Source organism: Homo sapiens, chromosome 13 (genome assembly GCF_000001405.40).
Source record: "Homo sapiens chromosome 13, GRCh38.p14 Primary Assembly".
NCBI lineage: Eukaryota > Metazoa > Chordata > Mammalia > Primates > Hominidae > Homo > Homo sapiens.
The window spans coordinates 95,655,708-96,232,423 of NC_000013.11; the positions used below are offsets into that span (position 1 = coordinate 95,655,708).

Sequence of the window (576,716 nt, forward strand, 5' to 3'; positions counted from 1 at the left end):
CACCTGCCTTGGCCTCCCAAAGTCCTGGGGTTACAGGCGTGAGCCACCAAGCCCGGCCCCAGTTAATGATTTTAACAGTATTGTGGAAGAGACTGGGGCTGTGTCCTGTGTTCCACATCAGCTATAACTTTTCTTAAGGCCCATATTTTTTAATGAATTCTTTTATTTTTATTTCTTCTGTACAAAAGGAGACAAGTAGCTGTAAGGCTGTTCCCCACGTAAAGTTTCTCTTCCCTCTGCCAAAGGGATAAATTGCTTGCTGGAAATAATAAATGTATTGCCTTTCAGGCTGTATTAGACCATTCTCACACTGTTATTAAGAACTTCCATGAGACTGGGTAATTTATAAAGGAAAGAGGTTTAATTGACTCACAGTTCCATGTGGCTGGGGAGGCCTCAGGAAACTTACAATCATGGTGGAAGGCAAAGAGGAAGCAAGCACCTTTTTCACAAGGTGGCAGGAGAGAGAAGGAGTGCAAGAAGGGGGAAGAGCCCCACACTCATCGAACAGCCAGATCTCTTGAGAATTCATTCATTCACTATCATGAGAACAGCATGGGGGAACCTGGACCCATGATCTAATCACCTCTCACAAGGTCCCTCCCTTGATTATGAGGATTACAATTCGAGATGAGATTTGGGTGGGGACACAGCCAAACTTTATCACAGGCCCATATCTTTTGCCTCTTGGAACCAAAGTGTCTGAGTAGCTTCTGTCACCAACCAGCACATATCATCGTTCTTGTTGCAAACACGGTATTTGGGTTTTGCACCACAGGATATGTCTCTAATCTTGGAGGAGTATCTTGCCACATTTTTTTGAGGTGTGCAGTAGCAGGCATTCTCTTCTGATTCCTCTACTGTTTGTCATCCCTCCTATTTACTTTGGGATTTGAGTTTCAACACTTTCCTATATTTTGTAATTTGCTTTCCCCCTTTTCATTATATTGTTGCTTTGGGTAATTTCCAAGAAAGAAAGTGAGAAATGCTGACTTTGAGACAGAATAGGATGAGGCTCAGCCCACATCCCCACTAACACATTTTTCTTTTCCATATCTGCCGACTACCAGACTTTGCACCACCACCTCCACTGGCATTATAACCTCTGACTGGGAGATCTTGAAGAAACTAAGATAAGCAGCATTCCACCATAAATCTTACTCAAGACACTTAACCCTATCCATGGCATGCACACAAGACCAGAAAAATGACTGATCCTCATTATAATACTAAAATCTCTGCCCAAGGAGGGGCTTATCCACCATTTTTTTGATCATGCAATGTATGTACTAACATGATTTCTCACTGTGCCTGCACACCCTGCATGCTTAACCCTGCACATGCAATGACGTTCACATACCTCATGCTTATTCATGTCACCCTTCTTAAAGCACCAAAAAGACCTGCCCTCGGGGAGCCCCTCGGAGAATTTCTTCTTCCTGTACTGTATCTCTTGTGCTGGAGCATAAGCCCCAATAAAGCCTTGTCAGGGAAACTTTCTCAGCCTCATGCTAGTTTCTATTAAATGACAGTTTATGAACCTGTGGGCAGTGACAACTTGACACAGCCATCCTCAAAATAGAAATTTGGATAAATACCATTTACCAAGTTAAAGTAGTTTCCTTCCACCTTTTGCTGAGATTTCTTTCTTTTAAACATGAATGAGTGCTGTATTTGATCTAAGGCTGTATCGAATCTGTTGGAATGATTATTTTTTCATCTACTTGTTAATTTGATATGTTTCATTAAAAGGTGTTTTGATATCAATCTATCCTTGTATTCCTGGATAACGTCTTCTTGGTTATCTTCATCCTCTTTTTCGCTGCTGAGTTTGATTTGGAAATATTCTATTTAAGATTACTTTATTCGCATAATTTGGTGAAAATTTTTCTTTTTTTTCAGTTGTAGCATCAAACTTTATAACATGAGTTGGTGAGATTTTCCTCTTTTTTAAAATTCTCTGAAATACATTATATAAGATAGGGCTTACAAATCCGTCTGGGCCAAGTGGTTTTTTAAATAATATGTATAATTACTCATTTTTTAAAATAGCTATTGGTTTATCCAGGCACTCTATTTTTCTTTTCCTCTCCATTTTAAAATTTATCGGCATAAAGACATTTAATGTCTTATAAATTAAAACATCTCTACCATATTTGTAGCTGTATACCCCTTTTAAATTCTAATATATGCCTTTTCTCTTTTTTAAGCTTGCTACATTTTTGTCTATTTTATTTTATTTTTTGAGACAGAGTCTCGTTCTGTCGTCCAGGCTGGAGTGCAGTGGCAATAGTCTCGTTCTGTCATCCAGGCTGGAGTACAGTGGCAATATCTTGGCTCACTGCAACCTCCACCTCCAGGGTTCAAGGGATTCTCCTGCCTCAGCCTCCCAAGTAGCTGGGACTACAGGCGGGTGCCACCAAGCCCTGCTAAATTTTTCTATTTTTAGTAAAGACACGGTCTCACCATGTTGGCCAGGCTGGTCTCGAACTCTTGGCCTCAGGTATCTGCCCGCTTCAGCCTCCCAAAGTGCTGGGATTACAGGCGTGAATCACTGCACCTGGCCATTTTTGTCTATTTTATAATTTCTGTCAGTAACTAGCTTTTTGGTTTAGTTGCTTCATATCTAGCTTTCATGGTTTAGATGCTTCATATCTTCCTACCCCCAATCAGTAATTTCTGCTCGTTTTTTATTATTTATTCCCTTCTGCTTTTTCACTCTTGTTCTGTAGTGTTTCTAGCATCTTGAGATGAATTCATAATTTGTTTGTTTTCCTCCTTCTTCCTTATTTTGGTTTTTAAATGAAAGCATTTAAGGCTCTGAGTTTTCCTCTATGTACTGCTTTGGATGCATTCTACAAATTATGATAATGCAGCATCTTCATTATCATCTAGTTTTGCATAATTTGGGATTTTTGGGAGAATTATGTCTTTGTTATGAGTAATTTAGAAATACATTATTTATTTGAGACAGTCTCACTCTGTCACCCAGGCTGGAGTGCAGTGACATGACATCGGCTCACTACAACCTCTGCCTCCCAGGTTCAAGTGATTCTCCTGCCTCAGTCTCCTGAGTAGCTGGAATTACAGGCATGTGCCACTATGCCCAGCTAATTTTTGTATTTTTAGTAGAGACAGGATTTCGTCATCTTGGCCAGGCTTGTCTCAAACTCCTGACCTCAGGTGATCCACCCACCTCGGCCTCCCAAAGTGCTGGGATTACAGGCTTGAGCTGCCACACTTGGCCAGAAATACATTTTTACTTTCCATACTTTGTCTTGGAAGAATTTGATTATTGTTGACTTCCAATTTATGCATTATGGTCAAAGAAGATAGAACATATAATAACCATTCTTAGAATTTTGTAAAAATTCTCTGTGAACTAGTATTTGGTAGATTTTGTAAGTGTTCCATAAGTACTGGAAAAAAAAATGTTTCCTATTTCCTAGGCAGATGATTATCATCTCTCTTTCCTTATCTACACATATAACTGTTAGATAAAGTATTAGAGAAACTTATTAAATTTTGGTTCAAATTTTCTAGGACTCTCTAAGGATATTCTAATTCTTACTAACATTTTTGTATGAACTTGGTCTAAAGAGTTTTTAATAGTGGTATGTTAAAAACAAATGTCTTCCAATTATTCTCTCACTTTGTGTTTTAGCATTTATCCCAACAATTAGGTTCTTTTAAATATTTTTTCTGAATTTTAGGGACTAACTTTTTAAATTTCCAAGATTATTTACTAATTATTGCAGTGGGTAGAATAGTATTTTCCCCTTCTCTCATTCATGTCCACCCAGAACATCAGTATGTGGCTTTATCTGGAAATAGGGCCTTTGTAGATGTACTCAGTTAAGGACTGTGAGGAGATCATACTGCATTAGGTAGGCCCTAAATCTAGTGACTGGTATTCTTATCAGAAAAAGAGAGAACACACAGACAGACACATTAGGAAGAACATCATGCAAAGATGGAAAAAGAGATTAGAGTGATGCAGCTACAAGCTAAAGAATGCCAAGGATTGTCAGGAACCACCTGAAACTAGGAAGAGACAATGAAGGGTTTTCTTTTTCCAGAGCCTATCAGTATCTTGATTTTGGACTTCTAGTTTCCAGAACTATGAGACAATAAATTTATCTAAACTCTGTTTGTGGTAATTTACTATGGCAGCCCTAGGATGTTAATTATTTTTTACATCTACCTGTTCTTAGTGTGTTTATACAGGCTTTGTTCCATACTTCTTTCTTGTATTTACAGATGTTATTTCTTTATCTATGTCTGTCAGCATCCTTAGTCTATATAATTAATTTCATCTTAGTGAGTTCAGGTTCAACTGGTTTGCTGCCTGTCTTTCTTAGCATTAGCATTCTTGATATGTTTTGAAATGTTATTTTGCAGTATCATTTTGAGTTGAAAGGTATGTTTTTGTTTATTTTCATTTTTGTTTTCCCACTTTTCTTTCTCTCTGTACTCACTCTTTCCTATCTTATAATGGTGCTTCCAGGCTGATACTACAGAACCAGTCAAGAGCAGGTTGATTCCCCCTTCCTAGGTTTCTACAATTCCATGTAAACAAGCAGCCATAATACGGCTGTGCTGGTGATGGTGTCAAGCAGAAAGGAGAACATAATTACTTTTGGTGCCTTTCTAGATCTAAGTCATAGGCCAGCTTTCCCGGGGCTTCTGCTTGCACGAGACTAACGTGTTTTGTTGTTGTTGTTGTTGTTGTTTGTTTGTTTCTGTTTCTAGTCTATAGAAATATTTATCTTGGCTTAGACTCTAGCTAGGTCCTTTTGTTTGTTTTCTCATTTTAGTTGACATATTGCTATGAATTTGTAATAGAGGTCCAACAAGCGAATCTTTTGTGCCCTCTTGCCAGTTGATCCTTCCAGAGCCTAAATAGCTGTCAAAAATATTTTAGGCTATACTTTTATAATTAACTGAATGAAGATAAGCTGATAAAATAAAGCATTATTTACTCCACTAGGAAAAGCAGCATAATCCCTGGAGAAATCTGATTTATCAGTATCCTTTATTTAGTTTTTTCCATAACAGCATATAAAACTTTAATGATATTTTCCTCTAGTTTTAGTATCTGTTTTCAGTATGGTTTGTTACACTTAAAACATGAAGAAATGGAGTCACCAATTTAAGAGAAAATTTACGTGCTAAAGTTAGGTTAAGTGGTATGGTAGTGAAATAAATTTTGTTTTCTGATTTCTGGATTAGCTTCTAGCTGTTTAGCAATTTACAACAAAGTGGTCTTTTCTATTAAAATTTATTTTTTGTATATTTTCTATGTTCTCAAAACTATGCATTTCATTATGGTATTATTATTTTAAGAACAAGGAAACAAAATCTATAGCATTTGAATTACATGATTCAGTAATTTCATGAAATTAACTATGACATTCCTATTTTTAAAACTATCTGTTTAGGTTTCTCCTAATCCAAAAGCAGAATTGGCCTTCAGTGACCCCTGGTGGTTATAGATATGCATTTTGCATTGTCTATGTTCTTTTTTTTTTTTTTTTTTTTTTTTTACTTTTGTGCTGTAGCTATAGAAATAGCTTGAACAAGAGGTCTGGAGTCATTGCTCTGGCTGGGACTAGATGGATAATCCTTAAAAGTGAGCTCCAATATTCTCTGGATTATATTGCATTTCCACTTCTCAAAGACTTTTCTCAAAGTTATTGTCTTCATACTGCAACACTAAGGTTCCCTATTGATCATTGCCATTGTCAAATATACTATCTAATCTCTTACCATTAAAAAATTTAAAAAAAAAACCTTTTCTTGACCTTCACCCTTCCCTGAGTAGAGCCCCACTGCTTGCTGCCTTTCAGGCAATACTCTTTTAAATAACAAACAACAACAACAACACAACTTTATTACTTTATTATGAAAATTTGCCAACACACAGTTATCACTATTTTGCTATTTTCTACTACAATTTTTAAAATTTTATGGTAAAAATAGAAAAAATTTACTATATTAACCAATTTTGAATGTACAGTTGTTAAAAATACTTCTTGAGTTGTATTTGCTGTGTGCAATTTATCACCTCTCATTTAGTCTTCTATCAACTCTTATTTGACTTTTCTTCTCAGTCCTCCCCTAAAACTGCTCTATCGAGGTCACCGACCCAGAGGTCAATGCTTAATTCTCATCTTACTCAGTCTTACTCAGTGATATGGTTTGGATCTGTGTCCCCACCCAAATCTCACGTCGAATTGTAATCCCCAGTGTTGGAAGCAGGCTCTGGTGGGAGGTGATTGGATCATGGGAGTGGGTTTCTCCCATAGGAAGTAGTTTAGCACCATCCTCCTAGCGCTGTACTCATGATAGAGTTCTCACAAGATCTGGTTGTTTAAAAGTGTGTAGCACTTCCCCCCCTCCCTATTCCTCCTGCTCTGACCATGTGAAGTGCTGGCTCCCCCTTTGCCTTCCACCATGATTGCAAGTTTCCTGAGATCTCCCCAAAAGCCGAGAAGATGCCAGCATCATGCTTCCTGTACAGCCTGTGAAGCCATGTGATATGGTTTGGCTCTGTGTCCCAACCAAATCTCATCTTATAGCTCCCATAATTCCCACATGTTGTGGGAGGGACCCAGTGGGAGATGACTGAATCATGGAGGCGGGTCTTTTCGGTGCCGTCCCTGTGATAGTGAAAGGGTCTCAGGAGATCTGATGGTTTTAAAAATGGGAGTTTCTCAGCACAACCTCTCTTCTTGCCTGCCGCCATCCACATAAGATGTGACTTGCTCCTCCTTGCCTTTCACCTTCTGTCATGATTGTGAGGCCTCCCCAGCCACGTGAAACTGTAAGTCTTCTTTTGTAAATTGCCCAGTCTTGAGTATGTCTTTATCAGCAGTGTGAAAATGGACTAATACACCATGAGTCAATTAAACTTGTTTTGTACATAAATTAGCCAGTCTAAGGTATTTCTTTATAGCTATGCAAGAACGGACTAACACACTCATTCACTCCTCCTTCTTGAACTGCTTTCTTCTTATATTCTATGGTGCTGCACTCTCCTGGTTTCCCTGCTACATTTTGGCCAACTCTGCAGTCTCCTCCTCCCTCAGTATACTTTCAAATGTGTGATATCTCAGGGCTCTGTCCTGGGCATTCTTCACACATTCTCTTCCAGCAATCTCATCCAATCACATGACTCCCAACTTCATAGTTCCAGCCCATTCTGTTCTCTGAACTCCACACTCAAAAATCCAGTTGTCAGCCGGGTGCGGTGTCTCACACCTGTAATCCTAGCACTTTGGGAGGCCGAGGTGGGTGGATTGCCTGAACTCAGGAGTTTGAGACCAGCCTGGGCAACATAGTGAAACCCCGCCTCTACTAAAATACAAAAAATTAGCCAGGCGTGGTGGTGTGCACCTGTAATCCCAGCTATTGGGGAGGCTGAGGTAAGAGAATTGCTGGAACCCTGGCAGAGGTTGCAGTGAGCTGAGATTGCGCCCCTGCACTCCAGCCTGGGTGACAGAGCGAGACTCATCTCCATTAAAAAAAAAAAAAAAAGATGAAAAAGAAGAAAGAGAAAGAAAGAAAGACAAAAAAATCCAGTTGTCTTTTTGACATATCTACTTTGATATCCAAGAGGCATTTCAAGTATAACATGACTAAAAAGGAACTTAATTTTCATCCTCCAAAAGAGCTCCTCTGTCCTTCTTTACACCTCCTCATGTCAGGAAATGACACCAGTTAGTTACTTGGACCAAATCTAGGAATTATTTCTGATTCCTCACTTGTTCCCACCCCCATCTATCCCATTTATTACCATCATAATACATACCAAATCTGTTTGCTTCTCTCCACTTCCATCTCTGCTGTTACCACCACATAATTTGAGACATCATCATCTTTTACCCTAACTCCTAACTGGGCACACTGCAATAGCCCCCTAACTCCTAACTGGGCACACTGCTTATCCTTCTACAATCCATTTTTCATACAGCAGCCAGAATGATACCTTTAAAACTAAATCTGATATACCCACAAAAACTTAAAATTAAAAAAACCTGGCCTTATATTCCTGTGATAAATCCCACTTGATCCTGAGGTGTTATCATTTTAATGTATTGCTGGGTTTGATTTGATAATATTTGTTAAGGATTTTTGAAAATAGGTTCATGAGGTATAGTGATCTGTAGTTTTCTTGTAATGTCCTTGACTGGTTTTAGTATTGAGGTAATACTGAACTCATAAAATAAGTTGGCAAACAATTTATCTTCTGCTTATGGAAAAGTTTATGTAGGATTTGTATCCATTCTTCCTTAAAAGTATATGTTGGATTTGTATTAATTCTTCCTAAATAAAAATGTTAGAATTTTCCATTGCAATAAACTGGGCCTGCAGTTTTCTTTGTTAGGAAAAAAAGGAAAAAAAAAACAACCCTAAATCTGTTAGCCCTTTGCTTAAAACTCTCTGGTGGCTTCCCATTTTCAATAGAATAAGATTAAAACCCCCTTTTAACAGCTTTAAAGGCACTACACGATCTGGTTGCTGCCTACCTCCTGACATCATGTTACACAACTGTCCCCAGATTACATTGTAAAACTCTATTCCTAAACCACACTTAAGTTTGTTTCTATTTCAAAGACTTTGCATTTGTGATTTAGGTCTCCAACCTTTTTGGCACCAGGAATCAGTTTCGTGGAAGACAATTTTTCCAAGGGGAGGGCATGGTTTGGGGATGAAACCGTTCCACCTCAGATCATCAGGCATTAATTAGATTTTCATAAGTAGTGTACAACCTAGATCCATTGTATGCACAGTTCTCGGTAGTGGTTGTACTAATTTACATTCCCACCAACAGTGTAGGAGGGTCCCCTTTTCTTTACATCCTTGCCGGCATTTATTATTGCCTGACTTTTGGGTAAAAGCCATTTTAACTGGGATGAGATGATATATCATTGTAGTTTTGATTTGCATTTCTCTGATATTCAGTGCTGTTGAGCACATTTTCATATGCCTGTTTGCCATTTGTATGTCTTCTTTTGAGAAATGTCTATTCAAATCTTCTGCCCATTTTTAAATTGGATTATTAGATTTTTCCCTATTGAGTAGCTCCTTATATATTCTGGTTTTTAATTCCTTGTCAGATGAATAGTTTGTAAATATTTTCTCCCATTCTGTGGTTGTATCTTCACTTTGTTGATTGTTTCCTCTGCTGTGCATAAGTTTTTTTTAACTTGATATGATCCAATTTGTCCATTGTTGTTTTGGTTGCCTGTGCTTGTAGGGTATTACTTAATAAATTTTTGCCCAGATCAGTGTCCTGAAGAGTTTCCCCTGTGTTTTCTTGTAGTAGTTTAATAGTTTAAGGTCTTACATTTAAGTATTTAATCCATTTTTATTTGGTTTTTTTATAAGGCAAGAGATAATAGTCAAGTTTCATTCTTCTGCAAAGGATATCTGGTTTTCTCAGCATCATTTATTGAAGAGATTGTCTTTTCCCCAGTGTAAGTTCTTGGCACTTTTGTCAAAAACGAGTTCACTATACATGCGTGGATTTGTTTCTGGCCTCTCTATTCTGTTCCATTGGTCTAGGCGTCGTGTTTTTATGCCAATGCCCTGCTCTTTTGGTTCCTATAGCTCTGTAGTATAATTTGAAGTCAGGTAATGTGATTCCTCCAGTGTCATTGTTTTTGCTTAGGATAGCTTTGGCTATTCTGTTCCTTTGTGATTCCATATAAATCTTAGATTTTTTTTTTCTATTTCTGTGAAGGATGTCATTGGTATTTTGATACAGATTGCACTGAATCTGCAAATTGCTTTGGGTAGTATGGACATTTTTACAATATTGATTTTTCCAGTCCATGAACATGAAATATCTTTTCATTTTTTGTGTCTCCTCTTCAATTTATTTCATCAGTGTTTCATAGTTTTTATTGTAGAGATCTTTGACTTCTAATTCCTAGGTATTTAATTTTGTTTGTGGCTATTGTAAATGAGATTTTTTAAAATTTCTTTTTCAGATTGTTTGCTATTGGCATTTAGAAATGCTACTTATTTTTGTATGTTGATTTTATATTCTGCTACTTTACTGAATTTATCAATTCTAATGGTTTTTTGGTGGAGTCCTTAGGTTTTTTAAAATATAGGATATCATCTGAAAACAAGGATAATTTCACTTCTTTTCCAGTTTGGATGCCCTTTCTTTCTTTCTCTTGTCTGATTACTGTAGCTAGAACTTTCAGTAGTATGTTGAATAATGGTGGGCATCCTTGTGTTCCAGTTCTTAGAGGAAAGGCTTTCAGTATTTCCACATTCAGTATGATACTAGTTTGGGTCTGTCATATGGCTTTTATTATTTTGAGCTATGTTCCTTCTATACTTAGTATTTTGAGGGTTTTTATCATGAAGGGATGTCGAACTTTATAAAATGCTTTTTCAGCATCCATTGAAATGATCATATGGTTTTTGTCCTTTATTCTGTTGATATGCTGTATCACACTCATTGATTTGCATATGTTGAACCATCCTTGCATCCCTGGGATAAATCCCACTTGGTCATGATGAATGATCTTTATAATGTATTGTTGAATTCAGTTTGCCAGTATTTTGTGGAGGATTTTTGCATTGAAACTAATCAGAGATATTGGCCTGTGGTTTTCTTTTTTTAATGTGTTTTTGTCTGGCTTTGGTATCAGGGTAATACTAGCCTTGCAGAATGAGTTTGAAAATATTCCCTCCTCTTCTATTTTTTGAAACAGTTTGACTAGGATTGGTATTAGTTCTTCTTTTCATGTTTGATAGAATTCAGCAGTCAAGTCATCAGGCCCCAGGCTTTTCTTGGCTGGGAGGCTTTTTATTGTGGCTTTGATCTTGTAACTTATTATTGGTCTGTTCAGGTTTTAGTTTTCTTCATGGTTCAATCTTGGTAGGTTGTATGTGTGTAGAAATTTCATTTCTTTTAGGTTTTCTAATTTATTGGCACATAGTTGTTCATGGTACCCTCTAATGATCCTTTGAATTTCCCCAGTATATGCTTATAACATCTCCTGTTTCATCTCTGGTTTTATTTATTTGGGTCTTTGCTCCTTTTTTCCTAGTCTGGCTAAAGGTTTGTCAATTTTATCTTTTCAAAGAAACTAACTTTTCATTTTGTTGATATTTTGTGTTGCTTTCTTCATTTCAATTTATTTCTGCTCTAATATTTATTATTTCTTCTACTAACTTTGGGTTCAGTTTGCTCTTACTGCTCCAGTTCTTGAAGATGCATTGTTACGTTGGTTTATTTGAAGCTTTTCTTCTTTTCTGATATAGGTACTTATAGCTATACACTTCCTTCTTAGTATCACTGTACCCCATAGGTTTTAATATGTTGTGTTTTCATTATTGTCTGTTTCAAGAAAATTTTCAGTGTTCTTCTTAATCTCTTCATTGACCCACTGGTCATTCAGGAGCATATTGTTTAACTTCCATGTGTTTGTATAGCTTCCAAAATTCCTCATTATTGATTTCTAATTTTATTCCATTGTGGTCAGAGAAAATGCTTGATATGATTTCAATTTTTTGAATGTTTTAAGACTTGTTTTATACCTAACTTATGGTCTATCCTTGAGAATGATCCATGTGCTGAGGAATAGAATGTGTATTCTGCAGCCACTGGATGAAATGTTCTGTAAGTATCTATTAGGACCATTTATTTGGTCTATGATGCAGATTAAGTCTGATATATCTTTGTTGATTTTCTGTGTGGAAGATCTGTCCAGTGCTGAAAGTGAGGTGTTGAAGTCTCCAGCTATTATTGTATTGGGGTCTGTCTCTCTCCTTAGCTCCAATAATATTTGCTTTATACATCTGGGTCCTCCAGTGTTAGGTGCATGCATATTTACAAGTGTTATATCTTCTTGCTGAATTGACTCCTTTATCATTATATAGTGACCTTCTTTGTCTCTTATGGCTTTTGTCTTCAGATCTATTTTATCTGATATAAGTAATGCAATTCCTGCTCTTTTTTGGTTTTCATTTGCATGAAATATCTTTTTCCATCCCTTTATTTTCAGTCTATATGTGGCTTTATAGGTGAAGTGTTTTTCTTGTAGGCAACAGATCATTGTGTCTTGTTTTTATTTTTTTTAATCCATTCAGCCACTCAATACCTTTTGATTGAAGAGTTTAGTCCATTCACATTCAGTGTTATTATTGATATGCAATAACTTACTCCTGCCATTTTATTTGTTTCCTGGTTGTTTTGTGGCCTTTTATTCCTCCTTTCTTTCCTTCCTTTCTTTCTTTCAGTGAAGATAATTTCCTCTGGTGGCAGGTTTAATTTCTTGCTTATTTTTTGTATATCTGTTATATGCTTTTTGATTTGAGGTTACTATGAGGCTTGTAACTACTATCTTATAACCCATTACTTTAAGCTGATAATAACACTGTTTACATAAACAAACATTTAGGCAAAAACTAATAAAAACTCTACACCTTAACTTCATCCCCCAGCTTTTTAACTTTTTGTTGTTTCTATTTATATCTTACTGTACTATGTCTTGAAAAGTTGTTGTAGTCATTATTTTTATTGGTTCATCATTTAGTCTTTCTACTTGAGTAGTTTACACATGCCAGTTACAGTATTATAATAGTCTGTGTTTTTCTGTGTACTTACTATTACCAGTGAGTTTTGTACCTTCAGATGATTTCTTTTGCTCATCAACATCATTTTCTTTCTGATTAAAGTACCCCCTTTAGCATTTCTTGTAGGACTGGTATGGTGTTCATGAAATCCCATGGATTTTATTTTCCCAGGAAAGTCTTTATTTCTCCTCATGGTTCAAGGATAGTTTCACTGGATATATTATTCTAAGGTCATTTTTTTTCCTTTAGCACTTTAAATGTGTCATGCCACTCTCTCCTTGCCTGTAAGGTTTCCACTGAGAAATCTGCTGCCAGACATATTAAAGCTCCATTGTATGTTATTTGTTTCTTTTCCCTTGCTGTTTTTAGGATCCTTTGTTTATCCTTGACCATTGGGAGTTTGACTGTTAAATGCCTTGAGGTAGTCTTTGGGTTAAATCTGCTTGGTGATCTATAATCTTTTTATACTTGAGTATTGATATTTTTGTCTAGGTTTGGGAGGTTTTGGGAAGTTCTCTGTTTTTATCCCTTTGAACAAACTTTCTACCCGCCCCCCACCACCATCTCTTTAGGGCCAATAACTCTTAGATTTTCCCCCTTGAAACTATTATCTAGATCCTGTAGGTGTGCTTCATTCTTTTTTATTCTTTTTTTCTTTTGTCTCTTCTGAGTGTATATTTTCAAACAGCCTGTCTTCAAGCTATTATTTTCTTCTGCTTGATCAATTCTGCTATTAAGAGACTCTGATGCCTTCAGTATGTTGATTGCATTTTTCAACTCCAGAATTTCTGCTTTTCACTTATTTCAATTTCGTTGTTAAATTTATGTGATAGGATTCTAAGTTCCTTCTCTCCATTATCTTGTATTTCTTTGAGTTTCCTCCAAACAGCTATTTTGAATTCTCTGTCTGAAAGGTAACATATCTCTGTCTCTCTGGGATTCGCCCCTGGTACCTTGTTTAGTTTGTTTGCTGAGGTCATGCTTTCCTGGATGACTTGGTGCTTGTGGATGTTTGTTGGTGTCTGGGCATTGAAGAGTTAGGTATTTATTGTAGTCTTCACAGTAGGGCTTGTTTGTAGTCATCCTTCTTGGGAAGGCATTCCAGGTATTCAAATGGGCTTGGATGTTGTGATCTAAGTTTTTGGTCACTGCAGCCATATCTGCATTAGTGGGCCCCTAAATGCAGTAATATTGTAGTTCTTTCATACACATAGAGGTACTGCTTTGGTGGTCTTGGATAATACCCGAAAGAATTATCTGGATTACTGGGCAGAGACTCTTGTTCTTTTTCCTTGTTTTTGCCCAAACAGAATCAGTCTGTCTCTCTCTCTCTATCTCTCTCTGTTGAGCTACCTTATCGGGGGAACCGCCCCCAATATTTCAATGTAGGTTCTTTCTATTTTCCCTAAGTGTCGGCCAGCTGAGAAATAGAGAAAGATTACAAAGAGAGGAATTTTACAGCTTGGCTGCTGGGGGTGACATCACATATTGGTAGGACCGTGATGCCCCGCTGGGCCTCAAACCGTCAAGTTTTTTATTAAGTGTTTTAAAAGGCGAGGGGGTGTAAGAACAGGGAGTAGATCACATGCTTCAAAGGGCAAAAAGGAGAACTACTGATAAGGGTCTATGTTCAGTGGTGCATGTATTGTCTTGATAAACATCTTAAATAACAGAAAACAGGGTTCGAGAGCAGAGAACCGGTCTTACCAGGCCTGGGTCTTTCCCCATCCTAGTAAGCCTCAGGGTACTGCAGGAGACCAGGGCGTATCTCAGTCCTTACCTCAACTGCATAGGACAGACATTCCCAGAGCGGCCGTTTATAGACCTTCCCCCAGGAATGCATTCCTTTCCCAGGGTATTAATATTAATATTCTTTGCTAGGAAAAGAATTTAGTGATATCTCTCCTACTTGCACGTCCATTTATAGGCTCTCTGCAAGAAGAAAAATATGGCTCTTTTTGCCCAACCCTGCAGGCAGTCAGCCCTTACTGTTGTCTTCCCTTGTTCCCTAAAAATCGTGGTTATTCTGTTCTTTTTCAAGGTGCACTGATTTCATATTGTTCAAACACACGTTTTACAATCAATTTGTACACAATTGTCACAATGGTCCTGAGGTGATGTACATCCTCAGTTTACGAAGATAACAGGATTAAGAGATTAAAGACAGGCATAAGAAATTATAAAAGTATTATTTGGGAACTGATAAATGTCCATGAAATCTTCACAATTTATATTCCTCTGCTGCAGCTCCAGCTGGTCCCTCCATTCGGGGTCCCTGACGTCCAGCAACACTACCTGTAGCCGGGGGAGGGGTGACACAAGTACCTCCGTGGCCACCATCACTGGGACTGTGGATGGTCAGACCTGAAGCCAGCACAGCTATGGGTTATGCCAAAGGCCCACTGTAACCACTACCTGCTACTACCTATGTTAGCTGAAGTTCCTAGGGCTCTACAATTAGCAGGCAGTGAAGCCAGCTAGCTTTCTGTCTTTCTCTTCAGGATGGCGAGTTCCTCAGAGCCCCGGGTGGGTTCAGAGATGCTGTTTAGGAGTCAGCAGCAGTAACTCCAGAACCTGGAGTCAGAAACCTTAGAAATCTACCCGGTGCTCTATTCTACTGAGGGTAAGCTAGCACTGAAACCATAAGACGAAGTCCTTTCTAGTCTTCCCTCCTCTTTCACCAGGCAGAGGAGTCTCTCCCCATGTCCATCAACATCACAAGACACTGGGAGTATTGCCATGATTCTGCTGATGTTCACTTAAGACCTAAGGGCTTTGTAGTCAGCTTGTGGTCAATGCTGCCATGCCTGGAATTCACCTTTCAGGGCAGTGGGCTCCCCTCTGGCCCAGGGCCAGAAATGCCATCCAAGAGCCAACTCTGGAATCAGGGACCCGAAGAGCCCACTTGGTTCACTTCCCCACTGTAGTTGAGCTGGCACCTCAGCTATAAGACAAAGTCTCCTTTATTCTTCCCTCTCCTTTTCTTAAACAGATGGAGTCTTTCCTCATAGCCACCCATAGCTGTGAATATGCTGGGTCACACCTGCAGCCAGTATACCTCAGAGTCTCACCCAAGGCCCACAGCATGTATTACCTGGTTACCGCTGCTGATTATTCAGGACCCAAGGGCCCTTTAATCAGCAGGTGATGAATCCTGCCAGGACTGGGTACTTCCCTTTAAGATAGTGGGTTCCCCTCTGGCCCAGGGTATGTCTAGGTATGTTGTCTGGGAGCTAGGGCCTGCAATGGGGGCCTCATGACCCTGCTCAATACTCTATCCTATTGTGGCTGAGCTGGTATCCAAGTTGCAAAACAAGTCTTTACTATTCCCTCTCCTTTCCTCAAGTGGAAGGTGGGGGTGGTGTTGTCCCTTTTGGAGCTGCTAGCTGTATTGCCTGAAGTTGGGGGAGAGGTGATACAAGCACGCCGCATTGGCCACCCTGCCTAGTGTCTCACTAGGTCACATAGCCCCCAAGTCCATTGGCTCTAAGCCCAGCACAGCAAGAGGACTTGCCTAGGAGTTGCAGTGCTTGTGGCCTAGGTTACCTTTCAAGTTTATTTTAAACCTCAGAGCTCTTTAGCCCACGGTGGTGAGGTTTGCCAAAACTGAAGTTCTGACTGCTGGAACGGACGATTCCCCTCTGGCTAAAGCTGATCTAAATGCTCCCTCCATGGGTGTTGGCAGCACTAAGTTTCAAGGCAAAGGCCCATAATTACTGTCCTTTCTCCTTCCACAAATGTACAAATTCTCTCTCAGTGCCACACAGTCACTGCCAGGGGATAGGGGAGGGGTGATGTTGGCAATTCAAGACTGCCTTTCCTACTCTCTTCAACGCCTCTGTCAGCAATATGCAGTTAAAACCAGGTACTGTGATTGTTCGCCTGATTTTTGGTTCTTATGAAGGTGCTTTTTTTGTGTAAATAGTTGTCAAAGTTGGTGTTCCTGTGGGGATGATGATCGGTGGAGGCTTCTATTTGGCTATCTTGCTCTGTCTTCCTCATGTTATTTTCAAAATCCATTTTGATTATGTCGTTTAATTATTGTGTTTATAACATTTATATTTAATGCAATTGTGTTTATATGTTTGGATTTAGATGTGAGAATCTGGAAAATAATAAGTTCTTATATTTGTGTTATTACAAAAATTTTATAAGATCAAACCTATTTAAAGACATGTCATTATGTCACTTAATTTAGAAATTAGAAAGCTTAAATTTTGAAGAGTTTACCCATTGTATATAAAATATAATATTGTACTTAGTTAATTTCTTATAAAATCAGAAGATATATAGCTGCCTTTAAATTAGTATTAACACATTCCAGTGATCAAAGATTCATCTATTTATCGGAAACAGTACATGAATCTTTTAAAATACAATTTTTACACTTTGTAGTCCAGAATTGTAATGTTAAAGACTCTTTAAATCACACTTCAAAACTTTTAGCTCATAATTATAATAACACAACCTATTATTTAAATGCACTCACTCACATTTTAAAAATAAAAAATACAGTGAACAGCATTTTTCTTTTAGATATTTTACTAGATTGTTTGGACTAGAATATAACTAGAATGTGTATGTAGCAATAGACATTTTAAAAACTCAAATAACCTACAATTTTCAAACTGAGAGAAAAAGAAGAACATCAAAAAGAGGAGAAAAGAGCTGGCTTAGGCAACTGTTATCTCTGTAAAGGGCTAATTCTCTTTCTTCTGCAAGGAAAGGAGATAAAATTCGATGCAGAAAAACTCATCTGTACACAAATACACAAAAGAGAGTCACTGCAGTTGATTTAAAAATACTCAGGCCCTTCACAATATTTTAAATAAACTTCTATTGCTGAAACAACTTTCAAGTAAGGGCATAAGGATAATACAGGGAGGTCCCAAATACCCCTTATTTTTCTGTATTGTTAGCATCTTGCATAACCATGGTACATTTGTCAAAACTAAGAAAGTAATAATGGTACACTACTATTAAACTTGAGACTATTCATATTTCAGTAGTTTTTCCACTAATGTCTATTTTCTCTAGGATCCAGTTCAACACAGCACACTGCATTCAGTCATCAATTAAGTTTCCTTAGTTTCCTCTGGTCTGTTACAGTATTTCAATCTTTCCTTGTTCCCCACGACGTTGATAGTTTTGAGGAATACTGATCAGGTGTTTTATAGAATGTCCTTCAATTTTAGTTTGATTTTTTTTTTTTCATGTTTAGACTAGATTGGGTTATAGGTTTTGAGAATACCACAGAGGTGAATTGCCCTTCTCATCACAGTATATTGGGAGTATATGCTATCAACATGACTTGATGATATTAACTTTGACCACCTGGCCAAGACAGTGTTTCCAGGTTTCTGTACTATGAAGTTACTCTCCTCCTCCCTTTCCATACTCTGTTCTTTGGAAGTTAGTCACTAAGTCCAGCCCACACTCAAGGAAGGAGGGAAAATAAGCTCCACCTGATGAAGGGGGACGTATTGTGTTAAGCTGAATAACGGTCCCCCAAATATGTTTACATTCTAATCTCCTGTCATTGTTCTATAGCAAAAGGCAGTTTTTGCAGATGTGATTAAATTGAGGAACTTGAGTAGGAAGAATATCCTGGATTATCTCAGCAGGCCCAATATAATTAATTACAAGGATCCTTGTAAGACGGAGGCAAGGTCAAAAATGACAGAAGGTGATGTGAATACAAAAGCGGAGATTATAGTCATGCGGCCAGAAGCCAAAAAACAACATAAAAGAGGGTGGAAAGCAGAGAAGACAAGATGTGATATAAAAGCCAAATTTTATATGAAGGTACCAAAATTTGATCAGAATCCCAAAATCCTTGAAAATAAACTGTAAATTTGACATATAAGGGTCATTTTTTGTTCCTCAGATTGGCAAAAACTGAAAATCAATTATATCTAGTGATGGTGACTAGGCAGGAATATAAACAGCTGATAGGAATAGAAATTATTCCTTTAGGGAAAGATAATCTGACAACGCATCTTAAAAGTTTAAACAAATTCTTTGATTAAGCAAGTTCAAAAACCTAGTTTTTTTTTTTTTTTTTTTTATAAAGTGTCACTCTGTTGCTCAGTCTGGAGTGCAGTGACATGATCTTAGCTCACTGCAACCTCAAACTCCTGGGTTGAAGCAATCCTCTGCCTCAGTCTCCCTGAGTAGCTAGGGCAACAGGCACGAGCCACCGCACCTGGCTAGTTTTAAATTTTTTTGCAGAGACAGGATCCTGCTATGTTGCTCAGGCTGGTCGCAAACTCCCGGCCTCAAATAATCCTCCCATCTTGGCTTCCCAAAGCGCTAGCATTACAGGTGTGAGCCACTGCGCCCAGCCTAGAAATGTTTCCTAGAAATAAAAGCACAAGTTTGTAAACATAAATGTGGAAGGATGTATATGGTGGCATTAACTTAATGCTGACTTTTTTGTTCTTAATTTGGCACAAAAAGGTGTTTATAAGTGCTCTACTTGTTTCTGAACATTTATTTCTCCTCATAGTTAATTCCTAAACAAATCTTATTCCCTTTACCTACAAAATATGTTCTAGATCTGTTCACTCCTCTCTACCAACATTGTTTTTCCTAGTCAATAAACATAGATCAACCTAATAAAAATTGCATAATACTCTTAATTTTGGATATATCATAAATATGCTACCATTGTTTTTTAAGTCTTTTGCTACTATAATTAACAGTATGAATTACAGTGGAGATTTAATGTTTAACTTCAAAAAGACTCCATAGAGTCTGACGAATGCAAACATATTTACAGTAACTTTTCTTACACTCACTAGATTACTTTGATTTTCGGTTTTATTGGCAAGAGTGATTCGTGAAAACCATGACTAGATGAACATTGGAGGAAACATTCCCAAGCATTAATCACTTAATTTTAGTTTTGTACATTTTTTTCTGTCTAATGTTACCTTTGTTGTAAAATTATCTTTTTTTAAGGAATGCTTTGTAAAGCTTAGTTCTAATATTACAGAATTCATAGTTATGTAATTAATCTCAAAATCACTCACCATTGAAGACCCTTGCTATTTTTATTTCCTATAACACGAAGTCTATTATCTCCTTAATAATTTTTAATTTCCATCCTTAGAACTTCTTCAGCTCTGCTACTTTTTCCTTAAGGCCAGGGTCATAGGCAGCACACTGGTGATAACTCACTGTCTAGAAATATTGCATTTTGTTTACAAAGTTATTTTCTATGTTCAGCATTTTGCTGGCTGCCTTGGGTACAGTACCTCAATTGAATGTCTACACCTGCATATTTGTGGACATTGAAATCATCTACCATTTTTCAGAGACACTACCTTGTGATATAAAAAAACAGAAGCCAAAAAAAAAAAAATCCCAAGGAATTTCTGAAGGAGCCTCTCTTCACTACTCTGCTCTTGTTAGAATAATGAGTAACACTGGTATAACATTCTACAATTTACAAGAATATTTATCTGCTTCATGAAACCTCAAAACAAACCTTTGAGACTATCAGGATCCTAACCACTTTACAGATGAAGATAACTTACATAATAGTTATGGGGTTTCCTGGATCTGACTCCTTTATTCTTCACATTACATTATGTTGCCTTCCCCACAACTAATCAAGGACTCCGTTTTTTCTTTTTTCTTTCTCGAAACCATTTCCTCCATATTAGTTCCCTTTGGAATAGAAGCCTTTTTAAAAGTCCACCTTAGTATATCTTCAGGGAATCACAAATTCACTATGCTATTTATAATTCATGAGTTTCTCTAATGGTATCAAGGCAGCAAATACAGGTGAAGTAATAATTATCCACCTGATAGTACTTAACACACATACCCCGTGTAAAAATACTGCTGGTGTACAGTGTGTGTGTTGGTGACGCCGGAGGAAGTGGCCGTGAACAGGCTTAATGCCGCATTGAGTAACTTCAACCTCATCTTGCTCAGGTTCATATCTCTCCTGAATTTCCCCTGGTAAGCGCAAGATTCAGGATCCGTTCTCACAGTTTTTTGTTTACCAGTTGATGTTGGCTGCATTCAGGAACGCCTTGCTCTCTTAAGCCACAGTGCCTTCCTGGTCTCTTCTTCACAGGGTCTTCCACAATCGCTCTTTTTCCTGGGCACGGTGGTTTGCTGAAAGTCGGGGTGGGGGGCGGGGCGTTCCCAAGTTTCCAGGCCAATTACCTACCTGCCTTAGAGCAATTACGCACTTCTCTCTGGTAGTCCCTGAAATGTTCTAATCATCAGATCGCCCCAGCTTCTCCTGACCGTTTCTTGCTTACGGCTCAGTTCAGACAGTATTTGTTCCGGGACGCTCAGCGGGAGGCGGTTTTTACCGGCTCACTCGAGACCCCAATTCCAGGCGCCCTGCAGCTTCCCTCAGACTCCCCGGGACCGTGTTTGGCCTTCCCATTCGTACGCTGCGGCTGCGCTTTCCTCTCGTAACACCACGCTGGCGAACCTGGAAAGGATCAAATAGTCCCACTCGCCAACCTAGCGCGGCGGGACCGGCCCAAAAGGGCCTTTGCAGCCTGCGCATGCGGACTCGGCGGCCGCCACCGACTCCCCGTCTGCTTCCCTCCGGGCGGCAGCCGCGGTTTGGAGCTTGCTGACAGCTCTGCGACCGGCGGGCGCAGCCTCGTCTCGTGCTTCCACGTTATCCTATCAGGGACGGGGCGGGGCGGCGGCCTCCGCAGCCTATCAGCGCGAACCACGACCCCGGCGAGCCCGGGAGGAAAGCCGCCAGAAAGAAGGCGATTGGATGGCGGCGGCGCTCTGGGGCGTAGCGTCGCCCGGGCCCCGCCCACCGCTGCCTTCCTCTGCTGGGCTCCAGAGCCACTGAGGCCTGAGCGAGAGCCGACGGCGGGCGGGCGCAGCTGCTGCCGGAGCGCCGGCGCGTGCTGGTGGGCCACACACCTTTCCTCCTCTTCACTCGCGAGCCCTCGGACATGGTGGCCCCCGGCTCCGTGACCAGCCGGCTGGGCTCGGTATTCCCCTTCCTGCTAGTCCTGGTGGATCTGCAGTACGAAGGTGAGTCCTGCCCTGCCCCGGCCAGGAAGTGGGCTCCCGGACCAGGCCCCCCGCGCTTTCCCGTCTGCGCCCGGGCGCCTGTCCCGGAGCGGCTCGGGAGGTGGGGCGAGCGCTGGGGGAGCCCGCGGCCTGGCTTGGGCCTGAGCCCGCGCCCGGTTCCGGGTTTGTCTGGGGAAGAATCGAGGGGACTGGCGGGCCGCGGGGCCGGGACAGCGGGTTTGGACTAAGGAACCGGGCCGCAGGAGTCGGAGGAGGCGGGGTGCGGGGGCACCGGGCTACGACTTCAGGAAGTCCTGGGACGCGGAGACTTGGGCAGCCTTTGGGTCCTGGCCTCGCTTGGGACCCTCGCTGGGCGCCTGGGGACACTGTCAGTCATTGGTGCTGGCTGGGAGGAGGCACTAAGGTGGCCAAAAGACTTCCTTCGCTCTGGAGTTCTTGGGTGGGGAAGGAGTGTCATGTCCGGCTGGGAGTTGGAGGGGACAGTGTTGACTATTTAAAAAGTGTGTAACCATCCCCATTAAGATGCACTGTCGTGTAGAGAAATTGTTAGTTTGGTGCAATGAGGAGCCGCTGTTGGAATTCCATCTCCCGGACGGCCAGGCACTGAGTTTGTGGTTTTACAACTCCCAACATGGTGTCATTCAACGTATGGCTGGCATTACTTTTCCAAGTTCGCTGTAAAAAGGTTCCCTTAAAAAGATACGAACGATTAAATTTCACTTCAGTCCTGCAGACTGGAATGTTGGCTACTCCAGAATAGCGAAAATAGAGGGCTGTCCTATCTTAGATGGCAGCGGGGAGGAGTAAGAATTAAAGTTGATAGTGCCGATTTAACGAATGCTTCTGGCGCGGTTACTGTGCGAAATATTCGAGTGTAATGACACATCACATGCACTGATCTATTTTCATCCCCATAAAAAGGGCTAGTTGTCAAGGAGGTCAAATTAAACCTTTGAGTATTCCATTCAAAGGGAGCGAGGAACTAAAAATTGGGAATTGTTTATAGTGAATTCTTCTGAAAGTTCTCAACTTTTTTTTTTAAAGTAGTACTCCCCAGTTTTTAGGTGTCACCCATAGCAATGGGCTTTTGCTTTTGCTTCCCCTGGTAACCATATTTTTTGAACCCCAAATCAGAACACGTAGTGTGGCAACATTGGGACAAAGAATTTGACAGTGAGGCTGCCCCCAGAAAAATCTAGGGGATTGGAATTTGAAGGTCTGTACCACTTTAATATGGGTCATATATTCTAGTTCTTTTGCATTTTCAAAAGCTTCATTCCTCCTGCCCCCGCACCCCACCATCCCTCATCTGTAGTATTTATCTCCAGTTATCATTAATAATTTATTTTGGACACTTAAGAGAAAGTTGCCTATGTTCTGTTTAATGGTGATTTTTTTTTTTAAGTTACAGAGATGCACAATTTTGAATGATTGCTTTTCCCACTACTTTTTAGAATTGCTGTTCTGTATATGAGTCTGTAAGGACTCTTAACTCTTCATTTCCCTCCTGTGGTATTTTCCATAAGAAAACCACATTTGAGAGCTTTTCTGTGTAGGAGGCACTGGTGACATTTCTCAGAGGAGTGCCAGAGTGTCTTCTTTAGGACCATTGTCTGTGTAAAATAGCAGGGACTTAGTACAGGTAACAGAAAAAGGAAAGAAAGGAGCCTTTCTGTAAGCCATATCTTATTCACGAAAGCGTGTGGTATTCATTCCTACTTTACAGACCAGGGAACTGAGGCTCCAAAGGTTTTACTAAAGTTCATTTTGTGTGCACGCTGGAGACAGAAGTTAAGTAGTTGACAACATCATGTGAGTCCAAGCACTTTTAAGTGATGGCAGCTGAGAAAAAAAATCAGCACTTTTTTTTTTTTTTTTTTTTTGTAATTAACAAGAAGGTTATTTCCTGGGAGGTTTAATACAGTGGTTCTCAAACTTGAGTGTGCATCAGAATCGCACATGGAGGGCTTTTTAAAACAGAGTGCTGTACCCCACTTACAGAGTTTGATTCATTAGGTCTTGATGGGACCTGAAATTTTGCGTTTCTAGAAAGACCCTGGATGACCACACTTGAGAACCACTGGTGTAATAAATTATATAGAGGAGTTAAATTAGGTGTCTGCTATGTATTTGACACTGGATTTGGTGATAGGGATATAAAGGTAAGAACTCTGACTTGAATTAGCAAACCGTTAGCCCCTGTTTTCCCAAATAAATTGTGTCTGGATTCACTAATCTCATAGTTCTCTGAAAGGCAAATGGTGCTACTGCTAGGCCTGAGGCTTAATAAAATTGTGTTGTATTAAGGATTTTTGTTAAATAGGTAGGTTTTAGCTGCTCTTGTCACACAAAAAGTAATTATGTGAGATGATAGATATATTAATCTGCTTCACTCTTATTAATCTGCTTCACTATTGTAACCATTTTATGTGTGTATATCTCATAATACTATGTTGTAAACATCAAATATATACAATACAATTCACTTTTAAAAAAAGAAATGAAGGAGAATGGTTATGAGAGAAGTGAATGTGGAACTAAGAGTGGCACAGGATGGGGAAGAGATAACCTAGTGTTTTTCTGATTTTGAAATATTTGCCTTTGTTTTCTTCTAGATTTTTCTGTTAATTGTCATCCAGAGACAGAAAGTATATATCATGAATTGAAAGTTTGAGTCTTTTGGCACCCTCCCTTCTCAAAGGCGTTTGAAAGAGTGAAGTCTAAAGCACTAGATGAGATCGAATTTTTGGAATAGAAAGAAAACTTTAGTAGTATCTGCTTTAGTATTCTCATGTTACAGATAAGGAAGTTATTTCATTTCTTTGCTAATGGTTTGTCCTCTTGGTGACTTGAGTAGCAACACAGCCTGGGAACGAAACCTTTTTTCTCTTATCATAGTTTTATCTCTTTTTCTTCCTTAACATGCTATCTGGACCCAATTTTTCTTTATTTCATTGAGCTGATTAAACCATATATTTTGGCCATGGGGAAAAGAATAGTTGAAAATATATAGTTGAAAATCTATACGTATAAAATATTGTGATAAGTTTTATTTGAACCATGATAAGTTTTATTTGAACCTAACCTATTAAAGGTATGTTTTGTCTTTTCTAGGATTTTCTTGACATTATCTAAATAGGGAAAGAATAAAGTAGCAAAAATGAGTGACTTTAAGTAATTTAAATAAATTAAGTATCATAAAAGGTGGTCACATATTTTCTAGAATTATTTTAAATTCTTTAATAAGATAGGCTGTAGTTAGCAGTAGTATCAAAGTTCCAGTTCTCTTGACATAGTTAGTATTTGCTGAGAAACTGCCTGGAAATGCAGTGGTTTTCATTCTGTGAGGTAGGGGAAGTTGTTCTGGGAGGGGATGCACTGTAGTAATTAGGTTTTATTTTCCCATATGAAGTTAATTAATTGTTGTTAAGTTTAATTTCTACTGCTGTGGTCTCTTTTGATTAGTGTCCTGCAGTTAATCTTTGTTTATATGGAAGTATCATGGGAACCCATTCACCTGCTCTTCAGAACGCAAACATTTCAACCATAGATTTATTTTTCTTTCCATATCTTTAGAAAGCTACTTAAAAAAATTAAATCTGATGAGTTTGTATCATTTGGAGTTCTGGAATATGGAGAAGACTCATTTAATCAGTCAGCAAAGGCTTTTACTAACTATATTGCTCTTTGGTGAGGTATATATACGTAGCATAGAACTCATGGCTTTTGCTTTTGAGTTTACAGACCACTTAGGGTTTAAGACATGCATTTGTGAAGCATTCACGTCCTCTTTTTCTCCTTTCCCGCTTTAGACTGAGTGGTCCATTATTGTAGTTAGTGTACTGCAAATGCCCATTTATTTTCTGGCCCCTGTAATCTTCTGTTTTACTCACCTGCCAAAACCCAACACTGGTTAAATTCAACTTGGCCAACTGTTTTTATACCTTATAGGTAAACACGGACGGAGGAAAATGGAGACAACTTTGCTGATTAGTCTCATTTATCTTTATTTTTATTTTCAATTTTTTTTCGAGACAAGGTCTTGCCCTGTCACCCAGGCTGGAGTGCAGTGGCATGATCCTAGCTCAATGTAGGCTTGACCTCCTGGGCTCAAGCAGTCCTCCCATCTCAGCCTCCTGAATAGCTGGGACCACAGGTATGCACCACTGCATCCCCTACTAAGTTTTTAAAATTTTTTGTAGGGACAGGGTCTTCTATGTTGCCCAGGCTGGTCTTGAACTCCTGGGCTCAAGCAATCCTCATCCCTTGGCCTCCCAAAGTGTTGAGATTACAGGCACGAGCCAATGCACCTGGCCCTGATTAGTCTCATTTTAAAGAAACAATCTCAGTCGCAAATGCACATTAAATACTGCTAACACTCCCACAATTCTTTACTATGTCTATTCTTGAAAATCAATATTTCAAACATTTTCCTCCTTTCTGAAGCCTCTAATTTAAACTCTCCTTTCCTCTCTCCCCTACCTCATTCTTTTAGACCTTGTCTTTACTGAGAAAATGAAAGCCATCACAAGGCAAGTTCTTCTTTCTACCTCAAAATTCACTAGCTTATCTACATTTGTACCTATTCTGCTACTTTTTCTCATATTGAAATACATTAAATGTCTCTATTCCCAGATAAATCTAATCTGTGTACTTACACCCTGGATTCCATTTCCTCTCACCTTCTGAAAATGTTGCTCCTACAGTTGTATCTTTGTGCTGCTATAACAAAATACCACAGACTGAGTAATTTATAAAAAAAATTTCAACCTGAATTTTGGAGAGAACATTCAGATAATAGTAGATGCTGAACTTCCTGTACTATCTTTCTTTGGCTAGATTCCACTGTCTTCTGTGTTTCTGCTACAAGACTTCTTTTAGACTCTACCCCACCTTGCTAGAGTCTTGGCTTAGCCTTCTGTTCTTTTTTAGAGAAGAAACTTAGGGCTTTCCTCATTCCTCATATTCTAAGTGCTCCAACCTGAATAACCATCTCTCTCTCTGGGATTGCTCTCTGGTCTGGGTCTGCCACCGCCTTTGCTTGAACTTTAGTATCTTTGACTATGAGTTCTTGCCTCCTTTAGTCTGGTTCTTCCAGTCTTGATTGTAACTCACGTCATACCTTTAACCCCCCACCTTTAAGTTTAAAAAAATCCTTATTTTCTGCTCTCCAAAATATAAGATATTCTAATACTAATTTCAGTGAAAGACATAGTTGGCTACTCTACCTTTTTCCCTGCCCTTGCTGCTTATTTTGCTGACTTATGATCACTGCTTGTCTAAGGAGAAACCTATTGTCTAATGCTGATTAGGAAATGGCATGATGTTTGGTTGTCTTACCTCTCTGAAAATAATGTTTACAGACCATGTGGCAAAGGAATAAAAATTACCTGTGGCTCAAAAGAGAGTGGATTGCAAAAACAGCCAATAATTCGCAAATAATTTGATTTTTCAGATGTGTCTTTATGAATCATTGATCATATGTTTGACTTGATAATTGTTATGTATTTTAGATTTTATTCTGATGAATTATAATACGTTTAAGTAAAAAGGCAAATAGTTAAATTCATTCAACAAATATTGCATACCCACTATGTGCGGGATACTGAATTAGGTGATACAAAGAAGAAAAGACAGCTCCTCCTCTCAAACTTGCTTTTGATAAGTTTTGTGGAGTTGGGACTTTGAGAAGCAGGCAAATTGTGAAAAGCAATATATAGAGAGAGTGATATTGCAAAGTGAAGTCATGTACTTCTGAGTGTGGAAATGCAAAATATAGGAAGATTGAAGGAGCTTTTTTTCCCTCTCTCAAAACAATACAGTGTGAGGGAAGGTTTCACAAAGGAGCCAGCATTTGAGGGCAGAATCTTTTTTTTTGTTTAACTTTATTTTATTTTAGATTCAAGATATACATGTGCAGGTTACATGGGTATATTGTGTAATGGTGGGGTGGTATGATTTAGATCTGTGCCCCACCCAAATCTCATGTTCAGCTGTAATCCCCAGTGTTGGATCTGGGGCCTGGTGGGAAGTGATTGGATCATGGGGGTGGTTTCTAATGGTTTAGCACCATCCCCCAGAGCTGTTATTGTGATAGAATTCTCACAAGATCTGGTTGTTTAAAAGTGTGCAGTATCTCCCCCCTCTCTGTCTTCCTCCGGCTCTGGCCATGTGAAGATGTGCCTACTTCTCCTTTACCTTTTGCCATGATTGTAAATTTCCTGAGGCCTCCCCAGCCATGCTTCATGTACAACCTACAGAACCGTCAGCCAATTAAACCTCTTTTCTTTATAAATTACCCAGTTCCGGCTGGGCACTGTGGCTCACGCCTGTAATCCCAGCACTTTGGGAGGCCGAGGTGGATGGATCACGAGGTCAGGAGTTCAAGATCAGCCTGGGCAAGATGGTGAAACCCCGTCTCTACTAAAAATACAAAAAAAAAAAAACTTAGCCTGTTGTGGAGGTGGGCGCCTGAAATCCCAGCTACTTGGGAGGCTGAGGCAGAGAATTGCTTAAACCTGGGAGGCAGAGGATGAAGTGAGCCGAGATTGCACCACTGCACTCCAGCCTGGGTGACAGAGCAAAACTCCATCTCAAAAAAAAAAAAAAAAAAATTACCCAGTTCCGGGTATTTCTTTATAGCAATGTGAGAATGGACTAATACAGAAAATTGGTACTGGGAGTGGGGCATTGCTATAAAGATACCTGAAATTGTAGAAGGAAGCAACTTTGGAATGGGGTAATGGGCAGAGGTTGGGACAGTTTGGAGGACTCAGAGGAAGACAGGAAGAGGAACGAAAGTTTGAAACCTCCTAGAGACTTGTTGAATGGTTGTGACCAAAATGCTGATAGTGGTATAGACAGTGAAGTTCAGGCTGAGGAGGGCTCAGAATGACCGCAGATGAGGAACTTATTGGGAACTGGAGTAAAGGCCACTCTTGCTATGCTTTAGTAAAGAGACTGGTGGCATTGTACCCCTGGTCTATGGATCTGTGGAACTTTGAACTTGAGAGAGGTGATTTAGGGTATCTGGTGGAAGAAACTTCTAAGCAGCAAAGTGTTCAAGATGTGACCTGGCCTCTAGCAGCCAGTGCTCATATTCATGAACAAAGAAATGATGTAAAATTGGAACTTACATTTAAAAGGGAAACAGAGCAGAAGAGTTGGAAAATTTTCAGTCTGACCATGTGGTAGAAAAGAAAAACCCATTTATAGGGGAGTAATTCAAGCAGACTGCATGAATTTGCATAAGTAAAGAGGAGCCAAGTGCTGATAGCCAAGACAATGGGAAAAAGGGCTCCAAGGCATCTCAGCGACCTTTAAGGCAGCTCCTTCTATCATAGGCCCAGAGACCTAGGAGGGAAGAACAGTTTCCTGGGCCAGGGCCCTGCCAGCCTCAGGACACTGCTGCCTGCATCCTAGTTACTCCAGCTCCAGCCATGGCTGAAAGGGGCCCAGATATAGCTCAGGCCTTCAGACGGTGCCAGCCCAAACCCTTGGAAGATTCCACATGCTGTTAAGCCTGCAGGTGCTGAAAGCCAAGAATTGAGGCTTGGGAGCCTCAGCCTAGATTTCAGATATATGGAAAAGCCTGGATGTTCAGGCAGAAGGTTGCTGCAGGGGCAGAGCCCTCATGGAAAAATCTCTACTAGGGCAGTGCAGAGGGGAAATGTGGGGTTGGAGCCCCCAACAGAGTCCCCACTGGGGCACTGCCTAGTGGAGCTGTGAGAAAGACCACCATCTTTCAGACCCCAGAATGGTAGATCCGCTGACAGCTTGCACCATGCACCTGGAAAAGCTGCAGCCACTCATTGCCAGCCCTTGACAGCAGCCGCGTGGGCTGAGCCCTGCAAAGTCACAGGAGTGGCACTGCCCAAGGCCTTGGGAGCTCACCCCTTGCTGCAATATGCCCTGGATGTGAGACATGGAGTCAAAGGAGATTATTTTGGAGCTTTAAGATTTAATAACTGCCCTGCTGGGTTTTAGCACGTGCATGGGGCCCGTAGCCTTTTTCTTTTGGCCGGTTTTACCCTTTTGGAATGGGACTATTTACCCAATGCCTATAATCCCATTGTATCTTGGAAGTAATTAACTTGTTTTTGATTTTATAGGCTTATAGGTGGAAGGGACTTGGCTTGTCCCAGATGAGACTTTGGACTTTTGAGTTAATGCTGGAATGAGTTAAGACTTTGGGGGCTGTTGAGAAGGGATGATTGTATTTTGTAATGTGAGAACATGATATTTTGGAGGAGCTGGGGCGGAATGATATGGTTTGGATCTGTGCCCCACCCAAATCTTATGTTGAATTGTAATCCCTAATGTTGGAGTTGGGGCTTGGTGGTAGGTTTTTTGTTTTTTTTTAGAAATCTCCATATTGTTTTCCATAGTGGTTGAACTAATTTACATTGCTGCCACCCATATATGTGTTACAATTTCTTCACCTCCATGCTAACATCTATTTTTTTTTAAGCTTTTTAGTAATAGCCACTCAGACTTGTGTAAGATGATTGATATTTCATTGTGGTTTTAATTTGCATTTCTCTGATGATTAGTGATGAACATTTTTTCATGTTTGTTGGCTGCTTGTATGTCTTCTTTTGAGAAATGTCTCTTAATGTCCTTTGCCCACTTTTTTTTTTTTTGAGACAGAGTCTTGCTCTGTCGCCCAGGCTGGAATGCAGTGGCACGATCTTGGCTCACTGCAAGCTCCGCCTCCCAGGTTCACGCCATTCTCCTGCCTCAGCCTCCTAAGCAGCTGGGACTACAGGTGCCTGCCACCATGCCCGGCTAATTTTTTGTATTTTTAGTAGAGACAGGGTTTCACTGTGCTAGCCAGAATGGTCTTGATCTCCCGACCTTGTGAGCCACCCGCCTTGGCCTCCCAAAGTGCTGGGATTACAGGCGTGAGCCAGTGCGCCTGGCCCTTTGCCCACTTTTTAATGGGGTTCTTTGTTTTCTTCTTGTTGAGTTGTTTGAGTGTCTTGTAGATTCTGGATATTAGTCCTTTGTCGGAGGCATAATTTGCAAATGTTTTCTCTCATTCTGTAGTTTGTCTCTTTGCCCTGTTGATTATCTTTTGATGTGCAGAAGCTTTTTAGTTAAGTCCCATTTGTTTATTTTTGGTTTTGTTGCATTTGTGTTTGGGGTCTTCGTCATAAGTTGTTTGCCTAGGCCAATGTCCAAAATGTTTAATCTATCTTGAGGTAGTTTTTGTATATGCTGGGAGACAGAGATCCAGTTTCTTCTGCATATGGCTAGCCAATTTTCCCAGCACCATTTATTGAATTAGGGTGTCCTTTCCCTGTTGTTTATATTTGTCAGCTTTGTCAAAGATCAATCTGTTGGATGTAAGTATGTGGTTTTATTTCTGGGGTTCTCTATTGTAGTCCATTGATCTGTGTGCGTATTTTTGTACCAGTACCATGCCATTTTAGTTACTATAGCCTTGTAGTATAATTTGAAGTCAAGTAATGTGATGCCTCTGGATTTGTTCTTTTTGGTTAGGATTACTTTGGCTATTCATGCCCTTTTTTGGTGCTGTATGGACTTTAGAATTGTTTTTCCTAGTTCTCTGAAAAATGACATTGGTGATTTGATAGGAATTGTGTTGAATCTACAGATTACTATGGGCAGTATGGTTATTTTAATGATAGTCTCCAAATCCATGAGCCTGGGATGTTTTTGTGTTTATTTATGACATATATGATTTGTTTCATAAGTGTTTTGTAGTTCTCATGGAGATCTTTCACCTCCTTGGTCAGTGTTTTCCTAGGTATTTTATTTTTTTGCATATGGCTTTTGTAAATGGGATTGAATTCTTGATTTGGTTTTTGGCTTGAATATTGTTGGTGTATAGAAATGCTACAGATTTTTATACCATGGTTTTGTATACTGAGACTTTACTCAAGTTGTTTATCGGTCTTGGAGTCCTTTAGTAGAATCTTTAGGGTTTTCTAGGTAAAAAAATCATATTTGTGAAGAGACATAATTTGACCTCCTCTTGTCCCTTTTGGATATCTTTTATTTCTTTTTCTTGCCTGATAACTTTAGCCAGGACTTCCAGTACTATGTTGAATTGGAATAGTAAGAGTGAACATCATTGTCCTGTTCCAATTCTTAGGGTGAATGCTTTCAGCTTTTCCCCATTCAGTATATTGGCTGTGGGTTTGTCATATGTGGCCTTTATTATGTTGAGGTATGTTTCCTGTATGCCTAGTTAATCTAGCTAGCAGTTTATCAATTTTGCTCATGGATTTGGAGAATATAATATCGTTAAAAAGACAACACTACCTAAAGCAATCCACATACCACCCAAAGCATACTGTCTTGGTTACTGTAGCCTTATAGTATAGTGTGAAGTTGGGTAATGTGATACCTCCAGCTTAGTTCTTTTTGCTAAGGATTGCTTTGGCTATTCAGGTTCTTTTTTGGTTTTATATGAATTTTAGAATATATATATTTTTAATTCTGTGAAAAATGACATTGGTAATTTGGTAGGAATAGTGTTGAATCTGTAGATTGCTTTGGGCAGTATGGCCATTTTAATGATATTGATTCTTCCAACCTGTGAGCATGGAATGTTTTTCCATTTGCTTGTGTCATGTATGACTACTTTGAGCAGTGTTTAATAGTTCTCCCTTTAGCAATGTTTCACCTCCTTGGTTAGCTGTATTCCTAGGTATTTTACTTTTTGTGTGTGGCTATTAAAAATGGGATTTTGTTATTGATTTGGCTCTCAGCTTGAATGTTGTCAGTGTATATAAATGTTACTGCTGCTTGTACATTAATTTTATATCCTGAAACTTTACTGAAGTTGCTTATCAGTTCCAGGAGCCTTTTGGTGGAGTCCTTAGGGTTTTTTAGGTATAGAATCATATAATCACTGAAGAGAGGTATTTGACTTCTTTTCCTATTTGGATGCCTTTTATTTCTTTCTCTTGCCTGATTGCTCTGGTTAAGACTTCCAGTACTGTGGCAAATAGGAGTGGTGAGAATGGGCATCCTTGTCTTTTCTAGTTTTCAAGGGAAATGCTTTCAGCTGCTGCCTGTTTAGTATGGTGTTGGCTGTGGGTTTGTTATAGATGGCTTTTATTGTTTTCAGGTATGCTTCTTCGATGTCTAGTTTCTTGAGGGATTTTTATCATACAGGGGTGTTGGATTTCATAGACTGCTTTTTCTACAGTTTTTTTTTTTTTTGAGACAGAGTGTTACATTGTCCCCCAGGCTGGAGTGCAGTGGCTCTATCTCGGCTCACTGCAACCTACGCCTCCCACTTCAAGTGATTCTTGTGCCTCAGCCTCCTGGGGCTGGGGTTACAGGCATGCATCACCATGCCTGGCTACTTTTTTGCAGAGATGGGGTTTTGCCATGTTGGCCGGGCTGGTCTTGAACTGGCTTCAAGTGATCCTCCCACCTCAGCCTCCCAAGGTGCTGGGATTACAGGTGTGAGCCACTGTGCTCAGCCTTTCTGTATCTATTAAGATGATCATACGGGTTTTGTTTTTAATTCTGTTTATGTGGTGGACCACATATGTTTGCATATGTTGAACCATCCTTGCATCCCAGAGACAAAGCCCATTTGATTGTGTGGGTGTGTGTGTGTGTGTGTGTGTGTGTGTGTGTGTGTGTGCGCGCTGTTGGATTTAGTTTGCTAGTATTTTGTTGCATATGTTTACATCTATTTTCATCAGGGATATTGGCCTGTGGTTTCCTTTTTTTGGTTGTCTTGCCTCATTTTGGTATCAGGTTGATACTGGTTTCATAGAATGAGTTAGGGAGGAATCCTTCCTCTTTGATTTTTTTTTTTTTCGGGGGGGAATACTTTCAGTAAGATTGGTAACCAGCTCTTTGTATGTCTGGTAAAAATTGGCTGTAAAAAATCTGTCCTGGGCTTTTTTTTTTTTCCTGGAAGATTTTGTCAGGACTAATTTGATTTTATTGCTCATTATTGGTCTATTCAGGATTTCTGTTTCTTCTTGGTTAAATCTTGGGAGGTTGTATGTTTCTGGGAATTTATCCATTTCCTCTAAGTTTTCTATCTAGTTTGCATAAAGATGTTCATAGTAGTCTCTGATGATGTTTTGTATTTTCTGTGGTATGAGTTGTCACCTTTCTCATTTCTGGTTGTGCTTATTTGAATCTTCTCTCTTTTTTTCTTGGTTAGTCTAGCTAGTGGTCTGTCAATTTTGTTTATCCTTTCAAAGAAGTTTTTGTTTTGTAGATCCTTTTTCTTTTTTTTTCTTTTTGGTCACAATCTCATTTAGTTCATTCTGATCTTTTTATTTCTTTTCTCCCAGCTAGTTTTGGGTTTGTTTTATTCTTATTTTTCTAGTTCCTTGAGGTGTGGTGTGTGGTTGTTCATTTGCGATCTTTCTATCTTTTTGATGTAGGCATTTAATGCTGTAAACATGCTTCATAGCACAGCTTTTGTGGTATCCCAGAGGTTTTGGTATGCTATGTTTCTGTTTTCATTTGTATCAGAAATTATTTTGATTTCTGCTTTAATTTCATTGCTCGCCCAAAAGTAATTCCGGTTGTTTACTTTTCATGTACTTGTGTTGTTTTCAGAGTTCCTTTTGGTATTGACTTCTAATTTTATTCCATTGTGGTTCAAGAAATACTTGATATGATTTGGACTTTTTTTTTTCTTTTTCTTTTTCTTTTTTTTATTGATCATTCTTGGGTGTTTCTCGCAGAGGGGGATTTGGCAGGGTCACAGGACAATAGTGGAGGGAAGGTCAGCAGATAAACAAGTGAACAAAGGTCTCTGGTTTTCCTAGGCAGAGGACCCTGCGGCCTTCCACAGTGTTTGTGTCCCTGGGTACTTGAGATTAGGGAGTGGTGATGACTCTTAAGGAGCATGCTGCCTTCAAGCATCTGTTTAACAAAGCACATCTTGCACCGCCCCTAATCCATTCAACCCTGAGTGGATACAGCACATGTTTCAGAGAGCACAGGGTTGGGGGTAAGGTCACAGATCAACAGGATCCCAAGGCAGAAGAATTTTTCTTAGTACAGAACAAAATGAAAAGTCTCCCATGTCTACTTCTTTCTACACAGACACGGCAACCATCCGATTTCTCAATCTTTTCCCCACCTTTCCCCCCTTTCTATTCCACAAAACCGCCATTGTCATCATGGCCCGTTCTCAATGAGCTGTTGGGTACACCTCCCAGACGGGGTGGTGGCCGGGCAGAGGGGCTCCTCACTTCCCAGTAGGGGCGGCCGGGCAGAGGCGCCCCTCACCTCCCGGACGGGGCGACTGGCCAGGCGGGGGGCTGACCCCCCCACCTCCCTCCCGGACGGGGCGGCTGGCCGGGCGGGGGGCTGACCCCCCCACCTCCCTCCCGGACGGGGCGGCTGGCTGGGCAGAGAGGCTCCTCACTTCCCAGTAGGGGCGGCCGGGCAGAGGCGCCCCTCACTTTCCGGATGGGGTGGCTGGCCGGGCGGGGGGCTGACCCCCCCACCTCCCTCCCGGACGGGGCAGCTGGCCGGGCAGAGGGGCTCCTCACTTCCCAGTAGGGGCGGCCGGGCAGAGGCGCCCCTCACTTCCCAGACGGGGCGGCTGGCCGGGCGGGGGGCTGACCCCCCCCACCTCCCTCCCGGACGGGGCGGCTGGCCGGGCGGGGGGCTGACACCCCCACCTCCCTCCCGGATGGGGTGGCTGGCCGGGCGGGGGGCTGACCCCCCCACCTCCCTCCTGGATGGAGCGGCTGGCCGGGCAGAGGGGCTCCTCACTTCCCAGTAGGGGCGGCCGGGCAGAGGCGCCCCTCACTTCCCAGACGGAGCGGCTGGCCGGGCAGGGGGCTGACCCCCCCACCTCCCTCCCGGACGGGGCTGCTGGCCAGGCAGGCGGCTGACCCCCCCACCTCCCTCCCGGACGAGGTGGCTGCCGGGCGGAGACGCTCCTCACTTCCCAGACGGGGTGGCTGCTGGGCGGAGGGGCTCCTCACTTCTCAGACGGGGCACTTGCCGGGCGGAGGGACTCCTCACTTCTCAGACGGGGCGGTTGCCAGGCAGAGGGTCTCCTCACTTCTCAGACGGGGCGGCCGGGCAGAGACGCTCCTCACATCCCGGACGGGGCGGCAGGGCAGAGGTGCTCCTCACATCTCAGACGATGGGCGGCCGGGCAGAGATGCTCCTCACTTCCCAGATGTGATGGCGGCCGGGAAGAGGCACTCCTCACTTCCTAGATGGGATGGCGGCCGGGCAGAGACGCTCCTCACTTTCCAGACTAGGCAGCCAGGCAGAGGGGCTCCTCACATCCCAGACGATGGGCGGCCAGGCGGAGACGCTCCTCACTTCCCAGACGGGGTGGTGGCCGGGCAGAGGCTGCAATCTCGGCACTTTGGGAGGCCAAGGCAGGCTGCTGGGAGGTGGAGGTTGTAGCGAGCCGAGATCACGCCACTGCACTCCAGCCTGGGCACCATTGAGCACTGAGTGAACGAGACTCCCTCTGCAATCCCGGCACCTTGGGAGGCGGAGGCTGGCGGATCACTCGCGGTTAGGAGCTGGAGACCAGCCCGGCCAACACAGTGAAACGCCGTCTCCACCAAAAAAATACGAAAACCAGTCAGGCGTGGCGGCGCGCGCCTGCAATCGCAGGCACTGGGCAGGTTGAGGCAGGAGAATCAGGCAGGGAGGTTGCAGTGAGCTGAGATGGCAGCAGCACCATCCAGCTTCAGCTCGGCATCAGAGGGAGACCATGGAAAGAGAGGGAGAGGGAGACCGTGGAAAGAGAGGGAGAGGGAGACCGTGGAAAGAGAGGGAGAGGGAGACTGTGGGGAGAGGGAGAGGGAGAGGGAGAGGGACAATTTGGACTTTTTTTGAGTTTATTGAAACTTTCCATGGCCAAGCATATGGTTGATTTTAAGAATGTTCCACACACAGATGAGAAAAATGTATATTTTGTGGTTGTTGGATAGAATGTTCTGTAAATGTCTACTAGGTCCATTTGGTTTAGAGTTTAGTCTAAGTCTGGAGTTTCATTGTTCACTTTCTGCCTTGATGATCTGTCTTGTGTTGTCAGTGGGGGGGTTGGCGTCCCTTCATTATTGTGTGGCTATTGATCTGTTTTCTTAGGTCTAGTAGTAGGAGTTTTATGAATCTTGGTGCTCCAGTGTTGAGTGTGTATATGTTTAGCATAGTTAAATATTCTTGTTGTATTGAATCTTTTATTATTTTATAAATAATAATAACCCCAGGGCCCAACCCCAATCTCAGCCCTACTCCACTCTAGCGCTATAGTTGTAGCAGGAGTTTTTCTGCTCATCTGCTTCTATCCCCTAATAGAAAATAGTGTATTAATCCAAACCTTTACACTGTTTAGGTGCTATTACCACCATATTTAGAGCAATCTGTGCTCTAACACAAAATGATATCAAAACAATGGTAGCACTCTCCACTTCAAGTCAACTAGACCTTACAATACTCACAATTGACATTAATCAACCACACCTAGCACTTCTACACATCTGCACCCATGCCTTTTTTTTTTTTTTTGAGACGGAGTCTTGATCTTCTGCCCAGGCCGGACTGCAGTGGCACTATCTCGGCTCACTGCAAGCTCCGCCTCCCGGATACATGCCATTCTCCTGCCTCAGCCTCCCAAGTAGCTGGGACTACAGGCGCCCGCCACTGGGCCCAGCTAATTTTTTGTATTTTTAGTAGAGATGGGGTTTCACCATGTTAGCCAGGATGGTCTCGATCTCCTGACCTCGTGATCTGCCTGCCTCGGCCTCCCAAAGTGTTAGGATTACAGGCGTGAGCCACTGCGCCCCACCGCACCCATGCCTTTTTTAAAGCTATATTATTTATGTGTTCGGGATCCATCATCCACAACCTCAACGATGAACAAGATATTCTAAAAATAGGAGGACTATTTAAGACTTTACCCCTTACTTCTTCCTCCCTTATTATTGGCAGCTTAGCACTTACAGGTATGCCTTTCCTAATAGGCTTTTACTCTAAATACCTTATTATTGAAACCACAAACGTGATATACCAATACCTGAGCCCTTTCTAGTACTCTTATTGCCACCTCCTTAACAGCTGTTTGTAGTATCAGAATTATTGTCTTTGTTCTAATAGGACAACCCCACTTCACAACTCTAATTATTAATGAAAATAAACCCTTCCTAATTCAATTAAACACCTAATAATAGGCAGTATCTTCACTGGATTTCTTATCAGCAATAGTATTATCCCCACCTCTTCCCCCCAGACAACAGTACCACCTCATCTAAAACTTACAGCCCTTAGTGTAACCTAGGGATTTTGCTAGCAATGGAGCTCAGTCTTCTAACTAATAATCTTAAGACTATTAGTCTTCTAACTAATAATCTTAAGACTATTAGTCTTCTAACTAATAATCTTAAGCTAAAATATCCATTACAGACATTCAACTTCTCCAATATACTGGAATTTTACTCAACCACAATCCATTGTACAACCCCTTGCTCAAGCCAAAATCTGGCTTCACTTCTACTATACCTAGTTTGATTAGAAAAGTCCATACCAAAGACAATTTCACAGACCCACGTTACAGCCTCCATTACCATATCCACTCAAAAAGGCCTAATTAAATTTTATTTCCATTCCTTTTTTATCCCCTCCTTTCTAACTCTACTCTTAATTATCTACTCTATTACCCCAAGTAATTTCAATTACAACATAATCAGCAACAATGTTCAACCAGCAGCCACCACCAATCAACACCCATAATTATATAAAGCACCTGCACCCACAGAATCCTCATGAATCAACCCCGGACCCTCACCCTAAAAAATTATTCAACTTCCTACACTACTAAAATTAATTGTAATCACCACCCCATCATATTCAACCATTCATCAAATCAACACCAATTCTATTAATAACCCTAATGATAAAGTTCCTCAAATATCATATTTGATCCTTAATGTCTCAGGGTATTCCTCAATAGCTATTGCCACAGTATAACCAAAAACAACCATCATACCACCCAAATAAATCTAAAAGACTATTAACCCTGTAAAAGCCCCACCATAATTCAACACAATACCACAACCCACAGCACCACTAATAACCCTAAACCTCCATAAATAGGAGAAAGTTTTGAAGACAAACCTACAAATCCTATAACCAAAATAATACTTAATAAGAATAAAGCATATGTCATTATTCCCACATGGCTTGTAACCATGACTAATGATAGGAAAAATAATCATTGTACTTCAACTATAAGAACACTAATGATTAATATACATAAAATACACCCACTAATTAAAATTATAAATTATTCATTTATTGATCTCCCCACACCATCCAACATCTCTACATGATGAAATTTTGGCTCACTTCTTGGTGCCTGCTTAATTCTCCAGACCATCACAGGATTATTTCTGGCCATACACTACACACCGGACACCTTAACTGCTTTCTCTTCAGTTGCCCATATCAACCGAGTTGTAAACTACGGCAGAATAGTCCACTATTTTCACGCTAACGGTGCTTCAATATTCTTCATCTGCCTCTTCCTGCACGTTGGCCAAGGTTTATATTATGGGTCACTTATGTCCCTAGAAACCTGAAATACTGGTATTATCCTCCTACTCAACAACTATAGCAACAGCGTTTATAGGCTACATACTCCCATGAGGCCAAATATCATTCTGAGGCGCTACAGTAATTACAAATCTATTATCAGCCATTCCATATATTGGAACGGATCTTGTTCAATGAATCTGAGGTGGGTTCTCAGTTGATAAAGCCACTATTGCATGACTTTTCACCTTCCATTTTATCCTACCCTTCATCATTATAGCCGTAGCAATTCTCCACCTTTTATTCTTGCATGAAACAGGATCCAGTAACCCTTCAGGAATTTCATCAGATTCCAACAAAATCACCTTCCACCCTTACTATACAACCAAAGATATCCTAGGTCTAATATTTCTCCTCCTCCTTCTAATAACTCTAGTATTATTTTGACCTGACTTCCCGAGCAATCCAGACAATTACACTTTAGCCAACCCCCTCAGTATCCTACCCCACATTAAGCCAGAATGATATTTTTTGTTTGCATACACAATCTTACGATCCATCCCTAATAAACTAGAAGGTGTACTGGCCCTTCTATTCTCTATTCTATTCTAGCAGTTATTCTTGTACTACATACGTTCAAACAACAAAGCATAATATTCTGCCCATTAAGTCAATGCCTGTTCTGAATTTTAGTGGCGGACTTGCTTACAGTCACATGAATCAGATGATAGCCAGTTGAACATCCTTTTGTTACCATCGGACAGCCAGCATCTATTATGTAATTCTCCATTTTCCTTGCCCTTATACCACTCACTGCCCTAATTGAAAATAAGCTACTTAAATGAAACTGCCCTTGTAGTACAACTCAATACTCTGGTCTTCTAAACCAGAAATGGAGAGTCTCTCCCCAGGACAACTCGGAGAAAAAGCATTCCCGCTTCACCGTCAACACTGCTTCACCATCAATACCGCTTCACCATCAACACCCAAAGCTGAAGTTGTAATTAAACTATTCTCTGTATTCTTTTTGGCACATATTTTAACTAATATGTCAGTATTGACTGCCAACACTAATATATTAGTACTCCTATGTACTTTGTGCATTACTGTTAATCCCCATGAATGATATATGTGCTATAAATGCTTGATTGTACATAGTACATACACACATAACCTTACACTAAAGAGCCATTCCACATGCATATAAGCATGTACTAACAATCCCTTAATCAACTATCACTCATTCAGACATTACACTCACATGACGAAACTCGATCCACATGAATATCGACCAGTACTGGAAACCCTTGATATTACATAGTGCATACGTTCATTCACTGACGTAGTGTATTTCAGTCAAGATTAACCTCGCCAACATGGATATCCCCTACCAAGCTTTGGTCTGTTAATCTACCAACCTCCAAGAAATCATCATCCCTCTCGGGCGTGTTACTCTCCTCGCTCTGGGCCCATAACACTTGGGAGTGACTATACTGAAACTGTACCTGGCATCTGGTTCTTACCTCAGGGCCATGAAACTAAGATTGAAACTAAGATTGCCCACACATTTCACTTAAATAAGACGTCTTGATGGACTAGTGACTACCACCCTATTAACCAGTTACGGGAGCACTGTCATGCATTTGGTATTTTTAACTTTTGGGGATGCTGTCACTCACCATTGTGGAAGGCCTTCTTTGCCTTTTTTAAAAAAAAATTTTAAATTGTTGTTGGTTTAAAGTCTGTTTTATCTGATATAAGAATGTTTACTCCAGCTTGCTTTTTTTCCCAGTTGCATGATACATCTTTTGTTACCCCTTTACTTTGAGTCTATAGGTGTCTTTAGCCATTAGGTGAGGCTCTTGTAGGCTGCAGATGGTTGTGTCTTGTGTTTTTTTTTTTTGAGACGGAGTCTCGCTCTGTCGCCCAGACTGGAGTGCAGTGGCGTGATCTCGGCTCACTGCAAGCTCTGCCTCCTGGGTTCATGCCATTTTCCCGCCTCAGCCTCCTGAGTAGCTGGGACTACAGGCGCCCACCACCGCGCCTGGCTAATTTTTTGAATTTTTAGTAGAGATGGGGTTTCACCGAGTTAGCCAGTGTCTTGTTTTTTTATCCAGTTTGCCGTTGTATCTGTTAGGTGGAGCATTTAGGCCATTTACCTTCAAGGTTAATATTGATATGTGAAAGTTTGTTCCTGTTATAGTGTTGTTAGCTAGTTGCCTTGGAGTCACAATTGAGTAATAGCTTTATAGGATCTGTGAGCTTTGTATTTACATGTGCATTTATCATGGCAAACATCATCCTTTTGTTTCCACATTTAGAACTCTTTTGCGCTTTTCTTATAGGTCTAGTCTAGTGGTGATGAATTCCTTTAGTGTTTGCTTGTCTGTAAAAGACTTCGTTTCTCTTTCGTTTATGAAGCTTAGTTTGGTAGGATATAAAATTCTTGGTTATAGTTTTTTTGTTCGTTTGTTTTTGGAGTCTAAAAAGAGGCCCCAAACTCTTTTGGCATGTAAGGTTTCTGCTGAGAATTTCACTCTTAATCTGATGGGATTCCCTTTGTCAATGATTTGACACTTCTGTCTAACTGCTTTTAAGATTCGCTGATAGTCTGATGACTACATTCCTTGGTTATGTTCGTCTTGTATAGTATCTTCCAGGTGCCCTGTGAATTTCTAATATCTGGATGTCTGCATATCTAGCAAGATCAGGGGATTTTTCCTGTTTTATTTCCTCAAATATGTTTTTTTAAAATTTCTTACTTTTTCTTTTCCTTCACAATGCCTGTAAGTTGTAGGTTTGGTTGTTTTACATAATCCCATATTTTTCAAAGGCTTTGTTTGATTTTAAAAATTCTTTTAAGATTTTAAAACAAATTCTTTTTTTTTGTCTGACTGGGTAATTTAAAAGACCAGCCTTCAAGAAGTTTTTTTTTTTTTTTTTTTTTAAAGACATCTGTCTCTTCCTTCATTTCCTAGATTGCTTTTCTGGTTATTTTTGTGTTGGTTTTCAACCTTCTCTTGGTTCTCATTGAGCTTCTTTACAATTCCCACTTTGAATTCTTTCTCTCATTTCTGAATTTTCATTTTGGTTGTAGTCCATTGCCAGAAAGCCAGTGCAGTCTTTTTGGTGGTGTCACAACATTCAGATTTTTCATGGTACCTGAATTCTTAATGCTGGTTTTTTCTCATCTAGAGAAACTGACACTTGTTGTTGTTTGAATTTACTTCATTTAAATGGCTTTTTTTTTTCTCTCCCCCAACCTGCCTTGTGCCTATAGAGTATGCTCTAGGGTAGAGTCTTTTGCTTTGCTTTTATAGCCTTGTGTACTTTTGTTGGCAGGTTTTATATTTGTTGTGCAATTCAACCTACAGGCCTGTAGGTGGTACTTACTGGTATGAGCCAGCAGCAGCAAAAGCAGACAGATGTGTACCTGATCTTTGTTTATTGTGAGATTCACTGTGTTGTTTCAGGTGATGGGCTAGACAGTGGAAATTCCCCCATCCCCTGAGCTTCTGTTTAGCAGTGGGTCAGGGCGAGATAGCTGGATAGAGCTGGATCGTCTAGCTTGCCCACGAATACTCCAATGATAAGCATAGGCACTAGTCCTGATAGGGGTGGTTGAGGTCTCTGCTGCATGTTAGGGAGCTGCACTGGCTTCATGTCCTGGACAGGGAGGAATGTGATGTGTTCCCTGTCACACCCTTGTTCTGGGGCTCGTGACTCTCAGTGCAGATGCACAGTGTTGTCTGTCTCCAGGCCACAGTGTAGCCGAGAGTCACAGTAAATGCCTGTCATGCAGTTCTCCTGGGATTGGTTTAAGGACATGAGGGCAGAGTCTTGATGGATGAGTAGGAATTTCTCTGGTGGGCAAGTGTGGGAGACCATTTTATGTAATAGCAAATGCAAAGGGATGAAGCATGAGAACACGGTCTATTCAGAGAAGTATAGCAAGTTTAGTTTTTTATAGGAGTATAAAGTAAGAGGTAGAGGAATGATGGATGATAAGGCTGGACCCACGGCATGAAACCTGACCCTGAAAGGTGTTGTTTGCTTTTATATCTGAAGGGATTTAGTTTTAATCTAGCCAATGATGTGAAAACTCTGCAGAATTTTTAGTATAAGTGCATTTTGAAGGATTGCCCTGGCAGCAGCATAGGGGCTGGATTTGAAGGAAGGTAAGATGAGAGCTGGGAACATCTCAGTGAGGAGGCACAATGCCTCTTATGGGGAAAGAAGGGTCTGCACCACCAGCTCTTAGACTGTGGCAAGTTCTGTTATGGAAATGTGACCAAAGCACACCAAAAGAATAATAATTAATTCTCTCTGGATGATTAGAGTGTACCATGGAAATTTTGTAGAGGAAGTGATATTATCATATAATTAAATGGAAATTATGTTGGGTAAAATTGTAATGTAATAAAGATCTCAGTTTTATTCTGGAAAGAAGAAATGCTGGATACTCATTTTATCCTAGAAGGCAAGAGAAATTTAGTTTGAAGAGTAACTCACCCTCTGGGGTAAGAGTATGACATGGCTTGACATAGCAGTTCAAATAATTTTGCACATGTGTTCTTGGCTTCCCTTTAGATTTCAGGTTCATCCTGTGAGGTTGAAAATGATTGTAGCTAAAATGTTATGTTAAATGATAGGTTGAGTGAGTCAAGCATGAAAAGCCTAATAACTGTGGAAAGCTTACCCTGGTTTACATGGGGAAAAGGATTGTTCACTGTGCTGAAAAGAAAACTGGTCTTTGGAAATGGATCTTGTTTCGGTAGTTGTTGTGAGTCCTTGGGCAGAATGGTTAACTACCTTGAGCCTCAGTTATAAAACTATGAAAGACGTTTACTTCCTGGGGTTGTTTTGATGATTTAGTGAAATAAAGATACAGAAATTTCCAGCACATAGTAGATTGTTAAGTCTGTTTGTATTACATTTCTCCTCATAAAGTTTCTTTTTTCTTTTCTTTTTCTTTTTTAAACATTTTTGTTTGAGACAGGATCATGCTCTGTTGCCCAGACTGGAGTGCAGTGGCATGATTGTAGCACCTGGCCTCAAGTGATTCTCCTGCTTCAGCCTCCTGAGTAGTTGGGACTACAGGTGTGTGTCACCACACCAGGCTCATTTTTAAAATTTTTTGTAGAGATGGTGTTTTTCTTGTCCAGACTGGTCTTGAACTCCTGGCCTGAAGTGATCTTCCTGTGTTGGCCTCCCAAAGTGCTGGGATAATAGATGTGAGCCATTGCAACTGGCCTACTTTTATTGTTTATATAAGATATGGGGTCTCACTGTATTGTCCAGGCCAGTCTCGAACTCCTGGGCTCAAGCAATCCTCCCACTTCAGCAACCTGAATAGCTGGGATTACAGGTCTGCATCACTGAGCTCACCTACCAGGCACCTTTACTTATGAAAATTTTCTTTATATATAAATTATTTTCATAAAAGAGGTTTTCAGAACTGTTTTTAATGTCTGTAGTTTCTCGAACTAACCAGCTTCAAGTAATATGCCAAAAAATATGTTTTGGGATGGCATATTCTGGTCTCCTGCAGTCATTTTTTGGGAGGGTATGTTCTGAGCCCCAAAATCTCTCTTCCTTTCTTTCCATTCCTTATACCAAGAGGTCCAACAGGCAACCAAGGTATTCAGTTACTTTTGTGCCAACCTAATAAGACACTATGGAGAAACTACAGAGTAGCTGAGAAAGCTACTGTGTTTAGAAGGAGAAAGAGCAAGGTAAAGTGAATTCCAATCAGCTTTTTGCTGTATTAGATGAAATAAGGAGTTCAGTGCTTTTGGTGACTAAAATGGCAGGTAGTTGCTCAGTAAGTTGCTTTGGGTATCCTGGACTCCTGCTTTTTCTGTACTTGACCTCCATATCTAGCCTGTTGATATAAGTCATGTGTGTCTTTTTTCTCTCTTATTTTTTCTGTGTTCACTGCTGCTACTCCATGGTCATGTCATCATCATGTTGCCTGGATTATCATGTAGATACTGAATTGGTTTCCTTCTTCCTCTCTGGATGTTTATTAGAGTCACCTAGCACTTAAAGTGTTCCGCTCCAGAATAATTATGTCATGATGGCAAGGAGAGCTAGCTGAAATACTAGACATTTTTTTTAAAGCCTCATTAATCATGTGACATCTAGGCATTTAAATGTCATGTCCTTTGTTTTTGGATGGTCAGTTTCCCTATTCCAGCCTTTTCGACAAAGGTAGCATCCTTCCTACTTTTCCTTCAGGTTTCAGGTGAGCCTTCAGGGGAATCCCCCGAGGGCTGTCCAGTGGAACTTTCCGCGATGATGGGAGATATTTGGTATCATTTGCATTGTCCCATGCAGTGGTGTTGGAGCTTAGGTCACGCTACCCCAAAATATGACTTCAGGAGCCCACAATATGCTACTGCAAAATATGTCTCTTTGTCATATTGGTTATTTAGAGTTGGTTATTTTGAGAAACTGTAGACACAAGAATAGCTCTGAAAAGTTGCCCTTTTGTCAGAGAAATTTACATCTATGAGGGAAATCTTTTTCCCTGCTCTGCAGTAGGAGGAGAGGGGCCGCTAAATGGAAAAGGCATTGACTTAAAAACTGCACAACAAATCTTACTCTTGTTTTCAGTTTTTTCCTGGCCATCCCCCTGTAACAGATTTCCCCATCACCCTCCACTTCCTTTATTTTAGCAAATGATGGTATTCCGCTGAAGTTTAAACTCTCATTGAAATCTACTCTGGAGATTTACTCGGTTCTCTTGAATTTTCTCGCATGTATGTTTGAGGTATACATATGAAACAACTCTTGTTAATCTGTCTTTTGTTACAGGGAGTCCCAGTTTATGAAGATAAAAAATTATTTTTTCTCTCCTATACCAGCCACTAGTTATTGAGCACTTAAACTGTTACTAGTGTGACTGTGAAACAAGTTTAAATTTTATTTAATTTTAACTGTGTTAGGTGCTTTAACTTGTGCCCTCACAGTACCCTGTGTACATTCCCCCATTATAACACTATAGTGTATGTATTCCCAACATTTTATTATTAAACATATCGCAAAGTTGAAAGAATTTTACAGTGTTCATCCCTATACCCATCATCTAGATTCTACCACTAATATTTTAATACATTTGTTTTAACACATATGCATCTGGACATTTCTGTATCCAACCATTAATCCTTTAAAAAAATACATTTCAAGATAACACCAGTATACATGGCCCTAAATACTTTAACAGGCATATAACCAACTTTTGTTTGCATGTAAAATTAATGTATAATGAAACGTCCATATTTTAAGTGTGTATTTGCTGAGTTTTGATAATCACATATAACTGTGTAACCCACACCTCTAAGCATGATGAGAACATTACCAGCAGTTCCCTCCTGCCTCTTCCCAGTCTGTCTTTTCTCTTACCCTCCCAAGCAACCATTATTTTGATTTTCTTCTGTAATGTCCTTCAGCACCCCAAAGAGCTTAGCATCATGCTCACCATAAAGGAGAAATGCGTTGGCTACTTAGTTTCCGTACGTGCCTTTGTGCACATATTTGAATACCAGTACAACAAAGCAACTTTATTTTTGCTATGGTCTGAATATTTGTGTTCCCCTCATGCCCCCAATTCATATGTTGAAACCTAATCTGATGTGACAGTATTAAGAGGCAGGGCCTTAAGGAGAAGGTGATTAGATGATGCCCTCATGACTGGGATTAGTGGCCATATGAAAGAGGCCTGAAGGAGCTTGTTTTCCCCTTTCACCACATAGGGACTCAACAAGAAAGTGCAGTCTATTAGGCCCTCATCAGACACTGAATCTGCTGACACCTTGATCTTGGACTTGCTAGCCTCTAGAACTATGAGAAATAAATGTTGTTTATAAGCCATCCAGTTTATGGTATTTTTGTTATAGCAGCCTGAATAGAAGAACTGAGACAATTTTCTAAGAAGATACAGCTATCCTTGCAGGGAAGAAATTCTTACCCATACCCTAATGGAGAAGACTCCTGGTTCCATCAGTCACGTATCCATCACTGGCTACATAAATTACTACTCTTACTCCATCACCATCCCACTCAATATTCAGTTATATAAAGACTAAATTGTAAAGTTAACTTCAGTAATTTGTGTATAAAATAAAATTGGGAATTAGGGAGAAAAATATGGTTAGTACAGTCAATTCTTGTTATTCATGGTGGTTATGTTCTGTAAAGTCATCGTGAACACTGCATTAGCAAATATTGAACCATTTCTCTTAGGGGAAATACAGGGTTAAGTTTCTGCAAGCCTCAAATCACAACTTATGTCAACAGATCAAGACATAACCTTGTTTTCTGTGTGTTTCTGTTTAAAGACACCTTACTATGTATGGTTGATCTATTAACATTGAACTTACAGCTAATGGCAGTGTCTTTCATATTTGAAGAAAGCTTAACTAAAACACGATTTTTTCAGTAAGGTACAGCCCAGCTTTCATGAGCATAGGAACACCTGACAGTACTTCAGTACTATGCTTGGGAGTCACTCAAAGTGGTGAAATCAGTGACAGGAAGCATACACAAAAAAGTGGCACCAAATGCACAGTGGAAAGGACAATTGTTTATACTATGAAAGCTGACACAGGAAGATGGAGTGTTACCTTGTTCAGCCTCAGCTGGAACATATGCTTGGAGTGATTTCAGTATTTTGCTACCCTGAACATGCATGTGTTCTTGAATGACTGAAAATGCTGTGAATATGAGTTTGGGGATTACGAATGAATTTTAGTGCATAGGCAAATTCACAAATACAGAATCTAAATTATGAAGATTGACTGTATATACAAATAAACATGTATATAATCAAAGAGAAAATATGCAAAGCTACTGCATAGCTTGTGTCTGTAACTGGTCTGAGGTGGTAGCTGAAATATGTGGCTTCCTTCATCTACTCCCTGTTCTATAGCTCTCTTGCCTTCTGCCAGAATTTCAGTTACTCTGGCTTTTTTTTTTTTTAACCTGATTGAGTGACTCATAAACTTTCCTTCTTGAAGGGACTGTGTCTTATTTGCTCTGTTTTTTGGTTGCTGTAACGTTTCATTAACCTTGTATTGAGCATGGAAGTAGTATGACATGCCCTAGGCAATCTTCTGGGTTCCACTTACCCTACTTTGCCTCCATTGCAAAATAGCACACTTGTTTGCCCTTGGTAATTCGGATTCATTTTTCCAACTAGTAGATTAACCAATGTTTTTGGCTTGTTGGTTTCAGTGACATAAGAAGTACAAAATGGCCATATGGGAGTCTCATCTTCCAATTAATCGGAAACATTGTTGTGTCCCCTTTGGAAGCATTTCTCCTTTAAGGACTAAGATCTCCAAACCATCAGAGCTCAAAGTTGCCAGGACTAGAAACAGAAATTTTGCAAGTGGCTTATGTGGGTATAATAATGAGAGGAGCCATGCCTGCTTCTACTTTTTGATTCCTGGACTGACATATTCTGGCTGTGGGCAAGATAGCATCATATAATGGTCTGTGATTGAAATAATAAACTGCAGCTTGTAAAACAGAGCCCCATCCTTTCAGGTTTTTGTCTCCTAACTAGTGCTGCTGCTGAAGTCTTCAGTAAGCCATTCTATGTGATGGAGTAATGGTAAAACCAGTTAATCTTAGTGTCATGAGCACATTGTCCACCTCTTTTGCTATGAAGTGAATTCCTTAAGGAGATACAGTGCTGTATAGAATGCTGTAATGATAGGTAATACATTCTGTGAGTCTATGAATGGTGGAGTTGGCAGAAGCATTGCAGGCAAATTCATATCTGGAATATGAGAAACGGATCCATTATGGAAGAGAACCAAATAAAATCAATCTGCCACTAGGTGGCCAGCTGTCTCTTTCCCACCCATGGTGCCATACTGGGAATTCAGTGTTGGTCTCCAGCATTGGCAGATCAGATGCTCTGCAGTAGCTTTAGCCAGATCAGTTTTTTCAGTTTTAGAAAGGACTAATCTGTGTGTGTGTGTTTTTTTTTTTTTTTTTTGAGACAGAGTCTCGCAGTGTCGCCCAGGCTGGAGTGCAGTGGCATGATCTCAGCTCACCGCAACCTCCACCTCGTGGGTTCAAGTGATTCTCATGCCTCAGCCTCCCCAGTAGCTGGGATTACAGGCATGCACCACCACATCCAGCTAATCTCTGTATTTTTAGTAGAGATGGGGTTTTGCCACGTTGGCCAGGCTAGTCTTGAATTCCTGACCTCAGGTGATCTGTCCGCCTAGGCCTCCCAAAGTGCTGGGATTACAGGCATGAGCCACCGCACCTGGCCTAATCTGTGTTTTTGAACCCATTCATAATCTCCATCCCTGCCACCATGGCCACTTTGTTCATGGGTCCATTGCACAAGCTTAGATATGATGGAGAAGGAGGTTGAGTGCCACCCATAGAGTATGTCATTTTATCTACCTGATTATTAAGAGCCTCTGCATTGATGTGCCCACCTAGTCTCTCATGGTTCAGTGCTGCTGCTTAAGTTTCTGTGCAACTCTAAAATCCCATCATCCGCACTGAATTCAACTTATCTCAATATTGACTTCCTCCTGTAGTCATACCTGTCCTACAAAGGGGAGTGACAAGAATTTTGAAAACCTTGTTAGGTGGTCCCTCACTAATACATTTCTCCCTCTCTCTCTCTCTCTTTTTTTTTTTTTTAATTTTGTTTCAGAGACAAGGTTTGCTCTGTCTCCTAGACTGGAGTATAGTGGCACGATCATAGCTCACTGCAGACTTGAACTCCTGGGCTCAAAGGATCCTTCCTCCTGCCTCAGCCCCCCAAGTATTAAATAGCTGGGATTCCAGGTGTGTGCCACCATGCCTGGCTAATTATTTTATATTTTTTAGAGATGAGGTCTCATTATGTTGCCCGGGCTGCTCTTGAACTCCTGGCCTCAAGCAGTTCTCCTGCCTTGGCCTCACAAAGTGTTGGGATTACAGACTTGAGCTACTGTGCCTGGCCACTAATAGGTTTCTAAATGTCTTAGTAAAAGGAGTGTTTTCTAGGCCCTCTCATGGACATAAGTGGCAATTTGGTGTGTAGGTAACACATGATAAATCCAGTCCAACCTTCCTATCTCTCTAAACCTTTGGATCCCTCTCTCTTATTATGCTAGGGAAACTTTGGAACCTCAGCCTTATTAAATGTTAAATTAATATAATTAATGCTTAATTAAATTAAACTTCAAGTTTCAGTCAGCCAATCAAGTAAGCTGTTAAAGCCACTTCCAGTTTTGTGAGTTAACACATTAAATGTGGGATCTCTAGTACAGAAGTAGTCAAACCTTTTCTGTAAAGGGTCAGATAGTAAATATTTTAGGTTTTAGAGGCCATATGGGTTTTGTCACAACAACTCTGTTCTGCTGCTATAGTGTGAAAGCAGCCATAGACAATATGGCCCATCCATTAATGGGCATGGCCCCATTCTAGTAAAACTTTAGTTACAAAAAACGGTTTGTTGACCTCTGCTTTATAAGTATATACATATAAATGAATTAGAGCCAATGTAGTGTTATATTTCACCCTCCTGGTCTAGCACCTTTAGAATCCATTGCCATACATGTTCTGTGGGATTGTGCTAGTTTATCAGCAGATCTTTTAGTGTGTTCAGCTACTTCCTTTGGGTCATAGTATATACCTGTTCTTCTGGAGCCTGTCAAAATTTGACATGGGTTAGTGACAATGGCAGTGGTTAGGGTGTGTCTTGAGGAGGACTGAACATCCTCTTTTAAGGCATCCACCATGGGTAAAGCTGTCCTCAGGTTTTTAAGCAGTGGAAGAGTCATCTCCTCAGACAAGGGGGGAAAACTACTTCTGGTAAGGGAGACTCAGACGGACTTGGGGGTTCAAGTTGGTCAGTTTCATTTGGGTCCAAATAAATATTCCCATTCCAAATTTAAGGATTCCATTCTTTACTAATCTGTCCCCTTTCACAGGAGAAACTTGGTGAGACCATGAATTCAGCTATTGTTTTAATTCAGCAACCCTCATAATTAAATTAAATTTTATATTTGATTTTCAGCTAAATCAGCTCTAAGACCATGACTTGATCTGAAAGTTGGATCTGAGCTGGTTATTTTCTCCCTGTAGGTGCCCCAGTGCAGCAGTCCCCAACCTTTTTGGCACCAGGGATTGGTTTTGTGGAAGACAGTTTTTCCATGGACTGGGTTGGGTAGGGGGAGGATAGTTTCGGGATGAATCTGTTCCACTTCAGATCATCAGGCTTTAGTTAGATTCTCATAAGGAATGCACAACCTAGACCCCTTGCATGCGCAATTGATGATAGGGTTTGTGCTCCTGTGAGAATCTAATGCCTCCACTGATCTGACAGGAAGCAGAGCTCAGGTGGTAATGCTCTCTGGCTTGCCGATCACTTCCTGCTGTGTGGCCCAGTTCCTAACAGGCCATGGACTGGTACTGGTCCGTGGCTGGGGGCTTGGGGACCCTGCTCTAGTGCTCTCAAAAGAACCCACCCCACATCAAAGTCCTTATTTTCATAATTTCTGCCATTATGGTCAGTTGCAGCAGCCACTTGGGCTTCTAAGACATGTCCCTCAGTACTTCATTACAGTCAACCAAAGTGATAGCTTAGTTAATTGTGACTCCAATACCTACTGTGGATTACTAGCATTTCATCTCCCATTGGCGAGGAACTTAGCACTGCACTGAAGCCCAAGGCCATGACCAAACCAGTCCTCGAATTGCATCTCTGTGGGCCTGTCTCCTAGGACTGCTCCCAATACCAATTGTGTGTCACTCATGGTCCGTTGAGGAGAGACCGAAATCATGTAGTTACTTAGAAAGGGGAAGTTTAATCTAAGAACTGTTAAGTTGTGATAGGAGAGTAACTAAAGATGTAAAGAGAACTCTAACGGATATTCTAGGACTAAGAGCCTCAAGGAAGGACCAACTTGCAAGAGGGGTCCCCTCTACCAGGCTGGGGTTTAGAGCTTATTGGAGAAGGTATAGCTGTAGCCCAGGTTTGCTGGTGGAGAAGATTGCTGTGTGGCTGGTCCATAGTAATTGGGCAAGCAGGAAACAATCCTTTCATGTATAGGTGAGCGAAGGCTGGTTAGCCTGTCTACGAAGGGAGTCCAGGTGCTTCTGTGGGTGTGAAATCTGGAGTGTGTGGGCTGAGGTTGCCAGATCACTGAGGAACTGGACCCCTGGGCATAAGCTGTGGCTAAGTACCCCTGGATGTCCTCCTCATCCATACCATGCAGCAGGAAGTCCACCCCATGACAGACCATGCAGCAGGAGCCAGAAGACAGTAAAATGCACCAAGCAGAACTAGGAAGTGTCCTTTCTGCAGTGTTGCTTCAGTGCCCTGTACTGACAAAGCATAACATTGTACTCACTGTAAAGAGGAAATGCCTGCAAACTCCAGGCCTTTATTGCAGTGCAGGTACCGAAGGATGAATTCAGAGCGGAGAGGCAACATATTGATAATTGGCCTAGTCCATCAGATCATGTTATTGATTCCACAGTAGTTCCCTGTTTTAAGACAAGTAAATATTCAAAGCTGTAGACAGGTCCTCTACTTCTTTGACCTCATACTACTATCTTCCTCTTGGCTCTGCTGCAGCCATCCAGGCCTTTCTCCTGTTTCTGGAACATATCTGCATGCTCCCGACTTAGGACCCTTGCTGGTCCCTCTTCCTGGAAGCTATTTTCCTAGCTGTCTGCATGGTGAGTTCCTCATTTTTTTCAAGTCTTGCTCAGATGTCAGTTTCTCAAGAAGGCCTGCCCTTTACGCGCTTATTTGCTACTCTAAGTCCCCTGAACTCCTTACCTCTTCACATGGCTTGACTTTTTCCACAGTACTTTTCACCCAACATACTATATAATTTACTTATTTATCATGTCTGTCTCCTCCCACGATAACATCAGGCGCCAGGACGGTATGAGGGGCAGGAGTTTTTTAATGTTGCTCACTTATTGCAGATACCTAAAATAGTGCCTAGTGCATTATAGGTGCTTAATAAATACTTAAATATTGTAACAGTCTCTATGATGTTCATTAAAGGTGAGATTCTACCTTCAAACAATTTTCATTTTATTATTCAAAATATTTTTACTACTTCTGCATTACACAACTTCCCTTTATTTTCTGGACTGGTTACATTCTTTTGACTGATTAGGTCAAGATGGGTACATTTTTTGTCTTGTGCTCCATATAATGAAATAGGGTTTGTATTTTATGTTACGTTCTTTACATCATTTTTCAGCTTCTGTGACTTTTCTCATCTGAGTAGATGACTGAGACAGATAACTATTTTTAATATTATATTTTTTAGAATTAAATCTTAGTTCGTGGAAAGTTAACTGATTGTTTTTAATTTTATTTTTAGGTGCTGAATGTGGAGTAAATGCAGATGTTGAGAAACATCTTGAATTGGGCAAGAAATTACTTGCAGCTGGACAGCTAGCTGATGCTTTATCTCAGTTTCATGCTGCCGTAGGTTTGTATCATGGAACCAAATCACTCAGTGTCTGTCTTAGTGAATTCTAGTAATAGCTCTTTTTTTAAAAATAACATTTAAAATAAACATTATTTCATGTTTAAATAAAACATTTAAATATATTTGTGGGATTCTGAGCGAAATAGATGGATAAAATAAATATATAACACTTAAATGTATGTGCATCTAACATGAGAGAAGTTTGAAGGTTAGTGAGGCCTGCTACTACCAAGGATAACTCAAGATATTTCTGACAAACAGCTTTTCTCAGTGTATTATTTGGCTTCTGACTTTTTTTTTTTTTTTTTTTTTTTGAGACGGAGTCTCGCTCTGTCGCTGTCGCCCAGGCTGGAGTGCAGTGGCACGATCTTGGCTCACTGAAAGCTCTGCCTCCCGGGTTCATACCATTCTCCTGCCTCAGCCTCCCGAGTAGCTGGGACTACACGCGCCCACCACCACTCCCGGCTAATTTTTTGTATTTTTAGTAGAGACGGGGTTTCACCATATTAGCCAGGATGGTCTCCATCTCCTGACCTCGTGATCCGCCCGCCTCGGCCTCCCAAAGTGCTGGGATTACAGGCGTGAGCCACTGCGCCCGGCCAGCTTCTGACTTTTTGAACAGATTTTACTGAATGCAGTTTAATTTTCTTGATGACTTGGGTTTTCAATATGTTCACTTGATATCCTTGGGAGATGCTGCAGTTCATTGCCTCTTCAGTATTGGTCAGACCCCAGCTGCTCTTCATTTATACTGTTGCTTCTTATTTCTTACTCATGTCTGTCTGTAGAATCAACTGTCGTGCAGCTGCTCATCTGTTAGGACTGTAAGAAGTGAGATGACCAGAATAAATAGGTTCTTAGTGAAGGCTTAATGGATTTTCTCTCCTTTTCTTTTCTTTTTTTTTTTTTTTGCTTTTTTGAGACAGAGCCTTGCTCTGTCACCCAGGCTGGAGTGCATTGGTGTGATTATGGTGATTATGGCTTACTGCAGCCTCAGCCTCCTGAATAGCTGGGATTATAGGTGTGTGCCACTATATCCAACTACTTTTTACAACTTTTATTTTTTATATTTTTGTAGAGATGGGGTCTCACTATGTTGTCCAGGCTGGTCTGAAACTCGTGGGCTCAAGCAGTCCTCCTGCCTTGGCCTCCTAGAGTGTTGAGATTGTATGCATGAGCCACCACATCTGGCATGGATTTCCTTATGAGTCACTGCTAAACTTTTGTACTGGGACTTTTTGAACTTTCCTCAGAGTTCTTTACTTATATATTTTTACCTTGATTTGAATGGTTGAGAGTGTGTAGTTAACAACCGAGGGTGGTGTTTTGTTTTGTTTTGTTTTGTTTTTGTTTTTGTTTTTGTTTTTGAGACAGGATCTTGCTCTGTCATCCAGGCTGGAGTGCAGTCACGTGATCTTGGCTCACTGCAACCTCTGCCTCCTGGGCTCAGGTGATCCTCCCACCTCAGCCTCCTGAGTAGCTAGGACTACAGCTGCATGCCATCATGCCCAGCTAATTTTTGTATTTTTTTTTAATAGAAACTGGGTTTCACCATTTTGCCCAGCCTGTCTCAAACTCTTGTTCTCAAGCCATCTGCCTGCCTCAGCCTCCCAAAGTGCTGGGATTATAGGTGTGAGCTACCGTGCCCAGCTGGTGTGTTTTTTAATAAGATACAGCTGTGCTCCCAGAAAAACTATCATCCTATTGTTGTAATTTACTATATAAACTCAATGTAGTTAGGTTTTGGTTTGTCATACTTTTCTTTATGCTTTTTCTTAAACTCAGATTTTTATTATTCAGATTTTTATTAAACTCAGATTTTTATTAGCTCTCTGAACTCATAGGAAACATATTTTTTTGATGAAAAAACTCTATTCAAGGCTGGGCATGGTGGCCCACGCCTGTAATCCCAGAACTTTGAGAGGCTGAGGTGGTGGATCACTTGAGGTCAGGAGTTTGGGACCAGCCCGGACAACATGGTGAAACTTGTCTCTACTAAAAATATAAAAATTAGCCAAGCGTGGTGGTGGCCACCTATAATCCTAGCTACTTGGGAAGCCAAGACTGGAGAATCACTTAGACCCAGGGGCCCGGAGGTTGCAGTGAGCCAAGATCGCACCATTGCACTCTAGCCTGGGTGGCAGAGTGAGACTCCATCTCAAAATTAAAAAAACAGAAAACAAAAACTCTACTCAAGAGACATGGCATAATTATAAGAACATACAAAAGTTGAAAAATGAGGGGAAAAGTGGAAAAAAAGATACCTTTGTGAGTAGTAGAGAAAGCCATTCCACGCAAATAAAGGATTCACTCTACCAGAAAAAATATCAATTTTAAATGGGTATAAGCCTAATAACATAGCCTCTAAATACATAAAACAAAAATTGACAGAACTAAAAGGAGAAATAACAAATTTATAATTACAGTGGAAGGCTTTAGCGTCTTTCAATAATATATAGGAAAACAGACAAAAATAACAGTAAAGATGTTAACGACCCAATTGAAATACACATAACACTTGGACACAGCTACAGAATACACATTCTTCCAAGTGTAAGAACATTACAATAAAAATATTATAGGAAAGTCTCATGAACATAACTACAAAAATTCTGAAAAACATAATAGCAAATGAATCTAAAGTTTAAAGAAGTCCACATATTATGTTTGTACACACAAACACATACACACACCACTGGTTTCTATTATAAGGATGTAAATTTGGTTTGGCATTCAAAAGTCAGTATTAGTCATCACATTAAAAGACTACAGGAGAAAAATATTATTTCAAAGGTGCAGAAGAAATATTTGATAAATATTTAACACCATTTCTGAAAGAAAAAGCACCTTTTAAACAGTTTGGGAATCTGTATTGGTGAGTACACCAAGAATCCTATAGCTACCATCATACTTTATGGTGAATATTGATAGCTCTCCCCACACCTCACCACCACTGAGATTGAGAACGAGACAAGGATACCCACTATTACTACTTGTAATCAACATTCTGCTAGAGGTCCTAGCCAATGCTTTTTTCTTTTTTTTTTTTTTTTTGAGGCAGAGTCTCGCTGTGTCACCCAGGAAGCTGGAGTGTAGTAGTGCAATCTCAGCTTACTGCAACCTCCGTCTCCCAGGTTTAGGCGATTCTCCTGCCTCAGCCTCCCAAGTAGCGGGGGTTACAGTCATGCACCACCACGTCCAGCTAATTTTTGTATTTTTAGTAGAGATGGGGTTTCACCATGTTTGCCAGGCTGGTCTTGAACTTCCTGACCTCAAGTCATCCACCCGCCTCCCAAAGAGCTGGGATTACAGACATGAGCCACCGTGCCTGGCCTAGCCAGTGCAATTTGTATACCAATTTTCTGTCTTGCAACCTTGCTGAACGTGTTCATTAGCTCTAATAATTTTTGTGTTGGTGTTGATTCTTTAGGATTTTCCATATACAAGATTATGTTATTGGGAAATTACAGTTTTGCTTATTTTGTCATGGAAAGGACCCAGTGGGAAGTAATTTAATCACGGGGGAAAATACAGTTTTACTTATTTTTGTCATGGGAGGGACCCAGTGGGAGTTAATTTAATCATGGGGGTGGTTACCCCCATGCTGTTCTCATGAAAGTGAATGAGTTCTCATAAGATCTGATGGTTTTATAAGGGACTTTTCCCCCTTTTGCTCTGCACTTCCCCTTCCTGCCATCATGTGAAGAGGATGTGTCTGCTGCCCCTTCTGCCATGATTGTAAATTTCCTGAGGGAAATTTACTCATGCCGAACTGTGAGTCAATTAAGCCTCTTTCCTTTATAAATTACCCAGTCTCCGGTATGTCTTTATTAGCAGTGTGAGAACGAACTAATACAATTGCCCAGCCCCTGTAATTTGGCAAGAAATAGGGCATAAAGATTGAGAAAGGAAGAAATAAAACTGTCATTCACAGAGGACTTGATACACAAATAATCTGCAGACTATCATAACTGAAATGAATTTAGCAAGGCCACTCACTAGATAACAAATTCAACATACTTTTGTAGCAACAGAGTCTCTCTATATTAGCAATAAACAAATATAAAAAACACCTAAGAAGAAATCTAATGAAAGATGTGCAAGAACACTTTGCTGAAAACCACAAAAATAGTTATAAGAAACTTAAGAAAGACTTAAATGAAGAGATATACCATGTTCATGAATAGGAAGATTCAATATTGTAAAGTTGTCAAGTGGCCCCCAAATTGGTCTACAGATTCAATGAAATCTAATCAAATTCTAGCACTTTATTTCATTGAAATTGACTCGCTGATTCTAAAATGTCTTATGGAAATGCAAAGGACTTCTTCATGAGTTGCCTTGTGGACGAGATTTAAGACAACCCAAGCCAGCTCTCTTTGGTCTGTGAGAAGCATACATGTATTCTTTGCCTTGACCATGTCTGTAGACAGAGGACAGTCCAAATAGCAACCCCTTCTTCCTTCTTATGAGAGCAGAGAGCCTGCTAGTCTCTTGCCATTTAGAGTTTTCAGGGATGAGTCAGATACCCCAGTCAGTCTACTCTGTCCTGCAAAGAGGACACTTACAAACTTTTCCAAGTGGCCCTAGAAATCTCACCTTGGAATGTAGGGGTAGCTGGTACCTGTTGGGATGTCAGGTGAAACATAAATAGTTGCATTGCAGTAGCCTGCTGTATAAATATACGGAGAACTTCTATCGTATGTACTCTATGAAGGTATTAGAAAAATATGGCTTTGTGGATTACCTTGAAAAGGGAAACATTTTAATCTTGGCGTTGCCACTGGGTAATCCTGTGACATTGGTCCAGTTATGTAAGAAAATGCACACTTTAAAAAGTTACCTGCAAGTTCCCAGCAGTTTTTGCTGTGTCACCCATGGGAATTTTTGTGAAGATCAGATGGTAATAATGAATATAAATATTTCTTTGAAAATAGTATATAATCACTCAGGAGGCTGAGGCGGGAGGACTGCTTGAGCTCAGGTGCAGTGAGCTATGATTGTGTCACCACACTCCAGCCTGGGCAATGGAGTGAGACTCTGTCTGTCTCCTTCTCTGTCTTGCTTTTTTTCTTAAAAAAAAAAAAAAAAAGGTGCAGTAGGATATGTAAAGAATGTAGAAATATAATTTTTGTGTCTCTGAAAATTAAGGCTTTTCTAAAAACAGGTTTGCTATAATAACAGGGGTTTCTTAACTATGTGACATTTCTGTTGGGAAGTTTGCATTTCGATGACTAACTCACCTTAAGAAATAGTGGTTACTTTGCACAATAATTTGCACAAGATTTTTCATTAAGGGCTGTTTACTGTGTGACCACATCGTTACTAAGTCCACTATTTTTCTGGTGATTCAAACTGTCTTCAGTGCTTCAGCATGGCAATTTAAATTCTTTTCAGTTACTGTCTTAGAAAAAGTGTGTCTTAAAGTATTTATTCTTACCTACTACCATTAGAATGTTTGCAGAAATGTATATACCTTCTACCTATTTTATACTTTATTGTTTGTTTTCTTAGTCTCACATTTATTAGAAACATCAAGGGCTATGGCATATAATTAAAGTCGGTTTAAATGACTGCTCCTTTTTTTTTTAGCTTTATCACTGCAATACAAGACTTTTTGAGACAGCTCTTTCCCAAAATTCCCAGTAAAATGTTACTGTGTTCACCAAGAGGTGTAAATCAGTGATGCTGAAACATGGCAATTTATTGGTGTGATTTAGTAAAGGGAGAATGTAAATAATTGCTAGTGCATTCTGAATCTGAATAACAGGCAGTGTGGTGGCTTACAACTGTAATTCTAGCACTTTGAGCACTTTCGAAGGCTGAGGCAGGAGGATTGTTTGAGGCCAGGAGTTTGAGACCAACCTGGGCAACATAGCAAGAGCTCGTCTCTACAAAAGTAAAATAAAAACAAAATTAGCCAGGCATGGCAGTGCCCACCTGTAGTCCTAGCTACTTGGGAGGCTGAGGTGGAAGGATTGCCTGAGCCCAGGAGTTTGAGGAGGCAGTGAGCTGATGGTGCCAGTGTGCTCTGGCCTGGACAACAGAGTGAAACCCTGTCTCCAAAATAAAGTGTCATTTTGTTCAATGTGATCTGGCAAGTAGCAGTGACTCTCAAATGGGATACACATCATAGTTTCTTTTTCTTTTTTTTTTTTTTTTTGAGACGGAGTCTCGCTCTGTCACCAGGCTGGAGTGTGGTGGCGTGATCTCGGCTCACTGCAACCTCTGCCTCCTGGGTTCAAGCGATTCTGCCTTGGCCTCCTGAGCAGCCCGAGCAGCTAGGAGTATAGGCATGCGCCACCATGCCCAGCTAATTTTTGTATTTTTAGTAGAGACGGGGTTTCACCATGTTGGCGAGGATGGTCTCGATCTCTTGACCTGATGATCCACCCCCCCTTGGCCTCCAAAAATGTTGGGATTACAGGCATGAGCCACTGCGCCCAGCCACACATCATGATTTCTAGGAAGACCATTTATCATTTTAGTTCATGTAGAACACATTGTTCATAACAAACTATAGAAAATAAAGTTTAAGGCTGGGCGTGGTGGCTCATGCCTGTAATCCCAGCACTTTGGGAGGCTAAGGTGGGCGGATCACCTGAGGTCAGGAGTTCGAGACCAGCCTGGCCAACATGGTGAAACCTCCTCTCTACTAAAAATACAAAAAGTTAACCGGGCGTGGTGGCAGGTGCCTGTAATCCCAGCTACTTGGGAAGCTGAGGCACGAGAATTGCTTGAACCTGGGAGGTGGAGGTTGCAGTGAGTTGAGATCATGCCATTGTACTCCAGCCTGGGCGAGAGTGAGACTCTGCCTCAAAAAAACAAAAACAAAAAATCCCCAGAAAATAAAGTTTAAATTTTCTATCATAGTGAAATGGGAGGGTTTTCATATCTCCCTTGCAGGGCGTGCAACAGGGTTGTGGCTTCTGTCTTCGGGGCCCCACTGCTCAGACCCTTACTGGGAGCATGCAGATGGGCAGGTGCAGAGGCCGTGGGGAGTGCTTTTGGGCTCCGGCCCCACGGCAATGTCTAGGACTCCTGAAGCCCAAGTGGGTGTGTGTTACAGTGTGCTGCTTCAGCTACGCCATCTGCAGACGGCTTGTGTTAGTCAGCTCAGTAGACCCTCTCCCTTATTGCAAGGACGGGGCCAGTGTGACAGCCTGAGTTCTTGCTCGGTTGTACTGGAAGAATCAGATCATATACATGGGCTGGAAGGTTGAGTGCAAGGTTTATTGAGTGGTGGAGGTGGCTCTCAGCGAGATGGATAGGGAGCCGGAAGTGGGGGATGGAGTGGTAAGGTGGTCTTCCTCTGGAGTCGGGCTGCCCAGCGGCCAGACTCTTCTATGGCCACTCCTGGCTGAACTCCCCTCAGCATCCACGTCGTTCTGCCATCGCTGCTCTGCCAGTGTCTGCTGGTATGCTCTTCTTCTCCTCTAGACATCCAGCCATTTGTATCTGTGTCTGCTTAAGGTCTCTGATTTATATGGGCACAGTATGGGGTGCGTGGCTGGCCAGAGTGATCTCGGAAAATGCAACATTTGGGCATGAAAACAGGAGTGCCTGTTCTCACTTAGGTCCGTGGGCACAGGCCCAAGGGTGCAGCCCTACCTGGGACCCCACCCCTCTCTACCCAGCACTTCCCTGCCCCCCTCCCATATCAATAGGATTATGCAGTAGGTGGTGATGGGGTGTTGTGACCTTTTGAAACTCTTAAGAGATGTGCGTTTATCAGAAGAGAACTATGGGGATAATGAATCCTGGGATCTGAAACCCTAAATTTAATAGACTTTACAGAGGGTCTTAGGTATATCTGGCACGAACAAATGTCTTAAGTGGTAGATTAAATGGTGGGCAGTGTGAAATGATCGATTTCTTCATTTGCTTGGTAAGAAAACTAGCACAACCCTTACATAGTTTTGCTGAATCCAAAAACAAAATCCATTTCTAGATTTTTATATCACTTAAACTTGTTATGGTGCTTTCTCATCACATTTCAACCTCACTTCTGAAATGAGGACAAACATTACTGTTTACATTTAGACAAAAGGAAACAAAAAGTGCTCTAGCAACTTTCTGAAGGTGATATTCCAGTTCAAAAGATTCTGAGCTATGCTACTATTTTAATGTCTGGTCAGTTCAGTAAATTGTTGAATGAAGGAGTTCAGTTGGGTGAGCTGAGAGAATGAGTAAAACATTTTCCGTATCTAGATGATATGGTTTGGCTGTGTCCCCACCCAAATCTCGAATTGTAGCTCCCATAATTCCCACATGTTGTTGGAGGGAACTGGTGGGAGATAATTGAATCATGGGGATGGTTCCCCCCATACTGTTCTCACAGTAGTGAATAAGTCTCACGAGATCTGAAGATTTTATAAATTCGCTTGGCTCTCATTCTCTCTTGTCTGCTGCCATGTAAGATGTGCCTTTCGCCTTCGGCCATGATTGTGAGGCCTCCCCAGCCATGTGGAACTGTCAGTCCATTAAACCTCTTTTTTTAAAAAAATACCCAGTCTTGGGTATGTCTTCATCAGCAGCATGAAAACGGACTAACGCACCAGTCCAGTGTGTTTTTCCTATGCCTCTCACTACCACCATTTACAACATCATTTGTAATTGGCTTTCTGATGTGTTTTCTCCAGATAGTAGTTGTATTGTTTTATTCTGGCTAATTTTCTCATATTTGAATTGTTTGATAGTTCTAGGATTCTGGGTAGAGGTTAAATCCATCTCCCATGTTCAAGTTTCTAATAAGCTAGTATAAGGATTTGAATTATGTGGTTTAAAATGAAATATAGTATTTCCATATTTCCACATGTAGACTTGCAAATAATTTACATAATGAACAATATTATATATTGGATGGATAATAGGAAAAATACTTATTTTCAAGGTTATCCAGTCTTGTATTGGTAAAAACTAAGCATGCATTTCTAAACCAATTCTTGTTTCACTTGCTACTTCATGCACAGTGATGTAGGAATGGACTCTAGTTCCATTAACTGTTGGTATTTTAAGATGAAGAACCAGGGAAGGCTATTTTGATTTACTGTGCAGGTGACCCCATGCCTCTAAGAAAATTGAGACGGAGTCTCGCAGTGTCACCCATGCTGGAGTGCAGTGGTATGATCTCAGCTCGCTGCAACCTCCACTTTTCGGGTTCAAGTGATTCTCCTCTTCAGCCTCTGGAGTAGCTGGGATTATAGGTGTGCACCACCATGCCTGGCTAATTTTTGTATTTTTAGTAGAGACGGTGTTTCACCATGTTGGCCAGGCTGGTCTCGAACTCCTGGCCTCAAGTGATCCACCCGCCTTGGCCTCCCAAAATGCTGGTATTACAGGCATGAGCCACTGTGCCTAGCCAGAAAATTGATTCTTGATTCATGTGTTAAACTATTGTCATTTGATTCTCAGTGGACAAAAAAATTCAGTTTCTCCTATTATATTCTCCCCGTGCAGAATTCTTCTGTGACCTCTGGTCACCAAAATGTGTGGGAATTTCTCTCCACCAAGTAATCCTACAGATTCTTCAGCAGACAGCAGCTGGATGTCCTCTAATTCTGTTCAGTTCTGACACTGTCTATCTGGAGGTAGCCTAAGATCCCACAGATTGAGAGCTCAGTGCCACAAGACCACTCCTGACTTCAGAAGCCATTCATAAGGCCCTGGTTGTTTTACCTGTACTTCTGACTGACTGGCTGTAAATGAGGATTCCCATGACCCCTTCCTTGGGTTCAATTAATTTGCTAGAGCAGCTCACAGAACTCAGGGAAACACTTACGTTTACTGGTTTATTATGTGATATTACAAAGGATACAGACGAACAACCAAATAGATGGAAGAGATGCATAGGGCCAGGCATATGGGAAGGGATATGGCGCTTCTTTGCCCTCTCTGGGTGTACCACCCTCTAGGAGCCTCCATGTTTTTGGCTGCATGGAAGTTCTTCCAAACCCTGTCCTTTTAGGTTTTTGTGTACACATTATCACTTAGGCATGATGTATTATATCATTGGCTGTTGGTAACCAACTCAACCTTCAACAACCCGAGGCTTTATCACTTAGGCATGATGTATTATATCGTTGGCTATTGGTAACCAACTCAACCTTCAACAACCCGAGGAGGGTACAGAGTACTCAAAGTTCCAACCTTTTCACCTGGTAGGTTCCCCTGGCAACCAGCTCCCATCCTGAAACTATCTAGTGCCCAGCTGGTGCCCAGCTACCAGCCGTTTCGTTAGTATACAAAAAAGTAATCACTCCAGAGATCCCACGGGTTGTAGGAGCTATATGTCAGGAAGCTGGAAGAAGACCAAATATATATCTTATAGTACAACAGATTCCTTATTTATGTAGATTTGGTGTTATAAATTGGGGTTCCAATTCCATTTCCTGTCTTAAAATGCCTAAAAACTGAACAGTAGAATTAGTGAGCACTCCAGAAATATTGTATGTAGACAATTTTTGTGTATGATGGGATCCTTAATACAAAAGTTATACACAGTCCTCTGTGGAGATTTTTTCTTCATGGATTGGAATGGTCAGGTTTTTCCAAATAGAAATCTAATGTAGTTTACCGTATACCATGTAAATGCTGTGTAAATAGTTGTTTTACTGTACTTTTTAGGGAATAATGAAAAAAGTCTGTACATGTTCAGTACAGACACAGTTTTTTTTTTCCTAAATATTTTCAGTCTGAGGGTGGTTGAATCTACAGATGTGGAACCCATGGATACAGAGGGCCAAATGTGTATAAATAATTAATAATCAGTGCTTAGGGTTAGGTGCAGTAAGGGATATGTATTATAGAATGTTATGGAATTTGAGAGAAGGAAAGGTTTATTTTTCCATGTATAGTCAAATAAGTCATTTGAGCTGTGCCTCAAAGATTGAGTAGGATTTGGACATATGAAATTGATGGGGTTGTGTACTTTAGGCCTTAAATCATCGTATTTCCAGTATTATTCTTTGCTTAGTGTGAATAAGCCATGGATAACTTAAATTTTTTAAAAAACTAATGAATATGAAAGTAATCCATATGTATTGTGAAACATTTTGGAATACATGGACTACAGAAAGAAGAAACCCCATCTCTCTGCTTGGATAGCCACTGTTGACACGCAGTGAACTGCCTTTGCTGTCTGGTGCGTCACTTAAATGTTAGTAATTCTTAAGTATGAAATCATTCTATGGCCAGTTCACAAACCAGACCCATAAAATTTTAATTTATTGTACCTTACAAATAAAATATAAGCTGAACTGAAAAATACTGTATATCAAGCAAGTTCTAAATGTAGTTACTCTGATTCCTACTCTTTCCTCAAGTTAATTACAGTATTTTGTAAGAAATATCCTATATTCAGGCTACTGATTTTGCTGTCCTGTCCTTGCCTCCTAAAGGAAGTTATTTAGTAAAGAAATGTTAGTGACGCTTAGCTGGGATCATATATTTTTATTTTTAGATTTAAGAAAAAGAAGGTTTTTTTTTGTTGTTAAAATACCTAATTCCTTTTTTAAAAAATACATTTTTTTTTTCTGACTGGTTCATGTTTTTACTTTTTTATTGTGGTAAAATGTATGAAAATTTACCATTTTAACCATTTGTAAGTGTACAATTCAGTGGCATTGTGTTCACATTGTTGTGCAGTCATCACTATCCATTTCCAGAACTTTTTCATTATCCCAAACTGAAACTCTGCATCCATTAAACATTAGGGCCCTATTCCTAACCCTTTACACCAGCCCCTGGCAACCACTATTCTACCTTCTGTCTCTATTATTTGAATATGTTAGGTACCTCATATTAGTGAAATCATACAGTATTTTCCTTTTGTGTCTTTGCTTATTTCACTTAGCATAATGTTTTTAAGGTTCATCCATGTTGTAGCATGCCTAGGAGTTTCATTTCTCTGTAAGGCTGAATGAATAACCTGCTGTATGTATGGTATATCCCACCTTTTGTTTATCCATTCATCCACTGATGGACTTCGGGGTTGTTTCTGCCTTTGGACTATTGTGAATAATACTGCTGTGAACATGTGTGTTTGAATGCATATTTGACCCTTCTTTTTATTTCTTTGGGGTATATACACAGGAGTAGAATTGCTGGCCCACATTGTAATTTTACATTAAATTTTTTGAGAAATCATCTTACGGTTTTCCACAGTGCCATACCATCTTACATCCCACCAACAGCGCACAGGTGTTCCAGTTTCTCCACACCTTGCGAACATTTGTTATTTTATCTTTTTATTTTTCATAATAGCCATCCTAATGGGTGTGAATTGGTATCTCAATGTGTGTGTTTTTTTTTTTTTGGTTTTGCTTTTTTAGTTTTTATTAGTATTTTTGTTCCCCCATGCAGATCAATGTGGTTTTGATTTGCATTTTCCTAAAAACTTGTGATGGTGAGCATCTTTTCATGTGCTCTTTGGCCATTTGTATGTCTTCTTTCATGTTTGGTTGTATAGCCTAATCTCTTTTTCTGACCCACCTTCCCCTGGCATTTTCAATGCCATTAACAACTGTTCACAACCATAATTTTGAATGATTATGGACTGTCCTGCCGTATAGATTCTTCTATTGTAATGTTTTCCAAATGACAAGAACTTTAGGAGTAGAACTTTTAGGGAGTTTAATTGTATATCTTATGATGATGAACACCTGAGTAGATAAATCTTTTATTTTTAAAAGATTGATGGCTGGCTTTTGTCAAGGTTAGTTTTAGAATTCTTTATATGCTTCTATTTCCAAATGCTTTTTAGAAGGATTGTTCTGCAGCAGATTTGCTTCTGACTGAATCCACTCTTTTCTGTACTTCGTAGGTGCTGATAAGCAGAGTAAAATTAGCTCGGAAACCTAATTCATCTGTCTGCTTTCCTTACAAATGTTAACTTCTCTAGCCCCTTTCTCTAGTCTCACTCTCATTTCTGTTCTCCTCCTTTGTCCTTGTACCTTTATTTCTTCACCTCCATTCTAGTTGGAGTTTGTGAGGGAGCAGAGATTATACATTCAATATATCAATTTAGTCAGAGGTTTATACATTTCTAAAACCCTGGACACCAATGTGCATAGTCCACATTCTTAGTATTTCACTTAGGAGAATCTCCATAGAGACAAACTGAATTGCATACTTAACAAAAGTTATGAGTTGAGGCTGGGTGCAGTGGCTCATGCCTGTAATCCTAGCACTTTGGGAAGCTGAGGTAGGAGGATTGCTGGAGCCCAGGAGTTCAAGACCAGCTTAGGCAACATGGTGAGACTCTCTACAAAAAATTAAAAAAAAAAAAAAATTAGCCAGCCGTGGTGGAATACGCCTGTTGTCTCAGCTTCTCAGAAGGCTGAGGTGGCGAATACGCCTGTTGTCCCAGCTTCTCAGAAGGCTGAGGTGGCAGGATTGCTTGAGCGTGGGAGGTCAAGGCTGCAGAGGGCCATGATCATGCCACTGCGCTCCAACCTGGGTGACAGACACCTTGTCCGCCCCCCCCCCCCCCCCCCCCCCCCGCCGAAAAAGGTTATAAGTTGAATATAGTTAATATTCTAGACCAGGGGTTTGCGAACTTTTTTTCTAAAGGGCTAGACAAGTAGTTTCGGCTTTGCGGCCACAGTCTTATGTTTTTCTTTTGTTCTTTCTTTTTTTTGGGCAACTTTTAAGAAATGTAAAAAACATTCTTAATTGAAGTCTGTAGGTCGGATGTGGCTTGGGCTGTACTTTGCTGACCCCTATTCTAGGTCTATTTGCACTGATCTTGCTAGGCAACATGACTCTTTTTTGATGATGAGATTCTTTTCTTAATGTCCATCTTAGTAGAGTTGCAAGTGCTGATACTGTCCAGGTGATTTGTTTTTTTTTAAATTTTTATTTTTGAATAAATGACTAAGAGGTAATATTATTTTAATTTTCAGATGGTGACCCTGATAACTATATTGCTTATTATCGGAGGGCTACTGTCTTTTTAGCTATGGGCAAATCAAAAGCTGCACTTCCTGATTTAACTAAAGTGATTCAATTGAAGATGGACTTCACTGCAGTAAGTATATCTCAACTTTCTTTAAAGGGGAACTTAACAGAACTTGGGGAGAGATAATTTGTTTCATAAGGTGAGGACTGGCATGCTAGACATAGCTGGAAGAGATCAAAGCTACAGTGATGTTGTGGACTGAGGAACAAGAGAAATTCAAAGTCCCTAGAATCAAAGATCTGTGTGAAAGAGAACAGCGGGTACATTAGATGTTTTTTTTTCAGAAGTCTGGCAGTGATGTCAGCTTTGTGGTTTAGAAAGACAAATCTGTGTGGAGGCTGGAGTGTGAGGCAAGATGTGAGGCTGAGACATGAGTTGATGAAGAGGCTGAATTAAGATGCTATCAGGTGACTGGCAGCAGTTGCACTTAAGGCTGTACCAGGAAGAATAAAGTGGGGATTACTTAATTGGGCTATGATTTGTGGTGACAATAAAATGCTAAATTAGCAGAGACATCCCCTGGAACCAATCCACAAGCTTCAGAGGTGGAGAAACTTGTAGCCTAGTAGGAAATCCTGATGATTGGCAGGTCACCATAAAGGTTGTGACAGATGTGTGAACAGGGAGGGACTCATGAGGTAGAACTCAGGTGGGGCTTTCAGAGGCAGAATTGACAACCACTGATCAATTAGACGGTTTCAGAAGTAATTTGATAGCCATTTATTATTTATTTCCTACTGTATTTCGAGAAGGATTTGAGATAACTGATTAGATATGGGGTGAATGTTTGATTTGAAATATTACTAATATTTTAAGATGGAATTCCCAAATCTCAAATATTTTTCAAATTTATCTTACACAGCTAAGCAAGCACAACCTTTCACAAAGGTTAAATGGCTCATTTTCTTAGTATTATGATAGTTGGAGTGGCTTTTTTATGATAGTTTAATCTTGCTTTTTATTGTATTGATGAATTTAACAGGGTTAGGAAAATTTTATTTACTGTAAAAGTAATGTATATAGGGTTAAGTGGAATATTAATGTGGCTTCATTGGTCATCCAGAGTTGGTATTCTTGAAAGAAACGGGATTACACACATTAGAAGAAGAGGAATATCAGATGAAGGGGGAGAAACTGGTGCATGTTAGAAGGGAAGAGTCATTGGTAAAGTCCCAACTTACGCAACTTTTATTGTAGGGCAAAAAGTATTTTTAAAAATTGAGATATAATTTATATGCCATCAGACTTACCCTTTAAAAGTATTCAGTGGTTTTTAGTATATTCACAAGTTGTGCAGTGGTCACCACTAGCTACTTCTAGGACACTTTTATCGACCCCCAAAGAAGCCCTGTACCTATTAGCGGTCACTCCCCATTGCTCCCCTAGCTCCTGGCAACCACTTATCATAGATTTGTTTCATATAATGTAACATCGTATAATGTTTGGCCTTTTGTGTCTGACTTCTTTCACTTAGCATAGTGTTTTCAAGGTTCATTCATGTAGCACATATCAATATGTCATTCCTTTTTATGGCTGAGTAATATTGTATGGATATATTATATTTGTATATTGATTTAGTTGATGGGAATTGGGTTATTTCCACTTTTTGGCTATCATTGTGAACATACATGTACAAGTTTTTGTGTGGACATGTTTTCAGTTTTCTTGGGTAGAACAAAAAGTATTTTTAAGGAAGCATACTTTAAGAAAAATTATACACATTCATTGGTTCCAGGAATTATTCTTGGTGTCAAGTCAGATGTGCACTGGAAAAATAAATATTTATTAATAATTTGTTTATTTAGTTTTATTCTTCGTGTTTAAAAAAGATTTAGAAATCTATAATATTCAAGATAATCCTCTGCCCCCTTTTTTTCTAGGCAAGATTACAGAGAGGTCACTTATTACTCAAACAAGGAAAACTTGATGAAGCAGAAGATGATTTTAAAAAAGTGGTAAGTTCAATATGTATTTGACTCTAGGAAGATGTTATTTTGAGAGAACGTATTTGACCTTTTTTATATTATGACAGTTAATAGTAATTTTATAGCTAAGAGTCAATAGTCTTAGACAGTAAATAGAGAATAGCCAGATTTATATATTTAAGAATCACAAATCCTGAATTACTATTTGATGGCAGACATCAAAGAATCCTGTTAACAGTTGGAAGGTAAAGCGTACCCAATAGATATATAATCTTAACTCAGTTTATACAGCTTGCTTGTTCTGCTTTGTCCACCATGAGAATCTAAAGATGTCAGCTGAACTACTTTTAAAGCCCTTGTTAATCCTTATTAGGCTTTGGATCTGTCCTTTTGGAGATCCTTCATTTGATTTGAGAGGAGTAATGAAACAGATTCTTTTTTTTTTTCTCTTTTTTTTTATTATTATTATACTTTAAGTTTTAGGGTACATGTGCACAATGTGCAGGTTTGTTACGTATGTATACATGTGCCATGTTGGTGTGCTGCACCCATTAACTCGTCATTTAGCATTAGGTATATCTCCTAATGCTATCCCTCCCCCCTCCCCCCACCCCACAACAGTCCCCGGAGTGTGATGTTCCCCTTCCTGTGTCCACGTGTTCTCATTGTTCAATTCCCACCTATGAGTGAGAACATGCGGTGTTTGGTTTTTTGTCCTTGCGATAGTTTGCTGAGAATGATGGTTTCCAGTTTCATCCATGTCGCTACAAAGGACATGAACTCTTCATTTTTTATGGCTGTATAGTATTCCATGGTGTATATGTGCCACATTTTCTTAATCCAGTCTATCGTTGTTGGACATTTGGGTTGGTTCCAAGTCTTTGCTATTGTGAATAGTGCCGCAATAAACATACGTGTGCATGTGTCTTTATAGCAGCATGATTTATAATCCTTTGGGTATATACCCAGTAATGGGATGGTTGGGTCAAATGGTATTTCTAGTTCTAGATCCCTGAGGAATCACCACACTGACTTCCACAATGGTTGAACTAGTTTATAGTCCCACCAACAGTGTAAAAGTGTTCCTATTTTTCCACATCCTCCCCAGCACCTGTTGTTTCCTGACTTTTTAATGATTGCCATTCCAACTGGTGTGAGTTGGTATCTCATTGTGGTTTTGATTTGCATTTCTCTGATGGCCAGTGATGATGAGCATTTTTTCATGTGTTTTTTGGCTGCATAAATGTCTTCTTTTGAGAAGTGTCTGTTCATATCCTTCACCCACTTTTTGATGGGGTTGTTTGTGAAACACATTCTTAAAAGGGAATTTTGCAGTCATCCATTATGGCTGCTTTACAAAGTGTAAAGTGCTTTGGATTTGTTAGGGAATGTTACAGATTTTGTGTCATTGAAGGGGGTATATACTAAAAAATGATTTGGTTAGAGACACTTAGCTGGTCTTTTTATGCCCTCATTAGGCTTGTTTTAAAGACCAGCATTTTTGTTTTACATGGGTTTGCTTCTGGAATGGTCTAGAAAGGGTATATAAGCCACTGTTTATTATTTGCATTTTTTATAGTTTATGGAAATGCTTAGTTACTATGATGATAACCACTATGAAAAGAAAACTAAAATTTCTAACATTATCATAACACTTGTCACAATACTCTGTCATCTGTGGATAAATCCAAAAACATTAGATTTAATTGTATTGGATCAGAAACTGCCTTGTGGTCTCAATAAAATCGGCTGTCATTTTCTTTTTATCTATCTCCCCTCCTACTTGGGAAGATGCTTGAGAGCAGGCTGAAGACTGGGTGGTGGGGAGGTGATAGTGCCGGAGTAATCTTTCCCTAGCCCAGGCCTTTGTTCAAAGAACGTGTTGCATAAACATTTGTCAAATGGATGAATGAATTATAAAACATGAGAATGTGTTTCTGCTTCTAGCAGATGCTTAAATCTGTTACTTAGGTTTTTTTTTTTTCCAATTAAACTTGAGAGTAGTTTTTTAGAAATAATTTAGGATATAGTTTTAGCACAAATTAATCCTTATTGGGCATTGGATGTTTCTTCTGGATAACTGAGATCTTGGTACCTTGGATATGCCTTGGGTTAATGTCTTTTCTGTGATCAGTATTAAAACTTCTCAGAAACAAGGAGGTGGACTCTCACAGACCTTCTACTTTTTAGATTGCTCTTTGGCAGTCATACTTGTAGAGTGTTCTTAAAGCAAACTATTTTTTTAGCTCTTACTATTGTTATAGGGATTCTTCCATGAGAATGCATATCTGTCTTTAATAATCTTTTAGTTTTAATTGAACTTTTTACTGAGATAATTGTAGATTTTCATGCAGTGGTAAGAAATAATACAAATAGATGACAGGTGCCATTTACCCAGTTTCCTCCAATAAGAAAATTGTTTTTGTACCTATGAATTTATCCGTAGTGTAAAACTATAGCACTGTATCACAACCAGGATATTGACACTGATACAATCTATCAATCTATTCAGATTTCCTCAATTTTAGTAGTATTCATTTCTTTGTTGCATGTATTCCATATACTTTATCACATGTGTTGGTTCATGTACCTACCACCATAGTCAAGACACTGACTTGGTATTCTGTTACCCTGGGATCCCTCCTGTTACCCTTTGTAACCATACCAATTTCCATCCCACCCTGCTCTGGCCCCCTAGTCATACTTTCTGGCATCCACTAATTTGATATTCATTTCTTAAATTTTGACATTTCAAAAATCTTACATAACTGGAATCAAATGTTATACAAAAATCTTTTAGAATTGACTCTTTTTACTCAGTGTAATTTTCTGGAGATTTATCTAGATTTTTACATATCCTACTTAGTTTGTTCCTTTTAGATGCTGATGGACATTTGGGTTGTTTCCATTTCTTGGCTATTGCAAATAAAGCTGCCGTGAACATTCTCGTACAGATGTTTGTGTGAACGTGAATTTTTGTTATCCCTGGGATAAATGTCCAGGAGTGCAGTTACTGGGTTGTATGGTTATTGCATGTTTATTTTGTAAGAAAGCACCAAATTGCTTTCCAGAGTGACTGTACCATTTTACATTCCTCTGCATCCTTGCCGGCATTTGGTATTGTCATTATTTTTTATTTTGGCCATTCTCATAGATGTGTTACTATATTGTGGTTTTAATTTGGATTTCTCTGATTACTAATGATGTTGAACATCGTTTCCTGTGCTTATTTGCCATCTGTAAATCCTTTTCAGTGAAATTTCTGTTCATGTTTTCTGCTCATGTTCTAATTGGCTTGTTTGCTTTTTTATTGTTGTGTTTTAAATGTCCTTTATATATTTTAGATACTTTGTTGGATATGTAGTTTACAAATATTTTCCCCTCAGTCTGTAGCTTTTCCTTTGATCCTCTTCACAGGATGTTTTATAGAACAAAATGTCTAATTTTTAAATTAATACAGAATATTTGTGCATATTTATGTATTTTTGAGGAACATGTGATGCCTTGTTACATGCATAGACTGTGTGATGATCAAGTCAGGGTATTCAGAATATCTATCACTGAATATTTATCATTTCTGTGTGTTGGGAACATTTCACGTTCTCCCAGCTATTTTGAAATAGACAATATATTGTTAACTACCCTACTTTGCTATTAAACATTACCTCTTATTCTTCTTTGCTGTGTGTTTGTACCCATTAACCTCTCTTCATCCCCGCCTCCCACTGACACACCCTTTCCAGTCTCTAATGTCTATCATGTCTGTCATCCTACTCTCTAACTCTGTGAGAGTAACTTTTTTTTTTGCTCCCACATATATGTGAGAACATGCAATGTTTGACTTTCTGTGCCTGGCTTGTATTTCACTAATAACCTCCAGTTCCATCCATGTGGCTGCATATGAACATGATTTTAATTCTTTTTTATGGCCAAATAGTATCCCATTCTCATTCACTCATTCTCTCTCTCTCTCTCTCTCTTTCTCTCTCTCTTTTCCCCCGCCCTCTCCCTCTCCCCCTCCCACTCCCTCTCCGCCTCCCTCTCCCTCTCCCCCTCCCCCTCCCTCTCCTTCTCCCTCTCCCTCTCCTTCTCCCTCTCCCTGTCCTTTTCCCTCTCCCTCTCCTTCTCCCCATCCTTCTCCCTCTGCCTATCCTTCTCCCTCTCCCTCTCCCTCTCCCTCTCTCCATACACACACACATACCCCATACTTAACTTTATTAATTCATCTGTAGATGAGCACATTTGGTAAGATTCCATATTGTGGAATAGTGCTGCAATAAACATGAGGATACAGGTATCCCTTTGATATACTGATTTTGATTGTATAGTAGTTCTATTTTTAGTTTTCTGAGAAATCTCCATACTGTTTTACATAGTGGCTGTACTAATTTACATTCCTGCCAACAGCGTATAAGAGTTCCCTTTTCTCTGCATTCTTGCCAGCATCCATTATTTTTTGTCTTTTTATAGTAGCCATTCTAACTGGGTGAGGTGTTCTCATTATTGTTTTGATTTGCATTTCCCTGATTATTAGTGATGTTGAACATTTTTTCATATACCTGTTGGCTATTTATATGCCTTTTGAGAAATGTCTGTTTATGTCCTTTGCCCATTTTTAAATGGGATTATTTGTTTTCTTACTGCTGACTTCTTTCAGTTCCTTGTATATTCTGTATATTAGTTGCTTGTTGGATGAATAGTTTGCATATATTTTCTGTAGTCAACAGCTTGTCTGTCCACTCTGTTGATTGTGTCTTTTGCTGTGCAGAGGCTTATTATTTTTACATTTTTGAGTTGGGGTCTCTGTCACCTATGCTGGAGTACAGTGGCATGATCGTGGCTTACTGCAGCCTCAAATTCCTGGGCTCAAGTGATCCCCCTGCCTTAGCCCCCCAAGTAACTGAGACTACATGTATGTATCACTAGGCCTGGCTAATTTTAAAACATTTTTTGTAGAGATGGGATCTTGCTATGTTGCCCAGGCTAGTCTTAAACTCCTGGCCTCAAGTGATTCTCCCACTTTGGCCTCCCAAAGTGGTAGGTTTACAGGTGTCAGCCACCATTCCCAGCCCAGAAGCTTTTTAGTTTAATATAATACCATTTGTTTATTTTTGTTTTTCTTGCTTGTGCTTTTGAGATCTTGGCCATAAAAACTTTGCATAGACCAATGTCTTAAAGCATTTTTCCCATGTTTTCTTCTAGTAGCTTTATAGTTTTAGGTCTTACGTTTAAGTCTTTAAGGCGTTTGTGTTGATTTTTGTACTTAGTGAGAGACAGGGATCCAGTTTCAATCTGCTGCATATAGATATCCAGTTTTCACAGCACCATTTATTGAAGAGGGTGTGTGTCCTCTCCCCAATGTATGTTCTCGGCCCCTTTGTTAAAAATCAGTTGCTGTAAGTACATGGATTTATTTCTGGGTTCTCTAATCTGTTCCATTGATGTATGTGTCTGGTTTTATACCAATACCATGCTGTTTTGGTCACTATAGCCTTGTAATATACTTTGAAGTCAGGTAGCCTGATGCCTCCTTACTCTTTTTGCTCAGGATTGCTTTGGCTATTCAGGCTCTGTTTTGGTTTCATATGAATTGTATGATTGTTTTTTCTATTTCTGTGAAAAATGACATTGGTATTTTGATACAGATATCCTTGAATCTGTAGATTGCTTTGGGTAGTATGATCATTTTAACAATGTTAATTTTGATTTGTGAGCATAGGATGTCTTACTATTTGTTTTTGTCTTTTTAAATTTCTTTCATCAGTATTTTGTAGTTTTCTTTGTAGAAGTCTTCCAATTCCTTGGTTAAATTTTTTCCTGGGTATTTTATTTTTATTATTGCTGTTGTAAATGGGATTGCCTTCTTAGTTTAAGTGATTTCATTATTGGTGTATAGAGATGCTATTGATTTTTGTATGTTGATTTAGTATCCTGCACTTTACTGAATTAAAAAAAATAGTTCTGAGAGTTTATTTTGGATTTTGGGTTTTCTAAATATAAGATCATGTCATCTGCAAAGTGGGACAATTTGACTTCATGTTTTTCAATTTGGATGCCTTTTATTTCTCCCTCTTGCCTGACTGGTCTGCCTAGGAATCCCAGTACTGACTGCATTGAGTAGGAGTGGTGAAGGTGAGCATCTTTGTCTTGTTTCAGTTCTTAGAGGAAAGGCTTTCAATTTTTTCCCATTCACTATGATGTTAACTGTGGATTTGTCATAATGGTCTTTATTTTGTTGAAGTATGTTCCTTCTGTGCCTAGTTTGTTTAGAGTTTTTGTCCTGAGGAGGCTTTGAATTTTATCAAATGTTTTTACTGTATCTTTTGAGATGATTGTATGGTTTTTGCCCTTTGTTTGTCCATGTGATGTATCACATACTGATTTCTAAATGTTGAACCATTCTTGCGTCTCTGGGATAAATCCCACTTGATCATGGTGTCTTATGTTTTCTGGTTTTGTTTTTGTTTGAGATAGGGTCTTCCTGTGTTGCCCAGGCTGGAGTGCAGTGGTGCGGACATGACTCGCTGCAGCCTCAACCTGCTGGGCTCAGGTGATCCTCTGGCCTGCAGTGGTGCAGACATGACTCACTGCAGCCTCAACCTACTGGGCTCAAGTGATCCTCTGGCCTGAGCCTCCTGAGTAGCTGGGACCACAGGTGTGCATCACCACGCCTGGCTAATTTTTTTTTTTTTTTTTTTTTTGAGACTGGGTCGCACTTTGTTGCACAGGCTGGTCTGAAACTCCTGGGCTTAAGAGATCCTTCCACCTTGGCCTCCCGAAGTGCTGAGATTACAGGCATCAGCCACTGCACCCAGCCGGTGTCTTACCTTTTTGTCAAGCTATTGGATTCATTTGCTAGTATTTCGTTGAGGATGTTTGCATCTGTGTTCATCAAAGACATTGGCCTGTAGTTTTCTTTCTTTGTTGTGTCCTTGTCTGGTTTTGGCTTCAAGGTAATTCTGGCCTCATAGAATGAGTTAGGGAGAATTCCCACCACTTCAGTTTTTGTAATAATTTGAGGAGAGTTGGTATTATTTCTCTTTTATATGTTTGGAAGAATTTGGCAATGAATCCATCCAGTCCTGGGCTTTTCTTTGTTGGGAGACTTTAATTACTGATTTAATCTTGTTACTGGTCTATTCAGGTTTTCTGTTTCAGCCTTGGTAGGTTCAGCCTTGGTAGGCTGTAGGTTTCCAGGAATTTATCCATTTCCTCTAGATTTTCCAGTTTGTTATTAGATAGCTATTAATAATAGTCTTTGGGGGATTTTTTTATATTTCTTGGGTATGAGTTACAATATTTCCTTTTTGTTTCCGATTTTGATTATTTGGGCCTTTTCTCGTTTTTTTCTTGGTTAATCTAGCTTGTGGTTTATCAATTTGTTTATCTTTTCGTAAAACCGACTTTTTGTTTTGTGATCCCTTGCATTGTTTTTTTAGTCTCAATTTCATTTAGTTCTGCTGTGATCTTTATTTTTTTTTCCTTCTACTAATTTTGGGTTTGTTCTTCCTTTTCTGGTTTCTTGGGATGCATGTTAGATTGTTTATTTGAAATCTTTTTTTTTATATATGTGTTTATTGCTACAAAGTTTCCTCTTAGCACTGCTTTGGCTGTATTCCATAGGTTTTGGTATGTTGTGTTTCCATTTTCATTTGTTTCAAAAAAATTTTTTTATTTCCATCTTAATTTCTTGACAGAGTTTTCATGTATTTGTATAGTTTCCAAAGTTCCTCTTGGTATTGTTTTCTAGTTTTATTCCAATGTGGTCTGAGAAAGTACTTACATGATTTTGATATTTAAAAATTTGTTGATACTTATTTTATGGCCTAATATACGTCTGTCCTTGAGAATGTTGCATATGCTGATGAGCAGTATGTATATTCTACTGTTTTAGGGTAACATGTTCTGTGAATGTCTGTTAAGTCTGTTTGGTCTAAAGTTCAGTTATAGCCAACTTTTTTTGTTGATTTTCTGTCTATATGATCTATGTAATGCTGAGAGTGGGGTATTAAAGTCCCCCACTATTATTATCTTGGAGATTGTCTTTCCTTTTATATCTAATAATATTTGCCTTAACATATGTGGGTGCTCCAGTGTTGGGTACATATATATTTAGAATTGTTATATCCTCTTGCTGAACTGATCCGTTTATTATTATATAATGACTTTTGTCTTTTTGTTTTTTGTGAGGCAGAGTCTTGCTCTGTCACCCAGGCTGGAGTGCAGTGGTGCAATCTCAGCTCACTGCAACCTCCACCTCCTGGGTTCAAGCAATTCTCCTGCTTCAGCCTCCTGAGTAGCTGGGACTACAGGCGCATACCACCACATCACCACATCCAGCTAATTTTTATGTTTTTAGTAGAAACGGGGTTTTGCCATTTTGGCCAGGCTGGTCTCAAACTCCTGATCTCAGGTGATCTGCCTGCCCTGGCCTCGCAAAGTGCTGGGATTACATGTGTGAGCCACTGTGCCTGGCCTGTCTTTTTTTTTTTTTTTTTTTTTTTTAACAGTTCTGTCTTAAACCGATAAATACGTTTTATTTAAATATAGCTATTCTTGTTTGCTTTAGGTTTCCATTTGCGTGGAATGTCTTCTGTCCCTTTACTTTTAGTCTTCGTGTGTCTTTACAAGTGAAGGAAGTTTCTTGTAAGTGCCATATAGTTAGATCCATTTTTTAAAAATCCATTCAGTCAGTCCTTTAAGGGGAAAATTTAATCTGTTTAAATAACCTTGAAAAGTTATTACTGATATGTGAGATTTCATCCTGGTCATATTGTTTGTTGTTTTCTGGATGTTTTGTATATCCTTTGTTCCTTTCTTTTTCTCTTATTGTTTATCTTTTTGGTTTGGTGGTTTTCTGTAGTGGTAACATTTGAATCCTTTCTCATTTGTGTGTTTGCTCTACCAGTGAGTTTTATACGGTGTGTTTTCATGACAGTAGATATTGTCCTTTTGCATCTAGGTTTAGGACTCCCTTAAGCATTTCTTGTAGAATTGGTCTAGTGGTGATGAACCTGTCTGGGAAAGGCTTTATTTTTCTCCTTCATTTATGAAGGATAACTTTGCTGGGTGTAGTATTGTTGGTTGACAGTTTTCTCTTAGCACTTTGAGTATATCATTCCATTCCCTGCAGGCCAGTAAGGTTTCTGCTGAGAAATAATCCCGATAGTCCAATGGGGTTTCCCTTATAAATGACTAAATGTTTTTATCTTCTGTTTTCAGAACTTTCTCCTAGTTTTTGACTTTTGACAGTTTGATTGCTATGTGCCATGGAGAAGTCCTTTTTGAACTGTATCTATTTTGGGTTATCTGAGCTTTCTGTCTATCGACGTCTAAATCTTTTGCTAGACTTGGGATGTTTTCAGCTATTATTTTGTTAAGTAAGTTTTTTATCACTGTGGTTTTCTCTTTACCTTCTGTGACAACAAAAATTCAAATATTTGGTTACTTTATGGAGTTCTGTGTGTCATGTAAGCTTGTTTATTCTTTTTCATTCTTTTTTCTTTATATTTTTCTGATTGGCTTATTTCAAAGGACCTGTCTTCAAGTTCTGAAATTGTTTGTTCTGCTTGCTGTCGTCTATTGTTGAAGCTCTTTTTTTTTTTTTTAATTATACTTTAAGTTTTAGGATACATGTGCACATTGTGCAGGTTAGTTACATATGTATACATGTGCCATGCTGGTGCGCTGCACCCACTAACTCGTCATCTAGCATTAGGTATATCTCCCGATGCTATCCCTCCCCCCTCCCCCCCACCCCACAACAGGCCCCAGAGTGTGATATTCCCCTTTCTGTGTCCATGTGATCTCATTGTTCAATTCCCACCTATGAGTGAGAACATGCAGTGTTTTGTTTTTTGTTCTTGCGATAGTTTACTGAGAATGATGATTTCCAATTTCATCCATGTCCCTACAAAGGACATGAACTCATCATTGTTTATGGCTGCATAGTATTCCATGGTGTATATGTGCCACATTTTCTTAATCCAGTCTATCATTGTTGGACATTTGGGTTGGTTCCAAGTCTTTGCTATTGTGAATAATGCCGCAATAAACATACGTGTGCATGTGTCTTTATAGCAGCATGATTTATAGTCCTTTGGGTATATACCCAGTAATGGGATGGCTGGGTCAAATGGTATTTCCAGTTCTAGATCCCTGAGGAATCGCCACACTGACTTCCACAATGGTTGAACTAGTTTACAGTCCCACCAACAGTGTAAAAGTGTTCCTATTTCTCCACATCCTCTCCAGCACCTGTTGTTTCCTGACTTTTTAATGATTGCCATTCTAACTGGTGTGAGTTGGTATCTCATTGTGGTTTTGATTTGCATTTCTCTGATGGCCAGTGATGATGAGCATTTTTTCATGTGTTTTTTGGCCGCATAAATGTCTTCTTTTGAGAAGTGTCTGTTCATGTCCTTCGCCCACTTTTTGATGGGGTTGTTTGTTTTTTTCTTGTAAATTTGTTTGAGTTCATTGTAGATTCTGGATATTAGCCCTTTGTCAGATGAGTAGGTTGCAAAAATTTTCTCCCATTTTGTAGGTTGCCTGTTCACTCTGATGATAGTTTCTTTTGCTGTGCAGAAGCTCTTTAGTTTAATTAGATCCCATTTGTCAATTTTGTCTTTTGTTGCCATTCCTTTTGGTGTTTTAGACATGAAGTCTTTGCCCATGCCTATGTCCTGAATGGTAATGCCTAGGTTTTCTTCTAGGGTTTTTAAGGTTTTAGGTCTAACGTTTAAGTCTTTAATCCATCTTGAATTGATTTTTGTATAAGGTGTAAGGAAGGGATCCAGTTTCAGCTTTCTACATACGGCTAGCCAGTTTTCCCAGCACCATTTATTGAATAGGGAATCCTTTCCCCATTGCTTGTTTTTCTCAGGTTTGTCAAAGATCAGATAGTTGTAGATATGCGGCGTTATTTCTGAGGGCTCTGTTCTGTTCCATTGATCTATATCTCTGTTTTGGTACTAGTACCATGCTGCTTTGGTTACTGTAGCCTTGTAGTATAGTTTGAAGTCAAGTAGTGTGATGCCTCCAGCTTTGTTCTTTTGGCTTAGGTTTGACTTGGCGATGCGGGCTCTTTTTTGGTTCCATATGAACTTTAAAGTAGTTTTTTCCAATTCTGTGAAGAAAGTCATTGGTAGCTTGATGGGGATGGCATTGAATCTATAAATTACCTTGGGCAGTATGGCCATTTTCACGATATTGATTCTTCCTACCCATGAGCATGGAATGTTCTTCCATTTGTTTGTATCCTCTTTTATTTCCTTGAGCAGTGGTTTGTAGTTCTCCTTGAAGAGGTCCTTCACATCCCTTGTAAGTTGGATTCCTAGGTATTTTATTCTCTTTGAAGCAATTGTGAATGGGAGTTCACTCATGATTTGGCTCTGTTTGTCTGTTGTTGGTGTATAAGAATGCTTTTGATTTTTGTACATTGATTTTGTATCCTGAGACTTTGCTGAAGTTGCTTATCAGCTTAAGGAGATTTTGGGCTGAGACAATGGGGTTTTCTAGATATACAATCATGTCATCTGCAAACAGGGACAATTTGACTTCCTCTTTTCCTAATTGAATACCCTTTATTTCCTTCTCCTGCCTAATTGCCCTGGCCAGAACTTCCAACACTATGTTGAATGGGAGTGGTGAGAGAGGGCATCCCTGTCTTGTGCCAGTTTTCAAAGGGAATGCTTCCAGTTTTTGCCCATTCAGTATGATATTGGCTGTGGGTTTGTCATAGATAGCTCTTATTATTTTGAAATAGGTCCCATCAATACCTAATTTATTGAGAGTTTTTAGCCTGAAGGGTTGTTGAATTTTGTCAAAGGCTTTTTCTGCATCTATTGAGATAATCATGTGGTTTTTGTCTTTGGCTCTGTTTATATGCTGGATTACATTTATTGATTTGCGTATATTGAACCAGCCTTGCATCCCAGGGATGAAGCCCACTTGATCATGGTGGAGAAGCTTTTTGATGTGCTGCTGGATTCGTTTTGCCAGTATTTTATTGAGGATTTTTGCATCAATGTTCATCAAGGATATTGGTCTAAAATTCTCTTTTTTTGTTGTGTCCCTGCCTGGCTTTGGTATCAGAATGATGCTGGCCTCATAAAATGAGTTAGGGAGAATTCCCTCTTTTTCTATTGATTGGAATAGTTTCAGAAGGAATGGTACCAGTTCCTCCTTGTACCTCTGGTAGAATTTGGCTGTGAATCCATCTGGTCCTGGACTCTTTTTGGTTGGTAAGCTATTGATTATTGCCACAATTTCAGCTCCTGTTATTGGTCTATTCAGAGATTCAACTTCTTCCTGGTTTAGTCTTGAGAGAGTGTATGTGTCCAGGAATTTATCCATTTCTTCTAGATTTTCTAGTTTATTTGCGTAGAGGTGTTTGTAGTATTCTCTGATGGTAGTTTGTATTGCTGTGGGATCGGTGGTGATATCCCCTTTATCATTTTTTTATTGTGTCTATTTGATTCTTCTCTCTTTTTTTCTTTATTAGTCTTGCTAGTGGTCTATCAATTTTGTTGATCCTTTCAAAAAACCAGCTCCTGGATTCATTAATTTTTTGAAGGGTTTTTTGTGTCTCTATTTCCTTCAGTTCTGCTCTGATTTTAGTTATTTCTTGCCTTCTGCTAGCTTTTGAATGTGTTTGCTCTTGCTTTTCTAGTTCTTTTAATTGTGATGTTAGGGTGTCAATTTTGGATCTTTCCTGCTTTCTCTTGTGGGCATTTAGTGCTATAAATTTCCCTCTACACACTGCTTTGAATGCGTCCCAGAGATTCTGGTATGTTGTGTCTTTGTTCTCGTTGGTTTCAAAGAACATCTTTATTTCTGCCTTCATTTCGTTATGTACCCAGTAGTCATTCAGGAGCAGGTTGTTCGGTTTCCATGTAGTTGAGCAGTTTTGAGTGAGATTCTTAATCCTGAGTTCTAGTTTGATTGCACTGTGGTCTGAGAGATAGTTTGTTATAATTTCTGTTCTTTTACATTTGCTGAGGAGAGCTTTACTTCCCAGTATGTGGTCAATTTTGGAATAGGTGTTGTGTGGTGCTGAAAAAAATGTATATTCTGTTGATTTGGGGTGGAGAGTTCTGTAGATGTCTATTAGGTCCGCTTGGTGCAGAGCTGAGTTCAATTCCTGGGTATCCTTGTTGACTTTCTGTCTCGTTGATCTGTCTAATGTTGACAGTGGGGTGTTAAAGTCTCCCATTATTAATGTGTGGGAGTCTAAGTCTCTTTGTAGGTCACTCAGGACTTGCTTTATGAATCTAGTTGCTCCTGTATTGGGTGCATATATATTTAGGATAGTTAGCTCTTCTTGTTGAATTGATCCCTTTACCATTATGTCATGGCCTTCTTTGTCTCTTTTGATCTTTGTTGGTTTAAAGTCTGTTTTATCAGAGACAAGGATTGCAACCCCTGCCTTTTTTTGTTTTCCATTGGCTTGGTAGATCTTCCTCCATCCTTTTATTTTGGGCTTATGTGTGTCTCTGCACGTGAGATGGGTTTCCTGAATACAGCACACTGATGGGTCTTGACTCTTTATCCAGTTTGCCAGTCTGTGTCTTTTAATTGGAGCATTTAGTCCATTTACATTTAAAGTTAATATTGTTATGTGTGATTTTGATCCTGTCATTTTGATGTTAGCTGGTTATTTTGCTCGTTAGTTGATGCAGTTTCTTCCTAGTCTCGATGGTCTTTACATTTTGGCATGATTTTGCAGCGGCTGGTACTGGTTGTTCCTTTCCATGTTTAGTGCTTCCTTCAGGAGCTCTTGTAGGGCAGGCCTGGTGGTGACAGAATCTCTCAGCATTTGCTTGTCTGTAAAGGATTTTATTTCTCCTTCACTTATGAAGCTTAGTTTGGCTGGATATGCAATTCTGGGTTGAAAATTCTTTTCTTTAAGAATGTTGAATATTGGCCCCCACTCTCTTCTGGCTTGTAGGGTTTCTGCTGAGAGATCCGCTATTAGTCTGATGGGCTTCCTTTTGAGGGTAACCCGACCTTCCTCTCTGGCTGCCCTTAACATTTTTTCCTTCATTTCAACTTTGGTGAATCTGACAATTATGTGTCTTGGAGTTGCTCTTCTCGAGGAGTATCTTTGTGGCATTCTCTGTATTTCCTGAATCTGAACGTTGGCCTGCCTTGCTAGATTGGGGAAGTTCTCCTGGATAATATCCTGCAGAGTGTTTTCCAACTTGGTTCCATTCTCCCCATCACTTTCAGGTACACCAGTCAGACGTAGATTTGGTCTTTTCACATAGTCCCATATTTCTTGGAGGCTTTGCTCATTTCTTTTTATTCTTTTTTCTCTAAACTTCCCTTCTCGCTTCATTTCATTCATTTCATCTTCCATCGCTGATACCCTTTCTTCCAGTTGATCGTATTGGCTCCTGAGGCTTCTGCATTCTTGAGCCTTGGTTTTCAGCTCCATCAGCTCCTTTAAGCACTTCTCTGTATTGGTTATTCTAGTTATACATTCTTCTAAATTTTTTTCAAAGTTTTCAACCTCTTTGCCTTTGGTTTGAATGTCCTCCCGTAGCTCAGAGTAATTTGATCGTCTGAAGCCTTCTTCTCTCAGCTCGTCAAAGTCATTCTCCATCCAGCTTTGTTCTGTTGCTGGTGAGGAACTGCGTTCCTTTAGAGGAGGAGATGCGCTCTGCTTTTTAGAGTTTCCAGTTTTTCTGTTCTGTTTTTTCCCCATCTTTGTGGTTTTATCTACTTTTGGTCTTTGATGATGGTGATGTACAGATGGGTTTTTGGTGTGGATGTCCTTTCTGTTTGTTAGTTTTCCTTCTAACAGAGAGGACCCTTAGCTGCAGGTCTGTTGGAATACCCTGCCGTGTGAGGTGTCAGTGTGCCCCTGCTGGGGGGTGCCTCCCAGTTAGGCTGCTCGGGGGTCGGGGTCAGGGACCCACTTGAGGAGGCAGTCTACCCGTTCTCAGATCTCCAGCTGCGTGCTGGGAGAACCACTGCTCTCTTCAAAGCTGTCAGACAGGGATATTTAAGTCTTCAGAGGTTACTGCTGTCTTTTTGTTTGTCTGTGCCCTGCTCCCAGAGGTGGAGCCTACAGAGGCAGGCAGGCCTCCTTGAGCTGTGGTGGGCTCCACCCAGTTGGAGCTTCCCGGCTGCTTTGTTTACCTAAGCAAGCCTGGGCAATGGCGGGCGCCCCTCCCCCAGCCTCGCTGCCGCCTTGCAGTTTGATCTCAGACTGCTGTGCTAGCAATCAGCGAGACTCCGTGGGCGTAGGACCCTCCGAGCCAGGTGCCGGATATAATCTCGTGGTGCGCCGTTTTTTAAGCCCGTCGGAAAAGCGCAGTATTCGGGTGGGAGTGACCCGATTTTCCAGGTGCTGTCCGTCACCCCTTTCTTTGACTCAGAAAGGGAACTCCCTGACCCCTTGCACTTCCCAAGTGAGGCAATGCCTCGCCCTGCTTCGGCTCGCGCACGGTGCACGCACCCACTGACCTGCGCCCACTGTCTGGCACTCCCTAGTGAGATGAACCCGGTACCTCAGATGGAAATGCAGAAATCACCCGTCTTCTGCGTCGCTCACGCTGGGAGCTGTAGACCGGAGCTGTTCCTATTCGGCCATCTTGGCTCCTCCCCTGAAGCTCTTAAGTGTATTTTAAAATTTCATTCAGTGAATTCTTTAGTTCCAGTATTTGTCTGATTCTTTTTAAAAATGATATGTATCTCTTTTATACATTTTTCATTCATACCCTGGATTGTTTTTCTAATTTCTTTGTATTGTCTATCTCTGTTCTCTTATATCTCCCTGAGCTTATTTAGTGTCATTATATTGAATCATTTTTCTGGTATTTCACAAATTTCTTTTTCATTGGAATCTGTTGCTGGAGAGTTATTGTTTTCTTTTGGAGGTGTCATATTTCATTGCTTTTTCATGTTTAAGTTCTCATGTTGATATTTGTGCATCTGTTAATAATGTAACTGTCATGTCTTTGAATTTTTTGGATTTGTTTTTGTAGGAGAGGACTTTTTCCTTAAGATGTGTTTGTGATTTTGGTTGGGTAGAGCACTTTGGCTTTGATTCTTGGTGTATGTAGTAGTATAGTCTCCATATAATTTGGCTGGCTGTAATCAGTGTCAGTGGTATCTGTGATTTCTTCAGTGGCTTAGGGTGCAGTTGTTATTGGAAGCTGTTTTGTAGTTTTGCTGGGGATGGGGATGTCAGATAAGCCAGTTCTTGGGCCCTAGTGGGGGCAATAACAGGCCAAACATGCCTAACTTAGGGCTTCAAGGTGGCGTATGCTGGCATTTATGTTAGTGGGTCCACGTGGACCAATTCTTGGGCTTCCGGGTGGCCTACTTTGGTACGGGAATGGCAGCAGTGGATTGGACAGGTGGGTGGGTCCGTGGGTCCCTGGGCAGCAGTTGTGGCCTGGGCAATGACAGTAGCATTGGTGGGACAACCCTTTGGATCCCAGCTGGTCTGAGGTGGTCTTGGCGATGGCTACACTGTGTTGAGTGGGGCAGTCCCAGGCCACAGGTGGTGTGTCCTGGTGTATGCTACTGTGGTGGCATGGCAAGCTGGGTGGGCTCACCCTCAGGCTCCAGGAAGGAGTGCTCAGGTGCCAATGGGTATAGACTGGGCAGAGAAATCCTCAGGCCCCAGGATAGTGTGCTTGGGCACTTGGGCAGAGGCAGGGGTAGTGAGCCATGCCAGGCAGAACTATCCTCAGGCCCTTCCAGTGATGTGTACAGGTGCTGGCTGTGGTGGGTAAGGGTGGGGTGATCCCCAGACTTTCAGTGAAGTGCTTGGGTGGAGGCAGCAGTGGCTGTGCTGCAGTCCTGCTACTGGGTAAGGCGGGGATTTTTTCAGTGGCAGCAGCTGTAGGCAGGTGGCTGGGGAGCACACACTTTGTCCCTAGGTGGCGGCTGCTGGCAAGAGAGCCTGTGCTCAGTACATTTTAAAATGTGTAGCAATCCTTCTCCTGGGGTGGTGGGCTTGCTGCTAGTGTCTTGTGCTTGGCTCTGGTGGCAGCAACCAGCTACAGTGGCATCTGCAGGTGGGGGATGTCAATGGGGCACAATGGATGTGGAGATGCAGAAACTGTGGGGTGGGCCCCAGGGCAGGATGCTGCCTGGTAAGGGCTGTATTCTTACAGAGGCACCATGTTGTAGGTGCATAGGACTTGGAAGGTGTGTAGGATCCAGTGTGATCTCCTTCTTTGAAGCAATGCCATCATGCAGTCTCCATGCAGCTGGTTACTTTCAGGGCCCACAAGGGTTGAGAGGATCTCCAGCTAGGATTGGAGGAGTCCACAGTGGCAATGTGGACTGCTGGGGGTCACTTACTTACTTTTTCCCCACATTCAGAGCCTCTTTGGGCTCTTATCCCAGCCAAGCAGGCTGCCTCACTTCTCTCTTCTTCTTCTTCTTAGGTGTTTCCTGTTCCTTCTCTGTTGGGACTCCAGCGTTCTCTCCTAGATGATCTATACTTGCTATTTTGGTTCTTCCTTATGAAGAAGGTGACTTTCAGATGCCTCTCGTCAGCCATCTCTGAATGCCTTCCTCAGTCTTTAAATTTGATGAAGTTCAATTTGTTGATTTCCTTTTTACTTCTGTGGACTGTGCGTTTGGTGTCATGTCTAAGAAGTATTCACTACGCCGTAGGATCTAAAACTTTTCTCATATCTTCTAAAAGTTTTATGGTTTTGTGTTTTATTTTTAAGCCCATAGTCTATTTGAGTTAATTTTTGTATGATGGTATGAGGTTTAGGTCGAAGTTCATTTGTTTTGCCTTTAGGTATCAGATTGCTTCAGCACCATATTTTGAAAAGACTTTGTTTCTTTCATTGAATTGCTTTTGCACCTTATTCAAAAATCAGTTGGCTGTACTTTTATGGGACTATTTCTAGGTTCTTTATTCTGTTCCTTTGATCTGTGTGTCTGTCCCTTTGTCATTCCTGCACTCTGTTGATTACTATAGATAGTATTAAAAGAAAAACTTTTGAGAATTTAAACTTAGCAGAGTTTATTTGAGCAAAGAATGATCAATGAAGTCATCACTCCTCACAACCAGAAAAGGTTCAGAGAGCTGGGCTCTGCAATGTGGGCAGTGAGTACTTATAGACAGAAAATGTGAGGTACAGAAATCGTTTGACTGGTTACAGCTAGGCCTTTGCCTTATTTGGATATGGTCTGGTCAGTTACCTGCCTGTGATTAGTGGCGGTTTGGCTGCTTATGATTGGCCGAGACACCACTGTTATTACCTTCTTAAGTTAGGTTTTCAGTTTAAGTTAGGTTGTAGTTCATTAAGTGGGAACTGAAAGTATGGAGACAGCCTCAGGCCACTGGCCTCCTGCTTATTGATTGATTGATTGAGACAGAGTCTTGCCCTCTCACCTAGGCTGGAGTGTAGTGGCATGATCTCGGCCCACTGCAACCTCTGCCTCCTGGGTTCAAGCAATTCTCCTGTCTCAGTCTCCCTAGTGGCTGGGATCATAGGTGCCCGCTACCACACCCAGCTAATTTTTTGTGTTTTGAGTGGAAATAGGATTTTGTCATGTTGGCCAGGCTAGTGTTGAACTCCTGACCTCAAATGATCCACCCACCTTGGCCTCCCAAAGTGCTGGGATTATGGGCCTGAACCACCACGCCCGGCTGCCTCCTGCTTATTTAATAGTAGTTATCCTTAATATTGGGTAAAGTGATTCTTCTTTTGTTCTTTGTCAAAATTGTTTTAGATATTTTAAGGTTGGTGTCTTTCCATATACATTTTAGAATAAACTTGTCTGTGTTTATAAAAAGTCTTGAGATATTTGGTTAGGAGTCGTAATAAACTTACAGATTAATTTGGGGAGAATTGACACCTTTATTATGTTGAGTCCAGTGCATGAACATAGTAGGGATGTCTCCATTTGTTGAGGTCTCCTTCAGTATTTTTCATCAGCAATTTTTAATTTAATATACAGATACTGTATGTGTTTTTTACATTTTTTTAAAAAGTGTATACCTAAGTATTTTATATTTTTACTGTGATTGTAAATGGTATGTTTTAAATTCCAACTTTTGCATGGGATAATATTTTTGTGATTATTTCATAGGAAAGTACTCACCTTGTACTTAATTCTATGAGAGAAATCTTAGTGGGCATTCAGATGGGAGACCAAGTTAAATTTCAAAACTACAAGTCATTTTTAAAAGTTATATTAAAACAATTTTGTATGCATGTAAGAATAATTATAATTAGATTGGATTTGGTTTAGAGAAAAATACAAGCACAGGATTCATATATTTCAGAATCATTTTATGTTAAGCTTTGTTTGAAGTAAATTTAGGGTACCTGGAATAGTTTGTCCAAACTCATTGTAGGACTTAAAATTCAGATTAACAATTGGCAAATTCATATGTATGTACTTTGATCAATATGTATAGTCCTGCTCAAGGACGGTAGAGAGGGAGACACAGGGTCATGGAATTGGAATGCTGAGAAAAATTTATTTAACATATTAAAAAATTGATTAAATTTTAAGCATTCGGAACCTTGATTCCACAGGACAGAAGATAAAAGAATATTATCAGGCAGGTAACACAAGAAATACAAATTCAAAATCAGTGCATACAGTGCGCAGTCTTCCAAATGAAGAGATGAATGTTAAAACTATTCAGAGACCACTGGTCATTAAGTTGAGCAAAAATCAAGACGTATTTTACAGCGTAATATTGATAGGTCTTAAAGGAAATGTTTTCAGTCATATAATATGTTGACACTGCAAACATAAGCAGAGCTTTTGCGGTACAGTCTGGCATTAAGTATTACGAGAGAAAAACATTTTGCCCAGAGACACTTACTGGGGCTCTATTTGCTCTGGAAACTATTAGAGAATGTTGTATCTATATAATAGAATAATATTCATTAATAAGAATTATTTAAGGTTTGGTTTATAAACTTGGGCATACATAATAATGTCAATTAAATGGCAATATAAAAATTGTAAATGTTGATAACTACATAAAATTTTTATGTCTGTTAAATTAATATGATATGAATGACAATTATTTGAAGTTTCTAGCTCTTTTCCCTTGTGAGAGTTGTCAGAATCAAAATGAAGTCACTTGTATTAAATTCTAACAAAAAATAAATAAAGCCAGGAGGTTAAGAAGGGAGCTCTCACACACGTCTATCGTAAGAACTGCTACAAAGCATCTCTGAAGGGCTCTTCTGCACATATGCCTGTAATAAGAACTTTTGCCAGCAGTCCCTGCATCTCTACATCCATGGAGCCCCATTGACATTCCCCACCTGCAGCGGCCACTGCAGCTCAAACTGCAGCTTGCTACGTGAGTCACAAGGATAGCTAGCTGGATGCATAAGAACATTTGACTGACACAGTCTCCCCTGTATCCAATGTTCTCTTTGTTTTCAAACAAATTCCTTATGCTTTTCCCTTTTGCCTTTAAAAGCTTCTCCTGGCTTCAACCTGTTTGGATATGCCTGTGGTCCCTATAGCCCTCATATGCTGGATTTGCAAATCCCCTGCACACTCCAGAATAAACTCAGTTCAATAAACTCTTTGAAGAATGCTTGTTATTTAGGTTGACACTCTTTTGTAAAGTTGTATTCAATACACTTTGAAGAAAAAAGAAAAGCTTTGGAACAAGAGGTAGGAACCTTGAGTTTTAGATTTGACTTTGTACTTCAGCCATGGTTTGTGCAGCACTCACCATGTACTGGGTGTGTTGCTGAGTGGTTTGCATGGATTATTCCACCTCTAGGGGCAGAGGACTGCTATATTCGTAGTCTCAGTTTACAGCAGAGGAAATTGAGGCTTAGAGCAGTTTAGTAACTTGCTCAAGATTACACCAGTAGTTGGCAAGTAGGTTTTAGATTCCAGGGCCTGCACTCTGAAGCACTGCGCTGTTCTGCCCTCTGTTATAATTAGTAATTGTCCATATGCATCCTTTGAAGATGACTTCTGTAGAATATGGGCACAGGTCTCAACTGTATGGACAGTTTTACAAAGTGCAGAATAGGATAGTTGCTACTATCTGCATAAATGTAAGAACATACATATTTGCTTGAATGTGGATAAAATACCCCTGGAAAGATATGCAAGAAACTGATAACACTGATTACCTTCTGGAGGAAGATTACACCATGTGACCTTATTACCTTCTCAAAAAAAGTGTAAAGTGTAGACTTTATACATTTTGTGTAAGTGGCCTTGAAAGTTCTTGCCTTCTAAGGACCTTATTTTCCTCATTGTGAAGTGTAGAAGTTGAATAGATGACATATTCCTATCTTTATTGTTGATACTATATAATGGATGATTTCTGAGTCTAGTTTGAAAAGATCAAATTTATGTTATGCCTATTTTATATTTACCAATTACAGGATTCTTATACTTTAATTTTTGAAGATTTGTGAGTATAAATGATATATAAAAGTTTGATTGTTTTATATGTTCTTGGTTAAATGAGCTTTTTGTGTAATGATCATTTACCAGGCTATAAAATGTACTAAGCATTTCATCTTACTAATGTGGTGCTGGATACAGCCAGGTGGATATGTTTAGCTACATTTTATATAAAAGAACAAAAATTTGAATAGGTGTAATCTCTTTCTGGGCTCCAGTGAGAATCTCATTCTTTATTATGTACTGTATACTGATTACTCAGCTGGGGTGAGGGTTGCCTGCATAAAAGTATCTCCTCAGGTTCATAATTGCTGTCTTAGTCTTAAATTGGATTTGACTTAGTCTTAATCTATTCTTGGTCTTCATTGTTTACTATATATTTGCTATTCATGCTTTGGGCTTACGTGGATAATATTTAAATTTAGGCAGTTTTCCATGAGATCCAAATATAAAAAAGCAACGATAAATTTAAATAGTCATTTCATATAACTTAGATCATTTAATTTGTCTTTGAGCTGTCAGTTACTCTTAATCAGTGCATACAATCATTTGTTAGTTCAGTGAGCATTTGAGTGCATGTTCTTTGCAAAGAAGCTAGTCTCTGCCTTCCAAGAAATGATACTAGAGTAAGAATTAATCAGGCAAATATGATATATGATAAGTGTGTGATTGAGTCCTCTGGGAACATATGGAAGGGTCATCTAACTTAACTGGGGGAGGAAGGGTCTGGATTCAAGAAGGGCATTCCTAAAGGAGGTTACTTGCTTGAAATCTGAATTTTAAAAGGATGCATCCGTGTAAGCAAGGTGGGTAGGAGGACCATCCAGGGCAAAGGTGAGAGCCTGTGTAAGAATCAGAGGCAAGCATGTGCCTGTCATTTAGGAAATGTCCAGTAAGCTGGAGTATGAGACTCTTGACAGGCATGTGGGGGATCGTGATTATAAGGAGGACATTATATAGTGCCAGGAATTGGCTCTTTATGGCCATTGAAGGTTTATGTTGGAAGTATTATGAACAGTTTTTTGCTTAGCGTGATCGACTGGTTGCTCTGAAGAATGGATTGGAATAAGACAAGGGGAGAAGCAGAGAGTCTGCTAAATGAGACTGTTGCAGTAAATAAGTAATCCAAGTGTAACCTTACAGTGGTCAAAGAGTAGGCTAATGTAGGTGGGGTAGACGTTTAGGAGGTCGGCTCTAGAGAGATTCATTGGTTGGGGTGATAGGAAAAAAAGGAATTATGATATCCAGGTTTCTGGATTGTTCAAATTGTCCATGCTATTCCCTGAGATAGTCCAGAGAAAAATCATTTAGGGGAGAGGGACAGGTAGAGAAAATATGACTGTCTTATTTCTATAAAAACTTCCTGGTTCTCACTAACTTGTTTTATGTAATAATTTGTAATCTGTGAATTCTTCCCTTTTATCTCAAATCCAACATACTTTCCTAAGTGCAGTTTAAACTCATCTATTCTTGGTCTTCATTGTTTACTATATCTTTGCTATTCATGCTTTGGGCTTACGTGGATAATATTTAAATTTAGGCAGTGTTCCATGAGATCCAAATATAATTGGATCAATTATATTTAATTCAATTTAAATAGTCCTTTCATATAACTGTATTTTTTTACTTTGACAGAGCAGAAACTTGCATTTTGATTGTGAGAAACCATATATTAGGTAAATAATGGTGCCAATTGCAATTTAATTTTTAAATCAAGTATAAACCTTTGGTAAGACATTTGATAAACTCTCCTTTGGTAGTCTGTGGATCTGTATCAATTGTAAACAATTCAAACTAACATAATTATATCTATTATACATCAAAATAACTGTCATCATTTTTTTTCCATCTTTAATTCTTTAATGCAGAAAGGATCATTATATTGTTTCAGGATAGCTAACTCAGAAATAACCAAAGTTTCGGCTGGGTGAGGTGGCTCACGCCTGTAATCCCAGCACTTTGGGAGGTCAAGGTGGGCAGATCACCTGAGCTCAGGAGTTTGAGACCAGCCTGGCCAACATGGCGAAACCCTGTCTCCACTAAAAACACAAAAATTAGCTGGGCATGTTGGCACACGCCTGTAATCCCAGCTACTCAGGAAGCTGAGGCAGGAGAATTGCTTGAACCTGGGAGGGAAAGGTTGCAGTGAGCTGAGATTGCACCACTATACTCCAGCCTGGGTGACAGAGCCAGACTCCGTCTCAAAACAAACAAACAAACAAACAAAAAAACCCAAAGTTTTAAAAGAATACTCAAAGTATTGTGAACTGAGAATAAAGGAGAATGGTACTTTTAAGTCATAAAGTCATTTTGGTTATAATTTAAAGATAGCACTTTATGCTATGATTCAGATAACTGTTCTGGTTTTTATTGGTTCAGATTTAATACTGGATCACATACTGTAATTCACCAACTGTAAGGAGCTATCAATTATAAGACAAATTATTTTATGTACTACTAGAAGAATAAATGCTGCCAATTAAAGCCATCTTATAACAATATTTTTAATTTATGCTTATGGAAAGAACTGTTTGAGACTTAGATATGCATTTTTGTTATATCATACTGCTGTATTCATTGCCTTCCTGCATACATTAATTTCTTGAAGATTTTAAGTGGAATTTAAACTCAGCATGTGTAGTAAGTACCAAAAATGCCCATAACACAAATGAAGTGTGCTAGACCATTCTTGTGTATGTATGATCATGCTGACTGGCTGATGGTAAGACTCCATCAATTTTTAGATTCATCCCTCTTTGAGAGAGATTCAAATGTGTTTTCTTATCAGCTTGCTGAGATATGGGCCAAAGGGAAAGAGGAAGGGGTGAGCCTAAAAGATGCCAGCAGTAAAATGGAGTAAGACTCTATTACATCAGGAAAAGAGGGAACTACTGACTTTTAGGATTCATGGCTTAAATGATAAAGTAGAGCCATTGATTGAAGAGATTGATGGGGAGGGATAGCAATGGGTTGAAGATGGGAAACAGAATTCCACTTTGTCCCTGTTACTGAGATGCCATTTAGGTGATGGATTGGAGACATCTAAATGTGAAGTAGGTAGCTGCCTGCCTGATATTGGATGTGTACATAAGAGGGTTCTGGAAACAGCTATCTGAGTCACAGCATAAAGTGCTATCTTTAAAACCCACAGTTTCAGCCAGGTGCAGTGGCTCACACCTGTAATCCCAGCACTTTGTGAGGCCGAGGCAGGCGGATCATCAGGTCAGGAGATTGACACCATCCTGGCCAACAAGATGAAACTCTGTCTGTACTAAAAATACAAAAAAATTAGCTGGGCGTGGTGGCCCATGCCTGTAGTCCCAGCTACTCGGGAGGCTGAGGCAGGAGAATTGCTTGAACCTGGGAGGTGGAGGTTGTAGTGAGCCTCTAATTAGTGTTTTAAAGATAGCACTTTATGCTGTGACTCAGATAGCTGTTTCCAGAGTCCTCTTATGTACACATCCAATATCAGGCAGGCAGCTGCCTACTTGACATTTAGATGTCTCCAATCGAACGCCTAAATGGCATCTCAGTAACAGGGACAATGTGGAATTCCGTTTCCCGTCTTCGACCCATTGCTACCCCTCTCCCATCAATCTCTTCAATAAATGGCTGCACTCCAGCCTGGTGACAGTGCAAGACCCTGTCTCAAAAAAAAAAAAAAAAAAAAAACCCAGAAAACAAACCCCACAGTTTACTCCTGTATAGAAGGGAGATAATCTGATCTGCCCTTTAAGGTTTTAGGTTTAGCTTAGAGTAGTGCCTGGAGCACAGAAAGCTCTCAATAAGTGTTTTCTGCTGTCATGATTGATCTCCATCGTCATCTATAGCATGGGCTTTAGAGATAGAGACCTTAGTTTGAATTTAAGCAAGACTTACAGCAAGTTATATAATTATTCAATTTTTTTTTTTTTTGAGATGGAGTTTTGGTCTGTTGCCCAGGCTGGAGTGCAGTGGTGTGATCTCTGCTTACTGCAACCTCTGCCTCCCAGGTTCAAGCAATTCTCATGCCTCAGCCTCCTAAGTAGCTGGGATTACAGACCTGCGCCACCACTCCCAGCTAATTTTTGTATTTTTTAGTAGAAATGATGTTTCTCCATGTTGGCCAGGCTGGTCTCAAACTCCTGGCCTCCAGTATTCCACCCACCTCAGCCTCCCAAAGTGCTGGGATTACAGGCCTGAGCCCCCACACCTGGCCCAATTATTCAATTTGTCTGTAAACTGGAAATAGTAAAACCAAGCTCATGGGTAGTATTCTTAGTACTAGATGAAAAAGAAAAGCAAGGAAGCATCTCTAGTGGGAAGTTATCTGTAGTAAGTATACAAAATAGACTTAAGACATATATTCTAGGGCCAGTTGAGGAGGCTCACACCTGTAATCCCAGCACTTTGGAAGGCCAAGGTGGGAGGATTGCAGCTTGAGACCAACCTAGGCAACATAGTGAGGCCATGTCTCTACAGAAAATAAAATAATTAACTGGGTATGGTGACACATACCTGTAGTCCTAGCTACTTGGGAGGTGGAGGCAGGAGGATCACTTGAACCCAGGGCTCTGAGGTTTACAGTGAGCTCTGATCATGCTCCTGCACTCCAGCCAGAGTGACAGAGGGAGACCCTGTCTAATTTAACAAAAAAGACATATATTCTGCTCTTTAGCAATTTACACTTTAGTTGCAGGAAATAAGTCCTAAACATGTATGTGCAAGATGAACAATACAGAGAAACTTGTGAGAAGTTGACATATGAGCTGTCTAGGTAACAAGATAAGATTGAGAACTACATAGGAGACCCACTTCAGTTTTTCTCTTGATTAACTGTGTGATGTTGGGCCAGTTGTTTACTGTCTGTGAGACTCAGGATTTTCACTTATAATGTGAGAGTTAATTGGACAAGATGATTTCTTAGGATACCTCCATTTTGAAGGGTTTCTTAAAGTGATATAAATATTTAGAGGAAAGGCGATTACTCCAGAAAGCTTGGAGGAGGTGGGACTTGAGAAAACAGAGTGGTTTGATTAAAAACTACAAGATGGCACAAGAGTCTTTTGGAATTTTTGAAGGTATCTGTTTTATGTGTTACAATTAGGAGACATTAGCTGTATTAGTCTGTTCTCATGCTGCTAATAAAGACATACCCGACACTGGGTAATTTATAAAGGAAAGAGGTTTAATAGACTCACAGTTTCACATGGCTGGGGAGGCCTCACAATCATGGTGGAAGGTGAAGGAGGAGCAAAGGGACTTCTTAAATGGCAGCAGTCAAGAGAGCATGTGCAGGTGAACTGCCCTTTATAAAACCATCAGATCATGAAACTTATTTACTATCATGAGAACAGCATGGGAGGGACCCACTCCCGTGATACAATTACCTCCCACCAGGTCCCTCCCATGACACATGAGAATTATGGGAGCTACAATTCAAGATGAGATTTGGGTGGGGACACAGCCAAACCACATCAATTAGCTATATCCTTACATTTTCCTGCTTCATTAGTTATGAATTAATCAACTATTTGAGCTCATCCTCTGTGTCCGTTTTCCTTGTGCAGGGTGTGTCTAGGACAGTGGTTCTTGGGATTGGCCTCAGGATCTCATTATAGTGTTAATTACTGAGGTCACCAAAGAGCTTTGTTTATCGGTATTTACTATATTAGAAATAAATTTGAGAAATTAAAATAACTTAATGAAAAGTTACTACATGTTAATGTATTTTTTGTGTAAAAATAACTTTTCAAAAACCAAATTTTATTATTAAGAGTAGTATTTGTTTCACATATTTGCAAATTTTGTTAATATCTGTCTTAATTGAAGATAACAATTCTCATATCTGCTTCTATATTCAATCTGTTGTGATTTGTGCTTTGGTTGAAGTATATTGAAGATACTATGGCCTCACAGATATGCAGGTAGAAAAGGAAGAATGTTTTTGTATTCTTTTTAGATAATTACGAGTATTCTTCTTTGATGTTCCACAAAACTCCACTCGCGATTATATAGGTTAGTTACATATGGACTCTGAATCCTTATTAATTAACTTACAGCACTCTCTGTTATAATAAAATGCATTGGTTTATCTTGCCCTTTGAATGGGTTCTTTATCTTTTATCCATACATGCTTTTGTACTCACAGACCCCTGAAAGGGCACTAAGGAATCCCAGGGGTTCCTAGGTCACACTTTGAGAATCACTGCTACAGTGTTATCTGCCTCAGAGAGTGGTTACTACTTTAAGGTTATGGGTATTTTTAGCGTGGCAGAGAAATTTGGCCTGTCCTGTTAAGTGGTTATGTGAATTTATATTCCCACCAGCAGCATAGGGGAGTTCTAGGTATGCCACTTCTTCAACACTTCATGTGAACAGATAGTGTGAATTTTGCTAACCTGTTAATGTGAGAAAGGCCCTTTGAGGTCTCTTGTGTATATTTCTGTTGGGTTCTAGTTATCCAACTATTTCTTTTCCATTCGTCCATCCTCCTTCTTCTTCCCTCCTGCTCTCTCCCCACCCCTAATGGATTTAGCTGCTTCTTCCTTAGTCTGTTCTTTCCGTATGGTTGTACATGCTGTGTGTTTTTCTCATACTCGTTACCTCAGGAATTTTAATATGCATGTTTAACAAGGTAATCAAAACACAAGGATTTTAGAATGCTTTAATTCAGTCGCTCACCCCCTGACTTGTATACTATTGTTTCCAAAAACAGTTCTTTATGTTTTTTTCTTTTTCTTTTTTTTGGACATTCAAATTAGTGTTATTTTTATATAGTTCTTTTAACAAAGACTGCAGAAAGAATATGTGAAGGCAAATTCTAGAAGTCACTGCAGAATGTAATGTTGCATATACCTCAAGTGTTACATATTTTTCTATGTTATCAAATAATATCAAATGAAAATTTAAATTTTTGCTACTTATCCCAAAACATTAATTAAATAGAATTAGAAATATTAATTTCTTGAGGAATTAGCAATTCATTGAATATATTTTATGCCAAAGTCTAATTTTATTTTGAATTCAGAGAAGTCAAAGAAAGGTTCTATTATTCTAGGACCTTAATCACTGTAACTTTAATACAAGGGACCCAGTTTAAGTGGGCTAATATCTAATGCAATGGAAAATAAATTGAGCATCTTTTTAAAGTGTGTATTAGCACTTTTTGGAGTACTTGCTATGTGTTACATAGAGTATCTTCTTAATCTCTCAGTGACTGCCCTACAGGATATTGGTATTATTATCCCTCTTTTATTGGTAAAGAAAATGCAGAAAACACATAGGTAATTACTGATTGCCAGGAATGGGGTTTAATTAATTCATTCATCTAGACTTTATTTAAAAGCAATATCTGTTTGGAAATATTCACAGCCCGGTCACTGAGAAATGGTAAAACTTCCACACTGTGTTACTCCTGTGTTGGCTATCTGCTGCTAGATAACACATTATCCAACGTTAGCAGCTTAAGTAACACACATTTATATGATTTCACAGTTTATGGGGTTAGGAATCTGGCCATGGTGTAGCAGGGTCTGCTGCTTACTGCAGGGTCATGGCCTACAGTCAAGATGTGAGATGGGCTGCAATAGTAGCTGAGGGCTTGGCCAGTAAACGATCCGCCCCTAAACTTACTCAGCTGGCAGGGTTTAGTTCCTCTTGAGGTGTTTGACTGTTGGCCAAAGTCTTCCCTTGGTTGCTTCTCACACGGGCCTCTCACATGTCACAACATGGCAGCTTGCTTTATCAGAGCCAGCAAGTGAGAAGGTGAGAGGGAGTGCTAGCACCATGGAAGTCAGTTTTTTGTGACCTAATCAAGGACGTGACAGCTTATCACTTTGGTCATACTCTGTTTTTTAACAAACTTTTATACTGCAAAACAATAGGCCTAGGTTCATACCTCTCTTACCTTATAGTAGGATAAATTCAAAATGCATCAAAGATTTAAATGTAAAAAAAAAAGGCCAGGCATGGGCTGGGTGCAGTGGCTCACGCCTGTAATCCCAGCACATTGGGAGGCCAAGGTGGGAGGATCACATGAGTCCAGGAGGACAACATAGTGAGAACCTGTCTCTACTGAAAACAGAAAAAATTAGCCGGGTTATTCTGTTTGTTAAAAGGAGTTACCAGGTCCACCTCATGCTCCAGAAAGGCATGAATACCATGAGGCGAGGATCACTGGGGGCCATCTTAGAAGGCTGCTTACCACAACTGCCAACCTGGTGTTTTTATTTGAGGCGCCAGAAGTAGAGGTGCAGTCATACAGAAGGCAGATCATCTCTTTGAACAAGCCCCCATCCCGTAGCTATTACGGGTTATTTTTCCAGAAGCTCAGTGACCAGGATACATAGTGAGAAGTAAAAAATATAAAATATTGTTACAGGAAGGGATTTGGCAGAAAGAGTCAGAAATGTGAAAGCCCTAAGGAAGAGAAAGGATGTCAAGAAACATGAAAAAGGGAAGAATGAGGGAATTGTCAGCAAGGGCCATTCTCTACATGCAGGTGTAGAGAAAACAAGGGGGTGATTGAGAGGAGTCAACAGCCTCATGGTAATAATAAAAATCTTCATCTCAGACGGGCACAGTGGCTCATATGTGTAATCCCGTGCTTTGGAAGGCTGAGACAGGAGGATCACCTGAGGCCCGGAGTTGGAGACCAGCCTAGGCAACATAGTGAGACAACCCTGTCTCTACAAAAAATAATAAAAAATTAGCTGGCTGTAGTGGCATGCACCTGTAGTTGCAGCTACTTGGGAGGCTGAGGCTGGAGGATTGCTTGAACTGAGGAGCTGGAGATTGCAGTGAGCTAAGAACATGCCACTACACTCCAGCCTGGGAGACAGAGCAAGACCCTGTCCCCTGTCTCTTTAAAGAATAAAAAAATGGGCCTGGCTCAGTGGCTCACGCCTGTAATCCCAGCACTTTGGGAGGCTGAGGCGGGCGGATCACAAGGTCAGGAGTTCGAGACCACCCTGGCCAATATGGTGAAACACCATCTCTACTAAAAATACAAAAATTAGCCGGGCATGGTGGCGGATGCCTGTAGTCCCAGCTACTCAGGAGGCTGAGGCAGGAGAATTGCATGAACCCAGGAGACGGAGGTTGCAGTGACCTGAGATTGCACCACTGCACTCCAGCCTAGGTGACAGAGCGAGACGCCGTCTCAAAAAAAAAAAAAAAAAAAAAAAAAAAAAGAATAAAAAAAAATCCCCCAAAACCCTAATTTCATCTGGCTTGACTCTCTTTGAAACTCTCAGGCTTCTAAGGAAGCCCCTCGTTTCTCCAACTCCTTTCTTACTTCCTTGGAAGAATCCTCTCTCCCTCTTCCCCACCTCTCTTCTGGCCTCACAGAGGCCTAGATGACCTGAGCTCACTCCCTCTTTCCTGTTTCCATTACCTGAGCCCTCCAGCCTCTGTCCCGAGATTTAGGGCTTCTCCTCTCACCTTCCAACAAGAAAAATTGTGTGGAAGAAATTAGACTCCAATGTTTGAGAGGAAAAAAAGGTGCAAATACGATCCTGAAGAGGCAGTCAGTCTTTGATACATTCTATCTAAGAGGGTCAGTAGTGTACTCATAGGAAACACGTTATCAATAAACTTTTACCCAGAGCAAAGTGACAGTGCACACACATTCATACTCTCTCCGATGGGGTTTATCCGAAGTATTCAAGACCACCCTAAGGATGATAAAACAGACAGAGACAAGCATGTCTGACTCCAAACAACACCCTTAAACTGGATGATGCAATCATTCCGGGAAACCCTCCCCCAGAGTGAGTGGAGGTTACCAATTCCTAGTTACCAATGAGTACTTCAAGTCCTGTTCTTCACAAGTCAAGGGTTAAAACAGACAAAATAGAATAGCTAAAATAGAATAGCTAAAATATCCTAAAACACAAAATGGACAAGTATAAAACCCTTACCAAGAAATAATATTGATAAAGTTTCTCATTTGGAGTGTTCTGTCCCACCAGGTTGGTAGTGGGAGTATATTTTAAAAATTAATCCACTGAAAGGAGGAATATGATTGACTCATTGAGGAGGGAGATTTCTAGAATTAACTTTCCCTTGTCTGTACCTAACCCAAAATTGGAACCCTTTAGTTATAGTTTGCATCTTAGTAAGAATATTAAGATTTCAAAAATTATTAAATATAAACTACAATCTTAACCTCCCCTCCCTCAGGCTTAAAAAAATGTAGCTACCTGGTTTTCTGAGATAATTATTTTTTGTCTGGAGGAAGAAATTGTTAAGAGTCCCTGTGCACAGGGCTGGGGTTGGGAGTGGGGATGAACTGTAAGTAAAAACAAGGGATCTTACTGGGGTGATGGAAATGGTCTAAAACTGTGGTGATGGCTGCACAACTTGGTAAATTTATTTTTTAAAAAATCATAGAATTGTACATTTGAAATGAGCAATTTTATGCTATATAAATTATGTCTTTATAAAGTTATTTTAAAAAGAGGCAGTGTGCAGATCTCTTAAAGCCACATCATGCACCTTTTAGTAAGGTATTACTCTTATTTCCTTCTAAATTCTTTCTTGTACTTTAACCCTTTTGGTATCAGATCTTTTTTTAAATCTTACAACCTCTAAAAAAGCTGGCCCCTTCTTTCAGTTTCCCTATGTGTTTCATTATTTTGGTTATTTTATACTTAAAAAAATACTTAGGAACTATAAGTAGAAGGCAAAATAAATAAAACTCAAGTTAATTTATTCTGCAGAGCTATATGTAAGAAAGTGAAAAACGTGCTTTCCTTCCTCCGTTCTTCTCTGTCCTTTCACGTGCCTACATGTATTTGCTTCCCGGTAAGTTTTTGGGACCCAGGTCTTCTGAGTCTAGATCTGTTGTTCATGCTCATGGACCATATCGGTAGAAATCAAGGGCCTTCCCTGCTGCATCCAGTCATCAGACAAGCCAGTTTTTCCAGTATCTCTTTACCCTTTTTACCCAATGAACTTAAGTATTTGGAATGGTTTACCCTTGTGTATATTACAGGTATCAGATTTAAGAGATTAAAAACTCTGCTTAGTTTTTTATTTTCCTTATAGCTCAAATCTAATCCAAGTGAAAATGAAGAAAAGGAAGCACAGTCTCAACTTATAAAATCTGATGAAATGCAGCGTTTGCGTTCACAAGCACTTAACGCTTTTGGAAGTGGAGATTATACTGCTGCTATAGCCTTCCTTGATAAGATTTTAGAGGTAAGTTTCTTAGATACTGCAGTTGACCAGCCTGACACTTATTGTAAGGCACATTTATATACTTCGACATGTCACATACCACAAAGACCTAGACAGGAGAAAATCAGGTTGGTCCTTGGGCTTTTGCCTCTTAAGTATAAAATAGTGTTCCTAGACAACAAAATTTGGACTGAAGTTTTCAGTAAATGTACTGAATGTGCTGTGGCATGAGAGTTAAATATGTTTATAAATTGCTTGCTTTGCTATTTTAGTTGATTTTGTATTTTTTTGGGAAGAAAACTCTAGCGGTTAGATAATGGGATAAAAGATGAAAAAGATGGTTGGAGTAAAAGGAAAAATGATGTTCGGGAGGAAAGAGGAATGTTTAGAGAAAAATTTCTAGAGAATAAGGCAGATAAAGAGTTGATAGTATGTGCCTGTAGTCCTAGTTACTTGGGAGCTGAGGCTGGAGGATCACTTGAGCCCAAGAATTTGTCGCTGCAGTGAGCTGTGATTGCTCCACTGTACCCCAGCCTGGGCGACAGAATGGGACCCTGCCTCTAAAAATATTAATAATTGGCTGGGTGTGGTGGCTCATGCCTGTAATCCCAGCACTTTGGGAGGTCGAGGTGGGTGGATCACTTGAGGCCAGGAGTTTGAGACTAGCCTGGCCAACATGGCAAAATCCTGTGTCTAAAAAAAAAAAAAAGAAAATTAGCTGGGTGTGGTGTGCATGCTTGTGATCCCAGCTACTCGGGAGGCTGAGGCGCTCGAACCTGAGAAGCAGAGGTTGCAGTGAGCCACTACACTGTAGCCTGGGCCACAGAGTGAGACTCCGTCTCAAAAAAAAAAAAAAAAGTTAATAATAATAATGGTTGATAGGATCCAGAGAGTTCTAGCTAGGGAAACCTGAGTCTAGGTTTCCTTGCCTCTGAAGGATTTAATGACAACTGATTTCCGAAGGAAGTCTACTGAAATATTCAAATGGAAGCAGTCGTAATTCACATTTATTTGTGATTTTCACAGTATTTTGATATACAGTTTCATTTAATTTTGGCTCTAAACTTATGATGTATGTAGAATGGGCAATTTGTTGATAATTTTACAGAAGATATTGTGATATGGTCCAGTAGAATTCATGTTTTACTGGGTTATTTTGTTTATGCTTTTTTAAGGAAATATAGTTTACATTTTTACATTCCCATAGACTATCCATTTTGAACTTAGTTCATTGTCCATGATATTTATGTATAATGTTGGTTTTGATATTTTTGTATATGTGAAAAGTCGATACGACTTTAGAGCAGCTCTAAGAAATATGCAAAGATACTTCCACCAGCCTTATTGATGAGCTCTTGGGTTTATGATTTGAAGAATACTATTGTGTTTCCTAAACCCTTATGGACTTTTTGATAAAATAGGAATGGTGAAGCCTCAACCTCCTGCCCTCTCACGGTATTTTTTCTTTCTTTCTTTCTTTTTCTTGATATGAGGATTTACTTTTAAGGCGGTGACATTTACAGAAGATAATTTCTTAAAAAAGGTTTTTGTTTAGAGACTGGGTCTCTCTCTGTTACCTAGACTGGAGTGCAGTGGTGCGATTGTAGCTCACTGTAACCTTGAACTCCTGGACTCAAGTGATCCTCCCATCTCAGCCTCCTGAGTAGCTGGGACCACTGGTGTGTTCCACCACACCCAGTTAATAATTTTAAACTTTTTATAGAGATGAGATCTTGCTTTGCTGCCTAAGCTGGTCTGGAATTACAGGCATGAGTCAATGTGCCCAGCTAAGAACATAATGTGGTTATTAGCAGAAAAAAGTATTTTGCCAATGTAGAACCTAGGTTTTATTTTTTTGACTACAAATTAGAATTGTTGATTAAGTATAAAAATCTGATAACAGAATATTCTCTTCAAATATGCTTCACTAGGAACAACCCTCCAATAGTAAATGCTATGTTTTCTTATTTTCAGTGTCTTAGAATTATATAATCGAAGGAGGTAAGAAAAGGGCCTTGTTATTATATATATCTCTTCCCCCATTAGAATTCATTTACAACATTTTTGGAGAAACTATTTTGTCACATCAGTTTTGTCACATTTAAATTGTATCAGATTTTAAAATAATATTTGCACTATATAAGTCATCACATCAATTGAGAATGTTTTATGTTGATAAATACGTAGATAAAAAATACGTGGAATGCAACAATGAATGTGCATAATTTATTCTTTCTTAAAGTCTAGTTCTTTTGTTCCTCAAGGTTTGTGTTTGGGATGCAGAACTACGGGAACTTCGAGCTGAATGTTTTATAAAAGAAGGAGAACCTAGGAAAGCTATAAGTGACTTAAAAGCTGCGTCAAAGTTGAAGAATGATAATACTGAAGCGTTTTATAAAATAAGCACACTGTACTACCAACTAGGAGACCACGAACTGTCCCTCAGGTCAGTTCTAGTGACACACATGTCTGATCTTTTTTAATTGTTGGCAGTAAGATTACCTCATCTTGTTTTAACATTTTAATATTAAATTAATAAGATGATGGTAGTTAAGGCTGTTTTTATATTGTATATCCATTTATATATTTTGTGTTATTCCCAAGTTACTTTAATTCCACATAGTTTGTTTTCATGAAGCTGCTTATTAAACAGGAAGGCTCTTATATTTATAGAAACAAAATGGAATGTTTACTATATAATGCTAGTAAGTCATTTTAATTTGAATTAACAAATGTATGCATGGTACAATGCCACGTATAAATGTATATAGTAAATTATAAGTCTCAGTATGGTTTTTGTTTAATCGTTGCAAACAAAAAATACTTTTATTGTGATTTCTGTGGAAAACTACTCATTGATTGTTTTGACATGGAGTATTTTCCTTTTTTAAATACATGAACAGTGAAGTTCGGGAATGTCTTAAACTTGACCAGGATCATAAAAGGTGTTTTGCACACTATAAACAAGTAAAGAAACTTAATAAGCTGATTGAGTCAGCTGAAGAGCTCATCAGAGATGGCAGGTGAGAATATGGTTGTTCCAACTGTCCAGCCATTCCTTATGTGCGGGGCTGTGGGCACAAGTGAACTACAGAACTGCTCTTTTACTTCTCAGCCATTGAGGGTGGGGTATTCTAGATAGCCCTGGGCCTTAGCAAAACTACCAGAATTGGACATTTTTGGAATAGGGAAGAATATAAATAATAGTAACTGTGTAGTATCCTTACCAGCAGAATTACTTGTACTATACCAAATATTTATTATCTCCTATATCAGGCTGAGCTATGTACTGAGGGTGCAGACTTAAACTTGACAATAGTTTTTGTTCTTAAGAAGTTTATAGCATTGCGTGGGAGACAAATATATGAATTGATTATTAAAAGACAATATGATACCAAAGTGATAGAATGTACATAGGATAATTGGAGTACCAAAGAGGAGTATTTACTCCAAACCAGGATGGTAAAGGCAAGGAGTAAAAGAGGAGCTTTTTTTTTTAGAGAAGGTGATAGATATTTAAATCCTAATCCTAAAGAATAAGTAAAAGTGGACAGAAGTAAGAGGCTGTGTCTGTGTGAGTGTTGTTTGTAGGGGGTTTATAGGCTGGGCAGGAGGACTGAAAAGAGTAGAGGGCACTGCAGACAAAACTGCCTAATAGAAAATAGGCTCCAATTCCTCTACTTTTAGTAGCTTTGTAAGTTGCCATCATGAGAATGCTTCACTCGGTTTCCCCCAACATCTTGCAGACTATAACGCCTTGCAAAACTATAGTACATTGTCACAATCAGGATATTGACGTGGGTGCAGTCAAGATACAGAATAATTCCATCCCAACAAGGACACCTCATGTTGCCCTTATAGCCACACCTACTTCCCTCTTGTTCCTATCCCTTCCTTAGCTTGTGGCAACCACTAATCTATTCACTTGTAGAATTCTGTCATTTTAAGAATGTTACATAAATAGAATCATACAATGTATAAACTTTTGGGATTGGCTTTTTTTTTTTTTGAGACAATCTCACTATGTTGCCCACCTGTTCACAGATACAGTCATAGTACACTCAAGTGATCCTTCTGCCTCAGCCTTCTGAGTAGCTGGGACTTCAGATGCATGCTACCACAGCTGGCAGGATGGGCTTTTTTCCCCCTCATTCGAATTGTCTGGAGATTTATCCATATTGTATCAATAATTCCTCCTTGTTTACTGTTGAGTAGTTTCCATGGTATGGATTTACTGCAGTTTGTTTAACCATTTATCCATTGAAGGACCTGAGGTTGGGAGTTTGAGACCAGCCTGACCAACACGGAGAAACCCTGTCTCTACTAAAAATACAAAATTAGCCGGGCGTGGTGGCGCATGCCTGTAATCCCAGCTACTGCGGAGGCTGAGGTGGGAGAATCGCTTGAACCCGGGAAGTTGAGGTTGCGGTGAGCCGAGATTGTGCCATTACACTCCAGCCTGGGCAACAAGAGCGAAACTCCGTCTCTAAAAAAAATGTTTTCTGTTTGCAAGTCTGTCCTTTTCAGGTCCTCTGGCTAGACAGAGCAGACTTCTGCAGGTTTTTGTTATTGTCGTTCTGTACCTGTTGGCGTTTCTGCATTGCTGGAATCTTCAGCTCCAAGTCTGGGATATATGAAACAAAAAAAAAGAACCCAGGGAACGTCTTACCATGTTTTCCTCAGGTCCTGAGTCACTAGCTAGTCTGTCTCTTTTCCTCCTTTGAAAGTTTTCTATTTTAAAAAATATACATATAATCTCTAGGGTTTTTTAGTTGTGCTTAGCTGGAGCACTTGGGACAAATACATCTATTCCACTTTCCCAGAAGCTGGCTTTTTTGTTTTCTTCTTTAAGTTCCAGGATGTATGTGCAGAATGTGGAGGTTTGTTACATAGGTAAACGTGTGCCATGGTGGTTTGCTGCACCTATCAACCCATTACTTAGGTATTAAGCCCCACATGCATTAGCTATTTGTCCTGATGCTCTCCCTCCCCTTGCTGCCTGCCCCACACAGGCCTCCGTGTGTGATGTTCCCCTCCCTGTGTCCATGTGTTCTCATTGTTCAGCTCCCACTTATGAGTGAGAATATGCAGTGCTTTGTTTTCTGTTCCTGCGTTAGTTTGCTGAGGATGATAGAGAAGCTGGCTTTTATTTTAAATGTTTTAGTTAAGCCTGTGTTTTAATACATTGGCATATTTACATATGAAGATTGTAGCACTTTGGGAATAGTGTGCCACCATGGCATAGAAACATATTTTTTACTTTACTATTGTTGAGGGAAATAACTGAGTATATAACAGGATTAGTACTTTTTACTGGTTTAAAGAAAATGCTGAAATAGCTTTTATTCTTAGAAAGCTTATACAGTTGGGAATTTAATCAGGTACCTTTTGTGTGAACTACGTTGTACTTTGTTGTAAATACTGACATTAATTATATAAAATGGCACGTAATGGGTTCCATTATTTTCATGGAAGTGTTTACTGACCAAGAAATAAAACTTGATCTCTGTATTGTTCAAGGTGCTCAGTGTAAGTCAGACTTCAACAGGGTGTTTTACTCAGGTTTGGAATTCTGAGCAATGTTTCTGTAAGGAAATTCTTCTGGTTTGATTGGTACTTATACTCACAGGTATGCTTTGTTCTGTCCATCTGCATCTCCTATGGTCATATGTTTTTATTTCCTAACTCTTAATTATGGAGTGTACCTTCTATGGGACTCTAGATTAATAAGGGAAAAGCCGAATCTGAAGCCATGGGCTCATCCAATTGGATTGATTAAGCAACACATGGTGAAGAGGGGAGGAGCCTTTCTACAGCTCTGGAAATCAAATGTCATCATTTCTTATCATGATTTGCTCATTTCTTAGATACACAGATGCTACCAGCAAATATGAATCTGTCATGAAAACAGAGCCAAGCATTGCTGAATATACAGTTCGTTCAAAGGAGAGGATTTGCCACTGCTTTTCTAAGGTAACAGTTGACTTGTTCCCAGAAATGTGAAAACTCAACATGTGGAATACCAACCATAAATCCTTGTCTCACATTTCCTTTTAGGACGAGAAGCCTGTTGAAGCTATTAGGGTTTGTTCTGAAGTTTTACAGATGGAACCTGACAATGTGAATGCCCTGAAAGATCGAGCAGAGGCCTATTTGATAGAGGAAATGTATGATGAAGGTAAATCTTTAAGGATTTGATTTGCAGTACCGAAGTGTTGATTAGGAAATTATCACATTTTAAGCTTCCTTTTCCTTAAAACAAATTTACCAGAGTACCTGGAAATGTTGACAATTTTAGAAAAATGGCAGAGAACTTGAAAATTACTCTTCCATAGTGGAACCTGAAAGGTATACCATGTGAGGAAAGAGTTCTGCCATTGAAACCAGTTCAGTACAATAGAAAAATAAATATTTTAGCTTTTTTTGTAGAAAGGAAAAAAAATAACAAAATAGAAAATTTAAATTGTAGCTCTCATGTTATCCGGAAGTAATCACTGTTCATTTTGCATTTATCTTTTCCAGCTTTTATCTATGCACATATATTACTCTATATTTTATGCACATATACATATTCTCTCTCTCTCTCTCTCTCTCTCTCTCTATATATATATATATATATACTCGGTGTGTATAAAACATAAATACAGAAAGCATACATACATGTCATATATCCCTAATATAAAATGATCCTCTGTGACCCCAAGCTGTTTAGTAACATAGGACAGCTGCTACCCTATTTTGTTCAAGCCAAATGAAATAACAAGAGATTCCTGCCAGATGTTGTGAGGTCCTTGGATAAAAGCAGTGTCCTGTTTTTGGAAGATAACTACGGCGTATACAGTAATATACAGTTTTTGAAAAATAGAATCCATATATATATATATATATATATATATATATATATATATACACACACACACATATATATATACATATATATATACACATATATATATATACATATATAATACATGTATATATATACATATATATATATAGTTTTGTGCCTTTTTTCATGTGACACTATGTTATGAACATTTAAATGATACAGGTTTTTAAAAAAATAAATGAGCCTTATAAGCCCTTATTGCAAATATTTTGTTTCAAATTCAGGTAAAGCATTTTAAATCAAAAACAGTAATTTTCTCTTACAGTTAAATGAAGGGTTCGAATGGTAAAATTTGGTTTGTGATACTCTTTTTAAGGCAAAACTGGTCAATCTCTTTTTCCCTGCTTTCCTCAATTAGAAAAGAATCTTGCTCCTAAGCAAGTTCCCAGTTTCCAGGGAATGATGACAACCTGGTCACTACTATTTGTGGGACATCTTGTGGGGGATTCAGACCTTGAGGTCTCTGAATGAGGCTTGAAATGAATGCAGTCAAAATGACACTTTAATATTTATAAGCATGCTTCAATAAGGCATGTAGTCCACATAGAAAATCCCTTTAGCATACTCGTTTTCTTTCCTTTTGAGCTACCGTGTCTACTCGGTGAGATGGTTTTACTCTAGGATTTGCATTCCAGTTAGCTTTTGGAACTCTTTATCAAAGATACTTTTGTCATCTGTATGTAAACCCTTAGCTCTCACTGCGAAATTAGAGAAGCTACAGAAGAATATAAAGAGCTTAGCTGTTAAAAAAAAAAAAAAAGGCTAAATCTTGTAGAATGCTAAGTGTAATTTGAAAGATGCATTTGGAACTTGAATGTTAAACTGACTTGCTTTTTGGGGAAACCTGATGGCTTAATTCTGGAAGAAAAAGATGCTTAGTGCTAATTTAATATAATTGATCTGTTTTTTTTTTTTTTTTTTTTTGGAAATGGAGTCTTGGTCTGTTACCCAGGCTGGAGTGCAGTGGCACAATCTTGGCTCACTGCAACCTCCACCTCCCAATTGCAACCAATTCTTCTGCCTCAGCCTCCTGAGTAGCTGGGATTACAGGTGTGCACCACCACGCCTGGCTCATTTTTGTACTTCTAGTAGTGATGGGGTTTCACCATGTTGGCCAGGCTGGTCCTGAACTCCTGACCTCAGGTGATCTGCCTGCCTTGGCCTCCCAAAGTGCTAGGATCAATTGGCCCTGCCCAATTGATATGTCTTTGAAGTCTGTTGTTTCCTGGAAAAAATTCTTTTCTATAGGAATTTATTAAAGAGAGAGAGAGAATAGTTGCCAGCTGTCTACATTTGCAAAAGAAAGAAAGAAAGGAAAAGAGCCTGTATAACTGAAACTGATAGGTATTACCTGACTTGTTTGGACTGGAATCAGAGGTTTAGTATAAATGATGTAAATAAATAATAATCTTACTTAGCTAAATAACAGTATGTCTTCAGTTGAAATCTTGAGTTAGAAATATGCTTTCCATATTCTTCTGCTTCCTGGTTTTACCTTTCTTAGATAAGCAATTTAAAGTGATGGCAGGTACATAATAAAGAATGAATAGGTTTAGGTTAGTGAATAATGGAACATGGACATTTATTAATTTGGGGCTTATGATAGAATTATCAGGAAACAGGGGATTCCACTCAATAGAAAGCAAGTAAAGTAAGACTGTTATTTGAGGATGCCTCTGAGATCTTGAAAAATCAAGGGAAACTCTTCAGATCGCTACATGTCTCTGTTTTAATAGCTTTTGAGAGGAAAAAACTGACATTGAAGCAGTACTAAAATATTGGCAAAGTTTCTTTGAATATAGGGGTAACTCAGGTGTCCTTATGAAATGATCAGTTATATTTGCTAGAACTTAAGCTGTGTGAGGGCAGAGACCTGTGGCTGTTATATTAACTGATGCAGTCCTGGTGCTTGTGCTGGCACTCATCTTTGCTGAATGAATGAAGGTAATTTATTTATTATACAAAAGTCATAGTGGAGAGTATGGAATTTAGAATTAGTCCTGCCTTTGAGTCTGGCTTTGTGCAGTTATTCTATTTTTTTTTTTTTTGAGATGGAGTCTTGCTCTATAGCCCAGGCTGGAGTGCAGTGGCATGATCTCGGTTCACTGCAACTTCCGCCTTCCGGGTCCCGGTTCAAGCAATTCTCCTGCCTCAGCCTCCTGAGTAGCTGGGATTACAGGAACTGTGCCACCATGCCTGGCTAATTTTTGTGTTTTTAATAGAGACAGGGTTTCACCATGTTGGCCAGGCTGGTCTTGAACTCCTGACCTCGTGATCTGCCTGCCTTGGCCTCCCAAAGTGCTGGTATTACAGGCATGAGCCACCACGCCTGGCCAGTTATTCCATTTTTTATTTTTAATTGTGGTAAAAGATACAGTATAAAATTTACCATCTTAACCATTTTTACATGTATAATTTAGTAGAGTTAAATATGCTCACATTGCTGTGAAAAAGATCTTCAGAACTTTTTCATCGTGCAAATCTGATCTCTGTATCCCTTAAACAGCCGCTCCTTTTTACCTCTCCCTCGGCCCCTGGGAACCACCATTCTACTTTCTGTCACTATGAATTTGACTATGCTAGATCCTCACATAATGGGAATCATATACTGTTTGTCTTATTGTGCTTGGCATGTTTCACTTAGCATAGTATCCTCCAGGTTCATCCATGTTGTAGCATGTGACAGGATTTCTTTTTCTTTTAAGGCTGAATAGTATTCCATTGTATGGATATCCCACATTTTGTTTATTAATTCATCCACTGATGAACGTTTGTGTTGTTTCTGCCTTTTGGCTATTGGAGTAGTGTAGCCATGGATATGGGTGTGCAAATATCTCTGAGATCCCGCTTTCAATTCTTTTGGATATCTACCTAGAAGTGGGATTGCAAAATCATTATGCTAGTTCTTTTTTAATTTTTTGAGGAACCTCCACACTGGTTTTTGTCATGGTTACACCATTTTACAATTTTACCAGCAGTGTATTAAAGATTCTGATTCTTCCACATCCTCGTCAACAGTTTTTTGGGTTTTTTTTTTTTTTTTGAGACAGAGTCTTGCTCTGTCGCCCAGGCTGAAGTGCAGTGGTGCAATATGGGCTCACTGCAACCTCCATCTCCTGGGTTCAGCTGATTCTCCTGCCTCAGCCTCCTTAGTAGCTGGGATTGCATGTGTGCACCACCACACCTGGCTTTTTTTTTTCTTTTTTTTTTCCGTATTTTTAGTAGAGATAGGGTTTCACCATGTTGGCCAGGCTGGTCTTGAACTCCTGACCTCATGCGATCCACCCGCCTCAGCCTCCCAAAGTGATGGGATTACAGGCGTGAGCTACACTGCTCAGCTGGTCAACATTTTAGATTTTCTGTTTTTTCAATAGTAGCCATCTTAATGGGCTTGAGGTGGTACCTGGTTTTGGTTTTGATTTATATTTCCCTAATGATTAGTGATGTTGAGCATCTTTTCATATGCCATTTGTATATTTTCTTTGGAGTATGCCATTTATTTTTTGCTATATGGTTTCAATCAAGTCATTTAATTTACTTTTTACTCTACTTATCTGTAAAATAGGAATAAGAATAGTACTTATCTCCTAGAATTGTGGTGGCTATTAAATAAGATGATGCTCAGAAAATGCTCAGCAACATCTAAATCCGTGGTTTCCACTGTACTCATTTTCAGGTTGTTTGGAACTTGCATTGACTTTTCTGTATAAACAATATTGTGTGGGATATCTAGCTAGCTTCTTGGACTAACCTGTGACTGCTGCATGAACTCCATTTGACACAGCTGTTATTGAAGTGTTACTAGTAATATCAATAATTCTGTGAATAGGGCCAAGTAGATTGCTTTCTCTGGATGAAGGCTGGCCTGGGCAAAATTGTGAAAGAGGTAAAGTTTATCTTTTGATTCCCTAGGGTGTTATCCTGTTTGCAGATTCTTGTGCCCTCTTGCTTATCCTGGGACTCCACCCTGTTATACTACCTAGGCCCACCCTATCCCGCAGAAGTATTCTGTGTTCAAAATTTATACCGGCCAGGCACGGTGGCTCATGCCTGTAATCCCAGCACTTTGGGAGGCCGAGGTGGGTGGATCACCTGAGGTCAGGAGTTCGAGACCAGCCTGGTCAACATGGTGAAACCCTGTCTCTACTAAAAATGCAAAAATTAGCCAGGCATGGTGGTATGCATCTGTAATCCCAGCTACTCCGGAGGCTGAGGCAGGAGAATCACTTGAACTCAGGAAGCAGAACTTGCAGTGAGCCGAGATCACGCCATTGCATTCCAGCCTGGGCAACATGAGCAAAACTCAGTCTCCAAAAAATTATCTATATCTATATCTATATCTATATCTATATCTATATCTATATCTAATCTATATCTATATCTATATATCCCACCTCTGCATCAGCAGTCTCAGCCACCAACACAGCTGCGTTTTAGTAAGAGTGGTCAAATTTAAGATATTTGTTGAAAACACTGATTGGTTTCTATTCCTTATGAGATAAACATTTTTAACCCAAAGGAGTCTGAATAGTGGAACTTCAGGCAAGTGCTTGTGCCATCAGGTCAGGCAGCCTATGAGGGAGGTACTGGGGCAACAGGCCTGCCTCCTGGGCATGAAAGAGACCATTCCCTCTAGCAGATCAGATTTCTCATGGCTGATGCTTTTTTTCAAGGTTGTTAACCAGGGGTTCCTGGCTTCTGTTTATGTGGAGGACAAGGGGTAGAGATTGGTCTTTGTTGGAAGATGCTGATTGTATTTAAGATCCTAACTAAATGTGACTTTATAAGTTGGAGGCTGCTTATATATTGCCATTCTTTATACAACATCATAATAACCATGGACACATGTAATCAGAATCTATAAAGCAGATGCTTCTGAAACTTCCACCTCTTGAAATAAGTGCATCTACCTTAGCTCAGCTAATTAGTTGGAAGCAGGTGGTTAGAATAAATGGCTAGTCCTTTGCAAAGACAGTCAGTGGGATATGGCATGTAGATTGATGAAGTTCTTTGGCTGTACATTTCCTGAACTGTAAAGTCATGCTTGCAGTTTTTATTCACACTCGGGCCTCTCAGCCACAGCTGCAGACTTCTCATTTCTTTTGAAAAGTGTGTGGTTACAAGGAAAACTACATAGCTACCTGCTGGTTTGGGATTAGCACATTTGCTGACCATATCAGCTGGGTAAAACATTGTACTCCCTCTGGTGCCAACTCTGTGAACCCATGAGCGTAATATGTAGGTGAGGAAGTAGGAAACAGTTACAATAGTCAAGCAGTATTATTCAGAAAAAGATACAAGGCAGATTTCCAAATTATGAAAAGCTTAAAGTGTTGGAAGTAAAAAGTGCTAAGGAAAAAGGATCAAGAAGGTCACTGCAGGTGCATAGCTGGGACAGACGCTTAGAAAGCTGTGGAGGGGTCCTTTGCCTCTCCCAGCAGTGACAAGACACATTTGATTTAGTGCAGAGGGTAGGTTTGAATAGAGAAAGACAGTCATAGATACATGTTCATTTTGGCTTTTTGTTAATTGACAAGACTGTAATTTCCTATGACTAATGAGTGTGATCTCAAGTAATGAAGAGGCTTCTTTAAGAAAGGAAAAAAAAAAACAAGATTTTTCATCATCTTAAATAGAAACAGACTAAGTATATGAACGAAGGCCTATATTTGTATCTGCCTACTCTAGTGCTTTGAATAGAGTTGGTGATATTTCTTAAGTGTTGATAAAGTACAGCACAATATTTAAAATCTCATAATTCAACAGAACTGCAATTATTTTCTTTGTATTTTACTGTTAGCACTTTTATCTCTTTTCCCCTATAAAAATGTTAACAGTGCCTCATATGTAATAGATGCTAAAAATAAAGTCAACAAAACAGATGTATAGAGCATGTTAGCGTATCAGATTCAGTTAGTGTGCAGGACAAATTACGTCCCCTGTATATAGAATTAAACATACTATCTCTCTTCATTGTTTAAATCGGCCTAAAATATAATGGCTAGACTTGCCCTCAGATTTGATGTTAGAATGTGATCTAGTGTAGGAAGTAGTTACCTCAGTGGGAGAAGCTGACTTTAAATTGTTCAGCCCTCTTTACTGAGCTCACAGCTCTCGTACACTTCTGGGCTCATAACGAGGCTGTATCCTAAGTGTTCTTAGATATAAGATCTTTCCCTTTGTTGTCTTAAGGATGAATATGCATAAAACGTAGTAGTAGGAAATTTTTTATTTTCATTGTTTATATTATGACAGTCTCACAGCAGGTAAACCCTCCCCCCAACATTTTATTATGAGAAATTTCAAATAAAGAGAAAAGTTGAAAGAATTTCACAATGAACACCCAAGTCCTCACCATACAGATACTGAAGTTAACAGTTTACTATGCCTTATCACATTTATCTGTCTCTAGCCCTCCATTTATCCATCAGTTCATCTTTTTATGATGCATTTAAAAAAAGGTATTTGGTTTACTTTTCCCCCAGATACTTCAACTTGTATATCATTAACTTGAATTTGTTTACTGTCTTACATTTTTTCTTTCTTTAGGGATAATTTTAGATACGGTAAAATGCACAAGTCTTAGGGATACCATTCCTAAGGTCTGATACCCATGCGACATGTTAAAGCAAGAAATCATTAATGACTCTTGTTAAAGACAGTAAGTCAGACTTTATTCAAGGGGGACTATGGTGACAGGTAGAGGGGCCACTGCAGTGGGGTCTTGTACTGGGGAGAGAGATTGGGTTTGACTCTGACTCCAGCAAGGACAAATGGGGATTTATAACCAAGGAGCAGAGTTGGGGGTCAGTGGGTGGGATTCTTGCTAGTTAAGGTCAACAGACTATGTGTTGAAGGCAGGCCAGGGTCATATGGAGAGTGGAGGGTGAGGAGTGTGACAGATATTGGTGGGGAGGGGTTTCCCTAAACTGATTTAGCAGGATTCTTGCTCAAGCTGGATTCCACAGGAACAGAGAGGGAAGCCTAGGGTCTGGATCTAGTCAGAAAGAAGACTCAGAGGAGCTGACCAAATTTCTGGTCAAAGGAGACAATCTTTGTTTAACCCAACTCCTGTCAAGATATAGAACATTTTATTATCCTCTTGTCTCTTACCAATCAGTTCCCATCCCACCCCCCCACAGGCAACTCTGTTCTGATTTTCTCCATCATGGATTAGCTTGGCCAATTCTAGATCTTCATATAAATACAGCCATGTATAGTATGTTCTCTCTTGTATAAAGCTTCATTCCTTCAGCATGTTTTTGAGATTTATTTATGTTATTACATGTTTTCGCAGTTTATTCCTTTTTATTGATGAAGAGAAGTTGGCAGACTTTTCCTATAAAGAGCCAAATAGTAAATAGAGACCCTGCGCACCATGTGGTCTCTGTTGCAACTACTCAGCTCTGCCATTGCAGTGCAAATGTGACCATAGATAATACGCAAATGAATAGGCATGGCTGTGTTCCAATAAAACTTTATTTTGAAAAACAGGTGGTGGGCTGGTAGCACTGTTATCACTTTTCCACTATAAAAAAGCAGAAAAGCATTCAGTGTTTCGCCAATAATCCTATCCTTGATGAAGGATATTTCATTTCATGCATATATCACACTTTATCTACTGTCATATTACCAGACACTTCAGCTGACTTTTTTAGTTATTAAAAAGAGCTGCTATGAACATTATTCTAACGGGCTTTTTTTTAGACATATGTTTTTGTTTATCTGCAAGCAGAATTGCTGTCATAGTGTACGGTGCTTGCTCAGTTTTAAAAGAAACTGCCAGACTCTTTCTAAGGTAATATATAATTTATACAGCTACAATAAAGTATGAGAGTTCTAGTTGCTCTGCATCCTTGCAAACATTTTGTGTTCTCATTCTTTTTAGTTTTATCCATTTTGGTGTGTGTTAGTATCTATTGTGGTTTTAATGTTTGTTTCCTTGATGACTAAGGTTGTTGAATACTTTTCATGTGTTGTTTCTGTGTTTAAATATCTTACTTTGTGAAGTAAGCATTCTGCACATGCTTACCCACTTAAAAATATTTGCTGTTTCTTTTTGTTACAGAGTTGAACTTATTTATATATTTATGTTTTCCCCTTTATTCCATTAATGTGGTAAATTAAACTGACATTTCTAAAGTTAAATCAACCTTTAATTATTGGGATAAACTCTTCTTGGACAGGAATTTAGATATTGCTGGATTTGATTTGCTAACATTTTAAGAAGTGTGCACCTATGTTCATGAGGGATAATTGCTCTGTAACTTTTTTTGGTAATGTCTTTGTCAGAGTTCAGTGTTAAGGATGTACTGGACTCAAACAGTTCAAAATTGTCCCTCCTCTATTTTCTGAAAGAGTCATATAAGATTGGTGTCATCTCTTCTTTAAAGTTTGAGAGAATTCACCAGTAAAACCATCTTGGTCTTGGAAGTTGGTTTTTGATTTTTTTTTTTTTTTTTGGTAGGATGGTTTTTGACAAATTTAGTTTTTTTTTTTTTTTTCATTTTGTTTTTGCTTTTTTTGAGACAAGGTCTTGCTGTGTCACCCAGGCTGGAATGTAGTGGCACAATTATGACTCACTGCAGCCTCGACCTCCCAGGCTAAGTGATCCTCCTACCTCAGCCTCCCAAGTAGCTGGGACTACAGGTGCATGCCACCACACCTGGCTAGTTTTTGTATTTTTTGTAGAGATGATGTTTTGCCATGCTGCCCAGGCTAGTCTCAAACTCCTGGGATCAAGTGATCTGCCCACCTAGGCCTCCCAAAGTGCTGGGACTACAGGCGTTAAGTCACTGCACCTGGCCTTATTTAGTTTTATTCAGTATAAGGCTATTAATATTTTCTGTTTCATCTGTGTTAGTTTTTGTAAGTTACATCTTTTAAGGAATGTTTCTATTTCTTGACATTGCTGAATTTGTTGGCATGAAGTTCATAATATTATCTTATTATTTAATGTCTATAAGGTCTGTAAGATTATTCCTGCTTTGTTTCTAATATTAATAATTTGTATTTTCTTTTTTTCCTGTTGATCATTGTAGACAAAGTTTGGTCAATTTTGTTGGTCTTTTTTTTTTTTTTTTTTTTTTTTGAGACAGAATCTTGCTCTGTCGCCAGGCTGGAGTACAGTGGAGCGATCTTAGCTCACTGCAACCTCTACCTCCTGGGTTCAAGTGATTCCACTGCCTCAGCCTCCTGAGTAGCTGGGACTACAGGTGTGCACCACCACACCCAGCTAATATTTTGTATTTTAGTAGAGACGGGGTTTCACCATGTTGGCCAGGATGGTCTCGATCTCCTGACCTCGTGATCCACCCGCCTTGGCCTCCCAAAGTGCTGGGATTACAGGCGTGAGCCACGGTGCCTGGCCTTGTTGGTCTTTTTAAGGAACCAACTTCGGGATTTGTTAATGGTTTCTATGGCTTTTCTTTATTACTTTATTGATTTCTGCTCTTTAGTTCCTTAGACTTACTTTGGTTGTACCTTGTGCTTTTGCTAGAACAGTCATTGATTTTAGGCCTTTCTTTCTTTTTAAATATAAGCATTTAAAGTTGCACCTTTCACATTTTGTTTTACTTTCATTATAACTTGGCTTGAAGTGTATTCTAATTTCCCTTCTGACTTCTTTGATGCATGGATTATGTATAGGTGTTCTAATTTTCAAATAGTTGATGGTTTCTTAGGTACTTTATTATTTATTTTGAATTTAATTCCATTGTGGTCAGAGAACATACTAGGTGTGATTTCCTTCCTTTTAAATTTATTTAGGCTTGTTTTGTGGTCCAGCATGGTATCTACCTTGATGAATATTCTATGTACACTTGAAAATAAGGTGTATTCTGCAATTGTTGGGTGTAATATTTGTTAGTTTTTCCATCAGGTATAAGGTGAGAGTTGTTAAGATCTTTGATAATCTGTTGTGGAAATTGTGAACTTTCCTGTCTGTCTTTAATATTGTCAATATTTCCTTCAAGCATTTGGAAGCTCTGCTATTAGCAGCCTACATATTTATGACTGTCAAGTGTTCTCCTGATGAATTTTTACTTTTATTCTTACTCAGTGTTCCTGTTGATCACTGGCAATACTCTTTTTCTTGAAGTTTTATATGATATTAATAGAATCACCTCTGCCTTCTTGATCTTATTGTTTGCATGGTGTGTCTGTCTTCATTCATTTACTTTGAGTGTCTTTGTGCCTTTATAAGTATGTCTCTTATAGACATCATGTAGTTGGAACTTGCTTTGTTTCTGTCAATTTTTATAATTATAATCTGTGTTTGAAGTGTTTACTTGATCAATATTACTGTGATTATTGATATGGTTGTATGTAGGTCTGCCATTTTACTATTGTTTTCTTTTTGTCCTTTTGTTTTTGAATTTTTTGTTCCTCTCTTTCTGTTGTCATTTAGATTATTTGAATATTTCTAGTATCCCCTCTGGGGTGCAGTGGTTATTCACAGGTGTGATTATATTGCATTGTAGTCTTAAACCCCTGGCCTCAAGCAGTCCTCCTGCCTCAGCCTCCCAAGTAGCTGGGACTGTAGGTGCATGTCCTGCACTTGACTGTAACGACGTTTTAAATAAATTTCTAATATTAGTTTAATAGTTTCTAATTATTAGTTACCACTATAATTGAAATTAAAATATGTCTTCCTCTAGCTCTTGATTTATCAATTTTAGGCAGTATCCCTTGTCTGCCTGCTACAGAAGAGGAAGAACTGAGTAGACCTCACTAGTTCCTTTTGTTCTTTCTCACCTTCAGTTTTAGTTGAGTATTTGATCTTTTGCTTATATTTACAGCTTTAATGTAATATAAATAAGTTTTAATATACCCAAGTTTCTTTCTTACCCTGTCACCTTTAGATAGCATCTCGATTGTATACTACTGATAATAAGGAAATTAGTATATTTCCATCTTACCTTTCAGCTACATTTTAAGTATGTGTTAGTATACTTTTATAATGTTTGTAGTATGTAGATTATTTCCTGTAACTATAATTGTGTATAGTAAGGAAATGAAAGCCATTTAGTAGATTAATGTATTGTATAGCTGCAGGATCAAGTCATGTGTTTGAATCCTTAGAGAAGGAGATGCAATCATTTCACCAACCAGGGTCAGATACATGGAGTCTCTTGTTCACAGATGGCCACACTTTTAGTATGCTTCTCATTTGGAGCAGGATTTTTTGGAAAGCGTCACCCCGAGTTAGAGTTACTGTCTCTCTGCCAGAAGAAACCTATGCCTCTGTCTTACTAAGAACATCTTGAGATTTTTAATGACAGTTTGTATGAATGAGATCCGCTCTCTGTGAAGATACTCTTTTTATATATATATATATACTTTTTTTTTCTTTTCACTCTGAAGATATTCTTTAGCCCTATAACTCCTGGCTGTGCCTGGCCTGCTGCACATCTTTTGCCCCAGAACTCCTTTCACTGCCTTTCTGGGTTTTTCTGTCTTCTTTTTAAAAATTTAATATAATGTCTTCATCTTTCTTGGATTCTTTTTTTATTTTGCTTAAAGTGCATCCTCAAAAAGTGATATGAATGCGTCTGATGCTGGAAGGGAGTATTGCAGCTTCTCAGAAATTCAGAGGAAAAATGAATTTTAACACAGACTTTTATGTATAGTAAACTATTAATTAGGGTAAGGATTCAGTGCAATTGTTTAGAAGTTTTCTTTTTTCAGTGTTCTGGAGACACTGGAATCACCTGTGGTGTAAAAGTTTGGAACAATCTCTGGAAAGACTGCTGCTTTACTGGGAGGTGGCTTAGTGACAGCTTTCTCTGTGAAAATGTTTTGTGTGGGCTTTCCTTTTTGAGCCAATGAAATTCTTTTAAATAGGTTAGTTTAGCACATTTGCATTGATCGATATGACAGATGTTTGGTCAACATTCTATCATTCTGTTTTGCTGAAATCTTTTTGCGATTTGGCCTGTATTTTGTATACGCTCCTGATATTTAGGAAAGTTTGTATTTTTGTACTTTTAAAAATAGTTTTATTAACACTATTTTGGCAACATCCATTAGTTTCCTACTGTGAGGGAAAATTTAGTGTACTTCCTCCTCTTCCTCACTGTTCTTCCACCTCTTAATAATTTGTTGAGGAAATTTTTTAGGATTTGCCTTTGTAATATTACTCAATTTATCAGTGGCTGATGTTTTCTGATTGCTTCAGCTGATGTAGGTGGGAATGAATGAACTTACTCCCTCATCATCCTTCCCCTTTCTTTTCCCATGTTTCGTCAGCTGTATCCCTTCTGCACCATCAGGGCACACGCTCTGCTCTGTCGCTGTTAGTCCCCTGCTTTGTGTTAGTCTTGGTTCTACGTGAAATTCAGTGTCTACTGGTTTTCCTTTGGCCATGGTTTCTTCAGCCATCACTTGGTGAGTTCATCTTATAGTAGTTTCCTCAGGGAGGTCCTAAGAGAATTTTCCCTGCTTTCTTCTATGTTCAATACAGATTGTACTTGTACCTTTTATATCTGAATGATAGCGTGGCTGGATAATAAAGTCCTTCCCTCACCCCTGTGCCATGTATCTCGTAGTTATTGTTCTGTTCTTTTCTGGGACTAATGTTATGGAAAACCTGGGGCCAGGTTTTTTGTTTTTGGCCTGGCCGTCCAAAGAGCCCTTATCTTCAAGTCTGAATTATGCTAGGATATGTCTTCTTGTTGCCCATTCTCAGCCAGGCTGCCCTGGCACCCAGTGCACCTTTTCAGTCTAGATCCATCTTTCACTTCAGGAACATTTTCTTAATCTGTTTTGGTCTCTTCTATTTGTTTCTTTTTCAGCTTAGTTTTCTGCATACAGGTTATACATGAATTGTATTTCCTTTGCCTTGTCATCATTAGCTATAATTTTTTCTCAGCCTTTTAAAAAAGTATTTTATATAATTTAGTTAAGTCAAAATTCACAAGAGACAAAGTAGGACATTAAATTATAATAAAAAGGTTCATTCATTGAGAATCTATGAATATATCTGACATCAGTTTTCCCAAACACATAAAGCAAATATTGACAGAATTGAAGCAAAAAATAGACAGCAATATAATAATGGTAGGATACTTCAGTATCCCACTTTCAGTAATGAATAATAAAGCAAGATAGAATATTAAGAAGGGAACAAAAAACTTGAATGCACTATAAAACAATTACACCTAACAAATGTATTCAGACAGCAGAGTACACATTCTTTTCAATAGCTCATGAAACATTTTCCTAGATAGACCACGTGTGACACCACAAGTCTTAACAAATTTTTTTAAATTGAAATTTTATAGACTATGATTTATGGCCCAAATGGAATAAAACTAGAAGTCAGTAACAGAAGGAAAATTGAAAAATTCACAAAATATGAAAATTAAACATGCTCTTGAGCATGCTTTTGCTCAAGGGTTGGAAGACATAATATTGTGAAGATGGCCATGCTGCCCAGAGTGAGCCACACATGCAGCACACCTTTCAATTCCCAATTTTACTTTTCTGAAAATAGAAAAAAACCCACAAAATTACATGAAACCTCAAGGGACCATGAAAAGTCTGACAATCTTAAAAGATGAAAAATATTGGAGACATTACACTTAATAATGTCCAAACACCAAACAAAGCTACGGTAACCAAAGCCCTTTGGTACTGGTATAAAGGCTGAACACCAAAGCAGTGAAGCAGAATGCAGCACAGACAGCAACTCTGGCAACATGCTCAGGTGAGTTATTTGCACGCCATTTATTGAAGCATTATCCACAAAAGCCAATAGGCGAAAGCAATTTAAACTTCCCTTACCAAATGAATGGATACATATAAATTGGAATACAAAAAAAATGGAATATTACTCAGCTTTTAAAAAGCAGGAGGTTTTCTAATATCTACCATAAGACAAATTTTGAAGACATTTTGCTAAATTTAATAACCCAGCCACACACAGAAAAATACTGTATGAATCTACTTACATGGAATATCTAAAGTAGTTAACACCCTTAAAAAGAGAAAATAGAATGATGTTTGTACAGTAAAAACATTGAATTGAAAAACACCAAAATGTGTGCCCTTTATGAATGTGCAGTCATAGTTGAGAATTGTAGCTATTTAGAATTATTTTTTAGTAATACACTGTGTTTATTCAGTATTTTTTTGTGAAATTTTGTTCTGCCAATTTATATTCCTGTGTCATGTTTTATGGTAGGTTATGTCACATTGTGTTTTTAGTTTTTATTTATGTATTATAATTTTGTATGCCAATATTTGACTCTGTAAACATTAAGACAGTGTTTGGACAGAAGTCAGATATGAATCAGCCATACATCTAGAGCCAATATAATTATTTCTGTGTTTGTTTGCCTGTATAAATATTACCCCTATTTTATGATTTGTATATTTCCTTTTTTTGGTTGTTTTATTTTTAATTGTAAAAAATACATAACGGAATTTATAATCTTTGATATTTTCTTCTTTCTTTTTTTTTTTTTTTTTTTTTTTGAGACGGAGTCTCACTCTGTCGCCCAGGCTGGAGTGCAGTGGCATGATTTCAGCTCAATGCAAGCTCCGCCTCCCGGGTTCACCCATTCTCCTGCCTCAGCCTCCTGAGTAGCTGGGACTACAGGCGCCCGCCACCATACCCGGCTAATTTTTTCTATTTTTTAGTAGAGACGGGGTTTCACCGTGTTAGCCAGGATGGTCTCGATCTCCTGACCTCGTGATCTGCCCACTGCGGCCTCCCAAAGTGCTGGGATTACAGGCATGAGCCATCGCGCCCGGCCTAATATTTTCAATTATATAGTTAAGAATATTGACATTGTTAGCAACATAGCTCTAGAACATTTTTATTTTTGTGAAAGTAATATGCAATACACATGAATCTCAGGCTTTTAAAACTCTCTATTTCCATTTCCTTTTGTTAGATCCTTCATTTTTATCTTCTCCCTTGTCCTCTTTCTTGTTTTGTCTTCATGTCTATGATAGTTTTGATTTGTTCTTATTTTTCTTGAGTCCTGATTGCTCACATTTTTACCTCCTCGTCATCTGGTCTCTTTCCTGAGTTCTGATTCTGCCTTGTGATTACTCTTAATGGAAGTGATTGGATTAAGTTACATAATTTGTCTATGATGCTTGCCCAGAATTTCCTCTGGTTTTGTTTTTCTGATGGCTATTCAGAAAATAGTATGCTTTGGCTATGTTTTTCTGATGAACATTCATTAGATAAGTTTTACATGTTCTTTTCCTGATTTTTAAAATATCTTTGAAGTGATATTGTGCCAGTTAAAAAAAAATTATTACTCATCATAAAATGAGTTGGAGTTCACTGCCCTAGCTATTTGTGGGGCTAGTCCTCTGGATGTCAGTTTTGTTTTTTTGTTTTCTGCATGTAAGGCGTGCTGGGGCCAGGGCAGCCTTCTGTAGTTAACAGTCGCAGTACTCTCTGCTTCACTGTTTCCACAGACATTCTGCTTCCCGCTAAAATGATTTTGCTGTATAGCCCTGCCCTCTCTACTTCTCTGCACCAAACCATGGCCAGGAGGTCATCTGCCACCAGCCCCACTTGCCCCTGTACCCCATTCCTTTGCTACACCAAAGGGGTGTGTGTTTTGCACTTCAGGATGAGCATAGAGTTGCTGTTCTCTGGGATCTGCCGCACAGGCTGTTTCACTGTTCCCTCTCACTGTATTCTCTTCTTTACCTCTGTCTTGCCCCAGTAAGCCCTCTGCTTTATCTCCACTATGTGTGCTCTAGATTTCCTGGTTCCTGCAATATGCAAGGGATACAGGTTGTCACTTCAGGGTAAGCGCATACTCATAGAAGGTGTATTTTGTCAGCATTTTCTGTGATCTTTTACCATTTGGCTTTCTCACTATTTGCTTCCCCCTTCGTCTTAGGTTCATGGCTGATATTAGCACCTGTCAGCAGCCCTTGTACAGTTTCTTTGTATTGTTTTGCTGAAAATGGAATTTGGAGCTGCACCCTGTCTGTTTACCTTGTTTCTTTTGTGTGATATGTTTCTTTTGTGTGATAGGCAGCAGGAGAATGTTGGTGTTCCATGGGACATGTTTATATTGGAGGTCTGATATACTATATTCTTTCAAAGGATTTCTTTGCATTGAGAGTAGACTTTTAGGGGAATAGGGTGGAAGCTGGGAACACCTGTTAGGAAACTGTTTTAATGATTCAGGTGAATGGTGGCCCGCGTCACAGTGCTAACTATGGAAATGCTGAGAAGTGGTTAAACTGTGGCTATATTGTGAAGGAAAGCTGATTTGGAACTTGCTAATGAATTGGTAGGGTGAGAGAGGGAGTCGCTTGTAGCTGTGTGCACCTGTCTTTCAAATGCTGGTCTGTGCTGGGGAGCTCAGGGCAGGCTGTAAGTAAATAGGACCTGTTCACTGGAGAACGTCCCCAGTGGCACTTGCCCAGCTGCCCCAGTGAGCCCTGCTTCACTCATTTTACTGATCGGGGGTCAGTAAAATGATCTATTTAACTTTGGTCTGGGTGGGACCGCTTTTTGTTTGTTCCAGGTTTGTTGTAGAGGTTTGCGTGTCCTACAGGGGCCCTCCACAGGCACACCTTTCACTCTGCTTATAGTAGGGATTAATGCTGCAGCCAGTGGCTCCATATACAGGGGCCAGAGCCTGCCCAGCCATCCCATAGTCATCTCACGGACTATCCTGACAGTTGCCTTATAGCTACTTCAGCTTGCCAAAGTGAGGGTCCTCGGCCAAAGATAATGGCTTCCAGATCTGCTAGGGCCTCTTATAGTGTGTGCTTGCATTGTGGTTCTCTCTACTTAGGTTTATTACTAATGTGCTCCTGCTTCCTATCTTCCAGAAATTTATCAAAGTTGCTGGTCTGCTGTTGTCTTCAGTGCTACTATGATTATATTACTTTTCGTCACTTCGGTGGCAAGGAGGGTAGGCAAACGTGTGTGCTTACGTCTCCCATCCTAAGCTGGTGATTTGCATTGCTCCTCAAGAATGTGAAGGGAATATAGAAGAAAAGTAATTTGGGATAAGATTTTTTAGATTCAGAAGTTAGAAAATGAATTGGCTAATACGCAACATGGTATTCTTTATCTAGGGCTGATATATGTCTGGCTTATTCTATTTTTCATAGCTGTTCAGTAATGGTGGGATAAACATTGGATGTGTGTGTGTGTTTTTTTTTTTTTACTTTAAGTTCTGGGATACATGTGCAGAATGTACAGGTTTGTTACATAGGTATACACATGCTATGGTGATTTGCTGCACCCATCAACCCATCATCTACATTAGGTATTTCTCCTAATGCTATCCCTCCCCCAGCCCCCTACCTCCCCACGGGCCCTGGTGTGTGATGTTCCCCTCCCTGTGTCCACATGTTCCCATTGTTCAGTTCCCACTTATGAGTGAGAACATGCAGTGTTTGGTTTTCTGTTCCTGTGTTAGTTTGCTGAGAACAATGGTTTCCAGCTTCATCCATGTTCCTGTGAAGGACTTGAACTCACCTTTTTTATGGCTGCATAGTATTCCATGGTGTATATGTGGCACATTTTCTTTATCCAGTCTATCATTGATAGACATTTGGGTTGGTTCCAAGTCTTTGCTATTGTGAACAGTGCTGCAATAAACATACCTGTGCATGTGTCTTTATAGTAGAATGATTTATAATCCTTTGGGTATGTACCCAGTAATGGGATTGCTGGGTCAAATGGTATTTCTGGTTGTAGATCCTTGAGGAATCACCACACTGTCTTCTACAATGGTTGAACTAATTTACTCTCCCACCAACAGTGTAAAAGCCTTCCTATTTCTCTACATCCTCTCCAGCATCTGTTGTTTCCTGACTGTTTAATGATCGCCATTCTAACTGGTGTCAGATAGTACCTCATTGTGGTTTTGATTTGCATTTCTCTAATGACCAGTGATGATGAGCTTTTTTTCATATGTCTGTTGGCTGCATACATGTCTTCTTTTGAGAAGTGTCTGTTCATATCCTTCGCCCACTTTTTGATAGGGTTGTTTTCTTGTAAATTTGTTTAAGTTCCCTGTGGATTCTGGATGTTAGCCCTTTGTCAGATGGATAGATCGCAAAAATTTTCTCCCATTCATGGCAACAAAATTCTCCCGTGTAGGTTGCCTGTTCACTCTGATGATAGTTTCTTTTGCTGTGGAGAAGCTCTTTAGTTTAATTAGATCCCATTTGTCAATTTTGGCGTTTGTTGCCATTGCTTTTGATGTTTCATGAAGTCTTTGCCCATGCCTGTGTCCTGAATGGTATTGCCTAGGTTTTCTTCTAGGGTTTTTATGGTTTTATGTCTTACGTTTAAGTCTTTAGTCCACCTCGAGTTAATTTTTGTATAAGGTGTAAGGAAGGGGTCCAGTTTCAGTTTTCCACATATGGCTAGCCAGTTTTCCAACACCATTTATTAAATAGGGAATCCTTTCCCCATTGCTTGTTTTTTGTCTATTGGGTGTTTTGTTTTGTTTTGTTTTTTTAGATGCTCTCTTAGAGTGTGGAGTCTGAGAAAGTATAACTTAAAATGGTCTGTCTAGTTATATCTGTGGGAAGTCTTACATCATCCATACTTAGGTTTCTAATTAGTTTTCTGCAATTGTGTGAATATAGGAAACAACCTATAATTTTACATTTTTGTCTTATGTTGGGAAAAATGTGTTCACCTTAAATTTTAATACAAATACGATACAAAAGACTGCTTTGGGGAGATAACTCTGAAATGTAAGAATGAAAACATGTTTTAAATATAGAGTCTGCACAAGTAGCAAAATCATGTATATTGAAACATCTTCCTATTGTATTCCTTCAAGGTCTGTTTCCTTACTAAGCTATGTGTTGTGTTATGGGTGTTCATTGTAAAGTTAAACCTTACTACTGTTTATGATGGTTTTGTTTTTATACTAAACTGGGAGAAGTTTTTTATGTCCCTGTGGGTTGGGCTATAGTAACATTTAATGTAATGATGCACTGATGCGAGAATTCACTTTAGGATAAAAGATTGAAGGGTCCCCTTCCCCAGTGCCACAGGGCCAAAGGTGGTGGTGGTTCGTTTCTGTACGTAGTGTGTAGCCTGTCAAAATCTGTTAGTCTTGTTGTAGGACTCTTTCCTTAGTTCAGCTAAAGACAGGGGGTCCTTGTCACACGGCCACGAAAAATGAGGCTCACAGACAATTTGAAGAGGGCAGGACTTATTGGGTGAAAAGGAAAAGAGGGAAACAGGACTCTCTACAAGGCCAGAGTCCCAGCTAGTGTGCTTCCCACCTTGCAGATTGAATCCCAGGTTCCATCCAGGAAGAGGAGGGAGGGGCCAGGCTTCTTCCCGAGGCTCCACCCCAGTGCACACTCCTCCCAGCGTGCAGGCCAGTTGGAGTTTTTCTGGGAACCCCTTTGCATTTGGCTGTCTCAGTCTTAGGCCAATATCTTTCTCATTTTAATCTGTCCAAGGTGCCTTACATTCCCTCCATGTTTAGCTGTTGCGAAGATGAGTGTTCACATGTCTTTTATCCTAGTGAAATGCATTTTCATAAAAACAAGAATTTTATCCCAGCAATCTATTATTGGAATTATCTATGCAGGGAGAATATTGAGAAAAATTTGAGTGGGGGCTTCCCTAGACTATCCCCAGATTTGGTGATCTGGTAAGAAGACACACAGGACTCAGCATATAGTTGTACTCAGGGCTTTCATTCCAGTGAAAAAGCAAAGTCAGCACAGGGAAAAGGTGCAAGGGTGAAAATCTGGAGGAAACCAGGCAGAAGATTCCAGGACTTCTCTCCCTGTGACGTCATAAAGAACAAGCTTAATTTTTCCAGTAATGAGAAATTCTACAATGTGTGAAATGTTGTCTACCAGGGAAGCTCGTTATAGACACTGCACCCAGAGTTTTTTTGGGGAACTAGTCACTAGACACGTTCTGTCTGGCCTGCACCAAAATCCCAGACTCCCAGAAGGAAAGATGTTTACCATAAACTGTATTTTTCATACAAACAGTTCAGGCATGAGTCATTCTTACCATGGAATGTTGGGAACACTCCTGAAATCTGGCTTCCCAAACGTCAGCAGTAAGCCAACCTTGTCAGCAAACTTTTCTAAGGATAGTTGTCTCAGGACTGCTGTGTTGACTCTCTTCTGCATATTAGATACCCAGATGCCTTGTATTTTCTAAGTATTTAAAATACTGCTGGGCGTGGTGGTGCGTGCCTGTAGTCCCAGCTACTTCATGGGCCTGAGGCAGGAGGATGGCTTGTGCCTGGGAGGTCGAGGATGCAGTCAGCCAAAGTGACAGAGACCCTGTCTCTTAAAATTTTTAAAAAAAAATACTGTGTAATAAAATAAAAGATGTAATGTGGATAGTCAGCAGACTTCCTATACTGGGACTATATGTATTTTGTATTTTGATTGACACTTAGGTTTGTAATAGTGTTAAAGCCTGTGGGTTACTGAGTCATTCGGATTGTGGACAGTTCCTTCTGTTCCCTTTCTTTCTACAAATTTTTTTTTTCTAGCTTCCCATTGGCCAAACCCACCTCCTGATCCCTTTCTAAATGTCTAATTCTTCTGGACTGTTGTCAATCCATAGCTGACCAGGCCGATTTTCTTTATCACTGTCTTTCTTTCCTGTGTAACAACCACTTAGTCTTAATGGTGGTAAGATTGCTCTGGATAAAGTGCTGATATTAACATATTTACCCAGAGGGTATGGGGAGATAATGCGGGAGGGTGGGCAAGTAAACAGCAGTACATTTTGTTGAATGAGAATAATAAACTACCTAAACTCAGTTTTCATTATTATGCCTTTTAAACCTTTTTTTTTTTTTTTTTTTTTTTTGAGACGGAATCTCACTCTGTCACCCAGGCTGGAGTGCAGTGGTGCGATGTCGGCCACTGCAAACCTCCGCCTCCCAAGTTCAAGCGGTTTTCCTGCCTCAGCCTCCCGAGTAGCTGGGACTACAGGCGTGCACCACCATGCCCGGCTAATTTTTGTGTTTTTTTTTTTAGTAGAGACGGGGTTTCATTGTGTTGGCCAGGCTGGTTTTGAACTCCTGACCCTCATGATCCGCCCACCTCGACCTCCCAAAGTGATGGGATCACAGGCATGAGCCCCTGTGCCCGGCCTCTTAAATATTCTTGATCAAAGTTACTAACGGGGTATCACTTAAGGTTTTTGGCAATAATGGCCAAAGAGTGAAGGGGTTGGGGGATGACGACTTTAGCATCAATTTTACAGGATAAGAAAAGGCAATAAATTATAATTTGCCTTAACAATATTATCTTAAACATATTTTGACAGCTATTCAGGATTATGAAACTGCTCAGGAACACAATGAAAATGATCAGCAGATTCGAGAAGGTCTAGAGAAAGCACAAAGATTATTGAAACAGTCGCAGAAACGAGATTATTATAAAATCTTGGGAGTAAAAAGGTGAATTATTAATTTAAAATTTACTTTGCTATTTTTAATCAACTCTGTTTCAAAGCTAATCATTGCTCTTTTTCCTCTCTGATTCATTTTCTTTACTTATGTAATTTCAGTCATATGGATTAAACCTTAACAGTCTTTAACATTAGAAAGCTACTTTGAGTATTTTATAGGCAAGTTTCTTTGATAGAGACCAATAATGCAACAACAGAATTAGTAGTTGGCAACAAAGATGACACTGTAGCATGAATGGGTCCTAAGCCTAGATTTTTTAAGAAGGGTAAAGGGGTAGGAGTGAGATTCCTTTTGGTGGGGATGGAGGAGGAGACGGAATGAGTAAAGAAAAAGCCTTCTCTAGGCCTAAAAATAAAGTAGTGCTTTCAGAATTAAGTCTGAAATTAAGATCTACCTTATATAAAAGTACATACTAAGTAAATGATACACCTCCCAGTGCCTGTGGGTGAATTCTGAAATTAAGTAAATGATATACCTCCCAGTGGTTCGCTGAGTAAACCATCAATTTTTCAAAATTTGGAATCTTTGTGCTTACTATTAAGTAAGCTAATGCAGAAGCATAATTGAAAGTGGCATTCAGAGTCAAATATTTTTTAATACCAAGAATTGAATTATGGTAACTTGGAAATTCAGAAAGTTAAAAAATTCATTGATGTACCTTTTTTAAAAAAGGGAAAGTTCTAAAGATCAGGAGTGCTTTATTCTCAGTAATCTTAGTGAGCGAGTATCCAAGGAAGCCTGATGTCAGCTTTAATGATCATCCAGAACTGTGTATGCAGATCTTTGGCCTGTGATACCATTGGAACTATTTTATAAAACCAGTTTTGTTAATTGCCAGTAGGATCTTAATCAGCTCTTCTGATTTTTATGATAGTATGTTAGACACTTTTCCACTAATGATTATTTATTTTACCACCCCTCAGAAATGCCAAAAAGCAAGAAATTATTAAAGCATACCGAAAATTAGCACTGCAGTGGCACCCAGATAACTTCCAGAATGAAGAAGAAAAGAAAAAAGCTGAGAAAAAGTTCATTGATATAGCAGCTGCTAAAGAAGTCCTCTCTGATCCAGGTATTATTAGCTTTTATTCCTTTGACTCATCCTAGAGGTGGTGTTAGAAGCGAGGGTGGAACATGTGGTGGGTTCTCCACGTGGGGCTGTATAGGCAGTGACGGGTCCTGAGCCCAGTTCCAGAGGTCCAGTTTTATGCCTGCCCTCATTCAGCCCTCTTATGTTGGGCACCCTCCTGTTGCAGGGTACAGTGGAAAGACTATCAAATGTGGAATCAGAGGGCCTGAATTTGAATCTTTTTTCTACTCAAAGAAGTTATCAGAACTTTTTGGTCTCAGTTTTTTCAACACTGAGCATAAGAGGATCTCTCAGGTTCCCTCTAACCTCAAAGGTCAATGATGAATTTTCTCCACCAAGCTTACAGGAGCTTGATGAGGAAACCAGCTTGCCAGGCTGGATTACATGGAGTGGGAGAAGAACAGCTGTCTGGCCTAGGGCCTGCTTTGCCCCATATGTGTTCACCAGGAATCTTGCCCTGAATCATAGGATCATTAGATTCACAGGCTTATATGTGTTTTTTTTTTTTTTAATTTTTATTTTTTGTAGAAATGGGATCTCACTGTGTTGCCCAGGCTGGTCTTTAACTCCTGGGCTAAAGTGATCTTCCCAAAGTTCTGAGATTACAGGTGTGAGCCTCTGCACCTGGCCACATGTGTTCTTTTGCCATACAGTAATATGGCCTGGAAATTTCGTTAAGAGGGAGACAGGCTAAGCATTGAGGTAATACTGAACAATGCTTTGCTGCTGCCAGAGAATTTCATGTTAAGCTTATACTGCTTTTTTGTGGCCTTCCATGTCAGTGGGAACAGCAGCTGTGATCTGAGCTAAACAAACAAAAGAGAGGAAAGTTTTATGTTTGTCAAATCTTTTTTGAGTACTTACTTATGCAGTGGAATTGAAAGTAAATGATCCTTTGTTTTCAAGTAATTTATAATCCAGTAAAGGAGACAGAAATGTACTTGCAGTGGAATTGAAAGTAAATGATCCTTCGTTTTCAAGTAATTTATAATCCAGTAAAGGAGACAGAAATGTACTTCCCTTATCAAGTAGTGTTGGATACATACTGTCCTGTTACTTAGCAAATACTGAGTGGCTACAACCTGCCTTAAGCAGTTCAATCCTCTTAGTTTGTGCAGTGCACAGGTGTGATAGTGTATCAGACTGGGAGTCAGGATCTTCTTATGTGAGAGGGACTTTGTGCTACGTTTTAAGGTACCAGGGAGCCAACCAAGGGGATGGGTGTCCCTGCACAGAGGCATGCACTGAGGAAAGAGCTGCAGGTCCTTTTTCTTACCTCCTGTTCTTCTGTTCAGGATGAACTATCTTTTCTTTTAAAGACTTTAAAGTTTTTTACTATGCATATATCAAGACGTGTCATATTTAGGAATATGTTTAGTAGAATCACATGATGTATGCCAATCTGAAACTTAATTTTCACTTGAAATAAATCTTGGCTATAGTTTTTTCTCATTGAAAAATGGTTACCTCATTCTTTGAGATGTATGCAGACCACTCCACTGAATTTTTAAGTAATTACATAATGTGAATATAGCTGAATTCACTTCCCCTTCCATTCACAGCATCCTTTCTCTGGGGCCATTATCACCCCCACCCCTACGGAGAGTTCACTACTGTTCTAAGTGCTAACACCCTAGATTAATTTTGCCTGTGAGATATCAAAGATATGGGGCCTGAGTCTAACTGCATTAGCTTTTATAAAACAAAGCTGAGTTTCAGATCACCTACAATACCCGCTTAGTTATTAACACTCAGCATAAGAACCCTCAGTTTTACTGGTGGGTTTCCTCCTCCTAAATATGTGGCTTCAGATTAACCTCCCAGAATGAAGTAAACTGGCTTTTCTCTAAGTATCTTTGAACCCCTAAAGGACAAGTTACTGTGAGAGAGCAAAGCGAGACTTGGGATTATTTTTATATTTGCATTTTTTTCTGCATTCTCTATTTTCCATTTATTAAAAAACCTAGCTATATGCTAAGTCTTTTTATTTTTTTTTTGTAAGTTCAGGGGTACATGTGCAGGTTTGTTACATAGGTAAATGTGTGTTATGGGGGTTTGTTGTACAGATTATTTCATCACCCAGGTATTAAGTCTAGAACCCATTAGTTATTATTCCTGATCCTCTCCCTCCTCCCACCCTTCACCCTCCAATAGGCCCCAGTGTGTGTTGTTCCCCTTTATGCATCCATGAGTTCTCATCATTTAGCTCCCACTTGTGAGAATATGTGGTATTTGGTTTTCTGTTCCTGCATTAGTTTGCTAAGGATAGTGGCCTCCAGCTCCATCCATGCCCCTGCAAGAGGACATGATCTCATTCTTTTTTATGGCTGCATAGTATTCCATGGTGTAGATGTACCACATTTTCTTTATCCAGTCTATCATTGATGGGCATTTAGGTTGATTCCATGTCTTTTCTATTGTGAATAGAGCTGCAATAAACTGATATGTGCATGTGTCTTTATAATGGAACAATTTATATTCTTTTGGGTGTATACCCAGTAATGAGATTGCTGAGTTGAATGGTATTTCTTTCTTTAAGGAATTGCCACACTGTCTTCCACAATGGCTGAATGAATTTACACTGCCACCAATAGTGTATAAGCGTTCCTTTTTCACCACAACCTTGGCAGCATCTATTTTTTTTACTTTTTAATAATAGCCATTTTTTATTTGCAATAATGATCTAATTATTTGCTCTAGTGATCAGTGATGTTGAGCTTTTTTTCATATGATTGTTGGCCGCATATATGTCTTCTTTTGAGAAGTGTCTGTTCATGTCCTTTGCCCACTTTTTAATGGGGTTGTTTTCTTGTACATTTAAGTTCTTTGTAGACCTTTGTCAGTTGCATAGTTTGCAAAAATTTTCTCCCATTCTGTAGGTTGTCTGTTTACTCTGTTGATAGTTTCTTTTGCTGTGTAGAAGCTCTTTAGTTTAATTAGATCTCATTTGTCAATTTTTGCTTTTGTTGCAATTTCATGATGGAAACACCAAAAGCAATCTTTGCTCATACCTATGTCCTGAATAGTATTTGCCTAGGTTGTCTTCCAGGGTTTTTCTAATGACTCTGAGGACATGAGCTCTTTCTTCCTATCCCTGCAATATTCCTCTTTATTGCCTTCTCCCATGTCTCTGCATTGATCTCTCTCTGTTCGGGGCTCAGAGGCCCCGCTGTGGGGGCACCAATTGCATGGGAGGGAAAGGTGAACCTCCTGGAGTTGTATGTTATGGAGGCCCCGCTCCCCTCATGTCTGAGGAGCCTTAGTGCTAGAATGCTCATTAGATGCTTGATGAGGTCATTGCCTTACAGACTTTATTTTGGGGATTAGGGTGGTGAGCTGGCTGTTTCATTAGAATTGTAGACTCTTGGAAGTTTCTCTTGAATTATTTTTTTCCAAATAATTTCATTGGGTAGTTATCAAGCTTGGGTGGCTTCTTCTGGAGTGAGATTTAGGGGCCTGAATCTCAATAAATACCTATTATCAACCCTGAACCTCACCCTCCTTGTGGCAAATTTCTCTAGTCTGTTTCTTCAGGGTGGGAATGGGAGAGCCTGGATTTGAATGTCAGGCACAACTCTTGATAACCGAAAAGTAAGTAGCTCCTCAAGCCCACCCACCCTCCTCTGCCCAAAGAAAACATTCCCCCTGCCCCTATACCTTAGATATTATCTGGTTCTTAATTTTCTGATTTCTTTCTAGAAATGAGAAAGAAGTTTGACGACGGAGAAGATCCTTTGGATGCAGAGAGCCAGCAAGGAGGCGGCGGCAACCCTTTCCACAGAAGCTGGAACTCATGGCAAGGGTTCAATCCCTTCAGCTCAGGCGGACCATTTAGATTTAAATTCCACTTCAATTAAACCAACTGTTTTTCTGCTCTTCTTAATTTTTTTAAAGATTAAAAACAAAGAAATCTTGTTCCGGGACCCTAATGAAAAAAAATTTCAAATCTTTTCAGTTTGTCCATGACCAAAGAGTTGCTTTAATAGGAAAAAATCTGTTCTTATCCCTGTCAGATTTATGGTTAATGGGTTTGCAACGGCAAGGAGGCAAGGAATGGTTCTATTTCTGACAGAGCAGCCTGCATCTGCTTTATGCTGTCTGGAGGGAAGTGGTCTGAGGCAGGCTCACCCGTGGAAGTGCTCACGTATTCTGTATTATTTTTCTACACTGGAGCTGAGATTCTTCTCTTCACAGCCTTGCAGAGTAAGTCAGTGCCTACAAGTGTAAGAAGGAGCTGTAATCTTCATGAGGATGGTTATACTTCAGTATTCTTAAAGAGAACATGAACATTTTTGAGCTGTATGTTCTTAGGGACAACTGTGCTTCGATGTGGTCAGTCTCGTCACTTGTGAGTAGCTGTGAAATCTTTAGTGTGCATGTGTTTGCACCTCTGTGGTCTGTCAACGTGGCTGTCACTGAAGGAGCAAGAGACCATCTTTTAGGAACCCTGCCACCAAATAATAATATATCCAGGCTTAGACTTTGGATTAATGTTAAATGTACATTTTTTTGGTTCAGTACCTGAAGAAGAATACTGAAACTTGAATCTATAAATTCCTATGGACCCTTTTAATATTAAACACAACAAATTAAAAGTTGTTATAGGTAAAATAAGTTCAGATAAAATAGTGGTGGTATTTAAAATAATATTGCTGAAGTGCAGATTGAAATACTTTTTAAACAACTGAAGTTCTGAGTTTTTATAGGGAATTTCATGTAACAAGACTGGTTTAGAAACGTAAAGTTGCGCAGTCAACATAAATAAATACAGAATGCCATGTTCTCCACTTCTAAGTAAAGACAGTGGGCAGCTTCTGTTTCTCCTTCTATCAAGGCTTCACCCTATCTTAAAGGTCTGTGGTGCCTCCCACGTGGGACCTGTCTGCTGGTATGTGTTAAACAGCAGACCGGCCCTTCTACCAGATCTTGATGCCTCTGATTTTCTCCTGCCTACAAGAAAATACAGGCAAGGTTAGTCAGGTCTGGCTATATTTCCACTGTTGTTTCATTTAATAAGATGGCATCTCCTCTTGAGATATGTTCTTCTTACCTTTTAAGAAGATACTATTTAAGAAGTGAACTATTCAGTCTTTGTATACTGAATGCTTTTTCCCTAAAAAATGTTAATCAAGAATATTGAATATTTATGGCACTCTTGATGCTGCATTTGAAAGCTGAAGGAATTACTTTAGATAGATAGGAATTGCTACCTTTATTCTGGAAAGGTTTTGTTTCTGCCTCAAAGCATTTTGAAGTGTTTTAACCATTAAAGGGTCTAATTTTTTTTTCTTAATGAAATCAAGCATTTTAATTCACTGTGGGAGGCATCCTGACCACGGACATCCATAACAGCAAAGCACAAATCGTTTTCGTCTGTAGTCATATCCTGAAACATAGGTGGACAAATTTTTAACTGAGAGACAAAAATCACATAGTTGAATTGAGCAGAACACTTAAGTGCTTTCTGCATCTATTTAGGAGTCTATTTCTTACCAATAAACTTGACAACGCATTTGGAAAACTAGTGAACACCTTACAGCTTTCATTTTGCTTTAATGTTTCAATTCAAGCCGGTGTAAAAATAATTTCCAAGGCATTTCTGTTTATTCTTTAGTAATCTCACTACTGGCTATGTCAGCAATATCTTTTTCAATCTGGTTCCTTTTGTATATGATGTCACTGTGACCTCTTTGAAATATAGTGATGGCTTTTACCTACTTTGAAAAGAATTTTCACATAGAGTCAGAAAAAAAAGGAAATATCAAATCACTTGCCTTTCCACTTGGAGAGCACGACAGTTGCCAACAACAAGGGGTCAAGGGCCGCACAGGAGATGTGTGGGGGCCTGGCCACCTCCCACCTGCTGCCCAGAGGCTTGTTTGCATTTTCATTTTTTCTCCACTTGTAACAACCATAGTTTCAGCTCCTAAATTCTTATCATGGATTTACTTAGTCATCTTAACTGACCTGCAGTTACTTGCCTGTTTTCAGTGAAGAGAGAGAAGCAGCTCTGGTGCCACATGCCAGTGCCATGGAGGGAAATGAATTCTCTGCAATCTGTTGTTTCGCTGATTCATGAAGAAAGTAACAACTGTTGAGTTTCAGCCTTGATGGCTGTCGGCAGTTTTCTGGTGTCCACCCAAACGGAGAGACAGTCACTCCTGCTTACCCTAATGTGTGACTGAGAAGCAGCCTGGGTGTGTAAAGAGATAGTCATTCCCCCTGCCTGTCTCACTGTAGGGTAGCATTATCCACTGTAAAACCATACTACTTTCATTTTCCCTTGGGGACTACAGGTGCCAGGTAACCTTTTTTTTTTTTTTTTTTTTTTTTTGAGACAGAATCTTGCTCTGTTGCCCAGGCTGGAGTGCAGGGACACCTCCCGGGTTCAAGCAGTTCTCCTGCCTCAGCCTCCAAGTAGCTGGGACTATAGGCACGCACCACCATGCCTGGCTAATTTTTGTATTTTTAGTAGAAATGGGGTTTCACTGTGTTAGCCAGGATGGTCTTGATCTCCTGACCTTGTGATCTGCCCGCCTTGGCCTTCCAAAGTGTTGGGATTACAGGCGTGAGCCACTGCGCCTGGCCATCAGGTAACCTTTATGGCTCTTTCAGGAAAAGTGAAATCAGAGAGGCGTACCCTAGCCACAGCTGTTGTATTCTGCTCTTCTTTCCTTTTTGGTGAGCTTCATGGGTGGAGTTATCAGTGGTCTGTACTTTGTGGATATTTTGCCCAGCAGGAAGTATTAGACACATCAGTCTAGAAGCATTGTGAAAAGGTTCCAAAACGGGAGACAAAATTTAATTCATTCCTCAGTTCTGAAAGTTTGTGCTTTCTTACCATGAATAGATGAAAACTTGAAAAAAATCTTGACAGTTTACTAATGTGAATCAGATGTAACGTACTACTAATTCTACAATGCCTTTCTCTTTAGTCAGTATTAAAAATCTTTTTTAAAGTATTGGTATGAAAACAAATTTTTGTTGCCCTGATAATGGAATTTTAAAACTACCCACAGTTTAAGAGAAAACATAACTTGGTAAAAAAGGTAGCCAATAAAACCACAATTTGAAATTGATACCATTTTCTACTCACAATGGATGATGAAAAATTTCACCTTTAAATGGGTCAGAAGTTGTCTTTGACATTTACCATGAAAAAACTACATAAAATGGCTCCCTGGTGAGGTTACAGACACGGCCCTGGTGATGGGCGTTGCAAAGTTTTCACTGAGCACACAGCAATGGTATCACCTAGAGAAGTTCACGCAACTTTGTTGAATGTAGTTGACTTTTCCAAATTTATAAAGGAAGGAAGAAGGCAAATGTTAATTTGCCAACAACGAATATCCTTTTTCTAAATCAGATCATTCCTTTTTTGTTAGTGGCAGTTTATCCTGTAATTTCAAATGACGTTAAGAGGTGGGATTATTTGGGGGTTTTTTTTGTTTGTTTACAGATGATCTCATTTGCTGAATGATTGATTTAAGAGTAAAATTAGCCACTGCGTGGCTTTGTGTATAGTAACCGGTTTTGTTGCACTTGTCTGTGGCTGAAACACTTACCTGCAGTGGAAAGCCGAGCAAGGAGGAGGTAAACATTGGAGATGTTTGTGAAAATATTACTCTTGCTGTGAGGTTTTAGTTTGTTTTGAATGAGAAAAGACTAAGTAACTTAATCCATCTCAATGTAGTGTTTTAATAAAAAAGGAACCTAATATTTGAAATGGGTCTCAGACATGTCTACAAATATGGGTACTATTTTTATGCCCGTGTATTTTCACATTTAATAAAAATATTTATGGTCATATCAGTATTTCCTTGCTTTTGATTCATTTTTGTCCTTGAGTATAAAATTCTAAGAAAGTCCGTCTTAGGAAAAGTCTATTATTTCCAGCTTTGCTTCACGCAAAACCAGTGACTGAGGTGACAAAAGGGCTCTTCCTTTACACAAGTTGACAGGGAAGGTCAGAACACACAAAGCAGAAAGGGCTAAAATAAAATCTCTTAACCCTCAAAAGTCCTAGGACAACTAAGGACTTAAAAAGTGGACAAGTCTTCCATTTCAGTGCTATTAAAATGTAACACTTAAATTGGCTTTGTCTGAAGATTTTCTCTTCTCTTTTATACCCCATTTGTACATTTCTGTTAAGGTCCTAAGTTGGGAGGAAGGAAGGACACTATAGCCTATCTATCTCAAATTTCCAGCTACAAACAGAAGGAACTGCCTTCTCAGTTAATGTATTCTGCATATCTTAAGAAAGATCCAAGGAGAGCTACGATATGTAAATGTATACAGAACTTTTCCAGAAAGCTCAAACCTTCCTTTTTTTTTTTTTTTTTTTGAGACGGAGTCTTGCTCTGTTGCCCAGGCTGGAGTGCAGTGGCATGATCTCGGCTCACTGCAACCTCTGCCTCCCTGGTTCAAACAATTAACTGCCACAGCCTCCCGAGTAGCTGGGATTATAGGTGCCCACCACCACACCTGGCTAATTTTTTTGTATTTTTAGTAGAGATGGGGTTTCACCATCTTGGCCAGGCTGGTCTTGAATTCCTGACCTCGTGATCCACCTGCCTTGACCTCCCAAAGTGCTGGGATTACAGGCGTGAGCCACTGCACCCGGCCAAAGCTTCCAAATTCTTAATCGTCATGATATTGTAGCAATATATGAGCAGCCAGCCTGAGTCTGAAGATAAACAGCATGAACACGTGGAGCAGGCATGAGGGCTGTAGGGAAACTGCAAGAAGAAGGGAGGTCCAGGTCCTCTTCCCAGAGCCTCAGGAGCTCTCATTGAGCAGGCACCAAACCCGCTCCCTCCCTACCCCCAGGCCCAAATCAGTGCTTCATTATCTTTAAAAAAAAATTATCATTTTAATCTTAATGCCAGCTTACAGGTCACACCTCAGAGACCCTGAACTCTGCAAACCCTTTTATGCTGAGCAAATCCTTTGGGAATGCTTCTATGATAAAAGCTTAATATGCATATTTATTGCCTTATACTAGGATTCTGTTTCTAATGAAGCATACAGGAGATAACTCAGCTTGCATTCCTATTTTGAACACATTTCCAGCCTTCACTCAGTTCTGTTTTTCCTGATCAACTCAGTCTACTGGGATAAGCATCCCTCTGACAGATACTCCCAGGGACTGGGCCGCCGTGGCTTGGAAGGGCCACTGGGAACATTAGTGCCAAGGTCTGAGGAAACCAGAATTGAACATATGTAAAAAGCATAAGGGAGTAACCACTGCTTGCAGCATTTCTGAGTGGATTTCAACTGCTCTTAAGTCTTCTTGGTATTTATATACTTCCTTGTTATTACAGGAGATTTGTATAGGTATATCTTTGAGTACAGTGTGCCATTTGTAGGTACGGTTAAAAAGGATTTTTCCTTCTTACACTGTTTTCCCTAACTACATGCAGTTTTGCTCCTAAGTATGAAGATGCTTTTTCTCTAAACTATCTGTTAAAAGGATAATTCTTTAGAGATAAAGCATCTTCATACTTAGGAGCAAAATTACAAGTAACTAGTTAGGGAAACCAGTATAAGAAGGAAAAATCCTCTCTAAAGTATCTGTTAAAAGGATGAATCTTGGGCTGGGCATAGTGGCTCACACCTGTGATCCCAGAACTTTGGGAGGCCAAGTTGGGTGGATCACCTGAGGTCAGGAGTTCAAGACCAGCCTGGCCAACATGATGAAACCCTGTCTCTACTAAAAATACAAAAAATTAGCCGGACGTGGTGGCAGGCGCCTGTAGTCTCAGCTACTTGGGAGGCTGAGGCAGGAGAATCGCTTGAACCTGGGTGGCGGAGGTTGCAGTGAGCCAAGATTGTGCCACTGCACTCCAGCCTGGGCAACAGTGAGACTCCATCTCAGAAAGAAAAAAAAAGGATAATTCTTTTAACAAATTACGTACATTTCACTGTGTCAAGTTTTCTTAGGATTTTAGATACCCTGTCACTTCATATATACCACCGGTTGCACTATTTTGTTTCCTGCAATGTTTGTGGCTTTGTTATCTCAAGTTACAGTGGAAAGACTTCATTCTATGGTTAATGTTTGTACAAACAAAATAGCATCTATTCCTCCTACTGAATGCATAAACATTAAGCAATTGTGGAATGAGGGGAGGGCTCTCCCTGTAGGACAGGGCCTCAGATGAGAGGAAATTCATTATGGACATTGAACAATGAAAAAAAGCAGCATTAGCAAATCTAGAGCTTTTGTCCAAAAAGTTGGTACTGCTGTTATGAATAAGGAATTAGGAAACAATGCAGGCATAAAAATATTCACCGAGCAGTTTAGGATTTATATGAATGGATGTTAGCCCTTCACTGCGCTTGAGGATCAAATCACAAAAGCTCTTCACATGGTTCATAAACTCACTTGCCTTGTCACCCAGGCTCCAACCTCATGGGCCTTCTTTCAGTCCTCAAACGAACAAAACTCCTTCCATACTATTCTTTCTTGCCTGGCTAGCACGAACTTTTACTTCAGGTTTCATCCTAAAATGTTACTTGTTAGGTCTGTCTTGACACTTGCCCTTCACAACATTTTCATTTGGGTATTAATGTCTGTCATTTATACTGTCTAGTAACCTTAAGAGGACAGCTTGGCACACAGTAGGTACCTAAATTATTTGTTAAATTGTTGAAATATTTGTTCAATCTGTTCAGGGCAGAGAGACCTACCATATTACTGGCCTTATTTAGATGAAACTTTTTAGAAATCGTTTTCTGGTGGAAGCAGACCGTGGGGAAACAAAGGAAAAGCTACCTACCAGCGTGAGGAAGACAAACACGGCAGAGGTCTGTGGCAGGACATTTGTATGGAAAGTAGTTTCAATCTGATGCTCTAGACTAGACACTCTACTACAGGATTAGTTCTATTTATTTCAACATTCATCTTACCCAGTAAAGGTAGTACCATAATTATTCCTCCTCTCCTTTTCCTGAAAATTTTAAATTAAACATATTCAAATAATGGTTTGAAGCCCATCTTTAAAATCTGAATAATTTTTCTTCAATTCTAATAAAAACCTTTCCTTTTTAAAGTAAAATCACATCAGGTAGGATACAAACTTTACATAGTTGAGCAGATCCACATGATTGAAGTAAACTTCTTCACTTCAAGTAATTATTAACTGTAGAGGAGAAGATTATTTTCCAAATCAGAGATCTTTACAACAGAGGTGTTACTAGTTCTAAGTCAAGAGGCTTTACCTGAGAATTTCTCAGAAAATAGAAGTTTGTATTTGGTAAATGGGGTTAACAAATAGAAAATGGGGAACAGCTGTCACATTACGATAACACTTGAAGACTTTAAAAAAGAGAGGTTCTAGAATGGGCTTACACACCTGACCGAGCCCCTCTAACTTACAAAGTTACCTGTAATTTTGGCCATCAAAGCCCTGGACCATCATGTTTCCTCTTCCTCACTCTGCCACCAAAGGTGAGATTTTAACCAATCAACTGGTTCTTTAGAAGTGAGTGGAGCCCCTTCAGTCTATGAAGTAACAGAAGTGAGTGAGACAATGGCTGGGTCATAACTTCTGCTTGTTGGTTTGAGCATGGGCCCATCAGCACCTTTTACTTCATCTCTGTAACTATGGATCTGAGACACATGATCCACGTGTTCATCTGACTTGTCCCGTACCTCCTGCCCATGAAAGTATTCTGTTGGGTCCCTGGAGCCTCTTCTGGGCAGTGGCAATTTGTTGTCTGGTTGCTTTTCAGGTGCTGGAGTCAGGACCTGGCACACAGCAACAAGCAGTTCTGTGGGCAGGTCCCACTTGTGTCAGACTACATGTTTAATATTAAAAGCCTGATTTTATAACCCCAGGCTGACATGGCTTTAGGTGCCTTTAGAAGTATTTGATGCTATCCTTCTAGGAGCTATGTTGTTCTCTAGGAGCTTGAGGGTAACTGGAGCCAAATGACAGGCATTTCCCAAATACAATCTTTTGGACCTAAGTGTTGGAGGTGGTATGCTGACTTTGGATTGTCTTAATGCTCAGATTCTGGGTCTACTTTCTACATAAAGCTCACACATCACTGTGGGTCAAACACAAATGCTTCTCATTCTTAGTTTAGATACACTGTTCTGACACTTTTTCTAAGAAGGCAGAAAGAGAAGACATTTATCACTTCCCATAGTTAGAAACTAGTTCCCCCACATTCCGCTGACCTCCACTACTTCTAGGATTTGATTTTTGTTAAAACTTGACATAGGGCCTGCAGCCGAGAACCAGAATTTAGGATCCTGAATATACCATGAAAGCCGTTGGACTATATTTGTTCAGCATCTCCAGGACAAGGAACTGAATGGCTTTCTCTCCAAGTGTTAGCAAATAAGACCTATGGTTCAGTTATGTAATGTGTCCCTGAGGAGGGTACATTTTTGTATGGCACAGCAGTTTGTATGCATGAGAGCTCTTGACATAACAGCATTTTTAAAACAAGCCATTTAATTAAAACATCTCACTGTAAAGAAATACCTTATTTATAAATCTGGATTTTCTGGTATAAGGTGTCACTCACCTGGAAATGTAACATGTAAACTGGCCACTCAGATCACAAGATGCAAACAGGGAGGGGGGCCATCAAGACTGTGTTTACATTGTTCTGTAATTTTAGCTTAATACTCCATGAAAATATGGGACCTAGAATACTGGAGAAGGCCATTGTAGGTAATAAAAGTAGGAATCCGGTGTCTCTGCCCAGCTGATCATCCTTTCTATAAGATTCTCACAGAAGTGAAGACAGGCTGGTAACAAAGGAAAACAAAGTACCATCTTATAGTTGAGGTTTGTGCCCCAGCCACCGCAGCAGACCTCTGGGTAGCTGGGTGGAGCATCTGGCCTGACCTAGAACCTTACAGAGTCTCACCTCTTACCAATCCCCAGCTTCAGCTGACTCCCAAGAGTGAGCCGGAGAGCACCATGACGCTGGCCGCCCCAGGACCATTTACTGCTCCAGCCTCTGAGTGTACCCTATAGGATACTCTGAACTCACAGGAATAACCTAGTTCCACCAGAGCAGGCCATAAATGGTGCACTCCATTTTAATACAGACAAACACGAACAAGTAACAAAGGGAGGATGACTGCAAGAGGGAGAGGCAGGCGCTCTCTTATTAGGAATGAATGGAGCTGATGGGAGGAGTAGTATTTTAACTCTATGGGCTGTTCTGTCAAACACAGAAGGATTAGCCTTGTTCTGAAAAGCTCACAGGAGTGAGCTTCGGCTCATGATGGAACTGTGTGTACAGAGCTGTCCAAAGATGGACCAGCCTGTCTCTAGAGGTGGAGAGTTCCCTGTTGTCCTGGAATTTCCAAGATGGCCTGAGGCTCAGCTTTACAGGCAGGGCCTTAGAAGAGGGGCCGGCACACTGGCTGGGGCCCAATTCTATTAAATGCTTCTCAAACTTGTCTAATTACAGAACCATCTGGAGAGCTTTTTAAACAATCATGATTTACCAAGCTTACTTTAGACCTAATGAATCAGACTCTCCACAGGATGAGGTCCAAATGGCACTGAGTTCTCTTCCAGTCCCATGATCCTATGATTTTAGAATAGTTGGATAGTTTTTAAACATTTACTATTATTCATCTATTATTAATACACATCAGAAAAACAAACTGGTTACATCCTCAACTTAGTTCCCATAAAAGTACCTAGTCCTTTTAAAAAGAGAATACACATATATCCCACATGCCCATAAATGCTTTTTATGACATAAAATTAGAAACATTAAAAAATCCAAATACCGCATAAGATTAAAACATTGTTTAAGATAAATGATTACTATGCAACAATATTACTTCCATTTTAAAACAATAGTTAAGGAATAAATGGGCTTAATTATTAATTATTGTTGTCTCAGAAGGAAAAATACAAAATAGGTTTCTGTAATTTTAAATGCATTTCTGTAATATTATTATTGTTATTATTTTTTGAGACAGTCTTACTCTGTCGCCCAGGCTTGAGTGCAATGGGCGCAATATCGGCTCACTGAAACCCCTGCCTCCCGGGTTCAAACAATTCTCCTGCCTCAGGCTCCCAAGTAGCTGGGATTACAGGCGCCCACCGTCACGCCCAGCTAATTTTTTGTATTTTTCGTAGAGACGGGGTTCTGCCATGTTGGCCAGGGTGGTCTCAAACTCCTGAACTCAGCTGATCCACCTGTCTTGGCCTCCTAAAGTGCTGGGATTACAGGTGTAGCCACTGCACCCAGCCTAAATGCATTTCTGTAATTTTAAATGCATTTTGTGAATAAGGAAATGTGGATGCACATAAAACCAGATACAAAAGGCTATAGTTTGATAAACACCAGCTAGTCCGGTACCTGGGCTATCTGGCAAAATGTCAAACTTTAACTGGTGATCAGGAAAAAGGAACAATCAGGTTTTAAATACTCAATGGTCATTTATTATATAACTTAAACTCATTCAATACATTAAATAACTGTTTTAAATAATTACAATTTTTTAAAATTAAAGAATATGTCACTGATCTTAACGAGACTTCCAAATCGTCTCAGCAGGGGCTCCAGACTTCCCCAGCAGGCGGCAGGTTTCCTGTCATGCTTTCGCCTTCCTTCTCATATACACCAGTGCTAGAGTTCATCATGTGTCAAAACTATAAGGGAGAAAAGTTTATTTAGCTTCTGGCATCTTAAACATAAAAATATCTTAAATATTACTTACATATGATGAGGAAGCACCGGTACTGACTGAGGATCCTTTATTTGCTAGTTCAGTACCTATATGCTTCATTACGCAACACGAGAATAGCTCTTTGTACACTGTGATGTCTATTATATTGTCTCATAACTACTGGTCTTTCTACCCACCTAGAATGTGAGCTCCCATGAGTCTATGAGGACAAGGAACATACCTTACTTATCTTTGTTATCTTTAGGATCTAGCATCCTGCCTGGCAGATAAGAGGTCTTGAAGAATACTAACAGATTATTCACTGTGAATACAGTATTCTACCCTTAATGTAATGGAACAACAGAAAGCAGAGGACATATTAATATATAGTCGTCATCTAAGATGGGAGGACACAGCACTCTGACATAGACATAAGTACTACATAAATGCAAGCACAATTCTGATGAGACTCTCAGAGAACAAAATGGTCTCTTCTGCATCACTGAGCTGTCACATACCAACTGATGTAAATCACTGAGAACTCAATATTTTCAGGCAGAAATTAAATAAAATACAATTTAAATGCATGCTGTTCCACAATTCAAGATGGCAGACTATATTTCTTCACTAAATTCTACTGGAAAGATAATAAATATAAAAAGGAAAAACAATAATGAGAACGAGGGAAGTGGTTACAAGACACTTGTTGGGGCAAAGTTACCAATGAATTTCAAGAAATGGGAAACAGGGATAGACTGCACGAAACAACTTCATCCCAGGATACACCGCTGAAACGATGAGTTGGCTTTCCTGATGGAGGAGGCTGGACGAGGCTATAACAAACGCCAGTGGACAGTGAGTCACACAGTGAGGCTATCAAGTAAAGGGCCGTCCGTGGAAAATCTGTGCCTGTCAGCTCCCCACCCCACTCTCATTCTTCTGAATCCAAAAGAGAAACTGACAGCCTGGTATTAGCTATCCTTTTTTGTTTGTTTGTTTGTTTGTTTGTTTGTTTGTTTTTTGAGACGGAGTCTCACTCAGTCGTCCAGGCTGGAGTGCAGTGGTGTGATCTCAGCTCACTGCAAGCTCCGCCTCCTGGGTTCACACCATTCTCCTGCCTCAGCCTCCCGAGTAGCTGGGACTACAGGCGCCCGCCACCACGCCCGGCTAATTTTTTTGTATTTTTAGTAGAGACGGGGTTTCACCGTGTTAGCCAGGATGGTCTCGATCTCCTGACCTCGTGATCCGCCCGTCTTGGCCTCCCAAAGTGCTGGGATTACAGGCGTAAGCCACTGTGCCCAGCCGATAGCCTGGTATCTATTCTAAGATAAAAAGTGGAAGTCTATTCTTGAAAGAAAATTGAACAATTTTGAGAGAGACAAAGAGGGAGAAATAAAGGGTGGGAGAGAGGGGGAAAGAGGTTTTTGGTTTATTTATTTATTTTTTTGGAGACGAAGTTTCACTCTTGTTGCCCAGATTGGAGTATAATGGCGTGATCTCAGCTCACCGCAACCTCCGCCTCCCGGGTTCAAGCAATTCTCCTGCCTCAGCCTCCTGAGTAGCTGGGATTACAGGCATGCGCCACCACGCCTGGCTAATTTTGTATGTTTAGTAGAGACGGAGTTTCTCCATGTTGGTCAGGCTGGTCTCGAACTCCCGACCTCAGGTGATCCACCCGCCTTGGCCTCCCAAAGTGCTGGGATTACAGGTGTGATTCACCGTGCCCGGCCGAAAAGGGGTATTTTTATATGAGTGTCTGCTCTTGAGTAAAGCGCCCTCATTTGGGCTTTTGGGGTGGTGTACAGGATGGGCTTTGATCTGTTCCATGACCATACACCTAGAAGGAAGCCTGCCAGTTGTACACCGTGGGTTAGTTAGTAATTAACCCTCCCATTTGGGGAAGGCTCTCGGAGAAACACATTTAAACCCTGGCAGAGGAAACCCACACCAGTTATTATATTGATCAATCTAACATTTCATTGTTAAATATATACAAACAGCCAAAGATCTCCAGGTTTTTGAGGAAGACCAGTAACAAAAGAAAAAAGGGCCAAGATGAATACATAAGACAGCTTAAACAAAAAGGAACTGAAAAGAACTAAAGCAATATTCAAAACAGTTCTAACTGGTATTTCAGGGGATATTAGAAAAAATCCACGAAACCATAAAACAAGAACAAAATGAAATTAAAAAGAAGCAAGCAGGGAAAAGAAAGATCTGTTAGAAATTAAGAAGTGATTACCCCTCTAAAATAAATGAATAGAAAGATTGAAGATAATGTCAAAGAATTTTTTCAGAACACAAATGAAAGGAAAAGATAAACAAGAGAAAATATAAGTACAAAAGATCTATAGGACTAAGAAGACAATTCTATTTACAGTAGCATCAAAAGGATCAAAATAATTAGGAATAAACCTAATCTAGGAGGTGATACATGTGTATACTGAAAATAACAAAAAATTGCTGAGAGAAATGAAAGAAGACACAAATAAATGGAAAGACATTCCACATTCATGAGCTGGAAATTTAATATTAAGATGTCTATACTACCCAAAGCAATCTACAGATTCAGATTCAACAAAATCCCTATAAAAACCCCAATGATGCTTTTTATAGAAACAGGAAAACTCATTCTGAAATTCATACAGAATCACAAGGGATGCCGAAAATATTGTGAAAAAGAATGAAGTTGGCAGATTCACATTTCCTGATTTTATAACATATTACAAAGCTTCAGTAATGAAAACAGTATGGTCCCGGCATAAAGACAAATAGCCCAATGGAATAGAGAGCCCAGAAATAAACTCTTGTGTATATGATCAATTCATCTTTGATAAGGATGCCAAGAATACTCAGTGGGAAAATAACAGTCTCTTTCATAAATGGAGTTGGGCAAACTGGATATCTACACACAAAAGAATAAAGCTGAACTCCTATCTTACATGACATATGAAAATTAACTAAAAATGGATTAAAAACCTAAATATAAGACCTGAAATTATAAAACTCCTGAGGAACACATAGGGAAAAATCTTCATGACACTGACATGGCAATGACTTCTTACATATGACACCAAAAATATAACAAAAGTAAAAATAGATAGATGGGATTATATTAAACCTAAAAACCTTTGTGTATCAAATGACACCATCAACAGAATGGAAAGGTAACCTAGCAAATAAGAGAAAATATCTGCAAATCATGTATCTGATAAGCCATTAATATTTACAATATATAAAGAAACCCTGCAACTCAAAAACAAAAAATCAAATAACCTGATTAAAAAATGGACAAAGAACTTGAATATACATTTCTTCAAAGATGATATACAAATAGTCAGCAAACATAAGAAAATATGCTCAATATCACTAATCATTAGAGAAATGCATAACAAAACCACAATGAAATTATTACCTCAGACCCATTAGTATGACTGCTATAAAAAAAAAAAACCCAGAAAATAAGAAGTGTTGGTGAGGATATGGAGAAACTGGAACTCTTTTGCACTGTTGATGGGAGTGTAAAATAATGCAACTGCTATGAAAAATAGAGGTTCCTTAAATATTCATATGATTTGGCAATCCTATTTCTGGACATACATATCCAAAATAATGGAAAGCGGGGTCTCAAAGAGATATACACACACATGTCCATAGCTGCATTACTCACAGTAGCCAAAAGGTGAAAGCAAACCAAATGTCCATCGATGGATGAATGGGTAAACAAAATGTGGCAATATATATATACAATGGGATTTTATCCAGTCTTTTAAAAGGGAAGGAAATTCTGTCACATGTTACAACATGAATAAATCTTGACAATATTATGCTGAGTGAAATCAGCCAGTCACAAAAAAATAAATACTATATTATCCCACTTATATAAAGTATCTAGAGTAGTCAAATTCACAGAGTAGAATGATGTTTGCCAGGGGCAGGGAGAGAGGGGGAAGGGGAACTGTTAATGAGTATAGAGTTTCAGATTTGCAACATGAAAAAGTTCTGGAGTTCTATTTCAAAACAATGTGAATATACTTAACATTACTGAACTTAAAAATGGTTAAAACAGTAAATCTTGTTACGTGATTTTTTTAACCACAATGAAAAAATACATAAAAATGGTATAGGATTGAACCAAGAGGTATAAAAATCCAACTAGTTAGAATCTTGGACAGAGAGAACAGAGATAAGGGGGAAAGAGATTATTAAAAAAAAAAAAAAAACACACAGTGGAAAAAAAAAAAGTCCAAGGCTAAACAAAGACAGGAGTCATTAAACACACAAGCAGACAAATTTATGGGATGCAATAAAAAAAAGTGATCAGGGAAACTTATAGCTGTAAACACTAACATCAAAAAAGAAAAAAGATGTCAATTCAGCAACCCAACTTTGTAGCTTAGGGAGCTGTATGTAGCTGGTCAGGCAGGAATATGGGTAGCCTGGGCATCAGATTTATGGTTGATATCTGAAGTGGGGCAGTCCTGCAGGCTGGGCCCTTAATCTGTGGGGTCTGAAGGTTAACTCCAGGAGTTAATGTCAGAGTTGAAATGAATTACTGGAGATCCAGTTGGTGTCCAGTGAATTGGAGAATTGGTGTTAGAAAAACATTACATATTTGTTGTCAGGAAGAAAGAACATCAGACGGCAGTACTACTCAAAGTGATCTACATATCTGATGCAATCCCTATCAAAACCCCAATGACACTTTTTGCAGAAACAGAAAAACCTAAAATTCATATGAAATCTTGAGGGACCTTAATAGCCAAAACAATTTTAAAAAGAAAAAAAATTGGACTCACTGATTTCAAAACTTACTACAAAGCTACAGTAATTAAAACAGTATGGTACTGGAATAAGAAGAGACATATAGACTAAAGGAATAGAGAGCCCAGAAATAAATCCTTGCATATATGATCAAATGATTCTGACAAGGGTGTTCAGACCATTCAATGGGGAAATGACAGTCTCTCTAACAAATTGTTCTGGGACAACTAGATAGCCATATGCCAAAGAATGAAGTTGGACTCCTACTTCATATCATATTTAAAAATTAAAGATAGATTTAAAAATCTAAGTATAAGACCTAAAACTATAGCGCTCTTAGAAGAAAACATACATGGAAATCTTTGTGAATTGGATTGGGCAATACAGTTGACCCCTGAATAACATGGGGGTTAGGGACACTAAACCCCTGCACAGTTGAAAATCCACATATAACTTTTGACTCTTTAAAAACTTTACTAATAGCCTACTGTTGACTGGAAGCCTTAGAGATAACATAAACAGTTAATATATTTTGTATATGTATTATATACTGTATTCTTACAATAAAGGAAGCTAGAGAAAATGTTAAGAAAATCATAAGAGAAAATATACCTTACTATTCATTAAGTGCAAGTGGGTCATCAGAAAGGTCTTCATCCTCATTGTCTTCACATTCCGTAGGCTAAGGAAGAGGAGTTGTTAGTTTGGTCTTGCTGTCTCAGGTGGCAGAAGTGGAAGAGGTGGAGGAGGTAGAAGGGGAGGCAGCAGAGGCAGGCACACTCAGTGTAACTTCACAGAAATACCTTGTAATTTCTGTCTAATTTTTTTGTTATTTCTCTAAAATCCTTCTTCTGCTGTTTGCTTTAGTTTCAGTCTCCATATCATAGAGGGATCCATGTCATAAAAAGCAAAAGCAGTCTTTAATAATTGGAACTCTTCTGCCAATTGTCTAATGTCAATTTGTTTTCCGGCACTGCTTCTATGTCTTCTTCCTCATTGTCTGGCACTGGTTCAGAAGCACTCATCTCCATCAAGTCATCTTCTGTTAATTCTTCTGGTGTGGTGTCTTCTAGCTCTTTAATTTCTTCTAGAAATCCGTATCTTGAAACCCTCAGCCCTCACCTTTTTTTTTTTTTTTTTTTGCCGTATTCACAATCTCTTTCATGATTTCCTTGGTTAGCTTTGTCGTAAATCCTGTGAAGTCATGCACAACATCTGGGCAGTTTTCTCCAGCAGGAATGTATTGCTTGGGGCTTGATAACTTTCATGGCTTTTTCTATAACAATGATGGTATTTTCAATATTATCATCCTTCCAGACTTTCATGTTCTATCAGGGTTCTCTTCCACGGCACTGACAATCTTTTCCAAAGAGTACTTTGTGTAACAAGGCTTAAAGGTCCTTATGACACCCTGATCTAGAGGCTGAATTACAGATGTTGAGTTTGGGGGCCGATAGACACCTCCAGTGTTGAACTCATGGAGTTCTGGGTGGCCAGAGAGCATTGCCCAATATCAAAAGAACTTTAAAAGGCAGTCCCTTACAGGCAACATACTTCCTGATCTCAGGGACAAAAGCATTGATGGAACCAATGCAGAGAAAGGGTTCTTGTTGCCCAGACATTCTGTTGTACAACCAAAAGACTGGCAGCTGGTATTTATCTTTATCTTCAAGGCTTGGGGGTTAGCAGCTTTATAGATAAGAATATTACTGATCTTAAGACCAACTGCATTTGTATAAAATAATAGAGATAGCCTATCTCTTCCTGCAAATCCTGGTTTTCATTTCTCTTCCTTACAAATAAATGTCCTTTGTGGCATTTTTTTTTCTACAAACAGGGAAATTTCATCTTCATTAAAAACCTGTTGAGGCAAATAATCCTTTCTCCTCAGTGATTTTCTTTTTTTTTTCTTTCATAATTGAGATTTTATTGGTTGGGTCGAGGATCAGCACACAGACATTTCAATTTGTACACAATTCTTCACATATGTACCAAAAATCTAAAAAGCCATGTATTGCAAATTCTTTGTGAAGTTACTCTAGTGACTTTCCAGCTTAATATCCGGAGGCAAAATTTCCTTAAGAGGCTATCACGTACCAATATCTTCACATGTTGATAAGCTGTTAAATACGTCCTACCAATTCATAACTGAATAGCATGTACACTACATACTCAAATTTTCATTCACAGCACATTCACAAAGTTATTGGAAAACAGGACTATCACAACTAAATATGTTACAGAGTGCACACAATTCAGACAGGGAAATCCACGAATATGGAGTGGTTTTCTTTAGGAAACAATTCTACTAAAAAACAACAAGGGAACAGAAGTAATTTAAGATGTTTAAGACATTCAGTACAGGACCGTGACTCCATATTGCTGTTTAGTATGCTTTGTATTATAGGATATAAAAACTAACCCCCCATCTATGGAATGTTAACCTGACACCTAAGATAGTCAAAGCCTCCTATAATTCAATATCTCACACTATTTTCTGGTTGTACCCAAAAATAAACTGGTGAATGATTTAGCTCTTTTTAAAAAAAGCATTTACACTTAAAAAATGGGATGAGGTGGGATTCCTTCCTTCTTCAAAATGTTTCTAGAGCTACTAAAAAACTTGCATTTACAAAATAGTTGATAAAAATATTCCTCTGAATTGTACAAGAAGGGAGACAGGAACCACTGATAAGACATGGTATAGGATATTAATCAGACTTGGCTTCTTTCTCTCTAGCTTCATTGGAGGCTGAACTCTCCACGGTTTTTGTTTCTCCATTTTCTGCAGGCAAATCTTCTTTACTTTCTTGATTAGCCACTTCAGCCCATTTTCCCTTTGCTCCTCCTTTCCCTTTTGTTTGCACGTTCTGTCTGGAGATTTACCCTTTTCTGCTGCCTTTTCTGGCTTAGTTTCCACTTTCGCAGGGGCAGGTTTAGCTGACAAGTGTGCAGATCTCCTCTCATGAGCTACTCCTTCGCTGTCCCTTCGGTGGAGCTGACCTTCCTCTTGGCATCCTAGCAGCAGGGAGGGTGTGTGCCAAGTGCCTGCAGGCTGCAGCCTTTCCGCAGCCTCAGCACACTGAGAGAGACCCTTAGCAAAGCTGGGCTGCCTGGCTGCTGCCTCTTGGTTGGCAGGAGCTGCTTCTCCTATTATCTTGACTTTTAAAAACCAAACCTCATTCTAAAATTATCAAACCATCCTTTGCTGGCATTAAATTCTCCAGTTTTAGATCCTGCACCTTACTTTTGCTTTAAGTTGTCACATAATGACTTTTCTTTTTCTTGAATTATATTAGTCTACAGGTAAGCCTTTCTTATAGTAATCCTGCACCCACATAAAAGCTGCATTTTTAATATGAGATAAATAGGTATTTTGCAAGAATTATAAAGTTTTGGTGCTGCTGACACAGCTGCAGTGACAACTTCACAAAATTTTCATTTCTTTTTTCAATGGTCCTTACGCTGGATACATTTATCTTGAAATGGATAACCACATGTGACGACCTCAATCTGTTGTACATATCAAGCAATTCGACTTTTTTTTGTAATATCATGGCTTTCTTCTCTGCTTCTTGGGAGCACTTCCGGCATCACCAGTGATAATCCATGACTTCATTTGGGTCCCATGGTATTATTCAAGTTTTATGGTATTGCACTAAACACGGTATGAACTGCTCATGTGGAGATGATTAGTGTTTTAAGCAGATACACCACTTGAGCTCACTCCAACAGCAACAGGAGGTGGCTACGATATTATTACAGTAGCATAGTATATACTACAGTTAATTTTATGTTTGTTTATATTTCTCAACTGCCTATGATGCCATGTATGGTCTGTGTTTGTGTGCATACATTTATCAATTTTAACTTTTAATAATAGACTTGTGGATATTTTATACAGTAAATAATAAAACACACTAGTATCTACATATGTTTTATGCATTCATGACATACCTAGCTTTTTAGTCTTTTCAATATTTCTAGGCTACATGGTTCTTCTGCAAGTTTTTTCAAATTGTTGCAAATATCCAAAAATTTTTCCAATATGTTTGTTGAAAAAAATCTACAGATAGGTGGACCTGTGCGGTTCAAACCTGTGTTGTTAAAGGGTCAAATGTAGTTTCTTAGCTATAGTACCAAAAACACAAGCAAGGAAAGACAAAAAAACCTGAGTATCAAAAATATAAACATTTGTACCACAGAGGACATCATCAAGAAAATGAAAAGACAACCAAAGATGGGAAAAAATTTTATAAATTACACCTGGTAAGGTACTTGTATGTAAAATATACAAAGAACTCTTACAAATACACAACAAAAAGAAAACACAATTCAAAAATGGGCAAAGGATCTCAATAGATATTTCTCTAAAAAAGATATACAGACTGCCAATAAGCACACAATAAGATGGTGAACATCATTTGCCATCAGGGAAATGCAAATCAAAACCACAGTGAGATACTACTTCTCAGCCACTATGATATTTTTAATCAAAAAGACATAATAAGTATTGACAAGGATGTAGGGAGATTAGAATCCTCATATACCTCTGGTGGAAATGTAAAATACAGCCAGTGGTTTTGGAAAACAGTCTGACAGTTCCTCAAGTGGTTAAACATAGAGTTACCATATGACCCAGTGATTTCACTAAGTATAAACCCAAGGAAAATGAAAACATAATATCCACTTAAAACCTGTATATAAATATTCATAGGAATATATTTTAACAGCATAATGCTAAGTGAAATAAGCCAGTTACTAATTATGACACTGGACAATCCTATCCATGTGAAATCTCTAGGCAAATCTGTGGAGACAGAAGTAGATTCGTAGTACTTTATAGATCAGTTGTTCAGGGTCAGGGAGATAGGGAAATTAGGGCGTGAGCTAAAGAGGACAGGATTTCTTTATGAGGTAGTGAATATGTTCTAATTTTGATTGCTGTGATGGATGCACAACTCTATGAATATACTAAAAGCCATTGAACTATACACTTTGAATTAGTGAATTGTAAAGTATGTGAATTATATAACAAAGCGGTAGATAATTGTTTAAAATGCAAATAGAAACAATGTAATATGGGATTAATAATATATAATAGTAAAATGCATTATAACAATAGCATAAGAGAAAAGAGGAAAAAACAGAAGTATAAGGTTGCAAGGTTCCTACACTATATATGAAACAAAGTAATATAATTTAAGGCTGACTATAGTGTGTTAGAGACATATATTCTAAACTGTAGAGAAACTTCATTAAAAAATAAAGGGAGTATGGCTAATAAAATAATACTGGAGATAAAACGGAATTTGAAGAAAAAAACCCAAAACAAGGCAGAAAAAGAAGGAAAAAAGGCATAGGGAGCACAAATCAAACAGAAAAATAGGAAATGGCTTCTTTAAATCCAATCATATCCATAATTACAATAAATGTAATGCTTTAAATGAAAGGTTAGCAAACTTTTACTGTAAAAAGACAGATAATAAATATTTTTAGTTGTGGACTGTGTAATCTCCACCAAAACTATGCAACTGCCACTGCAAGCACAAAATAGCCACAGATAATACATGAATGAATGAGCAAATCTATGTTCCAATGAAATTTTAGAAAAACTAGAAATTTGGATATAATTTTCATGTACCACAAGTTATTACTCTTTTGATTTTTTCCAACCATTTAAAAATGTAAAAACAATTCTTAGGAGCTGTATAAAAGCAGATTTACCCACAGAACACCCTTGTATAAATTGGCCCACCCTTGTATAAATACTACAGTGACAAGCAGTCTTTAAGATTGGATAAAAAGACCCAACTATATGCTCTCTGCAAGAAACCCACCCTTATATACTAACAGATTTTAAGTAAAAGGATAAAAAATACACTATGCAAACATTAAAAACACAAAAGCTTGAGGGTCTATATAAACATCAGATAATGCAGTCTCCAGAATGAGAGATTACAGGCTAAATGTATAGTTTGAATTTTTGTCCCCATCTATATCTCATATTGAATTGAGTTGTAGTTCCCAATGCTGGAGGTGGGGGCTTGGTGGGAGGTGGTTTGGCTCTTGGTGGCAGTCCTTCATGGCTTGGTGCTGTCTTTGTGATAGTGAGTTCTCATAAGATCTGGTTGTTTAAAAGTGTGTGGTATACTGTACCCACCTTACTCTCTCTCATCTTGCTCCTGCTTTCACCATGTGATATGCCTGCTCCCACTTCACCTTCGCTACCAGTAAAAGCTCCCTGAGGCCTCCCCCATTTATGAGGTAGTGAAAATGTTCTAAAGCTGATTGCCGTGATGGATGCACAACTCCGTGAATACCCTAAAAGTGATTGAACTATACATTTTGATCGGTGAATTGTATAGTATGTGAATTATATCTCCCCAGAACCCAAGTGATGTTGGCACCATGCTTGTACAGCCTGAGAACCATGAACCATAAATCTCTTTATAAATCACCCAGTCTCAGGTATTTTTTTATGGCAGTGCAAGAATGGCCTAATACAGAAAATTGGTACCAAGGAGTGGGACACTGCTATAAAGATACCTGAAAACGTGGACACAACTTTGGAATTGGGTAATAGCAGAGGCTGGAAGAGTTTGGAGGGCTCAAAAGAAAACAGGAAGATAAAGGAAAGTTTGGAACATCTCAGAGATTGGTTAATGGTCGTGACCAAAATGCTGATAGTGATATGGACAGTGAAGTGAGCTCTCAGATGGAAATGAGGAACTGGCTGGGAACTGGAGCAAAGTCATACATGTTATGCTTTAACAAAGAACTTGGCTGCATTCTGTTTGTGCCCTAGGGATCTGTGGAAGTTTGACTTCAAAGCGATGATTTAGGGTATCTGGTAGAAGAAATTTCTAAGCAGTAAAGTATTTAATATGTGTCCTGGCTGTTTCTAGCAAGCTATGCTCAGATGTGGGAGTAAAGAAATGATTTAAAGTTGGAACTTTTAAAAGGGAAGCAGGGTGTAAAAGTGGAAAATTTGCAGCCTGGCCATGTAGAAAATAAAAGCTTGTTTTCAAAGGAAGAATCCAAGCAAGCTGTGGAGCAACCACTTGCTAGAGATATTCGCATAACCAAAAGTGAGCCAAGAGCTAACATCCAAGACAATGAGAAAAAGTCCTCAAAAGCATTTCAGAGACCTTTGCAGCAGCCCTTCCCATTACAGGCCCAGAGACCTAGAAGGGAAGAATGGTTTCATGGTCCAGGCCCAGGGTCCTGCTGCCCTGCACAGCCTCAAGACACTGTTTTCCTCATTCTGACCACTCTGGCTCCAGCATCGGCTAAAGGAGCCCCAGATATAGCTCAGACTGCTACTTCAGAGGGTGCAAGCCATTAGCCTCAGTGGCTGGCATGTGGTGTTAAGCCTGTAGGCATGCAGAGTGCAAGAGTGAATGAGGCTTGGCAGCCATCGTCTAGATTTCAGAGAATGTATTAAAAAAAGTCTGGGTATCTAGGCAGAAGCCTGCTGCAAGGGTAGAGTCTTAGAGAGAACCTCTACTAGGGAAGTATGGAGTGAAAAAGTGGGATTGTACCCCCCACAGAGAGTCCCCACTGGGGTACTGCCTAGCAGAGCTATGAGAAGAGGGCCACTGTCCTCCAGAGCCCAAAACAGTAGATCCACTGGCAGCTTGCACCTTCAGTGTGGAAAAGCTGTAGGCACTCAACTCTAGCCTGTGAGAGTAGCCTCGGGGGTTGAACACGGCAAGGCCACAGGGGTGGAACTGCTCAAGGCTTTGGGAGCCCACCCTTCATATCAGTGTACTTGGATGTGGGACATGGAGTCAAAGGAGATTATTTCGGAGCTTTATGATTTAATGACTGCCCTGCTGGGTTTTGGACCTGTGTGGGCCTGTAGCCCCTTTCTTTTGGCCAATTTTTTCCTTTTGGAAGAGGAATGTTTATCCAATGCTTACATCTCCTTTGTATCTTGGAAATAACTAACTTGTTTTTTATTTTACAGGCTCATAGGCGAAGGGATTTGCCTCAGATCTCATGTCCTTCTCACATTATAAAATACAATCATGCCTTCCCAATAGTCTCCTAAAGTCTTAACTCATTCCAGCATTAACTCAAAACTCCAAAGTCCAAAGTCTCATCTGAGGCAATCTCCTTTGACTTCAACTCATTCTATTAGACAAGCATTACTTTGACATTAACACCAGATAAAGGCATTAAGAAAATTATAGAACAATATTCTCCATGAACACAGATGCAAAAATCTTTAAGAAAATTTCAGGAAATTAAAACCAGCAATATATAAAAAGGATCCTCCATCATAGCCAAGTAGACTTTATCTCAGAAATACAAGGTTGATTAAACACTGTAATGTCAATCAGTATAATTTATATATTAACTACAAGAGAAAAGCCATATGATCATCTCAACAGATATTGAAAAAGCATTTGACATACTCAAGTATCAATTTATGATTAAAACTCCCAGTAAACTAGGAATAAAAGGAAACTTTTACAGCCTGATAAAGGACATCTATGAAGACCCAAAGCTAACATCATCCATAATGGTCTAAAACTAAATGCCTTCTCACTAAGATGAAAAACAGGCATGGAAGGGTATCTGTTCTCAACCCAGAGGCCCTTGCCAGTCCAGCACAACAAGAAAAATAAATAAAACACATTACTATGAAGACTGGAAAGGAAAAAGTAAAACTATTTTTATTTGCTGAAGATATGATCCACTGTGAAGACAATCCTGTGAACTCTACAACTATAACAGGACCCATTATGAAAAAATTCCTAAGAACTCTACTAGAACTAATAAGTGAGTATAGCAAAGCCACAGGACATAAGTCCAATATACAAAAATTAATTGTATTTCTATGTATTAGCAACCAACAAGAAATTTAAAAATACCATTTATATTAGCATTCAGTTATAAAATTCTTAGTAAAATATGTACACTGCAAACTAAAACTCTGCTAGGAGTAATTAAAGACCAAAATAAATCAAGAAACATATCGTATTTATGAATTGGAAGCTCAACATAATCAACACATTAATCTTCACCAAACTGATTTAAAACAAGAGTTGCAATCAAAATCTCAGTGGGCTTTTTTGTTTTCCAAAGAAATTCAAAATCCAAAACTTAAAAAAGAGCAAAAATCTTGAATAGGCACTTTGCAAAAAAACTTATAATATACAGATGGCCAATAAGCACAACGATATGGTTTGGATCTGTGTCCTCACCAAATCTCATCCCCAGTGTTGGAGGTGGGAGGGTATAATTCCCTGGTAGGAGGTAACTGGACCACGGGGGCAGAGTCCTCATGAATGGGTTAGCAGCATTCCCTCGGTGCTCTTCTTGTGATAGTGAGTGAGTTAGTGTGAGATCTGGTTGTTTAAAAGTGTGTGGCACCTTCCCCTTCTCTCTCGTGGTCCTGTTCCTCCAATGTAAGACACCTGCTCCTGCTTTGCCTTCCACCATGAATAAAAGCTCCTTGAGGCTTCCCCAGAAGCAGATGCTGCCATGCTTCTTGTAGAGCCTGTGGAACCACATGAGCCAATTAAACCTCTTTTCTTTATAAATTACCCAGTCTCAGGTATTTCTTAATGGCAGTGTAAGAACGAACTAATATTATAATTAGTCTGTAGGGAAATGTAAACTGAAACTACAACAATATATCACTATGCATCCATTAAATTAAGAGAGTGATATCAAATGTTAGTGAGGAAGTACAGCAATTGGAACTCTCATATGTTGTTAGTTAGAATGTTACAACCACTTTGGAAAACAGCTTCTCAGCCTCTTAGGTTAAATACAAGCTTTCCATATGACCCAACACCCCCATACTACTAGGTATTTACAGAAGAGAAATGAAAACATATGGTCCAGACTAAGACTAATAATAGCCCCAAACTGGAAATAACCCAAAGGTTCATCAAATAGAAAGGATAAGCATAGAATAGTATATCTATACAATGGAATAGCATTCAAGAATAAAAAGGAATAATCTACTGATATATTCAACAACATGATAAGTCTTTGGTTTCAATTTTGTGAATTCAAACAAAAGAATATATACTTATTCAATGTATGGCACTGGAGGAAAGGCACAACTGTTACAACAGAAAGCAGCTTAGTGATTGTAAGAGTTGGGTGTGGAAAGGAAGGTTCTGCCACAAAGGTGAATTGCAGAGCTGCATGAGGTAAGGAAAATGTTCTACATCTTGATTGTGATGGTGGTTACATGACTGTATATATTAGTAAAAAGTCACTAAACTGGGCTGGGCACAGTGGCTCATGCCTGTAATCCCAGCACTTTGGGAGGCCGAGGCAGGTGGATCACTTGAGGTCAGGAGTTCAAGACCAGCCTGGCCAACATGGCGAAACCCCCTCTCTACTAAAAATACAAAAATTATCCAGGCATGTTGGCACATGCTTGTAATCCTAGCTACTTTGAGAAGCTGAGACACAAGAATCGCTTGAACCCGGGAGGTGGAGGTTGCAGTGAGCTGAGATCACACCATTGCATTCCAGCCTGGATAGCAAAGCAAGACTTTGTCTCAAAAAAAAGTCACTAAACTGTAAGCTTAAAATTGGTGAATCTTATACCTCAGTAAAGATTAATAAAAACAAAAAATCAAAGTGTAACATAAGATCATAAACATTCTGGTATAATCAGTAAGTATAAGGGTAACAACTCAAAAGTTAGAAAAATTTATACTCAGATTAAAAGGAAAGATCACGTGCAGTGCCTCAGGCCTGTAATCCCAGCACTTTGCGGGGCTAAGGTAGGCAGATTGCTTCAGGCCAGGAGTTGGAGACCAGCCTGGACAACATAGCAAGACCCTGTCCCTACAGGAGAAACAAAATTAGCTGGGCATGGTGGCACATGCCTGTGGTCCCAGATACTTGGGAGGCTGAGTGGCAGGATTGCTTGAGCCCAGGAGTTTGAGGCTGCAGTGAGCTATGATTGCCACTGCATTCCAGCTTGGGCAACAGAGTGGCAGCCTGTCTCTAAAACACAAAAACATTGGAAGGAAAAAAACCACAATGTAAGTATAAAAAATATATACCTAAAACTTACGAATGTTGAAAATAAAAGGCTGAAGACATGCAAAAGCAAATTCAAAAAAATTCTAAAAATTCTAAAAGCAAATTCTAAAAAATAGCAAAGATTATAACATTAGAAGCTTCATTAAAGAAAAAAGCCATGATGAAAAACTTAAATTCTAAGAGGGAGCAATATTACAGATGACATTCATTGCCCATCATGAAATTAAACTAGAAATTGATACCAAAATTAGGAGAAAACCCACTACTATAGGAAATTAAAATGAAAACAACAACTTCTCTTTGAACCAAATAAAAAATTAAATCCAAACTATATTATAAAAATTATAATAAAAGTCTAGTATTTATCAGAATCAGAACCTGGGAGAAAAATGCATAGCACCAAAAATACCCTGGCCAGGCACTCATGCCTATTATCCCAACGTTTTGGGAGGCCAAGGCGGGAGGATGGCTTGAGCCAGGGAGTTCCAGAACAGCCCCGGGCAATGCAGTGAGCCCTCGTCTCTACTGAAAACAACAATAATAAATTAGCTGGGAGCAATGGTGCACGCCTGTAGTCCCAGCTACTCAGGAGGCTGAGGCTGGAAAATTGCTTGAGCCCAGGAGATCGAGGATGCAATGAGCCATGACTATGCACTACATGCAAGCCTGGGAGGCAGTGTGAGACCCTGTCTCAAAAAAGAAAAGAAAATCTTTGCATTGACATCTGTTTCCAGAACAACATGGCGGCAGCTTATTTGTGAATTGTCCCTCTTTCTTGTTGTTAATAATATATAACAACAAGAAGAAAACAAAACAAAATCCACAAACAACATTTCAGCAAAACTAAGAAACAGAAAACCTGCAAACTCAAAATTGTGGTTAAGTACTGCTGAAAACAGAGTTGTACAGCAGAACTGGATGGGAAGTTGCAAAGGTACTATGGAAGAGAAACATGTTAAGGGAAAGGTGGTCTGACAGGTGCTGAGAAGTCTCTAGCATCTTCCAGAAGAGCAAGAGCCTGTTACTGAGAGGAAGTGCCTGTGAGTGTGATGTAGCTTGAACAGGGCAGGACTGATTACTGGGGAGGCAGAGAGAGAAAGCTAATCAAGGCTCAGGCTGTGGGTACAGAGGGGGAAGATCTCACAAAATACCAGCTATAGTGGCGTCACCTGGGATGGCAAGAGGAGGGATTTATGAAACAGAGACCTGCAGGAAGAAGCCTTTCTCAACCAGGCTAGGACTTGAGAGCCAGAGCTGCGGACACATGGAAGAGTTACCTCTAGGCCTTTCCCACAGCAGCAGTAGAGAAAACACTAAACTACAAAGCTGAAACAACCATGACCCATTATATATTACCTTCCCTAGGATCCTCCTGTGCTCCAAGTCTAGGAAACTCTTTCATTCAAAAATTCATTCAAAATACTATGAGAAATAAAAAATAGGCTAACATTCATACAGTTAATGAAAACTTACCCCAAAATCACACAAAGTAGATGACAATTATAACTTAAGATTCCAAGATGAGCTAAAAAGTTTTTAAATATTGATAATATATTACCTTTCTTGGTGTTTCCCTTTATTATACTCTTGAATATGTTTAAGCTTCTATTACATTTGTCAACTTTCAACATCACTTGACTGCCAGTTATTACAAATAGAGTAGTAAGCAAGTTTATTCTTCTACTTTTTCTCCCTTTCTATTTTTTGTTGTTGTATTATTCCTGCCTTATTAGACTGTCTAACATTTATTTATATACCATTGTTATCCTTACATCTATCTTTGATTTAGTCACTGCTCACCACCAAAATAAATAAGCTTATGGAAGCCCTAAAAGCATAATGAATAAAATAGACCTTATATATACACACACACACATATACATGTATACATATGTATGTATGTAATAGTATATATGTATATATGTATGTATGTATCTATACTTCGGTAAAGAGAATGCATCTTCTCTTTAAGAACTCATGAAACATTCATAAAAACTGGTATTAGGCCACAAAGAAAACAACAATAGATTGTAAAAGGAAGAAATAATACAGACAATATTATTTGATCTCAATACAATAACAATAGAAATAACAAAATCAGAAAACATAAAGGCTCTTTCACATAGGAAAACATCAGTCTTCATTATACAACTCTTAGGTCAAAGGGGTAGAATCAACTAAAACTGAGCTAACACAATGTAGAAAAACAGGAGAAAAATAAGAGAAAGCATGAATGTACAAAATAAGGAACGAAATAGGCCGGATGTGGTGGCCCATGCCTGTAATCCCAGCACTTTGGGAGGCCAAGGTGGGCAGATCACTTGAGGCCAGGAGTTTAAGACCAGCTTGACCTACATGGCAAAACCTCATCTCTACTAAAAATACAAAAATTAGCCAGGCATGGTGGCACACACTTATAATCTCACCTAGTCGGAAGGCTGAGGCACAAGAATCACTTGAACCTCGGAGGCAGAGTTTGAGCTGAGACTGCACCACTGTATTCCAGCCTGTGTGACAGAGTGAAACTGTCTCAAAAAATAAATAAATAAAATAAACAAGAAACAAAGACTTTTTTTTAAAGGGGATACTTTTTATGACACTATAGAATATATCCAATATAAATCTTTTTCTTGGAAAACATAATTTGCCAAAACTGACTCCAGAAGCTATATAAAGCCTGAACAGATTAATTTCCACAGAAGAAGCAGACAAAGCAGTCTACTCCCCTAAAAAGCCCCATGTCCCACTGCTATGTAAACTGTTCCAGAGCACAAAAAAGGAATACAAAGCTCCTAATTCTTTTTATGAAGTGGTGGTAACTTTGGTAACAATAGAAAAATAAATATTAAAACCTGAAAAAATTGCACAAAAGAGCTCTACAGTTTTCATCTATGAATATTGAGGCAAAAATATTTAGACATTAGAGACAAGACTACCAGCACATATAAGAATAATAGGTCATGACCAAGTGAAGTTTATTCTTTTTTAAAATTTTTATTTCAATAGCTTTTGGGGTGCAAGTGGTTTTCGGTTACTTGGATGAATTCCATAGCGGTGAATTCTCAGATTTTAGTGTACCCGTCACCTGAGTAGTGTACATTGTATCTAATATGCAGTCTTTTATCCCTCACTCCCTTTTCCCTCCTTCTGCCTCAAGTCCCCAAAGTCCATTATATCACTGTACATCTTTGTGTCCTCACAGTTTAGCTCTCACTTATAAATGAGAACATACGGTATTTGACTTTCCATTCCGGAATTACTTCACTTAGAATAATGGCCACCCAGTTGCTATAAAATACATTATTTTGTTCCTTACTAGTATTTTCATTCCTTTTAGTCCAGGGGATATATATACCATGTTTTCTTTATCTACTCATTGGTTAAGGCATTTAAGTTGGTTCTTTGCAATTGTGAAATGTGCTGCTACAAACGTGTGTGCATGTGTCTTTCTCATACAATAACTTCTTTTCCGGTGGGGAGATACCTAGCAGCGGGATTTCTGTATTGAATGGTAGATCTACTTTTAGTTCTTTAAAGAGTCTCCATACTGTTTTCCATAGAGGCTGCACTAATATACAGTCCCAACAGTAGGGTAAAAGTGTTCCCTTTTCACCACATCCATGCCAACATCTACTCATTTCTGACTTTTTCTTCATGGCCATTCTTGCAGGAGTAAGGTGGTATCTCATTGTGGTTTTAACTTGTATTTCCCTGCTGAATAGTAATGTTGGGCATTTTTTCATGTTTGTTGGCCATTTGTGCGTCTTCTTTTGACAAATTTCTATTCATGTCCTTTGCCCACGTTTGATGGGATTATTTTTTTCTTGCTAATTTGAGTTTTTTGTAGATTCTGGATACTAGTCCTTTGTTAGATGCATAGTTCACAAATATTTTCTCCCATTCTGTGGGTTGTAGGTTTAGTCTGATGATTATTTCTTTTGCCATGCAGAAGCTTTTTAATTAGGTCCCATTTACTTATTTTTGTTCCATTTGCTTTTGGAGTCTTGGTCATGAATTCTTTGCCTACGCCAATGTCCAGAAGAGTTTTTCCAGTGTTATTGTCTAAAATGTTTATGGTTACAGATTTAAGTCTTTGAGCCATCTTGAGTTAATTTTTGTATAAGGTGAGAAATGGGGATGTGGTTTCATTCTTCTATATGTGGCTTGCAAGTTTTCCCAGCATCATTTATTGAATAGGGTGACCTTTCCCCAGTTTATGTTTTTTAATGCTTTGTCAAACAACAGTTGGCTGTAAGTATTTGGCTTCATTTCTGTGTTCTCCCTGCTGTTCCATTGGTCTACATGCCTATTTTTATACAAGCATCACACTGTTTTGCTAACTATAGCCTTGTAGTAGAATTTGAAATCTAGTGATGTGATGCTTCCAGATTTGTTCTTTTTGTTTAGGATTGCTTTAGCTATTCAGGCTCTTTTTTTGGTTCCATATGAATTTTAGGATTGTTTTTCCTAGTTCTGTGAAAAATGATAGGGTATTTGGATGGGAATTGCATTGAATCTGTAGGTTGCATTGGGCAGTATGGTCATTTTCACAATATTGATTATTTCCACAGCATGTGTTTTCATTTGTGTCATCTATGATGATTTCTTTCAGCAGTTTTCCTTGTAGGGATCTTTTACCTCCTTGGTTAGGTATATGCCCAGGTATTTTCTTTTCTTTGCAGCTGTTATAAAAGGGATTGACTTCTTGATTTGTGTCTTAGCTTGGTCATCCTTCGTGTATAGCAGTGCTACTGATTTGTGTGCAGTGACTTTGTAGCCTGAGACTTTATTGAATTAGTTTATCAGAACTAGGATTTTTTTGGATAAGTCTTTAGGGTTTTCTAGGTAGATGGTCATATCACTGGTGAACAGCACTAGTTTGACTTCCTCTTTTCCACTTTGTTATGTCCTTTATTTCTTTTGCTTGCCTAATTGCTCTGGCTAGGACTTCCAGTACTATGCTAATAGTTCGTACATGTAAAGGTGTTCATAGTGGTCTCGAATGATCTTTTGTATTTCTGCAGTATTGTTTGTGATGTCTCCGGTTTCATTTCGAATTGAGCTTATTTGGATTTTCTCTCTTTTTGGTTAGTCTCACTAATGATCTATCAATTTTGTTTATCTTTTCAAAGAACCAGCTTCTTGTTTCATTGTTCTTTTTTGTTTGTTTCAATTTCATTTAGTTCTGCTCTGATCTTTGTGATTTCTTTTCTTTCAATGGCTTTGGGTTTAGTTTGTTCCTGTTTCTCTAGTTCCTTGAGGTTGTCTATTTGTGCTCTTTCAGACTTTCTGATGTAGGCATTTGATGCTATGACTTTTCCTCTTAGCACTGCTTTTGTTGTATTCCAGAGGTTTTGATAACTTGTGTCACTATTACCATTCATTTCAAAGAATCTTTGAATTTCCATCTTGATTTCATTATTAATCCCCAAATCATTCAGGAGCAGATTATTTAATTTCCATGTATTTGTATAGTGTTTACAGTTCCTTTGGGAGCTGATTTCTAATTTTATTCCACTGTTGTCTGAGAAGATACTTGATATGATCTCGACTTTCTTAAATTTATTGAGACTTGTTTTGTGGCCTATGTTGGAGAATGTTCCATGTGCTAAGAAGAATGTATATTCTGCAGTTGTTGGGCAGAATGTTCTGTAAACTTCTGCTAAGTCCATTTGTTTTAGGGTATAGCTTAAGTCCACTGTTTGTTGGCTTTCTGTCTCAATCTATTTAGTGCTGTCAGTGGAGTACTTAAGTCCACCACTATTATTGTGTTGCTATTTTATTTGTTGGGTCTAGTAGTAACTGTTTTATAAATATGAGAGCTCCAGTGTTAGGTGCATATAAATTTAGTATTATAGTATCTTCTTGTTGGATTGATCCTTTTATCATTATATAATGACCTTGTCTTTTTTCACTGCTGATGCCTTAAAGTCTGTTTTGTCTGATATAAGAATAGCTACGCCTGCTTGCTTTGGTTTTCATTTGTGTAGCTTATCTTTTCCATCCCTTTACCTTGAATTTATGTGAATTCTTATATGTTAGTTAAGTCTCCTGAAGAAAGCAGATATTTGGATTGTGATTTTTAAATTCATTCTGCCATTCTATATCTTTTAATTGGAGCATTTAGGCCATTTACATTCAATGTTAATAGAGATATGGGGTAATGTTCTATTCATCAATATTAGTTGTTACCTAGATAAACTGTTGTTGTTGTGTTAGTTTTACAGGCTCTGTGAGTTTTTTATTTTTTATTTTTTGCTTTTAAGAAGTTCTATTTTAGTGCATGTTGAACTTTTGTTTCAGGATTTAGAACTTCTTTTAGCATTTCCTATAGTGCTGGTTTGGTAGTAGCAAATTCCCTGAGCATGTGTTTCTCTGAAAATGACTTCATTTCTCTTTCGTTTATGAAAGGTTTTAGTTTTACTGGATTTATTCATTTTGCTGGATACAAAATTCTTGACTAACAGTTATTCTGTTTAAGGAGGCTAAAGATAGGACCCCATTTCCCTTCTAGCTTATAAGGTTTCTGCTGAGAAGTCTGCTGTTAGTCGGATAGGTTTTCTCTTACAGATTATTTGATGCTTTTGTCTCACAGCTCTTAGAATTCTTTCCTTCTAGTTGATTTTAGATACCTGACAACTGTGTGCTTCGGTGATGATCTTTTCATAATGAAATTTCCGAGGAGTTCTTTGAGCTTCTTGTATTTGGATATCTAAATCTCTAGCAAGGCCAGGGATGTTTTCCTCAATTATTCCCTCAAATAAGTTTTGCAAACTTCTAGCCTTCTCTTCTTCCTCAGGAACACCAATTATTCTTAGGTTTGGATGTTTTACATAATCCCATATTTCTTAAAGACTTTCTTCATTTCTTTTGATTCCTTTTTATCTTTGTCTTATTGGATTAATCAAAAGCCTATCTTTGAGCTCTAAAATTCTTTTGTCTACATGTTGTAGTCTATTGTTGAACCTTTCCATGGCATTTTATAGTTCCCTAAGCATGTCTTTCATTTCCAGAGTTCTGATTGATTTTTCTTTATATCTCTCTAGAAAATTTTTCATTCATATCCTGAATTTTAAAAAAATTATGTTGGTTTTCACCTTTCTGTGGTATCTCCTTGAGTAGTGTAATAATCTTCTAAATTCTTTATCTGGTATTTCAAAGATTACATCTTGGTTTGGATCCACTGCTGGAGAGACCGTGTGATCTTTTTTGGGGGTGTTAAAGAACACTGTTTTGTCATATTACCAGAATTACTTTTCTGGTTCCTTCTCATTTGGGTATACTATTTCTTCTAATTGTTCTTTATTTTTTATTTGACAGCATTTTTAATTTCTTCTTTCCCCCTTAAGAATGTGAGTTTAATGTTTATTATAGCTTAATTTGGTTATTTGTGCTTTTGGGAGTGAAGACTCTATGAATTCCTTGGTTGTGGAGAGTCTTTCTATGATGGCTTCCTCAGATGTGGTTGTAATAGTCATGTACTCAGTGTGTTGGCAAGTTTGCTATCTCCTATGGAATTGTAATGGCAGAGGTCTCTTGAAGCTTACCTCATTCCCCTGTGGTGTGCACTTTTTAATTTAATTTCTCCCCAGTATTTTATTTACTGAGTTGATGGTTCAGGCTTCAGGATAGGAGTGGTATCCCTGGGTAGGAACCTGTTGTAGCTAAAGCAGGTGGTAAATGTAATATCCAATGGTGGACAGAGGTACCAGCCTTGATGAAGGTGGCTGAGGGAGCTCTCAATTAGATGCACTGATGTCTTAACAAGGGGAAGAGTGAGAGCCACCTCAGCTTCCTTGCCAGGCCAAGCAAGAAAGCTATCCAACTCCCAGACTCACTCTTATCCCAGTGGTCCAGCTATTCAGGTATTTTTATCTGTAGGCATGTTGATGTTCTAAGGAGAGAGGAATTGTGACTGCCTCTTGTGCAAGCCTGAACCTGGAGGATACCTCTCCTGCGGCAATGCAGTCACCCTGAAGTGTTCCAGGAAGGCTGTCTATAGGTTCAGCCACACTGAGCTCCTGTGGGAGAAGCCCCAGCTGTGTCTGCAGTGGTGGACAAGGTGGGAAAGGTCTTCTCCAAGACCCTCCAAGAGCACCAAGTCTGCCTGAATGTTGGGGTACAGCTCCAGACTTTTTCCTGCTGAGCCTAGCACTGCAATTATGTCTCTGCTGAAAGAAACTCCCACCAGCAGAAAGATCTGGGACTCAAGGCCTGTTGTCTGAATTCTTTTGTCCCACAGGTTGCTCCCTTGATGTGGTGCTCTTCCCCTTCTCCTAGGAGTAGGAGTCTCTGAGAACCAGACTACAGTGATTGCTACTGCTCTTCTGTGTCCAGCCAACCTGTAGGGCCAAGTGGAGTTTATTCTAGGAATACAAGGATGCTTCAATATTAGAAAAAATGATTCGATATTAGGAAATATATTAATATAGTTATAGATTATAATTTATAATAAACTACAAATAATGTTGTAGTTTATAATCTATAAGTTGAAAAATTATGTGTCACCTCTATTTCTGTTGAATAAGTTGATAAAATGCAACCAATTCAACCCATCTTTGATAAAAATATTAAAATAGGAATCAATGGTTATTTCCTCAAGATGATAAAAATATTCTTCTTCAGTCCAACACTATTATCTTAACGGGGAAACATAGAAGTTGGTCAACCACAGTAAGGAAAAAGGCCTACTACCACCACTTTATTATTTAACACCGTATTAGATGTATAAGTCAAAGCAAGTAAAATAAACAAACAAACAAACAAAAACAGTGTGATGTACAATGATCAGAAAGGAAAAGGGAAAACCATCTTTATTTGGAGATAAGATGTGGGTATTCCTGGAAAAACCCAAGAGAATAAGCTGAAACATTACTACAACCAATATAAAAATTCAGTATGATCATGGGAAATAAAGATCCATGTATAGAAAGTAGTCTTTATGTACAAGCAACCACCAGTAAGAAGATATTCTTCAAGAGAAAAATTCCATTTATAACAGTAGCAAAGAAAAGCTTAAACTATATATATATATAAGCTATATGATTAAAATGTTATGATTCTTGAGGAAAACTGGACTTGAATATATAGAAAGACAATGTATTCTGAGACAGTAGTTTCCATGAAGATGTCAATTCTCTCAAGCCAACTAATTAATGTAATCCTTTCTCTGACCATCCCACACAGCCCCCCAAGAAAAACACAGAAAATTTTCTGAAACTAAGTTGATTCTAAGGCTTGTATGGAAAAAAAACAAGAATACACAGAAAAACAACAAAAAAGAAGAGTAATAAGGAAAGGCTAGCCTTACTTGATATTAAAACATAATATAAGTCCTTAATAATTAAAGTGGTATGTACTTGGCACATGTATAGACAGAGACCAATGGAACGGAATAAAAAGGGCCAAACAAGACATCCTAATATTGGAATTTAATATATGATAAAGATGGCAATACAAATGTGTGGAACAGAAATTAATTTCTTCCAGTGTCAGGCAACAATCCTCTAGAAAAAAACAGGCAAATGACAAGAACAGCGGAAGAAATACTAATGGCCTTTAAATATATGACAAGATTCTTAACTCCACCCATGTTATGGGTTTAATTCATATTTCAAAAATACATGAATTTTGGTCCCCACAAAATTTACAAGAATTCTAACTTCTGGTATCTCCAAATGTATCCTTATTTGGAGGCAGGATCTTTACAGAGGAAATCAAGTTAAAATAAGGTCATAAGCGTAGACCCTAATCCAATATGACAGGTGTCCTAACTGAACAAGGACAGAGAATGTGAAGACAATGTGAAGACACATAAGGAAAAGAAAGCCATTTACAAACCAAGGAGAGACGTCTGTGTTAAATTCTTTCCTCGCAGCCCTCAGAAGGTATCAACCCTGTGGACACCTTCATCTTGGACTTTCAGCTTCCAGAACTGTGAGACAATAAATGTCCAGTTTAAGCCAGCCAGTTTGTGGAACTGTGTTATAGCAGCCCTAGCAAACTAATATAATGAAAAAGAGAAATGTAAATTATAAAAGATATACTATATCTCAAGCCATCCTTATAGAGTTAAACAAGAATTCTGGACAGAAGTATGGTTAACTATTAGTCAGGCAGCACTTTGACCCACTTCCTTGTAACTGAAAGTTACTTAGCACTAGATACTGACCATTTGCATCCCCATTGTTCTTGTGGATGGGATTTCTGACATCAGAATCATAAGGCTTTTAAGAATTGCCTAAGCAGATCGTGAGTTCCAGCAGAACAGCTGACACCAACCAGTTTGAAGATCCCCACAAAGTAACCAATTCAGCATGAGAATATAGTTTCTTCATCTCCCTATACCACGACTTCACCTTGCACTCTTCGACCAATCAATGCTCTCCATACTCTGGCCCCCTCCAAAACCCTTAAAAATCACTAGTCACAAACTGCTCAGGGACACAGACTTGAGTTTTCATTCTGTTTCCTCATTTGGCAGCCCTATGATTAAACCTCTCTCTCTGCTGCAACCTGGACATATCAGAATCTCTGGGACACACTTAAAGCAGTGTGTAGAGGGAAATTTATAGCACTAAATGCCCACAAGAGAAAGCAGGAAAGATCTAAAATTGATACCCTAACATCACAATGAAAAGAACAAGCTAAGCAAGAGCAAACGCATCCAAAAGCTAGCAAAAGACAAGAAATAACTAAGATCAGAGCACAACTGAAGGAGACAGAGACACAAAAAACCCTTCAAAAAATCAATGAATTCAGGAGCTGGTTTTTTGAAAAGATCAACAAAATTGACAGACCGCTAGCAAGGCTAATGAAGAAAGGAGAGAAGAATCAAATAGATGCAATAAAAAATGATAAAGGGGATATCACCACTGATCCCACAGAAATACAAACTACCATCAGAGAGTATTATAGACAACTCTACGCAAATAAACTAGAAAATCTAGAAGAAATGGATAAATTCCTGGATACATGCACCCTCCCAAGACTAAACCAGGAAGAAGTTGAATCCCTCAATAGACCAAGAACAGACTCTGAAATTGAGGCAATAATTAAGAGCCTACCAACCAAAAAAAACTCCAGGACCAGACGGATTCACAGTCCTATTCTACCAGAGGTGCAAAGAGAAGCTGGTTCCATTCCTTCTGAAACTATTCCAATTAATAGAAAAAGAGGGAATCCTCCCTAACTCAATTTATGAGGACAGCATCATCCTGATACCAAAGACTGGGAGAGTCACAACAACAAAAGATAATTTTAGACCAATATCCCTGATGAACATCAATGCAAAAATCTTCAATAAAATACTGGCAAACCAAACCCAGAAGCACATCAAAAAGCTTATCCACCATGATCAAGTGGGTTTCATCCCTGGAATGCAAGGCTGGTTCAACATACACAAATCAATAAACGTAATCCAGCATATAAACAGAACCAAAGACAAAAACCACATGATTGTGTCAACAGATGCCGAAAAGGTCTTTGACAAAATTCAACAGCCCTTCATGCTAAAAACTCTCAATAAATTAGGTATTGATGGGACGTATCTCAAAATAATAAGAGCGATTTATGACAAACCCACAGCCAGTATCATACTGAATGGGCAAAAACTGGAAGCATTCCCTTTGAAAACTGGCACAAGACAGGGATGCCCTCTCTCGCCACTCCTATTCAACATAGTGTTGGAAGTTCTGGCCAGGGCAATCAGGCAGGAGAAAGAAATAAAGGGTATTCAATTAGGAAAAGAGGAAGTCAAATTGTCCCTGTTTGCAGATGACATGATTGTATATTTAGAAAACCCCATCGTCTCAACCCCAAATCTCCTTAAGCTGATAAGCAACTTCAGCAAAGTCTCTGGATACAAAATCAATGTGCAGAAATCACAAGCATTCCTATACACCATTAACAGACAAAGAGAGAGCCAAATCATGAGTGAACTCCCATTCAGAATTGCTACAAAGAGAATAAAGTACCTAGGAATCCAACTTACAAAGGATGTGAAGGACCTCTTCAAAGAGAACTACAAACCACTGCTCAAAGGAATAAAAGAGGACACAAACAAATGGAAGAACATTCCATGCTCATGGACAGGAAGAATCAGTATTGTGAAAATGGCCACACTGCCCAAGGTAATTCATAGATTCAGTGGAAAAAACTACTTTAAAGTTCATATGGAACCAAAAAACAGCCTGCATTGCCAAGACAATCCTAAGCCAAATGAACAAAGCTGGAGGCATCATGCTACCTGACTTTAAACTACACTACAAGGCTACAGTAACCAAAACAGCATGGTACTGGTACCAAAACAGAGGTATAGACCAATGGAACAGAACAGAGCCCTCAGAAATAATACCACACATCTACAACCATCTGATCTTTGACAAACCTGACAAAAACAAGAAATGGGGAAAGGATTCCTTATTTAATAAATGGTGCTGGGAAAACTGGCTAGTCATATGTAGAAAGCTGAAACTGGATCCCTTCCTTACATCTTATAGAAAAATTAATTCAAGATGGATTAAAGACTTAAATGTTAGACCTAAAACCATAAAAACTGTAGAAGAAAACCTAGGCAATACCATTGAGGACACAGGCATGGGCAAGGACTTCATGACTAAAACACCAAAAGCAATGGCAACAAAAGCAAGAATTGAGAAATGGGAACTAACTAAACTAAAGCGCTTCTGCACAGCAAAAGAAACTATCGTCAGAGTGAGCAGGCAACCTACAGAATGGGAGAAAATTTTTGCAATCTACCCATCTGACAAAGGGCTAATATCCAGAATCTACAATGAACTTAAACAAATTTACAAGAAAAAATCAAACAACCCCATCAAAAAGTGGGTGAAGGATATGAAGACACTTCACAAAAAACGATATTTATGCAGCCAACAGACACATGAAAAGATGCTCATCATCACTGGTCATTAGAGAAATGCAAATCAAAACCACAATGAGATACTGTCTCACACCAGTTAGAATGGCAATCATTAAAAAGTCAGGAAACAACAGATGCTGGAGAGGATGTGGAGAAATAGGAACACTTTTACAGTATGGTAAGGCTGTAAACTAGTTCAACCATTGTGGAAGTCAGTGTGGCGATTCCTCAAGGATCTAAAACTAGAAATACCATTTGACCCAGCCATCCCATTACTGGGTATATACCCAAAGGATTATAAATCATGCTGCTATAAAGACACATGCACACATATGTTTATTGCGGCACTATTCACAATAGCAAAGACTTGGAACCAACCCAAATGTCCAAAAATGATAGACTGGATTAAGAAAATGTGGCACATATACACCACGGAATACTATGCAGCCTTAAAAAAGGATGAGTTCATGTCCTTTGTAGGGACATGGATGAAGCTGGAAACCATCATTCTCATCAAACTATCACAAGGACAGAAAACCAAACACCGCCTGTCCTCACTCATAGGTGGGAAATGAACAATGAGAACACCTGGACACAGGGTGGGGAACACCATACACTGGGGCTTGTTGTGGGGTGGGGGTAGGGGGTGGGATAGCATTAGGTGACATATCCAATGTAAATGACGAGTTAGTGGGTGCAGCACACCAACATGGCACATGTATACATATGTAACAAACCTGCACATTGTGCACATATACCCTAGAACTTAAAGTATAATAATAATAAAAAAAAATCTCTTTTGTAAAACTTCTCTCCCTTACTTATATACATATCTATACACAAACACATACATACAGACCTATGATTTTTCTTTAATGGAAACGAGATCAATTATAAATATTGCTCTATAACCTATTTTTTAACTTAAAATATGCTGCCAGCACAAATACATTTACCTTGTTTGTCTTGAAAGGCTACACTGTATTTCATTGTTTGTATCAATGTTTATGTAACCAATTGTCTATTGATGGACAGATTATTTCTATTTCATTGTTAAAAATAATGCTATAATAAACACCAATATAGACATCATTTTTCTTTTTTTAAGTTTGTTGAAGTGAATTGCTGGGTGAAAGGGTATACAAATTTTAAGTTTTTATACATATAAAATTTCCTTAACTTATACAGCTACTATACGTTTACTTGTATAAAAATGCTAACTTTCCAACATTCTCACCAATGCTCATTATTATTAACTGTTACCTCTTTCCCAATTTGATAAAAGAAATACTTATATATAAGAAAAAGATGTTTTTTGTTGAGGTAATTTTCCTTTCTTCCTTCTTCCTGCTTTCTTTCCTTCTCTCCCTCCTCCCTTTGTCATCCTACTTCTCTCCCTTTAAAAAAAGTCATATCATACCACTTACAGAATATTTTCTTATGAATTGAAATAGTATCTTTATCTATACTAAATTATTATACATACATGGGTGTGTATAATGAACTTTTTGAACACACCAAGAAAACTTTTTTTTTTTAAAGGAAAACTTTTTTTTTTTTTTAAAGTCAAGATGAAACAATTTCACGTTTATATGAGACAGTTTATACATAATCATTTCGGCTTCCCTAAACAGTAAAGCTGAGGAAAATGAGAACTGTATTCTGAACCACTGGGAAGAATTATTGAGAGTATTAGCCAATATAATCTAGTGAAAGTCTCTAACACACTGACCCGAACACAATAGGAGTTCAGGGGGTTTTTTAAGAAAGAGTGAAGAATAGGGAGACACAGGCAGCACTGACAGGGAAAGAGAATTACAGGACAATCAAGAAGTTTGTATCAGCTTTAAAAAATAAATTCAGCACATTTGTTGAACACTTATGTAGGGCAATGAAATGCCAAGGTAGCCACAGTTTTTTTCATAAAAGGAATTGAAGCAAATCTAATCCAAGTCATTCTCCAGCCCATGATTAAACATACTAGAACCACAAACACGTGGGGAAACCTCTGTTATATATGAGATTAATTTTGGAGATAGGAAATGATATTTTTAGTTAGCTATGTAAAGCTTTTATTAATTTTTAGGACTTGCTCAAATTTTCACATTTAGGAAATTCAGTGCAATCTTAAAGACAAACACTCCTTTTACTTTTATTTTTCACCTCTATGTTGTGTCAGGAGACTAATGTTACACTATCTATCCATATAGAGTTATGAGCTGAAGCTGTATCCATGGGGAAACAGATTATCTATGTTTTAAACTTGTAAGCTTAGTCTACACAAAAATACACCTTTAAATTATGCCACAGACTTTCTTAAAGAAATTCTTAATCATTTTATAAATTCACTAAGAAATGAGTCTGTAGTCTATTCTAATCTCATTAATGCAACGCATGTTTCAGACATCACAACACGTTGATGACTTACTTGTATCTTGCTTCTTGTTTTCAAGATGATCTAATAGTTGTCTTATCTCAGCATCATACTCCACCCATTCTGGGACAATTCTGGCAGCAGCTTTTAGTTTGGATTCTTTTGTTTTGGGATTATTGCACTAAAAGTTTAAGTAAATTTTGTTAATGAAAGACCATGCTCCTGGAAACATAAGGACAATGCTGTGTCACTAGGGCAAACAAAATACATTTTATAAAAAGCAGAGTCCTACTAAGTACTGGAAGTTTAATACACACAGGATCAGGTGAAATGATATATCACAACTTATGTATGTAATAATTGCTTAATACAAATACCTCAATCAGAAATTTAAATAAAAATTGTTGAAAGACATTCTGATGACTCATAAGTCTGTCAAAAAAAAATTATGTAAAACTTTTTGACAAAAGATCTAATTACATTACCACTATGTAGAAGAACATAGCAGACTAGTGTGCTTTGTAGGCACAGTAGAAAAACATGGAAATGGCATCTCGGTTCTCAGGGTTCCAACTCCATATTTACTAGTAGTAGGATGTGTATGTATCACATAATTATGTGTGTGTGTAGGGTGTGTAGCTTAATTTATTCAACTGCAAAAGAAATTAAAATAGGAAAATCTCTAAGGTTCCATCAATACACAATCAGTTTAAACTATTGAGTACTACTATAGAGTTTCTTGGGAAATTAAAGTTAAAAGCAAAAATTATAGAAGGTTGATAAGAGTCTGACACACTATGTATCTGAAGGTACAGCTGAAAGGATCTGCTGATATATTGGACGTGAGCTGTAAGTAAAGAGAGGCATCAAAGAAAGACAAAGCCACCAGTACCTTTGGCTTGAGCAATATAAAAAATGGATTTGCCATTTACTGAGACAGAAGACAATGGGAGCAGTATAAACTTCATCAAGTAATAAAGGAAGCCCATTCACTATTTACAAAGAATTAAGGCAGGAAGCAACTTGAAGCTCACTTCTGGTGACATTTTCTCCACTTGCTTTCCTCTTATTTCTTAGGGGAAAGCTATTAGTCATGAGCCGTGAGCCTGTTGTCTTAACCCTTTCCTCACCAAATATTTTCAGTTGATTCATTATGGATTTCTTTTCCATAGTGACATATTCCTGAGGTAAGTGGACAACACAATTTTCCTTGCAGAAATTAACTTTATAGGCAATGTCTTCTATATAGTGAAGATAATGGGACTAATTCTTTTTTTAATTCTGTCATACTATTAAAAAAATAAAAATATTATGTTTTGTTTAGCTATTTGTACTACATTGGGTTTGTGTGTGTGTGTGTGTGTATGTGTGTGCTCATGCATACACTCTATAAGCTTTATTAGTGTTTCTTAACTGGGTAATCATGCCCCTCGGGGAGCTTTGGCAAAGTCTGGAGAAAATGTGTGATGGCCGGGGAGTGGTGGGGTGCTACTGCCATCTAGTGGACAGAGGCCAGAAATGCTGCTGAATACCCAACAATGCACAGGAAAACCCCTGTAACAAAGAATTCTCCACTCCTCAATGCCAATAGTACTGAGGCTGAAAAACTCTGAGATGGAAAGTTGAGAGAGTATAATGACATTCATAAACATTTTCATTCCCACCTTCAATATTATTAGTCATGCTCTTTTCTTCTGTTAGGCCATTTCCTTGGGAATTTTCTGCATTCTCTTTTCTCCTCCATGAAGAATAGCATGTTCTCTCATTCTACTCTTAGTGTTTCTATGAGGGAGACGGGCTGAACACCAAAATTTGTGCCACTTCTCCTTTTCCTGGGTATTGGTATTGCTATTGCTAGGAAGTAGCTGTCCATCCAGGAATGCCATTTCTCAGCTCCTGTTACATCTAGATATGGCCACGTGACCAACTCCCACCAAGGGGCCATGCCTTTAGGATTCAAGATATATGTTCTCCACACTTTTTTTCCCCTTCCCTCCAGATTGGTACTATCCAATACAAATGCAATGAAAACCATACACATAATTTGTGGGTTTTTTCACTAGAAAAATACTAAATTTTTCTAGTAGCCATGTATAAAAATGTAAGAGGAATAGGTGAAATAAATTTTAATACTATATTTTATTCAACCCAATATATCCAAAATACTAAGTCAACATGTAATCAATACAAAAATTAGTAATGAGATATATGTTATTTTCATTGTATTGAGTATTCAAAATCTGGTGTGTACTTTATACCTTACAGCACATCTCAATTCAGAATAGCAACATGTTAAGGGCTCAACAGCCACATAAGGCAAGTGGCTACTGCACTGGAAGAAGCAGTTACAGGTGGACAAAAAGTACTCCCTGAGACATGGCACACAGGAGGGCTACTCAATGACGGAGATATCCACTTAGGTCTGCTGCTGGAATGAGTATGAAGCCACTGAATTTTGGGGGTTTGTTATGGTAGCTCATGTTAGTCTAAGTACTAAAGATCCCAAAATGACCTACACCACTACTGTATGAGCCACAACAGAACCCTAACAACATATTAGTAGTTGTGTTCAATAATGTTCTTGGCCTCTCTTTATGAAATTCCCTTGCTTACCTCTTAAAAATGCCTTTTTATTTGTTTCTGCTATATTCTACCAACTATGATTACATTCTAACATGCTGGCATGCTATTTTTAAAATATGTATTTCTATACATGTCTGAAAAAGTTCCTATATTTTGTTTTCCTGCTCTTTTTTGTTCAAAATTGTGTGAATTCTAACATTTTAATAGCTTATTCGTCAGTGAAGATCTTGTAAACAATTTTCTACACTTAGCACATTAAAAACAATATACTAGGAAAAAAACTTATTATACCTACTAAAGACAAGGTAGTAGTGGAATATAAAATCTAAATGGACAACAAATAAATTACTTTGAAATATTTTATGTTTAGGAGAGTTAAACTGCACAGCATAAACTGCTTTAAATGAAAATCTAGGAAAAATAATCTCTTAAAAATAAGTAAGAAAAAAGCATGTATGATATATTTTAAGTAGACAAAATTGTCTTGTTTGCCTTTATTTGGGGGAAAATATTGGCAGGATAACTAAACTGAAGACATGTCAAGATGATAGCTAATCCACAAACATTTTCAGCTAGCTCTCAGCCCTTTTTTTTTGTTTGTTTGTTTTTTTGAAATGGAGTTTTGCTCTTGTCTCCAGGCTGGAGTGTAGTGGCGCCATCTCCGCTCTCTGCAACCTCTGCCTCCCAGGTTCAAGCAATTCTCCTGCCTCAGCCTCCTGAGTAGCTGGGACTACAGGCATGTGCCACCACGCCCAGCTAATTTTTTGTAATTTTAGTAGAGATGGGGTTTCATCATGTTAGCAACGCTGGTCTCGAAGTCCTGACCTGAGGTGATCCACCTGCCTCGGCCTCTTAAAGTGCAGGGATTACAGGCGTAAGCCACCGTGCCCAGCCCTCTAAGCCTTTTTTTCAAAAGTCCTTTTGCAGAAAAGAGTTAATACAGAAAGCCTGAAATTGCTATTCTTAGAAAGACCTGCTTGTAAGTTTGGCTCCTCGCTGGCATCTGGGAACACAGGGTTCAGGATGGTTCTCACCATTCCTTTATAAGAGTAACTCACTGTGTCTAAATTATCTGTGCAAAGGTGTTTATGCTAAACACTTGCTTTCCTCCTGAGTGCTGGAAATTTAGGTGTGTCTCAGGCAGACAGTGCTATATGGTCACCAGCCCCCAGTAAAACCCCTGGACACTGGGGTTTCTAATAAATGTCCTTAGTAGGTAATACTTCACACTGGTTGTGGAATCTCTTATTGCTTGAGGAATGAAGCTTGTCCCGTGTGATATCACAGAGAAAGGACTCTTGGAATCTTGCACCTGATTTTCTCTTTGCCCCATGTGCCTTTTCCCTTTGCTGACTTTGCTTTATATCCTTTCACTGTGATAAATCAAGCCATGAATATGATTATATTTTGCATCTCATGAATCTCCTTAGTGAATCATCAAACCTCAGGGTGGTCTTGGGGGCCCCCAAAATAACCCTATACTTGCCAACCTAAGTAAATGTGTAATAGACTGAACAGCAGAAGAAGCGAAGTAATACGTATGCCACTCCCTTTGTAAAACAGAAAGAAAATATTTCTATTTAAACATTTCTGTATCTGCTTACATACAAATGAAAACAAAGACACTCACCAGATCAATTGTTTTGGCTCTTTGTTTGGATTCATCATCACACCAGGTTTCACACCACAGCCAGTCTTGAGGAAGAGACTTAATGGCGACTTGGTAAATCATATTATTGGGGAGATCCTACAGAAAATTGTGATTTAATCATAGACGTATGAAATTTAGAGTCAGAAGGAAAGAAGCTGAATGAAGTAAGACATCAGTTAGACTGTAAACAGATCATAAAACATATGCAAATCTGAGATTTCTCTACACTTTAAAGCTTAAAATACCTAAGGTGATCCAATCATCTTGTGTCATGAATGAATCCATGCACTGGAATATACCTACATCTCTCCTAGACTCTACCCCTGGGAACAAGGATGAAGAAGGAGGCATAGAAACCTACCATTCAATAGTCCCCACAATGGACAGCCTCACTACCTCTATCTGCCTCTATTGCTCACATTATGCCTGCAATTACTGTTCATATTGGTCACCACAATGCTCTCTGGATTCTGAGGTGAATTTTCATCTCCCCATTGGAAACAATGATCCATGAATATTTTCCCATTTCTGCATGCTCAGAGCTCTCTAAGTAAAGATTGCTGGCATCTGGGTTAATGGATGTTTGACTGGCAAACTAGCCTAGTAAGTTAGAGACCTTTGGAGAGAATCAGACAAATCTTCCCCAGAGATATTTGTTTATATTCCAGGGGTGGAGTCCTTCCCTTCCTTTCCCTATAGAAGATCTGCTTATATTCAAGAGCAAAGGCATGTTCCTCTCTCTCCAAGAGTATGAAGGGTACTTGTGCTGGTTGTCCTACATAAGCTCCAAGATTCACAATTTTAAGGTTCTTCTCTCAACATCCCTATTAAACATCACACTGAAAGTCCTAGCAAATGCAATAAGACAAGAAAAGGAAAATGTATATAGATTGGGAAGGGAAAAAAACCTGTCACTGTTTGTGATAACAGGATTGTTTATGCAGAAAATCCCAAGAATCAAGGGAAAAAACTTCTGGAACTGATAAGCAATTTTAGCAATGTTACAAGATAAAAAGTTAATATACAAAAGTCAACTGCTTTTCTATATACCAGCAATGAACAAACATAATTTGAAATTTAAGAAAACACACCATTTACATTAGCACCGAAAAAGAGAAATACTTAAACATAAATCTAATAAAATATGTTCCTCAACAAAATGAAAACTACAAAATTCTGAGGAAAGAAATCAAAGAACACTGAAATACATGAAGAGATATTCTATGTTCACACATAGGAAGACTCCATAGTCAAGATAACAGTTCTTCCCAGATTTATCTATAGACTTAACACAATCCCAATCAAAGGCTTAGCAAGTTATTTTGTGGAGATTGGCCAACTGATTCTAAAGTTTAGGGAAAAAGGAAAAGATCCAGAATATCCAACACAATATTGAAGAATAAAGTCAGAGGGCTGACACTACCACACTTGAAGTCTTACTATAAAGTTACAGTAATCAAAACAGTGTGGTATTGGAAAAATAAGAGACAAATACATCAATGGAACACAATAAAGAGCCCAGAAATAGAAAATTACCCATACTTTCTGCTCATTTTTTTTGTAAACCTAAGACTGCTCTAAAAAAATAAAGTCCGTTAATCAAAGAAAGAAAAACCTTAACTGTCCCTTCTGACACCCTTAGTTCCTTGGAATCCCTTCCTTAAATAACCTGGCCTACCATATTATCTAAGCTACTAACTCAAATGGTTATATACTAGACCAAGTCTTCTATACTTTCAATTTCATGGTGCCACTCTCTGACCACCTCTTGATTTTTGGCTCACTCCACTGAGTACTCAGATATCAATATCCTTTGACCCCTTGGAACCTCCAATCAACTGATTTTACCACTATTTCACTGTCCCTCATTCCTTGATGTATTCACCCCTATATAGTTATTCTTCTGAATATACTCTCAACTGTCTTATTCTTCTCTCACTTAGTTGTACTTTCTTGACAAAGTCATAGTCCTGATTAAATCTCAATCTCTGTAACTGTTCTCATGGAACTCAACATGGCTGAGTTCCATGAGTACAGGACACACACACACACTACCCCCCATGCCGACTGTTTTTTCATTTTAACCTCCTGAATATAAATCTTAGGGGAACTTTAATTCTGTCAATTATATATATGGGTCTACTCTGTTGTCACTTAGCTGATCTTTAGCTGATTATTTCACACACTGTCCTCATATCCTTCCCTAACCTCCATGTACCTAATAATCTACTTTCTGTCTCTACGAATTTGTTTAGTCTGGACATATCACATAAGTAAAATTATACATTATCAGGTTTTTGTGTCTGGCTTCTGTCAGCACAATGTTGTCAAGGTCCATCTATGCTGTGACATATTTCAGTACTTCAATCCTTTTTACAGCCAAATAATATTCCACTATATGAATTTACAACATTTGGCTTATTCATTTGTCAACTGATGGGCATTTGGGTTGTTTCCATTTTCCAGCTGTTATAAACAATGCTTCTATAAACATTTGTACAAATTTTTGTTTGGACACATGTTTTCAACTCTCTTGGGTATATATCTAGGAGTGGAACTGCTGGGTCATATGTTAACTCTGTTAAACATTTTCATGACCTGTCAAACTGTTTTTGAACTTGGTACACTATTCTACATTCCAAATAGGAGCGTATCATGGTTCCATTTTCTCCATATCCTTGTCCACTCTTGTTATTGTCAATCTTTTTTATTGTAGCTATCATAGCGAGTATGAAGTGGTATCTCATTGTGGTTTTGATTTGCTATTCCTAATGACAATGGCATTGAGCATCTTTTCATGTGTTTATTGGACATTTGTGTATCACAGAAGATATATCAATGGCTAGTAAACACATACAATGTCTATTTACATAGACATATTTCGTATTTAAATGTCTATTTAAATAAACATATTAAAATCTCCAAATAAACACATTTAAATCTCTGCTTAAAGACTTAAATGTACAATGTAAAACCATAAAAACCCTAGAAGAAAACCTAGGCAATACCATTCAGGACACAGGCATGGGCAAAGACTTCATGACTAAAATACCAAAAGCAACAGAAACAAAAGCCAAAATTGACAAATGGGATCTATTTAAACTAAAGAGCTTCTGCACAACAAAATAAACTATCATCAGAGTGAACAGGCAACCTACAGAATGGGAGAAAATTTTTGCAATCTATCCATCTGACAAAGGGCTAATATCCAGAATCTACAAGGAACTTAAACAAATTTACAAGAAAAAAAACAACCCCATCAAAAAGTGGGCGAAGAATATGAACAGACGCTTCTCAAAAGAAGACACTTATGCGACCAACAAACATACGAAATAAAGTTCATCATCACTGATTATTAGAGAAATGCAAATCAAAACCACAATGAGTGGTTTTGATACCATCTCATGCCAGTTAGAATGGTGATCATGAAAACATCTGGAAATAACAGATGCTGGCAAGGATGTGGAGTAATAGGAACACTTTTACACTGCTGGTGGGAGTGTACATTAGTTCAGCTGTTGTGAAAGACAGTGTGGCAATTCCTCAAGGATCTACGACCAGAAACACCATTTGACCCAGCAATCCCACTACTGGGTATATACCCAAAGGATGATAAATCATTCTACTATAAAGACACACGCACATGTATGTTTACCGCAGCACTATTTACAATAGCAAAGACTTGGAACCAACCCAAATGCCCATCAGTGACAGACTGGATAAAGAAAATGTGGCAGACATATACCATGGAATACTATGCAGCTATAAAAAAGAATGAGTTCATGTCCTTTGCAGGATATGGATGAAGCTGGAAACCATCATCCTCAACAAATTAACACAGGTACAGAAAACCAAATACCACATGTTCTCACTCATAAGTGGGAGTTGAACAATGAGAACACATGGACACAGGGAGGGGAACATCACCCACTGGGGCCTATTGGAGGGCTGGGGGAAGCGGAGGGAGAGCATTAGGACAAATACCTAATGCATGTGGGGCTTAAAACCTAGATGACAGGTTGATAGGTGCAGCAAACCACCATGGCACATGTATACCTACGTAACAAACCTGCACGTTCACCACGTGTATCCCAGGACTTAGAGTAAAATAAAAAACACGGAAAATAAAAATAAAAATAAACATGCTTAAATGTCTATTTACATCCCTTGACCACTTTGTAAATTGGTTATTTTCCTTTGCTATTGAGTTATGGGAGTTCTTGAGAGCTTGTTTGGAGGTTCTGGCAGGGAAGCGCAGCTACTAGTGTACCCTTGACTGAAGATTGGTCCTCCTCTATTGGGGATGGTCATCTTCTTCAACCCAGCATGCAGTTTCGGGAGGAACACACATGGAGCAGTGAGGGAGGAAGAGGTCAGTTGCGTAGCCAGCCAGATCAGCTGAATCAACCCTGGTGATCAATGGGGTGACAGATGTAGCAGCCAGATTGCCCTCACATCCTACAGGAGTTCTTTATATGTTCTGGATTTTAGTATCTTGTCAGACACATGATTTGCAAATATTTTGTCCCATTCTAAAAGTTGTCTTTTCCCTTTCTTGTGTCCTTTAAAGCATACAAGTCTTTAAATTTTGATGCTAATTTATCTTTTTCTTTTATTGCTTGTGCTTTTGGTTTTATAACTTAAAAACATTGCCTAATCCAAAGTCACAAAGATTTACACCTATGTTCATTTCTAAGAGTTTTACGGTTTTAGTTCTTACATTTAAATCTTTGATCCATTTTGAGTTAATTTTTATATATGATGTGAGGTAGGGGTCCAACTTCATTCTTTACAAGTGAATTTCCTGTTGTCTAGCATAGTTGTTAAAAAGACTATTCTTTCCCCATTAAGTTGTCTTGGAATGCTTGACAAAAATCAAATGAGAGTAGAGGCATAGGCTTATTTCTGAACTCTCAATTCTATTCTAGTGACCAATATGTGTAACCTTATGCCAGTACCACTACTGGGCATAAAGAATTTTACATATGTATATTTCTGTGAAACCATCACATAATTAACATAATTGAATATAGCTATCACCCTTAAGACTCCCTGTGTCCTTTTGCAATTGTTCCCTCCTATCCTTCCTCTATGCACCCAATCCAGTCCCCAGGTAAGCATGAACTGCTTTTTTCACCTTGGATTAGTTTGCATTTTCTACAATTTTATATAAATAGGATTATATAATACAAATACTTTAGGTCTGACTTTTCATATAAATTATATATAAATCTATATACTTTTGGTATGGATCAGCATTGTTATTTTTAGAGTCATCCATGTTGTCTGTGTATAAATAATTCATTCCTTTTTACTATTGAGTAGTATTACATTCTATGAATATACCATATCTTTTTATCTATTCTCCTCTTGACAGATATTTGCAGTAGGCAGTTTCTGATATGGCTTCCAATAATTCCTGACTTCTGGTATCCATTCTCTCGTGCAATTCCTTCTCCTGGTCTGGCTGGATCTAGTGACTACCTTCTAACAAACAGAATATGGCAAAACTAATGGGATGTCAATTCTGAGACTAGACTATAACAGACTGTGACTTTCATTTTGTTGGCATCCTCTCTTTCTCTGATTCTTCTCTCTCATGTTTGCCCTTATGGATAAGGCCATCTGCCAGAAACTGATGACTGCCTATAGCCACATCCAGCAAGGAAATTAGACTTTCCGTATAATAGCTCTTGAAGAATAAACCCTGTCCACAACCATGTGAGTGACTTTGCCTAGCAGTCAAGTCTTTTGATTAGACGGCAGTCCCCGGGCTGACACAATGATTGCAGTCTTGAGAGATACAATGAAGCAGAACACTGAGCTAGGTCAGACTACAGGAACTGATCCACACAAACTGTTTGTTGTTTTAAGCTGCTATGTTTTGGATAAGCTGTTATGCAGCAACAGGTAACAAATACAGGGGGGTTGTTTCTAGATTTTGGCTTTTATGAATAATGCTACTATGAGTATTTATGTACAAGCATTTGTGTGGCCAGGTACTTTTATTTCTCTTGGGTAAACACCCTGAAGTATAATGACTAATCATATGGCAGGTTTAAGTTAAACTGTAAAAGAAATCGCCAAACTGATTTTCAAAAGGGCTTAGCCATTTTACACTCATTTTCACAAGCAATGTATGCGAATTCTAGCAGGTATATATCCTTTCAACACTTGGTATGGTCAGTCTTTTTAATGTTAACCATTCTAATTGGTGTGTATTCACCATAGTTTTAATTTGCATTTCCCTAATCACTAATGATGTTTAGCATCTTTTCATGGAATTATTGACACTTGATCATCTTTGGTGATGGGTCAATCTGATTCTTTAACAAATCAGATTACTTATTTTATTATTAATAAGTTTTGGGAGCTCTTTGTATATTTATCAATTTTTTCTTTTATGAATCATGCTTTTAGTATCATACCTAAAAAATCTCTGCTTAACTCAAGATCACAGAGATTTTCTCCTATCTTCTAAACATTTTATATTGTACCTTTGTCTATGATGTGTTTGGAATTAATTTTTACTTACGGCATATTAGGGTTTAGAGGTTTTTGGGGTTTTTTTTTGGCATAAGGATATCTAATTGTTCCAGCACTGTTTGTTGAAAAGACTATCCTTTCTCCACTGCATTATCTTTGCACCTTTGTCAAAAGTCAACCGGCCATATATGGGGTCTATTTCTGGGTTCTTTATTCTAATTCATGGATCAAATTGTCTATCTTTACACCAACACCAAACTATTTTGACTACAGTAGCTATATATTATGTCTTAAAACAAGGTGGTATAAGTCCTTTAACTTTCTTATTTTTCAAAGTTGTTTTGGTGATTTTATTTTTTATTTATTTTTAATTATTTATTTTTTTGAGACAGAGTTTTGTTCTTGTCGCCCAGGCTGGAGTGCAATGGCATGATCTCGGCTCACTGCAACCTCCACCTCCTGGGTTCAAGTGATTCTCCTGCCTCAGCCTCCCAAGTAGCTGGAATTACAGGTGCCCGCCACCATGCCCAGCTAATTTTTTATACTTTTAGTAGAAACAGAGTTTCACCATGTTGGCCAGGCTGGTCTTCAACTCCTGACCTCAAGTGATCCACCTGCCTCGGCCTCCCAAAGTGCTGGGATTACAGGCGTGAGCCACCACGCCTGGCCTGTTTTGGCGATTTTAGGTCTACGGCATTCCATTTGAATTTTAGAATCAACTTCATTAATTTGTACAAGAAAGTCTAATAAATATAGAAAAAATAGAGAGTAATGTTTTTATTGGAATTGCATTAAATCTAGTGATTAATTTGGGGAGAAACCACATCTTAACAATATCCAGTCTTCCAACCATGAACAAGGTATATCTCTCTAAATATTCAGCTGATTTTTAATCTCTCAGCAGTTTTGTAGTTTTCAATCTGTAAGTCTTAAGTCTGACCACTAAGTTTTTCATTTTTAAAATGCTACAGAAATGGATAATTTCAATTTTCAATTGTTATTGCTAGTATACAGAATTGGATTTTCATAGTGATTTTGTATCTTGCAACTTTGTGAAATGCAGTTATTAGTTCTAGCTTTTTGGTAGATTACATGAGGTTTTCTACCTAGATGATCACATTGACTGTCCCCCTTACCCGTCCAAGACAGCCAGTTTTACTTATTCCTTGCCAATCTGGATGCCTTTTATTTTTTTTCTTGCCTTGCTGTACTAGGTATCTGTCCAGTACAATACTGAATAGGAAAGGTAAGAGTGGATATCCTTGCTGTGTTTCTGATCTTAGGGAGAAAGCATTCAGTCTTTGATTATTAAGTATGATGTTAGCTGTAGGTTTTTCATAGATGCCCTTTATCAGGATGAGGAAGTTCCCTTCCGGTTCTAGTGTGCTGAGAGTTTTAAATCAGGAAAGGATACTGGAGTATATCAAATGCTCTTTTGCATATAATTAGCTGATCATGTATATATATGGATATGTATTTTAGTCCTTAATATAGTGAGTTACATTGATTTTCTAATACTGAATCAGTCTTGCATTCCTGGGATAAAGTTCATGTGGTCACGATTCATGATATAAGATCCTTTCTTTTAAATTTTTTTAGTATTTATTGATCATTCTTGGGTGTTTCTCGGAGAGCGGGATTTGGCGGGGTCATAGGACAATAGTGGAGGGAAGGTCAGCAGATAAACTTGTGAACAAAGGTCTCTGGTTTTCCTAGGCAGAGGGCCCTGCCGCCTTCCGCAGTGTTTGTGTCCCTGGGTACTTGAGATTAGGGAGTGGTGATGACTGGTATGCTGCCTTCAAGCATCTGTTTAACAAAGCACATCTTGCACCGCCCTTAATCCATTTAACCCTTAGTGGACAAAGCACATGTTTCAGAGAGCACGGGGTTGGGGGTAAGGTTATAGATTAACAGCATCCCAAGGCAGAAGAATTTTTCTTAGTACAGAACAAAATGGAGTCTCCTATGTCTACTTCTTTCTACACAGACACAGTAACAATCTGATCTCTCTTTCTTTTCCCCACATTTCCCCCTTTTCTATTCGACAAAACCGCCATCGTCATCATGGCCCGTTCTCAATGAGCTGTTGGGTACACCTCCCAGACAGGGTGGCGGCTGGTCAGAGACGCTCCTCACTTCCCAGACGGGGTGGCGGCGGGGCAGAGACACTCCTCAGTTCCCAGACGGGGTCGCGGCCGGGCAGAGGCGCTCTTCACATCTCAGACGGGGTGGCGGGGTGGCGGGGCAGAGGCGCTCCCCACATCCCAGATGATGGGCGGCCGGGCAGAGACGCTCCTCACTTCCTAGACGGGATGAGGGCCGGGGAGAGGGACTCCTCACTTCCCAGACTGGGCAGCCGGGCAGAGGGGCTCCTCACATCCCAGATGATGGGCGGCCAGGCAGAGACGCTCCTCACTTCCTAGACGGGGTGGCGGCCAGGCAGAGGCTGCAATCTCGGCACTTTGGGAGGGCAAGGCAGGCGGCTGGGAGGTGGAGGTTGTAGGGAGCCGAGATCACGCCACTGCACTCCAGCCTGGGCAACATTGAGCACTGAGTGAACGAGACTCCGTGTGCAATCCCGGCACCTCGGGAGGCCAAGGCTGGCAGATCACTCACGGTTAGGAGCTGGAGACCAGCCTGGCCGACACGGCGAAACCCCGTCTCCACCAAAAAAATATGAAAACCAGTCAGGCGTGGCAGCGCGCGCCTGCAATCCCAGGCACTCGGCAGGCTGAGGCAGGAGAATCACGCAGGGAAGTTGCAGTGAGCCAAGATGGCGGCAGTACAGTCCAGCCTCGGCTGGGCATCAGAGGGAGACCGTGCAGAGGGGAGGAGGGGAGGGGGGGAGGAGGGAGAGGTCCTTTTTATATATTACTAAATTTGATTACTTAAAACTTTGTTAACAATTTTTACAACTTTTCTTAAGAAATGCTTGTCTATAATTTTCCTTTCTTATAATATCTTTGGTCTTCATGTCAAGGGAATGCTGCCTCATAGAATGAGTTGAAAAATATTCCCTTCTCTTCAATTTTCTGGAAGAGTTTGTGTAAAACTGGTATTATTTCTTTCTTTAAAGTTTGATAGAATTCACTACTGAAGCTATCTGGGCCTGGGGATTTAAACTACAAATTCCATTTCTTCAACTGATACAGTGTTATTCAGGTTACCTATTTCACGTTCTGACTTTTGGTGGTTTGTGTCTTTTAAGTAATTTGGCCATTTCATCAAAGTTGTTGAAGGTATTACCAGAAAGTTGATTCTAATAGTCCCTTGATTATTCTTTCAGTATCTGTAGAATCTGTGTGCTGTCATGTCTCACATTTCTATATTGGTAATTTGTGTCTTTTACCTTTTTTTTTCTGATCAGTCTAGATAGAGGTTCATCGGTTTTGTTGATTTTCTCAAAGAACCAGCTTTGGTTTCATTTTTAAAAATCTACAAAAATGCATCTTTCTTTTCTTTTCTTTTCTTTTTTTTTTTTATTTTACTGATTGCCATTCTAACCTTAATTATTCCTTTTTTCTATTTAATTTTTTCTAAATTAAAAATTTTATTTTTTAGAGCAGTTTTTAGGTTCACAGCCAAATTAAGAGGAAGGCACAGAGATTTCCCATATACTCACTGTTCCTACACATGCATTACCTACTCCCCTATTATCAACACCCCCCACCAAAGTGATATGTTTGTTGCAATACATGAACCTACATTCATGCATTATACTCATTCAAAGTCTACAGTTTACATTAGACTTCTTTCTTGGTGTTGTACATTCTACGGGTTTGGACAACTGTATAATGACATGTATCTACCACTACATATTTTCCCTGCCTAAAAATTCTCTGTGCTCCACCATATTCATCACTTGCCCCCTCCCTGCCACCAAACTCTGACAACCACTTATCTTTATACTGTCTCCATAGTTTTGCTTTTTTCCAGAATGTCATATAGTTAGAATAATACAGTATGTAATCTTTTCAGATTGGCTTCTTTCACTTAGTTATTATACATTTAAAGTTCTTCCTTGTCTTTTCATGGCTTAATAGCTCATTTCTTTTTAACTCTTAATAATATTCCATGGTCTGGATGTACCCGTTTCTTTACTGATTCACCTACTAAAAGACATCTTGGTTGGCTGCATATTCTGGCAATTATAAATAAAGGTGTTATAAATATCTATGTGCAGGTTTTTATGTAGCCATAAGTTTTCAACTCCTTTGAGTAAATTCCAAAAATTACAATGGCTAAATTGTATGGTAAGAGTTTGTTTAGTTTTGTAAGAAACTGTCAAATTGTCTTCCAAAGTGACTATACCATTTTGTACTCTTCTCAGCAATGAACGCAAGTTCCTCTTGCTCCACATCTTCACTAGCCTTTGGTGTTGTCAGTATTCTGGATTTTGGCCTTCCTAATAGGTGTGTGGTGTTATCTTACTGTTGTTTAATTTGTGTATCCCTGATGATATATGATGTGGAGCATCTGCTCATATGCTTATATGTCATCTGTATATGTTCTTTGGTGAGGTGTCTGTTAAGGTCTTTGATCCATTTCTAAATTTGGTTTGTTTTCTGATTGTTGAGTCTTTAGAGTTCTTTGCATTTTTTTGGATAACACTCCTTTATCAGATGCATCTTTTACAAATATATTTTTGCCAAAAAAACTTTTCTTTCTCTTGTTATTGTCTTTTGCAGAGCAGAAGTTTTTAATTTCAGTGAAGTCCAGCTTATCAATTATTACTTCACGGATCATGACTTTGGTGTTATATCTAAAAAGTCATTGACATACCCAAGGCCATCTAGGTTTTCTCCTATATTGTCTTCCAGGAGTTTTGCATTTTGTGTTTTACATTCAAGTCTATAAACCATTCTAATTTTTCTGAAGGGTGTAAGATCTGTGTCTAGATTCATTTTTTTCTTATGAGATGTTCAGTTGTTCCAGTGACATTTGTTGAAAATACTATCTCTGCTCTATCTTTGTTCCTCTGTCAAAGATTGGGTGACTATATTTATGTGGATTTATTTCTGGGCTCTCTATTGTTCCATTGATCTATTTTTCTATTCTTTTGCCAACATACTGTCTTGATTACTATAGCTTTACAGTGAAATAAGTCTGGTATTGCTAGTCTTCTGACTTTCTTCTTTTTCAATATGGTGTTGGTTATTCTAGGTCTTTTCCTTTTCTATATAAACTTTAAAATCAGTAGGTTGACAATCATAAAACAACTTGCTAGGACTTTGATTGGAATTGTGTGGAATCTATAAATTGATCTGGGAAGAATTCATCAATTTAGTCTTGAGCAATTTAGTCTTCCTATCCATAAACAGGGAATACCTCTTCATGTATTTCAGTGTTCTTGAATTTCTTTCATTAGAATTTTACAGTTTTCCTCATGTAGAGAAACATTTACTAGATTTATACTTAAATATTATTTTGGTGCTAATTTAAATGATACTGTGTTTTTAATTTTAAATTCCACTTGTTTATTGTTGGAATACAGAAAAATGACTTTTTCTTTGTCATATAGATTATATTCTTAAATCTACATCAGGCAATGTGCAAAGATCCCTACACAAATGATATTATTAAAAAGAAAATACAACCCTAAAAATGTATATTATAAACATAAGGGAATAATTTTAATATACTTAAAAAAAATTTATCTTATGGCCAGGCACAGTGGTTCACGCCTGTAATCCCAGCACTTTGGGAGGCCAAGGCAGGCAGATCACGAGTTCAGGAGATCAAGACCATCCTGGCTAACATGGTGAAACCGAGTCTCTACTAAAATACAAAAATACAAAAAATTAGCTGGGCGTGGTGGCAAGCGCCTGTAGTCCCAGCTACTCAGGAGGCTGAGGCAGGAGAATGGCGTGAACCCAGGAGGCGGAGCTTGCAGTGAGCCAAGATAGTGCCATTGCACTCCGGCCTGGGCAACAGAGTGAGACTCTGTCTCAAAAAAAAAAAAAAAAAAGTATCTTATGCAAAATAGCATTTAATTTTTTATAAATAACTTTCTTTTATTATATTTATTCTTTATTTCAGACACCTGATCTAAGCCCACAGACTTTGGATTCAGTCTTTTGCTCCAGGTTAATTAAATTTTTATTTTTGGTTCAGGGGTACATGTACAAGTTTGCTACATAGGTAAATTGAATGTCATGGGGGTTTAGTGTGCAAATTATTTTGTCACCCAGGTAGTAAGCATAGTACCTGATAGGTAGTAAAAATGACTAACTTTTATATATTAATTTTTTATATATTAATTTATACTTTTATATATTAATTATATATTAACCTTTGACCTTGCTATAATCCCTTATTGGTACACTGTTTTTTGTTTTTTTTTTTGGTCATTTTTTTGGATTGTCTAAGTAGGCATTTGCAAACAAAGGCAGTTTTATTTCTTCCTTCCCAATTTGTATACCTTTTATTTCCTTTTCTTGTCTTATTGCATTAGCCAAGACCTTACTTTGGTTTTAACTGTTTTTTTCCCCTAGTTTCTAGGTAGAAGATGAGGTTGAGATCTTTTTTCTTTTCTAATGGAAGTTCTTAGTGCTATAAATTTATTTCTAAGAACTATTTTAGTTGCTTATGAATATATTCCAACCATAGGCTACCTTTCTTTCTGTACAAACTGAATAATGAAGTACATGAATGTAGAAAGAAAAGTAGTCTATAGTTGGAGTATATTCATAAGAAGTGGTGAATGGCTTGACCAATTGGTCAGAGGCCAAGAAATAGAAAAATAGGAGGATTAAGGGCAAGAAATTCTGGGGTAGAGGCTTCTGGATGAGCCTATGGGAGTGGCATAAACTGTTAGGACCTTTGGATACTTCATGTTAAACAGCCACCAGAAAGCATTCAACACAGAATCAGCACTAAATAACTAGGCAGTCAAAATTATGTGGTTTGTGGAAGTCTGCTAGCCTTGATCATAGGCTACTCCAATGACACAATGGGCACATGAATGGAGTAGACATGCTGGCAGAGATGGAGACTGTGTACGGGCCCAACAGCATGAGCTCCTACTTACCCAGGCTCATCTAGCTCTTAGAGCTGCCAACAGCAGAGGTAAACACTGAGCTTCTAATATAGCACTTATACTTTGCAAAGACCAATCAGCTGTTTGATGGTAATTTGGCTACAGTAGATGTCCTTTATATAGATTCTTCTGGACTGACCTATACACATATTCTATGTATGGGTTTGCCTTTCTTGCTCACAGAAACTTAGCACCATTATCCAAGGATTTATAGTTATCTACTGACAAAGGATTCTATATAACATTGTATTAGACCAGGAAAAGAGTTGTCTCACCCAAGGTCACCCCCTTACCTGGGGCAGCCCATATCCAATGACTGGTTGATATGAAGGAATAAAGACTTGCCCAAACCTGTGAAAACTATGAAGGACCATCTCAGCTTCAGAGCTCCCTGTGGGGTCAGTCAACTGAGGTCTTAATTGAATTTGTAAAGTTTCCCCAATTCCATTTCCTTCCTTCCTCCACAGTTGTTGGTCCTGAGAGTACTTCCTAATAAACTTCCTAATTTCCATGTTAGAATTAGGTGGCTTCCTGAGTAATCCAACCTGTAACAGGCAGCTAAGTGGTATTTGCTGATGGAGGGAATGGTGGAAGAGGAACAGAACTTGAGTTCTTGACTTTTTAATTTGAGGTAAGTTTTGGTCATTAATGTGGCAATGCCAGTAGAGTTAATATAGGAGTTGGGAATTCAAGGGAAAGCTAAGAGACAGAGATAAGATTTGGGAACTATTAACAGAAAGATATAAATTAAAACCATGATTGGCTGCAAGACTGCCGCTAGAGATGGTATGGAGTGAGAAGTGGGTCAAGGCAGAGATGTAGAGAATAGCAACATTTAAAGGAAAAGTAGAGAAAAAGTAGTTCACCAACAAAATTGTGGTGGGAAAGCCAGGGATGTCAAAGAAGAACCAGCAAGGTCTGACATAGAAGCCAATAGAGAGTCAAGAGAGTGTCAAGAAAGGAGAGGTTGAAAACATCCGTGCTGCAAAGAGGCACATAAAAACAAACAAGAAGTGCTCACTACACATTTTTACCTAAGAAAAAAGATATTTTGATTTTACTGAGAAGTGTTAAGTGGATTGGAGGGAGTGGGAGCCAAACTACATTTGAGTAAGGACAATCATCCCCAAAATGTGGTAATGTAGTACTGGGAGAACACCTCGGACAGTTTCCGAACTGCTTGAAAAATGAATCCTTTCTTCAGTTGTCCATAGGCAGATAACAGGCAACTTCATAGACTTTCATTCATATTTAAGACTAAGAATTCCTTAAAAATACATTGGTAAAATTATTAAGAATTACCAAAAATGTATTCATAATCGAAATCTGGCATGTTATTGAGGGTTACTGAGGACCCTAAGTCAGTTTTCTACTAACTGGCAATAGTGAAGAGACCCTATTTAGTCTGTAAACACATATATATTTGAAGATCTCCCAATTTTCAAGAATGATTAAAAAAATCAACTCCTTACCAGTGTGGTCTTGAATAACTCATTCATATTTTGACATATAATTTCCCACTTACTAGATTTTTAAACAAAGGGACTAAGCTTTCTACATTATCTGGAGCCTCTGTTAACTCTTTTCCTTCATTTTTACTTTATTCCCCCCATCTTTATCCCAACCATACTGACTTTCTTGCTATTCCTCAAACATGGAAGGCCCATGCCCACCTTGGGACATTTGCATCAGATACTCTCTTTGGCCTGCATCTGTGTCAGCTTTTAGGCCTCCATCTAAAATTTACTCAAAAGTCATCTTCATAGGGACATATGGCCACCCAATTTATACCTGCAAGCCCCAGCCCCTATTCACTATTCTGAACTCTCTATCATGCTTTCATGGTTTTTCTCTCCAAAACATTTATCTTTAAATATTATTTTTAAAATTTTTCTACTAGAATGAAAATATGAGCTAAAGAAATCTTGTTTTTGTTTTCTGATGTCTGAAGTCTTAGGAGAATATCTGGCACATAGCAGGTATTCAACAGATGAATGAATGAACATGCATGGTTGTGATAAAAATAAGAAAAAAGAGTCTTTTGCTTCTGCTAAAAGAATACAGAGTCTTTTGTTTCTGCTTAAATTATCTAAAATGTTTCAGATGCAATAATGAGGAAATTGATAGGATATTAGGAAAATAGTGCTTGTGAGGTGAAAGAAAATATTAAGGCAATATCAGGGTGGGGGTGCACTGGATGAAGGGAGTTTGTCTTAAAGATGAGAGAGAGAGACTTGAGCATGTTTACACAATGATGGAAAAGAGTAAGAAAAAAGAGGGTGATATGGTTTGGCTGTGTCCCCACCTAAATCTCATCATAAATGGTAATTCCCATAATCCCCACCTGTTGTGGGAGGGACCAGGTAGAGGTAATTGACTCATGGGGGTGGTTTCCCCCATCCTGTTCTCTTGACAGTGAGTGGGTTCTCATGAGATCTGATGGTTTTAAGAGGGGCTTCCCCCTTCACTGGGCACTCATTCTCTCTCCTGCCACCATGTGAAGATGGACGTGTTTGCTTCCCCTTCCGCCATGATTGTAAGTTTCCTGAGGCCTCCCCAGCCATGCAGAACTGTGAGTCAATTAAACCTCTTTCCTTTATAAATTACCCAGTCTTGGGTATATCTTTATTAGCAGTGAGAACGGACTAATACAAAGGGTAACTAAAACAGGGCATAAAGTAGAAAGTAGAGGTTTGAGAATGGAAAAGTGAGGATAAAATACTATTAGTTTTGAAAATGTTGAGCTTGAGGTGAAAAAATTATGTATAAGTAGAAATATCCAATAGATAATTACATAAACAGCAGTAAATTGAGAAAAAACTCAAAATATAAGACTTTAAAGTTTATGAGCACGGAGTTGGAACAGTCTATGTACACACACTCAAAATTATTCTGTTAACATTTTACTTACCTGATCTAGGTTTGAAAGACTGTTTGGATCTTGACTGAGAGCTTGATACTGGCTCCTGAGCCTGTCACCTGCTCCAATTCTCCTGAACTTCTTGAGATCCACTACATATAAAGCACTGCAAAAATGAATTACTTCTTGATAGCCTATGTTGTTTATGTAGTTTTAGTTTTACTTTCCTCCAGTGAGTGTCTACAGTGACGGTATTAACTACAGATATCCTAGGATCTAATAACAATTAATCCTTTCATAAATTTGCTCCTAATATCTAATACTGTTTCCCAAGAGTTTTAAGTTTGTTTTAATTTTGGTAGAACCCATAATCTTTTAGGGTCACCCCAAGATTTTCCAAGTTGTCATGAAACTCATGGCCTTACAAAAGGCCATGAGGCTTTGAAGACATAATCTTAATTTTATTTCACAAACCAAGTTTAAATCTTCTGGAGTAGTTAGGAGCCATATTACTTGGGTTTAACTCTTAGCTCTGTTATATACTAGCAGGGTAAGCCTGGGCAAATTACATGAATGCTGTATGCCTCAGTTTCCACATCTACAAAATGGAGGTAATAACAGTATCTCAAAAGATTGTCATAAAGATTTTATGACTTAATATACGTAAAGGCTTACAAGAGTGACTGGCATGAAATGAACACTATGTAATTGGTTGCTTTTATTGTGTAATTTTTAAGAAAACTGTGTAATTTTTAAGAAAACTGAAAGTTGCAATTCAATACATTACTTATTTACTAAATGGTAAGGGTCTGACTTTTCTTACCTGATATGGTATTTCCGTCTTAAAAGATGTGATGCCCAGTATCCTGTTTTCCAGAAACGATATCCATCCATTTCCCTGCGGCTATCACAAAATGGAGTATACCCATAAGGAGCTCCATCCAGATCGAAATCTCGAAGTTCTTTTAGATCATGTCTCACAATCTAAATAATTAAAATAGACTGTCTGATAAAGACTGTAAAATAACATAAGCCCTTTTTTATGGGAATCTCAAATCATTATTACTCTACTACAGAAATCCAAAGAGCTGTATTGTCCTCACAGTGCTTTCATGTAATATGAATTTACTGAATTTAACATTTATTCCTCTTGTCCTTACAGGTTAAAGGTAAACTAAAATTTATATTCCTAGTCTTTAAGACAGTGGTCTTACTCACCAACAAGAATATTTTGTTATGTCATTTATAAACAAGTCATTTTACGAATCAGACATTTGGGGAAGGGGTTAAATATTACGTAAGTGCAGAGCTCTTAGTTTCTCAATGTATGAATAACAAAATCATTCCATGCCAAATCTCCATTATTGTATATTGGCAAATGTTAAGTTTGAATCATAAAGAAAAATCTCCCAATTATTCTAAATAGCTTGAATAAAATAATATAAATGTTATTTTTTAATATGCTCAAGCCTTCTAGAAAAATATTAGTGCACACATTGAAAGAAAGGTAGGAGAAAGAATCATATTAGATATTATGTGTGGGGCTCAGATGGGAGGATTGCTTGAGGCCAGAAGTTTGAGACCAGCCTGGGCAACACAGTGAGACCCTGTCTGTAAAAAAAAAAAAAAAAAAAAAAAAAAAAAAATTAGCCAGGCGTGGTGGTGTGCACCTGGAGTTCCAGCTCCTAGGATGCTGAGGTGGGAGGATGGCTCGAATGCAGGAGTCTGAGGCTACAGTAAGCTATGACTGTGCCACTGCACTCCAGCCTGGATGACAGAGTGAGACCCTGTCTCTTAAAAGAAATTGAAATATACTTTTTGTTCCACATAAATTCTAACTTATCCATTTACTTTATATTTTCATTTACATATTACTTTTTTCTTAGAAATTCTGTGTATTTTCAATTTTTTTTTCCCACTAATGATGCAAAAGCAATGCAAGGAGGGAAAAAGGAAAAGTCATAATTTTTGGACATATAAATTTTGAAAGCAGAGGGCCTTGGGTGTTTTTTTTTTTTTTTTGGCCAAATTTATTTGCTTTTATTTTTAGAGATAGGGTCTCACTCTTTCACTCAGGCTGGAGTGCAGTGGCATGATTATATCTCACTGTGACTTCTAACTCCTGGGCTCAAACTTTCCTCCCCACCTCAGCCTCCAAAAGTGCTGAGACTACAGGCATAAGCTGGCCAAATTTAAAATGCTCTTTTCCTTAAGAGATAGAGTGATGAGAATTTGGTTATTGGTTGAATGCGAAAGAATGCTGTTGAAGGTGGAAGAATGAGAGTTGTATGTAACTGCTAGCTTTTCTAGCAAGAAGAAATTCCTAGTTTTAAACAAATATCAGCACATAATTTACAGGAATTCATTAACTACTCTTATTATGACTAATATAAGTATTTGTTTTAGTTCTCAAATGTAAAAAACTACTACTTTAGAGAGAAAACTTCCATGTCCTAAATAATAAATGGTACTTCTTACAATACCTTCAATTTTCCCCTGGAATTCTGACTTTTTGTTTTTAAAGATACTTTGCTTATATATCACAATCGTATCTTAAGCACCGTAATGAAGATAATAAACATGAGCAACATGAATTAATCTCTATATTAAGATAGAAGTGTAAAAAATGTTTGCGTATTACTAAAAATAGTAGTTAACCTTATTACCTGGTCAGCATCAACAAAAATGATTTTGTCCACTGCTAGTGGGAAAAGAACATCAAGGAAAAGAATTTTGTAACCCCAAATAATCCTCTGTCTTTCAGTCTGTTGACGAAGCCAACGGGGCCACCTATATTGAACTAGTTCATATCGGAATCCATACTCTTTAGCCATGTGAGGAATTACTTCCTAAAAACACACACACAAAATCAAACAATATGTTCAAGAGAAAGTAGTTTTGTTTTAGAGAAAAAAATAACATTAAAAAGGTAAAGCTTCCTATAAATTGTTATAAACTAATAGGCAAGATGTCTAAATACTACTTCTATAACATACTTATTAATGAGAAATATTAAAATGCTAACAAATATGAAATCACAAGTATAAATAAAACTATATAATTTAACGTCATTAAAAATAAGTGCACTATATTATTTAACAAACTTATTAATGGAAGATAAATGTTCCCATACTTTTATTGTTAACATCTGACTTGAGAAAACTGACTTAAAAAAAAGCCTCTGGATCTTGGAACACCTACATATCAAATAGTTCATGTATATGTCAACAGGTTGGTTGGTCAGAGATGTAAAGATGAAGAGAGGATACAAAAAACACAAAATAAGTTCTAAGCTGATAAATTAGATTCTATACAGGAGCTTCATGTTTGAGATATATCATTATTTAATTCAAGGATTAAAAATACAAAGTAGTGATTATGGTCTGAATATTTCATATTTGAGTATCTTATAGGCTTAGAAGTAGCTTATTCCCTGTTTAAAGCAGAAGCAGTTAATGAAATATACTGTGGGCTAAATTTAGTTCAAGAGCTCAAATACTGAGAGAGAAAATGAAAAAGGAATTGGAAAAGATGAATTAATAAATATAGAATTTGCGTTTTACCACTTGATTCTTACTTGAAACTAGTTTCTGGTTATATGTTTAATTTTTTTCTCTGACTTTGTAAGAACAATGTAGATTTAAAATACTTTTTTTTAAATGCAAGAAGCACCAATTTTATCTGTGAAATCTTGAAATTAGGGGTACAACAGCTGCCAGGAGTCATTGTTTTGGTTTCAAAATAAAATAAAATAAAACATTCAGATAAAATAAAAAGAATATTTTTTCTTCATTAAATATGTGTCCAAATATTCACTGAAACGGGCACTGTTCTAGGATCTAAGGGTACATTAGTGAACAAAAGAAATACAAATTATGACCTTCATGAGGCTTGTATTTTAGAGGAAGTAGGTAGAAATAAACTATTATCTACAGAAAAAAGTGCTATGAAGAAAAATTAAAAGGGAGAGGGAATTATAGTTTGTATAGTGCTGTCAGAAAATAATTATGTGTAAGTATGTATAATTTTAGCAAATATTTGAATGAAGAGAGGAGGTTTGACTTTTCTAAACTGGTAGGAACAAATCTAAAGTAGCTAGCGGCTTCTGTATCTGGCTGCTGATTTACACAGATGTTTGAGTTTGTAAAAATCCAAAGCTAAATTTCATGATTTGTGCACTTTTCTGAGTATATGTTATATTTCACTAAGAAGTTTTCAAAAGAAAAATTTTGAATGAAAGAAACACATCACAAAAAGAAGGAAAATACTACTTCAGATACAGTATTTCTTTTGGCCATGCAGTGGAACAAGACTTTCTAATCCAGACATAGCACTATTGTTCTGGTGAATAATATCTTTTCCTGCTAAGAGAATCTTTAGATTTTTCTATCTCAGTTTATTTGGGTTAAATACTCCCTTATTCAGTGTCTGACTACTAGGAAAGCATGTTAAAAAATTAGTAGAAAAATAGTATAACTTCTTATCTATATTTATAGGTTCTTTTTCTGTTTTTTTTTTTTTTTCCTACTGTCAAATGAGCATAGGAGGAGACACTGTTGGTGGTGGAGGGCAAATGGGCTGTTACATAAGGTTAAGCACCTGAGGTCTGAATGCCTGGGTTCAAATCTCAGCTGTGTTTCTAATTAGCTGTTTCATATCAGGCCTATGCTATAAAGGATGATTCTTGCTCAAAGAAAAGTATGGCCCTTCACCCTATCTCCCAGGAAATATCCCCTACCCTGGCCCTTCACCCTATCTCCCAGGAAATATCCTCTACCCTTGGAATTTCCTGACTAATAAGAATGTCTACGTTTACCTGCAGATCTCGGACCACACTAGATATTGTATGCTAATGATGTTATTTGTAGTGAGGACCTTGGGCCACAAAGCATCAGTTCAACATCTGAAGGGGTTAGAGGTTAAGGTTAGTCATGCAGGCCGTTAGCCAAGTCCACACAGCTGACCCTCAATAAAAACTCTGTACCACAAAGTTTGAATGAGCTTCCCTGGTTGGCAATACTCCACGAGTACCCTCACACACTGTTGCTGGAAGAAATAAGTGCTATCCACTGTAACGGGATTCTACTGGGAGAGGACAACTGTTAACTTTGTGTCTGGTCTCCCCGGACCCTACCCTAAGCATCTCTTCCTTTTGCTGATTTTATTTGTGTCCTTTTGCTATAAAAACTGTAACTGTGAGCACAGCTGTTTTTTGGAGTTATATAAATCCTTATAGTAAGTTATTGAATCTAAAAGTGGTCTCAGGTACCTCTCAACTGTGCAAGCTAGTTACGTAACTTTTGAATCTTGGTTTTCTTATCATGTGGGATTGTTATGAAAAACAATTGAATAACGTCAGTTAAACACTTGGCATCATGCCTAGAAATATTAAGGAATAAAAGCATGCTTGGCTAGTTTTACTTCTGTTTTCCCACTGCTTTTGGTCTAGAAAAAACAAACTCATTTGAAATGCTGTTGAATGAGACACCAAATTGCTGCGGAGACACTAAATTTCACGGAATTTGATTATGCTGTAGGGAGAATAGGAAGAAACAGAGTATACTTTGTAGCAGGAGTATAGGGCTGAGTAAAGGGTAATAGCTGTTGATCACCTGAAATCTTCTAAATATAAAATGCCTCAGATCATGGTGCCCAGCAATCAATACACTACACAGACGAAAGAGCTTTTTTGTTTCAGTACTGTAAAACTATTTTCTACGGTATAGGTATAGTCTTTGTATTTTCTTGATACTACTACTGTTTCTGCCTATCTTTGCAAAAATGACAGAATCCATTTCTTTTAATTGAAAATCTGTATATATTTTCCATTGCCAAATTGTATTTAATTACTCATTATCATGAAAAACTACTAGCCATTCTGATTTTGATTTTACTTAAAAATATACAGTCTTCTGTCCTCTCCTTTGAACATCTCTAAATAAAAATTGTACAGAATTTTTCTTAAGCTACATAAAAATACTAAATACCATTTTTTCAAAAAGCTTATTCTGAAAAGAGAAATATCATATAAACTTACAATGATACAAATAATTTACTATTCAAACATTAACCATTCTACAAAAAAAGCTATGTACTTACTTTAAATGTCGGTGAGAGATAATTTTTTAGCAACCAGAATTTCACTGGTGTTTTGGTGTTACGCAAAACAGAAAGCATCATAATTCTGTATAAAAGAATATTAAACCCAATATACATTAACAGTAACAGGAGCTCATATATATTTTTTAACCTTGAAGTGTTTTTTAAAATTTAATTTTAATTTCTTAAATTTTACTTTAAGTTCTGGGATACATGTGCAGAACATACAGGTTTGTTACATAGGTCTTTTAAAGGCTTTTAAATAATTGAAGGTATGAATTAGAAGGTTTTCACAATGAAATGTGAAGAAATAAACTAAAATATGGTTTATCAAGTATGTAATGTGTAAGGATGAATACATATACATCATGGTAGCTTCACCTGGGCCCAGCTGTCCATGACTGTGTGATTAATATTAAGTCTACAAACCCTGAAGAGCTGAATGATCTATCTATATTGACAAATTCACTGGATGGGTCATTTGGTTTGCTAACCTAAACCTCCAAATGGAAAGGATACAAATGAATCTGAAGTTCCATTTTAACGTATCAGTGCTACAATTCAAATATTTTTGAGTTATTCTCTGTGACCTTTCTATATAAACTGTTTAAAAATAGCCTTTTGTACTTTGCAATATGCATTTCTCCCCTCATTCCCTTCCTTTTTATAAAACAAGGTTTTCTTCACTGGAAAAGGATAATTTACTATAGTAAATTATATATATATAAATATTGTATATATAAAGTACTGTAAATATATATATTGTGAGTATATCTATATATATATATTCTTACCTATCCAAAATGTCTATTTGCTAGCCTTGAAGAAAACCAATATTCCAAATCAAGCCAAACTCATGAAATTTCATATTTATATATACTTACCTCATAATTTTAAGTAAAAAAAAAAAGCAAGGTGTAAAGTAGTATGTTCTTTACTATTTGGGTAAAAGGACTTAAACAACTGAAATAAATAAATAAATATACACATATATATTTACGTGTGTGTGTGTGTATGTATCTCCTTAGCAGGATATAAAAATAATATTATGGGTTTCCTGTGAGAAAAGGAACTGAGTATCAAGGAAACAGAGGTGGGAGTTTTTTTTTTCCCAGTGTATATTCCTTTATTTTTTTTTGAAATTTGAACCATGTAAATATTTCTTTTTCAAAATATAAGGTTAAAAAATATACCTACCTTAAAAAACGTTCATATAAATGACCAGAAGCAACTGAAAAAATGTTTAGGACATCTTTTTCCTTTTTGTTTTCTTTATGCAAGCTTACTGTGAAACTTGGAATAAAAAAGTAATTGACATTTCTTAAACATACATATGGAAACATTGTATGCCTAAATAGTAAATATAAGCAATCAATATAGAAATGTATTTCAAAATAGTTAAGCTATAAACACTCTATAATATTTACAAACTAATATTAAAATATTTGACAATATCATTTGAAGCTTTATGAGTTTTTTTTTAAATTTGTAATGTGGAATATAACTATATTGTCTTTAGGTGAATGGGCTGGTATTTTTGAATTTTTGTGAGTTGCCAAAGGTTGTTTTCAGAACAAAGAATGAATTACAGCTTGACATGGCCATATCTAGTGTACTGAAAGTTTAAACAGGTCAATGAGGGAAGGAACAGAATGCTTAAGTGTGGAACTACGGCACAGCAAGAATTTATGTGGTAACAGGGTAGGTGTGTGAGTGCTGCTGATGGGGCTCATCCAGGCTAAAATATTTTTAAACCATCTACAATTTGGAGCTCCTCTGACCAAGCAGATTTTCTCCACCACGCAGGGTATGGAGTATGCTCTTGGTACTCTGGATGACTTCCATGACAAAGAAAGCACTAGGGAACCATGTCTACTTACTGGTTTACATCATGGTAGCGTCATCTGGGCCCAGCTGTCATTTTCATTACATTTTTGGAGCTAGACCAACTCCATTTCATTTTTGTATAGGCCCATTTCATATATAAAAATGACTGAATCTTCTATTTACAGTATTCATAATGTATAAATTCATCTTTTTCTTCCTAAACATTTATTTCAAAATACTTTTATATAAACAGATATTTAGAATGAATAAAATTGGGTAAACAACTTAAATCACCATCAAAGTTATTTTGCAAAATATAAATTGTTATGACAGAAGTATTTTTCAAATCTTGTAATCTCCCAAATAAGAAAAGAAGTTGATTCAGTGGCAAGAAAAAATAATCATTCTAAGTTAGGACTAAAACTAAGATGAAAAAAGTCAAAGCATCATAAGACACACAACACTACGTATCTGGAGCAGTTAACGTCCCAAAAACTTACCATCTCCGTTTCTAACAAAGCATTTTGTTTTTGGTATCCTTTTAATATAGCAAGTGGCTATACCATAATTGAACAGTTATCCTTAATCATTCTTATCTATACCTTCTAACTTTAATGGAAGCTTTTAGTAAGACACTCTTAAAATTGCTCAGATTCTATTTCATTATCCCCTGTCAAACATACCTACCCTCCAAATCATCTCAATGAGTGGACTTGATCCTTTCTCTATCAGTAACTTGTTCAAAGCACACACTGTACAGTAACATGATTTTTCTTACCAAACAAGGAGTCAACTATAGAAAAAGAGGCTTAAACTGGGCAAAATCCAAAATGATAGAAGTGCTTTTGACTACTATAACCAAATATATTTAAGTTGTTGAATCTATTTGGGCTAACATTTCTATTTCTTATCTTTGATCAAAATGATTAATGGTTTTCCATCATAGCTCACATTGGGTTCAAATCTCTAAAATGGACATTCAAAGTTCTTTACAATGTGCATCTACAGGAGACAGCTTTTGTTTTTGCTCACCTAACATCTGTTCCCCTTCTAGTAACAACCTGGTATTTTGGGGGGAATCATTCCTCCTCCCATCTCATTCTATGAGGTTTAGGTGGGACAGGGCTTCCCACCAGTTCTAGAAGTAGGTATATGACTCATGCTGGGTTATCAGAGTCACAGAAATCAGTTCAGTTTGGGACACACAGCTATAGTTGGACCCATGAGTCAGCCTTGGAACTTTTATTGGTACTGTTTGGAAAGAGGCAACTTCCTTCCACTGGAAACAGTAAACTTTTACTTACAAAAGTCTATCTTAAAATGGAGGAGACACAGAAAACAGTAGACCTAAGAGATGGAGAAAGATTGTTTCCACACCACATCACCCAGTGGCCAACACCAGGTGTACTCCTGGATTCTTTAGATATCTGAGACAATATATTCCTTATGTATGTTTCTTTTTCGAGACAGGGTCTCACTCTGTCACCCAGGCTGGAGTGCAGCGTTGCAATCTTGACTTACTGCAGCTTTGACCTCCCAGACTCAAGCAATCCTCCCACCTCAGTCTTCTGAGTAACTGGAACTACAGATACATGCCATCACAACAGGCTAATTTTTAAATTTTTTGTAGATACAGGGTCTCACTATGTTGCCCAGGCTAGTTTTGAACTCCTGGGCTCAAGCAATCCTCCTGCCATCACCTCTCAAAGTGCTAGGATTACAGGTGTGAGCCACCATGCCTGGCCTGTGTTCCTTTTTAAACTAACAATAAAACAGTATAGGTATCAATCTAACATAAACAGTCCCTTTTATTTTCAAGTTGCAGCTAGCTAGGCTACTTTCTTTTCTTTGAGGAACATACCCAATCATTTTGTCTTCATGTAATTGCCTTCACTCAATCTTTAACTTTTGAAATCCTGTCTGTCCTTTAAAACAGATCTTTGCCACACACTTCTTCAAGGAGTATTTCCCAAGGTTCCTTGTAAGTGGATATATAATTTTTCTCCATTGGTTTGTATAGTATTTTATTTTCATCTGTCTTATAGCTCTAGTTTCCTATCTTGTACACAGTAGTAACATTTATGTATTTATCTTATCCCTCCTAGATTAGAGGACCTTTGCCTTACTTAAATTTTCACTACCTGTGGAACTTCCACATACTAGACTTCTGGATCAATCTAGTGATGTATTAAAATATTCATTAGTAATTACCTTTTAATGGAATCCCACAGTCCTTTTGTTTTTTCATCTTCATCGGTAAGGATATCTTCCTTAATTTTGTCTGTTTCTTTTTTCACCTAGATAGCATGGCAAAAAAGATTAGAATTTGGCTGCTTTAAATATTGTGCTGTATGGTTAGAAAGTGAAACATATTGGGCGAGATTACCCATAGAAATCTAAGATTGACAGTTGCAGTAACCAAAGACAGGCAATATCTTAGCACAATGTTGTAAACAATCTGGTCTTTAACTATCAATTCAACCTCTTTGTTCAGTTTCTTCAGTGGTTACCTCCATATTGCTAAATAATGTGCTTACCCTTGTGTTTACTAATTTATCAGCTTTAGGCATTATCTACTAGTATTTCTGAATTCAGAGTTTAGACATTATACACTCTTTGTGATGACAGATGAATAGCTCACTTATCGTTATCCCTTCCCTTTCCCTATTTGTCTGGAAATTTTGGTAGTAATGTGTTTATCTTCGGTTCTTCTATTGAGTATTTTTTGTCACTTTAAATAATATTTAAATCTCTTATTTTTTTATTCCCACAATCCCAACAGTTTCTCTTGTATAATCTGTTTATAAGGACACTACTATTTCTATGATTTCCTTCTACCTCCCAACTTATATTAAACCTTGACTTTAGCATTTGTAAATATTGATAACATTTACATTTAGTTCAGTAGACATAATTGTTGCATTTTGCTATGGTGATTCTAAAACTTGAAAATCAGTAAAAAGTTTTCATTATGACAATGTAAAGATTAACCACTGAAGAGTCGGAAAAGCTACTAAAACTCTATTTCCTCTGTACAGTTATAGTTTTAGCATAGTACAGCATAGTTATAGTTTCCTCCTATGGCCACTGTGCCACTCCTAGGAGACTCTTGCTGGGTTAGATGAATTCTCCTTTCTTACATTCCACCAGCAGAGAACTATTTTTTCCTGGAATTCCATTGTCCTTCTTTTTTCTTGTGGGGAGATATACAAATATGTCTTCTTTATCACAGACATAATCTTTTCCAGTTTATTACTCATGTTATCTAATTGTCTAGGATTCTTGTCTACCTGAAGACATTTTTCTTAAAGTTCAACAATTAACTGTTTCTTTCTAGATTTTCTTTACATTGGTTTACAGATTAGTTTCACCATTTCTTGAACTACCTATCTTCTTTCTTGATCTTGATCTTCATTGTACTGGCAAACATCTCCAAGAAAGGGTATGAAAAATAATTTTTCTAAATCTTCACACTTCAGAAACTAACATTTTACCTTCACATTTGATTAAGAATTTGGCTAGATACAGAATCTTGGGTTCAAAATAATTTTCCTCAAAATACTGAAAGCTTTGTTTTGCTGTCTTTTAACATCTAAGTATTTTGAAAATGAAATTCTGATGTTAGTGTTGTCATTCTATTGCAGTGACCCACTTTTCCTTCTTAGTAGCTATTATAATCTTATATGGGCCATTTTCATTCATTCTACTTCGTAATTTGTGGACTCTTTTGACATGAACATTTTTCTCTCTCAGCTTTACAACACTTTCCCTCCTCCATCTTCTCTGTTGTTTCTGGAATTCCTCTTAATAGGCTATTGGATTTCATGGGCTGATCCTCTATGTTGCTTATCTTTTCTCCTCCCTGTTTTTCTATCTTTTTACTGTAATTCTGAGAAAGAGGTGGTTAGGAGATAAAACTGTGTTATTAGAAAACAAACTGAAGGCGGCCGAGCATGGTGGCTCATGCCTGTAATCCCAGCACTCTGGGAGGCCAAGGCGGGTGGATCACTTGAGGTCAAGAATTTAAGACCAGCCTGACCAACACAGTGAAACCCCACCTCTACTAAAAATACAAAAAATACACACAAACATAAAAATTAGCCAGGCATGGTAGCACATGCCTGTGGTCCCAGTTACTCAGGGGGCTGAGGCAGAAAGATCACTTGACCTTAGGAGACGGAGGCTGCAGTGAGCCAAGATCGGGCCACTGAACTCCAGAGTGAGCAACAGAGCGAGACTACATCTCAAAACAAAAACAAAAACAAACTACTGAAATACCTAGGGTATGGGTAGGCTGTAGAATATTTCTAATTGGTTTCTTTCATAATTCATAAAAATTCTTAGCCATTATTGCTTCAAATGTTACTTGTACCCCATTCTTTAATTATCTTTGAAATTCCATTTAGTTTACTTTTATTTATCCAACAAATACTCATAAAGTGCTTTATCTTATCTTCATAACAGTCCTGTAAGGTATATTCTATTGTTAACCCCATTTTACAGATGAGGAAATGAGACAGAAAGAGATTAAGTAATCCGTCCAAGGTCACACAGCTAGTGAGTGGCAAAGCCAGTTTTAAATCCACTGCTGGTAATCTTAGACTTTCACACTAGCGTGTGTGTGTGTGTGTGTGTTAATGCTCTCTTCTATATTTTCTTTTTTTCCTGTCTCTATTGCATTTGGTATACTTTTTCTGGCCTATCTCCCCCAACTTGCTAATTTTCTCTGAAGGCATGTTAAAGCTATCTACTATTAATTTTGGTATTGTATTACTCAGTTTCCAAAGTTCTACTTTAAAAAAATCTGATATGCATGTTTTACAGTTTCATGTTCCCAGCAATTATTTTTAAACTCATCTTTAATTTCTTTAAAAAAAGTACAGCTATTTCAGAGGCTATTCTAATAATTTTAATATCTTGGGTCTTTGTGTATCAGTTTTCTGTTTCTGCTGGTTTTGTGTATTTGGTTAACTTTGACTATGAGTTGGCCTTCATACTAGAAAAATTTGATTTGCAGCTTAGGCTATTGTAATCTTATTCCAGAGATTTATGGATGTCTCTTCCAGATACCGCTATATCCTATCCATCTGGAAGAATATTAGTACCAATTCAAGGTTCAGGATTCCCTGGCCTACTTGGCTGACACAAATTTGGGCTAAAAGACTATGAGGAATAATTTTTTATGTTTCATCCTTAGCCTGAAAATAGAGCTAGTTTATTGTAGAGGGTCTTCTAATAGATTATTTTATGTGGGTCCTGGGTTCTAATTTTTGTCCCCTAACCCATCAAATTAAATAAAAATGGCAGTTAAAAGTGTGACAGGACAGAAAAATGTTCCCAGGACAATAGTAGCTTCCTTGGGTCAAGAGAAGTTTCTGTGCTTGCTTATTTCACTAGGCTCGCATTTTCCCTTTAATTTTGGTTTTGGGTTTCCTTATTATCCTTATTATCTTATTATTCTCCGTTCCTCATTGCTTTTAAAATTTTTTTAAATTTTTATCTAATATTTTCACTAGTTTTAAGCAGGAGGGTTGGTCCAAAAAGAATCTGCTATCATTAAAAACTCCCTTTCTCTCCCAATTTAAAAAACAGCACCTTCTCTTTTTAGAGCTAATTTTTCAGTGCATGTTCTTGATCTCATCTCTAGAGTCCAATTTGTAATGTTATTTGGCTACAGATAGATTTAGTAGATATATTTACAGTTATCATAATGTAAAAAAAAATCCTTCTCTTCTATCTTCAAGTTCTGTTTTCCTTTGTGAACTTAATCCTCTTCTTTTTTTACTGCTGGAGTTCAAATATAACATTTTAGGTTGTAAAATTGTAAAGTTAATTGTAAAATAAATCAATTAATTAAAAAACAAAGAAGATAATTCTTAATATTAAGAACAAAGCCTATAAAAAGTTCTGCCCCCACATACTTTTACTTTGAGTATCTTGCTTTTGAAGCTGTTTAATACAACAATGATATCTTCTAGGTCTGCTTGAGAGTCAGTTCCTTCATGCCTAAAAGTAGAAAAATGTGTCCATAATTAATTTAAGAATAGACATACAATTATGATGGCATAACAGAATAAACTCATTTTGCAATAAACGTAAGTCCAATAACACTAGTGCATATATCATGTTTTTCTGTTTCTATAGTCAATTAAGATATACTATAATATGCTGTAATTTTCAAAATTATCCAATAAATTTTAACTCAGTACACATTAAAATTGTACAAAAGTAACTCATTAAATTCAATACTACCCAATCACTCTGAAAGTTCAAATTATGGCTTATCTTTGCTGTTATATACCAAGGCTATCACACAACTAAAATCTTTCACATCCCTGATATATTGTAGTGATAATTACAATTTTTTACACTTCAAAGTTGTTTATATTTCAAAGGAGTTCTACACTATCCAACTTTTTAATATCCACCAGCCATTTTCAAATGCCAAAATTTGAAGTACATTGTTAAAATAATGAGACTGAAAATGTGTCTATGATGTCCATCTGCATCACCTGAATGTTTCCATTTTGTATTATGTATAATGCAGTTTTTTTCTCCCATTTTCAAAATTGCTTAAACAAATATGGCAACTGTGCTCCGTAATTATTTTTTCAAACTATTCTCACTATGGACTAAAAAGTTCTATCATATTTACAATAAAGTTGAATTTTGTTGAAGGGGAAGCAATCAGATGTCAAATTAGTATAGTTACTTTTGAGTTGTTATATATAATACATACTTTTAACATTTTTCCAAAATGAACACCTGGGGAGTCTAGCACTATCATGACTGACACGTCTTTGACTTTCTCTTACTCCCAATTCCTGAGCTGAGGTGGTTAAACCAATGTAGCAGGCAGAACTCTGTCCAACAATCACCACTAGAAAACAGAAAGAAGCCAGGTGTGATGGCTTACACCTGTGACCCCAGCACTTTGGGAGGCTGGGGTGGGAGAATCGCTTGAGTCTAGGAGTTTGAGACCAGCCTGGGCAACAGTGAGACCTCGTCTCTGCAAAAAATTTTTTTTTAAATTAGCTGGATGTGGTGGCCAGCGCTGTGGTCCCAGCTAGTCAGGAGGCTGAAGTAGGACGATTGCTTGAAACTGGCAGATTGAGGCTCCAGTGACCTGTGAGCCGTGATTGTGCTATTGCACTTCCGTCTGGGCAAGAGAGACCCTGTCACAAAACAAAACAAAACAAAACAAAACAAAAAGGATCTAACCTGTATGGTAGAAACATTGTCAAATTTCTTAAAAACTTTCAGCTGCTTATAGTCACAAAACACTACTTAAGGGCATTGACAACTTTAGCCATTTAATTCCCTGTCCACTGAGACCCAGAGTATAAAAGCCAGCTAGCAGAGCACTACAGCTAGACCTAGACAAATTCGAAAGCAAATCTCTTTCCACTTCCATCAGGTAGCAGAGGTAGTAATGGTGACGAGCTCTCATTTTACTTCAGGCACTGTTTTTTTTTTATTTATTATACTTTAAGTTTTAGGGTACATGTGCACAATGTGCAGGTTTGTTACATATGTATACATGTGCCATGTTGGTGTGCTGCACCCATTAACTCTTCATTTAACATTAGGTATATCTCCTAATGCTATCCCTCCCCCCTCCCCTCACCCCACAACAGGCCCCAGTGTGTGATGTTCCCCTTCCTGTGTCCATGTGTTCTCATTGTTCAATTTCCACCTATGAGTGAGAACATGGCGGTGTTTGGTTTTTTTGTCCTTGCGATAGTTTGCTGAGAATGATGGTTTCCAGCTTCATCCATGTCCCTACAAAGGACATGAACTCATCATTTTTTATGGCTGCATAGTATTCCATGGTGTATATGTGCCACATTTTCTTAATCCAGTCTATCATTGTTGGACATTTGGGTTGGTTCCAAGTCTTCGCTATTGTGAATAGTGCCGCAATAAACATACGTGTGCATGTGTCTTTATAGCAGCATGTCTTATAATCCTTTGGGTATATACCCAGTAATGGGATGACTGGGTCAAACGGTATTTCTAGTTCTAGATCCCTCAGGAATCACCACACTGACTTCCACAATGGTTGAACTAGTTTACAGTCCCACCAACAGTGTAAAAGTGTTCCTATTTCTCCACATCCTCAGGCACTGTTTTAAGCACTTCATAGATGCTCACTCACTTAATCCATACAACCATCCTTTGAGGAAAGTACAATTATTATCCTAGATCCAAATTGAGTCTAGATAGTCTGGCTCTTCACCACTGTACTATCAGACCTTTACCAACAATGCTAAGCACCTGAAACCTCTGGATACATGAGGAAAATGTGCAGCTTAAATGAAGGGAACAAGCTAAGCAGTCAGAGGAAATGGACTTCATTGATAAGGCATTAATGCAGAAAAAAGGGAAGCATTCAAATAATTCATATTCTCAATGAGATTCAAGAGAATACTGAATCTCAGTAAATGCCATTTACTTCAAAATGAAAGAATTCACTGTGTGTCAGAAAGCATGATTAATTAAAAAAAGCACTTATACATGTGTCTCCTGAAATTCTAAAAAACAATTTATATTTTCAGAGAAGAAATGTAAATCAGATTGGCTTCATATTTTTCATCCAAAACACTAACTGGTAAGAAACAATGATGAAGCCTTGTTTCAAGCATTCTGAATAAAATTATAATGCTGTTATTCAATACTTAGGAAAGTTATAATTCATACGGAACTGCAAAAGAAATTTTTAAACCTTTGAGGACCACCTCAAAGTTTTAAACATTTGAGGGTACACCACTAATGTCTCTGAAAAAACTTATTTGTGGTAAGGTGGTGTATATTATGATATGGCAGGCAACATCCCACCTTTAGCATACACTGCAGTAGTTAGAAAGATACACCCATTTTTGTTGTTGTTGTTACTCAACTCTTTTGCAGCTAAGGTTTTGGTTGATAATTAGATTCTGCTAAACAGATAGATACATTTGCATGTTATTTGGAACTTAGAAGTGAGCGGGGCAATGTGCTGATGCCTGCCTAGCTTCTTTTGTCAAGCACCGTCATGGAGACATTGAGGTTTTCTACTTCAGTGTTCCAGTGTGTAACTGCTTAGCTTTCTGGGTACCAAAGGCCAGTTGATGTGTTGCTGGCAGCAGCTTCTAGCTTTCTCTCACTTCTGATGATGGGAAAGTAGCAGCTCTTTCTGGTTGGTCAGTTCCTTGGCTTTGTTCTCAAGCATTCCTAGGATCCAGCCCTCCTGGAGAGCTTGCTCCGCCAGTCCTTCCCAATACGATGTAAAAGCATCCAATTGCTTGTGTTAAATACTTCTATGATAATATGGGAAGTCAGCCATCTGCTACGATTTGAATGTCCCTCCCCTCCAAAACTCATGTTGAAATTGTATTGCCATTGTGGCAGTATTAAGAGGTGGGACCCTTAATAGGTGATTATAGGTGATGAGGCTCCACCCTCATTGAGTGGAAGTGGTGCTACCACAAAAGGGCAAGTTTGGCCCTCTCTTGCTCTCTCTTGTCCTTCTGCCTTCTGCCATAGGGCAATGCAGCAAGAAGGCTTCTGCCAGATGCTGTCCCTCAATCTTTCCAACCTTCCAGAACTATGAACCAATAAATTTGCTCAGTCACAGGTATTCTGTTACAGCAGCAAAAAATGGCCTAAGACACCATCTAAACAAAAAATGAATGTGAAAATTAAAAGACATATAAAAACTGTGATCAATAGTGAATTCATTAAAATTTATATTTAACTAATGGTAATATGAAAGTAAAGAACTAAACAGAATATTGGGGGTAGGGGTAAAAGGATGCTAGAATGCTTCCACTGAAACACCAATGAGATAGCTACCAGACACCGAAGTGAGTATGCATAGTCATCCATTCTCAATACCCTCACAATATGCAGATTGCCCCTCAGAGAGATAAAGCATATAAAAATGTTCAGAAAAGGGATTGTGTGAGATGAAGGCAGAAGAGTTTCCTTACAGAGAGCTGTTGTCAGATTGTGAGTCTCCACCACTACACCCTGTGAGGACGGAAGGGGAAGAGTATTGCCTTCTCATTCTAAACTCAGTAAGGTAGACACTTTAAGGAGAAGACACTTTGCAACACATATTCTGAAGTTGGGATGCACAGAGGACTCATGTCTGGGAAAGTTAGAAGTGTACATGGAGCAGGATTGGGTATTTGAGGACTGTTTTGTTGCTCTAATCGAGGAGTCAGGAGAGTGCTTACTGCCTCTGCAACTGCTCTGAACTAGAGTTTGTTGGGCAACTGATGTCTAGGTATTTCCACAGATCAGATGCAGCCAAGAAGGAGAGCGATTTGGTTTTGTTGTTACCACTGGGTAGTCATGTGTCCTGCCAATATGGCAACCAGGAGGTATGAGGAGACCACACCAACATAACCAGGGAACTAAAGGAGAGTGAAGTACAGCAATAGAGAACTTTTAAGAGTCCGCAGAGAGTGAGTTTTAACTACTGCAGAGCCAGCAAAGTTACGGTGGACCAACTCGAGTACCTGCGGAGAAAGAATGGAAAGCCTTGTTTGACATCTCTGTCCTTCCTCCTACAAAAACATGGGAGAAACAGTTCAGTCTCAAAGGTACCAAACTAAAATTGATTACAAGTGTTACTTTGGCAGAAAAGATTTTTCTAAAGATTTCAAATGAGAAGTCTAGCACAATAATTTGGCATTAAAGGTGCATAAATAAAGTATCTAATATTCTCTACAATTAATTAGGAAAATCTGAGCAGCATTTGTCTAATTTTGGTAGAACTACAAAGAAATAAAGGAGAATAATTTTGAGACTTTTTGTATTCAAGGTAAGTAACAGCCAATACTGAGTACACACAAATAATCTGCAGTTAATGACTACAAAAAGATTGACAGACACAGAAAGTACACATTGTGGGCATTATGCCTCAGAAGTGGAAAGCCAAATTTTAAAAAATCAAATAATTTAGCCATGGCTTTAAAATCTGAACTTAGAAACTCATATCAATATTATTTTAGCTTAGATTTTTAGCAGGTTTCAGGAATATTTTTCCTAATTATAAAGGTAATATCAATTACAATTAAAACATAAATTAGGATAAACAATATCAGTTTTTGTTATATTTTATATTGACCTCGTTAGACTTTTTATTACACAGTAACATGTATTTTTTTTGCATTTTGGATAGCTAGTGACATTAATCATATGTAGAATTAAATTATGACTAAGTATATGGTTTTATTGTTTATAAGTAATACAAACAAGTTTGTAAGTTATTTCTACTGCCAAAAGTTGTCTGTGAATGAGAAAAAACAATTTTCACTAATATGTTAGTGGTACTTCAAATATAACATCAAGAACATCTTTATGAACTGTGTATGATAGAAAATAATAGTAAAGAAGATAAAATAGAATCTAAATCATGTATAGTTTTAGTTTTACATAATACATGTGCTATTGTATAACTGTATTTGTAAAAGAAGGGATAAGTGGAGAGGAAATGGGCATTTACTCAATATTCTACAATGATTTTCCCATTTAGTCCTTAGCAAAACCCCACAAGGGAGGTAGGATTATTCCCTTTTGTAATGAGGAAATAAAGACTACAAATAGCAAAGAAACTTATACAAGATCATACGGATAGTTGGTGGTACAGAAGGGATTTGCCTCACAATTCATATACAGGGCTTTCCCTTTGCAAAACATAATGATGAAACGGTAGTGGCAGATATAGAAATGCTGAATTCCTGGCAAAGCAGTTTGCACAAAATTTAAAAAGCTGAAACAAAGCATGAATGCTTCTTAAAATTATATCTTGAAACCATGGCTTTTATAAGGGTCAATATAAATGTTACAGCCTATTTTGCTCATTTTCTACACTACCATAGCACTCTTTTATAGCACTTAGAACATATAATAGTCACTCATTTTCTTGACTATCTTTTCTACTGGAATGAGTTTTGGGAGGGTAGGAACTGTCTATTTGTAATGGGAATGACACAGCAAGGTAGCATAGGTTGCTGCATAGGCATTAGAACATACCCAAATGGGTCCAGCTGGTAGCCAAAGATAAGAACTTAGAGGTACCCTTCCTGCCTAGCAAACTGGGCTTCTGTTGTCCTGCCTTCCCTTCAAACAGACCAAAAGTGACCCATGCTCTATTCCCTTATATATACTGCTAGTTGCATGCATGCTCTCTCTTTCTCTCTGCCTGACTCCTCTTCATTCTTGCCTGATGTGACCTAGAGATGGAGCCCTTCCTGTCCAGGATCTGTAAGTGATAAATCTTTGAACTTATTTCTTTTTGTGGTGGTGTATTAAATTTGCACCCCCCATTGGAAGAGCCAGGGACTATCCCAGACCAGGTTTTCTCGAGGATGCTGGGGAGAACACAATGTTGGGTTCCCAGTGTCACCGCGATGATCAGGCAAACATAAACTGGACATGGGTCAGACAAGAGCCACACGGACATCTGTCAGCATAAACAAGTTTCCTGTGTGAGGGAAACTGGGTCTGGGGTCAGACAACTATGAATTAGACCATCCACCAGGTAAACGAAGTATCCCATGAAAGGCACACAGTAAACATTCACATCCAGCTGCCTTTCATTCTTCATTAGGGCAAGGTCACTAGCCACTCCAGTACTGGAACTCAATTTGGCTGGGGGTTCTCAAAACAGCATTGTTCAACCGCTTATCTCCAATACTTGTCCTTATTTTTGTCTGCTTATTCCACCTCACCAAGTGATTTCTGTCACTATAGCTTGTATTATCTAGTGTTTTGTAACTTATAAAAGGAGACATGCAGTAGTACAGCAACCCCCACTTATCCACAGGGTATAGGTTCGAAGACATCCAGTGGATGTATGAAACCATGGATAGTACCGAACCCTAAATGTATGTTTTTCCTATACATACATGTCTATGATAAGGTTTAATTTAAAGTTAGGCACAATACTCTTGCCTTTTGTGGTCATTATTAAGTAAAACGAGGGTTACCTGAATATAAGCACTGTGATCCCATGACAGTTGATCTCATAACTGAGAATGCTACTAAGTGACTCATGGGCAGACACCTGACAAAGGAATGATTTTCCAGGTGGAACAGAGCAGGATGGTGTGAGAGGTCATCACACTACTCAGCAGTGCATAATTTAAAATGTAGGATTTGTTTATTTCTGGAATTTCCCACTTAATATTTTTGGACTGTGGTTAACCATGGGCGACTGAAACCACAGAAAGCAAATTCTTCTTCTCCCCTTTTCTCCCCTTCCTCCCCATCCCCTTCCTTCTCCTCCTCCTTCTTATTTTGAGACAGGGTCTCACTCTGTTGCCCAGCCTGGAGTGCAGTGGCATGACCATGGCTCACTGCAGTTGCCACCTCGTGGGGTCAACTGATCCTCCCACCTCAGCCTCCCAAGTAACTAGGACTACAGGTGTGAGCTACTGTGCCTGCCTACTTTTTTGATTTTACATAGAGGTAGGTCTTGCTATATTGCCCAGGCTGGTCTCAAACTCCTGGGCTCAAGCAGTCCTCCCACCTTGGCCTCCCAAAGTGCTAGGATTACATGTGTGAACTACCATGCCTAGCCTAAGTGTAAATTTAACGTTTCTAGGAACTGTCCAATTGTTCAAAAGTGGTTGTACCATTCTAGATACCCAATGGAAGTGAAAAACAGCTCCTGTTACTCCATATCCTCACCAACACTTGATATCGTCATTCTTTTTATAAAGTTAGTCATTTTAATAGATATGTGGCATATCTCGTGGTTTTAATGTAGATTTTCTTAATGACTAACAATGTTAAATACATTCTGTACTTATCCATATATCTTCTTTGGTAGAGTGTCTGTTCAAGTCTTTTGCACATTTTCTTAATCTGGTTATTTGTTCTAATATTGAGTTCTGATAGTCTTTATATATTCTGTATATAAATTCTTTGTCAGATATATGCTTTGCAAAGATTTTCTCCCAGTCTGTGGATTGTCTTTTCATTCTCTTTTTCAGTCATTTACATAAACCCTTTTAGTGTGAATATTAACGCATTCTGCAATACAAATGATGTTTAATAAAGGGCTTTCTCAGATCCTGCTGGGATATACGTCATAATATATGATATGTGTACTGTATTAACTTTCCAAACGAAAAACTTCTAAATTCTAAAACACATATGGCCCTAAGAGTTTTAGATGGGAGATGTGCATGTCTACCCTCTTCCTGGAATGTTCCGTCTGTGGTATGACTAATAACTTCCTATTAATTCTTCAATTTTCTTGAGGTACTATATCATCTCTAATGTCAATGCTGACTTCCTCCTACCCACCTCTACCACAGAACTAAGCATCCCTGGCTCTGTGTGCATAAGCCATCAAGCACATCTATTAACTGACACTATGAGCTAGGCACAGTATAAAGGGGAAAGAGTGGTGAAAAAAAGATACAGTAACCCCTACTCCTATATTATCTTTGTTGAGCACAACGTGTGGTATAATAAAAGGTGCTCAGTAAGTATTTATTGAAAGCAATGAAATCTAGAGATATTTATTAAGGGTATAAAAAAGACTTTATCAAGAGTTGGCAAACTATGGCCAGTAAACCAAATCAGGTTTATGGTCTATTTTTTTAATAGCCCTAAGCTAAAAATGATTTTTACACTTTAAAATAATTGTTAAAAAAATAATTTTGACAAAGACCACATGTGCTCTCAAATGAACATTAAATACTTACTTTTGGCTCCTTACCAAAAAAGTGTGATAACTCCTGCTTTCTACTATGGCTCACTGAAGAACAGGAAAATTTTTGTGCAAAAAAACAATTCCAAATTGAATATAACCCAGGGATAACGGTGTTGTTATATAAGATATAATGTATACCATATTGTCATTAAATGATCAAAATATCAATTATGCTGGTACAGGGAAAAGTCTAAGAGCCTGAATTTGTGGGGGCTGGCCTGGCATTGAGGCTGGGCAATAGCCTGGGGCTTCTGGGGTAGGCCTGGTGGTGGGGTAGGCCTGGTGGTTGGACAGGCTTGGAAACTGAATCTACCAGGCAGATTTGGAGCTTGGGGCTACAGGATCTGGCAGCTCAGTCTTCTGGTACCAGCATTAAGTTGGGGCTGTGAGGCCTACCTGGCTTTGGGTTTTACTGGGGTGAGCATGGTTTTGGGGTCCAAGGCAAAGTCTGCTGCTCACTTCCCTCTACTTCCCCCAAGGGGGTATCTCTCCAGCTGTGCTGTATCAGGTTGAGGAAGGAGTAATGCATGTAATGTAAATTATCCTACACTCTTCAATGTGTCTTTCTTATTTCTGTGCTACACTGCAGTGCTGTAACAGCTTACCTCGTTCCTTAGTTTTTATTAAGGTAGTTTCATGTGTGGAGTGGATAGTTGTTCAAATTGATGTTTCTGCATGGGTATGAGCACCGGAATGTCCTGTTTTGCCCTCTTGCTGATGTTCAGACCTAACTCAGTCATCTTTTTTTTTTTTTTTTTTTTTTTTTTTGAGACAGAGTCTTGCTCTCTGTCCTGGGCTGGAGTGCAGTGGTGCAGTCTGCTCACTGCAACCTCCGCCTCCCGAAGATTCAAGCAATTCTTGGGCCTCAGTCTCCTGAATAGCTGAAGTTACAGGTGTGCGCCACCATGTCTGGCAAATTTTTGTATTTTTAGTACAGATGGGGTTTTGCCATGTTGGCCAGGCAGGTCTTGAACTCCTGGCCTTGTGATCTGCCTGCCTCGGCCTACCAAAGTGTTGGGATTACAGGCTTGAGCCACTGCGCCAGGCCAATCTTAACATTTTAATTGTTGTTTTGATTCTCTTGGTTGTATTACACTAAAAACGTATTTATGTGTAAAAATTTAAAAGCAGCCTGCATAACTCACCCAACTATTTGATAAATATCTTCAGATTTTCCTTGGTGTAACCTCAGTATCCAAGCACCTGGGTTTGCTTTTAATTGAAAATACCCCTTTTAAGATGAGAAAAAAATAATCATTGAGTAATATGACTAAAAACCATCGAATTGCTCATGAATACACGAATGATCTAAGAAAGTATTTATTAACTGTAGAATGAATAAATTCTATAAATCAATTCCAAGTAAAGAGATTTTACAATAACCTGTCAAAAATTATTAAAGTATGATTTTCCCCATTTTTTATTTATCTTATTCAAAGATTCAATTTTGTTTTCTGCAAACTGTTCAGCAACAGCAGAATAAAGATTATTTCATTTTACTCTTAGGAAAACAGAGAATTCACCAAAACATCAAATTAAACACCATCAATTAAATAATACTTACATGATGTGCCATCACTATTGTATCAACCACAGCAGGTTTATTTTTTGTGCCTAGTGTGAACTGCAGACCCCGAGGAGGCTGTTCTGTCACTTTATCAAAGCATTGTCCTTCCAGTAGTAAGTATTCTAGTTCATATTCTGCTGTAACAGTTTTCTCAGTCTGTGGAGGAAGTATGTCATTGTTTTTGGTGTTATGTAAAACTCATAATACAAAATTTTGAAATAAATAAATGTGATTATTTTAATATTGGCCAATGTATTTTGGTGGCTAACTTTAAGTCTTTATTTTACACATGAGTGAATTCATGAGTTGAACTGATTTCTTCAAGACAAAAAGCTTATGATAAACTTTTTCTTTTTCATGACATCAGCTTTACCTGAACCTCATGGTATATGCACCAATATAACCAAGCAGGAAAGACGTGAACATGAGATTTAGATGGGAAATTCCTTAAAGAATCTGCTTCAGTTTGCTGTTGTCCTGAAGCTCCCACTTCAGACTTGGCAAGAAAGCTAACTTACTATCTATTGGCTTTCTTGTAATTAAAAAAATTAATGTCTATAATCAACTAATTATAAATTGATCGATATATTTTTAAAGTTAATTTTAAAAAATAAAAATTCGTTTTCCACTTCCAAAGTGGAAAGAAGAAAAAACAGAACGCACCTCAACAGAATAAACACTGATATAAACATCAACACACTGATTTCTATTTCTTGTCTTCATAAATTTTTTTTGTAAGAAAGTAACCTGCCTTTTCATTAAACATGGTTTTCTAAGAACATGTCTCTGTCTCTATAAATATCATTTTAAATGGCTGGACATTCCAGTTGTTTCTGGATTTTTCTCTATTGCAAATGTTATAATAAATATTTTCAAGATAAAGCTTTTTCTCTACTTCATATGAACAGCATAACTAAACATGAAAATAAATCAAACAGTGATTTTCACAGACAGAATTCTGTTGAGATTAAAGACAGCAATGTTACCTATATCTAATCTTATTTCACCATATTAGGTTTTCAACACTATTGTTTAGTGTGTTTAGGATATAGACTATTTGGATACATTCTGTATTGTATAGTTGTTTTCCTTGACTGCAATTATCTCAGAAATAATTACAACATTTGTTTACAGCATTTCTTTCTTGATTCTTGTTATTTTACTGGTTTTAAGAACAAAAAATAAGTAACTTCTTTGAAGACAGTATTTATTTAAAAAACTTTAGTTGAATTCTGAATTAGTTGTTGAATTACTATTCTAGCGATAAACTTTATATAATTTATTAACCTATATCCAGAGTCTTTATAGCAATTTACTTGACTGGAAAGATTTTCATGGGATAGTCTCAGAATAATATGAGAATGTTAAAAATTAGAAAAAGATTGTAGAGATCATGTAGTTCAACACCCTCACTTTACAGACAAGGAAGCAATACACCAAAGTGACTGTAAAGTAAAGCTTAATTATTTTATTATGAATTAGATACTAGGGAAGAGTCTAAATACACTTACCCAGTTTGTGAATAACAGTATCTTCTTAATTTATATTAATGTGAAAATTTCTCTTGTTCCTATATATTTATATAACAGACTTCAATTCTGTTGACTTATTCAAACCACAACATACAAACATAGCCAATTCCTTTTCCAAAGAGTTCTTTCTAGTGAATATTTTAAGTTTTCATAGAGGTGATTTAAGTTAAATTAGTTCCTATTTTCAAAGCTCATTTATTTATTTATTTGTTTGTTTGTTTGAGACAGGGTCTCACTCTGTTGCCCAGGCTGGAGTACAGTGGCACGATCTCGGCTCACTGCAACATCCGCCTCCCGGGCTTAAGCGATTCTCCCACCTCAGTCTCCCGAGTAGCTAGGATTACAGGCATAGGCCACCACTCTGAGCTAATTTTTTGTACTTTTAGTAGAGACGGGGTTTCACCATGTGGGCCAGGCTGGCCTCAAACTCCTGACTTCAAGTGATCCGCCCATCTTGGCCTCCCAAAGTGCTTAGATTATAGGTGTGAGCCACTGTGCCTGGCCACAAAGCTCATTTTTAGCAAAAATATGAAAGTTAGTGATCTTTTTTGATGCTTATGTTTCCATCTTCCCTTTATATTTTTATTTTCTGTTTTAAATATTAATTGTTGATACCAGACATAAATTTAATACCTTTCAAATATAACCTTGAGAATGTATTAATTTTTTTTTATTATACTTTAAATTCTGGGGTACATGTGCAGAATGAGCAGGTTTGTTACATAGGTACACACATGCCGTGGTGGTTTGCTGTACCCATCAACCTGCCATCTACATTAGGTATTTCTCCTAATGCTATCCCTTCCCCTAGCCCTCTGGCCCCGTGACAGGCCCCGGGTGTGTGATGTTCCTTTCCCTGTGTCCATGGAACATATTAATTTTTCTAATAGGATATTAATTGTACTGTTCTTCTGTGGCTGAATAGCTAAGTGTCTTCCTTTAAGAAAAGGCTAAGTTTAATTATAAAGATCAACATTTGGGTTTGTTAACAATTGTCTGTAAATATGTTAATCTAGTATTTTTGTTGCTATTGAATGTGATTTTGTGTAACTGCAGACACATTTTCCCAAGTTATTAATAGCAAAGCTATAACACATATCTTGATCTGTAATCTAAACTCTGACAAGCTATCTGATAGTGGAGATGGATAAATGATAGTACATCTTTTTCTTGCATCTTATCTCAAGGCAGGTGAAGGCTGAACTTAAAGACTTTAGTGCAATCTGAACTTTAAGAAACTATTCAGGACTCTGGGCAAAAATCCAAGAAAAAGTTAAAGGAATTAGTTTTAGATAATTTGGTGGTTTGAGGCACATAAGGTAGTGTAGTCTTCCTTTATCTGTGGTTTCTCTTTGTACAGTTTGTTATCCTCAGTCAACCATGGTCCAAAAATAAGTGGAAAATTCCAGAAATAAACAATTCATAAGTTTTAAACTGTGCACTGTTCTGAGTATTGTAATAAAATCTCGCATGACAGTGCTTGTGTTCAAGGAACCCTTATGTCACTTAGTGACCCCAAAGCACAAGAGTAGAAGATGATGACCTACTTTTATAATTGTTCTATTTATTATTAGTTACTAAGGTTAATCTCTACTGTGCTTAATTAATTTATGAATTAACTCTTATCATAGGTAGGTATGTATATAAAAAAACAAAACATGGCCGAGTGCAGTGGCTCACGCCTGTAATCCCAGCACTTTGGGAGGCCGAGGTGGGTGGATCACAAGGTCAGGAGATCAAGACCATCCTGGCTAAGACGGTGAAACCCCGTCTCTACTAAAAATACAAAGAATCAGCCGGGCGTGGCAGCGGGCGCCTGCAGTCCTAGCTACTCGGGGGGCTGGGACAGGAGAATGGCATGAACCCGGGAGGCTGAGCTTGCAGTGAGCCAGAGCTGGCAATGAGCCGAGATCACGCCACTGCACTCCAGTCTGGGCAACAGAGCAAGACTCCATGTCAAAACAAAACAAAACAATGTATAAAAGGTTAGGTACTATGTATGGTTTCAGGTATCCACTGAGTGGGTGGGGGTATCTTAGAACAAATCCCTTGTGGATTAAGGGAGACTTCTAAAGTACAAGTCTTCTGATATATAAATTTTCAAGTTTGTTAAGGTTTTGTTTAAATTTCTAAGTTTTGCAGAAGAGACAGAACTCTTCGCTGCAAATGTGACCTTTTCCCAAATTTTGTAAGTGTTTGATGGTTTGAGACATAAATTTCATATATTATGCACTGAGAGAATAAACTGAGCCTAAGATGAACAGTGTTCATCTAATTCATAATACAGTATTATTTAGGATCTATAGCATACCTCTGGCAATCAAACAAATTCTTTCACAATTATATTTGTAATGAATATATCAATAAATAAAACTGATATCAAAATTATTTATGTTTCAGAGGGATTAATGCATTTTTCTGTGAATTCACTTTAACAGAGCCACATCCTATTCCTGTTAGCAATCTTTTATTTATTGCATCTTCTCTTGCCTTTTATGGCAATACCTGGAACAGTGTGAAAATGGTGTAACCACCATTGTTATTCCAGGTATTTTGACATCTTTCATATATATGCTGTGATGAAATATAATTAGAGAGTCTTTTGATGCAGTTCTAACAATAAGCACTGAGAAGAGCAACACATCTGAACTCCAGGTAAAAGTAACTGTCTCACTTTTAGCTTTTTTTTTTTTTTAGACAGAATCTCGCTCCGTCACCCAGGATGGAGTGCCATGGCACAGTCTTGGCTCACTGCAACCTCTACCTCCCGGATTCAAGCAATTCTCCTGCCTCAGCCTCCTGAGTAGCTGGTATTACAGGCACGTGTCACCATGCCCGGCTAATTTTTCTATTTTTAGTAGAGATGGAGGTTTCACCATGTTGGTCAGGCTGGCCTCAAACTCCTGACCTCATGATCCACCCACGTTGGCCTGCCAAAGTGCTGGGATTACAGGCGTGAGCCACCATGCCCGGCCTAGCTTTCTTAATCATTTTTGTCACCTTTAATTATGAAATTAATGCTGGTTGTGCAATAATGTCAATGTAGTGACAATCATGTGAACAAAGTCCTGCCAAGGGAGAATTTTCCCAGATCAAGTTTCTTCCAGGTGTTTGTACAGTGTTTGGGAATTAGGTGTAACCAGGAATATTTGTACAAGTTAGTATATGGTGGTAAATCTCTCATTGTTATCTCATTTTTGCCAGAGTGTATGTACTTTTCCCCTTTATCTAAAAATCCTTTCTACTATACCAAATGCCTTTGTTATTTTTCCAGGATGGTTGCAGAATATTTTAAGTTTGTATAGCACACAATGAAAAAGATGAGCCTGAGGGGTAGTTAACTTTTACAGATGCTAGAATTTATAATCTCCTTTTGTTTATTCACCTAAACTATGAAGACACAGGAAATTTTCCTTCATCCTAGTCTTCTAACTTCAGAGTTAGAGCTAGTGTTCATCCGAACAACTTCTAAAAAGACGCTATTAGATTTGACACTCACTACAAAAAAAAGTTTTAGTTAATCTCCATCAGCTGTTGAATAGCTGCTGAAATTTTCACCAGCAGATTCAATTTAAAATCTTTCTTAAGCTGTACTAATTTCTCCCACTACAAACACTTCACAGTTTTGGATAGCATGTTTAAAAGTTACCTTATTGAGTATATTGCCGCACTCTCTTCATGAAGAATTCCAGACTCTATTAAGAGATCTGACTGATCATGGAAAAAACAGCGATTTTTTTTTTCACTTCTTATAAGATTCATTTGTTAAGTTTTTCTCATTAATGCTATTAGTTTGCTGCCTTTTCTCTAAATTTGAAGGACTGATATTAGAAGATGGTTATGACTGAGTTTTAGGTTCTTTTTTGAGGTGGGTCCAGTTGGGAGTGATGGGGAGTATGTTACAGAAAAGTGATTTAGGATCCCACAGAATCCACATACGAGCCGATCAAAATAAACTTTCCTAGAAGGAAAATCTTTAGGCAAAAGATAATGCATAAGAAGCATGAGAAATAAACATTATAAACAATCTTAACCAAATTATTACAGGTAAATGTTTATGCTTCAGTCAAGGCAATGGCTATATTCTACAGGAGGTATCAGACACAAAGAGCTGGAAATAGGTCAGAGGGAGGACAATAAGGAGAAGGAAGTAAGGACAATAAGGAGAAGGAAGTATTTTTTCCTCATTTTCTGGATACCAAGTGATATGGTTTGGCTCTGTGTACCCACCCAAATCTCATGTCTAATTGTAATCCCCACGTCAGGGGAGGGGCCTGGTGGGAGGTGATTGGATCATGGGGGCAGATTTCCCCCTTGCTGTTCTCATGGTAGTGAATACTCATGAGGTCTGATGGTGTTAAAGTGTGTGGCACTCCCCTCACACTCCTGCTGTCATGTGAGATGTGCCTGGCTTCCCCTTCCACCGTGATGCCATGATTGCTTCTGGAGGCCTCCCTAGCCATGCGAAACTGTGAGTTAATTAAGCCTCTTTTCCATTTAAATTAGCCAGTCTCAGACAGTTCTTTATAGCAGTGTGAAAACAGACTACCACACGTATCTTAAATTCTTCCAAAACGCTTCCCTTTTTTGTGGTTTCTGAATTCCTTTTCTCATTCTAGATTCAACGTTTAAAAGACTCAGTTTAATACTTTCTTTCTGTGCTGTGAATTACAACAGCTGAGGAAGAGAAGTCTGACTACTCACTAGACAAGGGTCATACCGGGGGTGATGAGAAGCAGGTATACCTGGCCTGTAGTATACCGCAAATTTTGTTTCCTACTTTCTACCCTAATTTAGTTAGGACTACTTTCTCTGGCTATGAGCTGTGAGGCCAAAAAAAAAAAAAAAAAAAAACCAACAACAACAAAACAATTTTGGGTGAAATTTGCTGAGTTAAAAACTAAACTTGAAGAGCAAAATAAGTACTTAATGGTGTTGTACTAAGTTGCCAGGTGTTCCTCTCTATATTTTTGACACTGCTCATCTTAGAGAAATGTCTTTGCAAGCTAGTAGTCTCAGGCAAAAAGAAAGAAAGAAAAAATGTAAAGACACCTAGGAACTTGGAAGACTAGAGAAGCTGAGTTTGGAAATTAGAAAAACTTAAAAATCAAAGGAAAGATTGGATCAGGACCTAGAATCATAAAAAAGAATATTCTGGTAAACATTCATAGTATGATTGCTCACTTGCTACAATTGTAATAGCTGATAAGAATTTATCCTGTTTCTCTCTCTTTATATGACTATACACAATAACTTACATCCTTTAAGTGAATATTATCAAGGTCACAGTTGCTGTGCACTGTTTCAACCAACCAGCCTTCTGGAGTAATCATGTTGAGGATTAGGAGGGGTGATTCAGGAATATCCAAAAATTTTGCCACTGGTCCAAGAGAAGAAACGTCATTAGCCCCTGACATCAGTTCTGGTTCCAGAACAAAACGGTAAAAGCTGTTAATAAAACATAAAAATACATAATGTGACCAAAACTGAGATTTTTCTTTTAAAATATTTTCAAAATTGAAAATTGCTTAATGATCTGACCAGAAGTCTACAATCAAAAAGACTAAGATGCATTATACTGCAGAAAAGTTAATGCTTATGAGAAATAGACAATCATTATTTGTTGACACTACTATCTAAGTCTATGTATATTATCTACCATTGTTAACTATTCCTTAATGAACATGATTAGAATCCCTTTAAGATATACCTGACTTATGCAGGTTCTAGGAGTTTATGATCTGTTATTGTATTATGATTTGTATGCATCCTCCTTCAAATCTGACCATGGTCTATTTTTCAGCTATTTTATTAACTTTTACCACCACTAATAATATGAAGAGAAATGGTAGGAAACAAATGAAATTCAAGCTGAAATTCTAGTACCACTTTTAAAAGCTCAACTAAAAACAAATAGGATTAAGTTGAAAGCAACTGCTTAATAGCACTTTTAGACTTAACTTCAGTTTTGCTGTATTTTAACCTCATCCTTCAATATTGTGCACAGAATTATTATGTTATGCTATCAAGGCTAGTGGCTTTTACTATTTTGAGACTGCAGTCAAGGTGTCAGCTGTGCTGTAGTTCTCTCAAGGCTCAACAAGGGTAGGATCTACTTCCAGGTTCTTCTAGTTCCCCAAGGGCTGTCTGAATGAGGACCGCAGTTCCTTGCTGGTAGTTGTCTGCAGACTGCTTGCAGTTACTTCCCAAAAAGGCATCTCCAATATGCTTCAAAAGAGAAGCACACAGAAGAGCCACAGAGAGAGAATGTCAGCAAGACAAAAGTCACAGTCTTTCATAACCTAATTGCAGAAGGGAAATTCCATCACTTTAGCCATATTTTGTTTTATGAGAGCCAAATCACTAGGTCTAGCTCTCACTCCAGGAGAACTTTCAGAGTGTGAGTCCCAGGCAGTGGTGATCACTGGGAGCCATGTTATGCAGATAGACAAAGAAAATAAAAAGAGGAGAAACAGGAGAGAATACAGTCATGAAGTAAATGTTCAAAACAAATTCTTGCTGCAGTGGAAATATCAAAGAAAAAGTATTCTCTGAATGTAGTGAGTAGCAATTTCTTTGTGATTTGGTAAATACAATTTCAGTGGCAAAGAGAAAGTTAAAGAGAAACTGCAGTGGAAGGTACAGTGAATGAGATATGAAGACAGAGTCTGACCATTCTTTGAAGAAATTTAGTTAAGAAGGAATGAAGAAGAGGGAAAAAAAAGACTCTAGAGGAGAGAAAGTTAAGGGAGCAACTTTTAAAAAAATTGAATAACTTTAAGGACTGAATGAAAAAAGCTAGTATAGAGATTAAAGATCCACAAGAGAGAATATGTGATATAGCAAGGATCCAGAACAAACAGGAAAGCATGAGATCAAAACAGAGTGGGAATGTTTAACTAAAAAAGAAGAAAGATGCCTCATTCCTTCCCTACAATACAGGAAGGCTGAGGAAGTATAGCAGTTAAGAGTAAGAAGCTGAGGGGATTCCTGCCCTTAACCTGTCTCATCTCTGAGAAGAATAAATTTACTAAAAGGAAAGGGCTGGGAATAAATGTGTATGCTAGGTTGCTTGATATATGCTACTGAGTTAATAAGATTCTGTTGAACTACTAGTTAAAAAAATAACTGTATACTCTAGTACATTATTTCATTTAGAAAAGTCAATTCTTTCCCTCCCAGTAGATTATGCTTGCTTATATGTTCAGTAATCCTATTCTTTATTACATAATGTGATGTTTTACAGAGAGGACCCCTACTCCTGTGAATAAAAATTCTGTACTTATGGAACTAACAAACCTTTCAATTAGTAGCTAAAAAATTTAAAGTTTTTGTTCAGATGTAAAAAGGCATGTGATAAAATTTAAAATACAAAAGATAAATGAGAAGCATAAAAACTCAATGAGATATATGGACAAGAGTCTTGAGGGACAATGAATAAGTCCTAAACTTTCACTTAAATTTCCCACATTTTCCATTTTATTGCTTTCCAACTATTAAAAATACTTAGGTTTAAAATGCCTGCTCTGGCTGGGCACAGTGGCTCATGCCTATAATCCCAGCACTTTGAGAGAGCAAGGCAGGTGTATCTCTTGAGGCCAGGAGTTCAAAACCAGCCTGGAGAACATGGCAAGACCCCGTCTCTACAAAAATACAAAACAAAACAAAACAAAAAAACTGTGCGTGGTGGCACGTACCTGTAGTCCCAGTTACTCAGGAGGCTGAGGTGGGAAAATCACCTGAGCCTGAGAAGTCGAGGCTACAGTGAACTGTGATGGTGCCCCAGCCTGGACAATGGGAGTGAGAACCTGTCTCCAAAAAAAATAAAAATAAAAATAAAAAAAAGTTCTGCTCAAGGCAACATCTATAGTATGTCAGTTGTAACAAATACAATTTGAAAAGTAAACAAGGAATGAACAGAATGCTACCTGTCTTGTGTGTGTATGCATACATTTTTTGTTTAGAATTACATCATTAAATAATACAGAGATGAGCACATTAAAAAGTCTTAAAAAGCTATACTAGTGCAATGGTACATACCCTGTTTTCTGCCCAATGACACATGAAGGAGAACTGAATATTCCCATCAATAAGAATGGCTCATAATGAATGACAGTGATTCTGATCCACAAAGAAGAGAAAGGGTATATTTTTGTCCCCTCTTGAGAGAGAATGTTATTTCAACAGAAGAGTGTTAATGAGGAATATTTGTATATAATTATAAACAACACTTTTTTATATCTCTGGCAGGTTATTCTAAGCTAATTTTATCCTAATGCCCCCAAATAGTAAATGTGATGATATAATAAAGATCATTTTGGTAATTCTGCTAAACCAAAAATGGTTTAATTCCACCTTATTTCCCATTGATGTATATCTAAATAGGTATTCCTAAATCACATTTCCAAAAATACCTATGAATAAATATAAATCCATGTAAATTCTGTAATTAGGTCAGATCACTTTGCTGAGTTAGGTTATTTTAATTTTTATATCAATTTTAAGTCAGTTAAGGTTAGTAAATAGTCTGACCTTCTGACTTATTTCTTTGAAGCATCTTGTGAAGAAAAGAAAAAACCAGGTCCAGTAACAATGATTGTTTTTTTCTTCTCAGCATTTACAAATTTTTCAAAATGAAATTTTGTTCACTCAGATTTACCTTTCTAAAGGGGCTTCTGAAAGCCTGCCCCTACAGTTCATGAACAACTTTATCTTCATGTTGATAATCTTGCCAAGTACCTATTGGAAAGAAATTCCCATGTTTGATATTAAATAATATTAATAGCTAATATTTATTATGTATTTACTATGTACCAGGTACTATATTAAAACTTTATGTTCATTATCTCACTTGATCCTTACAACGCCCTGCTGAAATAGTACTTTTGCAGTTTAGGTACAGAGAGATTAAGGTCACACAGAAACTCACAGCACAGGCAAGATTTTAATCCAAACAGTTGATTTCAATGTCCCAGGGTTATGCTGCTTGCCCTTTGCCTAAAGTGACTTTTTTTCATAGTATCTAAATTTCCTTAGTATTGAAGAACAAGGAAAATAATTACTAGAACCTTGATCTGCAAATACAAAGTGGTGACCTTACAACAACGTTGGTGGTGTCCTGATTCTTTTGGGATTTGGAAGTTCTTGGCTACCTACGAATAAATACTTTCTTTTCATTTCCCTGGATAGTAAGAAGTAGAGGAAGAATTACTAATTTTGATAGTCCCCATCTCCACATAGGCAACATGTCAGTGAAGATTCTAAAGCTGTTAGATAACAAATGATATAGGTAAAGGGAGAAGTAACGAAACAGATATATGTAATAGAAAGGATACAGGCTTGATGAGAAATTAGAACATAAAGACTAAGGATTTAAGAGATTTGACTTTCAATTCTTATTCTATCACTCATCATATCTGCTACTCTGGAGGTCACTGAACCACTGTTTTTCTCAAGTGTTAGATGAGAAACTATCCATTTCTTCCAATAAATTATCCTTTTATAAAGTAAGAAATAAAGTATGCTATTATTACCAATGATGGAAACTGGAATGCAATTCCATATTTTATATCTCTGTATAATTCCTTTTTTTTTTTTAAGAGACATAGTCCTGCTCTGTTGCCAAGGCTAGACTGCAGTGGTGTGATCATAGGTCACTGTTAACTTCAAATTCCTGGGCTCAACCAATTCTCCCACCTCAGCCTCCTGAGTAGTAACTATGACTAGAAGTATGCAGCATCATGTTTGACTAATTTATTTTTTATTTTTTTAGAGACAGGGTCTTGCTATGTTGCCCAGGCTGGTCTTGAATTTCTCAAGTGATCTTCCTGCTTTGGCTAATTCCGTATTTCTTACTCCTAAATTCTACTTTTATATAAAAAACTTACAAATTTAAGTAGTGTTTTTTGAATAATGACTCTTCATAGGAATAGGGATTTTGCATACTAAAAAGCATCATACTAGCTCCACTCCTTTCAGATATGATTGCTTTCTAAAGAATAATCTGAATAGTGTATCTCAAGACATATAAATTTGAAGGTATAACCAATGCTAAAAGAACAAGTAGGTAAATCAGCTATGGTTTGTCCTACTCGTTTCATAAACTGAACAGCTAGAATGACAAAGTCTTTCCAAAATTATTTGTCTCCACTAATAAAATCTCATTTTCCAATGAGATTTGGCAGTGCGCACTAAATTCTAAAAAAAATTGCATTTTGAAATTTTGATATACAGCGAATCATATGGCTTGATCACTTACATTTTCACCAGACTCAATATCTAATTACTTTTGCCTGTTTCAAAAGTGAAGTTGACTACCAAAGGACAAATAGTTTGTAAAATTTTCGATATCAGTAGCAAAACATACAGCCTTCTAATGGGACTAGCTTATTCAAATTTAACTACTGAAGGCTGCATTCTAATTTGAATGTTTGACATTCTAAGTAAAATGGTAAGCCACATAAGTCCTTTTGGAGACTGATATCTGTCTCTTCGCATTCATTTTCCTCTTTCACAGGGAAAGAATTTCCAGGTTAATGCAGGACTTGTGGGCATAGTTTCCAGCCTCCCTTGTCATTCAGTGTAGCCAGCCTGCGGACATTCTGGTCAGTGAGAAGTGATAGGACAGCATACATCTAACTTTGGGGCTGTGCTCTTATTCTCCCCTTCCTCCTGGCAGAAGTGCAGAGATGATGTTAGGGCCTGACTGGTGATCTTAGGTGCTTCGTGACAGCTCAACAATGACACAGGCAGTGCCTGAGTCCCTCACACTGTGTAGCTGCCTTAGCAACCCCAAGGCAGCCTACACTTAGACCAGGAGATGAAAGAAAGAAACTTCAGTCTTGAAAGTAGTGTTATTTTGGCCTTTGTTATAGCGGCCAAACCTATAGAATACAAACTCCATGTTTCCCCTTTCCTCGGCTTCACTTGTTTGGCTAACATTATTTATTATTTATTACACTTTAAGTTTTATCCAATTAAGCTTAAGCTTCAGCTTCTCCAAAAGCCACACTTCACAACATATGAAAGACACCTGTATTAGTCTTCTCAGGCTAATATAACAAAACACCACAGATGGAGTGGTTTAAACAATAGAAATTTATTTTCTCATAGTTCTGGAGGCTGGGAATTCCAAGATCAAGATGCCAGCTGATTTGGTTTCTGGAGAGAGCTCTCTTTCTAGTTTGCACGGGGCTAACATGTCACTGTGTGCTCAAATAACCTCTTCTTTGTGAAGTCTCCCTCTGTTCATCTTTTAAGGCCACCAATCCTATTGGATCAGGGTCTCACCCATATAACCTCATTTAACCTTAATGATCCCCTTAAAGCCCTATCTCCAGAGAGAGTCACATTGGGAGTTAGGGCTTAAAGTTCACTGAGACCTATTTCATGTGTTGAAATATGAATTTTGTGGGGAATACAATGCAGTTCACAGCAACACCTAACCTCAGCACAGTCATAACAACACCCTGTGCACAGCTCCATCATTTCATTTTCTACATTGAAATATGACACTCTATTAAAATGGTGAAGGATCAAGAGCATAAACAGCTGATTATATTTGAAAACAGACTTGAAAAAATTATGAATTTAAAAACAAAAACATTTAGTCTAATTTATATTATCTTACAACCAACAACTGTGCCATTTTCTGTGCTTCTCTTGTTAATGGATCAACAATAGCAATGACATTGAAGAACATATCATTCTCTTGAGGATTCGTCTTTATAACACTAAGAAAATAGAAAATAAGATGAAAGATGACGTGTTAAGTTTATACAAACAACTAATCATGATCTTAGCTATATAATTCTTATAAATTGTTTTCTTTCTCACTAAAATTGTAAAATACTGGTTATTTCACACAATGCTTGCAAATCTGAAAATCTGTTTTCAACAAATTACAAAACTGAAAAGAATGAGAGAAAATGAAGTAAGGTTTTATGAATGAAATGATTTTTTAAAAGCCTTTCAAAGAATGATCCCATTAGTGTAAAAACTCTGATAATTTTAGGCCCTCAACATTCTCATGGATTGTACAATTTAAAAAATAAAGCTAAGATGCTTTTGTGTTAGTGGAATATATTTCTTTAGATTTGAGAATAAAATTAACTATTCATACTTTATTAAATTTAGTATTTCAAAAAATCAATATACTATAACAGGTAAGTTCAGGAACAAAAATATCCAAATTAATCATACTTTATTTTGATCCCAGTCTTCCTCTCCTCACCTCATTCCCTCTGTCCTATCCGTTTTTATCTTTCACCGATAAAAGTTCTAAATTAGAAGATGGACTAGTTTTTTAAAGGGAAATGAGAAAATGATTAAAAGTACAGAACAGGCCAGAGGGAGACAGTCAATTCTACATTTAATATAATTAAAAGTTAATCATGTATATTTGATTAAAAGCAGAGAATATGTTACTGAATTACTGTTTTAACACTATAATCATGTAGGAAATATTTTTCTCAGATGTAGGATGAATTAATTATACATTTTACATATTACAAAGGAAAAAGGTTACCAAATCAAGAGGTACATGTGTAGTTACAGGAATATTAGTTTCTTTGGTAGGAAAAGGCTTCTGCAGTGAGGGGATTAATTGCTCAGCAATTTTTAAAAAGCTAATATAAACACTTACTTCAAATATGGGTCATCTAAATAGAAAACTGCAAGACATTTTATTTTCTAGGCAGTTGACGATTTAATTATCTTAAAATAAGAGGGGCATAGTCAGACAACAGACCTTAATGGATAATTATTGCTAGACCTAAGAGCCACAAATCAGACGTTCTGCTATTAAAGTGACTCTTGACAATTGTTGCTTCCTGTAGTTACCTTGGTGAACACTTTACAAATTACTACCCTACTTTGTAACACCACTCAAAACTGGTCATTTTATGTATGCTGTATGAGATGTAATTATGGTTTCAGCATGCACCTGTTTACTGCTGCTTTTTTCTCCCAGACTGCTAATTCTATGAAGTTGTATGAAGCAGAATTCCATAGTCCCCACCATCTGATTATACATGTACAAGACAGTTCTGAGTAGAATCCTGAGCCCACTAGTAGATAGTACACTGACTAACCCAAGAATAGAACAGAACATCCTATTTCTCATGCAATATTAACAACAAGATGCTAACTACCACCTATTTAAGGTAACAGATTTGTACTCAATTGCCAAAAAACTATTGATACACTTCATGTCATTAGCCAGAAGAATACTGTCAAGCACAGTGACAGTTAATTAATTATTAAAGTCCATGTCAGAAAAAAAAGGGTGAAGAACTGCTTAGGTATACACAGTTAATCAACTCTTACAGATATATTGAACACATTTCAAACAGGCCGTTGCAATAGAAAACTCTGAGTTGAATTTTGTTATGATACTGTTAACCTATCTATAAAATAGGTCAAGTAATCTATTTTAAGAATATTGAAAACACTGTTCATTATATAGCATCCTCTTTATAAAGGCTCCCGGGAGAAATTCCTCTGTCTTCCCTCTTCTAAGAATAATTACACTTCATCTGAACATCTAGTTTGTTTTCCTCTCATGAACTTGGGAACTGTATAAACTGGAAAACTTAGAGCCAAATTCATGGTATGCTCATGACAGGAGGGTCATTATTGCCGCAGCCTGCAAGGCTTCCTTCAAGACCTCATAGTTTCTCACACAACTTACATTCAATGTTGTAAGTTCCTGGGATGATGGGGTGAGTAGTTAGGATTGCTATTTTTGCCTTTGTCTAAGATGTTAGAAGAATGTCAAATCCACAGAGTCTAAATGGAAGGGAATAGGCTAATATAGAGATCTTTCAGGGCTGGGGAAAAAATATAATTGTTTTTTCTCATTTTTCACTTTATTCCAGATTTCAATATACTCCTACTCTTTCTCCTTTTGCAAACCTTCTAATTTAAGTTACCCTGTCAAATTTAAATTTTCTTATAAGCCAATTTAAATTTTAAAAGTTGGAATTAAGATCAAACATATCAATACAGAAATAACGGATTTATAACAAGTGTTTTAACATATTTAATTATAAAATGACTCCCTATAGACATAGAAGCAGAATGGCAAAGATATAATACTGTGTTTAAATATATATATACATGTATACACACACATCTCTCTAAAAAGCTGTGAATAAATATTTTTATGTGATTTTAGAAGTAAATGCATATGCTCATGAAATATACAGATATAACTATGGAAGTAATACTGATAATTCATAAATTCAAATGTAAAGTGACCTGAAGTATTTGCCCATCACTGTGGCATACTGTATTATCCTAATTATCAATTTCCAAAGGTTCACTGACATTTTCTAAAATTCAATAACAGAGTGTGACTTTAATGTAGAAATTTACATATAAATTTAACCGTATTTATATTATTATCTCCCTTGATAGGAAAGAATGCTCTTTGACAGACAAAAAATGGTATTTCTAGAGAAAATTACTAAAGGTGATAACTGTAAGACACTTGAGTGAGCTCAGGGAATCTTCAGTAGTATTTTTTTAAAAAGCAGTTTAGCTACTTTTACAATTAACGAGGCACTCTCATAGAGAATATGGGCATAGAAATCACATATGATAGTGATTAAACAGCCTTTTATTTCCATCCTACCACAGGAGCCTGACAGAGTAAATCCTTGGACCCTTGGTCCACGCAGCAGCTTTATAATGTGTCAACTTGACCAGGCTAAATCATATTTTCCAGAATGTTTCTTGCTTGGGCGGGCAACAACAGAGATTCTCAGGAGATCTAGAGAACAGAGAGGCAGCAGCAGCAATTTTGCAGCTCACACACTTGCTGCTGATCTGCTGATTCACCTTGCTGGCCTGAGGCAGCAGCCGGGCCTACAACAGTTCAGCTTTGCCTTGACCCTCTCTTCACTCCTTTGAACTCTCGCGCATGCATGTGTGTTTAGCTTTGTGACAGAGGCCACCCTACATTTGATTAATCAGAACTCTTCAGTCACTTTACACATTGAAAATATAAAGATAATATTATTTATGACTATCTTGAGATACTGCAAAAATTACAAATGATCTTAAGTATGAAAGATATTAAAAATATGACAAATTATAACATGTTTAACTTACTTGAAATTTCGTACACTCTCTCTCCATATATATTACCCTTTATTTACTAGAATATATAACTAACTGGAATTTATCTTCCTAATACTGTCAAATACATTTATTCCCTAATAAATAACTTTTAATTCTACCTTAAATTTTACCATGTTATGAAAACAAATGGAAATAATTGCATGCATTAACAGAAAAATCACAAACAAATACGAATACATTCTTACCTGTGATTCTCCCTAAGAAATGTGACATCATATCGAGATGCACGCTTAGGCACAGAGGACATAAGGGCATCAACTTTCATAATAAAGTCACTCATGCTAGATAAACAAGACAAACAGTGTATGAGTTTTTTGGAAAGAGTTCCATATTTCATGTTACAATTAATGCTTCAAGAAAGGTTTTATATATCTGAACATGGTTAAATCTACCAAAGTAGACTGCAAAGGGAGACCTACGTATAATAGCATTTCTCTAAAACAGTCACAGCCTTCAACACAATAAACACCAATAATGGATATTTACACATGAAGCAAAAAGACAAATATGGGAACCATGCATACAATCTATAGGAAAATGGTTACCTCTTGGGGAGGGAGGAGACTGGGGTGGATGGGTAAGAAACAAGGAGAAAGACAGAGCCAAGGCAAAGAAAACATTAACATCTACAGTTTTGTGATGGTGAGTAAATGGATGCCTTTTATTATTTGCTTATATTCTTTATATATGTCTTTTATTATACCTTTACTTGTCTATATATTTGAAACATTTTCTAATCTTAAAAACATTAGACTCAAAATACCAAACCCAAAATGAATTGCTCTTAGAACTTATATACTCACTTATTTGCGTTGATTCCCATATTTTCAACAATGCCTTTAATTTTCTCTCCTAAATTACTAAATGTTATCTTTTCCAACAAGTAAAAATCTTCTGCATAAAAATCTTCATCTAAAGGTCCTAAGAACTTAAAATAAAAACAGTTATATTATCATATATCTTCTAGAAGATATCAGTTTAGGAAAAACATTTCCTCATCAAATAGATATTTCTTTATTAAGCAAAAATGAATTAGAGATTAAAGATATGGTAGCTATTAATCCTGCCATTTACTAAATACGCTAGGAAACAAGATATACTTTCTCACTTTGATATTACAAATAACATTTGTATAAACACCAAAATCAAAGTGACAATATAAAAAATTAGCAAATTATTTCCATTAGAAAGTTTTACTTTGAAACATAAATCATAAATCATGATTTGAAACATAAATCATAAATCGTGATTTGAAACATAAATCATGATGCTTCCAAATACCATTTCAATCTGAATTCAATTTTGAAAGCAATGGTCTATATTTTTAAAAATCTTTTAATTTCAATTTTCTTTCACCTTCATCTATAAATTGTACTCTACACTATATAGACATGAATTACTTTATAAGAAAGCCATAAAATAGCAAAACCCAAGAGAAAAATCACATAAAAATCACATACTTACTATAATAATACCAACCAGTCTTCTTTTAACTGATACTGTATAAATGGTTAGGAGCCTAGCAAGGTCACCTATATTAACTTTAAACCAGTAACTACAAAGTTAGAAGCTGCCAAATTGCCACATACCTAATTTCTCAGAATGGCTCTCCCATCACAACCACTACTGACTCTACTACCATGAGCACTTTCTGAGGAAATTAGTACATAACAATCATTCTAACACCACGTACACAAAACCCTACTGTAGACTGACATAATCCTATGTACAAAACAATTATATTTAATGATAATCAGAAAACACGTCAACCAGATTATTTTTTTCTTGGTAAAAAGACCAGAATGTAATGGCTGTAGCCAGATTTTCTCACTTCCCCTTCACCTGCTCCTACAGTTCATCTTTTCTAAAAATTACTGAAGCATAGTTCTTGAATCTTTCTATCCCATTTTCTCATATCAAAGGTGACTAACTGGGATTTTGGCATCTCAACTAAATAAATATCATGTTTCACCTTAAATATAAAACACGGGCTCTTAAAAACACAAAAATGGGCACTATAATACTAAAAGTACTCATATAAACATTTCATTGTCTTAAGACGTGATATAATTTTTAAAGCAACTTTGAAAGCACATTCAATGTTACATTTCTGAACAATGAATCAGCAGTCTTGGAAAACAGTTGAATCTTATCTATACTACCTCTAGCGACAGGGGCAGTTTTGTTAGTAACATTAGAATAAGGAAATAAAATCTTAAAAGTATTGTTTTAAGGGGTTAACTACATTGGCTATCTTTACTGATTAAATTTACCAGAAAACTGGCTGTATTTTGCTTACATTAAGCACAGCATCAAACAGGAGAAACCTAATGTTTCTGTGTCTTGGTTCTATTTAAAGCTGAAAATTTGTGGAATAAAGTAACTTAAATAGCATAAAATCACATAATGTCCAAGTTGGGTAAAAGAACAATAAACTTGAAAATTATGTTGCTTAAATCTTCTTCATAACATTTGAGAAATGTGATTTTTCAGTTACATAGAATAATTGCTGTAACAGAAATGCATTACTTCATTTGACAGGTCATGAAAATTGCAGAAAACTCTGTCAGATTTTCATCCACATACTGAGCTAAAAATGTCTCTCTACTCACAGAAGTTTGATCAACTAGTTTTGATTTTATGCTAACTTTTAGCTAGTGTAACACAAATTAAGTCTACAAATGCCCATTATTTTTCATGATGCCCTTCAAATATTGAGAGAAAATAGCAGTTAATATTTACTGAAAATTTACTCTGTGTTTGGGTTCCTTCTATGTGCTTTAAATATAGGAGCATATTTAATCACCCCAACAATCCTGTAAGACAGATTATTATCATTCTCATTGTCCAAATGAAGAAATCAGGTCTCACAGTGTAATGTAATTAATGGTGCAACTGGAATTTGAATCCAGATCTGACTATAAAACAAAAAAAAGACCCTGCTTTTGTTCCCTACTCCCTGCTACCCCATGTCTTTCAGCAAACTGTGAATATGTAGTGTAATACAAATAAATATTATTATAACAATGGCATTATTTGTGGCATTAATATTAAATATGTCAATTTTAAATTATTCAGTGTTTTTAAGAAACTGTGTGATCATCATTGTACCCTAGTTGTTGATCATTTATAAACAATTTTAACTTTTCATATGTTCCAATTCTAATGGAAACATTTGAACAGGCTCAGAATGAAGATTTATACTAAAATATCATACTTATTTCAAGCATTAAACTATCTGATTCCAAATTTTTATAACATCTGCCACATTGCTGTGATTATTATGCTTAACAGCATTACTTTCAGAGTGATAAGCTAAGTATTACATTATCGCTCATAAACCACAGACTTATTTTCCAATATACTTTTCTATTAAAACCACAGTTATACAAATAAAAGGATAATTGAAATTACATTTTTCCATTAGTCAACAGAAAAAATCAACATAATTTGACTTAATATCTATCTCCAGCCCCAATCCTTCCTCTGTACTACACTCATATTCAATCACCTTCTTAACAAGTCTTTTTGGAGGTCCAAACTGAATTCTCTTTCCTTCTTCTTATACTGCTCCTGACAACCTCACTCATCCTGCAGCCTTCCTCACCTTGATCCACAGTAACTCCACTCTGCCAGTAACTTAGTTCTCTCACATCTCACACCAAAGTCCCTGGACAATTCCTGTCCATTCTTCACATAAAATACATCCCATATCCACTTCTTACTACCACCACTAGAACCATTCTGGTCCAAGCCACCATCATCTCTCATCTGGACTACTGCATTATCTCCCAACTGGCTCCCTGACCCCCTATTGTATATTCCCAATGTAACAGCCTCTAGTGATCCAAATAAAACATAAGCTAGATGATGCCAATCTCCTGCCCAGAACTATGCACTTCCCAACTCATTCAGAGTAAAGTGGGAGTCCTTAAACTTCCTATAAAACCCAATATGATCTGGCCCCCAGCTACTTCTCTGGCTTCTCTCCTGCCTGCTCTCTTCCTACCTGCTATTCTTAGAATAGCAGACATGATTCACAGGATTCACAGACATGAACTCACCTCACGTCCTTTGCATTCACTGTACTCTGTCTAGAACAATCCTCTTCCAGATATTTGACATGGCTTCCTCCTTCACCTTCTTTGGTTCTTTGCCCATATGACACTGCTATGAATGTGCTATGGTTTGAATGTCTTTGTCCTCTCCAAAATTTATGTTAAAACTGAATCCCCAATGCAACAGTGTTGGGAGCTGGGGCCTAATGGGAGGTGTTTAGGTCATGAGGGCTGTGCCTCAAAATGGACTAATGCCACTATAAAAAGGCTTTCAGGAGTGGGTTTGCTCTCTCCTGCCATGTAGGAACATAGCACTCATCCCCTTTTTGCCCCACTGCCTTCTGCCGTATGAGGATGCAGCAAGAAAGCTCCCATCAGATGCCAGTGCCTTGATCTTGGACTTCCCAGCCTCCAGAAGTATGAGAGAATAAATTTCTGTTCTTTAATAGATTTCTGAGATTATATAGTCTCAGGTATTTTGTTACAGCAGCACAAAACAGATTAAGACAAAACGTGTCCCTCAAAACCCATGTGTTGAAACTTAGTGGCCAGTGCGATAGCACTGAGAGGTGTGGCCTTTGGGAGATGATTAAGCCACGAGGGCTCTGCCCTCATGAATGGAATTTGTATCCTTATAATAAAAGAGTTCAAGACTGAAGGGAGCACTCTGTTGCCCTTCTACTTTCCACCATGTAAAAACAGAGCAACAAGGAGCCATCCTGGAAGCAGAGAGCAGCCCTCACCAGACATCCATGGCAGCACGTCAGCCTTACATTTCCAAGCATCCAGAAGTATAAGAAATAAATTTATGTTCTTTATAAATTAGCCAGTCTGTGGCATATTTTTATAGCAGCATAAACATACTTAAGATAGATGCCTTATCAGTAAGGGTGCTGTTTGTTGTCTCTCTCTATCCATCAAAATATTAGCCCCATGAAAACGTAGTTGTTTACTGCTGTGCCTTCAGAATCTAGAAGAATGTTTGGTTCACAGTAGGTGTAAGATTAATATCTTAATATTTTTATCAATTTTAAGGAAAGTCAGGACAAAACATAGTTTTATGTTTATGAGAAATAAGTTGAACATAACTGTATCTAGTATTTGTTATCATTAATGTCAATAACACTATATGAATTATATCAAAATGACAAGACATAGGATAGCTTTTCCCTAGTATATAACTAAAAGGTAAGGCACTAGATAAAACAGGTGCCATTGTTTCCCTCTTTATCCCTTAAAATGCTTGACATGGTCAAAGACAGCCAAAAGCTTTAGAACTGTTTTTAAAAGCTGTATTTCCTCCCAAAGTAACTTTTAAAGTGAAAAAGCAATGCCATTTACAGAGCTCTACATATCTCACTACCAAAATTCACCAATACTTTTTACAATAAATGGCAGCTTTTGACATGTGTAAAATAGCACTGTACATAGATGAACCTGAATCTAATATGCAGGTGAACAGAATTCAAAAGTAAGTGAAAAACAAAACATTAAGAGTGCATTAGAACTTTGAAGATGATTGAGGGATATATAATTTGAAAATTCAAGCCACAGATACGTGAAAAACACTGCATTTGTTGATTTCTTAATAAACCTAAGCACCAGATTCAGTTTTTTACTTAAACAATTTGTATGAAATAAGACTATCATATTAAAAATATTAGTATATAGATATCATCCACTTATTTTGTATGTGTCTACAAAGACTGCAATCAGAAAAACATTTATATTAACAGAAAAATCATGATGTAAAATTATATATAGTAGGATTATAAGGATGTATTCTAAAAAACCAAAAATGGCTATCTATGTATGGTAGAAAAAAGGGCTGAAAGGAAAAACAATAAGCTATTAAGTTTTATTAGGGTGGTTGGAGAGTAAGAGATTTTCTTCCTACAGCCTTGTAAATATTTTATTAATAAATACTACATGGCAATTTATACTACTTGATACTTCAAAACTGAAAATAGTATCTAATGCCATTTAACATACACAACTGTAGGAACAAGAAGAAAGATGTCATAACCTACTTGCTACACCTACTACAACAGTGGTTCTAATGACAATGTTTTGAAGATGTGCATTAAGTTGTTCCTTCTAATACTTACATTAGAACAAAATAAAAGCAAGACACATAAAGAACATTCTTCCTTACCCACATCATCATTCTCATTAAATGGGGGAAAGAATGAAGGAATGGGAAGTGTGTCATGACCCCATTTTATTTATGCTGAGTTGTGTCTGGTGTCTTCAGCTCATGAACACCGTCCTCTGTGTGTGTCAGTCACATCAGGGGAATTGTGACAGAAAAAAGGCAGACCAGTGCACTGCAGTGTCACTGAGAAAAGAGAGCAATAGCTTTTTCTACTTACTCTCCCATTGCTGACAATACCCATTTCTCCAGGACGTAATTTAAGTACATCTTGACAGAACAACTGGTGAGTTCGAAAAATATTCACTCCAACAGTATTATATTTTTTCTCAAAAGCATTCTTATCCATCCCCTAAAGCAAAAGTTAAGACTGATGAAACTAATATGAGAACAGTAAATATATTAAATCATTTTGTTTAAAAAACTAATATTAGTATAAAATTTTAAATAATACTTTCAAAATCATTATTTGGTATAATTTTCTTTGAAAGAACATTTTTAAAAAAAGAATTCTGTTTTGACAAGTCATTTATAACATGCTTAAATCTTGTTACAAGTTGATACAGTTTGCTATTCATTCTTTGAGAATTTCAGGGAAACTACCAGACTAGTAAATTACTAGGGAACATCAATTTAAATAAAATTTGATATGAAGAAAATGAAATTAAATATTTATTAAATTCTGAACTCAGTACCTCTTATTTGGTACTATCAATTTAAAAAGTGTTTAAAATGGAAATACTCCTTTCTCCCCATTATACTAATCCCAGAAGACCAGTTTAGTAATAATATATTTAAATATGGAAATAATAAAAGTAATGCTTGGTCAAAGTAAAAAAATATATGGACATTCACAGAAAATAAACCACATACATGCTCATTGCACCTTCATACTAAGGTACATTTCTCTCTCTCAGTACTTCTCAAACTTTAATGTACATACCAATCACCTGGTATCTTATTAAAATGCAGAATATACTTCAGTAGAATCCAGGCCTTAAATTCTGAATTTCTAACAAGTTCCCAGATGCTTTCATGATGATGAAAATGTTTTCCTGCATTGTCCAATATGGCAGCCATGGCTTCATATGGTTATGCGGCTTTCAAAATGTGGCTACTATGACTGAGGAACTGAATTTAAAATCTTATTTAAGTATAAAATGGCCATATGTAGCCAGTGGCTGTGGTGTTGGACCATGTAGGCCCTGATCTTTACCTCCAAAATCCCCATTTCAATCATCCCCTTTCTGACCACAACCACATGACCATCACCATCCCTAGATCAACCATTACTCAAACTTTCAGTCCACAGACTCTACCATTTATTCACTGTCTATCATCCTTCCCATGGCGTAATTTCCTTTTAACCAAGTTCTATCTCAGGGTACTTTACTATAACCAAAACTTCTCCATGTTTAGCTCCCTTGAATGCTCCCTCTCAGTCATATTCACTGGTCCAAACCCCAGCCTTGGTTAAACACAACTCTGCTGAGTCTGCAACTGGATGAAAACAGTAAAATACAGTTGGAGAAAAATATACGACCAAGGCTGATCTCACTTTGAATTTATTGTCATTAATCTCAAGTGGACCCTCAGCAATGACCAGAAATCTTCCTTCACTAATGTATTTAATTTATTTTCTCACTCTCAGAATAATAGTAAAATATTCAACATTTCCTCTTTTTGTCCTCGACCCTTTAAAAGTACATACTGCCACTCTAATCCTTAGCTAATGACCTGACTTTTGGAAGCAAATCAATCAAAACCACTTATAAATATTTTGTCTGTCTTTCCTCCTACAATGTAAGCTCCACAAAGAACAGGGACAGGGACTCTATCTGCTTGTTCACAAGTTTATCTCCATTGTCTCATAAACGATCAATATGTATTTTTTGAATGAATAATGATTGTTTCTTCAAGAGGATCATCGTTGAAACCCCCCCCATAATGGACCCCTTCAGTGAAATACCTGAGATTTACGTAACGCTTTAACCCCCAATTCTTCACTTAAGTACATATCCTAACTAGAATGCCATCAACTTTAAGAATCATGAAGTAGTTAATGAAACATATGAAATCTGATTTACTAAATGCCTCTGTGCAGAGTCATATCATTTAATGTTTATCTTTTCCCATTTGAAAAGGAATGTTTATTATCTTCATTTGTTTAAATCTACCATTGTTTTTCAGTAACAATATCTCCAAATACACTCACACTTTTAAAATATGCAATACATACATATTTAATATTTCAAATAGCTACTGACCTCAATAAGGAATGTTTTAATTTTATCTCCAGAGTAAATAGCTGTAGCAATTTCTTCCTTTGCCAGTTGCCCAAGAAAGCTTCTCAAAAACATGTTCTTCTGTGTAAGAAAAGCTGCCAAAATTCCTCTAGAAATAGCTGTGTTCTCTTCATTTATTTTTGATGTAGGATTATAAATAATCCCCAACCGACTATGAACACTTGTTTTCTGCAAACATATTTATAGATTAAAAAGACCAGTATCATACATATCATTTTACAGGTGAATATATTTTCTTTCCCATCCAGTTTGTTCACTGTATCATGCACCATCTTTCACTATCAAAGCCCTCCCATGTTTACTGTACTAAATGTGATATACCACTGAAAAAGCCTAACAATCATTTTACTAACTCTAATTCCTTCAGATATTTGCATAATGATTCATTTGTAATGTAACATTATATTTAAGCTTTTTGTATGTGAAATAACACAAATAAAAAATACACAAAACAAAATGTAGAGCTCAGTGAATTAACCCATAAACCTACTATCCTGGTCACTGGCACTGCCAGCAACTCCAAAAAGATTCCGCAGATCTCTGTCAATTACCACACCCTCCCACTTTTCTAAAGACAACCACTCTCTTGTCATTTATGGTAATAACAACTTTGCTCTTCTTTATAGTTTATCCCCTAAACTTGCACTGCTAAACATTTAATCAATTTTAAATTTCATATAAATGGAGTCATGCAGTATTATTTTGTGTTCTTTCCCCACTCAATAATGTGAGATTTATCAATACTGTTTTCTGTAGCTGTAGTCAATTTTTAGTACTGTACAGAATTCCATCATATGAATATACAGTCTTTTATCTATTCTACTGTTGCTGGACATCTGAGTTTCTTCCAGTTTAGAGCTCTAAAAATAGGATATACATATCTTCCACTTCAGAAGATGCTAAATAGTTTTTCAAAGTAATATACATACTAGCAACAGATAACAAACAGTTCCATTACCTCACAGCCTAAGAAACACTTTGTATTGTCAGATTTTAATTTAAATCATTCTCGTACATATGTAAAGATATCTCATCAGGGTTTTAATTTTCTTTTCTCTTATCATTAACAATACTAAACATCCTTTGATATGTTCTTTGGCTTCTTTTATGACTTGCCTGTTCAATCTGCTTCCAGTATTTTTTGGATTATCTTTTTTGGCCCCTGACTTGGAGGAGTTGGATTTCTAAGACTTAAGGGCTTTTTTTGGTTATATGTGTAGAGATATGCTTCTCCCATTCTATGGCTTGTTTTGTAGTGTACTGATGATGTGTTATAATGGGAAGCAGTCCTTAATTTTAAAGTAGTTCCATTTATTGGTATTATACCTGATGGCTACTGTGTTTTGGGTCTCATTTTAGAAACCTTTCTCTACTCTAAAGTAAAAAAGATAATCTATATTATCTTTTTTTTATTATTAAACTTTAAGTTTTAGGGTACATGTGCACATTGTGCAGGTTAGTTACATATGTATACATGTGCCATGCTGGTGCACTGCACCCATTAACTCGTCATCTAGCATTAGGTATATCTCCTAATGCTATCCCTCCCCCCTCCCCCCCACCCCACAACAGTCCCCAGAGTGTGATGTTCCCCTTCCTGTGTCCATGTGATCTCATTGTTCAATTCCCACCTATGAGTGAGAATATGCGGTGTTTGGTTTTTTGTTCTTGCGATAGTTTACTGAGAATGATGTTTCCCAATTTCATCCATGTCCCTACAAAGGACATGAACTCATCATTTTTTATGGCTGCATAGAATTCCATGGTGTATATGTGCCACATTTTCTTAATCCAGTCTATCATTGTTGGACATTTCGGTTGGTTCCAAGTCTTTGCTACTGTGAACAATGCCGCAATAAACATATGTGTGCATGTGTCTTTATAGCACCATGATTTATAGTCCTTTGGGTATATACCCAGTAATGGGATGGCTGGGTCAAATGGTATTTCTAGTTCTAGATCCCTGAGGAATCGCCACACTGACTTCCACAATGGTTGAACTAGTTTACAGTCCCACCAACAGTGTAAAAGTGTTCCTATTTCTCCACATCCTCTCCAGCACCTGTTGTTTCCTGACTTTTTAATGATCGCCATTCTAACTGGTGTGAGATGGTATCTCAATGTGGTTTTGATTTGCATTTCTCTGATGGCCAGTGATGATGAGCATTTTTTCATGTGTTTTTTGGCTGCATAAATGTCTTCTTTTGAGAAGTGTCTGTTCATGTCCTTCGCCCACTTTGTGATGGGGTTGTTTGTTTTTTTCGTGTAAATTTGTTTGCATTCATTGTAGATTCTGGATATTAGCCCTTTGTCAGATGAGTAGGTTGTGGAAATTTTCTCCCATTTTGTAGGTTGCCTGTTCACTCTGATGGTAGTTTCTTTTGCTGTGCAGAAGCTCTTTAGTTTAATTAGATCCCATTTGTCAATTTTGGCTTTTGTTGCCATTGCTTTTGGTGTTTTAGACATGAAGTCCTTGCCCATGCCTATGTCCTGAATGGTAATGCCTAGGTTTTCTTGTAGGGTTTTTATGGTTTTAGGTCTAACGTTTAAGTCTTTAATCCATCTTCAATTGATTTTTGTATAAGGTGTAAGGAAGGGATCCAGTTTCAGCTTTCTACATATGGCTAGCCAGTTTTCCCAGCACCATTTATTAAATAGGGAATCCTTTCCCCATTGCTTGTTTTTCTCAGGTTTGTCAAAGATCAGATAGTTGTAGATATGCGGCGTTATTTCTGAGGGTTCTGTTCTGTTCCATTGATCTATATCTCTGTTTTGGTACCAGTACCATGCTGTTTTGGTTACTGTAGCCTTGTAGTATAGTTTGAAGTCAGATAGTGTGATGCCTCCAGCTTTGTTCTTTTGGCTTAGGATTGACTTGGTGATGCGGGCTCTTTTTTGGTTCCATATGAACTTTAAAGTATACATTATCTTTAAGAAGATTTATTGTTTTGCCTTTTATGTTTAGCTCTATAATCCATCTGGAATCAATTTTTGTGTATGACGTGAAAAGGGGGAAGTGTCAAAGATTACCCTTACTGTTCCATAAAGCCAACTTTGTTATAAATCAAGTGTTAATATATGCATGGCTCTACTTCTGGGTTCTCTATTCTTCTTCCATTGCTCTATTTTTCTATCCTTGTGCTGATACCAAACTGTTTTCAATTACGTAGTTTTATCAAAGATCTTGATATCCAGTAAAGCAATTATCACTTTTTATGCTTTAAGATTATTTTAGCTACTCTTGGTACTTTGAATTTCTGGATGAGTTTTTGAATCTGCTTGACAATTTCCACAAAAATTTCCAGTGTTCGATATTTTTCATACTATTGTAAACGGTATATTTATTTAAACTGCATTTCTCGTTTGTTGCAGCTCTTAGAAATATAATTAATTATTGGACATTGACTGGTATTAAACAACCTTAAACTATATAATTAATTCTAATAATTTATATGTGGCTATGTATGTATTTTCTGTGTAAACAACTTGGAATGGCAACTGGAAGATAAATCAATAAAGATTATACAATCTGGAGAACAGAATGTAAAAAGACTGAAAAAAATGAACAGTTTCTCAGAGAAACGTGGGACACCATTAAGCATGCCAACATATGCATTATAGAAGACCCAGGAAGACAAGGAAAAAGAAACATAGAAGATACTTTTAAAAACTACTGAAAAATTCCCAATTTTGATTAATAACATAGTTTACAAATTTAAGAAGCTCAATGTACTCCAATAAGGATAAATGTAAAGATATCCACAGCCAGACACACCAGTCAAAATGTTAAAAGCAAAAGCTAAAATCTTGAAAAGAAGAGAAATGCTTTTTTCACTGTATACAAAAGAATCTCAGTAACAATAAAGGCTAACTTCTTATCAGAAACAACAGAAGCCAGAAGGCAATCAGATGGGGGCGTTCCAAGATGGCCGAATAGGAACAGCTCCAGTCTGCAGCTCCCAGTGTGACCGATGCAGCAGATGGGTGATTCCTGCATTTCCAGCTCAGGTACCTGGTTCATCTCAATGGGACTGGTTGGAAAGTGGGTGCAGCCCAGGCAGGGCATCGCCTCACCTGGAAAGCACAAGGGGTGGGGGAATTTCCCTTTCCTAGCCAAGGGAAGGTGTGACAGACTACCTGGAAAAATGGGACACTTCTGCCCAAATACTGTGATTTTCCCAAGGTCTTAGCAACCAGCAGACAAGGTGATTCTCTCCCGTGCCCGACACGGCAGGTCCCACACCCACGGAGCCTTGCTCACTGCTAGCGCAGCTGTCTGAGATTGAACTGCAAGCTGGCAGCCTGGCTGGGGGAGGGGCGTCCACCATTGCTGAGGCTTGAGTACGTAAACAAAGCGGCTGGGAAGCTCGAACTAGGGGCAGCCCACCGCAGCTCAGCGAGGCCTACTGCCTCTAAACTCCACCTGTGTGGGCAGGGCTTAGCAGAACAAAAGGCAGCAGACAACTTCTGCAGACTTAAACGTCCTTGTCTGACAGCTCTGAAGAGAGCAATGCTTCTCCAAGCATGGTGTTTGAGCTCTGAGAATGGACAGACTGCCTCCTCAAGTGGGTCCCCATGTAGCCTAACTGGGAGACACCTCCCAACAGGGGCCGACAGACACCTCATATAGGCAGCTGCCCCTCTGGGACAAAGAGAAGGATCAGGCAGCAATATTTGCTGTTCTGCAGCCTCCGCTGGTGATACCCAGGCAAAAAGGATTTGCAGCATAACTCCAGGAAACTCCAACAGACTTGCAGCTGAGGGACCTGTTAGAAGGAAAACTAACAAACAGAAAGGAATAGCATCAACATCAACAAAAAGGTCATCTACACCAAAACCACATCTGTAGGTCACCAACATCAAAGACCAAAGGTAGATAACACCACAAAGATGGGGAGAAAGTACAACAGAAAAGCTGAAAATTCTAAAAATCAAAGGGCCTCTTCTCCTCCAAAGGATCGCAGCTCCTCGCCAGCAACAGAACAAAGCTGGACAGAGAATGACTTTGATGAGTTGACAGAAGTAGGCTTCAGAAGGTTGGTAATAACAAACTTCTCTGAGCTAAAGAAGGATATTCGAACCCATCTCAAGGAAGCTAAAAACCTAGAAAAAAGATAAGACAAATGGCTAACCATAATAAACAGTGTAGAGAAGACCTTAAATGACGTGATGGAGCTGAAAACCATGGCATGAGAACTTCGTGACACATGCACAAGCTTCAATAGCAGATTCAATCAAGTGGAAGAAAGGGTATCAGTGATTGAAGATCAAATTAATGAAATAAAGTGAGAAGACAAGCTTAGAGAAAAAAGACTAAAAAGAAACAAACAAAGCCTCCAAGAAATATGGAACTATGTGAAAAGACCAAATCTACGTATGACTGGTGTACCTGAAAGTGATGGGGAGAATGGAACCATGTTGGAAAACACTATTCAGGATATCATCCAGGAGAACTTCCCCAACCTAGCAAGGCAGGCCAATGTTCAAATTCAGGAAATACAGAGAACATCACAAAAATACTCCTCAAGAAGAACAACCCCAAGACACATAATCGTGAGATTCACCAAAGTTGAAATGAAGGAAAAACTGTTAAGGGCATTTCCAGTTCTAGATCCCTGAGGAATCGCCACACTGACTTCCACAATGGTTGAACTAGTTACAGTCCCACCAACAGTGTAAAAGTGTTCCTATTTCTCCACATCCTCTCCAGCACCTGTTGTTTCCTGACTTTTTAATGATCGCCATTCTAACTGGTGTGAGATGGTATCTCATTGTGGTTTTGATTTGCATTTCTCTGATGGCCAGTGATGATGAGCATTTTTTCATGTGTTTTTTGGCTGCATAAATGTCTTCTTTTGAGAAGTGTCTGTTCATGTCCTTTGCCCACTTTTTGATGGGGTTGTTTGTTTTTTTCTTGTAAATTTGTTTGAGTTCATTGTAGATTCTGGATATTAGCCCTTTGTCAGATGAGTAGGTTGCGAAAATTTTCTCCCATTTTGTAGGTTGCCTGTTCACTCTGATGGTAGTTTCTTTTGCTGTGCAGAAGCTCTTTAGTTTAATTAGATCCCATTTGTCAATTTTGGCTTTTGTTGCCATTGCTTTTGGTGTTTTAGACATGAAGTCCTTGCCCATGCCTATGTCCTGAATGGTAATGCCTAGGTTTTCTTGTAGGGTTTTTATGGTTTTAGGTCTAACGTTTAAGTCTTTAATCCACCTTGAATTGATTTTTGTATAAGGTGTAAGGAAGGGATCCAGTTTCAGCTTTCTACATATGGCTAGCCAGTTTTCCCAGCACCATTTATTAAATAGGGAATCCTTTCCCCATTGCTTGTCATTTGACCCAGCCATCCCATTACTGGGTATATACCCAAAGGACTATGAATCATGCTGCTATAAAGACACACGCACACGTATGTTTATTGCGGCATTATTCACAATAGCAAAGACTTGGAACCAACCCAAATGTCCAACAATGATAGACTGGATTAAGAAAATGTGGCACGTATACACCATGGAATACTATGCAGCCATAAAAAATGATGAGTTCATGTCCTTTGTAGGGACATGGATGAAACTGGAAATCATCATTCTCAGTAAACTATCGCAAGAACAAAAAAACAAACACCGCATATTCTCACTCATAGGTGGGAATTGAACAATGAGATCACGTGGACACAGGAAGGGGAATATCACATACTGGGGACTGTTGTGGGGTGGGGGGAGGGGGGAGGGATAGCATCGGGAGATATACCTAATGCTAGATGACGAGTTAGTGGGTGCAGCGCACCAGCATGGCACATGTATACATATGTAACTAACCGGCACAATGTGCACATGTACCCTAAAACTTGAAGTATAATAATAATAATAATAATAATAATAATAATAAAAAAGATTCCTGCCCACTAAAAAAAAAAAAAAAAAAAAACTGTTAAGGGCAACCAGAGAGAAAGGTCGAGTTATCGACAAAGGGAAGCCCATCAGACTAACAACGGACCTCTCAGCAGAAACCCTACAAGCCAGAAGAGAGTGGGGGACAATATTCAACATTCTTAAAGGAAAGAATTTTCAGCCCAGAATTTAATATCCAGCCAAACTAATCTTCATAAGTGAAGGAGAAATAAAATCCTTTACAGACAAGCAAATGCTGAGAGATTCTGTCACCACGAGGCCTGCCTTACAAGAGCTCCTGAAGGAAGCACTAAACATGGAAAGGAACAACCAGTACCAGCCACTGCAAAAACATGCCAAACTGTAAAGACCATTGGTGCTATGAAGAAACTGCATCAATTAACAGGCAAAATAACCAGCAAACATCATAATAACGGGATCAAATTTACACATAACAATATTAACCTGAAATTTAAATGGGCTAAAAGCCCCAATTAAAAGACAGAGACTGGAAATTGGATAAAGAGTCAAGACCCATCAGTGTGCTGTCTTCAGGAGACCCATCTCATGTGCAGAGACACACATAGGCTCAAATAAAGGGATGGAGGAAGATCTACCAAGCAAATGGAAAGAAAAAAGAGCAGGGGTTGCAATCCTAGTCTCTGATAAAACAGACTTTAAACCAACAAAGATTAAAAGAGACAAAAAAGGCCAGTACATAATGGTAAACGGATGAATTGAACAAGAATAGCTAACTATCCCAAATATATATGCACCCAATACAGGAGCACCCAGATTCATAAAGCAAGTCCTCAGAGACCTACAAAGAGACTTAGACTCCCACACAATAATAATGGGAGACTTTAACACCCCACTGTCAATATTAGACAGATCAACAAGACAAATGTTAACAAGGATATCCAGGACCTGAACTCAGCTCTGCACCAAGCAGACCTAACAGACATCTACAGAACTCTCCACCCCAAATCAACAGAATATACATTCTTTGGAGCACCGCATTGCACCTATTCTAAAATCGACTACATAACTGGAAGTAAACCACTCTTCAGCAAATATAAAAGAACACAAATCACAACAAACTGTCTCTCAGATCACAGTGCAATCAAATTAGAACTCAGGATTAAGAAACTCACTCAAAACCACTCAACTACATGAAAACTGAACAACTTGATCCTGAATGACTACTGGATAAATAACGAATGAAGGCAGAAATAAAGATGTTCTTTGAAACCAACGAAAACAAAGACACAACGTACCAGAATCTTTGGGACACATTTAAAGCAGTGTGTAGAGGGAAATTTATACTACTAAATGCCTATAAGAGAAAGCAGGAAAGATCTAAAATCAACACCCTAACATCACAACTGAAAGAACTAGAGAAGCAAGAGCAAACACATTCAAAAGCTAGCAGAACGCAAGAAATAACTAAGATCAGAGCAGAACTGAAGGAGATAGAGACATAAAAAACCCTTCAAAAAATCAATGAATCCAGGAGCTGGTTTTTTGAAAAGAACAAAATTGATAGACTGCTAGCAAGACTAATAAAGAAGAAAAGAAAGAAGAATCAAATAGACACAATAAAAAATGATAAATGGGATATCACCACTGATCCCACAGAAATACAAACTACCATCAGAGAATACTATAAACACCTCTACGCAAATAAACTAGAAAATCTAGAAGAAATGGATAAATTCCTGGACACATACACCCTCCCAAGACTAAACCAGGAAGAAGCTGAATCTCTGAATAGACAAATAACAGGCTCTGAAATTGAGGCAATAATTAATAGCCTACCAACTAAAAAAAGTCCAGGACCAGATGGATTCACAGCCGAATTCTACAAGAGGTACAAAGAGGAGCTGGTACCATTCCCTCTGAAACTATTCCAATCAATAGAAAAAGAGAGAATCCTCCCTAACTCAACTTATGAGGCCAATATCATCCTGACACCAAAGCCTGGCAGAAACACAACAAAAAAAAGAGAATTTTAGACCAATATCCCTGATGAACATCAATGCAAAAATCCTCAATAAAATACTGGCAAACCAAATCCAGCAGCACATCAAAAAGCTTATCCACCATGATCAAGTGGGCTTCATCCCTGGGATGCAAGACTGGTTCAACATATGCAAATCAATAAATGTAATCCATCATATAAACAGAATCAACAACAAAAACCACATGATTATCTCAATAGATGCAGAAAAGGCCTTTAACAAAATTCAACAGCCCTTCATGCTAAAAACTCTCAATAAACTAGGTATTGATGGAACATATCTCAAAATAATAAGAGCTATTTATGACAAACCCACAGCCAATATCATACTGAATGGGCAAAAACTGGAAGCATTCCCTTTGAAAACGGGCACAAGACAGGGATGCTCTCTCTCACCACTCCTATTCAACATAGTGTTGGAAGTTCTGGCCAGGGCAGTCAGGCAAGAGAAAGAAATAAAGGGTGTTCAATTAGAAAATGAGAAAGTCAAATTGTCCCTGTTTGCAGATGACATGATTGTATATTTAGAAAACCCCATCGTCTGAACCCAAAATATCCTTTAGCTGATAAGCAACTTCAGCAAAGTCTCTGGATACAAAATCAATGTGCAAAAATCACAAGCATTCCTATACACCATTAACAGACAAAGAGAGAGCCAAATCATGAGTGAACTCCCATTCAGAATTGCTACAAAGAGAATAAAATACCTAGTAATCCAACTTACAAGGGATGTGAAGGACCTCTTCAAAGAGAACTACAAACCACTGCTCAAAGAAATAAAAGAGGACACAAACAAATGGAAGAATATTCCATGCTCATGGATAGGAAGACTCAATATCATGAAAATGGCAGCACTGCCCAAGGTAATTCATAGATTCAGTGCCATCCCCATCAAGCTACCAATGACTTTCTTCACAGAATTGGAAAAAACTACTTTAAAGTTCATATGGAACCAAAAAACAGCCTGCATTGCCAAGACAATCCTAAGCCAAAAGAACAAAGCTGGAGGCATCACGCTACCTGACTTCAAACTATACTACAAGGCTACAGTAACCAAAACAGCATGGTACTGGTACCAAAACAGAGGTATAGACCAATGGAACAGAACAGAGCCCTCAGAAATAATACCACACATCTACAACCATCTGATCTTTGACAAATCTGACAAAAACAAGAAATGGGGAAAGGATTCCCTATTTAATAAATGGTGCTGGGAAAACTGGCTAGCCATATGTAGAAAGCTGAAATTGGATCCTTTCCTTACACCTTATACAAAAATTAATTCAAGATGGATTAGAGACCTAAATGTTAGACCTAAAACCACAAAACCCCTAGAAGAAAACCTAGGCAATACCATTTAGGACATAGGCATGGTCAAGGACTTCATGACTAAAACACCAAAAGCAATGGCAACAAAAGCCAAAATTGACAAATGGGATCTAATTAAACTAAAGAGCTTCTCCACAGCAAAAGAAACTATCATCAGAGTGAACAGGCAACTTACAGAATGGGAGAAAATTTTTGCAATCTACCCATCTGACAAAGGGCTAATATCCAGAATCTACAAAGAACTCAAACAAACTTATAAGAAAAAAACAAACAACCCCATCAAAAAGTGGGCAAAGGATATGAATAGACACTTCTCAAAAGAAGACATCTACACAACCAACAGACACATGGAAAAATGCTCATCACTGGTCATCAGAGAAGTGCAAATCAAAACCACAATGAGATACCATCTCACACCAGTTAGAATAGCAATCATTTAAAAAGTCAGGAAACAACAGATGCTGGAGAGGATGTGGAGAAATAGGAACGCTTTTACACTGTTGGTGTGAGTGTAAATTAGTTCAACCTTTGTGGAAGACAGTGTGGTGATTCCTCAAGGATCTAAACTAGAATTAATATTTGACCCAGCAATCCCATTACTGCTTATATACCCAAAGGATTATAAATCATGCTACTATAAAGACACATGCACATGTATGTTTATTGTGGCACTATTGACAATAGCAAAGACTTGGAACCAACCCAAATGTCCATCAATGATAGACTGGATTAAGAAAATGTGGCACGTATACACCATGGAATACTATGCAGCCATAAAAAAGGATGAGTTCATGTCCTTTGCCGGGACATGGATGAAGCTGGAAACCATCATTTTCAGGAAACTATAAGGACGGAAAACCAAATACCACATGTTCTCACTCATAGGTGGGAATTGAACAATGAGATCAATTGGACACAGGGCCTTGGACACAGGGAAGGGAACATCACCCACCAGGGCCTGTTGAGGGATGGGGGCCTGAGGGAGGGATAGCATTAGGAGACATACCTAATGTAAATGATGAGTTGATAGGTACAGCAAACCATCATGGCACATATATACCTATGTATCAAACCTGCATGTTGTGCACATGTACCCTAGAACTTAAAGTATAATAAAAAAAAAAAAGAAGGCAATGAGATGATATATTCAAAGTGTTAAAATATTCCTTACAACTACTGTAAAGTTTCTTAAAACTACTGGCATCCACTTAAATTTACAAAGGCAGAAGAAAGCAAGCTACAAAAGGAGAGAATTAAAGATTTGTCAATTTCCTTGGACAAGTGAAAAGTTACTATTTTGTTTTGACTTCAGTATGTTTGATATATAGAAAGGATAATTAATAGAATTAAAACTCTAAGTGGGTGGGCTCAGTGGCTCCTGCCTATAATCCCAGCACTTTGGGAGGCTGAGGCAGGTGGATCACCTGAGGTGAGGAGTTCGAGACCACTCTGGCCATTATGGTGAAACTCCATCTCTACTAAAAAAAAAAAAAAAAAAAAAAAAAAAAAAAAAAAAAATTAGCTGGGCGTGGTGATGCACGCCTGTAATCCCAACCACATGCGAGGCTGAGGCAGGAGAATCACTTGAACCTACTAGGAGGTGGAGGATGCAGTGAGCCGAGACTGCATCACCGCACTCCAGCCTGGGCGACTGAGTGAGACTCTTTCAAAAAAACAAAAACAAAAGAACAAAAAACCCCCTGCAAAACTCTTAAGTATAAAAATTATGAAGAAATTTTAAAAGACTGATAGTTCTGATATAGACATTTTTTAACTGTCAAGAACATCACACACTAATTTAAATGATGTCAAAATGTAAAGTGACATGCAAAATATTGATCTACAAAATGCTTCTATGGGTCAATGATTAAAATCCTAACACTTAGAAGCCTGATATTATCTGGCACCTCATTCTTCTGTTATCTCATCTCTTCTCCTTGCTGTGTTCTAGCCATACACTTTGCTGTCTTCTTACATAAAGTATGTTCTTGCATTAGAACCTCTGCATCAGCTAGACACTCTGGTGGGAATATATTTTCCCTCAGTATTTGAATTGTTAATTCCCTCAATTCCTTCAGGTCATTGCTGAAATGTCATCTTCTCAATGAGGCGTATCCTGCCAACTTTATTTAAAATTGTAATCTGTCTGCAACCTGACTCTCTGCTCCTGATTTTCCCTTACCCAGTTCTTTTTCTTTTTCCATAGCATTTCTCAGCTTCTTGACATGTAACTCAATTTACATATGTCTATCACTTATTGTCTGTCTCCCTATGCACGCTACCCCTGCTAAAATTTAACCTGCACAAGAGAAAAGATCTTAATATTGTAAACTAATATATCCCCAGAAGGGAAAACATAGTCACTCAAATACTTAGACAGTAAATGAATAATAAATAGATTATATATGAAAAGGACATACTTATTTAGATGCAAAAAATACACTTATCCCTGTGGAAGCTTTAGCCACTCCAGTCAGGGTTATAAGGACAGAGCTCCGATCTCTCCCTGGGACAGGGCTTCCGGGGGAGGGTGGCCACCATCTCTGCAGATTGGTCGACTCAGCTGTTCCAGCCTGCCAGCTTTGGAGAGTCCAAACAGTCCAGACAAGGAAGGTTCCCCCACCAACAGAGCATAGCTGCTCTATCCGATCATGGCCAGACTGCTTCTTTAAGCAGGACCCCAATCCATTCCTCCTCACTGGGGAGGACCTCCCTGCAGAGGCTTCAGCCACACCAGCCAGGATTATAAAGACAGAGCTTTGATCTCTTCCTGAGACAGAGTTCCCAGTGGGAGAAGCGGCTACCATCTCTGCAGTTCGGTTGACTCAGCTGTTCCACTCAGCCGGCTCTGGAGAGTCCAAACAGTCTGGGTGAGAAATGATCCACCCCAACACAGCACACCTGCTCCACCAACAAGCAGCCAGACTGCCTCTTTAAGCAGGTCCCTGATCCCATTCTTCCTATCTGCATAAGATCTCACAACAAGGGTCTCCAGCCACCTGCTATAGGTGTGTTTGGGCTGGCAATAGGTCTGTACCCCCCTAGGACAGAGCTTCCAGAAGGATCTGGCTGCCATCTTTGTTGTTTCACAGCCTTCACTGGTGATACCTCTGGGTACAGGAAAAACAGAAGCAACTAGGGTCTGGAGTGAACCCTCAGCAAACTGCAGCAGCCCTACAGAAGAGCAGCTTGACCGTTAAAAACAAACAGAAAGCAACAAAATCATCGTCAACAAAAAGGACTCCAGAAAAACCCCATTCAAAGGTCAGCAATCTCAAAAATCACAGGTAGATAAGCCCACAAAGATGAGAAAAAATCAAAGCAAAAATGCTGAAAATTCAAAAGGCCAGAGTGTCTCTTCTCCTCCAAATGACTGCAACACCTCTCCCCTAAGCAGACAGAACTGGGCCGAGGCCAAGATGGCTGAAGTGATGGAAGTAGGCTTCAAAAGGTGGGTAATAAGGAACTTCGCTAAGCTAAAGGAGCATGTTCTAACCCAATGCAAAGAAACGAAGCACTATGATAAAACATTACAGGAGCTGTAAACGAGAACAATCAGTTTAGAGAGGAATATAAATGACCTGATGGAGCTGAAAAACACAACATAAGAACTTCACAATGCAACCACAAGTATCAATAACCGAACAGACCAAGCAGAGGAAAAAATTTCAGAACTTGAAAACTATCTTGCTGAAATAAGGCAGGTAGACACATTAAACAAAAAAGAATGAAAAGGAACAAACAAAACCTCCGAGAACTATAGGATTATGTAAAAGGAGCTGTGACTGATGGGGTACCTGAAAGAAACAGGGAGAACAGAACCAAGTTGAAAAACATACTTGAGGATATTCATCCAGGAGAACTTCCCCAATCTAGCAGGAAAAGACAACATTTAAATTCAGGAAATGTGGAGAACCCCAGTAAGATACTCCATGAAAAGATCAACCACAAGACATATAATCATCAGATTCTCCAAGGTTGAAATGAAAGAAGAAATGTTAGGGGGCAGCCAGACAGAAAGGCTAGGTCATCCACAAAGGGAAGCCCATCAGACTAACAGCAGACCTCTCAGCTGAAACCCTCCAAGCCAGAAGAGATTGGAGCCAATATTCAACATTCTTAAAGAAAATAATTTCCAATTCATTTCTTAAAGAATTCCCAAAAAAAAGAATTTCCAGAATTTCATATCTGGCCAAACTAAGCTTCATAAGTGAAGGAGAAACAAATGCTGAGGGAATTCATCACCACCAGGCCTGCCTTGCAAGAGCTTCTGAAGGAAGCATTAAGTATGGAAAAGAAAAACCGTCGGCAGCCATGACAAATACACACTGAAGTACACAGACCAGTGACACTATGAATCAACCACATAAACATGTCTGCAAAATAACCAGCTAGCATCATGATGACAGTATCAAATTCACACATAACAATACTAACCTTAAATGCAAATGGGTTAAATGCCCCAATTAAAAGACAAAGAATGGCAAGCTGGATAAAGAGTGGAGACCCATCAACACGCTGTCTTCAAGAGATCCATCTCACATGGAAAGACACACATAGGCTCAAAATAAAGAGATGGAGGAAAATTTACAAGCAAATGGATAACAGAAAAAAAGCTGGGGTTGCAATCCTAGTTTCTGACTTTAAACCAACAAAGGTCAAAAAAGAATGTTACATAATTGTAAAGGGTTCAAGAAGAAATAACTATCCTAAATATATAGGCACCCAATACAGAAGCACCCAGATTCATAAAGCAAATTCTTAAGAGACCTACAAAGAGACTTAGACTCCCACACAATAATAGTGAGAGACCTTAACACCCCATTAACAGTATTAGACAGATCATCGAGACAGAAAATTAACAAAAATATTCACGACCTGAACTCAGCTCTGGATCAAGTGGACTTGATAGATATTTACAGAAATCTCCACCAAAACCCAACAGAATATACATTCTTCTCATTGCCACATGGCACTTACTCTAAAATCGATCACATAATTGGAAGTAAAACGTTCCTCAGCAAATGCAAAATAAGTGAAATCGTAACAGTCTTTCAGACCACAACACAAATTAGAACTGAAGATTAAGAAATTCACTCAAAACCACACAACTACATGAAAATTGAACAACCTGCTCCTGAATGACTCTTGAGTAAATAATGAAATTAAGGCAGAAATCAAGAATTACTTTGAAACTAATGAGAACAAAGAGACAATGTACCAGAATCTCTGGATGCAACTAAAGCAGTGTTAATAAAAAAATTTATAGCACTAAATGCCCACATCAAAACGCTAGAAAGATCTCAAGTTAACAACCTAACATCTCAATTAAAAGAACATGAGAGCCAAGAGCAAACAAACCCCAAAGCTAGCAGAAGACAAGAAACCACGATCAGAGCTGAACTGAAGGAGTTAGACAAACGAAAAACTCTTCAAAAAAAATCAACCAATCCAGGACCTGTTTTTAGAAAAAAAGTAGTAAAATAGACCACTAGCTACACTGATAAAGAAGAAAAGAGAGAAGAATCCAATAAACACAATCAGCAATGATATGGGGCATCAGAACCAACAACAAGTTCTGAAACTGAGGCAGCAATAAGTAGCCTACCAACCAAAAAAAGCCTAGGACCAGATGGATTCACAGCTGAATTCTACCAGAGGTACAATGAAGAGCTGGTATCATTTCTACTGAAACTATTCCACAAAACTGAAGAGGGATTCCTCCCTTACTCATTCTATGAGGCCAGCATCATCCTGATGCCAAAACCTGGCAGAAATACAACAAAAAAGGAAAACTTCATGTCAATACCATTGATGAACATCAATGCAAAAATCCTCAATAAACTACTAGCAAACCAAATTCAGCAGCACATAAAAAAGCTTATCCATCAGATCAAGTTGGCTTCATCCCCAGGATGCGACGTTGGTTCAACAGACACAAATCAATAAATGTGATTCATCACATAAACAGAACTAAGGACAAAACCACATGATTATCTCAATCAATCAAGAAAAGCCTTTGATAAAATGAGACATCCCTTCATGTTAAAATCTCAATAAACCAGGTATTAAAGGAACATACCTCAAAATAATAAAAGCCATATATGACAAACTCACAGCCAATATCATACTGAATGGGCAAAAGCTGGAAGCATTTCCCCTTGAAAACTGGCGCAAGACAAGGATGCCCTCTCTCACCACTCCTATTCAACACAGTATTGAAAGTTCTGGCCAGGGTAATCAGGCGCAAGAAAGAAATAAAGGGTATTCAAATAGGAAGAGAGAAGTCAAATTACATTTGTTTGCAGATAACATGATCTTATATCTAGAAAACCCCATCATCTCAGCCCAAAAGCTTCTTAAGCTGATAAGCAACTTTAGCAAAGTCTCAGGATACAAAATCAATGTGCAAAAATCTCTAGCATTCCTATACACCAACAACAAGTAGGCAGAGAGCCATCCCATTCACAATTGCTACAAAATGAATAAAATACCTAGGAATATAGCTAACAAGGGAAGTATAGAATCTCTTCAAGGAGAATTACAAACCACTGCTCAAAGGAAATCGGAGAGGACACAAACAAATGGAAAAACATTCCATGCTCATGGACAGGAAGAACGAACATCATGAAAATGGCCATACTGCCCTAAGTAATTTATAGATTCAAAGCTATTCCCATTAAACTAACATTGACATTCTTCACATATTTAGAAAAAGTGATTTTAAAATTCATATGGAACCAAAAAAGAGCCCGAATAGTCAAGCCAATCCTAAGAAAAAAGAACAAAGCTGGAGGTATCATGCTACCCAACTTCAAAATATACAAGGCTACAGTAACCAAGATGGCATTGTACTGGTACAAGAAGAGACACATAGACCAATGGAACAGAACAGAGAACTCAGAAATAAGATCACACACCTACAACCATCTGATCTTCGACAAACCTGACAAAAGCCAGCAATGGGGAAAGGGTTCCCTATTTAATAAATAGTGCTGGAAGTGCTGGCTAGCCATATGCAGAAAACTGAAACTGGACCCCTTCCTTATACAAATATTAACTTAAGATAAACTAAAAACTTAAATGTAAAACCCGAAACTATTAAAACTCTAGAAGAAAATCTAGGCAATACTATTCAGGATGTAGACATGGGCAAGGATTTCATGACAAAAATGCCAAAAGCAATTGCAATAAAAGCAAAAATTGGCAAATGGGATATATTAATAATTAAACTAAAGAGCTTCTGCACAGCAAAAGAAACTATCATCAGAGAGAACACATAATCTATGAAATGGGAAAAAATTTCTCCAATCTATCCATCTGACCAAGGTCTAATATCCAGAGTCTACAAGGAACTTAAATTTACAAGAAAAAAACAAACGACAAAGTGGACAAAGTACATAAACAGACTCTTCTCAAAAGAAGATATACATGTGGCCAAAAAATATGGGGAAAAAAGCTCCACATCACTGATCATTAAAGAAATGCAAATCAAAACCACAATGAGATAACATCTCACGCCAGTCAGAATGGCCATTACTAAAAAGTCGTAAAAGAACAGATGCTGGCAAGGTTGCAGAAAAAAGAGAATGCTTAAACACAGTGGGAATAAAAATTAGGTCAGCCACTGTGAAAAGCAGTTCGGAGATTTCTCAAAGAACTGAAAACAAAATTACCATTTGACCCAGCAATCCCATTACTTGGCATATACACAAAGGAATATAAATCATTCTGTTAAATATTATAAGGATACAGGAACGTGTATGTTCATTGCAGCACCATTGACAATAGTAAAGACACGGAATCAACCTAAATGCCCATCAATGATAGACTGGATAAAGAAAATGTGATACATATACACCATGGAATACTATGCAGCCATAAAATGGAATGAAATCACATCCTTTGCAGGGACACAGAAGGAGTTGGAAGCCATTATCCTCAGCAAACTAACACAGGAACAGAAAACCAAACACCACATATTCTCACTTTTAAGTGGGAGCTGAATGATGAGACCACATGGACAAAATGGCATAAACAACACACACTGTGGTCTGTTGGGGGTAGGGGGTGTGGGGAGGGAGAGCATCAGGAAGAATAGCTAAGGGATGCAGGGCTTAGTATCTAGGCAATGGGATGAACTGTGTAGCAAACCACCATAGCATACGTTTATCTGTGTAACAAACCTGCATATCCTACACATAACTCTTAAAGTTGAAAAAAAAAAAAAAAGGTGGTGACAGTATTTTTGTTGTTGTTGTTGCTGTTTTCCAGATAGTGGATAGGAAGCAGTGTTAGCATGCCTCTCCCACTTGGAAGGACAGAATAGTGGGTAGAGATTCACACTGTGAATTTTTTTTCCCCCAAGAACACTACACGAAGTTACAGAAAAATATTTATTCAAAAAAGAAACATTAACTGGCTAGTAAACACAGAAAAATCTTCCATAAACAAATCAAGAGGACAAAAACAACCCCATTACAGAGTGAGCAAAGGAATGGGCACTTCTAAGAAGACATACAAGCAGCCAACAAACATGAAAAAATGCTCAGTATCACTACTCATCAGAGAGATGCAAATCAAAACCACAATGAGATACCATCTCATACCAGTCAGAATTGGTATTATTAAAAAGTCAAAAAAATAACAGATGCTCGCAAGGTTGCAGAGAAAAAGGGAATGCCTAAACACAGTGGGAATGAAAATTACTTCAGCCACTGTAAAAAGCAGTTTGGACATTTCTCAGAGAACTAAAAACAGAACTACCATTTGACCCAACAACTCCATTGCTGGGTATATATCCAAAGAAAAATAAATCATTCTACCAAAAAAGACACCTGCACTCATGTTTATCACAGTACTATTCACAATGGCAAAGACATGGAATCAACCTAGGTGCCCACCAATGGTGGACTGAATAAAGAAAATGTGACTCATATACACCATGGAATACTACACAATATGTGCAAATTGAAATCAATCTACACATTGATTGATAGAATGAGATCATGTCCTTCGCAGCAACATTGGCTCGGCTGGAGGCCATTATTTTAAGTGAATTAACACAAAACCAGAAAATCAAATGCTGCGTGTTCTCACTTATGTGGGAGCTAAACAATGGATACTCAGGGACACAAATATGGGAGTAGACACTGGGGACTACAAAAGGGGATGGGAAGGGAGAAAGGGGGGCCACGAGAGTTGAAAAACTACCTATCAGGTACTATGTTTGCTACTTGGAGAACAGAATCATTAGAAGCTCCAGCCTCAGCATCACACAATATGCCCATGTAACAAATCTCCACATGTACCCCTGGAATCAAAGCTAAAAATAAATAAAGTCATATTGAAAGAAAAATTTTCCCTATAACTACTTATCAAATAAATACAAATAAGAAGCCATCTTTGGCCAGGCACAGTGGCTCACGCCTGTAATCTCAGCACTTTGGGAAGCTGAGGCGAGTGGATCACTTGAACTCAGGAGTGTGACACCAGCCTGGATGACATGGCAAAACCCGTCTCTACAAAAAAATACAAAAATTTGCTGGGTGTGATGGCATGCACCTGCAGTCCCAAGCTGCCCAGGAGGCTGAGGTGGGAGGATTGCTTGAGCCCAGGAGTTGGGTGCTGTGGTGAGCCGAGATCACACCATTGTACTCCAGCCTCAATGACAGAGCGAGACCCCGTCTCAAAAAACAAAACAAAATAAAACAAAACAAAACAAAAAAATTTAAAAAAAGAAACTCTCTTTGTTTTTAAATTGGCAGAAAGAATTAGGTATAACAAAAATCAAGACTTTCAACACTGTGATGTGACAGATCCTCTCAAAAACTATGAAAATTAACAGCCATTTGGAAAGTCATTTGTTAAAAATTATCGGGAGTCTAAAAATGTTAACAACCCTTATATTCAGTACGTTCTTTTCTTCACTGACTAATTAATGGGGTCTCACTCTATTACCCAGGCTAGAGTGCAATGGTGTGATCATAGCTCACTGTAGTCTCAAACTCCTGGGCTCAAGTGATCCTCCCACCTCAGCCTCTCAAATAACTGGGACTACAGGCGTGCATCACCACACCTGGCTAATTGTTTTTAAAAAAATTTTTTTTAGAGACAGAGTCTTGTTATGTTGCCCAGACTGGGCTTGAACTCCTGGCCTCATGCAAACTTCCCATCTCAGCCACGTGATTAGCTGGGATTACAGGCACGAGCCACCATGCCTGGCTCAGCATATTCTTTTTTTTTTTTTTTTTTGAGATGGAGTCTCACTCTGTCAACCAGGCTGAAGTGCAATGGTGTGATCTTGGCTCACTGCAACCTCCGCCTCCCGGGTTCAAGGGATTCTCCTGCCTCAGCCTCGCCAGTAGCTGGGATTACAGGCATGTGCCATCACGTCCAGCAAATTTTGTATTTTTAGTGGAGACAAAGTCATTTTTAATAAACTATTCTCAGAGGTAATAAAAAAATAAGATAAGCTACACATTCAAAATTATTTATGACTGCATTAATACCAACAGTAGCAAAAAAACAAAACCACCTGAATTTTCAATGTTACTAAATATTTCCATGTAGACAGTTTATTATGTATCCATTTGAATTCTTGTTGACACAACATTGTTTAACATTATAAGAAAATAATTTTGATAAAACTGTAAGTGATAATTTCAACCATGTAAAAATAAATATAAAAAACCCAGAAAGGAAATACACCTAAACATTAAAATAGGTTTTATGGGTGATTACTTTTTCTTCCTTGTTAGTCTTTGATTTTATGTACTTCCGATTTTCTATAAGGAACATGTGATAAATAACCAGAAAAAATGTAAAATACTTGGGTGAAAGAAAAACTACAATGAAATGATGATTTGATTAGACAATGATTATCTTTTTTCAATTTTTATATTTCCAACAGATAGCATTTTGGGATCCAAAATTATTTCTTGTCATCATGATTATTGCACTTCATATATTACAGTGTTTTTAGTTTGTGGTTCTAATGATACTTGGGTTTTGAAAATCTTTGGGACAATGAAAATAATCATCCATCCTATAAGGAATAAACAATTATTAAAAGATAGCACTTCTGAAAGTTATAGAAGAAGCAACTAAATCAAGAGAAAGTTATCTGCTAGACACATTGAAACAACTGGGGAAAGGGAGTTTGTGAGCCTCTGAAAGAATATACACACCCAGAACCGCTTGAGAAGAAACAGCAGGCAAAAGTTAATTTCTCCCAATAGATGTAATAGATCCCAAACAGCTTTTTTTTTTTTTTTTTTTTTTTTTTTTTTTGAAATTTTCCGGTCTGCAGGCTACTGAGTAAAGCCTAAATGCATTCTGACATGGTGTAATATGAAATAAAAATGCTTAATTTAAGAAGTATTATTTATTCTTAACGTGGTAGCTAGTCTCCAAGATGGCCCCAACGATCCCCATCTCTGGTATTCATGCCCTGTAAAGCACCTTTCATACTGAATAGAAGTTATTTGCTCAACAAACAGAAAACACTGTGTGTAACTTTTGAGGCTAGATTATAAATGACATTGTGGCTCAGTCTTTATCTCTTTACCCTTGTTCTGGAAAAAGGAAGCTGCCACGTTGTGAGGGCACTTAAGTAACACCAAAAACAGGTCTATGTGGCAATGGAATGAAGCACTCTGCTAAAAGCCAGTGAAACACTGAGGACTCCTGCAGTGGCATGTAAGTGAGTCATCTTAGAAGCTTGTCCTCCTGCTCCAGTGAAGCCTTCGGATCACTGCAACTATAACCAAAATCTTAAATATAGCCTTATAAGAGAATCTAAGATAGAATCACTCAGGTAAATTGCTCCTAAATTCTTGAACCTCAGAAACTGTTAAGATAAATGTTCACTGTTTACCACCAAGTGGTAATTTGTTATACAGCAATAAATTTATACTTAGCTAATATAAAAACAATTTCATAAAATATTTTGGTTTATGTTTCTTAAGTATTTTTTATCTAGATAAACTTATATATTAACTTAGAAATACAGACAGTTATGAAAGACTACTTTTATATACAGAAATATATCCTCTTGAAGTATACTGGTTTATAATCAATAACAAGAAATTTAATGTTGACTTAAGGCTTAAAATATTCTTCAGTGAGATAAATTTACTTAGTTTTTCTTAAATAATCAGGGAAAGAAAATGCTGCTTAATTATGTGACCAAAAATTGCTATTACTAGCTATTGTTGGTAAATAGTGGATTTCGGGTCACTGAAGTGGTGGTAGGGTCTAGAGTTACTTACTTTGTTTAATACCCTATTTGTAATCAATATGTGGTATGTGTATGTCTGATCACAAGGACTACCAGAGAATATATGTCACGAGTCATAGAAAACAGGTAGGTTTTTCTTTTCCTGAGCAAAGTTACCTGTTTTACATGAAGACTAAATCTGAATTCCTTCGTCTACTTAACTGAAACATTAACATGGAGGGGAAAATATTTAATGTATGTTCTTCATATTGCTTTCCTTAAATTGAAATAAATTAAAATTGTTAGTAAGAATATCTAGGTACTCACCATGTGCTTTAATGCATTAAAAAGAAGTTTTCTCCCAGAAGGCTTATCAAAATCTGCAATAATCCAGAGAGTGACTGCAGAAATTATACTCTCATCTGAAAGTTTCAAACAGTTTACTCAAATTAACTTTTTTTTTAAAAAATAAAACAAAAGCAGGGGAACATGTGCAGTTAACACATTAAAAAAAATTAAAATAATATTTCTGAAAAGCAAAGATTTTTAAAATGTTATGTGTGAATGTATACATGCAAGTACGTATATATACATACAAAAATAAATACATATAAAATTACATATAAAAATGCTACAAGGGTAATTCATTATACAAGCTTATATAAAGCTTCCGGTTAGAAGAGTAACTCATTATATAAGCTTATATAAAACTCCCAGTGTTGGTAAGCAAATCTGCCTTCTAGCTACATTTGTTTAAAAAAAAAAAATTTATGTCCCAAATATATGTAAAACCGTAACAATCAAGCTTATTAGTAGATATAGAAAACAGCAATATGTAGCCAGACTCCTTTATGAACATAAAATCATGGAATCTGTTAGACAGTAATCCAGGAGCCATCTGGTAGAAACTCGGATTTAATCTACAGCATTTACAAGAACTGGTTGTGTGGCCTTTGCTTTAAATCTCTCTCCTATATAAAAGTTTGCCCCTTACAACATAGTTCATTCCATCTGTTTAATGAACTCTCACTGTTAGAAAATTACCACTTCCCTACTGAGACCAAAATCAGCCTTCTTTAATCTTTTACTCATTGGCTCTTGTTTTTATTTCTAGAGCAAAGCAGGCCAAACAAAACAAAGCAAAGCAAAACAAAAACCACCAAATTCGAATTATATTCATCTATCTGAATAGTTAATTGTACCCTAACAAATCTACGGTCCCACTGCAGACTTCTCAGTTTGGCTAAATCCTTTTTCCCAAGTGTGTTACTATCTTGGTCTCCTCTCTTCTGGTTGTAACCCCTACCTTAAGCAAAATATCTGCATGTTATTTAATCAGAATGCAGAAGAATTATTATCTTCTCTGATCTGGTAATTGTACTTTTCTGTATACATTATAAGATAGTTTACATAGTACTGAAAAGATTTTATTCTTTTCTTAAAAAGGTGAAAATAGTTTGTTTAAAAAAGGCAAAAATAAGATAAACAAAGTTAGAATAGAAGGCATTGTTTTCTCAGCACACGTTAAATACTAAAAAATTTACAAACTCTAAAATTGAAATCTAGGCCTCTACTCAAAAATAGCAACATATTAAAATTTATTATACAACTGCCTTATGAACATTACAAGTTTCTATCACTTTAAGAATTCAGGTAAATAAAATATGCTTATTACCGTCTTGGGTTAAATAATACATGTTCTTTGCAATTACAGCACTCTTATCTTGTGAATCCAAGAAAAAGAAAGTAGAGAAATCTTCAACATCAGCAGTTACTGAAAAATTTCAAATTAAACGTTAAATATAAATAAAGAATTCACAACTCAATAAACATTTGTAGAACAGTATAGGATTATTTTACCTGATGTAGATATTAAATTGAGGTACTGCTGGTTAGTACGCAAAATCAAAGTATTTATACGGGGTACAACATTATTCCTATCCATTAGAAAATCAATTGCATTCGTGCGATCATTTAATGTGCCCTAAAAAAACAAAAATGTTATTTAGATAATACAGGCAATTTATATCCATGTTTCAAAAAGTATGCAGATAACACAAAGATTACTTAATCAAAAATAAATAAGCAATTTAGAATTATTACAATACATTTTCTTTCTTTTTTTTTTTTTTTTTTATTCTTCAGTTTGGTAAACATTTAATGAGCTCTGTCTCAGGTGTTGGCAATTTCACTTCACAACCAGAATCATGGTAGTAACCATTTCTTGAGCACCTATTGTGAGCAGGACAATTCTCATTAATTAACTCACTGAATTTTTTTGTTTGTTTGTTTGTTTGCTTTTTTGTTGTTTTTTTAAATTTTTTTAGTATTTATTGATCATTCTTGGGTGTTTCTCGGAGAGGGGGATTTGGCGGGGTCACAGGACAATAGTGGAGGGAAGGTCAGCAGATAAACTTGTGAACAAAGGTCTCTGGTTTTCCTAGGCAGAGGGCCCTGCCGCCTTCCGCAGTGTTTGTGTCCCTGGGTACTTGAGATTCGGGAGTGGTGATGACTCTTAACGAACATGCTGCCTTGCAGGGTCTGTTTAACAAAGCACATCTTGCACCGCCCTTAATCCATTTAACCCTTAGTGGACACAGCACATGTTTCAGAGAGCACGGGGTTGGGGGTAAGGTTATAGATTAACAGCATCCCAAGGCAGAAGAATTTTTCTTAGTACAGAACAAAATGGAGTCTCCTATGCCCACTTCTTTCTACACAGACACAGTAACAATCTGATCTCTCTTTCTTTTCCCCACATTTCCCCCTTTTCTATTCGACAAAACCGCCATCGTCATCATGGCCCGTTCTCAATGAGCTGTTGGGTACACCTCCCAGACGGGGTGGCGGCCGGGCAGAGGCGCCCCCCACCTCCCGGACGGGGCAGCTGGCCGGGCAGGGGCTGCCCCCTACCTCCTGGACGGGGCGGCTGGCCGGGCAGGGGCTGCCCCCCACCTCCCCGACGGGACGGCTGGCCTGGCGAGGGCTGCCCCCCACCTCCCGGACAGGACGGCTGCCGGGCGGAGACGCTCCTCACTTCCCGGACGGGGCGGCTGCCGGGCGGAGGGGCTCCTCACTTCCCAGATGGGGCGGCTGCTGGGCGGAGGGGCTCCTCACTTCTCAGACGGGGCAGCCGGTCAGAGACGCTCCTCACCTCTCAGACGGGGTGGTGGCGGGGCAGAGACACTCCTCAGTTCCCAGACGGGGTCGCGGCGGGGCAGAGGTGCTCTTCACAGCCCAGACGGGGCGGCGGGGCAAAGGCGCTCCCCACATCCCAGAAGGTGGGTAGCCGGGCAGAGACGCTCCTCACTTCCTAGACGGGATGACGGCCGGGAAGAGGTGTTCCTCACTTCCCAGACTGGGCGGCTGGGCAGAGGGGCTCCTCACATCCCAGATGATGTGCGGCCAGGCAGAGATGCTCCTCACTTCCTAGACGGGGTGGCGGCCGGGCAGAGGCTGCAATCTCGGCACTTTGGGAGGGCAAGGCAGGCGGCTGGGAGGTGGAGGTTGTAGTGAGCCGAGATCATGCCACTGCACTCCAGCCTGGGCAACATTGAGCACTAAGTGAGCGAGACTCCATCTGCAATCCCGGCACCTCGGGAGGCCGGGGCTGGCAGATCACTCGAGGTCAGGAGCTGGAGACCAGCCCGGCCAACACAGCGAAACCCCGTCTCCACCAAAAAATACGAAAACCAGTCAGGCGTGGCGGCGCGCGCCTGCAATCCCAGGCACTAGGCAGGCTGAGGCAGGAGAATCAGGCAGGGAGGTTGCAGTGAGCCAAGATGGAGGCAGTACAGTCCAGCCTCGGCTTGGCATCAGAGGGAGATGAGGGAGAGGGGGAGGGAGAATACATTTCCTTGTAAAAATTACAACTTTTTCCAATTAAGCAATTTTAGATGCAATTATGCCTAAGATAAATTTAATTAAATATATTTTTAAAGAATTTCAGCTTTTATTTTAGATTCGAGGGTACACATGCAGATTGGTTACAACACAGGTGTATCATGTAATGCTGAAGTTGGGGTTATGACTGATCCCATTACCCAGGTAGTTAGCATAGTACCAGATAGTTTTCCAACCCTTCCCTGACTTTTTCCTTCCCTCTCCCCTCTAGAAATCCCCAGTGTCTCTTGCTGCCATCTTTATGTCTATGAGTACCAAATGTTTAGCTCCCACTCATAAGAGAGAACATGCAGTGTTTGGTTTCCTGTTTCTGTGTTAGTTTGCTTGGCCTCCAGCTGAGTCCATGTTGCTCCAAAGGGGACGATTTCATTTTTAATGGGTGCGTAGTATTCCATGGTGTATATATGCACCACATTTTCTTTAACCAATCCACCACTGATGGACACCTAGGCTGATTCTACATCTTTGCTATTATGAATAGTGCTGCAGTGAACATACATGTGTCTTTTTGGTAGAACGATTTATTTTCCTCTGGAGATGTACCCAGTAATGGGATTGCTGGGTTGAATGGTAGTTCTGTTTTAAGTTCTTTGAAACATCTACAAACTGCTTTCCAAAGGGGCTGAACTAATTTACATCCCCACTAACAGTGTATATGCGTTCCCCTTCCTCCTCAGCCTCACCAGCATCTGTTGTTTGTTCACTTAATAACAGCCATTCTAAATGGTACGAGATGGTGTCTCCTTTTGGTTTTGATTTGCACTTCTCTAAGGATTAGTAGTGTTGAACATTTCTTTATATGCTTGTTGGCCGCCTGCGTGTCTTCTTTTGAGAAGTACCTGTTAATGTCATTTGCCTACTTTTTAATGGGGTTATTTATTCTTTGCTTGATTTATTTGCTACTTATGGATATTAGAATTTTGTCGGATATACAGTTTGTGAATATTTTCTGTATATTCTGTAGGCTGTCTGTTTACTCTGTTGCGAGTTTCTTTTGTTGTACTCTTTAATTAATTAGGTCCCACTCGTCAAATTTTTGTTTTTGATGCAATTGCTTTTGAGATCTTAGCCATAAATTCTTTCCCAAGACTGATGTCCAGAACGGTGTTTCCTAGGTTTTCTTCTAGAATTCTTATAGTTTTAAGTCTTATACTTAACTGTTTAATCCATCTTGTTAAGTTTTGAACGTGGTGAAAAGTAGGGGTCCAGTTTTGTTTGCATATGGCTAGCCAACTATCCTAGGACCATTTATTGAATCGAGGACCCTTTTCCCACTAATTTTCATCAACTTTTCAAAGCTAAAATGTTTGTAGGTGTGTGGCTTTATTTCTGGGTTCTCTACTCTGTTCCATTAGTCTATGTGTCTATTTTTGTACCAGTACCATGCTGCTCTGGTTACTGTAGCCTCATAGTGTACTGTGAAGTTGGGTAATACTGTGTCCGGAATTGGTGGGTTCTTGATCACACTGACTTCAAGAATAAAGCTGTGGACCCTCGCGGTGAGTGTTACAGTTCTTAAAGATGGAGTGTCCAGAGTTTGTTCCTTCTGATGTTCAGATGTGTTCGGGGTTTTCTCCTTCTGGTGGGTTGGTGGTCTCGCTGGCTTCAGGAGTGAAGGTGCAGACTTTTATGGTGAGTGTTACAGCTCTCAAAGGCAGCACGGACCCAAAGACTGAGCAGCAGAAAGATTTACTGCAAAGAGCAAAAGAACAAACCTCCCACAGCATGGAAAGGGACCCAAGCGGGTTGCCACGGCTGGCTTGGGCAGCCTGCTTTTATTCCCTTATCTGGCCCCACCCACATCTTGCTGATTGGTCCATTCTACAGAGAGCTGATTGGTCTGTTTTACAGAGAGCTGATTGGTCCGTTTTGACAGGGTGCTGATTGGTGTGTTTACAATCCCTGAGCTAGCCACAAAAGTTCTCCAAGTCCCCACTAGATGAGCTAGACACAGCACTGATTGGTGCATTTACAAACCTCCAGCTAGACACAGGGTACTGATTGGTGTGTTTACAAATCTTGAGCTAGACACAGAGTGCTGATTGGTGTATTCACAATCCCTCAGCTACACATAAAGGTTCTCCAAGTCCCCACTAGACTCTGGAGCCCAGGGGCTTCACCTAGTGGATCCCACACCTGGGCCGCAGGGGGAGCTGCCCGCCACTCCCGCACCTTGCACCGGCACTCCTCAGCCCTTGAGCGGTCAATGGGACTGGGCGCCGCGGAGCAGGGGGCAGCACTCGTCGGGGAGGCTCGGGCTGCGCAAGACCCCACGGTGCCGGGGCAGGGTGGGGTGGGGTGGGGGTGGGGGGGAGGCTCAGGCATGGCGGGCTGCGGGTCCCAAGCCCTGACCCAGGGGGAGGCAGATGAGGCAGCGAGAATTCGAGCACAGTGCTGGCCCAGCGCACCCTCTGTAGCTGCTGGCCCGGGTGCTACGCCCCTCACTGCCCGGGCCGGCAGCGCCCGCCGGCCTGAGTGCAGGGCCTGCTGAGCCCACGCCCACCCGGAACTCGCGCTGGCCCATGAACGTGGCGCGGAGCCCTGGTTCCCGCCCGCGCCTCTCCCTCCACACCTCCCCGCAAGCAGAGGGAGCCGGCTCCGGCCTCGGACAGCCCAGAGAGGGGCCCCCACAGTGCAGTGGCAGGCTGAAGGGCTCCTCGAGCATGGCCAGAGCGGACGCCGAGGGCAAGGAGGTGCTGAGAGTGAGCAAGGGCCACCAGCACATTGTCACCTCTCAATATGATGCCTTCAGATTTGTTCTTTTTCTTGGAATTGCCTTGGCTATTTGGGCTCTTTTCTGGTTCCATATTAATTTTAGAATAGTATTTTCCAATTCTGTGAATAATGACATTGGCAGTTTGATATGAATAGCATTAAATCTGTAGATTGTGTTGGGCAGTATGGCCATGTTAACAATATTTAGTCTTCCAATCCGTGAGCATGGAATGTTTACCCATTTGTTTGCATAATATATGATCACTTTCAGCAGTGTTTAGTAATTATCCTTGTAGAGATCTTTCATCTCCTTAGTTAGCTGTATTCCTAGGTATTTTATTTGTGTGTGTGTGTGTGTGTGTGTGTGTGTGTGTGTGTGTGTATGGCTATTGTAAATGGGACTGCATTCTTGATTTGGCTCTCAGCTTGAATGTTATTGGTCTATAGAAATGCTACTGATTGCTGTGCATTAATTTTGAATCCTGAAACTTTACTTAAGTAATTTATCAGTTCTAGGAGTTGTCCGGTGGAGTCTTTAGGGTTTTCTAGGTGTAGAATCATATCATCAGTGAAGAGAGATACTGGACTTCTTTTACTATTTGGATGCCTTTTATTTATTGCTCTTGCCTGATTGCTCTAAGACTTCCAGTACTATGATGAATAGGAATAGTGAGACTGGGCATCCTTTTCCTGTTCCAGTCCTCAAGGGGAATGTTTCCAGCTTTTCACTGTTCAGTATGATGTTGGTTGTGGGTTTGTCATAGATGGCGTTTATTATTTTGAGGTATGTTCCTTCAATGCAGTTTGTTGAGGGTTTTTATCATGAAGGGATGTTTGATTTTATTGAATAATTTTTCAGCATCTATCAAAATGATCACATTTTTTGTTTTAAATTCTGTGTATGTGGTGAATGACATTTACTGATTTGTTAATGTTGAACCAACCTTTCTCAGGAGTGAAGCCTATTTGATTACGGTGAATTAATTTTTTGATATGCTGCTGGATTCAGTTTGCTAGTATTTTGTTGAGGATTTTTCCATCTATGTTCATCAATGGTACTAGCCTGTAGTTTTTTCATTGCATGTTTGCCAGGTTTTGGTATCAGGATAACACAGGTTTTGCAGAATGAGTTAGGGAGGCATTAATCACTCCTCCTTGGTTTTTTGGAATAGTTTCAGTAGGATTGGTAACAGTTCTTCTTTATACATCTGGCAGAATTCAGTTATGAATCCATCTGGTCCAGGGCTTTTACTGGTTGGTAGGTTTTTTATTACTGATTCAATTATGGAACTCAGTATCAGTCTGCTCAGGGTGTCAATTTCTTCCTGATTCAATCTTGGGAGACCAGGAATTTATCCATATCCTCTAGATTTTCCAGTTTGTATGCATAGAGGTCTTCTGAGGATCTTCTGTATTTCTATGGGATCAGTTGTAATGTCACCTTTGTTGCTTCTGATTGTGCTTATTTAGATCGTTTCTCCTTTTTCTGTTAATCTAGCTAGTGGTCTATCGATCTTGTCCTTTCCAAGAGCTAACTTTTGGTTTCACTGATTCATTGTATAAATTTTTGGGTCTCAATTTTGTACAATTCTGCTCTGATTTTAGTTATTTCTTTTCTTCTGCTAGCTTTGAGGTTAGTTCATTCTTGTTTTTCCTAATTCCTCTTGGTGTGATGTTAAGTCATTATTTTGAGATAGTTCTAAATTTTTTTGTTTTTGTTTTTTGTTTTGAGACGAAGTCTTGCTCTGTCACCTAGGCTGGAGTGCAGTGGCTGTATCTCGGCTCACTGCAAGCTCCGCCTCCCGGGTTCATGCCATTCTCCTGCCTCAGCCCCCAGAGTAGCTGGGACTACAGGCACCAGCCACCAGGCCCAGCTAATTTTTTTTTGTACTTTTAGTAGAGATGGGGTTTCACTGTGTTAGCCAGGATGGTCTCGATCTCCTGACCTCGTGATCTGCCCACCTCGGCCTCCCAAAGTGCTGGGATTACAGGCGTGAGCCACCGCGCCTGGTGATAGTTCTAAATTTTTGAGATAGGTGGTTAGCACTATAACTCTGAAAACTGCTTTTGCTGCATGCCAGAGATCTTCGTATGTTGTTTGTTTTCATTTATTTGAATTTTTATTATTGCTGCCTTAATTTCAGTTTACCCAAAAGTGATTTCAAAAGCAAGTTATTTAATTTCCATGTAATTATGTAGTTTTGAGAGATGTTCTGAGTTCTGATTTCTATTTTTATTCTACTGTGGTCCATGAGTATGACTGGTATGATTCTGACTTTAAAAAATTTATTGAGACTTACTTTATGGCCAAGCATGTGCTTGATCTTGGAGTATGCTCTGTGTGCAGCTGAAAAGAATAAATATTCTGTGGCTGATGGGTGGAATGTTCTGTAGATGTCTATTAGGTCTAACTGATCAGTGTCCATTTAAGTCCAGAATTTGTTAGTTTTCTGCCTCGATAATCTGTCTAACACTGTCAGTGTCTAACACACGATAGAAATGGCAAGGAGCCAGCTAAGAACTTCATGACAGGCTCAAAACCTCATGTACCAATATTAACCTTGAATATAAATGGCCTACACGCCTCACTTAAAAAGCACAGAGTGGCAAGTTGGATAAAAAACAAGACTCATCTGTCTGCTGTCTTCCTCCTTCCTCAGCCTTTTGAGTAGCTGGGACTACAGGCACCCACCATGACGCCTGGCTAAGTTTTAAGTTTTTTGTGGAGAGGTTTCACTGTGTTGCCCAGGCTGGTCTCAAACTCCTCAGCTCAAGCGATCCTCTTGGATTGACCTTCCAAAGTGGTGGGATTACAGGCATGAACCACCATTTCTGGCCTAAATTCTTTTTTATTTTTGTCTGACTGGGTTAGTTCAATAACAGTGGGTGAGTTGAAGTCTCCCACTATTATTGCGCAGCTGCCTTAAGATTTTTCATAGGTGTGGAAGTATTTGTTTTACGAATCTGGGTGCTCCAGTGTTGGTGCATATATATTTGGGACACTTAAGTCTTCTTGTTGAACACTTTATAATTATCTATTGTTGGTTTCAAGTTTGTTTTATCTAAGAATAGCAACTCCTGGTTTTGTTTTGTTTTGTTTGCATGATAATTCTCAAACCCTTTACTTTGAGCCCGTCTCCTGTAGACAGCAGACAGATGGGTCTTGTTTTTTATCCAATTGCCACTCTGTGCCTTTTAAGTGAGGCACTTAGGCCATTTATATTCAAGGTTAATATTGGTACACGAGGTTTTGATCCTATGTGAAGTTCTTAGCTGTCTGCTTTTCAGTTTCTATGATGTGGATGCTTTATAGGGTCTGTGGGCTATGTACTTAAGTGTGTTTTTGTACCATTCTTCCATTCCCTTAAAGAGCTCTTGTAAGGCCCGTTTAGTGCTAATGAATTCCTTTAGTGCTTGCTTGTCTGGGAAAGATTTTACTTCTCATTCACTTATGAAGCTTAGTTTGACAGGACACAAAATTCTTGGTTGGAATTTCTTTTCTTTAGGAATGCTGAAAATAGACCACTGTTGTTAGTTTGATGGGGTTCCCTTCGTATGTGATCTGCCTTTTTTCTCTAGTTGCCTTTAAGATTTTTACTTCAGCACTGACCTTGGACAGTTTGGTGACTATAAGCCTTGGTGATGCTGACCTTGTATAGTATCTCACAGTGTTCTCTGAATTTCTTGTAACTGAACGTCTACTTCACTAGCAAGATGAGGGAAATTTTCTTGAATTATTCCCTCAAATATGTTTTCCTGGTTGTTTACTTTTTCTCCTTTTCTCTCAGGAATGCCAATAATTTGTAGGTTTGGTTCCTTTAACATAATCCCGTATTTCTTGAACACTTTGTTCATTTTTAAAAATTCTTCTTTTCAGACAGGGTCTCGCTCTGTCATCCAGGCTAGAGTGCAGTGGCATGATCATGACTTACTGCAGCCTCCATCTCCTAGGCTCAAGTGATCCTCTTGCCTCAGCCTTTCGAGCAGCTGGGACTAGAGGCACTCATCACCACACCTGGCTAAGTTTTAAGTTTTTTTGTAGAGCAGAGGTCTCACTGTGTTGCCCAGGCTGGTCTCAAACTCATCAGCTCAAGTGATCCTCTTGAATTGACCTCCCAAAGAGGTGGGATTACAGGTATAAACCACCATGCCTGACCTAAATTCTTTTTTGTTATTTTTGTCTGACTGGGTTAGGTCAAAAGACTGGTTTTCAAGCTCTGAAATTCTTTCTCCTGCTTGGTCCAGTCTATTGATAAAGCTTTCAATTATATTTTGAAATTCCTTAAGTGATGCTTCTATAGCCTATGCATTTCTATCAGCTGATTTTACTTTGGGCTGTGTGGTTTGACCTACAAGCTAGTAGATAGCCCTTATGAGTAAAAGCCAGCTGAGGCCAACATGGCAGGGTATATACTTGATCCTTGTTACTGGGATAATCTCTCTGTTGTCTCAGGCAATGGGCTGATCTGTGGTGTGCACAGTGGTCTGGCCTCCCTGCTCAGACATGGTGGGCAAGATGGGCAGGGCCAGGCTGAGCAGGCCTGCCTACAGGTACCCCAACGGCAGGCACAAGCACCAACACTGAGGGAGAATACAGTGGGCAACCACCAGGTGTCTAGAGGTGTGCCTAGGCATGGAGCTGGGAAACCTCCTTGGCTCCAAGTTCTCTGCAGAGGGAGCGGGGTAGCCTAAACTCCTAATCGAGGACAGTGGGTGTTCCAGATTCCTGAAGATCTGCCTGGGCATGGAGTATAAAGGGCCCCACTGCACCACAGTCTCTGCACAGGCAGGGTGGCGTGGCTTAAGCTGCTAAAAGTATCATTTTAAAAATCACTATGAAATGATCAGAATGGAAATTTTTTACCAAATCAACTTCTGTCATTAAAATAAGTTTTTAATAAAAACATCATTTATAAATATTCATCATGTATTTTCTTATAAATGCTTACCTACCAAAAAAACTTCTCTTTGTAAATATACAGATGCATCCATCATTCTTTGAAGAACAGCCATTTTTAGTTCTTTAATATTCATCTCTTCATGTTTAAAGGGTTCACCATTATAAAGAGCTTGAGGCAAAGGACCCAGGCCAGTCATCTTATAAAAGCTTGCTCCAGCCTATTCAGTTAAAAAATATCAGAGTGTTAAACAAAATATGATTGTTTGAATAATAAACATAAGAAAATGGAACACCGCCACATTTTTATATGCCATAGGAAAAAACATCCATTTTGCTAACTTTATCTGTCCTTTCCAAACATTGCCTAAAGGAAAGTAATTTACCTACAAGGAGTCAAAAAACTTTTTATGTAAAGGGCCAGAGAGTAAATATTTTAGGCTTTGTGAGCCACTCAGTTTCTGACATAGTGACTCCACTCTCGTTACAGCACAAAAGCAGTCATAGACGACATATGAATAAACAAGTATGGCTGTGTCCCCAAAATATTTACAAAAACAAGCAGTGGGTGGACTTGCTGATTCTTGGTATAGAGTATGACATTAACTTAATAAACATCCAAACATTTATCGGCATCAGAGACTTATTTATCCCTGTATTTATATGTTCAATAAACACTTATTCAATCCTGCCACCTGCATTAGGCTAGATACTGTGATTATAGAGCTGAAAGTCTTTTCTCAAGGGGTTCACATACAGACAGACAAAACACAGGCATGTAGAAGACTCTATGGGGCCCAGGAGAAGCACCTAATCAAGCTGGAGTATGGAGAGGAAGGGATCATACAGGTCTTCTTTTAGGGAGTCATACTAAAAATCTTAAAGGCTTAATAAAAATTTGCCAGAGAGATAAAATAGAGAAAGACAGTCCAAGTGAGGAGAATATAGCAAGGGAAGTAAGAGTGTGGTATACTTATGCAATGGTAAATTCACAGTTGATATGGTTTGGCTGTGTCCCCACCCAATTCTTATCTTAAATTTTAGCTCCCACATTTCCCACATGTTGTGGGGGGACCCAGTGGGAGGTAATGAAATCATGAGGGCAGATCTTTCCCATGCTATTCTCGTGACAGTGAATATGTCTCATGAGATCTGCTGGTTTTATAAGGGGGAATTTCCCTGCACAAGTTCTCTTCTCTTGTCTGCCATCATGTGAGACATGCCTTTCACCTTCTGCCATGATTGTGAGGTTTCCCCAGCCACGTGGAACTGTAAGTCCATTAAACCACTTTCTTTTCTAAATTGCCCAGTCTCAGGTATGTCTTTATCAGCAGCGTGAAAATGGACTAATACAGCAGTGTTTACAGGGTGTGAAATATGGGGGACAGCTGTCAGATACGGAGTTAGAGAGGGGTGTAGGCAGAGGCCAGATCATGAAGGTCCTCAACATTTGAATTTTAGCTTATGAGTTAAAAAGTGACTAAATAACTCATTTGCTATCCAATACTAAGTATTATCATTATTATAGCCAACATTCTCACAAATACTCTAGGAAGCCAAGTACTACTATTACATCAATTTTACAGATGATAAAACAGATACAGAGAGATTAAATCACTTCTTATGTTACACAGCTACAATGTTTTGGAAATGGAATTTGCACCCAGATCTGTCTGACCAAGAGTCTGAACTCTTAACCACTGTACTATACTATCTGTACGTTTAGTGGGCACCTACTATGTCTTAGGTTTATGAATGCATGTAAATGATATGCAAACTCTCTCCTAAAGCTTATAGTTTAACAAGGATAAACTCCTCCACTCCTTTCCTTCTTGGCAATGGCATCAACACTACCAGTTAGTTGTTCAGCTGAACCCTGGGAGTTACCCTTGACAATTTCTCATCTCCCCTCTACCTTATCCAATCCAGCAGCACCTGGATGGTACTTCCTAAATAATTCAAATATGTCCATTTTCTCTGCCTCCACTTCTTCCAAAAGCCTACTAGTCCATCTCACATCTCTCACCTTATGTTTCCTAATACATATCACCACACCTACTCCTCCCCACCAACAATCCATTCTCAACAATGGAGAATGCTCTTTAGAAAAAAAATGCATGTCACTGTCACTTCACTACTTAATGCCTTTCAGGTTTTTCACTGTTGCCAAGAGCTTCTACTGACATGAGTGCATTAAATGTTGTTCACAAGACCCTGTATATTCAGACCCCTTGCTTGCCTCTCCAGCCTTATCTCCTCGACTGTACCCTATAACACAGGAACAACATATGCTTTCAATCTACACAGTAGCAACATCAGCTTCTCTCAATTCCTTTACATCTCAGAACACAATATTTTTCTGACTGGAATGTTAATCTCTTACAACCCCCTTGTTTTCTTTTGTCTAACTTTTCCTCCTGCTTCAGGATTCTGCTTAAATATCACTTCTTCAGAAAAGTATTCCTTATCCCCATACCCCAGAGCATTCCTCTTTCATTCAATGTGTTGCGTATTTGGTGAGTCCCTTCTAATGAAGGCTCCTATACATTAATTTTTGGAATTTCTTTGTACTATTTCTCTTTCTCTGAAAATTTCTTTGAGTTGTTGCCTTTTTTTTTTTTTTTTTTGGCTCTTTCCGAATCTTCTGGGTTGAGTCTCTAATTGTTCACCTTTTAAAAAATGACAAGTAAAAAATATATATGTTTATGATATATGACATTTTGATATTAATATACATTGTGGAATAGCTAATAAAGCTAATTATCATATGCATTACCTCATATACTTCTCATATTTTGTGGTGAGAATCCTTAAAATGTACTTAGTAATTTCAAGTATAAAATATGTCATTAACTACAGTCACCACCATGTACAATAGATCTCTTGAACTTATTTCTCTAGTCTAACTGAAATTTTGTATCCTTTGACCAATATCTCCCCAATTCTGCCATCCCCAGCCTCTGGTAACCCCCATTTTACTCTGTTTCTGTGAGTCTGACTTTTTTTAAAGATTCTACATGAGTAGAGATCATGTGGTGTTTGTCTTTCTGTGCCTGGCCTACTCCACTTAACATAATGTCCCAACTTACCTTTCTTTCTTCATCATATTTAGAATGAATTCCCAAAATATCCCAAATATTAGCATGAGGAAATGTATTTTGGAGAACACTCTTCACATTGTCCACAGTGAGTATATTTTGATCCTTCTTCACTTTTTGGTACATCTGTGAAAATTTAGATATTATAATTAATTTTCTTCTTATAGCAATTAGTTTTCTTTTTTTTCCTTAGCATGCAGATAGATTTTTATTTTGTAAGTTCAAAATATACTAACTACACATACACACATACCACATAAAAATAATTTTAACCATATATCATCTTTTAATAAAGATGGTTTTAAAATATTCTATAGTTTTCAAAAATATCATAACAAATTTATGTTTTACTCTATTTTGATGAAACCAGACACCATTATTCTTAATAAAATAATGATTACCTTTTTTAATGTATGTATAATATATTCTAATATGACATTTCAGAAATGCTTTCATTTTTTATTGCTTTTCTGTAATTTTTTTCTTTTTCTTTTTTTTTTTTTTTTTTGAGACAGGGTCTTACCATTGACTAGGCTGGAATGCAGTGGTGTGATCATGGCTCACTGCAGCTTCAACCTCCCAGCTCAAGCAATCCTCCCACCTAGCCCCCTGGGTAGCTGGGACTACAGGAACTTGCCACCACACCTGGCTAGATTTTTTGGTATTTTTTGTAAAGATGGGGTCTTGCCATGTTGCTTAGGCTGGTATCGAATTCCTGGGCTCAAGCAATCCACCTCCTGCGGCCTCCCGAAGGGCTTGGCTTACAGGAACTTGCCACCACATCTGGATAAATTTTTTTGTATTTTTTGTAAAGACAGGGTCTTGCCATGTTGCTCAGGCTGGTCTCAAACACCTGGGCTCAAGCAATCTACCTGCCTCGGCCTCCCAAATAGTTGAGACTACAGGCATAAGCCACCATGCCAGGCCTTACTAGTAAGTATTTTGACTAAACTTTCTCTGCACCTCTACTCTTCCCCAGTCTCAAATATTCTAAACACACTTGTAGAATGTAAGCTGTTATTCTTTTTATCTTTTCTCATTTCTTTCTTTAATAAGTACTTAGAGATCCTCTATGACCCAGGTGCTGTTTTAGGTTTTGCACCAAGAGAGATGGCATCTCTTGAGTAGACGACTAAGCTGAGACATAAGTATGAACACTCAGCTAGCATTAAGACATTCTGGGGAAAGAAACTTATAAGCAGAAGGAACAAGTAGTAAGTACAAACACTATTAAGCAGCATTTGATATATCACTGAAGAATATTGCTTTTGGTCCCAATTTACTTATGTCATTATTGCCAAACATAATCTTCATATTGTGGCTAAAATGATCCCCATGTTATATTCCTCACAGTAAGAAATTAGTATTCTTTGCTCTCCCTTTATCACTGTAAACTTTGTACCCTATTCCTTTAAGCAGCAGCACAGGTATGTAATTAGACTGAAGAGTTTCATTTTACGAGTTTTTCAATTTAGGGGCAACTTTTCTCCTCCTATCAAAGTAGAACATAATGTGATCATAACTCAAAAAAAGTGAAAAGTTCCATCTTTTGTAAAACATAAATGGAGATCACAAAAATGAGACTCTGAATAAAGCAAAAGATAAAGGAAAAGTCATTCAGATTAGTCATTTTACTAACTAGTCACCTGAAAATATTAGATACTCATAAAATAAGGTAGTCAGAATGCCTCACATAAGTTACTCAGACATATCAACTCAATCCTCTTACACATTTTTAAATTTTAAAAATTATTTTGTAACTTGGTAAGCAAAGAGGAATACACATAACATACACATTATGAGGCATAAATAACAAAATAAACAATTCTTATGAATAAACCACGTAACATAAGAAATGGAACATCACCAATGCCATGAAGTACAACTTCTCTCCCAATCCCATTTCCTTGTGCTTCAGGAGATGCAAGCATTGTTTTGAATTTGCATTTATCATTCCCTTTCCTTTTTGAATTCTAGAGTTTTATGCGAATACGTATTCCCATACTTAGTTTTGTTTGCTTCTGAGCTTTAAGAAGTATATGGTATGGTGTTAGTCTTCTATGACTTCATTATGTTTCTAATACATCTATGCTCTTGCATATGATATTTCATTCTAATATGCCAAATTCTACTTATCTATTTTGCTACTGATATGTATATTTGTGTCATTTTTATCATAGTTTGTTGCTATTCTGAATGATTCTGCTAACAATAGCCTCCTAAGGTGCAGGTACAAGAGCTTCTCTTAGGGTGAGGGTGTGTGTGTGTGTGTGTGTGTGTGTGTGTGTGTGTGTGTGTGTGTGTGTGTTGTCTGTAGGAAATGTGGAAATTTAACTTCAAATAGTGAATTATTATCAGATTGTTTTTCAGTGTGGCTCTGCCAGTTTAGATTCCTACAGGCAGGGTAGCAATGTAAATGTAAAGGCATTCCATTGCTCTACATTCTCATTAACAAATGATACCTTCAGCTTTCTTAATTCCTGCCAAATTACAGGGTATAAAATAATCTTGTGGTCGTAGTCTTTATTTGCATTTTTCAAATTTGTAAGATAATTATCTTGTTTAGTTACCATTAATGGTAATAAATATTTACCACCAATAATTTCAGTATATTTTTATTTACCATTAATGCATCTTCTATTTTAAAAGTTATTTTATGCATTTCTCCTCTTGGGTCATTGGTATTTTTCTTTTTGAATTGTAGAAAATGTTTACATCTCATGGAATATAAATATTTTATTGGCCATATGTATTGTAAATACTTCTCCTGCTTATAACATTTTTCCCTATTTTTTAATGACATATTTTAATGGGCACTGGTTTTCATTTGTAATTTAGCTGAAATTATCAGTATTTTCCTGCAGACTTAGAGCTTTTTAAGTTTTATCTAGGAAACCCTTACCTTGAGGTCCTAACTTCTAAATGTTTTAAAGTTTTGTTTTCCACACTTACATTTTTAAGCTAACTCAAATGATTTTTACACAAGGTGTAAAGTCTTATTTACTTGCATTGGTATAGCCACTGTTGAACCACAGTTGTTGTAAGTCCACTCCCATTTACTGTAATGTCACTTCTGTATTCTTAAGTTTTGGGACCCCCACGTTCTTTTGATAGATATGTCTTTCCCTGAACCAATACCACAAACTTTATACATCTTATTACCTGGTATGACAAGTCCCATCACTTTATCCTTCAAAGTCTCACCCATTTTGAGTCTTCATTCTTCCATATAAATTTTAAAATAAAACATCACATTTCACAAAAATCCCCAAAATTCCACTTTGGTCGGAAATGCAATGAATTTAGAAATCACTTGCAGAAAACAATATAATTATGAAGTGAAATATTTCTATTGATAAACATGGTAGAGCTTTTCATTCATTTAGGTAAACTTTCATGGCTATAATTCCAAATTTTCTCCACAAAACTGACCTTCCCCCCAGCCCCCAGGTTTCCTAAGTATCTTTTATTTGCTTGCTCTTGTCATTGTAAATGTAGGAGTCATTACAGAAAGTACTCTCATGAGGATAAGGATTGTTGGCTATATATGTTATTAATTTATCCAAGCACCTAAAACAGGGTGTGGTATGTAGTAGGCATTTAATAAAACTGATGAAAATAATTAATAAATATTTGTTGTTAGAAGAGAGAAAAGCAACTGATATTAGTATACTGATCTCATATCCAGTTACTTTACTAACCTCCTGTGTCAAATCTCACAATCAATGGATTCTTTTGAGTCTCCTCTGTAGGCAAGTCTGGAATTTTAAATAAAAATTTGTTTCTTTTAAATATTTTAAATGAGTATTTCCTTTACTTATCTTATTGCATTGACTGGAACTTGAGGATTATACTTGAAGTGTTGACAGTGGGTACCTTATCTTTTTCCATTTTTAAAAACAATGCTTTCTATCATTTTACTGCTAAGATGTGCTGTCATCAATTAACAAAATTCCCTTACATAATAGTTCGCTAAACATTTTGTTTCTTTATGAGTTTTTTAATCATAAAAAAGCTTTGAATTTTTTCAAATGTTTCTTGTGCATATTCTTGAATAATATATTAACATGGTGAATTATATTTAGAGATTCTTTGAATTTGCAAATACTTTCTTTTATTCATTAGATAATCTCACCTTGTCATGATAATTTACTTTTTATATACCTGCTGGATTTCTTTTGTTAATATTTTATTTAGGACTTTGGCATACATATTCTCAACAAAGAACAGCCTATAATTTTTCCTTTTCTCTTCTTGTCAGGCTTTGACATCAGATTATATTAGATTCATAGACTAATTTAGGTAATATTTCCTCTTTTTCTATTCTCTAAAAGATATTTTAAAGACTGAAATTATTATTTCTTCAAACATTTGAATATTTGGTAGAATTTGCTGTGCTAGTTTTAAAACATGGTCTCCAAATTCTTCAACACTCCTTCCATTGAGAAGTGGGTATATGAATCTGAATCTGTGACTCTTTGATAAACAGAATACAACGGAATAAACTGAAAGTAATGATGTACCCATCTCTGAGCCCAGGCCTTAAGAGTCTGGAAGTTTATACCTGGTGTGCTCATCTGGAACCTAACCTCTATGATAGTTTGTCAATTTTATTTGTTTTTTCAGAATATCAACTTTTATATTCTTGATCCCATAATTGTATTATTTCCTAGTTCATTAATGTATATTCTTATTACTTTCCATCTACTTTTTAAAAATCAGTTACTCATTTCTGAATGGTTAACTAGTTCTTTTAACTCCTTTTCTAACTAAAAGACATATTTTCCTCTTCTGTTTTGAATGCAAAATCATCTCATTCTCTGATTGTTGGATATTATATTTGCCTTTAAAATTAATCTTAAGTGTATTGTTAAAATCTTATATATTTTTACTGATTTTTAATCTGCTTCACCTATTAAAAAATGTTGAAATAACCTACTACTATTATAGTGAAACTGTCCATTTATCTCCCTTGCTATCAAATTTTGTATTGTATATTTTGAAGCTACATACAACTTTAGTACTTTTTCTTAAAGTTTATTTCCCCTAATATTTTATGGCTACCTTAGATTTCATTTGTGATAGTCACCTTGTGTATAACTTTCTGTCTTTTTATATCTTTTCTGCTAGTATGCTAAAGTTTAATTTCCTCACACTTAATATGGTCACAGATATGGTTGGATTAACTTTAATATTTGCTATTTGTTATCACATTTCAATAACTTCCATATATTTTATTATTATTTTGGTCTTATATTCTTCTCTCTTTATAGTGCTAAATAGCTTCAAATTACTTAATTGAGATAAGGTAATTAGCTCACTGAAAACAGGCAAACACTTTTAAAAGATTTTATAATTCATGTATTTTCCTAAAAACTATGCCTTGTTCAAATTATTTCTCCTTCTCCCTCTCCTTCTAATTGTTTAGCACAACTTGCAGGCTGTGCCACAAATTTAATACTTACTTTTATGCTGCTTTGTATTAAACCCTGTGGTTTCAAGTATAATTTGTTTTTCCAGGAGATTATATATTAACAGTATTGTGCTGAACACTGTAGATTAATGCCATCACATGTAAATTAATGTCTGATAAAAAACACTTACAAAACAGAGATTCAATATTGATAATTAAGATAACTTAGGTAAAGATAATTTCTGAATATCTTCAGGTTTCTAAGTTTTGAATATCATAATGATCCTTTACAATAAAATGGCTGAATCTTGAATCTTAATAAAAGATGTAACTCAAATTGACTATGTCCCTTATAAACTCTTACACCAGTAAGTTAGTAAAACAAATAAGCTGAGACATAATATTGATGCATATTCCATGGCACTATTTTATAGAGCAAACTGTACCCCTGCCAAATCACTGAAGTGTAGTTTCTATACTCTAGCTCAGTGAATTAATAAGGTATTTAATGATTTTCCTGGGAGTTACAGAAGTAGGGTAGGAAATTTGCACTACTTTGGAAATTCCTTTCTCAGTTGGAAGAAGAGTCATTCCTTGATATAATATTGATTGACAAGCTAAAGCCCAATGAATATAAAAATGAAAAAAAACTTCTATTTTATAAGCTATGACTTATTTTATAAGTTATTTTATAAGCTATGACTTGACTTTTCTTAATAACAACAATATAGCTCTTTAATACATATATATTTCCACAATGATCCATAACAGAATTTCAAAACCTCAATTACGAAATAATCTTACTATCTCTTGTTCTTCCTTAATCAGGTTCTTACCAATTTCTATCATCTGTTATATGATCTCTTTGTCAGATTCTGTATCAACCTTACCTCTTTCACACAGTTTGCTGTCAATAAATGACTTCCCCCTTCTTTGAAAGTCTCTAGGAAGTGTTTATATGCTATGTCATTCAGAATATTTAACTCTGCAATGATTTTTTGTTTTTCCATGAGACAGGCTCTCTCCATTGCCTGGGCTGGAGTGCAGTGGCTCGATCTTGGCTCATTGCAGCCTCAACCTTCTGGGCCCAAATGATCCTCCCACATCAGTCTCCTGAGTAACTATGACTACAGGCATGTGCCGCTGCACCTGGAATTTTTTATTTTTTTTTTGGTAGAGACAGGGTCTCACTGTGTTGCCTATGCTGGTCTCGAGCTGCTGGTCTCAAGCGATCCTCCTGCCTTGGCCTCCTAAAATGCTGGGATTATAGGCATGAGCCACTGTGCCCAGCCTGCAATGATCTCTTTAATCAAAGCCTAGTTCAAGAATTTTTTCTTAAATAATCATTTTCTATTAATATGTTTTCCTCTAAAGTTACATATAAAATTTAAATTACTTTATTGGCTGAGTAAACCTTAGTAAATTCAAATATCTTGGTAGAACCTCAGTTGCCTAATTTATAATGTGAGGATAATATGTACTTCAGAAGGGAGTTACAGAAAACAAATTCATCATCTGTATTAATCTCCATGACAGTTTATAAACTTTGAAATGTTACAATAAATGTAATGCAAAAATTATACATTCTAAAGAAATCATAATATAGTAATGCAAGAATTTTACCTTCTAAACAAATCACATTTAGTGCATAAACTCACGTGTACTATAGAAATAAATGCTTCTGATATATCAAATTCTTCTGCAATATAGTTGAAAGCTCGCCAGAGAGCAACTCCAGCATCATTTGCTCCATCAACTTCATCATCTGTATTAAGAATGAACACAAAACCAATTCTGGAAAAAGAAGATGAACAAGGACTGTTATAATTACCTCTTGAATCACAATAAACCATTATTTAGAAACGTTATTAGACTACAATATCTAGATGGAGAGAATGTATTAATAGACAGAGAAAAGGAGAATTTTATCACTTCAAAAGTTTGAATGTAATGCCTATTCACCAAAATCCACATAGCTACTGGATTCCTATAAAATATCACTCTCTCTCCCTCTAGTGCTAACATTATCAAATGGCCATGTTCTTTTGTACAAAAAGGGTAAATATACTCTTTTTATTTTTATTTTTTTTGAGACAAGAGTCTCGCTCTGTCACCCAGGCTGGAGTGCAGTGGCACAATCCAGGCTCACTGAAACCTCCGCCTCCCAGGTTCAAGTGATTCTCCTGCCTCAGCCTCCAGGTAGCTGGGACTATAGGTGCGCACCACCACGCCTTGCTAATTTTTGAATTTTTAGTAGAGACGGGGTTTCATCATATTGGCCAGGCTGGTCTTGAACCCCTGACCTCGTGATCTGCCTGATTCGGCCTCCCAAATCCCAAAGTGCTGGGATTACAAGCATATGAAGCTGGACCTTTCTATAAGTTTCCAGAGTGATCAGATTATTCTCTCAGAAAGGTAATAAACAACATTACCAGACAGATTTGATAAACAGAGTCTAACATAAAGGTATATAATACTTCACAACGTGCAGCTGTGTTATGTCAGGCACTAGAGCTAACCATCGCTTTGAATGCCCTATTAATACTCTGTGTAACACAATATGAATAACATTGAATTTCCTTTAGTTGACAGTTTAATGCTATAAAATGACAATTACCTAAGAGGAACTTCGTGAGAATAGAAAACATCAGCAAGTTTTATAAAATCCAAGGTATATTCTTGGGCCGGATCAATAAACAGAACCTAAAAGAAAGATAGTATATATCACTATTTCAACACCTTAGAATCTTCATGAAATTCAAGTTTAGACTAATTTTTGTGACTGAAAGTATGAAATTCAATGTGTAATTTTTAAAGAAATTCTAGCAATTCTAAGGAATACACACACACACACACACACACACACACACACACATATAAAGGATTTCACAATTTATGAAGGATTTCTAAAAGCTGCACATCCAAACATAATTATACATGGAATTTAACATCAGGCTACTCATCTTCTTTTTGGAAGCCCAGTATATTTTATTTTGCCTGAATTGAAATACCTTATTCTAAATGTTCATTAGATTTTCTATGATAAATTTTTTCAAAAGGAAATAGAGATTGAATTTTGACCAAAAAAAAATAGCATTAACATAACTGCTTTATCAAGACTGCTGCAAAAAATATCTTATTCATTTCCTATGTGAAAAAACAGCCGTAGGTATTTTCTCCAACTTTCAAAGTTCCAATATTAATGTTTAGATATTATTGGGCTAATAAAATTATATGCATAGATGATAAAGTGGTATTTATGTATCTTTCCCTAAAATTACTACACTTTAATCATTAGTTCTTTTTAATAAAGAAGAAAAAGTTCTGTCATAAATTCTTTTGAAAAAATGTAAAAGTAACATTAATATGGTTATTATAAAATGACATAAGGGCTAAAGAGTAAGAGGCAGAACATGTGACTAATATGGTTTGGCTGTGTGCCCACTCAAATCTCATCTTCAATTGTAGTTCTCATAATCCCCATGTGCCGTAGGAGGGACCCAGTAGGAGGTAATTAAATCATGGAGGCAGTTGCCTCTATGCTATTCTTGTGATAGTGACTTCTCAGGACATCTGATGGTTTTATAAGGGGCTTTCCCCTTTTGCTCATACTTCTCCTTCCTGCCACTATGTGAAGAAGCACGTTTGCTTCCCCTTCTGCCATGACTGTAAGTTTCCTGAGGCCTCCCCAGCCATGCTGGGGAGTCAATTATACCTCTTTCCTTTATAAATTACCCAGTCTCAGGTATGTCTTTATTAGCAGCATGAGAACGGACTAATACAGTGACATGGCTAGTTGTTGATACCCAGTCAGCCATGCCACCTAAGCTTGCTGCTTCAGGCAAATACTTAACTTCCTTACAACTCAGATGCCTATTCATTGACAGAAGGATAATCCAGAAAGAATGCTGATATCTTTATAAGATATATATGTATAATCAAAATATAAAACTCACCAAATTATGAAAATTGCGCCTTATGGAAGGTACACTTCCAGGAAATACTGGCTTCAGAAGTTTCTGGCAACTTGTAGGCCATGTAATATACAAATCATCATTTTCTAAGTCATTAATCCACTAGAAAAGAACGCAGACACTTGTGAAAGCTATATTAACACTGAAATCATTTTCAAAGCCAGATTTTTACTATATCGTGATAAATAAAAATATACATAGAATTTTCTATATTTCTGATTAAATAGAGGAGCTAGTTTAATATTCTCTAAATTAAGGAATACATTATGTGCAACAATTTTATACTTGTGTAGCCTTTTACATTAAGCCTTCTCTCAAAAACAATTCCTTTCACTTGTGTTTGTTTTTCATATCCCAACGTAAAATTGTATGAAAATTACTCTCCATAAACCACTTAAGAGAGATGAATATTTATTTTAATTATCAGCAGTAAATGAAGCCCTCTCCACCTCCCCTCTCAATTTAAAGGCTTGGATATAAGGAAAATAAAATGGCTTATAAAAATTAAATTATAAAATCAACATCTTAGAAATCAAGTTCTAATCCACTATACAAGCTGGAGAAAACATATAAACTGCTGTTTAGAGGCATGTGGTCGGGGAAGCAACCACCAATCAAGAAGTGAGGCATTATGGTCCTTGAAAGCAGGAGGCATAAGCAGCAAGCTCCACATTCACCTAAACTTCATCCCTGGGTCCCCAGATTGCGTCCTGGAGAAATACTGAGTTGGAAAGCAGAAGTCAAAGTACGGGCTGCCAAAGTGCTGAGATTTGAGGGCAGGATGCAGGGTGAGAGGGTAGGAGAGAAGGAAACTGCAGGAAACCAGAAAAATCTCCATACAAATTCCTCTCAAGTCATTTGCTGACTCCTATCCTGCACATATACATGGTAACACCTCTACAAAAGCCAGAAGGAAAGAGAAACGGAGAGGTTGAAACCACAGCTATAAAATAGTACTGAGAAGACAGAGACCAAAGTCCAAGTACTATATAGTACTATATACACTGTAGACTTTCATTTGAGACCCAGTAAGGCCAGATCCTAGAAGTAAGACACAAAAATAGTAGAGCCTTCACAAAGCCTAAAAACAAGCTTCAACAGAAGCAAGTGAGCATCTGGCACTGAGGATACCAGAACAAACCTTAGCTCTTTGCTTCTACAGCTTTTCATCAATTTCTGGCTCTCACAAAAAAAAAAAAAAGTCATGCAAAGAGAAAAGGACCAAATATTGAAATGAAACAGGAAAAAAAAAAAAGACAATAAAAAACCCCAAAGATTACTTAGACAAGGACTTTAAAATAACTATCAATATATTTTTTAAAAAGTACAAAAATTTCTAAAAAGAAAAATTTTGACAGAACTAAAATCTGTTTAAAAAGAATCAAAGAGATATTTAAGGTTTTTAAAATATAATATTTATAATTAAGAACTCTAAGAACTTATTGGGTGGGTTTAATTGCAGACTGTACGCAGAAGAGACAGGGATTAGTAAACGTGACAACAGATCAACTGTTATAGTAACTAAACTACAAAGAAAAGAATAAACAAACCAAACAAAGTGTGAGAGAGATTAGGAATATATGAAAAAGATCTAGCATATAGGTAACTAAAAATCCAAGAGGAAAGGAGAGAAAGTCTGGAGCAAATAATACTTGAAGAAATTAGGTTTCTACAGTAATTCAGATAATCCAGGTATGAGTTTATTGTGGACTGAACTAAGTCAGAGGCAGTGGCTTCAGAGAAAAGGTGACAGAATTAAGAGACACACACAGATGGATGAATAAAACAGAGGAATTTAGGGTATATGTTCCAATAGCTAAAAGAAACGATGTCTAAATAAAGGAAGGCATGAAGACAAATCAATAAACAGATAAAAATTACAAAAAGAACCAAATAAAAATTTTGGAATTCAAAAGTATAATAATTGAAATAAAAAATTAATGAGAGGAGCTCAACAGCATATTTGAGCAGTTAGAAGAAAGAATTAATGAATTTGAAGGTAAGTCAATGAGCTTACTCAGTCTGAGGAAGAAAAGAGAAAGGAAGATATAGGTGCAGAGGAGTCTAGCCCCAAAGGGGAAACAGGCCTTATCTTGACCCAAAGGCAGCTGAGGGTGAGAATTTGGCAGCTCTTTGGAAAGGGCAATCAGAACTCCCATTCCCAATGGAGCTCAGAATCATACAGAGCCTTCAAGCAGTGCCACTTTTCCTGACTAAAAGCAAGTGTGCCTAGACAGACAAAATGAGACTCTCAACTACAGTGCAACTAAACTTGTGGTCTGAAGACTGTTAATAACCTATAAGTACAGAAATTAAGTGTTCAACAACTTGCAGTAATTTGACATGGCCATGACATTTGAGCATGTATCAGTCTCATTTCACTGAACATGGTATAAGCCAGCTTGGGGTTCATCAAACTCCTGTGGTGTGCCACATGTAGTACAAAATACATATTACAGCACTTTGGGAGCCTGAGGTGGGTGGATCATGAGGTCAGGAGTTCGAGACCAGCTTGGCCAACATAGTGAAACCCCATCTCTACTAAAAATACAAAAATTAGCCAGGCATGGTGATACACGCCTGTAGTGCCAACTACTCAGGAGGCTGAGGCAGGAGAATCGCTTGAACCCAGGAGGCAGAGGTTGTGGTAAGCTGAGATTGCACCACTGCACTCCAGCCTGGGCAATAGAGCGAGACTGTCTCAAAAAAAAAAAGATACATATTAGTCATAGGAGTAGGACAACATATTGATTGGCAACAGGTTAAGGAAAAAATGTTATTCTCTTACTATGGATAGTTTAAGAAGTAGTGCTCTAGCACTTGATGAGGGCTATCTCTGAAAAACCACAGGAAAAAAAAAAGAAGAAAAAAAGAAATTAACAAAAAAAGATACGACGGCCCCAGGCTTTGCTAGGGTCCAAGATGAAAGCATTATCTGTGGTCATTCTGATACTGATAAGATTTTGGCAAAAGATATACCCACCCCCTAGTATCTGTAGGGGGATAGGTTCCAGGACTCCCCGAGGATACCAAAATCTAAGAATATGCAAGTCTCTAACATAAAATGGCATAGTATTTGCATAGAACCTACTCACATCCTTCCATATACCTTAAATCATCTCTAGATTACACGTAATGCCTAATACAATGTAAATGCTATGTAAATAGTTGTTATATTGTTTTAAAATTTGTATTTTTTTATTGTTTTTCTTTTTTTGAGTATTTTCATTCCATGGTTAGTTGAATCCAGGCATGTGGAACCCTTGGATATGGAAGGCCAATGATATTTTGCATCTATGATCTTATTGAAACCTATTTACCAAGTCACGAGGAAAAAGTGAGTTTGTGGGTTTTTTCCCTTCTATGAAGATAATATGAAAATCATAGCTTATGAGATTAGGAGACTGACATGTTTTAATTCACCCTAAAATTGTATTATTGTCACCAAGGCTACTCTTGGCAGTTAAATTAACTAAATTCTCCATACTCATGTGGAAAAGAAAACCTCTAGAGATTGATCAAGAATGTAAGACAACTATATAAAAACTATAATGAAAATATGCTATGATCCAAATGTCTTGATGTCTTTTATGGAGTGACTCTTACTGAATGAGACAATGTTACGACAATATGTACCTAAAGAAATTATTATACTTTAAGTTTTTTAAATTTTAAAGATCTATTATGATTATGATTCTTAACATTACTTTGGGCATATTTTCTGTCATTTTAAATTGGCTTTTAAAAAGTTGACTGCTACAACAGTGAATGAACACATTATATGTGAAATTTCAACACCAAAGCTGGCTGTAATAAAAGATAAATGACATTGTTACCATCAAAGTGCAAAGCAAAAGGAGAGTTTTGGTTAAATCCAGAAAACCTTGAAACTGTCTTTGTTCCCTTCATGCTACGTCTAAGTTTATGGAAATCTATGAGTGCATTATATACTTTAGTATTCCGTAAGAAAAATTTTGCAATGTCTTTTTCTTTTCAGAGAGCTGAAGGACAAATGATGCTGACAAGGGGACAGTCAGAACCTGCATACTTTGAATGCAATACCAGGGCACTAGTGCCAAGAGTTACAAAAGAAGAAGAGCCTTTTAACTTTGGCGGGAGTGCAGAAGGGAGGACCAAAATTGTAATTTGAACACATTATTGAGTAAGATCATATAATGGAAAAGGAGGAAACTGGTTTAAAGAGATGAAATAAAGGTAGAGGTTAATTAGAACTACCAACATAAATATATGCCCTTTTAAAAGAAGAAAATTTTTTCTTGCTCTGTCTTCACTCTTTTCTACTCTGAATATTTTATATGAAACAATATGAAGTGCACATCTAATGCCCAGATTTTGGTCATTAGCACTATTTTCTACAAAAAAAAAACTTGGTGAATAGGCCGTTCCACATTTGGAGAAAAAAGAATCAAGATGATCTATGAGACACCCTGTCAGAAGGGGGTAGTGTTTAAAGAATAAAGAGGTCAGTTTGAAGGGAAGGCTGCCAGAGGCCATGTGCTGATTATTTTATCATCTAAAAGAAAATAGTTACTATAGTTAAAAAGAACTTTTAGTGTTTGTGAGAGTCCCTAAGCATGCTCAAAAGGAAATGTTTCAGAGATAAGTCAAATATACTACAGGTTGAGCATCCCTAATCTGAAAATCCAAAACGTTCCAAAATCTGCAACTTTTTCAGTGCTCACATGATGCTCCAAGTAGAAAATTCCACACCTGATACCTTTGTTTTCTGATGGCTCAAGTACACAAACTTAGTTTCATACACACAATTTAAAAAAATATTGTCTAAAATTACCTTCAGTCTATGGGCATAAGGTATACATGAAACATAAATAACTTTCATGTTTAGACTTGGGTCCCTTTTCCAAGATATCTCATTATGTATGTAAACCAAAAATAAAATTCTATGCCCCACAACAATCTGAATGGACTCCTCCTTTTGGCAAGGGCATTCCAAAGTTAACCTGAAAAACTAGCTCAGGCCATGATGGGAAGGGGGAGTCAGACAGGCCTCATTATTCCCTCCTTCCTTTTGGAATTCAGACACAGCTGAGCAGCATTAACATTAAAGCAGATCTTAAGACTGATAGAACAGATGCTTTAAGTCTGATTAGAAACATTTACAATCTATTCTTTCTGAAGCTGCCACCTGAAGGCTTCATCTGCATGATAAAACCTTGGTCTCCACTACTGCTTATCTTAAAACAGACATTCCTTTCTATTGATTCCAGATAACAACTCAGCCAACTACCAACTAGAAAATCTTTGAATCTGCCTATAACCTGGAAGGCACCTGCTTCCAGATTTCCTGCCTTTCCAGATGTACCAAACCAATGTACATCTTACATATATCAATTGATGTCTTATGTCTCCCTAAAATGTATAAAACCAAGTTGTAGTTTGACCACCTCGGGCACATGTTCTCAGGATCTCCTAAGGGCTGTGTCACAGGCCACTGGTCACTCATATTTGGCTCCAAATGAATCTCTTCAAATATTTTACAGAATTTGACACTTCATCAACACATATATGCAAATATTCTAAAATCCAAAAAACTGAAATCTGAAACCCTTCTGGTCCCAAGCATTTTGGATAAGGGACACTCAACTTGTAATGTGTAACAGTTGTCTATGCCCGATGTCTTACAAGAAAGTAGAGGGCATAAAGAACAAATCACTGAATTACTTAAGAAATGTGAACTACTTTGGTTTGTTTACTCAGTGTAGCACTAATCCTTCAGGTAGGACAAACTGCTATCATAATAACCATGATTGGTATTTGTAGATTCAACAAATCTTTTAAAAAGTCAAAATACTATGTTCCTATTTTTAATTATGAATCTTGAAACAGGATGAATTACAAGAATAGATCTCAGGCGGCCTAAAGTCTGTGTCCACCAGGCTATGATACAGCTGCAAATCATTTTTTTACAAGTTACGTGCACCTGGTAAATAGGTAGATTAGTTTCCAGAAAAGTTGCAATAGGCCAAAAAGGTAAAAAATGAAACAAAACAGAAACCTAGTGAGAGTGGGAAATGCAAGCTTAAGAATCTAGATAGGATATTTATGCAAATCAGGTGGTACCTGGGTGTAGGCTGTTGCTACTCATAAGGTTCTTTTCTGTTAGTTGCAAAACAGTAATACTTCTGAGTATACGAAATGAATAAAGGTGTTCCCTCTCTGCAGGACAAATTATAAAAGGATGTAACCCTTCCTCTTATCAGGAAGGGCACACACAAGACACGGCCAGGAGAAATGTGCTCAGAGTTTAGCCCCACACTCTTTCCCTCAACCAGGTACACATGGGCAGTAGAGGGTTTGGTTAGAGGGTCAAGCCTCCCTAAGTTTTCAGTTTTCAAAGCGCTCAAACAGGGCTGCTGCATATTATTGTTCATTTTTTGTGCATACTTCTTCATTTTAAGATAAAGTCTATAAAGTGATATTTCTTTTGAACTTTAGGAAATGTTTAAACAGATGCAGTAAATGTAACTAAGTAATATGATGTCACAGTTACAAGCATGAGTTCAAATAACCTTTTAGTGTCTCAGTTTCTTCATCTGTATAATGGGGATGCTATCAATACCTAATAGGGTCGCTGTGCAAATAAAATGAGATAATTCATTTTAAATGCTGAACATAGTATCTGGCACTCTGCTCAATAAATTTAAGCCACTGTTGTTAGTAAAAGGCAATCACAAAGCAGAGCAGGAAATAAAATTTAACGACAAGCTAAAACAATCTTGATAAAGAAGTATAAAGTTGGAGAACTCACACCTCTTGATTTCAAAACTGACTATAAAGCTACAGTAATCAAAACAATGTGGTACTAGAATAAGGACAGACATACAGATCAGTGGAATAGACTAGACAGCCCAGAAATAAATCTGCATTTATGATCAACTGATATCTGACAAGGGTGCCAAGCAAAGGTAACCAAAAAAAGGTGGAATTCATAAAAATTAAAATTTTGTTGTACATCAAAGGACACTACTAACAGTCAAAAGGCAACCTACAGAATGGGAATAAATATTTGCAAATCATATATCTGATAAGGAATTAATATCCAGAATATATAAAGGACTCCTACAACTCAACAAAAAACAAAGAACCCAATTTAAAATGGGCAAAGGACTTGAATAGATATTCCTCTAGAGAAGATATACAAATGGCCAACAGGTATTATGAATCAATGCTCAACATCACTAGTCATTAAGGAAATGTAATGAGAACCACAATGAGATACCAGTTCACACTCATTAGGATGGCAATTGCCACAAAGCAAAACATGCCAAAACCAGAAAATAACAAGAATTGGTGAGGATGTGGAGAAATGGGAACACTTGTGAACTGACAGTGGTAATGACAAATGATGTAACAGCTGTGAAAAACAGTTTGGCAGTTTGTCAAAAAAGTTAGACACAGAAATACCATATGATTCAGCAATTCTACTTCTAGGTATATACCCACAAGAACTGAAAGCAGAGATTCACACAGGTACTTGTACATCAAAGTTCATAGCACAGCATTATTCACAATAGCCAAAAGTTAGCAGCAGTGTAAATGTCCAACAGATGAATGGATAAACAAACTGTGGTATATACATTCAATGAAATATTATTCAGTCTTAAAAAGGAACAAAATTCTGATACATGCTACAACATGGATGAACCCTGAAAATATTATGCTAAGTGAAATTAGCCAGACACAAAAGAATATTGTATAATTCCACTTATATGAAATATCAATAGGCAAATTAATAAAGACAGAAAGTAGATAGAGCTTACCAGAGTCTTCAGGAAGAAGGGTATGGGGATTTAATGTTTAATGTGAACAGAGCTTCGTTCGGGATAATGAAAAAGTTCTGAAAATAAATGGTGGTGATGGTTGTACAACACTGTGAATGTACTTAATGCCACTGAATGGTTAAAAGAGCAAATTTTATGCCATGTATATCTAACCTGAATAAAAACTACTTTGTGACAATCTCGTGGGAACACAACCTTTATGGAGGGTGGGTTCCAAAACCAGCTATACTCCTTATGGACTGGAATTCCTGGGGTTTGGGGCCTGTGGTAGTCTTGACAAATTAGCAGTCTTATCAGTGCTTATGAAGAGATAGTCTGCTGAAAGCAGCAGGGTGGCAGAGAAGGGAGGCACACCGTCTGAGACTGATATCTGAAAGCTTGCCAGAATCTGAGAGACAACTCAGGGAAATGGGGCTTTGCAGAGTGTGGGGACAATGGGAGCAGCATAAGGGCTTAAAAGTCCAACTGCTCCTCCACACACAGAGTGACTGTCCTTCACTGCCAACCTTAGAAGCAAGCTAGGATATTATTTTACAAAGAGAATAGGAAGGTTTCTTTATAGGTCTGTTTACTATGTCTAGAAGAGCCTTGACAATTACTGCACTAATTTTCTGTGTGACTCTCTCTCAGCATTCTTTTCTACAAAAGCTAAAAAGCACAAATTCTTAAATATCAGATACAAGTATTAAGATTACTTACAAGGTCATTCCTTTTTCTGACATAACATTTTTAGAAAAGACATCTGCTATTGAGATTAAAGACAAAGTAAAAGTAAAATCTAGCCAATGAAAGAATACGGTCTAAAGAGTGGTAGAAAACAGTAACAAACATCTATATAACAAGTCACTTCGTGTTCTAGAAAACACAAATGATAACTACTTAGTAATTTGTTATTTATCCTGAATCTGAAGTTTCTGATGTTCAGGGAATATGGCGTTTCTTTCGGGCTGCTATAGTCCTTTGGCTCTGAGAAGGCAGAATTTTTTTTTTTTTTAAGACAGAGTCTTGCTCTGTCGCCCAGGCTGGAATGCAGTGGCACGATCTTGGCTCACTGCAAGCTCCGCCTCCTAGGTTCATGCCATTCTCCTGCCTCAGCCTCCCGAGTAGCTGGGACTACAGACGCCCGCCACCATGCCCGGCTAATTTTTTGTACTTTTAGTAGAGACGGGGTTTCACCGTGTTAGCCTGGATGGTCTCCATCTCTCGACCTCATGATCCACCCGCCTAGGCCTCCCAAAGTGCTAGGATTACAGGCGTAAGCCTCCACGCCTGGCCAAAGGCAGGTAGTTTATGAGCAGGAAGGTTTTTCAAGTAAGGCAAAACTAACTATAATAACTGAGATGCTTCAGAGAGAATCCCTTACATTTTTATATAAAACAATCAGCAAAAATTTCAGAGAGGATTTTTCCCCTTAAGATCTTTTTTTTTTTTTTTTTTAAGAAGGGGCTTCAAGATGGCTGAATAGATGTATCTGCTACTTGCCTCTTCCATGGAAAGGAACCAATATAGTAAGCAGATAATCACACTTCGAATAGGTCGTCTAAGGGAGCACACTGGAATTCACCAGAGAAGTGACAGGAGTACCCGAAAGCAAGAAAGGAGAGGGAAATAAGGCAGACTGCTAGGCTGGGATTGGCTGGAAGCCTAGAGAGGTTCCCTAATGCAAGGAAAGTGTAAGTGAGAGACCCTCAGCAGTCCACGTTTCCACTACGGACTCCTACCAACCTAACCATGGAAAAGCCCCTTCACCCTTATGGGCTTCTGAGACTAACAGAGGGAGCTACCTGGAGATTGCACAATGCCACTGATCCAGAGAGGGAGCTCATGCCCAGTCCCACAAACCCCTGAGTCCTAAGCCACTGCAGTATGGCATCATTTTGAGAGCCCAGCTCCCACAGACTGTGTCCTGCCCTGGGGCCTAACAGCCCCCGCATCTCCATATCTCTGGGGTCCCACTGACATTCCCTGCTAGGGCCAAGGCAGAACCACTGGCAGTCACACTGCCTCCCCAGCAGAGGGACAATCACACATTTCCATGCACCTGAGGACAAATTCCATTTGCTGCAAACTGTGTGTGTGTGTTTTGGGGTGGGGGGACATAGGATGAGCAAAGCATGCCCCAGCCACCTGCCTCCAATTGCTCCTGTTGAAAGTGACTTCACCCTCTCCAGTAGCAGAACAGCAGCACAGCTGCTGCTGCTGCCTCTACCTGAGCATCCACCTATGGCCGGTGGATCATCCCGCTCCCCTGCTGCCCACCAACCATAGCCAGAGCCTGAATGTACCAACATGGGGCCTAAGAACCATCTTGCCTGGTTCTATCACCCCCAGTACCTAAGCATGCTGTCCAGGGACGTGGGGATCACCCAGCACAATCCATTACCATTGGCATCTGAGCACACCTCCCAGTGTCATGCCCACCCAACCTGCCACTACCATCACCTCAGGGCCTGGGCAATGGCTGACCCAGCCCATCACAGCTACTGCCAACACTGGCATGGACCCTTAGGTCCTAGAGAATTGTCCCGCCACTTACTGCCATTGCCCGTGCCACAACCACTGCTCAGGTGCTCAAGAACCTACCTACCACTGTCATTCCCAGCACCCAAGCAAGTCATCTAGAGGCCCAAGAATCAACCTCCCTGCACCTGCTAACACTGGTGCTAGTGTACACCACCCTGGGGGCCAAGGCTCAACCCACCATCGCCACCCATAGGGCCCTAAGTCTGGCCCAACTGGTGTCCCACATTTCAGCAAAACTTCATCACAGCCTCCACTAGCAACTGTGCTACAAGCCACCTAGCAAACAGAGACACCACTGATGCTGTTTACAGATGAAGAAATCATACAGAGATTACCCTACTGCACACATTGAGAATCAATGCCAAAAAGTGTACTATGCAACTAACACCATAAATGGTCAGGAAAAAGTCTTCCCCTAACAATGGAAATTTTTAAAAAATGGAATAAGTAACTGTTACACCAGATGCACAGATGTCAACGTAAGGACACAGGAACATAAGCAATCTCCAAAGGAACACAATAATTCTCCAGCAACAGATCCCAATCTAAAAGACATTTATGAAATCCCAGAAAAACAATTCAAAATATTGAAATTAAGCTCAGTGAGCTATAAGAGAATACTTTAAAACAATCCAAAAATATCAGAAAAACAATTCAGGAAATAAGTGAGAAATTTACCAGAACCAAATAGAAAATTCATTGAATGACATGTAAAATGTATTGAAAAGCTTCAGCAGTGGACTAAATCAAGTAGAATCAAGAATCTCAGAATTTTAAGACAAGACTTTTGAAATATCCCAGTCAAATAAAAATACATACAAAAAAGAATAAGCAAAGCCTATGTGACATATGAGACACCATAAAGTGACCAAATATTTGAATTTTGCTGTCCCAGAAGATTAAAAAAAAAGTATTAGAAAACCTATTTAATGAAATAACAGAAAAAGACTTCCCAAGTCTAATGAGATTTAGATATCCAAATACAGGAGGCACAGAGATTCCCAAATAGATACAATTCCAAAAGGTTTTGCCCATGGCAAATTATAGTCAAACTGTCAAAATTTAAAGAGAAAGAGAGATTTCTATAAACAGCAAGTGAAAAGCATCTAGTGGGAACACCCATCAGATTAACAGCAGATTTCTCCACAGAAACTTTACAGGCCAGGAGAAAATGGCATGATATATTTAAAGTCCTGTAAGAAAATGCCTGCCAGTTGAGGATACTATACCCAGCAAAGTTATCCTTCATAAATGAAGGAAAAATAAAGTCTTTCCCAGACAAGCAAAAGCTGAGGGAATTCTTCACCACTAGACCAGCCCTGCAAGAAATGCTTAAGGGAGTCCTATACCCAGAAGTGAAAGAATGGTATCTACCATCCTGAAACATAAATACCACTGGTAGAACAAACCACTGAAGTCAGAGAAAAGATTCAAATGTTACCAATACAGAAAACCAACAAGACACAATTGTTAAAGAGAGAGAGAGAGAAACAGAGAACACACAAAATAAACAGAAATCAACTAATAAAATGACAGAAATAAGTCCTCACATATCAATAATAACCTTGAATGTAAATGAATTAAACTTTACACTTAGAAGATACAGACTGGCTGAATGGATTAAAAAACAAGACCCATCCATACACTGCCTTAAAGAAACTCATCTCACTTGTAAAGAGATATATAAACTGGAAGTAAAGGAATGGAAAAAGATAATCCATGCAAATGGAAACCAAAAGCAAGCAGGAATAGCTATACTTTTATCAGATAAAACTTTAGGTCAAAAACAGTTAAAAGGACAAAGATAGTCATTATATAATAATAAAGGGATAAATTCTTCAAGAAGTTAAAACACTCCTAAACATATATGCACCCAAACACTGGAGTACCTACACATATAAAGCAAACATTATTACAGCTAAAGAGAGAGAGAGACTCCAAAACAATAATAGCTGGAACCTTCAACACCCTACTCTCAGCAATACCTAGATGGAAAATTGAAAAGAACACTGGATTTAAAATGTACATTTGATGAAATAGACTTTAGAAATTTACCCAATATTTCATCCAATAGCTACAAAATACACATTCTTCTTACCAGCAGATGGAATATTCTCCAGGATACACCATATGTTGGGACACAAAAACAAGTCTCAATAAATTTTTAGAAATTGAAATCATATCAAGTATTTTCTCACACCACAATGGAATAAAACTACAAATCAATAACAAGAGAAACTTTGGAAGCAATACAAACACATGGAAATTAAACAACATGCTCCTGAATTACTGGGTCAAGGAAGAAATGAAGGAGGAAATAAAAAATGTCTTGAAACAAATGAACATGTAAACACAACATACTAAAACCTGTGGGATATAGCAAAAGCAGTGCCAATAAAGAAGTGTGTAGCAGTAAGCTCTTATATCAAAAAGGAGAAAGATTCAAATAAACAATTTAATGATGCATCTCAAGGAAATAGAAAAGCAAGAACAAACCCAAAATTAGCAGAAAAAAATAAATAAGATCAGAGCAGAACTAAATGAAATTGATACTAAAGAAAAAATACAAAGGATCAACAAAATGAAAAGTTTGTTTTTTGAAAAGATAAACCACTTGATAGACTAACCATGACAGAGAAGACCTCCAAAAAAGTCAGAAATGAAGAAGCACACTGATATCATATAAACAAAAAAGATCATCAGAGACTATTATAGAAAACTATACACTAACAAACTGGAAACCTTGGAGGAAATGGATAAATTCCTGGACATATACAACACACCAAGACTGAATTAGGAAGAAACAGAAAACCTGAACAAACCAATAATGAGTAATAAGATTCAATCAGTAATAAAAAGTCTCCCAACAAAGAAGAGTCCAGGACTAGATGGCTTTACTACCTAATTCTACCAAACTTTCAAAAAAGAACACAAATTCTCCTCAAATTATTCCCAAAAAAATGAAGAGGAGAGAATTCTTCCTAACTCACATTCTATGAAACCAGCATTACCCGGATACCAAAACCAGACGAGGACACAACAATAAAGGAAAACCACAGGCCAATATTCCTGATTGTATTAGTCTGTTTTCATGCTGCTGATAAAGGCATACCCGAGACCGGGTAATTTAAACAGGAAAAAGGGTTCAAAGGACTTACAGTTCCATATGACTGGGGAGGCCTCACAATCACGGTGGGAGGCATGGAGGAACAAGTCACATCTTATATGGATGGCAGCAAGCAAAAAGAGAGCTTGCTCAGGGAAACTCTCCCTTATAGAGCCATCAGATCTCATAAGACTTATTCACTATCATGAGAACAGCATGGAAAGACCTGCCCCCATGATTCAATTACCTCCCACTGGGTCCCTCCCACAACACGTGGGAATTCAAGATGAAATTTGGGTGGGGACACAGCCAAACCATATCACTGATGAACACAGATGCACAAATTCTCAACAAAATACTAGTAAGCCAAATCCAAAAGCATATCAAAAATATAATACACCATGATCAAGTGGGATTTACCCCAGAGATGCAAGGATAGTTCAACATACACAAATCAATAAATGTGATACATCACATCAATAGAAGAAAAAAAAACCATATCCTCTTAATAGATGCAGAAAAAGAATCTGATTAAATTCAACATTCATTCATGATTAAAAACTCTAAACAAACTAGACACCAAAGGAATATACCTTAGCATAATATAAAGGCCAGAAATGACAAACACACAGCTAACATCATACGCACTGTGGAAAAGCTGAGTTCTAAGAACTGCAACAAGACAAGGATGCCCACTTTCACCACTCCTATTCAATGTGGTACTGGAAGTCCTAACCAGAGCAATCAGGCAAGAAAAACAAATGCATCCAAATTGGAAAAGAGGAAGTTAAACTGTCCCTCTTTGCACACAACATGATTGTATATCTAGAAAAACCAAGGACTCCACCAGAAAATTCTTAGAACTGATAAATTCAATAAAGTTGCAGGATATAAAATCAGCACACAAAAATCAGTAGTGTTTCTATACACAAATAATGAAATAGCCAAAAAAGAAATCAAAAGGGTAATCCCATTTACAGTAGCTGCAAAAAATACTTAGGAATTAATTTAACCAAGGAGGTAAAAGATCTGTACAAGAAAAAATTGAAAAAGACAGAAATAAATGGAAAAACATCCCATGCTCATGGTTCAGATAAATATTAAAATGATGATACTGCCCAAAGCAATCTATAGATTCAATGCAATCTCTATTAAGATATCATCATTTTTCAGAGATAGAAAAAAAATCCTAAAATTCGTATGGAACCAAACAAGAACCTGAATATCCAAAGCCAAAACTGGATGCATCACACCACCTGATTTGAAAATATAGTTACAGTAACCAAAACAGCATGGTATTGATATAAAGACAGACACACAGACCAATGGAAGAGAACAGAGAATCCAGAAATAAATTCATGTATTTATAGCCAATTGATTTTTGATAAAGGTGCCAAGAACATACATTTGGGAAAGGACACCCTCTTGAATACATGGTTCTGGGAAAATCTGATATCGATATGCAGAATAATGAAGCTAGACCACCATCACTTACCATGTACAGAAATCAACTCAAGATGGATTAAAGACTTAAACATACCCCAAAGTATAAAACTACTAGAAGAAAACATAAGGCAAACACTTTTGGACATTGGTCTAATAGGTAAAGATTTTATGGCTAAGACCTCAAAAACACAGACAACAGAAGTAAAAATAGACAAATGGGAAAAACCTTCTGCACAGCAAAGGAAAAAAAATCAACAGAGTGAAGAGCAAGCCTGTTCGATGGGAGAAAATATTTGCAAACTATTGCTACAGGGGCTAATATTAAGAATATACAAGGAAGTTGAACAACTCAACAATAAAATAAACAATCTTATTTTTAAAAGAGCAAAATATCTGAATTTCTCATAAGAAACCATTCAGGACATAGGCATGGGCAAGGACTTCATGTCTAAAACACCAAAAGCAATGGCAACAAAAGCCAAAATTGACAAATGGGATCTAATTAAACTAAAGAGCTTCTGCACAGCAAAAGAAACTACCATCAGTGTGAACAGGCAACCTACAAAATGGGAGAAAATTTTCGCAACCTACCCATCTGACAAAGGGCTAATATCCAGAATCTACAATGAACTCAAACAAATTTACAAGAAAAAAACGACCCCATCAAAAAGTGGGTGAAGGACATGAACAGATGCTTCTCAAAAGAAGACATTTATGCAGCCAAAAAACACATGAAAAAATGCTCACCATCACTGGCCATCAGAGAAATGCAAATCAAAACCACAATGAGATACCATCTCACACCAGTTAGAATGGCGATCATTAAAAAGTCAGGAAACAACAGGTGCTGGAGAGGATGTGGAGAAATAGGAACACTTTTACACTGTTGGTGGGACTGTAAACTAGTTCAACCATTGTGGAAGTCAGTGTGACGATTCCTCAGGGATCTAGAACTAGAAATACCATTTGACCCAGCCATCCCATTACTGGGTATATACCCAAAGGACTATAAATCATGCTGCTATAAAGACACATGCACATGTATGTTTATTGCGGCACTATTCACAATAGCAAAGACTTGGAACCAACCCAAATGTCCAACAATGATAGACTGGATTAAGAAAATGTGGCACATATACACCATGGAATACTATGCAGCCTTAAAAAATGATGAGTTCATGTCCTTTGTAGGGACATGGATGAAATTGGAAATCATCATTCTCAGTAAACTATCACAAGGACAAAAAACCAAACACCGCCATGTTCTCACTCATAGGTGGGAATTGAACAATGAGAACACATGGACACAGGAAGGGGAACATCACACTCTGGGGTCTGTTGTGGGGTGGGGGGAGGGGGGAGGAATAGCATTAGGTGATATACCTAATGCTAAATGACGAGTTAATGGGTGCAGCACACCAGCATGGCACATGTATACATATGTAACTAACCTGCACATTGTGCACATGTACCCTAAAACTTAAAAGTATAATAATAATGAAAAAAATAAAGAAATTATACAGATGGCAAACAAGTATATAATGTTCAACATCACTAATTATTAGATAAATGTAAATAAAAGTGACACGGAATATCATTTTACCCCAGTTAGAATGGCTATCATTAAAAAGATAAAAGAATAGCAGGTGTTGGTGAGGATGTGGAAAAAAGGAACTCTTATAGATAGTTGCTGGGAATGTAAACTAGTATAACCACAATGGAAAACACTATGGAGATTCCTCAAAAATCTAAAAACTGAACTACCATCCAATCCAGCAATCCCATTATGAGGTATTTTTTGAAAGGAAAAGAAACCAACATCTCAAAGAGATACCTGCACTTGCCTGTTTATTATAGCACTATTCACGATAGCAAACATATATAATCAACGTTAAGTGTCTATCAACAGATGAATGGATAAAGAATATGTGGTATATATTCACAATGGAGTATTATTTGGCCACAGAAAAGAATGAAATGTCATTTGCAGCAACATGGAGGAAACTGGAGGTCACTGTGTTAAGTGAAATAAGCCAGATACAGAAAGACCAATATCCTGTGTTCTCACTCGTAAGTGGGAAATAAAAATATTGACCTCATGGAGTTAGAGTAGAATGATAGATACCAGAGGCTGGGAAGGGCATGCTGGTGGGAGGGGTTGATGAAGAGAGGTTAGTCAATAGGTACAAACAGTTATCTATACAGTTAGATAGAAGGTATAAATTCTACTATTCAATAGCAAAGTAGGGTGACTATAGTTAGCAGCAATATATTACATAATTCAAAGTAGCTAGAAAAAAAGACTTAAAATGTTCCCAACACATAGAAATGATAAATACTGCTAGTGACGGATACCCCAAATACACTGATTTCATCATTACACACCTTACATACATAAGAAAATATCACATGAATCTCATAAATATGTAAAATATTGTGTATCAATTTAAAAAACCAAAAAACTATTTTCTTATGATCATGTAAATAATACATACCCATGGTTAAAAGTTTGGAATTCACAGAAGAACATGATGAAAAAAATTAAAACTACCCATTAAACCACATCACCCATTAATGCCTTAAATTTTGATATATTTCCTTCTGATCTTCTGCCCATATTTTTACATGACATAATTCTATATTTTTTACTTAACAGAATCATTATCTTAAGTCATATTTATAAACATAATTTTCATGTCAATAATACTCGATTGTGTGAATGTAAAATTTATAACGCTTCTCTGTTAGATAACTAGTTTCTACTTTGTTTTCAAAATATGTAGTGATAATCATATCTTTGGCCACAAAGCTTTTTTTCCATTTCCCACTGTTTTTTTATGATAGTTTCCAGGAGAGAAATTACTAGACAAACTATGTATCGTTATAAGGGCACCACAGGCATAACCTTTTTTTTTTTTTTTGAGATGGAGTCTTGCTCTGTTGCCAGGCTTGAGTGCAGTGGCACCATTTCAGCTTACTGCAACCTCTGCCTCCAAGGTCCAACGTATTCTCCTGCCTCAGCCTCCCAAGTAGCTGGGACTACAGGCACGTACCACCACACCCAGCTAATTTTTGTATTTTTAGTAGAGACAGGGTTTCACCATTTTGGCCAGGATGGTCTTGATCTCCTGACCTTGTGATTTGCCCACCACGTGCTCCTCAAAGTGCTGGGATTACAGGCGTGAGCCACCACGCCCAGCCCCCACGCGCACCCCCAACTTTTTTGTTTTTTTTTTTTTTTGAGATGGAGTCTCGCTCTATCGCCCAGGCTGGAGTGCAGTAGGGCGATCCTGGCTCACTGCAACCTCCACCTCTCAGGTTCAAGCGATTTTCCTGCCTCAGCCTCCCAAGTAGCTGGGACTACAGACACGTGCCACCACACCCAGCTAATTTTTGTACATTTAGTAGAGACGGGGTTTCACCATGCTGGCCAGGATGGTCTCAATCTCCTGACCTCATGATCCGCCCACCTTGGCCTCCCAAACTGCTGGGATTACAGGCATGAGACACTGTGCCTGGCCAGGCATAACTTTTTAAAAGGATATGCTGATTTACACGTCCTCAGTTAAATTCTAGTTTTTATCAATAGGTATTGAGATATTATTTCATAGTGGTTATTATTAGGGTATTTACATTTTTATGTTATTGTAAATAAATCATTATCTTCCAAATAGATCTTGAAAGAAAAGCTTTTGATCTTTATCATGTCACTTCAAACCCATTTTATTAAAGCCTTTTATTATAGCTTTCTTTGAGGAGTTTCAGTTATACAATCTTGTCACACAACACTTTTATTTCCTCATTTCTAACAGTTACTCCTTTTATAATAATATTAAATCTTAAGGATAATTATATTGATCATGTTGTAATTGTAATGCTTCCAGAGTTTCATCATTAAAAATGATGTTTTTTGTTGTTTTCAGATAAATAGTTACTTATTCATTTAGGGAATATTTATATTTATTGAGTACCACTAAAACCAGGGACATAATGGTAAGAGAAAAAATGAAAAAATTTCTACCTTCAAGAACTTTATATATAGCCTAATAAAAAACAGATATAAAAGCATCACAGGATAAATGTAAAACTATAACTGTGCTAAGTATACGAATGGATTAATAGTTCTGACATATAATGTATGTATATGTGCTGATATAATTTGGATACTTGTCCCCACCCAAATCTTACGCTGAATTGTAATCCCCAATGCCGGAGGTAGGGCCTGATAGGACGTGTTGGGTCATGGGGGCAGATCCCTCATGTCTTGGTGTTGTCTTTGTGATGTGACTTCTAGCAAGACCAGGCTGCTTAAATGTATGGCACCTACCCTCCAACACTCTCTCTCACTCCTGTTCTTGCCATATGAGATACCTGCTCCCTCTCTGCCCTCTGCTGCGAATTAAAGCTCCCAGAAGCCAAACAGATGTTGGCACCATGCTTCCTATAAACCCTGCAGAACTGTAAGTCAAGTAAACTTCTTTTTTTTATGAATTACCCAGTCTCAGGTATTTCTTTATAGCAAGGTAAGCATGGCCTAATACATGTGCTATACCCATACATGTATACATGTATGAAGAATCACATTATACACATATACGTGTGTGTGTATGAAAGGGTTAACTCAAGAGGCTTGGGTTGCTCACACCTTGGATATTCCCAAGAAGGGTCTGTTTACATGACTGTCTCTTGACTGGGTCCTGATAATTAAGCTCTTGGAATGTTCTGATTGATAAAAGAGTGTTTTGCACAGTTAGGAACCTGAGCCATGCTGCAGCAGTTCCAGCAGTTTGTCTAAAGAGTTTATACAATCTGAGTTATAATAAACATCTGCTTTTCCTCAGTCCGGAGATTCAGCCACTGATGGCAGGTACAGAGAGCCACTGTATGTCTACATGATGGATCGTCTCTCACAATCTTGAACTCAGGCTCAAGTAAGTGAGCTTCCCTGGTAGGAAGCACTTTGCCCACATTGTCATATATCACATTAAGCACACAACTCCACTAGGAGGGAACTCTTGGAAGCTTATACCTGGTTTACTCTGGACTTCACCCCTGCTGATTTTTTCACATCATTTTGCTCTACTAAGCCATAACCATGAATATAACAACTTCTGGGTCTTGCAAGTCCTTCTAGCAAATCACTGGATTAGAGGTTGGTCTCTGGGGATTCTCTTAACACAACATGTAGATTTAAAAAACCATCTGGATTGTTAAGGAAAGTTTCTCTCAGAAAGGGCTATTTCAACCTAACTTTGAAAAAGGAATAGGAGTTAACTGGATAGAGAAAAAAAAAGTGCTTTCTAAGCATGAGACAAAGGATAGTAGTGAAAAGAACGTTTCACAGTCTAAGAAATGAAAGGTGACAGCAGCCATCTGCAGCCTCATAGGCCATACTGAAGACCACTTCTCTGCTTAAGCAAGAAAGGGTGATATGATCAAATGTTTTTCACAAAAATCACTTGGGCTGTAATACACACACCAGAACCTTTGGAGGCCGCTGCAAATTGTTTCGGCAGGACTTTCATCATGTTAAGGTAGCACTTTTATATACACCTCAGATTTTAACCATGTATTTGGTGTCTTGTTGTTATTGTTCATGTGGTTATTCTGTTGTTATCTCTGAAGGTGGAAAAGACACTGAATGAGATTGAGTAGGTATTCTTGTGACAAAACAGAGACTATGAAGAAGGAGAAGGAAGCTGCAAGTGGGAGAGGAGATGGGTCTATAGTTTGACTTTCTCTTTTCACTGAGAACTGTTCCAAAATGCTGACATTTATCATCAGGCCTGCCGATACTTCATTTTATGTTAAGCCTTAAGTATACTACAGGTTTTAGAACAAGGAATAGCATAAGCACTTACCATTATAGAAGAATGTCGAATATCTAATACATAAGTATATTCCCAAATGTGTGAATTTAATTTTAAAAATTTGCTCATATCTTCCCCATTGATCCCAAGATTGCGAAGGCCATTCATCATTTTTCCTTCTAATTTCAGCATATCCAAAATACTATATATTCAAAGAAAAAACAGTTTTATTTTGATTTTCCAAATTAAAAACAAATGTTTTAAAGTTTGATAGTCTTAAAGCATTAGAAATGAGATTTTTTGGTATCTTCATTAATAGCAGGAAAAATATATTAAACTCATTAAGAAATAAGGCAAATAGTTCTAATTAGTTATCCAGAGTAAACTTACATAATTTTAGTGGTAGTAAAAACTTATTATTATATAAAAGATAAAACAACAAAGACTATTGTATTCTTTATCAAAGTAGTGAGGATATGATCAGCCCTGAGAAAGCCAAAAATGAGAAAAAAAATATTAGGTCACTCTTTTGACAAACCTACTACAAAAATAATGTAAGATCGAACAAGACATAAAGTATAAAATTCTAATACAGAGGAAGCTCCATTAAATCATGAAGTTCACGTGTGTTTGAATACAAATTTAAATTTTTTATTACATATAATTTGAAAGTTCTTAAACATAATAGAAAGTATTACTGTAAACAACAACATCAACAATAACCCCATTGACAACAAATTGGGGAATCTAAATGTTTAAACTACTCTTCATCAAGTCTGTGGCTGAGGCGACTATTCAGAGGCAAAAATATAAAAGGGACTCTTTAATGGGCTAGAACAGAATGTTTTAATGTAGATATATAAGACCCTGCTTATGGACTTCATCAGTCCTACTTGCCTTTCTCCCCAGTCAAAGTCACATGTTCTTACTGTCTCAGTCTCCCTGGGGGTGAGATGTAGGCCTTTATAGAACCAATGCTGATCTAATCCTAACCCATGGAGGCTCTGGCTCCTCCCGCTACTCTCAGGATCAGAGCAAGAAGGGCTGGGCCATGTATGGGGCATGTTATTGGTTCTCCACAACCCAGTAATGCAATGACTGAAAGGAGATAGGAAGGGAGCACAAAATAAATCCTTTACTCCTGTTCTTTCCCCACATGGACGATTCCAAAGTATTGGCTGCATAAAACCTCTCTATATATAATGTCTCTGTAATATGACATTTTACTTCCATTTCCTTATTTTCTTCCATTCATCTTCCTCTTTGCATTAATTTTATTCCACATCCTCTGAAGACACAAATATTCTCACATTTTGTCTCTTCCTCTTTTAAGAGAATCATGGTAGCACTAAGCAGTGATCAAATCAATGAGGAATAACAATGTAGCACACATCCTGCAAATCACTAATGACCAGGTGTAGGAGCTGGGGGGTTTTATTTTTTTAATAACCTACAGCCTTCCTAAATTATACGTGAAAATATTCCTGCCATAAAAATTTCCTCATACACTACCTTAGAAAACTTTCTAAAATCTACATACCATTTCACTACTTCCTTTAAACCTGTTTTCACTGCTGCTGGGCACATATATAATTTTTGTTCCCCTGAAATTTACAGGCTAGCATTTACAAACTTCTCTACTCTTTCTATGTGTATTATATGTATCTATCTTATTATTTTTACAATACTAGGTCCAAGAATTCAAGTAACTAAAGAGAAAAGCCCCATTTGAGATAAAACTGTAAAAAATGTTCAGTAAAACTACTTCTCAGTCTTTCCAATATATTTTCCAACGTATTTCCAAACTGGTAAGAATTTAAATAAACAATTCAAATAATTTCACTTCAACAAAAGTATATTCAATTGAATTAAAACTGAACATCTGAATTAAAGTATCATGTATCCTAAGTTCATCTAATGTTTCAAATATTAATTTTAATGTAGTTTTATGTTTCTCTATAAAAGTAACTCTTCTGTTTGGCCCACAACTGTAATTTTGGGTGAGTGACCATTGATAAAGCAAGGACTTCCTAATTCTGTCCTGTTCAAAATTCTGAGCAAAAAAATTTTGAAGAATTTTTTTTTTTTTTTTTGACAAGAAACCAGATAGCATCCAGCATTCAAATACAAGCATTTTAAATTCCTCTTGTCAATTTCTGTCTTCTGGGGAAATACCCCATGTTGACTTCAGTCCTTATCTGGTATCTGGTTGTTCAGTCCAGTTCCAAATAACTTCTCTGCAAATCATCAATCTACTCTTCAATAAGAGACAGTTTAGAATAACAAAGTAATTATAGGTCTAACCCTCATCCAAACAAATATCTTGACTGTTTCTCCCAGTTCTGATATTCTAAGACACTTTGGGCTTGCCCATTTTGGTAGAAGAAAGCTGTTTTGTACAATCAAAAACATGTATTTATCTTTAAAGTGATCTTCATATTTTGACTTACACTAAATTCAAGACAATGTTTATTTTTATATAAACCATAGTTCATTTACAGCAATAATTTAATACTTACCTAAAAGCGTCATAAACATCCATATCAACACGAAGGCCATTTATAAATAGACGAGCATCGCCTGGCTGAATTTTAAATCTAACTTGAAGATCCTTGAAGTAGAGCAAAGCAATAGTTAACCAGTGATAGAACAATAGTGACCTATATTAGGGGTCACCATATTATTTCTATAAAGAGTCAGAGAGTAAATATTTTAGGTTTGGCAGGCCATACAGTCTCTGTTGCAATTATTGATCTCTGCCTTTGTATCTTTAGATACTATGTAAACAAATGGACATTGCAATGTTTATTGTAAAAATTAAGCTTTTAGGCCAGGCGTGGCGGCTTACGCCTGTAATGCCAGAACTTTGGGAGGCCGAGGTGGGTGGATCACCTGAGGTCAGGAGTTCAAGACCACCCTGACCAACATGGTGAAACCCCATCTCTACTAAACACAAAAAATTAGCTGGGCGTGGTGGCACATGCCCGTAATCCCAGCTACTTGGGAGGCTGAGGCAGGAGAATCACTTGAATCCAGGAGGCGGAGGTTGCAGTGAGCCAAGATTGCACCATTGCACTCCAGCCTGGGCAACAAGAACGAAACTCCATCTCAAAAAAATAAATAAAATAATAAATAATAAATAAAAATAAAAATTAAGCTTTTATTTATAAAAATAGGTGGCAGACCATATTTGGCCTAAAGGTAGCAGTTTGCCCAGCCCTGATCTCAGTGATGGGGGGAATCTTAAGATAGATTAGAGATAAAATTCAATACCTGAATATTCTGATTTTACAATACATGATATTACAGTTCTAATGTTACAATAATTACTTATCTACATTTCATATAGTGTGTGTATGTGTACATATACAATTTGCTAGTTGGCACATTCCTATTTCTTGAGGCAATGATATGCCAAAAGTAAAACTTTGATTTATGTGTAAATATTTGGAGCTCACTCTAAATTCATAAAAGTTTCCATTAAAGCTATATTTGATTTTTCACTGTCTTTCATTCAGTAAACATTTCCTGAGTGCCTGCTATGTTCTAGAAACATCTCCAGGCGCTAGAACAGTTAACAAAAGTAAAAAGGGGGATGTTCTTGTCACTAAAGCAAAGTAGTCAAGATCACAGTGTAAGTATCCAGTACGGTTGTCAAGATCACAGTGTGAAGATCATGCTTGGTTTAATCCTGATCTTTCTACTTATTAGCTGTTAAGATTTGGGCAAGTTCAAATCACTTTCATAATCCTCAGTTTCCTCATCTATAAAATGGGAATAATTATATCTATCTCACATGTTTGCTATAGTTTAAATGTAATATACATCTATGTCTTGTCACCTATAAAGTGCTCACAAATGAAAGCTGTTATTATCAGGGTAGGCAAATATATTTAGGAGGAAAAACAACCAGTGTATTTCAACATCATATGATAAGTCACATAATAGGGACTTGTGTGAACTACTCTGTAAAGGCAGAGGAAGCAACTAACTTGAAGAGATTCAGAGAAAGCTTGACAATGGTGAATTTTTCTGTACGATTATCACTCAACAGATGAGCTACACACAGAGGAGGGAGAAGAACTTAAAGTATTTCTACTTGTTTTATACAGAATACTGGCAAAAGATTAAACCCTGATATGAAAAGGTTCAGAGGTAAAATTTTTATTTGTCTTTAGCTACTTTAGATGTGCCTATCAAAGTTAATTAAGAAATCCATATTCCAACTTCAAAATCTACAGATGCCTAGTGAATTTATATTTCCTGCTGTTTTCCCCCAATCTGGCATCGAAACTTCACACACCCTGATTGAAGCTTTCTCCAGCACCTCATACATTCGTTTTAGTGGAGCTCAATTGTAAGTACAAAGTACACCAAGCATGCAGATCCATATTAAATTGCTAAATCCCTCAAGACTGTTTATGTCAGGCCCAGGGCCTTGAACAATAATGCTCAGAAAACAGGTAACAGACTGAACTCAGCAAGTCTGCTTGCTCAAACACTGTCAGAGAGAAGAGGTTTGCCTATCAGAGATAAGTAATTACAAATTCTTCTCTTTCCTCTGCCCCAGAGAGTTACCCTTAAGTCCTGAAAAACTAGTGTATATTTGAGTATGTAATTTAAGGTGGCCTTTCTTAAATGAGGAGTAAGAATTCAATTTCTAGCAACATGATGAACCAAAGATCCAAACATTTTCTTACTAAAAGTATCAAAATGCTAGATTTAAATATTAATAATGAGACTGGGTGCGGTGGCTCACACCTGTTATCCCAGCACTTTGGGAGGCTGAGGCTGGTGGATCACTTGAGGTCAGGAGTATGAGACCAGCCTGTCCAACATGGTGAAACCCTGTTTCTATCAAAAATAGAAAAATTAGCTGGGTGTGGTGGTGCATGCCTGTAGTCCCAGTACTCGGGAGGCTGAGGCAAGAGAATCGCTTCATCCCAGGAGGTGGAGGTTGCAGTGAGCTGAGATCGCACCACTGCACTCCATCCTGGATGATAGAGCGATACTCTGTCTCAAAAAAATAAATATGAAAAATGTCCCCTAAATGCGGCTCTGAGTTGAAGAAAGTATTCACCTAAGGACAGAGAGGAAGTAGGAATATGAATATAGAGATGTAAATAAACACTAAAGACCTTGCCTGGAGGAAATTTAGAGCTTCCTAGATGACCTAGGATTTGGGTTTTTAAGGGCCAATCTCAGAAGAACAAGAAATTTAAATCCAGGACCCACATCCAGATATCCTTATGCACACATAAAGTGCTACACTTATGGTGAAAAGGTGAATTAGAAAACAAAATGCTCTGCAGTAACAGCATAGAAATTTGTCTACCTCACCTTGGTTCTTGGTGGAGGAAGAGTAAGTCTCCCAAATGAATTCATGGCCTCTAGCTTATTTTCATATGGGTTTGGAGCTGGATTTCATACTATATTTATAGTCCAAAAAACTTAGATTTTTGTATTTAAAGTGCAATGAAACTAGCAGCCCTCTTAGGCTTGAGCAGAAATAAATGCAAATCCTAATGAAGAAATATAAGCTCATTTTTCCTTAAAGAAGAGGGAACCCATTTATTCTAATATGTCTCTTTAATAACCAATGGAGCTGAGCTATTACCTGAAGCTAAAGAAATTCCAATTGATTGGATCTCAGAAGACTGGTTGAGATTTACAATGTTAAAATGGTTTATAAACATGTTTGGGTGTTCCTAAGGTGAAATGATACACACTCTGAAATTTAAATTTTTCTTAAAAATTTTATTTTTAATTTTCACGGGTACATAATAGTTGTACACATTTATGGAGATCTTGTGATATTTTGATAGAAGCATATAATGTGTAATGATCAAAGCAGGGTAATTGGGATATCCATCATCTCAAATATTTACCATTTCTTAATGTAGGGGACATTCCAAATCCACTCTTCCAGTTAAAGTATACAATAAATTAATGTTAAGCATAATCACCCTATTATGCTAATGAATAGATCTTATTCCTGACTGTATTTTTGCACCCATTAACCAACCCCTCCTCATTTTCCCCAGCCTCCAATAACCATCGTTCTACTCTCTACCTCCATGAGATCAGTGTTTTTAGCTCTCACATATGAGTAATAACTTGTAGTATGTCTTTCTGTGTATGGCTTATTTCACTTAACATAATGTCCTCTATTGTTGCTAAAGATGACAGGATTTCTTTTTTATGACTAAATAATATTCCATTGTGTCTATGTACCAAATTTCCTTTATCCACCCATCCATTAATGGACACCTAGCTTGAATCCATATTTTAGCTATTGTGAATAGTGTTTTAATAAACATGGCAGTGCAGATATCTCTTTGATATACTAATTTCCTTACTTTTGGGTATATATCCAGCAGTGGGATTCCTGGATCATATGGTAATTCTATTTTTCATTTTTTTTGTGAACCTCTATACTACTGTTTTCCATTGTGGCTTTACTAATGTACATTCCCACCAACAGTGCACAAGGGTTCCCCTTTCTCTGTATCCTTCCCAGAATCTGTTATTTTTTTTGTTTTAGAAAAAAGCCATTTTCCATACTGTCCAAAGTAATTTATGGATTCAATGCTATTCCCATCAAGCTACCATCAACTTTCTTCACAGAATTAGAAAAAACTACTTTAAATTTCATATGGAACCAGAAAAGAGCCCGTATAGCCAAGACAATCCAAAGCAAAAACAACATAGCTGGAGGCATCACGCTGACTTCAAACTATACTACAAGGCTACAGTAACTAAAACCGCATGGTACTGGTACCAAAACAGATACATAGATCAAAGGAAGAAAACAGAGGTCTCAGAAACAACACCACACATCTACAACCATCTGATCTTCGACAAACCTGACAAAAACAAGCAATGAGGAAAGGATTCCCTATTTAATAAATGGTGCTAGGAAAACTGGCTAGCCATATGCAGAAAACAGAAACTGGACCCCTTCCTTACACCTTATACAAAAACTAACTCAAGATAGATTAAAGACTTACATGTAAAACCTAAAACCATAAAAATCCTAGAAGAAAACTTAGGCAATATCATTCAGGACACAGGCATGGGCAAAGACTTCATGACTAAAATACCAAAAAGCAATTCCAACAAAAGCCAAAATTGACTAATGGGATCTAATCAAACTACAGAGCTTCTGCACAGCAAAAGAAACTATCATCAGAGTGAACAGGCAACCTACAGAATGGGAGAAAGTCTTTGCAATCTACCCATCTGACAAAGGTCTAATATCCAGAATCTACAAGGAACTTAAACAAATTTACAAGAAAAAACAAACAACTCCATCAGAAAGTGGGCGAAGGATATGAACAGACACTTCTCAAAAGAGGACATCTATGCAGCCAACAAACATAAGAAAAAAAGTTCATTATCACTAGAGAAATGCAAATCAAAACCACAATGAGATACCATCTCATGCCAGTTAGAATGGTGATCATTAAAAAGTCAGGAAACAACAGATGCTGGAGAGGATGTGGAGAAACAGGAATGCTTTTACACTATTGATGGGAATTTAAATTAGTTAAACCATTGTAGAAGACAGTGTCGATTCCTCAAGAATCTAGAACCAGAAATACCATTTGACCCAGCAGTCCCATTAGTGGGTATATACCCAAAGGATTATAAATCATTCTACCATAAAGACAAATGCACACGTATGTTTATTGCAGCATTATTTACAACAGCAAAGACTTGGAACCAACCCAAATGCTCATCAATGATAGACTGGATAAAGAAAATGTGGCACATGTACACCATGGAATACTATGCAGTCATAGAAAAGAATGAGTTCATGTCCTTTGCAGGGACATGGATGAAGCTAGAAGCCATCATTCTCAGCAAACTAACATAGGAACAGAAAGTGAAACACTGCATGTTCTCACTCATAAGTGGGAGATGAACAATGAGAACACATGGACACATGTGGCCTGCCAGGGGGTAGGGGGCAAGGGGAGAGAGAGCATTAGGACAAATACCTAAAGTATGCAGGGCTCAAAACCTAGATGATGGGTTGATAGGGGCAGCAAACCACCATGGCACAAGTGTACCTACGTAACAAACCCGCATGTTCTGCATATGTATCCCAGAACTTAAAGTAAAATTAAAATTAAAAAAAGAGCAAACTTACAAAAAAGAAAAAAGTCATTTTAACACGTGAGACACTATCTCATTGTGGTTTTGATTTGCATTTCCCTGACGATTAGTGATGGTGAGCATCACTGTTGGCCATCTGTATGCCTTCTTTTGAGAAATGCCTATTCAAATTTTTTGCCTATTTTAAAATTAGATTATTCATTGTTTTGCTGTTGTTTGAGCTCCTTATATATTCTGGTTATCAATCCCTTGACTGTTGAATAATCTGAAAATACTCTGTCCCATTCTGTAGATTTTCTCTTCACTTTGTTGACTGCTTCCTTCTCTGTACAGAACATTTTTATCTTGATATGATCCCATTTGTCCAAATTGCTTTGGTTGCCTGTGCTTTTCAGTTCTTACTCAAGAAATTTTTGCATAGACCAATGTCCTAAAGCATTTCCCCAATGTTTTCTTCTAGCAGTTTCACAGTTTCAGGTCTCACATTTAAGTCTTTAACCCCTATTGATTTGATTTTCGTATATGGTGAGAGATGGGGGTCTAGTTTCATTCTTTACGATTAAAATTTGAAGTCAAATCAGATATAAATCTTAATAGAAATGTTGTCATTTTCAGAATAAGGAATAAGACAAGATAAGACTTAAAAAGTATGATTTACAGATGTAGTTTTGAGAGATGATGTTCTAATATAGGTAATGTCTCCAGAACTCTGTATAATTCTCACACAAAGTAGTTAGAAATAATTAGAAGCAACATCAACTTTTATTTGGGTAAGGTGCAATCCTTTATTTGAATATCTGCATTTTAGTTAATTCAAGTATCTGCATTTGGTTCATTAAGCAATTATGTAATTGAAATTATTTGTTCCACTCTGCTGAATCATAAAAAGTTACCTGACCACCTGATCATATCCTCATTTTATTTTGAAGCAAATAAAAAATGTCATGGACTATAACAATTCTTGCAATAAACAACAAAGACGTATGTTGGGTTGACAATTTAAAATCACCAAAAGCAGATTCTGGCCACTCACAGCAAATTAACAACAATTATGAACTTCCAAAGGAAATTTGCTGTACTTTGGAGTTAAAGCAGTTGTCTCCTAAATAAAACCAAACTCAAATTCAGTTATACAACTTGAGCATAGTCATAGTTTTTGAATAATCTTTGCTTGAGTCCCAAGTCAAAAACTATATAAAAAGCTACACTAGAAGAATTATGCCAATCCTGGCACCCTTCACCCGTTTCATCCCTGGCTCTTATAGGCAAAATTTTCTCCCAAAGTTTCTTCTCCATCCTCTAGTATTTCTTCATGCAAAAACTAGAATAGGTAAATATATATTCTCATTTCCCCTGGTCTCTTACGCAAAAAAAAAAAAAATACAGACTTGCTTACAGAATGCCCTGCCAACTTTTTGAAATCTTTCTTTCTCAGTTTAATTCTGATCTGTATTCTTCTTATTATGAGTAAGGAAAGATTGTTATTATGTATTTAAAGACCTTAAATTAAAAAGGACAGCAGAGTTAGCAGACAGCCCAGAGTGGGAGAAAATCTTCACAATCTACACATCCGAAAAAGGACTAATATCCAGAATCTACACAGAACTCAAATCAGCAAGAAAAAAAAATCCCATCAAAAAGTGGGCTAAGAACATGAATTAGACAATTCTCAAAAGAAGATATACAAGTGGGCAACAAGCATATGGAAAAATGCTCAACATCACTAAGTATCAGAGAAATGCAAATCAAAACCACAATGCAATACCACCTCACTCCTACAAGAATGGGTATAATTTAAAAAACCAAAAAGTAACAGATGTTGGCACGGATGTGGTGAAAAGGGAACACTTTTACAATGTTGGTGGGAATGTAAACTAGTACAATCACTATGGAAAACAATGTGGAGATTCGTAAAAGCAGATCTACCATTTGATCTAGCAATCCCACTACTAGGTAACTGCCCAGAGGGGTGGGGGGGAAGTCATTATATGAAAAAGATACTTGCATATGCATGTTTATAGCAGAACAATATGCAATTGCAAAAATATGGAATCAGCCCAAATACCCTATACATACCACGGAATACTACTCAGCCATAAAAAGGAATGAAATGGCATTTGTGCAACCTGGATGGAATCGAAGACTATCATTCTAACTGAAGTAACTCAGGAATGGAAAACCAAACATCATATGTTCTCACTCATATGTGGGAGCTAAGCTTTGAGGATGCAAAGACATAAGAATGATACATTGGACTTTGGGGACTCGGGGGAAAGGGCGGGGGGTGGCAAGAGATCAAAGACTACACATTGGGTACCAGGTACACTGTTCAGGTGATGGGTGCACCAAAATCTCAGAAATCACCACTAAATAACTTATTGATGTAACTAAACACCATCTGTTCCCAAAAAACCTACTGAAATTAAAACAAACAACTGATCAAAGTAGATGGTTTGGGTTTGGCTTGGTTTTTAACTAAAGCCTTTGCGCCCTCTAGTGGGAAGATGGAGCAGCCCAGCATCCACAGTGTGTGCTCTTCAGAGCTGGATGTCGCTTTGGAATCAAGATTCTTGGGAGGCCAAGGCGGGGCAGATTACCTGAGGTCAGGAGTTCGTGACCAGCCTGGCCAACATGGCGAAACCCTGTCTCTACTAAAAATACAAAAATTAGCCGGGTGTGGTGGCGTGTACCTGTAATCCCAGCTACCCAAGGAGGCTGAGGCAGGAGAATTGCTGGAACCCGGGAGGCAGAGGCTGCAGTGAGCCAAGATCATGCCACTGCACTCCAGCCTGGGTGACAGAGCAAGACTCCATCTCAAAGATTCTTCCTGTTTCCTTTTATATTTGTGGGCAGGATGTTTCTTTTATTTATGTATTTATTTTAAACTAAATGTTTCTTATCTCCTCTACTCGAAGGTCATATCCTCTTTATCTCCTTAAGTAAAGCCAGGAGCTCTGCAGTACCCCCAAGTGAGAAAAATTATGCTTAAGACACTTTTGTTGGCCGGGCGCGGTGGCTCACGCCTGTAATCCCAGCACTTTGGGAGGCAGAGGCGGGCGGATCATGAGGTCAGGAGATCGAGACCATCCTGGCTAACGCGGTGAAACCCCGCCTCTACTAAAAATACAAAAAATTAGCCGGGCGTGGTGGCGCGCGCCTGTGGTCCCGGCTACTCGGGAGGCTGAGGCAGGAGAATGGCGTGAACCCGGGAGGCGGAGCTTGCAGTGAGCCGAGGTCGCGCCACTGCACTCCAGCCTGGGCGACAGAGCGAGACTCCGTCTCAAAAAAAAAAAAAAAAAAAAAAAAAGACACTTTTGTTTTAGTTTAGTCCCAGACCCAGAGGAAAATCCTTCAAATTTCTTAAGTAAATCCTTAAAAAGTGTAATTTACACCAGAGCAATTGACCTGGTGTAAATAAACTGCAGCATGAGAAGAAGAAGAAAAAAAGACCATTATTACTTCTTTTTTCGGTGAACATTTTGTTTACATGTTTTGCAGGAAATGTACTTTTCGGTTTGTATGGATGAGATGCTGTAACAGAAACACATTTCCAGGGCTTTCTCGTGTCCAATCCGTGTGCAATGCAATTGCAATGAATAGTCCAAGATTTTCTTACCTTCTCATCACAACCACCCTCTTCCCCAAGGTTGGAACTTCAGTTTCTTTAATTACTTCTCCCACATCTCATGAGCTAGTGGGTAACATGGACTGCTAGTCCAAATACCCATTTAGCCTAGATTAGTTACATGAAAGACATTATCATCCTTGTCTTTCTCTTTTCAGTGTTCTCTGGAAGTAGTAGGTGATCAAGAAGACTATCTGCAGTGTCATGATTATTTAGTTTACTAAATTCAAGATTTCTTGCTCTGCAGTCAAAGCTCATTTCAAAACTCTTTCACTGCCAATTCCAAATGGCTGACAGGTAGATAAGGTGATGGCCATAGTGGCCCTGAGTAAGCTGGCATACTCAGGTTGCCAGCATGGTTCTGATATAGCAGTTAGGAAGAAATTATTTAGGCAGATAGTGAGTCCTCGGTAAGGTTTTCCTTTTAATGAAAAGCCGCCCCCAAATCATTTTATTTTCTAACAAAGAACAGCCTGTAAAATCGAGCTGCAGACACAGGCAAGCAAGCTAGAAGCTTGCATAGGTAAATGCTGGCATTGTGCCAGTAGGAACAGGTTACCTGGGACCAGGCATGTTCAAAACGGCAGCTCCATCTTCCCTTCTTTCCAGTCCACATGTACAGTAAGAAGCAGATAACATGGCAGCAGCCAAGTGGAAAGCCCATATGCATAATAGGGTGGAGTGGTCAGCCTTCCCCATGCATTATGTAAAACATCATACCTGCTCCAACCAATTTGTGGGCCCTATGTAAATCAGACACCGCCTCCTCAAGCCTATTTGTAAAATCCAGTGCACTCTGTAGGCAGCCCGAATTCCCATTCAGGTGCCCCTCTCTCTCATAAGAGAGAGAGAGCTGTTCTCCTTTCTCTTTCTTTTGCGTATTAAGCCTCCACTCCCAAACCCACTCCTTTGTGTGTCATAAGAAAACAATCCATTCTGCATGAAGAATGGTAAGAACAATTAGGAACATCATAGAATGGACCAATACCACAAATCCGTTTTGAAGGATACACAGGAATTTGTAAGGTGGTCAATGAGGCAAAGAATGTCCCAGGTAGGAATGATGTGTTGTGGTTCCTAACACCTGTTCTCCAATGAACTATGCATCTTTTTCTTCATTACCATCATTGTAGTTGTCATCAAAACAGCTGACATTTGTTGACAGCTCACTCTGTCTCAGTATGATGGGCACTGCTGGCTGGCTAAGTTAGCACCATACCCAGGCCACTTCTCCTTTGCTTCGTTATTAGAAAAGTAAACACTAGCTTTTCTAGCTTCCCGCGCAGCCTAAGGTGGCCACATGGCAAAATCCTCACCAATGAGATAGAAACCAGTCTGCTAAAATGTTCCAAGAAGGCTTTAGTGAGGATAAATGTGGTTGGTACCATCCACCCTGCCTCTTTTGGCTTTAAATACAGGTAAGAAGTGAGAAAAATGAACTCCTAGTGTTTAGGGCCCTGTGAGTCTGGTATGATACTACTTAAAGCCAAACCGGTCCTATGTAATAAAGCCAGGCAGTGGTGTAAGCACTTTACAAATATTAACACAACTAGAATTATTTGGGGTCTATGGATAATTTAAGATACCATTTGGCAGAATCTTATCAAACCACTGATAAATTGTATTCTATCTGCTATAGGATTCTACCGTTCCAGTGGTCTAACACTGACTCAGTCTTCACAAGCTTTTAAGCAAAACTAATTACAAGAAACAGAATAATTAACTCACAGCCTTTATTCTTTATCCTATGAAGAAAACCATACTACCTCGGAAGAAATTCTGGAATATACTGTGAAATAAGTAGAAGGTATGTCAGAAAAGATTGGCTGATTAAATGCTCATATAGTCCACAGTATAAAAATAGAAGAACCCAGACTGTTTTAATAATCAAAAAAGCACAAATTACTATTTCCTTTTTTGTATGAATATTGAAGATCCAAAGTCAGAAACAGTGATATTAGTTGGGTAAATGTTTTAAAAAAGGAATTCAAACAAACCTTTTGATTTTCCTTTATTTCTTCTCTCATATGTTGATTTACAGCAATTCTGGTTAGAGATCTGGAAAAATGAATACTAATATAATTGATCCTTCCTTAAATGTTTAGAACTGATCTATATAACCCAATGTAATCTAATACTTTGGATAAGAAGCTAAAAACTCCAAATCCTTTGTGACTGAAAAGTATACATTTCCATATGGCCTAATTTAGCTTTCATTTGACAAAAGTATTTGGTTCAAGTGGAATGGAGGTTCTCAAAATTTCATGTGTACTAGCTGTATGCAGTATGGATTGTCATCATTTACTATGACTTATTTTTTGAAAACACTTCATTGAAAAAGCTGTTTTGCGTTATTTTGCCCAATAGAGAAATTTTGTATGAAATTACCAATGTATAAGTACATGAATATACGTACATGAAGAATTTTTTAGTTAACCTGGGAACCTACCAGAGTAGAAATGTTCTAAAAAACTGAAATCATGGCTTTACATCACTCACTCTTTCAATTTTTTCAATTTGTTTATTAAAAACATTTTTTTAGAGACAGAGTCTCACTCTTCTACCCAGCAGGACTGCAGTGGCATGATCACAACTCACTGTAGTCTCGGGTTCCTGGGCTCAAGTGATTCTCCTGCCTCAGCCTCTCAATTAGATAGGACTACAGGTACACACCACCACATCCAGCTAATTTTTCAATTTTCTTCTAGAGATGGAGTCTTCCTATGTTGCCCGGGTTGGTCTAAAACTCCTGGCCTCAAGTGACCCTCCTACTGCCACCTCCCAAAGTGCTGAAATTATAGGTGCGAGCCATTGCACCCAGCCTATTCACTCTTGAAGAGTTTATAATTCACTTATAATTTAAAGACAGCAGAAGTGTTCAAAATACAGTTCCTATGGACTGTATTCAACTTGATAATTCCTAAACATGACTAGCTTTTACAAATTTTATAAATAGAATTAAAAAATTAAAAGATTGTTAATGCAAAGTTCTGCTTTAAGGAAAACTCAAGTAGAAAGGTGTACCTTGAAACAGCCCACAATAAGTATATATTATTTCCTAAAGTTTGGCAGCATTGTGAGAAATTACAATTAAAAATTTAATAAGGCAAATTTTTCATTTATTTAGCAAATATTTCATTTCAACAAACATTTACAGATTGTCTACCAAGTGGTTTTAGAGATATGCTCAAGCCTACAATTTAGCCATTAAGCAATGTTAGCATATTTTATAATTTTTTCTTAATTACAGATTAACAGCAGAGTTTTGCATCAGAACCTCTGAACAGTTATACTGACTTAGCATCAATAGAGCTAATCAACTGTCTGATCAAGACTAAAGTTATTTTACTTTATTTGTATTTGATCTAATAATTTTTATAACGGCCATTAATTAAAATATTATGGCTAAACAGATATGACATTTATACACACCCATATATATTTCATGTTTTATTATATAAATGACGACTTCTCAAATTCTTGACATTTAAAGTTGACTGAAAGAGGCATATCAATATATTCATTCTTAATCTGTAAATAAGGAAACAAACTCCTTTATTTCAAGGTACCACCAAAAAATCCTTGGTATCTTGTAGCCAACCATGTACTATTTATTTACTTTCAAAATTAAAGAATACATATATTGAAGATTCTGTAATCTGTATGATGAATAAATGTACAAAATAGTGTTTGGGACAATAAGAGGCATAGCAATCATTCTATGCTTAGGAAGGTATGCTAAGCTAGTAGACTGCTCTCCAATTCCTCTCAGTAAAACACCATTGTTGCCCATGCACTGCGACTTGTCACATATTTTATCTCTTTAGTATAAGCTAACTCATATTTTACTTGTTGCTAATTTTATACTCTGTCATCCCTAACCAGAATACAATTGCATCAAAGTTGTGTTATATAGCAAATTCTCATAATACGTGGTAACTTGCATTGCATGCACCGGTCTCTTTAAGCTATGCAAATGTATTTCCTATTGAAATGGAATATATGTTTAATGTAACATCAGTATTCATGGAAGCAGTTCAACGAGACATCCTCTTGGCAAAAAAGTACTCCACACAATATTCATCCAATTAAGACATTACCAATCATTTGGACTCTGAAAGGGTAAGAATATGATTTGGCAGTACTTTGGGCATAGACCTCCTACTTAGAGTAATACTTTTTATCATCCTCCATAAGGGAAAGAAAAAACACTCCTTCATTATTTATTGCTTAAACAAGTTTTTCCTTAGATTACTATGCATGATTTTAGAAAATTTTTTAGGACTTTTTTTCCTATTTGCCTCTAACAAGAGTTCTACCTTACAGTGCATACACACATGTATGCACAAGCCAATATTTTGCTCTAATCAAAAAATATATATATATTGAAAAGGCCCTGATTTCACAAAAGCTATATATACTAGAACTAATTGACACCTTCATGTTAAATGAAATCAGCTATTTTCATAAAACTCATTTAATAGAAAGAGTTATAGCTGCAATGAAACCTATAAACTTTAACATACCTGGCTTTTATGGGGAAGTTCTGTGAAATGTCTTTCATTAATTTAATGGAATCATAAACTGGAGCGGACATTATTTGAGAAGCTGCTTGAAAACTAAGATCTGGAAGGAAAAATATTATTAAGGAATCTAGCATAATATTAGACCTTTATAGACATTTCCATGAAATTGAAATACTTGACTCAATTCTTCTTGCCAAGTATTAGTATACAAACATGTTAATACTGTTACATCTGCATTTTTAAAAAGTTTTAAATGTAAAGTTATCACTTATTTCCAAATATAAGCTTTATACTTTTATGAATGACTATTTAATACCTCTTGTTTCCACAAATTACAGTATAATTTCGAGAGAGATATATGAAAAGAAATGCTCTCGCAAAGCTTTTTCTATACTTAAATGAAACATATGACAAAAAGTCAAAAGAATAATGAAGAGGAGTAAAAAGAGCTTTAAAGAGCCAATTCTGAAAAGACCTCTAAGAAAGCTCCACTGTGTTTAACTCAGTAAATAGAAACATTCAATTTCTCTTTCAACATTGTTTTACCTTTGTGCTGAAATAAAATCCTAAACTTAGTATTATTTTATCTGATATGACAATCCTATAAAAAGAAAAATGTGTGTTGCTAACTGTGGTTAGTTTCAAACATGTCAGAAGAATTCATCTTAGTATTATTACTTTGTCAAGAGTCAGAAAAGATTTAAAACTAAATTCTTTCATTACCTACCTCAACAGTGAGGCAGATTGTTTCTCCTTTAGCTTAAGGACAGGATACTCACCCCACCACTGAACCTAACCATCTGGATATCTTACAATGACTTTAAATCAACCTTTCAACACTAGTCTCATTATTTCTGAGTCCCATATTCAGCCCCAAAGTCTGCTTACATGTTTTATATATTCTCTCTACTCAGGCTCAAGCTAGAAATCCTAGAATTATCTTTGACTCCTTTTCACCTTCTAAATATTTATATGCCTTCTATCACTATTTCAGTAATGTCTACCTAGATTTCTTGCTTTTAGTCCATTGAAATACATCTTACACAGACATTAGGGAGTCAACTAGAACTAAGCTGACTATGCATACTCTTTGCTTAAAGGCCTTCAAAAACACCCCATCACTTATACTTTTCTAAATTATGCAAAGGCCCCTTAGAGAACATTTTGAAGGAGGCTTAAAACATAATTATACTTTTTAAAAAGTGCTAAAATAGAGACATAAAAAAGGATCTAAAAATAATTGAAGATACTAGAAAGAGACTATCTGAAATTATGGATTTAGGAATATAAGCTCTATTAGAACTTAGACAAGAGCTTCACAAACCATGCTAAGGGGTTTAAACTTAATACTTTTAATGGATGTGCATGAAATCAGTCCTTAATGATGCAAATGACTTGGCTAGCTAGTCCTATCAACCCCTTCTTACATTCGAAGTCTCTCCAGAAGTATTTACCTTGGAAAAACAGAACTTTCTCAGAGAAGAGGACTGCATACTTTGTTTGCCCCCCGCATCCACTCTTTCCTGCTCCGGGCCCCCAAAAGGCTGGCCTATCTGAACTGCATCAATAAGCTCCCTTGCCCTCAGATTTCTAGTTAGATTCAGCCAATCCAAGTAACTAATATGGGATCAGTAAGCAAGAAAAGAGTAAGGAGTGGAATAGTTACTACCCAGATCCCTTCCTTGATACACAGAGGACAGTCCCTCGGGGTACTACTGCTGTGTCAAGCAGCTCTCTCGACACACTCTCCAGGTTTTGGTAACCACTCTCTCCTCTTGCTCCCTCAAGATTAGGGGTAGAAAATGTTTCCATCTAGTTGCAAATACTGGAATCGAATAATCCATTCCTTGTTGGTTTCCCTCAATCATGCCTGTCTCTGTAAAAAGTCCCTTTATTAAACTTTTTAGTTTGTGTGTGCCAACATTTTCCTGTGGGGACTAATGTAAGGCCACTATTTGATCAGGGATGTACAAGTGATAAAGCCTGGCTGATTTGACACAAGGCCAAAATCAGATTTTCATTTTAGAAAGATTATCTCAGTAACCTTATTGAGAATGAATTTGAAACTACTACCTCAGTTTAGTGTTATCATGATGTCAAGTGAAAGAACAGTCACAAGGGCTGTGGTATAATAAAAGGAGGTCTAAGCATGAGGTCTAGATGAGACATTAAATAGGAAACTGTACACCAGAAGGGTCCAGGGAGAATAGATTCTATCAGTTCAAAGAGGTAGATTCTTTACAGTAAATCTATCATAACAATGGCCTTGAATCTCATTCTGCTGAATGATTTTTCTATTGATATATTGATTTTCTAATGATACAGGGCTTAGTTGATACAACATTTGTATTAGGTAGGTAAAGAATAGCAGAAGTTATAAAACTTAATAGATTGTGTCTTGCACATTCTGCTATAATTTTAAAATGTAACATTCAATATTCTGTTAAGTGTATATAAAGTTTACCTAGATACCATATGGTACAGTATAAAGAATTTTACTTGGACCAAAATCTTCACTTATTAGCTGTGTGGTAACTGGCACTTAAATAAGATAGTTTATATGAAAGGACTCTGTAAACTATAATCCAGATGAAATATAAAATATTATTTGTATGTTATAAGTAAGTTATACTAGTGAGAGTGGCCTGTAAATATCCTTTTAGTTGTTATTTTAAAAACAGAAAGTAGATTGGTGGTTGCCTACAACTGGGGAGTTGGGAAATGAGGAGTGACTGCTAATGAGGGTGTTAGTTTTTTGGGGGGATGATGAGAATTTTCTAAAATCAACTGTGTTAAGAGTGGCAGCATTCTAAAAATATGCTAAAAACTATTGAATGGTAGAATTTAAAAGGGCAAATTGAATAGTATGTGAACGTATTAGTATGAATAGTATTATTATAGTAATGTCATTATTTACATCACTAATGTCTATAAAATAATCTATATCATCTGAGATATAAAAGCTTATTTAACAAAAGAGCTTATTAAGCTGTTATATTTTTAAAAGTTGATAAAAGATGACAAAAGTTAGATTATGCAGAAAGATGACATGTCCCCATGACCTACTAAATCATTACAAATAAAGAAGAAAAATTATAAATTGAAAAGTACTTAAAAGTTCAAACCAAATCAAATTTTGTTCACAAAATATCTGCTTGTAGGTTTTCAGTACAGAAGCTGTTCCTAACTTTGTAAAACTGCATGTCCTCCATTTGATGTTTCCATTAAACATTTATCAATGAAACATGCAATAGTCTTAACAGGATCTAAATTTCAAAAAGAAGAAAACCAAGATTAAGTTTCATTTTCTCCTTACCTAGGAGTTAGGACTTTTAATCAGTTATAGTCTCCACAAATGTGATTTAATACTTGAGACTAACCTATAAATCAGTATATACTTTTGAAATAACATTGAATAACCTCACTTCATATAATTTTAAGTCTTGCAAATATAAAAATATAGCTTGCTTGAGGGATGATCTGTTAAATAGGTATTGCCACAAAAAATCATAATTTATATTATTCACTAGTCATTAATACTGTCCATAAAATAATCTATATCATGTGATATATAAAAGCTTATTTAACAAAACAGATCAGTTACCAAAATGCTGTGTTAAAGTATCTCAAAATACTATACCTTGTAGTTCCCAGACTTTCAAAGGCATCATTTGTTTGTTACTCTCAATCAGGTATTTTTGGAATGCTGTCAGATTATCTCTAAGATCTGAATATATTTCTCTGCATCAAAATATTAAGTGATGTTAAGTAGCATCACCTATCACAAACCATTATACAAACAGCATATTTTTGAAATTACATATTCCATGTAATTAGACATAAATGAATCATTCATCATTAAGATAATCATAAATTGTGATACAGCTATATTCACGGAACTTAAAAATAATGAGGAAGATATACAGGTCTCTTTTATTAAATATATGAAACAAAACAAAATCTGGAGGAATATACTCTCAATTGTTAGTGTCAACTGTAAGCGATGCAAGGATGAGGGCAGACTTATGTTTTCATATTACATACTTTTTGTTTAACATTTTATAAATTGCAAGCCTTGCTTTTATAATTGAAAATAAAAACTATAAGGAAAGTCAAAAATGCCTCATACAATCAGAGTTTATTTCTGAAAAGTTCCATCTTTGATTCTTATAAAAAACTAAAATAAGATAATTTTACCCATTGTTAAACATCTCTAGGCATCTTTTAGAGAGCCAAATAATGATGTAGTAGAATGGTATTTTACTATACACACAATCTAAACTGTAATCTTCTTTCCTCTATCACTCATGAAATCAAGACATGGTGCCATTTCAGATTTAAATGGAGAAATACAATTTAAAAAAGTTACTATCAGCACAACTTACAAAATACATATTTTCATTTTATTATACTTTAAGTTCTGGGATACATGTGTAGAACGTGCAGGTTTGTTACACAGGTATACACGTGTCATGGTGGTCTGCTGCACCCATCAACCCGTTATCCACATTAGGTATTTCTCCTAATGCTATCCCTCTCCTAGCTCCCCACCCCCGACAAGCCACGGTGTGTGATATTCCCCTCCCTGTGTCCATGTGTTCTCACTGTTCGAGTCCCACTTTTGAGTAAGAACATGTGGTGTTTGGTTTTCTGTTCCTGTGTTAGTTTGCTGAGAATGATAGTTTCCAGCTTCATCCATGTCCCTGCAAAGGACATGAACTTATCCTTTTTTATGGATGCAGAGTATTCTATGGTGTATATGTGCCACATTTTCTTTATCCAGTCTATCATTGATGGACATTTGGGTTGGTTCGAAGTCTTTGCTATTGTGAATAGTGCTACAATCAACATACGTGTGCATGTGTCTTTATAGTAGAATGATTTATAATCCTTTGGGTATACACCCAGTAATGGGCATTGCTGGGTCAAATGGTATTTCTGGTTCTAGATCCTTGAGGAATTGCCACACTGTCTTCCACAACGGTTGAACTCATCTACACACACACCAACAGTGTAAAAGCCTTCCTATTTCTCCACATCCCCTCCAGCATCTGTCGTTTCCTTTTTAATGATTGTCATTCTAACTGGTGTGAGATGGTGTCTCATTGAAAACACGTATTTTCAATAGTCAATAGACAAGCCTTTGAAAAGTGAAATAAAAAATACAGAATATACATAAATATGGTAATCTTATAGTTACGAATAAATATATATAGTACAGTGTCAATATCTTACAGGTTTACTACAATGTGGGATCATGTTTTGAAAACAAATCAAAATTGCTATGATAATAAAAGTACAATGGCATTTCTTTCTAAAAGAAGTTCACTATGAATTAAGCAAACATTTCCTTTTTCAATATTTTTAAGTTATCAGATTATAAGTTTATAAGAGCTACTATACCAATTTTCATATTTAATCATCATCTTAATAACTTTCACTGCTAAAATTCTTTATATAATTTAGGCAACATATATATTATTCATAAAGTACCTCAAAGGATTTTTGCTTTGAAATGAGCAGTCACTGAGTCACTGTGGAAGACTAATTTTGAGTATTCCCTTTTAAAAATGAATAGCCTTGGGAGACCGAGGCAGGCGGATCACGAGGTCAGGAGGTCAGGAGATCAAGACCATCCTGGCTAACATGGTGAAACCCCATCTCTACTAAAAATACAAAAATTAGCTGGGAGTGGTGGCAGACGCCTGTAATCCCAGCTACTCAGGAGGCTGAGGCAGGAGAATTGCTTGAACCCGGGAGGCAGAGGTTGCAGTGAGCCGAGATGGCTCCCCTGCACTACAGCCTGGGTGACAGAGCTAGAGCTAGACTCCGTCTCAAAGAAAAGAAAAAAAAATGAATAGCCATATGAATTTTAGAATAGATTCCTCTAATTCTGTGAAAAATGACATTGGTAGTTTGACAGGAATAGCACTGAATCTGTAGATTGGCAGTATGGCCATTTTAATGACATTCATTCTTCCAATCCATGAGCATGGAATGTTTTTCCATTTGTTTGTGTCAGCTATGATTTCTTTCAGCAGTGTTTTGTAGTTCTTGTGGAGATGGTTCACCTCCTTGGTTAAATGTATTCCTACATACTTTTTTTGGTGTGTGGCTATTGTAAATGGGATTGCCTGCTTGTTTTGGCTCTCAGCTTGAACATTATTGGCTTTTAGTAATGCTACTGATTTCTGTACACAGATTTTGTATCCTGAAACTTACAGAAGTTGTTTATCAGTTTTAGGAGCCTTATGGCGGAGTCTTTAGGGTTTCCTAGGCAAAAGACATGAACAGACACTTCTCACAAGAAAACATATAAGCAGCCAAGAAACATATGAAAAAATGCTCGACATCACTAATCATCAGAGAAATGCAAGTCAAAACCACGAGATACCCTCTCACGCCAGTCAGAATGGCTATTATCAAAAAGTCAAAAAGTAACAGATGCTGGCAAGGCTGCAGAGAAAAGGGAATGCTTATATGCTGTTGGTGGAAATGTAAATTAGATCAGCCACTGCAAAAAGCAGTTTGGAGATTTCTCAAAGAACTTCAAACTACCACTCAACCCAGTAATCTCATTACTGGGTATTCACCCAAAGAAAAATAAATAATTCTGACAAAAAGACATATGCACTCATATGTTCATCATAGCACTTATTCACAATAGCAAAGACATGCAATCAACCCAGGTGCCATCAATGGCAAACTGGAAAAAGACAATGGGATACATATACCACCATGGAAAATCCTGCCCTTTGCAGCAACATGAATGCAGCGGTAGGCCATTATCCTAAGTGAATTAACACAGGAACAGAAAACCAAATACCCTGTGTTCTCACTTATAAGTGAGAACTAAGCATTGGGTATACACGAACATAAAGATGGGAATAATAGATACTGGGGTCTATTAGAGTGGGAAGATGGCAAGGGCTGAAAAACTACCTGTTGGGTACTATGCTCACTACCTGGGTGATGGGATCATTCATACCCCTAACCTCAGCATCACAAAATATATCCATGTAACAAACCTGCACGTGTATGCCTTGAATCTAAAATAGAAGTTGAAATAAAATAAAATTAAATTAAAATTAAAATAGCCCAGTGTTCCACGTGATCTTTTGGAGAAAATGCAATTTAATCCCATAAAAAGTTATATTCAAAAGAGAAAAGAACTATAAATTCCAAGATGTTGAGATAGCTGAAAATGGGATAAAAATGTATTGTTAGCTGCTAAATAAATACCTTACTTAGAATAAAACCATTTTGTAAGCTGTATTAACATTTTAAGGCCACTAGAGTATACTGACTGGCCAACATACTTTAAAAATGTAACATAGTTATCCATATAAATTAGCATAGTCTCCAAAAATCTTATCCTTACTGTCTATAGTTATCTACTCATCACCAGGAGAACCACCCTGAGAGTCCTTCATAAATGACTGTAATACTAAACAAGAACTAAAGGTGTTAATAAAAATATTTCTTTAATTAATTTTGCCTGGATAAAGAAATCATAAACTTTCACTTGTAAATAAGGGAAAATGTACATGAAATTACAGCCATCCCCATTCATGAGTATTCATAGAGCACTCACCATGCTATTCCTTGTCTTCAATCAGCGTGGCAGGAAAAAAAGGGGGGGGTATAACTTTAATTTTTGAAAGCTTACTTATATATGTATATGAAATGGTAATCTGTAGTACAGAAAATTTGAGTAATAAACGTTTTCTTTTCTTTGGGGCTATACATTTGTTCAAGCTAAAGGTCCAATATTATCAATGATTTTTGTAACTCATTAGATCAGTAAAGTTCTAGATTCTATAAAGTTTTTAGTTTTCTGTCAGAACTTTATCAACTCCTGTTTCTCTAAGCACACTAAGTCAAATTTATCATATGAAAAGTGATTTTAAGTATCTCATACTTTATGAATGTCAGATGTATTAGAACTCCCTAAAAATAAAGAAACCAATATAATAAAGAGGAATATTTACCACAGCTTGCCAAGTTAATTTATTAAAAAACAGTAAAAATAACACTGAGTTTAAAAATAGTAAATATTAGCTAACATTATTACAATATTTATTTTAAAAAATAATGATTTACTTAATTTTTTTCCTCAAAAGAAATTCAATTTAGGCAGTTTTTTCTTGGCAGCATTTTGTGAAACTATTTTAATAAATAATAACTTAATAATTATAATTTTCATTTATTTTATTCATGTTTAACAAACACATTAATGCTTATTATATTCCATGAATTGTTAAAATGCTTTATTACTAAATTATATTATTTTTTCTCTCCAAATTTAAAAACTTCCTAAACAAGTATGTACTATACCAATTATTTACTTGACTTTTATGGCAGCTGTGTTAGAATAAAGAAAAGTACTACTTTCGAATATGGGAAATCATAATTTGTATGGTGATAGCACCATATAGTGCAAATGAAGAACAGGATCAAAAAATGCTACAAGGCTAATAAATATTTAACAATTTATTTGTTGCCTTATGTTTGTTGTTTCATGTCTTTGAGGTTTAGCCATTCTATAAATGAACTTTATTTATGGGACAAATAATTTATTCTGGGTAAAAGGAGAAAAACATGCATATTTAACAGTTACCAACCATAGGTATCGAAAGTCTTAAATTTCAAATTTTCTAGTTATCCCAGGGATACCACCAGAGTTTCAGAAATAAAATCCCACTCTCAATGTAAACATAACAGTTGTATCTAATGAAAAAAACTTCCATCTTTAAGATTAATATGAAAATAAACTTCGACAGTAAGTAATTCAATATGTGGCAAAGGTTTCAGAATTTTTTATAAAGAGCTGTTATAATTAGTAAAAAAAGATAAACACAGCAAGAACAAATGAGCACAAGTTAGGAATAAGCAATTTACTCAAGAAGAAATTCCAAGGCCAATAAACATGAAAAAAAGTTAATCCTTGCAATAATAGACTGCCAATAGTTGACTTTCTTGGAGACAAATTATAAAATTGGTTCAATCCAGTGAATTAAATACACTTTTTTAAAAAAAGAAACAACATTTCATTTATTAAACTGAAAAAGATTTTAAAAATAGTATGAGTGGTTATTAATTAAAGTTCTGGGAAGTGAACACATTTCACATTCTGGGGTGAGTGTCCATGTTAGTACAATTTTATGAGGGTAGTTTACAAGTATGAATCAAAAATTTCAAGAAGCACATATACTTTATCAACTATTTTCCTGAAATTTGTGCTAAGGAAAATCTGCAATACACACAAACTGGTACACAAAAAAAAAATTAAATGAAAAAGTAGGGAAAGAATTTAAAGTCCTGTTCTATGGGACTGTTTCAATAAATGATGGACTATCCACAAGATGTGAAAAAAACAGCTACACACTATGGTTCTACTGTGCAAAACAATATGTTGTGTATGCATTTATTTGATGCTATAAAAATATTCACAGAAAGACTGGAAAAACATACTGTACACCAAAACATTATGAGTTATCTCTTTAATTGTGAAATTAGTGATTATTTTTAAATGTGCTTTTCTGCTTTCTGTAGCTTTTTGACATTAGCCATGTGTTACTTCTGTAATAAATAAAAACAATCGTATGTGTGTGTGTTTGTACTTTCTACATAAAAGAAAGGTGAAGCATATGGCAAAACAGTATATCAAATTAATTCCTTAAAAACCAATGGGTATAATAATACCAATTTCATTTCCATTCAGACTTACTTTAGTTTCCCAAAGAGAAATCCTTGAACTTCATTTGTTTCAGTCTCATCCTCTACAGTAGTATTAGTCACAGCTACATTTTGGAAACAAAACCAAAAAACAACAAAAATATTTTCAGACTGGGAAAAGAACATGTAATCAAAAATTAGAAGAACTTGGCCAGGTGCGGCAGCTCATGCCTGTAATCCCAGCACTTTGGGAGGCCGAGGTGGGTAAATCACTTGAGCTCACGAGTTCAAGACCAGCCTGACCAACACAGTGAAACCTTGTCTCTACTAAAAATACAAAAATTAGCCAGGTGTGGTGGTGTGCGCCTGCAGTCCCAGCTACTTGGGAGGCAGGAGAGTGGCTTGAGCCTGGGAGGTGGAGGTTGCAGTGGACTGAGATCGTGCCACTGCACTCCAGCCTGGGTGACAGAGTAAGACCGTGTCTAAAAAAAAAAAAAAAAATTAGAACTCACAATGAAATGAAATTCCATTCGTTTTACCTTGTTTTTCCTTCATGGACCAGATTAATACATATATATGCATGTGTACAGGCTAACATTCCTAAGTGTGAGCTATCTTTTTTAACATGCTTGATTAAATACTTAGCAACTATAATAAAGTGCTTTATAGATTAGTTAATAGTCAAGTTCTATTTCATAATCAGAAATAAGCCAAAAGGCCTGTAACAAATGCTGGGTTTAGCTTTTAAGTGAGGCAGGAGGTCCAAACCCTAAGTTTAAATATGAGTTCCTACATATTTCCAACACCTTTAAAGATAATCAAGGAACATTTAGAAAGACACCAAAACTCATGGTCTCAAAGAATAAAGATATAATATTTTATAGTCATTTCCCTTCTCCCTTACATACCAAATAATTATACTATACAGTCTGGTTGGTGTAATATGTGAAGGGTGCTTTAGGATCATAAAGACTGTGACCTCTTATAGTGTGTGGGGTGGCTCTCTATCAGAGTTTATCAGAGCTCAGCAATTACGCTTACTCTTTCTTACTTTTCTGAGACTCTGAATCTCTAGGACTATAAGTAAAAGCAACCCTGGGTACTTTGATCTAGTCATCCTTTTCCTCTTGTTTGTTCATTCATTCATTGGGCAAACATTTATTGACTGCTTACTATGAGGTGTCTATGACAGGATAGACACCAAGAACAACAGAGACACAAAAAATACAGACCATGAACTTTTCTAAAAGAAGGCACAGAAAGATATGGGATATAGAAAAGAGAAGAGCATTCTCTAACAGAGCAGCAAGATAGGCAGCCATCTCAGAGGCACAGACTGATATATTTATTAGTCTGGCCAGGTGTGGTGGCTCACGCCTGTAATCCCAACACTTTGGGAGGCTGAGGTGGGTGAATCACAAGGTCAGTTCAATACCAGCCTGGCCAACATGGTGAAACCTCGTCTCTACTAAAAATACAAAAATTAGCCAGGTATGGTGGCAGGCGCGTGTAATCCCAGCTACTCAGGAGGCTGAAGCAAGAGAATTGCTTCAATCCGGGAGGCAGAGGTTGCAGTGAGCTGAGATCACACCACTGCACTCCAGCCTGGGTGACAGAGCAATGATTCCATCTCAGGAAAAAAAAGAAAAAGATGTGAAGTCTTTAGAAGAAATGAAAGAAGTGAAGACAGCGGTAGGCAAAAGGAACAGCATATGCTAAGGGATGAATGTAGGAGAGGTCATAAAGACTTCCCATGGAGCCCATGCATAAAAGCATCCAGGGAACAGAAAATTATTCTAAATAGTAAGTAGTTTAGTGTTTCAGGCAAGAGGACACAAATTAGAGAGGGCTGAAGGACAGTAAAAAGGCAGTAAGAAATCAGATTGTGAAAAGCTTTGTTTGCTATGTTCTGAATTTTTGAGAGAGGTTATAGGGAGCCACTAAAGGATTTAACCAGTGGAATCACAAAGTCAGATTTTCAACATCAGAAGTTCATTTGGAAAGTACTGTGGAGATTAGATTGATTAATCTGTTTTGAGGGGTGGTGAGATTAAGGGCACTGAAGACCTAAGATCAGAGAGATGGCTAGTTAAAGGTCTGATACATGTATACAGAGAAAAAAAGAACTGCACTAAGGAGTGGCAACTAGAATTGACAGGCGAAGACATATTCCAAGTGTGTGTAAAAGGTTGATGACAGAATGCAGTGCATAATAATACAGATGATACATATGTGACCATCTGACTTTTTAAAGCTAAAAATGCCTTAAATTGCTATCGTGACTACAAGAGAGTAAATTATAAAGCATTGTAGAGCTATACACAAGCTATAGAGAAATACATAAAATCAGAGTATTATTTTTACTATACTTTTTCAGTAACTCTTTAACCAAAAATATTTAAATTACAGTAATACGATCTTTATCTGAAGCACATTCAGTAGGAGGAGCCAGAGAGAAGTCTGTGATCAAGGCAGGGCCTCTATATGAAAAAACAAAGTTGAAGCAGGAGCCTCATCTGAGTGCATATAGAGAATAAACATAAAACTCTTGACCAAGAATCAGGCATAAATAAATTTGACATGAACCAGGTAATAAAAGACTTCCATAAGTGTTCTGAGAACTTGTTTAGTTTATTTAAGTCTTCAGAGTCTCTTCATCTAGAGTATGCATTTAGTTCATAAAATACAGATAGATATTGGTTAGTAGATCACAAATCTAATGAATCTACTTCATCTAAACAATTCATAGGACTCTCTCATCCTGCTTCAGGATAGAAAAAAAAAAACTACCATCCTAATTTCATTTCAAATAAATATTTCAGACAAAACTTCCTTACATGGGCGAGACCCAGATGCCTATGCCAGTCACCTCTAGCAATAATCAGCCTCATCTATTGCCACAGTGTACCTTACATATACTATCAATTGTTACATGGTGCTGAAATGGTTGGGAGCCCATCGGGTATCAGCAAAATAACATACGATTTCATATTTTTAAAGAAATTTTGATAACCAATAATATTAAATACATTTCTTTCAGCTGAAAATTTAATTCCAAATTTTAATGAAGAATATGTCCACCCCATCTCTAGCCTCAAATGAACATATGTAGGATTATACTCATTAAATTTTTAAAAAACTAAAGTATGTAAAAGCCTCCAACTTTTCATTCTACTCAAGTACTGAGATAGAGAACTTACTTTTAACTTGGGTATCATCCAGTGCTTTGTATTCTGTACTCTTAATTGCTAGCTCCACACCATACCCAGATAAGTACATTTTCCGTGAGCTTGGTTTCTGTTCAAACACATTTATTTTATAAAAAGCGAAAAGAGTTAGTCAAACATTTTGTTTTAAAGTCAGTACCACGATGTATTTGGACATAAGGGTAAATTACTAATATTGAAGGTTTTTAATCACTCTGAAAAATTTGGGGGTTGTTTATATTGTCTCTAGTCTATCAAGGAACTAGAATTTGGTTAATGACTACTCTGTAAAAACTTTGTCATGACTACTGTTTTAATTACTTTTTAATTTTTACAATTAAAATAATAAATATCTGATCTTTTCCTGTTATAACATGTCTTCAATGAGTTAATTAAACAGAGGATCCAATAACAGACAAGTTTCAACAAAACTGTTTTCCTTTTTGGGGACCCCCAAAAGATTTGCTAAACCAAAAATCCTCTTCACTTGCTGGTTGTCTAGATGTAGGACTAGAGTGCTGCCAAAAGCAAACACTGGAAAGTAGTGGCAAAGGAGACAAAAAAAGTTAGTGCCGTGAAATACCTGATAAAAGTTTTCTTTGTTTCTCAATGATTAAAATATACCAAATGCCACAAATTAACATCTGTTCTTGCAATAAGGGGCTACAGTTCACTAAAACAGAGTGGTCTGAAATGTTTATGATCAGAATTTTAGTACCTTTATTTTATTCTTTCTACAAAGGGCAAATATTAAATGTACTCCTAGAGATTACCTCATCAAACAAGAGAAGTCACCATATTTTATTCAAAAGGAAGAAACCTGGATGAACACACATAATAGTTTTAAAGTTGTTCCAGCTTCCAGACTGAAATTCTTGTTGGCTGTACTGCAACCATTATCATTTGGCACATCTCAAGGGGTTAGAAAACAACTTTAACCTAGAGCTCAGCAAACTCCCTGGAAGAAGCCATGTGTCTTTGCTTAATTCAGGTTTGCACAGGGACAGTTTTGCATGATAGAGGAAAAGGTAGAGATTGGAGGGAAGGAGAACTTTAGTAGTGTGTTATTCTTTGTATTCTCTTCTTTCCTCCCTAAACTTTCTACCAAGCCTTATTGATATGTATATGGCCAGAGTGACTGTTCTTTGGCCTGTTCTATTTCCAGGTAAGAATATGTAAAAGTTAGCTTCAGCTATTCAGACAAATACTTAACATTGCTGCCCACACTAAAATTTAATTTGCTAATTTCTCAGGCCCACATTATATGAAAGATAGCATGTAGAAACTGGGTTATTTCTAATTACAGTAATCTGACAAAGATGAAAATTTTTTAGAGTTTTCAATTTCATAACAGCTCAATTTAAAACTACATTTTGAATATCTAGTCAAAAGACCAATCAGTTGGTGGCTAAGTGAATCGAAACTATAAGGCCGTATATCTTGTTATAGTTCATAAAAGAAATGCAATTTCACATAGCCAATTTCCATTATCAGTTCTGGAAAGTTATTAGCTCCTCAGTAATAAAAATGTTCCTAAATTCATATTTACTTTCCTCATTTGGAAGTGTGTTGATATAAAATTTGAATTGTAATTTTGTAGTTTTAGTAAGTTTGGATTTGCAAACCAAACTACCAAATCAACAGGTTAAAAAAAAAAATCTTTGTTTTTCTATTTCCCCCACAAAAAGGCATATGTTAAAAATGTAGCATAAATATGTCTATTTTTATTAGAATTACATGTTGACTAGATTTACATTATAGTTATTTTGAACATAAAAGATGTCATTCATTAAATATAAGGCTATAATTTGATGTTACTAAATGCCCAGATAGTTAATATGATTTCACAGAAGCACACTTAATGGTCACATTCTCTATGTCAGGCCTCTGAGCCCAAACCCAAGCCAAGCCATCGCATCCCCTGTGACTTGCACGTATATGCCCAGATGGCCTGAAGTAACTGAAGAATCACAAAAGAAGTGAAAATGCCCTGCCCCACCTTAACTGATGACATTCCACCACAAAAGAAGTGAAAATGGCCGGTCCTTGCCTTAAATGATGACATTACCTTGTGAAAGTCCTTTTCCTGGCTCATCCTGGCTCAAAAAGCTCCCCCACTGAGTACCTTGCGACCCCCACTCCTGCCCTCCAGAGAACAAACCCCCTTTGACTGTAATTTTCCTTTACCTGCCCAAATCTTATAAAACGGCCCCACCCCATCTCCCTTCGCTGACTCTCTTTTCGGACTCAGCCCGCCTGCACCCAGGTGAAATAAACAGCCTTGTTGCTCACACAAAGCCTGTTTGGTGGTCTCTTCACACGGACGCGCATGAAACTCTAAATAATAACTTGAGACAGATTCTCACAACAGATGGGCATAGCTCCCCAGGGGCATGTTAGAACCACTTGGGAGAACATTTAAAAAAGACAAACACAGACAATTAACAACAACAAGGTTCATTGCACAGGTTTACTTACAGATTTTCTTATAAATTTTTACAAGAAACAGATATTTTATAGATATCTACTTTTATAGACAGTTACTTATAGATTTTCTCCCACCTTGCCACCTGAAACAGCAAGTCCAGCCTCTCCTCTTCCATTTCCTCCTCAGCCTACTCAACATGACTATGAGGATAAAAACCTTTATGATGATCCACTTCTATTTAATGAAAAATATATTTTCTCTTCCTTATGACTTTCTTAATAACATTACTTATCTAGCTTACTCTACTGTAAGAATTACAGAATAATACATGTGACATGAAAAATATGTGTTAATTGACTGTTTCTGTTATCAGTAAGGCATCCAGTCAACAGTAGGTTATTACTACTTAAGTTTTAGTGGAGTCCAAAGTTATACATATATTTTTTAACAACATGAGGGGTCAGTATCTCTAACTCACACATGCTTAAGGGTAAACTGTACTTGTATCTCCCACTCCCGTTCCTATTCTCATTTGCCTCTCAGCTCTGCCTTATCTGACAGAGAATCATAGTCTTAAGGTGCTACTGTTATTGATGGTAATGTATCCATCCTTCTAGCAAACTCAGTTGGGAAAAATTGAGAATTCTTGGCATAAGATGATTAGACAATATAAAATGTTTTGAGTGCACACTCTAGACCCATGACTCTCTGTCCTCTTCTTTTATATTTATCTTTTCTGAAAACACTTTCATCACCATCTAACATAAATCTGTTTTACATCTCTTGCCACTAAAATTGAAGTTCTCTGAGAATAAGGAATGTTTCTCTCTTATTCACTGCTACATGAACCAATGCCTGGCACAGAGGCATCCAAATATTTATGAAATTAATGACTTAAATATGTAATCATTTACAAACTGTACACACACCCACACTTTCTCTTTACATCTCACTTTACAGATAATCTTTATGTAGATTATGCAAATATCTATATGCCAACACACTCAAGAATATTTAAGATTTTCCACTTTTACTAAATAGCAATAACTAACTCAAAATTATACAATGAACAATTAAAATTGAGAATGTGAAGAACACTGAGGGAAAAAACACATTTTATATGATGTTATTGTAGGGCAAGTCCCCAAAAGATCTTGGCAACCCAGCTCTTCCTCGCTTTCTCACTTGTAAATCTCAGAATAACTGTAGAATGATGTGCTGGAAATGCAAGAAATATGAAGGAATTGCCAGTAAAGCCAAGCTCTGTTCCCATAGCTCCTAGAACAGGATGTCTTGCAATGCTTTAGCACAGCTCATCAAGTTGCTCCTAGGTATAAAACCCAGGGCAGAGCAGGCTTTCAGAGTTCCTTAGCTGCGGTGCAACATGAATGACGTGCACGTGAGACTCCATCCATCCTGGACAGCTATCCTAAGCTTTGGGGGATGAGCTTGCCATGAATCCTTAGGTGTCTATTGTCCCTTGCTGCCTGTCTGTGAGTAATAAAGTTGCTTCCCTAAACTTATTGTGTGTTCTGTCTCACCAGACTCATGCCAGTGGATTGATACTGGTACACAGTATTGGCAAGGTGTTTACAGTCCTCCCCTGGGATTGATACCAGTGCACAGTGAACCTGCATCATAAAATTATCAAATATATAAAACAAAATTAAGATACTGAAATAAGCTACTTATCTTCTATCACCAGTACTAAGCACAGTGCCCAAATTACAGGCATTTGTGGAAGATTATTATAAAGGCCACAAATGAGTAACTCCTTCCCATGTCCAGACTCCTTTGCAATGTGACCTTGCTACTTCTCACCAGGAAATTGAGTCTATTTTTCCATTCTTTTGAATCTGGCTGGCCTTGTGACTTGCTTTGACTAACACAAGGTGGCAGAAGTATCACTGTATGAGTTCTTGGGCATAGGGCTTAAGAGGTATTGCAAGTTCTACTCTTTTCTTTTTGGGACCCTAAGCCATCATGATGTGAAGAATCATAGTCTAACTCTTGGAAGATGAAAGGCCATGTAGAAAAAGACAAGAAACTCCAGCTATCAGCCTGAACTGCCACACAGGTCTGTCAGAATAATTTGAATCCCCAAGCTCTAATCTAGTACTGAATGACCCTCACTGCATGAACAATACCAGCAGAAAAAGTGCCCCGACTGTCAACCCACAGAATAAAGAGAAACAGTAAGTCAATATTTCCTTAAGCCACTAAATTTTGAGAAGATTTGTTACAAAGCAATTCAGACACAGACACAGCATCTAATAAATGTGCATGGAGGAAAGAAAGAAGGAAGAGATGACAGATTCCTCTAACAAATTTCTAATTCAAAGAATACCTAGTTTCCTCATAAATAGTAGTAACTTAAGAGATTTTCATCCTCTACAATCATATATTACTGCTTTCAGAAGTTATAAGATAGCTTCAATCAGCACTAAGAAACTTAAATTTTGGATTCCCCATGTAAGCAGCAAAGCTATCCCCAGGTAAGCAGCAAAGCTATGGTATCTAAGCAACTCTAGGAAAAAAAAAAAAAACATATTTGTTTTTAAAATTTTTTATTTTTAATTATTATGGATACAGAAAAGTTGCACATATTTATGGGGTATATGTTATAATTTGATACAAACATACAAAATGTAATGATCAAATCAGGGTATTTGGGATATCTATCACCTCAAACATTTTATTATTTCTTTGTGTTAGGAACATTCCAATTTTTGAAGTCAGGGAGACAGAGACTAGAATGATGGTAGTTACCAGAAGATGGAAAAACTAGTGGGGATGTGGGGATTAAGAGGGGATGGTTAATGGGTATAAAAATACAGTTAGGAAGAATAACATCTAGTGTTCAGCAGCACAATCGAGTGACTATGGTTAATAATTTATTGTTTTAGGGTACATGTGCACAATGTGCAGGTTAGTTACATATGTGCAGGTTAGTGTATACATGTGCCATGCTGGTGCGCTGCACCCACTAACTCGTCATCTAGCATTAGGTATATCTCCCAATGCTATCCCTCCCCCCTCCCCCCAAAGTATAATAATAATAAATGAAAAAAAGAACAGAAAAAAATGTAATAAAACCAAAAAAATAATTTATTGTATGTTTCAAAACAAGGAAAAATAATTTTATAAGCATTGTATCCTTATTAAACAGCCACCTAGTTATGACCTCCTCTCTCAGAACTAGAATGTCTCATCTTTCTCTTTCTTCAGTGGACAGATATCAGAGGGCCTCAGAATCATATGCTATATATTCCCAACCAATGTGCCAGATCTAACGAAGAAAGATCTCTAGGAGTGACAGCACTTTATTATTTAAAAGAACACTCCAATTGGTGTTGGGGTAGAGAATGAGACTGATAATGGAAAACAAAATAATCTTCAACTTTATTTTTAAAGTTTTATTACTTCAATTAAAAAATAAACTTGAAAAGATAAAATGTTAGCTGTCAATTCTGGGTAGCATATACAAAAAGTTTATTATTTTTAGGCTTTTTGTATTAGAAAATTTTCTGAAGAAAAAATAAAGCAGAAGGAACGAGAATGATAACAGAAGAAAAAGGCACCTGTGGGAAGGTGAACATTTGAATACCCAGGACAGATACCACCAAATGCTAGTGAAGCTGGTAAAGATATTTAGCTAGAAATCTATAAAGCTTGCTAAAGGCTAAATGTGGGCTAACGTGAGAGTGTGAAGCCCCTGGTAGCTCCAGACATAGCAAGGCTGAAACCCTCTTGCACAGGGAAGACTGGGGAAGGTCCTGAGAAAGCTTCCACTCTAATGGTGACAGGTAGAGAGGAAAGAAAAATCACTGCTGAAATCCACTTCAGACCTATCTCCCCTATAGAACCAAAGCCTTAATCTTCAGAGGCAAGGGCAACAAAATTGTAGCTATATAGTGTACTGGTGGAAGCCCACTGAAGACGGGAGAAATGGAACAGATGAAAGTCTTAGTCTGAAGGAAGGACGGGAATACCTGCCAGGCCCAACATTCTGAGAGAGGATCAGAAACCTTGAGGCCCAAATTTACAGTATGCCTAGAAAGGAAACTTAATTGGAACATCAGAGAATATCCCCTTCCTTAGCTGCCCCCTCACCTTCACCTCAAGGCCAATCTAACAAGGGTTGAGTAAAGATAACGCTGAAATACAGGTGGGAAAGCTATAAGAAACACATTGTCTTTGGGGAGCTGTACAAAGGGAAGATCCAAATCTAAGTGGGGAGACCTAAAGCCAAGTGGAACACAAACGTGAAACCCAACCCAACTCCTGACCAGAACACCTCAATCCTGCATACATGAAAGGCATGGCCTAAACTAAAGGCAGGGTCAAGGCTCCTACACAAAATGTTGAGCTTTTAATAACAACGAAAATCACAAGATGTCCAAGAAGTCAATGGAACAAAAGTCTGAAGAGACAAATCAATCAACAATTTCAAAATCAGATGTAAAAAAGAAGTTGAAACTTTCAGGAGGGAATTTAAAATAATGATTAACATGTTAAATGCTCTAATGAAAAAAGTAGAACATATGAGTGATCAGAAAGGAAAATTCATCACACATATTAAAACTGTAAGAAGGAGCCAAATGGCAATGATAGAAATTAAAAGCACTGTAACAGAAATAAAGAATGCCTTCAACAGAGTCACAAGTAAACTTGATATAGCCAAAGAAAGAACTGGCTGGCTGGGTGCAGTGGCTCATGCCTGTAATCCCAGCACTATGGGAGGCTGAGGTGGATGGATTGCCTGGGGTCAGGAGTTCGAGACCAGCCTGACCAACATGGAGAAACCATGTCTCTACTAAAAATACAAAAACTAGCCAGGCATGGTGGTGTGTGCCTGTAATCCCAGCTACTTGGGGGCTGAGGCAAGAGAATCGCTTGAACCCAGGAGGCGGAGGCTGCAGTGAGCTGAGATTGCACCACTGCACTCAAGACTGGGTGACAGAGCGAGATTCTGCCTCAAAAAAAAAAAAAAAAAAAAAAAAAGAATTGGTTAACTCCAAGGCAGGTCAATAGAAATTATTCAAATTGAATTTAAGAAGAAAATGTAGTAGAGAAAGAAAGGAAAAAATCCAAAAAGCAAACAACAGCAAGAAACTGAGCAGAACACTCAGGAGCTGTGGGATAGTACCACACATGGGAAACATCATGAGTGTCTAAAGGGAGAAATATGCCTCAGGACAAAGACAAAGAGGAAAGGCAGGACTGCCATCCCCAGTCTTGGAAATTCTAACTCTGCTCTGTAACTTGAAGAGGAGAGAACACCTCCAAATTCATTCTAGGAGGCCAGCATTACCTCAATACCAAAACAAGACAAGGACACAACAAAAAAAGAAAACTATATGCCAATATCACTAATAAACACAGATGTAAAAATCCTCAACAACATATTAGCAAAATGAATTCAGCAACAACTTAAAAAGATCATGCACCATGATCAAGTGAGATTCATCCCAGGGATACAGGATAGTTCAATATACACAAATCGATAAATGTAATACACCATATTAAAAGAACCAAGAACACAAAAACCATATGATAATTTAAATATGTGCTGAAAAGGCATTTGACAAAATTCAACATCTCTTTCTGACAAGTCCCTCCCCCCCAACAAACTAGGTATAGAGGGAACATACCTCAAAATAATTAAGGCCATATATGACAGATCCACAGCTAATATCATATGGAAACAGGGAATAATTGAAAGCCATCCCTCAAAGATCTGGAACAAGACAAGAATGCCCCCTTTCACTATTTTTATTCAACATAATACTAGAAGCCTTAGCCAGAGTAATAAGGCAAGAGAAATAAATAAAGGACATCCAAATTGGAAAGGAAGAAGTAAAATTACCCTGGTTTGCAAACAATATGATCTTATATTAGAAAAACCTAAAGACTCCACCAAAAAACTGTTTGAACCAATAAATGAATTCAGTAAAGTTGCAAGATATAAAATCAATATACAAAATTCAGTACTATTTATATACACAAATAGCAAACAACATTCTGAAAATGTTACAACAGTTACAAATAATATAAAATACCTAGGAATTAATTTAACCAAAAAAGTGAAAGACCTACATTAATACAAAGAAAACTACAACACTGATGAAAGGAATCGAAGAGAACACCAAAAAATGGAAAGATATTCCATGTTCATGGAAGAATTCATATTCAGACAAATGCACCAATGGAACAGAATAGAGAACTCAGATGTAAATCTACACATTTGGAACCAACTCATCTTCGACAAACATGCCAGGATCATACACTGGGGAAAGGACAGTCTTTTCAATATGAAAACTGAACAACCATAATGCAGAAGAATGAAACTAACTAGACCACTATCTCTCACCATATACAAATATCAAATCAAAATTGATTGAAGACTCAAATATAAGACCCAAAACTATGAAACGACTAGAGGAAAATATTGAAGAAATGCTCCAGGACATTGGTCTGGGCAAAAATGTTTTGTGTGAGACTTCAAAAGCACAGGCAACACAATTAAAAATAGACAAGTGGAGTTAACATCAAGCTAAAAATCTTCTACACAGCAAAGGAAACAATCAACACAGTGAAGAGCCAATCCACAGAATGGGAGAAAATATTTGACAAATACCCATCTGACAAGGGATTAATATCAGAATACATAAGGAACTTAAACATACCCTTTATCACCACTCCTATTCAACATAGTCCTGAAAGTCCTGGCCAGAGCAACCAGGCAAGAGAAAGAAATAAAAGGCATCCAAATAGGGAAAGAGAAAGCAAACTATACCTGTTTGCAGACAACATGATTCCATATCTAGACAATCCCATAGTCTCTGCACAAAAGCTCCTTGACCTGATAAACAACTTCAGCAAAGTTTCAGGATACAAAATCAATGTACAAAAATCACTAGCATTTTTATACAGCAACAACATCCAAACTGGCAGCCAAATCAGGAATGTAATCCCATTTACAATTGCCATAAAAATAAAATACTAATGACCACAACTAACTAGGGAGGTGAATCTCTACAATGAGAATTATTAATACAAAACACTGCTCAAGGAAATAAGAGATGACACAAACAAATGGAAAAACATTCCAGGCTCACAGGCTGGAAGAATCAATATTGTTAAAATAGCCACACTGCCAAAACAATTTACAGATTCAAGGCTATTCCTATCAAACTACCAATGACATTCTTCACAGAATTAGAGAAAGCTATTTTAAATTTTATATGGAACAAAAGAGCCTGAATAGTCAAGGCAATCCTAAGCAAAAAGAACAAAGCTGAAGGCTACAGTAACCAAAACAGCATGGTACTGGCATAAAAACAGACATACAGAGCAACAGAACAGAATAGACAGCCCAGAAATAATGTCACACACCTGCAGCCATCTGATTTTTGACAAAGCTGACAAAAGCAAGCAATGGGGAAAGAACTCCCTATTCAATAAATGGTGCTGGGAAAACTGGCTAGCCATATGCAGAAGACTGAAACTGGACTCCTTCATTATGCCATATAAAAAATCAACTCAAAATGGATTAAAGCCTTAAATGTGAAGCCTAAAATTATAAAAACCCTCAGAAGATAACCTAGGAAATACCATTCTGGACATGGGCCCTGGCAAAGATTTCATGACGAAGACACCAAAAGCAATTGCAACAAAAACAAAAATTGACAAATGGGACCTAATTAAACTAAAGAACTTCTGCACAGCAAAAGAAATTATCAACAGAGTAAACACGCAACCTACAGAATGGGAGAAAATATTTGCAAACTATGTATCTGACAAAGGTCTAATATCCAGAATCTACAAGGAACTTAAATTTACAAGCAAAAAATAAACAGCCCCATTAAAAAGTGAGCGAAGGCTGGACGCAGTGGCTCACGCCTGTAATCCCAGCACTTTGGGGGGCTGAGGCAGGCGGATCACGAGGTCAAAAGATCAAGACCATCCTGGCCAACATGCTGATACCCCATCTCCACTAAAAATACAAAAATTAGCCGGGCATGTTGGTGGATGCCTGTAATCCCAGCTACTTGGGAGGCTGAGGCAGGAGAATTGCTTGAACCCAAGAGGCGGAGGTTGCAGTGAGCCGAGATCGCGCCACTGCACTCCAGCCTGGCGATAGAGCAAGACTCTGTCTAAAATAAATAAATAAATAAAGTGAGCAAAGGACATGAACACTTTTCAAAAGAAGACATATGATATGGCCAAAAAGCATATAAAAATATGCTCAATATTACTAATCATTAGAGAAATGCAGATCAAAACCACAATGAGATACCATCTTGTATCAGTCAGAATGGCTACTATTAAAAAGTCAAAAAATAACAAGATTCTGGTGAGGTTGCAGAAAATAGTGAATGCACATACACTGCCGGTGGTACTGTAAACTAGTTCATTTAAAGCAGTGTGGCAATCCTCAAAGAACCTGAAATAGAACTACCATTTGACCCAGCAATCCCATAACTGGGTATATACCCAGAAGAATATAAATTGCTCTACTATAAAAACACATGCATGCATATGTTCACTGCAACACTTTTCACAAAGCAAAAACATGGAAATCAACCTGAATGCCCATCAATAGTAAAATGGATAAAGAAAATGTGGTACATATACACCACGAAATACTACACAGTGCATGCCGGGCTTAATTCCTAGGTGATAGGTTGATAGGTGCAGCAAACCACCATGGCATACATTTACCTATGTAACAAACCTGCACATCCTGCACATGTACACCAGAACTTAAAAAATTAAAAATAAACCCTTCCTCTAATATGACAGTTAATAGTAGAAGACCAAATGCTTTCTCTGCAAATCAGGAAAAAGGCAAGGATATCTTCCCTCACTACTCCCCATTCAACATTGACTAGAAGTCTTAATCATTAAAATAAGGTTAAAAAAAAATAAATGGCATATAGGTTGAAAAAGAAGAAAAACACTGATGAAAGAAATCAAAGGATGTCTAAATAAATCAAGAGACATAATTTTCAATTGGAAGACTGAATATTTTTAAGATGTTCTCCCACAAATTTAATTTATATGTTCAATGTAATCTCAATCAAAATGCCAGCAAAATGTTTTGTAGATACAGACAAGCCGATTTTAAAGTTCACAAGAAGAGACAAAGGAATTAGATTAGCTAAAACAATTCTGAAAAAGAATAACAAAGCTGGAGGACTAACACAACCTGATCTCAAGGCTATCAAGGTAAAGTAATCAAGCAGTGTAGTATTGATGTTGGGACAGACAGATCAATGGCACAGAAAAGCAAAGCCAGAAATAGACCCATACAAATACAGTCAATTATATTTTACAAGTGGATAAAGGAAATTCAATGGAGAAGGACAGTCTTTTAAACAAATGTTAAAACAACTAGATATCCATATGTAGAAAAATAAATCTCAACATCTATCTCACAAGTTGCACAAACCTTAAATGGATCATAAACCTATGTGTAAACATAAAACTATAAAACGCTTAGAATAAAATCTGAATGACCTTGAGATTGGTGATGAGTTTTTAGATATAATACAAAAAATATAATCTATAAACAAAAAAATGATGAACTGGACTTAATCAAAATTAAAAACTCTTCCTCTGCAAAACACATTAAGAGAATTACAAGATAATTCACAAACTGGTAGAATATGTTTGTAAATCATGTATCTCATAAATGATTTATATCTAGGACATAAAAAGAATTCTGAAAACTAAACAAAAAAAGTTCACCAAAAAGAAACTTATGAAAAGCCAGACAACTTCATTAGTCATTAGAGAAATGCAAATTAAAACCACAATGAGATACCACTGTGTACCTAGAACAGCTATAATAAAAAAAACTGACATTAACAAATGGTGGTTAGGATTTAGAGCAGCGAAATTATCTTTCCTGGCTAAGGGGAATGAAAAATTGTACAGCCACTTTGAGAGACAGTTTGGTATAGTTTATTATGAAGTTAAACACTGACTTACCATACAACTCAGCAATAGAACTTCCAGGCATTTATCCAAGTGAATTGAAAACATATGTTCCTACAAGAATCTGTATGTGAATATGATGGTACTAAGGTGACTGACAGATGACTCTGTGTGATTGTTGAAACCCAACATTGTACATCACAGATGATACTTTTCAAAAAGACATCTGACTAGATTGTGAAATAAAAATATGTTCATAGAAGGCAAAGCTCAATATATATGAAGAAAAAGTCTCTTCAAAATTAATCAGAAAGGTCCAATTCATTCCCGTATGAAATCCCAACATGTTTCATGGAACCTGGCCAACTAATTCTAAAATTAACATGGCTACATATCATGCAAGAACAGCCAAGGTATTTAGAAAAACAAAAATTAAGAAGCAGAGTTGAACTACCAGATATCAAAATATATTTTAAAGCTACAGCAATTAAAATGATGTTATTTTTGTGTAGAATAGACATATATATCACTGCAACAGAATGGAAAGTCTAAAAACATATACATGTCTATATGAAAAATTAGCATATGATGGAGTAGAATAAAGACTTGACTGTTCAACAAAGTATGTGAAGACCAATAATTTTTCATATGGAAAAAACAGAATTATATCTCTACCCCGTAGTATATTCAAATAAATTCCAGATGGATTAAAAACCAAAACAAAAAATAGAACTTCAACTCTTACAAGAGAATGTCCTTATAACAGCATAAAGGAAATCGTTCAGGTAAAGTTGAGTAAATCTGACTATATCACAAGTAATATTTGTAAAAGATGTCATAAACAATTTTTAAAAAAAATCAGAAGACCAGAAATGCACTAGGAGAAGATACTGCGAAGTATGGAAGAAAATATTAGTATTCAAAATATATTAAAAACACCTATAAACCAATGAGAAAAAAAGAATCTCAATTCAAAAATAGGCAAAGGCTACGGACAGGCAATTTACAAATATATTTTTAAGGTTTTAATTAGATTAAATATTAGTATATAAATCTTAATAATTTGGGAAATGCAAATTAAAGCACTCCATGTTGGGAAGACAGTAGTAACAAAGCATAGTCCTTCCTCTAATGGCCATTATATTCATACGCATGTGTGTGTGTGTGTGTGTGTGCATGTATGTGCTCTGAAAGTGTTAAATAAACTTGAGGAGATACAGTAATAAGTGCTATGAAATCATTAAAACAGAAAAATGTGATAGTGTCATAGCAACGGCAGGCTAGAGGAACGGGAACAATACAGCACATACCAGATACCTGAATGAAAAGTAGTCAGGTCTCAAAAGAAAGAGTTAACAGTATTCCAACACCATGCTTTGCACTTTGATCTAGTACTGTATATATTAGTATGTTGAGTAAATCAGATTTCTTAATTGCAAATTCTTAGCAAATATTATACACATTATTGAAGTATGTTTTTGTTTTTTATCCAAGTTTTAAATTTGTGCCAGATATAAGGCAAAGAATTATAGACATCATACCCCCAGAAGAGACAGAATCCCAATATATTTTTCCACATGAAATTCACATTTGTTAAGTTAAAAAAAGTTAGATAACTATTCTGGTGAAAATTAATATTTAAATCTAGTAAGACGATTATCATAATAATTGTTTTTTTCTACAGCCAAAAGCAACCTTGGAAAAAACAAGCGCATACCTGAATATAATGGCGAAGAACATACAGAATTTCCTCATTTTGAGCTTTTTCAGACAATACTTTGTGAAATGCACTAAATGTTCTAGTACCCATTTCGGCATAGAGAATCACCACTGGTAAGTTCTCTTTGTTTGTAGGAAATTTGTGATCTCCTTTAAATAGATAAGGTCTAGTCCTAAGATAAAAGCAAAACACAAAGTTTTGAAAAAACTGAAAGTTAATGGCATATCAATTCTGTATAATTACTGCTTATCAAACAATTCATAATATACATAATCACAGAAAAAGAATTTAAATTTCCTGTGATGACTTTGTACACATAACTTGAACTAAATGACAGAAAAGAAAGAAAAGAATTTGGTTAACCCAAATCTAATATTAAAAATACTTTATTTCCCAACAAGGTTTATTATCTTTAAACAATAACATATAATGGCAGCACAATTTTCAGTGAAATAAAATTTATATTTTATGCAGTTAGGTTATAATTTTTCATTACAGCTCATATTTCCTGAAAACAAGGTATAAATATTTAAGGCACAAAGCAAAAGTACTACCTTATTCAAAGACTATCAGTACTTAGTATGAACAAGTACTCATCAAATCCCCAAGTATAAGCAAAGAAACCAGGACTCTTATGGTCTAGCATTATCATCAGAAACAGACTTTAACTGACTTCTTATTTGCCAGGCACTGTGCTAGGTTCTTTACACTTATTAGTAAATTCTATTTCACAAGAAAAATTAGACAGCTACCATCACTGAAACTTTTAAGTTTCTGAGGCTCAGATAAGTTAACTATTCAGGAAAAGATCAAATGGAAAGCCAGAATTTCAACTCATGTTTATGGAATTCCAAAGCCCATATGTTTTGGCAATTTATACAGGTAGAAAGCAAACCAAGAGATAAGGAAGTTCAGAGTAACAAGGATGTTGAGAAATAACCTTTTATTTAGTGAATTCTGATCTCTACAATCATTCAGTCAATTACTACCTTTGGATAACAAATATTAAGGACAGAAGAAAAAAGGTATGAGTAACATTCCTACAGCACGTTAGTGAAAAGAAGGTGGGTTTTGAGATCAGGCAGAATTGGATTCAATTCTAGCTTAACTACTTACTGACTCAACATATTCTAAATCAAAATCATTCAAGCATTCAATCTTATTGACTAACAGAATAATTTGAGAGATTTCCACAGTTATTTGGCTTAGAATTTGTGCCATTACTCAACAGCAATATAGAAATGTTACTACTGTCAATGCTTGGACAGCTGAAGCATAAAGTAAATAGAATCTTAACCCCAAATAGAATTTCACTTCATTATTAATCTTCTGTAACCGATGAAGAGACATGAATGTGCAAAACAAGAGACACTGAATTTGCTGTCTTTCTTCATGAGAGGCTATTAATAAATGCTAAAAGGATACAAAATCATACTTCACTTTGAAAAGAGAAGTGAAAGAGATTCTTGCATGAAACTATTAAAATTATTCTCATAAATTTTAACTGAAATCTTGGAACTCAAATGTCACTTATATAGCAGCTGGATTATCATTTTATAAACCTGATTTTATCAAATCAGTATCATAGAAGTACATTTAGTAATTTATATAAGGAATCTTAAATTTTAATTTAAGCCTGAAAAATTCTTCCTTCAAAGAATTTACTACTGTTGAAAACTAGAAAGGCGGCCAGGCGCGGTGGCTCAGGCCTGAAATCCCAGCACTTTGGGAGGCCGAGGTGGGCGGATCATGAGGTCAGGATATCGAGACCATCCTGGCTAACATGGTGAAACCCTGTCTGTACCAAAAATACAAAAAATTAGCCGGGCGTGGTGGCAGACGCCTGTAGTCCCAGCTACTCGGGAGGCTGAGGCAGGAGAATGGCATGAATCCAGGAGGTGGAGCTTGCAGTGAGCCGAGATCGCATCACTGCACTCCAGTCTGGGCAACAGAGCAAGACTCCGTCTCAAAAAAAAAAAAAAAGAAAGAAAACTAGAAAGGCTGCCAATAAAACTATGCTAGGAGATAAATATTGAGGTTGAATATAAAAGGAAAAATTAGAGGAAATGGAATAGACTTTACACACAAAGGTAAGGGCTCTCTACCATTTGCTGAGTCTGTAATCGACAGTACCTTCCTTCCTGTACCTATAGACACATAACTTTCAAAATTTGCTTTTATGATTATTTCAGGAACTGCTTGGATATATCATAGGTAGAAAAATTATACCTATAGAGGATGGCTGGATAAGAGGAAAATGATCTTTGAAAATTAAATAATTATATTTAAAAGTAGCAATTTACTGAATTGACTAAGGTGTTAAAGAGAATTAATACAAATTAGCATTGGTAAAAATTTTAGAAGTAGAGTATAAAACTTCAGCTTTCTGAAGACAATTTTGTAGTATACACTTTAATATACATGTACTTACCTAGAGATTTTAGTTCTAGAAATTTAAGAAAATAACCAAGGTAACTATGCAAAGATATATGTACAAGGAAGTTCAATTAGATATTGTTTACTGTAAACTACCTATATATACACCGCAAGGAGTGGAATAATGAAACTTATTTATTCATTTCATTACGGTATCACTCACTCAATATTTTTCAGCATCTACTACATGGTAGGTGAACTTTTTGGGAACTGGAGTAAAGGTCACCCTTGTTATGCCTTAGCAAATAACTTGGCTGCATTGTGCTTATGCCCTAGGGATCTGTGGAAGTTTGAACTTAAGAGGGATGACTTAAGACGTTTGGTGGAAGAAATTTCGAAGCAGCAAAGTATTCAAGAAGTGGCCTGGCTGCTTCTAACAACATATGTTCAGATGTAGGAGCAAAGAAATGGCTTTAAGTTGGAATTCATATTTAAGAGGGAAGCAGAACATAAAAGTTTGAAAAATTTGCAGCCCTAGCCAGAAAAGAAAAAGTCCATTTTCAGGGGAAGAATCTAAGTGGGCTATTGGGCAACCATTTGCTAGAGAGATTTGCATGACTAAAAGGGAGCCAGGAGCTGACAGCCAAGACAATGAAGAAAAGGCCTGGAAGGTATTTCAGAGATATATGAGGCAGCCCCTCTCATCATACACTCCAAGGCCTAAAAGGAAAGAATGCTCACTGCCCTGTGCCATGCCAGCAGGTTGCAACTTGCATCCAGCTGCTCCAGTTCCAGCCTCGGCTCAAAGGGGCACAGGTAAAGCTCAGGTCACAGCTCCAGAGGGCACAAGCCATAAGCCCTGGCAGTTTATACATGGTCTCATGTCTGCAGATGCTCAGGAGGCAAGCATGAAGGAGGCTTGGAGGCCTCCATCTAGATTTCAGAGGATGTATGGAAAAGCCTGGTGCCCAGGCAGGAGCCTGCCACACAGGCAAGGCCCCCACAGATATTCTACTAGGGCAGTGCATAGAGGAAATGTGGGGTTGGAACGCCCACACAGAGTCCCCACCTGGATACTGCCTAGTGGAGCTAGTGGAGGGGGGGCTGCAACCCTTCAGAACCAAGGATGGTAGATTCACCAGCAGCTTGCACCTTGTGCCTGGAAAACCCAGAGGTACTCAACCCCAACCCATGACAGCAGCCACGTGGGTTGTATCCTGCAAAGTTAGAGCGCTGGAGCTGCCCAAGGCCTAGGGAGCCCACCAGGATGTACATCACGATGTGGGACATGGAGTCAAGGATTACATGACAGCTTTAAGATTTAGTGCCTGCCTACTGTGTTTCAGACTTGCATGGGGCCTGTTACTCTTTTCTTTTGGCCGATTTCTCCCTTTGGTAACGGGAATGTTTACCCAATGCCTGCACCATCTCTGTACCTTGGAAGTAAATAACTTGTTTTGATTTTACAGGCTCATAAGTGGAAGCAGATGAGTCTCAGATGGCACTTAGGACATTGGACTTGATGTTGGAACGAGTTAAGACATGGGGAAGAAATGACTGTAATTTGCAATGTGAGAAGGACATGAGATTTTGGGGGCTAGGAAAAGAATGACATAGTTTGGGTATTTGTCCCCTCCAAATCGCATGTTGAAATGCAATTCCCAGGGGCCCCCCTTACTCTCTTGCTCATGCTCTCACTATGTGACGTGCCTGTTCCAGCTTCGCCTTCTGTCATGGCTGTAAGGTTCCTGAGGCTCTCACCAGAAGCCAAGCAGATGTTAATGCCATGTTTGTACAGACTGCAGAACCATAAACCAACTAAACCTCTTTTACTTATAAATTACCCAGCCTCAGGTATTTCTTTATAGTAACACAAAAACAGCCTAACACATAAAATCGGTACATACCAGTAATTTTATTTATTTACATGTAAGAACACAATAACTTTGTGGGAGAAGGATCTAAGATACCCTTTATAGTACAATAAATGTTTTTTTAAGTATGTCTGTATATGCATATATGCATTAAAAAAGAACATATACTAAACTGTTAGCAGAATTATAGGCCATTTTCCCTTTCTACTTTGCATTTTTCTAAAGTATTTGAATTCTTTTATAATGACCATATGGGATTTTTTTAACTTTAAACATACAGCTTTCCATTTGGGACAAAAGTTTAAAGCCACAAAAAAGATGGTCATATTGATTTGAAGTGGCATTTGGAGAGCAGTCCCTGACACTAAATTTTACAGTATCTCCAAAAATATTTACAAAGACTCAGATACAAAAATTCTTAATGAAGTTGCAAACTAAAAATAACTTTGTATCATACATAAATTGGGAGTAAAGTCTACTAACTATAAAACCTATGCTGTTCAACTTAGAATCATAACTGACAGTCAACTACCACTTAGAACAAGAACATGCTAGTAAAAAAAGAATAGTAAACTGATTCTTCATCTCTCCCTATTTCCTATTCCCTGGTTCAAAAATCTATGGTCTGGAACTGCCCCAAAACTTTATAGACATAATACGAAAATGTGAATGAAGATCAGGAGTGGTAGCTCATGTCTGTAATCCCAGCACTCTGGGAGGCTGAGGCAGGCAGATTGCTTGAGCTCAGGAATTCGAGTCCAGCCTGGGCAACATAGCAAGACCCCGTCTCTACAAAAAATACAAAAATTAGCTGAGCATGGTGGTTTGTACCTGTAGTCCCATCTACTCAGGAGGCTGAGGCAGAAGTACAACTTGAGCCTGGGAAGCAGAAGTTGCAGTAAGCCAAGACTGCACCACTGCACTCTAGCCTGGGCACTAGAGTGAGACCTTGTCTCAAAAAAATAAATAAATAAAACAAAATAAAATATGAGTTATATATCTGGGGGAAAGTGACAGCAATCATTACCATCCTAAATGAGTATAACTTTCTCCCAGTGGTCACTCTACTTTCCAACATGTAAATAAAACTACTGTTAAGAAGAATTTTACGAAATTGGGACAATGAGAATATCACATAGTAAAGAAAGGCAACATTGATGACCTAAATATGTTATAATTGAAAAAAAAAACAAAAAAAACACAAAAAACCAAGTGTTTAGCTCAACCACAGACAGAAGAAAATACATAAATGCAAAACCTATTAGAATAAAAAAGCAGAAAAAATTTATCAGTCATTTCTTTAAAAAAAGATAAAAACCTAATCTGGAAAAACTGAAAGAAAATGAAAACTAAAGAAAATCTAGGAAGGAGAAACATATCTACAGAGAGGAAAAAATTAAAATATTTATATTACTATACATAACCTATGTAAAAACATAAATTATATGCTTAAATAAGAAAAAAAAACCATTGACCAATATTGATAAGATATCACAAACCCAAGAGTATATGCCTGAAGTTCACAAAAGGAAAAAAAAAATTATTAACTTTGCCCTACATAGCGGGGGGGGGGGGGGGGAATGTTTCTGTCAGGCTGTAGAATTGTTTTACCCTACTTACAAGCTAATAAGTTAGCTTTTCATTGTTTCATGGATTCTGGCAAAAGACAGAGATTTCTGAGTCAAAGAGCTTGATTACTTGTGGCACAGCAAGCAACATGAACATTAGTATGTTTACATGGGTTCCCCATGGGCCCACATTCCACAGGGAGAAGTATGATGGACCCACAAGAATTCTACACAGGCAGTGGGTATGGATCACATCTAAAGAACACTGAATGTGGGAAACCCATCATTTAATAACAAGCAGTAAGTAAGTTGCCCTTTGTCCCAGGGAGAAACACTCACTTATCCCTCAAAGTCACTCACTGAAAACACCCCGAGAAAAGGCCATGGTAAAGAGCAGTCAGGGCCTCACACGGTCTTGGCATAGTCAGTTTGTCTCTATTCACACTTATCAGGGAATGGGTCTATAATATGTACATCTAAAGGAGTAAACCAGACTGTCAGATGGGCAAGTGCAAATTACTTTCACAGTGTGCAAGCCCCAAGGAGTGGTATTTTTAAGCTGCCCATCTGTAGTCTTCCAAGTGGCAGACCAGACAGGTAGGCCATTGGCAACAGCACAAGAGTCAGTATGAATGTATTATATTTAACCAAGGGGTCAGATTTTGTTCAGGGAGAGGATGACGGCCTTGAGTTCTGCCCACTGAGTAGAGTGACCACTTCAGCTTTTGGTTTTACAAGGCTTATGCCTGGTGAAATGGTAGCAGAGGCAGCCCGAAGAGCCCACCAGCTGTTAACTTAGCTAAACGTCCCAGCAGCCTGGCCCAGGCATTTAGGGAAACCACTGTGAACTGAGGGCCCTTTTGAGCCAGTGACCTTACTTCAGGTAGTGAAATGGGTTATTTAGTTCACTCCCAAAAGAGTAGCTGCCACTTTTTCACATATACCTGATACCATGCTAGGGCCCAGAAGCTGGGCTTTTGAATATATAATTTCCATTTGAGCAGGGAGGCTTATTGGGTCCCTTTTACCTTGCGAGACACTGACTCCTAGTTGAACTACGTGAAAATGTAAATGTCATGTGGTAGAGTCACAAGGCCTCCATGGGTCAGGCATTCAGTTTCAACAAGAGCTTAAGAACTGCTATTTTAAAAAGGGGTGTACTAAGTGGCTGAGTCAGGCAGGTGGCACTATTGTACTTAGAAACAGTCTCTCGGGGTAGTCCAGCAGCTATGAAGTCTATACAAAGTTGTGATTGTCCTTTCTCCTCCTGGGATTGATTCTTTGTTGTTTCTGCTGGACCACCTGGGGGTGTCCATGTGTGGTAGTCTCTGAATGACAGTTTCCCTCTGGGCTTCACAAACATTGACAGCATTCACAGTATAAGCATGTAAAATACCAATACCAGTTATATAATCAGAGCCAAAACAATAAACCATTAAATCAGTCAAGTTTGAGTGCCTTTTCCTTAGGAGCCCAGATCAAGGAACATGTGTCAGACTACAACACAGTTATCAGGAGACTACCATCACCCACCAGGAGTACAGGGAGAAAGAGGTGAGCAGTGGGAAGAAATGTAAGTATTGACCTTTTTCTTCTCGACCCATGGGCCCTTACGAACTTCCTCTTCCAGAAGCTGTGTGTCAGTCAACATCCCACCCATGACAGTCTCCAAAACTACCAAGAACTGTAAAAGTCTAAGGTATGATTTTACCTGACTTACAAACTAATAAGTTAGCCTTTTATTCTTTTATGGATTCTGATAGAAGACATAAGACAGACTCCTGGGTCAAAGACAAATGACTTTACTGCTCATGACATAGAGCAAGCAGTATAAGCGTTACTATGCTTGCCCCCAAAGTCCCACAGGGGGTGACAAAATATGGACTTAGATGGATCCTACAGAGTTGGCATATGTTTCCGTTAAGGAACACTGGGCTTGGGGAAGCACTGTTTTATAGTAAGCAATAAAACACACTTGCTCCCTGTCCCCAATCCCAAAGGCAAACATTACCTCATTCCTCAAGGTTGCTCACTGCAAACACAACCCTGAGAAATGGCCCAGGTAAAGAGTGGTCAGGACCTTGCATTTTTTGCTGGTCAGACCAAGAAAGAACATGCAAGGACTCACAGGGCCCATGGCAGATGGACTTTCCTAATAGTTTGATGTTAATTTTTTTGTAATCTTCAAGATACTTTAGTTTCTATAATTATAAAAGTTGACATCAGAAACCAATGACAATAAATTTTAAACATTACAAAATTTCCTTTAAAAGATGCACTAGTGAGTTATATTATAGTGAGTCTAATAATGCCATAAAGGAATAGATAATTCCTATATTAACTCATCCAGAATAAGAATAATATGGCTGCCTAATTCACTTTACGAAAGTAGAATGACCGATAAAAATTAAAGATGTCAAATAATTTCAATAAATGTACAGCTATTCATTTATTAACACAGAAACATGAAAACAAAATGAAAGCAATCTTAATTCAAAAGCAAATTAAGATAATCCCACACCATTAATAATCAGTAGTTTTCCTCAGAATTGAAAAGAAGGTATAATATTTCAAAGTATTTTGTAATATATTAGTATGTCCAATGAGAAAAACCTTGTATCCATCCCAATAGTTGAAAAAATAATTGATAAAATAAAGCAATTATTTCTGCCTTTAAGTTTTAAAAGCAGGTGTGAACAGAGAAACATGCCATGTTATTTGATAAGAGATTCAATACAACACAGATGTAAATTTTTCCTAAATTAACCAATACTTTTAACATAATTCTAATTAAACCCTAACAAGGCTTTTGGGGAAGGGGAGCTTGGGGAGGAAAAGGATTCCAATGTTGACTTAAAAGCATCAACAAATACAAGGAGCTAAGGCATTCTGGAGGAAAAAAGAGCCACAATGAAGAAGAAATCCTCCTGTCAGAAACTGGATAATAAAGCAATAAATATTAAAACAGTATGGCACTACTATAAGAAATAGATAATGGAGCAGAACAAAGAGCTATGAAATAGACCATAATATAAATATAATGAATACAATTGACTAGGTACCTGAGGAAAAAAATCTGGTTGGATTCTTACCTTTTGATGAAAATAAATTACAGATAGATTAAAAGTTTAATGTAAAATAAAAGGAAAAACTTTTAGAAAGCTACAGAAAGAATTAGTAAAATCTCCCAATCAGGTTCGGGAAAAACTGTTAGTATAAAAACAATATAAAAGTCACATACACAGGAAAATTTGGCTACATAAAAATAAAAGTCTTTTGTATATGAAATTCAATACAAGTATAAGAAAATGTTAGAAATGGTTTGTTAACAAGTGAGTTAAGTATTAATATGCATAAATATATATTACTGTTTAATAGAGCTCTTTCAAAATTAAAAAAACTACTTTATTATTTTTTAAAGTATAAATAATCAGGCAAAAAAAATATACTGGTAGTATTACTCTAAAAAATCACTAATAAATTAATAATTTACTTCTGATTTGCCATTTTTTAAATTAAATACTTGCAAAAAAGCAAAAAAATAGTTTTGAATATAGGAAGCAACCTCATCTATTGTTTTGATTACTTTGTTATTCCCCAGGTATATATTCAGTTTATATTTAAAGAGCTATAGGCCAAATAAACTCAGTTTTGCATGTTTATTTCAAAAAACAAGTTATGCTTATATGAAACATTTCATACATTTTATGTTATTTTGGCACAATTTATATGCTAAAATCAAAAGCTAATCAAGACAAAACATTCTCAGATATATTACGGTTTTCAATACAAATCACATTCTTGAATATACAATGTCTTAGAATATTAAATTTTTTTTATTATAAGAAGTTTCTGCTATTGAACTCTCCTCTCTATAACCACTTCTTTCATTATAGGCTATTATTAATTTACCTTGAAGCAGCTTTCTTCAGCAGCTTTTTAATCTCATTAATTTTACAGGTGTGCTTCTTATGAATAACCACAAATGCATTACAACCATCTGGTGGTGGCTCATCAGCTGCAATCTAAGATTTCAAAGATTATATTTAGCTACAGCAGTTGATAATTACAATATGATTTTAAAACCCTCACACATTACTTTGATTAAAATAACTCATCAACTACTATTAAGTTATTGCTCTAATTAAAGTAAAAAAACATCTATACGTAGGTAGAATCTAAGAAATATTTTAATAAAATCAACTTTATCCTAGGAAAGACATGCTTCATAGTTATTGAAAAAATTCTATTAAAATTTTATGATACTTCATTTCAATTATTTGTCCTCATAATTTCCTTATCCCAAATAACTATAAAAATTACAGAATATATTCAATTACATTATAATAAATGACAACAATAATAATATAATCAATGATAGGCTATGGAACCAACTATAAACTTGTAGATCATTTTGAACTAAAGATGTTCATATTAAAGAACTCTATGTACATTGCTAGCGTGCCTCTTTGTCAAATACAGATTGGGTATTTTTACGCACCTGCTGAAACATCTGAATAGCTGGGGAGTATGCCCTTATAGAGAAAGCAAACTTTAAAAGGTTGATGTGTAAATTGTCTAGAAACTGTCCAGCTTTCTTCAGGATTAAGTTGTAATAAGAATAATCTGATTCTATAAAAAGAAGTCAAAAGAAAATAAATGTTAGCATTTTATACACTGCACATTGGCACATCTTCCACTGTAAGGCTAACTTAATGTCATATAATCATATCTGAAGTTTGGTTATGGATAATGCTAGAGAAAAATGGAAAAATCAAGATCTCAGTTCTATAATCAACTTCATTTTGGATCTTCCAGTAATGTCCAAGTAATCAACATGAGACCAGGTGAAAATAATCTTGCCATTAAAATCTATTTGGAAACACCAACATTTCAGACCAACTTACTCCAAAGTTGTGGGGTTATATTACAAGGATAAGATATAAGTCCTACCTACAAGGTAGAAATTAAGAACAGCAGAAAAGTTAAATAATATGATTGTTAATGAATTTTAAAGTACCTGTATGAATAAATTCTACTGAGATTTAGTGCCAATAGCCAAGTATAATTAGTGTATCCAGAATACTTTTAGGAGACAAAATTTGAACCAGGTCTTCAAAACTAAATGTCATCTTGTCTGGAACTTGAACAAACTAACCTGAGCTGCGAGTTGCCTACTATAAACCCTATTCAAAGAACTCAAAGACATAAAGGAGAAGGAGGGATCCTAGAATTTAATTAAAAATTCTCCAACACCCCTGGGGAGACAGAGATCACTTGAATGGGAGAAGGCAGAAAAGTGCAGCCTAGAGCTGAAGAAGACCTGGTGGCACTAACGGGGATAAGCAGGGGTGGGCAGAACTTTCTGTCTGTGCCCTTTTCCTTTCTCTACTCTTCCCTGGGTGTAACCATTGACTGCATTGTGTCAGAAAACTGTAATGTCATTCCAGGGCCAGCCAGAGATGGTAAGGTAATAACAGGGCAGCTCTGGAGTCCATTTGGTATAGGCATCCATAGAGGCTGGCCTCTAGACATTCTCTGGTAATTTATTCTCCTCTACATCTTGGCACTGGGTTATCAAGTGATGGAAATTTCTCATACAAAAGAACAGAGTTGAGGTAGATGAAGAGCAGTTCCCTGTGGATATCTGATGTGAAAGGGATAACAAGAAGAATGTGGTTACACCAGACTGCAACACCAGATACTCTCTTTCTGAGAGGAGGAAAAGGATGTTCTGACTGGAAGCAGACATTTTGGGGTTGGCTGGAAGACTGGGTTGTTTGCTGATTGTGACAATGTTTACTATTTGCTCCGAAAGTGCTGGGCCCTTGACCCTCAGTTCCTCTCTTTACCACAACCCATTCAGGGTACAGGTGTTATCTGGCCCTCCAAGTTGTCCTGTGGGAACTGAGGCTCAGGCAACCAGTGCAAATATGGGACATTGTGGTTATTGCTTTTGTTATATGTAATAAAGCCTTCTTCTGTCTCTGAATCAGGGGTTTCAGGTCATCTGTCAGCATCCATGAAACTAATCTGTTATCTTTGCAAATAGGGTAACATCTCAGACCCTTCACAGTACTTGACAGATCTGACAACAAAATGGAATGCTGACAAGATACGTGGATTTCTGGAGAATAAAAGACCCAGTCCCATGGTCCAATTAATAGGATTTGAGGAGAGTGCTTGAGAAGTAATAGTGGATATTCTGACAAAACTGTACAGTCAATCAGGCAATGAGTCATCTTAATTTTGCTGCCTATTAATGAAGAGAAGAAGAAAAGGTTATAGGCCAAGGGAAATAAGTTCAAAAATATCTCCCAAACAATGTCTTAGTGGCACCTTATGACTAAATTCCTCCTACAGTCCAACTTGCCAATATTAGATCCTTTCAAAGATGACAATAAAAAGTCTCAGAGTTTAGTTCAATAGGTCCTGGCTGATATAAAGAAGCTATGAATCACTCAGGAGATTTCCTCTAGTCAGTTATAAAGTCTTTCAGCTCTGATCCAAGAGTCTTATGTTGTCCATCTGATTCCTGAAACTGTGGCAAGCTAAGTTTTTAGCTTGCAAGCAGGGTAAAAATTCCAGCCCCTTCACAGCTCTTGACAAAAAGCTCAGAAATGAGATGACCAAAAAAAGAGGGAGATATGAGAAGTTTCCTGAAAGAATACAAATAAGAACTAGAAAGAAAATAATACTAGAAAATACAGATTAAATTAGAAGGAGCACAAGAGTAAAGAGACACTGTGGAAAACAGTAGGAGAAACAGAATATGCAGAGGAAAAGTGATAAAAATGAAACAAATAAAAAGGAGAGAAGGGAAAAATGACTTGAGAGTAAATGACAAACACAGAGGTCAGGCAAAGGAGATTAATATATGTATACTTGTAGACCCTAAGGCAGAAAATCAAGGGAATGGAACAGAATAATTAAAGAAAACTATAATCCAAGAAAACTTTCCAGAATTAAAAATAATGAACTTACATACCTAAAACAAAAAAGACACAGAATGATCAGCATTGCAACATTCTCTAGTTTAAAAAACAAACAAACAAACAAAAAACAACTCTGGGGCTCTAAAGTTAAAAATCAGAAGTTTCGAATTCACACATGAACAATTAAGTATGTGAAGAACTCAAGGGCTATTTTTCCAAGAGTTATTCATGAGGCACCAACCAGAGAGCAAACTTTATATAACCAAGAAATAATTGGAGAAATTGCAGCATAAAGTCTGATTGTGAGCTCTATACCATCTCTACATCAATTCACAAAGAAGTCATTAAAAAGTATTGGTATAATTGTTTAATTTGGTGCCTCTTATTAAGCTATAAACCATGAAGGAAAGGATCTTTTCTATCATAGTTTTTCAACTGTACATTTCTACTCCTGGCATACAAAATAGACATTCAATAAATTTCTTTAATATTTAATAAATATTATAAATAAGTTTCTTCATTCTAAACAATATTTTCCTAATCCAGTTGCTTTAAACAGTTGACATATGAGAATAAGCATTGCCTCTTTCACTCTTCTTTTTTTTTTTTTTTTTTTTTTTGAGACGGAGTCTCGCTCTGTCGCCCAGGTCGGACTGCGGACTGCAGTGGCGCAATCTCGGCTCACTGCAAGCTCCGCTTCCCAGGTTCACGCCATTCTCCTGCCTCAGCCTCCCGAGTAGCTGGGACTACAGGCGCCCTCCACCGCGCCCGGCTAATTTTTTGTATTTTTAGTAGAGACGGGGTTTCACCTTGTTAGCCAGGATGGTCTCGATCTCCTGACCTCATGATCCACCTGCCTCGGCCTCCCAAAGTGCTGGGATTACAGGCGTGAGCCACCGCGCCCAGCCCACTCTTAATTCTTTAACAAACTATAGATGATTTCTCAGAACTTGGGAGATATGGTGAGTTTTCCTCCAAGAATCAAAAAATAATGCAAATAAGATTCGTGTTCAACAGTAAAAGCAAAATAGAAAATAAATGTTATTTTAAATAATATTCTTAAAATACTTATAGTTACAAGGTCAGCAAGAAAATAATAAAAATTAATGTAATGACATCTAAAATATGACTACATCAGTCAAAGGACTGGTCACCCAGGGAAGCAGAGAAAAGTCAAAAGAAATGTGAGTAGTGCCTGACAACAGATACCAAATTTCATCAAGGTCACCATCAAGGTTGTCCCTTATGTAGTAATGAATGTAGGATTCAGGAGTTTATAGAAAGTAAACTTTTATAATTTAGATGTAACTAGCAAGATCATCTCTATTATGAAATGGATGCATTGGGCTATTTTGGCTGATTTGTTAAATAACTAAATCCATGCTCACCAACCACCTGCTAAAAATGCCCCTTCAATATTTTCTGCCTTTATCTTCAACCTCAGCTTTTACTCAATTTTTGACTACTGGCACCTAATATTCAAAAATCACTCTTATTAAAAAAAATAAGTGGCAGCCTCCACAGACAGCTACTGACTCATCTTATTCCCTTCATAGTCAAAGGTCTTAAAAGACTTAACGACACGTAGCTCTACTGGAAGGGGACATTTTGGGGGTGGTTGGAGACTGGGTTATTTGCTGATTGTGACAATTTGACAAGAAACTCAGAAATTAGATAACCAAATAACAGAGATATGAAAAGCTTTACTCACATCTTAACTTACTAAAGTCTTGATTACTATACCAGTGAAATGGTTCTCACCAAAGGCACTAATAATTTCTCTGTTTTTAAAAGTAGTAGGTGCATAATATTCATATTACTTGATCTGTCTACAGTATTTGATAACAGCAATCACTTACAACTTAATATTCTCCTGGCTTTCATGATCTAATACTTTTACAGGATTTCAGCTACCACTACAGGTACTCTTCCTTAGTCTCCACTGTGTGCTGTTCTTCTCATCAGATTCCCTTAAACATTGCTGTTCTCAGGGTTCTGCCACTGGGCACTATTTTATTCTCATTCTGTGCCTTCTCCCTACAACTTAAATTACCGTTTTTCATATTGATCACTCTGAAATCCTACCCTTTATCCTATAATTTATTTTATCTAGATCTCTCACTCATATATCAGCTTACCGATATATTTATATTTGGATATTTCACAAGCATTTCAAATGTGGCACGTCCAAATTCCAATTACCTTCTTCCCCCAAATCTGGTTCTTGGGTAAAAGTAACTATGTTAGAAAGCCTTAACATTTTTTGAAAATTTCTTCCATTAATAAAATACAAAAGCAACTTAATTTGTGTAAAAACCACTAAAATCTTCAAGGACTTTGAAAATGACATTCTTATATGCTGAGCAGCATGTGAAGAAGTAAAAATAAACAGGCATTTGGAAATCAGATAAATCTTGGGTGACATTTCTCACCTCACAAAACTACATAGGTTAACTAATATGCCACTTGAATCTTGAAGCATCAATAAATATGTAAGTCTGGCAGAACCATATAAATTTTTTTAAACAGGCAATTCATTGCTTAAAAAGTCTTAATTTGCTGGCATATAATATAAAGTAATTGCATTAAATGGTATAAAACTAGTACTTGAATTCAAAAAGTTAAATGTTCAATATTTACAATTTTTTTAGGCAGGTGGATCACTAAGACATGCTTTAGTAAAGAGTATTTAGAAGGTCTCATGGAGATTCAACAACCTAAATTAGTACAAGTAACAGAGGATTATTAAATGTTTCCTCTAAGATGTCTTGAAAACAAATTCAGTAAAATCTGCTCATTAGGCCGGGCACGGTGGCTCACACCTGTAAATCCCAGAACTTTGGGAGGCCGAGGTGGGCGGATCACGAGGTCACGAGATCGAGACCATCCTGGCTAACACGGTGAAACCCCGTCTCTAATAAAAAAAAAAATACAAAAAATTAGCCGGGCGTGGTGGTGGGCACCTGTAGCCCCAGCTACTTCAGAGGCTTAGGTGGGAGAATGGTGTGAACCCAGGAGGCGGAGCTGGCAGTTAGCCGAGATCATGCCACTGAACTCCAGCCTGGGCGACACAGTGAGACACCGTCTCAAAAAAAAATCTCTGCTCATTATTTCTCATTTGTACCATTCTTTTCCACATTTAACAAGGTCAGCAATAATATCACCACATGCATTAGACTCTGCCATTATAAATAAAGCCAATAGAATTATATTTTAAGTGTTATTTATTTATTTATTTTTTTGAGTCAGAGTCTCACTCTGTTGCCCAGACTGCAGTCCAGTGGTGTGATCTCGGCTCACTGCAGCCTATGCCTCCAGTGTTCAAGTGAGTCTTGTGCCTCAGCCTCCCGAGTAGCTGGATTACAGGCCCGCACCACCACGCCCAGCTAATTTGTGTATTTTCAGTAGAGACGGGGTCTCACAATGTTGGCCAGGCTGGTCTCGAACTCCTGGCCTCAAGTGATCTGCCCACCTCAGCCTCCCAAAGTGCTGGGATTACAGGCATGAGCCACTGTGCTGTGCTAGTAATTCCTACTTTAATACAATTTAGGTTCAACCCTGAAAACACTTGAAATACCTCCTTCCATATATGCTTGATGTAGAGTTTAGGTACTCCTGAGCTTATATTCCAGCTTGTGAATGATCTGCCACCAGATTGTCCAGGTATATCATTTCATTTAGGTATAAAATATGCTGATATATTTAAGTAACTTAAAATGAATTTGAAATTTACAGGAGTAATTTTTAAGATTGCGTCTCCAATAAAAAATAGCACTGAATAAGGCCAAAAAGCATGTACTGAGAACAACATATATGGGACAGATATATTGAGGATTTTAGGTGAGAGACACGAAATTTGGTGTTAGGTTTTTTTAAACTATCTTGGATACTTGACATTAACCATGAAAACCTTACATATTAATCTAGCCTACTTTTACCTCAATCACCAAAACTATTAATAAAATTACTAGGACAAATATGAGGACAACAGACAGTAATTTCCTAATGATTTGAAAGTAAACATTACTAAGTGATCGAGGTTCCTCCACACATTCCATTCCGGTCTCTTCTACTCATTTGTGTTCCCTACTCCCTGGCTAAATCTCATCATTCAAACTCAGCTCCAGCATTCAGCACTGAAAATCCTGTCTTGCTCTCTCTGGAACACTGACTAGGTGCCTCTTTTATGTGTTTTCATGTTATGCATGACCCAATTAAAGCTCTTATCGCCTAATAGTGTACATCACTGTTTTGCTGTCTCCTTCATTGTTTCACAAAGTCCTGTGGATGTAGATCCCATTTATTCATCTTTGTATTCCCATCATCTAAAGTACCTCCAGCATTTCTTATGACTAAAAAGCTTTTTCAGGAAAAAATTTTGAAAGGAAAAATTATTTGCTTTTGGAAATATTTCAGTTTAAAATGTTATTAAAAGCATGTCTGATCTCTTTATTTTTAAAATCTACTTTGTGAAATCACAAAATCACTGAACTTCAAGGCTACCTGAGCCAAACAGGCTTCAGTAAATGAGCATTTAAAACATCTGAAACTTAGTTTATCTTACATTTACACTCAGGAACAAAATAATAAACTATTTTAATCACCAATAGTAAGAAGATGTCTCTATATCTAAATGGCTGAAGATTTTACTCTTAAGGGATTCCATGCTCATGTCATCTATTCTAGTCTCTGCAGAGATAGGAAAATAATAAACACATTAATAAACACTTTTTAATTCTGAGGAAGATATACGTATATATAGGTATATACTCTCATATACATATAAAAACAGAAATTACTATCTTACAAATAGTGAAATGAGAGCATATTAGTTACCTGACTTTTTGAGGTATTAAAAGTTTCTTTAATGGTTTAAGAGTCAAAGTATTCTGCCAATAAAAATGCAATATACGTGTCAGTATACATTAGTCCAAACCCATAGAACGTATAACAGCAAGATTGAACCCTAATGTAAACTATGGACCTTGCGTATTAAGGATCTGTCAAGGAAGGTTCATCAACAGATATATATGTACCACACTAGTGAGGGATGTTGATAACAGGGGAGGCTATTTATGTGTAGGGGAAGGGGGAATATGGGAAATCTCTGTACTTTCTGTCCAATTTTGCTATGAACTTAGAACTACTCTAAAAAAATTAAGTCTACTTTTAAAAAAGAAAAAAATGTACTATTACTAGATGCAAAATTATTACTTCAAAGAAATCTAGGTAAAAAGAAAACTATCTTAATTTTTTTGGGGGGGGACAGGGGAGACAAGGCCTCTCTCTGTCGCTCAGGCTGGAGTGCAGTGGTACAAACACAGCTCAAACTCCTGGGTTCAAGTGATCCTCCACCTCAGTCTCACAAAGTGCTGGGATTACAGGTGTGAAACACCACACCTGGCCAATTTATTTTATTTTTTTATTTTTCTTTTTTAGAAACAGGGTCTTGCTATACTGCCCAGGCTAGTCTCTGACTCCTGGGCTCAAGCAGTCAATCCTCTGGCCTTGGGCCTTCCAAGTAGCTGCTACTACAGATGCACACCACCATGCCCAGGTAACAATTTTGATTTCTTCTTGATGAGAATGCAATATCCAAACATGACTAATTATATGAGGTATCTTATAATAAAGTATTAAAACCTTGTATTTTTGGAAACAGATGCTTAGAATGGTTTCTATTAAAACATATTTTCAAATTTAATGTTCGGATTTACTAACCCAGTGAAGCATTCACACTTAACCATTACCATTAAAAAATAATAAACATTACAATGTGTGTACATAAATACAAATCTTACAAGTTAAAATTTACATATCACCTACCTGTTTGCTTATAAATTGCTAATTCTTGCACAGTTTCCAAAAACTGCCAAAATTTTTCATTACTTTCTTCTGCCATAAATTCACTATTAAAAAAATAGAAGTAATCGGTTAGTAGATGGAATTTAAAATGGTTTAGATACTATAAACTGTACTCAAGAACCAAATTATATCTATGGCAAAAACAAAAACCCCTAAAAATTAATGTCAAATTACTAATTTCCATTTACTATAACACTGGAAAAAAACACACTGACTATTCTTACCTGAGATATCATTCTCAACTATAAACATATAATCATGTCAGGAAAAGGCTTCATGAGAAATTACCTTTGGCTTTTCCTTGTTATTAGCAACAACTAAAAAATTGATAGTTTATTCTATCTTGCCATATGAAATGCCACTGAGAAATACAAAAATTATAATTAAGATAGAACATTATATAAAGGTAAAAAGTAGAAAAAAAAGACCACCTGTTTCATAAACAAAAACTGGTTCTATAAATATTTTATAGAAGTTATATTATCTATTGCCTTTACTTGTGTAGAAAATCTTTTTTATTATTTAAAACAGAAAAGATCTTAATTTTAAAAACAGGAAATCAGTGTACTGCACTATGTCTTTGGCCATAAAGCCCAATGAAATTTTCATGGTATTTAAGAAAAAATGGCCAAAGCCATTTAAAGCCTTTCAGAAATAATGAAATAAATGAAAGATTTAGTTCTGCACAGAACAAAACACTAGAGAGCTAAAACAAATAGGGTTAAATATTTAAGCTAGAAACAAAACAGCCACCATACACATGGTGCTGATTATTTGTTATTGCCCACCTTACCTTTCTCTCTAGGCTTGGTAAACTTAAACTAATGCTTAAAATAAATGGAAAGTATTGAGAACATCCACAACACATACAGATTAACTAATTCTTGTGAGTCTGACATGGCCACTAAAAAGGAAAAAGGAAGTCAGAAAGACTGATTAATTCATCAACATAAACACGACAAGCATAGGAATTTAGAGTAATAAGTAACTTCAAATCAACACTGGGCAAGGCTTAACTGATTTGACCAAACAGCTACAGACATGCTCATATACTGTGCAACCACAGGTAAAAACTTCTTCCAACTACCAGAATCTGTACATCTAACTAAGTCTGATCCTTCAAAGTGATCGCCTTAAGAAAGTGTTCCAGCTAACAAGGGAAGTGAAGGACCTCTTCAAGGAGAACTACAAATCGCTGCTCAAGGAGATCAGAGAGGACACAAATGGAAAAACATTCCATGCTCATGGATAGGAAGAATCAATTCTGTGAAAATGGCCATACTGCCCAAAGTAATTTATAGATTCAATGCTATTCCTAGTAAACTGATGGCAGCAGTGACCTGTCTAGAGTGGCAGCTGCAAAAACGCCAGCTGTAGCAAGGGAGATATGGCCAGGGTTGTGTACTCCACGGAGCTGGTGGGAGCAAGGAACAGGTGGAAGCCCCACCCACTTCTGAGTTGGTAGGGTGGAGGGCCCGCACTCCCCAGGTGCAGCTGTCCGGACCCGGACATCCCTGTGCTTTTGGGGGCTGAAGGCAGGTAGGAGCCCATGCCTCCTACTGAGTTGGCGGGGTGGGAGCCCTGCACTCCCTGGGTGCAGCTGCAACCACCCAGCTGCAGCTGTGGACCAACGCATCCCTGCACTCTCAGGGGCCTGCAAAGCCCCCTGTCCCAACACAGACTTGAAAGTGCCTGCTCCTGCTTCCTGGCCTCTTCTCTGCTCCCAATCCCTGCTTCAATTTCGGAGCAAAGTTGCACCTGAGCCTAGAAGCTGCCACAACCCGGCTGGTTGTACATGTTTGGGGTAGTGCTGACATGCCAGCCCCCTACCACCTCAGCCCCCTCCAGACTTTGGGCACCAATGGGCATGGAAGGGAGGCCAAGAGGGCCTGGGAGCAGCTTGGCACAGGCCTGAAAGGTGCCCCATGACGCGAACTGCCTGGGTGCCATGGACATGGTAGATGGCAGGTTAATGGTGGCAGGGAGCAGATGGGCAAAAAGGGATGGGTCCCCGGTGAAGCCCCACCTTCAAGCTAAGGACAACCTGAAGCCTGGGGGCTGGGCTACCTCTTCCATGGACTGCAGTGAGAACGTACGGTGTTTTTGTCCCGGCCTACCCAGGGCCTCCCATGGACGAGTCAGCACACACTTACCCCCCTCTGAAGCCCATAAAAACCCCAGACTCAGCCAAACTCAGGCAGATAATGAGATGACCTGCCTGTGGATAGGAGCTACCCATTCCAGGTGTCCTCTCCCAGACATCGGGATGACCTGACTGCAGGTGGAAGGTGGCCACTCCATTTCTCCTCTCAGCTGAGGGCTGCAGACTCAACAGAATGACCTGCCTGTGAAAAGGAGCTACCCACTCCATGTCTCCTCTCTAGTGACAGCTGCGCTCATCAAGACGATCTGCCAGCAGAAAGGAGCTACCAACTTCAGTTCTCCTAAGAGCTGTACTGTCTCTCAATAAAGCACCTCTTTGCCTTGCTCACCTTCCAGTTGTCTACATGCCTCATTCTTCCTGAACATGCAACAAGAACTTGGAACTCACCAAATGGCAGGACTGAAAGAGCTGTAACATGAACAGGGCTGAAACACGTGCCCCACTCACCACATTGCAGGCAATGAAAAGGAGAGAAGAGCTGCAGCCCTTTGGGGAGCCCAGACCTACAGGCTCCCTGAGCCAGAGCTGTGACACTCACTCTCTTTAGGGCTGTGTGGTTCCTGGTATCTCCAAGCTTCCAGGTGCCACTGCATTCCACCACAGTGCCTGCAGTGGAAGCCACCTGCAGTATGCCTGGTCGAGCCACAGTCTTGTACAAAGCTGGTGCCTGTGCCAGTACCTGGAGCTGCCCACCCCACTGCAGCTGGCACTCCTGGCTGTGCGCAGTGGCCGGACCCTGTGCTTGCTCACACACTCACCGCCGCCCTGCACCTGGCTCCCCCTTGGCAGGTGTGGGATCCAGGCCAGTAACACAAGCCGAGCATAGCCTGCCAGGCCGAGTGGACAAAAGGAGCACAGCAGGCCCGAGCAAAACTAGGGCAAAGGTGCTACCAGCCATAGAGGTTTCCGGCTGGCAAAGCCAAAACCCTTATCACGGGATCCTTATCCTGTGACAAAACTACCACTGACATTCTTCACAGAATTAGAAAATATGAAAAAGAGCCCAAATAGCCAAGACAATCTGAAGCAAAAAGAACAAAGCTGGAGGCATCATGCTACCTAACTTCAAACTATACTACAAGGTTACAGTAACCAATACAGCATGCTACTGGTACAAGGACATACACATAGATCAATGGAACAGAATAGAGAACTCAGAAATAAGACTGCACACCTACAAGCATCTGATATTTGACAAACCTGACAGAAACAAGCAATGAAAGGATTCCCTATTTAATAAATGGTTCTGGGAGAACTGGCTAGCCATATGCAGAAAACTGAAACTGGACCCCTTCCTTACACCTTATACAAAAATTAACTCAAGATGAATTAGAGACTTAAATGTAAAACCTAAAATTATAAAAACCCTATAAGAAAATCTAAGCAATACAATTCAGGACATAGACACAAGCAATGATTTCATGACAAAAATGCCAAGAGCAATTGCAACAAAAGCAAAAATTGACAAATGAGATCTATTTAAACTAAAGAGTTTCTGCACAACAAAAACTATCACCAGAGTGAACACACAACCTACAGAATGGGAGAAAATTTCTGCAATGTATCCATCTGACAAAGGTCTAACATGCAAAGTCTATAAGGAACTTCAACAAATTTACAAGAAAAAAACAAACGACCCCATTAAAAAGTGGGCAAAGGACATGAATAGACACTTATCAAAATAAAACATTCATGCGGCCAACAAACATGAAAAAAAGCTCCACATCACTGATCATTAGAGAACTGCAAATCAAAACCACAATGAGATACCATCTCACACCAGTCAGAATGGTGATTATTAAGAAGTCAAGAAACAATAGATGCTGGCAAGGTTGTGGAGAAAAAAATGCTTCTACACTGTTGGTGGGAACGTAAATTAGTTCAACCATTGTAGAAGACAGTGTGGCAATTCCTCAAAGATCTAGAGGCAGAAATACCATTTGACCCAGCAATCCCATTACTGGGTGTATACCCAAAGGAATATAAATCATATTATGAATATACATGCACACATATGTCCACTGCAGCGCTATTTACAATAGCGAAGACATGGCATCAACTTATATCCCCATCAATGATAGACTGAATAAAGAAAATGTGGTATATATACACTACAGAATACTATGCAGCCATAAAAATGAACAAGGTCATGTCTTTTGCAGAAACATGGATGGAGCTGGAAGCCATTATCCTCAGCAAACTAATGCAGAGACAGAAACCCAAACACCGCATGTTTTCACTTACAAGTGGGAGCTGAATGATGAGAACACATGGACACATGGGGGTAACGACACACACTGGACTCTGTTGGAAAGGTGCAAGGGGACGGAGAGCACCAAGAAGAAAGTTAATGGATGCTGGGCTTCATACCTAGGTGATAGTTTGATCTGTGCAGCAAACCACCATGGCACACATTTACCTATGTAACAAACCTGCACATCCTGCATGTGTACCCTGGAACTTAAAAGTTCAAGTAAAAAAAAAAAAAGTATTCACTTAAAAGTTATTCCCTCAATACATCACTGCTCTAAGCACTTTTGGAACTCTTCTGGAATCTCAGAGGCCATTTACTGGTAACTCATTATTAATCACTGAAGAGCAAACATCCTTGAGACCATCTAAACCAGTTCTGCACCTGGTAAAAGGTAAGATATTACCTTTGAACAACATTTTTGTTTGTTTGTTTAAGACAGCATCTCCCTTTGTCACACAGGCTGGAGTGCAGTGGTGCAAACATGGCTTACTTTAGCCTGGGAGGTCTCAAGCGATCCTCCCACTGCAGCCACTTAAGTAGTTGGGACTACAGGCACATGCCACCATGCCCAGTTCACTCTTTTGGACAAAGTTTTTTTAAAGGTAACAAGCTGGCATTTGCAATTGTTCACTTGCCTTACAAAATATATGGCTCAAAATAAGTGTATTTCTTCAAAAAATTCTACCCAGAGAAAACAGTTATTTCTACAAAGGGTGTTTTTATACGCACTAAAGAGTTTGACAGTAATTATAAGTGGAATTTCAAAAATATTTTCAGTCAGATCAACACAAGTAGAATAACTGCAGTTCAGATGTACAAATTAAGGTATGCATACTGTAAAATGCTAGCCTCTTCAGCCTATAACCACCTCTAGCCAGAGTCTTGCTCTGTCGCCCAGGCTGGAGTGCAGTGGTGCGATCTTGACTCACTGCAACCTTCACCTCCCTGGTTCAAACAATTCTCCTGCCTCAGCCTCCTGAGTAGCTAGGATTATAGGCATGTGCCACCACACGCAGCTATTTTTTGTATTTTTAGTAGAGACAGGGTTTCACCATGTTGGCTACGCTGGTCTCAAATTCCTGACCTCATGATCTGCCCGCCTCGGCCTCCCCAAGTGCTGGGACTACAGGCCTGAGCCACTGCGCTTGGCCGCAAATTTTATTATACTATAAATTTCTTTATACAGGGGACATACCTTATTCATCTTTGTTTCCTACATAAGACTATACTCAAGTTATGCACTCAAATTTCCAGGATGAACTGAAAAATATCTGTGTGTGTGTGTATGCATTTATAGATTTTGGTTGGGAAGCTCAATTTTTGGATTTAAAGCATTATTCTTAAAAATTTCCCTCACTTGCTCCCACATTATTTTCCTTAAGTTCCTATCTGCCCAGCTCCTTCAACCTATTCAATGCTCTTCAATTCTTCCACTTCCACACTTACTCTTCTCAACCTCTTTGCTTTTCCTACAATTTTAAGAGAAACATAAACAAATTGAAGGAAAGCAGAATAACGAACTATATAAAATAAATTTTTTGAAGTGCAGTGGTTGAAGAAACTACAGGCTTTTGGCCTGCTATTCTCACATAATGTGTCACACACAGAAACAGATTTGGTTCTGAAAGAGAGGATCAGTAGATAAAAGGTATAGAGAGAAAGATTTTAGTTTATATAATAAAGGACCTCCTACAATTTTGATTTGTTCACAACAAAACAATAAGGCACATGAGGTAACACTGAGCATCCTCTCTGGATTTTCCAAGGACAAACTAGTTTCCACAAGTAAGGTATATTGTAGAGGTAATTCTGATGGTGGCTTAAAGTATACCTTTCCCTATAAAAAGTACCTTTTGTTGAATTAGCATTACTGAGTACCCAACTTTTGTGCACTGTGCCTTGGCAAAATAAACATGAATAAAAAACAGTTTTGTCTCTGAAGCTCACCTTTTAACAACAGAGATTAGCATATATGATACCTTACAGTAAGGATTATTACAGAAATACTGGCCAAATGCTATGAGAGAATAATAGAAAGTTATTAATTTTGTCATGGGAAAGTATCAGGCAAGATAGAGTAATATGGTATGCCCACAAGTAAGGTATCAATGAGGAAGACTGTAAAAGAATGATATATTACTATCCTAGGGCTACCACACCATTACCCAAGGATCCTCTACACATCTTTCCTGGATAACGCCATGTTTGTACTGGGCTTCTGCTGAGATGGTTGAGTGGATTCATGAATCACAGGTCTAACCTATTCAGCAAGAGAAATTTATTCTCTCATAGTTCTGGAGGCCAAAAGTCTGAAGTCAAGGTTTGAGCAGAGTTAATGCAAAAGATTCTAAAAGCTGCCCTTTTTTTGTTGGGTGCATCATTCAAGCCACCCTCTAGCCCCCAAAGCCCCCAAAATCCACCTCCCCTACATAAAATATATTTCCCTTTGCCAACAACCTCCAAAAACTCAACCAATTACAGCATCAATTCTAAGTCCAAAATCTCATGTAAATATCGTCAACTTCATTTACAAATTTTATCATCTAAATCATGTATGGGTGAGACTCTGGGTATGATCCATCCTGGGGTAAAATTCTCCCCTGTCCACCTGTGAAACTAGAAAACAAGTTATGTTTCCAAAATGCAATGGAGAGACAGGCATAGGATGGACACTCTAATTCCCAAAGGAAAAAAATAGAAGGAATAAAGGGGTCACTGGTCACAGGCAAGTTCAAAATCCAGCAGGGCAAATTTCCATTATGTTTCAAAGCCTGAGAATAACTCTCTGTGGCCTGATGCTTCACCCTCTGTGCTGCCTGCCATGGTTCTGCTTGCAGAGTTATTCTTTCTTTCTTGAAAGGGCAGCACAATGTTTACAGCCAAGTAGCTCTATAGTCCATTTCCTGCCTATAGAATTTTGGAAGTCCAACAGCCTTCTTTCATTTTGTCTTGTCTCTTTCGGTCCAAGCTGACAGTGTTTCTAATACATTCCCCAAAACTTTGTAAGACTATTGTATATTTCACCAAGAGCCACATCATTACACGGATCCTCCCCAGATCCTTCCTGGATATCCCCACCTTCTTTATACCAAGCTTCTGGGGAGATGGTTGAGGGGACCCATGAATCACATGCTTAACCTGTTCAGCAAAAGGTTGTCCTGCCAGGTTTCTGTCTTTCTCTCCAGAGCACACATTCCCAACACTGAGTTTCCTAGTTGTAACACTCTTTACAATCTGGATAGGCTGAGAACCTCCAAAATCATCAAGTGTTGGTTCCTTTTTCCTTACCTGTTCCTTTTTAAATTTATCTCTTTCTTCTCTCATTTTAATATAGGCAGCGAGGAGAAACCAAGCAGCACTTTTAACACTTTGCTTGGAAATCTTTTCAGCTCATATCCAAGTTCACCAGTTTCAAGATGTTTTCCACAAACTGTAGAAACCAAGTCAGCCGGTATTGTATCACTACATAACAAGGGTTACCTTTCTTCTAGATTCCAATATAATGTCTCTCATTTCCTTCCAAGCCATGGCCAGAACAGACTTCAATGTTCATATTTCTACTGAAATTCTCTTCAGGATGATATAAGTATTCTCTATGATGACAGAAGTTTTTTCAACTATGCCCTTTAATCTCTTCTAAGCCCTCAGCAGAATCACCCTTAATGTCCAGATTTCTGAAGTCTCCTCAAGGCAGTCTAGGCTTTTAATACCAAACTTCTCAAAATTATTCTAGCCTCTGTCCAACTCCACAGCTACTTCTACATTTTGAACTATTTGTTACAGCAGCACCCAACTTTTTGGTCCAAAATCTGTATTAGTTTCCTAGATCTGTTTAACAAATTATGAAAAATTTGGTGACTTAAAACAGAAACTTATTCTCTCACAATTCTGGAGGCCAGAAGTCCAAAATCAAGGTGTTGGCAGGGCTGTGCTCCCTCTGAAGGCTCTAAGGGAGACTGTTCCATCCTGGTGGCTTCAGCTGTTCCTTGGCTTGAGGCTGCCTAACTCCAATCTCTAACTTCACATGGCCTTCTCCTTTTTGCCTGTGTCTTCTCTGCTTCTGTCTCTTAAAATGACATTGGATTTGGGGCCCATCTAGATAATCCAAGATGATCTCATCTCAAGATCCTTACTTACATTAACACAGACATTTTTCCAAATAAGGTAACATTCACAGGTTCTGGGAGTTAGGATGTGGACATATCTTTTTGAGGCCAGCATTCAACCTACTACAGATGCCCCTTGACTTAGGGTTACCTCCCAATAAACCCATTAAGTTGGGTTTATTAAGTATTAAGTTGCAAATACTATAAGTAAAAAATGCATTTAATACCCTGGCAAACCCATAGTAAAGTCAAAAAATCCTAAATTGAACCATGATAAGTTGGGGACAATTTGTACAAGTGATGGGGTTTGTAAATCAGACTGCGGCTAGACTGTCAAGGACCTTAAGGAGCATAACACAGCAGTTCCAACTCTAAGACTCTCAAGGCAAATGTAAAGCCAGATACTGTAACAAGCAGTCTAAGGCTGGAAAAAGTTAGACTGATTTGGAGCTAAGTGTGAGATCAGATCTAGGCAAACAGTTAAATACTGGGGAAAGGATAAAGGAAGGGGATCAAAATTAAGCTAGAATCAGGTATTAAATAAAAACCGTTTTAGCCTCCCACTCAAATGGACAGAGCAGCATGTGGAGTCTTGAATTCTGAACCTTTGCTCCAGAACTGCTGCAGGAATAAATTAGAAAAGCCAAGAGAACCCACAGACCCTCTGAAGGAAATGAATTGCTCCTGTAGGACCTGGGAGATACCCCAAATACTCTGAGTACCCAAACTGTGAGAGTGGGAAAGGGGGATTGTCTGCCCCTGAAAACACACTCTCACTGGGGAACCCGAAGGTGTATATCACTGGAGAAGATTCTGACCTTACCTGGGGCTGAGTCAATTTAGAGAGCCAAGCAAAATACAAGGGTAGAGGAAGCAGCAGGAAAAGCCCTGTGGGCTCTCTGGGTCCCCTAGGAAGCTATTTCTGCCTTGCCTCACAGGGGTCCTCGGGTAGGGCTGCCAGAGGTACTGGGAAGAGGCCACAGGGAGAAGGAAACCTCCAGCTGAACCTTGTAACAATTTCAAAGGAACAAGAAATCTCCTGGCCAGAACTTGGGAGAGGGCATGAATCTGGTGTGCAAACTCCACAGGTGGGGAAGCATGAGAGCCCTATTTGCATTTGCAGCTGGGAGGCTGGTAGCCTGGGGCAAGTTCTCAGCCCTGCTCGCCCACCACCTAAGTTCTCAGCCCTGCTCGCCCACCGCCTGGAAACAGACTCAGTGCTGTTGGGTGGGGCACAGAGGGAGTGAGACTGGCCTTTTGGGTTGCATGGGAGCTGGGTGAGGCCTGTGACTGTAGGCTTTCCCCCACTTCCCTGACAACCTGCATGACAAAGCAGAGGCAGCCATAATCCTCCTGGGAATATAACTCCATTGACCTAGGAATCCCACCCCCATCCCCCACAGCAGTTGCAACAAGACCCACCCAAGGACAGTCTGAGCCCAGACATGCCCTAGAAATGCCCCTATCTGATGGTCCTTCCCTACTCACCATGGTAGCTGAAGACAAAGGGCATATACTCTTAGGAGTTCCAGGGCCCACCCACTGCCTGATCCTCCCCATACTACCACAGCTGATGCTCTATTGAAAAGGCCACCTCCCTGCAGAATGCCAACCAGCACAAAAATAGTGCATTAAACAACAAAAAGTAAGGACCCTCAGAGAGTCCATTTCACCCCCCTGCCACCTCCAGCAGAGCAGGTGCTGGTATCCACAGCTAAGAGACCCATAGACAGTTCAGATCATAGGACTCTGTGCAGACAATTCCTAGTACCAGCCTGGAGCCTGTTAGACCTACTAGGTGGCTAGATCCAGAACAATCTCTACAGCTTGGCTGTCAGGAAGCCACATCTGTAGGAAAAGAAGGAGAGTACTACATCAAGGGAACACCTCTATGGGACAAAAGAATCTGAACAACAGCCTTCAGCCCTAGACCTTCCCTCTGACAGAGCCTACCCAAATGAGAAGGAACCAGAAAACCAACTCTAGTACTATGACAAAACAAGGTTCTTTAACACCCCCCAAAAAAATCACACTCGCTCACCAGCAATAGATCCAAACTAAGATGAAATGCCTGATTTACCTGAAAAGAATTCAGATGGTCAGTTATTAAGCTAATCAAGGAGGCACCAGAGAAAGGCAAAGCCCCATTTAAGGAAATAAAAAAAAAAAGATACAAGAAAGGAGGGGAGAAATCTTCAGTGAAATAGATTGCATAAATAAAAACAATCAAAACTTCAGGAAACAATGGACGCACTTATAGAAATGTAAAATAGAGTTTCAGCAATAGAATCAAATAAGCAGAAGAAAGAACTTCAGAGCTTGAGGACACGGTTTTAAAATTAACCCAATACAACAAAGACAAAGAAAAAAGGATAATAAAATATGAACAAAGCCTCCAAGAAGTCTGGGATTATGTTAAATGACCAAACCTAAGAATAATCAGTATTCCTGAGAAAGAAGAGAAATCTAAAAGTTCGGAAAACATATTTGGGGGAATAATTGAGGAAAACTTCCCCACCCTTTCTAGAGACCTAGACATCCAAATACAAGAAGCTCAAAGAACACCTGGGAAATTCAACACAAAAAGATCATTGCCTAGGCACATAGTCATCAGGTTATCCAAAGTTAAGATGAAGGAAAGAATCTTAAGAGCTGTGAGGCAAAAACACCAGGTAACTAACCTATAAAGGAAAACCTATCAGATTAACAGCAGATTTCTCAGCAGAAACCCTACAAGCTAGAAGGGATTGGGGCCCTATCTTCTGCCTCTTAAACAAAACAATTATCAGTCAAGAATTTCGTATCTAGCAAAACTAATCTTCATAAATGAAGGAAAGATACAGTCTTTTCCAGACAAAAAAATGCTGACAGAATTTGCCACTACCAATCCAGCACCACAAGAACTGCTAAAAGGAGCTCTAAATCTTGAAACAAATCATGGGAATAAATCAAAACAGAACCTCTTTAAAACATAAATCTCGCAGGACCTATAAAACAAAAATACAATTAAAAAAACAAGGTATACAGGCAACAAATAGCACAATGAATAGAATGGTACCTCACATCTCAATACTAACATTGAATGTAAAGGGCCTAAATGCTCCACTTAAAAGATACAGAACTGCAGAATGGATAAGAATTCACCAACCATCTGCTGTCTTCAAGAGACTTACCTATCACCTAAGGACTCACATAAACTTAAGGTAAAGGGGTAGAAAAAGATATTCCATGCAAATGGACACCAAAAGCGAGCAAGAGTAGCTATTCTTATATGAGATAAAACAAATGTTAAAGCAACAACAGTTAAAAAAAGACAAAGAGGGACATTATATAATGATAAAAGGCCTTGTCCAACACGGAAATATTACAATCTGAAATATATATGCAATAATGGAGTTCCCAAATTTATAAAACAATTACTACTAGACTTAAGAAATGAGATACACAGTAACAAAATAATAGTTGGAGACTTCAATACTGCACTGATAGCACTAGACAGGTCATCAAGACAGAAAGTCAACAAAGAAACAATGGATTGAAACTATACCCTGGAAAAAATGGACTTAACAGATATTTACAGAACATTCTACCCAACAACCACAGAATATACATTCTATTCATCATCAGTGCATGAAACTTTTTCCAAGGTAGACCACTGATAGGCCACAAATCAAACCTCAATAAATTTAAGAAAACTGACATTATATCAAACACTCTCTCAGACCACAGTGGAATAAAACTGAAAATCAACCCTAAAAGGAACCTTCAAAACCATGCAAATACATGGAAATTAAATAACCTTCTCCTGAATAAGTCAACAATGAAATCAAGATGGAAATTTAAAATGTTTTTGAACCGAACAACAACAGTGACACAACCTATCAAAACCTCTGGGATACAGCAAAGGCTCTGCTAAGAGGAAAGTTCATAGCCCTAAATGCCTACATCAGAAAGTCTGAAGGTGCACAGACAATCTAAGGTCTAACCTCAAGGAACTAAAGAAACAGAACAAACCAAACCCAATCCCAGTAGAAGTGAAATAACCAAGATTAGAGCAGAACTAAATGAAATTGAAACAAACAAAAAATACAAAAGATAAATGAAACAAAAAGCTAGTTCTTTGAAAAGATAACATAAATAGACCATTAGCAAGATTAAACAAGAAGAAAAAAGAGAAAATCCAAATAAGCTCAATTAGAAATGAAATGGGAGCTATTACAACTGACACCACAGAAATACAAAAGATCATTCAAGGCTACCATGAACAACTTTATATGCATAAAGTAGAAAACCTAGAGGAGATGGATAAATTCCTGGAAAGATACAACCCTCCTAGCTTAAATCAGGAAGAATTAGATACCCTGAACAGAACAATAGTAAGCAGCGAGATTAAAATTGTAATAAAAAATTGTCAACATAAAAACGTCCAGGACCAGACATATTCACAGCCAAATTCTACCAGACATTCAAAGAATTCGTACGAATCCTATTGACACTATTCCACGAGACAGAAAGAGGGAATCCTCCTGAAATCATTCTATGAAGCCAGTATCATCCGAATACCAAAACCAGGAAAAAAACATAACCAAAAAAGGAAACTACATACCAATATCCCTGATGAACACAGATGTAAAAATCCTTAACAATATACTAGCTAACCGAATCCAACAATGTATCAAAAAGATAATCCACCATTATGAAGTGGGTTTCATAACAGGGATGGTTTAATATAGGCAAGTCAATAAATGTGATACACCAGATAAACAGAATTAAAAATAAATATTACATGATCATCTCAATAGACGCAGAAAAAGCATTTGACAAAATCAAGCACCCCTTTATGATTAAAACTCTCAACAAAATCGGCATACAAGGGACATACCTCAATGTAATAAAAGCCATCTATGACAAACCCACAGCCAACATAATACTGAATGGGGAAAAGTTTAAAGCATTCCCTCTGAGAACTGGAACAAGGCAACCATGCCCACTCTCACCACTTCTATTCAACATAGTAATGGAAGTCCTAGTCAGAACAATCAGACAAGAGAAAGAAATAAAGGGCATCCAAATCAGTAAAGAGGAAGTCAAACTGTCGCTGTTAACTGATGATACGATTATATACCTAGAAAACCCCAAAGACTCCTCCAAAAAGCTCCAAGAACTGATAAAAGAATTCAGCAAAGTTTCCAGATACAAAATTAATGTACACAAATCAGTTGCTCTCTTATATACCAACAGCGACCAAACTGAGAATCTAATCAAGAACTCAACCCCTTTTACAACAGCTCCAACAAAAATAAAATGCTTAGGAATACACCTAACAAATGAGGTGAAAGATCTCTACAAGGAAAACTACAAAACACTGCTGAAAGAAATCATAGACGACACAAACAAATGGAACCATACCCCACGCTCATGGATGGGTAGAATCAATACTGTGAAAATGACCATACTGCCAAAAGCAATCTACAAATTCAATGCAATTCCCATCAAAATACCACCATCATTCTTCACAAAACTAGAAAAAAAATCCTAAAATTCATATGGAACCAAAAAAGAGCCCACACAGCCAAAGCAAGATTAAGCAAAAAGAATAAATCTGGAGGAATCACATTACCTGATTTTAAACTATACTATAAAACCATAGTCTCCAAAACAGCATGGTACTGGTGTAAAAACAGGCACATAGACCAATGGAACGTAATAGAGAATCCAGAAATAAACCCAAATACTTCCAGCCAACTGACCTTCGAGAAAGCAAACAAAAACAAAGTGGGGAAAGGACACTCTATTCAAAAAAATGGTGCTGGGATACTTGGCAAGCCACATGTAGGAGAATGAAACTGGATTCTTATCTCTCGCGTTATACAAAAATCAATTCAAGATGGATCAAGGACTTAAATCTAAGACCTGAAACTATAAAAATTCTAGAAGATAACCTCAGAAAAACCCTTTTAGACATTGGCTTAGGCAAGGATTTCATGACCAAGAACCCCAAAGCAAATGCAATAAAAACAAAGATAAATAGGAGAGAGGTTCCAAGATGGCTGAATAGGAACAGCTCCAGTCTACAGCTCCTAGCATGAGCGATGCAGAAGAAAGGTGATTTCCGCATTTCCAACTGAGGTACCAGGTTCATCTCATTGGGGCTTGTCAGACAGTGGGTACAGGGCAGTGGGTGCAGCCCACAGAGTGTGAGCCGAAGCGGGGCAAGGCATCGCCTCACCCGGAAAGTGCAAGAGGTCGGGGAATTCCCTTTCCTAGCCAAGGGAAGCCGTGACAGATGGCACCTGGAAAATCGGGTCACTCCTACCCTAATACTGCGCTTTTCCAACGGTCTTAGCAAACGGCACACCAGGAGATTATATCCTGCGCATGGCTTGAAGAGTCCCATGTCCACGGAGCCTCCCTCATTGCTAGCACAGCAGTCTGAGATCCAACCGCAAGGCAGCAGTGAGGCTGGGGGAGGGGCACCCGCCATTGCTGAGGTTTGAGTAGGTAAACAAAGCAGTCTGGAAGCTTGAACTGGGTGGAGCCCACCACAGCTCCAGGAGGCCTGCCTGCCTCTGTAGACTCCACCTCTGGGGGTCAGGGCATAACTGAACAAAAGGCAGCAGAAACTTCTGCACACTTATATGTCCCTGTCTGACAGCTTTGAAGAGAGTGGTGCTTCTCCCAGCACGGAGTTTGAGATCTGAGAACAGACAGACTGCCTCCTCAAGTGGATCCCTGAACCCCAAGTAGCCTAATGGGGAGGCACTTCCCAGTAGGGGCCGACTGACACCTCATACAGCCGGGTGCCCCTCTGAGACGAAGCTTCCAGAGGAACAATAAGACAGCAACATTTGCCGTTCTGCAATATTTGCTGTTCTGCAGCCTCTGCTGTAGATACCCAGGCAAACAGGGTCTGGAGTGGACCTCCAGCAAACTCCAACAGACCTGCAGCTGAGGGTCCTGACTGTTAGAAGTAAAACTAACAAACAGAAAGGACATCCACACCAAAATCCCATCTGTACGTCACCATCATCAAAGACCAAAGGTAGATAAAACCACAAAGATGGGGAGAAACCAGAGCAGAAAAGCTGCAAATTCTAAAAATCAGAGTGCCTCTTCTCCTCCAAAGGAACGCAGCTCCTTGCTATGTGAGAGAGACACACATAGGCTCAAAATAAAGGGATGGAGGAAGATCTACCAAGCAAATGGGAAACAAAAAAAAGCAGGGGTTGCAATCCTAGTCTCTGATAAAACAGACTTTAAACCAACAAAGATCAGAAGAGACAAAGAAGGCCATTACATAATGGTAAAGGGATTAATTCAACAAGAAGAGCTAACTATCCTAAATACATATGCACCCAATACAGGAGCAACTAGATTCATAAAGCAAGTCCTTAGAGACCTAGAAAGAGATTTAGACTCCCACACAATAATAATGGGAGACTTTAACACCCCACTGTCAACATTAGACAGATCAACGAGACAGAAAGTTAACAAGGATATCCAGGAATTGAACTCAGCTCTGCACCAAGCAGACCTAATAGACATCTACAGAACTCTCCACCCCAAATCAACAGAATATACGTTCTTCTCAGCACCACACCGCACTTATTCCAAAATTGACCACATAGTTGCAAGTAAAGGACTCCTCAGCAAATGTAAAAGAAGAGAAATTATAACATACTGTCTCTCAGACAACAGCAATCAAACTAGAACTCAAGATTAAGAAATTCACTCATAACCACTCAACTACATGAAAACTGAACAACCTGCTCCTGAATGACTACTGGGTACATAACAAAATGAAGGCAGAAATAAAGCTGTTCTTTGAAACCAATAAGAACAAAGACACAACATACCAGAATCTCTGGGACACATTTAAAGCAGTGTGTAGAGGGAAATTTATAGCACTAAATGTCCACAAGAGAAAGCAGGAAAGATCTAAAATTGACACCCTAACATCAAATTAAAAGAACTAGAGAAGCAGGAGCAACCACATTCAAAAGCTAGCAGAAGGCAAGAAATAACTAAGATCAGAGCAAAACTGAAGGAGATAGAGACACAAGAAAACCATTCAAAAAAATATCAATGAATTCAGGAGCTGGTTTTTTGAAAAGATCAACAAAATTGATAGACCGCTAGCAAGACTAATAAAGAAGAAAAGAGAAGAATCAAATAGATGCAATAAAAAATGATAAAGGGGATATCACTACCAATCCCACAGAAATCCAAACTACCATCAGAGAATACTATAAACACCTCTACGCAAATAAACTAGAAAATCTAGAAGAAATGGATAAATTCCTGTACACATACACCCTCCCAAGACTAAACCAGGAAGAAGTTGAATCCCTGAATACACCAATAACAGGCTCTGAAATTGAGGCAATAATAGCCTACCAAACAAAAAAAGTCCAGGACCAGACAGATTCACAGCCAAATTGTACCAAAGGTACAAAGAGGAGCTGGTACCATTCTTTCTTAAACTATTCCAATTGATACAAAAAAAGGGAATCCTCCCTAACTCATTTTATAAGGCCAGCATCATCCTGATACCAAAGCCTGGCAGAGACACAACAAAAAAAGAGAATTTTAGACCAATATCCCTGATGAACATCAATGCAAAAACCTCAATAAAATACTGGCAAACCAAATCCAGCAGCATCTCAAAAAGCTTATCCACCATGATCAAGTGGGCTTCATCCCTGGGATGCAAGGCTGTTTCAACATATGCAAATCAATAAACATAATTCATCATATAAACAGAACCAAAGACAAAAACCACATGATTATCTTAATAGATGCAGAAAAGGCCTTTGACAAAATTCAACAGCCCTTCATGCTAAAAACTCTCAAATTAGGTATTGATGGGACATATCTCAAAATAATAAGAGCTATTTATGACAAATCTGCAGCCAATATCATACTGAATGGGCAAAATCTGGAAGCATTCCCTTTGAAAACTGGCACAAGACAAGGATGCCCTCTCTCACCACTCCTATTCAACACAGTGTTGGAAGTTCTGGCCAGGGCAATCAGGCAGGAGAAAGAAATAAAGGGTATTCAATTAGGAAAAGAGGAAGTCAAATTGTCCCTGTTGGCAGATGATATGATTGTATATTTAGAAAACCCCATCATCTCAGCCCAAAATCTCCTTAAGCTGATAAGCAACTTCAGCAAAGTCTCAGGATACAAAATCAATGTACAAAAATCACAAGCATTGCTCTATGCCAATAACAGACAAACAGAGGGCCAAATCATGAGTGAACTCCCATTCACAATTGCTTCAAAGAGAATAAAATACCTAGGAATCCAACTTACAAGGGATGTGAAGGACCTCTTCAAAGAGAACTACAAACCACTGCTCAAAAAAATAAAAGAGGACACAAACAAATGGAAGAATATTCCATGCTCATGGATAGGAAGAATCAGTATCGTGAAAACGGCCATACTGCCCAAGGTAATTTATAGATTCAATGCCATCCCCATCAAGCTACCAATGACTTTCTTCACAAAATTGGAAAAAACTACTTTAAAGTTCATATGGATACAAAAGAGAGCTCGCATTGCCAAGACAATCCTAAGCAAAAAGAACAAAGCTGGAGGCATCACGCTACCTGACTTCAAACTATACTATAAGGCTACAGTAACCAAAACACCATGGTACTGGTGCCAAAATAGAGATATAGACCAATGGAACAGAGCAGAGCCCTCAGAAATAATACCACACATCTACAACCATCTGATCTTTGACAAATCTGACAAAAACAAGAAATGGGGAAAGGATTCCCTATTTAATAAATGGTGCTGGAAAAACTGGCTAGCCATATGTAGAAAGCTGAAACTGGATCCCTTCCTTACACCTTATACAAAAATTAATTCAAGATGGACTAAAGACTTAAATGTTAGATCTAAAACCATAAAAACTCTAGAAGAAAACCTAGGCAATACCATTCAGGACATAGGCATGGGCAAGGACTTCATGTCTAAAACACCAAAAGCAATGGCAACAAAAGCCAAAACTGACAAATGGGATCTAATTAAAGTAAAGAGCATCTGCACAGCAAAAGAAACTACCATCAGAGTGAACAGGCAACCTACAGAATGGGAGAAAATTTTTGCAATCTACCCATCTGACCAAGGGCTAATATCCAGAATCTACAAAGAACTTAAACAAATTTACAAGAAAAAAATTAAACGACCCCATCAAAAAGTGGGTGAAGGATATGAACAGACACTTCTCAAAAGAAGACATTTATGCAACCAACAGACACATGAAAAAATTCTCATCATCACTGGCCATCAGAGAAATGCAAATCAAAACCACAATGAGATACCATCTCACACCAGTTAGAAGGGCGATCATTAAAAAGTCAGGAAACAACAGGTGCTGGAGAGGATGTGGAGAAATAGGGACACTTTTACACTGTTGGTGGGACTGTAAACTAGTTCAACCATTGTGGAAGACATTGTGGCGATTCCTCAAGGATGTAGGACTAGAAATACCATTTGACCCAGCCATCCCATTACTGGGTATATACCCAAAGGATTATAAATCATGCTGCTATAAAGACACATGCACACACATGTTTATTGCGGCACTATTCACAATAGCAAAGACTTGGAACCAACCCAAATGTCCGTCAATGATAGACTGGATTAAGAAAATGTGGCACATATACACCACGGAATACTATGCAGCCATAAAAAAGGATGAGTTCATGTCCTTTGTAGGGACATGCATGCAGCTGGAAACCATCATTCTCAGCAAACTATCACAAGGATAGAAAACCAAACACCTCATGTTCTCACTCATAGGTGGGAACTGAACAATGAGAATACTTGGACACACAATGGGGAACATCACACACCAGGGCCTGTTGTGGGGTTGGGGGAGCGGGGGATAGCATTAGGAGATACACCTAATGTAAATGATGAGTTAATGGGTGCAGCACACCAACATGGCACATGTATATCTATGTACCTGCACGTTGTGCACATGTACCCTAGAACTTAAAGTATAATAATAAAAAAAATAGCTGGGACTTAATTAAACTAAACAGCTTTTGCACGGCAAAAGGAATAGTCAGCAGAGTAAACAGACAACCCACAAAACGGGAGAAAATCTTCACAATCTATACATCTGAAAAAGGATTAATATCCAGAATCTACAAGGAACTCAAATCAGCAGGAAAAAAAAAACAGTCCCATCAAAAAGTGGGCTAAGGACATGAATAGACAATTCTCAAAAGATATATAAATGGCTAACATGAAAAAATGCTCAACATACTAATGATCAGGGAAACACAAATCAAAACCACAATGCGATACCACCTTACTCCTGCAAGAATGGCCATAATAAAAAAATAAAAATAAATAATAGATGTTGGCGTGGATGCAGCGAACAGGGAACACTTCTACACTGCTGGTGGGAATGTAAACTAGTATAACCACTATGGAAAACAGTGTGGGGAGTCCTCAAAGTACTAAGAGTAGATCTACCATTTGATCCAGCAATCCCACTACTAGGTATCTACCCAGAGGAAAAGAAGTCATGAAAAAGATAGTTGCACAAGTATGTTTATAGCAGCACAATTCACAAGTGCAAAAATGTGGAACCAATCCAAATACCCATCAATCAACGAGTGGATAAACTGTGGCATATATATGATGGAACACTACTCAGCCATAAAAAGGAATCAATTAATGGCATTCACAGCAACCTGGATGAGATTAGAGACTATTATTCTAAGTGAAGTAAGTCAGAAATGGAAAACCAAATATAGTATGTTCTCACTGATATGTGGGAACTAAGCTATGAGGATGCAAAGGCATAAGATTGACACAATGGACTTCGGGGACTCGGGGGAAAGGTTGAGAAGGGAGTGAGGGATAAAAGACTACAAATTGGGTGCAGTGTATATACTGATGGGGTGATGGGTGTACCAAAATCTCAGAAATCACCACTAAAGAACTTACTCATGTAACCAAACACCACCTGTTCCCCAATAAACTATAGAAATGAAAAAAAAAAAGAACTTTTAGCATCAAATACATGAACTTATGTGGAGTCATGGAGTCTCTTTTTAGGGACACACACTGTTGCTGTGGTGAACAGCCATTAAGTCATTGGTGTAAAACTTCATTTTTGCTAAGAGAAAGAACTTTCTAATTTTACTCAACTAGAATACTAAAGGGCAAAATGCAATAGCTACAAGTTTTGTTCTGCAGAGTAAATGACAGGTCATGAACTAATTCCGTTGGAAGAGATACAGGAAAAATATTACCTTGCAGGAAGCTGCCCTCCCCATAGTAAGCCTAGGAGCTGATGGTATGATGTCATCATTACGAAACTAGGTACTTTAAGCACTGTCTGAACAGAACTGCCTACCCCAGTAGAAGCTCTTGCGTTAAGTGCCACGCGTAAATGCTAATACATCCCAACGTATTAAAGCAGGGCAGGGAAGCTTTAAAAATCGTAGGTAAAGTAAGACTGAGGGGGAAAGGAACTGCAAGTGAGTGCTGCACGGGAACCGAGAAGCCGCCCCGGGTCGGGAAGGAAGGAGGTGGTGATGCTCAGGGCCAGAGCGGGGGCGTCTGGAGAACCCGGGTGGGAGCCAGACACCCGCTGCGAGCACGAAGAAAGCGCGGCTGAGGGTGGCAGCGCGCCCACACCCGCCCGGACGAGGGCCCGGCCCGCACCCACCTTGCCTCCAGCAGCAGCGGGGTCTCGGGCCACTTCGCGGCCAAGTGGGCAGTCACCGACTTGGACGCGGCGACCGTCCCGGAGCCGAGCTGCGAAAGCCACAGCGCTGTGGAGCCTAGTAGCAGCCGCACCACGTTCGTGGCTTTCGCTGGCGCCATGGCACGGAGAGAAAAGCGCGAGTCCCTCGGACCCGGTACCCACAGTCTGTGGCCGCCACGCTTCGGCCGGCTCTTCCCGCTGCGCGGCTGCCCACTTCCGGTGGGAGGAGCTCGAGTCCGTTACTGGGTGCCGGGTCCAGACCGGCGCATGCGTGTCCCGCTCCGGCGCGGTTTAGTGGGTGCGGCCTGGAGAGCCCACGCCAGCCGGACACTGGGCCACGTCGGAGCCGCCGGGGCGGCGCCGGGTTGCTGAGCGGCGTCACAGATGCTCCCGCGGGTCCGCTCCCGCGGGTCCATTCCCAGGACTTTGGGTTCTCGGACAGAGGCCTTAGGACACGGGGCGGGAAGCTGGCTCTCCAGACCGAACTAGGGCTCTGGAGTTGCCAAAATCTGGAAGCAAAGTCAGGACCACTTGCATATTGTCCACCTTTTACATAGGAGGAAAATAAGTCCAGTTAAAGTTGAAGTCCCCACCTCACGCAGTTCTCAAGTGTTACTACAGGTTGGAATCACCTGGGAGAGCTTTTATAAGGCCGCCGCCAAGGCCACGCCCCGTACCTGAGAATCTCGGGAGGGGGGGTGAGATGCGGCATCAGTAGTATTAGTTAAAATCCGCAGGCCGGGCGCGGTGGCTCACGCCTGTAATCCCAGCACTTTGGGAGGCCGAGGCGGGCGGATCACGAGGTCAGGAGATCGAGACCATCCTGGCTAAAACGGTGAAACCCCGTCTCTACTAAAAATACAAAAAATTAGCCGGGCGTAGTGGCGGGCGCCTGTAGTCCCAGCTACTTGGGAGGCTGAGGCAGGAGAATGGCGTGAACCCAGGAGGCGGAGCTTGCAGTGAGCCGAGATCCCGCCACTGCACTCCAGCCTGGGCAACAGAGCGAGACTCCGTCTCAAAAAAAAAAAAAAAAAAAAAATCCGCAGGTGATTCCAGTGTCCAATCATGTTAGGAAACCCGTGACTTACGGGTGGCTCTCAAACTTTAACCACTTGCTTGTTAAAACACTGCAGAGTGGTGGGCCTCCCCACAGTGTTTCGGATTCAGTAGAGCCCTTGCGGGGGCCGAGAACTTGCATTTTATTTCTCCCAAGTTCGCAGATAATACTAGTGGCTAGAAATCACACTGGAGCCTTTTCCATTGGAAGGTGTGGTCCAGGGTAGGCTTCAGCTGTGAGCTCAATGGAAATGCAGAAGCTCAGGCCCCGCCCCAGACCTAATGAATCAAGATCTCCAATTTAACGGGAACCACAGGTGATTCCTATGCACAGGAAAGGTGGAGAAGAGTGATTTAGAGGATTACATTTAAAAGTGCACAGAAAAGTGCCAATAAGCCTGAGCATGGTGGCTCACGCCTGTAGTCCCAGCACTTTGGAAGGTCGAGGCGGGAAGGTAGCTTAAGCCGAGGAGGTAGAGGCTGCAGAAAACGGTGATTGCGCCACTGCCCTCCAACCTGGGCGAAAGAGGGAGACCGTGTCTCAAAAAAACAAACAAACAAAAGGCCAATACGTGATAGTTGTTTTGTCAGAGTAAAATATATGGTAAAAGAGTTTAGCGGATGCACGGATTCATTGCTTTTTTTCTCTCCTGTTACTCCTTTGCCCTGCAGGGAAGCTGGATCTCTTGAAGTTGCGGAAACATAGTCATTCCCTTTTTTCGTTTCATTTGCTTAGTCAGTACCCTTCCTTAGAAAACCCTATTCCGCTAAGCAGTTCCACGAATTTCCAGAATAATTTCTCACTTCCAAAGTTTAGCCTTCATTTCCTGATTTATCCTACTTGGTATGATCTATCCTTACTTTAAATTTCCTCTTTATTGTAACTGCCATATAGCACTTAAGTTCTCACTTTAATACTTGAGTACGCTACTTACTTATTTCTCCTGTGAGAGATAGTATATTCCCCCAGAACTCATGCCTTGTTCATCTTTGGCATCCCGTGCAGTACCTAGCACAATACTTCACATTCACATGTTATTTGGGGACTCCATGAAGATTGAAGAACCCTTGCTTTATGGAAAGAATGTAGAAAGCTAAGGCAAATGCACTTCATTTCTATCCATAGTGTATACGAGAAAAATACATTACGAATCTTTCACAATTATTTGCTTTAATTAACTCCCCATTTCCACTCATATTTAGACCGAAATTTTTATTGAGATTGTGGGATTAAGGAAATAAAATATTGACAGTGAATGTCTTACATGTCAGCATATCCAATGGACTGCAAATCTTTAAGAAATAATTGGCCATATAAAAGGCACATTAAATAGACTATTAAAGGACACTAATAAAATGTATATTAGTAAAAATTTCACTATATGTGAGTTCAGAATAGTGAGAATGCTCATTTCTCTTTTAAAGAGAATAAAATTAATCTAATCTAGGCCATCTATGAATATATTTGTTATACATTTTATCTTACATGGTGTTCTCCTAGAAATTTTAATTTGAAACATTCCTCAGAATGATGATCCCCAAGCTTGTTTCCCCATCTACAGAGCAAAAGGATAAGACAATGTGATATTTAAGATTCCTTCTATATGTGATTCCTATGTGCAGATAAAAAAATACTAAAATGCAAAAATTGAGTAAATTAGCAAAGTCCACTCCAGTCAGTGGAGTAGCAAAGTATTTTAAAATCCACTATCAATAACCCTTTGGCACAGATTGGCTTTGAACTACGGACCTAACTCTACCTAAGTCTTTTTAGCAAAATACAATACAAAAGTTATTCACTGCAGGATAAAAGGAATAAAATTGATGAAGGTAGCAGTTTCTATCATATGTGGAAGAAGTGATTAATGAGTGCTTTATAATAAGAATCTTGTGTTTAACAGAATAAATCATCTTGAATTTAATGATATGTATTTAATGATAATAATGGCATGACATGAGTACAAAGTTACTGCCAAATTATTGCATTATATAATAAAATTTTAATTTTCTAAGCCTACATAAAATCCAGTGGGTGAACTCACTTTTAAAAGTATTATTCTGTAGGTTTTCCAGATTTCCCTTATAAGAAAGACCCTATTCTCCTATTCTCGTTTTATTATTAAAAGATCTTTTGTCCTGGCGTGGTGGCTCATGCTTGTAATCCCAGCACTTTGGGAGGCCGAGGCAGGTGGATCGCGTGTGGTCAGGAGTTTGAGACCAGCCTGGCCAACATTGTGAAACCTCATCTCTACTAAAAACACGAAAATTAGCGGGGTGTGATGACAGGTGCCTGTAGTCTCAGCTACTCAGGAGGCTGAGGCAGGAGAATCACTTGAGCCCAGGATGCAGAGGTCGCAGTGAGCCGAGATTGCACCACTGCACTCCAGCCTGGGCAACAGATGGGACTCCATCTCAAAAATAAATAAATTAAATTAAAGATCTTTTTCTTTTTCTTTTCCTTTTTTTCTTTTTTGATATAGATTCTCTCTCTGTCACCCAGGGTGGAGTTGTTTTTTTTGTTTTTTTGTTTTTTTGTTTTTTTTTTTTTGATATAGAGTCTCTGTCGCCCAGGTTGGAGTGCAGTGGTTCTCTTGAGTAGCTGGGACCACAGGCACATGCCGCCATGCCTGGCTAATTTTTTGTATTTTCTGTAGATGTGGAGTTTCACCATGTTGCTCAGGTTGGTCTTGAACACCTGGGCTCAAACGATCTGTGCACCCCTGCCTTTCAAAGCGTCGGGATTACAGACATGAGCCACCGTGCCTGGATATTATTTAAATATCTTAAATACACAAAAGTTTTCTACTCATTCCAGTTGGGAAAAATTTAGAGACTTATGTAATTTGTTACATCACTATTCCCTAGACAAGATTATACCAAAATCATAATCAAACGAGTATGGTTTAGGTTTTTTATGTTTAGTTTTAAGCTTAACTCTTTATAGCTTTTTTTAAAATTTAAGGGTCTGCAAGTTTGATATTTACAGGTTTACATATTTTATTTAAGATAGATAATAAATGCCTCACAAATGTCTAATCCCAGTATGTTTGATGAATTTTTTTAGTGGAGCTTTTTACTACAGTGGCTTTCAAATAGCAAATAAAGGATGTGAAATATATAATTTTTAAATTAATCATTTTGGATGATGTAAGAACTTGAGATTTGCTATTTAACAACAACCATCTATACTTATATGGTTAAATCGAAGTATTTTTAATGGTGGTAAAATACACATAAAATTTACCATTTTAACCATTTTTAAGTGTACAGCTCAATAGTGTGAAGTATATTCACATTGTTGTGCAACCAGTCTCCAGAACTTTTTCATTTTGCAAAACTGAAACTCTGCACCCACTAAACAAAAATGCTCTATTCTCTCTCCAGCCCCTGGCAACTACCATTCTACTTTCAATTTTTATGAATTTGACTACTCTAGATACTCATACAAGGAGAATCATACAGTATTTGTCCTTTTGTGGCCATCTTATTTCACTTGGCATTATGTCCTTAAGGTTTATCTGTGTTTGTACCATGTGTGAGAATTTCCTTCCCTTTTAAGGCTGAATAATATTCCACTCTCTGTATATACAACATATTGCTTATCCATTCATCCGTCCATGGACACTTGGGTTGCTTCCACATTTTAGCTATTGTAAATAATGTTGCTATGAACATAGGTGTATAAATACCTCCTGGGGATCTCACTTTCAATTATTTTGGATAATCTACCCAGAAGTAGAATTACTGGATCACATGGTAATTCTATTTTTAATTTTTTGAGGAGCCACCATACTGTTTTCTGCAGTTTACATTCCTACCAACAGGGCACAAGTGTTCCAATTTTTTCATATCCTCCCCAACACTTATTTTCTCTGTGTGTGTGTGTGTGTGTGTGTGTGTGTGTGTGTGTGTGTTTAATAGCAGCTATCCTAATGGGGATGAGGTGACATCTCATGTGGTTTTGATTTGCATTTTCCTAATTGGTCAAAGTATTTTTGAAACACAAGTTTTGGAACTCATTTCAGAGCCAATTTCTGAGCTGCTCAAGATAATAATTTCCATAATTATATAAATGCAAGACAATTTCCTTTGTTTTCTGTCCATGTTTCACTGAATATATTGCTTAAAAGATTGACTTGGGCCAACAGTATCAGTACCTCCAAAAGAGTAGCTTAAACTAGTAAGAGACTCCATTTTCTTTCTCATAAACCTGGAAATAAGCAGTCTAGAGCTTCTATGGCAGCTAACGGTGTCCAATCTTTTGCGTCTATCTGCCATTTTGATGTGTGGATTTTAATTCATCATCACAGATGGCTTCTGTGTCTCCAGGTATCATTTACATATTCCTGGCAAGTGGAAGGTGAAAGAGCAAGGGCAAAAGGCAAAACCTGGATGTCAATTGAATTGGTTATATTTAGTAAACTTTCCCAGAAGCCCTATCAAATAACTGCCCCTGATGGCGTATTAATCAGTTATCAACCAGTTCTCTGCCCTGTGGTCATTCTTTGCACAATGAGAGGCTGAGAAATGTAATTTTATAGCTGGGCATACTTTCTTCCTCAAGAAAATTAGAGTTCTGTTACTATGGAATTGGAGAGTGAAGTGTGTTATATAGACTCCTGGCTGTGTTTGCTAAACCCATGTATTCTTTCTACTTTCCACATCTCATTTTGAGGCAATGGGTTGGCCTGGAAACCAGGAATAGTGAAATTCTAGAAGTCAGAGGACAATTTGTAGAACAATATTAGGAAACAGATTGTCTACTGTTAGGAAGTATCTTCTAGCCTAATGTAAGTACAATAATATGGCTTTCATCGGTTGAAGAAAGCAAATGCTAATCATTTGAAAGTCAAATTGCAATAAAAGTGCCTTTATTTCAAAAATACTATAATTCAAATGTAACAAAATATAAAAATTTAGGGTTGAATTATTGTCTCGAATCTGTTATATTTGCAGCTGGAAGTGCTAAAAATCACTTTGTCTAAAATTAGTTGTATCAAGTATCATGAGCCAAGAAAATTTACGTCATTTGTGTAATTTTGGTTTAAAAATCCTCTTGACCTAGCAACTGATCTTAATATAATCAAATAATAACTTGTTTCATTTCAAAAGTCAAAATTTGATTATTCTTGCCTAGCTGAAGAAAGACCAGAGAAATTCATTCTTCCCATTTACTTATTCATCTCCTTCTGAGCGCATATTTCAGCTCTAGAATTAAGAAGGGAAGATTCTGGAAAAGAGAGAAAGAAGCATGGAGGCACCACATCAGATGGAGAATTTATTTTTTTGTTTTATGTGTTATGTCAGATGGAGATATTGAGGTATAGGCAGAGAAATGGAGAGAAAGTGCAACCAAGTTTTACAATGTTAGCAGACTTGGTAAACCTTTTTATTCATTTTCATTTCTGTCTCCATTCCACTTTAGACTCAGTATAGTTCTTTATTCTCTTTTTTCTTCTCATTTCCTTTCTATGAGTCATCTGATATCATTTATTTTTAATTTAGTGTGAATGTATTTCAGAACCTAAACTGGAGTTGCCAGAGTACTATTTGAAAGAGCTGTGTGTTCTGTTCGAAGGTCATTCAGTACTCCCACTTGCAGCTACACTGGAAGAAAGAGGTACCTGGAGCATGACCTAAGACAGCACAGGTTACTCTGCTTAACAACAGAATCCTGTTTTATCTGTGCTTGTCTTCTACACTCTTTTACTTGTAGTTCAAACTTCTTTCCTCACATCAACACCTTTAGCTCAGCAGCCTGGCTTCCTCCTCCCAAGCTGGAGCATCACCCATTTACACTAGCCTTTTGGTCTCACACCTCAGATATTTTTTTATTTTCTATCATTTGGCATCCAGAACATCTGGGACTGAACCTTCTAAGGAGAGGTGGGCTGCATATGGACGCACTTCTCAGAAACATCCCGGAGGAAGCTACGAAAAAGGCAAATAGGAATCAGAGGCTACATATGACTGGGTAGAGAACAAAATGTCCTGAAATTTGACTACTGGGGAGCTGGGTTCAGGACTTACGCATTTTAGTGCATCATATTAATATGTGAATCTAATAAAGATTAAACTGCAAATGTGGGCACTTCATAGACACTAAAAATCAACAAAGAGAGGATAAAAACTATGAACAATTGCACTGATTGAGATGAACTTCTCACTGTTTTTTTAATTCCTTGTAAATGCATCACAGGAAGTATATGCAAAACTATATTAAATAAATATGTATAAAATGCCTTGTACATGCCAAGTGTATGAAAGGCACTCAAAACTGCAAATATAGGCCGGGCGTGGTGGCTGTCTGGGAGCACTTTGGGAGGCCAAGGTGAGAGGATTGCTTGAGCCCAGGAGTTCAAGACAGCCTGGGCAACATAGTGAGACCCCATCTCTACACATAGTAATAATAATAGTAATAATTAGTTTGGTGTGGTTGCAAGCACCTGTAGTTGCAGCAACGTGTAAGGCTGAGGTGGGAGAATGGGGTTTATGACCTCACTGAGCTTATGAGGTCAAGGCTTGAGTGAGCCATGATTGCAACACTGAACTTCAGCCTGGGCGAGAGAGTGAGACGCTGTCTCAAAAAAAAAAGTGCAAATATATAATTAATTATATATTATCATATAATTATAATTATATATGCATTATATAATAAGCATTTGATGAAACTATTAATTAACAGGTGTTTTATAAGATTATCTTTAAGGTTCATATTGTTATAACTTTAGTGTCCATGTAGCAGAGTTTTCTATTCATAAATTTTCCAAACTGGTGGGAACACATTGGTGTGGTTTTTTTTTTTATTAAATCCTACTGATAATTATAAACCATATCTTCATCTAAAATTTATGTTCCAAGTTCCTATAATTCAAAATGTCAGAATAATTTCTGCCATTGATTCTGAAGGTGTCTCTTTCCTACCAGTTTCTCGGCTGTTTTGTCTGGATTCATATTTAAGCATTTGGCTTTCATTTTTATCTCTAATTCATCCAGGCTGGAAGAGTTGAACAGTAATACCAGCTGGCATAGAGTTGAGCCTGTATCAGCATATTGATGTTCCTGCATCAGCATATTGATGCTAGTGACACCAAAATGTTTCTCTGTGTCACTAAACTGCCTCACATAGGCATTAAACAAGTGTGGTGACAAAAGAGAGCTGACAGTAATCATCCCCAGAATGGATGAACCGTTGCCCATTGGAAGAGAAAACGTTTCACAGTGAGTTGGTGCATTATCACAATGACATGAAACAAATCAATATATCCCAACTATCAATAATAAATAAGAGTAAGTATGTGACATTCTGCTAGTAGTTGACGATTAACTGTTGAGACTGTGACACTTTTGGTTCTGAACGTAATTAAAAACAAAAGTCACCATGATAAAGATGCTTAGAAAAAACTGCAGCTGCTGCTCAATCCTGATGTGAAGAATAACTAGCTAATCAAGTATTTTTTTAAATTTAATTAACTTTTTAGTGAAAGAAAAACATATATACAGAAAAGTTCCCGCATCATACTTGTACAGATCAATGAATTTTTTACACAGGTATGACATTTGTGTAAACTCTACCCAGCTAAATGAATAGTACATATTGGTAGCACTTCTCTTGCCTCCTAACGGTCATTATTCACATCTTTCTCCCCAAAGCTAATTCATTAGCTTTCATTCATTCATTGACTAACCAGAGCTCTCACATAATCAATTAATTTTATCTGTATTGTGAATCATAATTCTGTGCTACTTTTGAGAGTGGTTTAAAGTGGGGAGTGCACTGCCAGACACATGTGATAGATTATTCTACAGCAATACAAAGAAGCAGCTTGAGCCCCAAAGACCAGGTAAAAGATGATTAAAATAGTGTGGGTAAGACAGGATGAGGAGTCAACAAAGAAATAGCAATAGGATTTGTAAAGAAGAGACAAAAAAGAGCCTGAATAGCCAAAGGAATCCTGAGCAAAAAGAACAAAGCTAGAGGCATCATATTACCTGACTTTAAAATTACCTGATATCACAACGCTGTAGAAACCAAATCAGCATGGCACTGATATAAAAATGGACACTTAGACCAATGGAACAGAACAGAGAACCAAGATATAAAGCCACATATGTACAGCCAATTAATCTTTGATAAAGCCAACACAAACTTACATTGGGGAAAGGACACTCACTTCAATAAATGGTGCTGGGAAAACTGGATAGCCACATTCAGAAGAATAAAACTGGACCCCTATATCTTACCATATACAGAAATCAACTCGAAATAGACTAAAGACTTAAATGTAAGACCCAAAACTATAAAAATATTAAAAGAATATAAGCCAGGCAAAAAAGGTAAATATCACATGTTCTCACTTATATGTGGGAGCTAAAAAATTTCAACACATGGAGGCAGAGAGTGAAAAAATAGATAACAGAGACTGGGAAGGGTGAGCAGGGGAAGGAGAAAGGATGAAGAGAAGCAGGTTAAAGGGTACAAACATATAGTAAGACAAAAGGAATAAATTCAATGTCTGATAGCAGAGTAGGATGCCTATAGTTAACAAAACTATAAAATCTATTGTACTTGAGTGATGGATACCCTGAATTTCCTAAACTTGATCACTACTGTTAGTAGTGTAACGTATTTTCTCATGTAACGTATTTTCTCATGTACCCCATAAACTTGCACAAATAAAAAAATAAAATACATAAAAAAAAGAAACAAACATGCATGTCTGATTTGTATAGAGCATGAGGGATCCAGGTTGACTTATAGGTTTCTAGCTGTGACAACTGCATGGGTGTAGTTCCATTCACTGAAAGAATGGAGCAGGTTTTAGGGGTAAAAAGGTGAGTTCAGCGTGAACATACTGAGTTTGAAGTGCAAGGTGGCATGGAGATGGGTTATTTAAGATATTAGGAAGTCAGAATGTAAAATATTTGTTGATTAAATATCTGGGGGAAGAGCTCAGTAAATAAATAAAGGTGTGAGTGATGGTCCTCAGGACTCTGGCTTGGGCAAGTTGGTGAAGGATACAGGCATTCACTGAGCTAGGGGAACCGATAAGTTTTGGGCATACTAAGTTTAAGGCATCTGTTGGGAGCCATCTAAATAGGAATAGGTTATGGATAACTGGATATATGAGTCTGGGCTCAAAACATGGATTTTTTTGGAGAATATAAAGTAAAATGAGATATTTAAAGGCACTCTGGAAAGTATGGCCTGCTCCAACTATTAGTTGCTATTCTTTTTGTTGACTCAGTTTGAAAAAGCCCTGATAGTGATATCCAACTAGTTCATTATTAATTGCTGGAAAAGAAACATCATTTGTGGTTTTGTGGAGGTAAAAGAAGACATCAACGCTTTGCCACTGATGACAATGGCATCATGCCAGTCTTAGAAATCATTTCAGATAGTGTTCATCAGAAACCATTCACCTAAACTTTAACTGTGAGGCAATTCACTTCTGTAGGAAAGGAATGTTAATTTATTCTTTAAAATTGGTTACTATCAATTGTGGCACGAAAAAAATGCTTTTAATTGCATAAATAATTGGTGAGAACTGAGGTATGGAACCAAGGCAAGATAGGAGGGGCACAAACTTGAAGATGAATGATAAACTGGACAAGAGAAATCAATGATTCATTCAATCAGTTGTAATGCATATTCATCAGGCACTACACTAAGTATTGGGGATGCCAAATATAATTATATCTCTTCTTTTGGGGTCCCTATAGATGAATATGGGGACAAATGTACAATAATTATTATGGAAAAAATGTTAATTTTGATAATGAAGATATAAGAAACACCCAATAGCAGAATAGGGGAAAGGAGTACTTAATACTCTCAGTAAGGAATGCTTCACAGATAAAATGGTATGAAATAGGAATTGAGGGATGAGTTGAAAATCAACTGGCAGGAAAATTGATGAGACTTCCACTAGCCAAATTTATGATAATTTGAAATAAAAGATGATGGTACTTAATTATAGCACGTTGAATTAAAAATATGCACAGATCCATAGTAATAGTTATGAAAGAAATAAAGAAAGAGGGGGTAGGATGCAGTGGTTCATGCCTATAATCTCAGCACTTTAGGAGGCTTAGAAGTTTGAGACCAGACTGGGCAACATGGTATGACCCTGTCTCTATAAAAAAATTTGAAATTAGCCAGGCATGGTGGCACATACATGTAGCCCGAGCTACTCAAGAATCTGAGGTAAAAGGATCACTTGAACCCAGGAGTTTGAGATGGTAGTGAGCCACTGCTCTCCAGCCTGAGTAACAGGGCAAGACCTTGTCTCAAAAAAAAAAAGAAAAAGAAAAAGAAAGAAAGAAGGAAGGAAGGAAGGAAGGAAAGAAGGAAAGAAGGAAGGAAAGAAAGAAGAGAAAGAAGGAAAGAAAGAAAGGAAGAAAGGTGCATTTACATAATGAGTGTGGTTGTATTTAGCTTTTAGTTTATTTGGCACTGCTGTCACACCTGCCCTGTCACATTGTCTAGGTCCTGGATCACTCTAGATTTGGGTGTAATATGGAGCCACCTCCACTGTGTGCTACAAGGGTTCATTCATTCAACATTTAATTTGTCCCCTGCTACAAGTCCTGAGCAAGCCAATGGGGAATCAATGATACATCAACCAACCAAGCAATCAAACCAAATGAAAAACAAATACAAAATCCCTGCCTTTAAGGAGTACAGTTCATTCAGGGTGAAAGATAAATGGCCAGTGATAAAAATGACATGATAACTGATGAAACAAATGTGCTCACAGAGCCATTTCTCCAAGACTCCACCAAAACAAGTGTCAGGAAGCCAGGAGAGAGTTAAAAGAAATCACAGGGAAGCTACCAGAATTCTGAAGAAGTTGTATTGTCATTTCCACCAAAACAAGCAGCACCTTTTTTTTGGTCTTTGTGATTATATTAGAGTTCTCTGGAGAAACAAAACTGGTAGGATATATGATATAGATAAAGGAATTTATTACGGAAATTGGCTTATGTGACTATGGAGACTGAGAAGTCCTGCAATCTGTAAACTGGAGAACTAGGAAAGTTGGTGGTAAAACTCTTAATCTGAAGCCAAAGGCTTGATAATTTGGGGGTCTACTGGTGTAAGTTCTTGGGTCCGAAGGGCTCAGAAAGGGGAGCTCCAGTGTCCAAGGCAGAAGAAGGTTGGTGTCTCAACCCAAGAAGAGAGTGTTTTCATCCTTCCTCTGCCTTTTTGTAGCAGCGAGTGGGCCCTCATGGGATTGGATGATGCCTGCCCACATTGGAGAGAGTGATCTTCCTTACTCAGTCTGTTCATTCAAATGCCAATCTCTTCCAGAAACACCTCCACAAACATACTCAGAAAAAATGTCTTACCAGATATTGTGGCATCCCTTAAAACCCTCAAGTTGATGCGTAAAATAAACTATCACAGTGATCTTAAAGGGATACTATCTCAGGAATAAGATAGTGTCCTAAGCAGTCCTTTTCATGCTCATGCTTCCTGTTTTACCAGTCCAGACTCTTGATGCCTCCCTGCTCTCCCTGTCCTGACATCAGAACTTCTTGGACCTTAGACCACTGTCAATGTTGGCATGTGTGATTATGACAAGGTCATTTTAAGGCCCCCTGAGTTACCTTATATTGTTAGAGCCCATGCCGGACTCCAAATCTGTGTTCATTGTGCTACCATAATGTGCTTAACATATCACCAGAGAGTAATCTCTCTTAACGGACACCTTCAGACTTTCTGTTCTTACAGAAGGAGACAGTTCTTTCCTTAACTTTCTGTAGATGGCTCTCTCATGCCATGTATAAATGGAACCTACATCAGACTCAAGCAAAAACAAACAGTAACATCATTCTCCATTTGCTGCTATTCAATGCACCACTGCAATTTTTGGGTATAGAATTTTCAGGGAGTTTAGGAAAGACATGGCCTAAGTTCTAGTATTATATTCAGCTTTAACCAAATTGGGAATGAAGCTCATACCCCTATTAAAGTCAAATCCTTACATATTTCCAATTCAGTAAAACAAAACACAAAAACTCACTAATAGCTAAAACCAAACATTATCAGGCAATCAGCATATTTGATTCAGGCTTTTGGAAATACAATAAATCACACTCTGATTATAGCATTTCAAATTGTAGACTAAAGAGTCCCTAATGAATTAAATACTATCTTCTAAAAAACATTGACTCTGTATACAACTTATCATTTTCATGATTTTAGACAGAGAATTTAAGTGACAGTCATTTAATCACTGAATTCATACAATCACTTATATTGAGCAGAACTATGGTGAACATGTAAAAGTTACTTTTCAACAATGCAAATGAACATCTTATATTTTTTTCCATTAGTTTGGATATGTAAAATTTTCTACTGAGGTGATTTACATGGGGTCATAATTATAAAACATGGAAGAAACAGCTTTAGAATCAATGCAGAGTATAAAAGGCACACATGAATGTATATGTATAAAAATCTGCAGCCATAAGCTATCACACATATAATTAAAATGGATTTATTGCTTTTGGCTTTGATTTTTTTTCTCCCTGTTATTAAATAATTATAGGGATCCCTTGAGTTCAATTGTAATTACACATATACAAACTATAATATTTCACATATATATACTACACATATAGTCTTTAAAGCTGAACTAATATAATAATATATATGCAAATTTAAATGTATGAAATTCAGGTAATTAAAAATTATGATTCCCTAAACAACATTAACTTACAGATAGTTATAAATCATGGCATTATGTGTTAGATTTATATTACAATATATATCTCTGGTAACGTGGATTTATGGTGTATGTGTGAGTTTTTAAAATTTGTTGGCCAGACATGGTGGCTCACATCTGTAATCCCAGCACTTTGGGAGGCTGAGGTGGGTAGATCATGAGATCAAGAGATCGAGACCATCCTGGACAGCATGGTAAAACCCTGTCTCTACTAAAAATACAAAAATTAGCTGGGTGTGGTGGTGTGTGCCTGTAGTCCCAGCTACTTGGGAGGCTGAGGCAGGAGAATCGCTTGAACCCAGGAGGCGGAGGTTGCAGTGAGCTGAGATTGTGCTACTGTACTCCAGCCTGAGTGACAGAGTGAGACTCTGTCTCAAAAAAAAAAAAAAAAAAAAAAGTTGTCATGGATCAGGCCAATCATTCTCTTCCCAAGGTCTCCTGCTAAGCAAAATAGCCCTAGATGATTGCATAAGTCTAAGTGGCTACTGTGACATCTCATGACCATGTTCCCTTGGCCATAGCAGAGATAAGGGATGGGTGGACACCCTACCCAAGTTTCCCTAATGTATAGACTTGTCAAGGGCCTGAATGGTGATTAGGGTTGAGAGCTTTGCACGAGAGAAGACTTGTCAACTCGTTGTAAGAATTATATTTTCACGGTGATTTTGAATGTGAGACTCAGAAAAAGCTCAGCAGTCCATAGTTATAATTATTTTTTTAAATATGAAAATAAAGAAGCTGTAGCATGTTAATAGGGGAACGTTGCAACAGAGATTCATAAAATCTTGTTCTCTGAGGTGGTAGCTAGGTAAGCCAGTTGCCAGAACTGGTTCTAAACACTCTTCCAGGTCAGTCTCTATTATGGATAAAACTGTATTCCCCAAAAAGATATGCTGAAGTTCTAAGCTCTTGTACCTGGTATCGTATCGAACTTATTTGGAAATAGGGCCTTTGCAGATGTAATCAAATTAAAATGAGGTCATTAGGATAGGCTCTTACCTGATATGACTGGTGCCCATAATTATAAGAAGGGAGAAGAACATTGTATGAGTCTGTTTTCATGCTGCTGATAAAGACATACCTGAGACTGGGCAATTTACAAAAGAAAGAGGTTTAATTACACTTACAGTTCCACATGGCTGTGGAGGCCTCACAATCATGGCAGAAGGCAAGGAGGAGCAAGTCACATCTTACGTGGTGGCGGTGGGCAAAAAGAGAGCTTGTTTGGGAAAACTCCCCGTTATAATGACCATTAGATCTTAGATCTTATGAGACTGACTCACTATCACGAAAACAGCATGGGAAAGACCTGCCCCCATGATTCAATTACCTCCCTCCAGGTCCCTCCCACAACGCGTGGGAATTCAAGATGAGATTTGGGTGGGGACACAGCCAAACCATATCAAACATGTGAAAACACAGACCCACCAGAGGAGGATGCCGCATGGTGATGGAGGCAGTGATTGAAGTACTCCAGCTGCAAGCCAAGGAACACCAAGAATTGCCAAAACTAGGAAGGCAAGGAAGAGATTCCTCCCTACAGGTTTCAGGGGGAGTATGGCCTTACTGACTCCTTGATCCCTGACATCCAGCCTCCAGAACCAGGAGACAAATTTCTGTTGTTTTAGGCCATTCAGTGTTGGTACTTTGTTATGGTGGCCCTCAGGAACAAATACACTTTCGAAGAGTCAGCTCTGCCAAATTTTCTGTTCTCTCAAGAGGACTGGTTGCCTGACTTCTGGATTCCCATGTGCCTAAGCTTCACATTCTTCTCCTTTCCGTGTGCCAGGAAATGAACTGACCCCATGTTCCCTGCAACCAAAATATCAGTATAAACTGGAACCAGGAGTGGGGCTATATGCACCGGAAGCTCACAGGAAATGAAGGACATGTGGAACTGGTTTTGGTGATGAGGCAGAGAAATGGGCAGGGGAATTCCCTTCACACCTGCAACAAAGTGCTTGTAGCCTGTACTTTGTGGTAATGGAAGAATTAATTAAGCCATAGCCTGTTGTCTCTAGATGCTGAGACAATATACTGACCAAAGCAAGAGTTTCAGGGCTTTTGTAACTCTGAAGATTAGGTCCAAAAGGCCTAATCTTTGGACCCTAGGATTGTAGGGTCAGCTAAATTCCTGACAGGTCCATATCTCCATGTGAATTTAGGGCATAATTGTCAGAGTTTGGAATTGTAATAATAAGAAAATCTGAGAAACAGGAGAGGTTAAGTGACTTGCTCAAGGTCACACCAATTTTATGTATATTTTGCCACAATTAAAACTACTAAAAATTTTAATAAAAACATTCCACTTACTATGAGTCAGGCAAAAAAAGTTAATTATTTCAACTATAAAAGGATGTATTGAGGATTATACATGTGACTGTTGAAGGTTCACATTGGGACAAGATTGGTACCAAAGGCCTCACATGCTTTTTCCTTTTCTCTCTCTCTCTTTATTTTTAACATGGAGACAGGGTCTCATTCTGTTGCCCAGACTGGAGTGCAGTGGTGCAATCTCAGCTCACTGCATCCTTGACCTCCCAGGCTCAAGCCATCCTCCTGCCTCAGCCTCCCGAGTAGCTGGGATTTCAGGAGCATGCCACACCCAGCTAATTTTTGTATTTTTTGTAGATATGGGGTTTTGCCATGTTCCCCATGCTGTTCTCGAATTCGTGAGCTCAAGTGATCCACCTGCCTCGGCCTCCCAAACTGTTGAGATTACAGGCATGAGCCACCACGCCTGATATCATATTCTTCATTCAATATTATCTGTTGGACCAGTGAAGGACTTGTCTCTATAGAAGTTTTGCTACTTTAATGTGAGTGTTTTGCTAAAGTGTCCCACTAGGGAATGGGGCAAAAATTTAGGATAATCTAATCTTTATGATCCTTACAGAATGGTTCAAATGTGGAGAGTGCCTTACTGAATCTAAAACTTTGGAAATATTCATGGCATATGGAGGGGAAATACAGTTATAAAAGATGTAATGGGGCTGGGTGTGGTGGCTTATGCCTATATTCCAGTGCTTTTGGAGGCCAAGGCAGGAGGATTTCTTGAGCCAAAGAGTTTGAGGCCAGCCTTAGCAACATGCCAAAACCAGTCTCTACCAAAAAAAAAAAAAAAAAATTAGCCAGACGTGGTGGCATATGCCTGTAGTCCCAGCTAAGACTGGAGGACCACTTGAGCTCAGGAGTTCAAAGTTGCAGTGAACTATGATGGTGCCATTATACTCCAGCCCGGGTGACAGAGTGAGACCCTGTCTCTAAAAAAAATAAGTAACGGGACAGTGATCAAGTACTTATTTGCTTTTTAAGACTTTGCTCACAAGAACACACACAATTAAGCTCTGTAGTATTTACCTCAAATATGCAGTCTCAGGAGAATCTAACTTTTCTAGCATATATGTCCTTGATTCCACTTGTAGTTTTTCAATGGAAACTTCAAAACAAGGGTGGAAATCTTTAGTGTTATCCCATTGTGTCTCTGAATGGTTAAATAAAATTGAACATTAAACCTAAGCCTGCTTCCTGAATGAGGAAAAGGGAAGATAAAGGGTCCTCTGATCTTCTTTTGGCAGGTTAAAAATTACACCAATCTTTAACCACCCTCTTTTCTCCTCCACACCAAACAAGCCAACAAGCAAACAAACACAAGTACTTGCCCAAAAAGTTCCTGTGCTGCTTTGAGCATCTTCCAACATTATGCAGAAATTAGTTCTACTCCTCATACAAGTTTTTCACCTTCACCAAGAAAATGCAAATGTTGGGAGCGTGCTAATTGATCAAGGACTGGCAGGAGAGGGGAAGGCGGAGTAGACATTTTTAATACATCAACTCTCCTTATCATCTCAACCCTCACTGTGATATAGAGAGGGCTGTCTCCATTTTACGGAAGTGAAGATGTTTATTCACTCAGTCAAGATTACTCAGCTAGTGGTAGAGATTAGTTTTGTCTGACTCCAAGCTAGGTGCTTTCTCTAGCATATGACCTAGCTTCTCATTCTAAGAGACTGCTTGTTCATGGATTAAGTGATTTTGCTTAAAATTTTCCATAACAATCTTGTTTTCTTCAGACCTTGCAACAGCTAAGATCCCTTTTCTTAGGTTAGTACATGCACACACTCACGTCATAAAGGTGATAAAAGTCAGCTACTTGGTGATTCCCAAGTTTCCTAGGTATCTTTGATATGCTTAATAAGTCAACTTCTGCCAACGAATGCTTTTTTAGGCAGAGCAACTGGATGAGAAATATTTTAAAACAATGTTGATAACCAACAATGATAAGGCTTCCATTGAAGCTGTCTAAATTTTAATATTTTATATATATGTATATAATGCACATTCTTTGAATTTGGAAAACCATATTTCTAAGTGGATGTGTAGATTCTTTAATAAGCTGGTCTTAGAAAAAAAGAATAGACTATTATTTAATTCACAAACATAATTTAAACTTTACTATTTTAGTTTTACAATTTCCAATTTCTCTTTTGCTTATTAATCAAAAACTGTTCTCTTTCTTGGCTTGGAGAAGATGATGCTAACAAAATGTAATGTAATTGTTTAGAAGTAATTTTCTCCAGCGATCTAGGAAGCTTAAGTAGTTGAGTTTCCTATTACTTTTTGCCCCCTGGGTTTTACATTAGTTCTGCACTGACTTGTCTGTGTATTTGTAAGAGTAAACGATTAGGTAGGAGAGGCTCCAGGGGACTGTTCTTGGCAGTAGCAGGTTGCGTTTAACTACCTTCTGCTTGCATGCACCTGATGATGTCGGTTATTAACAGAGTTTTTAGGAATCAATGACTACAATATCTCTTTGCTTAATAGGTGTACGCAAAGGAAAAAAAAAGTAATAACACTTACCCGCAGGTGCATTCTATGGTCTTAATCCAAGAAACAGAATTTTGTAGTGTTGTTGACAGCTGTTTTACTTGTTCCATGTTTTCATTGCACAAGTTGAGCCATGAATATTCAAAATATAGTCTGCCTGACTGTGCTACCCATGGGAAAAATCAACAAGAAACGATGTACGTGGTAGAAAATAATGGCCAGCAAAGGCTATTGGAAATGGGGTGGTAGGAATAAAGCGTAAACAAACCAGAATGACGGTTGAGATCATTAGTGGAGGATTTTTGAAAATGGAAACATGTTGAAATGTTGAAGTCATCATATGAATGAATGTTGTTTGATACCTTGAGGAACCTGATGACCTCCAATTCCTCTACATTGTCTTACTGCTCCAGCTGGTATGGCTGAAGATTAAATAAAGTTTTGTGACTAGTTCAGAGAAAAATGTAAAGCATAAAGTTTTGTATCCTTGCCCCACTATTTTTCTAGGGAAGGAGTTTCTTATTTTTCTTACCCTCTCTTTTCCTTATCTTTCTTTCTTTCCTTCCTTTTCTTTCCCTTCTCTACTTTTTTCTCCTCTCTCTTCTCTTTGTCTTCCTCTTCTTCTTTTTTTTGGAAGCAATGAACTCTTCCTTGCTGCTGGGTGGGGAGAAAAACTGGAGAAATGGAAAGCCAGGTGGCTGTTCATGATAAACAGAAAAGGAGACATTCAGAAGGAAAAATCTAGTAGAGGGGTAGGAGGCTACAGAGGCAATGGCCAGCAGGGGCATAGGAGAGGGAAGAAGAGGGTAGGTTCATGCTGAGGGGCCTGCGGAAGTGTGGAGCTAAATGGTACATGGAACTTCCGAAGGAAAAGGGTGGTATAATAAGGATTTTAAGGAAGGGTTGCTATGGGATGCATGGTGTCATTCCCTTATCTGTAATTCCAACCAAATTATTGAAAAGGTCAGATTGCGTGTGTGTGTGTGTGTGTGTGTGTGTGTGTGTTACATCAACACATGTGGTTGGGCACTAGGTAAGAGAGAGCTGACCCACTGAGACACCCAAAGAAAAACAGTGTAAAAAAATATTTTAAAATAGGATTTACTCCCTTTATTGTCTTCTGTAGTCGAATGAGACCACTCACTGCTTCCTGAACCTTGTTTGTCCCTTCTTACCTCCACACCCTTGTGCTTGCACACTCTCAATCTTAGTATCTGCCAACACCTCTGTTCCACGCTGCTGTCAAAATCCTACTAATCTTTCAAAGCTGAAATGCCACCTTTCCCTTTAGGCCTTCTCTGACTTCCTGGCTGGAATTTATTTTATTTTTAATTCCTATTCCTACACTTTGCTTCAATCACTGCCTTGCCTTACAGCCACATGGGTTAGTCTCCCTCTGCTAGAGTGTGGGAGCCCTTCCTAAGCAGGGATCCTGTTCTACTCATTTCTGTGTCTCACCCAGATCCCTAGCAGAGGCTGAGTAAACATTAATGGAACATTAATGAAATAATGTGTGCTTGGATCATCAAATACAGTTTTTTAACCTGCATTTTCTCTTATAATTCATGAGTTATTTTTTATAAAGCTCTTTTGTAGGTAATATTTCCTTTCCATAGTACAACATTGAAAGGTAAACTTGGCAATACATTTTAACAGCTGATATCATTCTAAAACAAGCAAGATGAAAAAGTAATACAGAACTCCTTTAGATAATACTATTTACTTATTTATTTATTTTTTAGAGACAGGGTCTCACTCTGTCACCCATGCTGAAGTCCAGTGGCATGATCATAGCTCACCTTGAACTTCTGGGCTCAAGTGATCCTTCCCCCTCAGCCTCCGAAGTAGCTAGGACCATGGGCATGCACCATCAAACCCAGCTATTTTTTTTTTTTAAGCTTTTTTAGAGACAAAATTTTGCTATGTTGCCCAGGCTGGTCACAAACTCCTGCCCTCAAGTGATCCTCCTGCCTTGGCCTCCCAAAGCACTGGGATTACAGGTGAGAATACTATTTATGATTTCAGTTACTAAATTACAACAGGTACTCTTCCATTTGGAAATGTATTTACAAAATAGAATTGTGTGGAAGTGAAAGACAGCACAACTGACAATCTGAAGGTTTTTTTTTTATGAGTGCAATGGGTCCATGCTGTTATCTTTGTCTAAAATTTAAAAAGAATTGTCAAATGCAAATTATTTAAGAATCAGGAAATGTAAGTAACCTGAGGTGGTAATTAGAGGTAGTTTACATACTTCCCTTATGAAAAGGATAGATACTTATACTTGTACACATTCTGTTTTCATATGGTCCCTGTGTCTCCTGGCAAGAGGTAAGAAGAGAAATTCAGATTTGAGACACTGCTTGGAGGAAATAATAGGATCCCAAAGAAAATGAATGATCAACAGCTACATATACTCACATAGTTAATCTCAAAAACATACTGATTAGTGAAAAGGCAAATCACAGAAGAATATATATAGGATGAGTCCCCTTACGTAAAGTTAAAAAGCAGATAAAGCAATGTATTGTTGAGAGATGTATGCATAGTGTTAAAACCATAGAGAAATCAGAGAACGTTAACAAAAATTTCAAGAGGTGAACTTTATACCTCTGGAATGTAGAAGAAAGTATGAAAGGGAAGGGAAATTTAGGAGGAGCTAACAGGGTCCTATCCTTTCTTTCTTTCTTTCTTTCTTTCTTTCTTTCTTTCTTTCTTTCTTTCTTTCTTTCTTTCTCTCTCTCTCTTTCTCTCTTTCTCTCTTTCTCTCTTTCTTTCTTTCTTTCGAGAAGGAGTCTCACTCTGTTGCCCAGACTGGAGTGCAGTGGCACGATCTCGGCTCACTGCAACCTCCGCCTCCTGGGTTCAAACAATTCTCCTGCCTCAGCCTCCTGAGTAGCTGGGACTATAGGCGCATGCCACCACACCTGGCTAACTTTTGTATTTTTAGTAGAGACAGAGTTTCACCATGTTGGCCAGGCTGGTCTCTAACTCTTGACCTCAGATGATCCTCCTGCCTTGGCCACCCAAAGTGCTGGGATTATAGGTGTGAGCCACCACACCTGGCCATAATATTTTATTTCTTGAGCTGGGTGGTGGATTTTAAAACTCTACCTATGTGTTATGTACACTGTGTGTTTATGATATAATTAACGTTAAACAATAAATATACAGTTGTTCCTCAGTATCCATGAAAAATTGGTTCTAGAACCTCTTGTGGATACCATAATCCATGAACATTCAAATCCCTGATATAAAATGGCTGTAGAATTTGCATATAGCTAGGCACACCTTCCTGTACACGTTAAATCATCTCTAGATTACTTTATTTTTTGAGACAGAGTCTCGCTCTTGTCACCCAGGCTGGAGTGCAATGGCGCAATCTCGGCTCACTGCAACCTCTGCCTCCCAGGTTCAAGCGATTCTCCTGCCTCAGCCTCCCGAGTAGCTGGGACTACAGGCTGCCACCAATGCACCTGGCTAATTTTTTGTATTTTTAGTAGAGATGGGGTTTCACCATGCTGGCCAAGCTCGTCTCGAACTCCTGACCTCAGATGATACACCCGCCTCGGGCTCCCAAAGTGCTGGGATTACAGGTGTGAGCCACCACTTCTGGCCTACTTTTAATACCTAATATAATATAAATGGTATGGAAATAGTTGTTATATTGTATTGATTAGGAAATAATGAAAAAAAAGTCTGCATATGTTCAGTACAGATGTAATATATTTTTGGAATATCTTCAAACCGAGATTGGTTGAATCCATGGATGCAGAACCCACAGATATTGAGCGCTGACTGTGTATGGTAACTTCACAGCCGGTTGGAAAAGCCATCTATATATAGTATATGATAGAGAGCTGTGTCAAAGGTTATGCAAAACTACAAGATAAACATACCACTTTGGGGTATCATTTTTAATCCAAGAGTTGTCGGCAAAACATCTTAAAATTAAAGCATTCTGGAATGTTTTATGAAATGAAACAAAGCATTGGCATGAAGTTTTTAAGATAAAATATGTACTGTTGCTATTTACACAAGCCATTTTAAGCTTGACCCCAGACCACTTGGGATGCTTATTTATTGCCCTTTGTAGTAATAGATAGTCTGGGGACAGAATTTGGGAAGACCCAAGGAATTGAGGAGAGAGGTTCAGCCTGAGCCAACACGGAAAGTAGACTCATGCCTTCCTTGTCGCAGAACACAGTAAAGGGGTACTACATATGACTATAACCTGGTAGCATATGGTGCTACACAAACTTGCTTCCTTTTGCTATTTTAGATAACACTGAGCAAATTCCTTTAGAAGAAAAATTCTTTGCTGAAATTGCTGTTATTCTTGGTGCCCCCTAGAGGTTATTGGGGATATGGTTAAAAAAAATTGGTCTCTAGTCCTGAAGTGACATTAGTACTAAGCCATTTCTAAAAGAGTAAGGGATTCTAGAGAGTTTATAGGGGCTGATGATATACCTAGGCACAAAGGGCCATCACAGAGGGATAGAGGACTTCAAGACACAACAAACAGGCATCCTTAAAACTTAGGAAGCCTTTTTCAAACACCCTTTGATCCGTTGTCCATATATACAATGGCTGTCACTTATCCAAAGGAAAATATCAGTCTCCCTAACATATGTACATCAAGATACAGTGAAAGTTGTCTCTCAAGGTAAGCAGGGCAAGGATATTCAGAAAGTCTAGATTTATCCATTCAGTAAACATTTATTGAGTGCCTACTGTATGCCAGATACCATGCTAGCCCATGGGGTTCCAGTGATGAGTAAAAGCATCATTGCTGACATTTGGAACATATGTCTAGTAAACAAGATGCACAGTAATCAAATAACATACAAATAAATGTATAATTGAAGAAAGCTAAAATGCTATGAAATGAAGGTACATGGTGCTAGAAGAGAATGTGCTACATAACAGAAGAATTCAACATAGTAGTAGAAAGAATTAAAAAAAAAACAACACTTCCCCGAGTGAGTAAAATTTGAATTGATATCTGAAGGATGAGTAGAAATTCACTTGTTGAATTGTTGGGGGAGTCGTGCTTCCAGAGAGAAACAGCATATGCCAAGGTCTGTAGGCAGGAGGTAACATGCATGGTTCATTCTAGAAAATCAAAGACCAGTGTGACTATAGTACAGAGAATGAGGAGAGCAAAGTAGGCACGGGAATGGCCCTGAAGGCCATGTTCAAGACGTGATTCATTCTCTTAAAAGCAATGAGAAGTCATTAAAGTATTGTAAACAGGGGAATGGCATGATCTGATATATGAAAATAATATTATGACTTCAAGGTGTAAGACACAAAAGCAGGGAGACCAGTTAGGGTGAATTGTGAGCCAAACCAGTGGATAATGGTAGCTTAGCTTATCATGCTAATGGAAATAAAAAATGTTTTGAAAAGTATTTAGAGGTAAAATCCACAGAACTTGAAAATGGATTGAAGATGAGCGGTGAGGAAGAAGAATTGTCAGGGATGACTCTTTGGTTTCTGGCTTAAGATGGTTTTGCCATTGACTTGCGGCACTCATAAGAGAAAGATCAGGAATTTGGTTATAAACATGTTGAGTTGGCGCTATCAGTAAAAGTACCAAACAGATATTGAGAGGGGAGCTGGCTACATGCAGGTGCTTACATGAAGGGAGAAGTTTAGGCTGAGGATAGGAAGGTCTGGGAGTCCCTGATATATAGCTCTAAGAAGAGTGAAAAGGAGTGATCATAAAGCCAAATAACCTATGGCAACTGTACATGGTAACCTATCCTTTATAGTCCTATTGAGTGTGACGCAGGAAAATGAGATTCCCAGATAAAAATCATTCATTCATTCAATTATACAAAAAGCCTCTAATATGTGTCAGTTATTGAGCTATGCATTAATACTAATCCAAAGAAGAGGAAGATAGAGACTCTGCCCCTCAGTAGTCCATAGTGTGTTGGGAACATCAAGCTTCTAGGCTCCAGCTCCTCAATTTAATTAAAAAAAAAAATGAGGCCATGGAGAAATCCATACCCCACCCAAGAGAAACAATCACCCTTTCCTATTGAGCCCATAGATTCTCAAAACGCAGTGTTGCTATCCACCATGAACAAAGCCATTGCATTGATTATTTGAGGAATCAACAGTCAGTTTAACAATCAGCACCTACTTAGAACAGCCTGGGCCTTTTACAAGCAAGAAGGGCCAGCCAGAAGCAGGGCCAAAGTCTTGTTTAGAGCAGTGGCCCTCAACTTTGGCTTTACATTGGAATCACATGGAGAGTTTTAAAAATTCTGATGCCTGGATCCCAGATTCTGATTTAACTTATCTGCAATGTTGCCTTGATATTAGGAATTTTTAGAGCTCCCAAGATGATTCCATTGCTCATCCAAGGTTGAGAATCTCTGGTTTAGAGCAATAAACACCCAAAGACTGACCCTTCCCCATCCATACCAGCTTTTTCCTTGTATGCTTACCTGGAGCAAGCCTTTGATTGTCAGTCAGATCTGAGCCTAGCTCACCTACCTATCTTGAGTCCTATTAATCACATTTTTACCTGTCTGATTCTATTATAAGTCTTTATTCTTAGAAAAGCCTATAGTTACAGTCTAAGTCTCACCTTGAATAAAAATAACAGCAATTACACTCTTGGCCTTGGCCTTAATCCAAACCTACATACTTTATGTATTCTGCAGTTTACTCAGGGAATTTCTACCCCTCTTACCACTTGGGAACAGGGATCAGGGCAGAGCCCAAGCAATGTTTGTGCACTTGGGTTTTGGGGGCTCAGGAGTCGGGAAGGAGCAAGGAAAACAGAATGTGGACAGTGACTCATGATGAGATTAGCCGCAATCCTGACTTGATCCAGAGTCACCACTGTGATAGTCGATTGTCACTTTCCTGGGGTCACTGTTGGGCTGTGGAAACCAGCTCCTGAGAGGTGGCATTTGTAGGTAAGTCTGAAGTGCCCTCAGCTTCAGAGAAGAGGGTATATGATGATTTGTGCAAACTTTTAGATTCAGCTATTTTTACTTTGACATACCCCAACAATGAATCAATAAACACTCATGACACTGCATCCAAGAGGTGTCTAGCATAGATATCCTCACCTCTGTGGAGGCCCACAAAGCCAGAGGAGACCTCCAGGGAAATACCTTTAGTCAAGCAAAGATGAGTCTATGCTTGCTGCAGTTAAGAAGACAGCACGCCATGAGGAACCATAAATTGTCTTGAAAAGAGGGAGTTAGGAGGGGCTTATTTTAAGATTTGTGCTTGTGTTAAGTGATTTGGGGGAGGATTCGAAGAAGCAGGGGTCTGGATTGGGATCTGTCAGAAAGCAGGCCAATTAGGTAAATGGGTATCTTAATATTTTTTATTTAAGGGGCAGGAGGGATAGAGCAGAGCTAGAGTTGACATTGGAAAGGAAGCCGTCGTCATTCATATTCTTTGGAAGATGTTTGGTTGTTCTGTGGTTGCACAGTCTCTTTGTTTTGAACTCTGTTCAGGCAAGTTTATGGAGTGGTCTTTTTTGTTTACTTTATAATTATGGTGAGTTCTCACCTGATGCTGAACTAATGTGAAGCTGTTTATATTCAACAGGAAAACACTGTGGCCTAGCTGGTAGCAACTAGGCCAGCTACTAGCTGACAGTTGTCAGGGCTATGTTTTTCTTTTTAACCAGACAATTTGGAGTCAGGGTAAGGATGACAACAGGGTCAAAGAATGATTAGGGATGAGGGATGGGACGGAAGTTAGGAAACATGAGCAGAAAAAGCTAATCTAAACAGGCATAATAGGTCTGCCACATTTCTTCAGCTAGAAAGCCCAATCAATCATTCCAAGAAAGTATCTACTCATTCTCTCAAAATTCATTTGTATGAATGGGCCAAAATACAAACATTTTTTTTTCTAAATAGTGTATTTCTTTCATCCTCCTCTCTTTCTTTTTACTCTGTCCTTCCTTCCATACTCTCATTCATTAAGTCGAATCAACCAACCAATAACTGACCAGCCAATATTTTATTATGTACCAGGCACTGCACTAGTGTGTAGTTTCTATTGAAACATAACAAATTACCACAAATGTAATTGCTTAAAAAAACAATCATTTATTAGTTCACAGTTCTGTAGGGCACAAGCTCAGGCATGCCATGGCTGAGCTTTCTGCTTAGGGTCTCACAGTGCTAAAATCAAGGTGTCAGCTGGGCTGATTTTCTGTCTGGAGATGCTGAGGAAGAACCTGATTCCAAGTTCATTCAGCTTTTGGCAGAATTCAGTTCTTTGAGGCAGCGTGGCTGAAGTTCCTGTTTTCTTGCTGACTGTTGGTCAAGGACTGCTTGCTCTCAGCTCCTAGAGGCTACCGGCAGTTCTCTGCTATGTGTCCCCACAGACAGTTCACAATATGATTATTGCTCTTCTTCCAGGTCAGCATAACTGTGTCTTTCTCCCATCCAAGTACTAACCAGGCTCAACTCTGCTTAGCTTACAAGGTCAGACAGGACTGGTTGCATTCAGGGTGGTATGGCTATACACAGGAATGTGTCTTTCTAATGTCTTCCCTGCAACCAACTGAAGACAATTTTCTACTTTTAAAGGTCTCATGTGATTAGGTCATGTCTAACCCGGATAATATCCCCTTTGCCCTATAACATAACATAATCACAGTTTTTGCCCATACTCAACAGGATAGGATTATACAAGGGTAAGGGTCATTGGGACTCATCTTGGAATTCTGCCTACCTCAGATCAATACAGATATCAATAATCAATAGTGCTTCCCCACAAAGAGCTCACAGACTTTCATAAGAGTCAGCCATTTAAACATAATTTAAATAAACAGTATGGTAATAGAGCCACATAATTGTAGTAAGGTTGAATAAATGGAGGCAATAATTAACTTTACCTGGAATAGACGGATTATGGAAATCTCTATACAGAAGAGAAGCTATTTCAGTTGAGTGGAAGGGCAAGCTGAATCAGGCGGAGAGGATGGAGAAGAGTTTCCTCATGGAAGGCCGCCAGGAATAGAAACAGTGTGTGTGTGTTTGTGTGTGTGTCTGTGTGTGTGTGTGTGTGTGTGTGTTTGGCATGCGGTGGGAAGGTAAGGTGGCAGGTAGGGTCTTTGCCATTGGAGCATAGTAGAGTGAGAAGAGGGAGCTGATAATCCAGACAGATAACATTCAGAGATAAAGTGGTAGAGCAGGAGCTGGTAAAATAGACCCAGGGAAGAGCAGTAGTCAAAGACCTGGTAGTGCTTGTTTTCATTCTCCGCAAGCAAACACTCCTCCATGGGTGGTATGCTTGATTTGGTTAAATAACCATCATGTGAGGTACATGATCATTTTATCTTGCTCTGCCATTTTGCGCTTTTAGCAAATAGAACTCACAACAAAGACCCAGAAAGACAGATGTTTCAATTTCCTTTTTTCGGGGGAATGAGATGTTTTTGCATTTGCTACATTAGGACAACACCTTAGAGTAAGACACTTAAATGATGTATTATTGCCTTATAAAATCACAAGAACAACATTTAACTAACAATAATTAGGGAGAATTAGCATTAAATGAGCAATTCATGGGAAAGAGTGATCAGTAGACATCTACAGTGCATGGAAGGAGGAAAAATGAAAGAGCAACTGTTTCAAAATGACTTTTTGTGCATAAAGTATATGGAATTTGAGTGTCTGGAGTACAATTAAGAATTAATTAGATAAAAAGCCATGAGATTCACAATGTGATTTTAAAAACAAATACTAATATTAATTAATTGAATAACAATGAATATGCACTGCTGAGGTTATATGTAAGACCTTGACTTGGGTTTGGGTTTGGGTACGAAGATTAATGGCTACATTAAACTGTGGATTTTTAAAATATTCAGAATATGCTTCTTGATAAAATAGAAAACTAGAACAATCATAAGCAGAACTCAAAGCTTTACGAAAATGCTCTCAGGACAATAAGTGTTTATACTGCCTGATCCCTTAGAGGAAAAAAAGAGAAGTAATCATACAGGTTTGGAAGATAAAAAGGTTCTATTTAATAACCTTTATAAGGTAGCAAAAATAATTTTGTTGGGTAGCTAATATGCTTCCATGGCAAGGTGACCAGTCTTTTTGATAAATGAATATGTATATTCATATATATATATATAAAATATATGTAATAGAGTTTTGCTTTTATGTGGTATAATTCAACAGACATTTCACTAGGAACATTGGTTTAAATGATAGCAAAAGGTCATACTAAAAAGGTTGTTATCAGTAGTAGGAACACACTGAACGATTTGCCAAAGGAGTCAAAGCTCACTTCACCTTAGATAAAACGTAAACAAGAAGTGTCAGGGTTTTGAAGCTAGGGATATGTTAGCAAGGGATTTTGTGAAAACTCTTTTGGCAATTTAAAGGGAGAACATATTTACTTCTTAACATGTTCAAAGAACATTTATTCAGATGCCTACTGAGTGCAAAGCACTGTGGTAAGTACCTAAAAAACTAAGAGTCCTATTCAAAAGCTGCTCTTAGAAGCTTCTGGATCATCTTTCTGTGCTGTTGAAAAAGGCCATCCTAATGAAGCAAAGAACAATTACCTAAAATATCTCTTAGAGCCTGCTTTAGACATTTGATTTCTTATGATTTAAAAAATGTATCCACATATATGAAGAGAGAGAGAAAAAAATAAAATTCATGGCCAATGTAGAAAAGAGGAGGATTACATCCTGATTTGTGATATAAAACATTAGGAAAGAGAAAACAGTTTTTACCAAATGTGTTTCCACCTAGGATTTTTTTTCCAAAGGTAATAATTAAACTAAAGTTATCTGTCTTGCTGCAGACAAATTAAAGTGTATTTTTAAAGCTTGCTTTCTTAAAATGTAAGTAAACATTTTGAAGCTCAAAGCCATTTGAAAAACACAAACATTCTAGTTTGCTAAGAGAAAGAATAGTCATCTACACTGATTTTCATGCCCAGTCATCTGTTTTGCCTCCCATATTAATGACCTTACCATTCACTTAGCTTTCCAAGCTAGCACACTTTGAGTCATCCTCAATTTCTTCCTCTCTCACCCCTTCCTACTTAGTCACTGAATCCTATTGTTTCTACCTTTGGAATATTTCTCAAATGTGTACACTTCTGTTCCATTGCTATTCCTTTTGTTTGAGGTCTCATTTCTCTCTTGGACCATGGTAATTGCTTATTTAGTCTTTTACAGATTCTGTCAACAAATATTTATTGAGCACTCACTGCTATTATGTTACCTATGTTATTAAAACCACCACATTTTAATCTCCTGTCTAGAATTACTGCATGAACTCTAGATCCTATATCCAGCTATTTATTTGATATCTCCATTTAGCTGTCTCATTAGCAGTCTAAACCTAGCTCACCTAAAGCAGAACTCAAAATTCGCCCTCGCTGCTCCCCACCCTCAACACCTCCTAACTTTTTCTCTCTCATTTTCTTCTTTTTAGTAAATGGAACTATCAGGCTTCCAGGAGCTCAAGAGACACCCCGAGAAACATCTTTGATTCATCCATTGTTCACTTCCTCTTATTCAATCTTTCAGTAAATCCTGTTGATTTGACTTCTAACATCCATCTTGCCATCACTTCTTTCCACCTCTGGAATCAGACTACCTGGTTCAAATCTGAGTACTATCACTTACTATGTTACCTTGATTTCAAATGGTTTCAAAATCAGACTTTTCAAAGGGAAAAAAATGGCATCATTTAAAAATTCTAAAATGTGCCTTTACTATCAAGAGCCAAAGTATAAGGACAGTGAGGAAACGTGTGTTCCTAGTCTTTTTATGTCTTCTAAACTGGCTTTTTTTTTTTTGACAGAGGAAAGATAGGGGGATTTCTAGATACTCGTTAGGAGTGGAATTAATGGCTAGGAAAGAGTTTATAGTCTGCAGTTTGGTGTTTGGTCAGCACCTCACGATGATTTATTTATTACTGGCATTTATTTGGTGGGGGCAATGATAGAATTGTCTTGCATTCACGTGACTTGCAAATATCGCCCTACATTCAGAAACTGGATTATCCTTTGATGTATAGTAGGATTTCAAGATACAAGTTATGTTTTTTGAGATATTTTATTTTATTTATTTTATTTTTATTTTTATTTTTTTGAGACGGAGTCTTGCTGTGTTGCCCAGGCTGGAGTGCAGTGGCACGATCTAGGCTCACTGCAAGCTCCGCCCCCTGGGTACACGCCATTCTCCTGCCTCAGCCTCCCAAGTAGCTGGGAATACAGGCGCCCGCCACCACGCGCGGCTAATTTTTTGTATATTTAGTAGAGACGGGGTTCCACCGAGATATTTTATGTTATAGAGAAGTATTTTGACCAGACATTTTTTTAAAAGCCTAGTTAATTGGGGAACATTATACTTCCCCAATTTCTTCACTCTAAAAGTCTATAATTTGTCTGGGTGTGTGATTGCTTCAACCAAGGTTTTTCTCTCCTTTTTCTTATATGTCAATTTTTAAGTCAGAATTATTCTTACTTAGCCTATCACTAATTTTAATTCTGGTGTCCACAAACACCTCTGCAATTTTTTTTTTTTTTTTTTTGAGACGGAGTCTCGCTGTCGCCCAGGTTGGAGTGCAGTGGCGCGATCTCGGCTCACTGCAGGCTCCGCCCCCGGGGGTTCACGCCATTCTCCTGCCTCAGCCTCCTGAGTAGCTGGGACTACAGGCGCCTTGCTCTTTTATTTGCTTCTTGAAAAGAATGTCTTGTGCTCTTACTTCTCTATGTCCAAACTTGAGATAGTTAAAAGTCATAAGCATCTGCGAACTTCTTTATGTTGTCTACAGTAGTCAGGTCTCAGCATTTACACGTTGCAATACACAGTGTTTTATTAATTACTTTCTTTTCATGTTTCATTTACATTACAATTAGAGCATTATGTTAATTTCTGAGAAATTGTGTGTAGGTAGATTCTATTATCTATGATGCTTAACTTGAGATCATTAAAGGGATTACTTCAAAACATTTGTTTAATAAAAATGAGTGCTCCATCTGATGGGGTTAAACATCACTGGTTTCCATGCTAACAGGCCCTTGAGAAAGGGCCACAGAAGAGCTGAGGTGGCAGACAGAAGTGGGCTCGCAGTTCAGTGGAGGAAGATGTAGAGCATGTGGACATGACAGCTTAGATTCTAACAAGGCAGCAGAAGACCCAGCAGAAATCCAGGCTTGCACCTGCGATCAGGTAGGAATAACTGCACATGGAGGGGGTGAGGGGGAGCAGCAGGAAAAGGAAACTCCCCTGCAGACCACAATTCCCTTAGCCAGTACGAAAGGGCTTAGCTCACTGCAGGAAAAAGCAAAGAAGAAGGGGAGGGGAGAAACATGAATTTGACTATTTATTCCAAAGATACAGAGGTTAACTCAGAAGTGACTGAATTAACGTAAGTTGAATGCTTCTCATTTCCCTCTGTATCAGGCAATAGAATCTTAAAGGCAAAGTCTCATTTTGTTATTTGAAAATGAAGAAGTGAAATCTTTCCATACTAGGCCCGTGGACTTGTGTCTGTAAATTATTTTCCCCACCATTGCCAGCCTATCCCAAGTCCCCACCATCTCTTGCCTGGAGAACAACAGCCACTTCCTAACTGATTTCTCTGCTTTCTCTTTTGTCTTTCCTAATCCATTCTTCATGGATCCCAGTAAGCTTTTAGTATCAATCAGTCCTGTCATTTCCTCAATGACTACTTTGCACCCACTATCATGGCTCTGACCCCAAACCTCCCTCTCTTTCATTTCTCTATCATTTGTCTGTCTGGAGCCCCCTAAATTCTTTTCTGCTCCAGACCTTTGTGCTTATTGTTCTGCTTAGAAAGCTCTTCTCCAGGATGTCTGGCACGGCTAGACCATTCTAATCCTTCAGGACTTAGCCCCTTTGCCTCTATGTAACAACAGTCTTTTCTGACTCTCCAGTGGAAAGGCCTGCCCCATACCCTCAACCCTGCCATGAATTCTTTGTCATATCACCCTGCTATGTCCCCTCTTAGCACTTGTAATGATCTCAGTTGACATCCCTTTTGATGACAACTCCATCCTTTCAGTTGTTTAGGCCCCAAACTTTGGCATCATCTTTGACTCCTCCCTTCCTCTTTTATCCCACATTCAATCTGTATGGAAACTCTCTCTGATGGCTCTGTCTTGAAAATGCAGGCAATCTGATCTCTTCCAACCACCTCTGTAACCACCCTGTCTTGGTCTGGGCCACCATCAATCTCACATGATTACTGGAATAGCCACTTAACCAGTTTTCCTGCTTCTGTGTTTTTCCTTTTACAGTTGACAATAAAACACTCGAAAGGATCCCTTTAAAACTGTTCTGCAGTGGCTCCTCATTTCTCAGAGTCAAATTCTCACAATGGCCCACAAGGCCTGACATAACCTTCCTCCCATTGTCTCTCTGACTTCTTCCCTACTGTTTTACCCTGCCGGAATTTAAATTTTTGAGGGTAAAAATTATTGTCTTTATTGTTCATCAGTGCATACCAAATACGTAAAACTACATGGCATACAGCAGGGGCTCAATATATATCTTTGGATCAAATGAATGAATCTTGTTTACTTCTTTATAATTTATTTTTCCACTGTTAGACTATAAGCTACATGACGACAGGATCCTTATTCTTGTTTAATAGCATATCTAAAGCATTCAGAAGAGTACACAGTACATAGCAAATGCTTAACAAGTCCTTATCAAAGAAATAAAAGAATATCTATTGGGAAAAGATTAGTGCATCTACTTACACTATACTGAGTTAATGAATACATTATACATACAGATGGTTTCCATTCATTCTCATAGGCAGCTATCTATGGTGGATGTTACACAGTAAGGCAAAGAATGAACTGTTCAGATAAATAGAACTTTATGGAAAGTGGTATGTAGGGTCATGGTTGCCCCAAAGTTACAATCATATAGTGAACCGGAATATATCACAATCAGTATATATCCCAATTCTTTCTGCCATTGGTTCTAACTATGTGGGCTCTGTCTGCTTAACTTCCTGAGGAAAAAGAAAGCTGTCACTTTGCTGGTTATTTGCAAAACTGCTTACCCCAGGGGCTTTTGTGGGGAGAAAGATTGTTTACAAAACTGAAAAACAAAAGTCATTTCAGTATATAAGAGCACTTTCCATTCTTGTAGGAGAGAGTCATGCTGCCAATGACTTACATTATCTGTTTTATTTTCATCTCTATTGAGGGGCATTCAAATCTCTCTTCCTCTGTGCAAATGTAGGGGATCCAAAACTATCCTCTGTGATCATTTGGATTGTTAATCTCTCCAGGGTTTCTTCAACATTCTCAAGGCAGTTTCTGGCACCAAAGGGAAAATGGAGAAGTTGAGATGCAATTTTATTTCCCAATTGAACTTGATTAAATGGGGACTGTTCTAATCAAAAGTTTGAATCCTGGGGGAGTGCGATGTTGTTAACAGGTTTGAGAATATTGCAGAAGAACAGGGAGGAAGTATACTAAAGTCAAGGCAGAGAACGAATCAGGCAAGAAAATAATTGTAGTAAAGCTTATTAAGGCATAAAATTAGGTGAACAAATTGCTTCACAGATAGTGTTAAGCTCATTGCTAGACCGGCAAAGGAAGTGGAAGAAAGCTCTTTGAAAACATTATTTTTATTATTTTAATAATTTGTGTGGGAATCATAGTAGCTGCTATATGTTAGGGAGAAACAATTGCCAGCTGGTGTCATCGTGGAGTAACTATAGTAGACTGAATGCAAGTATGTTTTGCCTTTTTACCTGGAGAGCGTTCAATTTTAGAAAGTTTCTATTCATTTTTGCCTGAATGTGAGGTCTGCCCTTGTAGATAAGGAAGGCTGTTTATTGTGTGATTTAAGAGCTTTGATTAGGTTCACACCAAGTTCCACAACTGTAATAGGGAGACCACACCTGGGACAGACTGTATTTACACGACCAAAGTTACCTATTATTAAAAAATGAATTTTTGAGTAAATGCCTGAATTGTCTGTGTAATTGCCTTGATTCTATGCATTGTTTTCCTTGTGGTTACCTCAAGGAAATGGAGTCACTTCAGTAGCTATTTTACTGAAAATAAAACGAGATTTTCGGAGATAATGTTCTTTGAAAAGTGTTAAAGGTACACTTATTTATGGAAATACACGTTTTGTTAGCAATGTAGCTGCTACATGTTTGTCGTACATTTTATTTTTACAATTCTCCTAAGTGATTTAACAATTATATAATCATTTTATGATTGTTATTGTTATTTTTCCCTCTTTCTTGAAACTAATAGACTAAGTGACAAAATACTGCAGGATGTAGAATTGCTCAGCTTTGCCTATAAAGTCAGGAGGAGAGATAACATAATTTAATTATTCTATTGCAATTCTGTTGTCTCTTCTTGCCTCTTGACTCAAATGGTCTCAAGAGGGGAGAGAGGAAATTATGGGCTCTGTTGTTGATGTTTGTTGAACTTCTTCAGTGACTGTATTTTCGGGATGTTAGCAGTTTCTAATTTGGCTTTGCTTTCACCTAACTTTCCTTGCTTCAGTTTCCTCATCTCTGAAATGGGATATTATACTTCTCTTATCTCCTTAGAGTGTTGTTCTGAGAAGCAAATGAAATAATGGCTAGGAGAGTGCTTTCCACTATACAAACTACCACTAGCATTCTGGTTATCCATTTTGGTAGCTAATAAGGTGATGTTTATCCATGTGATATCAAGCAATTTTATAGGAAATGAGAAGCTTCTTCAATAAGGTGATATAAAAAGGTATAATGATGTTTTACTTAACTAAAGCAGAGGTATGTGTATATTAAGCAGACACATTCAGAAAATAATTGTTGGGCTTTTGTTTTATCACAGTTTCTTGCTGTGGAGTGGGGTGTGATGCCATTAATAGGATTTCAAACTTAAGTGAGAGAAAAAGAAATAGAATCAAATAAGCTTTAAAGAAGCTGATTCATCTCACCCAACACCTTTTCTACTGATATAGCCTCCTACATATTAGGAAAGGCAAGGGTTGGAGTTGTTTAAAGAGTTGAAAACGGGAAAGGAAATAGAGGAGGGAAGTTTTATTGAGAAGAATTCCACCTGTCTAAACAAGGAAAATAGTATCCTATGGGCAAACTTTAGCATCCCTGAAAGAGCCCTGGATCTTCACTGATGGCTGCAGAGGGGACACCCTGATAAATAGATGACATCGACAGAGTGTCTCAGGAAGAAACAAGTGCATGGATTCATAAAAAGGCCAGATGGGACGGTGGGCTGCTATGAAATATTATAGCACACCTGTGGAATACGGTAGTGTAGCTGGGAGGGACACATTGGTCTGGGCCAGGGAATCACACTGCATTGTCCTCACACATTGCCTTTAACACATTGCCACTCTCCACTCGGAAAATAGGTCGAGCAGGTCTAGGGACTGTGGTAGGGCAGTTACAACAATTTGATCGTATATCTTTTCACTATCTGAAAAACAGAAGTTGTTATTGAGCAAAGATTTAGTTCTGGGGTAATACTAAATGCAACATCTAGATGTTTGAAAAATAAAGTTTCCAAAAAACATCTGCATACAAATTAGGGCTTATGAAATATAGGCAAGCTTAAGTGTTATCTTCCACCATTGTTGGGAAGGAATAAATCTTGAACATTTAGGAGTTCAACGTCTATTAGTAGAATGATTTTTTTAGGAGGTGATCCCTAAACTCCTTTTTATGTTCTAAGTACTGCATGGTTGAGGGCTGGACTGTCTAGTGCTGAAAGAAAGTGTGTATTGAACATAGAGCCTGATACACAGTTAGGCGCTTAATGGTTAATTGATGCTGGTTGAATACAGTTGTATAGTTGGACGCACCAAGTTTGTTATTAAGGGAGGACCACCATAAAACTCGAACACCAGTTAGAATGTCTTGGGTAGAAATTCACAGCAGTCTGGAGCCACGTTCCCCTGCTGAGAAGGGAACTGCCAACCCGTGTAAAGTCTGGTCTAGTGAGTGTTCCCGGGAGTGTGCAGGTGTTATTCCTGAAAATAAGGCCGGCCACTACCAGACAGAGAAGCTGCCCATTTTAAGGTGTCAGATCAACGCCAGCGACGCTTACCTCGGGGCCTCCTCTCGCCCCACCTTTGCCTTTCTGCCAAATCTCTCCTTGCTCCCGGCCGAAGGGATTCCCACCCCCAGCTGCCTCCTCCGAGCCCCGCGGAGCAGCGGACTCCTCCCCTGGAAACTCCTCCGGGGCTGGGGGAGGCTTTGGCGCATGCTCCGTACCTAGGGCAGGTTTTTGCTGCGGGTAGCAGGGCTCCTGTCACACCGGCTGGCGGGTTGTGGCGGTGCCAGCCTGTGTGTGCGAGTGTGTCTGCGTGCCTGCGCCTGGGCGGACAGCCCGGAGCGGCAGTGCGACTCGCCGGGAGAGGCGTCTCCGCAGAGGCGCCTCGCCCGCTGCCGCTGCGCTGCGGGGGCCGCTCTGCAAACTTGCGGCGAGCGCCGTCAGCCCTCGCGGCTCCACAGCCCCGCGACCTGCCGGCAAAGGCGCCGGGCGCGCGTGCCGGGCGCGGTGCCCGCGGCCGGCCGGGGCGGCGGGAGCGGGCCGCGCCTTCGCCCTTGGCCGGCGCCCTGGCGAGCCTCATGCAGCCCCGGCGCTCGCGGCCGCAGCTACCCGGCTGCCCGGCTGCGCGCGGCAGGTCCAGGACCCGAACCCCGCTCCCCAGCGCCTGAGCGCCTGCAAGCCGCCGGCGGGATGCCGCGCGTCGCCTGAGAGAGCCGCGCCGGGGCGGGAGCAGGGAGCGGGCCGGCCCGGGCGCACCCGGGAGCGCAGGGCGCCCCACGCCGCAGCCGCAGCCGAGCGCGCCGGCGCCCGCCTCCCCCGCCCGGCTCGCAGGCCCCGGCTCCTCAAGCCCCGAGGGCCGCGGGGCCGCCAGCCAGCCACACGCCTCGGCGTCAGGGGCATGGAGGAACGGCGGGCTCCGAGCCGCGCCCCGGAGTCCGCGAAACTTCCGAGCGGGCGCCCGTCCGCCCTGCCGCCGCCGCCGCCGCCGCTTCGCCTGCCGGCCTGAGAGCGGGACCATGGATGAAAGGTTCAACAAGTGGCTGCTGACGCCGGTGCTCACTCTCCTCTTCGTGGTCATCATGTACCAGTACGTGTCCCCCTCCTGCACCAGCTCCTGCACCAACTTCGGGGAGCAGCCCCGCGCGGGGGAGGCCGGCCCGCCCGCCGTCCCGGGTCCCGCCCGCCGGGCTCAGGCGCCGCCGGAGGAGTGGGAGCGGCGGCCCCAGTTGCCCCCGCCGCCCCGGGGGCCCCCCGAGGGACCTCGGGGGGCCGCGGCGCCGGAGGAGGAGGACGAGGAGCCCGGAGACCCCCGGGAGGGGGAGGAAGAGGAGGAGGAAGACGAGCCGGACCCCGAGGCCCCGGAAAACGGCTCCCTGCCCCGATTCGTGCCGCGCTTCAACTTCAGCCTGAAGGACCTGACCCGCTTCGTGGATTTCAACATCAAAGGGCGCGACGTGATCGTGTTCCTCCACATCCAGAAGACGGGGGGCACCACTTTCGGCCGGCACCTGGTGAAGAACATCCGGCTGGAGCAGCCTTGTAGCTGCAAAGCGGGTCAGAAGAAGTGCACCTGCCACCGGCCTGGCAAGAAGGAGACGTGGCTCTTCTCCCGCTTCTCCACCGGCTGGAGCTGCGGGCTGCACGCCGACTGGACGGAGCTCACCAACTGCGTGCCGGCCATCATGGAGAAGAAGGACTGTCCCCGCAACCACAGCCACACCAGGTACTGTCGCCCGCTGGGTCTCTGTTCTTCCCCCCCACCCCCCATCCCTCTTCCTCAGTCCTGACCCAGAGCGACCCCGCGCTCCCTGCCCCTGCCGATGGTTTCCTGGCGTCTTCAGCGGTTGGCGCCGTGGCTTTGGGGAGGGATGAGAAACCTCCGGATAGTGCCTAGGTCCTGAACTCGTTCTTCCCCCAGCCCCCACCGCTTCCCGCCACCCCTCTGCCTTCACCCTCTAAGATGTGCGGAGCCACCGTGTGGATCCTGCCTGTTGCCTAGCACGGCCTGGCCTCCCTCCCAGTGGACGCTGGAAAAACGCCCTGAAATGGGGAGCGGATCGCGGTCTGGGTTAGACCAGCCTTGTAGAATTGTGAACTTAAGTTTTGGGAGTGTAAACCCAAACCCAGGAAAAGGAAGGGGGAGTAGAGAGGCAAGGCACGAGTTTTCCAGGCGTGGTGAAGCTGGAGACGAGTATAATCCCTCCCTAAGTGGCTTTTGGATGGCAGCTCAGGAAACAGTCAATCCTCTTGATGCCACTTTGAAGACACACGTGCAAATTCCTGTTCTACCGCGATAGATAACTCTAATTCTGGAGATGGTCTTTGTTGCCCAGCAGTGCCAGGATTTGGACTCACCTGTCCTCAGAAAGATTTCCATGCTCTTCCTAGGCCATTACATCAACTTATTCCAAAAGTATGTTAAATGCCTACAGGGTGCCTGACAGTGTGCTAGGTGTTAAGTGAGTATAAAGATAACATAACATCCCTTGTTTTCAGGATGGAATGACATTCTTGATCCCCTGCCTCCCAGCCTTAAAAAACAGTAATACAGTGGAGAATTAAGAAAGTTAAAAATCTTAATAGCCAATGAAACTGCTTACATTATTAACATGCTTTGAGAGAGACATGGGCTTAATAATTTGGTTGAAGGTCCTTTCTGCCCATTGCAATTTGAAGATTAATCTGACATGCTTGCTAAAGGACGAAAATATTAAAAGCTTGGAACACTAGTTCATTGAAGTTTTTATCTTAAAGGTTTCAAACAATTTGGTATGAGGAAATAGGAATTTAAAAGCTCAAGCTGATTATGTTGATATCCCAGATAGCTTTTGCATTTGACGTTATAGAAAAGCTTCATTTACTGGAAGCTACCCAGATTCTGGAATTCACCACCACTGAAGCATCTAATTCTACTTCATTTCTCCAAGAATGAGCAAAATTTCATTATGAGATTTTTTACTCTGGCAATTCTTCAGATACTTTCCTTCCTCCCTGCTCCTTTTCCTGTTTCCTGCACATTAGTTAGAATAAGAAACTGGATTTGGAATGAGGGAATTAGGCTCTTCTCTTAGTATATTTTACGGATCCTTTGCTTTTAAATATTTTTAATAGTGTATTACTTTGGATCTTGCCACTCTCTTTTAGCTTAAAACAGTTTTTCAATTAAGTATTACTTCCAAACCTCCTAACACATAACACTATTACTTCAGTGAGACACAATTTCTGCTACATTTCATCCAACCTTGTACTCCCTGTTTAGATTAATTCCTGATTGACCTCAAAGGGTTTGCTAGACTGCTTCCCAGCTTCCATTTCACTAAAACTGGAGTCTTATTGATTATCACATAGAAATGTCTGATTACTCTTCAGTAGGGGCTGGCATTATTTTTGTCCCAGGTTCATAAAAGTCTTAGTAAATAGATGAAGATTTTAAAGGACTTAGAGGAGGATGTGGAATCTAAAAATAATTAGATTTTTGCTTAGTGATGAATAATGTTACTACAGACCCTGAATAGGTGACAAGCAGTAAGGTCTCACTTCTATAGGAAATACTTAATATCTCTATTCTGTTGACACAGGAAAACTCCACTGTGACTGTTTAAACATATGATTTCTAGTGTATGATCAAGTTATTTTCTTTGTTTAGTAATGGAGCATAAACATTCACTTCTCCCTGAATCACAGGTTAGCAGGCAATTAGTCACCCTGTTCTGGTTTCCTTTCTTTCTAAAAAAAAAAATTTTTTTTTGGTAGTATTTTGTTTTTACCTCATTTTATAATCCTTTCTTTTCCTTCCCACCCTCTCTCTCTCCCCAGTAATTCTCAATTACTTCCTTGCTCTAGATACTGTAGGAGGGAATAGTTGTGGCATATGTGAAGTGCCCTGCATCAAAAGCTATAGGGAAAAAGTTGAAAGGATGTTAACAGTAGCATCTCTCTAGCAGAGAAGATTGAATTAGTTGTCTGTCATTGTAATGTCTGTGTACAGCATTCTACAGTCAACTAGATTAGCCTGGATAATGGAGGGTACCTTTTCACAATGCAAAATGGCAGATAATCTATTGGTACATAATGGGAACAAGGTTCTACTTCAAATAGGGCTGACTCTAAGCAAAATTGATAAGTAGATCTTGTTGATTTTGGTTCCCTAGTCTTTCTGCTTTTGGTCCCCCCAAAGCGCCTCCTCCCAATTTCACTCAGAGATCAATGCCCTTATGGATCACATAATGGATAAGAGTAAGGATTCTGGAGTCAGATAAATATGGCTCTTGTACTTACTAGCCATGTACCCAGGAGTAAGTTACTTTTTCTGAGTCTCAGTTTCTTCACTTTTAAAGTGTAGATAATAATTAGTATGGCCATTATAGGGGTGTTGTGAGAACTAAATGAATCAATGCATGCAAAATGCTTAGCATAGTATATATGCGTAGTATAATATACTGGCATATCGTGCTTACTATGTAGATATATAGTAATACTGCAATATCAGTTGTTAATTGCAACGATAGGTTCCCCACTCAAGGCCTTCTTCCTAAAAAACCATGAGGTCCGTTTCTTAGAGAAGATCTGTATAAATGGGTCACCTTACAGAGATACCATTTTATGATTACTTGTATTAAGCATCCTAGGTTGCAAACTTAAACAATAAGTTGAAAATTATGGACATTTGGACATCAGTCTTTGCAGGGGGCAAGGTGGGGAACAAAGTTGGGGGCACACAATATAATTGGATATACATTCCGTTGGTAACACAAAAACTATCTGGAATGGTGAGCGAGGAGGTGAGAACATCTAGGACTGAAGGCAGAAGCAGGAAGCCAACTCTGAAAAGAAATACATGGCAAACTTCAAGGGGCCATCATATGGATTATGTGGGTCATGAAGGGGCAGGACCCCGGGCTGGTGGTTTGAATCCAGCACAGAGGTAACTTCTGACCACAGAAACTGGTTAGAATAGGATGGTGGCACATCGGAATTACCTCTTGTATCATATCACTGATGATTTTTTCCCATTATTTTTGTGTTGCTTTTCCCCCTCAGTTATTTTTTTGGCAGGCCATTCTTTCTCACTCTCTTTATGCTTCCTTCTTTATTACTGTACGCCCCTTAATCTGCATGTCCAGAGCCTTAAAAGACTCCTTTTTAGCATTCTTGAGTATATATAGAATCATAGCATTTTATGGCTAAAAAGGATTGAAGAGAGAATCTAGTCCCACATTTTTCATGGGGAATGTAACCATAAAAAGGTGAAATGATATACCTAAGGTTTCTTGAGGGAATTCATGTCTCCATTTTCATAATTTATATTCAATGTTTTGCTTACTATATATCTTGTGTTTACTATGGAAAGTGCAGTGGAGTGTGCCTTAAGCACCTGCTTACTATGTGCCAGGCACTACGATAGTTCTGGGAATTGCATTTTGAATATTGGCAGCCCTGTGTAGCCTAGGCTTCATCTCTGGTAAGTGAGTATCTCTCCCATTCTTAAATAATGATGGAAAGATATTCTATCTGCATCATTTTGTAGGATAGAATGGCAATTTTTCTCTTTTATAACGTGTATTCCATTAGTTTTGTTAGAATAGTTTGAACCCTGTGGATGTTATATTAAATAGGACCTTCTGTGTTGCAGGTTATACCAACCTAACCCAAATTTATTTCAGCCAGAGGGGAATTATTGGCTAACCCAGTCACACCACCGGAAGGTTGGGGAGAGGTGGTTTCAGGAATGACTGGAACTGGAGATTTGGGGTCTTTCTTCCCATACTCCTTTCGATATTGATCTCATTCTATCAAATTGGCCAATTCCACAAGATGGGCAAATGTTCTTCATATCTAATAGCTCCACAGCCGAGAGGGAAGCAGGCCTTCTCTTAGTTCCAGTTTGAAATTTTGGGGAATGACTCTGATTAGCCCAGCTTGGAACTTGTGACTATTCTTTCAGTCAATCATTGTGTCCAGAGAGAGAGATAAGGTTATCTGACTCACCTTGTATCACAGAACCATTTATATGACTGGTGTGTGTGTGTGTGTGTGTGTGTGTGTGTGTGTGTGTGTTATCAGGAAGAAGAGGAGCTGCCATAGATACAGCTGCTGGATGGACCACTGGATTCTGGACAACCCCTCCAACTGTGTCAATTGTAGGTGCAAATACATGAGAAATAAATGAACCTTCAGATCTCTTTTTTTTTTGTATACCACTTAGGAAAAATTTTAAGTCAAACTGCAACTCGAATTTATTTGCAGCATCTGGAAACCATGTCATATGAGAATTAATTGAAAGAATGTGTAATATTTAATATGGAGATGAGAAAAATAAGGTGAGACATAAAAGCTTCCTTCAAATAGTAAAAGGAATGAGATATGGAAGGTGAGGGAGGCTTGTTCTGTATTGCTCCAAAGGATAGAACTAGGATAAGAACTGATGGGATTTCAACTCAGAGTAAGAAAGAACTTAATAAAATTTATAACTGTCTAAAAAGAGCATGAACTCTGTGATGCTCACTCTCAGTAAAAACTTGAGGAATGTCTGGGTAACTACTGATGTTGTAAAAGGAATTTCTTCTTGGGGAAAGGGTTAGCCTGGATGGCCTTTTATTTTAAGTTTCGTTAGTTCTAATGTAAGCTGAGTGTGGGGTATCTTTCTTCTCCTCCTTCCTACCCCATGCTTAGAAAAGAAAAAAAGGATTATAAATGAACTAGTCCTCTAGCATTTGTAAATATTTCTACCAAGGAAACTTTTTGTAAAGTCTGATGGTATAGACTGTTTTACACATTCAGGGCCAAAAGCAGTAAATGGGTCCTGTGTATTAGGTCGTCTGCTTCTTAATAATAAGTATAAAAAGATAAGATGAGAAAATATAACACAACTTGCCACAAAAACCAGAACCACTTTGAAACATTGTCTGGTTATTGCTTTTCCTTTAGACAGCAGGCTGAAATATATAAGGAGGTTACAGAGCTCTGTTTCAAAGACTAGACTATTATGGCCTGTACTGCTTTCTAAAGCATAAGCTGTTTGATGTCTCTTCTAATTAGAATTGTTGAACTACCAAGAAGGTTAATTTTTACCATAAGGTTTTTGTAGTGTAAAACTAAAGAGCAGTGTAAAACTAAAGAGATATGAGATTGTTCTGTCTGTAGGCCATATCTACTGATTTGTTCATTACCGAGTCTCCTAAAATACTGCTTCTGCTTCAAACCAACAATATTTGCTATAAATCAGAAAGAGGTTAAATTAAACCCTGTCAGTTTTTTGAGTAGTGAAGACATGAATTGGAAGTGGTAAATGGTAATAGATGATTTATGCTTCTGCCTTCTTCCTGATGGTTACCTTGGAATTTTGATTGGGTTGATTTTAGAGAAATTGAAATGTTTTCATAATAGAAGTGAGGCAAATTTAGCTGCCAACAATGTGGATTTGCTTAGTCTTAGACTCTTATATTAATATTCCCCAAAGCTAATTATTATCATCTCATTTTGACTAAAGACAATCAGAAGCTTATGGCATTTGAAAGTTATTTATGCTTGATAATGAACTAAACAGTTTAATTGAGACCGGCAAATCCTAATGTGATTTTAAGAGTCATGAAATAAATTATTGGGCCAAGAAATAGGTTCAGTATGAAAACAATTAAATGGAAAATCCAAATTAATATTTTGTAGTAATCACTTATCTTGTTTTTGAGTTCGTTAGATTGTGGATATCATTTATAAATTCCCTGTTGATTTTAATTGGCCAAATTAATGTTTTGTAGTAATCACTTATCTTGTTTTTGAGTTGGTTAGATTGTAGATATCATTTATAAATTCCCTGTTGATTTTAATTAGCTAATACAACTTTGTTTAAATTATAGCTGAGCATTCATGTATTGGAAGGAATAGTAAACATTTTTTAACTTGGACAGTGTTATTTGTTTTTATCTTCCTCTGGCAAATACAGTTGCTCAGTTGCTCAGTAAGACACATATAAAGTGCCCAGCATAGAGATTAATTTATAGAAGATTCTGAATAAATGTCGGCTTTTAGATTACCTTGAAAACATAGCAGCATAACTTGACAAGATTGTGTTATTTAAAAGATAGAATTATCAAAATTCCAAATGACTCTGTTATTTCAGGTGCAAATTCTGATTATTAGTGGTTGCCTTCCATAATTAGCAAGATGCCCACTCCCCGGATTGTCTAGAAGAGAAGTAAAAGTAAATATGGAGACCAGAGCTTATTGGACTTATTGGACTTATTGGATTATTGGACTTATTGGACTTGTTGGACTATTGAGGAGGTTTCTCCTATTAGACTGTATGCCACACATCAGAAACTCATTTGTTTACTGACAGATGTATTTGCCTCTTGAAAAGGTTAATGTAATCATTCATTTGTGCTTTAGAAAAAAATCAGCCTAAACTGAGAGGATGTGAACTCTGATGTAGGATGGAAGGATGAGAGAGCTATATATTAATATAACCTCTGGTTTATATAGATGCTAGATTACTACTGGTCAAGGCTAGGTGGCTGAGGTGGTGGTGGTTGGAGATCGTAATATTGGAGAACAATAGAAAGATATGATGAATTAGGAAAAAGACTTCAAGAGAGGTTGGAGGAAAACAATGACAAATTTATCAGCCACTGAAAATCATGCAAGTGCTTGATTTGTGACCGTAATTGGGGTAATGTTTAAAAGCATGGACCCTGGCCAGGCATGGTGGCTCACACCTGTAATCCCAGAACTCTGGGAGGCCAGGGGTAGGTGGGTCTCTTGAGCCCAGGAGTTCGAGACCAGCCTAGGCAACAAAGTGAAACCCTATCTCTAAAAATAAATAAATAAAATAAAAGCATGAACTCTGAAGTCAAACTACCTGGATTTTAATCTGATTCAGTCACTTACTGTCACGTGGCCCTGGGTTAAGTCAATTATCTGCTCTGCACTTCAGTTTCCTTCTCTGGAAAATGTCGATAAGAAGAGCACTATCTCATGGTGAGCTTTGGTAACCCATGTGGTACTCTTAGGACAAAGGCTGACACATAGTGAGGAAATCATAAAAGAGTTAGCTATTATTATTTTCTCCTGAGACTCATCTCATGCATATATGTTTGTTGTTGTTGTTGTTGTTTTTGAGATGGAGTCTCGCTCTGTCACCCAAACTGGAGTGCAGTGGCACGATCTCTGCTCACTGCAACCTCCGCCTCACAGGTTCAAGCAATTCTCCTGCCTCAGCCTCCCGAGTAGCTGGGATTAAAGGCGCCCACCACCATGCCCGGCTAATTTTTGTATTTGTAGTGGAGACAGGGTTTTACTATGTTGGCCAGGCTGGTCTTGACCTCCTGACCTCAGGTGATCTGCCTGTCTGCCTCCCAAAGTGCTGAGATTACAGGTGTGAGCCACCACACCCCAACACATATATGTTGTTTTTATGTAAAAATAAAATGATAGCTAAACCTGTAGCATCTTTTTTGAATTTGGAACTTCTCCTCCTGAATAGTGTAAAAATGAATTTTCAAGCTGTGATGCAAAAGAGAAGCCGTAAATGATAAAGTCAATGTTAATTCTTAGGATGCTGTGGATATTCACTGGGCACTCAGTCCAAGAATGGAAACTTGCAGTCTTTTTCCCCCCCAGCATATAGTTTTATTTTTTATGGGAAATTAATGAAACAGCAATAAAAATGTTTAAACATATACAATTAAATTCATACATGAAGCAATCCTGCAGTGAAATTGAATTAGTTGCCTGTGGGCACGTAAATATTTGTAGTTCATTCCTATTATTAATATCTTACCATGCTTTTATTGGTAAGTACTGTGTCATTTGTTTTCATAACCTTGCATTTGACATTGTGTATTTATGTTTGCTCCTGCTTTCTAGTTTTCTTATAAACATCAGAGGGTATAAATGCTAATCACCTCGATGTCCTCGGTATTTATTTATTAGATTTACAAAGTATTTCTTCCAAATAATTAAAGGTTCTGGATATTTAAGCGTAAACCTGAGAGATGGCATCTGTATTTTGTGGACTCTAGGAATGTGTAGAAACTTCAAATGTGAAAATATAGACCTAGAAAGAAGAGCAAACACGGTTTGAAAGAAAGACATGTGGTAACTTAATGCGTGTCTGTAAATCTGAGGGTAAGAGCCCCATAATATAGTAAAGAACAAGGTGACATGCCAAGAAAGAGATATCACACAGTGATCATATAAAGTGTAAATTGGAAGAATGATACAAAGGAGGGAGAGAAGAAGAACAAAAATAGTCAAGGTAAAGAATGAAATCCTAAAATAACTGAATCAGAAAGAAGGTAATATTGAACATAGAAGACAGAAATTTATCTGGTATGCAATGGTTTGTCTCAATGCTGCAGTTAGGGGAAGTAATCCACTATCCAGAAGGCTATCTGATTTGGAGGTCGAGTATATTTAAGTGCTACTAATGTATATTTATCTACTTATGCATTCATTTTCTGTATCATGCTGCTGTTTTAAAGTATTGGTAGCTTTACAGTTCCTGGCAGCAAGCAGAGGCACACTTTGGGATTTCAAAGGAACTAGTTTGAGAGGTATGGACAGGGATAGGGAAACCAATATTGGACCTCAAGGTACCTTGCAACCAGTGACAAGAGGAAACTGTTAACCCCATTGGATGTGAAGAGGCAAAAGGAGAGAACTGTGTTATCAGTATTTTTTGCCTGCTGGTGGCTGACAGGAGCTCCAGTTTCAGTAGTAGGAGAGAGCCGAAGGAGAAACTTCTGGAGAGGAGGTGTTTGCAGAAAGCAGCCACTGCTAGAGCTATAGAGCAGAGGCCAAGAGAAAGGAGTGGGAGTGCTTTCTCCTCCCACCTGTCCATTTCCTCCTATTGTCTTCCAGAGTGAATCCACTTAGAAGCTAAAGGGCAAGAGAGCTGATGCATTCTGTGGCCTTCAGCAAGTCAGAGAAAGATGGAAAATGGATTTGGGGTCCAGTGATGGGAGGGATGAAAATGGAGACTAACTTGCACAGTGTCTGAAAATAGTTTGAAATTTCTTCTAATTCAGTTTATGGATGCCCTGTTGTGTTCTACAAATGAGACCAAGATCGGATACCCCATATTTTAGTACCTGTACTGCATGATTTTCTGCATGGACCATTAGTCTCCACCTAAAGAATGATGAGTGCAGCAAAGGGCCGCTCTCCAAAGGAACAGTTAGCACAGACAAAGTGACTTTTTGCTGAGTAATAAAAATCATGCTAATTTGGGTGTTTTGTCATCTTAGTACCCCAGAATCATCTGATAATAGTGACAGATTTGGCCAGTCGTATCTATATTATGATGCACAGTAGACAACACACATTTTATAAATTTGAAGTTATGTAACAATATTAGTTAAGGCATGACAAGTAGTTTGCAAAACTGGCTATAGTTTGCAAAAACATTTACGAGATGAGACCCTTTCTGCCGCTTAGATTTTCTTCCAAGAGCATTAAAATTCTCTAGAGTAATATTTATGAGCTTTAAGTCTCTGAAGGTAATAGGTGAGGGAAGAAATTCATTGTGTCATGTTTGAAACTATCCTCATATTTTTAGTTTTAATTTTAAAGGACTTTTGAAGCAATATTTCCGCATTTATTTTGGGGGAATGTGATATGTTGAAAGTACACATGCATGTACCTTTTGGTGCAAAATATTATGAAAAGCTTCTAATACTAGATACTAAAAATATTTACATAAAATTGGTATCTGACAAAACTTGGCACAAGAACCCTCAATTCACTGCTTGAATTCTGAGAGTCAAAATGCCATCAGCAAAACACTGTTCAACATATATATTTATAGATGACAAAATGCATATCCAATACCATGTCTGTAGGCAGTATATCTATTGACATTGGTACATATATGTCACGTTCATTTCTCCCATCCAGAGGAGGGGATTTTGAGTTGCTGGAAACAATGCCATCCATGGAGAATATACCAACCTGAATCTTCTCTGTCATTGTACCGCCTTACACGGAGCTGTCTTTTCTCTCCTCTCTCTCTTTCTCTCTCTTGCACGTGCACATACACCATTTTATGACATAGCTAGAGTCATCAATGGCCTGTAAACAAAAGGATCATTTTCAGGTCTTTGTCTCTGAGGCCACAAAAAAGTTGCCTGCGGAATTGTTTTCTGCTGGCTATGAAAGTTATTAGTTCTAAGGAATGTGCACTTTGTTGGTCCGAATTTAAGTCCAGTGAATTTAGAAAATCTGGGAGAGGTATCAGAAAAGGTATTTTTTTTTCCCCACACAGCTTCCTTGAGTTCCTTATTGTGCCTTCTGTATATTCGATGAAAGAGGTGGACTAATGGATATTTCTATCTGTAATATTCCTATGAATAAACATTTCTGTCACTACTTTTATTGATAAATGTCAAAACTACTTGTGTCTAAAAACTTCTCACAACATGAAGGAACCTGTGTACATTGGAAGTGTCCAATTTATTATTGGGTGCATTCTTAATTTAAAAATATTTGCTAGCTGGGTGTGGTGGTGGGGGCCTGTAGTCCCAGCTATTTGGGAGGCTGAGGCAGGATAATTGCTTGAACCCAGGAGGGGGAGGTTGCAGTGAGCCAATATCGGGCCACTGCACTCCAGCCTGGGTAACAGAGTGAGACTCTGTCTCAAAACAAAAAATAAAAATAAAAATAGTTAACTCTCATAGACCATTCTTTGTCTTTTAAATTCAGACTGAGGCCTAAAACACCACTGCAGATAATTTCTTTGCTTTGAAGGTTTTATTCTCCAAGTTCCTTATGTGTGCTATAAAGAATAATTAATGTAATGAAAAAATCAATATTGTGTATAAATTATTTAGGCTTTACTATCATTGTAATTTTCTCTTCAACACCTATTGATCGGCAACAATTCATTTGTTAATTTCTTCCTAATAAGATATTCATTGTATTAGGTCTGTAGTAGTGCTGTCCCTGCACTTTCGCAAGCAAGTCATGAATTACTAATGATACATGGAACAAGTTAACTTACTAGTGAGTGGTATGAGATGGAAAACAGGCAAAGGGAGTAATTTGAAATGCAGTCCTATAGAAACACTGTGTAGGCAGACAACTGCTAATAATTCAGTGAGTATACTCTTGCAGGATATTAATTTGTACTTTAAAATTTTATCGGTACGTGTTTTTCTTGGCATATATGTGTTTTCTTTTTAAAATTAATTTTAAAAATCCATGATTCTCTTTTTTTGAGAAGGGGGTGGAGGGGCCGGTTTTCCCTAACCATTTACAGTAATGCCCTGAAAATGATGGTTATTAAACAGTGTTTTGACCGTTGATAACAGAGTTACTTCAGAGTTTAGGGAAAATCTGAGACCTTTTTAAAACCTAAAGAGAGATGAGTCCAAGAAGAAATCAAACTACCAAATTCATGGCAAAGAGAACTTCTGCATTGCATAATTTGGCAGAGTGGTATCCAGAAAAGACCTCTAAATTTGTAATCAGGCAACCAGGATTTGAATCTGGGCTTCCTCACTTACTCGTTCACTTATTTATTATATCATTTCCTGCCAACATATCAGTTTCCTGAGGTTGGTGAGTTTGTGGTCTCCTCTGCATTATCAGTGCCTAGAGTAGTGCCTGGTACATAATGGCTGTCAAACAAATGTTGACTGAATAAACGAAAGAATGAAGCAAGCGTAAATAAATTTACTAATTTATGAGACAATTTGGATAAGAATGTGTGCCCTATATCCTGTTTTTTTGGAGTTGTGGGGTGAGAAAATGACTACGAAGGCACTTCGTAAATTATACAGTACTGTGCTATACAAATTTAAATTTATATTGACGTAAGAAGGCTTTTGATATAAAATGGAAAAGGAAGGAAAGTTGGATTTTGAAAATGCAATGAATATGTAATTCAGCTTTTATAGAGCATTTCAAAACACCGGAATGACAAAGATGAAGTTGAAAATATTCAAAATACACATTTAGCTCAACGACTTGTTAGAGTAATGAGCAGTTCCTTTTAAAACAGGACATTCTATATCATAAATGACTTATCTAAGTGCATAAGTCTTTCGCTTAGACCATCAGGAAACCTTTTTTCCTCCTAGGGATTTGGCATAGATCAAGGTTTGAGGTGTTTTTTTTTTTTTTTTTTTCCCATTGCTTTACCCTTTTGAGAAAATTATCATGAAATTAATATTTTAAATTTTGTGTTCATGACTGTATATGATAGAGATAAATTATAGCTACAGGTTAATATGTCCTGAAAGTGACCTGAGAATGTAATTTTTCTTCATTTAAGAAAATGAAGAAAATTTCTGATTTGAGAAGACTGTTGAATTGTTCTATTCATACTTGGTTTTGCAGTTAATTACAAAGAAAGCACGAAGTTACTTTAGAATAGAAAATAAAATCTTCCAGAATCTAAAGTTTGCATTGCAATAAGATCTACTGGCAGAATAATTTTTGCTTCTTAATGAGCTGATTTTCATATGTGAAGCCTAGTACTGATCAACTCCAGGATATGACAGATTTCCATGGCTTGAGACCTGGAATACATGGAACTTCTGGGCTGGAGTAGGTCTTGGAGGAAGGTCAATAAGCTGATAGAAAACCCTAAGATTCACACTGTGATTTTCACGCTTTGACATTTGTGGACTTGCTGACCCTGAAGGAACTGCCTCTCCTAGGGTTAGCTAATTCCTAGAGTTAGTAAATGACTCACCTTCCAGCACACTTTTTGTATGCAAACCAACCTATCTAGAGCCCACACCCCTAACTACTTGCTTTAGTGGGCTCTTGCAATATAGTCCACTATCCCACTGCTTTAATCACTCCAGGGCCAGACACCAGACAACTGCCCCAGGGCCTGCTGAAATGATTCAAACTGGCCAGTCCTAAACCTGCTTACCCTGTCTCACTGGTTTCTTTCCATGGATACCACAATAAAGGCTCTTGGCCGTGTTTTCCCCTCTCCCTTGGCTTCCTGACTGACCCCTGTGCTTCCCTTTGTGGCCCGGTGTGGTGTGGCCTGCTTCTTATTTCCAGGGATCTCCCAGGGAGCATAAAATCCTTCTTTTTCATGATGGTTGTTTATGTGTCTGCTTGTCTTACTGTACTTGCCTAAAACAAAGCCTGGGTATCCTTAAAACAGTTATCAAGATTGGAAAGGACACAATAATGTACAGGGCAAATAATGTAATTATTTGCACAGGACAAATAATGTAATTAACCAAAGGCATAAAGATGGAAAAAAAAAAAAAAGAAAAAGAAAGAAGAAAAGTGCAGAAGCCAGTGATCAGAGTACAGGTGCAAAGTCAGATTGAGACTAGACATAGGATCAGACTAATTTGTGCTGTCACACCCATGATGTGACATGGATGTGGATTGATTTGAGAGATTGGAGTCGGATCAAGTCTCCAAGTCACATGGTTCTAAGCTGTGGAAAGACATGGAAGTAGGAGGAGGGAGGGAGAGAAGGGAAGGGTTTACAGCTGTGAAACCCAGCAAAACCTGACACAGACAATTCCTTATAATTTAAGTAATATTATAGGCCAGGCACAATGGCTCACACCTATAATCCCGGCACTTTGGGAGGCTGAGGCAGGTGGATCACTTGAGGTCAGGAGTTTGAGACCAGCCTGGCCAACATGGTGAAAACCTGTCTCTACTAAAAATACAAAAATTATCCAGGCATGGTGGTGGGTGCCTGTAGTCCCAGCTGCTTGGAGGCTGAGCCAGGATAATCATTTGAGCCCGGGAGGCGGAAGTTGCAGTGAGCTGAAATCGCGCCACTGCACTCCAGCCTGGGTGACAGAGTGAATTTCTGTCTCAAAAATAAAAATAAAAATAAAAAAGTAATGTTATAAAACATTGAATGGTTAGCAAGAGAGATATAATAATGTTTAATTTTGAAATTATTTTCTTTCTATTGCTAACTAGATTGATTGGTTCATTCATGCTTGTACATAGCCCAATACCAGACCCTGTGAAGAATACAAATTGAGTAGAATACTTGGTCCTGGCTTGCAAAGAATGAAATCATCATTATGTAACTCATGGACAAAATGACTTGGAAATATTTACATCACAACATTTTAGTTAATTCCTGGTATTGTAATCAGAACTATTTATAAAATTGCTGAAGAAGGCATTTGCAGTAATGAACAAGGCAGGCAGTGAAGGGTTTATATTGACTGAAGTGATGGGGTGATATTGGATTGGTTGTAGAGCTGTATATAGAGGGTTCTGAAAATATGCTAGGCTGAGGAAATTATTTTTGATTCAATATAAAATTTAGAATTACTTAAAACTCTTAAGTAGTAGTAGTTGTTAAAGTATTAACGTCCAATAAATTCTCTGATACTCTTTCCTTGAAGATGTGAAGCTTAATGCATCCCTTCATGCCCTGTATTGGCTTTAATGACTTGATTCTAATTAATAGAGTACAACCGAAGAGGAGATGAGATGCCCCTTCTGAGTTTAGGTTATAAAAGGACTGTGGCTTTTGTTTCAGTGTACATGCTCTCTGTCTGTCTCTTGCTCTCTCTCTCTCTCTCCACTTACTCTGGGGGAAGCTGTGTTCTCAGCAGCACTATAGAGAAGCCTACTTGGCAAGAAGTTGAAACCTCCTTCCAACAGCAGTGTGAGTGAGCTTGGAAAAGGATCCTTCAGCCCCAGTCAGCTCTTTACAGACAGCAGCCTTGTGAGAGACCCTGAGCCAGATATGAACACTAACAAAAATGAAAAAACAGAGTAGGGTGATATTTTTAAGAAGATAAGAGACAATCTGATCACAGAGCACAGGAAGTATCTCATCTATCTTCTTCCCTTTTTAACCAAAATGAAGGCAGCGTATTTGAGTACAGATACAGGATGGTTGGTGGAATTGACAGTTGAAAGATGGGATAGTTCTAATCTGATTGCATCTCTTTTCTCTATGAAGTACAAAGCAAGGTCATTAGCTGAGAGTCGTGAGGAAAGGGAAGGAATGTCGGAAATTTGAGAAGAGCAGAGATGTGAATAATTATCTTAGAAGTTGGGAAAACACATTTCCTAGGGAAGTAAGTTGTCTGGCAGTATTGAGTTCTGTTTTGAGATCTGTGATTATACATTTGAAATCAGTCCAGTTAGAATGGTTCTGTAATTTTCTTCAGTAACATTTAACTGTTCGGATAGAGGCAAAATTACACAATTGGGTTTAACCAGCACTGGAGTTTTACCCAGTGAGTAGCAAGGGAGTTATGGATATTTGCAAGGGAACATTTTAGTGCCAGATCTTGTCATTTGTTGGGATATAAGCAAGGATATGAGGTTGGGTGATACACAATAAGAAAAGTGGTAGGGTCAATATTATATGTTAAGGTTGATGATAGTATGGGGGTTGTAGGAGTAGGAGTGCTGGAGAGTTGGTGTAAGTGTGCTGGACTGTAGGAGATAATGGTCAAAGAAAAGGGCATTTGAAATTGAGATGCTGGAGTGGAGACTATTCCTTGTATGGTCTCTGTAAATGGCTGCCTAAGATGGGGCAATGAGTGATCATTGGTGCTAAGAAGGTGAAAGAATGGTCGGGACAAGGTGTTGGATGGGTTATCCATGAGAATATTGATGTCAAAAATGATGATAAAAGTAGAGTTGGAGAGGAATGTAGAGTTGGACCTCCTGGTGCTGTAGGTCAGGAGGTCCACAGTGCTAGCCCCAGGGGTGAAGGGTGACAATGATATGACATGTGCTCCAGAAGACTGTGGGAATATAATTATTCTTTCCTCTGCAAGTCAGACTTCTCAGCTGTTCAGTATTGCAGGACTGTGGGAAGTGTTGCAGGAAGTCAGGGACCCCAAATAGAGGGACTGGCTGAAGCCATGGCAGAAGAACATAAATTGTGAAGATTTCATGGACATTTATTAGTTCCCCAAATTAATACATTTATAATTTCTTACGCCTGTCTTTACTGCGGTTTCTGAACATAAATTATGAAGATTTTGTGGACATTTATCACTTCCCCAATCAATACTCTTATAATTTCCTATGCCTGTCTTTAATTTAATCTCTTAATCCCATCATCTTCGTAAGCTGAGGATATATGTTGCCTCAGGACCCTGTGATGATTGCATTAACTGCACAAATTGTTCGTAAAGCATGTGTATTTGAACAATATGAAATCTGGGCACCTTGAAAAAAGAACAGGATAACAGCAATGTTCAGGGAACAAGGGAGGTAACCATTAGGTCTGACTGCCTGGGAGCCGGGCAGGACAGACTCATATTTCTCTTATTGCCGAAAACGGGTAAGAGAAATATCGCTGAATTATTTCCCTAGTAAGGAATATTAATAATTAACAGTCCTGGAAAAAGAATGCATTCCCAGGGGGAGGCCTCAAAAATGGCTGCTCTGGGAGTGTCTGCCTTATGCAGTTGTAGATAGGGATGAAACACACCCTAGTCTCCTGTAGCGCCCCCAGGCTTGCTAGGATTAGGAAATTCCAGCCTGGCGAATTCTAGTCAGACCGGTTTTCTGCTCTTGAACTCTGTTAAGATGTTTATCAGTGACGATGCGTGCACAGTGGGACATGAAACTTCATCAGCAATTCTAGTTTTGCCCTGGCCTTGTGACCTTGCCCTGCCCATTTGCCTTGTGATATTTTATTGCCCTTGAAGCATGTGATCTCTGTGACCCACACTTTATTCGTACACTCCCTCCCCTTTGAAAATCACTAATAAAAACTTGCTGGTTTTGTGGCTCGGGGGCATCATGGAACCTGCCAACATGTGATGTCTTCCCCGGACACCCAGCTTTAAAATTTCTCTCTTTTGTACTCTTTCCCTTTATTCTCAGACCAGCCGACACTTAGGGAAAATAGAAAAGAACCCATGTTAAAATATTGGGGGCTGGTTCCCCGATAGGAAGGAAAGAGGTAAAGGACAGAGAAGAGAGCAGAAAATAAAAAATAGGAAAGATAGAAAAGAAGTAGCCACAGGAAGTTAAAGAAAGCATTGGAAGAACCTGAATCCTGCTCTGTAGAGAAGGGTAAAAAGCTCCTCATCCTTCAGTATCCCATCAGGTGCATGGGAACTCCAGGACAGTAAGGAGGTCACAGGGCAGCATTCCATGAAAGGTTAAATCTGTGACAACCACTCCTATCTCTATCTCTATCTCTATCTCTATCTCTATCTCTATCTCTATCCCTCTATCATCTGGATCTTTATATTGTAACTATGTTTATGTTTAACTCTATCATAGTTAGCAAGAAATGGTTAAAAATTGTTCAGCATTCATTCTTTATGGGGGAGAAAGCAGAAGCATGAACAGTATTTGTAAAGTTGGCTATCTAAAGGCATTTTTACATTTTAATCTTTGGTGAGGGACAGGTTTGTCACAAGCATTGCCCGATACATGAGATTTTCCGGTAGACAGATGACCTCACAGAGAATAGAGTCTGACTATTGGATGTGAGCTGGGCCCTAGTGTCTGGAAACCAACTGTGACTCAGCAGATCGTATGTCAGTGTGTGAGTGGATAGGTCTCTGGGAAATAGAGGTTTCTTGAGGAGGCAACTCACGTTCATAAAAATGGGTTAGACTATTTGAAACCACTTGTGGTTTTGATGAGATGGGCTGGAAGAAGGATGCATTAGAGGATAATTATTACAGTTTCCAAAAGGTTATGCATTGCTTATGTGTGCAAGGGAACTCATTCACAGATTGGCCTGTGTTTTGTCTAAAGCTTGATTCTCTCCACATTTAGAAAGCTACTTACATTTATCAGAATCTGATATCTGTTTGTTCTGTTCTGGAGAAGTGTTAGAGAAAGTAAAATAAGTTGCACTGGTGTTAGTGACTTTGAGGTATCAGGGAAGTCAAAGGGGATGAAGGAAAGGCCTAGAAATGAAGATCCAAAAGTGGCCCAAGATAGCTGGGATAGGAGGGTGCAGATGGTGAGCTATGCACCTCAGTCAGTTGTTTATTAAGTCCTTACATCTAGTGTTCAGTAATATGGCATGTCCTGGGCAATGTGAACCACTATCTAAGTTATGATGTGAGCAGGTTGGAAGTGCCGGGTACTGGGCTGGGCATTGGAAATAAAAAGGTGAATCAGATATTTTCTTTTTTCTCAATGAAATTACAGTGGGCAGCCACCAGTATGCAGTGAGGGATGTGCTGTGGTGTGGGCACAGAGCTGCAAAGCACAGAGGCAGAGCATAGCCAGAGTGGGAGAGGCTTCTGAATTAGTCCATTTTGTGTTGCTATAAAGGAATACGTGAGGCTGGGTAATTTTAAAGAAGAGAAGTTTATTTGGCTCACAGTTCTGCTGGCTATATAAGCATGGCACTAGCTTCTGCTTGGCTTCTGGTGAGGCCTCAGGAAGCTTACAATTATGGAAGAAGGCAAAGGAGGAGCAGGCACATCACATGGCAAGAGAGGGAGCAAGAGAAAGAGGAGGAGGTGCCAAGCTCCTTTAAACAACCAGCTCTCTTGTAAACTAACAGAGTGAGACTCACTTGTGATCATGTGGAGGACACCAAGCCCTTCATGAGGGACCCACCCCCATGACCCAAACACCCCCCTCCAGGCCTCACCTTGAACATAGGGGATCACATTTCTTTTCTTTTTTAATTTGTGTGTGTGTGTTTTTTTTTTTTGAGACGGTGTCTCACTCTGTCGCCCAGGCTGGAGTGCAGTGGCACCATCTTGGCTCACTGCAAGCTCCGCCTCCCAGGTTCACACCATTCTCCTGCCTCAGCCTCCTGAGTAGCTGGGACTAGAGGTGCCCACCACCATGCCCGGCTAATTTTTTGTATTTTTAGTAGAGATGGGGTTTCACCATGGCCTCAATCTCCTGACCTCCTGATCCCCCCGCCTCGGCCTCCCAAAGTGTTGGGATTACAGGCGTGAGCCACCACGCCTGGCCGGGGATCACATTTCAACATGAGATTTGGAGGGGACAAATATCCAAACTGTATCAACCTTTTTGGAGGAAATGGTTGAATTATAAAGGGTCATCAGAATTCAGAATAAAGAGTGGTTAATTTTCCTTGAGGGGTGTGGTGAAGACTTCAGAAGCAGTAATTCAGGCACTGTGCACAACTTACTTACCTTTCCAAGGAACTTTTCCCAGATCATTTTCTCACCATTCTTCCCCCATTTGTGTCCTGATGTGTCTTGATGACATGCTGTTTGCTACACATTGACTAGTATAAAGATATACCATAGGTGATTTATTATTAAAAATATTAGAAGTACCATGGTTTATGAAAAATGCTTATTTTAAAAAATAAAATTAAAATTCTAGTTGACTGTGCAGGATCACTCCCATGTTCTGTAATGCTTTCTTGAGTGAGATACAAAGGGGGTAGATTTACAATGTGTCCTAAAGGAAAAAGGTTGATTACTCCATTTTTAGCATATATAATTAAGAACAGATGAACAATACTATTCAATTATCATATAGCTTAATTACTTCTGAATGTGCATATTAAGGCACATAACCTTCTAAGGCTAACTGCCTACTTCCAAAGACAATTTGAGGTGGCTTGCAGAATTAAAATAGGACAATTAAAAATATGAGTAAAACTAAAACCAATGAAAAGGAACAGAATAATGTGTGTGCCAGACATCTAGGTATAATTCATTTTTGCAGTTAAACAGGAACTTAAGCTTTTAATATCTTGGCTGCTAAGGCAAATAAATAAAACAGAGAGCCCTTGTCATTGGGTTAAGTTTGTCTCAGAAAAAAAAATTCCTTTTTTTCTGACCTCTGGAAGGAATTTTTTGCTTAAAGGGACATGGGATGACATCCTGAACCGTGTTTCCACAATAGTTTTGCAGAAGACACAGGAATATTCTTCAAAAGACTGTTTTTCACATCCACTCTATGAAACAGAGATTTTGGTATATCAGCAATAAGCAACTAGACAATATAATGAAAATATCTCATTCACTGTAGTGACAAAGATATAAAATATAAGGGAATAAGCTTCGTTAAGGATGACTGTGACCTACATAAAGAGAACTGCAGATTTCATTGGAGATAAATTGAGGCTTGAATGAATAGACAAATGTTTTCTGAATGGAAGAAACCATATTATAAAAATTTACAATTTATAAATTTAAGAAAAGAAATTACTAGTCCTTTTTTGACAAAATCATTCTAAAATGGTTTGAAAAAAGTTAGGATACCCTAAGTATTCCTGAAGAAGAAAAGTGATGAGGTAGAGTTAGTCCCAGATATAAACCATGTTGGAAACAAAATTAAAACTACATCTCTGGATGCATAGCTCGAAGTATACATAAATAGGACAGAAAGCCCCAGAAATAGATACAATTATATTTATGAGTTGAATGTGTGATATAGTAGTCCTTACAGAATGGTAGGGAAAAGAATGCTCATTTAATAACCAGTTTCCCACAATATTTAGAAACACAGCAAACTCTTTTAGATCTGTATTGCATAATTATGTAACAACCTGCATCCCAGATGAATTTAATAGTTAAAGAAAATAATATAAGCTTTGGGATAATGTAAAATTGGGCATATTTATGTTCCTTGGAAAGAATGAATCTTTCTAGTGTGTTAAGGGATAAAAGGAAGCACAAGGGAAAACATGAAAGATTTATCTATATTTAAATGGTGAAACAGGTCAGATGTGGTGGCCCACACCTGTAATCCCAGCACTTTGGGAGACTGAGGCGGGTGGAATGCTTGAATCCAGGAGTTTGAGACCAGGTTGGGCAACATGATAAAACCCCATCTCTAAAATAAATAAATATATATATATATATATATATATATATATATATATATATATATGCCCGGCTGGTGGTGTACACCTGTGGTCCCAGCTACTCCGGAGGCTGAGGCAGAAGGATCACTTGATCCCATGAGTTGGAGGTTGCAGTGAGCTGAGATCACACCACTGCATCCAGCCTGGGGGACAGAACAAGACTCTGTTTCAACAAACAAACAAACAGTGAAACATGTATAGTGAAGACAACATAACTTAAATAAAATGAAGAAGAAGAGGACTGGTGGAGGGTATCTGTGGGTTTGTGTTGGCAGGAATACCACAGACACACATTCCATGGTAAGATTAGATGATATTCCTAGTTTATTTAGTCAGGGATGCAGGGTTTTATTGGAGTGGGGAGGTCACATAGAGCAGGAGCAGATGTAGTGAATTCCAACAGCTCTCTTCTGTCTTGGGGACTTCTAGTTTGGTAAGGGTGTAGGGCTGCTGCAATGGGCACTGCCCTCATGGTGTGTGTGGTGTTCCTCCAGATCCGAGGAGATCAGGTGGTGCTAGACCTCAAGCCTGTTTATGCTCAGGGCTTAAATCACCATCCAAGGATGAGTCACACAAACACGGATTCACTTAAATTTAAGGAGGTGTTTACAATAATCAAGCTCTCCTGTTCTTGAGCCAAACTTAGCCTCCTCAAGGTCACAGACTATCTATGGGGAGAAGCCAGACTCAGAGCTGAGGCCAGGTATCTCTGAGCAGGAGCTCAGTGACTTGTTTTCTAGAAGTTTGGAAAGCACACCCCTGCCCCCCATTAACAGATTGACAGAGTATGACAGGAAAGGATTATTGACTTTCTTAAAGGCATTCAAACTGGTGGAAAACATTATTACATTCTTAATAGATAATTGGGCAAAGCTTATGTACAGTTGTTTCATTAAGAACCTTAGTAAATAAATAACTAGAAAAATATTAACCTCATCTGTAAGCAATGCAAGTAAAATATAAATTAAGAAAATAACATAGCTTACACTTACTAAATGAGTAAACATTAAAAAGCATAGATATAATATTCGGTTCTCATGAAATTATGGTGAAATGGGTTCATTTGTAAATTTGGAACCTTCCATTGCTGGTTTTTGGAAAGGAGTCTGACTATATATTAGGAATCAAAAACCTGCCCATGGATGTTTGTACCAGGAATCTCACCTCTGGAAATTTATCCTAAGGAAATAATTCAAGAGAAGAAAAGACAGAAAGTATATGCACTAATATATTCATTTTACCATTATTTATAATGGCAAAAAGTTGGAAAAGTGGAACAACTAGGAATTTGGATAGTAGGGGAATGGTTAAACTATGGTACAACAAATTGATGTAATATTATGCCCCCATTAAAATGATAATTATGAAGAGCCGCGTATTAGGATATGTTTGAGGCACTGTTAAATTAAAGAAGACACAAAATAGTATCTATTTAGTGATCAGCTTTCTATACTTATGGTCAGGTTCTACAAAGAAACATAATAAAATGAAAAAAGTTGTGAAAATGTGGGTAATTTTAATTTCTTTTCTATTTTCTTTATTAATATAATAATTCTTTTTTTTTTCTTTTCTAGTGACAGGATCAGTCTCTGTCACCCAGGCTGGACTGCAATTATGTGATCATAGCTCACTGCAGCCTCAAACTCCTGGGCCCAAGTGATCCTCCTGCCTCAGTCACCTGAGTAGCTTGGGCTACAAGGTTGTCACCGTGCCTGGCTAATTTTTTCATTTTTTGATGCGATGGGATATCGCTGTGTTGCCCAGGATGGTCTCAAACTCCTGGCCTCAAGTAATCCTTCTCCCTTGGCCTCCTAAAGTACTGTGATTACAGGGATGACCCACCGTTCCTGGCCCTTTCTTTTCTTTATTACTATTAAAAGCAGCATGAAGTAGTGGTTAAGATTGTGGATTTGTATCCCAGTTCTGCTACTTACCAGCTGTGTGACTGGGGAAGGTAACTTACCATTTTTTGTGCCTCTGTTTGCTCATCTACGAAACAGGGATAATAATAGGGCCTACCTTATAGAGTTTTGAGGATTACATGAGCTAGTGTTTGCAAAGTGCTTAGAAAAGTGTCTGGTGTATATAAGGCCCTGTGCCAGTATTAGCTATTAGTATACTGTTGCTTTTCATAAGATATAGATGGGTGTAAAAACCCCCAAATAAATAAAACACTGCTCTTGTCACAAAACACCATGCCCCCAGGCCTAGTAAATAGACATTGACTTCTCATAAATAAGTCTTTGTGTTGGGAGCGAAGCTATTGACACTGGACCATGACTTCTTTAGTGCAAGGACTCTACCTGTTTGTATTAACATTCTGGGTCATGGTAGGCAATCAGTTTTTGACTGAATTTCTAGAGGTGTGACTTTTTGATTACTGGGTTTAATAGTTAGTCCAAGTTTAGGTAACCATAGGAATTGTTCTTCCTTGACCTTGTGCTGACCTTTGGCCCCATGTTCCTGCCTCCATTTCTGTGTGCTTGCTACTAGTTTTACAGGACATGGTTAAGGGGTCATTCTGTTGAAGGGGTCAGGGACTTTTTCTTGGCACAGACATGGAACCCTGTTGATAATGTCTGTTGTCACATTATATTACATTTTTGCATTAGTTGGAGCTGACATACTTCCAAGTGGCAGAAATCAATCTAACTAGGCCATATTAAAAGTGGTGTTTTTATTTGTTTGTTTTACTTTAAGTTTCGGGATACACGTACAGAATGTACAGGTTTGTTACATAGGTGTACGTGTACCATGGTGGTTTGCTGCACCTATTGACCCATTCTCTAAGTTTCCTCCCCTCACACCCCATCCCCCAACAGGCCCTGGTATGTGTTGTTCCCCACCCTGTGTCCAGGGCTTTCATTGTTCAACTCCCACTTATGAGTGAGAACATGCGGTGTTTGGTTTTCTTTTCCTGTGTTAGTTTGCTGAGGATGATGGCTTCCAGCTTCATCTGTGTCCCTGCAAAGGGCATGATCTCATTCCTTTTTGTGGCTGCATAGTATTCCATGGTGTATATGTGTCACATTTTCTTTATCCAGTCTATCATTGGGCATTCGGGTTGGTTCCATGACTTTGCTATTGTAAATAGTGCTGCAGTGAACATACACATGCAAGTATCTTTATAGTAGAATGATTTATATTCCTTTGGGTATATACCCCATAATGGGATTGTTGGGTCAAATGGTATTTCTGGTTCTGGATCCTTGAGGAATCGCCATACTGTCTTCCACAACGGTTGAACTAATTTACATTCCCACCAACAGTGTAAAAGTTTTCCTGTTTCTCCACATCCTCGCCAGCATCAATTGTTTCTTGACTTTTTAATAATCACCATTCTCTGACTGGCATGAGATGGTATCTCATTGTGGTTTTGATTTGCATTCCTCTAATGATCAGTGATGTTGAGCTTTTATTCATATATTTATTGGCCGCATAAATGTCTTCTTTTAAAAGTGGTGTTTATTTTTAAGGATGCTGGGGCAACACAGCAGCATCTCTGGAAAACAAGACAATAGAACAACAGGTGACAGGAAGAGTCATAAGAACCTGGTCAGCTTCCGGGAACTCGGCCGCAGGAATTAGCTCTCCTTCAACGACTCGAGTGCATAGTCTGTTCACTTACTGGCTTCTTTTACACTGCTACTACCTGAATTGCTACTCATAGGCCTGATTATATATTTTTGGCAGAGAAATCTGACTGGCCCACCTCACCTTTTTGTGAGGTCCCATGGATTGCCAATCAGCTATAGTCAGGTGTCTGCCCTGACCCAACTGTGGGGTGGGAGTGGCAGGAGGGAATATGCTGGTGATGATGTACACATGTGGTCTCCCCTAATCAGCAGAGATTTTCCCTGAGGCAGGCTCTTTGAGAAAGAAACAACAGCATGGCAGACACCCCCAAAATGCGTTTAACGTGCAGTGAAATCTCCCATCCCCACTCCATTCCCAAACCATGAGGTTTCAGCAGCAGATAAGCGTATTATTCATCCATGAATTCTAAGCAATCAGGGTGGTGTCTGGCATGCAGAAGGTGCTCAGTATGCACTATTGAACTGAACTTTCAGATACCTGATAGTTCACTCATTATAGCAAGTGATAAATTGCAGTAAATTTCCAATGAATGCCTGAACATTGCTATTTTAAATTGTTGATGAGAGAGGAGGACTAGAGAGAGAGGTGCATGGAGCCAAACCACTGTTTTGTTGTGATTATGTTGGCACCTGACTTGTGTTCTTGCCATTCCACTTATTCAGAGAGGCTCAGGGAAACTCGAAGTAGGTAAAAATATGCTTAAGGAGAGATGAACATTTATATGAAGTAAGGGGAAAAGCTGGGGTTTTGGAGGATACACATTCATTTTGATGTTGAGCTTTATCATTGACTACATATATAAACTTCAGAAAGTCACTAAGCCCTGTGATCTCCAATTTACTCATCTGTAAAATGAGATAAATAATTTAGCCTAGTTTTTAGGATTGCACATTTAAGATTGTGAAATAAAATTTCTGGTATAAGTAATTTAATTCTCTTCCCTTTCACTCTCCTTGCTTTGTACTTCCTTAAATGGTTTGAGAGTTATTTTGAATGGAGTCCTAGGAGTCCTTATTTCTGTAGCATGAAAGAGAATATTTTGGTCTGAATATTTCATAAGAGAAGAACTTTCAGGAAAACACTAACAAGATTAACATTGTAAGATGCCCCCTATGGTCTAAACACATCAAAATAAAGCAGAAGAATAACAAAAATCATAATAAGTATCACAAAGGGAAAATAACCTTTAAAAACAATAATTGCACATTTAAAATAAAGAAAACCAGTTGTAATTGCGAAAGTATTTTAACACCAAAGAGGAAGAACACATTTTCAGGACCAGGCATTTACATTGGTTGAGGTGGAAAACAAATATCAAGAATCAGAAAGAGATAAGATTGAATGATGATATTCACTGGAGAAGATAGAAAAGAAAACATAATATCTATGAAAATATGCAGTGATGATGAATGACTGCAGCACATGGAAATGCTGCAGAAATGCCAAAAAATAAGGCAGGCAAGGAGGGGTAGGCTTAGAGCACTGAAGTGAAGCTTTATGTTAGTTGTAAACTATAATGTTAAGTGATTGAATTAAAAATATGTAATAGACTGCATGAATCTAGAAAATGGATTGAGATAAATCTGTGCCTAACAGGGACATTGTTATGGGCTGAATCATGTCTCCTGCCCCCAAATTTATGGTTGAAGTCCTCACTCACGTGTACCTTAGAATGTGACTTTTTTTTTTTTTTCGAGATGGAGTCTCCCTCTGTCACCCAGGCTGGAGTGCGGTGGCCTGATCTCGGCTCACTGTAGCCTCCTCCTCCTGGGTTCAAACAATTCAACTGCCTCAGCCTCCTGAGTAGCTGGGATTACAGGTGTGTACCACCACGCCCAGCTAATTTTTGTATTTTTTAAGTAGAGATGGGGTTTTACTATGTTGGCCAGGCTGGTCTCAAACTCCTGACCTCAAGTGATCCACCCACATTGGCCTCCAAAAACTCTGGGATTACAAGTGTGAGCCACCACGCCCAGCCAGAATGTGACTTTATTTGGAGGTAGAACCTTTGAAAAAATAAGTAAGGCTAAATGAGGTCATTGGGGTGGGTCCTAATTCGATATGACTGGTGTCCTTATAAGAAGTAGAGATTAGGATACAGACACACGCAGAGGGAAGATCATGTGAAGACAGAGATAAAGTCGCCATCTACAAGCCAAAAAGGAAGGCTACAGCATGAAACCAGTCATGCCAACATTTTGATCTTGGACTTCCAGCCTCTAGAACTGTGGGAGATTAAATTTCTGTTGCTTAAGCTACCAAGTTTGTAGTGCTTTGTAATGGCAACCCTAGCAAACTGATACAGATGCCAAAAGAAAATGATGGACAATTTCCATGAAACCATATGAAGGAAGTAGAAACTTCCTCTGATTTGGAAAAGAAGAACTTGTGAAAGGAGAGATAGGAAAAATGTTGAAATGTGTTCTATCAATACTAATTAAGAACATTAAAGATATATATATATATATATATATATATATATATATATATATATATTTTTTTTTTTTTTTTTTTTTTTTTTTTTTTTTGAGACGGAGTCTCGCTCTGTCGCCCAGGCCGGACTGCGGACTGCAGTGGCGCAATCTCGGCTCACTGCAAGCTCCGCTTCCCGGGTTCACGCCATTCTCCTGCCTCAGCCTCCCGAGTAGCTGGGACTACAGGCGCCCGCCACCGCGCCCGGCTAATTTTTTGTATTTTTAGTAGAGACGGGGTTTCACCTTGTTAGCCAGGATGGTCTTGATCTCCTGACCTCATGATCCACCCGCCTCGGCCTCCCAAAGTGCTGGGATTACAGGCGTGAGCCACCGCGCCCGGCCACATTAAAGATATTTGCTGGAGAATTATGAGTGGAAAAAATATAAAGGACAAGATGAATAGCTTATGTTACTAAATGCATGCAAATGACTGTGTGTTTAGAAAGCCTAACAAATCAACTTAAAACCTTTATAGTAATAAGAGTTTAGCACAATTACAGCATATAGGATAAATCTGTAGTCTCTAGTGCTTCATATACATATAAAATATAAATTAATCTCATAAATAGTATAAATAACATTAAATAATTTCAATTAATTTAATGCAGAGTATGAAAGCCATTTAAGGGAATTTAAAATAACAGGAGATGATTTTTTTAAATTGGAAAAAACAGAGTGATGTTTTACTCAAATGCTTTCTAAGTACACTGATGATTATAGTATCTCTTTATTAAGTATAATTTAATAATAGATATTGATTTACTTTGTAAATTATGAAGTAAGATTTGATGCTAAATATTGTTTTATTATTAGAGTTCAGGATAGCAAAATTGAGACTCAGGACAAATTTGGGCGGATAATAGATTTTAAGATGGTCTGAACTACTTAAGGATTGAGATAAATAAAAAATGCCTGATTGCTCAGTGATCAATCATTTTGACCTCCTGATTAAGTGAAATTTGCATCGGATCTATCCCACTTCCTACTGTAGAGTATAATTAATCTTGAAGACTGTGAGCCAGAGGGCCTGGAGGCTCCTCTGTCTATTATCTGAGTGTCCTTGGGCAGTTATTTAATACATTTCTGCTCCCCCAGTTTTCACTCTGTACAGTGGAGATAGGGTTGTTGTGTGAGGACTAATGAGTCCTAAAATATTGCCTTACGATTAAAATTACTTTCACAGACTATTGCAGCATTAAATATAATAGGAAAAAAAAAAAAAGGAAACTGTGCTCTACCCTAGGGGATTATTCAGGATGGAATTGTGTCCCCTCTTCCAGAAAATCAGTTGAAGTTCTAACCCCTAGTACTTCAGAATGTGACCTTATTTGGAAATAAGATGGTTGCAGATGTAATTTAGTTAAGAATAGATCATATTAGATTAGGGCAGGCCCCTAATTCAATATAACTGGCGTCCTTCTAAGAAGAGAGAGACACAGGAAGAATGCCCTGTGAGAGGGAAGGCAGAGGTTGGAGTTATGCAGCTATAAGCCAAGAAATGGCAAAGATTCCTGGCAGCCCCAGAAGCTAGGAAGAGGCAAGGAAGGGTTCCCTGCAGGTTGCAGAGGGGCTGGGGCCCTGGTTTCAGATTCCTGGTTTCTAGAACTGGTAGACTATATATTTCTGTGGTTTTAAGCTACCCAGTTTGTATTAACAGTACTAGGCAATCCTAGGACACTAATAAAGGGACTGTGCAGCTTTTGCAGTAATTTAAAGCATGTTCTTGACTATTTTAAGGCAAGAAAAACTGCTTACAATATATTAATAACTGAAGAGCAGGTTATAAGACATTCTATATGCTCTGTCCTATTATCTAAAAAATACCTAAATGTATATACGTATATTCCTTCAATTTATTTCCTATACATCATAGAGTTAAAACAAGTTTTTTTTCTAATTAGTAGCATATTGAACTTTATTTCCTTTATTATATTTTCCTGAATTATTCAAATTTTATAAGGAGATACAAATCTATGAATTTTTTTTGAAGAACAATGTATTTTACTTGGTTTTTTCTGCTGTGATTTAGGCATCTATGTCACCTAATAAAAAACACAATTATAAACTTTTGTTTTTCAGTGTAAATTTCTGTGTATGGAGCTTGGCAGAACCGTTATCCGCTCTGACATACAAGAAGCCAAACAGTGACAAATCAGTTAAAATGTATAAAATTGAGGAGGCTGACATATCTAAAGGACATGTATTACAAAAGCAGTGGAACGTTGTATATTAGGTCATTACAGGTCAGTCTCATCTGGAGACTGGATAAAGTTTGGGATGAATATAGCGGGTTCTGAAGTGATGAATAGCCATAGGGCCTGGCCTGGGCTGGATAGGAAAAGTGCCTAATTAAACTTGGGCACAAAGGTTTCATTTCCAAGTCCGAGACCTAAAACAGAAACTGTTAGAATGGGTCACAGAGGACTTAAGTTTATTTGCATACCTATCTGAAAAATATTTTAAGTGATTTATAAGTGTATTTCCATCCATCCTAAGGTTTTAGAAATGCCTTCCTTTCCCTTTCTGGTTTTAAAAGTATGTAATTTCTGAGTTACTGATTTACTAATACTTTGAATTAAGATATATTTAATTTAGCTGAATTGCGCTATATTCGACCAAGTAGGTTTTATGGGTTTCTTGGTGAAGTTTATTAGAGGCTCATTAAGGAGCCAAGCAAAGGTAGAGTAAGGCTAGAATGATTAGAGATGAGGGTCACCTGAGAGGTGTGGACTAGCGCTATCTGCAGAAGAGGCATACACTTATTGCTATTATTCATTTACAACATACGTTGACATCTTGTGGGCACCCTCCTTCCCTTTGGGCAGGTGGAACTTCTTTGATGCTATCAAACAATGGAGAAAACAAATGAAGCAGTAGATGGCCACAATTGCTAATAGCCCGAACCAGTTCATAACAGCAACCATAGGAGTGAGGCCAACTCTCCTCCAGTCCATGGTTTCTTCCTGGTAGCAGTGGTTATAAGTAGGACATTACAGATCGTGAAATCTTGGTTTATTTTTATTGGCTATGGTGACTCCATTTGGAGGAGCAGCTGGTCCTGGGCTCCCAGAGTTTTCCAGCTGGGGGACTCCCTGAATCATTTCTCATTTACCACCCAATGACTCCATGAAATTCATCCCAATCTTGAAGAGAAACTCACAATATTACATGTTACTCCATGTTGGTTACTAATTATTGCTTTATATACTGTAATTTTTACTCATATACTGGCATTAACATGAGAAAAGGGTTATCATTACCATGGCAATGAGGAGTAACGTTTGTGAAACCCATTGCCCCAAAACACTTTATTCCCTTTGGTCATACTCATTTACTCTTACTTTTTCAATAGCTAAGAATTTAGACGCAATTCCTCTGAGCTGGCTAATGCAAGAGATTTACATGCTAGTACTTCCTTTAATCATCAAAATAACCCTTTCAGGTATTATTATTATTATTATTATTATTACTATTATTATTATTTGCTATTTTACAGCTGAGTAAATTGAGGCACGGAGAAGTAATTTGCCCAAAGTCACAAAGATAGAAAGTAGTGGAACCAGGATTTGATATCAGGAGTTCTGACTCAAAAGCCTGCATGCTTAGCTATATATATTTACTTCTTTCCAGCTATGGCTTTGATTCTGTTATCTTCAGTTGTCACAAGACAACATACAAAGACATGTTCTTCTAAATCTATTATTATAGAATATTGTACTCATATTTTAATTAACATAATCTCATGATTATACTTTTGCAAACCCCCTAACTAAATACATGTATTTTCTGTTTAGCCTAATATATTTCTCTGCTCACATTGTTGTATAGGAAATTACACTGATGCAATGTTAGCTTTCGAATACACTACCAGAGATCACTGAACAGAAAGACACACACAAAATTAAGACACTTTAATCACATGCTTTATTAAGTCAATTTAAAACATATAATGAAAATCAAGGGGGAGAAGATACAATAGGTTAATGCACTTAGGATAGTATACAAGTGGGGTGACTAGACAACCTGAATGCTGGGTTATACAATGTTCATATATCTGTCTCTTTGCTACATCAGCGTTTCGAACTGGGGCTGTGGTTATGAGGATGAGAATGAGGTTTGAGGAAAGGGGCCCTAACAAACAAATAGAAGGCTTCTGGGGGACAGACCTGCTCTATCCGAGAAATACAAGGACAAGCACACCTACTAACAGCTTTAGTGTGCCAGTTAGATTGCCAAATAGCTTTGGGTTTTGTCTGTATTTTTTTTGGCAGAGAGCATGTAGGGGCAGAATTGAACTGGGTTAGATAGCTGATTTAAGGATAGTTGTCAGCCCAGACTGGCATAGTTTTACCCTAGGACTTGGTCTTTTCAAACCTCCAGTCATTGAGCAATGCTCTTATTTATTCCATTATATACCCCATCTATTCTGTCTTCAACATGCCTTATAAGTTGAACTTACTATCCATATTTAACACATTGTGATGTCACCATGTTTCACAAGCTACTTGCTATCTCTACTTAATATTCCCTATGAATTTTGCCTCTTCTCTTAAGCTGTTAACTTATTACCAATGCTTAACAATCCTTGAGTTTTATCCATGCCGTTTGTTTTGCTTATATTTTTTTAGAAGAATGGAGTATTCTTAAATAATGGAGGAAATACATATTATTCAAGTGCAATAGATTTCCTTTCTTACCATCAACTGATGAGTAAAAAGTATCCAGATTAAATAGAGTTTTAAATTCAGTGCTCAAGTGAGGATTGGACAAATGGTATTATGAATGGGTGGGTTTCTTTGGTTGAGGTATCAGAAAAGCTTTTGGAAAAGGCGAGTTGGAGCCAATGCTCAGGTTCTTTATACTGGTTAGTTTGATTTCCTTTGTCTTATGTCAACTCATGAGACCTTTCTGTCACTCTTAGAGAGCAACACAAATGTTAAGAATTTTCTCAACTGGTTTCCATTACTGAGGAAAACCATTCCCAGAAGTCTGGCGTTGAATATGACCAGAGTAGATATGAATTCTCTTCCCTTAAAGCAGCCTGGAATAAACTAGGGTTTATTCTCAGCGGAGTTTTGGCATGATATCTTTTGTGAAAAGGGTAAACCTTTTCCAGCTACGATTGCCTTTATAACTCATCTATACCTTAATTTTCACAATGAGTGGAGGATGCAGGTAAAGGATTTATGGGATGCAAAAATCCTTTTGAAGCTTCTTCCAGAAAAGCTACTTTGCTGAGGGTTTGCAATACTACAGTTAAGAATCCTCTTAGAAGTATTATAGAAAAGGACCACCTGGTTGTTACAGAAAATTAAAAATGCAGAGCTTATTGGAATGTTAATCGTATGCATGGGCAGTTTAGGAGGTTTGACCAGTGGCATCAGGGTTAAGCCTGTTGAAGATCATGCATTTTAGCGCTCATATTTTTTCATATGGGGACTGAATTATCCCAGATATTAAAAAGAAGAGAAAGTAAAATGTTCAGGAGCTTTCCTCAATAGTTTTTAGAACTGGGGCTTATTACTCTCTTGATGGCAATTTCTAGCCTGTTGTTCTACTGAATTGCCAGGAATAGCGATGCTAGGTGTGAAGTTATTAACCATCTCAGGAGGGCTATCCTTTAGGACAAGGAGACCACCAGGGACTTGAATGGGAGAACTGATTCCAGGCATTAAAGGTCCTTGTGGACAAAATCATTTAGCCATGCTTCTTTGGTGGATGGGCCCCACCAGTCTGCTTCCTTACTGTGACACATCTCCTTTCTTATTTAATGGAATAGATATCAAATAAATAACTAAAATAAGATAAATGAAGGAAAAAAATAAGTAGATATTGTTTTATTCCCATTCAGTAATGGAGTGTGTAAACAACTTTGACCTGAAAAACCTGTAAACATGTAACAGCAGCGAGGATGGATGATTCTTTGGTATGGTGTTTGGGGTTAGTGTTGGATTTCTACTTTTGAGCCAGACATGCCTGGGTTACATGCTGAGGGCATAACCAGGTAAAGAATATTTTGCTGATGTAAGGAGTCATCCACATTAAGACCTGGTTTAACTAAGCAGTTTTCTGACCTCACCACATGTGGCTTGCTACCTGCTATTAAAGATTCTTGCTTTTGATGATACATGTAGACAGCGCAGGTAAGATCAAGTACTGATAAGCAATACGACTTATTAGACGTTTAAGGTATGGTATGCTACCAATGATACGCCACCCCTGAATATAGACTGATAGCTATAGAGATATACCATACTCTTGGAGGATATTTTACTGTGTGACATTCTGCTGTATCTAGAAAAGTAAGAAAAAAGATATTAGAGTATGATAACTTGAGAAATGATTTTTAGATGTTGAAATTTAGTGTGCAGCCAGTGATTTAAAGTAAAGCACTGGCTATTTGGATTGCAATTAAGAATGAGATTTTTGAATATTTATTTCTAATTTATGTTGTACATACTGCAAGGGTATCTGAGGTGGCGTGAAATTAAAACCACCAAATTGCCGTTAAATCAAAGATAAAGAGTGAGATATAAATAGTGAAGCAGGGGGGTGGTTTTAATAGAATATCCTGGGTTAAGGTAGTAATTACAACTGGGGGAAATATTTACTTCCAAGTTTCCTGGAGTCAAGATCCAAATGAAAATGGAATGAGTTAAATAACTTTCCTTGTTTAATAATGAAAAATATACTGGTGTGTTAGGAGAAAACTTTTAACTGGCACAAAATTCTAACAAGAATTTATTGCATTGATCTTAACTTTAGGTGCATTAAGCTTCATAAACCAACCTCATTTCCAGTTCTATCTTACTTATTTAACTTTATTAACCTCGTCTGTCTCACTTATTTTAAATTTATTCTATCATACTATATCTTCATATCTTTGTAAGCCACCAAAATCCTACATAGCATAAGGCACAGTATAAACAAAATAAAAATAAGTACCATGATGAGTAGGGTCTTTAATTACAGTTTTTATACAATATGCATAATCATTTAATGGGGTCATTTATAATTGACTCTTTTTTGTTATAAAATATATAAATTTATTAAAAGTTATGCTAAATGATGACATTTCTTATTTCTTTTTTCTTCCATTTTTTTATTTTTTATTTTTTTATTATTATTATACTTTAAGTTTTAGGGTACATGTGCACAATGTGCAGGTTAGTTACATATGTATACATGTGCCATGCTGGTGTGCTGCACCCATTAACTCGTCATTTAGCATTAGGTATATCTCCTAAAGCTATCCCTCCCCACTCCCCCTACCCCACAACAGTCCCCAGAGTGTGATGTTCCCCTTCCTATAATTGACTCTTGAAAAAGTTTTACAAGTAACGGCAGGTGGTCAAGATTCTGCTAGAACATTTTAGCCAGTGACTGTGGCTATTTAATTTTAATTCCGTAAACGCATGTGCTTCCTTTCCTCCTGATCTCTCATAATTATACTTCTCCCAGACCTGCTTGCTGACCTCATATAGACCATTAATCCCTTAGTCCTCTCCTTTTCCACATCTGCTAGTCAGCCCCCTTCTTGACTTCTATTCTTTTCCAACCTAGTAGGGGCCATGTGGTTTATCATCCTAACTACTCTTTCACCAGCATTTTTAACTGTGCTACGCTTGGTCTCCTCCAGCACCCCACTCTGCAAAATGTGGAATCAGGATTGATGCTACAGTTTGCTGCTTCCTCTCCACATGACCTTAGTCGTTGAACCCTTGTCACAGGTGCAACTAGCTGGGGCTGGCCTCATGGATGGTAAAGGAATTTACTAAGACAGTTGTAGGTAAAGAAAGGCAGAGTTATTAGAGAAAGTAGGAAGATACATTGCAAGGGTGCAATGGGCAGCATAGCAGAAAAGGGGCTGTCTGCAAAGAGGCAGGGGCTGGAGGGAAGTCCATAGGGTCGTGCTGCTGGGGCTCCATGCACATAAGGTGTGCAGATAAGGTTGTGCTGCTGGGGTTATGTACGGTATTTGGGAACAGGATGTTGGGCCAGCGGGTTGTCTGTGATTGGCTATCTCTTGGAACAATTGTACTCCCCAATCTGCGACTCTTTCATCACTGTTGTTTATTTATCTTATTAGGGCTCCACAACCCTGTTGGAGGAAACCACGCAAATGTTCAGCCTGTTGCCATGACATCATCAAGGGGTCCTGGCTCATCTGGGCCTCTATGCCTTCAGTTTTTCACCTCTCTCTTTAGTCTTCTCCTTCACCTCCTTTCCTCTACCCCCAGCTCTCATTCTCAGTAGATGGCCTTTGTTTGCTGCTGCATCAAGAAAACTGGGCCTATAAAGGTGATCCCTACTTCTTCTGACTTCCACCTGAAAATTTAGCTACCATTTCGGCCATCTTTATTGTTTTTTCCAATCAAAGACAATGAAGTGTTTGGCACTCTATTTCATACCTGTAATGGACTGAATGTTTATGTCCCCACAAAATTCATCTGTTGAAGCCCTACCAAACAATGTGATAGTATTAGGAGATGAGGTCATGGGGGTGGAGCCTCATATGCTAATGTTGGCTACTATGCTAATTCCAATGGATACTTGCCATTCTTCTATGTCAGTGGTTCCCAACATTTTTGGTACTAGGGATGGGTTTTGTGGTGTTTCCATGGACCGGGAGTGGTTGGAGGTCGGGGGATGGTTTTGGGATTAAACTGCCCCACCTCAAATCATCAGGCATTAGATTTTCATAATGAGCATCTAACCTTGATTTCTTGCATGTGCAGTTTACAATAGGGTTTGTGCTCCTATGAGAATCTAATGCTGCTGCTGATCTGGCAGGAGGCAGAGCTCAGGTGGTGTTGCTCGCTTGCCTGCCACTCACCTCCTGCTGTGCCACCTGGTTCCTAACAGGCGACGGACTGGTATTGGTCTGTGGCCTTGGGGTTGGGACCCCTGCTCTATGTGATTAATTTCTGGTTGGAGCCGTCTGTTATCAGGCTTTCTTGGTTCTCCTTGTATCTCTCTCACTATTGCCTTTTCTGTCTTTCTAAAATTCTCTTTTATCCTACCAATGCCCTTCAAATGCTGGTGTTATTTAGATATATGTCCTTAGTTCTGCTCTTATTCTAGGTACGGTACTTGCAGGATCTCACACATTTCTGTAATTTCATCTACCCCTTGTGTGCTCATTGGTTGCTTAGGAATCAGAGTGAAGTCATCTAGAACTGTAACATTCTGGTTATTTGAACTGCTTAAATATTAGAATGTAGAGAAGTAGGAAGAGGTAACAGCTAGCATATTCCCAAAGGTTTTGAAATAAGATCCCCATACCCACTGCAACAGAATCACTTAAGTATATATACCCAACCCTATCCCTGAATTTCTGAGTCAGTGTGATTGGAATGGGGCTTGGGAATCTGTATTGTCAAAGGCTTCGTGAATTGCTTCTGTTGTACACTTATCGAGTGATTACTGTATGTTAAGTACTGGGCTAAGTTAGAAAGCCAGTGTTTTGTTATGGAAATTTAAAACCCTTATCTGTTTTCTCCAGTTATTAAGTTTCCTGACTGCAGGATGACCTACGGGTGGGATCAAAACTTTCTTCTAAAAGCAGCTCTGAATGTGCTTATAACTAATAGAGTTGACGTAGTGTTTGGTTCTGTCCTGTGAGGCATAGCAGTGTGGTGGCCCAGAATATTTAGAAGGCAAAGATTTGCCGATTGTTTGTCCCATGGATATCCTCTCTGGACAGCTGCTGACATTGAGCTGTGCTGTGTCAGGATGGGTCCAGCATGGGTTGGCTTTAAAGTGCATTCCAAGATAACTAAGTGGAAGAAGTTGCAAGCTGGATGTCGGCTGAGGCTCTCCTCCTTAGTTGGCTCCTCAGGAAGGTGCTGCATGGTTTTGCCCTACTTTGGTGCAAAGCTCATCTCCCTTCAAGTTCCCAGGGCCTCCATTTTCATCTGTTAGTTTACTGGAGATTTGGGGCTCATGCGGGAATTGCATTTGATATCTGCAGTCTCTCTGCATCTCCTGGTTCACCCCTTTCCTGGCTTTTCTGTCTTCTTTCTCTTCCCCTCAATCACATTCTCTCTCTTCCAAAAACTAGACACCTTCCCTTCTTTGTTTGATGCAGAGAGCTTGATAACTACCATTTAAAAATGTGAATGTGCCTGGGAGATCTTTCCCTTCATCCCAAGAGGTTTATCAAAGTATTTTTTTTTCCCCTGTGCTTTTTTTTTTTGGCGGAGTTTTGCTCTTGTTGCCAGACTGGAGTGCATTGGGGCAATCTCAGCTCACTGCAACCTCTGCCTCCTGGGTTCAAGTGATTCTCCTGCGTCAGCCTCCCTAGTAGCTGGGATTACAAGTGCTCACCACCACACCTGGCTAATTTTTTGTATTTTTATTAGAGACAGGGTTTCACCATGTTGGCCAGCCTCATCTCCAACTCCTGACCTCAGGTGATCCGTCTGCTTCAGCCTCCCTCCCAAAGTGCTGGGATTATAGCTGTGAGCCACCATGCCCAGCTCCCCTTAAGAGCAATTCTGGCAATAAAATTTTCTCTGTCTCACTTTCTAAAGTGTCTCAATCAAAGCTGTTTCTTAAACATGAAAATGTTGGTGGTGATATAGGCAACAGCCTGAGTGGTTTATTCTGGCCATGGTTCTGCAAGAAGATCGTTTTGTACTTCTGAGGAAGGATGCCATGGGAAGTAAACATGCATCCAGGTAACCTGATAACTGTATTAAGGCATATGGAGTAAGTTACAGAGGGTGGAACCTGCAGCATAGTTTTGGTTTAGGTAATTTGGGATTGGAGTTTATTGAAACATCTTCTGTTCTGGTTCTTGTGGTTCTGGTACAATAAAGTCATTTCATGTCCCTGGGATCTCTATCTGTTAGTTTGTATGAAACCAAGAATGATTGGGAACCAGGAATCAAAGTTAATTTGGAGCTTATCTTATCTTAAAAAATTAATCTGACTTATCTTGAGTAATAGTAATGGTGTTTTGTGTGATGATTTGAATTGTGTTTCCCCAAATTTATATGTTGTCCTCCTAATCCCCAGTACCTCAGAGTGTGGCCTTATTTGAAGACAGAGTCTTTACCAAGTTAAAATGAGGTTATTTTAGGCTGGACCTGAATCCAGTATGACTGGTGACCTTACAAAAAGGGGAAATTTGAAGACAGACTCACATAGAGGGAGATGGGCCTGAAATAAATTGTTCTCTCATACCCCTTAGAAGCACCAACTCTGTAGATTGCTTGATTTTGGACTTCTTACCTCCAGAACTGTGAGGTAATAACATATTTCTGTTGATGAAGCCACCATGATGATGGTACTTTGTCATGCCAGCCCTAGGAAACAAATTAGCAAACTAGTGTAGTGTGTCTCATTCCTGGTGCAGAATTAGACTAAATAATTCAGCTCTGTATTTAGAGAGGGGAAGATAATAGCAAAGAGTTTGAAAGATATTCCCACCAAAAATGAGAATATGTAATTTTGGGGAGAAGGATGCTAACTTTTTGGTATATACATTAATTTATACTAGGGTTTTCAAACTTTACTTGGTAGGGAATCTTTTTTGTTTTTTAGAAGAGTGTTAAAGGACACACTAGCAGAATGGCTTTGCTTTGGTTGAAAGGGCATGCGTGTGGTGCTGGGAGGGCATTGGTGGCTGTCACCCTCCCCTGAGGTGTCCTGGAACCTTAACCCTTTAAGAGACAGTGGGAATATTGTTGGCAACTATTCTGAGTTGACCTAGAAGGAACTGTGCCTGAAGGGTTAATTAGACTCTGCAGGGATCAGGATTTGTTATCATTAAAATGAGTAATATTGTCCTATAGGCAAAACATGATTTCTGGAAAAGAGATTAATTACATCTGTCATTTGAGATGGTTGACCAGATAGTATTTGAGGAAGCTTTTAGGATCTCAAGACATGGGGTGAATACCATGGGGAAAAAATAACATACCTAACCAATCATTGTGAACTTGTCTTTCCTTAATTCCTTTTTCTTGAGGTAATGCCAGGAGCACCTATATCCCCAAATCTGCATTCATTATTGGCCCTATTGGTTAAGCCTTGGGCTTTTCAGTCAGCTCTCTAGTATTGCATTAAAAACTGCTTATAAAAGGATTTGCATTTAATGAATTTCTGTGCAGCTTTCTCTGAGCTCTTTATCCTATCCTTCCTAGTCTGGAACTTCCTCCTTCAATTATTGCTGCTTTCAGATTTTCAACCTCTTCTTCTCTGATGGCTCATTCCTTGCAGTTATTAGAAATGTCCAAGCCTTACCCATTTTGCCAAACCCTAAGATACCCTCTGCTGGCCCTGCAGCCCTGCTCAGCTACCTGCATTCTTAACGCTGTTCCCTCCCACTACCAAGCAGAGTATTTGAGGGCCAGGGGGTGTCAGGGACTGCGTGAGCGACTGCCATGGCAAGTGTACTGTTTCTGATCTTTCTAGGCTTTCCTCAGCTCACTGCCCTCAGCTTTCCATTAAAACTGCCTTGAAATCCTTTGCCAGAAACTGTAAGTCTTGGAAGGTCAAATCTTCACATCTGCTGCCTTTGAGCTGAACTCAAAACAAGTCATTAACTACATGTAAGAGAAGAGTATATTTTACTTTACTAAAGAAACTCTTCTATTCATTGAAACTGCTTCCATTTATTCTTTAGAATGTTTTTCTTTGTTTATTAGTCTACTTAAGGCTTAGGATATTTTTTCTTTTAAACAAATTAAAAAAAATCTTACTGGTTGAAGTTAAACATTTTATTGAGGTTTACTTTTTTTAAAAAAACTTAAAAAAATTGACACAATTGTATGTATTTATGATGTACTCATGACGTTTTGAAATATGTATGTTGTGGAATGACTAAATAAATCTAATTAACATTATGTATTACCATACATGCTTATCATTTATTTGTAGTGAGAATGCCTAAAATCTACTTTTCTAGCAATTTTCAAGTATATAATACATTGTTATTAACTATAGTCACTAAGTTAAGTTTCTTGACCTTATTCCTCCCATCTAATTGAAATTTTGTATCCTTTGATCAGATCAACATCTCCCTAGTCTCCTCTCCCTCCCCTAACTCCTGGTAACCACTATTCTACTCTTTTTTTTTTTTAATCACATATCATTTATTACCTAGAAAATAAAATGTCTAAGATAGATAATGGCGTGGAGACCATCTAATTATTTTTAAATTTGTAACCTGACAAACGTCACAAAATTGTTAGGAAGTTTTCACTAAGCCTTATATCATGGAAAAGATAAAAAAAAAGGTAAAAACTTTTATATGGTACTCTACTTTTTATAAAACATTACACTCTGAGTTCAATTTTTTTAGATTCCACATATAAATGAGATCATGTGGTACTTGTCTTTGTGTGTCTGGCTTATTTTATATAACATAATGTCCTCTAGGTTCATCCATGTTTTTGCAAATGACAAGATTTCCTTCCGTTTTTCAGACTGAATAGTATTCCAGTACACACACACACACACACACACACACACACACACACACACACACACACACAGAGCGCATTTTCTTTTTCCATTCATCTGTTGATAGACATGTGGGTTAATTCTGTATCTTAGCTATTACGAATAGTTCTACAAGGAACATGGGAGTGCAGATATATTTTCAATATATTGATTTCCTTTCTTTTGGATATAGCCCCAGTAATGGGATTGTGAGATCATATGGTAGTTCTATTTTTAATTTTTGAGGAACCTCCATACTGTTTTCTAAAATGGCTGAATTTTTTCTTTTTCTTTTTTTTTTTTAAGACAGGGTCTTGCTCTGTCACCCAGGCTGGAGTGCAGTGGCACACAATCACAGCTCACTACAGCCTCGACCTTACAGGCCCAAGCAGTCTTTCAGCTCAGCCTCTTGAGTGGCTGGGACCACAGGCGTATGCCACTATGCCTGTCTAATTTTTAAGTTTTTTGTAGAGATGGGGTCCCACTATGTTGCCCAGGCTGGTCTTGAATTCCTGGCCTCAAGTGATCCTCCCACCTCAGCCTCCCAAAGTGCTGGGATTGCAGGTATGAGCCACTGCACCCCCCAGCTAATGGCTGTATTAATTTATACTCCCCATCAATAGTGTACAGGTGTCCCTTTTTCTCCACATTCTCACTAACCCTTGTTATCTTTTGTCTTTTTGTTAGTAGCCATTATAACAGGTGTGAGGTAATATCTCATTGTGGCTTTAATTTGCATTTCCCTGACGATTAGTAATGTGGAGCATTATTTTATATACATGTTGGCTACTTGTATGTTTTTTGAGAAATGCCTCTTCAGACATGTTTATTTGCCCATTTTTTTTTAATCGGGTTATTTGTTTTCTTGCTATTGAATCTTTTGAGTGCCTTTTATATTTGGATATTAACTCATAATATACATGGTTCTCAAATATTTTCTCCCATTCTGTGGATTGTCTCTTGACCTTATTGTTTCCTTTGCTGTGTAGAAGCTTTTTAATTAATTAATTAATTATTATTATTTTTTGAGATGGAGTTTCGCTTTTTTGCCCAGGCTGGAATGCAGTGGCCCAATCTCAGCTCACTGCAACCTCCGCCTTCCGGTTTCAAGTGATTCTCCTGCGTCAGCCTCCGAGTAGCTGGGATTACAGGTGCCCACCACCATGCCTGGATAATTTTTGTATTTTTTGCAGAGATGGAGTTTTACTATGTTGGCCAGGCTGGTCTTGAACTCCTGACCTCGTGATCCGCCCGCCTCGGTCTCCCAAAGTGCTGGAATTACAGGCGTGAGCCACTGCACCTGACCTATTATCTTTTTTTTGAGATGGAGTCTCACTCTGTTGCCCAGGCAGGAGTGCAGTGGTGCAATCTTGGCTCACTGGAACCTCTGCCTCCTGGGTTCAAAGGATTCTCCTGCCACAGCCGCCAGAGTAGGTGGGACTACAGGTGTGCACCACCATGGCTGGCTGATTTTTGTATTTTTAGTAGAATCGGGGTTTCGCCATGTTGGCCAGGCTGGACTCGAACTCCTGACCTCAGGTGATTTGCCCGCCTTGGCCTCCCAAAGTGCTGGGATTACAGGTGTGAGCCACTCTGCCTGGCCCTGTGCAGAAGCTTTTTAGTTTGGAGTAATCTCATTTGTCTATTTTTACTTTTGTTGCCTGTGCTTTTGTGATCATAGACAAAAAAAATCATTGTCCAGAGCAACTCTTTGAGCTTTTATGTTTTTTTTTTTTTTTTTAGTAGTTTTACAGTTTCAGGTCTTACATTTAAGTCTTTAATCCATTTTGAGTTGATTAAATGGATTAAAACATGTAATCCATTTTGAGTTGATTTTTGTATGATGTGAGGCAAAGGTCCAATTTCATTCTTCTGCATACAGATATCCTGTTTTCTCAACATCATTTAATGAAGAGACTGTCCTTTCCCCATTGTTTATTTTTGGCATCTTTGTTGAAATCCAGTTGACTGTAAGTTCATGGATTTATTTCTGGGCTCTCTATTCTGTTCCATTGGTCTGTGTGTCTGTTTTTTTGCCAGCCCCTTGCTGTTTTGATTGCCATTTACTTTTGTTGTTCTTTTATTTCTTTATCTTATGAATTTTAGAAAAGTTGAAACTTTTTTTATATTTGTCTTATTACAGTTACACTCTTAAATGTCTCAGCTTATGGCTTTATGTATTTTAATATCTTTTTCTAATACTTTTAATACTTTATATGGTAATTTTTCACTTGTGTTATTTTTTTACCCCCTCTTTTTTGGTGTCATGGTTTTACCTTTATTTATCTTCTTTTCATTTTCTGTATTTAATATTTTTTATTTTGCTCTTTTTCTGATTTTTATTTTTTACCTATTTCCATTTTAACAGTGTCATAATTTTTTCTTTTTATTTCTAAGCTCTTGGTAACTATTGTATAGACTTTACTTTTACTAGCTATTTGCATTGTAATATTCAAAACCCTTTCATGTTTATTTATTTATCTATTGTTTTCCTGATATATTCCATTTCTTTATTATTTCTTAAAATTAAAGACACACAAGCATTTTGTTGGTGATGAAAATTACAAGGACATTCTTGCCTCTGTAGTCTTGGATGTTTTTGTCCTGACCGTCTCTCACAGTTGCTCTTTTGGGTTTGCAGAATCTCTCTCCATATGCCTAGTGTGAATTCTCCAGGTAAAATGAAATCATCATGGATACCCCTAGAATTGCATGTGACACATTTTTGATCCAAGAATAATAGTTTTCTTTATGGAAGGGGCATATTTTATATTAGAATTAGAGTTTTTCTTTTCTTGCATCCCATATTGGTCAGTTGTATATTAGACTCTGCACAGTCTCACATCCATTCTGTCTGACACAGTCATTGGGACCTGCAAGTTTCTCAGCACTGCGCCACATTACTGAAAGAAGAGGTCAGAGGGGAAGGCTGCTCCTGAGACCTGGCATTGCTGAAGAAACTTCTAAAAGACCATTCTGGAAGGAGGCTGTATAGTGAGATCACAGTCATGCTCCTGAAATCTGTTCTACCTCACCCTGCCTTGCATGTTGAGTTGGACCTGCCACCCTTCTTAGCAGGTTTATGGGAGACTGCTGGGTGTGTTGATCTTCTTCCTTCATTCCCATGTGTCCCAGGAACACGTGGGCTGCAGTTATCACCGTGGACTTTCTTTCCTTTTTTAAAGAAAATACAAACTTGGACAAATAAAAGTAGAACTCTACTGCTCTCTGTTATGGTAAGAACACACAGTGAATCATAAGTCTGGTCTTAGACATATACTTTAAAAATAGAATGGTGAGGTAACTTAAAAATCATGTCATATGAGGAACAGTTGAAGGAATATTGAGTCTAATTATAAGAGGAATTTAAAGAAAATTTGTTTGCTATTGGCGGTATCCCTAGGGCTGTCATGGAAGAGGAGTTTGCTAACTAGGGCAGAACTAGATGCAATGGGTGGAATTTACAGGGATCCAAGTTTTTCTGTGTTTATGGAGAAAAACAATTCAAATGTGAAAACTGTTAAACCACACGGCATACTGCTTCAGAGCGGACCAAGATGGGCTAATAGGGCCGTTGTTAGGGAGGTGTTGTGCCTATTAACTTCAGCAGGGATGGTGCCCGGTTCAAGAGGCCAGAGACCCACAGCCAGTGAATTAGGCATAGAGTTTTATTGAGGACTTACAGGGATGGCTCAGTGGTAGCAGGACAGAAGAACCACTACCACTTATAAAAAGCATGCAGTTTATATAGCATTTTCACTGAGCACCTCCACCCCCACCAACAAACTACACCTGGCAACCTTCACTTACCCCAAAAGAAAGGGCCTCTCTCCCCTGTGCAGCCTGCATTCCACCGGTGGGCTCAGATATTTCTCATAGATAAGGAATGAATCTTCTGATTGGCCACACTTGGAACTCCCAACACACATTCAGGTGTGTCTGCCGTATAGGGTCATTCTGAGGGTATGCTTAAGGTAAGTTATCACCGTCAGGTGCACCTACAATACACAGGTTTGTTTACCCTATAGGAGGTTAGAAGTTTCTGTGATTCTTTGACCTTGTGTTCATTTTACCTCTGGCCTTAAATTGGATTTTTAAAGAAAATAAATTTTATTGTGTATTGTATTAGTTTATTCTTCTATAAAACAATACTTGAGACTGGGTAATTTATAAAGAAAAGAGGTTTAATTGGCTCATTGGCTTCCACGGGCTATATGGAAGCGTGGCACCATCTGCTTCTGGGGAGGCCTCAGGGAGCTTTTACGCGTGGTGCAAGGCAGAGCAGGAACAGGCGTCTTACATGGTAGGACCAGGACCAAGAGAGAGAAGGGGGAGGTGCTGCACGCTTTTAAACAATCACATCTTGTGAGGAGTCTATCACTATACAGTACCAAGGTTGGAGGGATGGTGTTAAACCATTTATGAGAACTCCACCGCCGTGAACCAGTCGCCTCCCACCAGGCCCCATCTCCAACACTGGGGATTATAGTTCGAGATTTGGTGGGGACAAAAATCCAAACCATATCATGTATATTTAAGGTATACAGCATGATGTTATGAAACATATATATATATATATATATATATATATATATATATAGTAAAATGGTTACTACAGTGAAACAAATTAACATATACAAATGATTTGATTAGCCTATTTCAAAATAGGATATTTGCATTTGCAATGAGTTTCTTCATCTACTTTTACTTATTTTGATAGAAGAAATCCTTTCTCCTCAGCATCATCCTTGGTTAGATACCATCTAGGTATTGATGGTTTTCCTCATATCCTGTAGACTTTGTGGTGTGAAAGGGTCATGCTAGACAAAAGGTCTGTGCATTGAATTGGAATCATTTTAGAGCTAAACCCTTAGCTTTCTAGAGACTTATTTTATCCCAGTTTTCCTTAATGAAATATAACTAATATATGATGAAATGCACAATCTCAAATATGTAGTATGTTTTGGCCATTGTATATACCTTGCAGCTACTTCCTGGATGTTCTTTCATGCCCCCTTTTAATTGATTTCTTCCTCCACCCCCACCCCCACCCCCATTTAATAACCACTTTCTGACTTCTGTAACCATTGATTAATTTTGCCTGTCCTTGGGCTTCATATGCGTGGAATCATACCACATGTACTAATTTGTGTCTGACTTTCTCCACCCAGCATGTTTTAGAGGCTCATCATCTATGTTATTGCAGGTATGAATAGTTTGTTTATTTTTATTGCATTTCATGGTATGAATACATCATTTTTCCATTCTACCCTCTGGAGATTTTGTTTCTTGCTCCCTAGAGGAACAATCCTGAACATTTTTTTTTTTTTTTGAGACAGAGTCTCGCTCTGTCACCCAGGCTGGAGTACAGTGGTGCGATCTTAGCTCACTGCAACCTCTGCCTCCCGGGTTCAAGCACTTATCCTGCCTCAGCTTCCCGAGTAGCTGGGACTACAGGCATGTGCCACCACACCTGGCTAATTTTTGTATTTTTAGGAGAGAGGGGGTTTCACCATGTTGGCCAGGCTGATCTTGAACTCCTGACCCATGATCCACCCACGTTGGCCTCCCAAAGTACTGGGATTACAGGCCTGGCCTTTCTGCCGCCGTGGGCCACCATGTCAGCATTTGACCCTACAAGGCCCATCCCTGTTTCAGGCCGCCCAGGGAAGCAGATAAGGAAGTTGCAGGGACTATCCTGAACATTTTTAAAGAATGTTGAATTCTTTAGGCAAGCTTCTTTCTGACCTCATTACTTAATATTGTCATGTTTTTACATCATTGTGCCTATTTTTATTGAAAGAAACAAGTAAGACAATTGACGTGCAGTGTAAAATGCTGATAAGTAAGTGTCTAGTTCCTGGAAAGTCTTCAGTGAATGTGAGAGCTGTAATGATAGCAATTAACAGTTTACCTAATTTTGCCCCCAATACTTTTAGACCAGTAGGGTAAAGTTGAATGCCCTGGAAATCTGTGAAAGTTTAGTGGAGGTTTTAGTAAATTGAGTTTCAGCAAATTTAAAAGTAATTTACAAAATCTGTTATGAATAGCACAGGAATTGAAATGTCACTTCCTCAAATTTATGAATAGCTTTACATGTTCAAAGTTATATTCTTTTTGAAATAAAGTAGTGAATTATATTTGTTATCACTTTATACTAGCTAAAGATTGAAACTAACCTACTGTGCAATAATAAGAGAGCTGAAAAAACTTATTTTATCAGCTTTATTGAGGTATGGTTGATATATAACATATATAAATATATATGTTTACAGTTTATAAATATATATTTACAGTTTATAAATATATATTTACAGTTTATAAATATATAGTTTATAAATACATATATACAGTTTATAAATATATATATTTACAGTTAATAAAATTTGATACATTTTCACATGTTTGTACCATAAAACCGTCACCACAACCAAGATGATGAATACATCCATCATTTCTAAAAGTTTCCTTGCGTCACTTTAAAATTTTTCTCTCCTGTCCTAGCTTTCACCCAGTCCCATCAACCACAAATCAGATTTCTGCCAATATGTATTAGTTTGCATTTGTAGAGCTTGGTTAAGTGGATAGTAAAATAAATTATGGCCTGTCTACATTGTGTTAAAATTAAAATAATGCTTTTGAAAAATAATTACATGGGAAGTACTTACGTGAGATACAGTGTTATGTGGAAAAAATGATATAAAATTATAAGTACAGACTGATTTTAAATTGGCACACACAAAATGCCATTAACATGTATAGAAAAAAATGAAGGAAACATCTTAAAATATGGTTATTTCTGGGTATGCATGATTATGGGTGGTTTATTTAATTTATACTATTTTATATTTTCTAAATTTAGTAAAATCAGAATACATTATTTTATAATCAGAAAAAAAAGTAAAGCAAGCCTTGAATTAGGCGATCTAAGTATACAGCAAACGTTTTATAATGCATTTCCACTTGGCTGAGGAATTGTCACTTGAAGATTTCAGCTGTAAATAGTTAAGAATGTATTCTCTAAGCGAAAGGAAAAGTTGTGATAAAGAAGCACCGTTTTTTTTCTGGAAGTGCTGGAACGCTTTGGATATTAATATAATTTTTCTGAGTAATCATGTTAATAACTATGGTATGTGAAATAATTCCTGCAGTAGCTGACTGCTTAGCCTTCTGGAACTGAACTGAACGCATTATGTGAGCTCTCTTGGTAATGAAGGTCGCAAATCAAAGGAAAGAATACATGAAAAAAGGATTAGAACAAAAAGAGATAAAGCCATAACCCTACATCCCTGTTATAATGAATCCTGTAATTTGATGAGTGTAAGCGGGTAAAAAATGGCATTTAATGAATTAAGGATGAGCTGATCTTCCCTGTTGTCAGTTGGGAATGAAACCCTTTTCCTGAAATACTGTAAGATTCAGAAAAAAAAAAAAAAAAAAAAAAAAAATCCATGTATAAGTTAATTTGGTATATATATAAGGAAATTATAATTCTTATAAAATTATAATTCATGGTGAAGTGTACATCATGAAGAGATGAAGAGTAATTTTTCTTCATGAGTTTTGCATAGGACTACAGTGTATGAAACATAGCAATGATTACAAAGTTTATATATTTATTTTTACTTACTTCAACAAAATAGTAATTGCCTACCTTGTGTTAGTAGGCCTCTAGGAAAAAGATTTTTAAAAAGCAAAGAGTGGTATCTCTGTTCTCAAGACACATAAAGTTTAGTGCATTATTTGGGTGCAGTACTTGGGCCTAAAACCAAGTATCCACAGTCTACCCTTAAACAACATGGGTTTGAACTGCAAGGGTCTAATTATATGCAGATTGTTTTCAATAAATATATTGGAAAGTTTTTTTGAGATGTGGGACAATTTGAAAAAACTCACAGATGAGCCGTGTAGCCTAGAAATTTCAAAAAATTAAGAAAAAGTTAGATAGGTGATGAATATATAAAATACAGATAGATACCAGTCTATTTTATTATACGCTAACCATAAAATATACACAGATCTATTATAAAAAGTTAAAATATATCAAAACGTATGCAAACAAACACATACCATACATACTGCCAAAATGTAAACAAACATAAAGGTGCAGTATTAAATCATAACTGCATGAAATTAACTGTATATATATTGTATTACTGTAATAATTTTGTAACCACCTTCTATGGCTATTGCAGTGAGCTCAAGCATTGTATAGGCTTAAAACACTGTGTGACACTAATTCAGTTTACTAGACAGCTGTTCATCTCTCTGGTAAATTGCTTATTGCAGTGAAAACTGATCTCTCTCGGTTCTGGTATATTTTTCATAGTATGTAGTGCAACATTGTAAACCTTGACTAACACCATGGGACCCCAATGTAATGGCACTAGTGATGCTGGAAGTGGTCCCAAGAAGCAGAGAGATGTCATGACATTACAAGAAAAAGTTTAATTGCTTGATATGTACCATTGACAGAGGTCTGCAGATATGGTTTCCTGCTATTTCAAAATAAATGAATTTTGCATAAAGACCATTGTAAAAGAAAAAGGAAACCGTGAAGCCATTGCTGCAGTTACACTAGAAGGTGAGAAAACCTTGTACTTCTTATGAAATCCTTTTTATCTCATATCAAAAATGCAGCTTTTATGTGGTGCAGGATTACTGTAAGAAAGGCATACCTACAGATTCTACTATTGATTGAAGAAAAATTGAGATCATTACGTGACAACTTAAAGAAAAAGGAAGGGGAAGGATCAAAGCTGGAGAATTTACTATCAGCAAAGGATGGTTTAATAATTTTAGAAAGAGGTTTGGCTTAAAAAATGTCAACATAACAGGAGAAGCAGCTTTTCCTGACAAGTTTCCAGATTTTCCGAAGAAAATCATCAAGGAGAAAGGATATCTACCAGAACAGGTTTTTAATGAAGACAAAAGTGTCCTATTCTGGACAAAAGAATGTCACAAAAGATATGTATTAGGAAGAGAAGGGATTTAAGACAGGAAAAGACAGGCTAACTCTACTGTTCTGTGCAAATGCAGTCGGGTTTGTGATGAGGACCGAATTTACAAAGCTGCTAAGCTCGAAACCTTGAAGGAAAAAGTTAACACCAGATGGCAGTCTTTTAGTTGTACAACAAGAATGCCTGGACAATAAGAACTCTATTTCAGGATTGGTTCCAAAGATGCTTTATTCCTAAAGTCAGAAAGTATCTTGCCAGTAAAGGACTTTTTTTTTCTCTTTTAAGAAACAGGGTCTTGCTCTGTTACCCTGTTGCCCAGGCTGGAGTGCAGTGGCATGATCATGGCTCACTGCATCCTCAAACTCCTGGGCTGAAGTGATCCTCCCACCTCAGCCTCCCAAGTAGCTGAGACAGGTGTGCGCCATCATGCCCAGCTAATTTTTTTTCATTTTTGCAGAAGGTGGTCTCGAACTCCTGGCCTCAAGTGATCCGCCTGCCTCAGCCTCCCAGTGTTGGGATTAAGATGTGAGCTACCATGCCTGGCCTAGTGACTGTCTTTTAAATTTCTTTTGATATTGGGCAGTGCCCCTGGCTACCCAAAATGCATGAGTTCAACACTGAAGGTTCCAAAGTGATCGACTTGCTCCCATACTCAGTGTCTCTAATTCAGCCTTTAGATCAGGGGGGTCTTAAGGACCTTTAAGGCTCATTACACACAGTACTCTATGGAAAGAATTGTCAACACTATGGAAGAAAACCCTGAGAGAGAGAACGTCATGAAAGTCTAGAAGGGTGACATCTTTGAAAATGCCATCACTGTTATAAAGTTGTAAATGCCATCAAGCCTGAAACCACTAAATTCCTGCTGAAGAAAACCGTGTCCAGATATGCATGACTTTGCCAGATTTATGACAGAGCCAATCAAGAAATCATGAAAGTGATTGTGGTCATGGCAAAAAAAAAAAAAAAAAAAAAAGCTGGCCAAGGGAGGTGAATGTTTTCAAAATGGGCATCGTGGAGAAATTCAAGAGCTAATCAAGGGTCAAATATATTTTGAGCCTGAAGAAATGAATATTTTCAATACTTATTTTCATCCATTAGTATACTAAAAGGAAATGAAAGTGACAGCATCAATCAATATAGTTATCAATTTCCATTAAAATTAGAGTTTGTGTAATTGTTAACAAAACAAAGTATTCTCTAAAAATATTTAAAGGTAATTGTACATTTTTTCTCACTTATTTTTAGTGGCATTGTCCTTTTGTATTTTTTGGATAAGTCATTCTCCTGGAAAACACTTTTCCCAAAGAACTAACAATTAATTATCTTGCATCCAAGATCCAATATTAGTGAAGTTGAAATAAGACTGAAAAGAATCTGGTACCGAGTCAGTGACTCCTAAGGCAGGTGTCTCAGCTCTCCACCAAAGTGTAAATGGATGCTATCATATTCAATCTAGTAGTAATATAATGTTCACAAGTACATGCATTATACTTTGTATGATTGGAAGGGAATATATTGTACTCTAATTTTCCTGTGGCAAAAAGGTGTGTGAACTGTGGCTATGGGTAGTTATGATACACGGGAACATCTCTTACCATAGTATTATTATAGAAGTTTAGAAATGTGGTAAACATATATGTCAGAAACAATGGTGTATCATGAATACACATGAATAATTAGTGCAATTAAATATTTTATCCTTCTCGTGTGCTTATAGCCTATTTTTCTTCACAAATCCTTCTACTTATTAAAGTGAACCCATTTTCAGGGATGTATTAGAAAATAAAGAAACAGTAATAATGATAATTCAGTAATGTCTTTAAAAAAAGATATTTCAGAGTTAAAGTGCTGATGCTTTCCGAGAGCTTAATTGTATTTAAAAATAAATGAAATTCTGATGACTTACATATTTTACCTCCCCCAAACCTTCCTCTAATGTAAATGCTATTTCATATAAAACTCCTTAAGCAGAACTTGACATCTTTTAAGATCATTCACTATCATAACATAATGTAATCAGCAAGTGTTTTTCACTTCATTTGAAATGTCTCTGTGGATGAACACAGATCCTATTGATAGCAGCCATCAAATGCCTCACTATCATTGTATAATGAAGCTAATATCACTATGAAATAAGAAAATGAACTCTAAAAATCCACGGAGCTCCCCAAAACTTTTTGACAGATCAAAACAAAAACTTTGAGTAAAAATAGTGACACAGTAATGTCTCTTAACCATTTTGTATTTAGGCTGATTATCTGATATATATTCTTGAAACTACCTTGTCTGTTAAAAAATATATAAACATAATATACTAATATATAAATATAATTTTCTTAAGCAAATATATAAATATATGTTTATATAAATATATAATATATATTTTAAGCAGACAAGGCAGTTTCAAGAAGAACCTTAAGTATTTGTAAGTGGTTTATTGCAAATGATTATAATTGAATTTCTAAATTATTTAAAGTGAGGAGATGTCTAAAAATAATACTATGATTTAAGTCCTTGAGATCATTTCTATTTTTAAAATGATTACCATTTACCAAAAAAATAGACTGTCCTAATTAAAAATGAATTATTTCCCTTTCTAGACACACTCTAAACAAACCATTTAATTAAGTTCACTTCTGATTGTTTGGGAGCTGGTTACACAGTTTGTAGATAATTCAGGCCCTCTGTTTCTTTTCTTTCTCTGGCTACTGTCTACCTTCTGTTCATATCAGGGCTTAGCAGCATCCTAATGGGGTTGGATGATAGAGGGGGAGCAATGGAAGAAGCAAGTTAGATGAGTCAATGTTTTTCTTATTAACATTAGGAAAATGTTTTGCCCAAAAGCTGTTAGTTAAAATCAGGCTTTCAATGTACTGTTGATTTTAATTTATGGTATGTGTGTTTCTCATTAACTTGGGGGAATCCTAAACTTAATTCAAAATAAAGGCAGCATGATACAGTGAAAAGCTTTGAAATCAGACACAGTGGGGTCCAAAATCTACCCCTGCTGTTGCTTAACCATATGATTTTGGCAAGAGCTATTTCTTCATCAGTTTAAGGAGGATAAAATATCTGTTTGGCAGAGTTATGAGAATTAATAATCATTTATGTTAAAAATCTAGTATAGAACATATTAGTAATTTTCACCTGAGTGTTTTATAGTTTACTAGAATGTATTTAATATCAGAGGCAATTCCTTGATTATATTAAGATTACTAAGTATACTGTAAAAAATAGTTATTAGAAATGTCAGCTTCCAAACTTTTGATGCATAAATGTAATAACTCATTACTAACATAATTCTATGAAGTTAGTATCCCAGCACAGAGAAAAACACTCACCACTTTTATTCAATGCATAGGAGATTTCCATCAGAATTAGGAGATAAACCTTAATCCTGAGAGGGTTGAAAGTGGAAATGTGAGAGATCCAAGTTCTTTTTCAGGTTGTGTTCACTATCAAATAATCATGTATAAAAATACCTCATCTTATGCAGTTTATGGACTAGATGTGATCTTGAAGTTGCTTATAAATAAAATTATTTTATTTTATTTAATTAATTTTTATTATTATTATACTTTAAGTTTTAGGGTACATGTGCACAACCTGCAGGTTTGTTACATATGTATACATGTGCCATGTTGGTGTGCGCACCCATTAACTCGTCATTTAGCATTAGGTATATCACCTAATGCTCTCCCTCCCCCCTCCCCCCTCCCCCCACCACACAACAGGCCCCAGTGTGTGATGTTCCCCTTCCTGTGTCCATGTGTTCTTATTGTTCAATTCCCATCTATGAGTGAGAACATGAGGTGTTTGGTTTTTTGTCCTTGCGATAGTTTGCTGAGAATGATGGTTTCCAGCTTCCTCTATGTTCCTACAAAGGACATGAACTCATCATTTTTTATGGCTACATAGTATTCTGTGGTGTATATGTGCCACATTTTCTTAATCCAGTCTATCATTGTTGGACATTTGGGTTGGTTCCAAGTCTTTGCTATTGTGAATAGTGCCGCAGTAAACATACGTGTGCGTGTGCATGTGTCTTTATAGCAGCATGATTTATAATCCTTTGGGTATATACCCAGTAATGGGATGGCTGGGTCAAATGGTATTTCTAGTTCTAGATCCCTGAGGAATTGCCACATTGACTTCCACAATGGTTGAACTAGTTTACAGTCCCACCAACAGTGTAAAAGTGTTCCTATTTCTCCACATCCTCTCCAGCACCTGTTGTTTCCTGACTTTTTAATGATTGCCATTCTAACTGGTGTGAGATGGTATCTCATTGTGGTTTTGATTTGCATTTCTCTGATGGCCAGTGATGATGAGCATTTTTTCATGTGTCTTTTGGCTGCATAAATGTCTTCTTTTGAGAAGTGTCTGTTATATCCTTCGCCCAGTTTTTGATGGGGTTGTTTGTTTTTTTCTTGTAAATTTGTTTGAGTTCATTGTAGATTCTGGATATTAGCCCTTTGTCAGATGAGTAGGTTGCAAAAATTTTCTCCCATTCTGTAGGTTGCCTTTTCACTCTGATGGTGGTTTCTTTTGCTGTGCAGAAGCTCTTTAGTTTAATTAGATCCCATTTGTCAATTTTGTCTTTTGTTGCCATTGCTTTTGGTGTTTTAGACATGAAGTCCTTGCCCATGCCTATGTCCTGTATGGTATTGCCTAGGTTTTCTTCTAGGGTTTTTATGGTTTTAGGTCTAACATATAAGTCTTTAATCCATCTTGAATTAATTTATGTATAAGGTGTAAGGAAGGGATCCAGTTTCAGCTTTCTACATATGGCTAGCCAGTTTCCCCAGCACCATTTATTAAATAGGGAATCCTTTCCCCATTTCTTGTTTTTGTCAGGTTTGTCAAAGATCAGATAGTTGTAGATACGTGGCATTATTTCTGAGGGCTCTGTTCTGTTCCATTGGTCTATATCTCTGTTTTGGTACCAGTACCATGCTGTTTTGATTGCTGTAGGCTTGTAGTATAGTTTGAAGTCAGGTAGCATGATGCCTCCAGCTTTGTTCTTTTGGCTTAGGATTGTCTTGGCAATGCAGGCTCTTTTTTGGTTCCATATGAACTTTAAAGTAGTTTTTTTCCAATTCTGTTAAGAAAGTCATTGGTAGCTTGATGGGGATGGCACTGAATCTCTAAATTACCTAGGGCAGTATGGCCATTTTCACGATATTGATTCTTCCTACCCATGAGCATGGAATGTTTTTCCGTTTGTTTGTATCCTCTTTTATTTCCTTGAGCAGTGGTTTGTAGTTTTCCTTGAAGAGGTCCTTCACATCCCTTGTAAGTTGTATTCCTAGGTATTTTATTCTCTTTGAAGCAATTGTGAATGGGAGTGCACTCATGATTTGGCTCTCCGTTTGTCTGTTATTGATGTATAAGAATGCTTGTGATTTTTGCACATTGATTTTAAAAAAGAATATTTGAATATATTAGAAAACCCTGATGTTCAAAGACATTACACAGAAACTTCTGATAGATGCCTCCTAATATGTATTTGGATTTATTCAAGATACAGTTATCAATCATGTCATAAAGATGATGTCTCTTCTTCTCATTCCTGCCTGACCCTGTTTTCTTGGACTCTTATGTCAGCCTGTAAGAAAAGCAGTTTTATTAATGAATTCGTATGTAGGTATGGTCACTTTGAGAATACATTTCTTGGAAAAATTGTTTATTGAGTACTTTATGATTTCTTTAAAGTTATTTAAAGAAATTCAGAGAATTCAGGGGTTAGTACATTTAATAAGGAAACAATTGTATTAGCTAGTTTTGAACTGTCAAATGGAGTTGAACCATGGATGAGGCAGAAGGTGGTATTGACTTGGAGAATTCAGCTGCAAAAGAAGGTTGTTATACCATCTATCAATAAACACAGGAAAGTTTATTGTATTTTCCAGGTAAGGAACTGAGATGCAGAAAGATGAAGAAAAGTCAGCAAAGTGATTAAGCATGGTTGAAGGACCTTTTAAAAGTCAAACTTTCATTTTCTCAAATTTCTGTACTTCCACACATTTTAATTGAAAACAGAGCAAACGTGTTTTGTTATTCTTGATAGTGATCAGCAGAGCACATAATAAAGGATTAGCTCAATTATTAATCATTGGAGTGAGTATCATTCATAAAAAATCCACTTTCATTAATAAATTAAGGCTGTGTATATTTCCCACTTTATCCTGTATTTTTCAGGTTACCCCAAATCACTCAAATCACAGCTAACTTGCCCTTTGACCACCTCATTAACTGTCTCTTACAGAGGTTCCCTGGTTTTGGTTGTCACGATAAGAAGTCGTAATGAAACTGAAGAGTCACTAACCATCATTCTGCAGCAGGTCCTGCAATAAGTTGTTTTGTTCAATGTTGCTTCATTATAACATTGTTGAGAAAAAATAAATTGATTCCTGGCTGGGGCCACTGTCTTCTGGGAGTTTGCACATCTGCTTGTTCCCCAACCCCTGGCTGCATGGGTTTTCTCCAAGTACTCTGGTTTCCCTCCACAGCTCAAAGCTGTGCCCATTGGGTGAATTGGCATGTCTACACAGTCCCAGTCTGAGTGAGTGTGAGTGCACCCTGTGATGGGATGAGATGGTGTCCTGTCCAGGGCTGGTTCCCACCTTGCACCCTGAGCTGCAGGGAGAGACTCTGGCCATCTGCCACCCTTAACTGGAATAAACAATTTGGAAAATGAATGAATGAATGAATGAATGAATGAATACAAATGATTGCAAATGAAAATTTGTAACATATACAATCATAAAAATGCATAACAATAAACAATGTAGTGTGAAAGCACTCAGCAAGCCTACCATATGTGTTATTGCTTGTTTTTGAACTGTGTGGTCGTAGGAGGTGCTCTGGACAATTTTCAAATTGCAAACATTTATTCACTGATTTCACCACCACCACTGTGACTGTGTCACTCACTGATGACCCAAAAATTGGGTAAATAATTATCTTCCTTGTCTGTATTAATCTTTCTTAAATGTATGTATAGCTCACATTTATTTCAGTGTTTAGTATTAGAAGTGTTTTGGTTCTTTATTTAGAAATTTGGTGTTGTTTTTGTGACCATAAACATACCATAGCAACTTAACTCTTGTTTATATAATAACTAGTCTATGGTAAAATTGGTTTTGTTACACAGCGTTTTGCTTAAAGTCACAGTTTCCAAGAACCTACTGATGACATTGAGGACTTACTGTTAAGTGCATATTGGACAAAGCTATATATTCAATGAGAGATTAAATATATCTCACAGTCAATTAATTCAAAGGTGGGAGAGTATATCCTGAACATGGTCAGGCAGAAATACCTGTGAATAGGGTCTGTGGAGAGAGACAAAAATAGAGACAGAGCAAAAAGGGAGGTGAGATTGTGCTAGTATTTAGCTACTTCTGACTTCGGACCTGCAGACTAGAGCTATTTATTAAGTGAACACTTAAGTTAATTAAGAAAATGCACTTAAAGATTGATGTTTACACAAAGACTACCAAAGAAGTGGAAACAGCAACCTAAAGATAATGAATTTTAGGAAAGTCAACTTTAGTAATTTAAATATAAGAAAATGACCTGTAAGTGGAAGGACCCATGAAAATTAGATTATTTCTTAAAGCAACAATAGTTATAAGGATGGCAAGAGGATGAAGAGAACAGGATGAAACCCAGGTAGCTACACAGAGCTGCACATTGGAAATGTCCAAGAGTAAAGATTCGGAATTAGAGTAAGCATTAAACCAGAAATAAGGCATATCAATGATGGCATGAAAAGATAAAACCAGGAAACATATGGTGACTGCAAGGTGAAATACACTAAGGGACAAAATAGTCTTTATGTATGAGAGGAAAACAAGACTGAGAAAACACATCCTGTTTATTAGATGCAAAGGAAAAGAGGATTGGTTCCAAAACAAAATTCAGTTGTCTTTAAAGAAAATTTTTGCCTTCGTAGTAAAATATAGCGTCTCATTTAGAAAATGGAATAGGAAACAATGTGGTTGAAGGACAGGGAAACAAACTAGACTTGGCAGGGAATTGATCAAAGATCATTTAAATAAACAGGTCTTGATAACTTTCACATTAGAACGCCAATTATTGATGATTCGGGCTCCAGGTGCTAAAAATAACACCTTTTTGATACAGTAGAAAACTATTCTTGGTGATTTTTCGATCACTCTGAACTGTTAGTGCCTGCTTCGTTATGCTGTGTGTCAAAGGACACAAAATGAAAGTTTATTTTTTATTATGAGAGTAGCTCATGATCATTTTTGTAATGTCTTCATTTTTATAGCATTTTTCATTTTTCTTTATAGCCACAATAGTGTGACCTCCCATTTTCCTGTTTTGAGAGAAAATGCTCACCTCTTATTAAAGTGACATGCATTCACAATAAGAATTATAGATCCCTCTCAAGTGAGAAAAGCCAAGTTGTTTGTCCCAAAGCTGCCAGTGACTCAGGGCATCAGAGAAGAGTAAACCAAAACATGAATTCATGATGCACCATCATCTTATTTTTAAAAAGTAAACATTTTATTTGGATCAATTAAAGAAAATATAATGCATATTTTTAAAAAATTTACACAATCCTCCCCTATAATGGCAGTTTGAAAATTTTATGTCCATGACAGAAATACAAGGTACAACTTTCTATTTTACAGCCAAAGGATTTGAAGAACCTGGAAAACTTTCATGAAGAGCTACAACAGTCATTCATTAGCAGCTGAATAATGCCTGTATTTGGAATTTAATATATGTATTTTCTTAAGATATCTGAGAATGACTCAATTAATTCTATAGAGAATAAAATGTTATCTGAAGACAACTAGCTTTACTAGCAGTGAAATTGCTAGTGGTGGTGTTACGGCATCTTTGTTCTCATAGGTTGGTGAGCGGGACGGAGGGTTACAGCTCTTTTGTTTCTGCCACCTGCAGCTTGGCAAACAGGATATGCCTGTTTTGTTCCTGCCATCCGCAGCTTGGCGAGTTCCAGGTTCTTGTCCCACAACAAGAGGAATAAGGTACGTGGACACCGGAGAGTGAGTGAGGCAGAGAAGAATTTTATTGAGCAACAGAAGGAAAGCTCTCAGTGGCAAGAGGGGACCCTGAAAGCTGGTAGCCCTCTTTGAGGCTGAGTCTGGACTTTTTATGGGCTTAGAATGGGGGAGTGTGTGCTAATTGGTCCATGGGTGGTCTTGGGAAAAGCACAATTCGATTGGTTAAGAGGCATCATTCAGAGTGAACCAATCATTAGAGTGGGTAAGCCAGGGATAGAAGTTCTCACTCTGGTCATGGACTCTATCGGGAACTGGCAGCTTGGTTTTTAGGCTTTAGACTTTCCTTGGTTTGAAGGTTGGGTCTCACCAGGGACCTGTCCCTGTCTGCGTAGGAATTTGTCTGTCTCCTTTCATATCAGTAGAATATTGACAGAATATTTACAGTTTAAAAAAATAGTTAAATGGAGATAGATTTCCAGCGAAGGTCTACATTTTACCACAAATCTTGAGAGGAAGATCTACACCTATTTTTAAAATGATTCTTCTGTCATTTTTATGACAGCACATCAAGCAGTAATAACATTGGAAATGAGACTGGATTCCTGTCGCCGTAGGTCCCCTGTGACTTTGAGCAGGATGCCCCAATTTTCTGGTTCTTGTGTTACCCTAGACTAGATGTCCATGAAGGACCCTCTTGGGCACTCTGATTCTATACTGTATTTTGAATAAGAAGAAAGTTTTTGATAAAATTCCTAAGTAAAAGATCTAAATGTACTAAACTATATAACTGTATATAATGTATAACATAATATATAATGTGAATAAACATATATGTCTATATTCTTAAGGGGAACTTGAGTGAGGAAATGTGGATGGCAAATCTATTACTATTTCCTTCTGGCATGTAGGTTGTTTGAAAACATTTCTAAGGACATGCTTCATAGACAGCAGATATGCCTACCAACAGGAAATTGATGGCGGGACATCCATGTGAAATAATTCTAGCCAGTCCACTAAAAAAAGACTACCTGGATACACGCTGGGCACCAGGGCTCATGCCTGTAATGATGGCACTTTGGGAAGCCAAGGTGGGTAGATCACCTGAGGTCAGGAGTTTGAGATCAGCCTGGACAACATGGTGAAACCCCATCCCTACTATAAATACAAAAATTAGCTGGGTGTGGTGACGTGCACATGTAATCATGACTACTTGGGAAGCTGAGGCAGGAGAATTGTTTGAACCTGGGAGGTGGAGGTTGCAGTGAGCTGAGATCCCGCGACTGCACTCCAGCCTGGGCGGCAGAGCAAGACTCCATCTTGGAAAAAAAAAAAAAAAAGAGACTGTCTGGATACAAAATAGTACAAACAATGCAAGTTCCATTAAAAAACAATTACACCATGAAGTCTAGATGGATATACGCACAGTGTCAACAGTGGTTATCTTTTGGTGGAGAGATTATAGTTGACTGTTTTATAAATAGAAAAACATTACTGTAGTAATTTCTCAGTGCTGCTGTAACAAAGTGCTACACATTGGGTGGCTTAAAGCAACAAATTTATTGTCTCACAGCTCTAGTGGTCAGAAGTCCTAAACCAAGGTGTCGGCAGGGCCATGTGCCTCTGAAACGTGTATGAAAGCATCCTGCCTTGCCTCTTGTAGCTGCTGGTGTTGGCCGGCAATCTTGGATGCTCCTTGGTGTTCAGCTGCAGCACCTCAGTAAGCCTCCACCATCCATGGTAGTCTTCCCTCTGCATGTCTGTGTCTCCACATGGCACCCCTCTTTCCTGCATGTCTCTCTCTTCTTATGAGGATACTTCTCGTAGTGGATTAAGGGCCTGCCCTAATTCAGTATAACCTTGCTTTAACTAATTACATCTGCAAAACCACCTTATTTCCAAGTAAGGTTACATTCTGAGATACTAGGGGTTAGGACTTCAATGTATCTTTTTTGGGTGGGGGGACACAGTTCACCTCATAGCAATCCCCATATTCCAAATTTATCCAATAATCTATGTTGAAAATAATCTGCTCTTGAATACTTTCTTTTCTGTCTCTCAAGATATAAAGTTACATCGACTCTTCCTTTTCCCCTGTATCCATGGAGTCCCACATTATTGAGATTTTCTGGGATACAACATTTCTTAAATGTCCCCTCTGCTATTATTGCCACTCCCCAGTTGAGACTGTTTCTAGCTGAGATACTAAAGTATATTTCCAACTGGCCCCTTTCCTTTTTTTTTTTTTTTTTTTGTTGTTGTTGTTGTTGTTTTGAGACGGAGTCTCGCTCTGTCCCCCAGGCTGGAGTGCAGTGGAGCGATCTCAGCTCACTGCAAGCTCCGCCTCCCGGGTTCTCGCCATTCTCCTGCCTCAGCCTCCTGAGTAGCTGGGACTACAGGCGCCCGCCACCACGCCCGGCTAATTTTTTGTACTTTTAGTAGAGTCGGGGTTTCACCGTGTTAGCCAGGATGGTCTCCATCTCCTGACCTTGCGATCCGCCCGCCTTGACCTCCCAAAGTGCTGGGATTACAGGCCTGAGCCACCGCGCCTGGCTCCTCTTTTTTTAATACTATCAGCAGTCTTTTTTATATGCTTCTATATGATTCCCTATGCAATCCATTCAATTTCTAAGGTGCATTTCTAATCTTATTGTTCCCTTTCCCCAAAACCTCCAATGGCTTCTCTGAATGAAATTTCTAAAGCTTACTTCTTTGGCAGTCAAGGTCATCCATGATTTGACTCTCTCCTTTTTATCCAGTCTTAGTTCTCACAATTCTCATACACAAATTCTGTGCTCTAATCTAGCCTGACTGCTTGTGATTTTCCAAAATTGCTGTACACTTTTCTATATCCTTAGTTTAATGCACGCTGTTCGCATTCATTGAAATGCCTTCCCCATTTCCCCTCCCTACCTGTTAAACTAGTTACCACTCTTCAGTAGCACCTGAAATACAATCTCCTCCCAGAGCTTTTACCAGTTCCTTCATTTGGATGCTCTGTCACCTTTATTTGAACTCCCAGGTGCACACGTAAGCATATGGACACACACACCTACATCTCCAACCCCTAAACTGTAAAGCCCTTGAAGACAGCGTGTGTGTCTTGTCTATCTTAACATTTCCCACAGTGGCCTAGGATGCTGCCTTGAATCTGTGAGCCCTCATTACAGGCGTTGAGTTGTTACTGATTAGAGCACACAAGAGAGTGATGTAGAGTTCAGAAGCACGAGCTCAATCAATAGGAATCAGAGTGCAGATAACCAAATGCGAGAAATAACTTATTAAATCTGTGCAATGCGGGGGTATTTCCGGGGGAAGAATTCTGCAGCTGCTGTAGGGAATGATACCTTGGCTTTCCTCTCAGGGTGTCTCTTCCCCCTCTGAGCCAGGGTTCTTTTATTTATCCTGCCCCATTTCATCCCCGCTATGTGAAAGGTTAGGTTGTAGCTCCTCTGAAAATGGTTAGAAGATGTGGCCGTTGGATCAATTTCCAGGACACATAGTTTATCTGAATCAATCTCATGTTCTATATGCAAATATCACAAAAGTGAGCAAAGTATTTAACTTGAGAATTTTATATTATCTACCTAAATGTGATTTCTTCTATTAAAACTACCAGTATGAAAAATTATGTTTCAAATTATAGTAAATTACATAGGCTAAACTTTAAAAATGTAATCAGTGATGTCAACCTTTATTAATGGAGGTATCAGTTGAGGAATTTCCAACCAGAATATTTATGCTAAATGCACTTGCTAAAATGTCCTTTTCTAAATTTCTTGGAATCAGTATTAGTATACAGTGCATTAATATAAGGCCAGATGCTTAGCGGTGAGGGACACAGGCCCTGAATTTTCATTCCACCCCATTGCTAGCTGATTGGCTTTGCCCAGGTAGTTAGCCATTCCAGACCCACGTTTTCTCAGTTGTAATATGGGAAAGCTAATACCTACCTCAGAGGTTTGTTATGAGAATAAAATGAGATATTTTATATAAAACAGCACACTATCGGGCACTTAGTGATTTTTCAGTGAAATGAGGTGATTAATATTAATATTAATTATAATGTTAATATTAAATATCAGATAATTTGAGATTTAGTGTAAGCATCAGTTTTAGAGTGGCAGACTCATCAGTTTTATTTGTATTCATTGAACTGTTTCAACAGTGCTTTTAAAGGTCAAGGGAGAGATAGGGAATAAGATAATTAATTTATCTTTAATTGGCTGGCATGCTGTATTTAAAGAAAGCTTTTAATTTTGAATGATAACTGTAATTATAACAGATAGGTAAGTTTCAGGGAAAGTAAAGACTTTTAAAGCCTCCAAATTGTCCCTTAAGTAATGTCAGAACTTAATGGTGAAGTGTTTCTACAATATTTTAATTTTCATCTATTAATGATGGTGATTTCACTATTCAGCTTAGTGTAACATCAGTAAAATGTCAAGGATAATTCTAATATTCTTACTCTTAGTATTAAATAATTTTATGAGTAAAAGAGATCGCCTCTTACAAATCAATAAAAAAGAAGCTTTAATAGATGAACAGATAAAGATAATGAACAGATGACTCACAAAGGAAAAGTATAAAATAACCATGAGAAATAACCATTCTCTGTAATAAGGGAAGTAAAAATTAACACAATGAAGTATGTATTTTTTCTCTTTCTAGCCTATTGTAATAGGAAAACTTTTTAATAAAGAGTCAGGATCTAGTGACATTGATTACTCACCTAGAATATTGATGGCAGTGAAATTGGTGCAATACTTTTAGAGACAGTTTGGGAATATGTATCAAGAATGACATAAATATTTATACCTGTAGACTCCCAATTCTGTCTTTGGAAATTAAAGCTAAGAATATAATACAAATGTAGAACAATATATTTGCAACAAAGTGTTCATCACAATGTTATCTAAAATTATGCAGACTAGATAGAAGCAGTATTAATGCTCAGCACTATGGAAATGGTTAAGTTAATCATTCAGTTATATATTGTTCAGTCAATACACGTGTATTACAATACATGTAAGACCATGTACCCACTTGAAAAATGTTGATAGTTGTATTGAGAACTACAATATAACATTACATGTATACCATAATTAAAGTTTTATAAAAATATGTATGGAAAAAACCTTAAAAGCCCAAATAATAGTAGTGATTACCTAACAGAGGTGGTATCATGATTCTATTTCCTCTTTCTACATTCTTTAAATTTTCTTTGCTATAGTTTTACAACAAAATTCTAAATAAAATAACAAAAAAAACAGCTTTTCTCATTGAGATTTACTTTTGGGCAAATATATTCTTGCCTTGTGGACAAATTTATCTTGGCCTCTGGGGCAAAAGCTGAATGCTTAAATAGGTATTAATTAGCCCTAGATGTGGCACTAGGGAAGGAGGAAGACATCAGAGGTTAATACAAGTTTTGATTGGGATAATTTATACAATAAAAATTCATGTCTATGCTATTCTGGTGAGTTTTCCTTTAAAAAAGGTTAAGGATTTTTTTTTAAAAAAGGCTAAGAATGGCAAGCATTTTAAATAATGAAAACCTGATGATAGAAAACATATTTCAGTATATACCAAGTAATTCTAGCTTCCATGGCCAACAACTTAAGCAAGATTAGTTTATCTTGATCTGCAATTTATCATACTATTTTTCTGTCAAAATATATGAAATTTTGGATTGCATTTAATTTTCCAAAGATGTTTCTCTGAGTGAATAGGAAGGAATCATAAACATGTGACATTGTTTGGTAAATAAGTCACAGAGTTATGAAACTTTTTTTTAAAGCTTACTGAAGACCTATTTTTAGCCAAACCCAAAGGTCACTTTTTCAGTGACCTTCGAAAGGCTCAGGCACGTGATTTCTTCCCGCTTGAAACATTCTCTCCCTTTAGCTTCAAGGAAGTTACACCCTCATGATTGTCATTCTCTTTCTCTCTTCTCACAATATAGAATCATCTAACAATCTATAAAATACCTAGCTAATATCTATTGAGTTTTACTATGTAGTTGGGACAATTTTAAGCACTTTACAGGTATTAATTCAGTGAAGAGTCATAGAAGCCCGTTGAGGAAGATAGGGTCATTATCCCCATTCTATAGTTGAGTAAACTGAGACACAACAGAGAGGCAGACTCACTCAAGTCCCTTAGTAAATGGCAGACCTGGGACTGGAACTCAGCTGTCTGATTTCCTAGCATCGGTGCTATACTGTGGCATCCTCCTGCTTCTTACAGTGCAGACAAGAAGCACTGAGAATGCTGAAAACCCAGATATGGTTTAGTGAGGCAGGCATTTCTAGGAGAAATCCAGAGAGTGAAAGGTACGCAGCTGTATGATTAGGTGACATGATAAAAGCATATGTTTAAGAAGACCTAGAAGGCTAACAGAATTGAATACCACTTCTTACCATCAAATTTCAGAATGGTAGAGCTGAGTTCCTGGTGATATTCTTAGGCAAGATTCCTGCTGACTTAGGGCAGTGTCGGCCACCATGACAGTCAAAGGATGCAGCAGGATTAGTTTTGAGGACATGGGCTTTGTGTGGGGAAGAGGATTGGTTTATCAACTCCACTAACTTTGAGACTTTGGGTTTGTTTCTTGACTTCAGGTCCTGAGATTTGTTTCCTTCTCTGTAAGGATATTACTGCCCCGTTTACCACTCATTAAATAACTTGATAAATCATACTGGCCATTCATAGCTCATTCAGTAATTACATGAGAAAATATATTAAGAGCTCATAGCACAGTGCCTCGCATAAATGCAGGCAGAGTATAGGATTGACATTCTCTTATGGGAATAATGGTGCCTGGCCAGGAACCATATGTCAGTGAGCCAAGGGAGCACCTTCAGGCTGTTCAGTTTTTACCTCAGAAAATTGTTTCAGGTCACTCCAGCATGTGGCAGGGGCTAGCATTTGTTGTCTGGGTAACCTTGGGCAATTACCAAACTTCTCTGAACTTCCATTTATTGATCTATTAAACAAGGATAATGACATTTACCTTGCAGGGCTCTGATGAGCATTAAAGTCAGATAATAAGGTCTTTAATCGCTAACCTACTTTCTTATTACATTAGTATTTGCTGCCATTTAGTAAATGTTACCATTGGAAAAGCCTTTGGCTCTGGTTTCTCCAGTTTTCAGTTTTATTGCCATCTTCTTCAGAGCTTAGCTTCTTCTCCCCATCTTTCAGTGGGATAATGAAATTACAGAGATTTTAATTCCCTAAAGTTTAGAAATGAGGAGAAGCTCATCTAAAAAATTGTATCCTGGAAAATAAGAAAGGATCAAAAGAATTTTATAAAACAAAATGTCAGCTGGCAGGAAGAGATATTTCTGTTGGTTCAGAGCAAGGCAAATCTGAGTAGGAATAGACACAGCACTGACATTTCAGAAAGCAATGAAGTATTTGCTCAGGGACCTGTGAGATAATTTGTCATTTTGGACTTTGAAAGGAGGAATCAAGAAAGCAACAGTAAGCAGTTGGCTGACTTGGGAAACTGGTGTGCTCAAGAGAAACTCTTTTATTTGTTCAGTGCAGGTAACTTTCAGTGGATAAGAACTAGAGGGTTATATTTTGTGAAAACACTTATTTCAGGAAGAAAAAAATAATGTCATATTAATCACCTCTTGAGCTGTTTTTGTGGTTTTACATAATGAATGATTAGTGTGCAAGAGGACTCAAAAAGTGACTTAATATAAGTGTTATTTCGAATGCGGATTCTATATAAACCTTACCAGACAGATGGATTAGCTCAACGAAGCAGATATCTTTGGAGACGCACTGTGAGCTAGGACACAGGGAGGAATGCAAGACAGCCCCTTCCTTCAAGGAACAATGAAGACAGAAACAGAAATGAAGTGGGGCGGGACTGTACAAAGGTACCGTGGGTGCCGGGATGGTAAATGCTGTGTTACTGGTGTACACAAAGTGGTTTGGGAACATCGAGGAGGAAATGAGTTTTCTTAGGAAGATGAGAGAAAGCCTCACAAAGTATGTGACACTTGAGTGGCCATCTGAAGGTTAAGAGCGATGTAAAGGAAGGACACCATTGTATAAGGGTATCAAGGCTGTGGGCCATTCCTGGGGGAGAACTGTGGTGTGGTTAGATGGGTCGCCTGGCTGTGCAGGAGGAGTGCTAAGACATGAGGCTGTAGAGGGAGATGCGGGAAGGAGGTAAAAATGATTGGTGGTTTCTGCTGGGAGATGGCATGGATCTAAATTGGGAAGAAAAGCTAATTTGAAGTGGAGCCTCCCAAGGTATGTAGGAGAGAGAAAGTAGAGGGAACCCCAAGAAAAAGGTGGAGAACTCTTAGAAACAAAGGCCAAAGAAGGAACCTGCAAATAAGACTGAGAGAGACCCTCGCCAACATGGTGAAACCCTGTCTTTATTAAAATACAAAAAAAATTAGCCGGGCATGGTGGTACATGCCTGTAGTCCCAGCTACTCGGGAGGCTGAGGCAGGGGAATCACCTGAACCCGGGAGGCCGAGATTGCAGTGAGCCATGATCGCGCCATTGTGCTCCAGCCTGGGAGACAGAGCGAGACTCCGTCTCAAAAAAAAAAAAAAAAAAAAAAATAGAGAAGAAGAGAGCCTTGGAAAACAGTCAGAGGTGTAGGAAGACAGCCGGGAAAGTTTAGTATTAGTGAGCCCCAGGGACAGTGTTGGGCCAGGGAGGAGACAACATTAACACAAGCTAGGGAGAGACCAAGTAGAAGGAGAACTGAGAGCCCAGGAACCAGGAGGTCACTGGTGACATTCCTGAGAGTGATTCTGGAGTCGGGAGAGCAAGAGCCAGGGTCCTTTGTGATGATGACTGAGCAGGAGGTCTGGGGGCAAGGACACATAGGCAGAAACTGTCACTTAGTGAATCCTTTCGGCAGGGAAGAGAAGAGAAGGAAAGAGTTTAAGGAAGGGGTTGTGTGTATGTATTTGTGATAGAGAAGACCCCCTGAATATGTTTGTGTGCTGACAGCAAAGCCAGGAAGGAGGGAGCAGTTGGGGGTACAGACAGAGGGGAAGGAGTATCCAGAGGAAGTGACAGCAGCTGGCTGGGATAAAGAGCAGGAATGGGAGGGCAAGTTCCTCAAGAAGCAGGACACGTTTCCCTCCAAGACAGGAAGGAAAGACACAAGGATCAATGAAGGTGAAAAGGAGGAGAGTGAATTGCAGGTACGCCCTCGTTTTCAACTCTTGCCTGAGGGAGCAGTGGTAAATAAAAATAGCATTCATTTTATTTTATTCTTTTTTTCCTTGGAGTTAGTCTTGTTGTTTGTTTTTTAAAAGAAATAAGGATACTGTACCAGTAAACCATTGCAGGTTTGCAGAAACAAATCATTACCCATAGCTGTCACACATGCCAATCTGGAAATGGTTTTCTTAAGGGAGAGAATTCCGGGTCACATCTTTCCAATGTGTTTCTCATATAATCAATATCCAGACTGTCTGAGATCAGAACTGGGGAAGTACTTGAAATGACTGACTGGTGTTTATGTCCTACTGGTTATATTGTAATTTGTAATAATAATTTCAGCAGTCATTGACTAAATATATTACACAAAACAAAAATGAAATAATACCTTGGTAAGAAAAAAGCTGCAGGTATTAATATCTAATGTTCATTGTATGAGGTCAAACCATTTGACTAATTTTGAGCTACAAAAAGAGCAGTTTCATGGAGTTCAATCTGATAATAAGGCTAAAAACATGGGAGTTTCTGAGCAAGCGTGTCCTTCCAGTGAACACTAATGAGGGGCAGTGTCCACAGTGGGTAGAAGCCAGAACTGTGGCACCAGAGAGGGCTGGGAACATGTCTCTGCTTGATCTCTTATTAGCTGCATGACTTTGGATGTATGACTTCATCTCGCTGAGCCCCAGTTCTCTCATTTGTAAAATGCAGTAACAATAGAATCTATTTTGTAATATTTTTATGAAGATGAAATGAGATAATTTGTGTTCTTAGCAACATGCTAGGCATGTAGTAAGCACTCAATAGCTAATAAAGTGAATAATAGCAATAATAACTTAAAATCCATATAGCTATGTGAGGTTTTCGTAGAAGCATCTTGTTTTTAATAGAGCACATTGTATGTAAGGAAAATGCTGAAAATGGTAGAAATTAATATACACTAAATCTGGTTATGTTTATAGCTTTCTAAAGTCTTTCTGAAGAGGTTGACTTAATATGGTTTCCCTGGGCACCTAGAAATCATTATGCTGTTCTGATGAGTGTGTGGGTGAATACTTTGTTTATAATTAATTAGTTATGTTCTAGAAGCTCTTTGAATTGAGTGAATGGTTGAAACAGAACTCTGTGGATTGTTAAAGGTCAGTTTTATTCATTATGCTATAGTAAGGGTTATTTCCTTTAGGTAAAGAGATCCAAGCTGTCCCGTTCTTATATTCCTGACCATGGATGCTATATACTATGTAGGAGTGTCTACAGAGGTAGTGATTGATTTTAAGAAGAGTTGAATGCTGCTACCAAGTTTCTTTCTCGTGACCCCGAGTTCATTTAACTTCCATTTACTCTGGGTTACCTATTAGAAAATGAGAATAACAACAGCTTCCCTTATAGCTTGGGGCTATTCTGAAGACAAATGAGGCAAAATGTGGTGTTTAAGCATTTATTTAGTCAACACACTTTTACTTATTTTCTGCTCCCAGAGGGTGTACAATCTGATGGGGCAGATGGATGTACAGGTACACTACAGGAAAGTAAATGCAGTGAAAGACGCTTGCAGGCATGCAATAGAACCCACAGGGCTGGGATGGCCCTGGGAGCTTCTCACAAAGGGAGGTGGTACTTGAGGCTGGTACAGGCTCAAAATTTGAAGAGGTAATTCCTGTTTGCTATAATTTAGAGCTATAATATGAAATCCTGGTTTGATTCTGTACTTCCTTAATGTTTAACTCCTTAATTCCTTGAAATTAATTTTATAAATACATATTTGCCAAGTAGCATTTCTAGGCATTGGCGCAAGGTTCATCTCTTTAAAAAAAGTTATCCAGTGCCTATTATATGCTGAGCATTGTGCTGGGTTCTGCTTGAAATATGGCAAGAAATAATAAATAACTTTTGCCCTTAAGATGTTATGACCTAGTTGAGGATTCTAATGCATTAAGGCAGAAAGAGATAAGTACACTCACAGAGATAGGAGACCTTATAGAGGCCCAGTTAAAGAAATGTCTATAACAGATGGAAAGTTTCATAGGAGAGATAGTAGGATCTTATCTGGATCTTGACAAGTGAATGGGACGTGGAAGTGAAATGAGTAGTGTCAGCAAAGGCGGGAAACGTGAAATTGCATAGATTCTTTGAGTAGTTGGATGGCTAGAGGGCAGAGTTTGTGAAGAGATGCAGTGAGAAATAGGTTGGAAAAATGAGATGGGACTGTATTCTCCACTAAGATTCCTAACATGGAGTTCTTTCTGGAATGGAAGACCTAGGAACATATTTTACTACTCTTTAGGTAAAAGAATAATACTAAACTCAATGATCAGGCCCTCTCAGTGTGCAGATGAGCTATGTTTAGTTCAAGATTAGTGAAGAAAGCCTATTCTGAAATCTTCCCTTCCCACACAAAACTCAGAGAAATATTTAAAAGGAATGATTATAAAACCAACAAATTCATATCTGTGCTAACAGAAGAAAGCAAATGGGTTAAGCAGAAGCACATAAGAGCAGAAGCGAAATTTTTCTCACATAAAATAGGAATTCAGTAAGGAATTACAAAGACCTGCGGAAGGCTTCCATCATGAAAGAGATCACCATTAGTTATTACACAAGGATTTGCTCCCAAGGAAATAGAAAAATATGAAAAATACTTTAAAATGAAAGTATTTCATATCTTTAGGGTGATAAATGTCTTCACATTTATAAACAAAAACAAACGTTTACAAAATAAGAATGGACATTTATGAAGAACCTACTTAAAGATCTTGGAAATAAAAAATAAAATTATTAAAATGAAAAACATAGCTGATAGGCTGTATCACAGCCTGGGAACAGCTTAATAGTACACCAGTGATTTGGGAGATCAAGGAATTTTCCCAGAATACAGCACAGAAGTAAGGATATAAAAATGTATTTTAAAAAATTTAAGTGACGTGGTAGACGGATTCATAAGCTCCAATATCCATCTAATGAAATGAAAGAGCAGAAGGTGAAAAAGAGAAAGTAGAATAAGGGGAATGTAGAAGAAAGAGCTGAATATGTGAGACATTTGGAATACTTGTCAAATATCTAGATATCAAGTGTGAAAATGGGAGCTGAAGAGGATCCAGAGAGACTAAATAGGTAGGCGACAGCGCCACTGAATACTGGAAGAAAAAAATTTGTGGGCAAAGCGTTTATTTGTTTTGGGACCTTTGGGTTTGGAGGTGCTGGAGAAACATCCCTGTGGACATTTTTATCCAGTACTAGAAACTTTAAGTCTGGAAGCTCAGAAGGGAGGTAGGGAAGAGAAAACACAGAGGCGATACTTGAAGGATTTCAAGTGTATGATAGAATGGAAAATGTGATAAAAGGTGGTGTGAAGAATTCTATTTGATATACAATTGTTGTACTATGTGGTTTAACTTTATTAAATCAAAGTCAACTGTGATACAATGAGGTCTGCCCCATTAAAAATTTATCACAGTTAAGATGAAAGGCAACACATTTTATGTTATCTAGGAGTTCTTTTTCATGTTTTGTGTTTTGTGTTTGGATTATGTAGTTTGGTTTATATTTGATATGTTAATTAACTATTGTGTTTGGTTATTATGAATGTTTTTCCTTGTAAACAGTAATGTGGTTTAGTTTTTTTTTGTTGTTGTTCTACCATCCCCTTCCCAAAATCAATGACTAAATTATGATGGCTACTAAATGATGCACGTAAGAGGTTCCCCCAAATAATCTGATAACAACAAATATGATATTTTAGGACCTGACTCCAAACTTCTAACAAGGGGTGGAATGATCATAGCTGCGAATTCTTAAGAAAGGAGGGAAGTTTCTGATTTTATAGAGTTGTTCTTTTGTATGTGGAGTAACATGCTGCTTTTATGAGGCAGTGGGTATGTAAGTACAATATTTTTTCTGTGTTGTTTCAGTGCATTCTGGTGTTTAAGTCTGAGATACATTTTTTTTTTTTTTTTTTTTTTTTTGAGATGGAGTCTCGCTCTGTCGCCCAGGCTGGAGTGCAGTGGTGCCATCTCGGCTCACTGCAAGCTCCGCCCCCCGGGTTCACGACATTCTCCTGCCTTAGCCTCCTGAGTATCTGGGACTACAGGCGCCCACCACCATGCCTGGCTAATTTTTTGTATTTTTAGTAGAGATGGGGTTTCACCGTATTAGCTAGCATGGTCTCGATCTCCTGACCTCGTGATCCGCCCGCCTTGACCTCCCAAAGTGCTGGGATTACAGGCGTGAGCCACTGCACCCAGCCCCTGTGATACATTTTTTAAAAACTAGACCAGCCTAGAGAATTTTCTTTGGTGCCTGTCCAGGTGGTATGTTGAACTATAGTGCTCTGTGAAGAAAAATGCCATCAATAATGGCATAATAGTATAGGATTAATTTATAATGATAGGTATAATGATATTTAATATATCAATAGCTTAATAAAAAACCCTTTTCCCCCCAGCATGGAAATATATCATTATTAAAGTACTACTGCACGAAATGATGTACTTAGATCATTCTGTTGTGGTAAATTCTTCTCAGTAGAAGTTCTGAATCTGCCAGTGTTGACAGTTCTTTATTCCAAAGTGCAGTTGCTAGCAGGGGTCTTTTTAGTAGAAGACTTTAGATATATTACTCATGAGTTCTTAAATATGTATAAAACTGGAGAAACATTTTATAGTCTTGTTGGCATTCTAAGATACATGATTGGAGTTCTGGGAAACATAGTTCTCAATCTTCACTGATGCCCCAGGAATGATTCCTGGTGCTTTACTTCAGGGACTGTGGCTATCATTGCAGTGAGGCCTTGTTCCCTATCTTGGGGGAAGAGTCACTTTAAATGGGATTAGGGTTTCTGCTCAAGCTTATTTTGCAAATCCAGAAAGTGCCCATGAGAATAAGCCATCTGCATCTTTGTCACATACATGCCAACTGTGTCTCCATGTATATAAAGCATTCTTCAAAAAGGGGCATGCATGCTTTCCAAGGATATCATGCATGGCTAGTGTTAAGCGTTTGCAGTAACATGCTGCTTTCAAGATTCTCGACTTGGCCAAGGAAGGAGGATCACTTGAGGCCAGGAGTTTGAGACCAGCCTGGACAAAACAGTGAGACACCGTCTATACAAAATTAAAAACATGAAAATTAGCCTGGCGTGGTGACGTGCCTGTAGGCCTAGCTACTCGGGAGGCTGACGCAGGAGTATTGCTTGAGCCCAGGAGTTTGAGGCTGCAGTTTGCTATGATCCCACCACTGCACTCTAGCCTGGGAGACAGAATGAGACCCTGCCTGAAAAAAAAAAAAAAGATTATCAACTTTTACATTTATTTCTTTTTAAAATTGCCTGAGAAAGTGTCTGCTCCACACATTCCTCTTCACCTATCTGAAGTGTTAATATGGTACCTTTGCCCTAGGATTAGAAACTTTCCATGCACAGAAGAAAGGGATGATTAGAAATATTAGTTTTAGCTCCTTTAATGATTAATTAAGGAAACTGAAACCTGTGGGTTTCCTGTCTTTCTGGTCTTACATGTATTTCTAATTAGGATGAAGCTGGGCCTTGCAATGTAGATTAATGATACAGATTTTTTTTTTAATTACAGCTGTGTTTTCCAGGACTAACAAAGTTTAAAAGATACATTAGATAAAACCACGGATACATATTTCATATTCTTTCTTTCTGATTCAGTGGAGTTCTCCAGTAAGATAGTTAAAACCCATTTTATCAAAGCATGTCATGAAATATTGATTTCAGTTAAAGTCAAGCCTCACCTGATTTTTTGTCTTATATTTTACTATTTCATACCTCTTATTAACAAAAAAATTAACTTTAAAACTTATAATGAAAAATTTGGAGTGGCAAAGAATATGTAAGGAGTTACATAATTTTCTTTTTTTAAAAGTTATTTTAGGGGGAATGTGAGCAGAGCATTTTGAAGAACACCAAAACAAGTCTTTGAAACATCACCTAGGATTGTCTGGAGGCCTCAATTGACTCCTTCTTTCTATAGGTTTACCTCTTTTGGTGCAGTACATATGCAACTTTAGAAGCCCCATGGCTTCCCCTGTATTCTCTCTGGGGGCTTTTGTCCTGGGGGACTTCTGTTGCCCTGGAGGACTCCTTAGTTTATGAAAAGCAATAACAGAAGGCAGGCTTCTAGGAGACAACTGGTGTGTTCTAGACCTTCTCTTTTGCAGTGCCAAATCCAGAAAGGATGTGTTACTGGTTAAGACTGCTGGTTATGTTGTGTTAACAAGTGATCCTAAAATCTTAGTGGCTTGCAACTGCAGAGATGTAGTAGCTCTTGTTCCTCCTACATGTGTGCAAATGGGTCAGCTGTGGCTGTGCTTCTGTTGTCATCACTTGTGAACCTAGGTGGGTGGGTCATGTCTGGGAAAGAGACCTGTGGTAGTGGGAAAGAGACCAAGCAAACTACAGGCTAGGTCCCAGAGCTTGCACCTGGCCTGGAAGAGACATATCCCTTCTGCTCACTTTTCATTTATCAGAGCAAGTATGTAGCCAAACCTGTGTCAGTGGGGTGAAGAATACGGTCCTCCCTTAGGAAGGGGTGGTGAATATTGAAAGAACTAAGTTATGGCAGGGTACGGTGTTTTGGCAGGGTACAACAAAAATTGCATGAGATAAAGTTAAACAAGCAAGGAAGGCTTTATTTAAGGCTGTTGCCCTAGGGGAGGGAGACCAGAACACAGTCTGAACTCAACTTTGCTGAAACAAAGGATGGAAGGGTGGAAGGGGTTATTTATTTATTTATTTATTTATTTATTTATTTATTTATTTATTTTTGAGACAGTCTTGCTGTGTTGCCCAGGCTGGAGTGCAGTGGTGCAATTATAGAATTATAGCTCACTGTGGCCTTGAACTTTTAGGCTCAAGCAGTCCTCCTGCCTCAGCCTCCTGAATATCTGGGGCTACAGGCACATGCCACAGAGAGTTTTTAAGAGCTGGAATGGGGTTGGGATGGAGGTTGGTGTGGGTGAATCATTTGCTAATTGATCTTATCCAAAGGAAAAGTAAACTTTCTCATACTGCTCTGACCCCTTGGTTCCTACTGTAGCCCATCAGCTCACTGATACAGCCTAACCGATTCCTGAGTGTTCAGCTACCAAAACCACATGGAGAACATTCTCTCTCCTCTAAGCCCTTTGCACAGAATGGGGATGAGTGGATGAGTGTGGCTCTTGAAACCTCTCAGGTCTATTGATTAGGAATTTAATATAGTCTATAGTCTTTTAATATAGTCTAGATTTTATAACTTGGTTCTTTTTTGCTTTTCTTTCTTTCTTTCTTTCTTTTTTTTTTTTTTTTTGTAGAGACAGGGTTTTGCTGTGTTGACCAGGCTGGTCTCAAACTCCTAACCTCAAGTGATCAGCCCACCTTGGCCTCCCAAAGTGCTGGGATTATAGGCGTGAGCCACTGTACCCTGCCATAACTTAGTTCTTTCAAAGAAGAGGCAAGGGGGCTGATATGGTTTGGCTGTGTCCCCACCCAAATCTCACTGTGAATCCTAGTTCCCATAATCCCCACGTGTTATAGCAGGGACCAGTGGGAGGTAACTGAATCATGGGGGTGGTTTCTGCCATGCTGTTCTCATGATAGTGAGTGAGTTCTCACTAAATCTGATCATTTTTTAAAGGGGCTTTTACCCCTTTTGCTCAGTGCTTCTCCTTGCTGCTGCCATGTGAAAAGGACATGTTTGCTTCCCTTCCCACATGATTGTAAGTTTCCTGAGGCCTCACCAGTCATGCTGAACTGGGAGTCAATTAAACCTCTTTCCTTTATAAATTACCCAGTCTTGGGTATGTCTTTATTAGCAGTGTGAGAACAGACTAATAATACAGGGGCAGTCTTTGAAGTTGCAAAGACTAGCGATCAGATCCCTGACACTTACCTCTCTTATTTCCAGTTTTCCAAACAGAAAAATGGAGATTTTCATGCATATCTTACAGGGATGTTGGGATAATTTATCATAATGTTCGTAGATACACATTGCTGGCACACAGTAAGTACGTATAAATGGTAGCCATTATTAAGAAAGAGATATCTTTAACTCATCTTTTTTTCCCCTCTGCCAGAGTTATTTCTCCACAGCAATCATAATTCCAGTGTTTGTTCAGGAGGAAGGACAAACATCTATTTTTGAATTAGTTTTTTGGGGCTGCAAAGTGCCATGTGCTCTTGGTTTATCTTTCCTCATCGCCCAAGAATCTCCCATGCAACTCATCTGCTCTAAGTCAAACAGGGCTGCAAGAGGTCAGATCATGTGCAGAACAGATTGGAGCATTATCTGTCAGGCCACTGGGTCATTTACTAAGCCGTGGTGCTTTGCAAATATGAAGCATCTTGAGGAAAGGTTTATTAGACAATCTTTACTATGTCCTCACACTAATGCCGCATTAATCATGCTGAATCGTGCAAGTACTCAAGTGTTTCATGAATAGGTGATTAATTAAGATATTATATGCAAGTGTCATATAGTATATGAGAATTTTTATGGAAATCATTAACATTTCTATGAAAATTTCTCCTTGAGCCTATTTATAAATATATGTCTAAAGATGTGGTATCTCTGATATATAAATAAACTCTGTATATGTGTGTGTAAAGTGCTGGATGATGATTAAGATTTTTGTGCTGTGGGCTTAGATTATAAAGCTGGAAGCTAATACTGAAAATTTTTCCAAGTGTCATTAAAACTTAACACCATTTTTTTCAGTTTCAAAGAATAACTGACAAAATTGAACAAATCGAAAGTTTTATTGGCAGTAATATTGTGTTTCTTAAACTCTAGTTGCCTTGGTTACTCTTGGAATATTAAAATAATCTGGGCCTCTAGACCGTGAAAACTAGTCTCTATTTATTTTGGGCCCATGATGGTGCTAATTAACCACTCTCTAGGGCATGTATGGAGGAAATGTATGTGCTGTCTAGAAGGAGGGATGGCTATGGAGCCAGCAGTTTTGGTGTCTGAGCTCCCCGGGAGAATCATTATCTTTAAGACACACGAGTCCTTTCCTGAATGTTTCTGGTACACAAAGGCATATCATTGACCAGTTGTTTAAAATTACTATTTTACTTTTGTTTTATATAGGTTGCCTATACTCCCTTAGAGTAACTTCCAAGATAAAATTACTATTTCAGGTCAGGTGCAGTGGCTCATGTCTGTAATCCCAGCACTTTGGGTGGCCGGAGCAGGGGGATCCCTTCAGCCTAGGAGTTCAAAAGCATCCTGGGCAACATAGGGAGACCTCGTCTCTACAAAAAATTAAAAAATTAGCCAGAAGGTGGTGTGTACCTATAGTCCCAGCTACTCAGGAGGCTAAGGCAGGAGGATTGCTAGACCCCAGGTAGAGACTGTAGTGAGCCGGGATCATGCTACTGCCCTCCAGCCTGGTGACAGAGTGAGACCAAAAAAAAAAAAAAATTACTATTTTAGAATAGAGAGCAGAAAGCACCTATTGATTCTAATACATGTCTGTTATGTTTACTTTTTAATTTTTTATGATAGACTCAGGGTACATGTGCAGATTTGGTACATAGATATGTTGGGTAATGGTGAGGTTTGGGCTTCTACTGCACCCATCACCTGAATAGTGAACATTGTACCAAATAGATAATTTTTCAACCCTCACCCCATCTCACTCTCCCATTTTTGTTTTTTCCTAGTTAGAAGATTGTTATTATTAGCCGATCTGATTATTGCTCTCCACCCCATCCCCTTTCTCAGAGATAACCAGGGCTGAAACAGGCATGGTCATGGGGCACTTCTGAACAGGTGATGGTCCTCTCATGATTATTTCTGGCCTGCTGTTGTACCTAGCACTGCAAAGGGCTGCAACCTTATCCTAGAATCAGCATATCAGAGTTGAAATGAAACTGAAGATTTTGCTGAGCTCTGCCCGCCTTTTACAGATTAGGTGACTGAGGGTCAGAGAAATGGGATTTTGACTGGGAGTTTCTCATGTCCAGTGTGGCATTTTTTTTTTCTCATTCTGGATTAGAGTGAGGCAAATACTGCCTTTTCCATGTAAACCAGAGTCCCTTATTTAAATAACACTGCTATAGGAAAACTGTTTGGTAGCATTGGAATGTTAGAAGTTGTCTTGATAGAGTTACGAGGCATAGAATCCCAGAGTCGTTTGGAATCACAGAGCGGAAAGGATCCCTGAGCAAGTGTATAACCCATCACGCTGCCTTCAGGCTCCAGCAGGAGCGTTTTTAATACTGTGCATGCTTGCTGCTGATGTCTTTGCAACCATGAGCCCTCAAAGGTGTGGGGAGCCAGGCACCTGTAGTCTCAGCTACTCAGAGGGCTGAGGTGGCAGGATCGCATGAGCCCAGGAGTTCTGGGCTGTAGTGTGCTGTGCCAATCGGGTGTCCGCACTAAGTTTAGCATCAATAGGATGACCTCCTGGGAGCAGGGACCACCAGGTTGCCTAAGAAGGGTTGACATGGCCTGGGGCCAAATGGAGCTGATCAAAACTCCTGTGCTGATCAGTAGTAGGATACACCTGTGAATAGCCACTGCACTCCCGCCTGGACAACATAGCAAGACCCCGTGTCTTAACAAACAAACAAAAATAAGATAAAATTTTTTAAACAGTGAGGGGCTACAGATGTGAGGAGAACATGGCTCAGAAGAAAGGGTATTTGTTTAAATCAGTCTGTTTTGTTTATTTACCATATTAACCAACCCAGTTAGAATTATTGCCTGTTATATTGTTGAAGGATGGGAAGAAGAATCAGAACTTGCTTATGATAAAAATAAACCACCTGATTTGTATTTTAAAGTGCTCCCATTTGTGTTGTTTCATGACCATCACATAATCCACACTGATAATATAAGTGTTTAATTGACTAGCAGTTAATACAATCAAGAGTAAATAACACAAGAGGGGAAGAGGGATAAATGACACCGGGTGCTCTATCTTTCCCATCAGCCACTTATATTCAATCTGCACCACCAGGTGGGGAAGGTATTGTTAGCATCTTACAGATAAGGACACCAGGAACCAGGAAAGTTTGATGTCCTTCTTAAGGTGACGCAGTTAATAAGTGGTCATGCTAGGATTCGAATCTGGGCTGCTGCCGCCAATGGAAGAGAAAACTTTAAATAGAGAATAGCAACTTGATGTCAGAGTAGCACAGCCTACTTACATTCTCTTCCTCTTGCCTAAAAATAAGTCATTTCATGTGATCCTGTTAGTGAGCTTTTCCTGCAGGGGCAATGAGGCAGCCAAGCAATTTTCTAAAGTCTGCAGATCTCCAGAAGTTTAAAAATGGTGGGAGAGAGGGTTTTTTTTTCAAAAGCTAACACCTGGAGAAAAGCTGATGAGTAAGGAAAATCTTAGGACTCAGATTGATAAAGACCTCACTGGAACTGTCATGGGGAACTCATTGCTACAGAGGAGGAAAATGGAGATGAGAAAACAGTGAACCCATTTGACTGCATTACTGATAGGCACAGGAAGTGGTAGAAATGCTATTGGGTTGTGAAAGCTCAAAAACCAAAATGAAAAATTGGACAATTGATAGCAAGTGAGGCCTTGATGTAGCACAGAAACGTGGTGGAGGAAACTGTATTGAATTTCTGGAAGTAGGAATGCCAGATCAAGGGGTTTATATTATTTAAAACACACGCGCACGTGCGCACACACACACACGCACGTAGGCCAATTGGATTGTACTGAAATTATTTTAAAAATGTTTGGGAAAGATTTAATCTCAGGTCATGCTGATAAGTGGAACTTTATCCACATATAGATTAGTTAGATACCTTTTTATGAAGAAATGTTGAAGCTATATTTTTGGTGAAGACCACAAAATCCCATAATTTTAGAATCAGCTATGATAGGAAATGCTCAGATGTTAAATTAAAAGGTGAATATTATTTTAAAAATATGAAACCTTAGAGAGAATGGTTGAGAACAAAGTACCCATGAACATGAAATTCTGAATTTCCATGCATTTATCTTTAACCATCTCCTTCCACCTTCCTCGACCCTTTCTCACCCCTCATCCTTGCATCTGTCCTGCGTGAGTGGTTTCTCAGGTCAAAATGTCTTTTCTTTCTTTGGCGACAGGGAAGCATGGCCCAGCTGCAGGGCTGTACTTACGGAATGGAATTGCCCTCCCAGAGTTTCCTTTGCAGAATTCTTTGATTTGGTGTCCAGGATGCTTGCTCAGGCCTCTCGGGTTATCGGGATATATTTTCTTTGACAATATTCTTCTCCCAGTGGGACCCAGCCAATCTCATACTATATTTGAACTTTGTAGCAAATTATAAGTTTTGTTTTCTGGCCTCAACATGCAGTATTGTGGTTTTTCTCTAACTCCTGTGGCAGAGGTTCTCAGAATTCATCAGTTCATGGAGCCCTGAGTTTCTCAGTAATTCATTTCAACAAATAAATTTAATTGTTCTGCTTATTAAGTAGTTAGGGTCAAAGCACTTAATGAGTAGTTATGTCCTAGCAATTATAGCTGTTTGAGAAATTAATAGACATAGATTGAAAGAAAAAATATTTATATTTAATTCATAAATAACTACAATTACTTACTAAGGGAATATGGTTTCTTGTTGAGCCCTGCACAACTTCACAAACCTCGTGTTCTAATAATTATGGCTGTTTGAGAAATTAATAGACATAGATTGAAAGAAAAAATATTTATATTTAATTCATAAATAACTACAATTACTTACTAAGGGAATATGGTTTCTTTTTGAGCCCTGCACAACTTCACAAACCTCATGTTCTAATAATTATGGCTGTTTGAGAAATTAATAGACATAGATTGAAAGAAAAAATATTTGTATTTAATTCATAAATAACTACAATTACTCACAAATGAAATATGTGTACTTGTTGAGTCCTGCACAGCCTCACAAACTTTGAAATCATATTGGACGCCCTCAACCTCATTTTTCATTCCACAGTGATCTTCATGTGGATACTTGCCTTTTATCACTTCAACTGCCAAAACCCAGCTTTGCAAGGCAATGACATCATCAAAGGGTATATCATGCAGTCCAGTGTTGAAACCATGAACCATCTTGAGGTAGTAACTTCTGCAGTGTCTGTCAGATAGGGCTGTGCTTTCTTCAGAAATTAAAAAGCCCTGTGAGTTCACCATAGTGGCTTAAAGTGTACAGTTTGAGAATCACTAATGAATCCACTTAGCATTGGGTCCTCTTATTACTTTCCTGTTACTTACTCTGAACAGATATACTATCTTGATTTTATAACAAACATTTGCTATTTCTTTGTACTAGGAACATAGTAACACTTTATCAGTGTAACACTTTAATTGTAAATAAATTATTATTTACAATTGCTATTATAAGTATTTTCCAAACTTCCTTAAAACAGTCACTGTAGAGTTCAGTCCACAAGTGGCTCAGGTGCATCTTATTTCTCGTGTTAGAAAAGATCTGATATAGTTAGGGATGAAAAGGAGAAAGCAGAAGAACACAACAAATTCTTTATCTTAACCTCTAAAGGTGTTGCTTACATTGTCTTTTAATATTGAGCAAATAGTGAAAAGTATTAATGTAATAGACACAGAAAAATAATAATACTTATCTCTCAGTAGGTGCCTGCTTTTTGCCAAAGTGCCAAGAATTTTACATGTTATCTCATTTAAATCCTATCAGCAGTACTCTTCATTCAAGCATGCATTCAAGAAAATGGATTGAGCAGCTGCTATTTGCCAAATTTTGTTTTAAGGGCTGCAGATAAAGATGTGAACAAAGTAGGTAGAACCCTATTCTCAAGAAATGTACAATCTAGTGTTGGAGACAGGCAACAAACAAAGAAAAGAATAGATATACAGAGTCATTGCTGATAGATATATGTGCTGTGATGAAGAAAATAAATCAGATAAAAGAGAAAGAGAATGATAAATATGTCATTTTAGATAGTCAGGGATGTATCTCTGTAAACTAGGTGTGATTATCATCATTTTACAGAAGAAGAAACTGAGTCTCCCAGAGATTAAGTGACTTGTTCATGATAGCACCATTAGCAAAGATCCTTCCTAGGATTCAAGTTGCCCTAACAAGGAATTGGTGCTACTCAAAAGTCTTGAACTAATTCAAGGATAAAATTATTAACATATTTTTCTAAGTGTGTGAATTGATATGTCATTGTGTCTGAGCATCTGAGAATTTCTACCATTAACTCCCATCTATAAAGAGCTTGAGAGCTACAGAAAGATCAGTCTCATTTACGTACTTACCAAGGAGATAAAACCTATTATAAGAGAGGTGGAATCATCGAATACTCAAGCAAACATTGCCTAGTGTAATCAAGTGAAATCATTTCTTTGAGGACAAACAAGACTTACCTGCTATAGCAGACTTCTTTGAATAGGCAGAGTCACAGGTTGTAAAAAAAAAAAAAAAAAAAAAAAATGGAGTCCAGAGGATAGTAATATTTACTTAGTTCAAGAAAGAGAGATCATTTTCATTTTAATTGGTGCCTAGTAAATAAGAAAAAAAATCAATTGAGGATTGCATTCCAAATTAAGCACCTTAATTTCTCTTTGTGTGTGTGTGTGTGTGTGGATAGTAATGTATTTGTATTATTATGGTTAGTTACATGGCAAAGAGAGCAAGAGAGTGATGGACAGAAGGAGGCTGAGTTAGCTCCAAAGGGCATGTGTAATCTGTAGGTAAACCATACTTGTCACACTGTGTTTTGGGCATCAAAGTAAATTATCACCTGTTAATACTACTTTTGGAAGGCTTTTAACAGATAGGAACAGTTGTCAGTTCCTTGGTGCTCTGGGAAACAGGTTATAAGTGAAAGCATGTAAATACTAGCTAATCATCATTTTATTCATTCTCATATTTTATTTCCAATGCAACTATTATGAAAAAATTCTAAGCATACAGAATGGCATTACATAAAGACTATACAGCTTCCCGATGCCAGCTCCACTCCTCAGAGGCAATCACTTCCAGATTTTTCTGCCTATATGTTTATAATATTCTATATAATGCGTTATATGTTTATCCCCTGATTTTTCAACTTCAGATAATATCTCTTGAATCCCTATCATGAAAGAGGAATTTATCTCACACATCTTTCCCTCTTCCCTCCAAATTTTTTAGGTATTTAATTAATTTATTTATTGAGATGGGGTCTTACTATGTCACCCAGGCTGGCTTTAAACTCCTGGGCCCAAGCAATTCTCCCACTTCAGTCTCCCAAGTAACCTGGCATTTCAGGTACATGCCACCATGCCTGGTATAGTAGATATATTATTTTTGGATCTTTGGTTGGGGTTCCTAACTTTAAATGTATACCTATATACAACTTTCTCTCTCCCCATTTTTAGTTCAATTGCTCATATTATCAGGATTTATATATTTAAATTCTTTTCTAAACTATGTTTAAATGCTTAAAAACTGAAAACCAATAAGGAACATTTACAATATTATGATCAAATAAATATTATTTACTGTAGAATCCACTGTATGATTGGACCTTCAGAGAATATAGTCTTACAGAATGGATCTCTTACTTCTTAGTTATAGTCAAAAGATATTTCTCTCTCTCTTGAAAAAGATGTGTATTCCTCAGAACCAAATTTAGGCCATGGCTTTTGGGTACAACTTTCTGTTTTTCCTGGTGTTTCTAATAGTGTTGCTTTAGGTTTGTAGACACAATGAAGATAAGCATTCTTTACCATACCATTAAATCTTCCAGTTTAAAAAATTATGGCTTTTATTAAGTGAAATGTATTCTTGGATTTATTATTTTTGGGTTTGCATGCCTGTCATTCTAGAATTTTTTCATGACTGCTTAATTAGTCTTACCGTTTCTTGGATCCCCTATACTCCCTTTTTTTGAAATCCTTTATGTAATTTTCTCATAAGATACATGCCAATGTTCTTACGTTTGTGTAAATGTCTTTATTTTGCCCTCTCATTTAATATTTGATTTGAAATGAAAGTTCGGGTGAGTGGAAATGCAGAGGCTTGAACTGATTTTCCCGGGAGCGTGTGCACTTTCCCATCGTCTGATGTTGTTCGTGAGCAGTCTGATACCTAGCTCCTTTCCTTTTGTAACAGTTTTTTTTTTCTTTTGAAGATTTTAAAATATTCTCTTTATCTTTGATATGTGAAGTTTCACAAGGCTGGGTCAGGTTGGATTTCTGTTTGACACTTGCTGGTTCCTTTCGGTTCAATATCATCAGCCCTGGGAAGTGATTGTTTTTTTAAAAAAAATATTTCTGCCTTTTTTTTGTTCTTTTTTTTCCCTGAAATTCTTATTAGATAGTTGCAGGATCTGAATGGATCCCACAGACCTATGAACTTTTCTCACATACTTTTAACCTTTTTGTGTATTATTTTATGTTTTGTGTAATTACTTCAACTTAATCTTCTAGCCTTTCTAGTGAATTTGGCAAAAAAAAAAAAAAAAAATCTAATTTCCCCTCTTGTTCTCTTACTTCTCACATCTTCAAAGCGGTTTATTCTTGTTTTATGGCTGCAGTATCCTCTTGATTCTCTCTGAGGATATGAATTAGGTTTTAAAATTATTCTTTCTTTTTTTTTTTCTTTTTGAGACGGAGTCTTGCTCTGTTGCCCAGGCTGGCGTGCAGTGGTGCAATCTCAGCTCACTGCAGCCTCTGCCTTTTGGGTTCAAGTGATTCTCAGCCTCCCAAGTAGCTGGGACTGCAGGTGTGCACCACCATGCCTGGCTAATTTTTTGTATTTTTAGTAGAGACGGGGTTTTACCATGTTGGCCAGGTTGGTCTTGAACTCCTGACCTCAGGTGATCCACCTGCCTCCGCCTCTCAAGGTGCTGGGATTACAGGAGTGAGGCACCATTCCTGGCCAAATATATTTAAATCTATGATTTTATAATAAAACAAATAACTTTGCTCAACCAAAAAGAAAACCAAAAACAAACAACCTTTCCTCACACAACTCATCAATTACCTCTGTAAGATACAACACTCATTTTTTGAAAGTTGTTTAATAAAGGAAAAGAACTGAGGTGTGTCATGCGTTTCTTATATAAACAGTACCTAAGGATAATCAAATATTTGATGAGAGGAAGTTTATAGAAGTATTCTAGATAATAAATGGAGGAATGATAGAATAAGGATATAATTCTGATGGAACCCTAATGAATACCTTGTTCTAGGCAGTGATTATCAATGGTTGCTAACTTTGGAAAAAGAAGGAAAACCAGACCTTAGGTACCTTGTAAGAGAAGTACATACACCATCTTTGAAGTGGTCTTGCCAAAAAAAAAAAAATTGAACCCAAATCAGGTCATGCTTCCAACAAACCTGTCCACATACAAGAAATATGGACAATAGTGGAATGTATTGTGACATCATGAGGTGGCAATCCACAAAATCCAAACTTTGAGAAACTCTATGGGACAAATGGTTTTCTTCAACAAATTTAAATTGCAGGGAAGCAAAAAGAGATGGAAAGAAGCAATTGCAACAAAGCAAAAATTGACAAGTGGGATCTAATTACACTTAAGAGCTTCTGCACAGCAAAAGAAACTGTCAACAGTGTAAACAGACAACCTACAGAATGGGAGAAAATATTTGCAAACTATCCATCTGACAAAGGTCTAATATCCAGCATCTATAAAGAACTTAAACAAATTTACAAGAGAAAAACAAACAACCCTGTTAAAAAGTGGGCAAAGACATGAGCAGACACTTCTGAAAAGAAGACATACACGCGGCCAACTAGCATATGAAAAAAGCTCAATATCACTGATCATTAGAGAAATGCAAATCAAAACCACAATGAGATACCATCTCATGCCAGTCAGAATGGCTATTATTAAAAAGTTGAAAAATAACAGATGCGGGTGAGGTTGTGGAGAAAAGAGGAATGCTTTTACAGTGTTGGTGTGAGTGTAAATTAGTTCAACCATTGTGGAAAGCAGTATGGCGATTCCTCAAAGAGCCAAAAGCAGAACTGCCATTTAACCCAGCAGTCCCATTACTGGGTATATACTCAGATTAATGTAAATCATTCTACCATAAAGACACATGCACATAAATGTTCATCACAGCACTATTCACAATAGCAAAGACATGGAATCCACCTAAATGCCCATCAATGACAGATTGGATAAGGAAAATGTGGTACATATTCACAATGTAATATTATGCCACCATAATAAAGAATGAGATCATGTCCTTTGAGGGAACGTGGATGAAGCTAGAGGCCATTATCCTTAGCAAACTAATGCAGGAACAGAAAACCAAATACTGCATGTTCTTATCTAAATGATAAGAACTGAATGATAAGCTAAATAATAAGAATGATATGAACCCAAAGAAGGAAACAACAGATATGGGGGTCTTGTTTTGTAGGGAGGGTGGGAGGAGGGAGAGGATCGGAGAATATAACTGTTGGGTACTGGGCTTAATACCTGGGTGATGGAATATTAATAATATGTGCAACAAACCTGCATGACACATACCTACCCCCGAACCTAAAATAAAAGTTAAAAATAAATAAATAAATAAAATTAAAAAAATAAAAAGATACAGAAAGGAAATCTGTACAGTATAAGAAACCAAGAGACTTATCAACCAGTCATAATGTATGCTCCTTGTTTTGGAACCCAATTCAAATAAACAATTGTGGTTTTAAAATGATCATTTATAGGACAATTCAACACTGAGTGATGATATCAAGAAATTTTTGATTTGGGGAGGACTGTGATTTAGGTATTGTGGTTATCATTGCAAAGGGGAGGCCTTATCTTTTAGAGATGTATAACTATATGTTTACTGATGGAGTGTTTTGGTATCTGGGAATTTCTAAACAATTATGTGGGTTGAGGAAATAAGTTGAGGTGGATAGGGTACAAGATTGGCCACGAATTAATACTTCTGAGGCTGAATATTGGATACATGGGAGTATATTATATTATCCTTTTGAACCTTTTATATGTTTGGAATATTTTTATAAGTATAAAATAATACAAAATAAAAAACTAGTTTGGGTTAAAATTGAGTAGCAAGAATGGATTTCTTTGGCGATTCAGTGGGCCTTCTTCTCTGTGATGAGGGCTGACTTTGGGCTCCATGTTGATTGGTGGGGACTTTAAACTGGCCAACTTCACTTGAGGGTGTTTGAGGTATGCACTGCTTTTTCAAATGCCAAAAGAAGGAGGGCTTCACTTTTCAGGGACCAACTTCTACCCTGGAACTATACACTGTGCTGGTAAATTTTTTGCAGTGTAGATCTCATGCTTCCTCTTGGGGCAAATGTCTTGGTTGTCTGTCTAGCTGTGAGGGTGAGAAGTGTTCTTAAAAAAGCCTTTCTGTAAGTTAGCCTGATTACCATTCTGTGGTGCACTGGGGATACTTTCTACCTGAGATCTCTTAGGTTGGAGTGAATCTCTCTGTTTCTAAGCATCATTCCTATCAGATGCCCATAGGATGGCTTTGTCCTTGCTCTTTGGGAGACAGGAATGTTTCTTCATAGATGGGGAGTAAAGAATAGGGAAGGCTGGAATCACCCCCTGGGCACAGACACCACTGCCCCATTGAGCACATATCTGATGAAATTAAAATGAAAGCTGGATCTTTCATTTAGATTACTGAAAGTTATTGACCAGGTTTTATATAAAAGAATATTTTCAAAACCTGAATTACATTGGCATTGGGCCAAATACTAAGAAATGGAGAGATTTACTAACACAAACACTAACATTTACTAAAACAACACAGAGCATCTCAGAATTTTAAATAAGTAATCGGGAACCAGGTTGGAACAGTGAAATTTTTAGACTGGGAAATACCAGACTCCACTAAGTAGTAAAATGCTGAAGTGGTTGGTATAAAGTTAAATGATGAATATCTCTCAAAATAGTGGGTAGAAAAGAGAGTTGAGTGTGAGTGTGCCATGGCCAAGGTACCTTCAAAAAAAGAAATCCAGACTATATTTTTAACAGATGGGACCCCATTTAATATAGGTTCTGTTACCACAGTAATAGGACTGCATTCCTGAAGGTCACTATTGACCATCAGCAAAAACATCAGCAAACTCCCTGCATCAGTAACTAAACGCTATCCTTTTTAGTCTCTTAGCTGCAAACCAGCATTATCTTTATAATCCCCACTGAAGTTTCTGATAATGCCATCTTTTCACTCCTTGAGCTCATCACCTTGGAGTCATTCATTTATTTACTCGTCCATTCACCATGTATTTATCAGTGCCTGGAATCTACGAAGCTCTGTGCTGGGCCCACTGTGGGGAACAAGATAAATGTAGTTCCTGCATTCACAGAGTTAATAGTCTTGCAAAGATCATTCACGGCCTCTTCTTCTCCTTTTGGGCCAACATGCGGGAGACTATTACTAAGTCAGTCTCTTGCATATTATCACCTGTTACTTAGCATCTCTAAAACACTCCTCACTACAGTCTGTCTTGGATTATACTTATGAGTCTATCTCTTCCATTAGATTAGGAATAGCAATCATTTATTATGTAATTTTTTCCCACCTTTCATATCTTTACTTATGTTTTGTATTTCCTGCTATTTTATTTTATTCTATTTATTTATTTAGAGATGGCGTCTCACTCTGTCAACCAGGCTAGAGTGCAGTGGCAGGATCTTGGCTCACTGCAACCTCTGCCTCCCAGGTTCAAGCGATTTTCCTGCCTCAGCCTACCGAGTAACTGGGACTACAGCTGGGCATGCACCACCACACCCAGCTAACTTTTGTGTTTTGTGGTAGAGATGGGGTTTCGCCTTGTTGGCCAGGCTGGTCTCAAACTCCTGACCTCAAGTGATCCACCCGCCTCAGCCTCCCAAAGTGTTGGGATTACAGGCGTGACCCACCGCACCCAGCCTGTGTTTCCTGCTTTTAGGATGCAATTGTGTGATTTCCCAACTATGCGGACATACACACGCACACACACACACACGCCAACCAACTAAACTCATGTGCATTAGTCAGGGGCTCTAAAACAGATGACCAAATGCCTAAAGCTACACTTTTGCTCTCTGAGCCTGTAGCTTGATCCCTTCCTCCATATTAGCCAGTTTTTCCTACCAGGAAGAGAATGAAAATTACATCTCTCTTTCTTCTCTGATCCTAGGAATTATTGTTAGAAATCTTCCACCTCAATTCCAAGTTTTTGTTGTTCTTGTTGCTTTCGAAAAGAAAAAAAGCTTTTATTCATAAAACTTTAGAGATTTTTGCTAGAAAGACAGCAAAATAAATAAGGAAGGGCTAATAAATATTTATTAAACTTTTCAGCGTTTTTAATGATATCAAAAGAATCTTGCAAACAGTGAGATTAATTGTTTAATTAATTAATTTTGACATCAAAACAATAAGAATGATTGAGTACTTATATGTACCTGGCACTGAGGCAAGTGTTGTATATGGAATAACTTATTTAGTTCTCACAACAATTCTATGAGGCAGGTACCTTTGCTATTTCTATTTTAGAGCAGATTAAGAGTCTGAGGCTTAAAGCCATTAAATAAGTTGTTCATAGCTACCAAGTGGTGAGTCTGAGATTTGAACCAAAGACAATTGTATTAAAGTAACAAACATCATCCATCCATCCTTTCCTTCCTCCCCTCTTTCCTTCTCCTTTTTTTCTTTATTAATGTGGATAACTTATAAAGAGGCATAGGGAATAAGAATGTTTGACTACATTGGTATGGAGTTATGGAGAGTTAATTTGCCACAACATACTTAATTTTTATAAAATAACATTCTGCTTAAGGTAATAATATTAATGTTCTGTTATCACATGCATTGGTTATTTAGTGAACAGTAGTGGCTGACTAATTTAAGTTGTTCAATTTTACTCTGCATGTAGTAGAGAAATACTTTATCTTATTACATAAGTTACTCAATATAATCAAATTTAGCAATTTTATCTTCTAGGATATTTGGTACTAGATTATAAAAATTATTCCTACTCAAAATTTCATGGTATATTACAGACCTTTTTTTCCCCCAAACTTTCAACTGTGAGAAACTTCAGAGGCACATTTCCTCAAAAAAGGAGCAATGGGTCTTCAAATGTATACACATTGATATTTCCTATTGCGAGTCATTTACATTGACATGTTTTTGCTATTGCGTCGTGCTCTTAAAATGTCAAATGCATTTATCGTAGTTAGCAATGACTGGAAAAACTTTTCTCTGAATATTTTCCTGAGGAAAGGAGAGGTTTTTTCTGCCTCGTTTGAGCTCAGTGGCCAGCAGTTTCCTGGGTCTCTAGCTGTGCTGCAGGCCTCTCAGGGCCCTGGCCTGGTGGAGTTGCAGATGGTCTGCTTTTCAGAGCTCTTGCTGGGGTCTCTGTCTTAGAGGTGCGCAGGAGGCACATTCGACTCGGAAGGCTGATCCTAGGATGGAGGATGCTTGCTGCCATTTCAGAACTCTGTGACTGCCCAACATGCTCCTAAAACAGAATCCACCCTCTTGAGATCTTTTAGATTGAGCGTATTTGGGAGTTGGCTAGAACCCCCGCCCTTCAAAGCTGTTTCTCTAAACTAAAAAGAGCGTTTTAATTTATATCCGCACCTCTGTCCTGGTTTGTTGCAATTTATCTTTTTTTTCTCCCCCCACTGCAGGATATTGTAGAATATTTACTTGATGATTTTTACGCAGTAGTTAGCTTTACTTAATAATACCTTAGAGGTTTAGTAATTTCTGGCTTTAAAAGCCTATTCACCTACCCTGTTTTGTTTTATCTGCTCCGTAAGTTAGAAGAAGAAATTTGTCAGATGAGAAATGACAGCCTCGAAAAAGTTCAGGGACTCATGAAATGATGTAACTAGTTGGCAAAGGAATCAGAACATCAGAGTTCGTGACTATTGGTCCACGCCTCTTGAGACTAGACCAGGCTGTTCATATAAAACATTCCCAAAATAGCACTTTCTGTAAAGTCCTCTCTTACATTAATTTGAGTTTCTGAGACTTTGCCATATTGTTAACCCTTGACTTTTGCTAAAATAATATTGAACCCTGCAATTCATTTTGACTTTTGGGGCACAGTGATTCCAGCAGTTGCTAAAAGTATGCTGGGCCATAAAGGCGATGTCTTAATGATTTAAGACAAGAATCTTTTATTCCTAAAATAACTCTGCTCACTAATGTGATCAGGGAGCTCAATTTCAGTTTGACAGAGGTTTCAAAATAGAACTTCATGAGGGAAAACTGCAATTAGATATTCATGGGTAATATTCTTAAGTTTGTGAAGTAGAATGTTAATGAAGAGGAGTATTGATTTTATTTTAGTTTAATTATACTACATTTGATGTTGTATCTGCTGCAGATTAAAAATAACTATATTGTCGTTACTTTGCCTTTTCTTCTTGTTCAGTACCTGTTATGAACAAAGGCATAGCATTCTTTGCAATTGGCAGCAGACATAGCATCAAATGTAATATACCTGTTGTGAATAAGCAAATAAAATCCTTAACAAAATTCCTTGTACTAATACTTAGTTGCAAAATGATGTCCTGGTCTCACCTTCTTATTTCTGAAGCCTCTCTTCTGAACTAAAGACCTCTGTGAGATTAGGAATCAAGTGAAATAAAATATCAGAAAAATAGCCTAGTCACTCACATCTAAACTGTTAGCTTCCTTTTCAAAGTCTTCTGCAATTTCTTTCTTTGTCCAAGTATTTGGAGATTAAGGATTTCCATTTTGTGGAGGACAGCTATTGTCAGTAGCCTCCTCCTGGGTGAATTAAAGAAGTGATAGAAATTGTTTGAGAGCTGATTCTAGATGGCAGTAGAAACTAACATGGGACATGGCCCTGTTGTTTTTCTGTTACCAAATGTTGTGGATAATAACAATCATTTTCATAACCTCCATTTTCTTGGAAAAATGACTGAATTGAAAATATAAGCTTGGAAATTACAGAGTGCTATGTTAAAGCTTTTTTTTGGCGGGGGGGAAGTCTCGTATAAAAGTTGATTTTTCTTCTCCTTTACTGTTATCTAAGAGGTATACCTTCATGTTTGGTAAGAGAGGCTGAACTGAATTGAAACGTTGATTTCCACTAGGGTCCCACACCTGGAGAGACTTAGATGCTCGAGGTGGAAGAAAGTTTGGGATGATCTTCATTTTGTTCAGTGTGCCTTAGGGGAAATTGCTGTGGGCACCTGGAGATGTTTTTCAACTCTTCTTTCCAGTACTTAAGAGTTATAAATTATCCCCCACCCCCTTCTAATTATAACCCTATCATAAAACATCTACTCTTTCCCTTTCAATTTGAGGCCCAGATAGATGTTGTTGTGGGTTCCATTACTCTGTCCATGACCACATCATAAAAAATATCTCCTTCTAAAGGAAGTTCTTACCTGTGCTACAGTATGGATGAACCTTGAGCACATTATGCTGAATGAAATAAGCCAGTTACAAAAAGACAGATACCGAATGATTCCACTTGTATGAGGTACCTGGAATAGTCAAATTCATGGAGACAGAAAACAGTGGTTTCCAGGACCCGGGGGAAGGGAGAATGGGGAGTTAGTGTTTAACGGGTATGAAGTTTCAGTTTTGCAAGATGAAGAGAGTTCTGGAGATAAATGGTGGTGATGGATACATAACAATGCAAATGTAATTAATGACACTGAATTTTTTACACTTAGAAACGGTTAAGATGGGCCAGGCATGGTGGCTCACGCCTGTCATCCCAGCACTTTGGGAGGCTGAGGTGGGCGGATCATGAGGTCAAGAGATGGAGACCATCCTGGCCAACATGGTAAAACCCTGTCTCTACTAAAAATACAAAAATTAGCTGGACGTGGTGGTGCATGCCTGTAGTCTCAGCTACTCGGGAGGCTGAGGTGGGAGAATCGTTTGAACCTGGCAGGGGGAGGTTGCAATGAGCCAAGATCGCACCACTGCCATCCAGCCTGGCAATAGAGCGAGACTCTGTCTCCAAAAAAAAAAAAAAAAAAAAAAGAGAGAGAGAGAGAAATAGAATAGTTAAGATGGTAAGATTTATCTATGTGTATTTTACCACAATTAAAAAAAATTTTTTTAAGTCTTCTTTTGTCATGCTATCTGTTGTACTTGGAATTTTTTCCTCGCTAACTCAATTATCTCACCTTTTCTAATTATTACTTACAAAACATTCAGCTACTCGAATGTAAAGTTTGCATCCTTTTCTCTCTTCCCACACATCCAATCCATCCCTGCGTCTTGGTGACTTTACCCCCAGAATGTATCTCTACTCCATCCATTGCTCTCAGTCTCTACCACAGTGGCCCTAGGCCATGCGCTTTCCCCTGCGGCAATGACCTGCCTGTTCTTCAATCATGTCCTTTCTAGCTTTTCTCCTGGTTCTCTTTCTGCTTGAAATGTTCTTCCTCCATATTGCACTAGACAGGCCCCCTCATCTTTCAGGACTTCCTGTAAAAGTCCTGTCTCAAATATGGCCTCTCTTGCCCTCTGTTTTAACATGTCCTTCCTCCCTGCCCCCACCCCAGCCTCAGTTATTTTCAATCTCAACCCCCATTTATATTCTATAGCACACTTACCATATTATGTCCTTTTCTTGTTTGATTGATTATTGATTTTCTTCTCTAGGGGAATACAAATTCCACGAGGGTAAGGATCTCATCATCTTCCCTGCTATCCCGCCAGGGCCCTGGCACAAGGTAGTGAACATGGTAGATATTCAGTGAATTGACTGAAAATATATATCTATTTAACTTTTCTCATTTTCACAATTTACAAATAATTTCTCTAAGAGTCTTAGACATACTACAGAATTCATCATGACATTGTAAAAACACAGATCTGAAGAAATTGTGTATTTGTAGTTTGTTCCAAAGGTATTTAAAATATATGATCTTAGTAACTCATAATAAAAATGAGAAATTGTGCTGTAAAAGAAGCAATCTAGAGTCAGCCATTTACCAATTTGGATGTTACAGAATACTAAGTTTGTCCATCACATAGCTGTATTGAGTTTTTCTGTGAAATTGAGGTAATAACACTTGTCCCATCTACTTTGGAGTAGTTATAAAGACTTTGTTTTTCTCCTTATTGTTTGTAGAGTGCTTTAACATTTATAAGATGCTTTCTTATTTATGCCTCATAGCGACCAAGTGAAGTAGGTATGACTATCTGCCCTTTAAAGAAGAGAAACTTCATTTCCAACGTCTAATGAGTGGCAGGGTGAGGCCCCAGCCAAGGCCCATTGGCTGCACACTTGTTATTCTGTCTTGTGCACAATGCTGCCTCCTCACTGTGCCACAGCTGAGGGCAGAGACCATTTCAAACATTCTGAAGTGCTATGAAAACACACACTCTTATCATTGTGGTTTTTGATCAAGACGAGTTTATACCTATATAAGTTTACTGCATTTTCTCCTGTTATTAATTGTCTAAATGCTTGGCTGATATACCAAAACACACAAACATATACATTCCACATCATGTTTTTCAGTGGCAATGGTTCAATTCCAAAATTTTATATTTTACTTGAATTTAGAGAGAGAGAAAATAAAGGTACTTGAAATACTTCAACGTTCGGAATTTCACTCTGTGTTTGCTTGCCTTAGGTGGTCATGCGTTTGGTAATGGGAGACCATTTACCATAGGATATTTGCAATGGGAAACGTTTATTCGCATGTACAGAACCTATCTGCTCCTCCCAAATTGTGCTGAGGTGCTAAAAAAAGTGGAGTAGGTCTAAATAAAGTTATATACTGTATGTTTATGTGTATGCATGGATCTGAGTGTATGTATGTATGTGTGGATATAAACTATATATATGCATGCATATGTATGTAAATACATTTATATGCATATATGTGTATATGCGTGTATATGTACATTATAAACATATATATAATTTTTTTTCCCTGAAAATGAGCAAGCTGGCTATTTTTCTTAAGGCATCACCATTCGTATATGCATGAAAACAGACGAGGTTTTGCAAAGTGTTTTCCTTTTGTGAAAAATGAAAGAAGAAAGGAGAGATGGCTCAGAGCACAAAGAATACATGCTCCCTCATCTACAGTTCAGCCTGAGAAAGGTGGAGCTCTTGGGATTTCATTAGCATTTGCCTTACCAGGTCTCCTCTACTGGCAGAAATTCTGGAAGAGACTGCATATGATTGAATCTTTCTTTAATCTGCCACTGGTATCCTTTCTCCTGCTGAGACTTATGACACAAGTTTAAACTCTGACTTTACATTATTATGCACTCAGTGTTTGTTCTGTGGATGGGTCTTGAAAGTTTGATGTGATTCAAAGTAATGTGTGGATGCCTTTCCACTAAGGAGACCTTTGTGTGTGGGTGTAAAACACCCCAGGACTTAAAGCCTCATCTAAAGATATTTGAAAATCCAAGTAAATTGTGTACATCAGGGTCACCATTTTCTATTATTTTTGACTCTGTGGGCAATTGTATAGAATGCTTCTCAGAGGGAGCCTATGACATTTTTCCCCTGAATGTTCCTTCACATATCCGTTTCTAATCAGACTCTCTGATGGATAAGTCTCTTTTGCTGTTCTTAGCTCTGTGTGTGAGTACTCATAACTCTCAGCATGGGTTTTTCACCTTTATTCACAATGGCCTGATGGAGCATTTATTTTATTGTCCTTCAGGTGCCACCAGTGATGATGCTAGCCTCAAGGGCAGATGTGATTGAAGAGGCCACTGTATGATTAACAGTTTCTGCAGTGTAATTTGCTATGAAAACTGTTTCTTGGTTTATGGCTCAGGACTCTCTTAGCTGTGATCAGACCTGATTTACTGGGGGCCCAGGCTTTCATTTTCACAATCTGTCCAGTACTGTTGCCACAACTGAGGCACCAAACACATGTCCTCTACTTTGGTACTGGCAGGGCTGCTTCTCAGCATTTTGCAGGTAAAAAGAACACTCTTTGAGTCTGGGCTTTAGTGTGCCTTTGTAAAACTTTTGGTACTTGTCTGCATTCTGTTCACTTTGCAGCAACTTTTGTGATACCATATATCTGTCCCACATCTGGTTAAGAATACCTTTACAGCTGAGAATACCACTTCCAAGCTGATCAAATAATTAACAACAGATAGCTGCCATTTACTGAGGACTTGCTAGGTGCCATGCGTCCTGCCTATGCTATTGCATTTATTTTGTTGCCAGGAAGGTAAGGCATTATTCTCATTTTACAGATGAGGATATTGAGACTTAGAATATGAAGCAGTTTGCCCCAGGTTTCCCAGTTAGTCAGTGGCAGAGCCAGTTTAGAGCCCAGGGCTCTATGACTCCAAAGCCTGTATTTTACTTGATGTGACTGCAGTGCCCCGTGGCTTCATATTAGGTTATAGAATAGGTTCTGGCACTTGAATATTGGCTGTAGACTGCTGGTAAAGTGTGACTCAGTGACTCTATGGCCAATTTTCAAGACTCTAAATGTATTATTTATGGCAGATCCTAAACATCCTGACATGTCATGGACTCGACACGAGGAACCACCCTTTGATTGGCCAGCCAATGCCGTGTTGGTGTTCCATTCTACCTGCCCTCCTGCTGACTTGGCTAGCAACTTCTTTATCTGGCCAGCAGCTGTCCGAGAACTTGCTACCCAAGTGGTAGAATTCAGTGATAACTTCCTTCTCTCCATTGACAATGAATGCCTTTAAATGAATCTCCTTAAGAGGAGATTGGTGTCTATGTTGGTCCTCTTCTGGCACTTGTCAAATGTTAGCCATTCAAGTTCTAATCATGTCATTTGTAGAGTGGTGCTGGTTATATGCATAATTACCTAGGGTATACTGGTATACAAAACAGACATATGTTTATTTTCTGGTGTGTTCCTCTTCCCCCTATAGCACCAGGTCATGGGAGTGTTGTTTCTGGCCCACATCCCTGGGGTGTCACTTAAATACTATCACAAGTGAGGTTTACTGTAAAGTACTGTGTTTCATTTAACAAACATGAGAGAACTTGACATAGTATGATATGTAGGTGTATTGGCTATAGTTTAGTAAGTATGATGTTTATAGTGATTTTTAGATAAAGTTGAATATTAGTCTTAATTTTAATTTATATGTAACATTGTTTTTGTTTCAAAATCAGGCTGGGCATGGTGGCTTATGCCTGTAATCCCAGCACTTTGGTAGGCCAAAGCTGGAGAATCTCTTGAGGCCAGGAGTTCAAGATCGGCCTGAGCAACATCGTGAGACCCCCCCATCGCTACAAAAACAAACAAACAAACAAATTAGAGTAAACTTTCTAGAAAAGTAAGTAAAATCTTGATCAACTTAATCTTTTTGAGTCATTTTCCCCATCAGTAAAACAGAGATAATATATATGCTTCCTCACTTAGACATTTATTGTTAATGGAGGGGAATATATAGAAAGTGCCTTGGATGGTGCTTGGCATGTGAGTCCTCAAAATGGCATTTCTCTTTTCTTATAAACTGGGAATCATTGCAGAGTAATTTTTAACCCATTTTCTTTGAATTTTGTTTGTCATTATAGTTATTAATGTGTAATATAGTTATTAATGTGTAATTGTTATTATTATCAGATGATTGCATTGGGGATATTTATTGTCCATAATTAGAAGAGTTGGCTGAAAGATGTGAATATGAGTATCTAGGTTAATTGTATGCTGGTATACAAGCTTTTTCCCAATATACTATTTCGTATTTAATTTTTGACAGAAATATTAAGAACAATATTGTCACATCATAGAAAATATGTAGCTATGGCTAGCACGAATATGGTATTAAATCCAGGTATTTATACTGTTTTATTTGGGGGAATTATTTTAATTAAGCAAGAATGGAAAATACATTTCAGTTCATTTTTCTTCATCTATAATTTTCTATAAATAAAATTTCATGACTTGATTAAATCTATAGGAATTATAAGACTAAAATAAATGAAAATTGATTATTTTTATTATTATTTTAATTTTAATGCTCTTTTTATTTATAGTTTTATTGAGTTTTCTTTCAGAGAAGCTTGTGAACTGTAGTCTTAAAAACTTAAAACAGAGTTCGTGAGTGGGGGCCGAATACAGGATGGGGAAATAAGTCATGGGGGTTGTAACAGAGTCAACAATAGCAGATTCAAATTAAATTACATTTAATAATGAATCTAAGTTCCTGTGTTATCCAACCATTAATTTTCAGTTGGACACTTGTCACTAGGTAAGGTAAAAATGACATTCTCTTGGCTGGGACTTCCCTCTAGCATGGATCTAGGATGTAGGGCTATCTCTCGACAGAGTTATTTGACATGGAATTTGTCTGTGAGGTCCTCATCTTGAGGTATGCACTTTCGTCTTACCATTCCAGAAGCATTTAGTGTCTTCTGGGGGTCCAAGAATCAGTCAACATTTGCTGCAGTAATAACTGTCAAATCCCAGTGGCTTACACCAGAGAAAAATTGCTTCTTGCTCATGTTACTTGTGGCTGTGGATTGGCTGTGGCTTTTGCCCAGGCTGCGGGATGACTGTGGGTCAGACATTTCTGGAACCTAGACTGAAAGGAGCCACTCCTGTCTGGGACCTCTCATTGCAGTGGGCGTGAACCCAAGAGACTAAATCAACTACATGATCAGATTTAAAGCTGGTGCATCATGTTTGCTCACAGGGCTTTGGTTGAAACCAATCACACGGCCAATTCCACAGGGTGGAGGTAGGGCAGGGACAGGAGAGTAGATATTTGTGAGCGGTAGTGCAGCCCACCCCACATTGACTCAGATCTTCTGAATCCACCTACATGTTAGGGAAGAAATAAGATGGTAAAAATTCATAATATATTATAAATTCCCTCACCTGGCATTTATTGAACCATGTAGTAGGCTGTAAATGTTAAAAAGATAAATGGCCCACAGTTGATGTCCAATGGAAGCTTATATAGTGTTTGATAGGATCATATGTATTTGCAAGTGACTACGACATATCCATCCATTCATTTGTTAATTTGTACAATAAATACTTAGAAGTGTTTACTGTGTTGTAGGTACTGTTCTAGGTGCCAGCTCCTTTGCGTTCTTATTGGGTCTCTGCCTGGGCATTCTCCTTCAGTCCCTTGGCTTCAGTTACCATCTGTATGGTGGTGACTGAACCCATTCTCGGGCACAGACTCTGTCCTGAGCTGCGTATTAACTATCTTCTACATGGATACATGTACTTTTATTGGTTTATACCTCTCTAGTACCTCATATTGAAATCAAACTCCTTGCACCTCCCCAAACTACTCTCCCAATGAGGTCCCCACTTGCTCATGCAATCAGTTATTCATTCATTCATTCATTCATTCATGGCATTCAACAAATATTTACTGACTCCTTACCCTATGCTAGGTGCTGCTCAAGGTGTTGGAGATAAAGCAATGAACAAAACAAGCTTCTTGCTTTCCTAAAGCTTACATTTTGAAGGTTGGGAGACAGCACTAAGCAGGTACCAAATAATAAAGGAACTAAATACAGATAGTGAGTGAGAATACAGGGAAATAAAAATAAAATAACAGATAGGATAGTTAGGGCAGGCCTCGTGAGGAGAGGTGGCATTTCAGTATGGACCTGAATGGAAAGGAGAAACCAGGAATGTGAAGACCTGGAGAAACTCTACTTCAGGTACAGGGAGCATCTGGTGAAAATGCCAGAAGGTGGGGCATGCTTGAAGAGGGCCAGTGGGGCTGAGTGACACAAGGCTAGATGGGATTGGAGAGGTGGCCAGGACCCAGACATGATAGGCTATGAAGGCCGCAATCAATGTGGTTCAAGTGTGATGAGAAGCTGTTCGTGTGGCTCCATCATCAAGCCAGAAGCCTGGTCATCATTCTTGGTTCCTGTTTCTTCGCCATTCTTATGTCTAATTAATCTGTGACTTTCTGTTTCCAAAAACTTCTCAGTTTTACCCACCTCTCTACATTATCACTGCTACTTCCTCAGTCCATGCCATCACCATTCATGGCAGCTTCTGACTGTTTTTTCTGCCTCTAGACTTGCCTGCTTCCAACCTGGTCTCTACCTCACTGCCAGAATGACCTTTCTAAAATGCAACTTTGATCAAGTCCATTCCAGCGTAAAGACATTCAGTGCTTCCAATTCCCTTGTGCTCCAACCTCTCTCATCTTTGCTGCGTATACACACAAGAACACAGTCCTACTGTGCTACAGTCCTTGTAGTTCTTTGAATGTATCACAGTCTCTCTCACTTTTATGACTAGGAGTGCTTAATTTTTGTGCATTCTGTTTCTTCTCCATTCCTGCACCTGGATAACTTCAATTACTCCTTCAAGGCCTAGACACAAGTAGTGTTTTTCTTCCCTAGCAACCCAGTCTGAGTTAATTGCCTCTCTTATGTGCACTTACTGCCTCTCGTGTTGTTCCTTCCTATTTTAACATCACTCCATATTTTACTTATCTGTCTTTCCCATCACGGTGTGAGCTGTTTGTCTTATTTACTCTCCTATCTGAAAGGCCTGAAACGGTGCCCTAGTACTAGTGGATGTTTAAAAATTTTTGTCAATCAAATGAATATATACATGTAATTCAAATGGCCAAAGATGTGAAGAAAGAGGATCTTTTTCTCTATGAGTCAACCAGTGCTTTGTAAATAAAATATGCTGTATAAAAGCTAGCTGAATTAAGTAAAGTGGCAGGATATAATATAAGCTGTTTCTTGAAACCTAAGTAGAGTCAGGCATATGGAAAGAAAAAGAGCATTCTTTCGAGTCAGAGAGCATAGGCAGCTTAGTGCAGTGGAGAGAACATTGAGCCACACAACCCCAGAGTTTGACTCTTGTTACTCACTGCAAGACTTTGGCCAAGTAATTTACCCAGTGCATACTCAGGAGCCAGAGACCTGGGTTCAAATCTGACCCTGGCATTTACTAATTATGGTCTTGGGCAAATTACTAATCCTTGCAGGATTGCTGTAAGGATTAAAGGAGATAACAAAAGTGCTTAGAAAAGTGACTGGCAAATATTATTACTATTATTAGTGGTACTCAAATTCAGATATGAATATTTTCAAGATATATGTTGACCAAATATGATAATTTTTTTCTATTATACTTATTTTACTTTATTTTAGATTCAATGGGTACATGTGCATGTTTGTTACATGGATATATTTCATGCTGGTGGGGATGGACTTCTAGTGTACCCATTACTGAAATAGTGAACATTGTATCCAATAGACGCTTTTTCAACCTTTGTGCCCCTGCCACCCTCCCCGCTTTTGGGGTCCCCTGTGTCTATTATTTCCATCTTTGTGTCCATGTGTACCCATTGTTTAGCTCCCCCTTTTAAGTGAGAACTTGTGTTATTTGGTTTTCTGTTTTTCACTCTTTTTTTTATGGCTGTGTATATTCCATGGGATGGATATATATATATATATATATCACATTTTCTTTATCCAGTCAACCACTAATAGACATTTAGGTTGGTTCCAGGTTGGTTCCATGACTTGGCTGTTGTGAACAGTGCTGCGATGAATATATGTGTACTAGTGTCTTTTTCATATAAAGGTTTATTCTACTTTGGGTAGATACTCAATAATGGGATTATTGGATCAAATATGAAAATTTTTAAAAGACATGATGGATAGTAAATTAATATAGAAATATATTAAATTAGAATGAGTATAAACTTGGGAAAAAGTGAAAAATGGTGCAATATAAGGACGGGTTGAAGGAAAAAGTTTTTCTGAGCTCTCTGAGAAGTATTATTGCAGTCAAGAGTCTTCTGAGAGATCTTGGACTGTCTGTCAGCCTCCCTGATTGCTGCTGTTCCTCTCTCGGCAAATTGCAGAGCTGCCAAGTCCATGACTTCCTTGATGCTAGTCCTGTCTCTAGCACTTCCTCTCATCCTTCTGATGGCATTGGCTCCAGGTTTCTGTCCAAAGAGAGATGAGAGAAATCAAGGTTGCTGAAGCTCAGAGATCTCTTTGCTTAGGTTTTAGGTGGGATCTGCTAAATCCAGGGGATTTTCCCACCTCTATCTTGTTCCTGAACAAAACCACTCATGTTTTTATTGCTGGAGTAGCATCATCTTCTCAAAGCCGAACGAAATAGGAAGGAACATGGCTTGACAGTTCAATTCCATTCCATCCGCACTTTCAGCTCCCACTGCGTACTTGATTCCGTATTACTTGGGGATGTCATTAAGGTAGTGTAGATAACTAAAATGGGGAAGAAGTGGTTGAGTAAAGGCAGAGGAAAAGAAAAGTGAAGGGAACTTTGGTATAAGCTCTCTAAGAGAGCTGTGAAACATGCTGGGGGAGGCTAGGGATAAAAAAATGCCGGACTCTCAGACAGCGATCAATTTAAACAGGTCAGAGACTGTGTTGTGGATATGTCTTAAATATTTAGGGTGATACTGATTATGGGCACACTCTTCAAAACTGGAGCAGATGTTACAGATTTTAAAAAGAAATCTGAGAGGAGAAAAAGAAAGCGAGAGGTAGGCTGAAAACAATAATGATCTAGCCTATGTCTTAAGAGTTGGCAGTTGCTTTGATAATATTTGAATGTACATTGCATAAACGTGCAGGGCATTTAGAAAGAGGAGTAGTGAAGTTTCTTATGGGATTTCATTAAGCCCCTTTCTAGCCATCTTTTTATTTTGTAAATTGAATCAACTCTTTCAGGCCACCAGAGCTAATTAATACTTTGGGTAATCTGCTACTTCATTAACTGGAATTCCTTGAGGAACCCAGGAAGCTTCCAGATGTGCATTCTAGGAAGAATTCTGCTGCTTTTCAGTAATAATAACAACAGACATGAGTTATTGGACGTTTACAATGGGCTAAGCGTTTGTGATCTGAGCTTTGTGGAATTCTCTTTTAATCTGCACAGTAATCCTGTGAGTAGACATTTTCCCCTGCCCATTCTCAAAGCCCTCGTCTCCCTTATTTGCCGCCATTCCACATATTGCAGCTGTTTTTCTGGCATCCTCATTTCATTGTATATACAATATTGGGAAACCAGGAGGATACAAAAATCTGCTTGTAGGAAATGCATTGTGTCTGCCTAAACCTGATTGCCAGGAAGCTAAACCAAAGAGCCATATGTGAAATAGAGTGCATTTGAAGATATTTAGCTCTGGCCTCTGAATTTTTAAACATAATCCCTTTAGATAAATTATCGTCAATTATAAATTCAGGGAAGTATGGAGGTCTCTATTTTCTAGACTTATCTTGGTACCCAGAAAATTCATTTTTTTTTAATTAAAAAAATTATTTTCTCCCAGCTTTATTGGAGTGTAATTGACAAAATTATATATGTTTAAGATATATGATGTGATATCTTGATATACATCTACATTGTGAGGTGATTATCATCATCAAACTAATTAACACATCTGCCACCTCACATAGTTACTATTTTTTGTGTGTGGAGTAGAGGGTACTTTAGCAAATTTCAAGTATACATTACTACTAATTATAGTTACCATACTGTACATTTGATCTCCAGAACTTATTCATCTTGTAACTGAAAGTTTGTATTCTTTGACCAAATCCCACCTCCCCCACAAGCCCCCGCCATCCATTTCACTCACCCCCAAGCCTCTGGCAACCACTGTTCTACTCTGTTCCTATTAGTTTGACTTCTTTAGACTCACATTGTTATGTTCCTCTTATTTCTTTTAATTCCCTTTAGCCTTTCTTATAACAGTTATCTATCATTTCTATTAGGTAAATTGATCCCATTTCCAAACTTTAATTAACATTTTGTTATTGATTAGACTTAGAGGTCATGTGCTGCTCATGGAATTAATGTGAATATTATTTTTAATGGTTATTTTAAAATGCAACTTCATTGATTTCAGATATAAAACCATTACTCCTTCAAGAGAGCAATATGTTGGGGGGAAAATGATGCTTTCACTGTTACTAGTTCAAGATTTGTCTGCTAGTTTCAAGGATTTTCTTTTTTAAAATGTCAAAACTAAAACGGGAAACAAAAATAGCATTAACAGACCCACATAGGAAATTATATTATTTGAGGATGTCAAATTGGAAGATGGAACATGTTTTTTTGCAGACTTCCCTGCTTCCTGAAAGTAGCAATGAATAACAGAGAAAATCTTTAATGCCATCTTTGAGCTTTTGCTTGATAAAAGGAACTACTGTATAGCTTCGACGGTTTTTAAAAAAACACTCTTTGCAGAAATATTTTATCCTTTCCAGAGCATCTTCTCATCTCTGTGCATAAGTGCGGTCCCAGTGGCATGCTTAATCCTTCTTCACAGCCCTACATATCTTCAAGTGTGTGCATAAATTCTGTCAGGAAAGAATTACAACCTCGTCGTGAATAACTGCAAACAACAGCTATGTGTGGGACTCTATTGCTTGATGTAAACATGGCCCTGGGTGATCACTCTGCACTTTGTCTTTTAGGGTTATAAGGATGGGAGTGAGCTCTTCAGCTTGGTAGCCGACACCATGCACTCAGTAGCAAGCATTTGCTGTAGAGCCAGTACCTGAGACGCATTGCTTGGCTATTTCCGTCAATTATCATCTACTCTCATTCACTCCAAGTGTTCACAGATGGCAGAAAGTAATTCAGAGCCCTTTGTGCCTTAGTTCCCTTGTTTGCCAAACCGGGATATTCTTATATCTCTCACATAAAGTTATTATGTGAGTAAATGAAATAAAGCACCCAGAGCATCTTGAACAGTACCTGGCATGTAGTAAAATATGCGCTCGATAAATGTTAGTTTAAAACATTTTTTTTCTGCTCTTAAGAGTAGGCTTGAGTTCATAAATCCCAGGAACCAAACAATTTCTTTCTATTTTAGATCTGCTTTTACTTGTGTGCTTTTTCCTCAAGTGTAAGGCATCATTTTGTACTCTTACAGTATGTTCCTGAGAGCACAGATGTGAGTGAAAGTGAAGAGTGATTTAGTATGAAATGTCACACTGGGTCCGCACATCAACTGCTTTCTCTCTGCCACCGGCTGAGGCAGCCACCGCTGGTAGCCCGTAGGATTCCTGGCGTCCACCTTCTACCCTCCTACTCAAATCTATCTTCTTATCTGGTCTCTGCCATCCTTGTTGCTTCAGTTTCGTAGCTGGTCTGATCCTCTTGGCCTCGCCTACTTGGATTGTAACCCATGTGTATAGTCTGTTGGGATTTTGACGGGCATCTCCTAAGTGTCTCCCCCGAGAATGTCTCCTCTGCTCTCTACTTTTTGAAAGGTAAATCAGACAGGAGGGGAAAGGTACTGTGTTGACAGAAATCCCCACAACAGCCCTATACCGTGGGTATTGAGTCTTCTTTTGGACAGTTGATACAAAACAGCATAGAGAGAATGAGTAACTTCTCAAGGCCATGGGACCAGTGAATGCTTTGCTGTGCTTTGAGGAGCATGCTGATGATGACTGTGACTTTGGTAACTGTTTCTGTAGCTCAGAGCAGGGGCTTAAGAAGACATGGGTGTGCAGAGCTCACCTGCAGCATGCTGATGTCACTGGAGGGAGAGCTGTGCTAGGTGGGCAGCAGCAACCACGGAGGGACCTTTCTGAAGAGACTCACCAGTGACATAGTTGGTTTCTGTCCTTCTCTTTCTTTGTTACAAGACCCCACTATTTAGCTACTGATATTGCCATAGGGCAGAGAGATTTATTCAGCTGCAGCTGCATCCATGGCATCTGCTGATCCACTCACAGCCTTTGTTTTTCAGAGTTAGGAAGTGCCTTCCTTACTCCAAAATGCAACTTTCTTACCAGTGTTTCTGCACCATCCTGTGGTTTATATTTCTGGCTCTGCCATTCTTTCTCTGTGTGACCTCTAGATGGATCTATGTGATTCACAGAGGACTGGCTCATTGTCAATGACATGACAAGTGATTGAAATGTATTTGATAGTTAGATGATAGAAATTTCTTTAGCTTTTAGGGCCAAAGTACATCTGTATTAGTCCATTTTCATGCTGCTGATAAAGACATACCCGAGACTGGGAAGAAAAAGAGGTTTAATTGGACTTACAGTTCCACATGGCTGGGGAGGCCTCAGAATCATAGCAGTGGCAAGAGAAAATGAGAGAGAAGCAAAAGCAGAAACCCCTGATAAACCCATCAGATCTTGTGGGACTTAATCACTATCGTGAGAATAGCACAGGAAAGACAGGCCCCCATGATGCAGTTACCTTCCCCTGGGTCCCTCCCACAACATGTGGGAATTCTGGGAGCTACAATTCAAGTTGAGATTTGAATGGGGACAGCCAAAACATATCATTCTGCCCCTGGTCCCTCCAAATCTCATGTCATCATATTTCAAAACCAATCATGCCTTCCCAACAGTCCCCCAAAGTCTTAACTCATTTTGGCATTAACACAAAAGTCCATAGTCCAAAGTCTCATCTGAGACAAGGCAAGTCCCTTCTGCCTATGAGCCTGTAAAATCAGAAGCAAGCTAGCTACTTCCTAGATACAATGAGGGTACAGGTGTTAGGTAAATACAGCCTTCCAAATGGGAGAAATTGGCCAAAACAAAGGGGTTACAGGGCCCACGCAAGTCTGAAATCCAGTGGGGCAGTCAAATTTTAAAGCTCTAAATGATCTCCAGCTTTCATGGGCTGGGGTTTTGTGTCTGTGGCTTTTCCAGGTGCGTGGTGGATCTACCATTCTGGGGACTGGAGGACAGTGGCCCTCTTCTCACAGCTCCACTGGGCAGTGCCCCAGTAGGGACTCTGTGTGGGCGCTCTGACCCCACATTTCTCTTCTGCACTGGCCTAACAGAGGTTCTCTGTGAGGGCCCTGTCCCTGGAGCAGACTTTTGCCTGGGCATCCAGGTACTTCCATACATCTTCTGAAATCTAGGCAGAGGTTCCCAAACCTCAATTCTTGACTTCTGTGCACCCACAAGCTCAACACCATGTGGAAGCTGCCAAGGCTCGGGGCTTACACCCTCTGAAGCCACAGCCTGAGCTACATGTTAGTCCCTTTCAGCATGGCTGGAACGGCTGGGACACAGGGCACCAAGTGCCTGGGCTGTACATAGTGTGGGGACCCTGGGCCTGGCCCACGAAACCGCTTTTTCCTCCTGGGCCTCTGGGCCTGTGATGGGAGGGGCTGCCATGAAGGTCTCTGATGTGGCCTGGAGTCATTTCCTCCCTGATCTTCGGGATTAACAATAAGCTCCTTGCTACTTAGGCAGGTTTCTGTAGCTGGCTTGAATTTCTCCCCAGAAAATGGGTTTTTCTTTTCTATCACATAGTCAGGCTGCAAATTTTCCAAACTTTTATGCTCTGCTGCCCTTATAAAACTAAATGCCTTTAACAGTACCCAAGTCATCTCTTGAATGCTTTGCTACTTAGAAATTTCTTCTGCCAGCTACCCTAAATTATCTTTCTCGAGTTCAAAGTTTTATAAATCTCTAGGGCAGGGGCAAAATGCTGGCAGTCTCTTTGCTAAAACATAACAAGAGTCACCTTTACTGCAGTTCCCAACAAGTTCCTCATCTCCATCTGAGACCAACTCAGCCTGGGCCTTATTGTCCATATTGCTATCAGCATTTTGGCAAAGCCATTCAACAAGTTTCTAGGAAGTTCCACACTTTCCCACATTTTTGTATCTCCTTCTGATCTCTAAACTGTTCCAACCTCTGCCTGTTATCCAGCTACAAAGTTGCTTCCACATTTTTGGATGTATTTTCAGCAATGCCCCACTCTCCTGGTACCAATTTACTGTATTAGTCTGTTTTCATGCTGCTGATAAAGACATACCCAAGACTTAGAAGAAAAAGAGGTTTAATTAGATTTACAGGTCCACATACCTGGGGAGGCCTCAGAATCATGGTGTTGGCAAGAGAAAATGAGAGAGAAGCAAAAGCTGAAACCCCTGATAAACCCATCAGATCTCGTGAGACTTATTCACTGTCATGAGAATAGCGTGGAAAAGACTGGTCCCCATGATGCAGTTACCTCCTCCTAGATCCCTCCCACAACATGTGAGAATTCTGGGAGCTACAATTCAAGTTGAGATTTGAGTGGGGACACAGCCAAACCATATTAACATCTAAACACTAACAATATATAAGTGAATGTGCTTTATGGAGTTAAAATAGGGCTTTGGCAACATGCAATTGTATTCTCCGTGTACATTGTGGAACAATTATGGTGAAGGTGAGATTTTGTATATATGATATTAGATTACTTTACTTTAAAAAGGAGCAACCACAGAGTACGTCTTGATAGTTACTTATTTATCCCTAGGACTTCAATTATATTAATTTAAAAATTAATTATAAACTTGCTGGATGAAACTTAGCAGGCTATTATGTAGCCAAGTGCCTACTCAGCATTAAATTCATTTTAATAACTGAGTATTAGCTATAAAGAAATGAGGACCATTAAATATCTATTGATTTTTTGGGGGTTCTGATTTCTGCATTGCTTCTGTGTATTTCATTGCATTTTTAATTTTAAAATCTAGACTATTATTCTAAGACAAAGCCGAGGCTCTGGCAAATTGTAACATACTTTATTTTAAATTTTGACTTGAATTGTACAAGATAGGCCTACCAAGAAACAACCCTTTTACAATTTTATTCATTTTTTGGCTAGAGAAAAGCCTAGGAATGCCTCTTAGCTAGTGTCATAGTCAAAGGATGTGCAGATTCTGGCTCATATTTTTTTTTTTATATAGCTTTCTAGCAGGCCAAATGAGAATAAGATTAAAATTAAACTTCCTCAGAGTAGCCACCAGCCTTGGTAGCCGACTTCTAGACTCTTTTCAGGAGCGGAAAAATATTTCTGACACTGAAAATGAATTACATCCATGTTTCGAGTCTCCAAATAGAATGTCTTCAAGAACTATAGGCCATACTTAGTTCTAAACAAACACTTAAAATGAACTTCCCTTACGATAAAGTATCAGAACTGAAATTTGCAAAGATCATTCAGCTGTGTGCCCCAATATTTCAAAAATGTCTGGCATAGTTGGAGGTGGAACCAAAAAGTGGGCTTAACCATTGGAATTCTAATAGTCAACTCTGCAATGGCTGCCCATTTCACTCACAGTAAAATCTCATACCCTGCAATGGCTCTCGAGGCCCACATGATTCAACTCCCTTATTTTTTGGAACTTATCTCTTATCACTCTCCCCTACTTTCTTGACTTGATCATCTTTCCTATTTTGACAGGCCTGGCATTCTCCTGCCTTAGGACTTTGCACTGGCAGTTCCCTCTGCCTGGAAGGCTCCTCTCTTAGGTATTTTACATGGTTAATTCCCTTAAGTCCTCTTTGTGCTCCAATATTGCACTCTTATAAAGCATACCTTGGCTATACTATCTAAAGTTGCAACTTGGCCATCTTTCCTCTTCTCTCCCCAGACCATGGCATACCTAGTCCTCCTTACTCTGCTGTAGTATTTCATTTTGGCACATTTTATAACTATATTATTTTTTCCCATTTGTTATATCTGTTGCTTTTGGATATCTTCCCCCAAACTACTTGAGGGCAAGAATTTTTGTTTTGCTCGCTAATGTATCTCAGGTACCTAGAACAATGCCCAGCTATACTTTTGAGTGGATGGCTACAGAATATACCTTACATCGTATTCAGAATGCCTCTCATTTCAAATTCCTCTCACTTTAGCTTTTCTTTAATACATGATCCTACTTTGCCTCTGGACTGTAACCCTCCTTCATTCCTAGCCTGATCCCACCATCCCATTTTTGTGTGTGCTCTAGTGCCACCCTTGGGCCTGTCAGGACAGAGCCCAGGCTAGAAAACTTACGGCTGTGAGTTCATGGCAGGTGGCCATGGTATTCTGCCTGGTTATCTCTGAGATTAGAGACACAGTTGATAAACGACAGCCTGCCAGGCATCTATTACTACATCCCAGCTGTGCATGGGAGTGGGTGTGCATCCCGCAGACAGCTATATGCAGATGCACCTGTTTCACTCTGAGCTCTGGCATGTCTCAGAATTTCTGACGATAGGGGCTAAATAGACGGATCGATTTGGGGCCTGATTTAAGTGGTGAAATTCCTTGCCTCCAAGGAAGCTTGGCCTGCAAAATGGCATCATCAGAATTTCAGATGAGAGCTGATCTGCTTTCCAATTAGCTTCCATTTCAAATTTCTAAATTCCTTGCGTGGAGGAAGCCATCCTAGATTAGGCCAGTTGGGATAATGATATCTTCCACCCCAGGTTTCTGTGACTAATATTGGTCTTTACACAAAAAATTTAACAAAATAGCAACATTAAAAAATTGATATCGAAAGTAAAAATTCATTATTTTTCATGGAGAGTTATGTTTTCTGCCATTGCATGAATAATGTTACATTAAAATTTCATTCCTGTTGAATTGGATTCCTTCCAGTGCTCAAGGTATATGGCTCTAAGAACCATATAATATGTGGTGTTAGCACTCTTCTTAGAGTGTAAGCTTTAAATCTGCCTAGAAGAATTCTAAAGAATGAGCTGAAGATTCTCTGTATCCCCTGCTTTTAGAACGTTCAGCAAGTACCATGTGAGAATTATATGAATACGTTTTCGTGAAATTGATGAGGATGGGTATTTAATATTTATTAGGTACTAAGAGTAGCACAGTTTCATTACATTTTTCAATATAAAATAGATTTCCATCTATATAGTCATTGAACTTGTTAGTGTTGCAAGTGTAGAAAATACTTGTTTGTATCCTGTATGTGTGTGTATATATGAAATGGATTATTTGTGGCAAATACTGGTTGCTTGTTTCAAAGGAACTGGGCCCTTAAAATTAAGAATTTGCATATCGTGAAATAAAATGAAACATTTAGTCAAAATTAAAATTGTGATGAGTTTGAATATCCAAACCATCTTAATATAGATCTGTTTTAAAATAAGCACTCCAAGATTAACACCTGCATATTGCTGACTACTTTGATACATTGCAGTGGCTATAAAAAATTATTCTATCCCCTAAATCCTCCTTTTAATGTCTTTTAAAAAATGAATTGATCTGACACCAATGAAACTTTTTGTAATGAATCACACCAGATAACTGCATTTTAATGCCTTGATGCCCTGTGAAATGATTAGAGGGGGTAAAGGGGAAATGTATTTTTCTTATTCAGGTACTCCTCACATCCAGTTGAAATTTCTGATCAAAGGTTTTAATGCTTTCTAGCTACTATCCCTTCTGCATTCCACTTCCTTTTTATGTAACTGCGCTGATTTCATCAAATGCCTTTATTCCCTGCCCCAATCATCTATAACCATTGACACTGCTGTCCTGTCTCTCAGTGATTTTGCACGTCATCTCTTCCATCCCACCATGCCGTGGCTTCCTGCTCACTGCCCTGTGATCATTTGTGCTTCAGCATCCCTGATGCAACCCCAAGAAGTTGAATTGGAGCAGCTGCTCTCATTCATCTGCAGCTGCTCCTGGCAGAGTTGCCCGAGAAGGCAGACCACTCTGATTTATGTTCGTTTCTCTCCATCATCTTGACCATCCCAAGAGCTCTCAAGGATTTTTCACCTCTCAAAATTTTAGGAACCCATCTCACAGGTTACATAGGGCAATCCTGCTGAGATTCACTGGGGATTTGTGACTGACTTGCCCACTGTGGAAATGACTCAGGTTCACAGAATGGAAAGTCTGGGACCAGTTTCTGAAAATTATCAGTTCTGCTCTTTGTTATTGCAGCTCTGACTTTTTCAGTGTGTGATAAACTCCAAGATGAACTTAGGGAGGCAAATTTATTCTAGGTTATTGAGAAGGTTCAACAGACTCATCAATGATAAAGGCCTCTTCCCATTCTTTCAGTTCTTCAACTCATTCACTCACTCCCTCACTCATTTACTCACTCCCTCACTCATTTACTCATTCATGTTACTGTCTGCCTGTTACTTATGGCACCAGCGATATTTCTCCATATAGAAGCATGTTGGGCTTGACCTCTCACTTTCCATTTTAAGATATAAACACGGCCCTACTCCGTTTGCGCTGCTATAGCAGAATACAATAGACAGGGTGGCTTATAAGCAGCAGGAATTTATTTCTGACAGTTCTGGAAGCTGGAAAGTTCAGGAAGAAGATACCAGGTAGATGCAATGTCTGGTGAGGATCCTCTTTCTGGTTTACCAGCCGCGGCCTTCTCTCTGTGTCCTTACATGGCAAGAGGGGGCAAAGAAGCCCTCTGGGGTCTCTTTTATCAGGTCACTAATCCCATTCATGAAGGCTTCACTTCTATGCTCTAATCGTACCTCAAAGGCCTCACCTCCAAATCCATGACATTGGAGATTAGCTTTCAACATATGGATTCTGGGGGGACATAAACATTCAGTCTATAGCAAACACCATACTGTTAGACTATCCTAAACTAGTGTTAATCTGTTTTAAAATTAATTTGCTTCCACTGTCTTCTTTCAACATTTCCAGTTTAGAGCCTCACACCCCCTTCTTACTTGGACTCCTTTCTGTGAGCTGACTGTTCACGTGGGAAGGATGCTAGAAGCCAAATACCATATGCCAAATGCCTTGGATGAAACTTAGAGGGAAACACTGGCAGTGGATTCAATCTTAAACACTTTCCTAGTGAAAGGGGGTTCAAAGTGGGTTCAAATTTAAAGTATCAGGAAAATACAGAAAAGTAAGGAAATACCATTCCGAATTCCATGCCTTTTTGGTATTATAAAAGAAATGAAATGTCAGAGTTCCTGTACATCCCTCTACCCTCACAAAGATTACTATCTATTTGGTATTCATATTCATATCTTTATCTTAAAATATCACATATGATTATAAAGCCAAAAAAGGAAGCAAGCTAGCTATTCATCAAAAGGAAACAAGTTGAATATGTTTTCATACATTCATACTATAAACTGTTATGTGACTATTAAAAGATTACTATTAAAATATTACATATTTAAGCTTATATGTATTAAGCTTAAAATCAAATGTCAGATTAATATGTGTCATAAAATTTAATTTTGATTAAAATATGTATATATTGGCAAATCATAGAAAAGCAGGGGTTGCAATCCTAGTTGCTGACAAAACAGACTTTAAACCAACAAAAATCAAAACAGACAAAGAAGAGCATAACATAATGGTAAAAGGTTGAATTAAATAAGAAGAGCTAACTATCCCACACAGATATGCACCCAATATAGGAGCACCCAGATTCATAAAGCAAATTCTTAGATACTTACAAAGAGACTTAGACTCCCATAAAATAATAGTGGGAGATTTTAATGCCCCACTGACAATATTAGACAGATCATTGAGACAGAAAATTAAAAATATATTCAGGACCTGAACTCAGGTCTGGGTCAAGTGGATAGATATCTACAGAACTCTCCACCCAAAAACAACAGAATATACATTCTTCTCATTGCCACATGACATTTACTCTAAAATTGATCACATAATCGGAAATAAAACACTCCTAAGCAAATGCAGAGGAACTGAAATTACAACAGTCTCTCAGACCACAGTGCAATGAAATTAGAACTCAAGATTAAGAAATTCACTCATAAACCACACAACTACATGGAAATGGAATAATCTGCTCCTAAATGACTCTGGGGTGAATAATGAAATTAAAGTAGAAATCAAGAAGTTATTGGAAACTAATGAGAACAGAGACAACATACCAGAATCTCTGGGATGCAGCTAAAGCAGAGTTAAGAGAGAAATTTATAGCATTGAATGCCCACATCAAAAAGCTAGAAAGATCTTAACAACCTAACATCTCAATTAAAAGAACTAGAGAACCAAGAACAAACAAACTCGAAATCTAGCAAAAGACAAGATATAACCAAAATCAGAGCTGAACTGGAGGAGATAGAGACACAAAAAACTCTTCAAAAAATAAACAAATCCAGGAGTTTTTTTTGAAAAAATTAAAAAATACATAGACTACTAGCTAGACTAATAAAGAAGAAAAGAAGAATCCAATGAACACGATCAGAAATAAGGGGGGTATTACCACTGACCCCAAGAAATACAAACAACCATCAGAGAATACTATAAACACCTCTACACACATAAACTAGAAAATCTAGAAGAAATGGATAAATTCCTGGACACATACACCCTTCCAAGACTGAACCAGGAAGAAATTGAGTCCCTAAATAGACCAGTAACAAATTCTGAAATTGAGACAGTAGCAAATAGCCTACCAACCAAAAAAAGCCCAGGATCATCCAGATTCACAGCTGAATTCTACCAGACGTACACTGAAGACCTGGGACCATTTCTACTGAAACTATTCCAAACAATTGAAAAGAAGGGACTCCTCTCTGACTCATTCTGTGAGGCTAGCATTATCCTAATACCAAAACTTGGCAGAGATACAACAACAAAAAAAAACTTCAGGCCAATATCCTTGATGAGCATCGATACAAAAATCTTCAATGAAATACTACAAATTGAATTCAGCAGCACATCAAAAAGCTTATCCACCACGATCAAGTTGGCTTCATCCCTGGGATGCAAGATTGGTTCAACATATGCAAATCAATAAATGTGACTCATCATATAAACAGAACTAAAGACAAAAACCACATGATTATCCCAATAGATTTGATAAAATTCAACATGCCTTCATGTTAAAAACTCTCAGTAAACTAGGTATTGAAAGAACATACCTCAAAATATTAAGAGCCATATATGACAGACTCACAGCCAGTATCATACTGAATGGGCAAAAGCTGGAAGCATTCCCCTTGAAAACTGGCAAAAGACAGGGATACCCTCTCTCACCAGTCCTATTCAACATAATATTGGAAGTTCTGGCCAGGGAGATCAGGCAAGAGAAAGAAATAAAGGGTATTCAAATAGGAAGAGAGGAGTCAAATTATCTTTTTTTGCAGATAACATGATCTTATATCTAGAAAACCCCATCATCTCAGCCCAAAAGCTTCTTAAGCTGATAAGCAACTTCAGCAAAGTCTCAGGATACAAAATCAATGTGCAAAAATCTCTTGTATTCCTAACACCAACAACAGGCAAGCAGGGAGCCAAATCATGAATGTACTTCCATTCACAATTACCATGAAGAGAATAAAATATCTAAGAATACAGCTAACTAGGGAAGTGAAGAACCTCTTCAAGGAGAGCTACAAACCACTGCTCAAAGAAATCAGAGAGGGCACAAATGGAAAAATATTTCATGCTTATGTATAAGAAAAATCAGTATTGTGAAAATGGCCATACTGCCCAAAGTAGTTTATACATTCAATGCTATTCTCATTAAACTACCATTGACATTCTTCACAGAATTAGACAAAATGATTTAAAAATTTATGTGGAACCAAAAAAGAGGCTGAATAGCCAAGAGAATCCTAAACAAAAAGAACAAAGCTGGAGGCATCATGCTACCCAACTTCAAACTATACTGCAAGGCTACAGTAACCAAAACAGCATGGTGCTGGTACAAGAACAGACACACAGACCAATGGAAGAGAATAGATAACTCAGAAATAAGATCACACATCTACAACCATCTGATCTTCAGCAAATCTGACAAAAACAAGCAATGGGGAAAGGACTTTCTATTTAATAAATGGTGCTGGGACAACTGGCGAGCCATATGCAGAAAATTGAAATTGGACCCCTTCCTTACAACATGTACAAAAATTAATGTAAGATGGATTAAAGACTTAAATATAAAACCCAGAACTATAAAAATCCTAGAAGAAAATCTAGGAAACACCATTCAGGACATAGGCATGGGCAAAGATTTCATGATGAAAAGGCCAAAAGCAATTGCAAGAAAAGCAAAAATTGACAAATGCGATCTAATTAAACTAAAGAGCTTCTGCACAGCCAAATAAACTATAATGAGAGTGAACAGACAGCCTAAAGAATGGAGAAGATTTTTGCAATCTATCCATCTGAGGTCTAATATCCAGAGTCTAAAAGGAACTTAAACAAATTTACAAGAAAAAACCTAAACAACCCTGTTAAAAAGTGGACAAAGGACATAAATGGACACTTCTCAAAAGAAGACATACATGTGGCCAACAAATACGAAAAAAAGCTCCATATCACTGATCATTAGGGAAATGCAAATCAAAACCACAGTGAGATACCGTATCATGCCAGTCAGAACAGCTATTATTAAAAAGTCACAAAACAACAGATGCTGGTTAAGGTTGCAGAGAAAAAGGAATGCTTTTCCTTTTTCTTGTTCATTTTCCTTTTTCTTGTTGGTGGGAGTGTAAATTAGTTCAACCATTGTGGAAGACAGCGTGCAGTTCCTCAGAGATGCAGAGGCAGAAATACCATTTGACCCAGCAATGCCATTACTAGATATATACCCAAAGGAATAGAAATCATTCTGTTATAAAGATACCTGCATGTGTATGTTCATTGCAGCACTATTCACAATAGCAAAGACATGGAATCAACCTAAATGCCCATCAATAATAGACTGGATAAAGAAAATGTGGTACACATACACCATGGAATACTATGCAGCCATAAAAAGGAATGAGACCATGTCTTTTGCAGGGACATGGATGGAATTGGAAGCCATTATCTTCAGCAAACTAATGCAACAGAAAATCAGACACCACATGTTCTCACTTATAAGTGGGAGCTGAATGATGAGAATGCATGGGCACGTGGTTGTGGGGAACAACACACACACTAGGGCCTGTAAGTTGGTGCCATGGGGGAAGGGATAGCATCAAGAAGAATAGCTTATGGATTCTGGGCTTAATACCTAGGTGATGGGATGATCTATGTAGCAAACCACCATGGCATACATTTACCTATGTAACAAACCTGCACATCCTGCACATGTACACCAGAACTTAAAGTAAAAGTTGAAGAAAAATACACATATATTGGTAAATTATAAAAAAGGAATAGATCATATAAACAAAATCATTCCTACAGTTTCCTTTGTTGCTTTATATTTTTGAACATTTCAAAAAATACATATTACCATTATAATTCTAAAATCATAAAATATTAAAGCACCTCCCACTCCCTCCATATATTTTTAAAAATTTCCCTCCAACACTCAGTCATGATCAATATATTGGTCTTCAACTGACATTTTTTATTTCATGTAGATATTTTTCCATTAAAAATTATTCTTTTAATGATTACAAAGGATATGTTATATGTATATGTCACACCTTCTTGGGTCTTTCAGTCCTGATGGATTTTTAGGCTGTGTCTAAATTTTTGGTATTACTAGCAATGCTGTAGGGAGCATTGTTGGCTCTAGATATACAGGTACATAAGCAATTCTTTCTGTAGGATGAATTATTAGATGGGGGGTTGCCAGAAATGTAAATTTAGTATTTTAATACCCTGCCTAATTTCCGAGGGTTCAACTGATTCTTTAGAGATTTACTAATACCAAGTATTTTAGAAAAAAATATTTTCTTTCTTTCTCATGACATAGGCCAACTATTGTTAGAATTTGAGAATTAGTTACTGTATTTTTTATTTAGTGTGGTTGTGTTTGGGAAGAACCACTGTATAAAGATAATATGCAATTTTTATTTGATGGTTTATCCGAAACACAATATTAGACAGTGTTAAATAGTAGCAGTCCTCTTCTTTGATATTATTTACATAACACACTTTGATATCCTCAATTAAAAGGGTACGAGGTGAAAGAGAATTTTTGTTTTTTGTTTACCCTCATTTATTTTGGGAATAGTTGTTAATACTTCAGATAACAAGGCAGATTTTTCCCATGTATAAATATCTTCTTGGAAATATGGAATATTGGGGAAAATTAGCAGGCACCTTTTTTTGGGAAGAGAAATACTGTTTTTAACATTACTGCTTCACTGAGCCCATTAACTGCATGAGTTTGTGCACACTCCAAAGTTATGTAACAGATAATTTCGGATTTTGAATTTGGCTTGGGATACAGAACTACCATAGACTTGTCAATTGTAAATAAGTTTTGAATGCGGATTTGACTAGTAGGAGATACAGAGTGTAGACATCAATATAGTAATATAGATGGAAAGATGGATTGTCTATGTAATTCCTTGATCTTACAAGGGAGAGAATTGAGAAAATGAGCCATTGAGCAACTTACAGAAGTTGTGGGTTAGCGGTAGCGGGGATCATATTAGAACAAGGTGTCTCAACTCCTACACCAGTGCTCTTGCCACCTACTATGCTGGATTTTGTGGAGAAGGTCTGAGGTCATGGAGTGAATGCTATACAAGGGTACCACAGTGTAACAGATGGTTGGTGCTCCCCAGCTTTTTTCTGGTTTCCTGTGAGAAAAAAAATCTTCGTTATTGTTGGCCTCTAGACTTTCTCAAGCTCATTATCTGTTATGAACAAGGAGTCATGAGAATAGGTGGATGTAAAAATAGTGGGTCTGATAGTAGTAAAAGTAGCTGATACCTTTTTGGGAGAATTTCTAGTCAAAAAAATAACATTTGGCTATAGCAGTGTCAGCAGGACCTTCTACAGGTTGCCCATGTGGTGACCCCTGCCACCTGCCCCACCTCTCATGCCACCCACCCATCCAGGCTTTTATTTCCTCAAATATTTCAACCTTAGTCCAGCCTAGGGGGATTGTACTTGCTATTACTGCTGTTAGCCATCCTTATACATAGCACGGCTTCTGTCTCCTTGGTGTTCAGATGTTGGCTCCAATGTCACTTCTTCAGAGGTCATGTGTGACCTCCGTATCCAGTAGGGGTGACCATACCTCCTGTCCAGACTTGATGACATTGTCCTCTTTAATTTCCTTTGTCTAATTATCACTGTCTGAAAATATCATTTTAGTTTGTTTGTTCTTTGTCTGCCTTCCCCAAGCAGATTGTAATTCTGTGAGAACAGATCTTCCTGGTTTGGTTTACTGCTATAGAACAGAGTAGATGCTCAGTGAATTATTATTGAGTGATTGAAAGACTGAATGGTCCTATGGAATACTGCCTTGGTTGAGATATTTTTTCCCCCTATGTGTACTTTTTTGCTATCCAGTTTAATTAAATATGCCTGCTAATATTGGGGCATTTTAAGAAAAAGTTTTAAAAGCAGGAAGTATTTTGTACCAGGAATTAAGGAAGTGACAAATGTAAGCCAAAATATTTCCATTTCAAAATATTTTCCTGTTGCCAAAATTTCAAACATTGAACGGTCCTGCACCCAACCTGTGATAACTAGGGAGAGAAGAGACTTTTCCTGAGAACCTTCCTTGGAAACGCACTCCCCTCTCGCCACTGTAGAGGCACAGGCAACTTTGCCAACTTTGGCGGGTCCTGAGGTGTGACCCTGGGTCTCTAGGGTATTCAGCAATCTCCTGCTCACATACCCATAGCCTTAGTAGAATTAAAGGAGAACAAATGTTATCTTTCTGTGTATTTGTTTCGATCACATGAACTTAGTTGCCTGTTTGTGTCCTTGTCAATGTTGTTATCATTTCTTTCTTTTTTTTTTTTTTCTTTCTTCTGAGATGGAGTCTCACTCACTCTGTTGCCCAGGTTGGAGTACAGTGGCACAATCTCAGCTTACTGGAACCTCTGCTTCCTGGGTTCAAGTGATTCCCCTGCCTCAGCCTTTCGAGTAGGTGGGATTACAGACATGTGCCATAATGCCCAGCTAATTTTTGTATTTTTAGTAGAGACGAGGTTTCACCATGTTGGTCAGGCTGGTCGCAAACTCCTGGGCTCAAGTGATCCGCCTGCTTCGGCCTCCCAAAGTGCTAGGATTGCAGGCATGAGTCCCCACACCCAGCCAGTGTTGTTATCAGTTGTTATCATTTCTATGATTATTATCTTTTTTTTTTTTCTTGGAGACAGAGTCTCACTCTGTTGCCCAGGCTGGAGTGCAGTGGTATGATTTTGGCTCACTCAACCTCCACTTCCTGGGTTCAATTGATTCTCCTGCCTCAGCCTCCCAAGAAACTGGGATTATAGGCATGTGCCACTACGCCCAGCTAATTTTTGTATTTTTTGGTAGAGACGGGGTTTCACCATGTTGGCTAGGCTGGTCTCGAACTCCTGACCTCAGGTGATACATCTGCCTTGGGCTCCCAGAGTACTGAGATTACAGATGTGAGCCCATAATCCAGCATCATTTCTATGGTTATTATCATGGCTATTATTTATTTAGCTGGTGAGATAAACTTCCAGCCATGGGTCTTCTAGAAACCTGACCACTGTTCATCTGGAGCCAGTCTTGCCTCACCCACCCACTCTGACTCCAAACCATGGCCCACGGCACCTCTGGAGTTGCCTCACTGGTGTGCACCCCAGTGATAACCCCACGACTACAATGTTCAGCTTGCACTTTCTGGCTTATGTAAATAGATGTTTGCTAGGCTTGTTGAATCTCAGCTTAGTACTTTTGAGGACTGAATTAGTTGCTCCAATTTTCAGAGCACAGAGCTGTGTATTATCTAAATGTCTTTTATAATATGAGAATATCCAAAGCCTTTAAATATATTGTTTTCTATTATTGTATTAGATATTTTCTTATTCCAAAAATCTTCATTTTCTTCTCTTCTAGGACAAAAAAAGACAATAAAGAGGATGCTATTCTCTCATGGAAGTATGGCACCATAGGTAGTTGTCTTTATATTGTGTTTCTGGGAAACTTAAAATTTTACATTCAGGTTGTATGGAACTCACTGAAATGTCTACACATTACAATGATATACTGCTGCTTTTCTCTCACTTACCCTCCTTTTGTCAAGAAAACACAAAACCTTTTTTAGATATTAACTTTCAACAACCCCAGAGGATGAGATAAATGGGAACTGGAAAGAAAGTTACAGAAAGGATAGGCAATTTTCTTGCCATCGTAGAGCACACCAGAAGCAGGCAAGTTCTGTTAATTTCACAATTTCTCTAACCAGAGTCAATTTAGGTATGCCCCACTAACTTAAACACTTACATCAAAAGGAGCTTTTGTCTGACTGGTCAATTGCTGCCAGACATATTAATAGGAAAATATCTCTAGGGTAAAAATTAAAAGAAAGCTTTTTTGTAGAATTTTTGAAATGTGGTGAGAGAGGAATTGAATTGAAATACCAGCATCAGGTTTAATGCCTGGGTTTTTTAGTTTTAGCCACGCACACAAGAAAACATGAAGGCGTTATATACGTTAGGCACATAGTAGGTACTTAATATATATTTCATTCTTTTGAAAATATCCATGAAAGCCTATTTTCATTGTGGATTATTTAAATGTCTTCAAAAGACAAGTATTATCAGTATATGATGAATTTCAGTGTGTGCCTGTCTCAGCAACATCTTCCTAAATAATTAGAGAAAATTAGGAAAATTCTCTGAATCTTATGTGCTTGTAGATCTTGCATGTATGTGTTCAAATTACATAAATGTAGTCAATTACGTATTTTCAGAGAAAAACAAAATGCATTCCGGTTTGAAAGTTGGAAGTCCAGGCACCTTGGCTCATGCCTGTAATCCTAGCACTTTGGGTGGCTGAGGTGGGAGGGTCACTTGAAGCTAGGAGTTTGAGGTTTGAAGATGGGTCTCAAGTGCTAAGTTACTTTCTAGAGTTTATGTTATTTTATCCTCTTGGTTGGCTGATACTTTTTTGGGGGGTAAAGTGTGTAAGAATTTGGGGAGCGGGAAGACTAGGGATAGAGGGCACTGAATCATAGATGTGATATGGGTTTGCTGCTTCAGTGGTTGAAGAATTCTATTATCATACATGGCAGACTCTACATGTTCAAATAATAGTATTTCATTTTTCATTCCTAGTGACTAGATTAACTATTGAAAATATATTTTCTCTCTCCAGAACCCAAAAAGAGAAGAAATTTTCACCAGCTAAATTTATTAACTTGTAATGCTAAAGCAGATGGTATGATAGGAAAATATTGATTTTTCTATACTGACAGAGCAGCTGATAACTTATTTTTGGTTTGACTTAATGTATAAACTGTGAGTTAGGTCAAGGGATTTTTATGCAATTTTGTACTTGCTTATCCTGGAGTTTACAAATCCAAATATTGACTTTAAGAAACCTGAATTAACCCATTGGGGTTTTATAAGATGGCCCCAGGTTTTCCTTAAAATTTTGGTTCCCTTGTATATGTAGTTTTCATAGAGTTTCTATCATGTAGCCATATAAAGGAAATGATCCAGTGTTGGACTGTGCCACTGTGGTGTCCACACTTATGACCCTTTTTTGTGGTCCCTGTGTTCCTTTGCTTTTTTCTCTGATTTTGCTGGGGATATATTTTTAACTGTTTGTTTTGTCCAGTATTAAAGATTCCACTTTGTGCTTGTGAGGTCTCCTTTGTTCCTACCTGTACTATGACAGCTGAGCTGAACACCAAGGGAAGCAAATTCATGTCTCCTACCCTTTGGCCTATGGCCGACTGCCTCTGTGTAGGACAATTTTTTTTTTTTTTTTTTAGATGGAATCTTGTTCTCTTGCCCAGGCTGGAGTGCAGTGGCACGGTCTCAGCTCACTCTGTGCAGGACATTTTAATGTCAGGGAATGGTGAACCACATTAACAGTGCCTCTTTATAAAAGGAGAGAAAACTAGGAAAACTCCTGGAATCAGTTTTGTATGTGGATGTAGCATGTAGGTGTTTAAGGTATGTACATTTAGTCATTTTCAGAGATAGGAAGAATGCATTAACTTTGCAAATGGGTCCCAAAGGATATGTTTGGATATTTTGATACTGAAATATTATTACAGAGTATGTGTGTCCTAGATCTCTAGGTCCTTATTTCACTGGTTACATCTACCTTGGCTAATGGAGTTCTTTACTCTGTTTTTATTGTGAAATATTTATACCTATGAGAAAGTACAGAGAATAATGTAACAGCACCTACATACCCATTCCCTAGTTTAGGAAATAAAACCTAACAATTACAGTTGAAGGTCTCTGCGGGTCCTCTCAGGTCTCATAACCAGGAAGGAGTTACTAACTTGAATTTGGTGTGATCATTTTCTACATGTTTTTATACTTATCCTACATATGCATGTATGTCTAACCAAAAACTTTGTTTTTCATTTTTAGAAACTATATATAAAAGGTGTCATCATGCATGCTGCCTGATATGATAAGGCTTTGTGTCCCCACCCAAATCTCATCTTGATTTGTAATCTCCATAATCCCCATAATCTCATTTGGGGATATGGTGGATGGGGGCTGTTGTACAAAGGAATTGCAGCTGCTTACATAGCCCCACGAATCCCCCAAGAGGTAGAATCTCATCTCATCTCTGACCACTACTTCTCTCTTGGGGAGTAGCCCTGCCATGGTGGTCTGTTTCCCCCAGACTCCTGGAGTTCTAGTCAATTCATCTCATTATAATTTTTTAAAATAAAAGCTTTGTTACTTAAAAAGTCCTCATTAACTGTATTAGTCTCTAAGGGTAAGCTACCTGTTCCCCAAACTAGTATTTGAAAGTTTACTAAATACCGTGGATGTACATTATTTTTAATTTTTAATTTTTATGGGTACATAGTAGGTGTATATGGGATGTGCCTTACTGAGGGCCCAGAATTGGTTGGTAGAAATTTAACTGAGTCTGGAGCTGTGCACATGTAACCATATCGTAACCTGAATATCTCTCCAGTTAGCATAAATGGGAAACCTGTAGATTGTAGAAATGTCTGTCTCTAAATTTTAAAAACAGAAATCAAGCAGTTTATTATTTATATAAGTAAATGAAGATGATCACTATAACGTTAAGACCAAAATTAAGAATTTGAGATTTAGACCATTCAAATACAACAGAATTCTGAGAAAAAGAGAGACGTGCTGCTTAGAATGTGAACTGAGCAGTGACACATCTTTGGTGCCAGCCTGTATGTAGTTGATTTGACAGATTTTATCTGATCCCCACCTCTGCCCTCCCACTTCCTCCCCGCTGAGACCCATTTTACCAGAGTGGGAGGGGGTCGTCAAACCACAGGGGTGTTTAGAAATGAAGCAAGGTTTTGCCATGGGATGAGGATGGTGATAAAGGCAGCTTGCTTTTCGGGCCCTTTATCTCTGTGTTATAGTGTCTGTGTTATAACAGCAGCTTCAAAATATGGACCCGTTTTGTCCAACTGGTGACGCTGCATATCAGCAATGTTCTCGAGGAAGCAGGGACTCCCTCCTTGCGATGTGTCATGTGCCTGTGTATGGCTTTCTGTTCACCCAGTGATTAGTAATTCTTGGTTGTTAATGGGTAACGAGACACAGCTTGGATAGCTTGGAGAGAAAATCATTGGTCATTCCATTAAATTGAATTCTAGATATGAAATGCCGATGGCAGTGGGTTTATCCAACCTATCATATAAAGAAATGTTGCCTTTCCCATGTGTTACCAGTCAAAATTATTTCTTGGTGATATAAAACTGTGTACTCTTCTATAGTTCTGTGGAAAATGAATATTAAAAAAGACTTAAGGGGAAGCCATAAAGTGGGAGTTTAAATTTTGTTTTTAAGTCTAAAATGTGAGATTCTTTTGTAGTTTCAATTTCTTTGTTGTTAAAAAAAGCTTTTTTTCTGTTGAATTTTTTCGTTTTTTTTCCCTTTATTTTTTTTTATCAAAGTAATATATGCTTATTGTAGAAGATTTAGAAAATAGTGCAAGGTAGAATTAATATATAGTGTCACGGTTAGGATATGGGCTATGGAGTAAGGTTTGAGTTTGTGGTTCCTGGCTTTGTATAGTTGGACAATTTACTTAGCCCTTTCTAATGCTGCATTTTTCATCTTTTTAATGGGGTTAATAAAATCTACACACAGGGTTGTTGTGAAGGTTAACCAAAATGATTACTACTCTTGACAATTGGTAGTTGTTGCTGTTATCAACCTATTTATGGGAGGTAATAATGCATAGTAGTGAAGAGCATGCTTCCAGAGCTGACCCACTGGGCTCAAATCCCGTTTCTGCCACTTGCTTCCTGGGTAAACATGGATAAGTTCTTTAACATCTGTGTTTCTCAGTTTCCTCATCCATCCAACAATCATAGAATTGTTCTGAGAATTATACATGTTTATGTTCATGAACAACATAAAATAATACCTACCACATAGTACGTAAATGTTAACCATTGTTGCACAATTTCTGGTCAATCAATGCTGACATTCTAGCCTATTTTAATGGTTTGCATTGCATATACATTTTGATTCTACTTTTTCACATAACCAAAGTCCTTTCCCATGCTGTAAATAGTCTTTTTGATGACTGCTTAATATTCCACTGAATGGGTGTGTCATGATTCACTGAGCCGTTGCCTCAATGTTGACTACTAAAAGTTTCTTTCCTTCCTGCTCCCCGCCCACCAATAAATAATATTAGGAGAAATATTCTTTTGCTTACGTCCTTGTTAAAAATTCAGATTATTTAAGGGTGGAGTTTTAATTTTGACAATACCTTCTGTGTACAAAGAAGTGTAAGTAAGAGATACCCATGACTCAACAACTGGATTAGTGCAAGCTGAAGTGTCATCATATATACTTCAGATCATTCTTTGGCTAAGAATTGTGTCGTTGTGGGGTGGGCAGGGACGAGTGAAGTGGTTGGGGTGTAGGCATAATCTGCAAACAGGTGCCCAGAGGAAGCTTGGAGGCTGCTACCTCTCAGGTCCCTCTCTCCTGCCCTAGAGGGAGCCACTGTTGCCTTTTATTATCCTGGCCAAAGCACAGATCATCCACCATTTCCTATTTTCATTCAGCACACTAAGACAGGTTACAGTTTTCAAAGGGAATTTTACTAAAAATAAAAGGAACACACAAGGGGAAGGAAAAGAAAACCCGAGAAGCACAGTCCGCTTTTCTGTCGCTGCATGCCTCGTTTTCCCTGCTCCTTCCGATTCCTGATTTCCCTCTGCAGAGAGAAGTCACTGTGACCACACCCTGTCTTCTCTCTCTTTCTGTGTTCCGCCTGCACCCCCAGGGTGTGGGTCTGGAACCTGCTCATCTCCTTCTTCGATCCAATGGCTTGTCCTCGCAGGCCTGAGTTGAGGAGTTGGGTATTGGGGAGCCAGACGGAAGTTTCCCAGGGGTCCGGAAAGAAGCAACCTATTTTGAACGTCATATCTATTCTGAAAAGCCGGGGGTCTGACAGTAGCATTTATTGAATGACATAATTATGCTAGCTATTTCTCATATCCAATCCAATTTAATTCTTCCCCAACTTGAAGAGAGGGTTTATTTTTCTCATTTAATGGATGAGAAAACTGAATCTTAGAGATTTAAAATACTGTGCTCAAGGCCCATTTCTTGGCATGGGTATAACCCAGGCTATTTTTACTCATCTGGTTCCCCTCCTTCAGAATGGAAGCCCCATTAGATAATACCCAGGGTTTGCATTTGTTCAGGGCATATTGTGTGTGCATCACTAAGGGCCTTACTTGTGTTACTTACCTCACTTAATCCTCGCAGCTTCCTAACGAAGTAGATGTTATTCTCTCTCTCTCTGTCCATCCATCCATCCATCCATCTCTCTATCTTTAATTTTACAAATGAATAAACTAAGTCACAGAGACGTTTAATAAATTCTGGCAGGATCTTAAAGTTTAGTCAAGTAGGGCAGGAATTTGAAACTAGTCTAACTTCAAAATCTATACTGTTAATAACTGTTATACTGCAGAGAAGCAGTATGTATGTTTGTGTGTGTGACTATGTATGTATATAGGTGTGCATGCATATGCATATACATGTGTATATATTTATATACATGTATGTGTTTATGTGTATAGTTAGATACATAAATACATAGATGAATGGGTGGATGGATGGATGGATAGATAGATAGATAGATAAATTTCTTTGCCCATCTCATTTACTGCTGTATTTCTAGCACATAGAATAATGTCTGGCACACAGTAGGTGTTTAATAAGTATTTTCTAAATGCATGAATACATTTTCATGAGTCCAGGTCCCAATAAGAAAGACATGAAAGAGATGATGTCAAAGTAAAATATTTAAAGGAGACTTTAATTATGAAATGACTCCTCTAAATATGCAAGCCAGAAGACCCAGGGATGATTCTGGGACTCAGGAATGGCATCAGCAATGCTCCTCACCATCTCTGTGTCCCCAGAGAGAAGTGGGTGGCTACTGAAACCAGACAAGAGGACCAGTGAATGTCAGGTAAGGGACACAGAAGCTGAAGGGCCCCCAGGGAGGGAGTCAGGCCTCACTCTCCTCTCTCCCTCTAGTTGCCTGCCTGAACTTCCCAACCACCAAACCCAGTGGGAAGCTGGGGGGCAAGGGAGCCCCTTGCTGTGGTCCTCACAGGACAGCCTCTGGGGCAGAGAGGAGGGTGGAGAAGGGTGGAAAGACCTGGAGGGGCAGGGGAAGAGATCTGGCAGCGAATGGCTGTGTGCGCTAATCTGTCTGTTTCCAGGATGTCACAGTTCCTCCGGGAACATGCCAGTTACCAAGAGTCAGGACCCTGTCACTCACAGCCACGTGGGGAGAAGACAAACATTAGGGCCATATTTAAAAGCATAAGCCAGTAAGTGGCCAGAGATGGAAACTGCCAGGAAGACACGTGTCATGGTCTGGCTAAGTTGTGAAGGTATGTGCTGAAGGGCTGGGTTTAGACAGCGTCAGAGCACTCTGTCTTGATCTAGTGGATGCTGTTTGCTGCTGTCCATCATTCAACAGATGGGCTTTCCTGCTGCTGGACTGAGTCTCTGTGTGTACCATTCTTTTTCAATTGAGGCCTGTACTGCTCTTGGCAAGGATCATCTCTGCTATTAGTTTTGTTTTTCTCTCCAGTCCCCAGCCCACACTACTTCTCAGTGGAAGTTTTCAGTTAAGAACCTAGAGTTGTAGCCTGTGGTGGAGTATCTGTTGAGTCTTTTTCTGCCTTCCATAATGATGCCAATGGCTTCCTAAGCCATCCCCTGACAGGGCCGCATCTTTTCACACGAAGTTGCCCTTGGGACTAGCTGTGACCTCTGCCAGTCCCTGTACATTTTCCCATTGCTAGTCGGCCTAAATTAAGACCCTTGCATACAGGCATGTTTCCAGAGCCACACTAACTCCACTAGCTTGCCTGGCTCACAGATGATCTCACTCCCTTTCACCTTCTTTTCAAAAAAATTTTAAATTAATAAGAATTGTATATAATTATGGTGTACTATCTGATATTTTGTAACATGTGTACATTGGGGAATTGCTATATCGAGCTAACATGTATATAACCTCACCTACTTCTCATTTATTCATGGTGTGAATACTTAACATCCACTCTCTTAGTTATTTGCTTTCACCTTCTGCCTAAAGCTGTCACCTTACATAATTCCCTTGTTAAATGCTTGGTGTTTTTCTTTCCTTCTGTTTGCCCATTTTCCCTTCCAATATAGTTTTATCATCCTTGTTAAGGAATTTTAGAGGCAGAACCCCATCTAAATAATAACACATTGCTGTAGGTGGTAGAGCTTGCATTTCTTGGCAAGAATAATATTTCGTGGTGATGATTTCCTGTGACTGTATTTTCAACCCTATTCTTTCAACATGGCATGTTGATAAAAGTGTGGACGATGGAGCAACATAGGCCTGAACTCACATAACCACAGGCAGGATTCTCTTTCTTTTTTTTTTTTGAGACGAAGTCTCACTCTGTCATCCAGGCTGGAGTGCAGTGGCGTGATCTTGGCTCACTGCAACCTCCGCTTCCGGGGTTCAAGCGAGTCTCCTGCCTCAGCCTCCCAAGTAGCTGGGACTACAGGCGCGTGCCACCACACCCAGCTAATTTTTGTATTTTTAGTAGAGATGGGGTTTCACCATGTTGGCCAGGATGGTCTTGATCTCTTGACCTCGTGATCTGCCCACCTCGGCCTCCCAAAGTGTTGGGATTACAGGTGTGAGCCACAGCTCCCAGCCCACAGGTAGGATTCTTAAACTCTAGTGGCATCATTACTTCATTCGCTCGTTCATTCATTCCAAGAACATTCATTGAGCACCTCCTATGTACCAGGCGGTTTTTTAGGCAAATTGGAGATAGACAAAGCAGACTGCACCCTTTTGTCTGGGAGCACATTCCTTTATAAGATGGTGAACACAGTGTCTATCTTGGAGAGTGGTAGGATTTGGCATGTAATAGTTGCTTAATAAATCTTATTTGTCATCCTTTCCATGCAGATAATAAATCTGATATTAGATGTATTTGAAAGACTTTTGGGAAAGATCATCTGGAGGGAAAATATTTTTGTAAGCCCTTTATAAATAGACACTTTTCAAGCATCATTAAAGTTTTAAAATTTCTGATTTGTCTTCTTGGCTTTTGGGTTGTAAAGGAAGGCACTTTTTTTCTCTAAGGGTGTGAGGTAGAGCAGTTATCTCACAGTCATCCGAAGTCATTTTTCCTTCTTCTGCCACCTAAATAATAGCTCTAATTAGCAATGACAGAGGTTCTGTTTTTCTCTAAACTATTTGAGCTAGCTTATTTGAGCTAGCCAGGTTGTTTTTGATGATCTGTTTCATGTGGACACTGTCTTTAAAAAATTTAAGAAACTTTGTTTTACCTTCTTTCCCTGCTAATAGCTTTATATCTCCTAATAAATCTGTGACATTTTATCTGGCCCAGGGCTTCTATAAATTCACATATTAGATGGCTGAGCCCTATGATGTAAATTTTTAAGGCTGTCCCACTGGCTTCATGAATTTAATTCTATAATTGTTGAAATTAATGTTGTCTGACAATGTCATGATTTTCTCATTTTTTTAATGCCTCAGTGTTGAAGCATCCTGTTTGCAGTTACTAAAACCATGACAGTCCACTACAAAATATTAATTGCATTAAGAAATTACTCAATTACGCAATTTGAGTGTTCCATGTATTTCCTGCTGCAATACTGACTCATAAACTGAATTTAAAATAATTAAAAATTGAACATCTTAAATATTATTATACATTTGGGTCAAATGAATGGATAGAAATAGCTAATAAAGAAGAAAATTTACCTTTTCTAGTGTCTCAAATAGTCCCTCTGCCCTCCCTCCACCATAAAAACGAAAACAAAAGAAAACCTTCTTTTTTTAACAGGAAAAATAGGTGCTGCTTTTTGGTTGAGAAACTACTTTGTGATACTTCTGCTTTTGATTAATTAGAAAGCAGTTAGGGTCAGAGAGAGTTTTTGGGAAATACCTATTTGTGTGGGGTACATATGACTATTATTCAAATTATTGGTCAAGGAAAAGTAGCAGTGATGCTGGGAAGTTGCTGTGTGATCCCTACCCTTCTGTCATTTTCAATTATTTATTGTTTCATTGCCTGTGGGGTATTCCCAGCTATAGAATTCAAGCTAGGGATTCTGATTGTCTTAAATAGTGTAGTGTTCAGGCCTTGAGAACAATGCTCATGGTAGCTTCCAATAAATATTTTTTGAGTGAATGTGATCTGATTCTAATTAACTGCAGTGGGATGGGGAGGAGGTAGGATTTGGGGGAACAGTTAGATGCAGGTGAGTGCTCTAAAGTCCATTCAACAGGACTTTAGTCTACTGACCAAACAGTAGAGGTCAGATACAGTACAGATATCAAGGAGTGATGGGGTAAACTGGTGATCCCTAGAGTCTAGCAAGCTAGGAGCTGGCTGCAAAAATCTCATATATCAGAAGGAACAAGGCTATTGACACATAACCCCTGGAATTCTAGATAGTTGGAGAGTTTATTAGCAGGTTGTATGATGTAAGCAACATAGAAGATCCTATGTACTGGAGTACTGGGATATAAAATAAGACATAGCCTTACATTAGGTCATTTGTCACTTTAGCATGGATGACTGAAAAATATTATATCTTCTATTTGAAATGGAAAAAAATCAATCAACCTTAGTTGTAATAAATGTTCTTTTAAGATGGTGAATTAACTGTTATTTTAAATTTTATAATAGATTTTAGATGGCTGAACTATAAACTGTAGCATGTTGATTTAAAAAGTGTTCCAATTTTGAAATACAGATGATGAAATTGACAGTGTGATTAGATAAAATCAAAGATATTTTTCCTTGGGCAACTGTAAAACATCAATCAAATTCTTTATTTAAAACTTCATAAGACAGTCTAGAGATGCTGAAGTAAATATGACTTCCCTCTTGGACACTTTATGATGTAACAGGGAATAAATTGATTTTATTTCTTAACAAGGGACAAACTACATAAGACAAAGAATAAAAAAAAGCCTTGAAATGGGCTTTAGTAATTTCTAGGCCCTGTAAAATGCTGCAGATGTCTGTATTGAAAGGTGATTGCAACATTTCTTGTGGTACAGCATCAACTTCATTTTTCCTGGGCTGAAGATTAATACCACAGGAAATTAAAGAACATAGTAAAGCCCAGAGAAAACTGGAGGCAAAATAGCTGGTGCAAGGTCAATATCCAAGCAACGAGGTAACAAGATCAGCAAATGCTAACAGCAGCTTCTAACTTTCTTTAATGAAAATTGCCCACTGAAATAACACCAGGTAAGTGGGCTTAGTTTTGTTACCTTGTTGCTGGATGATTTCTTCTTAGAGCATTGCTCTTTCTATAGGAGTACTGTATTCAGGCCTATCGCCCTGACAGCTGAATCAGAAATGGAAAAATCAGAAGGAATTTGTTTACAGAGAATTATTGTGTCTGCTAGTGAATTTTAAATAGTTTACACTTAGGACTTCTATGCCTTCTATGCCATTTTTTAGATTTCCATCCTTCTCCACTTGAATATTAATTTCTCATTTATCAGGGAGCATGCTTTAGCTCATAGAGTTTCAAGTTAGGACTCTTTTGTAAGGAGTAGGGATGACTCTTCTTCTAGCCTGTGTATATATATGTTTCAGTGGGGTTTGTGGATATGACCTGGTAAAAGGTGTCAAGTTAGGAGCTTCTGTGGCATTGTTATATCATGGAACTGCAGAATTTATGATGTGCATTTTGATTTGGAAATGGAATATGACTGCATAATATGCCTTAGTATGGATGGATGTGTTTGTGTTTTAAGTGACTCTTACTATTGTTAGCCATGCTTGCTTTGGAATACTTGGTTTCATGAGAGAACAAAATAATTTTTTCCAGTTGAATTTTCAGTATTAGTATGTTAGCTGTGTAATCCAATGAGGACAAGAATGGGAGAAATCATGAGTGACATTGGAGCAGGGAAGCAGAGTGGGACAGGAAGGAGGCATCTTTATTCTGCAATACGAAACATGATAGTTGCCATTTAGCAAATGCCCTGATGATGAGGTGGCCTCATATGTAGAGGCGTGCTTGTTGTGTTGGTCAGCACAGCCCCCAGACTCTGGAACAGGACAGCTTGTTCCAATGCCCTTTGCAATGTGGTTGCCTGCACAGTGGCTTGAACGCCTCACTGACACCATTCAGCTAATTTCAGCTTCGGTGTTGGCAGTGTTGATATACACAGAGCATTTTTCTGATGCCCCAGCCTGGGCCTGAACCCAAGAACCTTCCCTAGCATTGACATTCACGGATGGACCAGAGCAATTGCTTTCAGAATAGAATAGCTGTACTTTGTGGTGATACAAAATAACCCCTTGAATGTCCTTTCTGGAATGGATATGGGGGGGGGGAAGTTTTTGTCGTTTTTTATTTTCAGGTTATTTCTTTATTTGTGTCTAACTTGGGGGATGGTAGAAGAAGAAAGAAGATTGCTTAGATGTTGTAATAACATATATGTCACAATTTTTGGCTATGACTATGTAACTGACCCTGATAGTTGCTAACATAAAAGGTCAACAATGCTTTCCTTGGATATCTAGTTGGGGGACTTCAATCTCCCTCTCTAAGCCATGGGCAGTTTCTTCCAGATGGCAGCTAGTTCTTTATATAATCTAAAGCAAAATATTCCCTTCCCTCCCCTCCCGTCTCAATCTTCCCTTCCCTCTTCTTCCTTTCCCTCCCTTCCCCTTTCCTCCTCTTCTCTCCTCTCCTTTTGCACAGTATAAATTCAGTAAATGTATAAGAGCATGACTCAGCCTAATAGCAACCAGCTGTCCATCCTAGAGGCACACATAGCTCCTTTCCATGTTACCTATGGGTTTTCGAGATGTTCTAATTTCCGAGTCAGGATATCAGCCTCTGTGGTGCTTTCAGTTATCCATTGGTTCTTCAGGCTAATGATTGCAAATGAGACCCCAGAGCCCCATCACTGTTAACAGTGCTGGTTTGGATAGAGAAGAGTAAAGTCTCAAGGCCTATACCAAATTCTAACTTGAGAAATTTGAGATGAGCTGTTTGTCACTTTTTTTTTTAAGTGTCTCTCCGTCTGCTAGGCTGGGGTGCAGTGGTGCCATCACCAATTCATGGCAGCCTCGACCTCCTGGGCTCAAGTGAACCTCCTACCTCAGCCTGCAGAGTAGCTGGGACCATAGGCATGCCCCACCATGCCTGGCTAATTTTTTAATTTAAGACAGGATCTCACTATGTTGCTCAGGCTGATCTTGAACTCCTAGGCTCAGTGATCCTCCTGCCTTGGCCTCCCAAAGTGCTAGGATTATAGGCGTGAGCCATCACAGCCGATCTGTATGTCACCTTTTAGAAATTAACAAAACAACCTTGCTTATATATGTTCACAGTATTATGTTCTAGGCAGAATATAAATTGTCTTGTTTTAGGATAAAAGGAGACAGAGTTAGAATTAGGCAGTGCTTGGTCATCGAAGGTTACAGAGCCACCTAATTGTTTCATGATGCTGTAGACCAGTGATCCTTCTACAGGATTCTTCTGGTAAGAATCTCACATTCTCTAAAAATGAATGTCTGCTTTACCATCCATTACTTTGATTTCTTTTAGGCCATTCTTAAATAAATTGGGCAGACTTTTATGTTTGTTTAAGTGGAGCGTGTTTGCATTGTTACTGGGAGTGTGTTTAATTTTTCCAAAGGGTAATTGAACTATTCTGAAGTTGAATGCATGGTTTGTGCACCACAATATATTAGCTTGTAAGTTGGCAATTGAGAGAGTCCCTAAGAATGAAACATTTCCTTCAAGCATCGTAAGTATTTTGGGAGCTTAAAATGTGAATTTTGATCAGAGACATTTTTTGTAGATGGTAGACTTAATTGGTCACACCTGACAGGTTTACCCATATGCGAAGTCATTTGAGAAGTAAATGTGCATCACATCAAGTTTGGCCTAATTAAATTATCTGGGGTAAATAAGTATGTGGAAATGCTATGCCATTACTATAAGTCACCTACACTAGGAGGTGTAAACAATTAGCTATATGGGGTTTATTCCTTTTGGAAGTCTTTTAATGAACTACCAAATAATTTCCAAAGTCCACAAGTTAGGAAACATCAGACTTTAATATTTTAAGTATTGTTTTTTTCCCCAAAGGGGAACATTTTTACTGGGCATAATCATCTTACTTTGGAATATTTTCCTCACTGCATAGTTAGGATTATTTTAGATAATCATGTTGAATATGCAGCTCTTTATTTTATTGATGGAGGAGGTAGTACTAGAAAAGGGAAGCAATAGATCTAAGTGTTCTTGTACATCCATCCCACCTTGCATCAGTCTATGATAGAACATTTTATTTTAATAACTTTACTTTTCTATTTTAATAAATGATACATTTACAAATGGATTCTGGGTTTTTTATTCTGTGTTATTTATCTGGCAATTCTATTTACCCAGATTTTTTGGTTTTCATGTCTATATTTTCTGTTTGTGACCAACTAAAATTGATGAAAGTTAAGTATCTCAAGATTTAAGAAAGAATCGAAACTAAATTTCAACTGGGTAAAAAAGGGGGAATGTAAAAGAGTGAATAGAAGTATAGAGAAGTAGCTTATAAGCATGCCACCATTTATATGGAGAGTCCTGGGATAGTAGTATTAGGAAATTTGGTTTATGGTCTTGCCAATGACTCACTGATCTTAGTTAAGTGCGTTTTGTTGGGTCTCTGGGCTTCTGTTGCCCTCAGTGGTGGTGGGAATAATCAGGTTTCAGTGAAGACACAACCTCAAGTGTCACTTTAATGTAGACTGATTGGTTTTGGAGAGGGTCTGCCCTCTCAAAAACATATTTGATATACTAATTTAAATAATTTAGAACACTTAAAAACAACCAACCAATAGATTTATGTACATTTCAAAGAGGAAATACCTTGAAGATTTTTATGATTAAGATAAAGAAATTGGCCAGACGCAGGGGCTCATGCCTGTAATCTGAACACTTTGGGATGCCAAGGCGGGCAGATCACCTGAGGTTGGGAGTTCAAGACCAGCCTGACCAAAATGGAGAAACCCCGTCTCTACTAAAAATACAAAATTAGCCATGCATGGTGGCTCATTCCTGTAATCCCAGCTACTCAGAAGGCTGAGACAGGAGAATTGCTTGAACTTGGGAGGCGGAGGTTGCGGTAAGCCAAGATCGTGCCATTGCACTCCAGCCCCGGCAACAAGAGCGAAACTCCATCTCAAAAAATAATAATAATAATAATAAAGAAATTAAGACATTATAATATCTTTTGTTTTGGTGGTGGTTGTATATATTCTTGCTAATCAAAATATGTGAACCTTCTAACACATACTATTTAAATGGAACAACACATTCTGTGTTTCAATTTCTGTCTTATACATAGTGAATATTTTTCTGTTTAAGTAAATAAAATGGCATAGTTATATTCTTGGGGGCCTTTAAATCTAGGATAGACATCTTGGTATGAATACACATTTATGGCACATACATATGGTAAAGTGAAATATTAAACCAAGATATGAAAGAATCTTTTGTCAAGTACAAGGCAAAGTCTTTTAACAATGGTTATTATTGATGAGAGCCAGCTACTCTTAACATTATTCACATTAATTGATTAGACAGTCAGTAGTGTCTTGGTGCTCCATCGTGATGTTATCTGGCTAGTGTGCTGCATAAATATTTTTATATCATTTAAAACTGTGGCCTGTAAAATCCATAGTTGTAAGGATTAGTCCCTTTATCTTGACACTAGATAGAAGTATTTTTGGCCAATCTCTTGGGAAAAATATGCCCTAAAATATTGGTTTTACATGATCCCATATTTTGCACGTTCCATACAAAAGTACAAATACGGCTCCCATATCAGATATATTTCTTCTCATCAACAGACTATATTTACTACAAACTTTGGGATAAATATTTACCCATTTTTGCTCTAAAAATAGATACTTAACAGCACTTGTTGAGAGCCATGCTAATCAATTTCATCTGGCCTCTAAAACAGGTGTCATTTTGATAAATGGTCCTAATTAAGCTGAGATATAAAGTAGGAAGCCGATTGAGTTAATGCATTGGCACCTATATGGCCACGGTCAGACAAGTACAGATGTTACGATGAGGTAAAGGCAGCCCTTTATTAACTTGGTTAAGTTTTCAAGTTCTACATCTCCCGTTGTTTGATCAAAGAACCTCTGTACTGTGACACCACTGGCTTTAACTTGCATTTATTCACATGGTTGCAGGAGACAAAGGTAGCTATGGAAAATTTAGCTCTTTCAGGTTATTTTTTAAATAACTGATTTCTATCCTGCAGTGAGAGACAAATGCATAAAAATGATTAATTAGACAAGAAGCCTCATTGTTTCCAATCTATGAGTCATATTTTTTTCTGCACAACATGGGTTTCAACTGCTGGAAACAAAGCTCTTTTATGTCTTCTTATATTAATTTCAATACAGATTGTCCAGGTAGAGAATGTGCAGAAGGCCTTCATTGCATGCTTCTTCATGATTGTTGGTGCAAGATGACACAAGGACTGACCTTCTCTTTTGAATTCCAGTTGCTTTATGATCTCACAGTATCAAATTATACCATCAACAATTCTACGGTTGGGTATTCCAAGAGAGGACTTGTAATTTCTCTTTTTATCTCTACTTATTCATTAAAAAATTCATGGGAATAGGAGAGGTATGTTGAGGGCATATTTTAACAATCTCGGAGAACTTAGTTCAGTTGATCTTTCTTAGAAGGTTATCACCTCAGCCTTCTAATAAAGGATCAAGTAGTAGATATTTCAGGCTTTGTGGGCCATATATTCTCTGTTGCAGCTACTAAATACTGTTGTTATGATGTGAAACCAGCCATAGATAATACATATGTGAATAGGTATGGCTGTGTTCCAATACAACATTATTTATGGCTATCAAAATTTGACATTTCATATAATTTTCATGTGTAATGAATATATAGTTTTTCTGAGACAGAGTCTTCCTGTGTCACTCAGGCTGGAGTGCATTGGCACAATCTTGGCTCACTGCAACCTCTGCCACCTGTGTTCAAGTGATTCTCCTGCTTCAGCCTCTGAGTGGCTGGGATTACGGGATTACAGCCAGCTGCCACCACACCCAGCTAATGTTTGTATTTTCAGTACAGACAGGGTTTCATCATGTTGGCCAGGCTGGTCTTAAACTCCTGATCTCAAGTGATCCGCCTGTCTCGACCTCCCAAAGTGCGAGGATTACAGGTGTGGACCACCGTGCCCGGCCTGTCATGAATATTCTTTATTTTTTTATGCAACCATCTAGAAATATAAAAATGTTCTTAGCCTGTAGCCATACAAATACAGGCAATGGGCCAGTGTTGGTCCATGGGATGTTGTTTGCCACCCCTTATTTTAATGCATTTCTTGAAACTCTGTGCAAAGGAATTAAGCATTGTTTCTGCCTTCAGGGAACTTTTCATTCAGATGGAGGAAAAGTCAGTCACATAAAAACGGATCAATGTAATAAAACAGAACGTCATTAAAGGCTAAAACAAAAACCATACTAATTCTCTGGCCAGCCCCAGAAGGAGGAAGAGGGACCAGGAGAGGGTGAGTTAAGGAGCAAGCATTGCACAGAGGAATGTGCGTGTAGGCGTGGGTGTGAGGAGAGCAGTGTGGATGGAGAAGCAGAGGTCCTAAGGTACATGCAGCTCAGACAAGAAAAGGCAGAAGATGCTTTTTAAATTTAGGAAGGGTTTCAAGTTATCATAAGGGAGCCAAAATGTCCCCCATTTCAAGATCTGGTTTTGCTCTTTTGTATAGCCATCAAAATACCAAAAAGTGAAATTAATTATATACTTAGTTTGAATGCCATGGTTTATGCTGAAAAACCCAGGAGGGGTACTGATTTTGGTTTTCTCTGATTTTTGGGGCCTATCACTTTGGTGCTAGACAGCACTTGCCATTTCTCATTCCTCCATGTACATTTGGTCATTCGGTAATCACTATTACACCACCTTCTGTGAGTTAAGAATTAGACTGGTGCATTAGTCAGGTCAGGCTGCTATAATAAAATACCATACTCTGGGTGGCTTAAAAAACAGGCACTTATCTCTCACAGTTCTGGAGTCTGGGACGACTAGCTTAAGGTGCTGGTGGATTTGGTCCTAGTGAGGGCTCTCTTCCTGGCTCACAGATAGCTCCCTTCTCATGGTGTCTTCATGTGGTGGAGAGAAAGACAGGAAACCCGCCCTCTAGTGTCTGCTCTTAAAAGGGCATTAATGCTACCATGAAGATTCCATCCCCATGACCTTATCTAACCAACCCTATTATCTCCCAAAGGCTCCACCTTCAGTTATCATCATATTTGGAGTTAGGGCTTCAACATATAAGTTTGGGGGTCACAAACATTCAGTCCATAACAAATGGGTATTGAGGATATAAATAACAGAAGAGAACATAATTTCAGCCTTCAAGGGGTTCACTATCTCAGGGGGAGACCCCCCCCTTTAGGCTCTTAGTATTACAGAGTGATACATGATGAAATAAAGGGCACATTGCAAGGGAGGATTCAGGCAGAAGCACTTAACTCTGCTTGGAAGGTTAGGGCAAGGGAAGGATTCACAGAGAGGGAAACATTTAGGCTGTGTCTCAAAAGACAAGTAAGAAGTAACCAAGAAGAATATTCTCTACAGTACATGCGGAGTTAGGAAAGCACGGGGTATGTTCAAGAATTGCAAGTAACTCAGGTTAGAGCATGGGAGGAACATGTTGAATTGGCAGAAGATGAGTCTAAAAGAGCATCAGAGCTTAGGAGTTTGAAAGATTTTTCATATTAAGGAGTTTCAACTTTATCCTGTGGGTAATGGTGAGTTGTTGAAGGACCCTGAGAAGAGTAGTGATATACTCATTTTTGTCTTTTAGAGTGTAATGTTGAAGATGGATTGGAGTGGGCAACAGGATATGGCAGGGAAACAAGAGCCCATCATTTTGGTCCATGTGAGAAATGATGAAAAGTTAGAAAGGCATTGAGGCTTGGAACGGAGAGGGTAGAAAACTCTCAGGGTACTGGTTTTGACAACTGTATGGATGATCAACCAGATAGGGATCACTGGATTGATTTGATGGGAAAGGTAAATTGAGTGTTTGGAGATGCTGAATTTGCGGTTCCAAGTGTAACTATTCAGATCCTAGATGAAATATGGGTCTGGAGATGCAGACTTGGGAGTTACTCAGCATGAAATTGTAGTCAAAGCCTTGGGAGCTGAGGAAACAGGTCAGGGAGGGTGAGTTATAGGAGAAGAGGAGGTCCAAGGATGGAATTTGGTGAAGACCAATATCTGGGAGGAGCATAGGAGCAGTATGGAAGCCAAGAGAGGACTGGATGGGAATGGAGGAAGTGGAGGCATGAGTGTAGACTTCTCTCACAAAAATGGAACTAAATTGCTTTTGGGGGCCTCAAAGTCAAGAGAAGCTTTCTAAAAGATGGGCAGTATCTGAGCATGTTCACAGGCTGAGATGATGGGGCCAGTAAAGACAGATGGTTCATGATATAGCAGAGAAAGGAGGCAGGGTCCTGAAAATGTTAGGATCCAAATGATTAACTTGGATAGGAATGGAACCCAAGACAAACAGAAAGACGTGAAGATACTTGCGGAAATTGACAAATATAGTGGTTGAGGATTAAGAAGTTAAGGCGGCTCCCACCTGGATCTACATCTTGTCTATATGGGAGGTGGTAAGACCACCTACCCTGGGTAAGGTGGAAAGAGAGGTATGAAGGGTAATGTGGAAGTGGCCAGTTAGGAAAGCAGGGAGGGGCTGCCTCAGTGAAACTCCAGAATGTGTGCATGTTGAGGGAGGGATTGGAGAAGAAAGCAAGTGGGACCAGTACAGAGCTCCTCCATCCTTACTGTGCCTGTTGATCCTGTGGGAATCTTGCTAACATGCAGATTTTGATTCATTAGGTCTGGGGTGGGGCTTGAAATCCTGAATTTGTGACACTCCCAAGTCCCAAGTGATGCTGATACTATAGTCCTGTATTAGTCCATTCTCACACTGCTATAAAGAAGTGCCTAAGAATAGGCAATTTATAAAGAATAGAAGTTTAATTGGCTGACGGTTCCATAGGCTGTACATGAAGAATGGTTGGGGAGGCCTCAGGAAACTTATAACTATGGCAGAAAGCAAAGGGGAAGCAGGTGTGTCTTACATGGCCAGAGCAGGAGGAAGGCGGGAGGGGAGGTGCTACACCCATTTAAACAACCAGATCTCATGATAACTCACTATCATGAGAACAGTACCAAAGGGGAGATCCACCCTGTGATCCAGTCACTTTCCACCAGGCCCCACCTCTCACATTGGGATTTACAATTGGACATGAGATTTGGGCAGGGACACAGACCCAAGCCATATCAAGGCCCATGCGCAAAAGTTTGAGTAGCAAGAAAGTAGGACGTTTTTCTGGAACTGGCTTGTATATACTCGCTGTATTTACTAAGATTATATGTTTATGTGAAGGGTGGGGTTAGATGAAGACTGCTGATAGAGTACATAGGGGGGTTAACCTTCTGACGCTAGCCTCAGTCTCTGTACTGACCAGTCATAAAGTGTAAATACAAGCTATTGTTCCCTATGATGTTGGAAATAAAAATGTTAATGACACCAGTGTGAAGGATTGTGTGCTTGTTTCCAGCAGCATTTGTCTGCTTGGGTATAAGAGGGATACACATAGCCCATTGTTCTGAAGGGGAGTGTGGTAGGAAAGTTGAAGAAATGTGCCGCATTGACCAGATCTGGAAAAGAGGTACAGCACATAGCCTGGAGAGGGTGTTAAGGTGCAAGAGTGAGAAAACTGGATTGTTACGAAATTATGTTCTGAGAGTGTGAATTCAGAGTATAAGATGCTAGAGCAGAGGTAGGTAGCCTGAGATATGACACAGTTCAACAGTGGCTATCAGTGTGGTTGTTAAGTAGGTGTTGGGATGGATGGCAGGAGTTGAGGATCAGAGAAAGACAAATGTGAAAGCTTCGCTGGTTGTGAAAAAGATCATAGGATTGTAGTAATAAGGAAAAGGAGGTGTTGGGGATAGTAGAGTCAGAGGTCATGAGCCTCTGAGAAATGTCCTACAAAGGTAGGAGA

General features: G+C 38.3%; 3 protein-coding genes, 1 long non-coding RNA gene and 5 pseudogenes across 20 annotated transcripts in view, besides 19 other annotated features; 5 read left to right on the forward strand and 4 right to left on the reverse strand.

Moving 5' to 3' along the window:
• Positions 17,128–21,218, reverse strand: DNAJC3-DT (DNAJC3 divergent transcript). The gene is made up of 2 exons (NR_132117.1): positions 20,145–21,218; positions 17,128–18,961 (listed from the first exon to the last, which is right to left on the reverse strand). It is a non-coding gene; the product is annotated as a DNAJC3 divergent transcript (long non-coding RNA).
• Positions 20,522–21,369: an enhancer, noted in NCBI's record as "H3K27ac hESC enhancer chr13:96328483-96329330 (GRCh37/hg19 assembly coordinates)". NCBI's record gives its function as "activates a minimal SCP1, AML or CMV promoter by ChIP-STARR-seq in naive H9 embryonic stem cells {active_cell/tissue: H9 hESC(naive)}" and the evidence as "EXISTENCE:reporter gene assay evidence [ECO:0000049][PMID:30033119]".
• Positions 20,522–22,216: a biological region, named in NCBI's record as "H3K27ac hESC enhancers GRCh37_chr13:96328483-96329330 and GRCh37_chr13:96329331-96330177".
• Positions 20,633–20,732: an enhancer, noted in NCBI's record as "active region_7881". NCBI's record gives its function as "activates an Ori minimal core promoter by ATAC-STARR-seq in GM12878 lymphoblastoid cells {active_cell/tissue: GM12878}" and the evidence as "EXISTENCE:reporter gene assay evidence [ECO:0000049][PMID:35858748]".
• Positions 21,253–21,492: a silencer, noted in NCBI's record as "silent region_5446". NCBI's record gives its function as "represses an Ori minimal core promoter by ATAC-STARR-seq in GM12878 lymphoblastoid cells {active_cell/tissue: GM12878}" and the evidence as "EXISTENCE:reporter gene assay evidence [ECO:0000049][PMID:35858748]".
• Positions 21,370–22,216: an enhancer, noted in NCBI's record as "H3K27ac hESC enhancer chr13:96329331-96330177 (GRCh37/hg19 assembly coordinates)". NCBI's record gives its function as "activates a minimal SCP1, AML or CMV promoter by ChIP-STARR-seq in naive and primed H9 embryonic stem cells {active_cell/tissue: H9 hESC(naive and primed)}" and the evidence as "EXISTENCE:reporter gene assay evidence [ECO:0000049][PMID:30033119]".
• DNAJC3 (DnaJ heat shock protein family (Hsp40) member C3) lies at positions 21,432–139,281 on the forward strand. 2 transcript variants are annotated; one of them, XM_011521104.3, is made up of 13 exons: positions 21,432–21,630; positions 53,520–53,630; positions 67,535–67,659; positions 69,471–69,545; positions 86,927–87,013; positions 101,937–102,089; positions 104,333–104,514; positions 104,972–105,091; positions 107,936–108,041; positions 108,126–108,246; positions 130,232–130,364; positions 131,300–131,448; positions 135,166–139,281. In XM_011521104.3, exons 1-13 carry the CDS (start codon positions 21,549–21,551, stop codon positions 135,321–135,323), a joined length of 1,602 nt encoding a protein of 533 aa, XP_011519406.1. In that variant the 5' UTR covers positions 21,432–21,548; the 3' UTR covers positions 135,324–139,281. The 2 variants fall into 2 exon arrangements, with proteins under 2 accessions (XP_011519406.1, NP_006251.1); NM_006260.5 differs by lacking the exon at positions 86,927–87,013.
• Positions 21,563–21,612: an enhancer, noted in NCBI's record as "active region_7882". NCBI's record gives its function as "activates an Ori minimal core promoter by ATAC-STARR-seq in GM12878 lymphoblastoid cells {active_cell/tissue: GM12878}" and the evidence as "EXISTENCE:reporter gene assay evidence [ECO:0000049][PMID:35858748]".
• Positions 21,723–21,812: a silencer, noted in NCBI's record as "silent region_5447". NCBI's record gives its function as "represses an Ori minimal core promoter by ATAC-STARR-seq in GM12878 lymphoblastoid cells {active_cell/tissue: GM12878}" and the evidence as "EXISTENCE:reporter gene assay evidence [ECO:0000049][PMID:35858748]".
• Positions 36,831–38,265, forward strand: MTND5P2 (MT-ND5 pseudogene 2; annotated as a pseudogene).
• Positions 38,276–38,788, reverse strand: MTND6P18 (MT-ND6 pseudogene 18; annotated as a pseudogene).
• MTCYBP3 (MT-CYB pseudogene 3) lies at positions 38,874–39,995 on the forward strand (annotated as a pseudogene).
• Positions 51,429–51,718: an enhancer, noted in NCBI's record as "active region_7883". NCBI's record gives its function as "activates an Ori minimal core promoter by ATAC-STARR-seq in GM12878 lymphoblastoid cells {active_cell/tissue: GM12878}" and the evidence as "EXISTENCE:reporter gene assay evidence [ECO:0000049][PMID:35858748]".
• Positions 86,246–86,315: a silencer, noted in NCBI's record as "silent region_5448". NCBI's record gives its function as "represses an Ori minimal core promoter by ATAC-STARR-seq in GM12878 lymphoblastoid cells {active_cell/tissue: GM12878}" and the evidence as "EXISTENCE:reporter gene assay evidence [ECO:0000049][PMID:35858748]".
• Positions 98,388–98,682: a silencer, noted in NCBI's record as "tiled region #4273; K562 Repressive DNase matched - State 5:Enh". NCBI's record gives its function as "represses a minimal TATA promoter and a strong SV40 promoter by Sharpr-MPRA in K562 cells {active_cell/tissue: K562}" and the evidence as "EXISTENCE:reporter gene assay evidence [ECO:0000049][PMID:27701403]".
• Positions 145,873–397,694, reverse strand: UGGT2 (UDP-glucose glycoprotein glucosyltransferase 2). Of its 16 annotated transcripts, none has more exons than XM_011521097.2 (40): positions 397,448–397,694; positions 376,182–376,264; positions 367,922–368,052; positions 367,333–367,445; positions 357,600–357,774; positions 343,504–343,600; positions 340,356–340,428; positions 334,266–334,366; positions 330,626–330,725; positions 328,097–328,157; positions 316,873–316,964; positions 314,405–314,555; positions 293,628–293,747; positions 292,289–292,374; positions 291,330–291,465; positions 284,250–284,384; positions 281,217–281,381; positions 271,506–271,629; positions 271,321–271,419; positions 269,973–270,067; positions 247,147–247,353; positions 245,100–245,231; positions 239,473–239,597; positions 238,855–238,950; positions 235,155–235,257; positions 232,185–232,264; positions 231,566–231,646; positions 228,784–228,973; positions 221,991–222,149; positions 221,572–221,657; positions 211,632–211,716; positions 207,922–208,007; positions 205,081–205,176; positions 203,884–203,968; positions 200,451–200,633; positions 198,608–198,768; positions 197,836–197,950; positions 181,379–181,495; positions 177,220–177,346; positions 145,873–146,105 (listed from the first exon to the last, which is right to left on the reverse strand). In XM_011521097.2, the coding sequence occupies exons 1-40, from the start codon at positions 397,603–397,605 to the stop codon at positions 146,083–146,085; spliced, it is 4,632 nt and encodes a 1,543-aa protein (XP_011519399.1). In that variant the 5' UTR covers positions 397,606–397,694; the 3' UTR covers positions 145,873–146,082. The 16 variants fall into 16 exon arrangements, 15 of the variants coding, with proteins under 15 accessions (XP_011519399.1, NP_064506.3, XP_047286427.1 ...); XM_011521094.2 differs by lacking the exon at positions 145,873–146,105 and adding an exon at positions 159,546–160,397; NM_020121.4 differs by lacking the exon at positions 231,566–231,646.
• Positions 153,411–154,032, reverse strand: HMGN1P24 (high mobility group nucleosome binding domain 1 pseudogene 24; annotated as a pseudogene).
• Positions 251,016–251,517: an enhancer, noted in NCBI's record as "H3K4me1 hESC enhancer chr13:96558977-96559478 (GRCh37/hg19 assembly coordinates)". NCBI's record gives its function as "activates a minimal SCP1, AML or CMV promoter by ChIP-STARR-seq in primed H9 embryonic stem cells {active_cell/tissue: H9 hESC(primed)}" and the evidence as "EXISTENCE:reporter gene assay evidence [ECO:0000049][PMID:30033119]".
• Positions 298,292–299,194: an enhancer, noted in NCBI's record as "OCT4-NANOG hESC enhancer chr13:96606253-96607155 (GRCh37/hg19 assembly coordinates)". NCBI's record gives its function as "activates a minimal SCP1, AML or CMV promoter by ChIP-STARR-seq in naive and primed H9 embryonic stem cells {active_cell/tissue: H9 hESC(naive and primed)}" and the evidence as "EXISTENCE:reporter gene assay evidence [ECO:0000049][PMID:30033119]".
• Positions 303,386–303,887: an enhancer, noted in NCBI's record as "H3K27ac hESC enhancer chr13:96611347-96611848 (GRCh37/hg19 assembly coordinates)". NCBI's record gives its function as "activates a minimal SCP1, AML or CMV promoter by ChIP-STARR-seq in naive H9 embryonic stem cells {active_cell/tissue: H9 hESC(naive)}" and the evidence as "EXISTENCE:reporter gene assay evidence [ECO:0000049][PMID:30033119]".
• Positions 303,888–304,387: an enhancer, noted in NCBI's record as "H3K27ac hESC enhancer chr13:96611849-96612348 (GRCh37/hg19 assembly coordinates)". NCBI's record gives its function as "activates a minimal SCP1, AML or CMV promoter by ChIP-STARR-seq in naive and primed H9 embryonic stem cells {active_cell/tissue: H9 hESC(naive and primed)}" and the evidence as "EXISTENCE:reporter gene assay evidence [ECO:0000049][PMID:30033119]".
• Positions 358,875–359,375: an enhancer, noted in NCBI's record as "H3K4me1 hESC enhancer chr13:96666836-96667336 (GRCh37/hg19 assembly coordinates)". NCBI's record gives its function as "activates a minimal SCP1, AML or CMV promoter by ChIP-STARR-seq in primed H9 embryonic stem cells {active_cell/tissue: H9 hESC(primed)}" and the evidence as "EXISTENCE:reporter gene assay evidence [ECO:0000049][PMID:30033119]".
• Positions 385,831–386,420: an enhancer, noted in NCBI's record as "OCT4-H3K27ac-H3K4me1 hESC enhancer chr13:96693792-96694381 (GRCh37/hg19 assembly coordinates)". NCBI's record gives its function as "activates a minimal SCP1, AML or CMV promoter by ChIP-STARR-seq in primed H9 embryonic stem cells {active_cell/tissue: H9 hESC(primed)}" and the evidence as "EXISTENCE:reporter gene assay evidence [ECO:0000049][PMID:30033119]".
• Positions 397,456–397,955: an enhancer, noted in NCBI's record as "H3K27ac hESC enhancer chr13:96705417-96705916 (GRCh37/hg19 assembly coordinates)". NCBI's record gives its function as "activates a minimal SCP1, AML or CMV promoter by ChIP-STARR-seq in primed H9 embryonic stem cells {active_cell/tissue: H9 hESC(primed)}" and the evidence as "EXISTENCE:reporter gene assay evidence [ECO:0000049][PMID:30033119]".
• Positions 433,723–434,223: an enhancer, noted in NCBI's record as "H3K4me1 hESC enhancer chr13:96741684-96742184 (GRCh37/hg19 assembly coordinates)". NCBI's record gives its function as "activates a minimal SCP1, AML or CMV promoter by ChIP-STARR-seq in naive H9 embryonic stem cells {active_cell/tissue: H9 hESC(naive)}" and the evidence as "EXISTENCE:reporter gene assay evidence [ECO:0000049][PMID:30033119]".
• Positions 434,224–434,724: an enhancer, noted in NCBI's record as "H3K4me1 hESC enhancer chr13:96742185-96742685 (GRCh37/hg19 assembly coordinates)". NCBI's record gives its function as "activates a minimal SCP1, AML or CMV promoter by ChIP-STARR-seq in naive H9 embryonic stem cells {active_cell/tissue: H9 hESC(naive)}" and the evidence as "EXISTENCE:reporter gene assay evidence [ECO:0000049][PMID:30033119]".
• The window catches only part of HS6ST3 (heparan sulfate 6-O-sulfotransferase 3), a 749,456-nt gene continuing 607,139 nt past the window's right edge, over positions 434,400–576,716 (forward strand). The window contains exon 1 of the mRNA NM_153456.4: positions 434,400–435,862. Within this exon, the coding sequence (NP_703157.2) occupies positions 435,156–435,862 (707 nt within the window). The 5' untranslated portion in view covers positions 434,400–435,155. The remainder of the gene's footprint in view (positions 435,863–576,716) is intronic.
• RN7SL164P (RNA, 7SL, cytoplasmic 164, pseudogene) lies at positions 513,838–514,140 on the forward strand (annotated as a pseudogene).

Bases quoted from the DNA above. Each gene is read 5' to 3' on its own strand.
- DNAJC3 (XM_011521104.3), top strand. From the start codon at position 21,549: ATGGTGGCCCCCGGCTCCGTGACCAGCCGGCTGGGCTCGGTATTCCCC. The intron at 53,631-67,534 runs GTTTGTATCATG...TTTAATTTTCAG, and splicing joins TCAGTTTCATGCTGCCGTAG to ATGGTGACCCTGATAACTAT. The intron at 105,092-107,935 runs GTGAGAATATGG...CTCATTTCTTAG, and splicing joins GAGCTCATCAGAGATGGCAG to ATACACAGATGCTACCAGCA.
- UGGT2 (XM_011521094.2), bottom strand. From the start codon at position 397,605: ATGGCGCCAGCGAAAGCCACGAACGTGGTGCGGCTGCTACTAGGCTCC. The intron at 357,775-367,332 runs GTAAATTAATAA...CTTTTATCTTAG, and splicing joins CTGAAGAAAGCTGCTTCAAG to GACTAGACCTTATCTATTTA. The intron at 197,951-198,607 runs GTAAGAAAAGTC...TCATTTTTGCAG, and splicing joins AGACGGAAATACCATATCAG to TGCTTTATATGTAGTGGATC.